Source organism: Pelodiscus sinensis, chromosome 7 (genome assembly GCF_052426305.1).
Source record: "Pelodiscus sinensis isolate ZL-2025 chromosome 7, ASM5242630v1, whole genome shotgun sequence".
NCBI classification, from domain to species: Eukaryota; Metazoa; Chordata; order Testudines; family Trionychidae; genus Pelodiscus; species Pelodiscus sinensis.
This window is the reverse complement of record NC_143058.1, coordinates 27187192-27763907: the sequence shown is the minus strand read 5'-3', so window position 1 is coordinate 27763907 and position 576716 is coordinate 27187192. Positions and strand designations below refer to the sequence as shown.

The following is a 576716-nucleotide window of genomic DNA, read 5'->3' as shown; positions in this document are numbered from 1 at the left end:
AGCTGATCGACACAGCGTGGCAGCCATTTTAATTTAAATGAAGCGGCGATTATTTAAATCGCCGCTTCATTTCCCTTTGCCAAGTAAACAAATCTACATGGCTCTGTAAACGGAGCCATGTAGTCTAGACATACCTACACACACACGCGCTCACTCTCTCTCTCTCTGCTACGATAAACCCTTCAACACATAGCTTGGATCGCCATGAGTTCAGCATAACTAGGGTGTGCTGTGTTTTCTTATAACATCATGCATTTAATGTGCCCCTCCAAAAATGGTCAAATTTATATTCCTGAGTGTTCCCCCTTCTTATGTAACCTTGGGGGGGGAAATCACAATCTTTCCCCTCCATTTCCCAATTTTAAAGTGAGGATAAAATATATTTTCTCCAATCTTTAGTCTTTTTGGATTATAAACTGTTTATTTTTACAGTACTTAGCACAATGGATTCTTGATCTCTACTGAGGCCTGTAGGCACCACTGTAATTCAAACAATCAGTATGCAATAAACAGGGAGAGGAGAAAAATATGATCATGAGGAAATTATATTTGCAGAAAATGCCATGACAATGCTCCTTATTCAAAATATTTTCGTCAATTTTGAGGGGATTTTTTTTTTAAGAAAATATATTTGTGTGTGATATCACAGGTTAATGGAAGAGCTTTCCTTTAGTTAAGGACATGCACAATTCATAATTAGAATTATAAAATTTGCAAGACATTTTCTAGAAAATTTAACTTTTAGTCTCCCCACAGCAATTGCACTGATTTAACTATGTTAACAGCCTTGTATGAACTCTCTTCAATGGTTTAAGAATGGCAGGTATTAATTTAGTTTAGTTACCACATTAGGGATGTTAGAGCTTAAACGGTTAGCCAGTTAACTAATAAGATGATGCTTATCTGTTCCTATTACTGTTTACACTTTGCGAGGGAGTGTAGGTTGGCAGCCAGCAGCCTGGGGCCAGCAGCAGCCAGGAACCTGGAACCTGTGGAGTCAGCAGCGGCCAAGAGCCTGGAGCCCATTAGGCCAGCAGCAGCCGGCAGCCAGAGCCGATGGGGCTAGCGGCAACTGAGAGCCTCTGGGGCCAGCAGCAGCCAGGAACCTGTGGCCTGCAGAGCCAACGGCAGCCGGGAACCCATGGTGTCAGCAATGGCTGAGAGCCTGGAGCTCACGGGGCCAGTAGCAGCCGGGAATGCACAGGGCCAGCAGTGGACGGGAGCCTGCAACCCGTGGGGCCGGCAGCTAGCAGAGCCAGTTTAACCATGTAACCGATGGAATTTCCATCGGTTACATGGTTAATAATTTTTAACATTTTTATATCCCTAATTTAGATACTATTTACAGTATTATCAAATACTGCTGCAAGATCAAGAAGCAAGCATAATACACGAGAATGGTTAAAACACAGTTTTTCACCCCTATCTATGTTGTCATGACTAAGCAGTTTTTAAAGGCCATCAGGCATGTGTTATTACCAGGCCTCCCTGCATGGCAGAATTTAGTACCATTGATAAGACCTTTTATGAGATGTAATTAGGCCTGCTCTGCACTAGTTGGTGGCTTAACTGTTGTGGCCTTTCTTTCCTCATTTGTCTCTTCTCTGTTTTCCATCACGTGAGTGATGGCTTAGTGTATGATAAGGTGTCCCTGTATTCTGTTTCTCACTGAGTCCTCCCAGTTTGTTGGATTAACACTTCCCTTTTTAAAAAGTGTACCATCAGTAGATCTTTGCAGCACTTCCACTGCTCTCTGTGAGCCCTTCTTCCCTGAGGGTACGTCTACACTTACCCCCCAGTTCGAACTTGGGAGGCAAATGAAGGCGACCGAAGTTGCTAATGAAGCGCGGGATTTAAATATCCGGCGCTTGATTAGCATAGTCGGATATGCTGGTCGCCATTTTGGAAATTGACTAGCCCGATTTAACTTGCTGCGTATAGACGCAGTACTCCGAGAAAAACCCCTTAACTCAAATTAACTGGTACAATGAGGAGCTGTGGTAGTCATCTGCTAAAAGGTTTTAGGGTGCTTTGCAGGTCCGCCTCTGTGTGTGCGAGAATGATGCAGTCATCTGCATACTGAAAGTCAGTGATGCCAGTTCTCATAATCTTAGATTTTGTTTGGCAATGTCAGAGACTGAATATTGTATGGATGGTTAACTCCTTAATCTCAATTCCGTCAGGAAGGAGCTCAGAGATGAGAATCAGAATCACAGCAAGGTAAATGGAGAAGAGTGCTGGAGCAATGAAACTGCAAATGATAAACGGTCCATTCTCTGAGCTGTTGCACAGAGAGTAGTCTTCAAATCATGGAATAGTCTGATGATGAAAATAAATTTCTGTGGACAGTCACCTTCTCTAGGACATGACAACTGATAGAGTTAAAGGCCTGCCTTGGTTAGATCTGTGAATGCCAGGAACAGTTCTAAGTATTGCTTTCTATGCTCTCCTGAATCTGTCATGCCACAGAGATCATGTCACTTGTGCCTCAGGATGGCCAGAAGCCATCTATGATTTGGGGGAGGGGACTTCTTCAGCAAAGAGAGAGAAGGGTTTGAGAGATCTGGGCAAGGATCTTTCATGTGACGGAGTAGAGGGCAATACCTCTGTAGCTTCTGCCCAAAGATTTGTCTCCATTCTTGAATTTTATAACAACTTTGGCATTCTTAAAGTCAAGTGGAATTTCTTTGCCGGTCCAGATTTTGTGAACAGGTTGGCAAAGTTTGTGCTGAAGCACTGCTCCACCAGCTTTAAAATCTTCATCTGGGATGTTGTTTGGGCCTGGTGTCTTGTGATTTTTTTTGTCCAGCTGATGGCCTGCTGGACTTTCTTAGAAGATGGGGGATCAGTAAGCTATTCCATTGCTGAGCATTGTGGAATAGATTCAGTAATGTATTAGGAGAGTCTGTGGACTCATGAGAGTTATCCTTCCAACATTGTTTAGTAGTTGCATTGTCCTTGAGGATAGAGCCATCCTGGGAACATTGGTGGCTTCTCATGTCATCCTGGTCTATGAACACAAAGGCCTTCTCTTGCCACCTCTTATTTTTGATGTCACATAGCCTCCTTTGGAGAAGGTGATAAGTCTCATGTTTTCATTAGTTAGGGGAATAATTTTGCCAGTTATAGAATGCAGTTATCTGTTGAATTAATGCTAGGATTTCCTCATTGTTTTTGTCAAACCAGTCTTGGTGCTGATGAGTGAAATATCCTATAGCAGTGTTTCTCAAACTGGAGTCTGCAGTGGTACTCTGGGGATCTGCTGGCCCCACTGATCAACTCCTTTCCCTTCCTCCCTCCCCTGCTCCCAGTGCTTTCTGACTGTTGGGAAATAGTTGTTCTATGTCAGTGGTTCCCAACCTGTGGTCCGCGATGGTACTGTACGGGGGTCTGCTGGCAACCAGCAAGTCTCTCAGCCCATGCTGCTCCCCAAGCCACGGCTAGCAACACAGGTTGAAGGACGCGCTGGCTGCCAGTGCAGAGCCCCTCAGCTAAGCTGAGAGGCTCCGTGCCAGCAACCAGCTGTTCCTCAGCCCGCACTGCTTCCTAAGTGGGCTGAAGGATGCAGCTCAGGAAACAGCATGGGCTGAGGAATATACAGGCTGCAGTCACAGCTATATAGTTTGGGGGTTCCATAAAATTTTAATAGATTGTAAAGGGTTCCGTTGGCTTGAAAAGGTCGGGAGCCACTGTTTATGACATTCACAAAGCATTTGGATGGAAAGAGAAGAGTGGGGAAGGGGGACAGAAAGAAGTGGGGAAGAGGAGGGATAGAGGAGAGGAAAGAGGGGAAGTGGGAGTGGGACTTTGGGGGTCTGCAAAAAAAATTAAATCAAATTGGTTGTCCTCAGGTTGCTAAAGTTCAAGAATAGTTGTCCTATAGTTTTACCGCATGCACTGTGAATGGTATTTTTAAGTTGATCTCAGTTTTCTTGAATGTCAATGATGTTATCAGACAAGTTAGAGAGTTTTTCAGATAGGTAGAAAAAAATACAAGCCTAGTGGCATTTTAAAGACTGACAAATTTATTAGGGCATAAGCTTTTGTGAAGTACAACTCACTTCTTCAGATGCTTGAAGAGAAAAGAAAAGGAAAAAGGAATGTATAGAGAGATGGGAGTTTGACATCAGTGTTAATTAAATTGTAATGGAGGTGCCTCATCTCCAACAATGGTTAGAATGTGAGAGTACCTAAAGAGAAAATTACTTACTGTAATGAGAGCCATTCCATGTCTCTATTTAAACCTCTTTTGATGGTGTCAAATTCGAATATCCATTCCAGTTCAGCAGTTTTTCATTGCAGTCTGTTTTTGAAAGGTTTTTTTGCCTGAGAAAGGCAACTTCCAACTATAGGTACATCTAGACTACATTCTTCTTTCGAAAGGAGATATACAAATTCGGCGCTAATTCCTCTTCATTAAAAAATGAGGTATACAAGGTGCTGTCTGAACTGCTTTCACTTTCAGAAAAAACACTTTCGAAAAAGCGATCGGAAGAAGATATACAAATTAGTGCCGAATTTGCATGTCTTCTTTCGAAAAAAGAACGTAGTCTAGATGTACCCTAGGTGTCCAGGGCAGTTACAGTGTTCCCCCACTGGTTTTTGTATGTCTGATTTGTGTCCATTTATTTTTGTGTGAAACAGTCTGGTTTGTCCAGTATACATGGCTGAGGGGCATTGCTGGCATTTGATGATTTATATCACATTAGTAGATGTGTTTGTGAATGAGCCTATACTAGCATAGATGATGTGATTAGGCCCTGTGATGTTGTCACCAGGATAGATCTGTGGACAAAGTTAGCAGTGTGGTTTATTACAGGGTTGGGTTCCTGGGTTAGTGTTTCTGTTGTGGGATGTGAAGTTGATGGTAAGTATTTGTCTCAGGTTGGGGGGCTGTCTGTAAGAGAGGACTGGCCTGCATCCCAAGTTCTGTGAGATCAAGGGGTCGTGATGTAAGATAGGTTGTAGATCTTTGATGATGCATAAGAGAGGTAAAACCTCTGGAGACTGTAGATAATGATTAGTGGCATTTTGTTGTTTTCTTTGTTGGTTGGTAGAATGTCTCATAGCTGATGTGGTCTTGAAGTGCAGGTTGTCCCGGGGAAAGAGGACTTCTTCAGTCCTCTCTCACTATTGCAGCAGCTAGGGGCCAGGTGCGAAGCACCTCTCCATAGCTGCTGCAGCTCCAGCAGACACAGCTTGGGGAGCAGTGCATGTCCCCTGGTTGAGGCAGGTCCTGATTCATCTGCCCCATGTGCTCCCCAGCTAAAGTGAAGAATGCAGCAAACTGTGCACTTTCCCCTCGCTTCCTGATGAAAGGGAACAACCAGAAATATTTTCATATGAATTTGGGGGAGGGGAGAAGCTTCAGCCCCCTCTAAAAAATGCCTGGGGTGGGAGGCTCAGAGTTGGTGAAGTCCTGGATGGGTTGGGAGGCAGACCTCCAGCCAGCTCCTTTCACCTTCCTGGTGGTGAGTCTCTCTCTTTCCTGTATAGTTTTCTGAGAAGCAATCCCATTCCAGGCATACCCCATTTTCCTGTCACAACCAAACCCCTTACTTCATTTAAGTTATGATAAAAGGAAGCTGTATACTGAATTTGGTGGACCTAGCTCTTACCATTTATGAGGCGTTACCCTTCCTCTTACCTTTAGTTAAAGCAAGGTAAGGATTTGGTTGTGTCAGAGAAATGGGATGTGCCTGGAATGGGATTGTTTTCCATAAAAGAGAGGACTGCTAGGAGGCATAGTTATACTGCAGAGTGAGCACAGGGGGATGGCCACACCAGTAAGAGTGGGCAGCCGGGGCTCTGCATATTGCAGACCACTAGCCACAGATAATTGGTCCCCCATACCTCAAAGCCTCAGGCAAAACCCTTCTGTCTACCCACCCTTGGCCATAGCACCGGACCTGAGGGAGTAGGAGCCTCCCAGCTTTCCACCTTGACTCCTGCACCCCCTGCCCTGAGCCCCCAAACATACCCAATCCGTTACCCTGAGTACCCTCTACACCAATCTCCTGCCCTATACACTCATTTAAATACAGCATGTATATTGTCCTTTTAATTTTCAAGAAAACCCAGTTGATATAGTTAAAGACCAGAGCAATACTGGGAACCTCTGCTAGTAGAAATAAGTGCTGGGTCATCACTATAAGATCTATAGGTGGACTTGGTTTCTTCAACCTCAACTGTAAACATTTAAATCATACGCAGATTTAAATTTAGAACCAATACCATTCAATTTGCATATAGACAGATACATCACAAGGAGAAAAAAAAACAGAAAAGAAACTAGTCTACTAGGGATGTAATAGTATAGTTGATTAACCAATAAGCAAAAGCTTATAGGTTAATACTATAGACTACACTCATTCCCCCCCCCCATCACTTGCCAGTACATTTTTTAGCAGGCTGACCAGCAGCCCAGCTTAGTCCTGGCTTGCACTGGGTCCTGGACCTGCCCCTGCTGCAGCTCTGCATTTTAAAATGTATTAGGAGCCAGGCAGGCAGGCACCCCAGCTCAGTTCTGGCTCCCGCTAGTTCCGGGAGCTCAGACCCCTCGCCCCCCGGCCGGGGCTAGCCAGGGTCTATAGAATAGTCAACTAACAGATAAGAATTCATGAGGTTATTGATTATTCGATTAACTGATATTAAACATCCCTAGTGTCTACCTTCCCCCAAGAGAGGTGCAGGATTGGAATAGCAAAATCATGGATATTAATTGTGGAAACTTGCACTGTGTGTGCATTAATTTATCATTAAAATTAGCTATCACAACATCACTTTTGTGAATAAATGAACCTTTTAAAAACAGACAAAAATAGAATGCTCAGTACAACTGCCACAACACATACTACTCGGGGTATGTCTACATTACAGTGTTATTTCGAAATATTGTGTCTAGACACAAAATGCATTTTGAAATAGCATTTTGCTATTTTGAAATAGCGCGTCCAAACTGATAGGATGCTGAATCGCATTTAAGGCCGGCCGGAACCAGTTCTGGCAGGGTGTCAGATCAGGAGTTAGCCTCAGACAGCAGCCACACAAGGTATCTGAGACCTGTGCTTAAAGGGACCCTCCCGGACAGCCAGTTCTAAGGTTTCCCTGCTTGCTTGTCTTCCTCAATGAGGGACAGCAAAGCATTTTTTTCTCTGCATGCTCTGGTTGCCCTCACTCAGGACACCACAGCACTCTGCAGCATGGAGCCGGAGCGGCCCCTGGGCACTCTGGTGCTTCTCCTGGACGTGTTGCTGCGAGCCTGGCAGCACGTTCTGCAAGCAGTAACAGTCTCCCTGGTGTGCCCCGCTGGGAGCTTGTGCCTCATTCCTCCCTCACGTCCTTCCACTTACCCCTCCTCCTGCTGTACAATAAAAGACACGGGTTCATTACAACAAAGCCCCTTTATTGAACAAAACTGGGGTGGGAGGCAATGAAACTGAGGTGAGACTGGGGAAAGAAGGTGGGAGAAGTGGAAACCTGGGAAGAGGGAGCTGGCAGGGGGAGGAGAAGCTCAGGGTTCGGGGTCTCGCCAGCCCAACTGTCTCCCAGCACCTTGAGTGTGGGGGGGCCTTGGCATTCCTGTGGGTGTGGGGAGAGTGGGGAGGATGAAGCAAGAGGGGGAGAAGGAGTGGGAGGAGAAACGGTAGCTGGGGAGGCAGCAGGAGGAGGCAGTAAGCTTTGCCCCAGGGTCGATGACCACCTGGAGGGCACGGACCATCCTGACCCCCAGGATGTGGTCCACGGCATCAAAATAGGGGCAGGGGTCTGGGTCTGCCCCTGTTTGGGAGCTGCCCCCTGTGGCCCTAGCATATGCCTGCCACAGCTCCTTTATTTTCATGCGAACTTGCTCCTGGGTTTGCATGTGGCATTTGGTGGCCAGGCTGGCAGCCATCCACTTGTAGACAGTTGCATTCTTCATTTAGTGCAGAGGTCATGGACAGTGGAGGCATCCCCCCAACCTGAATTAGGTCCCTGATCTCCACACTGGACCAGGTAGGTGCTCGCCTTTTCCGGCCCCTGGCTGGTTCCTGGGAGCTGGCAGACTGGTCCTGCGGATCAGTGGAGGGCTGGCTGGCACTGGCTGCCTGGCTCATGCTGGGGCCGCTGGGTCAGGGGCAGTGACTGCTGGCTCTGGGCTGGCAGGCTTAGAGCTGGCACAGGCACTGTGTCCAGAGTCTACCCCTTTAAGGAATCCGGGGAGACGGGGAAGGAAAGGAGTTTTCTTGATTGTGCCCAGAGTGGCCAGCAGGGCACCCTGGGAAGGGCTGGAGGTCCCCTATTTTGAAATAAGCATCTACCCAGCACTTATTTTGAAATAGCAATTTCAAAATTGGTGCTATTCCTCATGGAATTGGGTTTACCAATTTTGAAATAAGCCCTCTGCTATTTTGATTTAATTTCGAAATAGCAGCTTGGCTATGTAGACGCTGGTAAAGTTATTTCAAAATAATGACTGTTATTTCAAAATAACTTTGCTGTGTAGACATACCCGTAGACACAAAATAGGTTAATCAATTGTCGGATTCTATACATTTCAATAGGCACTGGAAGCAAGCTACCTCTATAGTTAAAATTCAGTACTTTCTATATAACTTCCTGTTTTCATAGGCACAGAACTTTTTGAAATATTTGCCTTTTCAGCTGAAATTTTCTGTTTTCAAGTGCCTTCCCAAGTTAGTTGTTTAGAAAAGTCAACTTTTTTGTGAAAAATAAACTTTATCCATTGTAAAAGACCATATTTGTGCTTTCGTAGAAGTCACAGGAAAAATGCCTAAAACACTGTTGCAAGAAGTTTTATTTCTGAGATGCAACAGAAGTATAAATTGTTTTCATTTATCTCAGGGTAACCTAACTTTGTTGATGACCATATACATAATGGCTGTGTCTAGACTGGCAAGTTTCCTACAAAAGCAGCTGCTTTTGCGGAAAAACTTGCCAGCTGTCTACACCGGCCGCTTGAATTTCTGCAAGAACACTGATGATCTCGTGTAAGAAATCAGTGCTTCTTGCGGAAATACTATGCTGCTCCCATTCAGGCTAAAGTCCTTTTGTGCAAAAGCTTTTTCTTTCAGTTTTCTATTTTAGAATTGTAAATAAAGCACTTGCTTACTATGGCAACATCTTTTGCGCAAAAGGGCCAGTGTAGACAGCTCAGATTTGTTTTGCGCAAAAAAGCACCGATCGCGAAAATGGCAGTCGGGGCTTTTTTGCGCAAAAGCGCGTCTAGATTGGCACGGACGCTTTTCCACAAAAAGTGCTTTTGCGGGAAAGAGTCCGTGCCAATCTAGACGCTCTTTTCTGCAAATCCTTTTAACGGAAAACTTTTCCGTTAAAAGCATTTGCGGAAAATCATGCCAGTCTAGACGTAGCCAATAAGTTTGCTAACTAGTTCACTGTTTGGATCTGTGCAAGTTTCTTTGTGTAGTTGATGGATTTCCACTCCAAACAGCTGAATGCAGTGCCTTGCAAGCTTTTTATTTCACTGTTGATCATCTTTATTCGAAAAATCCCCCTACATATTATACATACTCAAAAGTGGGGAGGAAAATCTTAAATCACATCTAGTTCAGGCCCTGAAGCAAGTGGAGGTCTGTTCCTCATAGTATATTCTCCAGTGCTTTGTTCCAAATTTTACATTCACAGTTGTTATTGGTGAGGTTCAAATTCTCTGATCTTAATCATGCAAAATTCCTGCAAAGTTTTCTTGAGTAGGGATTGCAGGATTAGGCCCAGAGGTTGGTATATTTCTTTCAGTTTTCTATTTTAGAATTGTAAGTAAAGCACTTGCTTACTATGGCAACAGTTACTGTAAAATTAAATGCATATTTAGGGACTTTCAATTGAAATTGTATTACCTGGTAGACTACTCCATGAAAACCATTATATTCTTGTGCATGTGCCTTACATACTTACACAAGGAGAATTATTTGCATGTGCCCATACACAGAAATATTCTCACACATATACATTAATGGCATAGGTCCTATAGAAGAATCTGCCAGGTAAATAATAGAAATTTTAAAATTCTTTACAATTGTGATTATACATTTCTTGCACTTATTGCCATAGGAACAAGATGTTTTATTTAGAAATGTGCAAAGTATTTATTACATATGCTCACATATAGTGTGTATAAATACGTACAACACACACACATACATAATGTAATGTTTCCCTTGGAACATCCATTATATGAAAACAGCCTTTCATTTTATTTATGTTACCAGTTTTACAGTGCTTATTATGATAGGAGATTCAATTTCATGTATTTATTTTTTAATTGTACTGCCATAGTGGCTGTCACTAGTCTACCTTTAATAGACCACATATTAAACATTCAATACAGCCAAAAATTAACAACCAAAACCAGAACAAAACACATAAGCACCACAGAATCAATTCACAACAAAACTATATCAAAACAGAATTCAGAGTTGATGAGTGCAAATTGATGCATGTTGAAAAACATAATCCCAACTATACATACAAAATGATGGGATCCTACATTAGCTGTTACTACTCAAAAATCTGATCTTGGTATCATGGATAGTCCTTTGAAAATATCTGCTCAATATGTAGGAGTAGTTAAAAACCCTAACTGTTAGGAACCATTAAGAAATACACAGCAAGATAGAAAGCATCATAACACCGTTATTTAAATCCATGATATGCCCGGGAGCCCAGGACAGGGGATTGACCTCTGGGAGCTCAGCGCGGTTCGGGTGGAATCCCCTCTGAGCCGGCAGTGTACACTATTGCTGCCAACAGAGCCCTGGGCTGGGACCTGGTGGAGTGGGAGGGTCAGGTCCCCCTATCGCCCCCACCTCACGGAAACCTAGCTCCCAGGTCCATCAGGAGACTTAACTGTGAGCCAGGCCTGCAAGGTCATCTGTACCCTGAGGAGGGAGCAATATTAGTGACTAAGCCACAGAGGCCGTATGTACCCTAATAGGGATGGACTAGATTTGTGATTGGGTCCGAGAGGCCATATATATCATAATAAGGGTGGACTAGGTTTGTGACTAAGCCCCAGAGGCCGTATTGGCCCTAATAGAAGGGAAAACAGCTTTGGGACTAAAGCCTGTAAAGCTAAACTAACCCTGACACTAGGGGCCACACTTGGCAAGGGACAACAAGGGGTGTTCCGGGTGCTAGGACACCCCATGACACCTGCCATACCCCGAAATTGGGATATCTGCCTTTTTGTTCTTGGCGTTGGTGTTTCTGCTAATGCTTGTACTTTGCCAACCAATGGTCATAACTTTCCCACAATGTACCCAAGATAACTTACCTCTTCCTTTCCAAAGTAGTACTTTGTGGGTTCACCTTGAGGCCTGCTTCCCATAGGGCCTGAAGGACTTCCTTGAGGTGATGTAGGTGGTCTTCCCATGTACTATTGTAGATGACAATGTTGTCTATAAAAGTAGCGGCAAACTTTTCATGTGGTTCCAACAGTTTGTTCATTAGCCTCTGGAAGGTGGCAGTTGCCCCATGCAATCCAAAGGGCATGGTGATAAACTGATAGAGACCAAAGGATATGGGGAAGGCTGTCTTCGCCCTTGAGTTAGGCACGAAGAGAATTTGCCAGTACCCTTTTGTCAAATCAATAGTGGATAAGTACTTGGCCCCTCCTAGGTTTTTCAACAGTTCTTCCACCCAGACCGTTGCATAGGCACTGAAGCGGGATACAGCATTGACTTTGAAGTTGATGCAGAACCTGATAGCCCCATCAAGTTTTGGTACTAAGACAGTAGAACTTCTCCACCCACTCCTCAATTCTTCAGTCATGCCCATCTCAACAATTGTCTTAAGCTCCTGTCAGATGGCATCCCACATCTTCCTTGGTAGGGATCGGTGCACGTCTCTCACCTTCTGTCCTGGTTCTTGGAGCAGCTGGTACAGGAACCCACAAGGGGAGAGGCAATTTTCTATTTAGTCCTAAGTGGAGCGCAGGATCAGGTCCAGGAGATAACCGTTACAGGACCGCTTGGGAATAGTGACCATAATATAATAACAATTAACATGCCTGGGGTGGGAAGAACACCTCAGCAGTCCAGCACTCTGGCATTTAATTTCAAAAGGGGGAATTACACAAAAGTGAGGAGGTTAGTTAAACAGAAATTAAAAGGCACAGTGACAAGAACCAAATCCCTGCAAGCTGCATGGAAACTTTTTAAAGACACCATAATAGAGGCCCAATTTAAATACATACCCCAAATTTAAAAACATTGCAAGAGACCTAAAAAAGAGTCACCGTGGCTTAACCATCACGTAAAAGAAGCAGCGAGGGTCAAAAATGCATCTTTTAAGAAGTGAAAGTCCAATCCTAGTGCGATAAATAGAAAGGAACATAAACACCGTCAAATCAAGTGTAAAAATATAATAAGAAAAGCAAAAAAAGATTTTGAGGAACAGCTAGCCAAAAACTCAAAAAGGAATAACAAAATGTTTTTAAGTACATTAGAAGCAGGAAGCCCGCTAAAAAACCTGTGGATCCCCTAGACTATCAAGATATAAAAGGAGCAATCAAGGACGATAAAGCCATTGCAGAGAAACTAAATGATTTCTTTGCTTAAGTCTTCACGGCTGAGGACGTTAGGGAGATTCCCAAATCTGCACCGTCCTTTGTGGGTGAAGAATCTGAGGAACTGTCCCGGATTGAAGTGTCATTAGAGGTGGTTTTGGAACAAATAGAAAAACTTAATGTCAGCAAATCTCCGGGACCAGATGACATTCATCCAAGGGTTCTAAAAGAACTCAAATGGGAAATTCCTGAACTATTATCTGTGGTTTGTACCCTATCCTTTAAATCGGTTTCCGTACCTAATGATTGGAAGGAAGCTAACATGACACCAATATTTTAAAAGGGCTCTTGAGGCGATGCTGGTAATTACAGACCAGTAAGTCTAACTTCAGTACCAAGCAAATTAGTCGAAACAATAGTAAAGAATAAAATTGTGAGGCACGTAGAAGAACATAATTTGTTGATCAAAAGTCAACATGGTTTCTGTAAAGGGAAATCATGTCTTACTAATCTATTAGAGTTCTTTGAAGGGGTTAACAAACATGCAGACAAGGGGGATCCAGTAGATATAGTATACTTAGATTTTCGGAAAGCCTTTGACAAGGTCCCTCACCAAAGGCTCTTGTGTAAATTACATTGCCATGGGATAAGAGGGAAGGTCCTTTCTTGGATTGAGAACTGGTTAAAAGACAGGAAACAAAGGGTAGGAATAAATGGTAAATTTTCAGAATGGAGAGGGGTAACTAGTGGTGTCCCCCAAGGGTCAGTCCTGGGACCAATCCCGTTCAACTTATTCATAAATGATCTGGAGAAAGGGGTAAGCAGTGAGGAGGTAAAGTTTGCGGTTGACACCAAACTGTTTAGGATAGTCAAGACAGAAGCAGACTGTGAGGGACTCCAAGAAGATCTCACCAAACTGAGTGATTGGGCAACAAAATGGCAAATGTAATGTGGATAAGTGCAAAGTAATGCACATCAGGAAAAATAACCCCAACTATACGTACAGTATGTTGGGGGCTAATTTGGCTATGACAAATCAGGAAAGAGATCTTGGAGTTATCATGGATAGTTCCCTGAAAACTTCTACACAGTGTGCAGCAGCGGTCAAAAAGGCAAATAGGATGTTAGGAATTAAGAAAGGGATAGAAAATAAGACACAGATTATCTTACTGCCCCTGTATAAAACTATGGTACGCCCACATCTTGAATACTGTGTACAGATGTGGTCTCCTCACCTCAATATATTTTGGCCTTGGAAAGGGTTCAGAAAAGGACAACTAAAATGATTAGGGGTTTTGAACGGGTCCCATATGAGGAGAGGTTAAAACAACTGGGACTTTTCAGTTTAGAGAAGAGGAGACTGAGGGGGGATATGATAGAGGTATATAAAATCATGAGTGGTGTGGAGAGGGCTGATAAAGAAAAGTTATTTATTAGTTCCCATAATAGAAGAACTAGAGGACACCAAATGAAGTTAATGGGTAGCAGGTTTAAAACTAATAAAGTTCGTCTGCACACAACGTGTAGTCAACCTGTGGAACTCCTTGCCAGAGGAGGGCTGTGAAGGCTAGGACTATAACAGAGTTTAAAGAGAAGCTAGATAATTTCATGGAGGTTAGATCCATAAAAGGCTATTAGCCAGGGGATAGAAATGGTGTCCCTGACCTCTGTTTGTCAGAGGCTGGAGATGGATGGCAGGAGACAAATCACTTGATCATTGTCTTCGGTCCACCCTCTCTGGGGTATCTGATGTTGGCCACTGTCGGCAGACAGGCTACTGGGCTAGATGGACCTTTGGTCTGACCCAGTACGGCCATTCTTATGTTCTTTCACAATGTGGTGGTCAATCAGGTTCGTCCATCCTGGGTGGGTTGATAAAACATCTTGGAAGGCCTCTAGGAGTTGTACTTGGTTCCATTGTAAGGGACTGAGACTTTCCCTCGACTCTGCCAGTTTTGAGTCTAGCGGTTCACTTGCTAAAGTGCCTAGTTCCAATTTAGGGGGTGCTAGAGCAATAAACATGGCTTCTTGAGTCTTCCAGGTCTTCAATATGTGCATACCTCCTTTTGGTACCCCGGCAGTCTAACTTCATAGTCCACTGGTCCCAAATGGCATACCACTTCAAAGGAGCCCTGCCATTTGGCTAGGAGCGTTTATTCTGTGGAGGGTAACCATAACAACACCCGGTTGCCTTTCTCAAAGCTATGGATTCTAGACACCCCAGTAATACTGTTTTTCTTGTGCTTGTTGAGCATGTATTAGGTTCTCTCATGCAAAGGTATCTAACCTCTGAAGCCACTCTTAGGGTATGTCTACACTGCCACCCTAGTTCGAACTAGGGTGGCTAATGTAGGCATTCGAACTTGCAAATGAAGCCAGGGATTTAAATATCCCGGGCTTCATTTGCATGTTTCCAGGCGGGCGCCATTTTTAAATGCCCGTAGTTCGAACTACCTGCCCGCGGCTGCACACGGAACAGACTAGGTAGTTCGAATTAAAGCTCCTAATTCGAACTACCATTATTCCTCCTGCAAGGAGGTTTAATGGTAGTTCAAATTGGGAGCTTTAATTCATACTACCTAGTCCATGCCGTGTAGACATACTCTTAGAGACGTAGCACATATTGGGTGGTGACAAGCACCCAGGTTTCCTGAGTCTCCCAGTCCTCCCTTAATAAATCAAGTATACCCTGTGCATAGGCATGCGCAGCACATTTCATTAGGGTGTGTACCCAAAGAATTTTTTTTAAATGTACTCTTTGACCCCCCATTAGCCACATCCTCTGGCCCCTATTAGCCACACCTCTGGAAGTAATACTTTCGGGGCCATATGAACACATGACCAGAAATAAAAGGTGTCATGTGACCTCCCCCTCCCCCCCCCAAGGACTTTTCCCATCATCCTCTTACCAATAGGGATTAGTTTGGCCCTCACCAAACCCCTCTCATGCAACTATCCTGCAATTGCATTAACCCAATGTGTGGGACATTAACTCTGGGGCAGAGAGGCTGGGGGAAATGTTCCCTCTAAGAGTTTCCTCCCATGAGCACAGTACATTTTGTGTTATGCACCAGTACTGAGTTTGTGGCTTGTTTGGATGTGCCACTGTGGCACCCAAGTTATTAATAAGTATCTTATAAACCTCTACCTTTCCCCTCTGCTGCCAGGTCTCCTCCCCTTGCTCCATCAGCTCCCCTGGTGCCTGCTGCCTCCCCCAACCCCTCACCCACCTCTGCTGTCCTGACTCCTGCCCTTCTCACTGCCCTCAGCCTTCCTGAGACCTGTCCTCCTCCACCAGCCCTTCTCTCCCCTCATGTGCCCACTCCTCCACTCTGATCATGTGAGCTACCCCCCCAACACCTCCCTCTACATACCTGCCCTGCCTCTCTCCTCTGGTGCTGGTCCCTCCCCTGCAGGTGTCTGCCCTTCTGCTTCACCCCCAGAATCCCCTGGCACCTGCACCTTCCCTTACCCCTGCACCCTCCTGGTGCCTCTCCCTTCCCTCACTGCCCCCTCTCCCTTTGCGCTCTTTTTCCCTGATTCCCACCCCCTCACCATCCTCTGCCCCCATTCCTCTAATGCCCTGGTGCCCTCAAACATGCCTTGCTCCATCTCCACCTTCCTCATGCCCACCCCTTCTTTCAAGCCTTCTCCCAGCACCTCCCCTTCTCCCCTCTAGCCCCCAAAACCCTTCCCCTCTCCTCTCCTAGCATCATCCTGTCCCCCCTTCTCACTGACACTTCCCCTCCTGCCCTTTTCCTCATTGTCTCCACTTGGCCCCCTGGCATTGGTCTCTCTCCTCCACCCTGTCCCTTGGTGCTTTCTCCTTTCTTCTCCTGACCTGCCTCCCTCCCCTCAGCACAAGCCCCTTCCTTTCTGACCCTTTCCCCCTATTTTTCCCTCCTCCTCCAGCAGCCACCAGCTGGTCTATAACAGAGTTCTAGGGTCGCCCTGACTATCACCCTTCTGGTGTTCCCCCTACTCTGTCTTTCTTAGGTTTCTCAGCCTCCTTTTGGGCCACAAACCCCCACCCCGCAGTCTCTGGTTCCCAAAGTTCCGGCAGTCTTCCCATCACTTGGTGCCTGCACCAGGTTTGACTCGTAGGATTGCCAGGTTTCCAGTTTTCGGGCCCTCTGTCTGGTAAAAAAAATCCAGAAAATACCCAACACATGCAATGTCTGGTATTTCCTGGTTTTCCGGCTGGGTGCCAGACTGAAGCCTGGTGCCGGCGGTGGGAGGAATGACTGGAAAGTGGGGTGCGATTGGCACTGGGAGCCTCTAGTTGAGTCTAATGTCTTGGGGAAGAGGAGAAGCACTGTTCCTGAGCATGTTGTGGAGCTGCAGCTGGTAGGGTTACCAGGTAGACCGCTCCCAAAAAAACCAGACACACTTGATCATGGACCAGTGGGAGGGACTGGACGGGGTGGGGGATGGCCAGGAGGAAGTGGGGGTGGGAAGCAGAGCTGGCGGGGAGTTAGGGGCTGCAGGGCTGGCCTGGAGGAAGGGGGCCTGGAGGAAGGAGGTACAGGAAGCAGAGCTGGGGGTGGGAGGGTCAAGGAATGCCGAGTTGGCCGAGAGGCACACCCCCTGCCTTACCGCCCGGGGTTTAAACTTACCTTGCTTGCCTGGGAGGCGGGGTGATGCTGCTGCTCCCTGCCGCCTGCTTCTGTGGGGTCCTAAGATCCTGACGTGAGTGGCAAACCCGGCACAGCGTCCGTTCCCTAGCGCACCAGGGCGGCCCTTTGAAATGTTAGGGTGTGCCTGGGCACACCCAGCACACCCTGTGCGCATGCCTATGACCCATAGAGAAGCTTGAAGGGAGAAAATCCTGTTTAGGTTTGAGGGACTTCCTTTTTGGCAAAGAGAAGGGTCGGTAGGAGTGTGTCCCCATGTTGTGGGTCGTCTTCTACAAACTTACTTAGCATTGATTTGAGGGTGCCATTAAATTGTTCCACAAGTCCGTTTGTCTAGGGGTGATATGCTGATGTTCAGAGGGTTTGAATGTGCATGAGCCGACACAACTCGGCAATCAGCTTGGAGGAGACATCGGTATCCTGATCGGTCAAGATTTCTTTGGGTATCCCCACCTTAGCAAATATCTTCACTAACTCATTTGCTATATTCATCACAGTTGCTACTTTAAGTGGCACAGCCTCTGGATAGTGGATTGAGTAATCTGCTATCATCAGAATGAAACGATCCCCCATTTTCCTCTTTTCTAATGGGCCGACAATGTCCATCTCTCAAACAGTACACATATGACCAGCAGAGGTATGAGGGGGGCCTTGGGTATGCCTTAGGCCCAACTCGTTGACATTCTGGGCACGAAGCACAGTAGTCCCGGGACTTCTTGGTGTATACCCGGCCAAAAGAACCAGCATGCCACTCACTGGAGGGTCTTTTCCCTACCTAGGGCTGTGTCCAGACTCCATGCCTCCGTCGACGGAGGCATGTAGATTAGCCAGCTCGGAAGAGGGAAATGAAGCCGCGATTAAAATAATCGCGGCTTCATTTAAATTTAAATGGCTGCCCCGATCTGCCGATCAGCTGTTTGTCGGCAGATCGGGAGAGTCTGGACGCGATGCCCCGACAAAGAAGCCTTTCTTCATCGACACAGGTAAGCCTCGTGAAACCAGGTTTACCTGTGTCGATGAAGAAAGGCTTCTTTGTCGGGGCATCGCGTCCAGACTCTCCCGATCTGCCGACAAACAGCTGATCGGCAGATCGGGGCAGCCATTTAAATTTAAATGAAGCCGCGATTATTTTAATCGCGGCTTCATTTCCCTCTTCCGATCTGGCTAATCTACATGCCTCCGTCGACGGAGGCATGGAGTCTGGACACAGCCTAGGTGTCCTGCCCAGCAGGTGGTGCAGGCCAAATGTAGGAGGTTTCAGCGTCACCTCTGGGGGACCAGTAACTGGTATATCTCCTCTCATGTCTGGGGGTCTGCTGCCATCTGATAGAGTCGGTCTTTCCGAATCTCAAAACATGGCACCGATGGGTGTGTTGCCTCCTTTGTTTCCTCTGGGTAGTGGATCTTAGCCTGCTCCGATGCACAGCTCAGAGTTTGATTTTCCCTTTGTTCTTGCAGAAAGTTTACGTGCCTCTCCAGTTCTACCTGGACATCCTTCTTTGGTGGGTTTTCACCTGAGTCTGGGTCTATCGTGGATCCTGGACCATTAGAAGGACCTTCTTGGGGGTCTGTCTCCATGGGAAGCCCCAGCATCCTCCCTCCTGGATCCCCGAGGTTGCCATTTTCTCATAGGGCAATAGTCGTACTCCCTCATGACCTCTTGAAACATGGGCCAATTTCATCCTAATACCACTGAGTATGTCAGCTAGTGGGCCACCCCTTCCAAGGGGAGCTCCTTCCAGCCCCAAATCTCAACGTTTATAAGGATGGTCAGGTAGGGATGTACATCTCCGTGGAGACATTGGAGATTGAGCATCTTCTCAGCTAGCTGGAGGTCTGGTACCAGGCCTTCCAGTATAATAGTCAGGCTGCAGTCAGAGTCCCCCAGAACAATAGCTTCCACGCCTTCCACTGCCACCAGGATCACCAATTTTCCAGATTGAGGGCCCCATGCCTGACAGCCTGCCACCCAAACCTGTCCATAGTTGCAATCCATATATGGGCAGTCCTTCCAGAAGTGTCCCCCTTGGCTGCAATCCTGACAACTGTCTTGGGGGCCTGTAGATTGGGGATCACCTTAGGCAGACTCCTGGGATGTTCTGGGTCACCGCTCTTTGGTGTTCTGTCCTGGAGATCTTGGCTTGCTGGGTATAGTATGTACGTGGGGGATCCCACCGCTTCCCTCTCCCAGGACCCTCTTGTTTCCTTGAGCTCTCTGATGCCGAGGTTGGGCTCCGGTTTCTTCTGCTGCTAGGTAATCTTCCATTAGGGTTACCGCCGCTGTCAGCATAGATGGCCAATATCGTTGCACCCATTTCTTGGCTCCTGGAGGGAGTACCTATATGAATTGCTCAGGGCTACTATCTCTGTGACTTGGGATCTGGTTAAGCCCTCTGGGTTCAGCCACTTCCAGCAGTGGTCCCGGATTCATTGTGCAACAGCCCGAGGTTATGCTCCAGTGGGGTACCCTTCTTTACACAACATCTGCCGATAAGTCTCTGGGCTGATACCCATACTGTCTAAAATAGCCACCCTTACCGATGGATACTCCAGTGCGTCTCGGGAGTCTAGATTATGATATGCAGTCTCATAGACTTTAAGGTCAGAAGGGACCATTATGATCATCTAGTCTGACTCCCTGCACAGTGCAGGCCACAGAATCTCACCCACCCCTCCCACACTAATCCTCTCACCTATGTCTCAGATATTGAAGCCTTCAAATACTTTGATGGCCCCAAGATGCAGAGAATCCTCCAGCTGTGATCTGTGCCGCATGCTACAGAGGAAGGCAAAAAACCTCCAGGGTCTCTGCCAATCTACCCTGGAGGAAAATTCCTTCCTGACCCCAAATATGGTGTTCAGCTAAACCCTGAGCATGTGGGCAAGACTCACCAGCCAGACACCCAGAAAGTTCTCTATAGTAACTCCATTGACCTATTTCCCACTGATAATGAATGGTCAATTAGTTACCAAGATCATGTTCTCAAACCATCCCCTTATCATAGAACTGGAAGAGACATCAGAAGGTCTAGGCAGGACCAATCTCATCTAAATCAACCCGGCCAGGGCTTTGTCAAGCCGGGACTTAAACACCTCTAGGGATGGAGACTCCACTACTTCCCTAGGTAACCCATTCCAGTGCTTCACCACCCTCCTAGTGAAATAGTTTTTCCTAATATCCAACCTGTACCTCTCCTACCACAACTTGAGACCTTTGCTCCTTGTTCTGCCATCTGTCACTACTGAGAACAGCCTCTCTCTATCCTCTTTGGAATCTCCCTTCAGGAAGTTGAAGGCTGCTATCATATCCCCCCTCACTCTTCGCTTCTCCAGACTAAACAGACCCAGCTCCCTCAGCCTCTCCTCATAAGTCATGTGCTCCAGCCCCCTAATCATTTTGGTTGCCCTCCGCTGGACCCTCTCCAAGTGTCCACATCCTTTTTGTAGTGGGGGGCCCAGAACTGGACACAATACTCCAGATGTGGTCTCACCAATGCCGAATAAAGGGGAATAATGACATCTCTGGATCTGCTGGCAATGCTCCTCTTAATGCAACCTAATATGCCATTAGCCTTCTTAGCTACAAGGGCACACTGTTGACTCATATCCAGCTTCTCATCCACTGTAACCCCAAGGTCCTTTTCTGCAGAACTATTACTTAGCTGGTTGGTCCCCAGCTTGTAACTATGCTTGGGATTCTTCCGTCCCAAGTGCAGAACTCTACACTTGTCCTTGTTGAACCTCATCAGATTTCTTGTGGCCCAATCCTCCAATTTGTCTAAGTCACTCTGGACCCTATCTCTGCCCTTAAGCGTATCTACCTCTCCCCCCAGCTTAGTGTCATCCGCAAACTTGCTGAGGGTGCAATCCATCCCCTCATCCAGATCATTAATAAAGATATTGAACAAAACCGGTCCTAGAACCGAACCTTGGGGCACTCCACTAGAAACCAACCGCCATCCTGACATCGAGCCATTGATCACTACCCGCTGGGCCCGGCCTTCTAGCCATCTTTCTATCCATCTTACCATCCATTTATCCAATCCACATTCCCTTAACTTGCTGGCAAGAATAGTGTGGGAGACCGTATCAAAAGCCGTGCTAAAGTCAAGGTTTATATATAACATCCACTGACTTCCCCATGTCCACCGAGCCAGTTACCTCATCATAGAAGCTAATCAGATTGGTCAGGCACGATTTTCCCTTTGTGAATCCATGCTGACTATTCCTAATCACTTTCCTCTCATCCAAGTGCCTTAAAATGGATTCCTTAAGGATCCGTTCCATGATTTTTCCAGGAACCGAGGTAAGACTGACTGGCCTATAGTTCCCTGGATCATCCTTCTTCCCTTTTTTGAAGATGGCCACTACATTTGCCTTTTTCCAATCATCCGGGATTTCTCCCGATCTCCACGACTTTTCAAAGATAATAGCCAAAGGCTCCTCAATGACATTTGCCAACTCCCTCAGTACCCTCGGGTGCACTAAGTCCGGACCCATGGATTTATGTACGTTTAGCTTTTCTAAATAGTTCCTAACCTGTTCTTTACCCACCACGGGCTGTCCATCTTCATCCCATCTTGTGTCACTTAGCGCAGAAGTCCAGGAGCCGACCTTGTCCGTGAATACAGAGGCAAAGAAAGCATTGAGTACTTCAGCTTTCCCCACATCATCTGTCACTAGGTTACCTCCTTCATCCAGTAGGGGCTGCACACCCTCTCTGATCACCTTCTTCTTGTTAACATGCCTGTAGAAACCTTTCTGGTTATCCTTCACATTCTTAGCCAGTCGCAATTCCATTTGTGCTTTCGCCTTCCTGATAACCCCCCGGCATTCTCGAGCTTTACCTTTAAACTCTTCCCTGGTCATTTGTCCAAGTTTCCACTTTTTGTAAGCTTCCTTTTTGTGCTTAAGTTCACGAAGGGTTTCCCCTGTAAGCCAATCCGGTCTCCTACCATATTTGCCTCTCTTGCTACGCGTCAGGATGGTTTCTTTCTGTGCCTTCAATAAGGCTTCTTTAAAATACTGCCAGCTGTCTTGGACTCCTTTCCCCTTCATGTTAGCATCCCATGGGATTCTGCCCATCAGATCTCTGAGGGAGTCAAAATCTGCTTTTCTGAAGTCCCAAGGTGTGTATTTTACTACTCTCTTTTCTTCCTTTGGTCAGGATCCTGAAATCTACCATCTCATGATCACTGCTTCCCAGGTTGTCACCCACCTCTACTTCCCCTATTAGTTCCTCCCTGTTTGTGAGCAGACGGTCAAGCTGCGCACGGCCCCTGGTCGGATCCTTCAGCACTTGTGTCAAGAAGTTATCCCCGACATTCTCCAAAAACTTCCTGGATTGCCTGTGTACTCGTATTGGTTTCCCAACAGATGTCAGGGTGATGTCTGCACTGGTCCTGTTAGGTAAGGAGCCAGTGAGCGTCCATAGTGACCCATTCAAAAATGCCCTGGGGTCGTCCCCTGGTCCCATCGTTGTTAGCTGATCAGGCAGTCCTAGTCCAGCATCTCCTGTCCCTGGGCCTGTGGCAACAGGGCTTGGTGGACCCATTGGCTGTAGCAGCGCAGTTACCTGTTGAAGCAGGCCTTCCTGCTGGGACTGGGGCTGGGTGGTCAGCTCATGGTGCAGCTGCTGCTGTCGCCTTCCTCTGTAGCATGGGGTACAGACCACAGCTGGAGGATTCTCTGCATCTTGGGGTCTTCGAAGTATTTGAAGGCTTCAATATCTGAGCTATAGGTGAGAGGATTATTCTAGGAGGGGTGGGTGAGATTCTGTGGCCTGCACTGTGCAGGGGGTCAGACTAGATGATCATAATGGTCCCTTCTGACCTTAAAGTCTATGGTGGGTTAGCTGCTGTATCAGCTGCGCCTGCTGCTGTTGGTGTTGGGTCACTTGCTGCTGCTGGTTTTCCACCATCCACTGTAGGAATTTCTCCATATCCATTTCTTAGCCAAACTACAGGGACAAAGGGAGGCTGCCCTGTCCCACTCTCTCTCTCTACCTGGATCTCTCAGCAGGTCCAGGATGTTTCCCACATTCTCCACTATGTGTTGCAGTGTATGCACATCCCGTTCCTGGGGTGAGGGTACCCAGGTGTGTGGGCGCCGCCTAGCCAACTACAAGGTTGTTGGCAGTCTCCTTTAGTTTGTAAACCACAACAACCTGTGATCTAGGGTAGTTTAACTTAATGGCTAAAGTCAATAATGTTAGCCCTTATCTCAGGGTAGTACAGCCTATTGGCCAGAGTCAATAGGGGCAGGGGTGGCAACCCCGGTAGGGGGACCTGAGCCCACTCCACTCCACCGGGTCCTAACTCAGGGCCCTGTGAGTGGCAGAGCATTCTGCCATTCACTCTGCAGGGACTCTGACTGAAACACTCCGAGCTCACCTGGGTGGGAGATACCACTCTGATGCCCTCCCTGGGTCACTTCCTACCAGTGCTGGTGGGGTGGTGTCCCAACTGGTCCCTGGGTGCTCTGGTTCCCTGGCAGCTGCTTCTCCCTCAGGCTCCTCTGGTGCCGGTAACTTGCAGCAGTCTCCTGGGTCTCTGGTCCCTGCTGTCTGGGTCACTGGCTGGTGCAGCTCTGGCGCTCCAGCTGGAGATCTTTCTCCTTCAGTAGCCAGCCCAGACTGAGCTGCTCTCCTGCCTCTTATGCTGCCCCAGCATTTGGAGCATGCCCAGATTGGGCAAAGAGGACTTCCTCTGCCCACAGGGTTTTAACCCCACTTGCTTCAATGCAGGGTATGCACACCCAGTCACAGTGTCCTTAAATTTCTGAGTGCCAAAAGCTGCACCTAGACAACAAGGGATGAACCACTTGATAATTGCCCTATTTTGTTCATTCCCGCTGAAGCATGTGGCATTGCTCACTGTCAGAAGGCAGGATATTGGGCTAAATGACCATTGATATGATCCAGTACAATCATTCTTAATCAACAAAACACGCAACAACAGGCCATACAAGACTTTAGAGGTTAATCAACACCTGGAAAGGCATATGGGAAGCCAGTGCAATGATCTAAAGAGGTCTGTTGACAGAATTGCTGGACCGCTGGGTAAGGTCGGAGAGAGGGTGGCTGTGGGCCTCAGGCAGAGGGCTGGGGCTGGGGACTAACCTTCTCCAGCTAGCCTTTCAACACTTCCCAGCCTGGGGCTCTGATGGTGATTTAAGGGGCCTGGGGCTCTGGCCATTACCACAGGAGTAGTGGCCACAGATGAGAGCCCTGGGTCTTTTTAAATTGTCATGCCTAGGGCAGCTGCCTCTTTTGCCTGTGCCTCCACCTTCCATGGGCAGGCCTGGATGTGAGCACTGACTTTATGTGCTCATAACATCACACCCATGTAGAAGAAGGGTTGTTGCATTCTGCACCAGCTAAAATCCCTGGGTGGTTTTCAGGGACAGCCCTGAGTTCATTACAGATCTATTATGAAAGACTTCGCTGTGTACAGAACCCTCCCCCCCCACCCAATCAGGCAAGAGGTGTGCTGATAACGTCACTCCTGGCTATTCTCCCAAAGGACTCTGGGAATAGCTTACTTATATAAATATTTATACCAGTCTTTTTATTTATGCCAGTCTTTTAAAAGACATCCTTACTAATCTCATCATCTGTATCCCACACTAATGTACATTAGAGCAGGAGAGATTTAGATGGAACAAATCCTAAAGTACATACTCATGTCTCACCCAGTCCTTATATAAATTGAGATTTACTTGAGTAAGAATGGAGTGAACAGTGAGGGCCTGAGGATTTGGTCATAGTAAGTATATGAGTAGTGATGTTTTCCTCTCAATGGGATTTATTTTTCTAATTCCTTTTTCTGAGACCATTTTTCCATATGCCTAAAAAATACCTATTTTATTTTATATGCAGATACCATATGAAAGACTGAGTTAACTTATAGAGGGCCAGGGAACTTGGAGGATGTAGTTTTAAATGCTAGGGAAAGGCATGCAGCAATGCCTAGATAAATACAGTTTGTGATGCTTATTAGATTTAACACAGAATGTCCTTGTTTTGGTGTCTAATTCTTGTTGTTATTTAAACAATATTGTATTTAAATGACCTTTTCAGAAACAGAAAAAAATAAACATTACAGAAAACTCTCCAAGCAAGCATATCATCAGGTTCTGATCCAACCTCTAAATAACACTAATACCTTCCAGCTTGTCACCTTACTACTAGATGTATAAGCAAGACATTGGTGCAAATTTTACAGGTATGTACATTGAGAATTATCTCAATGTACAATATTCCATTATAAACCAACTGTGAACATTTAGTATTCACTTATTTTACATTTTTATCTGCATGTTTGTGATATTGTAGATAGACATTGGGTTGAAATATAAAAAAAATGCATAAACACTATAAAGGAATGCATAGGACATCAGTTGAAAGAAAACTAAAAGTCCTAAAAACAAGGTATGCTGCAATTCATTCTTAGGCGTGTTTACACAATTTAATTGCATAATATTAAAATAGAGGTTAAATGAACTTTATGGATGTTAATTTAATTATGATAGGAACACAGAGAAAACATTATGAAGAAACAAAAGGCTTGTAAGAATCAGCATTAAACTTGGATGCAATAACATATTTTAACATGCTAAGCATACATTTCTGGAAAGGTGAAAAATTGTGATGATGAGGGTGTGATGATGGTTGTTTATTCAGAAAACAATCATCTCCAGATTTACTGATGCATCTGCCATATGAATATATGAATAAATGCTCCTGAATAGGGAGCATTTCTTAGGGGGGGGGAGGAATGCTATACAATTTACAGTTTTTTGATCATACATTTGAAGCTGTGCTTCACTGGAAGGTAGCAGAAGAGTAGACATAAAACAAGTGCAGTATCTTCAGCACAAGGAAAAATGCTGAGCATTCCAGAGGATAGATGAATGGAATAGGAGTCTTTTTAAAGGTTATGAAGTCCTTCTTTCTCCCTCTGTCTGAAAACTCTCATTGAAGTGAATGGAACCTCTGTCCTATGCATTTCAATGGGGGTTTTGTTAGGGGGAAAATGCTTGATCAAAGTAGCTACTAACCATGCTTAGTGTCTAATGTTCAGAGTTAAATATATCAGCTGTTCCAAACCATTTCTATTTCAGTTATGCAAAGAGTTTAGGTAATTAACTCTGCACATTTCCTTCTTTTGAAGTAAAGCCTGTTTTTTGAAAGTTAGCTAGAAACCGTCAGAAATCTACTATGGAGTAGCTCATATGCAGCTTATCATATTTAAACTAATAACAGAAAATGAGAAAGCTCTCTAGACTGAAAACTTCTAAGTTAAATGCTGAACTGAATGGCAATTGTCACAGCATAACTGTCTAAATGAATGACGTAACCAGAAATATCTAATAGCAAAATTAGAGCAGGAATGCATAGAGACATCAGTTGAAAGAAAAATAACCAAGCAATATTCAGTACTCTTACACCAAAAGATGTATTTCAATAATTACTTTGCATATTAAGAGGAGAAGTAAGCTTTCTGAGTGTTAGCCAAAATCCAAAATATTATACATATGGGTTCTCAAACCTGAAATGAAGGAGGCACAACTGTTTTCTCTCTACAAATATATATGGAGTCATCATCAAAAGGCAAACATATCTCTGCTATAATGGTACTATTTATACTGCTCTACAAATCAACGGTAATACAATTATAAGCCAGAATGAATTTGTAATACCATAAAAGTGTGTCTGCGTGGAAGAAAACTGCAACCTATTCCCTCCAATGGCATTTTTTGCATGTTATATATAAAGTAAATGGAGAATTCAGCAACATCTATGGTTAAGACTGCAAAAGCTTTTTCATTTAGAAAGAGGCATTTTCAGATGCTTATAACATTGTCAGACTTTTAGCTTGCAGGCTGAAATATATTCTTAGTAATCTGAAAATTTATTTATGTAGTGTATGCATAGTCATCTAGCCAAGCTATGGCGTCTTCAGTAGTCTGATACAGTTCTTCAAGACCACCGCTGAACCTAGTCAGCAGGCATTCATCAACAATGTGCGTCATCATCTGTGTTGTACCTCAATTGCACAATGGACTGTCACGAAGGCCCCAGCAATACTGGTTTGCTGAAAATCTGGGAGTGAGTCTATTTATCAGTAAGGTATGTGGAAAATAAGGCAAAAATATTAGATGTTTTCAAGAATTCAGCACACATGCATAATGTAGTTGAGTTGAATTGTATTGTAACATACGAAGGAGTATAGAATATGACCTGGTGATGACATATCTCAAAGCAGGCAAAGATTTAAAGGACTCCTTCTTCTTCCCATATCATATCCAATACTGAGACTATTCATAGAATATTCACTTTAAATATGATTAAAAAAATCAGGACTATACATAAAATCCCATGCTTCAGGGCATTGGCCAACCAACAGCGGTAAACACTGCAAAATTAGTTAAGTCAAGAATATCTTGGGATTGGTTATGGAGCGTAATCTTTAGATGATTGTAGTATTTGGTGATTGTGATACCTTTTGTGGTTCGAACTAGGGAGGCTAATGTAGGCATTTGAAGTTGCAAATGAAGCCCGGGATTTAAATATCCCGGGCTTTATTTGCATCTTCCTGTCCGGGCGCCAGTTAGTCCAAACTAACTGCCCGCGGATACATGTGGCAGTCAAACGTTAACTCGAACTCAGTCCTTAGTTCGAGTTAACTGTTACAAAGTGTAACAGTTAACTCGAACTAAGGACTTAGTTAGAGTTAACATTTGACTGCCACATGTAGCCGCGGGCAGTTAGTTCGGACTAAGGGGTTTAAAAATGGCGCCCAGACAGGAAGCTGCAAATAAAGTCCGGGCTATTTAAATCCCGGGCTTCATTTGCAACTTCGAATGCCTACATTAGCCTCCCTAGTTCGAACTAGGGGGCTAGTGTAGACATACCCTAAGACTTGCTAGGAGATGTCAGGAATGCATTACATGGCCCAGTCTCACAACCATGTGAGTAACTTTACAGTTTCACTGAAGTAAGGTGGATTAGTTTATGCATGTTTAAAGGATAGTCCAACACAGTACAGGTTGTACCTCCCGAAACTGGAACTCTCTGAGCTAGCAACATCTGGAGTCCATCAGGATCATGGATGTTCCTGACCACAGAGCTCAGGGACAGGGAGGTATGGCAGCACAATTGGGAGCAGAGTGAGGGGCCTGCTACTTTACTGGGAGCCCCATGGCAGGGGAGCAGGTGGCATGGCGGGGAGCTCTCACTCCAACAGCTGTGGAGCTCTGGCCCCCTGCAACAGCTAGAGAGCTCTGCTCTGGGGAGCCCTGGCAGGGCTGGTGGCGGGGAGGCTGGGGCTGAAGCCTGGTGGCAGGGGGGCCCGAATCCGAGCCCGAAAGCAGCGGGGCTGGGCAGGGGGTGGTAGGCTTGGAAGCCAATGGCAGGGGACGTCCCCTGGTGTGGCAAATCCCCTCATTCAGGGCTGATCAGACCCCAAGGGTGCCGGACCAGGTAAGTCCAACCTGTATAAAGCAGTGGCTTATTCTGTGTCGTTAAATAAGGAAAAATTGTTATACCAAGTATTATGTTTTATATCCCTAATCGCCCCTCCTGCTCAGTGGTTAAAACCCAGACTAAATTTAGTCTTTTACTTTTTTGAAAACTAATGTATGAAGCCAACCAATCCACCCACTGCCGTTGGTGTTCCGGAGTTGTGCCATCGCATTTCCTGGGCTATAGTAACTCTTTCCCCTGCCATTATGAGTTACACTGGAGTTTTTTCTACTATGAGAGATACACACGTCAGATAAGTATCACAATTTAACATGCTTACGTCCACTTTTCTTGCAGTTCAGAGGGAAGGCTAATGAACACAATCAGAGCTAGGTGGCTACCATTGCACATGGGGCATCAATTCCACTCAGAGTGACCAGGTGGAGTTACCTGGGAACTGAAGTTTTTGGAGGGAGGATGCAGAGCGCTCTTGGCTCTCTTGCGGGGTTTTGCAAAATATATTTTATTGCATGTTGTTATTAATTATATACATTCTTACAGAGAATTTTTTTTCTCATTATATACAAGTTATATGTTCTGAGGAAGGAGTCTCCAAAACTGGATGATGTCTTAAATTCTGTTCACATGTATGTAGACAGAGGTAAACACATTCCCTTTTCTATGGATCTGCATTTCTGAGTCTCCTTGATTGCATACAGTCACAACGTTCCTCAAAAGGTAAGATCTAAAGAAAATCCTACCAAAACCAGAAATGCTGATGGTCAACCAAAATCAAATTAAATTATGAGAATTATTCTGTGTTGAGGTGACTTTTGTTCTGGCTATAGAGAACTGCTAGCTACCTAATTTACAACTTAAAGGACTTAAAAATGGTATCTCACCTGAAGGACTCCAATGGATTTCAATAAGTTCTGCCCAGGATTACTTGCATGATTGATTCTTAAATAAAAAAATCATCATCTTTAAAAAAATGTATCACACATGCATAGGAGGCAGAGTGGTTGAAACTAGAGAGAGAGTAGTGGTATTGAGAAACTCTTGAGTTTTAATCCTGGCTTTCCCATACCATTGACTCAGTGAGTTGTTGAGGATATATATTAATGATTGGAAAGCACTTTGAAGATAACACCTGAAGTAAGTGTGAACTATTAGTACTGCTGAGATATAAACATAAGAAAATTCCAAGCTATGCAGCAGTCTGTGAAAAACTTTCAAAGAAATCATGAAAAATGTAGTATGGGAAAATAGTCCTACATCAGCTAAATACATAATCCTTTCAAAAACAAGTCCTTAGAGAAAAATAAGATACCTAAAACCTTAGACATTGACTATTTTTATGTCCTTTCATTTATCCCTATTTAGGTCTTTGACACCACAGAATTTTCTATGGACTCTCGGGGGCATAATTGTTTGGGTAATCCCTCTGCAATAATAAAATTGAGCATATGCATTATTTGAAAGTGGAAATGGTGAAAGCAAATCAATTCACAGAAATAATTATAGGCTTATATTCCCACTTTTGAGATTTAAGATGAAGCTGTCAGAATCAAGCTATCTGAAGTACTGCTGTTCATTCAGGCACTTGGAAAGCTCCCGGTAATTATCAGTAAATAATGTGAGGACAAGAATGAGGTGCTATGAATAATCTGTAATAAAGATCTTGAAGGAATTTGCCCACATAGTAGGTGCAATATTTCAGACTCTAAGCACTCAAAAATCATGAGTCAGGCCCCAAAAATCATGAGATTGTCTTTACAGTTAGGATTTTTTTTTTAAGTTGAATCCTTTTTATTTGTATTCTGGTTTTTGAGTCTTGAGGATACACTTACGTCACTTTCTCAAGCTTTTCTGTGCTAGAATTTTTTTTAAATGAAAGCTGAGATTCTCATTAAATAACATGTCCCCAGGAGCTGGGACTTTAAAAAAAATGTCATGAGACTCAAGATAATATCACTAGAGTTGCCAACACTATAAATGCTAGAGGGTGTTTAAAATGGTGTGTCTTTGTTATATGTTCAAAGTAGTCATCACATTCAGATCCCAGAGGGTATGTCTCTAATTAGAAATGGAATCTGTGAGAATTCTGCCACCATCTGAAAAGGTGCTGACTCCCTTCCCCAAATCTTCAGAGTTCTGATGAACTTTAAGATTAGCATGGTTGCCAGGGTGCTTTCTACAGCTGAGTTTGAAGGTATATTTGTGAAAATACAAACCAGGAGACAATCTGAAATGATATTTTGGGGGTGTTAGCATCACATGTGTTCAGGTGCAGATTGCCTTATTGTTTCACTGTAACTATTTATATAAGTTATCTAAAATCCACATGCTTACTTGAATTGTCTTGTGCCTCCTCTAGATCCTGGGTAATATCAATGGTCCAAATTTGGGGTTGTTAGAACAAGAGGTTCCCCAAATATATTCCCTTTAAAACTCATGAAACGATATCAGCCATTTATGCTTCTCCCTCTCTTTTTTGCACACAATTGGAGCTCAAACATGGCTCAAACAGGTTGATATCATCTAGGACTAATATTAACTACTATCCAGCATGCACTGCACTTTTGGGAAGACAATATTTAAAGAGAATGAGGAGTTTGGTGGCACATTAGAGATTCAGGGTATGTCTACACAGCAAAGTTATTTCAAAATAACAGCCATTATTTTGAAATAACTTTCCTAGCATCTACACAAGCCAACCGCTATTTCAAAATTATTTTGAAATAGCAAAGGGCTTATTTTGAAATTGGTAAACCTTATTCTACGAAGAATAGCGCCTATTTTGAAATAGCTATTTCGAAATAGGCACTGTGTAGACAGGGAATAGAGGCTATTTCAAAATAGGGGGCCTCCAGCCCTTCCCAGGGTGGCCACTCTGGGTACAAACAGGAAAACTCCTCTCCCTCCCCCTTCCGGAGCCCTTAAAGGGGTAGAATCTGGCCACAGTCTTTTGTGGCTAGCACCAGCCTTGCCAGCCCAGAGCCACTCTGCTGCTGCCCTGACTCAGGCCCAGTCCACCAGTCTGCCAACTCCCAGGAGACTGCCAGGGGCTGGAGAAGGCGGGTGCCTTCCTGGTCCAGAGCAGAGATCATGGACCTGATTGAGGTTTGGGGGGATGCCGCCAATGTCCATGATCTCTGCAGTAGATGGAGGAACACGGCCGTCTACAGGTGGATGGCTGTCAGTCTGGCCACCAAAGGACACATCCAAACCCAGGAGCAGGTTCGGATGAAAATCAAGGAGCTGCGGCAGGTGTATGCCAGGGCCACAGGAGACAGCTCCCAACCAGGGGCAGAGCCAGACCCCAGCCCCTATTTTGATGCCGTGGACTGCATCCTGGGGGGCAGGACGGTCCGTGCCCCCCAGGTGGTCATCGACCCTGGGGCAGAGGGCCCTGACCAGGGCACGGAGGAGTAGGAGGGCCAGGAGCCCGGATGGAGCATGCCGCGCAGCCAGGATCCCCGAGCCATCCCAGCGGACCTGTCGCTGGTGAGAGAACAACATGTGAGTGCCATCACTGTCCGCTTATGCGGGGGAGGGAGGAGAGGGAGACCAGGGACTGCGCACATGCTCCTTGCTGACCACGGATCACACAGAAATCTGTGCATATGTAAGCATGTGCCGTGCCATCCCTGGGCACGTGGGCCAGCTGGCTGCCACACAGGGGCCTTGGCCTGTTAGCCACACGTGTGTGTGTGTGTGTGTGTGTGTGTGTGTGTGTGTGTGTGTGTGTGTGTGTGTGTGTGAAGAGACATGACATGCTCCTGAACCCAGGGTGGGGGACAGCAGAACACCCTCCGTCCACAAGCCCGCTCTACACAGAGGCAGGGGACATCTCCCCCCACCCCCGCACACACATTGATGCAGCACAGGGGCATGGATGCAGTCTCGGGGCTGCTCCCACTCCCAGGGATAGCAGGACATCCTGAACATGGCCTGTGTGAGCACATCGGCTCTGATGGTGCGGAGAATTGTCGTCCTCGCTTGCAGAGGGGGCTGGGCTTCACTCACTGTGTCCCCAGGCAGAACTGACCACTTCTCTTGTTTCTCCAAAGCCGCACTAGCTGTGAGTGCAGGGCGCACCACTCCATTCAGGACACTCTCCCCTTGCCTCCCGCTTCCAGCTCCCTCCTCCCAGGTTTCCCCTCCCCTCTCTCACCCTCTCTCCTGCCTTCTTTCCCCAGTCTCACCTGAGTTTCATTCCTGGCTCATCCTGGCATTAAGTGCCTGTCGTGAAGGGTTGAGGTGTCCCGTGTAGGGCTTCATGAGCGAGGATTTTAGGGGAAATTAGATATTTCGAAATAACTCTGTAGTGTAGACATACAGATTTATTAGGTTCAGAGGGGTAGCTGAGTTAATCTGTAACAGAAAAAACTTAAAAACCAATAAATATACTAGTAGCACCTTAAAGACTATCAAAACATGTAGATGGTATCATGAGCAGCTTTCGTGGGTAAAACCCACTTCATCAGAAAACTTTATGCCCTAATTAATCTATTAGTCTCTACGGCTATGTCTGCACTACCAGATTATTTTGAAATTACTTATTTTGAAATAATAATTCCAGAAATAACTATTTCAAGCTTATTCCTCTTCACAAACAGGAGTTATTATTTCAAAATCACAAACCCATTATTTCAAAATAACAAGCTTGGTAGTGTGGATGCTCACCTTGTTATTTCAAAATAAGGGGAGTTATTTCAAAGTAACTCACCAGGGTAAACATCTCTAGGTTGCCACAGGACTCTGCGTCATTTTTGCAGATACAGACTAACTTGGCCACCCCCTGAGACTTGTCACAATATTTAAAAAGTTTTCCAGAGTAAAATTTGGAACTACAATGTGGCTTATACCAAGCTAATAAGCCAGAGAAAGTCGTTGCTCACAAATATAAGAACATTGACTCCACCTCAAGCTGGAGTGTTTCTGGACAGACAGCCTGGTGTTAGAATAGATGATACTGAAAGTAACTTGTTTTGGCCATGAACCCTGAGCATTACTTTTATACTGTGAGTTCAAGCCCTGCCCTTGACATCTTCCTGCACATGTGCACATCTTTCTGCACATCTTTCATCCTAAGGATGTTAAGAAGCAAGTAATCGACTAATAGTGTACTCGATATCATTTGTATCGAGTACACAAATTAGTTGATAAGGGGCTCTGCTACGGTTCTGCAGTTTAAATGTAGCAGGAATCCGGAACACAGGCAGCCTGGCTCCTACTACATTTAAACTACAGAGCCACAGCAGAGCCCCAGTGCAAGCCGGGACCAAGCAGTCCTGGATTGCGCTGGGTCCTGGACCACTGTGCCTCTGTCTTTTAAATGTAGTAAGAGCCACCTGGGCCTTATTACATTTAAAAGGCAGAGCTGTAGCGCAGGAGCTGGCATAAGCCAGGATTGCTCTGAAATTGCTGCAGCTCTGCCTCCCCTACTCACTCCCTCCGTGCTGGTGGGAACTGGCTTGTAAGCTGGCTCCCCACAGCACTGGCTCTGCTTCCGCCTCCCTTGCTGCCTCTGATACGGAGGCAGCAAGGCGGGGGTGGAGCAAGTAGTTGAGTAGTGACTCGAATACCTGATAAGCCTAAGCTTATTGGGTAGTCGATTACTCAGGTAGTCACTCGAGTAGTACATCCCTAATTCAACCATGAGATGAGTATCTTCTAGACAAACTTTTATCTATTAATTCTTAACTTGAGTTGATTTATAGGTAGATTCTGCTCTCACTTAACCCACTGTAAACCCAAAGTCAGTCAACTGAAATTGTTCTGTATTTACACTCGTGTAACCCGAAGCAGAAATCAATCCATGGAAGTGAATTTTTTTTTTAACATTATGGGCCCAGGTCTACAGCTGTTGCCAACACTGAGTAGTATTTATCCTGAGTAGTCCCATAGAATTCAATGAAAACTATAGAATTGGGTATTATTAAACAGATTGTTTTCAACCTCTGGCTCATGGACCTGTTAGGGTCCCCAGACTGCCTAAGATTTCCAAAGGGTCCCATCTTCATTTGAAATTTTTAGGGGTCTGCAAATCAAAAAAGCTCAAAATCCTCAGTATTAAACCATCTGGTCAAATGGTTTCAAACTATAGTCTATGGATAGCCACTGAATGAAATATTTGGAAAATCAATCATCAACTTTTGGTTTGTAGGTAGATTTTTTTGACAAGGTGTGGTCTGCAAAGTCTTTGAACTTGTCTATTCTGTTGGAGGTCAGTGCAGAGCTATTACCTGTTAGTCTCCAGACTAGTTCAGTATGGCTATGTCTACACAACAACATTATTTTGAAGTAACTAGCATTATATTGAAATAACATTGTCCGTGTCTACACAGCTGGCAGTTATTTTGACATTATGTTGAAATAACTGCCATCTGTGTAGACTAAGGATGTTAAAATGCAATTGACTAGTCGATGGAATTTCATCGACTAGTTGAGTAGTCGATAGGCACTTCCACATTCCTCCTTGGAAATGTACAAGAGACCCAGTAGGGGCTCTTGTACATTTCCAAGGAGGAATGCGGAACTCCGCGTACAGCCCATGGCCAGGTGGAAGTCCTGCTGACTCCGGGCTGCATGTGGGTGCCTGCTTTGAAATGCACAAGAGTCCCCAGCAGTGGATCTTGTGCATTTCAAAGCCATGGAGCCCGGGGTCAGCGGGGGACTCAGAGTCCCCCACTGACCCTTGGCTCCATGCTACACTGCAAGCCACTAGGAGCCCAGGGTCAATTGGGGAGTCCTCAGCTGACCCCGGGTTCCACGTGGTACTTCCCTGGAATCTGGGGTCAGCTGGGGAGCCCTGGAAATGCAGTGGGGAGCCCTTTTGAATTGCTGCAGAAGTGGCAATTTAAAGGGGCAGCTGCTACACCGCTGATCCGTGGATCAGCCTCATATATCCAAATTTCTCTCGTGGGCCATGTAAATGAGTCAGTGATGCTCCATCCCCTTGGCTGGCGAGGAGTGTGTAGGGAACAATAATTAGCTGCCCTGGGTCCCAAGTTACTGTGAGACCATACTTCCTTCTCTGCCACACCATGACAAACACACTTGGAAGGGATGATTCTACTAAATATCTCATCAGGTGAAACTTGAGGAAATATGGGTCAGGTGTTCTTGATGGCAAGCCCTGAGCTCTGGAGTTAGAATTAGTAAGAAATGCATCAGAATGTAAAGAAACCCTTTTTTTCTTATTTTAAAGCCATAATACAAATAAATTTTATGTATGCCAGAGAAAGACAACTGCAAAATCAGCCACAGCCATATAGTAAATAAGGGTATGTCTACACTACCACCCTAGTTCGAACTAGGGTGGTAATATAGGCAACCGGAGTTGCAAATGAAGCCCGGGATTTGAATTTCCCGGGCTTCATTTGCATCTCGCCGGGCACCGCCATTTTTAAATGTCCGCTAGTGCCAAACTAGGGTGGTAGTGTAGACATACCCTAAGGTATCCTTCTATAGGGACATATGTCACTACTTTTCAAAAATGATCAGTGATTTAGGGTTCGGGGGTATCGATTTTGTGATGTCCAACTTGAGACACTTTAGGGAAGCTTGATTTTCAGCAAATGAAAGCTCTGCATCATCTGCAAGTTAGGCCCATCTACTATATATTTTAGAGTGTTTGTTGGTGAGTGAGCGAGCACGTCTGTCTGTCCGTCCATTAGATGATAAGAGCTTCCAAATGGGAAGAGCTAGGACCACCAAATTTGTCATGCAGCTTCCTCTTATCATAATTTAAAGCAAGGTCAGGGTTTGGTTGTGCCAGGACAATGGGATATGCCTGGAACGGGATTATTTTTCATAATACAGAAAGAGAGGGGCTGCTAGCAGGGAAAATTATACTGTGCAATGATCAAAGTGGGGCAGTTAGGATCCAGAGATGAGGACCAGGACAGCTATAACCCTTTTGGAACAGAAAGGGCAGGGGTGGAGATAGCCAGCATCAGAGAGCTAGGCAGCACTGTGCCCACCACAGCCAGCCTATGCCAATACCTGCATCTCCTCACACACCCAGCCCGCTGCCCTGAGCCTCTCCTCACCTCCCAATCCTGACTTCTGGATCCCCTACAGCCCCAGTCCCCTGCCCTGACTCCTGCACCCCTCACCCCCACCACTAGCCTTGAAGGCCCTATGCTATCCAAAGCTGGGTAAATCTTCTAGTAACATAATGAAGTCTACCAGACTTTATCTGTTTCAATAGGTTTTCTCTGCAGTCAGAGTGTTTTCCTATTTTTTCTTTAATAAAAATGGACACAGCTGTGTCTTTAATCTATATATATATATATAATGTTAGAGTATGTCGTCTGTCTGTGTGCCTGTCCATTTGTTCAGGCATACTTCCCAAACAGGAAGAGATAGGGCCACCAAAAGCGGCATTTAGCTTCCTCATCTCCTATTTTAAAGCAAGGTCCAGGTTTGGTTGTGTCAGGAGAACTGGAAGCCCCGGGAAAAGGACTGATGTTCATAATAAAGGGAGGGGCTGCTATTCTGAGGCATACAATATGAGATCACAGATCACAGCTGGAGGATTCTCTGTATCTTGGGGTCTTTAAACTATTTGAAGGCTTCAATATCTGAGATATAGGTGAGAGGATTATTCCAGGAGTAGGTGGGTGAGATTCTGTGTCCTGCACTGTGCACAGGGTCAGACTAGATGATCATAATGGTCCCTTCTGACCTTAAAGTCTATGAGGGAAGCCAGTGGCAGCAAGCCCACAGGTGAGAGCTTTATGTAGAGTGTCCACTGGGGGCAGATGTACCAACAAGGGTGTGGCAAACAGAGCTGGCAACACCATCTTGCCTACCACCAGACCAGTAAGTAGACCCCTGCCACAAACCCTTTGCTCCCTCCCGACGCTTGGCTGAAGGTCCCCACCTTCCCAGAAAGACTGCAGATTGTGGAGGGGGGGGTGGCTGCTGCAGGCTGGGCCCTCCCTTGGCACCTTGCACTCCTCCCCACACAGGCTGCAGTGGGCACGTATAGAGTTACTTTCACTTTCGAAAGAAGATATGCAAATAGGCGGTAATTTGTATATCTTCTTCCAATCTCTTTTTCAAAAGAGCCTGTAAACCTCAGTTTTTGAGGAAGAAGGTTCTTTTGAAAAAAGGGGGTTTTCCCCCCAAAAGAACCACATCTAAACTCCTTGTTTTTTCCAAAAAAACTCTTTTGAAAAAGTAATCGGAAGAAGATATGCAAATTACCACCAAATTTGCATATCTTCTTTCAAAAGTGAAAGTAAGTCTAGACGTACCCAGGGAATCAGAAGGGGAGTGCTAGGGGCTGGGCCAGCCCTCAGAGCTTTGCACCCTCTCCTGCACAGGCTGCAGGAAATGGGGGCTTCTGGGGGACTGGCCTGGCCCTGGCCTGCCCTATCCATAAACAGTTTGCAGGCTACAGGGATCTGCTGTAGCCCTGGGGGGCAGCCCCAAGAACCTGCCCCCCCATGCAGAGGGCCTGCAAGTTGGGAGGGGCATTGGAGGCCGGGGCCAGGCCTTGGAGCTTTGTCCCCCCTGTACAGGCTGCAGGAAATGGGGGCGCTACTGGTGGCCAGGGCCAGCCTCCCACAGATTTTCCTCCTGGACAGGCTATGGGCCATGAGCCTGCCCCCTCTTCCCCCTCCGCCCCACACAGGCTGGAGGCCAGGATAGCACTAGAAGCCGGGGATAGCCCTCAGAGCCTTGCCCCCCCCCCCCAGGCTTCAGGAAACTAGGGTGCTGCTTGAGCCTAAGGGCAGCCCCAGGAACCTTGCCTTCCCCCTCCAACGGCCCGCAAGCCTGCATCTGATCCTGGAGCCTGCTCTTCCCAGACAGTCTGCAGCAGGGTCACCCTGCACACAGAATCTGAAGGGTGGGACCTCGCCCTTCCTTTCTCCCCCCGAACAGGCTACAGGAAACAGGGTGGCAGGAGCACTGGACACCAGGACTGGTCCCCGGAGCCTCCCCCTCTCCCTCCTCCTCCCCTGGACAGCTTCAGGCCATAGGGTGGGCACTAGAAACCAGGACTGTCCTGCTGAGCCTTGCCCCCCCATTCCCATTCAAGGTGTAGGAGCCGCCAACCAGGGGATTGCAGCCCCAGCCCTGCAGGAGGAGCCATGGCTGGAGAGCACTATCATGACCCCCTGGGATGAACTGCCGCCTCAGGCAGCCAGGGCAAACTTCCTCCTGGCCTCCCAGACCCCTCTCCTGGGCTCCCTGTCTAGAGTCCTGCACCTCCTACTCTCTGCCCTCACTCCTACATCCCCACCCCACACCTGAGCCCCCTATCCAACCCTCTGCTCGGAATCCACCTTCTTTCCCCACCCTATACAATCATGTAAATAAAGCACGTACCTTTTCCTTTTAATTTACAAAAACAAACCCCAATATTACTACAGTTAAAGATCAGAGCAACACCAAGTACATCTGTTAGTTGTAGTATAAGTTCAGCAAAAGGCAATCCAGCTCCTGAACTACAAACATTTCTACCTGCCCCAAACATATACATTCTATGAACATGAGATTAATCAAGATCAAATCAGTCTTTGAATTCCATGATTTTCCTTAGCTATATGGGGAAACTGCTTCTGTACATTTAACAACTCTTCTGTCACTTCTGACACTTGTGATACATAGCACTCCTGCTAAGCTTGACCTTTGAAGTCTCCTCCAATATAAATTGTGTAGCCTTAATCAGAATTTTGTTATGGCCATTATATTTTTGACAAAGGCCTTCTTCATTTCTCAGTGAGACTTTAACTTATCTTCACCTATATGTTCCATTTAACAAATTAAGAGTACAATTTTAAAGACATAAAAATAAAAGCAAGTTCTGAAATAGAAAATATTGCTAATAAAAACACCCAAGCAGGCAAGTAGTACCTACAAGGAGACTGAAATACAAAATCTCAGTTCTGGAATATAAGGCATGCTAATAGGGGGAAAAGGGATACTCTTTGTTTTGTTCTTTGAGGGATTCTAAAATCTTCAGATATTCTCTAATTCTCGTTATTTCATTCAAATACTTGGCTTTTTAGGATTGTCAGTCATGGATTGATAGGCCTTGATTTATTCAAACATGTATTCTTGCCAATCAGTGCTCAATAGCATATGCGTATCTTGTCTTGCCAACAATGTGCTCTGTTTCACTAGAAACTATTGCATTCCACTTGGCTATTACATGATCCATAACTGTATTTAGGCCTCTGATTTGTTCTCTTGTGCACACATCAATCACATCTAAGAATACTCCAAGCTGTGACTCTTCTGGGAAAACTCACATTTTGTCACAAAACGTCTTGTGCTATAAAGGCATATCTATTGCACCTGTATTCAAAAAGAACAAAAATATGACATTTCACCAAAAGCAGGACATCAGCCCTACATCCCGGTTATATGCAGACAAGAATATTTTGAAAACAATACATTCCATGTTCTATTGGAATACACTACATACCCTTTTCTCAAATAGCCATTAGGAGAACAGTTGTGATTATTTATTTTCTGTCTTCATTTTTCTCCAACAAGTACTGACAGATGACATTTGAGAAGAATTCACTCTGAGACAGAGTTTGTGTCAATATGTGGTATACAGATATATTCTCCAGAACACCACTAACAAAGTGGAGCAAGATTTAAAAATAGAATAGACAGTTATGTTATTTAAGATGTTCTTTTAGAACAGTCAGTAAGGAGAGATTCACCTGAAGAAAGCCAGATTTGGAGGGTGGAGAAAGGGAAAAAGAAGATAGACCATGGGCATGAACAGAGCTGTCTTCCAGGAGCCGAGGAGACTCTAGCTAATTAGGAAACAGCAGGCAAGTTAAGAAGGGTCACTCACGTTGTTTCAGGTGAGAATGGGTCAGGAGATCCTGAGCTCTGATCTAGAATCCTAGATTGGGGTGGGTAATAACACAGTGACAGTTCTGCCAAGGTTAGCCCCTGGTGGGCTGCTCCCATAATATTTACCTGCACAGCCTCAGGCAATCACAGCTCCTGTTGGCTGCAGTTCACTGTTGCTGGACAACAGGAGCTCCGCGAAGTGGCATGGACCGGGATACCATTTCCTACCACTCCTATTGGCCGGGAATGAAAATCTGTGGCCAGTGAGAGCCACAATTAGCAGTACCTGTGGTCGTACAGGTAAATATAGCGGTGGGGACCCACCAGGAAGGAGCTAACTCTGTTGGACTGGATTCAGTCCACAGGCAGGTATATGCCCACCCTTGCCCTACATGGAGTCATGGTCCTACAGCCAATCACTTTGTGTTTGGTTACAAGTTTAAAGGTGCAGCCACAGAGGATACTTGCACAAACTGTGGTGCTCTGGGCTGCCATCCTTTCTATCTTGCTGATTAGTTTCAGATTAAGCCAGGGAATGAAGTTACATATTTTCCATCAGAAACTTTATATGCTAACAGGCTGCAGTTTTCATGCAAACGCTGTCAGTCACAAAACTATTAACTAAAGCCAAAGTCTGATTTCCACTGGCTCTCAGGAGTTTCCATATGTGCACTTTTTCATGGAAAAAATGTCAGTCTTTCGTGTTCCTGTGGTAATGTTGGCACTGATAGACCCCTGTAGCCAGAAGTTGTTCTTGTTTTATAGCTGGACTCATAGATTTTTCCTTTAACTACCAATCCATAGAAGAAAAACTCAAATGACGACTCCTAATTCTGCATCTGATACCATATTACCTGTCTATCATTGTACTCCAGTCAGGTAGGATTAATCTTCCCAATGCTGCTTGCTTTTCATTAGCAACTATTTCACAATCCGATCTGTTCTTATTCACTATTTGCCCTTGTAGCAGTGAGTAGCAGAGGCTAGATTTTGTGCAACAAAAATCATAGTTTTTTGAAAACTGTTGTAATTTTTTTTTAAATTGTACTGCTGACCATAATTCCACCAAGTATTTCATATTGGGCAAAGATTCTTTTATACTTCCCAATCACTGGAAAATTGGCATGTTTCTCATTCTCTCCAGCTCAGAATTAGCACTGGTAATAGAGCTCTCCAAGCATATGGTTGTATTAATCAGTGTCAAAAGATCAGATGGCACCGTTTCCTAGGGCAAAATGACATGTTTTGAGAGATAATGGGCAAGTTTAACTTGCTATGCTGAAGACAACTAGGACCTTTTAGAATCTCCTCTTCATTTCTATATTCAAAATAGCAAATCTTATTTTGCAATAACCCTTGCAAATAATATAGCTCTGCAATAACCCTTGTGTCCTGAGTGAATGATCGCTGAAATGTTCTCTCTCACTGACTGTGAAACTACAAGTCTTTCTCCTTTAAATGTCAGATCATCCTTAAATGCTACTTCTTCAGGATGCACCCAGAACCCTATAATTTATGTCTGATGCAATCATTTCTGTTTTGGTCAACCACCAATGATAAATTCCACAAATGTGAAAAAAGGAAGATTTTGCTTTCCTACAACCCTTACTTCTGCCAATTTCTCATCTGACACAAGCAAAATGGGCAGGTCTAAATTTACTTGAATATTTTTCTAGTCTGTCTTTAACCCCAATATCAGATTCCCACAGACACATTATCATTCCATGTTAAACTGTGAATAAGCAGAATGGTTTAAAATTAATTGCAATTTGTTCTTTTGAAACATACAATTCCTCTGTTATGTTTGTAGAAAATCTTTTTTTCAATGCACACGTCATAATTTCCTCTATCTTCCTTTTGCAAGAGGTCACAGGTGTTCTGAAACTTTTTTCACAAATGGATTCATGTACATGATCTAACATCGCTGTATTTTTTTCTTCAAAACCTCAGCTACACCTCCCATTCCTCCTCTTTGGTTGCTAGATAGATGGGTGAAGTTTAAAAAACCAAGTAAGTAGCCATCTGCTGATTATTTTTCAGGGAAAAAAAATCTGTGAAACCCATAGTATTGTTCTAGGACTAAACGAAATACAACCCCGAAAGCCCCCAGTAAAAGGACATTTTACATCAGCAGTAATAGAGCACAGGATGTGGTGATACTAGGAACTATCACTACCAGAGAGGTGTGGTTAGCAACAGGGGAGTCAAACAGGCATTTTAGAGGATCTCCACACCCTGTTGTGGCTTGTTGCTTGTTAATTACAAAACACTCAAAAATAGCTTATAAACTAGACATAGCAAAACAGATTTCATCATATAGCAATTCAATGGCTCTGTAACATCAATTTGCACATAACTCTTACACTACATTCAACCTTCAAATATTAATTGTGAACTCTTCCCACTCATTCAATTGCTTCTAAAGCCTGTTCTTATTTGGAACCTGGAAAAGCTTTATCATCTTTGACATTTTTAGTCTCCTTTCTCTAGTGCTTGGCTTCTCATTTTCTCTGTGACCAGTGTTCTAGCTTGGACCTGGTGCTAGAGGTCACAATCCCCGCACAGCCTGCACAGTGTGGGACTTCGTGGTCAATTGATGAAATCATTGAGCAATTGAGGATCATATTTCTGCTCTGTCTTTGGTTTTGTCCAATCCCCATTACCACAAGAGCCCAAATTTGCTTTGTGTGGGGGAATGGTGTGCTTTGCACCTGATCATCTGCTCTCTTTCTCCGATGCTGTTTCAGTACATTGGGAACTTCCCAATGCCCTAATATGTTGGGTGATTTCTACCCTGACTGAACAGATACTTTGTGATCATGCTCCCAAAGAGAAGATTATGCAAAGAACTCTTCAGTATTCTATAAATTCAGCTCTGCTAGGTCAGCATGCTCACTGGCTAGGTTTACATGACAAACTAGTGCTTGTACTCCATTATAACCCCCAACATTTTTAATTCCTGACAGTGGCAGAAAAATGTGTGAAAATAAAATGTATAGATGACATATGAATGGAGAAATACAAGTTAACTTCCTCTGAAGAAACGTATTCAATTTGAAAATATATTTATTCAAATAGCTTTCTTTATACACTTTTTCTTTACAAAATCATCAGTTAAGTCAGGGTGGGCAATAATTTTTGATTGGGGGCACTCCAAGATTTTGGGAAGTGGTCGAGAGCCACGCTCTTCCATGATATTAATAGAGGAGGTGCGGGGTCTGGGATGGAGGTTGAGTGCAGAAAGGTGCTTAGGGTAAGGAAGGGAGTTTGAGTGACGGAGGCAGTTGTGACCTGAGACATTGGACTGGAGTACAGGGGGTTGGATTGTGACCTAGGGCAGGGAATGGGGGTACAGGAGGGGATGCAGGGATTTGGGTTGTCAGCTAGGGCAGGAAAGGACTGTGATGTAGGGCAGGGGATTGGGATGCCAGATCTGGGAGGGGATATGGGTACAGGAGGGGGGCAGAGGATTTGGGTATGTGGAACAGGGAGCAGGAGTTGGGGGCAGAGGGTTGGAGAAGGGAGGGACTGGGGTGCTAGAGGCAGGCACTTGCCAGGCAACTTACCAGCCTACAGCTGTCCCTGAATCAGCCTCCCTGCCTGCCCCACCCCCGCACAGGTTGCAGCCATGTGCTCTGAAGCCCCTTGTGCTTCGAAGCTACGTGTTATTGAAACAGGTAGCTCCCATTGGCCAGTTTCTGGCAAGAAACCAGCCAATAGGATTGTGCTGGGGGTGGGAGCAGCTCTTAAAGTTTCTCCCCCCCCCCCCCAGACTCACAGTTTTTAAAGAAAAAGCCCGCAGCCGTGTTTCTGAGTGGCAAGTGGGTGGGGCAAGGCAAGTGGGGAGCCTGCCTGGGGCTCCCTGCAGCATCCGCAGGCTGGATCCAGTGGCTTGGCGGGCTGGATTTGGCCCATGGACCATATTTTGCCCAGGCCTGAATTAAGTTATCATAAGTAATACAGGTGGAATCTCCCAAATCTGGGACCCTCTGGTTCAGCAACATCTATGGTTTGGCAAGGCCACGAATGTTGCTAGACCAAAGAACTCCAGGAGACAAGGGTCTGTGGAGTCCTGGCTGGGCCAGCAGTGGCTAGGCAGGGGGATGCCAATATCAGCCTGGCAAGATGGTGAATGGGAGCCTCCACCCCAGCCAGGGAACCTCTGATGTAGGTGGGGTCAGGCAGTTGGAGTGGTCCCTGCTGGCAACCCTGAGAACTCCCTGGCAGTAGTGGGACCACACAGCAGACCAGGATCCCCGACCAGGGAACCCCAGTGGCAAGGCCAGGCAGCAGCCAGTAATACTGGCCCCAGCAGGGTAATCCCTGATGGCAGTGGGGCCGGCCTGCGGCCCCAGCTAAAAAACCCCGGGAACCTCTCTTGCCGCCCGGCGGCAATGGGTTCGGTGGTGGCCAGGTAGTCCTGGCCAGGAACTCCCCAGGGGCAGCAGAGCCAGACCGCAGCCAGGGCCGGCTCTAGGTTTTTTGCCGCCTCAAGCAAAAAAAATTTTTGGCCAACCCCTCCCCCCCTTTTTTTGGCTTTTATACTTGTTTGCACTTCGTAATGTTTTTTGATTTGTTCTGTTTTGTTTTGACTGTTTGAAATTTAAAAAAAATGAAGACAGAAAATTTGTAGTTAGTGAAATAAAACAATTTCCTACTAGTGAACTCATTTAATTTTAACAAAATCACAATTCCAAACCATTTGGGTTCAACTATACACTGTAATGAAACATGTTAGTGTCTTCTGGTGCACACAGTTTCTCATAAATTAAAAGAATTTATATGAACTGAATTTTTCTGGTTTTTTATACTTGCATAGCCTTTTAATAATTCAGTAAAATCTAAATTTTTTGCAATAGTACTTTCAATTGAAATTAATGCGAGTCCTGACAAACGATTTTGAGACATGGTGGACCACAAATAATTTTTTAGTAATTTCAGTTTTGAGAAGCTCACCAGAAATCACTGACATTGGTAATATTAAAAAAAATGCGTAATGCTATAGCAGTGTTTGGAGTGAAAAACCTCATTTCTTGCTATACATTCTAATACTTTTCAGAGAAGTTTCAGGACTTATTAGCTCAGATAAAGCTATTAATTCATTATACAAATATAATTTAAATTATTTTTTTTCCGTGAAGGCAAAGGTGCTTCAAATAAACTCCCCCTCCCCTTTCACTCGCTGCTGGGTCACAACAGCCTTTTTCCTGCCCTGTCCAGCCTCTCTCTATGGACAAGCACCCCTCACTCCTGACCCACAGCCAGCCCAGCCCTGCCCCCCTCCAGCTTCCAGTGCCCCTCACTCCCTGACCCACAGCCCTACCAGTGTCCCTCACTCCCGACCCATAGCCCTGGGCATCCCTGCCTCACCCTGCCCCCACTGCCCGGGAGCCAGTTCCTGGAGGCCGACCCCTCGTGACAAATTTTCTTGGGGTCTCCCTTGAAGAGCTTGGTGGCCTGTTTGGCCTTGCGCTGGAGGTTGCTGATGAAGACAGGGAAGTAGCCAGCCTCCCAGAGGCAGCTCAGGCTGGGCCTAGGCTGGCCCTGGATCAGCAGCAGGTGCTGGCATGTCTGGGGCAGAAGCTGGGCCAGGCAGGGGGGGTTGTTCCTCAGCCCCAGGCCCAGCTGCTCCACCAGTACCTGCAGCTTCTCCAGCGCCTGAAGGGCCTTGTGCAGCACAGTCTGCGTGGCTGTGCCCAGGGCGCAGGGGCCCCAGAGGATGCCCAGCCCCCTTGCAGCCACCATGGCCCTGGCCAGAGGGGAGACTGCGCTTCCTGTACCGGGGCCATCCCCCCACAAACCCACCCCGGCCCCTCGCGGGCAGGGCTGACCCGAAGTAGGTGGTGGAGTCGGGCAGCAGCAGGAGGCAGAGGGTGGCCAGTAGGCTCGCGGTGCGCATGGTGCCAGCGCTGCACAGCGGGTAGTAGTGTCTCCCATGGCTCTTTAAAATTGGTGGGGCGGGCCAGGGCTGGGCATTGCTGGGGGCGGCTGCTTACCTATAAATGCCGCCCCTTGAAACGTGCCACCCGAAGCATGTGCTTGATTTGCTGGTTCCTAGAGCCAGCCCTGAGCACAGCAGTGGGGCAGATGGCAGCTGAGTGGTCTCAGGGCCCGGAAACCCCGAGGAACTCTCAGAGGTACCGGGGCCAGCAGTGGCTGAACGGGGCTGGCGGCAGCGGTGTGGCCTTGGCTGGAGAACCCCTGGCAGCAGCGGGTGGGGAGCCTCAGCCAGGCCAGTGTTAGTGGGGCAGTGGCAGGGAAGGGAACCCCGGTCTTGAGAGCCACAGGGAGAGGAGCCAGCAGCAGAGCAGCCAGCAGTGGAGCACTGACCCTGGTCCAGGATGGCTCAGGTCCCCAGGGTGCCAGACTAGGGAGGTGCAACCTGTATTTTGTGGAGGCACTTTCAATTGTCAGTATTGCTGAACTTGTCAAATGTTCCTGACTTGTATTTCACAAATAATTTTAACTCATTTCAGTACAGAGAACATTCCCCAGAAGCAATTGTGACAGGCATTGTTAAAAATATTTTCAGAATGGTTTCTGCATGCGGAAGAGTTGCCCGCAAACCATCATGTACAAGTCCATGCAAACCAACTGGTGATCTCGAAGCACAGACCTCCTCATTTTCGATAAAATGTATGAAATGTTTCATTTCATCTTCAAAAAGATTTGTGTCTATGTCCTCTCGGTGGAATTCACTTCATTGCTTACTGTAGTGGCTTTTAGCATCTTCATCCATACTTCTGTCAAAAAACATGCAAAATAAATCCACCGTTTTCTTTAGAGATGCACCTCTGCTCTTCAGTTGCACTATTATTGTGTCACAAATAACTTCGACAGTCTCAACAATCATCTTCTCATTCCCTTTTAAATTGATTTCATTGTCTCTAGTTTCACTGGAAAATAACTTCCTAGTTTTTTTGTGCTTCTCATCAGATATATCTGAGGAATCTGTATTTTCTGTTAATGATAGTACATAGGCATCTGGTAGCCTAGGCAGGGAAAGACACAGCCTTCCCAAACCACCAGGCATGGCTCTGCCCACACTCCACCCCCAGAACGCTTGTTGTAGGCATACAGAGAGCAAAGTGTTGCTGTCCTCGAATGCCTGCCATCTCTGTGTTCTGGGGCCAGGGAGGCTCGGGTCACATGCCCTCCTCCCCGCCTATTGTCCAGGGCCAGGGAGGCTCGAGCTGCATGCCCTCCTCCTTCCCCGGTGCTCCAGGGCTGGGGAGGCTTGAGCCGCATGCCTTCCTCCTTCCCTGGTGCCCTGGGGTCGGCATGCTTGCCCCTCCCCTCCCTGAGATGGAGAGGTGGGGCCTCAGCAAAAGGGGCGGAGCTGTAGGTAGGGGCGGGGGCCTGCCTCCTCTAGCCCTACCTTCACCAACCACCCATGTGTTAGTGCCTCTGCTTCCATGGACCTATAGTCATTTCAAACGTCTATTACAAAACTTGTAACCAAGGCTAACAATTGTACAGCATTCAGTAAATTGGTAACAACTTTTTGCAGTGATTTGCTGACAGCATTCATTCTTTGAAGTAAATGGTTCCACAAAACAGTAAAAAAACAGCAATATCACACTTTTCAAACTTTTCTGCTAAGGATTTTGCTCCATTTTTTGGACATGATTTTTCAGAATTTGATGTGTCTAAGTAAGTAGTTGTCATGTATCTTTTATGGAGGATTCATGAAGGACACGGATGAGAATCGCACAAAACAGGATGGCGTGGAAACGCTGCAATGTGCATTGGTGGTGGGACTAACCACATCGATGAAATCACAGATCTTCCAAGTATTTTCTAATAACGTTCTCTTTATAACATCATAGCTCATTTTCAAAGCTGCAACAGCATCTGCATGAGCAGACCACTTGGTGTCACAAATGTGATTGTCAAATGTTTTCCATTTGCCTGCTCCAAGAGTGATTGTAACGTACTCCACCCATGTGTGCAAACTGGAAAAAAAAGCATATGTGTTTTGAAGTCAAAAAAATGTGTAGCTCCCTCACAAGATGCAGCCACAGCATTGCAGATTACATTCAAGGAATGGCTGGAACATGGTATGAATAAGGCAGAGGGATTTGCGATGTTCAGTCTTGCCTGTAGATCTGAATATTTTCCTGCCATATTTGTGGCATTAACAAAGCTCTGCCGATAATATTTTTGACATCCAAAGCTAAATTTGCAATGATTACCAAAACTGTTGTCTCTAGACATTCAGAAGTGTGGGATTTTAGTGGGACAAAACAAAGAAATTGCTCGACAACTTCTCCATTACTGGTCACATATCTTAAAATTAATGTTAATTGGTCTACATGACTCATATTTGATGTTGAATCAATTACTATGGAATAGTACTTGGCAGCCTTTACTTCATCAGTGAATTAGTTTCTGAGTTGCCCTGTCATTATAGTAATGAATTCATTGTAGGTTTGGTGCGGTAAAGTTGGTCATGCATGAGCCACAACACTGACAATTTTTCAGATGTTCATTGAAATTTTTAACTTCACTAAGATATTCAAGGCAGGTTAAAAAAATTACCTTTTCAATTTGACACTGATGACTCGTCATGTCCTCTTAGACGTGGTCCCAAAGAAGACAGTTTCACTGTGGCAACTATACGTCTCAGCACTTTCCTCCAATATGAACATTCCTTTTCAAACTGAGCCAATAACACAGAATCAGTTCTTTCAGATAATTTACATCTTTGAACAAACTTACACATAGCATTAATATGAGCTTTGGAAGTTTCATGATTAGCAATATCTTTTGCTACATTTCTCCAATTAGGGTGTCTGTTGACAAATGTTTGTTTTCCTTTACTATGGTCAGGGAATAATTTTGAAACATCACAGTAGAGTGCTTTGGTGGTCTCTGAAAAAAATCAACCAATTTCTAATGTCTGTGGTCCCATTTTTCTTCATTCTCAATAAATGGGACTCATGAAGACCTCTAAATTGCTTTCATCCTCTAACCTCATACTTTTTTCTCAATTTTTCCATATTACCTATGTTTTTCAGTTTATTTACTAATAAACCCTTACCAATATTTTGTAGTTCCATTGGCACTGCAGTCTACTTGTTCAACTTCTGCAGTTAACGTGGTATCTCCACAACTCAGCAAGTGATCAGATAATTGAGATGTTTCCTTGCCCATACTTGTTGATGAATGTCTTCTATTCAGTACTTCAGGATTTTTAAAATAAGATGACAAACTGTTTTTTTGATTAGCTTCATCTTTTGCCTCACCTTCATTTTTGTGTGTTTTTGACTGCTAAACTCATAGTATTGCTTCTTTGCTAAAATATTACCTAGATTTTTAGGCAGATCAAAAATGACTTAAAGTGCGGGGGTGTAACTATGGGTGGGCCCTGGTCTGGTCCACCCATTCCCCAATTAGGTTTGTCCAGGCTAATTCCCCTTTCTGGCATGATGAATGCACAAGTGGGGGCCCACAAAAGCAACTCAAAACCTGATCTCTACAGGCTTTGGTACAAAAACTCCCCCTAAAATCCTAATACCTGGATTTTGGGGAATCCAGTGCCACCATCAAGTGCTTTTGAACCCACAAACAGGGGTGAACACTTGAAACCAACCCCAGGACACCCCAAGCTCTTTTCTCCAAAGAGCTTGAAAAGAAAAAAGAAAATGCAATCTGCAGTCTGTGATTGCTGGCCCCTTGTCAGAGGCATGCAGATCCCACAGACAGATTTTCCAGGACACAGAAATGAACCAATACCAGGTTAATTTAAAAAAAAGAGAACTTTTATTATCCAAAACAATACTACCATTGCAAGCATAATGACTAGATGGAAAAAGTCACCAATTAATATACTCATGGGGGACCCCCATGGGCTCAGGACTTAGATGCAAAAGAGAGGAAAAACCATTTCTAACAGCACAGACATCAGATCCAAATTCCCAAACCAGAAAACAATGTAACCTGACGAATTTATGTAGACTTTTCCCTACTTACGCACTATGAAGAGTCTTTTTCTTGGAGAGAGACATGTCTTCGGTCTCCCTCAGTATCTAAAGAGCAAACAGGCTCAGAGACAAAGGAGGGACAAGTCAAAAGTTCCTTTGTCTCAGTTTGAAATCCCTACCTGCATTTCTATTGGCTGACCGCTACCTGGCTAGGTTAACCCCTTAGGGTATGTCCACACTGCCACCCTAGTTCGAACTAGGGTGGCTAATGTAGTCATTCGAACTTGAAAATGAAGCCCGGGATTAAAATATCCCGGGCTTTATTTGCATGTTCCCGGGCACTGCCATTTTTAAATGCCCGGTAGTTCGGACTCCCTGCCCGTGGTTACACGTGGCACGGGCTAGGTAGTTCAAACTAAAGCCTCTAGTCAGGCCCCTGGGCAAGGTGTGGGGGGGGGGAGAGGAGGGAGATGGACAGGTGAGAGCCCTCAGAAAGGCAAGGCTTTGTGTGGAAAGAGCAGAGCTGGGGGCCCAGAGCAGGAGCAGGAGCAGGGCTGGAGACGAAGACTGACAGAGGAGATATGAAGATCTCGGTGACTGTGGAGGACAGCTTCAGGTGCCACAGTGGCCCTGCACTGGCTGGCCAGGAGAAGTGGGCAGAGAACCACGAGTGCTCCACCTAAAGGTGAGGAGGGGCACAGTTCCATTGGTCACCTGTGCGCCCCCCTGCTGAGCTCTCCATCCCCCAGCTGCTCTCCCCTTTGTCCATGGGCAGCAGCCACTCACCAGGTGGCAGCCAACAGCAGCACAACATTAGAGGGGCTGGAGGACTCAGCAGGAGGGGGCAGCACAGCCATGCAGCCAGTTGCCAGAAAGAAGTGGCGCTTTCCTGCTTCAAAGTGCAGCTTTTTCCTGCTGGCTGTGCAGTTTTCAGGCACTCCTGGCTGCCTTCCCCTTCCCCACCCCGCAGGCAGCCGCCACTCATCATCAGCATGAACACAGGCTGGAAGGCTTCAGAAGAGCACTGGGTAGCCACACAGCCTGCAGCCTCCCTGCTTTCTTGCCACCCACACAGCCCTCTCTGTAGGCTCGCCCCCCATCTTCCACCACAGAGCAGCTGCCCCTTCTGCAGGGGTATGTGTGTGTGGTGCTGGACTACCCGCCCTTGGGGGCCCTGTATCATGGGGGGCCCTGTATCATGGGGAGCCCTGTGCCAGGGCATGGTATGTTTGATTGTAATTCCACCTTTGATTCCTGGAAGAGCTGTGCTAATCCCCCTCCATGGAAGCAAACACAGTCACATACAAACCATTCATAGGTCTAATACAGTGATCCCCAAAGATACCAAATGGGATAGCAATATCTGTCACCAGGCTATATCCTACCAACACCTTGCAGGACTGAGGTGCTCAAGTATGTAAAGTGCACCTCAGACCACAATCATGGGCATCTTATAAACACAACAGTGTACTATATATTTGAGAAAGTTTGTCTGCCTGTCTATTCAAGAACTCGGCCTAAACAGTAAGAGCTAGGACCACCACATTTGGCATGTTGCTTCTTCTTATCATAACTTAAAGCCAGGTACGGCTTTGGTTGGGCCAGGATGATGGGATGTGCCTGGAAGGGGATTGCTTCTCATAAAACCATACAGAAAAGAGACAGAATCACCAGGCAGGTGAAAGGGGCTGGCTGGGGGTGCACTTCCACCTCTGGCTGGGACGGCCCCAGTTCCAAGCCTCTCACCCCCCAGGACTCCTTTAGGACAGGAAAGGAGATGAAACTCCCTCCCCCAATACATACAGGAACACTGCTGGCTGTTCTTTGTCAGGGAGCAAAGGGAAAGTGCACAGCTTGTTGTATTGCTTTCTCTGGCTGGGAGCCCAGGGGCAGATGAACCTGGACCTGCCCCAGCTGGGGAAAATGCATCCCTCCTGCTGCTGTGCGTGCTAGATTTGCAGGGGCCATGGACAGGCAAAAAGGAATAGTCCTCTCCGGGGCAGCCTACATATTGAGCCCCTCATCCTCAGCCCCACCCCAGAACAATGACTTAAATAAAGCATAAAAAACAGCAAATGGTCCTGTAGCACCTTAGAGACTAACCAAAAAATATAGATAGTATCATGAGCTTTTGTGGGCACAACCCACCCACTTCTTCAGATGCCAAAAATAGAACAAGGGGTTGTGCCATGAAAGCTCATGATATTTTTGGTTAGTCTGTCTAAGCAACATCTCTTTTACGATAAAGGGATGTAAATTAGACATACAGGTAGTCCCCGACTTACGCAGATCCGACTTATGTCGGATCCGCAGATACGAACGGGGCTGCCACAGAGTACACGGACTGCGGGACCTCGCGGTCCTGCCGCCCGTGTACTCTGGGGCTTTCTCTGCGTCTCCCTGGTCTGCAGACCAGGAAGACGCAGAGCAAAGCTGCGGGGGGGCTCGGGCAGCGAGGCAGCCCAGGCGCGCCTGGACTGCTCCGCTGCCGGCTTCCCCGTGGCTTTGCAAAGCCGCGCGGGGGGGCTCGGGCAGCGGGGCACCCCAGGCGCGCCTGGGCAGCTCCGCCGCCGGCTTCCCCGCGGGTTTGCAAAGCCGAGGGGGGGGGGCTCAGGCAGCGGGGCACCCCATGCGCGCCTGGGCTGCTCCGCCGCCGGCTTCCCTGCGGGTTTGCAAAGCCGAGGGGGGGGGGGGCTCAGGCAGCGGGGCACCCCAGGCGCGCCTGGGCTGCTCCGCCGCCAGCTTCCCCGAGGCTTTGCAAAGCTGCGGAGGAAGCCGGCAGCGGGACAGCCCAGATGCCCCACGGCTGTCCCGCTGCTGGCGTCCTCAGAGGCTTTGCTCCCCGTCTCCCTGGTCTGCTGGTCTCCCAGCACACTAGGCTTTTCTCTGGACGCCTGTGGCAGAGCAGCTGGGGTGCTGCCGGTTGGTCCCGCAGCGCCGCTCTGGGCGCTACTGGTCCAACCCAGCAGCACCCCAGCCGCTCTGGTCCTGATTCAGCCGCTGCTGGTCAGTTTCAGCAGCGGCTGAATCAGGACGCCTGGGGCAGAGCAGATGGGGTGCTGCTGGATTGGTCCAGAAGTGCCGAGGAGCGGCGCTACTGGAGCAACCCAGCAGCACCCCAGCTGCTCTGCCCCAGGCATCCTGATTTAGCCACTGCTGAAACTGACCAGCGCTGACTACAGGAAGCCCGAGGCAGAGTTGCTCTGCCCCGGGCTTCCTGGAATCAGCTGCTGATCAGTTTCAGCAGCAGCTGACTTGGGGACGCTTGGGGTTCTTAAGTTGATTATGTATGTAAGTCAGAACTGGCGGTCAGTTTCAGCAGCGGCTGAATCTGGACGCCAGTTCCGACTTACATACAGATTCAACTTAAGAACAAACCTACAGTCCCTATCTTGTACGTAACCCGGGGACTGCCTGTATTGAAATTGTAAATGAAGCTGGGATTTGAATTTCCCACGCTTCATTTGCATAATGGTGGCCATGGCTTTTTTTTCAAAAAGCTGCTTTTCAGAAAAAAAACCGCGGTCAATTGGGGATCTTTCGAAATGCCGCATTTCGAAAGATTCTGTAACCCTCAGAGGGGCATTTCTGTAACCCGCAGAGGGGACACCCCCATCTTTACTGTGTTTTTTTTTTCAAAAAGCAGCTTTTCGAAAAAAAGCCGTGGCCGCCATTATGCAAATGAAGCATGGGAAATTCAAATCCCGACTTCATTTACAATTTCAATATGTCTAATTTACATCCCTTTATTGAAAAAGGGATGTAGTTTAGACATACCCTAAGGTGCTACAGGACCATTAGTTGTTTTTTAAGTTACAGACTAACACAGCTGCCCCTCGGAGGGTATGTCTACACTGCAAAGTTAATTCGAACTAACAGACTTTAGTTCGAATTAACTTTGATAGGTGCCACACATGCAAACCGCTAGTTCGAACTTAATTCGAACTAGCGGAGCGCTTAATTCGAACTAGGTAAACCTCATTCTACGAGGACTAATGCCTAGCTCAAATTAACTAGTCGAATTAAGGGATGTGTAGCCACTTAATTTGAACTAGTGAGAGGCTAGCCCTCCCCATCTTTCCCTGGTGGCCACTCTGGGCACCACCAGGGAAACTCTTCTGCCCCCCTCCAGGTCCCGGAGCCCTTAAAGGGGCACGGGCTGGCTACGGTGCCCGTGCGAGATGCAAGCCTGCCAGCACCCAGCCAGCAGACCCTGCACCTGGCACGGCTCGAGCCGGCCACCTGATGCCACCCAGCCCTCCGCCTCTTCCTGGGAGCCTGCCCAGGTCCGCAAGAGGTGGGCGCCTGCCTGGTCTAGTGCAGACATCATGGACCTCATCCACGACCTCCACACTAGGCACAGGAAAGTGGCCGTCTACAGCAGGAGAGCTGCCAGCCTGGCCACCCAGGAGCAGGTGTGCATGAAAATCAAGGTGGTCCAGTGAGACCCCCGACCCTGAGCCCTGAGCTTAGAATGGCCGTACTGGGTCAGACCAAAGGTCCATCTAGCCCAGTAGCCTGTCTGCCGACAGCGGCCAACACTAGGAACCCTGGAGGGGATGGACCGAAGACAATGACCAAGCCATTTGTCTCGTGCCATCCATCTCTAGCGTTCCACAAACAGAGGCCAGGGACACCATTCCTACCCCCTGGCTAATAACACTCCATGGACCCAACCTCCATGACTTCATCTCACTTCTCTGTAAACTCTGTTCTAGTTCTAGCCTTCACAGCCTCCTGCAGCAAGGAGTTCCACAGGTTGACTATTTGCTTTGTGAAGAAGAATTTTCTGTTATTAGTCTGAAGCCTGCTACCCATTAATTTCATCTGGTGTCCTCTAGTCTTTCTATCATGGGAACTAATGAAGAACTTTTCTTTGTGCACTCTCTCCACACCACTCATGCTTTTATAGACCTCTATCATATCCCCCCTCAGTCTCCTCTTTTCTAAGCTGAAAAGTCCCAGTCTCTTTAGCCTCTCTTCATATGGGACCCGTTCCAAACCCCTGATCATTTTAGTTGCCCTCCCCTCTCCCACCTTCTTTTCCCAGTCTCCCCGAGTTTTGTTCAATAAAGAGAGTTTTTGAACACACATGTCCTTTATTTTGTACATCAGGAAGGGGGGCTAGGGAAGGGGTAAGTGGAAGGAGTTGAGGGAGGAATGGGGCACGAGCCCCCGATGGGGAGGACTGGGCTGGCTCTGCGGGCTCCTCGGGGTGGAAACTCTCCTGAAGCCCCTCGATTGACCACCCCTCCAGATGGCACCCTGCGGCAAGTGCTGTGATGTGCCGAGTGTGGGCACTCAGGGCACTCCAAGCCAGGACTGCTTTGCAAGCGGGGAACCCCTGAGAACTGTCTGTCCGGGGTGGTGGTCGGGTTCCTTTAAGCACAGCCCTCGGCTAGCCTGAGGCAGCAGCTCCACACTCTAAGTCCTAATCTGATGCCCTGCCGGCACTGCTTCCGGCCATCCTTAACCTCAATTCAGGGTTCACTCAGTGTGGACATGCTAGTTCAAATTAGCAAAACACTAATTCGAACTAGTTTTTAAGTCTAGATGCGCTAATTCGAATTAGCTTAGTTCGAATCAACTAATTAAAACTAAGTTATTTCGATTTAGTGCTGTAGTGTAGACATACCCTGAGACTTTTAAATAAAGCATGTTCATTTTCATTTCATTTCCCAACCCTCCCCCACCAAAAAATTAATTAAGAACCTGAGCAATGCTGGGTAAACCTTCTAGTAATAGAGTACACGAGTAATCAATAATATAATTATACACTTACCACCAGACCCAAATGCAGAATTTCAGCATCAAAGCACAGAGCAATATTCTTGGTCTTCTATAATGATTCCAAACAATTCTATTGTATTTCTTCTTACCATGGATGAACATTGTATGATTAAATCCAGATTGTTGTATCCAATAGCATGATGCCTCTCCCCCACCGATCATCATTTGACTTTATCCTCTTAAGAGGAAGGTATTGCTACATCTTTAAACACGGGAACAATTTCTGGGAAGTAAAGCACCTGTGTAGTTTTGTGTGCAGACAAGAGATGTTTGCCAAATGAACACGTCAGTACTGGTATGGTTCAAGAGTGAATCACACCTATAATCTCTCCCCCAGGGGTACGTCTTCCAAGTGACAAGCCTCTGCCTGCACCTTTCCCACAGTGGAACTCCATAGTACTATCCACTCCAGTTTGGATCACAAGGCTACAACATTCACTAGTCCCACTGTACTGTCATAACTGGGGTGCGTGGCAACTTCAGTGCATCTTGAGCATTCCCCATCCAGTGACGGAGTTTGGTATCTTCACCTCTCTCAGGGTGTGACCCAGCAACTGCTGCTCAGACTGGCAGCACTCTTTGCTATCTATTGCATTAACATGACAGGTTGAACTGTATTTGGCGCCTATATGAAATTTCCCTCTGGAACCTTTCACCAGCAGTTGATAAAACTAAGGGTATGTTTACACTACAAAGTTTTGTCAGAAAAACAGATGTTTTTCCAACAAAACTTCAATTACGTCCACACTGCAATCACATTCTTTCGAAAGAAAATCGAAAGAACAGAGGTTTTTTTCCGGCATTGGTAATTCTCTTTCTACAAGGAAGAAACCTTTTTCCGCAAGCGCTCTTTCAGAAAAAGGTGTGTGTGGGTGGGGTTTTCTTTTGAGTCCTCTAGGGAATAACACAGGTGCTCTGGTGGGCTCTCTGTCCATATTAATCAAAACCCTGTCTCCTGCCAGCTCTTAAAGCTGCAGGCACCCTGGACAGGCCTAGTGGCAGGAAGCCAGCCTGAGAGCAGCACCCTGATTGCATGGCTGTCCCTGCCAGAGGCCTTGCCACCCATGGTGGAGCCACAAGCCCCCCTAAGTCCTCCTGGCCCTCACAAGGAGCAGCGCCAAGGGTCCAGGACCCACCCAGGGGGACCAAGAGGTGAGCACCCTCCTGATCTGGAGCAGAGATCCTGTCCCTCCTTGAGCTGTGGGGCGAGGAGGAGACATTGCAGGATTGCCACTCCAATGCCACAATGCCGACATATATGAGTGCATGGCTGAGTCCCTGGTGGAGTGCGGACACCTACCCCGGACCTTGGAACAGGTCCAGAGTGAGTTCAAAGAGGTCCGTCAGGGATACGTCAGGGCCAGAGAGTGCAGCTCACGCTCAGGGACCGGACCCCACACCTGCCTCTAGTACCAGGAGCTGCACCAGATCCTAGGGTGGGTGGAGAAATGTCTTCCCACTCATTGTCGTGGACTCGGGCCTCGAGACCCCCGTCATCGCCCAGCCAGAGGTCACGGTGGAGGAGGAGGAGAACCAGGGCCAGCAGGAGGAAGAGCCGGACACCATTACCCTGCCTCTGGAGCTGGTGCCTGTCAACCAGGATGTCGACTGATGCCAAGGAGGGATCTTCAGGTGAGTGCTCTCAGTTTGTCATACACACAGGGCGGGGCACACAGAGAGTGGGGGGGGGGCGAGTGTCACTCAGGCTGCTTGGGCTGGACATTGTGCTGCAGTCCGTGCACATGAAACCACGTGAAGTGTTAGTGTGTGCCACACAGACTCAGCAGGCAGCCCCTGAGCATGGGTAGGATCCTACTGCCAGGCTCAGGAGAGGCCACACACATCCATCCCCGGGGAGGGGGAGGGGAAGAGCCCTCCTAGCACCTGCCACAGCTGGAAGCAGGTTAGCCACAAGGGCACAGGCATGACCTCAGACACACCGAGGAGTGCCACACACAGCACGGGGCATGCCTGAACATGCGAGGCACCAATAGCGCTGCAAGCTGCAGGTGTGTGTGTGGACCCCAGGGCGGACCAGGCTGCTCCTGGTTCCTCTGCCAACCATGGGATCCCACAGTGGCTGGACACTTCCCTTGCCTGATTGTCCGGGGGATGGAGAAGGTAGCTTGGAAGCAGGCAGCATGGTTCCCTGGGCATGTCAGGGCACACATGGCCTTGCTCCCAGGACATCCCCCTCCTTTGGCCCAAAGACTGTTGGTCACTGCTCACAGAGGAGGGCACGGCCTCAGGGAATGTGTCTGCAGGGATGTCAGACTCTCTCCCTCTTTGTGTTCTCCACAGCTGGAGTAGTCGGGAATGAGAGGCGAGCCACACCACCCAAGCCAGCCACCAAACCCCAGGGGACCCAAAAGCGCACTAGGGTCCAGGAAGACCTCATGTGCCAGCGTGTCAGTGTCCTGCATGACATGCAGCGGACCCTGACACAGGGGATCTGGGAGGACTCAGAGTGGCGGAACCATGCCAGCTCATGCAGCAGTGTGATAGCATGTGTGCTGTCATGACAGAAATGATGGGACGCCCACCTGCTGTTGCTCCTCCTGCCTAGCACCTCCCTGCTGTGCCCATTCCCCTGCCCCACAAGTGATGCCTCTGCTCCCTTCTCAAGCAATGTCCATGCCCCCTCCCCAAGTGATACCTATGCTTCCACCCCCTGCCATCCCTGACCCCAGTCCAGCCTCCCCTTGCCACCCACCCCTCTGTGCTTCTCAGACCCACCCAACCCCAAGTCCAACGAGGTCTCCAAACCCGAGGTGGCATATCCAGTCACCACCCATGCCACTCCGAGCCCCCGTACCCTCCCAGGTTATAATTCCCCCCCCTCCAGGTTATGAGTTCTCCTCTCTCTGTCCACCTTTTTTAATGAAAGATAAATACAGAGTTAGTTTTGTGGAAAACCAAACAGGTGTCTTTAATGAGAGGTCAGGGAAAGGGTGAAGGGGGGGGGTTGTGGTGGGGAAGGGATAGGGCAGCAAGCCAGAGGTCCCTGCTGGGGAGGCCCCGGGGAGAGTTACAGGGGTCCTTAAAAGAATCTCTTCCTCAGGGCCTCCCAGATGCGCACTCTTGCCTGATGGGCCTGGCGGATGGCAGTTGTCCCCGGCTGTGTGAAAACTTGCCCCTTGCAGCCAGCGTCTCTCCCCCACCCCGGGAAGAAGGCCTCCCCCTTCCTCTCCACAGTGTTGTGGAGGACACAACATGCCATGACCACCTCGGGGATGTTGTGCTCCCCCACGCTGAGGCGGGTCAGTAGGTACCTGAACTCAGGAGCGGCCCGAGGCCGGCTGCGGCAGCTGGTGCCCCAGGCGGAACGCGTGATCAGCACCCCTGCCTGCACAGCCATCAATGGCATGACGTCATCATTAGGCACTCCAGGCGCCCCATGACATCATTATTGGGTGCCCTGGGTGCCCCATTGAAGGAGGTGTCCTAGGTGACCACCAAGTCTGTCTGTGCTCACGGGCCACCCCTGCCTGAACTATGCCTTGAGGCAGCTGAAGGTGCCCTCAACCAGGATCCTGGCCTGGTTCAGGCAGGCATTAAATTGGTCCCTGCTGGGGTCCAGGTATCTGGTATATGGCTTCATGAACCATGGCATCAGGGGATAGGCTGCATCCCCCACAATGCACAATGGCACCTGCATGTCCCCAACCACAAAGTCCCAGGGGGAAGAATGTGCCCAACTTCAGCTTGCAGTAGAGGCTCAACTTGTAAAAAATCCAGGCATCGTGTGCCCTGCCTGACCACCCAACAAAAATGTCCATGAACTGTCCATGGTGGTCCACTAGGGCCTGCAACACCATGGAGAAGTAGCCCTTCCTATTAATATACTGGGCCGCTCAATGCTCAGGTGCACGGACCAGTTTGTGGGTCCCATCTATGGCTCCAACATAGTTCGGGAACCCCAGGGCAGCAAATCCAGTCACAATTGGGTCCAGGTCTTCCAGGCGGATGATCCTCCGTAGCAGGATTGAGTTGATGGCCTCACAACCTGCAGAAGGAGACAAGCAAACACACAAAACAGAGAATGAGAGAGCGAGTGCCTGAGCCCTTGGGAGGTGCCTGCCCCCCGCTCCTTCCCTCCCTTCCCCAAGTACCCCAGGAACCACCTCCCATGAGGCCACCACCCCAGCAGAAAGGCTGTGTGAGGGCAGGACAGCACAACCCCCTGGGGATGGAGCTTCCTCCCCCCCCCCCACTCCACCCCCCACAGTCCCTAGGGTACCCCTTTTCCAGGACTCTCCCCTCATGCAGGAACTGCAGCTTGAGTGCACCTTATCTCCATGAGGAGGGCCCTGACAGTGGACTTCCCCACACCAAACTGGTTGTCCACCAACCAGAAGCTGTCTGGAGTGGTGAGCTTCCAGATGGTGATTGTGTCCTGCTTCTCCAGCAGGATGGCGGGCCACAGGTGGGTGTCGCGTCTCCAGAGGGCAGGGGCAAGCCAGGCACACAGCTCCATAAAGGTGGTCTTCTGCATGCGGACATTTTGGAGCCACTATTGCTTGTCCCACTGCTTCAGGACCAGTCAGTCCCACCAGTCCGAACTAGTGTTGAGCCTCCAAAAACGCCTCTCCACTGTGGGGTGCGGTTGCCAGAGTGGAGCTCCTGCACACAAGAAGGGAGTCCCAAGAATGAGCTTGGGGTCGAGCTTGGTCAGGACCAGGAAGGCAGCTGGCACAAAGTGCTGCAGAAACTGTAGCATGGCCATATGGGCCGTCACATGGCCAGGGGCAACTCTGGCTCCATAGCACAAAGACAAAAGCTGTGGCATCCAAAAAAGCTGGGCAGCCACAGCAGGCACTGCAAGAGCTTTGTTGTCCCTCGAAGAGGTAGCAAGCACACAGCAGAAGCAGAGAAACGGCTGTCCAGGGGGGTCTCTTTAAGCGCACGTCTCTGCAAGACTCAGGCACCAGCACTCGGAAGCAACTGGTGAACTAAAGCCCTGGCTGAAGTGGTTCCGGGTGGCCTCTTATGCGAGAGAGTATCCAATCAGTCTGGATCCACTTTTGAAAAAGCAGATCGCTTTTTTGATGCACTTTTGTGTGTTGACACGCTCTTTCAGAAGAAGATTTTTTGGAAGATCTCTTCCAAAAAAAAACGTATTTCGAAGGAAGCCTGTAGTATAGACATAGCCTCAGAAACCGGTTCTTCAATAGAAACATATTGTTTGCCTAAAAATACATAGCAAGCAGAGAGAAGGGTTAAGCCAGCAGCAGTTCATCTCACTTATATGTTAAAATTTCCTTGTGAGCTTTGTTAGTTTCCACTTAGTCTAAATATGTTGGTCTGGGGGAGAAAGACTGTTCAGGGCAGTACTCTCCTAACTCTCTCTGGGTACATCTACACTTGCTCTCTAGTTTGAGCTAGGGATGCAAATGTAGCTGACCGAAATTGCTAATGAAGCGGGGTTTTAAATATGCCGTGCTTCATTAGTATAATCTCGCCCACGCGTTATTCTGCTCACCAGCTGATTTGAACCAGGAAGTGAGCTCCGGGACATGTTAGTTCAAATCAAACCCCTTGGTTCGAACTTACGTTACTCCTCAAAAACTGAAGTGTGCTCTGGAACACGTTAGTTCAAGTCAAAACCCTTGGTTCAAACTAACGTTACTCCTCAAAAAAAGGGGAGTAACGTTAGTTCGAACCATGGGGTTTGGTTTGAACTAATGCGTCCCAGAGCGTACTTTCTAGTTCGAATCAGCTGGCGAGCGGAATAATGCGCAGGCGAGATTATGCTAATGAAGCACGGGATATTTAAATCCCCGCTTCATTAGCAATTTCAGTCTGCTACATTTGCATCCCTAGCTCAAACTGGGGCGCAAGTGTAGACGTACCCTTTCTCTCTCTCTCTTTCGCTCTCTCTCATGCTCACAGTATTTGTCCCTGTGAGCAGCTGCTACCGGCTCATAACCCTTTCTTCTTTAGGCTGGGATCCTGAATGGTTTTGTGCCTCTTTGATTCTAGTCTTGGGCCTGGGAAAAATAAATTTTGTAGCTTGGTTGGAGAGGTGGACAGTTCCCCGTTAATACCTCCCCCACTGTTTTCTTAATATCCTGGTATTCTTTTGGTGGTACCTTTGTCAAATTTTCCTGTTTGATTCTACCTTATATCCTCCTCTGATTTATTTCCATGCTATCAGTAAACTGAGGTGTATAAAAATAATACAGATGATGGCATGGATTGCACCCTCATCTTGAAGACTTTAGGGTATACTAACTAAACAGATACCCAGTTCCCCCAAGATAAAACCATAATTTTATTTGGAATTTCTACTTATGCTGCTTTGTAGATGAATGGAGAAAGAGATGCCACAGCCAATTATATTTGGAGGAATCAGCGGGTGATCGTAAATGTGTGTGCAAAAATATTAAGGTATCGATAGTAGAACTTTACAAAATTGCAAGTAAAACAAAATGAGTGATTCTGACCATTTGGCAAAAATATGGGAAAATGCGAAAAGGTGCAATTATCTTTTACTCTTAAGCAGTGTTTCCCAGTTGGTGCTCCTAGGAACCCCAGGGTTCCACAAAGCGAAAGTAAGAGTTCCGTGAGAATGCGGCATTGCCCCGCCCCCTGTTAAAAGAGACAGAGTATTTTGCAGGCTTTTTTGCTCAACCAATTCTGCCGGGGCTTTTTTTTTTTCCTTTCTTGCCAAATTTACTCTGGGAACCCTAGGGGTTCCTTGAAATTATTTTAAGCTGAAAAAATAAAATCAGGAAACACTGCTCTTAAGAAATGAAATTGAGTCCCATCACCAAAGGCTTTATTGTTTCCTTTAGCTCTTCCATGGCTATCTGTTTCTGTAGAGTATGGGCTCATTTATACATGAAAACCCTGCTCTTGAGCTCTCATTGGGTGCTTCCAAAAATATAGATTTAAAAGCGCAGGCTGCAATAGTGCAATAATTATAATAAAATTATAATTTTAAATGGTCATATTCACCGCAGGACATCTTTTCTTTTCACCAAACCTAGTAACACCACAATGGGAAGGCTATGAGGCATCACTCTCTTTAAACTTAATAAGAAATAAAAAAAGGGAGAAGCCAAAAAAATCCTCATTATTTTGCTTTCCATTGATGGGGTCTGCCCCAAGAAAGTCTTGTCAGTCTGCAGTCTCGTGGTCCTTCTGGATTCCCTACTACTGTTGTATACATTAATAACAGGATCTACAACAAAGGTTTTTTTCATCTTTGACTAGTCACGGACTAGGACCCTATTGTGTGGTATACTCTACAAATACAGAACAAGAAGAAGGTCCCCATGCCAAAGAATTGGGCAAGCTAAGTATGAAAAATAAAAATGGCAAACTATTTTGGCACAAATATCAACACAATTTTTCATTATAGCCTTCTAGGACCTAGCTGTGGTTTCAGTTTTGGAAGATTTTAGGACTCACTCCAAAAGGGGGGAAAGCAGCTTTTTAAAATTCCAAATATGACAGCTGCTTAAGAGCAAAGGGTAAAGTACCACTGTGGCAAAACAAATCTTACCTGCAGAATTTCCAGACAAAGTGCTTTCCAAACTTTGCAAAGGTGGAAGCTTTTGGCCCTATTTGAATGCAACTGAATAGGTAAAAGTCTCTAGAGACGGACTCTACTGGAAATCAGTTTATCCACATAACGGGCGTAAAATGGGTAGAAACAATGCAACTTCCCACACTGCCCTTTCATTGTGTCTCACTCCTGTGCTGGAGAGAACCCCTCTATGGGGAAGAAGTTATCTCACTTTCCATTTTCATTCAGACCCTAATCAATCAAGTACTTCAGCATATGCTTAAGTTTTCTTTGTTCTGTGTTTATGTTTCATTGACTTCATAGGTTGAAGTGCTTGACTGAATAAGGATACATTTCTGAATTGAATCCTCAGACTTTTGCATCCCTGCTGAGACAGCCAGCATGAGTGCCATGGGCAGCTGATCCCCAACCAAGTGATTATTTTAATATCCTATATTGTGAAAAAACTTGTGTACACACATTACTACAGAACAGCTCTTTGTTGCAACTCCAGATTAAATGAGAAACTTTCAGTTTTAACCCATTATGCTTAATGACAGTAAAATCTTGATGTAAATTATTTTCATTCTTTGAAATCCATTAATACATATATTACAAATGGCTAGTTCAACTCTTGCTACTGGTCTGTCATGATAAGCATCTGTGTCTTCATCATAGGGCTGTAGTTATTGTTCCAGAAGAACCTAAATTATTATTATTATTTTTTTTGTAAAGGGCATTTCTTCTAGCATCTAAAGACTCGATATGAAAGGAAATCATCATCATGATAGTTGTTGGTTTTCTATGTGTGTGCATATAAGTTGATTTGTGTGTGCTCTAAGGAAAATAGACCCCGAGGGTAAAAATTTATAGCTTAATTTTCAATGGTGCAGAACACTTTCAGCTCCTCCTAACTATTGAAAGATGGGGTTACTTTGCAGTTCTAAAGATCAGGCCATTGGGATTTAACACTGAAATAAATTTTCAGATAATGCGCACTGGGTAAAATTCACTCTTCTGCACAGGGCCAGCCTAAGGCCCAAGGGCATTTAAGTCCATTAAACCCTAATGTGGGTTTACAGGCACATCACTATCTTGAGGTCTTAAGTGTTACATACACCCTTGTGCTTGTCCTTTGTACAGGGGTGAATTTCACTTAGTTTACACTGGAGATTAGATTGTGACTTAAAATAGCTTTTTTTAAAAAAAACTATTTTCATGGATCAAATATCTGGAAGCCAATGAGAAGAAAAAAATCTTTCTAGATAACTGGAAACATTAAATATATGTACACTGTTTACAGGAATTTATGAAGGTTCAATCAAAACTTCAAACAAAACAATAAATTATATACAGTTGTCGGTAAAAAGCTATAATTCCTATGGCTGATGAGTGCTAAAACCTTGTTATCTTCAATTCATTGCTGCCCACATTCATTTTATTGCAATCAGTGAGCTTTGGAACGTTTTACTATAGCAATTTCAGAGGCTTTACCAGAAATGTCTTCAATTTGCCCTTTTTTTTAAAAAAAATCAGAACTTTGAAACTTTTCGCTGCTTCTTTGGGGTTGGAAACAGGGACTAGAATGCTCATTTCTGCACAATATGAGACTTTTGGAATTTTTTGAGCTGCTTCAGCATGAAATCTCAGATAAGGCACTTTGATTCATGAGGCTCCCAAATCCCTGACTTTCCCATTAATTATTAAGAAATCCATTAAGAAAGCAACTCAAGAAAAAGCTGGCAGGCCTTTAGGGGTATGTCTAGAGTACACGCCTCTGCCGGCAGAGGCATGTAAATTAGACATACCAACATAGTCAAACGAAGCAGGAAAGTCTTTGCCGACTGATCCTGTAAGCCTTGTTTCACGAGGCATAAGGGATTGGTCGGCAAAGGCTTTCCTTGCTGACCAATCCCCATCTTGACTGCTGCATTGTGCCGACGATCAGCTGAGCCGGCACAACGCGGCGGCCATTTTTATTTTAATGAAACGGGGGATATTTAAATCCCCGCTTCATTTACTATGTCGGTATGTCTCATTTACACGCCTCTGCTGGCAGAGGCATGTAGTTTAGACATACCCTACGGCTACGTCTACACTGGCAGCTTCTTGTGCAAGAACTGTTTTGCAGAAGAGTTCTTGCGCAAAGTCTTCCACAAGAGCTCATCTACACTGGCACGTGCTTTTGCGCGAGAGATGTGCTTTTGTGCAAGAGCGTCAATGGCAGTGTGGACGCTTTCTTGCGCAAGAAAGCTCTGATGGCCATTTTAGCCATAGGGGTTTCTTGCACAAGAAATTCATGTTGCCTGTCTACACTGCCCTCTTGCACAAGAGCTCTTGTGCAAGAAGGCTTATTCCTTGTGGGGAGAGGAATAATTCTTCTGGAAGAAGCCCTGTTTTCCGACACTGTACTGTAAATTTACAGATTTGCACAAGAATGCGCGTGCAGTGTAGACACCCGGCAAGTTGTTGTGCAAGAACAGCTGTTCTTGCACAAGATGCTGCCAGTGTACACGTAGCCTAGAAGTCTACGGTCTGAGCTCTCAACAAGAATGCTTACACCTTTACATACACCCATGGCAGCTTGGAAATTGTGTTAATGTGAGTAACAAAAAGGATGGGTACACCTCCCATTCAGATTGCTTGAATGTGACCTGACAGAGAAGTTGTTTTAAAAAAGGGACTCTAACTGCAAACAGCTATGAAATGTAATTGTGTATTATAGGCTAAAAATCAGTCCCATCTTACTCAGGCACTCTTAGCCTAGAGTGGAGGCTAAGAAAGGCAGTACAGAAGACCTCTCTCCCCCTCACCCTACCAGTAACAGCCACTTAGCAACACTGGAGAATGGTGATCTAGCAGGCTATTGACTGTCAGATGGCTGGCTTGGCTAACATGCATAGCAGTATTTCCCAGCCCAAAAAGTATGGCCAGTTAGTTATGTAGATGGGTCCATGCTCACATATGTACCCAGTACACAAACAGGCCCTGGAGGTTACCTCACGTGGCTTCTTTCTGGGCTAGACACAATCATATAAACGGAAAAAGGGTCCTTCAGAGGCATTTGCTCCTCACCATCCAACCTGTTTGGACTCCTCTGAGCTCCTGCTTATGGCTACAGATACCTGCCCTCAAGTAAGAAGGATCAGACATTAACTCTCTACCAGTATCCAATTCAATACACATTTGAATATGGGCTCACCAGCACCCTATACACTGGCCTCTGGGGCAACCCAGACCAAGCAGACTCTGGAAGTTTGAGTCCTTTCCCCTTATCAAAACTTTCTGGCTACAGCTCCTTTAATTTTCAAATAATGTGGCAACATTCCTATTCAAACCATTTTAATATATGACAATGTAGTAACTAACAAGTTGCTTTGATTTGAATTTTAAAATTATCGTGTTTGTCAGGTATGTTTATTTTCTTTTTATTTAAATAAACTTGTTGTGGTTTTTTACTCCTGGTTCCATTACCCTTCAGGTACACAGATTATTTCTCTTGCTGCCTGCCTTATTGTTTTACTAGGTAGTTAAGTTAGACATATCAGACACTTATTGCTAGGATCACTGCAAATAGTTAATAGCAACATCATCTGAAAATTAATTTCTTGGCATGAAAGACTGATGTCTTTCAGGGTTAGTGCGATGCAGCTCCATTTAAGGGCTATGCTAAGGAAGTACAAGAAATCACATTAAAGATATGCAGAGATTCTTTGATGTTCAGAAAGTGCTAATTGTGCTTACTGAATCTTCATATAGCACACTCAGTATGCTCAGCATTCAGTTCCAAAGGTAAAACAGAGATGAACACTTTGGCTCAGATCCTGCAAAGATATTTAATTTTATGCACCACGAATAGACCCATTGACTCAAGTTAGTGCATGAAGTTAAGCACGTGCATGAGTCTTCACAGGAGTGGGGCCTATGAATCCAATCCAGGAAGACCTTGTATTCCTTCAACGCCCAGTGAAATAAATGAGAATAATGATTGCTCAGCTCCTCACAAGACTGTGTCCTTCAATCTGTACAAAGCCGCATATACAGACCAAAGACTCAGTCTAATGGTACTTTTTGTTTTATGGGATTTTGTGGAATAAAGCATAGGAATTCAGTTTGGCAGGATAAAATATTTCATAATGCAGACTCCATAATTTACTTAATTAAAAATGAACTCAATCAGAGAGAAATGAGCAAAGTTGCTTTATACAAATTCCTATTAAAATTTCATCCTTGAAACACACACAGGAAGGAGTGATGCATAAATACTTAGACAAATGACATAAAACAGATTAGATTCCCCCCTTATTCAGTCACTTCAGATATTTGCAGAGTATCAGACGCATCAGAACTTTTCTGTCTGGGTTCTCATTTGGATGTCCCCAGGCCTTGTCATATATTAAAACTGGCTTTGTCTGAATTTAACTATTTGGATAGCCATATTAAAACCAATAAATAATTCAGTCATCTAAATACAGTGGGCTTAATACGAAAGAAAGAAAATCAACCAAATTGGGTTGAATAGCCATTGTCATGTAAGGGCAGAATCAGTACAGATAAGAACCAAAAAAGTAATATAGTTGTAAAATGTATTAGTTTGGCTGTAAACAACACTAATTGCATTTAAATGATGTTACTGTCCTTAGCACTGTTTAACAGCTGTAATGTTAAAAGGACTAAATTTATCAGAGCCATGCTTTTTGGTAATGGAGAAGATATCTTTCTTTAGTATTAAACAAACAAACAAATAAATTCTTGCTCCTTTCCAGGCAGGAACAAAGACCATTCCAATTGGCTTTATCTCCATTTAGAGAGAATAATATGGCAGTATTACTATTGAGTTTTGTAACTAGAATCTAATAGGCATTTACATACAGACTGAGTTTTCCCAGTGCAGATGCAAGAAATTCTAATGGAATGAAATTTTCTGAAAGCTAGCCAGAGTAACATCATCACAGATGCCAAATTAAAAGACAATTAACTTATAACACATGAAAAAATATCAATTTCTTTGAAGTTATTCAATAAAATACAAGCACTTCACTTCTTGAATTGAGGAGCAGCAGCTAGTTTAAATATAATCCTCCTTTGTGGGATTTAGTATGTGGAAGGTGGAAGCCTAGCTTTAGTACTAAAATTATACATGCCATCCTTAAATAAACTGAAAGAAAAAGGAAATTTTAATAAAAAACTCTGCTGATTCGGATTGTTACTAAACCTTTCTTGGAATGGTTGCTGATCACTCTAACTACTGACAGAAAAATTCCTATCCTCTTTAATATCAAATCACCACTAAGGGAAGTTGGAGAATGCTGAGCTATCAAATTTCTGATGTAGAAAAAAAATAATACTAACTGCCACAAAAAGATCTGGGGCCAGGACTTGCTTACTGCCAAAACCTTTCAAACACCTATGCACTTGCAAGGTCACTACTGTTTCCTTTTCACTGAAATCATTATTTGCATAGACCCACGCCCTTTTGAAGATTCTTGTTCTTTGTTCCTTCTTTTTAACAGCCTGCACTGTACAAATGCCAAACCAATATTTGGTCCAAGTCTTCCCTTCCCGTCTTCTTTTCATATACTCTACCCATAAGATTATTTCTCTGAGTCAAGTGATTGTTTTCTGAGGTCTTAGATATTCACTTTCCTTATTTCCATGCCTTTATAATAGAATATATGTTTATTTAAACATATTTTGGCCAAAGGACTGGGTGCAAATGTACAAAACATTAATATCCCTATATAGTATACAAACTAGATCAATGTTTGAAACCTAAGAACCCTTCTACCTCTCCAAAGTTTGACTCGGAGTGAAATCCTAGCTACATTGATGTAGATGGCTAAACTCTCATTGACGTCAGTGGGGCTAACATTTCACCCTTCAGCTACATCTTGCCTATCCATGCAGGCCGCCCCATAAAATATTTAATATGCTGTTATTTGTTTAAAGTGAGATTTTTAACAATATACCAACTTCCTTGAAAATCAAAATATTCCATGTCAGATCTCCCACAGGGAAAAGTACAGACATGATTTTTCAAAGATTAAATCTCTAGACAAGCCTGAAACGTGAATGACAAATAGATCAATAATGCTTTTTAGCATTTGAAGTAGAACCTGAATACTAAATTCTGGACACATTTGGTAAAGTTTCTAAAGCTTACCTTGTATGAAGAATTTGTGGAAATTTAGATAACTAAATTGTTTTGTTAAAGTCCTGACCGCTAAACAATTATTTTGTAAAAGACACATGAGCAAAAGAGAACATGTCTCTTTAGCGAGATTTATTCCTGTGTTTTTGTTAGTAGATATATCTTCCTAAGATGTTGGATAATAAGAGTCTCATGACATGATGAAGATAGCCTTGAAGAGAGGAATCTTAGCTTTCATTCCAGGCATATCTAAGTCTAACATCAATACTGGACAAATTAGTTGAAACTATAGTAAAGAATAGTAAACTGCTCAAGATAGTTAAGACCAAAACAGATTATGAGGAGCTTCAAAAGGATCTCACAAAACTAGGTGATTGGGCAACAAAGTGGAAAATGAATTTTAATGTTGATAAATGCAAAGTAATGCACATCGAAAAACATAATTTCATCTATATGTGCAAAATGATGGGAACAAAATTAGCTATTACCACTCAAGAGAGAGATCTTGGAATCACTGTGGATAGTTTCCTGGAAAGATCTACTCAATGTGCAGCAGCAGTCAAAAAAAGCAAACAGAATGTTAGGAATCATTAAAAAAGGGATAGAGAATAAAACAGAGAATATTTTATTGCTTCCGTATAAATCTATGGTATGCCCACATCTTGAATACTGCATACAGATGTGGCCACCTCATCAAGGGTATGTCTACACTACAGTGCTAATTCGAACTAACTTAGTTAATTCGAATTAAGCTAATTCGAACTAGTACATCCAGACTTAAAAACTAGTTCGAATTAGTGTTTTGCTAATTCGAACTAGCATGTCCACACTGAGTGGACCCTGAACCGAGGTTAAGGATGGCCGGAAGCAGTGCCGGCAGGGCATCAGGTTAGGACTTAGAGCGTGGAGCTGCTGTCTCAGGCTAGCCAAGGGCTGTGCTTAAAGGGACCCGACCCCCACCCCGGACAGACAGTTCTCAGGGGTTCCCCGCTTGCAAAGCAGTTGGAGTGCCCTGAGTGCCCACACTCAGCACATCACAGCACTCGGCCATCAGCCCGGCTGCACTTGCCGCAGGCTGCCATCCGGAGGGGGGGGGGTCAATCAAGGGGCTTCAGGAAAGCTTCCACCCTGAGGAGCCCGCAGAGCCAGCCCAGTCCTCCCCATCGGGGGCTCGTGCCCCATTCCTCCCTCACCTCCTTCCACTTACCCCTCCCTAGTCCCCCTTCCTGATGTACAAAATAAAGGACACGTGTGTTCAAAAATAGAAACTCTCTTTATTTAACAAAACGGGGGGGGGGGAATAAAACTGTGGGGAGACGGGGGAGAGGAGGCGGGAAAGGGCAGGAGAGAGTGTGGGAGAGGGGAGGGGGAAAACTGGGAGGAGGGAGCTGGAAGGGGGAGGCAAGGGAAAGGAGGGGGAGGGGAAACTCAGGGATTGGGGTGGAGGTCTCGCCGGGCCAACTGCCTCCCAGCACGGCGAGGGAGGGGGCCTCAGCGTCCCCGAGGGGATGGGGTGGAGGGTACTGAGGTTGAGGTGGGGGGTGTGGACATTGAGGAAGATGGTGTGGGGGTTGAGGAGGAAGAGGTGGGAGGGGGGCAGGAGTGGGAGTAGGGACAGAAGTTGGGGGGGCAGCAGGCACAGGACCAGCATGGGGCACCATGCTCTGCAGCAGGACCTGCAGGTTTGAGTTCAGCTCTCGGACCTCAGCCAGCTGCTCCTGGCGGAGCTGCAGGTCTCCCGCATCCAGGCCTCCAGTGTGCGGTGCAGGGCTCGCAAGGACCCCAGGTACTGGTCCCAGTACTCCTGCTCCATGCTGGCGGTCCAGAGCAGGCCGCGGGTGCGGGAGCATGTCCCGGGCGGGGTGGTGCGCCCTGCACGAGCAGCTGGTGCAGCTGTAGAGAAAGAAGAGAAGTGGTCAGTTCTCCCTGGGGACGCAGAGGATGATGCCCAGCCCCCTCAGCCCCCCCCCCGCAACATGAGGGCAACCATGCCCTGCACTGTCAGAGCTGCTGTGCTTGTACAGAGGCCATGGTCAGGATGTCTGGCTCTCCCCGGGACTGGGAACTGCCCCAAGACCGCACCCATGTCCCTGTGCCATGTATAGTGTGGCCGGGACAGTGGGGCGGAGGAGGAGATGTCCCCTGCCTCCATGTAGAGGGGACATGTGAAGGGAAAGCATCTGCTGGGTCCCGCCCCGGGGTCAGGAGCATGTCAGGTCTCTTCACACATGCATGTGCCTATTGGGCCATGGCCCCTGGGTGTCACGCAGCTGAAGCCACCTGCCCAAGGGTGGCATGGCACGTGCTCGCATGTGCACAGGTGTCTGCGTGATCCGTGGAAGGCATGGCCCACGCGTGCAGTCTCTGGTCTCCCTCCCGCCTCCCCCCCTCCCCTCGAACTACTTAATTCGAACTACTTACCTGGTACGGTCTTCCTGGACGACCCTGCTGACTCTGGTGCTGGAACTGCTTGCGATGGCCCGTCCGGTGTGCCCGGGTCAGGGCCCTCTGGTCCCGGCTCGCTGTTGCCCGGGCTGGCACGGACCACCCCGCCCCCCAAGAGTCAGTCGAAGGTGGGGAAGTAGGAACAGGTGGCAGCCCCTGCTGCGGTGCTGCCCCTGGTGGCCCTGGCGTACGCCTGCCGCAGCTGCTTTACTTTCAGGTGCACCTGCTCCTGGGTGGCCTGTGTCCCTTTCGGGCCATGGCAGCCGCTATGCGGCCGTAGACAGCCGCGTTCCTCCTCCTAGTGCGGAGATCATGGACGTTGGGGGCCTGCCCCCAAACCTCAATGAGGTCCATGACCTCCGCACTAGTTCAGGAGGGTGCGCGCCGTCTATGGCCCCTGGATGGCCCCTGGGTGCTGGGGGACTGGGCAGGGGACAGCTCGCTGGCACTGGCTCCCTGGCTCATCCTGGGGCCACTGGTTCGGGGCACAGACTGCTGGCAGGGCTGGCTGTGTCAAGTGCCATCTGGCCACAGTCTACCCCTTTAAGGGCCCGGGGCTGGGAGAGAGGAGAGGAGTTTTCCTGGTTGTGCCCAGAGTGGCCACCAGGGGATCCTGGGAAGGGCTAGCCTCCCACTAGTTCGAATTAAGTGGCTACACAGCCCTTAATTCGAACTAGTTAATTCGAACTAGGCATTAGTCCTCGTAGAATGAGGTTTAGAATTAAGTTCGAACTAGTGGATCGCATGTGTAGCGCCTATCAAAGTTAATTCGAACTAACGGCTGATAGTTCGAATTAACTTTGCAGTGTAGACATACCCCAAGAAAGTTATCTTAGCATTGGAAAAATTTCAGAAAAGAGCAACAAAAATTATTACGGGTTTGGGATGACTGCCGTATGAACAGAGATTGGGACTTTTCATCTTAGGCTGTGTCTACATTGCAGTTTTTTTGGGATACCAGAAATATCCTGGAAAAGCTCTGCCACATCCAAGGAACACGTCTGCTTTTCCAAAAAAAATTCAGAAAAGCAGACGCATTTTTTCAGCATCCCTGTAAACCTCATTCTACAAGGAAGAAGGGATGTTCCAAAAGAGGGTTTGGCCCGTCTAGACAGGCCAAATGTCAGAAAAGCCTCTTTTGGAAGAAAAGTTGAAAAAGATAACGCTAACTGTGATTTGCAATTTGCGTATCTTTTCCCAACTTTTCTTTGTAGTATAGTCATAGCCTTAGAAAAGAGGAGACTAGGGTGGGATATGATAGAAGTCAATAAAATCATAACTGGTGTGAAGAAAGTGAAGAAAGGAAAGTTATTTTCTTGTTCCCATAACAGAAAAACTAGGGATCACCAAATGAAATTAATACATGACAGGTTTAAAACAAACGAAAGGAAATACTACTTTATACAATGCACAGTCCACCCTGTGGAACTCTATGGATGTTGTGAAGGCCAGGTCTTTGACAGGGTCCAAAAAAGACCTAGATAAATGTAATGAGGATACATCCATCAATGGCTGTTAGCTAGGATGGGTAGGAATGGTGTCCCTAGCCTCTATTTGTCAGATGCTGGGAATGGGTGACAGGGGTGGGATTGCTTGATGATTAGCTGTTTTGTTCATTCCATCTGGGGGCACCTAGCATTGGCCACTGTTGGAAGACAGGATACTGAGCTAGATGGATCTTTAGTCTGATCCAGTATGGTCATTCTTATGTTATTATGTTCATCTGTCAGGATGAGAGAGAGATAAGCAAAAGGCAGGTATTACATAATGTTTTCTAAATCTCCCAATTCATTGCTAAACTGGCTTCTACGATTAAAAAAAATGGACTTTTTCCAAATTAAATCCATTTTTATAGGTAATTGTAAATATTAATAGATTTTGAAATGTTTAGTTTCTGATAAACATGCTGGCAACTAAACTAATAAAGGAAGGTAGGTATGTCCCATTGACAGATCGTCTTGTACTGTAACCATGCATGAGATTTTTATAGAATCATCTTTTTATTATAAAATTGGAAGTCTGAGTCATTCAAATAATTAAAAAACAAAATACTGATATTTTCTATAGCTTCAAACAGTCCCTCTGCCCCCCGCCCCCCCGATCACCAGGACTTCAGCTAAGGGACTTTCAGACTTATATCAAGACCAGAAATTTGAATATTATCTAAGCATATTAACTATACAATCTCCAAGACAAGGCAAGATGGCCATTTCAAGACACAGAAGCATAATTCTTATACCTGGTGAAGTGACAAATTAATTTTTTCCTTCTGTTAATATACAGTTATCTTACATTTGAACCTGAGGAATCATTTATAATGTAATGATCTTGTGTGGCTATGTGCTTATCTTTGACTCCCTTTCCAAGTATATTTCTGCTGTGATAAACCTATGTGCTTACATTAGTGAGAGAAAAAAAAAAGACTTCCTTTTATTCCTCTTAGCCCTGCAGAAATGATGCATATACAGGAGAGTGAACTACATTCTAGTCACTGTTGGCCATCATAGACTGAATTAAAAACTTCAGAGAGGTAGCCAATGTAGTCTGTAACTGGAAACACTTAAAAAACAATCAATAGTCTAGCGGCACCTTAAAGACTAACAAAACATGTAGATGGTATCATGAGCTTTCGTGGGGACAACCCACTTCTTCAGATGAATGGAGTATTAAAAGTCCAGTTCAGAAATAAATAGGGGGTTGGGGAGAGGAAGGGAAAAAATAGTGAATTAGAGTGATCAGCTGCATCTAGACTGGCATGATTTTGCGGAAATACTTTTAACGGAAAAGTTTTTCTGTTAAAAGTATTTCCGCAAAAGCGCGTCTAGATTGGCATGGATGCGCAAAAAGTGCTGCTGTGCAAAAGCATCCGTGGCCAGTCTAGACACGATTTTGCGCAAGAAAACCCTGATCACCATTTTAGCCATTGGGGCTTTTATTGCACAAAACAGTTCTTCCCTGTCTACACTGGCCCTCTTGAGCAAGTATTCTTGCGCAAGAGGGCTTTTCCCCAAGCGGGAGCGTGAAAGTATTTGCTCAAGAAGCACAGATTTTGTACATTACAAAGTCAGTGCTCTTGCGCAAATTCAAGCGGCCACTGTAGACAGCTGGCAAGTTTTTGCGCAAAAGCAGCCACTTTTGCGCAAAAACTTGCCAGTCTAGATGCACCCTTCATGTTACAAGAAGCTGAAAGAAAAGATGCATATTGTTCTTAAGTACCCATTGTTTGTTTCGTAAAATCATGAGGATGTGGACGGTAGTGTGCTAGCCTGGTAATTTCTTTATTCATACCTTTGTGATGGCTCCCAAACTTGTAAAGGAAGTTAAGTTCCAACATTTCCCTATGTATTTGGTTTGTGGAACTGGCCTGAAACAATATGGTGACTTTGAGATCCATTAATGAGTGCCCAAGCAGGTTAAAGTGTTCTCCAATAGGTTTCTGTATGTTGCCTTTTCGGCTATCTGATTTGTGTCCATTAATTCTTTTCCATAGAGACTGTCTAGTTTGGCCAATATACATAGCAGAAAGGCATTGCTGGCATTTGATGGCATAGCTCACATTAGTAGATATGGAGTTAAATGAGCCCCTGATGTGGTTGGGTCCAGTGATGAAATTGTTAGTGTAGATGTGTGGGCAGAGTTGACACCAGGGCTGTTTGCAGGGGTGGATTCCTGGATGATTACGCTGGAGGTGTGCTGCATGGTTATTGGAAAGAATTTGTTTGAGGTTAGGGGGTTGTCTGTAGGTGAGGATTGGCCTTTTCCACAAGGCCTGTGAGAGTGAGGGGTCATTTTCCAGGGTAGGTTTAAGGGTTTAAATTGTGGGCTGGAATTCTGTTGTTTTCTTTTCTTGGCCTGGCTTGAAGTAGTTCATGTCTGGGTACCCTTCTGGCTCTGTTGATCTATTTTTTTCTATTTTCCAGGTGGATATTTCAGTTTTAAGAATGCTCTACATAGCTCCTGTAGGTGTTTGTCTCTGTCTGGGGGATTGGATCAAATCCGGTTATATCTTAGAAGTTGGCTGTATACAATAGATTAAGAAATGTGTCTTGGATGGAAGCTAGAGGCATGAAGGTAAGTGTAGCGGTTGATAGGTTTCTGGTATAAGGTGGTGGAAATGTGTCCGTCATGTAATTGTACTGTAGTGTCAAGGAAGTGGATCTCGCATGTGGACTATGTCATGCGCTGACTCCTCCCCTTTTATGGGGAATGTAGGATCGAGTCGCCCTCCGTGACAACTCAGAGGGCTCTGATCCCTAAGCTTACTCTAGACCCACCAGGTTCTGGGGAGAGGCTTGCGCATGCATTAAGGCTGTACAGCCTGCATGGTAGCCTCTTCCCCGGCAGGTCGCCCATCCTCCACCACGACTCCCTGCTGGGCTAATGTTCCTGCCTGGATCAGGTGTCCCGCTGCCCGTTGCTCACCTGAGTCCCGTGGTGCTTAGTCAGAACCATGAAATTGTTTCATTTAGCGTCTACCTCTCTGGTTTGCCGGTCTCAGTTTGTATAGGGTAGGGGAACCTGGGCCCCCCCGCACTTCCAGGTTCCAGCACCAGGACCCTAAGGTGAGGCTGAAGGGACATTACCTGAATGGTGAGCGGTTGATTAGCCACTCACCACCCCTCTCGGGTGTTAGTTGCCGTCTTCCACGATGCCCCCATCCTGGGACCACTTCCTACGAGCTTAGACGCTCCAGCATCAGCTCCTCCTTCTGTGGTTGAAAGACTGCCGTCCCGGCGCTGGCAGTGGATGTCCTCACTTGGGGGTCGGTCTCCCTCCCTCCACCGTCTGGGAGCCTAGCCATCTGCCTCTGGGCCCATCTGTCTCTGCGGGCGAGCCGCCTGCGGCGGCCCCGGAATCTCCAGCGGCTTCCTCTCTTGCCCCGGTACATCCAGCGTGTCTGGTGGCTTCCCCCTGATCAGCTGAGCCCGGGCCGCTTTTGAACGCGGTACACAGCTCAGGGTGCATGCGCAACAGTGCCGGGGGGGGGGGGCATACCAGCCGGACTCCGGGCCAGGAGCCTCTCACACTTCCGGCCCCAGGAGGAGCGACAGGCCCGTCCTGTCTCAAACTGATCCAGGCTGAGGTTTATGGTGGGGTGGAAGTTGTTGAAATCCCTGTGAAATTCTTCAAGGGTCTCTTTCCCATGCGTCTATATGATGAAGATGTCTCAGTATAGCATCAGTAGAGTAAGGGTGCTGGAGGGCAAGAGCTGAGGAAATGTTCAAGATCATCCATAAAGACGCTGGCATATCTGAACTGTGAACTCTCAAGTCACAAGTGTCCACTTACAAAAGTAGTTCCACTGATTTTAATGGACTACTTACCAATGAAAGAATGGGGTTCATAATATGGACCTAAATTACTATCAGTGACCCCTATGCAAACAAATTGAAAATTGGAGTTGCATAGGGCAAAAGTGAAAGCTTTATTTAATCTATTTTTTTTTTGTTTCTGGTATTGATACTTATGAAGGAAAGAACTCCGTACGACTCCTAGATCCTAGGTTGAGTTTGCATATATAGCAGTTTGGAAACATTCAGGCTACATCTAAACTACGATGCTCTTCCACAAGGAGTTTTTGCGCAAAAAGGCGCCGTCTCCACAGCACTTTTTTGTGCAAAAATCTCTTGCGCAAAAGGGAAAGGAAGAGAAAATGCAAATGAGAGCATGACATATGCAAATTAGCACTCAATTTGCATTTCCTCTTGTGGAAAAGGATCATAGTTTAGACGTAGCCATTGTTATTTGCAAACTGAGCAAATTGATATGGAATTCATCCACACAAACGTGGAACAATAGCATTTTGCAGTAACTTTTCAGGTTAGAACCACTTTTTAAAGACTGTCTTGAATGATTAGTATAAATTTTCTGATTAAAAAAAACCTTGCAATAGATTTTGATCTAATTTTAATTCCTGGGGCCTTATTGTATGTACCAGTTTTTTTTATCAATTGTAACTTTATCATTTTTCCAATTTAATAAAACATCATAACAGGTTTATTAGATTGTACAAACTCAAGACAGGATTACATTCTCCCTGCTTGCCTTAGGTCCTAAACTGGTAGTGGCAAGCAGCTGCTTCTTTTGCAGTTCAGGTTTTTTTTAATATTGGTCACTGAAATGAATACTCACCTTTATCAACACTGGACAAACCTGTATTCTCTGGATACAGGAAGAATATCCGTCTACACTAAATTTTGAAGAGTTTGCTTGATGAGCTAGCCACCAGACCTGGAGGTATTTAGGTTTAATAAGACAGTCTTTTCAAAATTAAGGACTTTTGAAGTTTTAAAAAATCTTATATATGCTGCACAGACTAAATTCATCTTTTTAAAAAATCTTATATATGCTGCACAGACTACATTACTTAATGTAATGTGTGATCGATTTGTAACCCCACAAAAATCTGAGGATTCTTGATACCTTGGCAATGTGTATCCACCTGATGCTTAGGCATCACGATGTTTGGTCTCTTGGAAACAGTAATATAATTATTTAAATATTTCTCCTTCTTATTTGTTATTCTGTCTCTGATTGTGACCAGTTTCTGATGCTTGAGAGGAATGTGTGAGAAATGCTTTAATGGGAAATTATTTAACAATTTGCTTATAGGATATATTTCTTCATAAATTCAAAGGCAAATAGATGGAAAAATTTTCAGTCTGACCAATTTGTTTCTCAACAGACATACTATCTAGTGTGCTAAACATCTTCAAATGTCAGAATACTTCAATAGCCATCTCAATCCATATTCCCCTGTTTAATTTTCAGTTCTTTTCCTGTGGAAATAGGTTTTTTGGTCATCAAAAAGGTGAGTAAAAGGGTAGACAAAATTAGAGAAATATAATGAATTCAGACATACAACTGTAATACAAACCCTTAGTCTATAGTCACATGTAACAAAGTGATTACAAAATAGAACATTTTAAGAGATATTTTAAAGTTTTCTTTTAATACTAGTGACTCATTTCACCTAATGAAAGGAAATCTGCCTGACTGATTCTTCCCTTAATCTGACTTTTGAAGCACTCCAATTTGCTTTCCTCCCACTAAATTCAATGGTAAAACTCCTATGGGTGTTTTTCAAAATTCCCAGTTTGAACTGTTTCAGCTGTTTTGGTTTTCCTAATTTTCCTGAAAAGTACTAGGCCTTTCCTGTGTTCCAAGCAGAACCTCTTCCACTCTCAGGCTACGGCTACACTGTAGCCTTCTTCCAGAAAAGCTTATGTAAATGAAGCGTGGCATGGAATATTGCAGCGCTTCATTTGCATATTTAATTAGCAGCCGCTTTTGCGCAAGAGGCTTTTGCTCAAAAAGGAGTTGTGTAGATGGCTCTTTTTTGTGCAAAAAAACCCCTCTTGCACAAGAGCCGTTCTTCCTGAAAAAATGCATAAGCTTTTCCAGAAGAAGGCTACAGTGTAGCCATAGCCTCAAAGTGCTGATTTTCCTGAGGGTCTCTGAAACTTATGGAAATTAGAGAAAACATTATCTTTGCCTTAGGAGAGGGGTTCTTCTGCAAATGTATGCTCTTAGACACTACTACCCTCTCTAATCCTTCATCCAACTATTGATCATTTCATTGCTCCCTAGCTTCTGAACACTATGTCTCCATGTTGAATGAGTCAGATTTCTGAGAGTTGAGAGAGTATAAAATGCTTTCACCTTCAAACTTGCAACTATCCATTACTTAAAAGAAAGAACAGGCATATCTCTTTCAAATTCATGCAATGCTCCTTGACCTTGTTACACTCAGCATACCATGTGAAAAAAATTATTTATTTCTCATGGAAGAGAATTTCAAAAGGAGATGTTTTCAATGTGATGAGTGGATCAGCATCTGAGTGTATTCATGGGATTAAACTCATTTATAAACAAAGATGAGTCATTAGCCATGACATCTGAGAAGTATGGAAAATAGAACTTTTTTTTTAATTCCAGGAGCTTTTTCTGTAACTCCTGTTTCTATTCACATAGTTCTATATATTTTCTCTCATTGTTTTGCTTAAAGGGAAGAACAAAAATAACAATACCTTGGAACATTTTTCATTTCCTTTGCCTCTGTTCTCTTTGTTACATGTATAACATGGTAGTTTGTTTGGAAGTGTGAATTTTCCTCTTGCTTGCTTCTGTTCTTCAGGACACACATTGTTGAACATTTAGAAAATCAGATGCTCCCCAAACTTCAACTATTTTTAGTTCTATTAATTCAATTCCAATATGTCTTCTCCTTTTAATATTATAAGCATCCTCCCATTTGATAAGGCTATGTACTCTCATAATGAGAAGTTGGTTTAATAAAAGATACTGTCTCGCCCACCTTGTCTCTTTAAGGCTTAAAAACATAATTTCATTCTTAGAACGCAAAGTTTGAGTGGATTATCTTTTGTACATAACACGCAGTTTTAAAAAATTAATATCTAGTTGACAGATATCTATCTTAATTAAAATCAAACACATTAAACATTTTAGGTGCATGCATTGCTATTGAAACCAAACTGAGGAAACACATCAGTTTTGATAAATGTTTTTAGAAGGTTTCCAAGGTCTAGGATGGGAAGGCAGGAGACCCACTCCCACAAATTAACTTAGGGTACATCTACACTACAGGACAAAGTCGAATTAAGATTCACGACTTCAACTACATTAATTGCGAAGCTGAAGTCAAAGTAGCTAAACTTGGCTTTTGGTGCTGTCTACACTGGAAGAAATCAAAGGAAGAATACTTGTCCTTCGACTTTCCTTACTCCTTGTGAAAGCTAAGTTACTGGCACCGACCCAGAGCACCCCTCTCAGTTCAAATTAGCTGTCTTAACTAGACCTCGCTAATTCAAACTCTGGAAGATTGATAGTGGCAGCTTCGATCTTCCGCTGTGATGTAGATGTACCCTGGACAGGCATAAGGATCTTGCGCAAAACAGGGGTTTTGCGCAAAAAAAAAGTCCACACTGCTTCTTTTTGCATAAAAACCCCTTGCACAAACAGAAACGGCAGAAAATATGCTAATGAGATCGTGACTTATACTAATGAGTCCCTCATTAGCATATTGTCTGCTAGGAGAACTGGCTGTGAAGACGTAACCTAAGTGTTTAGTGTCCTCATCTGGGAGGTGGGAACTCAAGTTCAGAACCCTGTTTTGCTTGCTGCTTCTCTGGATATCCTTAGACCCCCCCCAACTTTCCATGGGGTGTGGGTGCTGTGGGGAGGGCTCAGCTCCTACTCATGTTGACTGCATAATTCAGAGTCAAGTCAGTGGAAATCTTTTTGATGGCATCAATGATTATGTTCTCAGGCCCTCAGTAAGTCTCATTTCAGAATTTCCTCTCACTGCACACCTTATTCTCACATAGAAAACTAGGGTCCCCCTGAATGGCATGGAAGGAACCAGTGTCAACTGGGGTTACTAGAGCTTCATCCGGTGCTCATTTCTCTGTCCTCTTACAGATGTTATTTCCCACTATCTTTAGAATGGAGAAAATATTCTGCAGTTGGAACGAATGTGCACTTGGCTACAGATGTTACTCCCACATTTTCTTTTGAGCATGTAACACTAAGATGAACCCAACACATTTTTATTATCTATTCTCTCTACATCCATTACTGGACCACTTCTGTTTATTTCTCCATCCACAGGGAGACTGAATGGATATCATAGCTTTTTACTATTATTGGAAAAAAAAGACTATTCTTTATATTCTTTTCCTCACCTTTTAAATTAGTTTTGGAATTAGATATGAAACTAGTTAAGGATTTGCAAAACATTTATATTTGTAATTGAGAATAGATGCAGTGGGAAGCACATAGAGAAAACATACCTAGTAGGCAGAATGTTAAGGATGCAAGATTTTTTTAAAAAATAAGTAACTACAGTAAAACTCCACTGGTCCAGCATCTGGAAGTGCTCCGGGCAGCCAGACCATTGGAGCTGCTCTTCCCCTGGCTCCTCCGATTCAGCCGCTGACCGGGGGCAGAGCAGCTGGAGTGCTGCTGGTAGGTCCCGTAGCGCTGCCTCTCGGCGCTGTGGGACCAACCCGGCAGCTCCCCAGCTGTCCCCGATTCAGCCGCCGCTGCAACTGACCAGCAGCTGACTCCGGGAAGCCCGAGGCAGAGCTGCTCTGCCCCTGGCTTCCCGGAGTCAGCTTCTAGTCAGTTTCAGCAGCGGCTGACTTGGGAACGCCTGTGGCAGAGCAGCTGGGGTGCTGCTCTGCCCCCAGCATCTCCAAGTCAGCTGCTGCTGAAACTGACCAGCGGCTGACTCCGGGAAGCCTGGGGCAGAGCAGTTCTGCCTCGCGCTTCCCGGAGTCAGCCGCTGGTCAGTTTCAGCGGCAGCTGACTTGGGGAACACCTGGGGCAGAGCAGCTGGGGTGCTGCTGGGTTGGTCTGGTAGCGCTGCCCCTTGACGCTGTGGGACCAACCTGGCAGCACCCCAGCTGCTCTGCCCCAGGCATCCCCAAGAGCAACTGAGGTGCTGCTGGGTTGATCTTGCAGCGCCAAGGGGCGGCGCTATCGGACCAACCCGGCAGCACCCCAACTGCTCTGCCGCAGGCGTCCCGATTCAGCTGCTGCTGAAACTGACCAGCAGCGGCTGAATCAGGGATGCCTGGGGCAGAGCTGGACTATCGGAAGGGGGGTTATGAGGGGTCTGGGGTGGCATCCCCCCCACACCATCCTAGACCCCTCATAGCCCCCCTTCCGATAGTCTGGCATATCTGATAATCCGGCACCCCCTGGGTCCTAAAGGTGCTGGATTATCGGAAGTTTACTGTAGTATGAAAACAATATTGGGCAAGGAAAGAATATACTAAAAATGACAGTCAGGTGTGAGATCAATAAACAGTAAAAAATTGGGACACTGATGTGAGGGATCGAAGAAAAGAGGGACTGGCTAGCCACACCCCACTTTACCTGTAGCCAATGCCAGGCCTAGAGGAACAATAAAAGGAAGGAGCCTGGCTCAGTTAGGGGCTGACCAGCAAGGAGACAAATGTGCAATTTGCTGTCTGAAGGACAGGAACCAAAGCCTGTCCGTTTGGGCAGCCAAAGGAGGAAGTAGTCTCCAATTCCACCCTCTGGGACAAAGGGGGGAAACCTGTTAGAACCCTAAGTAGGGGGGAAAATTATGCCCCAAACTTAAGGACTATGCTAATATAATGGCTGGAGTTTCTAGGCTGGAGCACCAGCAGTGCACCCTTTTCTGCTGGCTAATTCCGGTTCCTAACCACTAGGCCACCTCACCGCCAGGGAGACCAGACCACAGGTCAAATACCTGTTGTGTTCATTCCCTCTGATGAACCTAGCAATGGCCACTGTGGGAAGACAGGATAATGGCCTAATGAAGCATTGCTGGGTTCATATCCCAGTTTTGATGGTATGAAAAATTTCACCTGAAACTGTCAGCTGTCATGTCCTGTATCCCTGGCAGATAAGCACCTAAAATGGAGTACATTGTATCAGATGCAGCAATTGCAAGGCTCAATGCTTCCATGCAAAGGGAGAGTGCTGTAGAGCCCCCTTGGCGATTTATGTAAAACATGCACATGTTGTTGTCTGTCATGATATCCTTATGTGTATCCATGATTAGTTGGAGAAAGCATGCACAGGCATTTCTGACTGCTCAATTCCAAAAGATTGATATGGAGAACCACTTCCTTGGGAGATCACTTGCCGCTTTGCAGTCATTTAAATGGGCTCCCCAGCCTATCACAGAGGCATTTGCTGTTAGAATCAGTGTTGATGGGGGTTGTTTGAATGGAATGCCTGCATGCATGCTGGCTGGTTCTTTCCACCAGTTCATGGAGTGTTAGACCCTGGAAGGCATGAATAGCAGCTATTTTAGCCTGTTCTTGTTAGGAGACTAAACAAAGCTGAGCTATATTTGAAAACACCTTATATAAAAACAAATGTGCATGCCACCATCTACTGAGAAGTTGGAGGCAATTCCTAGCCTGTGTTTGTGGGCTGGCCTGTCTCCGAGACTCATCAGGATTTTGAATCTGTGCAGCATGAGGAATGTTCTCTCTTGTACTGACTCAAGTTTGGCCACATTAAACTCCAGACATTGTACTGAGGTTATTAACAAGCTGGATCTCTAGTTGTGCAAGTATGTGCATAGCTCTCTGGGTAGCTGATGGAGCATCTTGGAAGGAATGAGCCTTTAGAAGGCAATTGTCCAGGAATGGCTAAATAATACCTACTGTTCATATGATGGAGAGGACCATGGAGAATAACCTGGGGATGGATGAGAGGTTGAATGGGAGCACTTTGTACTGATAGTGATTTTGCTCAAAGGTAAATTGGAAGAATGTCTGTGAGACAGTTAGATTAAGAGGTGGAAGTAGGCATCTTATAGATTGAGGGCCGAGAATCAATCTCCTTGTTCCAGTGATGAAATAATGGGTACTACTGTGACCATCTTCAACTTCTGTGCCTTCACATATATATTTAGTACCCTTAGATCAAATATGGGTCTCCAAAAGTGTTCCCTGTAAGATGAGTGCTTGGGCGGATGCCCAAGAGAGATTCTGGTGACTCCCAGCTGATTGGCAGAGCACCCACAGCTGACAGCATGTGTTTCTATTGGTCTCCAACTTCTCTTTCTTTTGGGGATCAGGAAATATCAGGAATAAAAAGGGTCCCAGAAAGGAATGGGGAGGGAGGGTGTGTGGAAGGAAAGGGACATGAAGTAAATAAGAGTAATCCTTCAAAATAATCTCCAAGACCCATTCTTAGATGTAGTGTTCTTCCAAACTCCTGAGGAAGGCTCAGGCAACTTCTGAAGGGATGTGAAAGGTCTATATGTTGTAGTTGCAAGGAGTGGATACCCAGGGCCTTGACCAACACATCAAAACTGGTGTTTTGAAGACAAGGGTTAAGAAGTTGAGGATCGGGTCCTTCGAATGGGAGGTTCTCAACCATCATCTGCACTTTCTTTGGCAACCCTGATAAGTATAACAGGATGCGCCTCAATATCACCACCACTCAGGCTAAATCGCCATTGCCTCCAGTGTATCCAGTGCAGTCTGTAGTACTGTTCTCACTACCAACTGGCACTGATGGATAATGGCTTAAAACAGTTCCTTTTGTGCTTCTAGCAAGCAGTCAAAAACGTTGAGTTTCGCATATTAGACAACGTTGACAATTAGAGCTTGTTAATTTGAAATCCTGCTTTTTAAAGTCACCAATGAGTATGTCTTCCTCCCAAACAGGTCAAACTTTTTCCAGTCTACACAGAGGGTGGCTTTGGTGTGATGTTAACATAATCCATGACAGAGTTAGGCTGAGGATGCATGAAAAGAAAATCTACCTCCTTATGGAGCATGTAATACTTTTTGCTTTCCCTCTTATATGCTGGAGCAATAGAGGCTGACGTTCACTAGATTATCTTGGCAAAGTCTAAAAGTGCTTTGTTGACTGGCAGGGAAATTCTCTAAGAGTAAGATGTGTAGTCTATCACATTACTTGCCTATCATGCTAATAATATGGTTATGTTGATTTAGATTAATTCATTAATATATTAATGGGTAGATTTAGTATAGAGGTAATAGTTAAGAGCTGTAATGTACAAAATCTGCTAAAGACTGTGAAAGGCCATTTACAAGATCAGCAGAAGCTAAGGTTAGGAGATTTCTATGCTTGAAACACTGATCTCACCCAGACACAGGTCATATTTAGAGCTTCCCTGGACTGAAAAGGAGAACTTATACCTGGGACCTTTCACCCACATAGGATGGTAGAGAAAATACCCTCAGACTCAGCAGATGTATTATTATATAAAAAGTCCCAAAATTACTGGTTCAGACTGAGCTGAAGTAATCAGGACACAGGACGTGATAAATGACCACAAAGGCCCATGGTAACGCATTGACGTATATGATAATAAGTTGAGAGCAATGATACATTGACCTATAGGAAAAGAACACTTCAACATTAGCAATATCCCCTATTGAATATGCATCAAACACGTCAGTGTCAGATAGTATAAAAGTGGGACCCCAGCTTAGGGGCGAGAGGGAGGAGAAGATGCAGTCCTTGGAAGGGCCAGAATGATGCCCCAGATGATGATGGGGAAGGTGAAGGTAATGAGAAAGATGATGGGCTAACACCTAAGATTGTTCTAGAAGGAATGATGTAAGTATACGGTATGGAAATATGGATGTACATTCCCTATCTTATGAAACTGGGGTGTTTGTGACAGTGCTAACTATATTAATAAACTCTATTTGTAAATATACAAGAGTTTCTATAGTGTGAGTGTTGCAACTGTGCACATCTGGGTTCCCAACCATAGAATAATTGAATACTGGGCCTGATCCTGGAACAAAGAACCTGTCAACCCTAAAGGTGTTAATTAGAAATTAAAACAATCTTAGATGAGGCAGCAGAGGTCTGTAGCATGTCCAACAATTTGAGGTGTAACCCTTTCACTTTGTGAAGGAGAATATGCAGAACCTCACCCACCCTCTTTAGTAAGACCTTGGTAAAGCTTGAAATCATCCACTAATGATGGAACATAACATAAGAACTGCCATACTTGGTCAGACCAAAGGTCCATCTAGCCTATTATCTTGTCTTCTGACAGTGGCCAATGCTAGGTTCTTCACAGGGAATGAATACAACAGAGAATCACCAAATGATCCCTCTCCTGTCACTCATTTCCAGCTTCTGACAAACAGAGTCTAGGGACATGATTCCTATCTCTGCTGGCTAACAGCTATTGATGGACCTAACCTCCATGTATTTATCGAGTTCTTTTTTGAACTCTGTTAAAGTCCTGGTCTTCACAGTTCTCTGGCAAGGAGTTCCACAGGTTGACTGAGCATGGTGTGAAGAAATACTTCTTTTTGTCTAATCAGGCGAGAAAGAGGAGTTGTTTGTCAGTGGAGTAGTTTCCATCTGTATTCTGGCCTCCTTTTCCTAGGAAGTTTCTTCTGTGGGGTTCTGGAGGCTGTAGAAGACTGTTGCAGGAATTTCTGTGGGAGATACCAGATACCTGAGAAGCGTGGGGCCTGTAGGCTGCCCACAGATCCCAGTAGCCACAGGTGACCATATTAGGAAGACTGGGGATCACAGCATCCCAGATGCAGGCTGAAGAGGTGGTGCTAAAATCTCTCAGTAGAGGTACCTGCACACCTACAATGGAGCATCCATATGGGCAAAACTAAAAGAACCTTATATTTTGACTAGCTTTCTATCACCCCTCTCAGCCTTGGTGCAGTGAGCTTCCTTTGTCATGCAGATTATAAACTGCCTCTCAGATTCCCAGGTAAATGTGAAACAGAACCTCATTGAATGATAGGTTATCATCATTATTATTTTGACAAAAGTATCTTTCCTGTCTCCCATATGTTTGTGTCCTCTCTGCTGTTGTACCACCATGTTCTGTTGCCATTTTAACTTTTGTTGACCCAACACTTTCCTCAGGAAAGGAACACTGAATTCTTATCTGTCTGCACAGCAATATGGACATTACTGGTTCTAGATGAAAGAATTCATAAATAAATACAGAATTATAATTTTAGCCCCTTAAATAATCTACATCACTAGGACTTACCTGTAGGATTTTTTCTCATCATCCAATAACCCTGTGACTAATTGACAGACCTTGACTTATACAAATGTTTGGAATGGAGACCTTTGTATTTGTTACTGTAAGTTTTATAAGTGCTATTCAAATCTGGACCCAGACTCTGAATTCAACTCCAACATCCTTTGGTTTGGGTTTTTACTTGAAGATTTTTAAAGTAACAGTTAATCCAAAATGTATGTATGTGATTTTCTTTAGCTATCGATGATCTATTCTGATGAATGAGCATGAACCCATCCTTCTCAAGTTTGTCTATACATGGAGTTATTCTGGAAGAGATATTCTAATAACTCTATGTGTGGAAAAATAATCCCTTTTCCAAAGTGGATTAAGCTAAAATGGAAAACGTCCCTCTGTCCAAAACTGCTTTAAATTCACATCCTTCCTTATCCAGAATAACTTTAGTGTGTAGACAAGCGCTGAGTTCACAGGTATTACACCTGAAAGGAGAAAGACCACTCTGGTCTGTGCACTCAAGGGAAAAAATATACGAAAAAAAGAAACATTTCCATACATTTTTGGTGTTCTCGTTGCTCAAAATGAACAAACAACATAAAATAAAGCTTGGTGAAGAAGGAGGATCAAAGAGGTTGGGCCTGACAGTGCTTGTATACTCTTTTACATCAGTGCAATATCCTACCATTCTGACTGGGGTGTGGTCTACACTACCTTGCATGCTAGTCTAAATGACTAACCAAAGTGCACGTCATTGAAAATCAGGCTCTTTGCCTTTAGATTACAAAAGCAGAACTGTTGTATTTCTAATAGGGATGTGAAGGACTAGTCGACTATCCGATAAGCAAATACCAGTCCCCCTCCTTTGCTGCTTCTATCAGAAAGAGGCAGCGGGGGGGAGGGCAAGGAGAGACTACTTCAAACCTGCAGTGCTGTGTAGAGCCTGGGGCCAGAGCCCAGCGCTGCCTCTCTGAAATGCCGTGGGGAGCCTGGCGTCAGGCTCCTCCCAGCATTTCAAAGCAGCAACATCCCAGCTGACCCTGTGCTCCATGCGGCACTGTCTCTTTGAAACACTGCAGGGAGCCCAGTGTCAGGATCCACCTGGCATTTCAAAGAGGCAGTGCTGCGTGGAGCCCAGGAACAGCTGCGGACTCCCTGGCTGACTCTGGGCTCCACGTGGCACTGCCACTTTGAAATGTCACAGGAAGTCTGACTCCGGGTTCCCACAGCGTTTCAAAGTGGCAACGCTGCACGGAGACTGGGGTCAACAGGGGAGTTCCCAGCTGATCTCAGGCTCCATGTGGACCTTCAAAGTGAAGCAACAACCTTAGGGCTGGTTCTACACTTCAGATGTTGAAACGCTCTATCGACTAGTCAAATAGTCGATGCAAAATCCCTGGATGATCAGTGGAACTCTATGATGAGATCTTGTGGAGTACTCTTCATACAAGGTCTGCTTACGTCTGTTTCTGACACATTGTGTAAATAACACCATTGAGTTGAACTGTGTTTGCACTAATTCTGACACCACGAGTCTATATATGTTTTGTATTCTACCAGTACACCAGATCAGATGCTAATGCCTATTGGTTGAAGATACTGAGGGAATTCTGAATTGTGAATTAAAGATTTCAGTTAGTACTGTTAAAAACACAGCAAAAGGAAAATAACCAAAACCTCTTTTTATACCTGCAGGTATATTTTGACTTAATATCCTGGTTTTGGGGGAGGAGGCTTGGAGATAAAAGACCCAATGGTTGACCAGGCAATCTATTTTCTGAACTTACCTTGATGATTTTACATCTGCGTGATAATAGCTGGGCACAACAGATGGAATTCAATTTTCACTCTCATTTGTGAATTCTCTTGCTTTTGTGTATTTTCCTTATCTGTAAGATTATTCTCTAATATTTAATACTACATAGCACCAGTGACCCCATACAAGATTAGGGTCTCACTGGGCTAGGAATTTTATAAACATAAAGGAAGACATGGTCCCTGCCCCGAAGAGAACATCACAGTAACTTTTTTTTGGTGATTTAATCATATCGACAACTTTATCAAAAATTACAAAACTGATATTAATTTTTTTTCTAATTCTTAGTAAGACTAGAATGGATTTTTTTTTAAATAGAAAAGCATTTTTTTGCTAGTGCTCTGCTGGAATTCTCACATTACAACCCTACATAGCAAAATACAAACTGTAATTAAGAAAGGTAGTATTTCTAAGGTAATTCAGTCCACCACGAGCCCTCTATTTCCTCTATTTCATCAAACTCTGGGACTCAGATGATAGTGCATTATTTCTAAACTTTCTGTAAAAATGATTTAGGAAATAACTTAATATTTGATGTAAAAAAAAAAAAGAACAGCCACTTTAAATCTTAGATTGAGTATAACAGATCTGGGAGATCGAAAATGTGTTTTTTTATTTGTTTGTTTGACTACGGGGAAGCTATTTTCATAGCTAATTCCAGCAATATCTTTTTTGTCGGCAGCAAGAATACAAAGGAAGTCCATTGAAATTAATGGAAATATTTTTTCTTTAATTGGTGTTCACAAAATGCACCATGATAGAAAGAGGAATAATACCCTGGACTTTTATCATATGTGAAATGACTCGACATACTACAGCCCACTTATAAATAAACCACAATAAATAAACTAACCATAAATAATGAGACTACTTAGCACTTTGCAGCCTCAAAGCATGATACTAAGTTTAAATAATTAAGCTAATTAAAAACTAATTCCTCTTGTGGGCTCACTTGCAGTCACTTAAAGTTCACAGAGTCACATGACTGTGCCAAATTAATGCCAATTAAAATATTATTCCACTTTCCACAATGGGGTATTTTGTCACAATCTAAATATAGGAGTACTCTCTTAAATTAGAAACTAGGCAAAAAGTATTTTTAATTTTTTTTTCATTTTAAGTCTTCTATTAGAAAAAATATAGATTTATTAAACAAAAAATAATAATGTAGAAAGGTCTGGGCCTCCATCAAAAAAGTATATTATGCTTTAATGCAAAGAGAAAGAAATGGCTCTATGGGCAAAATTCAAGTATGAGTGACCAGTTTTTTAATTGTAAAGTAGGTGCAACATTTTTTAAAATGTTACAACACTGCATGACCTGTAATGCTCACAATATTTACATTAACTGCTTACATGAAACCATAAAAACTCTAAAAGAGAAAAAAAAATCTGTATGGACTGAAACAAACTACGCCTAGCACCCACATCAATGCCATTATTAACCAATGAAATCAAGTGCACAAAAATACTTTACATAGTCTACTAATGTAAAGTATACATTGGTGAGAAAGTACAAACCTAATTAGTTAAACTGCCAAAAGAAGGGTTGGTCAATACAAACTCAGTGTTAAGACCGAAAAGAAAAAGGTAAAAAAACCCAAACTAAATATAAACATACACACACGCGCGCACACACACACACACACGCATGTATTTATGAATAAAAACATCTATGTAGACAAAACAGCAGAAAAGCAGGCTGATACGAAAAATGGACAACATTAACTCTTTAAACATAACAAACACATCAACTTGTAACAAAAAGTGTTAACTAAACTACACAAAAGATCACTTCACATGAGTTTGCATGTAGGACCATGGCAGGCTGTCCCGCCATTACACAAAAGACAAATGAACCTACCCAGTGGAAGGATGGGTTCCTGCCTCCAGGCCACTGTAGCTTAGTGTAGCTAATTGCATTCCATAAGGTCGGGGTGGGGGAAAAGAATAAGAGCTGTCTATGAAACATGAAAAAGCAGGTTAACCCAGTTGTAGTGCTATGTGCTGTGGAACAAGAAAACTGAGTTTGGAAATGTCCTCAGGTCTCTTTATCCTCTGGGCCAATGGATCTCAATCATGTCACACAGATAATTGAGTTTGGGTTTTGGAGAAAGTCAGTGGGGAAAGGAATAGTTATTCACTGTACAAGTGCCAAACAGGGATTATCAATAGAGTGGCAATGTTATCAGCGTCAGAAGATGCTGATTACTAACAGTCTTAACTAGAGGATGCAGATTTGCCGCTATAGAGAAAAAGGAATTTCAGGTTAAAGACGTGGTGGTTCCCAGATGAAGAAGTCCATCTTACGGACTCCATCTTGGAAAAAGGCAAGGAGAAATGAGAATTTACTTTGAGAAGAAGGGTGTACTACCACCACCATCAATGAAAAAAATGATGTTGTGCTACACTTATTAACTTTTTTTGTTACTTTTATAATGGCTGACAGCTTTAGGCTTGTATATCTGTAGTGTATTACTTCCTTTCTACATATGTTTCACATTTTCACTTAACATAAATAATTTGGTTAATAGATTTAACCTGCATATTTCAGCCACGTTAATATATATAAGAATCTGTTAATGGTATAAATAATTCTTTTTAAATAAAATAAATCTGATATGTTACATAATACTGATAAAATTACTGTTGCTAATAGTTTTGTTAGCCACCTTTAACTTTCAGTTTAGTAATACTGTATGAGGGATACTAGAATTATTGTTTAGGAATGCTGTTGAGCATGCTCTTTTATTCCACTGAAAGATCAAATTGTAATCAACATTAACACTCATATTTTTAAAATAGGGCCATTCCCCCATATATGTAAACAGTATGTTTAATCAGGTTAAAAACCCCAGGTTAACAAATACAGGGTTTGGGGGAATTCAAAGTCAATGGCGGTATAAATTGCTTAGTTTAGAAGGTGGCTATTAAACTTCAACTACAGAAATGGCTAACTAAAATATTTCATCTAAACTTTTTTTAAAATAAAATCTACAGCACTCTACTTTAAAACTTAACTAAATAAAATGCAACCAGTGGTTGCAGCTTTTGAATTCTTAATTAGACCTGTGATCCCACATCCCTTTAGGAATCTGCAAGTTTGCACTCTCCTACAGAGACCTGAATGGAGTACAGTACTTCCAGGCAAGGTTCATTCGAAACAGACAATATAAATGAACACTCAGTGGTGTGAAGTGTATGCCATAATTAAGGTATTACATAATCATGCCTTTTCTCTGCTGTTAAATACAAAAACAGCATCTTTTACATTATCATATAAAAGCATTTAGGCTGTATTTTTTATTTATCACTTTACACTGGTAGTCTCTTGTATGTGTACTCAATAGAAACCAAAGAATTTTGTACACTATTTTTTTGTACAATAAAAGATAAAGTGTGCATTAGGTACGCTTGTACATGACAATATTGTACAATATTTACATTTCAGATATCACCATGAAATTCTGTATTAGCTATATACACAATGAAAATTCATCAGAAACATTTGGACTATTTTTATAATCACAATTTTAGTATTATAGAAAAAATTCAGTAATCATCTGACATTTTTAAGTGTAATCTTTCAAGGAATCTGATTGGTTTATCCAGCATTAACTATCCCACATGATCACCAAAAATATTGTACCACTATTTTGCTTAGCACCCTTTGATGGTATCTATCTGTCCTTGATATAAATATTGATATAATATCTATATCGATACCTACATACTGATTTATGTGCATGTTCAATTTGATAAGTACTGGATCAGAAACAAAGACATTCAATGTTATCTAGAGATCTTCCTCCTCTTGGGTTTTGGAGGCTTCACCTGTCTGTCTCCCTGTGGGATTTGGTGTACCTAGAAAATAAATAAATGGAAAGTTTAGCACAGAAATTAGAGAACCTGCTAGTGATCAATAAACTATAGTATTGCTTGAAAAGTTATTATGCTCTCCAAGTGATACAGCTTGTAATTTTCAGATTAAAACCAGAATTAGAAGTAAATTCAAGAACATTAATTTCAGGAGAAAAATACTACTTCCATCACTGTACAAAGAACTGAAACACAAAACAATAACAACAGCAGAGCAAACAGAACTCTGTGGGCCCCTGGACAGTATGGGGAGGTCCCCCAGCTTCACGTTCCCAGAAGGGTTCGGGCCAAGGCCTGCCAGCCCTCAGCGCTGACTGGAGTGCAGTGCACTCCTTTCAGCCTTTAGCACTGCTTGGAGTGCACGGCCCAGCAACTTAAAGGGTCCGGGGCTCTGGCCATCACTGCATCTACATGACACCCTTACCTCAAAATAAGCTACGCAATTTGCACTATGTGAATTGTGTAGCTTATTTTGAGGTAATTTCAAAATAGCTTATTTCGAAATGTGGTGCTATCTAACAGAGTCAAATTTCAAAATAAAGCGATATTCCAAAACGTCCCTTAACCCTTGTGAAACGAGGCTTACAGGGACATTGGAATAGTGAGCCCGTTATATTTCGAAATAACAAGCATGCTCAAAAGATGTGAAAGAGCTATTTCGGGATACTTTCAGTATCCCAAAATGGCTCTGCAATGTAGACAGAGCCCCAGAGACCAGAATTTAAGGAATAAACCATTTTCAGCCAACTATTTTCATCCATTATCATAAATTTCAGGTTGATCTGTAGATTATTTATCAAGTGAAAATGTTTTTAATCATCAATTATTTTCCATTCAAAAGCTGGGAGGAAAGATCATGATCATATAAAACCATTAAAAACATTTTTAACACTGCTACAAGAGATGGAATGCAAAACAATGTACGGCTGTTTTACATGGAATACCACCACCATCTGTTGGTAGAATTGAGGCTGTGTATTTTGGAAAAAAAGCAATCAGTAGGTTACAGATAACTATTAATCAAAAATTACAAATCCTTGAATCATATGAAAAAAATGTCCTTATGTCACCATCAAATTCTTCAATTCAGCTAGAATTTCATCTTACAGATGTTATTGCTAGTATCAGTTATAGTCTATGTCAATCATATTATATATTTAAAATTTACTATAGATGAAAACCCATAATTCTCTATTAATAAAGCTAATAATCAAAAGGTTCAGTTTCATCAACAATTCAAAGCAGACAGCAAGAGATATAGACAGTATTCCAGATAGTACTAAAACCATGTCTAAGGTGCAAATCTCGCAAAGATTTCTGCATATGCTTATTTTCACACACCATAAATAGTCCCATTTAAATCTTTTTGGTTGTGTAAAGTTAAATATGTACATGAGTCTTTGCAGGGTTGAGGTTTATAATATCAGGGGAAAAATTAATTTTATTTTAATAGTTAAAACCATTAATACTTATAAAAATACTAATTAGAAGTTTTGAGTATTTTTAATGTATTGTAATGGTTTTTAATAATTTGCATGACTTCTGTGATAACAAGAGTATAACAAAATTCCAAATACATTTTAAAAGTGTATTAACATTATTAGAAATTTATTTTGTCTGTATGCCACAAAGTAAAAGTGAAAACAAAAAGTAAAACAAGCATAGTTAGGTTTTGAGTTTATTCATCTTAATTTGCTTCTTATATTTTCTATTTTGTTTTAGATGAAGATTATTCATTGTAGTGTTACAGTCATAAGATTTTTTAATGCTGTTGCAAACTTGGACAAGATGGGTCTGATTCTTGGATTCCTTACTCAGGCAAAACGCCAGGGGTAGTCGTGGGAGTACAGGGTCTGTTCAAAATATAGGTAGATCTCACACATAAAAGATAAGTATCCAATAGTTACTCTGGGTGGAGAGGAATAATGCAGAGTAATCACAATCTAACTGAAATTATACATCTTTTTCAATGTTATTATTTAAAAACTTAATAATACAAAAAGAGTTTGCTTGAAAATGCCATAAAATGGAAAAACCCATTTCATAAATGTATGAAAATAAATACTATATAACTAAAAACAAAGGAACTTACATTCCCAGACATTTTGTCCAGTTCACTCATGGCCTCGTGTATAGCAGCTTCTAAATGGTTATTTAGCTTTCCGCTTCTAGAATGAAAAAAAATTACTGTCCATGATTGTTTACAATGGAAATACCCCATTTTCAAAAACTGCTGATAATCAAAATACAGTACATACAAAAACAGATCACATTCAACTTACTTAATTCACTACACAGATCTCCCATTGGCAGCCAAGGAACCATTTGTGCAAATCACAAAAGCACACCTATTCATGTGTTCACTTTTAAAATAAGTGTTAGCACTTTGTTTTATTAATTTAATATGTAAAGATAAGACTTTTATAAATTAAACAGGAAATCTCCACAGGAGAAAACGTATTTATATACAGAATACAAAAGTACATTATATCATCACTATATCGATTTTCTGCTTCTAAATGGAAAGTGTAGCATTTTGAACTATTTGAATTAGCTACCAATTAAAATTTGTTTTTTTGTTTTAGTTTTGTTAGGAGAGCAATAGGTAGTACAGAAGATATTCTCTTTCATGAACTTGACCCTGAGCAGTTATTATGCATGCCAAAGGACTGACATTCCCTTCAGATTAAGGTTTTTCCGAGCTACTTCAAAGAGAATATCTGACTAACCCTTAATGCTGGCCTGCCTCCCACACTGCATTTACTCTAGCTGGAGGCTATTAGTACTTCATAAGAGGGCTGCTGAAAAAATAATACAGGCTTGTCATTTCCACCTGGAGAATGACACTGTTCTGCTAAGTTTCTATCTTTCTCCAAATACCTGCAGCTCAAGCCTGCAGTCTCTCTACCTTTATTTAGCAGTAGTAGAGAAGTCAATTGTCCCTCTGAATTGTGACAGTCACATACACTGCTGCCTGCACTGCGTATCTTAATTCACTTCCACAATATGCTCACTGATTCAGTTTGTGCGCATTATACTTATTAAAAGCAGTTTTCCATTTTAAACACCACAATCAGCATTCTGGGTCATATTTATGTGGCTTGGTGACTGGCACTCCTGGAAGTATCTAATTATCAAAAAGTACTTCAAAAAAGTGTAAGGAGGGTCTGAATCAATGCTTCCATTACAGCCAGCTGGAATGGGAAAGGAATTCTGGGTGTGGTATGTATGTCCACTAAATTTGCTTAGACCTACTAGGTATTCAACAGTTATGTAAATACAGTTCAGGCTGGAATGGGAAAGAAATCCTGGGTATGGTTATGTAAATTCACTTCATTCAGCTTCCTTAGGCCTGTTTGATAATCAACTATTATTTAGAAGGTGTATTGCTCATTGTAACCTACTTGGCTGTTGTGGGGTTACAAACTGTGTGAAGAGTAAATGCAGGAATTGTAAGATATGACCACCAATGCTTGCAGTTTTTGTGGGAATGCACAATGCAGAAAAGCCAGACTGTTTTAAACTCAGTTAGAAGGAGAGACCCTGTCAGCGTAAACAGATTTGGATAGACACATACTGCCTCTTTCAGAGCCCTATAGATTAAGTTGCCTGAACTGTCAGACTGGTCCAACCTGTTTTTCTCCACTGTTTCAATGACAGAGTTAAAGAAAAGTAATAGACATGTAGCCGTGTTAGTCTGGTGTAGCTGAAGCAAAATTCAGGACTATGTAGCACTTTAAAGACTAACAAGATGGTTTATTAGATGATGAGCTTTCGTGGGCCAGACCCACTTCCTCAGATCAAATAGTGGAAGAAAATAGTCACAACCATATATACCAAAGGATACAATTAAAAAAAATGAACACATATGAAAAGGACAAATCACATTTCAGAACAGAAGAGGGATACATAGTCTCCTATAGACAACCACGTAACCTCAAGATGATTCTTACCAACAACCACAGGACATACCACACTAATACCAACCCTGGTACCTTCCCTTGCAACAAACCCCGTTGCGAGCTTTGTCCACATATTCACTCTGCTGATACCATTATTGGACCTAACCAAGTGAGTTATAAGATGAAGAACACATATTCCTGCGCATCCAGAAATATAATTTATGCTATCATGTGCTGAAAGTGTTTGTCTGCTATGTATATTGGACAAGCATCTCAGACACTTCGCCAAAGGATGAATGCCCACAAAACAGATATCAAACAGGATCACAAAGAAAAAACAATTTCTTGCCATTTCAACCAGAAAGGACACTGTCTCAACGACTTAACTACCTGCATTCTGCTACAAAGACCTTTTACATCTGCACTTGAAAGGGAATCCTCTGAACTGTCATTCGTGCTAAAATTCGACACTCTCCGGGGGGATTGAACAAAGAGCCCAACTACCTTACCCATTACAAAGATAGCTTCTCCAATTATCACCTCTAATACCATTAGCTCACAGACATCTACCTTTCCCCACCTCTAATATCATTAACTCACAGACACTTACCTTCCTTCCCCCTGCCCCCTGTATCCCCCTTCTGTTCTGAAATGTGATTTGTCCTTTTCATATGTGTTCATTTTTTTTAATTGTATCCTTTGGTATATATGGTTGTGACTATTTTCTTCCACTATTTGATCTGAGGAAGTGGGTCTGGCCCACGAAAGCTCATCATCTAATAAACCATCTTGTTAGTCTTTAAAGTGCTACATAGTCCTGAATTTTGCTAGAGTTAAAGAAAGACTCCATTAGGAGTCTCTTTTGTATGTAAATGTACTCCAGTGGATGCTGGAATCTCTTGTGGTTGGACTGTGCTTTGGGCTAGGAGCTGAAATCAGAGAGCTGAAATCACTAGGTTTGGTCCAGAGCCAAATCCACTATAAGCCAGTGGCTGGTGACAGTGATTGTCTGATGGAGAAGCGTGAGGAGTAGCCAGCAGATTGGTTGCAGCAAGGGGCAATGGAGCAGTGCCCAAGAACAATGAGTAGGTGGATGGCGAGTGATCAGCAGAGTGAGTGAAATGCCTTCTACCTCCCTCCCCCCCCCAAACTCAGGAGGGGAGGTGAACTCTGCAGATGCAACTCTGAACTCTGGTCTGCCCTGACCAAGGGCAATGACTGAGTGAGGTATAGAGAAGGGTTAGGCATGTGTAGGGGACAACTACATTGCTGGACTTGAGAGCGAAAGAGGAAAAGGACATTGCCCAACCTACTTGAGTTGGGACATTTAACTGTGGTTTTTCCAAACTAATGCTACGTTACTTCCTGCCCCTTTTTCTACAAAGCTGGCTAGAAGGTCGGGCCCAGCGGGTAGTTTCCAGCTTAGTCCCCCTGACCGCAGTGGGTGTCATTTTCACTGAACCTGTTTTGACATGTCCGTAGAGATTTGTGAGGACAGGGTTTTCGGACCCGAGCCTGCGGACATGAGCCTCCAGGGAATGATCCAAAGCACATGACACGACCCGAACCGGGTTGCGGGGCGGATGTGACCCATGGGCGTGCCTTCCCACCCAGGCACACGACCGGAACCAGAGGGGTACTCCATTGTGGTAAAAGCTGTATGCCAAAGGGAGCCCACATAGCTGTGACCCTGGAAATCTTTTCCCACCTGGGGTTGAGGCAAAATCAACCCTTGCCCCCACGCAAGTAATAGCATTTGTGGGAGCAAGGCTGAATGCATGACAGGGCTGGTATCCTTGCTGAGTGCCACGTTTGTGGCTATGAGAAACATCATTCTAAAGCTCCAGGCCGCAACTTTGACCATCGCAAGAAACAGCATGAGGCTGTGGGGTCACATGGTGGCTTGCACTTATGTGATGCAACACGCCATGCTGCACCTATGCCTGCTGCAGGCCTGGCTGGCAAGGGTCTACAGGCCAGCTCATACTCACATCGACATGGTGGTGACTAGGGTTCCCTGAAAGGTTTGCGCCTGCGTGGCCATGCACCAGAAATTTGAGGTCCACTCACCTCCTCAGAAGAGCTGCACAGTGGCTAATCAGCTGTTCCGGGGTGGAGCCATGTGGCAGGCAGCTGCCCCACCCTCCTGCCACGGGCAGCAAGGCAGCCACCATGCGGCCATGGCCCTAGCTTTCGGCCTTCTCCAAAGCTGGAGCTGCAAGTTGCATGGTGGGCGGCTCCTGGTTGTTTTGGTGGCCCTGGCTGTCACAGCTGATGCCCTGTGATAGGCAGTTTACGGATGCTCTGGCAGCCCTGGTTGGGGCTGGAGCTCCATGGTGAGTGGCCCACAACTTCTCCGGCAGCCCCAGCTGGAACCCCATGTCGGGTGACCTATGGTTGCTAAGGTGGCCCTGGCTGGGGCCAGAAGTGGAGCTCTGTGGTGGGCAGCCACGACTGCTCCGGCCGGGGGCAAAGGGTGCTGGACAGGATGGCAGCACAGTGCCAGGTGCCCCGGTCCAGGTGGGGATGGGCTGAGCCCTGTTGCTACATCAGGAGTGGCCTTCTCCCCTCATGCTGGGGCCGACTTACTCCCGCCCAATGGGCTCCCCCACAGGCTGGACTGGAACAGAGCATCCCCAGGCAAGTCCTAGCTAGGCAGCAACTGCCCACTCATGGGACTGGTTCGAGGGAAGGTCCCAGGGGCAATCCCATAGGGGGCGAGCCGATTGAGGGGGCGTGGGGTGGCGAGGCAGAGGGATTTGGTCCCCTCAGGCAGGGCACTACCTGGCCAGGCTGAAGGCTCCAGACAGCCTAGACAGGGTTGCTCTGGTCTGGCTGCAGTTCTGCACTGAGCTGCAAGGGGACCAGGTCACATCCCACGGCCTGGCAGTTGGCGAGCCTCATTCTTTATAGTGTTAAAAATCCATCCTCCAGCCAGGGATAGGGCTGCCTAAAGCCACATGTGAATTGACAGACTTGGGTCTGCTGTTTTTCTTATGATGAGAAAAATTCCACTAGGGTCTCCTAATTTACTTCTTCAAAGGATGCTCTTATTAGTCTGAGCCCTTCATCGTTTATGTTTGTAAACAGAGTGCAGATGGAGAACTGAGTGTTATTTAATTTAGATTTTAATAGTGAATAATCATTGAAAATATGTTCCTAGTATAAACTCCTCCATTTTGATTGTGATTTTGTAATAACTTTTGAGTTTACATTTTTGTTTTTCTATAGCAGCAATTTATTCCTCAAGATCATTTGATTTAAAGGCTGACTAACATTCTGGACTGGTGTCAACATTTACTTCACTTTCCTTTGATATGACAATAAGGTGCCCTGTGTGAATTTATTTTGATTCTCCGGGCAGCACTTTACTGCTTTTTCACATGCCACCACTTGTGTATATTCACTAAAGGCCACGTTGAAAGCACCTAGATGCTTTTAAAAATCCCACTCGTTACCTAAATAGCTTTAAAAATCTGGCCTAAGGATAGTATGCTATCTTCTATGGAAGCCTTTGCAAAGACAAGTTTCTATTATTATTTTACTAAGCATAAATACACAGCCAAGACAGACAATCACAAGAATTAAAAGGTAACGTGTTATGCATCCTAAATTCATGAAGTTAATATGTTTTAGGTGGTTCTTGCTTTTTTTCCTGAGTCTCTAGGGTGCACTAGTTAGTAGCTACATGCATGTACTGTGTCCTTTCCCAAAGAATCCATATACAAGAATATTTCTATAGTATTAATTATCGTTTTGGACTTCTAGTAACACGCCCCCACCCACTAACTGAAAATGTGTTACTGATTCTTGCTTGTGTAAGTAATTCCTCATCCTGCAAATGTTGAAACACATACTTTATTACTTCATTTGTTGCATCCATCTTTTTTCCTTTTAATTTTATATCCCATTGTATGCTACATATTTTTATGGTTCATTTCAGTGATGATCTTTATGCCAATAAGTTTACATTTTTGTGCTGCCAAAATCAAAGACATTTTTAAAATGAATTATTCCATCACTCTTTTGCACTGTGGAGAAGGGAGCATAACAATTCCCTTACCTACTTTGCTTTTTGGTGAAAATACAGTGTCCTGTCTCCACAACGTTTTTACTATGGGATAGCAAATGCATGTTAGTTGCTCTGCAGTAAAAACACACATTTTCATAGCACTGGGGATGCACCACTGGTGGGTACCACAGTGGCACACATCAGAATAAGTACATGTGACCTCACTGTCGGTGTACAAGACAAAACTCATTCTGCTCATGGATGGAAAATCTTAGAGCGAACAGCGGTGGTGACTGCCTCATCAGAGGTCCTGTCCTCCAACACCAGATGCCAAATAAAAAGATCCCCAAGTGGATTTTTATCTATGATTTCAAGAAGCCATTCTCTTTTTGGGGAATGAGAGGCTGATTCATGAGTTTTGAATGCTTGAGTTTGGCAATACAGTACAGGCAGTCCCCGGGTTACATGGATCCGACTTACATCGGATCCCTTCTTACAAACGGGGTGAGGCAACCCCGCGCTAGCTGCTTCCCCCCAGCAGACCAGGGAGACGCGAAGCTAGCGCCCCCCCCCCCCCCAGCAGACCAGGGAGACGCGGAGCGGCTTTTCTCAGCAGACACCTCAGCTTGAGAATAAAGGACTGAGGGAAGTGAGGTGTGGGAGAATAAAACTGAGCTCTGGAGAAATGTTTGGCTAGTGTTTCCCCTACAATATGTACCAGTTCCGACTTACATACAAATTCAACTTAAGAACAAACCTACAGTCCCTATCTTATACGTAACCCGGGGACTGCCTGTACATGCAAGTTGACTGGGCTCCTGGACAAAGGGGGAGACACTGGATCCTACAAAAGACATGAAACTGAGTCCTCACCCTGACACCCCCATGTCCTTGCACTGATGGGTTTGGCTAGGGAAGCATTGACAAATCGGCCCTTTGAGGGAATGGAAGCTTATGTAAGACATTAGAAGCCATTTAGGTTTCTAATGCCTTATCATTATGCCAAATCATTGCTCACCAGGAAGGCCTTAGTGCAGGAATCCCAGTTCTTGACTCCTGGGATCCTAGGCATTCGGGCATACTCCTCACTCCTTCAAGTGGTGAGGGGAGTGCCCTCCATGCCCTGAACTTATCCCAAATTAGCTAAAACTTAAAAATGATCTAAAACTATAATGAACTAGTAAAGACAATTTACAGGTAAGATGTTGAAGACGACATGAAGGGTTCCACCTCAAATCATGAACAGTAGAAAGGAACAAGAACTGCAGTTGTTCTGCACAGCCCCTCATGCCCTAGAATAGGACATGGAGATTCAAAGGCAGCAGCAGTGGCTAGAGCCATGGGCTCTTCAAATCTCTGCCAGAGTTCCACAGCAGCACTAAGGAGTGGGGAGGGGGCATGCTGTGCTCTAGGCAGTACTGAGAGCAGCCCGTGGGCCAGTGGGGTGGGCTCTGGGCAGTGCTGAGGGCTGGCTGCCCTTGGCGCCGCCCCTGCTAGGATTGTGGAGTTCCTCCCCCTGCCCAAGGGCCCATGGAGGCTGTCGGTTCCCTGATCATATTCGTGCATGGTGTGGCATGGAAGAAAGCACTGAGGCGTTTCTATAAGAAGCTGAGGAATGAGCGGGAAAGGGTTAAAACATAGGCCAAATAGAAGGGATGAATGGTGGTGCACAATGAGGCAATTAAAATAAATAAGGAAGAACAGAGTTACACAAAAATGTGAAGGTGGTGACTGAATGACAAGTAACCCTTTATATCTCTTGAATTATTGAAGGTAGTTAATGCTTTAATCGAAGAACTACGTGTGCTAACAGATACAAGTAAACTCATGGTAGTTCAGAAAGGTGAGGCCCAATAGTAAACAATAGCTCTAGCAGTGTTAGCAGGTTAGGCCATGGGTCTGGGAACTTTAAAAAGTTATTAAGAACTTGTCAAAATGGATTCACTATAAATTTTCTATATTTAATTTATATGCTATACATGAAATAAAACAATCTAACGTTTTATTAGCCACACCAAAGTCAACCTACTTGATTAGCATGCCAATGCATTTGATAATCATAGTAAAACATTATGAAAATTTCTCTAATTATGCTATTGTGTGCTTTTTATGGCTATGGTAGCTAACACATCAGGATAATAAAGAGCAATATTACAGTAAGATTTATAACGTGTACATCTGACAATTGGGTGGGTTTTAAAACAAACCAAACCAAACCATACCGCTTACAATTTAGCCTAACCATTGAAATCACTGGTGAAACTAATGAAGTCTTTTGAAAGTTCTGCTTTTAAACTGAAGGAAATTTATCTCTCTCTTTTTTTTTTAAACATTCAGATAAAAGCACTGGGAGAACTAGAAGCAATTTTACATGAAGAGGTAGAGCAATGAATTATTGGAGGTGTAAAGAAAGATGCAGGGCCAAAAGAAAGCAAAGTATTTATATTTATAGTTCAATTTTGAAACTGAGTGTGGGTATACAAATATTAATTTAATGTGATGCAGTTTTGCCTTTGGAAATATAACTTATAACTGAGGTTTATAATGAATGTTAGTAAACCAACAAAAGACTGTAATACTATGAAGTGGTTATTCACATGAATAGTCCCTCTGATGTCAGATAAATAAGGATTTGCAGGCTCATGTGCTATTACTATTGCCTTGTTATTTATTACAGAAATATATACCATATTTCAAGTTCCTTACATCTCAATATATCATAAAATAGTTGTAGTCAACAATAAGCACATTTATGCGTTTTACTAAATTCCTTCTATTAATTCACATAATACCATTTCTTCAGGTGGCTTAGGTCAAACAGTGGACGCACAGCCAAACAAAACACTTCCTAACATTTATGATGTTTATATTTTTAAAATTCCAGAGTCAATTTTTATTTGCAGTTTATTACAAATATTACTGGACATATTTATCCTCTCTGATTTTACTGTGGTTAAACAATTTATTTATTAATTTGACCTTAACAGTAAGTTATAAGAACTTTTTTTAATATAACTCACTTTGGATTTATGCTTATATAAGAAATTAACAAAATAACTGCCTTGATAGGACTACAACTAGAGAATCATAGAATCATAGGACTGGAAGGGACCTCGAGAGGTCATCGAGTCCAGCCCCCCGCCCTCAAGGCAGGACCAAGCTCCGTCTATCTAACCCGTTCTTAAATATCTCCAGAGAGGGAGATTCCACCACCTCCCTTGGCAATTTATTCCAATTTGACCACCCTGACAGTTAGGAATTTTTTCCTAATGTCCAATCTAAACCTCCCTTGCTGCACTTTAAGCCCATTACTCCTTGTCCTGTCCTCAGAAACCAAGAGGAACAAATTTTCTCCTTCCTCCTTGTGACACCCTTTTAGATATTTGAAAACTGCTATCATGTCCCCCCTTAATCTTCTTTTTTCCAAACTAAACAAGCCCAGTTCATGAAGCCTGGCTTCATAGGTCATGTTCTCTAGACCTTTAATCATTCTTGTCGCTCTTCTCTGTACCCTTTCCAATTTCTCCACATCTTTCTTGAAATGTGGCACCCAGAACTGGACACAGTACTCCAGCTGAGGCCTAACTAGTGCAGAGTAGAGCGGCAGAATGACTTCACGAGTTTTGCTTACAACACACCTGTTGATACAAGCTAGAATCATATTTGCTTTTTTTGCAACAGCATCACACTGTTGACTCATATTCAACTTGTGGTCCACTATGACCCCTAGATCCCTTTCCGCCATGCTCCTTCCTGGACAGTCGCTTCCCATCTTGTATGTATGGAACTGATTGTTCCTTCCTAAGTGGAGCACTTTGCATTTCTCTTTATTAAACTTCATTCTGTTTACCTCTGACCATTTCTCTAACTTGCTAAGGTCATTTTGAATTATGTCCCTATCCTCCAAAGAAGTTGCAACCCCACCCAGTTTGGTATCATCTGCAAACTTAATAAGCGTACTCTCTATCCCAATATCGACATCATTGATGAAGATATTGAACAGTACGGGTTCCAAAACAGACCCTTGCGGAACTCCACTTGTTATCCCTTTCCAGCAGGATTTAGTACCGTTAACAACAACTCTCTGACTACGGTTATCCAGCCAATTATGCACCCACCTTATCGTGGCCCTATCTAAGTTATATTTGCCTAGTTTATCAATAAGAATATCATGCGAGACCGGATCAAATGCCTTAGTAAAGTCTAGGTATATGACATCCACCGCTTCTCCCTTATCCACAAGGCTCATTAGCCTATCAAAGAAAGCTATCAGATTAGTTTGGCATGACTTGTTCTTCACAAACCCATGCTGGCTATTCCCTATCACTTTATTACCTTCCAAGTGTTTGCATATGATTTCCTTAATTACCTGCTCCATTATCTTCCCTGGGACAGACGTTAAACTGACCGGTCTGTAGTTTCCTGGGTTGTTCTTATTCCCCTTTTTATAGATGGGCACAATATTTGTGCCCATCTATAAATAATCAATATTCTTAAATATCAGCTGTTCTAAAATGGAACAGCACTTTTGCAGATCTTATGAGGGCCAGGATTTTAACAGGGTTCAAAAAACAGCAAGATCAATTAATGGTAGATGGCTATGAGCCAGGATGGGGAGGAATGGTGTTCCTAGCCTCTGTTCATAAGAAGCTGGAAATAGGAGACAGGGGTAGGATTACTTGATGATTACATGTTCTGTTTATTCCCTCTGGGGAAATCTAGCATTGCAACTATTGGAAGACAGGATACTGGACTAGATGGACTTTTGGTCTGACCCAGTATGGCCGTTCTTATGTTTAGGGATACTTTATCAGATTAATAAAACTGCAATTCTTTCTTCATAAAATACATTTTTCCCTTATGAACATATAAGGAGAACTAAACTGCTAAATGGTTCTGACTTCATCTTTTTAAGAGAATAGTACTTGTTTGAAACTATTATGTAATCTATTTGTTTTGAACATTTCAAATTGTTTGTGTTGTTGTCCTTATGAAGAGGAACAATACAAGCAATGTAAAGTGTTCAAAACAAATAGATTACATAATCTCAAAAGATACCATTTTCTGTTATTTAACTACATATATTATTTATATATTTTTAAATAGATTATTTAAAACGTGAATCATAATAGACCAAAATCATTATTATAAGGCCGTCTAACCAGAAAGAGGATGAGATGAAAAATACAGTCTCAGAGGGGTAGCCATGTTAGTTTGCAACTGAAAATACAACGAATGGTCCTGCAGCCCCTTAAAGACTCAGATGAAAAAGTGAGCTGTGCCCATGAAAGCTCATGATACCATCTACAGTACATTTTTTGTTAGTTTCTAAGGAGCTGCAGGACCATTCATTGTTTTTTATGAAAAATACAATTATCTGAATTATAGTTCTAAAAGATCTGTTATCCTCAGTGTATTATAAAAATTCTGAATGCATCATTTCACTGGCATCTATATCTAAAATGTCCATCAAAGTAGTACCTGGGCATTTGGGGAACAATCTCAATCTAGAAGCCTAAAATCAGATACCTAAAAATTAAGCATCTCAAACCCCATTTTAGGCATTTTAATATTAGCTGGATCACCCAAGTCCCTATTTGAGCATCAGACTACAAATGTTACCATTATCATAATAGTTTATTTAGGGGATTCAGTCAGTGCTTAGGTGCAAAAATCTGTGATTCTGGTATATAAATGTAAATACCTAGATCTCAGAAGCTATGCAATAATAGCTTTGGTCTACCTTATCCTGACAAACAATACTAAACGGTGTCAGTGGAGGGGTGCATGGGAGCAGGATCGGAGTGTGGGGTCTTGGCTTGGGGGATATGAGAGAGGGGTGGGGTACAGGGTCTCAGCAGGGCAGTGAGTGAGGGTATGGGGTCTCGGTAGGGTGGTGTGAGCGCGGGCTGGGGCTGCGCTGGGAGCTCACGCTGGTACTTCAGCCTCGCCCTTCCCAAGCAGAGACACCACACAACCAGCCCATTCACTCACCACTCTGAGAAGCAGCAGGAAAAGCATCCCTGCACTGCTGTCACCCCTGATGGGAGGTTCCCTCGGGCTTTCTCCTCCCTGCCCTGCAGGAAGCCAGGGCTGGCACTGCAACCTTGTGCAGGGAGGGGAGAGCTGTGAGGAGAGAGCTCAGCCCAGGGAGCCCGGAGCACAGAGCTGCTGCGGTGCAGCATGACTGAGCTGTCCCCAAAGGGCCGGGGGTGCAGCGTGGTCAAGACTTGTCCAGCTCGCAGTGGGCCCTGGAAAGTAGACCTGAGCCAAGGGCCTGGCCCAGGTCACTGGCACACACCAGAGCCACTCTCTCAGGGGGAGACCCTATGGCATGGCGTTCCCTTGGCATCCCTACGGTGTTTCTAACAAGGGACATTTCTGGCCAGGTCCTGCCTCCATCTCCAGCGTAAGTGGATTTGTCGTGGGACTTGCACCTGCCAAAGTAGCCCTCTGGGACAGGGGACAGGCCGCCCAAAAGGCTGCGGCCAGAGCTGAGCAGGCATGTCCCTTGGGAGGCATAATCTGCCCAGGCCGGGCTGCCAGGTGGCTTTGCCAGTCCCCGAACACTGTCTGGGGCGTGGAGCCTGTGCAAGGACAGAGCCTGTGGACGCAGATGACATGATGACATCACACTGATTACAGAGAAATTACAACATTGATACATTCCTGGACTACTAATGAATGCCTTGGGTGTGTTTCAACCCTCTGCTTTCCACTACTAGAAGTGAACCAATATATTACTAATATATGTTACACAAATCACAACATAACTTACAGCTAATAGGGAATGTTGAAAAACAGAAAAAAATGAACAGTTTGATATATTTGTTAATGCACAATATAGAATTTTCGTTACAGATCATTCCGTTTTCATGTTGCAGTTTTAACTCATGCAATGAACAAAAAACCTGAAAATTATAGCCTTTTCTACATTTATACCCTGGCTATATTGGCTAAATTTACAGCTTATGCTATTGGCAGAGTTGTTTGTTAGCATTACCTATTAACTTGCCTGGCACTTCTCATTATACGGCCCTATTTTCAGTTGCTGATAACTTTGTTAAGATAACTGCTCAAGCTGAAATGTTCCAAGCTGTGGTGTCTATTTCAGGCAGAAATCCCACCTCCCCAGCCCCAAATTGCAGGCAAAATGCTTAAAGTATTTCCAAGAATGAGGGTAGGGAAAAACTGTTTTGCCCATGTTAAATTCTGGCTACACTTTTTTGAGGGGCAGGGGAGGGAGAGTGGTATGGAAAGAGTGAATAAGGAAAAGTTATTTACTTATTCCCACAATAAAAGAACTAGGGATCACCAAATGAAATTAATAGGCAGCAAGTTTAAAACAAACAAAAAGAAGTTTTTCTTCACTCAGCGCACAGTCAACCTGTGGAACTCCTTGCCAGTGGATGCGGTGAAGGCTATAACTTTAACAGGGTTCAAAAAAAGCTAGATAGATTCATGGAGGTTAGGTCCATCAATGGCTATTAGCCAGGGTGGGTAGGAATGGTGTCCCTAGCCTCTGTTTCTCTGGAGGTGGGTGACAGGTGAGGGATCACGTGAGGATTACCTGTTGTGATCCCTTTTTCTGGGGCATCTGGTATAGGCCACTGTTAGCAGACAGGATACTGGGATAGATGGACCTTTGGTCTGACCCAGTATGGCTGTTCTTATATTCTTATGTAAAGTCTTTAATTACAAGATGATGTCTTATTTTCTCTACAGGGCCCCCTGGCTCAGTTAGTAGACAGAATGGACCTGCTCTGGGAATGAATTGGGGGCTGTGTAGTGAAGAAGACTGTTGTGTGTAGGGGCCTCATTTGTTGTAAATGCTGGAATATAGGTACTGATTGAGATAGTGGATTACTAGAAGTTAAAGGATGATCTTGTATTTAAGATAGTTGAATGCTGCCTTGGAGAATTAGATTTATGCATGTGATGCTGGGCTAGTCACTAAAATCAAATTTGAATATTCCTTATTTTGCGGTTGTCTGACTTGAGACTATAGAGTCTGATTTGCAGAAGTGTCAAGCACTCACAGCTGCAACTGAAGGCAAAGGGACTGTGTTCTAGACTTATACAGTGCTACAGAATGCCAAGGTGAAGTGGGCTGTGCCCATGAAAGCTCATGATAACATCTACATGTTTTTTTAGTCTTTAAAGTGCTACCAGACTATTTGTTGTTTTTTAAGTTTATCCCAGAATGGGTACCCAAAATGAGAAGACAATTCCGACCTTAATCTCTCCATGCCTCAGCATTCCATTTGTAAAAGGGAGATCTCACTGGAATGTTGTGAAAATAAATTTGTGTTCATGAACCATTCAGATACTGTAGCGCTGTGCATCATAGAAAAGCCAATGAGAAATTAAAAATTCTATCTTCAGACTAGGCTTTGAATAGTGTGAAATAAATAAGACACAGGACCATTTATTAGGGTTCCCAGGTATCCGGTTTTGAACTGGACAGTCCAGTATTTGAGCTTTCTGTTTGGGAAACAAATTGAGAAAATATAAATGTCCAGTATTTTCTAAATAAGATGCAATGTAGATTGTGAGGTAATGTCAAATGTGTCCAGTATTTTTGTTGAACCCTACCATTTATTGAAGAATGAGGAGAAAACAAAACATTGAAAAAACACTTATTAAGTGTGCACTGAAAGAAACGGTCCTATGGGGAAAAAAATAAGATGTGCTCATGTAATATATCATAATGCACATGCAAAAGGGAATTGAATTAAGAATGCACAGTCAGCCTTCATTCTGACACTTTCTAACTTTTGAGTGCTTGATTTTTCAATGTTTAGTATGTTAATTTACATGATTTTTGTATGTGTTCCATATCAATAAGTATTAATGTTAACACCATATATAGTAATACTAACTGCTACATACATGAAAGGCAGTAGGCTGAGTCATGGTTGTTATGGGAACTGTAACTTTGAATTTCCTGACATTTGTATAACCACTGCATTTCATCAATGCACATTTTTGCATTTAATATTCTCAAATGTTTCCATATGTACATTGAGCCAGATTCAGCAAAATCTCTACTTTCAACTGATTTTTTTCATGAGATCTATAAAGCTATTCATTGAATCATTTTCTAAGTGCTAGAAATTTTGCTTCAGAGACAACTAATGACAAATAGCTGAAATATTGTCAAAGGCATTTTTATGTTTGCAGTATGAACTCATACGAAAACCCCACCAATATGTTTCAGGTTGATGCTGAAAGGATAGTACTGTCTCACTGGCATCAGCTTATTGCTCATGAAATAGCACATGAAGAGAGAATAGGAAAAGCTTACACCTTAGAAGACATTAAAGATAAGTACAGCAGAAACATGTTTATCCAAGCCTCCATTATCTGGCGCTCCATGCTAACCAAACAACCAGTGAATACACAAAAATATGGGAAACCTCCATGGCAACGCTACTGCGACCATCCCGTCTTTTCAGTCTTGTAAAATAACTACTATGCAAACACATATAGTACTGTCATTGGATGCTAAAACAGAGATTATAACATTGAAAAAAAGCAGAGTATCATAAACTGCTATATTTTTTCTTGCCATTATACATGAGTACTGCTGTACCTACCACCGTGGTGTACACAATATTGTATGTTAATGTAATACTTCATTTAATACTAGAGGATTTATCAAGCATTGCTCCGATCTGTAACTGAAATAATTTTTGTTTCACTGCATTTAAATAATTGCTCTGGGATTGGGCAGGCAATGAAGGGTTCAGAATGCAGAGTGCCCCGGTGAGAGAAGACAATCCCAACCCACGGTAACTGCAGCAGCTTGGGGCCAGGTGAGAAGTACCTATCCATGGCACTACAGTTGCAGTGGGCACAGCTGGCCACAGATGCATGTCCCCCAATTGGGGGACAGACAGACACACAGAAAGATGGTTACACAGACATATTCTTTTAAATATATTCATAGGCGTGCACAGCACATTTCATTATGGTGTGCACCCAGGGAATTATTTTTTTTAATTTTTTTAAAAGCGAACTTTTATTGAATACTCAATCATAAAGGACATTATATTTATTCATTAAACAAACTAAAACTTAACTAAAATTATTTTTTTAAATTAAAAACTAAACTTTACTTAAAAAATACAAGCTTAAGTATGGGACATTGTACTTCGTAGTTTGTTTTTTACATGTGCAATTCGGCACTTCTTGCATGATACAGCAACCCCTACTTTAAAACTAAAAGCACATATCATGTGATTAAATTAAAACACGAAGCCACTTTTTTTTTTTTTTTTTTGAGACAATATAGGGTTACCAGGTAGTCTTAAAAAAAATACCGGACACACTTCATGGGGGGGGTGGGGAGGGAAGGGACCGGCCGGGAGGAAAGGGGGGGCAGGGAGCTGGCGGGGGGGGGGGGGGGGGAGGCTGGCTGGCGGAGATTGGGGGCAGGGGAAGGAGCCGCCAACAGGAAGCAGAGCTGGTCGGTAGGGGGAGGAGGTTGGGCAGAGCGGGGCTGGCTGGGGGAGATCGGGGAAAGGGGGACCGCCAGTGGGAGCGGGGCTGGCCGGGGGAGCTCAGGAGGAGGAGGGGAGAACTGGCCACCGGAAGCAGCGCTGGTGCGGGTGCAGCGGGACTGGCCAGGGAAGATCGGGAGGAGGAACCGACCGGTGGGAGGTAGAGCTGGCGGTGGGGGCGAGGGTTGGGTACAGCGGGGCTGGCCAGGGGAGATCAGGAGAGGAGGGGAGAACTGGCCACCGGAAGCATGGCTGGCGGCAGGGGCAGCGGGCCTGGTCAGGGAAGGTCAGGAGGAGAAGAGGGGAAGAACCAACCAGCCGGCCAGGAGGGGAAGGGGTGGGGGAGGAGGAGCGAATCAGCCGGTGGGGAGTGGGACTGACCCGGACAGTGCAGATCCCAGGGTGCTCCTGCCCCCCTGCACGGTCCAGTCGAAGAGCGAGTAGTCCGGCTGCAGTTCCACCATGTGCTTGACCAGCGCACAGGAGCACGGACTGGGCTGCCCCTCCTCCCCACACACTACCATGGCTCCCAGCACCGATCGTGCCCCGCCTCCAAGCCACTCCCCCCGCCAGGCTTCCGGGTGCCCAGTTGGAAAACCAGAAAATACTAGACATTGCACATCTCCAGTATTTTCTGGATTTTTTTTTTACCAGACAGTGCCCCCCCAAAAAACGGACTGTCGGGTAGAAAACTGGACACCTGGCAACCCTAAGACATTAGGATGTGCCTGGGCGCACCCAGTACACCCCGTATGCACGCCAGTGAATATACTGTAGATAGCTGTCCCTTTCTCCACCCTTACCCTCTGCAGACCCAATAGGATTATAGCTTCATTTCTTGCCCCTTGCTGTGGTAATTATAAAGTAAAACTGTCCCTGCTAGCAGAACCCTCCCTTTCCCTTTTATGAAAAATAATCACATTCCAGGCACAGCCCACTGTCCTGGCACAACCAAACCCTTACCTTGCTGTAAATTATGATAAGAGAAAGCAGTATACCTTGCGTTTACGGTTTAGAAAGAGTTCTTGAGCAGATTCAAACCTTGACAGACAAACTCTCTCATATATATAGGAGATTCAATACGTTAACATGAAGGGGGAAAGGAGTCCAGGAGAGCCGGCTGTATTTCAAAGAAGTCTTATTGGGGGCAGAGGAACAAACCAGTGCAATGTCCAGAAAGAATAGCAAATATGGCAGATGACAAGTTTGGCTTGACAGAGAAATCTTTGGTGAGCTTAAACACAAAAAGTGAAAACTTGGACAGACAACTAGGGAGGACTATGAAAACGTTATTTCAACATGTGTAATCAGGAAGGCCAAAGGTCAACTGGAGTTGCAGCCAGCAAGGCATGTGAAGGATTAACAAGAAGGGTTTCTATAGGTATGTTAGCAATGAGAAGGTGTTCAGGGAAAGTGTGGGACCCTTAGGGTATGTCTACCCAGCAGCGTTATTTCGGAATAACTAAGTTATTCCGAAATAACATAGTGCATGTCTATACTACAAGCCATTATTTCAAAATAATGGAGCTGGAGGACTTCTTACTCCAAATCATTGGTAACTCTCACTGGAAAAGTGTTCTTCCTTCGACTTCCTGTTGTGTAGATGGCTCCAAAAGCCGAAATAAGTTATTTCGACTTAATCTACGCAATTGATGTAGTTGAAGTTGCATAGCTTATTCCAACTGTCCTGCTGTGTAGACGTACCCTCACTGGAGAAGTCAATCCAGTAACTGTTACTGGATTGACTTCCCCAGTGAGGGTATGTCTACACAGCAGGACAGTTGGAATAAGTTACTGAGTAACAGATGGTGTGAAAAAGGCTGAGGAACCCAATGCTTTTTCCCCTTCGTTTTCACTGACAAGGTCAGCTCCCAGACTGCTGCACTGGCCAGCACAGTATGAGGGAGAGGTGAGCAGCCCTCAGTAATGAAAGGACAGGTTAAAGAGTATTAAGAAAAGCTAGACATGCACAAATCCATGGGGCCGGATCTAATGCATCTGAGGGCGCTAAGAGAGTTGGCTGATGTGAGTGCAGAGCCACTGGCGATTATCTTTGAAAACTCATGGTGATAGGGGGAGGTACTGGATGACTGGAAAGGCAAATGGGAAGAAGAATCTGAGGAATTATAGACCAGTCAGCCTTACCTCAGTCCCTAGAAAAATCATGGAGCAGATCCTCATAGAATCCATTCTGAAATACTTGGAGAAGAGGAAAGTGATCAGGAACAGTCAACATGGATTCATCAAGGGCAAATTGGCCTTCCTGATTGCCTTCTGAGATAATATAACTGATTCTGTGGATATGGGGAAAGTGCTGAAAATGATATATCTTGACTTTAGCAAAGCTTTTGATATAGCCCTCCCACAGTATTCTTTCCAGCAAGTTAAAGAAGTATGGCTTGGATGAATGGACTATAAGGAAGCTGGCTAGATCTTCAGGCTCAATGGGTAGCGATCAATGGCTTGATGTCTTCTTGGCAACCAGTATCAGAGTGACTCCTGGGGCTACTCTTTTGAACATCTTCATTAATGATCCAGACAATGGGATGGATTGCACCCTCAGCAAGTTCATGGATGACATTAAGCTGGGGGATAAATAGATATGCTGGAGCATAGGGATAGAGTCCAGAGTGACCTAGACAAATTGGAGGATTGGGCCAAAAGAAATCTTCTGAAGCTCAACAAGCACAAGTGTGGAATCCTGATCTTAGGATGGAAGAATCCCATGCAGGCTGGCTAAGTGGCAGTTCTGCAGAAAAGGAGCTGAGGATTACAGTAGAGAGAAGCTAGATATGAGTCAACAATATGCACTTGTCACCACTAACAGATCATTAACAGCGTACTGGGTTTCATTAGCAGAAGCACTGAATGGCAGTGAGTATTCCCTTCTATTTGGAATTGATAAGGACACATCTGGAGTACTGTGTCTAGTTTTGCTTCCTCCCTGCCATTACAGAAAGCATGTGGACAAAGTGGAGAATCCAGCAAAGGAGAATGAAAATGATTAGGGGGCATGACTTATGAGGAGAGGCTGAGGGAAATGGGCTTAGTCTATGGAAGAGAAAATGAGGGGGGATTTGGTAGCACCTTCAACCACCTTAAGGGGGGTTTCAAAGGGGATGGAGAGAAGCTGTACTCAGTAGTGACGGATGGCAGAACAAGGAACAATGGTCTCAAATTGCAATAGGGGAGGTCTAGGTTGGATAGTAGGAAGAACTATTCACTAGAAGGGTGGTGAAGCAGTGGAATGGGCTGCCTAGCGAGGTGGTGGAATCTCTATTATTTGAGTTTTTTAAGGTCAGATTTAACAAGGTACTGGCTGGAATGATTTAGTTGAGGTTGTTCCTGCTTTGAGAAGGGAGTTAAGACTAGATTACGTCCTGACATTTCTTTCAACCTTAATATTCTATGATGTTATGACTTATATGTATTATACGTTTTTATCTGTTACCATGAACATTAGTATCGTTTCAACTTAAAATGACCATGTCAGAATTTTTAAAAAAGGTACTGTTTATTAATAAAGGCTTGTGCATTTTTTAAAGAAGGCTCATATAATCATATATAAAGAAGGCTCATATAAGGGCTTTTCTGGGAGGAATGAAGAGGTTACTTACCTTGTAACTGTAGTTCTTCGAGATGTGTTGCTCAGGTCCATTCTGATTAGGTGTACGCGCGTCGCGTGCATGGATTCCGGAGCTTTTTTCCCTTAGCAGTATCCATAGGGCCAGCAGGGAGCCCCCTGGAGTGGCGCCGGTATACCGGTGCATATATACCCCTGCTGGCCCTCCCACCCCTCAGTTCCTTCTTGCCGGCTCCTTCCGACACGGGGAGGTGGGTGGGATGCAGAATGGACATGAGCAACACATCTCAAAGAACTACAGTTACGAGGTAAGTAACCTCGTCTTCTTCTTCGAGTGCTTGCTCATGTCCATTCTGATTAGGTGAGTCCCTAGCCGTGTCCCCCCTCCAGAGGCGGGGTCGGAAGGTGACTAACTCTTATCTTATCATTCTGCAGAACACAGAACTGCCGTCCCGATGGCAGCATCCTCCCTGGCCAGCTGCGTGATTGCATAATGCTCTGCAAAGGTGTGCACCGATGACCAGGTTGCTGCCCTGCAGATCTCCAAGATCGGCACGCAGGCCAGGAACGCCGCTGACGTTGCCTGGGCTCTAGTGGAATGTGCTGTTATGCGCGGCGGTGGTTTACCCGCGCCCTCGTAGCACAGTCGAATACAGGAAGTAATCCACGAGGATATACGCTGCGCCGAGACTGGCTGACCACACATCATTTCCGCCACTGAAATAAACAATTGAGTTGACTTACGAAACTCTCGTGTCCTATCTATATAAAAAGCCAACGCCCTCCTAACATCCAGGCAGTGCAGAGCCTGTTCCCTGGGCGACGCGTGTGGCTTGGGATAAAACACTGGCAGGTAAGTATCTTGGGACGTGTGGAAGTGCAAGACCACCTTGGGAAGAAATCCCGGGTGTGGACACAACCTCACCTTATCTTTAAAAAACACCGTGTAAGGTGGTTCTGAGGTGAGAGCCCTAAGCTCTGACACCCGCCTGGCCGAGGTAATGGCCACGAGGAAAGCTACCTTATAGGACAGATGTATCAAAGAGCATGAAGCCAGGGGCTCGAACGGGGGCTTCATAAGGGCAGTCAGGACCAGGTTAAGGTCCCAAGCCGGTACCGGAGGTCTCTCATATGGCATCATCCTGTCGACTCCCTTTAGAAATCTTTTAACCAAGGGATTGGCAAAGATAGACCTTTGCCCCCTTCCCCCGGCGTGGAAGGCTGCTATGGCCGCCAGGTACACCCTTAGGGAGGCTGTGGCCAGGCCCTGTTTCCGCAGGTGGAGAAGGAATTCCAGGACAGTCGGAACCACCCCTTCACCTGGAGCGAGCGTCCTGCCCTCCAGCCAGGAAGTAAACCTCTTCCACTTAGCCTCGTAAAGGGCTCTAGTGGACGGCTTTCTGCTTTCTAAGAGGACCTCCTGGATTGCTCTGGAGCAGGCTCGCTCCGTCACTGAGAACCACTGAGGAGCCACGCTGCTAGGTGGAGAGATGGAAGGCTCGGGTGGAGTGCCACCCCGGCCTCGCAGCTCTGAGTGATCAGATCTGGCACTAGGGGTAGCCTGAGCGGGCCCTCCACAGCCAGATCCAGCAAGGTGGTGAACCAGTACTGTCGAGGCCATACTGGCGCTATCAGGATGATCCGAGCCCTGAACCTCTGCACTCTGAGGAGTGTGTCGTGGATCAGAGGGAACGGGGGGAAGGCATAGAGTAGGCCCCTGGGCCAGCTGACCTGCAGTGCATCTCCCTGAGAGCCCAGACCGTGCCCCATGTACGAACAGAACTCCCCGCACTTGGCGTTGCTCAGAGTTGCAAACAGGTCCAGATGGGGAAACCCCCACCTTTGGAAGACCTCGTGAAGTACATCCCACCTTAGCACCCACTCGTGCGCCTGGATCGAACGGCTGAGCCTGTGCGCTAGCCCGTTCCTGGTTCCCGGAAGGTGAGATGCCTCCAGGAAAATACCGTGGGCTATACACAGTTCCCATAGATCTAGGGCTTCCTGGCACAGGGGAGAAGAACGCGCCCCACCCTGCTTGTTGATATAGAACATGGCCTTAGTGTTGTCTGTCAGCACTGCCACCACTCTGTTCTGTAAGTGGGGAAGGAACGCCCTGCAGGCCAACCTGACCGCCCGCAGCTCCTTGATATTTATATGGAGGTGAGCCTCCTCTACTGACCACGTACCTTGCATCCTGAGGTTGCCCAGGTGAGCGCCTCATCCCACGTCCGAAGCGTCCGTGACCAGCTGCACCGACGGGGACGGCTTGGTGAATCGGATCCCCGCACACACCGTGCTCTCGTCCTTCCACCAGTCCAGCGAACAAAGAACGTCCTGAGGGATAGTCACTACCGCGTCTAGCGGCGACCTCAAGGGGTTGTGCGCTACCTTGAGCCACCCCTGCAATGGGTGCATGCGTAGCCTGGCGTGTTGGACCACGTAAGTGCCCGCCGCCATGTGGCCTAGGAGCCTCATGCAGGTCCTCGCCGTCGTAATCGGGAACTCCTGCAGCCCCACTACCAGAGAGCGGATGGTCATAAATCTGTCTCTTGGTAGGGACGCCTTGCCCAAAGGCGAGTCCAGATGGGCCCCCACAAAGTCTATGACTTGCGTGGGCTCTAACAGTGATTTGACCTGGTTTATGAGGAGGCTGAGACCCTCGAACAAAACCCTGGCCCTTGAGACATGACCCAACACTTGTTCTCGAGACTTGCCCCTTATGAGCCAGTCGTCCAGGTATGGGAACACTTGGACCCTGTGCCGCCACAGAAACGCGGCTACCACCGTCATACATTTGGTAAAAACTCTCGGGGCTGTACACAGTCCAAAAGGGAGGACCGTAAACTGGAAGTGGTCCTGTCCCACCATGAACCGAAGGAATTTACTGTGACTTGGAAAAATTGAAATGTGGAAGTACGCATCCTTTAAATCGAGAGCAGCATACCAGTCCCCCTTTCTGAGCGATGGGATGATGCAGGCTAGCATCACCATCCTGAACTTTGTCTTCCTTATAAAGGTGTTCAGGTTTCGGAGGTCTGGTATGGGACGCATGCCCCCTTTCGCCTTGGGTACTAGGAAGTAGCAGGAGTAGGAAACCCTTTCCCCTTACGTCTGGGGGCACCCTTTCTATGGCCCCTAGCATCAACAGGTTGGACACCTCCTGCCGAAGGAGTGCCTCTGAGAGGGGTCCCTGAAAAGGGAAGGGGCTGGGGGATGGGAGGCAGGGTAGGAAAGGAAAGGGATAGTATATCCCTGCTTCACCAGGTCTAGGACCCAACGGTCTGACGTGATCTTTAACCATTCCTGGTAAAAGAGGGAAAGACGGTCCCCAAAGGGCGGACAGATAGGCGCTACTGGTACTCTGCTCTCTGGCGTACCTTCAAAATGAGGGCTTAGTTTGGTGACCGGGTGACGGATCTGAGCCTCTCTCGGAGTCTGACCGAGGGCCCCTACGCCTGCCTCTGAAGAGGTCAGGGAGGCTATTGTTGCGGCCTCTCCTGCGACCCCTATCGTTGTTTTGCCCCCTTCTAGGGTAGGGTCTAGTCTGGAAAGAGCGCCTCTGAGGCGCCGGGGTATGTATCCCTAGCGACTTCAGGGTCGCCCTTGAGTCCTTCAAGCTATGCAGCTTGGAATCAGTCTGCTCTGAAAACTAGGCTGGCCCCTCAAAGGGCAGGTCCTGAATGGTGGTCTGCACCTCGGGTGGGATGCCAGACACCTGCAGCCAGGCACTACGCCTCATAACAACCCCTGTGGCCATAGTGCGGGCTGCCGAATCAGCTGCATCCAAAGCCGCCTGGAGAGAGGTACGCGCCACTGCTTGGCCCTCTTCCATCAGGCCCCGAATTCCTGGTGGGATTCGGGAGGGAGCTGGCTGGCAAATTTCTGCATAGACGCCCATGTATTAAAAGCATACAGTTGCTGGTTAGCTATACGTAGCTGGAGGCCCCCCGTGGCATAGGCCTTCCGGCCAAGTAGGTCCAATCTCCTAGGCTCCTTCGCCTTCGGAGTAGGACCTGGAGGCCCTTGGTGCTCCTTCTGCCCAGCGGCCTGAACCACTATGGAGCCCGGAGCCAGGTGGGTAAAAAGATGCTCGTGCCCCTCCTGGGGTACATAGTACCTTCTCTCGACCCCCTTCTGGGTCGGTGCAATAGAAGCCGGCGTCTGCCACAGAGTTTTAGACAGCTTGTCCACCGTTTTATTCAGTGGGAGCGCCACTCGACCAGGGCCCGCTGCCGCTATGATGTCCACCATAGGATCTATGTCCTCGTGAACCTCCTCATGCTGGACCACAAGATTGACCGCCAACCTTCGGAGCAGCTCCTGGTGCACCCTGGAGTCCATAGACGGGGGCTGGGGCGCGGGGTCGGCCAGGGCCTCGTCTGGTGAAGACGACGAGAACTCCCTTTAGGGGATTGACTCTTCCTCAGCTATCTGTGCCCCTGGTTCCCCCTGGGAAGAGATGTCCACATAGGTTGCACCCGACTGGGGCATAGCCCCCTGCCCCTGACCAACAACCGGGGGTCTCGGCATCGCCACAATAGACGAGCTGCCTCCAGGTGGGGTGGCTGTCAAGGGGGTGGCGGACGGGGTGCTACTCCTTCAGGACAACCCCGCTGCCGGCCCCGTAGGGGTAGGCCCCTGGGCCTGGTGGTATGCCCAGGGCGTCCAGAAAGCCCACTGGGGTTGCCCCTGCCACTGCTGCTGGTCCACCGGCTCCCAGTGAGATGATCTGACCGACGAGCGGGACCTATGACGGGGCCGTGACCTATATGAAGACCTGGCCGAAGCCACCGACTCGGCCTCCAACTCCGAAGAGTACTCTGACGCTGACCAGGGAGGGGCCGATGAAGCCTGCACCCTTCGCTGGGCTGCCATGGCCGATGGCTTGCCCCTGTGCACCGCACGCGGTGCCGGTGGGGGCATGAGTGGAGGCCTTTGCTGCAGCGGTACCGTGCTCAGCTGCACCTGATAGGCCGGTACATAACCCTCCGGTGCCGTCATGTGCAGCGGCGCCGCGCCCTGTTGCTGCGCTCCCAAGGTGTAAGCAGGGATCGGTGCTGGGAGAGGCATCAGCATCGGTGCCGTGCGGGGCGCCTGCTGTGGCACCGCAGGTGGCGCATAGTACGGTGTGGGGCCCTGCACTGCCCAGGGGGCCGTCTGTGGCACTGGGCCCTGCACCGGTGCTGTCGGCGCCGCAATCACACTCGCTCCTGGTGCCGCTGCCGGTACCATCGGGAAGGAGCCCGGGGTCGGTGCCGGCATTCGTCCCGGCTCCGGTGCCGGTGTTCTTCCCGGCACCGGGAAAAACTGCTGCTGGGCCGAGGTCTGCCCTTCGCCCAGAGGGTCCCACGACCCGGACGTAGCCTGCTGGGGGGCACTTAAGGCCGGTGCCGGCGCGGTCCGCTCCTGCGGCACTGGGCCCTCCCCTTCATCCACAGCCATGTGAATGAGGTCCCGGGCTGCCTCAAAGTTTCTGGGGTGGAAGGCTGACGGACCTCTCCTAGCCCCATGGGCTGCCCCGGGCTCTTGCCCCTGTCCGGGCTGCGCCTCTTTTTGGAGGACTTAGAAGATGGGTGCCCCTCCTTAGGGCGCACCGTCTGGGCACTCCTCTCTGCCGAGCGTCCCCTCGAGCTCTTGGAGGCCCTCGGCACCGGGGACTGCGATCTGTGCCTCGGTGCCGTGCTGTCCGACGGGGGTGCCGCCGACGGTGCGCTGCGGGCAGAGTGAGGCCGCTCCTCGCTCTGAGGCTGCAGTGCCGACTCCATTAGCAGGAATTTCAGCCGGGAGTCCCTCTCCTTCTTGGTCCGGGGCTTAAAGCTCTTACAGATAGAGCAGCTTTCAGCTCTATGGGCCTCACCCAGACACTTTAGGCAATCGGAGTGGGGATCTCCGCAGGGCATAGGTTTGGAGCAGGAAGCACAGGGTTTAAAGCCCTGGGGCCCTGGCATGCCCTCCCCTCACAGGAGGGTTCCACTGCTCCCCTATCTAACTAAATATTTACAACAGTTAACAACTACTTCACTAGATAAAACTTCAACTAGAACTATAATACAACAGATAAGAAATAAGCTGCTAAGAGATAGGCTATCAGCCTGAAGCATGCTCCAGCTACCATCACGGGCGGTAAGAAGGAACTGAGGGGTGGGAGGGCCAGCAGGGGTATATATGCCGGCGCCACTCCAGGGGGCTCCCTGCTGGCCCTATGGATACTGCTAAGGGAAAAAAGCTCCGGAATCCATGCACACGGCGCGCGTACACCTAATCAGAATGGACATGAGCAAGCACTCGAAGAAGAATAGTTAGTTTAAAAGCAATTCCACAAAATAAAACAACAGATTGAAAGCTTTTTGCCCATTCTCCTGATAATCCAAATTTTTGATTATCTGATCTAATTGAAACCAAGACCAGATCAGCTAAATGGGGCTCTACTGTAATTATTTGATTCCTTTCAGCCTGTATTTATTGTTTTGAAGACAAGAACTGTAAGCCTAGAGTACTTTAAATTCCTGTTCAGATACAAACTAACCCATTGTCATTGTGACAGTAAATAAACAGTAGCAAACTATACCCTGCCAACTTCTGTTATCCTTTTATAACTGTCTAGAGGTCTTCAATTTACTTCTCTTTTCTTCCATACTCTCAAAATCTCTACCCTAGTTTTGTAAAATCTTACATAAAGTCCAAAAAACCTCAGATAAAACTAACTAATTTGAATATATATATAAATTGTTATATTTCATCATAAAAGCTTTGTGCAGGGCAATCAGTCTGGTTACATTAAATGTAGTTCAGATTAAGGAATTCTAAAAAGCTTTACCAATATGCAATGGATAATTTTATGTAAAATTCAAATCTATACTTAAAAGCTCAAATGCGTGTGCTGGCATTTTCAAAGCCTGCTTCGAGTACCAGAAAATTCATTCATACAACCACTCCCAACTACAAAATTAAAATACAAAATCCGTAACTTGCATAAAATCAGGAATTCAGAAACTAGGTGCTTTATTTCTGCTGCTTTCCTACACTCCTCAGGACTGAAGCAAAGATCCTTTGTTCCTCCCAATTACTGTAAAGCAGCTCCGTCTTATGTGGACTTCTGCTGAAATCAAGCTTCAGCCCGGCAGAGATAAGGTACTCCATTGTAATAGTGTATTAGTCAGTGCAAACCAGAGAATTGGCTCATCAGATGTCCAAAAAACCCAAACCAAACTACCCAAACCACCGTATTGCAGTATATATCAATTATTTCTTGCTTCCTCTTTCCACCAGGACACACACATAGAAAGATATTCAGTAAAATGAAGAGACACATATATGATATAAACACACTAGAATAGTTGGAAACTGCCAATAAATAAAATTTTATAAAAAAAATACAATAAAATAAAAATAAAAAAAATGTATAATATGCTACCAATGTCCAGAATTCCCCTTATAATAAAGATGAACGAACATTGTCACTGGCTCTGCCACAGATTAAGGAGATTTCAGAAACTTTCTATTGTATGATCAGAAAGATCAGCATTGCATATGCTGCAGGTTATTAACTAGTAACTAAATCCTGAAATCCTGACATAGCCAAGTGTCTAGGACACTTCTGGGATTCTTTCAAGGGAAGAGGACCTCATGATTTTAATTTGTAAATGAATAAGCATCTGCTTACTTTCTGTTCCTCTTCCTGACTCGGCTGTAGGCTTCCAGACCTTCTGTTAGTGTCTTCAACTTCTCAGGCTCCACCTGAGTAAAGATATGAACACCAAACCACATTAACTAGATCTGCAATTATTAAATGTTACTTTTACTTTACTACTGGACATGTCGTTTTTTAGGCTAGCGAGCCTAATTTTCACTGCATACACAAAACATTTCAATTGCCCATCAAAAGAAGAAAAATAATATTTTTACTATTCCTCTTTATGCTCGTACCAATATCAATAAAAATGCAAAAAAGGAAAACAATGGCATACTCATTACATATTAGAATTAGGGACTAAAATTAGAATAATTCATGAAGCATAGACCCATCAATGGCTTATAGCCAGGACTGGTTGGGATGGTGTCCTCTGTTTGCCAGAAGCTAGGAATGGGCAATGGGATAGATCTCTTGATGATTACCTGTTCTATTCATTTCCTCTGGGGTGCTTTGTATTAACCACTCCTGGAAGACAGAATACTAGATGGACCTAGGTCTTATCCATTATGGCTGTTCTTACGTTCTGACTGTTGTCAAAATGTCACAGATCCTAATTCTGTTGGAACACATTTTACTCTTTTTGATGTTAGTTGTGCTCATTGCAACCTTTTATGTACTCTGTTATATCAATATATTTTAAATATATGCAATCAGCCTTTACAAAATGGTTTTATCTTCAATTTGTAACTGTTGCTCTGTGAGATGTGTTGCTCATTTCCTCCATTCGAAGTGCGTGTGTGACACCCATGTGCACAGTCATTTGGAGATTTTTGCCTCAGTAGGGTCAGCTGTGGCACCTCTTCTGTACCAGGGTCCTGTATCAGTATATTAGATGCTGCTAGCCCAATGCTCTCTTAATTCCTTCTTGCTGGTAACTCCAACAGAGGGACAGGAGGTTGGGTAATGGAACGGGCATGAGGAATGCATCTGTAGATGATCATAATGGTCCCTTCTGACCTTAAAGTCTATGAGTCTATGAGTGTAAGAACAAGTTATGAAAGGCAGTTAACTATTTTTCTTCTGAGTTCTTGCTTCGAGTGTTGATTCCCTTCTAGGTGACACACAAGCAGCAGCATCCGAAGAGGCAGATGGGCTCAGAGTTCATGGTACAGCAGTAGTGCAAGCTGCATGACCAAGTCCAGCATCATCTTGGGCCTGCTGGGTAAGTGCATACTGGGATATGAATGGACAATCAGGTGACAGCCTTGCAAATATCCTGGATTGATACTTGGGCTAGGAAAACTGTCAACAAGGCTTGTATCCCAGTTGAATGGGCTAGTACAGTCACCTGAGGAGGCACCTTGGCCTAGTCATAGCAGCAACAGATACAGGCAGTAATCCATGCTGAGATTCTCTCAGCCAACACTGGACAACTTTTTATCCTGTTGACCATCACAATGAGCAACTCTGTCGGGTCTGTGTAAAGATATGTGACCACCTCCCTCTTTGGAGGGATATAATACTACTTTTCCTCCCTTCTGGACATAGGTGGAATCGAAGATGGGGTCTGCCACAGGATTTTAGCAATCTTTCAGAAACTCAATTTTGAGGTTTAAGTTGCTGTCACTCTTTTAAGGAGAGCCTGGTGCTCCTTAAAGTCATTGGAGGGACTGCCAGTCTGCGAAGGCTTCATTTCTGCTTCATCTGGCAATGGAAGATGACATGGACTTTGCAGGCAGAGGAGGAGGGGTGCCTTTCCCTTTCTGGGGATGGTTCCTTGGCCACTAGTACCTGTTGCAATGCCCCGTGATGGACTTCACACAGTGCTCTAAACCCAGTTCCAGCAGTTTGTCAGGGAAGCAGCCAGTGAGGATTGATGGGTGTATGGAACTGGCATGATCAATACTTCCTAAAAGTTCCAGCATGGCCATTGAGCAGGCCACTGGCCCTGCTGCCACAGCGCAGTCACACTGGTCTTGTGGACTGATGTAGGGTTGGTATCCTTCCGGCGAAGGGCTGGACCCCAACTCCGATTTAGACCAATCCCCTTCTAGTGACCATGGAGACCTGTATCTGCCAACTAATCCTTATCAGATACCAATGCCTAGAGGGTGGGGATTGCCACCTGTCCTTTGAGCAGTATCAGAACTATAGATATCAATGCCATGATGGTGAGTAGTCCTACATCAGTGGGGACGGATGCCTAGGACACTGGCTAACCAATAGGGATCTTCGCCAAAGTGATCTCAGTTGGGAGGCTGGCAGGTATAGGGAATATGGGTTCTGTGCCTCTGGGAAGGAGAGTGCAGTGCCATGGACTTGTACCTTCTAACCAACAACTGAGGTTATGGGACCAGGCTGATTGGCTTTGGGGTCAGAAATAAATACCTGTGATCCGGGACCGATTGTGCTCCTCTGCATTTGGGGAGGTCCCATGGCTGGCTAGACCTTAGATTGCAGAGCCTTAGCCACATCTGGCAACTGACATGGTGTTTGCGGTGCTGTGAAGCCCACTGGGTCTTTGGCAACCTGAGTCATCTCAGATCACAAAGGTCCCTGTAGGGGCCAGGATCCCTGAGTGCTCCTGGACGTCTGAGGCAGATCCCTGGCTGGGCTAGGGGATCTGAGCATAGCAGTACTCCCTTGTGGCTCCATGCGCTTGAACTAGATCCTTTGCCCTGAACCCTCTTCCCCTTCTTGGATGGTGATGGGGTGAGCTCCTCTTCTGTTGCTGCTTCTTAGGCGCCCACAATGGGAAATGGTGCCAGGTGGATCCTAGTGCTGGTGGGGTGCTCTGCACTGATGCCAAGGTGCTGGGAGTGGAGTCTGCTCAGGAGGGCTCCAATGGGGAGCTAAGAGTGGCCCCCCTCAGGAGGGCTCTCAGGAGAATGTCCTATTCCTTCTGGTTTCTGGGATGAAAGTTATTGAAAATCCTGCACTTGTTCTTAATATGGGATTCCCCCAAGCACTCCAAACAGCTGCTGCAAAGTCACTGAAAGGCATCTGCTTGTTGCATGATGAACGTGACTTGAAGCTCCAGGATGAAGTCCTAGCTGGGATCCTTAACTACTAAACTAACAACTAACACTTACTTAAATTGGCGAACTGAGTACCTCGGAATTATACACAAAGGTAAATGGGCTATTAAGAATCATTAATGCTCTTGCGATACACGACAAGGCACTCATGGGCAGTAAGAAGGAAGTGAGAGGGCATTGGGCTGGCAGTGCCTAATGAACAAACACATGAGTGGGATACTCTTCAGGGCCATATGGATGCTGATAAGGCAAAAATCTCTGATAACTGTGAATGCAGGCAGGCACGCATCTAAAACAGAATTGACACGAGCAAGCACTTAAAGAATTTTATATTCCTTATATGCTAATTTTTTTAAACTTCAAGTCTACCCTTAGCTAACAAATCACTTAAACATTGGCTTAACTTTAAGCATGTGATTAAGTTCCTTTAAAATAAATGGAGCATATGTGTTTTGTAGAATCAGCTACTTTTTTTAAAGCCATCTATACTACTGGTTAAAGAAATACCACCATGCCTAACGCTAGCTTTTGGTAGCACACATACAACTCCATTAAAGTCAACTGAAATTATGTGTTCACAGCCCATTACTGAATTTGAGCCACTGGTACCTCTTCACAAGTACTAATAATTAATAAAATAATATTTTTCTAGAGCTGTACATTTTCAAATGATGTCACAACATTAGCAATTTTAACTTCACGTGATTTTGGTTAGCAAAATAGCCTTGCGCTCAGTTTAATTTACAAAAGCATATTTAAAATATCACTTAAAAAATTGAACATATTGTGTTAAGTTTTATATTTCTTTTTATCTGTGCCTCATTTAACAGCTTTTTGTAACGTTTGTTGCATTAGTGATAAATATAACAATTTTCTGAATGCATAAAGCATATTCAATCATTAAACAGAAATTAAGCAATGTTATGGTCTTGAATAACTTTGTTCTGTAAATTCAAAATTTCCCTCCCAAAATGACTTAACTAAATCATTAAAATAATGCGCGGTCTGGGAGGGGGTTGTGATTTGGGATAGGGTGCAGGAAGGAGTGCAGGGGTTTGGGTTGTGACCTAGGGCAGAAGGGATTTGTGAGCTGGCACAGAGAATTGGTGTACAGAAGGAGAACATAACAACGGCCATACTGGGTCAGACCAATGGTCCATCCAGCCCAGTATTCTGTCTTCTGACAATGCCAGATGCCCCAGAGGGAGTGAACAGAACAGGGAATCTTCAAACAATCCCTTTCCCATCACCCATTCCCAGCCTCTGACAGAGGCTAGGGACACCATTTCTACCCATCCTAGGCTAATAGCCATTGATGGACCTAACCTCAGTTAATTTTCTAGTTCTTTCTTGAACCCTGTTAAAGCTCTGGTCTTCACAGCCTCCTCTGTCAAGGAATTCCACAGGCTGACCACGTGCTGTGTGAAAAACAATTCCTTTTGTTTGTTTAAAACCTGCTACCTAATAATTTCATTGGTGATGCCTAGTTCTTATTTTATGGGAACAAGTAAATAACTTTTCCTTATTCACTTTTTCCACACCAGTCATGATTTTATAGACCTCTGTCATATCCCCCCTTAGTCTCCTCTTTTCTAAGCTAAGAAGTTCCAGTCTTTTTAATCTCTCTTCATCTGAGACCCGTTCCACCCCCCAAATAATTTTTGTTGCCCTTTTCTGAACCTTTTCCAATGCAGAGGGTTTGTGTTGCGGGAGGGAGGGGGTGTGCGCAGTGGTTTAGGTTGGGACCTGGCACAGGTTGGGGTGTGGGAGGAAGTGGGGTGCCAACAGAAAGGGTGACAGACTTGCTGGGACCTTGCAACGGGGTGGGGAGTGACGCCTCACTCCCAGAAGAGAGTGGGGCTGGAGACATCCAGCCCTCACCTCCGCCTGGATTGTGCCAAGCTGGTCAATCCCCACCCTCCAACCAGCCCTGAGACTTGCCTGGACCAAGCAGCACAACACTCAGGCAGTGATTTCAAGTGTCTGGGGCTCCAGCTTGTCAAGTTCTGGATCTGCTATATCCTCTGCTATATTCGCAAAATATGGCCTGCCAGGCTGCCTGCCTGCTATGCCTCTGCACACCGCTCCAAGTGGCCAGCTATGGGGACCATGCGTGTCTGTGCGTCACACACATTGTGGGGGAAGGTAGCCCTCTGCATATAGCTTGTGGTGTAACCATGGCCCAGGCAGCTCCCACTGGCCGGTTTCTGGCCAATGGGAACTGTGAGATTGTGCTAAAGGGAGAATGGGGCAGTGCATGAAGCCTCTTCCCAGGGGAGGCCAGCACGTAGAGACACACATGGCCCCCACAGCTTGTCACTTTGAGCAGTATGCAAGGATGCAGCAGGCAAGGAGCCTGCCTGAGGCTCCTGCTAGGCTGCGGGAGGGCTCATTTTACCTGCTCTTGCTTTAGTTTAGATATCTGAAAATGTAATCTGGGGATATAGCAGATCCAGAACTTGACAGAGTGAGAACCGTTATGGTGAGGTCTGCATATGGAGATCTCATTTCCATGAAGCAGACTAACTTGGTTCAATAGGTGCAACTTTGGACACTTCCAAATAAATATTTAGCCCAAAACAAAACTCCTCAAGTATTTTTTATTTTACTATAAGACTAGTTAATATTCCATCAGGAAATGGCTCAAGCAGGTCCACCGACAGGGGAGGGGGGAAGGAAGTGGGGCAAAGGGGACAGTTGTCCCATAGCCTAGTGATTCAACGGGGCCCAGGGCTCCTGGTTTCTGCTGCTGCTGTTGTAGCTGGAGCTCTGGACCCTTTAAATCACCACCCAGAGTGCTTTGCAATCTAGATACCTCTGTGGGTGGTGGTGGTGAAGGCTGTCCCAGCCCCGCCCCTTCTGGGAGCATAGAACCGCCTCCCACCCTTACCTAGGGGCCCGCAGAGGCTACCGGCACCTCTGGGCTCAAATAAATTATTTTAATAGTCTAACTTTATAATAGTAAAAACCACAAGGAGTTCTATGGCCCCTTAGAGTTTAACAGGATTTATTAGGGAATAAGCTTTCATAAGTAAAACCTACTTCATCAGATAAATTGGAGTGGAAGTTACAGAAGCAGGAGTATATAAGGGACAAGTTACTTGTGTTAATGCAGCAAATCAAGTCAGGGTGAAGTGGGTCATTCACAGCATTTGATGTGGAGATGTGAGTAACTAAAGAATTCCCTTTGTAACCAGTTGGGGTCCTTATTCAAACCTGAGTTGATAGTGCTGAATTTGCAAATGAGTTCCAGTTCAGCTGCTCTCCCTTTGTAACCAATTTTTTAAATTCTTTTGTAGAAGGATGACTACTTCCAAATCTATTACTGAATGTCCAGGGAGATTAAAGCACTTCCCTACAGGTTTATGAGTGTTACCATTCCTGATGTCTGATTTCTGTCTGGCCTGTTTCCTATAGTCGGCATAACTAATTCTGAAAAACGATCCCTCACTCAGACCTTGGGAAACAGGCCAGTCCTCACCTACAGGCATCCCTCCAACCTGAAGCAAATACTTACCAGCAGCCATACAACGCCCCACGGAAACACTTACCAAGGAACCTATTCCTGCCACAAATCCCATGTCCAACTCTGTCCACATATCTATACAAGCAATACCATCACCGGATCTAACCACAGAAGCCAACCCATCAGGAATGTGTCCACCTGCACATCTACCAATGTGATACATACCATCAAATGCCAGCAGTGCCCCTCTACCATATATTGGCCAAACTGGAAAATCTCTATGCGAAAGGATCAATGGACACAAATCAGACATCTGTCTTGATTAGCTTCATTAACACAAGCAACTTATATATACTCTTGGTTTTGTAACTTCCATTCCAATTCATTTGATGAAGTGGGTTTTACTCACAAAATCTCATGCCATAATAAATCTGTTAGTCTCTAAGATGCCACAGGACTGCTAGTTATTTTTGCACATACAGACTAACATGGCTACCCCCTTAGACTTTATAATATTATTAATTTCTATATAAACACACACAAATTACTTAATTTTAGCTTGAGACATTGAAGAACTAACTCCATGGAGCTGTGAACAAAAAGATGCGCTGCTGCAAAAGTAATAAAACACTTACTGATGAGAGAGGGAAAAAAAAAAAAAAAAGCTCCAGCAACACCAAAGAGGTTAACATGCAAGTACTATATTTATAATACTTACAAATGTTTAATAATACTAAGGGAAACAATGTTACTAAACATGAAGTTAACCTGAGATCAAATCTTAATTAATTTTACAAGATATTTGAATAATTGCTACCTAAAAAAAAATCTAGCGCTCTTCAGATTCAACAGAATTACAGGATAATACTGTATTTTGTCTAAGCCTTTAATTTCCTAAAACTTCACTAAATGACAGAGATAAAATGGATGCTGAGAGATATAGTATCTGTATTCAGAACATATGAAACAGTCAGATATATACAACTTTCTGAGAGCTGTATGCTGTATGTCTCCCAATATAAACTCACACTATTTTAATGGTAAGCTATTTTATTATTAAGCACTATTATTCAGTTTAGTATTTACCTGAACGTGCAATGAACAGTGCCAGACCTTATACTAAATAGTTAATTGAAATTGACTCTCAGTGAGAGAGTTCCTGGTAAATATTATAATGTGAAATCAATTAGCATTTACTTTTGGGAAGAACAGTTTATATCAACAAATGGTCAACTTAAAATGGTATTAAAGATAGTTATGTTTAGTGAGGAAAGAAAAGTTATTAGCGACATACACCTTTACCTTCAAACAACCATTTACAATGCATTAGACAATAATATGCACAAACTTTTCAGAAGTACAAAGAAATCACATCTATCAACTTCAGTTGGAGCTTGGAAAGCTCAACCCCTCTAGCAATCAAACATCATGCACATATCTGTAGATTAATATTTATGAAGGCACAATAGCAGGTTGAACAGTTTTGTGCAAAGTTTTTAAGATACTTAAACTGAATTTCCTAGAAAGTTCCAATAAAAAGCATTAAAAACCTCTGCTCTTTGAGACAATTAGTTATTTATTAGCCAAGAACTTGAAAGTAATCTGAAAGAGAGTAAGTTATGGGAATATGTGAGCAATAAGGCAAAACAGGATGATTGTTATCATGGTATGCTGGCACAGACTATTTATATAGTACTTTAAATAGTGAAACAATCTATTTGATTCTATTTTTTATGCCACATGATCTAGTCCACTCCAATTAACTATTTTGTGGATTACATCCTGCCTTAGTCAAATCTAGTCAGAAAAATGAACCTAAACCTAAAGACACAAGGTAGATCAGGTAATGTCTTTTATTGGACCCACTTCTGTTGGTGAGAGGAAATCTTCCAGACTTGTCAAAAGCCTAAACAGCCAACAGAGTCAACATAGTAAACCATCTTCCATCCTGTAGTCACTTCAGTATCTGAAATTCAGTTCTGGATTTCTTCACTTCAAAACCATAGGGCTAGCTATTGCTTAACTCTCCTCTCAGGTGGAAAGTGGATGATTTTCAACATTCATAGAGATTTTAGATTTGCACATACCGTTTTGCATTTACTATCCTGCTCTGAAAATCATCCTTCCTGTTTAGGTCTGGAAGGACTCACTCTGACATTCTTCATGACCCGCCTTTAACTCTTTAAAATCACATCCTCTTAACACTTGTTGTTAAGCAACTTATACCATGATCCTAGCCTTACTGAGCTTGAGAGAAAATGTTAGAACTGAGAATCTGAATCTGACTCTGCTGTGCAGGAGCGGTGCAGGAGCTGTATTGGCAATAGTTCACGGGGATGGTGCTGTAATTCTTAAAAAAAAAAAAAAAAAAAAAAAAAAAATTCAATACTTTCTGCACATTTTGCCCCCTAAGTTCTATAAGGATCCTTCCAACAGGCAAGTCATCATATGAGAGAATAATGGTGAGTTGGCCTGACCACCAGAATAGTTCTTTCCAGAACAATGGATTTCCTGTGTATAAGAATTACCTGTTCTGGCAGCTGTGTCTGTAACCCCATATTGCAGAACAGCTTCTTGCTGTCTTAGTGAGAAGATGTTACTTATCAAGCATAAAGAAAAGATTTAACTTGATAACTCAAGCTTATTTACACTGTCAGTGCAAACATGAAACAACCCTTTCCTCCTTATTCTGTTGACATATTTTGCTTTCAACTTCCTATGTTTTTTTTCTCAGATGCTAGTATCCTAATCTACATGATATTCTGTTTCCTCCATTTAGATGGTTTTGCTGCTCACACTGCACTTTTTTTCAGTTTGCTCCTTTATTTTCCAACAGAAAACCATGAGTTAACTTTCTTTCTCTCTTGATAAGAGGGAATACCATCCACAAGCTACCAGGGGCTATTTGAATAGAAACAAAAGAAAAAAAAAGCAACTTCATGTGTATCCCCTTAAAGTAGTAAAATGCTGTTGTAAAGAAAGTGAAGTCAAATAATAGAGTCATAGAATCATAGAGCTGAAAGAGACCTCAGGAGGTCATCAAGTCTAGCTCCCTGCTCAAGGCAGGACCAATCCCAACTAAATCAACCCAGCCAGGGCTTTGTCAAGCTGAGACTTGGTCATTTGCTATGTAATATACAACTCAGCCACGTAGAAAAGCTATTGCCCTAGTGTGAAAAATGTAACACATTGTAGGAACAATTCAAATGCATATAAAATAATTTAAAGTTCTTCATACAATAAATTTTCAGAAACTACTAAAAGTGAATCACATTAAGAGTTTCACCATTCCAGGATTTCTTGGTACAGATCATTCTCGGAGATCTGTTGCATAGCAAAATGAGTTGGCTTTGCTGGCTTCACACTAAACTGCCAAATATTCAAAATACATGGCCATGCACCAACTTACAGGAGTGTTTGGCCAAATGCATAAATGAATGAGAACTGAAGTTATGAACATCACAGTTTCTCTCTATTTTCAACCAGAAATGGGAATACGTATGTTATTTTTCTATTTAAGTCCTCTCTTCTGTCTTTCACATTTCTCCATTCTACAGAATTCAATCTCAATCCCTATTCTTGTCTTTTTGATTGGGGAGGCTAAATACACAACCACCTTCTGAAACCTGGAGGGCCTTCTGATCCAAAACTCCTTTAGTCGGCCACAGGGCTTGTTGATGAATATCAGGACAGACTCCCTCTTAGCAGGGATATGAGCTGCCTTGACAACAGTCTGGTACCAGCAACATTTTGAATTTAATAGAAATAGTTTAGAAGGTACCCAGCAACATATGCAACTTTAATTAATTTTGTTTGAGCTCCTGCATATATTACATTTCAAGTCCATTAATTTAATATTGTGTAATAAAGTTAAAAAAAAAAACTAAGAAAAACAAAATGGAAGTAGTAAGACCGGCATAAGAACAAATATACTTTTGGTAGATAAGAAATTAACTTTTGATGTTGTTCAGCTAATTGATGCAGTACTCCTAATGAATGTGACTGATAATGTACAGATCTTCTCTGTTTATAAAGGGCACAAAGAGCAATTTCTTAGTGTACTGAAACAATCTTATATAGAGGGACACAATTACTGTTGTGAAGATATCAAATCAATAAATATCTGAAATGAATGCATTTTGAAAAAAAATGTATTCTCTAGTACTATATAATTCATAAAGATATTGAGAGGCACCACAGCAGAACACTGATGGTGAATAACATACTCCATTCCTCCTCATTTCACACTTTTTTCTTAAAAAAAAGAAAAAATATGTGGTCAACAATATTTGAAAAATTAGGCCTTCATTATCAAAAGGGACTACAAGTTGAACCTCTCTTAAGTGGGATTTCCTGGTCCAGCAACATCCATGGTCCTGATGTTGCTGGACCAGGGAGACCCAGTGGAGAGCCAGAGGCAGGAGCCCTGGGCGAGCCGGGAACCCAGTTAGGCTGGCTGCAGGGAGGCCAACAGCTGGAAGCCCTGCTGCAGGAGTCCAGCTGAGCTGGTGGCAGAGTGGCTAGAACGCCAGCAAGCTCTGGCGAGGCAACAGTGGCAGGACTGCAGGACTGCCACAGCAGGGCTGGCCTGGGGCTATCCTGGTAGGGCTGGCAGGTCGGGAACCCCGGTGGCTGAGCAATGATCTGCCGTGTGTGTGTGTGTGTGTGTGTGTGTGGGGGGGGGGGTTGTGCGAGTCCCAGCAGCAAGACTACGGGCTGGCGCTGCCACAGAAGGGCTGGCGGGGCAGGGAGAACTGGCTGCAGGGCAGTAGTTTGCTGCAGCAAAGCTGAGAGCCCCAGCAGTGGGACTGTGGACTGCTGCAGTACAGCAGTGGGGCTGGTCACAAATTCCAGAAGCAGAGCCAGGCTGGGGGGGCCAGTGGCAGAGGGGCAGAAATGACCTCCTCTGATCCAGCAAATTCCCTCCTTTGGAACCACTCAAGTCCTGAGGGTACTGGACCAGGGAGGTCCAACCTGTAGTTATTTAGGGATCTTCTTTTGTAGCCAAATAAGTTTTATTTATCCAATTACAGTTGTTAAAACAAGTTAATTTATTCAAAGTGTGTACTCTTGTTCTAAAGGTCAGCGTGCACCTATTCAAAACCTATGTAGGGAGCATAGAACAATGAACAAACCATCTAAAGAACGGGAAGCTTAGGCTAAAACCATGCTAGCCAAACCATCACAGGTTATTTATAACAGTTTTATAACACAACTATTATAGTTTGAAGGAAAAAAAATCCACATACAGTCTGGTTAGATAAATCCTACTAGCAGTAGGATCGACTGTACTTAAATATGATACTGTTTCTATTAGGTTTCAACTGAAGTAAATTAGGTGGGGGCGTGAAAAGAGATGACGAACATAGATCAAGAGATGGGAGATCCCTTTTACTTGCATGGTTCTGATGAACAAGGGCTGAAGACAACACGGTCATAGGTATTTGAACTGCTGTATTGTGTTTACAAACGTTGGTGGAGGGCACTTGAATAAATTATACAAAATGGACACTGAGGCTACGTCTTCACTGCGAGTTCTTTCGGCAAAAAATACGCTAATGAAGGACTCATTAGCATAAGCCATAAAATCATTAGCATATTTTCTGCCATTTCTTTTTGCGCAAAAAGAAGCAGCATTGACTTTTTTTGTGTGCAAAACCCCTGTTTTGTGCAAGATCCTTATGCTTGTCCGAGGATCTTGCGCAAAATGAGGTTTTTGCGCAAAAAGAAGCAGCGTGGAATTTTTTTTGGTGCAAAACCCCTGTTTTACGCAAGATCCTTGGACAGGCATAAGAATCTTGTGCAAAACGGGGGGGTTGTGCAAAAAAAAAAAAAGTCCACACTGCTTCTCTTTTTGCGCAAAAACCCCTTGCACAAAAAGAAATGGCAGAAAATATGCTAATGATGTTGTGACTTATGGTAATGAGTCTCTCATTAGCATATTTTGTGCTGGAAGAACTCGCAGTGAAGATGTAGCCTAAAAGAAGGGAATCTGAGTCGTTCCTGCAGTGGCCCAGGATGAAGAGGGCCATACAGATTGAAATACTTCTGTGATTATGAAGACTGCAGAAAAACTAAAAGCTCTGCTAACAGTAGAAAATAAGGATTGAAATATTTCCCTTAATAAAACAAAATACCCTAATGTCATTGATAATGGCAGTTTCATTGAATTCCCTATCAACAATACAGCCCCTGTGCTAAGGGACATTAAACTCTAGCACAAAGCAAATTAAAATCACTACTACTAGGAAAAGGTCTTTCGTGTTCTGCTGTCTAGGCCTTTTTTATATTTTTTCTGCTATGTGCTAGAAGAATCAGTCAGGCAAGTCAGAGATAGGGTGAAACTGCTTTAACTTATTTCAAATTCCTTATTTTGGTTAGATCAGCTTTATTTTTTGCAATTCCTGCCATTTCTAAATACTGCAGTCATGCCTTGCACTCCAATAAACCATAAGTTACACAATAATGCATTAAGTAAAATATTTTTGTATAAGTAGTTTCACGTGAACAAATGACTCAGCATGACTTAATTCAGGCCAGAATACAACCTATTAAGTTTCCTTACGGGATTTGTGTAAGTTTCTCATGAAATAAATTTCTAGTGAAATAAATAGTTTTGAAAGCTATCCTCATGAGCCAGGGATTAAAAATACTATTAGCACTGCATTTCAAAATAAGAACAGAACCCAAAAATAAATATTAGATGAAGAGAATTCTTTGACTATATATACGTATATGTATACGTAAAATATATATGTGTGTGTATAGATACCTTCCCCTCCTCAGTGTTTTGTTGACATGAGTTATGAACGTCTTCTTCTCTTACTAATTTGCCAGGCCATGAAGTCAGTCCTTTTATTTGGCCCCAGACCAAGTCGCCAACATTGAACGTCCTCGGCCTGTAATGTATCAACTCATTTGAAGAAGGGGAATCTGGATTCCTTAGGTCATCTTCACTGCTGATGCTTTTAGCATCTGAAGGGCTAGGCACACACCCATTAATGCTTTTGGCATTAAAATCTCCATTATAATGGATATAGTCTTTAACTAGAGAACTTTCCAAACTAGTTGACGAACTTGGAGATTGCTCCTCCATGACTAGATCTTGTTTAGAAGTGTTCAGCAACTCTCCAAACCCCCTATTTTGTTGAGGCCTATTTCCATTTATGTGTGCACATGTTTCCACAGTGTTCTCCAGTCTCTCTTTAAAACTCATCATAGTTCTTTTGTAATTGTTATACCTGAAATTCTCCTCCAACATTTTATCATTTTGACAGTTTCTCTGTGGTAACAGTAACTGATGCTGCTCATTCTGTAACAATGGCAGTGTGGAAACATGATTGGGCCTTTCATGACAAGGACTGCTGTGAACATGGGTCGAATGATCTAAAAACTCCTCACACTTCCACCTGTTTATTTCACCTCCAGGGCTTTGCTCCTCTTCCCACTGTTTTCTGGATGTGTTGCAACCTGCTGATTTGTAATATTCAAATCCATCCCCTTCACTTGAATTTTTACTGTGTTCTGAATTCTTCAGTACTCGTGTCCCTCTAGTGTTTCTTATCCTACCTTCATGATCAGAGACACCAAGGTTTCTTCCATGGATTACGGCGCTGACAGCACTAGAAAGATTTAATGGGTCACCAATTGAGGCTGTGAAGGCACTCATGGCACTCAGAGCTGGAATGGGACTCATTTGTGTTGTACTGCTAACTGCAGTGGTGATTACTACTTGCATTCCTTTGCTCGCAGCATCTACAACTGCTTTGTAGATAGCATCGACTGAAGAATCACCCTGAGCAGCTACATTGAGGCTATCCTTTGCCTGTTGTCCTAGAGTTGGTTCAGTCCTTTGCTGCAAATCACAAGATGGTTCTTGAAAAGGAGGAAGGGTAGTGTTGGAACTTTCAGAAACTGATGTTATCCCCATTTGAGTGATCATTCTTTTGTTTAGAAGAGCAGCATCTTCTTGCATTCTCACCTTAAAAATAGGAAGGAGAAATTATGGAAATTTACATTTTCATTGGATGCTATATTTCAGAAGATACATTGGATGCTATATTTCAGAAGATACATTCATTTAATTCACTAACTGTAATGGTTACACATCAATGACATATTTTGTCATGGTTGTATATAAGCAGAGATCTACTTAAATTGTAGCAAAAATCACCCATTTTTATTGATTGGTCCTGGCATAAAAAGCAAATTTTGCATGTGTGTGCATTAAGGATGTTATGACGCGGGTAGCTGACTAATCATGTAGTCAACACAACTTGTATTGAATACATCGGGGTCGGCAACGTCCGGCACGCATTCCTTAAGTGGTACGCAAGATGATTTTCAGTGGCACATGGGGGTAGGGGAGTGGAGAAAGTCCAGAGCCTTGCTGTGCAAGCAGCGAAAAAGCCAGAGCCATGCATGGCTCCACACATGCGCACGCGCTCCCTTCCCGCCCCCAGCTGGAGGAACAAAGCAGTACACTGGTGCACTACCTGCAGGCTTTTCCTGGTGCTCCACTGGCCAGAATCCAGCCAGTGGAGCAGTGGGAAGCCATATCTGGGACAGAAATCCTGAGAGCAGCGCAAGGGGCAAAAGCAGACCCGTCCGCCATCTTGTCTGTAAAGGATCTGCTGCTGCCATGGCTGTGTCCCCACTGCTCTGCGCACTGCTCTGCTCTCACTTCATGCCTTCTGTGTGCTGTGTACTAGCACCCGCCAGAGAGCCCTGTGGGGCTGCTGGAGTCTGTCATCCAGGTGCCGGCAGGCTGGATCCTGCCAGCCTGCCTGGACCCGCTGGCTGGATTCCCTGCGCTCCTGTCGAGGCACGGCCTCCATTCCATACTCGGCCCACGGGTTGCTAATTTATTCCATGTGTGGAGCAGCTAACTTATTCCGTGTCTGGCTGCCACGTGGGAGTGACTGTTACAATAAATAAACCCTGTTCCAGACACTGGGAAAGAAAGTAAGTGCTGTCCACACATGTCCCCTCCTCTGTGCTGAGACCCTGCACCCACATCTTGCTCGTGCCCCCTTCCCCCTTGCCAAACACCCACCCGCACCCTGCTCCTGCCCCCTCCCCCGGTCAGACACCCTACTCTCACCCTGCTCCAAGTGCAGGGAAGTGCATGCGTGCTGCTCCTTCCCTCACCACAGGAAAAGCTGGAGCAGAGCCCAGGGCAGGATACCAAGCGGGGTGCACAGTGGAGAGAGCCCCTCCCTCCCAGGAGAGTGGGCATGGCGCAAGGCAGAAGAGTTAAATCTTGGCATGCCACTTCGGAAATGTTGCTGACCCCTAGACTACACGTCAGTAAAGGATCCCACTGCAGCTCTGCAGTTTAAATGTAGTAGGAACTGGGTCCCAGACCAATGTGCCTCTGCCTCCTCTCTCCCGCCCTGCGCTTCCCCCAGCACCAGCTCCTGCTTCCCCCATGATACCGAGGCAGCAAGGAGGGAGTGAGTAATCAAGTACTGACTTGACTAGTTGCTTACTTCCCTATTGTGCATACAGTAAATTACATGCTATCCTCCCTGAAGCTGCTGCAGGCAGCTCTCCAGCAATAGCCAGCAGCCACTACTCTCCTGTCACTCAGCTCTGAAGGCACAGAAGTAAGCATGGCATCACCATGACCCCCCCCCCTTAAAATTGTCAGATTTCAGAGTATGTGATACATTTTTCATGCCTGTGAATTTAGTAGGGCCCTATACATAAGGGCTACGTCTACACTGGCCCCTTTTCCGGAAGGGGCATGTAAATTTCAGCAGTCGTTGTAGGGAAATCCGCGGGGGATTTAAATATCCCCCGCAGCATTTAAATAGAAATGTCCACCGCTTTTTTCCGGCTTTTAAAAAAGCCGGAAAAGAGCGTCTAGACTGGCCCCGATCCTCCGGAAAAAGTGCCCTTTTCCGGAGGCTCTTATTCCTACTTTGAAGTAGGAATAAGATCCTCCGGAAAAGGGCACTTTTTCCGGAGGATCGGGGCCAGTGTAGACGCTCTTTTCCGGCTTTTTTAAAAGCCGGAAAAAAGCGGCGGACATTTTTATTTAAATGCCGCGGGGGATATTTAAATCCCCCGCGGATTTCCCTACGACGACTGCTGAAATTTACATGCCCCTTCCGGAAAAGGGGCCAGTGTAGACATAGCCAAGGGGAAAAAGATGATCACTCAAGGAACAGAATCAGAAAATAAAAAGGCAATCTAAAAATATAAAATAATATGAATATGAATACATAACACTAGCTTTCACCCTTTGCTCAAAAAGACAAAACTTTGCAATAATAGGTGGTATTTTAGATGACAAAAATGTTCAAATCTCTCTTGTTGTAACCACACCTTTCTGAGTCTCTTTCTTTTTCTGAATGAAGTCCAAGATCCTCATTCTGACATTCAAAGTCCTAAACAACATAATCAGTGCCGACATCTTTATATCCTAATTTATTTCCTCATATTCCTCCCTCAGGCTTCGTCTACACTATGGCATTTTTGCAGAAGAGGAAATGCAAAGGAAGCGCTCATTTGCAAATCTTGTGCTCTCATTTGCATATTCTCCTCTGATCCTTTTTGAGAAAGAGGTTTTTTCGAAAACCTCCCGCTATGTAGATGGGGCTATTTTCCGGGAAAAAAACAAACAAAAAAAAAAGGCCCAAACCTTTTGTGCAAGATCCCTTATTCCTCAAAAAATGAGGTTTACAGAATCTTGCGCAAAAGGGTTTGTTTTTTTCCGGAAAAATGGCCCCATCTACACAGTGGGTTTTTTTCACAAAAATCTCTTCTGCAGAAAGGACCGGAAAAGAATATGCAAATTAGAGTACGAGATTTGCAAATGAGCACTTCATTTGCATTTCCTCTTCCATAAAAATGCCATAGTGTAGACATAGCCTCAGTCTCTATTTTCCTTCATAGTTTCACTCCTAAGTGCTTTTGTTGTTTCTACCCACTCTCTGTTTTGTTTTTTTGTTTTTGTTTTTTGTTTTGATGCAACATACTGGCTTGAAATCGCCTCATGTGCAAGTGACCTACCTTTCCCTTGTTCTTATACTTTTCTTTTAGGAAGTCGCTCTCCTTTGATCCTTCATCAACCATGCCTCCAACTCTTTGCACTGTAGCTATTTCATGTATTATCTATTATAAACTAAGTTAGATTCTGAGAAACCCTGTATATTATGTTTGTTGTGTACATTGATAGTGAAGTAAAGAGAATAAGCAGTATTAATACTATAGAAAGTATGAAGAGAAAAGAATGGCTAGTGAAGCCAAAATATTTATTGGCTAGTGAAGCCAAAATATTTATAACTACTGCTTTAAATACTTACCATCATTAAACTCTTACATAATTCACGACAAAAAGAAAATACGAAGATGTAGCTAACATATTAAAAAAATGTGAAGGGGTTAATAGGCAGTTAGATGACTGTGATTTTGCAAAAAAAAGGTCTACAGGGAAATTTCTAGTTGTCTAGACTGACAAAATGATATGTTGTCTTTTTCCTTCTTAAAGGATAAAAGCTTTTCTGGCATTATCACCTGCTGCCTTCACATTTTCAGTTCTGCAGCACTATAATAATGTTAAGTACACAATGTAACTCTTTTTGTTCCTTAACTCTGTTGATACTTTCACTGTCATTCCATTACTTTAGCATTTGAATTTACATTATCAACACAGTTGTCTGTTTGGATGGTACTGTGAAAGGAAGATACCATTCTTACAAAATTTTTTATTATATGTCCACTCTAATCACTTATGGTAGTCCTTTCATTTACTTCAATGGGCACTGTTAGAAAAAGTAATTTGCTCACAATCACTTCCTCTTTCTCTTCCTCTTTCCCATTAAGGGTACATCTACACAGCAGTGTTATTTCGGAATAACTAATGTTATTCCGAAAAAATACAGTCCGCATCTATACTACAAGCAGTTATTTCAACATAATGTCAAAATACTGTCTAGCTTGAGGACTTCTTACTCCAATTCCTGTAACCTTCATTTTACGAGGAGCAATGGAAGTTAGAGGAAAAGTGCTCTTCCTCGGACTTCCTGCTGTGTAGACAGCACTAAAAGCCGAAATAAGCTATTTCGACTTAAGCTACGCAATTGATGTAGCTAAAGTTGTGTAGCTTATTTTTGGCTTTAGCTCTGCTGAGTAGACATGCCCTAACTGACAATTCTTTTAACTTTTCACCAGTCTACAATTTGTTCTCAACCAAGAGTTAATAATCCTACACAAATTAACAGCTCCTGAAAATTAATAACAGTGGTCATATATGCACATCGTAAGTAGTATCAATAATATAAAAATGACGTTCAACTTATTAGTAAAACATATAATTTTAGTAACATGTTTCTAATTTGCAAATACAAAATCCATGTTAAAAAGGATAACTAACTGGAATAAAATAGATGGTTTTAAATATTCAATGAAAAAGCAGAATATAGATATCAGTTCTACAATTAGCATTTTTAAAATTCACTCAGTATTGATTTCATTGTACTTTCTACCTGAAAATTTTGAAACAGACAAGCCATAGGGTTTGGGTTGTTAGTTGGTCCAGGAATTGTGGGCTGCCCATGAAACCCCTGAAGATTCTGGTACCCCTGGAGAAACTGGTGTTGCTGCTGATTTGAAGGAAACATCTGATTGTTGTTTAACAGTGACTGGAGATGAGTCAGTTGATGGTTATTCAAAGTAGTGTTTATCGACGACACATCACCTGCAATTTCAAACATATGAAAAAAGAAGTCAGCATAATTTTCAAGAGTTTGTGAGAGTTACCTTGAGTCATATTTTAACTGATGGTAAACAAATACCGACACTCGCTGTACAAAACTTTTCCCATGAAATCTTGTGTACAGTGATCTCAAGGAATATGCTTCCTACAGCTTATTCCTTCATTTCTTCCACATGCCTTCTTTCAGGTTAAATCTATCTATACATGGACTCTTTCTAAAGAATTCTGACATGACTGTCCTTCATTCTGGAATGGCACACAACCAGGAACAGTAGAACCAGAGCCAGCTGGTATTCATTTTCTTGGAAATCCATTCTTAGCTTCAAAAGACTGACTGCTTCATACCACACCACAGCTCTCCACCCACCAACCTTTTCGTAATTATGACATTGCTATCTGACAGAACTAAACAATGATCTAAGGCCTTTTGAACACAAAAACACACTAGATAACTCTACTAGTGCTCTTTTCTAGATACAGGAGAAAAATCTCATAGTAAGATTAAAAAAGTATAATAAAAAAATCTGCATTTTGTAACAAAATAAAAATCTCCAGTGCATATTAAAATATAAAATAAGAGTATCAGAAACAACAGAAAAACAGTTTGTGACCCCATATCCTATTAAATTACAAAATAAAAGAAACCTGAAAGTGGAGTTTACTATTTCTTATTTCTGAGTTAACACAAACGAATGTTCTTCCTAAAGTTAATGCTAGTGGAGTCAGCTGATGAAAATCAACAGACATTTTATTTTAGATAAAAAAAATTAATCCTAATTTAATAACTATCCTAACGCTAAATTAAATTACATTGGAAAAATAGGGCTGAGTTCATAGTAACAATCCTGCAGCTTGACAAAGTAACAAAGTTGCAATACTTTACAGCTCTTTGACACAATATTTTAGTCATGCCACTGTTATATTTAGTTGCTTATTGAGTCCTAACAGCACAGAATACAAAATATATCACATGTTCTGGGTAAATATATCAAAACACTAGAGATTTAAGAGAACAGTCTAGGTTTAAAAGTTCATTTATTTATGTAAGGGCTTGACAGGTGTGATACTCTCAGTTCTAAACTACAACAAAGAAATGAAAAGCAAAGAAACAGGAGAACAGAAATGTATAATCAAGGGCTAGCAAGGGCAACCTACTTCACTAAACTTGTGCAAGGCTTTACTTGGAGTGCTTTATGTACTACATAGGACATGTGCTATAGTTTTGGCATATTTTTTATTTAAATGGAAAAATGCACTTGGCCATTTTCATCTATTGCACAGCTACTCACACTAACCCTGTGATGCCACATACATTTGAAGTAAAACACTGCATCCCAAAGATGCTCATGTGCTTTCATTACATGAAAGGTAAAAGGAGTCACATTTGCTTGACTGAATTTAAATGTGTGCAGTAGGCTTGGTGGCATCAGAATGAGGAAAATTAAAAATAATATTATATTCAAAAACAGAATGAAATATTGCTGAATTTTAAAAAAATTGCTATGTAAAATTTCTGACAGTAATGGTTATTTTTCTCTAGAAGTTTTCAGTGAGCTGTGACATACAAAACTCTTTTAGGAATAGTGCAATTAAATGGAGTCTTTAATAATAGAATATAGAATCAGAAACTCTCCCCCCAACCTTCTGTTTTTTAAATCTGTGAAAAAATTTAACTTACCAAGCAGACCTGTCCCCAGTAGAGGGTTAAGTAGCTGTGGCACCACAGAGTTATTGTTGAGTTTAGCTGGACCAGATGTATTCCCAGCATTATTAGATAGGTTCAGCAATGTTTCTGCCATTGACACCACTGCTGTCCCACCAAGTGTTGAGACAGACAGTGCTGTCACTGCTGATGATGTAGTGGTTGTGGTAGTGGTTGCCTGGGAGGAGGTTGCTATGGATATCTCTGGATGATTAGCAGTGTTGCCCGATGTGGAGTTCAGGACACCTCCCAACAGCTGGGGATTCAAGGCCATAAATCCCGAGGCCCCAGTGACAGCTGGGAGGAGCAAGGGATTAGAAGTAGTATCAGTGACTGTAAAGCTTGGTATAGGGTCCCCCAGGGGGTCGGTTAAAAGGGTCTCTGCTCTGTTGCTTTCTGACTGATTGCTTAGCAAATGGTCTGGTGGGGTGGTCATCTGCGTTACTGAGGGTAAAGGGTTATTTTGCTGTTGTAAAAAATCTGAGATGGTCAAATTGAAAGATGGAAGGGGAAGCATGGCAGCTACTTGGGCTTGATTCTGAAGCAGGGCTGCTAGAAGCTGAAAATGAGCAGGCTGTAATACCTGCCCATCCATGTCACTGGAGAGAAAAGCTAGGGCAGCATTTACACTTGGGTTGAGAAAACCTAAAGGGTTGAGGATGACCTCAGACTTGCCTTCTCCTGCTGAAGGCTGCAGTATATTTAATAGATTCTGGTTTAGGAGATGTTGTTGATTCACTGGCAAAGAGATAGGTAGAGAATTGAGAAGGTTTGGATTCAAAGAATGCGGAAGATTGTTGTTTGAAGAGCAGTTCTGTGGAAAGTGAAGTGTGTGTTCATGGCCAACAAAAGGGAAATCACTCCCAATGGGCAGCTGGCTCGGAAGTGGGTTTCCAGCTGCAGTAGTGACTATGACACCATCTTGAAGAACGGATGTTGTCTTTGTAATGGCAGGTTGGCTGGTTCCAGCTATGGCTATGGAAGATGATGGTCCTGAATTCCCTGTAACACAAAACAATACATATATTAACAATGTCTTCTGAAGGACAAATACTATCATTACTGAAATGATAATTAGACTCTTCGAAATCTAGCTATATTCAGACGAAGAAAATTCAAACAGCATGATTTTACCATTTTTAAGTAAGACAATCTGCAATGAATTATTTCAGATACTGCACAGAAATGTCATCCCCACATAACAAATGGAGTCCTGCTTACATAAAAAACTTACATTTCTTTTCAAACTCCTTCATGAGACTTGTGTAAGAGGCTTATTCTAGCACTGAAAAGTACCCATGTTCTGTTTTGACACCACACCATATCTACTACTAAAATGATCAGCAACACTCTGAAGATCTAACGGTAAAGAGTATGATCCCAAGATTAGATCAGGAAGTTAGGAGCAAGGATTAATGGTTTCTATTCCCAGTTCTATCAGTATATTGCTTTTTCCATATGCATAATGATCAGAACACATCCCATCTAACAGTATGTTTTGTGAATTACTGTTGGGAAAGCATTATACAAGCTGCCATGAAAACATAAATTTGTTATGAAGGAAAAGGTAAAGTCTTTTGGGTGGCGTGGATGGCTTTTTTGCTGGGAGTGACAGAGAAATCCGAAGCTTCCCTGCAGAGTGGATTTACAATAAAGGCTGTTACTTATTCAAGACTGGTTATTCTTTTTCTGCTTCTGCATATCTATCTGCCTTGACCAATGTTGGACTTCACAAATCAATTATCTGCTTTCCTCTACCTGACGGAATTTTTGCATTTGGATTGACAGTAGTTGTATGCAAAAGCTGTGTGTCATCAGGAAGCAGGAGAAATAAAACAGAATATAACCACCTTTGAACGATATTTTTCAACCAGATATGGTGACCAAAGAGACGCCTTTGGTACTGGAAAACATAAATACTAAAATTGCAGATTAATTTGATAGCAGAAAAAACAATGTATTTTATCTTCTATTTAAAAAACTACAGCAAATTCCATTGTATAGTCTGTTGATCAGATAAAAATCAGAGAGCATCAATTATAATTTAGCAAAATTGCAGAAACAAGTGCTATTGGAAACTGGGAGTTCAACTTCCATCAGAGTATTCTTAAAGATAGAATCCAATTTTTTTTCTGGGAACCCATCTTTCAAGAATCATAAAGTATTGACAGCTCAACATTATACATAATTACGTATATTACATGAGATGTCAACTGTTGAGCTCCTTGGACCAAGGATCATGCCTTTTTTTCTGATAAGTAGTACAATGTTATGGTGCAGTAAATAGACACACAAAACAATTTACTTGCAGCTGAAGTTGACAGAAATCAACTTTGCAATCATAAGAACAGGATTTCACAGGCTCCCAGGGCTGCATGTTAGCAGACAAGTGTTAATGCTAGCAATGACAAGTAAATTTTTTCAGACAGAAGTCTAGAACCTGTGACAAAAAGGAAAAACAGAAAACAAATTGTCCTTCTCCATGTAAATGACTGCACCAGGAGAAACATGTGGACTGAAAATATCCACAGTGGTAGGTAGCTTTTCCCAAAAAAGCTAATTAAAAACTGAAAATAACACAAGTTTACAAGGAACCTTCCAAACACTGAAATGATGAGGGTGGTGAATGGCAATCAAACAACATGTAAGAGAATGAAAAGTTTACTCAATTCTGCAGACTAAAAGTCTCTGACAAATTCTCTAAAACAAAATGTCAGAAAAAGTTCCCTCTCAGTGTTTCTCTCTCTCTTTCTCACACATGACTGCATGGAACACAACCGCATTGACATAATGGAATGGTATGTTACAAGATATGAGATTTTTTGTTTTTAATGTGTGTCACACTGGCTCTAACAGACAACAACATGCATGAAATGTGTAATTCATCCCAAATTAATGAGATGGATAATTTAATTTAGAAATAATTTTTGCATGTTTTATTGATACTATTTTTCATTTCTTGCATCTATAAGCCTGTAATCCTTAGTATCATGAGTTTGACTAAACAGGAACCAGAGAACAGGGAACCAGAAATAACATATTTCAAAAGCCTCTTAAGTAACTTTTTTCAAACACAGAAACAAGTTATTTGCATTCTACTAGAAAGCAGGAAACTTTCCTTTTCTAATAGTATAAAACTCTTGGTTTTAGCTCTGATGGGTCAGGTAAATGTTGGTATCTTTTATTGGTGCAGGATCGAATGTTGAGAAATTCCATATCTAGGAAAAAAGGAAAAGGTTCTCTTTTAAAAAATGGCAGCTATTTAATGCTGCTCAGAAGGTTTAAATTTGAGGAGGCCAGGTTAAGAAATACTATGAGAAAAAGAAAACCATGTGAAAATGTTTAACAGCAGAACCTATCAACATAATTTAAGATTATAAAGTGGCCATTTTGGGTGAGACCAAAGATCCCTCTAGCCCAGTATCCTGTCCTCCAACAGTGGCTAATGCCAGATGCCCCAGAGCAAATTAACAGAACAGATAATTATCAAGTGATCTAGCTCCTGTTGCCCATTCCCAGCTTCTCACATACAGAGGCTAACGACACCAGCCCTGCCCACCCATGCCACTGATGGACCTATTCTCCATAAAGGCATCTAGTTCTTTTTTGGAACCCAAATATAGTCTTGGCCTTCAAAACATCATCTGGAAAAAGTTCCAGAGGTCAAATATGTGCTACGCTTTGTTTGTTTTAAACCTGCTTCTTATTAATTTCATTTGGTGACCCCTAGTTCTTGTATTATGAGGAGTAAACCGTCCTTTATTTACTTTTTCCACTGCAAGCATGGTTTTATAAACCTCTATCATATCTCTCCCTAGCTTTCTCTTTTCCAAGATGAAAAGTCCCAATTTTATTAATCTCTCCTCAAACAGAAGTTGTTCCATTCCCCCAATCATTTTTGTTACCCTTTTCTAAACCTTTTCCAATTCCAATACATCTTTCTTGAGACAGAGTGATATCTGCATGCAGTACTCAAGATGTGGCCATATTGTGGATTTATGCAGAGGCAATATGATATTTTCTGTCTCATTATCTTTTCTTAATGATTCCCAACATTCTGTTCACTTTTTTGACTGCTGTAGCACACTGAGTGGATGTTTTCAGAGAACTATCCATAATGATAGATCTAAAATGTCTAATTTAGACCCCATCATTTTAACCTGTTTACTTGAGATTATGTTTATCAATGTGCATTGCTTTGAATTTATCAACATTCCATTCCATCTGCCATTTTATTTCCCAGTCATCCAGTTTTGTGAGATCCCTTTGCAGCTCTTCACAATCTCCCTGAGACTTAATGATCTTAGGGAGTTTTGGATCATCTGCAAATTTGTCCACCCTTTTTCCAGATCATTTATGAGCATGCTCCATTCCAAAAACTGACCACTTATTCCTACACTTTGTTTCCTATTTTAACCAGCTATTGATCCATGAGAGAACTTTTCTTCTTATCTCAGGACAGCTTACTTTGCTTAAGAGCCTTTGGCGGGGGACTTGGTCAAAACTTTCTGAAAATCTAAGTATACTATATCCACTGGATGCCCCTTGTCAACATGCTTGTTGACCACCTCATATTTATCATACTAGAGACATATGAAACAAAAATCTGGCTGGACCCCTGTCCACTCCATATAAAAACAAAGCAACCTTCTCAAATCAGGCTTGTGGAGAAGGAATTAGCTTAGACAGGAATATAGTACAAGTATGTAAAAAATCTGGAAATATAATTAGCTCACTGAAATAAAATTCATGTTATTATGCTTGCTCTTACACTAGGATTGCCAGTTGAACAGCTGTACCTAGCCCCACATTCTTTTTATACAATTTGGTATAAGTTGGATCAATATTGATCACTGCATAGAACTATTTTTAAATCCCACTCCTGTCCTGTTTTATCCCCTCACACATTTTTTTTTGCATTTTTATCCTGTTCCCACCCACAGAAACCTTTGAACCCAGAAAATCTGCAAGAGAAATAGATTCCTCCATGTTATCGAATGCAAAAACACAACTCCACTAAAACACAATCAATATACATAAATTGAATTCTGGCACAATTTTTACCACTATAAGAATAAACCAACCCTTTTTTTCCCCTCAGTAACTTTCCCCCCGACCCTTTCCCCCCTCCCCAACTTTTTTTTGTTTTTTGCTCACAAAAAAATCCTTGGTGTTCCTCATAAAAAAAAATTGTTTGGTGTTCCTCAGCCTTAACAAGTTTAAGAAGCACTGGAGTAGATAAAAACAGCTTTCAACACCTTAGTCTGGACCTCATTAATAACCAGAGCCTCTATAAATGGATGTTTCAGATGCATCAAGCCTAAAATGAGCTTCGTGAAGCAAGGGACCACATAGAAACTGGTCTACCTTGATCATACTTACAATAAGCTGAAATAGCTGCCAAAGTAACACCGAGGGAATTTTTATTTTACTTTTTTTGTTTTGTTTTAAATCAAATTAAAAATGATGGGCGTTTAAGTAGCTGTTATATTAAAGACAGATATTGGAATCATTGTAAACAAGTTTCTGAAAACATCTGCTCCATTAAAGTGGCAGTCAAAAAAACTACCAACATTAGGAACCATTAGAAAAGGACATTAGGAATCATTAAGAAAGGGATAGCTAAAAAGACAAAATATCATGTCACCATATAATTAATGCCCACACACTTTCAATCCTGTGTGCAGTTCTATTCATCCAATTTCAGAAAAGATAGATTAGAATTGGAAAAGGTACAAAGAAGGGCAACAGAAATTATTAGGGTTATGGAACAGCTTCCATATGAGAGAGAAAAGACTGGGACTATTCAGCTTGGAAAAGAAACAATTAAGGGTGGAGAAGGGGGGAGGGGAGAAATTGAGGTGTGCAGATACTATGGATGTATGAATTTTAACTAGTTACCTGATAAGCAACACCCAGAAGCAGCCCCATGAGGCTGGAAGTCAGCAGCCTTGTGGGGGACGAAGGGCTGGAAACAGCGGGAGTGAGGGAAGATGGCTCCTAGCCCACACAGACGTGGAGATGACAGCAATGGAGGGGGCCCTAGCTGCCCTCCCGCCCCGCTTCCCCTGCTGCTGCTTCCGGCCCTGCACGAGGTTGCTGACTCATAGCCCGTGTGGGGTCGGAAGCATCTGGGCTGGAGCAACCCCTGCCTGCCCCGTTTTTATCAGTTAACTGGTTAAACTTAACGTTTAACTGGTTAACTAATCAAATGGGATTTTTCATTGCTAGGAAAGATTGTATAGGAAAGTATTATTTACCCCTTCACATAACACAAGAACCAGAGATCACCCAATAAAACTAACAGGCAGCAGGTTTAAAACAAAAAAAGGAAGTATTATTTCTTCACACAGTGTACAGTCAATCTGTGGAACTCATTGCTATAGGATGTAGTGAAGACCAAAGATATAAGCAGACTAGAAAAAAATTAGATAAATTAATGGAGGATGGGTCTCTCAGTGGCTATTTGCCAAAATGGTCAGGGAAGCAACGCTATCCTCTGGATGTCCTTAAATTCTGACTGTTAGAGGCTGGGTCTGGATAACAGGGGATGGAAATTTCCTGGTTCTGACCATTCCCTTTGTAGCATCTGGCATAGTCCACAGTCAGAAGACAGGACATTGGACTGTATGGTCCAACCCATTACAGTCATTCATGGGTTCTTATTTTCCCTAAAATTTTTTCAGCTCACTAATGAAAAGGCAGTAAAATGTTTCCATAGACTATAATAATTTTGCTCAAACACCTATTAGTGTTGTCATGAAACTATACTGACAGATGCTGTAATGTGAGTAAGCAGCGTGGGCCTTTTAAAAAAACAAAACACTTTTTCTGATACCTATTTCATTCTCCACTCAGCGTCCATATTCTCTCTCCCACAGGTATTGCCAAGCAAAACTTGTAATAGAGTAGTAGAGATCTAGAAGATTTCCCCATGCCAGTAGGCTCTTAATACATTTTAAAAACTGGTGCACAGCATGAGAGACTGGGCACAAGCTGGGAATCAGCTGATTCCCAGCTTGTGCCCTGTCCCCGCTACCCCTCTGCCTCTCCTGCCCCATGATAGAGGAAGCAAGGGGTGAGAGGAAGCGACTAGTTGACTATCCAATAAACTGCCTTATTTATCTGCATTACCGTAGCAGTGAGCATCGACCAACACTGCACTGTTTTTACAGCTCCCAGCACTGTTCTAGGAGCTGTAAAAATACAGGACAAATAGATAGTGCATGCCCCAGAGAACTTATTGTCTAAGCCTAAGAAAGCAGATGGAGAAACAGACAGATGGAAGTATAAAGCTGCAATGAGACAATATCAGTCAGCATGACAGGCAGTGGTTTCTGCACCCCAGCAATCCAATTGTCGTCAAATATTTTTTTAGGCTTCATTGCAGAGGAGAATTTTGAGGAGAGATCTGAAGGAAGGTAATGAGTCACTTTTGTTGATGCGTATAGGGAAGTTCCTTTGAAGCCTGAGGAGCAACACTGGAGAAAGCACAAAGGTGCTTGTGTGACTATTTTACAAGTGGACAGTGAAGACTGTCATGGAGTCAGAGCCGACATTTTGATATCAAATGAGGGATAACAGATAGGGTGGGGATAGGTTGTGAAGAGCCTTTAAAGTGAAGAAAAATAAGTCAATTGCGCTACAATAGCAAAAAGGGAGCCAATGGAAGGATGCAAAGAGAAGATAACATGGTCAAAGAGGTTTCTGAATATATGAGTTGTTCAAGGCTATATTTGTCAAGAGTAAGGATGCTGCAGTAATAAAGATACAATATAATGAGAGCCTGGACAAGAGTTTATATTTTGTGCATGAAGGGAGGTTTATCTTGGAGATGTTATGCGGAAAGAATCTGCAAGCTTGACATTGTCTAGAGATGAGGATTTAGAAAGAGGTCTGAGTCAATTGAGTGAAGTAACAAGGAAGATGGGGTCTGGAATTCACAAGTCACTTTACAATTTGTTCATGCTGTTAGGAACAATCAAGAACAGAAGCACCTCTACTGATATAGGGAGAAAAACCCATCTGCAAAGTTCTTCATTCTAAACTTTATGGTAACAAGTAAGTACTTCCAGCTCACCCTAGCAGGGCCTTCCTTTTTAAGGGTTTTGGCTACATCTAATGGCACAGAAGATTGATGTGGTGATTATTAGGTCAATTAATAATACCTTTCTATTCCAAGGAGCAGGATGGTCTTGAGGTTAAGGAATTAGACTGGACCTTAAGATTTCTGTGTTCAATTTCTGGCTCTGTTACAGTCTTCCACTGAGACTACATGCAAGTTAATATGGGTGAGGTAGTAACAAAAGTTGTCCAATAAAAGATTTTACCTCACCTACTTTGTCACTCACATACTCAGACACCAAACACCACTGTAGCAAGTCACTTCACCTCACTCCCAGCTGTAAAATGGGTCTGAAGATAATTTTCTTATTACTATCATTTGTCTCTTTAAACTGTGAGCTTTTTAGCACCGGGATTATCTTTAACTGTATTCAGACATTGCCCAATTCAACAGGGTCCTTTCAGAGAGGACCTTTAGGTGAGACTGTGGCACAAAGAGAAAATGAATAATGAAAAATAATATTGGTCTCATGGTTATGAATTAACTCTGGAAGAAGCAGAAAGTTTCCCCTGAATCCTTCAGCCCTCACTTGTAAAGGATATTAAACAGAAATCTGACCTGTCAACATCCTTACCAGGAATGTGTGACAAAATGTGGAAAGAGAGTTAAAAAGGTGTAACAAAACCTTTTAAAATTGGCATAAATGGTGCCTCCTGGTTAGGATCATATTATGCATATTGCTTTCTTCCATTTCTTATATAAATCTCTTGGTATAATTGACATCATTTCCACCCCCAGGATGCTAGACTTGTCCACCCTGTTATTATTTCAAACTTAAAACCATTTGAAATGTTCCATTAATTTTTATGTTTCAATTACATACAAAACTACATCATGCAGCAAAACCAACCATTTAGAAATTAGGTAATGCCCCTTTATGCATATGCACTATGATGCAGTCTTTTATTCTAGGATCACATACTATTTTTTCCATTAGACCCCTTCCTCATTCAGTGTAGAGCATGGCTAGTACTCTATGAATAAGGCAGTTATATTTTCTCAGTCGATATGTAGCCCTATCCATTATTTACTGCACACTATCCAAATTCCATACAGAATACATAATAATTTATTTCCAAGTGTCTCATAAATATTAATTAATCTTTACAACTTCCCAAGGAGATAATGAATTTATATTCACAACTCCCCTGGCAGATAAGACAAGCATTGTCATCCACAATTTACAACAAATACATGCATCACCACCAGGATTTGAATACAGAACCTTAAAGTTCTGGAGCACAGATGTCCACAACTACAGTTACTGGACAAACTATATTAGCTAGCAGCAAGAGAAAGTTGTTAGTTTGTGTGAACCAGCCACTACAGGAGGATGCACATTATCTATGTGCTGATCTACAGACAGAATAGCCAAGCACAAAGATATGTGGAGCTCAGTGACTATCATTTGGGACTGCCATACCAGAGAGCTGGGATGTATCTTCAGCTTGTGTAAACTTGCAATCGGATTGGAGGCACTGATTAATAGTGAGATATGCAATATGAAGGGTATGGAAATGTTAATGCCAGTCATCAAAAATGTGCATCTAGAATTCTCATGTCCATAGTAAATAATGATGGGTTCTTGGACCCTTGCTAGATGTAGCTCAGCTAGCACAGCTTGTTTTCCCCCTTTGACATCCCTCTCATGTTTCAGCCACAGCTGGACAGTCTCTGCTCTGAGAATTTACCCTGTAAATTACTGATGCAGTGGTGGCTGTAGTGACCTAGCCTTAGATTACACAGATTTTTTGTGCTGCAAAACTGTGTCAAGCATGACAAATCAGAGATATGAAATGACAATTTCCAATAACTTGTAACAGCCAAATTTAAACAGGATTTCATGAGATTAACAAAAAACAGCTTGACCCACCCCTCAAGTAAATTCCATGATTAATTTCAAAGGCTTTCTGGAAGCAATGGAAGAGTTAGGATCTTTTGTAATGGAAAGTGATGGATAATTTATATGTAGGAGACTTTGCCAACTCCCTCTCTACTTCAGTTGTTGTTAAACAGTGTTTGCAATCAAAATATTATAGCACTGAGACCCCCTCCCCCCAAAAAAATTTACTTAGTTGATGTTCATTGCTCAAGCTGAGAGAAATGCAAACAGGAAACAGCATGAATAGTAAATTGGATTTTTTGAATATTTATTTTACTTAGGCTATGTCTAGACTGCAAGCCTCTTTCGAAAGAGGCTTTTTCGAAAGATACTTTCGAAAAGCCTCTTTCAAAAAAGAGCGTCTAGACTGCAAGCAGTACTTTCGAAAAAGCACCCAGGCAGTCTGGATGCTCTTTCAAAAAGGCCCTGTTTGCATTCAAGAATGCCTTTTTTCAAAAGAGTGTTCTTCCTTGTGAAATGAGGTTTTCCGCCGTTGAAAGAAAAGCCGCGTTCTTTCGATTTAATTTTGAAAGAACGCGGCTGTAGTCTAGACGCAGGTGAAGTTTTTTCAAAAAAAGGCCACTTTTTTCAAAAAAAACCTTGAGTGTAGACACAGCCTTAGAGTCAAATGTTGTCCTCCTTATGCTTAAGAGTACCTTGAAATAAGAAGTGTTATTTGTGGAAAATACAAGAAAACATGAGTATGGTGGCAAAATCTGACCTTCTGCGATCTAAAGTATTATTAAAAGCATATGCAAAGAGCCAGCTATTTAGTTTTTAGTGACACTTCCAAATGTTTATCACATTAACTAGTATCTGATCAATAAACATTAGCACTACTTTTCACTCACATTGGCATATAAAACCAATTAAGGAGTAACTGTTTCACAATGATTTAGCAACTAAAATATGTAAAAAAACAAACCAAAGTGACCACAGAACTACTCTCAAATTGAGTATCCAAAACCCACACCATACTTCTTTAGCTGAATCTCTCTTGTACATTGGTATAGACTAACACTTCATAACTTTTTATACAATAGCTATTGTTGTGCTGTGACTGACAAAAAATTTTAGCGCGTGGTATGGTAATAAGTGATCACACAATAACACAAGTGCAGCTGGACTACTAACTTATGGTACTAGCTTACAAGATATAGAATATGTATAGAAAGTTTAGGTCTGTATAATTCCAAGGCTTGTCTGCTAAATAACTTAGAGGAAATGGACTTAACTCAAATCAAAAGATAATTATCATCCCATAACTGGCAAAACTATGTGCTATAGAGGATTGGATTTGGTCAATCCTTAAACAAAGGACCCAATGCCTTCAGTGACAGAATGGTTTAAAAATGCATTGCTGAAGGACTGACCAACTCTAATCATCCATAATTTAGCAGATTTTTTTGGTACAAGATAAAGTATGAGTTTAAACCAGTATAAATATACGAGTATACCTCTCATGTGGACACTATTACAGCATAAAAGGGCTCATTTTGGACATTGTAGCCCAGGGCCCAGCTCTTCTTCAGGGCCCAGGGCTCCCAGCCACTGCTGCTGCTACTGTGGCAGCAGTGATGCCCAGAGCCTTGGGGCCTTTAAATTATGGGCAGACCACTGCATGGCATGCTCTGGGCAGTGCTGAGGGCTGACTACCTCTGGCACCCTCTTCTATTTCCATTCTGGGAGTGCAGAGCCATTCCCTCCCTCACTTTGCCCAGGGGCTCAGTATGGCTATTGGCTCCCCTGCCTGCCACTATTATGCCAAGTAAAGGCACAATCACAGCATATGTGCTGGGCCATGCTGGTGGGATAGAAACAAGGAGACCCCATGTGCAAGCGTGTCTAGGATCCCATGTCTTAATCTAAGCCTGCTCTAACAGACTGCAAAACTGTTTTCCCATAGGCAATATCAGTTAATAGAGTTCCTTAATTCTTTTGGTGGAGGAAATGATTTCCCCTTCTCTGCGGATTTGAAAGCAAGGATGACAGAGATTGGAAAACACAGCTACCTCAGGAGTTCCACCTGGCATGGTTGTTTCCAGAACTTCCCACTAAGGATAAAGAAGCTAATATAGTTTATTACTATACTATTTTGTACTGCTTTTGTATTCCAAATAAGCCCTCAGTTGTAAGTAGCTACATGCAGATTCAAAGCTGTAACCTCTGGAGCTTAATGGAGAAGCCTCTACAGCTTGAGCTATAAAGCCAGTTGGCTAGCAACCTAGCCTGTATGCTCACTAATTCTTATCTCTCACTGTAAGTGGTGTAAGTGCCACCACATGGGACAGTGAACCACTAGGAGTGCGGGTTACACTCCCCCTGCCGCCGACTCCTCCTCTCCCCTCACCCCCAGTATTTGGGAAGTGGTGAGAATCCTGAACCCAGCTGGCAATAATGCCTGCACCATTGTGTCCATTCAACATTATGGATCTGGAAACCTGTGGAGTTCCTACAGAGGATCTTCTGCAAGGTTTGCGGAGGTAAAAAGAAAACCTGCTTCTTAGGCAAGACTTCCCCTTTGGCAAAAAGTACAGAGGGGGAAATGGGTTATGGAGCTTCTGTTCTTCATCACTGTGACCTATGGCTACTCTAGCTATTAGCAAAGTAGGCAACTGTCTAGGACAGCAGACTGTGCCTAAGGTGGCAGGGCCAAACTTGAGTGGCACTGCTACTCTGTGCACCAAGTCAAAACACCATTCATTCAGATTTAGCCCACACATGCCCCCCTTCAGACAGAGGGGTAGCTGGCATCTGAGCAAGTGGCATTGTAACTTGGTATTTGCACCCTTCCTCCTGGTAACCCCAGCTAGCTCAGCTGGTTAGAGTGTAATGCTAACAATATCAAGGTGGAGGGTTCAAGCCCTATGCTAGCCACCGGATACACTTAGCCAGGAAGCCTGTCTCCTTTAGGTCCATCAATGGCTGCTAGCCAGGGTGGGTAAGAATGGTGCCCCAGCTGCTGTTTGTCAGAGGCTAGAAACCAGTGACAAGGGTGGGGTCATTTAAGGGTTACTTGTTCTGTTCATTCCTTCTAGGGGCACCTAACATTGGTTGCTTTTGGAAGACAAGATATTGGACCAGATAAACCTTTGTTCTGACCCAGTATGGCTGTTCTTATGTTCACAAACCATAAGGTGGTGTGCAAGGCCCACCAGAAATTCCAACAAACCCCCATATTCCTAGGAGGTGTGTCTTGCTGGTTGAGAACCTTTGTTTTAAGGTAGTGGTTCACAACCAGAGCTACATGTATCCCTAAGACAGTAGTGGGCAACCCGAGGCCAATGGCTGAACGTAGCCCATTGGGGTTCTATGTGTAGCCCATGAGAGATTTTGTTCACCATTGTCCAAACCCAGGCTTGCCAGATTCTGCTGGGTTTTGTCCACATATTTTTGTAATACCAATAGGAATAAAACTAACACACTTAAAGCAAGGGCATGTGAAGGGCAGTGCACGCTGATTGTACACAGCATTATAAGAACGATGCACTCCCACCGCATCCAATGAAAGTGTTGTTGTGGTGCACTGCACATCCTAGGTACATAAGCGCAGTTAGCAAAACTATCCTATCCCTTGAGACAATCTTGGTTACAACAATCTTACAGCCCATTGACATGGAGGAGGGCCACTCACTAGTCTACAATGTCCCATGCTGCCCTATGGGTACACAAAGATCATTGAGGGGGTACATCAACTCCTCTAGATATGTATCTAGTTTTACAACAGGCTACATAAAAAGCACTAGAGAAGTCAATATACACTAAAATTTTATGCAATGGTTTGTTTATACTGATTTGTGTATATGAAGCACTTAAATGTAATACTATTTTAAATTCTATTATTTTATAATTGTATAGTAAAATGAGAAAGGAGGCAATTTTTCAGTAATAGTATTCTGTGACACTTCAGTATTATGTCTGATTTTTTAAGAAATAGCATAAGTGAGATGAAATTTGGGGGGTACATAAGACAAATTAGATACCTGAAGGGGCTACAGTATTATTGAAAGATTGAGAGCCACCTTTCTAAGGGACTGAAATGGGGGCAGCACAGAGAAGTTTTGCCTGGGGCAGCAAATTGTTTTGAGTGGCCTTTGACAGCATAAGGGTAAAACAAGGAAGGGGTAAGGGGCTTCTTGCCAGTCACATGACTCAAGGGATCTAAAAGGCTTTTTTGGAGGCCACGGTTGGGTACAGAGAGGCAAATGAAGAGCATCTAGAACAGGAGTCTGAACTTGTCAGAGGAATTGCATTGCTTTTGTGTTAGGAATTTGGTGTTGTAAACAATACATTGTGCCTTTTGGAAAGAGCCTGAAACTGATTTGGGAGTGGAACTGGTTCTTCGTTGGGCTGGTGAGAAAACCCATTAGGTCACAGTGATTTTGCTATATTTTTTAATGGTTTTAAAAACTCACCAGAAACTATTACAAAATATCAGACAGTTTTTCCCTTTGGTTAGTATTTTTGCATTTTCAAAAATTCATGGAGAAATCAAAATATACTCTTTCAGACAATGTTAGTAAAGAGGAATGAAATTTTCTGACATGTCTCCCTTTTGACAATAAAGACATGCAAGAAAGAGGAGAGCTGACCTTGCATACTTGGAATCTTCATAAGTGGAGACATATATTACAGATCAAAGTCCAGGATCCTGGCTATCTTTTTGCAGCTCAAATATATAATTTATTCAACAGTCTAGTTATAGACCTAATAAAATTATTAAGATGAACAGAAATAAAAAAAATTGACAAAAATAAAAGAGAAAGAAGCAGGGAGGTATTTGCTATCATCTGTACTCTTGAACATTTGTTACAATCTCCAGAAGAATACTTATCTTTCCTATATTTTATATAAATAGTAAAGAATTAACACAAAATGCGCTTGTGCTTCTTTTGCTGTGTCAGGTAGTGACTGGGGCATGGATTTGAATGAGCGGGCAGAGGTTCAAACCAAAGAAGACCGAGATGGTGTTGGTAGGTTTTGACAAACACCCACAGAATGTGAAAATGATTACGTTGGCTTCCGTTACTGAGGGTGTTAACTTGCTACTTGTCAATTAACTTGGCAATTTTGGGATCTTACTATCCATCCAGCTATTAGAGGTTCATAATCATGATGGTATTTTCTCCATCTCTGTCTGGTCAGGAGGTTACATCCTACATTCTTGGATATGGACCCTTGCTCTCTTTATCCAAGTCTTTGCAGTGGCACGGGAACACTTTTAGAAGTGAAGGTGCTGAAATCCAGCCCCCTTACTCTTGTCCATCTCCCCCTTGGTAAGGCCGGAGCAAAGCCCTGGCATGCAAGGCTAGCAGTAGAGCCCACTGGCACGGAAGGGAGAAGGAGGGGGCAGCAGCAGAGACCCTGGCATGCGGTGCTTGCAGACAGCACCCTGGGCACAATGCAGCATCCCCCCACTCTCCATTTCTGCACCTTTGAGTCTTTGTTGATTACACTACTGAAATGTGCTTCCTCTAGGCAATGGTCTAGAATTAAATGTATCTTGCCAGGACCACGAACAACGTTTCAGAGTCTGTCTTGGCTGCTTGTTACTTTCTGGGTAGAGTTTAAAGGTGTTGTTTATATTAAGAACTGACACTTGAGAACTCACTCACTCTGGTACCATACTACACAGCACCTCAACTCTGAAATTCACTCCCCCTGCTCTTAAATAGCCCAAATTGATTGCCCTTTAGGACATGCTACAAAACTGATATATTTGGATACATTTCTAGTGTCAGTTGAGGTTTTTATCAGCCTGGACAGGTATATAAGAACATAAGAATGGCCATACTGGGTCAGACCAAAGGTCCATCTAGCCCAGTATCCTGTCTTCCAAAATGGCTAATGCCAGATGCCCCAAAAGGAATGAATAGAACAGGGAATCACCAATTATCCCTCTCTTGTCATCCATTTCCAGCCTCTGATAGGCTACGAATACCATTCCTACCCATCCTTGCTAATAGCCATTGATGGACCTAACCTCCACGAATAAATGTATCTAGTTCTTTTTTGAACCTGTTAAAGTCCTGGTTTTCACAACATCCTCTAACAAGGAGTTCCACAGATTTACTGTGTGCTGTGTGAAGAAAAATGTCCTTAGCTTTGTTCTAAACCTGCTACCTATTCATTTCATTCGGTGACCCCTAATTCTTATGTTATGGGAACAAGTAAATAACTTTTCCTTATTCACTTTTTCTACACCAATCATGATTTTACAGACCTCTATCATATCTCCACATTAGTCTCCTCTTTTCTAAGATGAAAAGTCCCAGTCTCTTTAATCTCTCTTCATATGGGACCCATTCCAAACCCCTAATTCTTTTTCTTGCCCTTTTCTGAACCTTTTCCAATGCCAATATTTCTTTTTCGAGATTAGGCAACCACATCTGTACACAGTATCCAAGATGTGGGTGTACCATGGATTTATATAGAGGCAATAAGATATTTACAGTCTTATCTCTATCCCCTTTTTAATGATTCCTAACATTCTGTTTGCTTTTTTGACTGCTGCTGCACATTTTCAGAGAACTAGCCACAATGACCTCAAGATCTCTCTCGAGTTGTTATAGCTAAATTGGTCCCCATCATTTTATATGTATAGTTGGGATTATTTTTTGCAATGTGCATCACTTTACACTTATCAACATTAAATTTCATTTGCCATTTTGTTGCCCAATCACTTAGTTTTGTGAGATCTTTTTGAAGCTCTTCACAGTCTGCTTTGGTCTTAACTATCTTGAGCAGTTTAGTATAATTTGTAAATTTAATAATAAAATATAATTTTATTATTGGGAGGATTAGTGTTTTGTAGGTGTTTAGAGGGGTGGGGGCATTACACGTTGTATGAACATGAGGCTTTGCTGTGAAGAAAAACTGATTTTATTCTATTGCTGTTTTGGTCTTAGTCTGATTGTGTATTCATCTGGTGATCAGATTGAGACAGGTGCACCTATTTTCATTTAATCGTATAGGCATAAAAAGTACCTAACATATATAGTTAGAAACAAATCATAACATAGCTCAAAGTTGTCAGACATATGGGTATTCTTTTAAAAGGAAACCTACCTGCTTCAGGAATTGTTTGATTACAGCTGCTAACAATGCTGTTTGGTATCACTGGAGTGGAGGATGTGTGGATTCTTGACTGAGGTGGGTTCAGATGTAATGAATTTCCTAAAGCCATTCCTGACTGACTGAGCACCCCACAGTTCCCACTAGCCTGCATCTGATTAATTAAACCTGCAAGATGGTTGTTTGCGCCTGGGCTAGTACCATGGACAAAATTAGTGTTTGCATTCTGGCAGTGCATACCTTCCCCTCTTAAAGGTAAGCTCTGTGTCAATGAATTCTGAAGTGTGCTAGAGTTCATATTTGCATCTGTAAAATGCATCTGGTTAGCAGAACAAGGCAAAACAGTATTTGAGCTCCCACAACCAGTGGTACTATTGCTGCTCATATGAGAACTTTGACAACTCATGGACTGAAGTAACTGAGACATAGAACTGATGGGAAATGAACTTTGATTTTGCTTCCTTATCAAATCAGATCCAGGTTTAGAAACTCCAGAGCTATCCAAATGAGACTGTCTAAGCAAACTCAATACGGTGGTAGTTGGTTGTTTTCTTTTCCTCAAAGGGTCTTTTTGCTGGGACATCAGTTTATCTCGTAGTGCTGCTCGACCACTTTGCCCTTCACTTGTTGGTAGAAGCATGTTCGCAGCAGGAGGAAACATGGTATTTAAAGTGCTATGTCCTTCATTGTTGCCACCACTGGCAACAGCTCCAGAATTGCTACTGCTGCTATTGTTGTTACCAGCAAGTTTATTTTGATTTGCTAGCTGTGCTTTGGCTGCTGCTGAGAGTAAACTACTTGCTGGAAAAGAGGCAGCATTGTGCTGGTTCAAGATCTGATTTAAAGGCATTCCCAGCAAACCAGGCTGACTCTTCAGGGGACCACTTCCAGCAGATGCAGTAGGAAAAACTGCATTGCTTGGAGGATTTAATACATTACTCATTCCAGCAATTAATGGATTAGGGATGTCCTTGTACTGATGAAGTCCATCAGGCTTGGTGGAAGGGCTTGATGGCATAGATGGTCTTGGAGACCCTATTGTTGATCTTGGTGACCTGGGAGGAACTTTAATACCACTACAAGATGACTGTGGTCCTACTGGAGGCATCATGAAATTGCCATGATCTGATGATGTGGAAGATGAGCGTGATCTTTGGGGAGATGCCTCAATCCTTCCAATGCCAGATGCCATCATGTGAACTGGGGATGTCACTGGTGAAGGAGAGAGGGAGGTTGAAGCTGAATGCTGAACTCTTTGTACATGACTCCCATGGTTCATATGACCAGGTTTTACAGTTGGCAAAGGGAGATTGCTTGGCAAAGGGACAACAGCAGGAGGCATGCTTACATTCATTACAGGTACCTGAGAATGGACATTAGAATGGAAAGTAGTTGGGTTAATGATAACAGGATTCTGATTAACTGGCTTGCTGGGAATAGGGTCAAGAATGCCAAGTGGATCCTTCTCTGATGTTAATGGCTTTTTCTGAAGAGCACAAGAAGGTGGAAGAGGTGGAGGTGGACCTTGGGGTGGTTTATGGTGAAACATTGTTCGTGGTAGTTCCATATTAGCTGAAAAATTACACATGGGTTTTTTCATTACTGGGCTTTTTGTGGTCAAGGTTGGGGAAAGAGGTATATTAGTCCTTCCAGCCATTGCACAGGATGACTGAACTGGAGAACCATGTAGCATTACTGAAGGTGGAGACAAAGGAGTCCTGTTCATGTGAACGGGACTAGAGTTGGGTGCTCCATGAAAACTGGAATTGTTCCTTGTGAAAACATCAGGGCTTCCAAGTGGATCAGTCCTAGGAGAGATTGAGCCATCTCCATATATCTGTGATCCTGATGAAGCTGGACTAGGCATTCCACCATGACTGCCACGATATGGAGACTTCTGTCCATGATCATTACTGCCCAATCTCTGCCTAGGATAGACAGAATGAAGTTCTTGTTGCTGGCTTCCAGTCACTTCTTGTACATAAAGCCTACCCATGGCATTAGATGCCCCGATCATTAACTTGAATGGAGTTTTACATTCTGGCATCACAGAATTTGTAATTCCTTCATGGGATTTATTCCTCACTGATCTTGGAGTTGCTGCTCGAGAAGGAACTACTGGTGTTGCACCTGATAGTAAAGAAAAATTAATTACTATTTTGAAATCTGTTCAAAAATTAAGTTTAACACATTCATAAACATCTGTAGCTATTACATATGAAAACAAAGAAAAGTTATTTAGGTTCCAAAGCAAATATTCAAAAGTTAAGAAATCCCAGATGTATGGTTGCCTGTTCAAAAATAGTACATGAGCATGTAATTAATGACTGTGTCATAATGCATATGTAAAAAAGAAGCAAAAATGTGGTTGCATGGCTAACTGGATATGAGTCATATCCTAATTTTTAAGGGCTTGAATTTGCTATTTATATAACTTCCTTTTGGCACAGAAAAAACAAACAAACTACAGAGTTTAATATACCTGTGAGAGAGGTAAAAACAATGTTTTGTGCAACTGTACAATCTCCCCCCCAGTAATACATCATCATCAGGGTTCGAACCTCAAACTTTCAGCATCGCAGCACAGGCTGCTACCACTTCACTATCAGACTATGTTAGCTGGCAGCATTAGGTGGTTATTCCAAAGGAAAAAAATGAACATCTGGCATCATGCACTGGGTGCAGTGGGCATAAGCTGTGCCTAGCTCTGCTTTCTCTTTCACCACCAAGTCCTCAGGAGAGGAGGCGCTCCTGCTCCATGCAGGAAGAGAGGATGACTGCTGGAGTCATGTACTGGGCCTGAGAGGCTTACAGTGTGAGACCTGCATATGCCTGTCTGTCTCACTCTCTGTTCTCCTAAAAGTAAGGGTAGCACATAGCTGATGTGTGTGTGTGTGGGGGGGGGGGGGGGGGAAGGGGAGGAGGGGAAGGGAACCCCACGGTAGTCATATGCCAGGTCTGGGGCTGTAGTGGAGGTGGGGACTCCTAGTTCAGCTCTTCCACAATCGGTGCCACAGTAACTGTTCTGGCAGCTCCTGGGCATTCCCAGTGCAATGTATGGTTATGTTGCTGCTTCAGCGGCAGCTCTTGAGAACACTTGGATTCCATTATTATTTGGCCATGATGCCAGAGTTTCCCTATCAGAATGCAACAATTGAAGGGAAATGGTGATTTTTAAACAGTCAAACCTGACTGAAATGTCACGGGACAAGGCACTACTCTAGTTAAGGGGCTCTCCTGCTATGGATTTCAGAGGCCTGTTGCAAACAATTGAGATGTTTCAAGCTTCTCAAAAAAGTAAAAATAAAAATGTAAAGAAACTTATAATGAAAAGCCCTAGGAAACTAATCATAAGGGCTGCTTCCAGCTCCTCCTGAAATAAAACAAGAAACTATGAAAATAACTGTAGGAGGCAGTTGGCTAAATTCTCTCTCCAACACGCAGCTTATATAATGTGGGCCTTGTGATGAAAAGTCTCTAGGCTGGGTATGGATTCTTTCCATCCGGTTGTTCCCTGGGGCTGCAATAACCCATGGTATCACTGCATCACACTATGGAGCCCCTTTTTATACTGACTGCTCATAGGGTATGTCCACCCATGCAGCTGGAAATGTACTTTCCCCAGGTACACAGATCCATGTTCGTGCTAGTTGAGCTACTGCAATTATAAAAGCGATATAGATGTTATGGCATAAACAGCAATTTGGGCATGCTACCCTACTCCTAGGGATGTTACATATTGGTTAATTGAATAGTCAAGTAACCTCATGACATTTTATCAGCTAGTCGACTAGTCTATAGTCCCCAGGGACGGGGCCAGCAGCAGCTCAGGGTGCCAGGCTGGAGCCAGTCCACAAGCCAGTCTCCAGTTTAAAACCATCTCCCCTTGCGGACCAGCTGCCTGTCACTCTGTGCTGCTGCTTCTGAGAAAGAGGCAGCAGCACGGGGTGGCAGCAGTCCCTGTCTGGGGAGGGATCTGAGCTCCCAGACCCAGTGCGAGCCAGAACTGAGCTGGACTGCCTGCCTGCCTTGCTGGCTCTTAATACACTTGAAATGCAGAGCTGAAACGGGGATAGGTCTTGGACCCAGTGTGAACCAGGACTGAGTCAGACAGCTGACCAGCCTGTTAAAAAATGTACTGGCAGGGAGACGGGGAGAGGGAAATCCATGTAGTCTATAGCATGTAGTATATAAGCTTTTCCTTATCGGTTGATCAGTTAATCGACTATACTATTACATCCCTACTGAGTTCACGCCTTCCCAACCCAGGGAGTCGGATATCAGGTGGCTAGTCCCACCTGCATCCCATTAGCAATTGCTACACTGCTATTTTAAGTGTGCTAGCACAAGCAGTGCTAAGGGGAGTATATCTGCCCAGTCTGGGAGGCCCTTTCCCAGCTGCAGTGCAGACATGTCTGTATAATGGAACAACACAGGACTTTCCATTGCCTTTATTTGAGCCTTATGATTTGGCTCTTAAAGTACTTCTACACTGATTATTAAACAAAAAGTTAAAACATTAAGTTTAAGCGTATCATATTTTGGTATTTACATTTGAAATCACCTTTTCTGTCTCTAATTGTATTTGAGAAACCAAATGGGTTTTTAATTATTCATATTTTAATTCTAGGCAATCATGGATATCAATATTAGCTTTTAAAAGCAGTATGCTGAATGTACAAAATAGTAGAACTAAACAATACTTAAAAGTACAGAATATGACAAAACAGACACAAAAAAGCAGACCAAATTATTTAGTAGGAATGGCTATATTACTATGAGAACGTTTCAACAAAATCCCTCCTATTTAAGCGAATAGAAAATTATTTATTATGTCTTTTTAAAAAAAATGCACTTTTTTGGACTAAAAATTTTTCCGAGGTTTAAAATTTCAAACATGGTAGCTGGTTCAATGAAGAAGACTCATTTTGGTCCCAATTTGCCAATCCATTTATGAAGACGAATGCTTATGTCCTCTTGGTAAATAGGGATGTATTTAAACATGTACTTTAACGCTTTGCTGAATTGCAAATATGATGATGATGATGTTGCGGTAGTATTTATTTATTAAGTATCTATAGAGTATATGTTAGGTTTTGAGTTCTGGATAGAGGGCTGGAAGGGGACTCTTTTCAGGTGGAGGAGCCTTATGCAGAGTGTATACACATCTGTACAAATGCAAACTGTGTACTTTTGCATTACAGATTTACTGTAAGTGCATAATAAATTCAATACTTCTGAATCCAGCCTCAGTACTATTTCTCACACATAGAAAAAGATCTTTCTTTTTCTACCTGCCAATATCTGTTTTTCTAAATCCCTTATTTATTTCCTATTTTGCCTTAGGGATGACATTATAAGCAGCAGAAACAAAAACTGAAGCTTTTCTGCCAAGTTTGCTTATTTTAGGTACTTGTATCTTAGACTTCATTTATTTCCCCTTAAAGAACACCACTGCATGTTTGGCATATAGCCTCAGAACATGCAAAGTTTAATTTGGATAACAGAAACTGCACATTCCAATACACACAAAGGTTCATATAAATTCCCCCACTTACAAATCGTCCATTCTCATAATAAGGTTGACAACTTTCTAATTGCCGAAAACTGTGGTTCCCGGCAACTGGGAGCAGCACAGACAGATCTCAGAGTGGCACCTGTGGGCGGGGGCAGCACACAGAATTTTCCTGGCCACCTCTCTGCCTAGGAGCTGGAGGGACATATTAGCTGCGTCCCAGGAATTGCGGAAGCTGTGCTGACTGGAAGTACCAGAGTCCCTCTTCGACCAGGCATTTGGTCAAAACTGGATACCTGGCAACCCTACCAGCCACAAGGCAACGATCCACACATGCTGCTCTGAAATTAGGCTTTCACTATAGTTGCTAGTCTCTCCTAACTACATCACTATGACAAACTCCTTTCTACTATCCCTTAACAGATGCAGAAACTAACCTGGACTCCACTAAACATATGCACATATCAACATGCAGATGGCTCAGCCAAATGCATATAACATTTGACTTTGGAACTAAATTACAAAAACAAATCTATGTAAGAGCATACCACAGAATGTGGGATATAGGTACATAATCGCACTTCCATTCCTTTTAATATCTGAAGAGGCAATCTTCTTACTTTTGCTGGGGCATTTAGTTTTGGGAGGAGCTGTGTACTGAAGTATTGCTTCAACTAGGACACGGATAATAGTGTAAGCAAGAAGGAAATTAGGGAAAACTGGACAACTGGGATTAGTTGGATGGGGATAAGCATATAAAAAGATAAGCATATTTTCTTCTTTCCTTTTATAGAAATATGATATGATACTACACAAAGAAAGCTACAGTACATTCATACAATAATAGCTCTGAAAATAGAAATGCACGTCAGTCACAAAACTCCAAAGTAAAGGCTCTTAATAGCATTAGTTACATTGTACATAAGTATTAAGGCAGACCTTTAAAATCATAAATGGTAATCCAAAAATATTTAAGTACATATGTACAAACCACAGTTGTGTCTAAGTTAACATCTCTGTATATATCTCAAATATATACAGTTTTTTTACTTGTCTACTTTAAAATTCTCCTCTTTAAAATTTCATCAGCATAGGGAGTTGAAATTAGTTATTTACTGGTTTAGAGAATCTCAGAGTGTTAGTCTATAACTTTAAAATCAATAAGTAGTCCTGTGGCACCTTAGAGAGTAACAAAAATATATAGTATCGTGAGTTTTGGTGGGTAAAACCTACTTCATCAGATGAGCTGGAGTGGAAATAATAGAAACCAAGATATCTATATCTATATCTATATCTAATTTAAAAAACCAGCCAAAGTAGTACTAGTCAATTATAAGATCCATGTTAATGAAGTTCATTAACAGGGCTGGATGTGTCCCATTCATAGCTTTTCATGGGAAAATGCAGATGTCAAAGTTAGGGGAAATTGGCATTGTAGTGCATTAACTAGTTAATGTCTTTATTTAAGCCCAGGGTAACAATGTGAAATTTGTAGATGATTTCCAATTCTGCAGTTTCTCTGTATAACTGGGTGGTAAAATTCCTTTGCAGAAGAATGGGGCAGGTTCCCACATCTCAGATACATGCACCCAGGAACCTACTACCCCTGCAACAAACACCGTTGCCAATTCTATACAAGCCACATCATCACGGGACCCTTCTTTTGCTGTGATTCTGTTTTTTCCACTGCAGCTCATTTGAATAAGTGGTTTTACCCATGAAAGTCTATTATACTATATATGTTTGTTTGTCTCTAAGGTGCTACAAGAGTACTCATTGTTTTAGAGAAGTAGTTTCTAACTTTTTTAAAAATCATGTAGTCCAATTAATCTTTTTTTCCTTGAATAATATTACTTACTTGTTCCACCCCCAGGGCTAGTAAGAACCAGAGAAGGATGAGGAGCTTCCATGCTTTTATGAAGGGTAGCCACAGCAATAATTTTCCGTTTATGAATGCATAGCTTAGTGACATCTTCATCAGCTTTAACATCTTCAGCAGTTCTCTGTTTCACAGCAGCTCCAGGATCAAAATTAAATACCTGAAAAAAACCCTCACATTAGAAACAAAGTCAACAAACTCCAAAAATATATCTGAACTAAATTTGCTTTAATTCCTTAAATAATCCCCATCACATATCTTGCATTTCATAGTACATCAGCCTTTATAGTATGTTTTGGTGGATCTCTTGCCTCACCCGTAGACTGTCCTATAATCTTCTTTATTGGATACTGCTTGCAAGCCCACTGCTCCTGCCGCAGAGCCTGCTGAATCCAGACAGTGGTGGGTGGTATATACCTTGCTTGGTTTTCCTGCTTCCACCATGGAGGGTTGGACCTCTCTCACTTTCACTCACATCTCCTCCTTTCTCTGTCTACCCAACTAGGTGAGACAGATCGAGAAAATGAATTTCTGAAGCAGTTCTACCAGCTGGCTACCAATCAAGAGAGGGCTGGGTTACAAAGGGCATGGGCAAGAGTACCACAGTCTAAGTATGAATAAAAAGAAAGTGGACGCCTGAGGTTGCTTGGAGTAGTAATGAGGCTACATGGTAAGAGAGGATAGTGGGAAATAATCTACCACGTTTTTCTTTTAAGGTGTGAATTTGGGTGAGCGATGGTTGGGAAGGAGAAAGAATCTGTGTCCCAACCACACTACAGCATCAACTACAGTTAGTAATATCAAGTCAACTCTGTAAACCAATGAAAGTTTTAATATAGAAAGCAAATAAAGGTATACAATCTGCCCTTTATTTTATTTGAACGAACTTTAAAGAAAGCAGCATTAGTGCACTAGATAACCAGTTTTTAAAAAAAATCTATAAGTGGTTGGGATCAAGCACAACAGTTTACAACTATATACTAATGTCGTATTATGAATTTCAGAATTTTACCATGACTTGACCCAATTTCTGGATATTATTTGATAGCCACACTTAGCTTTTTGCTACTTCCATCCCAGACTTGGGCGAGTAGATTATAGCCCAGCACGGCGCCGCAGCACAATCAGCGCATGCACAGAACAGCATGCTGAACCACGCAGCTGGTAAGCAGGGCTCGCCGCAGTTTGGCGAGCTCTGCATATATACATACACATACACACACACACACACACACACACACACACACACACAGGGCTAGACAAATCACTGTTTCTACTCGTCCGTGGCGAGTAGATTTCAGCTGTTCGCCCCGTTCACCGGCACTGCACACATGTGCAGTGCTGGTCTGACGCATGCGCGGTGTGGGGCTGGCAAATAGATCTCACCACGGTTTGTTGATCCCTGTATATATATTTATATATATATGTAAAATGTATATTTTATAAGCAGAAAATATTATGAATCTGACCCCAAAAGTGTGGGGAATTCTACAGAAGGTGCTATTGTCAGCTTGCCTTGAAATTCCTATATCAGTCAAGTATCTTTTTCTGGGTCTCACGCACTATTATAATGTTGTTGCATTACTTTTCCAACACTACAAGAAAACGTTTAAACAAATGGAAACTTACAAAAAATAAAGTCATGAAAAATATTTGTGTTCATGTTAGGTTTTATAACTCCCCTTGCCATGACTCCTCCTTTCCTCCAATACACAATAACCAGCTGTACAAAAACAAAAAACAAATTCTATATTTTGGATCTAAGCTATGTAACATGTCCTCTTACAGCAGGGGTGGGCTATAATTTTTGATAGTGGGGGACACTCTAAGATTTGGTAAGTGGTCAAGGGCCACACTTTTCTATGGAGGATGTGTAGAGTCTGGGATGGAAGTTGGGTGCAGAAGGAAGCTGGGGGTACTATGGTGTAGGAGAATGTGTGGAGGTCTGAGAGGGAGTATGAGTGAAGGAGGGGCTGTGACTTGGGGCAGGGAATTGGGGTACAGGATCCAGGATGGGATATGGGTGCAAGAGAGGATACTAGCCTAGGGAAGGGACATAGGAGGGAGTGCAGAGTCTGGGAGGGAGTTGGGGTTTTGGAGGGGGTTGAGTGCCAGAGACAGGCTGTGGTCGGGAGCCAGTTACCTAAGCAGCTCCTAGCCAGCAGCCCAGAAGGACTCTCAGGCAGGCTTCCCTGCCTGTCAGTAGCCTCAGACTGCTCAAAGTGGTCGGCTGTTCCATGTGGCTCCCTGCGCTGTGGATTCCAGGTGCTGAGAGATTGTTCTGGGGGGGTCAAGGGCAGTTCATGAAGCCTCCCCACACACACAGCACAGAAACCACAGGGAGCAGCCAGCTGTTTTCAGTGTGGCATGGAGCTGCTCTGAGCTGCAGGGGTGTGCTGCGGGCCAGATTCAAAGGCTTGGTGGGCCAAATCCAACCCGCAGGCTATATTTTGCCTGCCCTCTGCCTTACACATACCATTTAAATATGAATGAAATTATGGCATAGCAGAAATAATGACATAATTTATTTGGTAGACAATGTTGCATATATGTTTATAGCTACTTTTTACCTTGGGAAGAATGAGAGGACATTCCAAGCCACATTTGCAGGTTCCATCAGTCAGCAGGTATGTCTTCACCTGCTCCAAGCAGGATAATAAAGACCCACTGGGACTGTAAAGGAATAATATAAATGAATCAATACATTTATGTAATGGTTTCCATATACAGATATGTGAAAATATGTGGTTATCTGTGGTAGACAAAATTATTTCTGAAAAAAGACACACTGATTTTAATGTAAAAACAAAGAGGTGACCAGACAGAAAAACACATAAAATAACAAAATTTATCATTTAATTAATTAATTAATTAACAATAGTATATTATTACAGTAGTACTTTAATACCTCAAGCAGTAGTACTTTAATACCTATTGTGCAAACACATTTATGTCCCAATTACAATACAAGATCCATGGGTGAACTGTAGCCACTATGACACAGACCCTCCCTATGAAATCAATAGAACTCCAAGAAGGTATTGCAGTCCACATACACAATGTAATTTGCCTTATCACTCTTAATTTAAGAAAGGATCTCACAAGAGGATACATAGGCCAGTTAAGTGTATATCTTGTTTTTGTGGAAACTAAGTTTACAAGCAGATCTTGAAATCTCTTGTGCAGGTTGAACCTCTTGTGAAATCCATCCTGTAAATAGCTTGCCTTTTCATGTAGGCGAGAAGGTCACGTAGTTTGAAGGTGTGAGAAAGTGAAACATTTTATCATAAAAGAGAATGTAATCATGCTGAAACTTTGCCCAGTAACAAGCATGCGCACAGTGATAGTTTGTTATGTAGCTCCTACTATAAGAGGAGTTGTATTCTAAGGTAGAACACACTTTGGTGGGTTCTCGCTATGCTGCAGCATTTCTAAATAAACTATTCTCTGTACCTTTTACTGAGTGTAAGGCTCGTTTTGACACTCTCTACTCCGGCACTCCCGCAGCATCCATGGTCTGGCATTATTTTAGTTACCCAGATGTCCACTTATGATGGGTGTGGCCAAACTTCCTGTGGTACCATAAAATTTGTTTACAGCCACCAGTCCTGGCTCTCAGTGTTCTGTGCTGGTATTTAACTCTAATTTACCTCTAAATGTCTTCTAAGAGCCCAGTAAGCAGTGGAAATGTGGGTAATGCTGCTAGACAACATTTACCTCCTGTGGTTTGGCAAATTCTCTGGTTTGGTACCAGTCAGGTCCCAAGGGTGCCGGACTAGAGAGATTCAACCTATAGTCATCTGGGTGAGAATGTGTAGCTGGGATGATACCAGGTAGCATCATCTGATATTAAGCCTGAAACTGCTTCTCCTCAAATAGTTCCTCAGATTCATGGGCTACAAACGGAGATACCCTAGTTTTCCTGGGAGGGTGCAAGGAAGAAGGTTGTCACCCACAGAAGTCATGCAGAAGTGAAACATCTGGAGTGGTGAAGACAGGACAGTGTTGGAACACTACAAAGAAAAGGGCCTGGGTGCCAAGACAAAGGATACTAGGTATATACCTGCATGTATTCCTCCTATGAGATCTAAACATGTGTGAAGCCTTGGATACTCCCTCTGATCCATAACGTTCAAAAAAGGGATCCCTTCCTGCTGTGATGAGAATCTCAAGGTGAAAAAGTATACTAGGTCTAAAAGGTAGAGGCCAAAGCCGGGGTGGTATATTGCATTATAGTAATTGAGCAATAACAATGCTGAGCGAGGCGCTCCATGCTGATGAAGTAGAGGGCTCTGCTATAACAGCGGCAATGCTTAGATCTGTGTAGTGTAGCGGCAATGCTTAGATCTGCAGCAGAAATCTCAACTTATCCAAAACTTGAAGATTCAGTACCTACTTCCTTGGTACTGAGAGGAGTGGTCCGGTACAACTTGAGGTGGGAGCAGACAGCTTTGGGGTTGACAGTGCTAACGTGTCTAGTTCCACACACTCAGTGCCACAGTAAGCAGTACCAAAGAGACCCATACCAATGGGATTGCTACCATAATAGCCAGTGCTGAAGTGCTCAGGCTAAGATGTTCCCTGATGCTCTGGCCTCAGCACCAGACACAGTTAACTTTCAAGCCTAAAGCAGTAAAGGAGTCCGAAATACAGAGCTTCCCACTCAGGGCAGAGAGACTCCTTTGATTGGTAATAGTGGAGTGACCTGAACTTAATTTTTACGGGATATTTCCAGGAGGTATTTGCCTCTGCTTTTCTCAGAGGACTCATGCTTCTTCCTGGGCTTTAACAGTCCTATCTATACCCAAAGCTGCTCTTTGAAGATGAAGCCTGGGAGTTTCATCCAGAACTTACAGAGGCACTTCTGAACACTCGTGGAACAGATGCCAGTCCAAAAAACAAAACAAAAAAACCCCCACGACCCCCAAAAAACTAAAGTTGAGGTGTGCCCTCTTGCCTCTTAAAGTTTTACATACTAAGCCTGTGTCAGGGACATAGGCTTCCCAAGACAAAAATGACAACTGGTGTTCCCATTGTGAAGTGGAATTATCACAGCACAAGAAAGGTACAATACTTAGAGTCGGGCAATTTAACATGGGACATCTTCTAAGCTAGGGATGTGAACAAGTAGTCAACTAGCCAATTAATCGATAAGCCTAGGCTTATTTATTGGTTAATCTAGTTGACTACCTGCATTTCCCACCTACCCCTTGCTGCCTCTGTGTTAGAGGCAGAGAGGGGTGGAGGTGAGCAGGAGCCAGTGTTGGGAGAGCCAGCTTAAAAGCTTGTTCCCCCCATGGGGGCTTCAGTGGGAGGAGGGGGGGCGCACGGGAGCCATGCGACCTCTCAGAGGGTTGGGGGGGGCCATGGGAGCCGTGAGGAAAGGGAGCTGTGAGACCCCTTCAGGGCTTGGGGGGACATGTGGGAGCCACACAGCCTTGGGGGGGCTAAGGTGGGGGGGAGTCGTGCAGTAGCTGCAGGGGTTTGGTGGGGGGAACATGGGAGAGGGGTGTATGCAGGAACTGCAGGGGCTCGGTAGGGATGCGGGGGAGCCCAGGGACTCATGTGGGGGGAAGAGGGAGTGGGAGTTGTGTGTGGGAGCTGCAGATTCTCGTGGGGGCTCGGGTGGGGTTAGGGGGCATACGACAGCTGTGAGGCCTTGCCCCGCACTAGCAGGGGGCCTGGGCTGCGTAGTCTCCCACTTCTTGGCCAAAGGGAGTGGGCCAGGTGCTGCACCCTCTTCCCTCTCCCTGCCAGAAGGATAGACTCAGCACAGCCCGGCCCCAGCCCCCCTCAACCGCCCCCCCCCCCGGCAGCTGCAGTGGAGAGAGCCAGGACAACCTTGGTCTGGCCCATCCCTCCCCTCCCCTGGTGGCCGGAAGAGGCAGAGCTGGGGCAGGCCATGGCTGGTACACCTCGACCTGATCCTCCCTAAGAGCTGGGGGAGAGCCAGTGCTGCCTACCCCCTTGGGAGAAGGGGGTTGACGAGCATAGTGAGCAGGGGGCACACTGCCCCCTAGTATTTTCTAAAGGAAAAATACATAAAGTTACTGTACATCATCTGGAGAGTCACTGCCTCAAATTAGCATGTGCTTTCTGTTATGACTTAAAACAAATATATAGAGTACACAATTTTTATAACCCTCACCTGATATAAAGCACTCCATTTTGATCCACGCGACGCTGCCAACCAACTGGAACTTGCACTGCTGGTAGTCCTCCATCTTTGTCCCCTCCATCACACTCCTTTCCGCCATTCATTTTTCTGTTTCTGCTTATGACTCTTCAAAGATATCAACAGTAAGATGATATCTTTATATTACATGTCATTATGGCCTTCAAAAAAAGGCCCTTCAGTACATCTTTTTCTAGACTGTACAAAGCACATTGGGAGGCTCTAGTTCAATTTGGAATCAAGTCCCTAAAATTTGTCATTTTTTTTTTTGCTAATGAGTCAGTTTCCCATTATAATCCACATTAAATATGCAATGTTTATTATGCATTTATAAGGATGAACTACATGGGTAAAAATGAGTGCTTCCAATTTAGGAAAATCATAATTCACCAATGCTCTATTACATGTCAGAGAGGGGAGGGGAAGAGGTGAATTTCTAGTTTGACAGCATGGCTTCAAGCTTGATGACTGTCTAAAATAACTTGTATTTTGAGAGAGCTAATCTCATTTTTACATATATGAGTCAGAGTTAATACCTCCAGGTATTACACCCTTTATATGCCACATTCTTTTTGCTTTTTCTTTATCTTCCACTCATTATCCAACGTGCTGCAGCTATCTTCCTGTGATTCTTTCATGACTTCACAACTCCAGTACAGCAACCTGAAAAAAAAATCTCTGTAAAACACATGCAGCTAAACATACCTGCAATAATATGAACTGAAAATTCAAACACCATAAACCACTTATTTACTCTCTCTCATCACCTAAGGCCTGATTTTGTAACTTTTACTCACTAATATATCTCCATCCATTTAAAGCACTACATATCAAACCTTTAACCCTTAAAGAAGTTTCCCAAGTAAACCTGAGAATAAGTGCAAACTTGCAAATATGCGTCATTTACATATGAATGGCACTGAAGTAGTCATATAGTAAATCTAAGTGCGCATCTGGCTAACTAAAATCATGTTGGACCACAGATGTTGCCGGACCAGAGAGTGCCAGATTAGAGAGGTTCAAACTGTATAATATTTTAGCTTTAATTCTACATGGGTAATCAACCTAAACAAATTATATAAAAAAGACAGTGTCACTTGATTTCTCAGTGCAGATGTGGCACACTAGTTTGCAGGTTCTGCATAATCTCATGAGAGCACCTACTGAACTGCCTGATTGACATAGGAAAAGTAATAAACTTGCCTCATGTATGAATAAGCCCTATTAAATAAGTTCATAATGATATAAGCTCCTGCTATCTACCCAAAATGAATACTTCCAAGTATTTCAAGAGAGAATTAACTCTCTAGAAAACAAGTTTTGTTAAACGGGAAGCTGAATAGGAAAGATTTAGATAAAATGCTATAAAAACAACAGTTCTAGAAATCAAGGGTAAGATAAATGACTCCCCCTATATTGAAGTAATGATGCTGTCAGAGCTTTTATTTTGATCTAGTTTAATGCTATATCTGTTCTATCTTTCTCCTTGCTATTATCTACTAATATTTGAGTTTGTGTGCTTCTTTTGGTGTGAACATCCGTCCGTCTGTTCAAGAATTTCTTACCTTAATAGTAAGAAAATTTGGTATGCAGCTTCCTCTTATTATAACTTAAAGCAAGGTCAGGGTTTGGTTGTGCCAGGACAATGGAATGTGAATGGAATGTTTCTCATCAAATGGAAAGGGAGGATGTAATAGCAGAAGAGTTATACTTACAAATGATCACAGTGAGGCAGCAAGCATGGGGGACAGTGATACCCCTAAATGATCACAGGGGGCAGCAAGCACCCCCACTGCTCCAGGCAAGCTCCACGGAGAAGCTGGCAAGTGGGCTGCACAGGACTGGCCCCGGAGAGAAACTGGCAGGTCCCCTCCCCTTCAATCCGCCCACACTTCCCAAACCTGTATCCTGATGGCTGCACCCCCGCCTCTACCCTCAGCCTCTTCTCACCCTCTATCCTGACTCTTACACTCCCCACACCCTCAGCTTCCTGCCCTGAGTCTCCCCACCCCACTGACTGCTGCACCCCATAACCCCAGCAGTGTTCCCTCTAAGCTGCAAAGTGGCACAGTCTCACAGCTGCTTAATAAGCACAACCTAGCCAGGCTCAGGACTGGCACATGGAGCTGCCTGGCTGGGGAGGGGCACTTCTCCCTCAGCAACAGCATCAGCTCCCTGCTGAGTACAGAGCATGGAGTCTCTCCCAGCTGGTAGGGAGAGAACTAATTCATTGAATTATTAATAATCCATTAATAATACTCAAATTGGAGGGAGAAGCCTACAATTTAAATGCCTGGTATCATCTGCAATGCATTCTTAGATAAATTTCTCTGCCTATGGGAGTTTCTACCTGCCACTGTCCATACAGGCCTATAAGATGGATGATTAAAATGGAAATTGATCTAGATATCACTATGAAGGTCATAAAATGGCTTCTGCTGACACAACATGCAACATTATGTCTCTTTCAGAACTGTTTGTCACTAAAAGCATATTACATGTCATGCCATGCTCTACACTCATTTGCCACCCAATACTAGACCTTTTTCAATATCCTGGTCTTCCTTTACAAGTCCCTCAATGAGAAACAACTTGGAAGCTGTATGTATAACCTACTGTCACTGCAATGATGGACAAATATACTGCAGCTAATGGAGCATAAGTTGAGCATCATAGAGTCAGAAGCAGAGCTCAGCACTATAAAATTCTTTTCCACTATAGATCAGATTTAACTCTCACCTGGTCACTTTCAGAGCTCAGTATGTTCTCTCTTCTTTTCAGAGCCTTTTCTTCCTATTTCCTCAATACAGGATGCTACCAAATAGCATGAAGAAAGTCTCTCCTCTAGACTTTCCTAATTTCAGACAACATTATATCTATCTTTTAATCTCCATATCTGGTGCTCACAAACACTACTGATAGGCACATTAGGAATACATTAGGGATATGATAGACTAGCTAGAGCTTCACAAAGTGCAGGTAGCATGACAAGACTTTTTTGTGCAGTTAAGATTTAGTGGAACATTATTTTATCTTTTCTATTTTATTTTTGTTTGTTTGATTTATTTGTCAATGCCTAAGGCCAGGTCAATTTATAGACTGAGTGAATTTTTCTCTCTCTCTATTATTACGGTATATTGTAGTTTTGTTATAGATTCTGAATGTGATTTTTTATAATAATGTAAAATATTTTTAGAAATAAGGGTTACACCCAGTCCTGGGAAACGGTTGAGTCCGTGGGCCAATTAGAAGAGGGTTACAGACAGCCAATCAGGGTCTGGCCAGGCCCTGTAAGAAGGGTTCCTGGAGAGGAGGAGAACACACTCTTGCTCCAGCTGTGAAGCAGAAAGGACCTGGATGCCTGGTGGGCTAGAGAGGGTACCTGAGACAGCAGTGCTGGGGAAGGGCAGGCAGAGAGCTGACTCAACTCCCAGGATGCAGGAACCTGAGAAGTACTAGGCAGTCAGGGTAGAAGAAGGCAGGAGGTCCACACCTCCTTGCCAACTATGAATGGCCATTTCAGACTGCAGTTTGCTTTTGAGGCAGGGTCACTGATGCAAGGTGGATATGGAAGAGGGTGTTCCCTGGGAGCACTGATGAGGGGCAGCATCAGGGGCCAGGAGACAAACAAGGCCTGACATAGCATGGAAGATGACAGGTAATTGAGGAGAAGACACTGGAGAACAGGGGGCACTCCAGAGCTGGAAGAACTAATTCTCAGATAGACCAGCAGGAGGCACTGTGCTGGTGAGTGCTTGAACACTTACAATCATCAAAATTTAAAATGTTGAAGCACATGGGATAAATAATGAAAAATGTCATCTCTTAACCTGCTAATATTACTACTTTGCATGCTCATGTTGCTATTTAATGAGACCAAATTGGCTCTATTAGTAGGAAATGATAGTCAATATATATTTGCAAACATATTTCAAGTTATTTTTAAGTAACTATTTGTATTAGTTTCAGAGGCGTAGCCAAGTTAGACTATAACTGGAAAAACTTAAACAACAAATAGTCTGGCAGCACCTTGAAGACTAACAAAACATGTAGATCGGAGTGGCCAACCCATTCTGGGGAAAGAGCCAAGATATCAGTGGATCCAGTGCGAAGAGCCAGGGCAAAGTTGTTGAGCAAAAAACAAACAAACAAAACCAAACCTCCTCTGCTCCTTTAAGAAAACATGTTTAGAGGCTTTTTGGCTACATCAGGCTCCTGCCGGCCAATGCCATCTTTAATTGTCCTTCTTTAATGGCTGCACCGGACGGCTTCCCTGCCCAGGTCAGCACAGGGAGCTGGGAGGAGGGGGCCATTTTTGGGGATGCGGGGTCAGCTTTATAAGTCATGGGGGGGGAGGAGGGGTTTGCAAGCCACACCCCGTGGGGGGGGGGGAGGGAAGAGCCGCATGTGGCTCACGAGCCGCGGGTTGGCCATGGCTGATGTAGATGGTATCATGAGCTTTCATGGACACAACTCACTTCTTCAGATGAATGGAGTTAATAAAGGTTCAGTTCTAAAATAAATATACTGTTCATGCTACATGAAGTTGATAGAGAAGATGCAAATTGTTCTTAAATACCCTTTGTTTGGTTTTTTTAAGTCATTAGGATGTGGAAGGTAGTGTGCTAGCTAGGTAATAGCTTTATTCATACCTTTGTGATGGGTCCCAAATCTGTAAATAAAGTTAAATTCGAAGGCTTCCCTGTGTATTTGGCTTATGTTGCAACAGGTCAATTCCACAAGCCAAATAAAGACATCACCTGGCTAGCACACACTAATTAACCATTTTTCCCCTTTTCCCTTTTGGACATTTAATAAGTCCATTCATCTGAAGAACTGGCTTGTGCCCACAAAAGGTGCTTCCAGAGTATTTTTATTGGTTTTACAATGTATTGTGTTAGCTAACACTGATCAATAGAATGTCATTTAAAAACTTCGTGTGGATCAAATCAGACTTTTACTATTATACGTGGTTTGAAAAATATGGTAAACTGGGAGAGTAATTTGCAATACATAACTGCCTGCATAGAAATTTTTCAAATATGTTTAGCTAGTACAGTAAGAAGGCACAAAATGCTTCTTTCAGCCAATACGTTTTTAGACCAAAACTACTTTCTGCCAAGCCTTTTGACCTTGAGAATTTTTCAAGGCTGAAGGACTGCAAACAGCAACAGCAATATTTTAGTAACAAAAATAGGTGCATAAATATAATTTAACACATAAGGCACATGGCATTAACATGGCAGTTTTTTTCAGATTTAATATTTCATATAACACAGTGCAGTGAAGACTAAACAGAAAGCACTGAACTGTGCTATTCAGCTTGGCAAACATGGGCTCCTGATCCTGCAATTTAACTGCACTCATCTGGAGCACCACTGAAGCCAGTTGCTCCACATGCAGTGAATTTCAAGAACAGGGCTGTGGTTTCATCTAAAAAAGCATATAACAATATAATTCAATCTGTGATTAGTCATATACACATATCTGTGTATGCATGTGTTGGGAAATGCTAGTGGAAAGTGAGCTTAGTGTAATATACTACAAGATAGTATCAAATGTATTTCCACTATATTATGTGCAAAAATAAATTATCAAAAATATAAATTGTGGACATTGTGCATTATCATCAATGTATAGTTAAATAAAAATAAGTAGCTGACGAACATTTTTATACAAATCTTTTGTTAGTCACATTGGAGTAGTAATTTTAAATTACTTTAATTATGTAGAACCCTATATAAGATATGCATAGTATCAGAAATTTACATTTTAAACATCTGATTTTACAAAACTTGATCACTGCCAAAGAAGCACTCAAAAGACTAACAAGATGGTTTATTAGATGATGAGCTTTCGTGGGCCAGACCCACCTTCCTCAGATCAAATAGTGGAAGAAAATAGTCACAACCATATATATACCAAAGGATACAATTAAAAAAAATGAACACATATGAAAAGGACAAATCACATTTCAGAACAGGAGGGGGATGCGGGAGGGGGGGGGGAGAGAACAACCCCCAACTTAAACCTGTCCAACACATTATCAATAAACTACAGCCTATACTGGAACAGGATACCATAACTCCAAGAGGCTCTGGGAGACAGACCCATAGTCTCCTATAGACAACCACCTAACCTCAAGATGATTCTTACCAACCACCACAGGACATACCACACTAATACCAACCCTGGTACCATCCCTTGCAACAAACCCCGTTGCCAGCTTTGTCCACATATTCATTCTGCTGATACCATTATTGGACCTAATCAAGTGAGTTATAAGATCAAGAACACATATTCCTGCGCATCCAGAAATATAATCTATGCTATCATGTGCCGAAAGTGTCCGTCTGCTATGTACATTGGACAAACATCTCAGACACTTTGTCAAAGGATTAATGCCCACAAAACAGATATCAGACAAGGTCACAAAGAAAAAACAGTTTCTTGCCATTTTAACCAGAAAGGACACTCTCTCAATGACTTAACCACCTGCATTCTGCTACAAAGACCTTTTACATCTGCACTTGAAGGGGAATCCTCTGAACTGTCATTCATGTTAAAATTCGACACTCTCCAAAAAGGAATGAACAAACACTCAAACTATCTTACCCATTACCAAGATAGCTTCCCCAATTATCACCTCTAATACCATTAACTCACAAACATCCCACTCTCCCCACCTCTAATATCATCAATTCACAGACACTTACCTTCCTTCCTCCCCCCCCCTGCATCCCCCTCCTGTTCTGAAATGTGATTTGTCCTTTTCATATGTGTTCATTTTTTAAAATTGTATCCTTTGGTATATATGGTTGTGACTATTTTCTTCCACTATTTGATCTGAGGAAGTGGGTCTGGCCCACGAAAGCTCATCATCTAATAAACCATCTTGTTAGTCTTTAAAGTGCTACATTGTCCTGCATTTTGCTTCTGCTACCCCAGACTAACATGGCTACATTTCTATCACTAAAGAAGCACTCAGAATTTCTCTAGTATCAAGCCTTCAGGCAGTCAGTAAAAAATTATAATAAAGTCACATGACAGACAAGGAAAGACCTCAACCGGTCACTTAGTCCAATCCCCTTACACTGAGGCAGGACCAACTTTATTTAGACTATCCCTGACAAGTATTTGTCTAATCTGTTTTTAAAATCCTCTAAGGACAGACACTCCACAATTTCCCTAGGTAACGTGTTCCAACACTTAATTATCCTTAAAGTTAGAAAATCCTTCCCAATATCTAACTTACATCTACCTTCCTTTCTTTATCATTAAAAATAAACAAACACTACATGCAACTTTCCTTCCTATAGAGAAGAGTGGAGAGAAATATTTCACTTGACAGATTTAGCCTATTTATTTATTTTTAATACTGGAATAATTTTAGATATCACAGCAATTAGTGTCATAAGAACTCAGTGCAAACAAACGAACTACAGGCAAACAAATAGAAAATGCCCTTATAGCTCTGTGGATGAAGGCACAACAGTAATGTTTAGCTTCCAAAAATAAAGAATTTGATGTTCAGGCTATGCAAAGCTAGATTGAGACCTCATTTGGCTATTACTTGCTAATTATTAATCTCCATTTAAGTATTTCAAATGAATTAATTAGAATTCTCAACTGTCTTCTAATTACACAACAATGCTTGTTGCTTTGTTTTTTTATTTTTAAAACTCAGCATTCTGTTGACTAATGAGATTAATATTGAACATTTTGTGAAGTGCTATTTTTACTCAAACAATTAACTTAATCACAACAAATGTGAAGATAAAGGTTTCCTCTCTTGATCTTATTTCATTGCACTGAATGCTACAACTAAAATGACCTGCACATATGATGCCATACTACATTACCTTCTATTTTGAGAGAGATGCCCTCTCCCCCTGAAAATATGCCCATAAATAGGGAAAGTGAAGACTGTGGCAATATTAAAATTGAGCTACACCAGTTCCAGATGAAGTCTGAACTACTGAAACTTACTTTGTTATGATACTGGCCTCAACTCTATCAGTGTGTGAGCTTTGCTTTGTGCTGGTGCAGTATTTCTGCATGGGGAGAGGCTTGCAATGGTGTCACTACATTGACCTAGTTGCACAGATACGCATTTCCTTAGTTCAGACTGACCTTGATTTAACCATTCTGATAAATGACATCCTTCTTCAAAAGGGTCTTAGGTTTAATTCACTCATATTTAAAAAGAATTCCAAGATCCTGAAATGTGGGATCCTGGACTTCACTGAGGTCTGGGTAGAGGAGGAAAACCTCCTGGATCTCCGCACCAGATGCAGGAATGCAGATGTCTATGCCTGGACAACTGATAGCCTGGCCACCAAGGGCCACATGAGCACCCAGGACCAAGTGTGCATGAAATTTAAAGAACTCAGGCAAGCCTATGCCAAGACCAGGGAGTGCAGCTCTGGCTCTGGGGCAGCACTGTAGGCCTGCCCATTTTATGCCCAGCTCCACCACATCCTGGGGGTGCAGGTAAGTCCCTTTCCCCAACCCTGTTATAGACTCAGGGATGGAGACGCTCACTGTCACACTCCCGGAGAGCAGAGCTGGTGCGGAGAGGGAGAAGGTGGATGAGGCCAGCATCAGCTCAATGCCTGCTAGCCAGGAGGTCATGTTCACCCTGGAGCTGGTACCTCCCTCTCAGGATGTCTCCTGGGCAAGATCCGAAGCCGGGGAAGGCCCCTCAGATGAGCGCCATTACTTTCCCTAGACGCACACAGATGGAAGCGGTGGGCAGTTAGGGTATTCTGTGCATTCCTCGCTTGGCCTTCTAGGCCTGGGGATTGCATAGCAGCCTGTGCACGTGAGTGCATGTGGAGTGCCAGTCCAGAGCGCACAGCCCCAGGAGGTAGCAACCGAGGATCCTTGTGCTCTGGCTCACAGGGTGTCTGGAGAGGCCTGCCTTACTCCCACCACCAGGGTGAGACTGGGACACCCTCCCACCACAAGCGACCACTAGAAGGAGGCTAGGGACATGGAGACACATGCACACACTTAGCAGTGCTGCGCATGGCACATGGGCATGCCCGCACTCTGCTGAACCCAGTGTGTGCGCAGCACAGTGTAAGGATGTTAAATATCGAGTAATTTACTAGTCGAGTAGTCATCCTTTGAAATGTACAAGAGCATAGAGGCTCTTGTACATTTCAAAGGAGGAATGTGGAACTCTGCTTGCACACCGGGGCCAGTGGGAAGTCCTGCTGACTCTGGGCTGCATGCCATGAGCCAGCTTTGAAATGTACAGGAGTCCCCAGCTCTGCGTGCTGCGCTGGAATCTGGGATCAGCAGGGGAGTCCCCAACTGACCCTACGCTCCACGCAAATGCTGCGGCGGCCTTTCAAAGAGGCAGCGCTGCATGGAACCCGGGGTCAGCTCCGTGCGGCACCGCTTTCAAACACTGAGGCGGCATTTCAAAGGGGCAGCACCGCACAGCTGAGCTCCATGCGGCACTGCTACTTTGACGTACCCCCCTTCCCCTCCCTTTTGCTACCTCTATCTGATAGAGGCAACAAAGTAGGGCGGGGGAAAGGGGGTAGGGAAATCGACTAGTTGACGACTATCCGATAAGCATTTGCTTATCGGATAGTCGACTAGTCCTTAATATCGTTAGCACAGGGGAAGCCCAGCTGCCTTGTGGCCCCCCACTCTTGCCTGCAGGGACCCAGTCTGGCTGGCAGCTTCCAATGCCTGCTTGTCCCTGAGACATGGGGGCAGTGAGGTTCCCCCGGAGCATCGGTGTCAGTGTAGGAAAGGGTCCGCTGTCTTAGCCCCAGATGGCTTTGTTGGAAGCACACTGCCTTCTGGTATTGGCTCAGAGATGAGGGCTAGGTTTCATGCATGGTGTCTCCCCAGATGAATGCCCTCCTCTTTGTTTTCCACAGCTGGACCAGTTGACACCTCCCATACCATCCTCCCGACCCCATGCGACCCAGCTGTGCAAGAGATGCTATGAGGACCTCGAGAAGGAGCATATCACTTGCCTTACAAGCCCTGCAGTGGTCCATGAACCGGCAGTTTGGAGACTTGATGAGGAACTGAAGCTGCGTTGGGATATCTGACAGGAGTTGTTGCAGCAGGGCTGATCCATCTGCATGGCCTTCCACATGGTACTGACTTCCTGGTGGTTGCTCCTCTGCCAGCTCCCACCCCTCGAGCTCCTCCTCCTACCCCACCTCCGTGGATGCCGAAGGCCCCACACAAGAGGCGGTGGGACTACCTGACCCAGGAACCACTCTCAGTCCCTGCCCTGAGCTTCTCCGTCCCCTGCTTTCCCCCCTTCCATCTCCCTCCTTCCATCTGCCAGGTTCTTTCCCCAGTCCCTCCCCAGTTACATTTACTTCAATAAAAAAAACCCAGAGTTTATTGTTCCAAACCAGAAATGTACTTTATTGTCTGTGCAGGGGAGAGGTGGGAGAGAGGAAGGAGGGACAGGAAGACAGGGGAAGGAAGAGGTGTGGGAGGAAAGGCACACTGAGGCAGTGCACAGGCCCCTTGTGAAAAGGCCCAGGGAAGAGTGTCACTGGGGTCCTTGTGTGAAACTCTCCCTTGGTGCCTCACAGATATGTACAGCACCTTGATGGGCTTGCCACATGGCAGCTGTGCATGGGTGCTCGGAGGTCCTGCTGATCTGGTTAGTCTCTGTCCCCCAGCTCTGGCAGGAAAATTTCTCCCTTGTTTTCATAAATATTGTGAAGGACATAACGCATTGCCACCACCTAATGGTTCTGCTTGCTGAGGTTCAGCCTGGTGAAGAGTCAATGGAACCTCTCCTTGAGATGCCCAAACGCACCCTCTACAACAATACGGGCCCTGCTGTGCCTAATGTTAAAATGTTCCTTGGTGGGGTCAAGGTGTCCTGTGTAGGGCTTCATTAGTCAGGGAAGCAGAGAATAGGCTATGTCCCCTACAATACAGATTGGCATGTCCACATCCTGGACCCTGATGGTGCAGTCAGGGAAAAAGATGCCAGTGTGCAACTTCTGGAGGAGGCTGGAGTTTCGAAAGACACGTGCATCGTGCGCCTTCCCTGACCACCCAACTGAGATGTCCGTGTACTGGCTGCGGTGGTCGATGAAGGTCTGTAGGACCATCAAAAAGACCCCTTTCTGGTTCATGTGGGTGCTGTCAATAGCCCCACTCTCCCGCAGTTGGGGAAACCCATGCCATCAAATCCAGGGATGATGGGGTCCACGTCACCCAGGTTGATGACTCTGCACAGCAGGACGTTTTTGATGGCCCTCACTACCTTTAGAAGGAGATAAAGAAAACAGAGAATTACAGAGATGGTAGGGCCCTCAGGAGGCCCCCGAGCCTATCCCCCCTCCCTTACAACAAACCAGAAACAACCCCAACTTGCCCCTTCCCATGTCAGGCAGGACTGAAAAACATCCCAGGGAAGGGACTTCCACTGCCCCCCACCACTTCCTCTTCTCTAGGGAACCCCACTCCAGAAGTTCAGTTCAGTACCCTCCTGGGACAATAGCACAAGAGTACTATACCTGCATGACCATGGCCCCGGCAGTTGATCTCCCCACGCAGAACTGGTTCCTGACAGATGGGTAGTTGTCCAGCATGGCGAGCTTCCAGATGGTAATGGAACCCGCTTCTGGAGGGAGATGGCGGGTTTCGTGTGGGTGTCCCATCTCTGGAGGGCAGGGGTGAACCACTCACACAGCTCCAAAAAGGTGTCTTTCTGCATACGGGAAATACTAGAGCCACTGGTCATCCCATCACTCCAGGATGCTCAGGTCCCACCAGTCACAGCTGGTGTCCAGTCTCCAGAAGTGGCGGTGCACGATGTACAGGGGAAGATGGGGTCAAGCTGCATAAGCAGTGCCCAGACAGAGGAGAAGAGGTGCCCCACAATGAGCTGGGGGTCCTGTTCCTGCAGGGCCAGGAAGGCAGCCCACAGAAACTGCAGCAGGAAGTGCACCAAGAGATATAAGAGCTGTTGACTGCTGGGAGGCAGGTCCAGCTGTGTGGCAGGAGTGCTGAGGTGTCTTCAAGGGCAACCACAGCAGGCAAAGAAAGGGCTCTGCTGTCCCTCAGTGAGGTGGGCAAAGAAGAAGAGCATAGGACACAGCTGTACAGGGGGACTCCAAGCTCAAACCTCAGATAGCCTCAGGCAGCAGCTCCAGGAAGAGAGTGCTGTACTGATGCCCTGCCTGAAGTGCTTCTGAGTGATCTTAAATGCGATTCAGCGTCTAATGACTGTGAGTGCTCTATTTCTAAATATCTTAGTGCTATTTTGATTGGCATTTGCTATGTAGATGTACTAATTCGAAATAACCCCTTTCGGAGTATTTCCTCCGAAATAGCTTATTCCAAAATAAGCGAGCAGTGTAGATGCACCCTAACAGACCCACAATGTCTAGACAGCAAAAGAATGGATAAAACTACATGCGAGATTGAGTTACAATTGTTGGCTGCTACCATTACTGACAAAACTTTGTTAAGAGCTTTTCATCTGTGACCAGATAATCTCAAGATGAAGATGAAGATGCAAAACCATAAACAGTTTACTTAGATATGACTAAATGCTATTCTGTGAAGTGATTCTGCGATATTCTTATAATTATGCTCTTTTGTAGGTTCCACAGAAAAATCCAAGTGGACTTAAATGTCTAGTCTTCAGAGGGTACAAGGAACTCTGAACTGGAGAGAGATTTCTTTTCTGTCCCAGCAAGAGTAAAACAGCTTTTCTTCCTTCCTTTTTTAAAAATTATTTATTATATACTTAGCAAAGTATGACTCCATATTAAGAAATAAGTACCCATTAATTAATTCTTATATATGTATTTCTAGCTATAAAACAGTTCAGTCAGTTTAGGTTTGTTTTTCATTTCAAAAATAACATTTGTATTCAGTCTAACGATTTACATGCCAAGTATGAACCTGAGGCAATTTAAAACAGTGAAGTTATTCCGTAGAATGGAATTTTAAGTCACCTTTATCAATACAATCCACTTTGTCATATTTAGGATGGATTCAAAGTATATGACCAATTACCTCTTGTTTGGGCACCATACAGATCTACCAAAGGTGACTTGTCAGGACTGCAATGGTTTGTCTCCATTTAAAAATGGTTGAAAGCCATTCCTACTATTTTCAACTTCTAGACTCTTTCCAATCCACAAACACAAAATTCTAATGAACACACTTCTTAATTAAAATGAAAACATCCTATTTTCTAACTTCAAAGAAGGAAAAAAAGTAGCATTAACCTGTCTACATAAATGATTCCAATCACCCATTTTAAAATATTCTTTGTTATGTTAGTTTAGATGTTCTGAAATACTTTAAGACATTGTAGCACAAAAAGAAAAAATATGTATAACTCTTTCAAAGGGTTCCCCAATTAATTAATTAATTGAAACTAGACTAAACACAGATATTGGCCAGGCCTACAAATGGCTTGGCCGTTTTTTCCCCCCTTTCTCTAGCTTCTGTTGAAGAGAAGTTTTCTGTCTCTTCCTGACATTTTCTCTCCTATGGGAGAATTCTCTGACCCTTACCACACTTTGACTTCTGCAGAAGCAGTTTCCTTCTAGATCTTAATTGTTTGGGGGTGAGAATGAGTGGCTCATTTTCTGGTTGCATGGCTTTTAGCTTAATTCTGTGTGGCTGATCTCTGAAATGGATTTATCAGTTCATAAAAGCTCATATCAGGTCATGGCTTCAGCAATTTTTTTCCTACAGCTCACTGACAGTCAGTTAGCTCTGAAAGGCCCCACTATTAGGAGGAGGAAGCTGAACTTCAAAAGTATTCAACATGTCACAGACTGAAATGTTTCTCTTGCTAATTTAAGTTAATAAATCTGTTCACCGCAAAATTATCTATGTACTTTTTGAATTCTGCCAGATGAAGAGAGAAAGAAATGAAAAGTTAAGAAAATCATTGAAGGTCACATTCGGATGACTTCACATTTAATTCATTTGCAAATATTTTTAAAGCGCTGGAATAATGTTGCAAATACATGAACTATAAATTCAAAAGTTGATCCAAGGACACAGACATTTATCTACCTACAAGCCAAAACCTTGGTTCCCAAAGGCCAAATCATTTGGAGGCTAAATCAATTTTCATTAGTATTTTTAGACTGTAGAATATATGGCCAAACAACTACATGAGCTCTTTCTTGCTGTACATTCTAGAGGGATTTACTAACTACATGCAGGAAATATAGACCCAATATATATAAAATTAACTATTAGTACATATTTGTTTTTATCTGACAAATTCTAAGTAAATCATTGTGCATACTATCCATTCATCTGTGATAAAATACAGAATAATAATTAAAAGATTGATTTAAAAATGAAATTGAAAGTCTCCATTAGTTTTTACTTACATGGCTTTTAAAAAAATCAGCCCCCTGGAATTATGGTCAGTAGATATGATCTGTTGCTACGACACCTCATCCCTTGCTTAAGATGACCCCAAAAGTTCATTAATTGTAAAGCGCGTGAATTAAAAAACAAAGCATTCCAGAGGTTAAAAAAAAAATCACACTTGTTCAGAAAGAATGCAGAGACTTAAACTATATAAATTACATTAAATCATCTTGCTTTGTACTAGGTACCTAGCACTCAATGCAGAGAAATATTAAGTCATTTGAGTCATTCAGACTGAGCTTCTGTGCAAGAGAATGTCAAAAATATAGTGGGATTGCAAATTAAACCTGTAAATTATGCTTTTGTGCTAAAGTGCTAAGTCATGTGACTAAGCTATTTTTAGAGACATGAAATGTTTTTTTCCCCAAGTGCTGTTCTTAAAATTGTTTACTGAAACATTCCGCAAATAATCAACAATTTCCCTAGTCATATGAAGAATACTCTTAAAATAAATTATGTTAACATAAAATTAAGTATTCAGGCATCTTAATACAAACACTGTATCATTACTTGGTCTAATAAAACAGTGTTTGGTGATCTCATGCAGGCAGTCTAAAATGTAGTATGCTACACACCTGCACAGAATGATTTATGAATGTCTCTACTGCAATAATACATCATCTTTCATTATATTGCAAAACCTGACAATTAGTTCTACTGGATTTTTCCCCCTCCTTCCCCCCCAAATTGTTCTCAAGTAAACTGAAATTGAAGACCAAACATTTTATTTTAAGAAGATTAAAACCTATTGGTAATTTTTTTAAAATTATTTTGTTTTGAATAGAATACTGAAGCAACCTAGTAATACATGTTGAAGTATAACAGCAGTATGTGTTCAAATTACCCAACCACAAAAGTGTATTCATTATTTTAAATAGGACATTAAAAACTTCCTATTGATCTATTTATACTTGTATGTAATATGGACATTTAACAAGTTTAAATAAATACTTCTTCAAAGACACACACACATTGTCAAAAACACAACTAAAATGTTACTTCCAAAAGACTATAGTTTTCCCTTCTGTGCATGTATAGCATTAATAGGACTTGTGTGTGCAGATGGAAGAAAGACTATATCCAGAATGTCTTTTCTATTTATTTGTGAAGATAAGTTATATACTAAATTAATGCTCTTTATTTTGAAAGAAAGACAAGAATAGTACCCTAATGCTTTTTTCCTCTCCAGGGAAAAGTTTCTTTGACTTATTTTTCTTTTAAGAAAAAACATCTATGTCAGATTCAATATTTCAAGCAATTTTATTTCCCTAACATGGTGAATGGGCCATTTACAGCATGTTATGAAACTAACTAACTAAATAAATAAAATACCCCCCCCCCCCCAACTAGCAACAACTTGCTCCTACCACTAAAGAAGATTTGGTGTTTTTTCTAAAATAATGTTGGTTAATATTAAATGGTGTTTTAGTGCCAACATGCAATCATCATGCAGTAAAATAAAATCTATGAAGAGAAAGACACTAAGATCAGATATTGTACTTTGAATTTGAGTGACTGAGCCTTGAAGAGATGTTTGCACTTCTTTGACGTGATCCTGCACATGGTTACTTACATAAATATCCTTACTGTTTTCTGCTGGGTTACACGTGCTATCAAATGATATGCAGTATTAGTCCCTTAAAGATAAATTAAAACCAAACAAATAACTGACTAATCTAAGTTAATGCTGAAATATTAGAGATAAGCCAAATGCCATATACCAATTTCAGCTTACTTTTGTACTGGGTAGAACAGAGCTGATACATAACATCTGTTTACTGTTACTAAGATTACATCAATAGATGAGAAGTGAATGACAAATGAAAGAAAATTGCTAAGATAACTTCACACCACCTGTGCTTAGCCACCCATATGAATGATTCCCCCAGTGTAGAAAAGTCAATGGCAAAACATTCTATTCACTTTCTCGGGACTAAAGTTTTGCTCTTTAATTGTATATGAAAATATAGATTCCAAACTGTCAATAAACAAGCACACAAAAAAGAAAAAAAAATTAACTTCTGCAAACTCTCTCTCATATGAGTATTCCCCCACGGCAGTTAATGAGTCTCCTATTAATAAACATAAGAAAAAAACCTACTTTTGTACATAAGGATTTGCAGAATTTGGCCTTACTGAACTATATATAAGTTATTCTCTATTACATTTTCCAATTTTAGCCAGTTATCTCTACACCTGACAGATGGTTTCCTGAGAAGGAACCCAGAAGCTCAAGCATTTCTATAACAGCCCATTAACAATAAGGGGTATTATTTACTAAATAAACCATCCTTGTATAAATAAACTTCTCTTATATCTTTATCTTCTCTTTCTACTAGAGCTGGTCAAAAAACACACACTCCTCCCAGAAATAAAAATTTGCATTTGGGGGGAGGGGAGAGAGGAGGCATGTGTGGAATCATTCCAAATTGGGATATAAAGCCAAAAATACAACATTATTTAGAGTAAGAGATTTCTAGAAAAAAATAGCGTTGGAAGAACCAACACAGAATTCTTCCATTTCCCATCTGGAAGACTCTTCAATTTCACTTTCCTCACAGCAAACAAAGTGAAACTGACAAGAGCCAAGATGCAGAAAGAGGGATGCTGGGCCTCCTCATCTTCTTCCAACACAAGGGCTAAGTGCCCCACTGTCTGGCTTGCTTGAAGCCAGAGTTGCAGAGGCGCGGTTGGCCAAGAGGCAGAGTTTGCTGTTGGGAAGCCATCATTTTGATTTTCCTCATGGAAAGTTGAAACTTTTCAGCAAAATTTAATTTTTTTTGTGGAAAAAATTTTGGCTAAGAAAATTTTCGATTGGAAAATTATTCAGACAGAAAATTGTCAACCAGCTCTTCCATCTACATTATCCCACTTTACGGAGTTGTTTAGGGAATACACTTCTCAATTAGAAAAGTCTTTCCCTATCCCAACATGCATTATTTTGGTTTATTATACAAGTTGTGATCAGAAGTGGTCCAACTAAAAAGTATTTATTGATTTTCAATTAAAGTAAAGTACAATATTTAATTATATCAGGAAACAAAAACTGACCTTTTTCCTTGCTAAGGTTTAGACATAAGGTGGGTGTGTTCATCCTGTTCATTCTAAGCTGAAAAACAAAGGACTCATTGATATAGAAGATACACAAATTTATATTATAATAAGTTTAACCTTTAATAATTCTCTCATGCCCTCAAATTTTATAAATTCACTTGGGTAGACAAATTTCTTCTGTGTACCCAAGTGGGCTTTTGTTTCCGGTAGAAAATGACGTTGGAGCAACTCCCTACAGTTAACACAAAGGCACATTATTTTGTTTACAATACAGTCATTCTCATTTAACACTTTAGATGTTTCAGAAAATGATCGTGTTAAGTGAAAACATGTTATACGGAGTCAATTTTCCCATTGAAAATAATGGAAAAGGTAGGGGTTGCGTTTCCAGCAGTGGTGTCTGTTGGGACCGGGACATAAGGTTGGGGGAGAAAGAGGAATGGGTTACAGCAGGGAGGGGAGGTGTTTGGCCCTGGGGAAGGGAAGGGGAGGGGGATTGGGTTGGGAGTATGCCCCTGTAACGGGTCTGCTGGGACCCACACTGCGTCCGGCGAGGGAGGGTCACTAGGGAACGGTGCGGCGAGTGGTGAACCCTCCGCCACTTTGCAGAGAGGCGGGGGAAGCCCTGCGCAGCCGACAGCGACAGGCTGGCTGGGAAAATCCAGCTGCCGGCCTGCAAGTGGGGGCGGAGGAGAGGGGGCAAGGCGTCTGGCGAGGGGGACAGCAGGGAACGGCACGGTGAGTGGTGAACCTTCCGCTACTTTGCAGGGAGGCGGGGGAAGTCCTGCACAGCCACCAGCGATGGGCTAGCTGGGGAAATTGTGTTATTCTGGGGATGGTTGTATAATTAAAAACATGTTCCCAAAAAAAAAAAAAAAAGTGCTATCGCGAAAATGTGTTAAGCAGGCACATGTTAAATGAGGAATTACTGTACATGGCAAAAGAAATCTGATGTTTAAGTCTGTTCTAATCAAGATTATGTTTTATTTCGGCAACAGTATTAATAAGGAACTTAAATTGTTGGTTGCCTTCAGTTCAGAGTAAGGAACAGTGTATTACTGGGCTCTTTGCATCACAATCTTTCTTTTGTTCCAACTAGGGGTGTGCCAGGCCTATTCCTACTCTCTGCGGCCTGGTGTACTGCCAGTGGAAGTGACAAACTCAAGGCTCCACTCAGTGACTATCATATTCTTCCCCTTTCTTGTCATTTGTAGGAGGGCAGGATGCAGCAGCTTTTTAGTCTCTGCTTACTCTCTGAGGAGGCTACCTGTGAGGGACACTCAAAGCAGCACTCTCAAGACACACTTTGCACTCCCTTAACTGGCCTGCAGCGCATGGCTCTAAATAGTAATTACTTTGGGTATTTACCCCATCAAGTTCCTAGTTGCCAAATAAAAAGTACCTGTAGAAGTCTGTGTCATGCTTATAAATACTGTATTTAATCAAATCTTTTTTTATATGAAACAAATATTTAAGCCTTATTTGGAGGGTACAAGGAGAAATTAATTGGTGCAATGTCCTTGTGCTGGATCTTTCTATAGGGATGAATTTCACCTAAAAATATTTGAATTTGAGAAATCACTGAACATTTATCATGTGATATCTACTTGTATGTATAAAATAAGGATAAAAAGTAACTTTGCAAATGTGGTAATATTTACATTTACAAAAGTAACATGAACGGATGTGTTGCTACTGCAGCAACATACACAGGGCTGGATTAAGACCTTTAGAGGCTCTAAGCACTGAAAAGATTATGGTGCCCCTCATATGTAATTCAAAATAAAAACAATACTATACCGTAAAATAAAATTTTATTTTTCGAAATGACACAAAACTTACATGTATGCTGAAATAAAAATAGCTTCTTTCTAGATTTTCTGATTGCAAAATTCTGGATAAGTTCATCGAAGCTGACTTGACGAAGCATGTCCAATTCCACACACAATAGGGAAAGTGAATCGAGTCTGTCCTGACACACTGTTGTTCTCTGAGGGTGTTTTATTCTTTTCAGTTGAGAAAAAGAACGTTCTGCAGAGTTCTGATTTTTCCCATAATGACTATTTAGACACTTCTTTTGAAATAACAAATTTTTTCAAAAAATATCTTTTTTTTTTATGCCCCTGCTTTGCTGGTGCCCTAAGCACGTGCTTAGTCAGCCTATTGGGTAATGCAGGCCTGAGCATAGAAGAGTATTCTACTAAAGAAGCTCAAGAGGAGAAGGCTGGAGTATTTTTACACCTAAAGTCTGATGCATAGTGGAAAACCACACTCTGACTGAGGTCAGAATAAAATTGGGAAGAAAAGTCAAGAAGCAGCATATTTTCTCTGTTTTTAAATAAAAAATAAATATAAGAAAACAAGGCATCCTCTCCATTTTCTTGACATAGTCCTTCTCCACGACTAGTTTCAGACTAGAATGAAAATTGTTTTATTAAAATGATATGGCAGTGGCTGACTACACAGTTTGTGTTTGAGGTTTCAGATGGCTATTTCACTAGGACTCTTAGTAAAACAGTTAATAGACTTTTGTGGTTATGTCTACACTGGACATTTGATTTGGTGCAAAAGCACTGACGTTCTACTGTCCGAAATCAGTGCTTCTTGCGCAAATGCTTTGACGTTCCCGTTCGGGCAAAATCCGTTTTCCAGAAATGTTTTTGCGCAAGAGGGCCAGTGTAGACAGCTAAAAACTGTTCTGCGCAAAAAAACCTTGATGGCGAAAATGGCGATCAGGGCTTTCTTGCGCAAAACTGCGTCTAGATTGGCATAGACGCTTTTCCGCAAAAAGTTCTTTTGCGGAAAAGCATCCGTGCCAATCTAGACGCTCTTTTCCGCAAATGCTTTTAACGGAAAAACTTTTCCATTAAAAGCATTTGCGGAAAATCATGCCAGTCTAGATGTAGCCTCTGTGAATACCCTTGTTGCCAATGAGAGGCCAAAGAGCAGTACTGTGAATTGAAAATGAGGTCTACCCACTACAAAACAGAGGAAATGTCTATGACATGGGAATATGGAAAGAAGCATTCTTTAAGTACAGGGCAGCATACCAGTCTCCAGAGGAAGTATGATGGTGGCCAGGGAGACCAGTGAAACTTGAACTTTTTCAGAGACTTGTTGAGGCGACACAGGTCTAGAATGGGTCCAAGTTCTCATTTTTACTTTTGGGATTAGAAAATAAATAGGAATAGAACCCCTTTCTTTTCATATCCTGAGGAACTTTCTCTACTGGCCCTAAATATAGATTCTTGAACTAAGAGCTGCTTGCGAGAAGGGTCCGAGAAGTGGGACAGGGAAAGAGGAATAGAAGGGTAGGGTGACCAAAAATTGCAGGGTTTAACTCTGAGATACTGTGTCCAGCACCCCGCAGTCTGAGGTGACCCATAATCAGGCTGAATGGTAAGGGATGAAAACGGTCAAGAAAACAACAAAGTTCATCTTGAAAACTGACTGGGGCATGGCTCTTCAGCGCACCTTGAAAATGAGTGCTACTGGTCCCCAGGATGGTTAGGCAGGGTGGATGGCCCAGAGGAGCAGGAGCATCAAGGGAGGCAAGGACTAATACTTGTGTCTCCTTGCAGACTCTGACGAGGTTGCCAAGGACTTGAGTGGGGTTGGCCAGACTGTTTCCATGCAGGCTGCAGCATAAGCATGTCCAGAAAGTGAAGGATAGCCCAAATGTCTTTTAACCCATACAGCCTCACATCTGTCTGCTCTGAATAAAAGAGACTGTTACCATCAAATTAGACACCTGCAGGCTAGATCAAAGTCTGCATCTCTCTGTCTGAATCCGGGAACTGTGCCTTGTAACTGCCACCAATGCAATCACACTAGCTACCAAGTCTGCTGTATTTCATGCCATTTGAAGGGAACAGCTAAGCTGTCAGTAGGGTGTCAAATTCTTAGGGCAAACCATGTAGGAGGGACTCCTTGAAATTGCAGAATCATAGAATCATAGGACTGGAAGGGACCTCAAGAGGTCATTGAGTCCAGCCCTCCGCCCTCAAGGCAGGACCAAGCTCCGTCTACACCATCCCTGACAGATGTCTATCTGACCTGTTCTTAAATATCTCCAGAGAGGGAGATTCCACCACCTCCCTTGCCAATTTATTCCATTATTTGACCACCCTGACAGTTAGGAATTTTTTCCTAATGTCCAATCTAAACCTCTCTTGCTGCACTTTAAGCCCATTACTCCTTGTCCTGTCCTCAGAAACCAAGAGGAACAAATTTTCTCCTTCCTCCTTGTGACACCCTTTCAGATATTTGAAAACCGCTATCATGTCCCCCTTTAATCTTCTTTTTTTCAAACTAAACAAGTCCAGTTCATGAAGCCTGGCTTCATAGGTCATGTTCTCTAAACCTTTAATCATTCTTGTCGCTCTTCTCTGTACCCTTTCCAATTTCTCCACATCTTTCTTAGGGGGATATATTACCCAACCACACTGACCAGGACAGTGATACTGACATAGAAATGCTGAGGGAGATTAGAGAGGCTACCAAAATAAAGAACTCTATAATAATGGGGGATTTTAATTACCCCCATACTGACCGGATACATGTCACCTCAGGAAGAGAAGCGGAGATAAAATTTCTCAATGGCTTAAATGACTGCTTCTTGGAGCAGCTAGTGCAGGAACCCACAAGGGGAGAGGCAATTCTCGATTTAGTCCTGAGTGGAGTGCAGGATCAGGTCCAGGATATAACCGTTACAGGACCGCTTGGGAATAGTGACGATAATATAATAACATTCAACATTCCTGTGGTGGGAAGAACACCTCAGCAGTCCAGCACCCTGGCATTTAATTTCAAAAAGGGGAATTACGCAAAAATGAGGAGGTTAGTTAAACAGAAATTAAAAGGCACAGTGACTAGAGCCAAATCCCTGAAAGCTGCATGGAAACTTTTTAAAGACACCATAATAGAGGCCCAACTTAAATGTATACCCTAAATTAAAAAACATAGCAAGAGACCTAAAAAAGAGTCACCGTAGCTTAACCACCATGTAAAAGAAGCAGTGAGGGACAAAAAGGTATCTTTTAAGAAGTGGAAGTCCAATCCTAGTGAGATAAATAGAAAGGAACATAAACACTGTCAAATCAAGTGTAAACATGTAATAAGAAAAGCAAAAAAAGATTTTAAATGGGAAATATCTGAGCTATTATCTATGGTTTGTAACCTATCCTTTAAATCGGCTTCCGTACCTAATGACTGGAAGGTAGCCAACATGACACCAATATTTAAAAAGGGCTCTAGAGGCGATCCTGGCAATTACAGACCGGTATGTCTAACTTTAGTACCGGGCAAATTAGTCGAAACAATAGTAAAGAATAAAATTGTGAAGCATGTAGAAGAACATAATTTGTTGGACAAAAGTCAACATGGTTTCTGTAAAGGGAAATCCTGTCTTACTAATCTGTTAGAGTTCTTTGAAGGGGTTAACAAACATGCGGACAAGAGGGATCCAGTAGATATAGTATACTTGGATTTTCAGAAAGCCTTTGACAAGGTCCCTCACCAAAGACTCTTGTGTAAATTACATGGCCATGGGATAAGAAGGAAGGTCCTTTCTTGGATTGAGAACTGGTTAAAAGACAGGAAACAAAGGGTAGGAATAAGTGGTAAATTTTCAGATTGGAGAGGGGTAACTAGTGGTGTACCCCAAGGGTCAGTCCTGGGACCAATCCTTTTCAACTTATTCATAAATGATCTGGAGAAAGGGGTAAGCAGTGAGGTAGTAAAGTTTGTAGATGATACCAAACTGTTTAGGATAGTCAAGACAGAAGCAGACTGTGAGGGACTCCAAGAAGATCTCACCAAACTGAGTGATTGGGCAACAAAATGGCAAATGAAATTTAATGTGGATAAGTGTAAAGTAATGCACATCGGGAAAAATAACCCCAACTATACGTACAGTATGATGGGGGCTAATTTGGCTACGACAAATCAGGAAAGAGATCTTGGAGTTATCGTGGATAGTTCTCTGAAAACTTCCACACAGAGTGCAGCGGCGGTCAAAAAGGCAAATAGGATGCTAGGAATTATTAGGAAAGGGATAGAAAATAAGACCCAGAATATCTTACTGCCCCTGTATAAAACTATGGTACGCCCACATCTTGAATACTGTGTACAGATGTGGTCTCCTCACCTCAAAAAATATATTTTGGCCTTGGAAAGGGTTCAGAAAAGGGCAACTAAAATGATTAGGGGTTTGGAACGGGTCCCATCTGAGGAGAGGTTAAAGCGACTGGGACTTTTCAGTTTAGAAAAGAGGAGACAGAGGGGGGATATGATAGAGGTCTATAAAATCATGAATGGTGTGGAGACGGCTGATAAAGAAAAGTTATTTATTAGTTCCCATAATAGAAGAACTAGAGGACACCAAATGAAATTAATGGGGAGCAGGTTTAAAACTAATAAAAGAAAGTTCTTCTTCACACAACGTGTAGTCAACCTGTGGAACTCCTTGCCAGAGGAGGCTGTGAAGGCTAGGACTATAATAGAGTTTAAAGAGAAGCTGGATAAATTCATGGAGGTTAAGTCCATAAAAGGCTATTAGCCAGGGGATAAAATGGCGTCCTTGGCCTCTGTTTGTCAGAGGCTGGAGAGGGATGGCAGGAGACAAATCACTTGATCATTGTCTTCGGTCCACCCTCTCTGGGGCACCTGGTGCTGGCCACTGTCGGTAGATAGGATACTGGGCTAGATGGACCTTTGGTCTGACCCAGTACGGCCGTTCTTATGTTCTTATGAGATCTTTTCTAGCCGTAGTCTGCCGGACCACGCATGCGCGAAGTACGGCTTGTGGCTTTTCGCGTCATTTGAGCGTTGATGGTCCGGCTCCCGCCAGTTCCTCCTGCCTCTTGCTCTGAAAGACACAAAGTATAGAAAACTCCGAAGAGGGGAGGAGGGCGGGTCATGGAGCACCCACGGGACACGCATCTCGAAGAACAATCGTTACTGCACAAGGTGAGTAACTTCTTTTTCTTCTTCGAGCAGTGTCCCATGGGTGCTCCACTGTAGGTGAATATACAGCAGTAGCTCGCGAATGGAGGAGGGTTCGGAGGTAGCATGCCGTAGCTGAGGATAACACCGCTGCTGCCACCGCCGAATCAGGTATTAAGAGATTAGGGATGGCATAATGTGTAGCGAAGGTTAGGTTGGAAGACCACGTAGCAGCTCTACAGATATCTATCAAGGGACCTCCCTTGAGGAATGCAGTGGACGTAGCAATCGCCCGAGTCGAATGGGCCCTCAGGGTTGAAGGCAGTGGTTTCTTTCACAGTTTATAACAAGTTCTTATGCATTGTACAATAGTGGAGGAGTTGCGTTGAGCAGACAATGAGCGACCCTTAGAACGGTCCGCCATTGATATTAGTAGCGAGTCCGCCACTCGAAAGGGTCTGGTTCTCTCAATATAGAAGGCGAGAGCTCGTCTGACGTCCAAAGTGTGCAAGCGCGCGTGTTCTGGTGAAGCGTGTGGTTTGGGATGGAATATAGGAAGAATTATAGGTTCGTTGATGTGAAAACGAGAGATCACTTTGGGACGAAAACGTGGTTGTGTTCGCAATATCACCGCTTGGGGTGTAAAGATCGTATAAGGAGGAGAGACTGATAGTGCAGCTAGCTCACTCACTCTCCTCGCGGAAGTAATAGCCAACAAGAAAATGACCTTCATGAACAGGTCATATAGATTGCATGTTGCTAGCGGTTCGAAGGGTTTGCCCGTCAGGGAATTCAGGACCATTTCGAGGTCCCAAGGATCCACCGGTTGAGTATAATGTAGATACAAGTTGGACATTCCCTTGAAGAACCTCTTCGTTGTCGGGTGGGAAAAAACGGAACATCCGTCAACAGGCTATTGCAGCGACATGGACTCTAATGGAAGCACAGGTAAGGCCCGAATTTTTGAGGTGTACGAGGTAGTCCAGGATACACTGCAGAGGTGTAGAGACTGGATTCAGATCCTTTTGGAAACACCATGATGAGAAGCGTGACCATTTTGAAAGGTAAGTAGTTCGAGTAGATAATTTTCTACTGTTTAGTAAAATGTGCTTGACAGATTGAGAGCATAATACTTCTGACTGTTGGAACCAACTAGGTACCATGCCGTGAGTGCGAGATGGTCCACCTGCGGATGGAGAAGGGAGCGGTGATTTTGCAAGAGCAGATCGTGCCGAATTGGCAGAGGACACGGAGGATGTATCGACATACGATGGAGGTATGGATACCACGTTTGCCTGGGCCAGGCGGGGGCTATTAGGATTACTGTGGCCCTTTCTCGAATAATCTTCTCCACTATCCCGGGAATCAGGGGTGTGGGTGGAAATGAGTAAAGTAGGTGACGTCCCCAGTTGTATAGGAAAGCGTCGCCTTTTGAATTTCGCCCAATTCCCGCTCTCGAGCAATACTGAGGACATTTCGCATTGTGAGAAGTGGCAAAAAGGTCTACTAGCGGAAATCCCCATTGTTGAAATATCGCCGAGAGCACTGTGGGATGTAACTCCCACTCGTGGTTGAGAGAAAAATGCCTGCTGAGGGCGTCGGCCGTTACACTGTGGTGGCCCGGGAGATATTCTGCGATTAAAAAGACGTTGTGGCGATTGCCCATGTTCCATAGACATACCGCTTCTGTGCACAAGGAGTGGGACCTGGCCCCACCCTGCTTGTTTACGTAATAAACGGTTGTCATATTGTCCGTAAGGACTCGTATGACCTGTCCCCGAATGATGGGAAGGAAGTGTTGACATGCTTTGTACACTGCCCTGAGCTCCAGGAAGTTGATGTGCATCAAAGATTCGTCTGGCGACCATAGGCCTTGTACTTGTTCGGGGCCGAGGTGTGCGCCCCATCTGATGAGTGATGCATCTGTTGTCAACTGCGCCGACGGCTGAGGGCGATGAAAGGGTACGCCCGACAATAGATTGTCTGGACTTGTCCACCAAGCCAGTGATTTATTGACCTGGGTGGGAACCGTTATTGTCCTGTGGACATCCCGTACATTGGGGGGACAGATTAGTGCCATCCAATGCTGAAGGCATCGAAAATGTAACCTTGCGTGTTTGACCACATATGTTGTGGAGGCCATGTGTCCCATAAGCTGTAGGCACCGTAGTATGGGAACCGTTGGACTGATGAGCAAGATCTGGATCAAATCCTGCATCGTCTGGAACCTTTCCATCGGTAATGATGCACGCTCGGTCATAGAGTCTAGACGAGCGCCTATGAACTGTATTGTTTGGTGCGGTTCCAATGATGACTTTGGAACACTGAGAATGAGACCCAGCTCTTGGAAGAGCGTGAGTGTTGTCTCTGTAGCACTGCGCGCTTCCTGCAACGATTGGGCTCTGATTAAGCAATCGTCGAGGTATGGAAAGATCATTATGTGTAGACGACGAAGATATGCGGTTACCACAGCCAGGGTCTTGGAGAAAACCCGTGGAGCCGATGAGAGACCAAACGGCAGGACCTTGTATTGGAAATGGTCTGTACCGATTTGGAAGCGTAGGAATCGTCTGTGCGCCGGATAAATTGCAATGTGAAAGTATGCATCCTGAAGATCGAGGGATGTGAACCAATCCCCGTTCTGAAGTGCTGGGATGATTGTAGCTAAGGTAACCAATCGAAACCGTTGTTTTCGTAAGAAACGGTTGAGGTCACGAAGATCTAGTATCGGTCTCCATCCCCCTGATCTCTTTTCCGTTACAAAGTACCGGGAATAAAACCCTCTGCCCTTGAACTCATCCGGAACAGGCTCTATTGCTCCGACAGCGAGTAGACGGTAACTTCTTGCCTGAGCAAGAGTTCGTGAGATGGGTCCCTGAAAAGGGACAGGGCAGGGGGGAACGGGGGGGGGGGGGGGAGCGACATGAATGGGATGGTGTAACCGAGGCGAATTGTCTGAAGGACCCATTTGTCGGTGGTGATGTAAGCCCATCGATGGAGGTACGGCCTCAGACAGTGGTGAAATATCGCCTTCGTAGCACTCAGAATGGTACTGATGGGAATGGTTCTCAACCCCTCGAGTGACGCGTCAAACTTGCTGTCTGGTACCCTGTTGGGAAGTTGCTTTGGGCGGCGGGCGTCTCCGCTGTTGCCGCTGTCTACCTCTTTGTTGGTCTTGAGGCCTATACTGAGGAGATTGTCGTAGGGGGAGCCTCTGCCTTTGGTAGGGGGTATACCGTTTTCTACGATATGGAGGAGTGTACATGCCCAGTGTTTTTAAAGTGGCTCTGGAGTCCTTCCCTGAGTGCAGAAGTTGGTCAGTCTTATCAGAAAAGAGATTCTGCCTGTCAAAGGGTAGGTCCTCGACCTTCGAGAAGAGGTTTTTGGGAGCAAAGGACTGTTGCAGCCAGGATGCTCTGCGCATAATGACTGATGTAGCAGTCGTGCACGCTGCAGCGTCAGCTGTATCCAGGGCAATATGTAAGGCCGTTCCAGAGGCTGCGTAGCCCTCTTGTATTACAGCCTTTAAAATGTCTCGTTTTGCCTCTGGAAGATGTTGAAGCAGTGGTACAAGCTTGGCGTAGTTGTCAAAGTTGTGATTCGCCAACAATGCGGAATAATTGGCCATTCGTAAAGTGAGTGTTGCCGAGGAGTAAAATTTACGTCCGAATAAATTGAGACGCTTACCGTCTCTGTCTGCGGCAGTAGTTTGTGTTGTGGCATCTTTGCCTTTTGCTGTACTGCATCCACAACCAAGGAGTTAGGCTGTGGATGGGTAAAGAGAAATTCCATCCCTTTAGCAGGGACGAAATACTTTTTATCCGCCTTCTTATTCGTCGGCGGGGCGGATGCTGGGAGCTGCCAAATATCGTCCGCAATTTCAAGAATGGCCGCGTCCAGTGGCAACGAAATCTTGGGCTGGTGAGTGTGTTTGATATTACGGAGGAGATGGTGTTGTTTTTGTTCCACGTCACCCAGCTGTACGCTTTGACTCTCCGTCACTCTCTTAAACAACTCCTGAAACTGGCGTAGGTCGTCAGATGGTGAGGTGTCTCCTTGAAAAACTGTATCGTTTGGTGATGATGAAGAATGATGCGTGGGTGATTGATCAGGTTCGGGATCCCGAACAGGAAGAGGTTGTCCAGTGTGAGAAGGAGACCCGGACGGAGTTGGTGGCCTTGAAGGGGCAGAGGAAGCATGGTGCTTTTGAACGAGAGAGGTTTGAGGAGACTGATGCTGATGAGAGGATGACCTATGGTGATAGTAGGGCGACGTGGAACGACGGGATCTCCTAGAATATCCCGAATGAGTTGAAAACGCGGGCGATCTTGGTGATCGTGACCTTCCTCTGTAATATGTGCTGCAACTGGGTGAACGACGATCATGGTGGTAGGAATGACCAGAATGTGGTGAGATTTGGCCAGCACGAGAGTATTCAGAGTACGCCGGAGATGGTGAACGTACTTCAGGAGAGAACTCAGGACTTGGTGATAAAGAAGATAGTCTCCTGGATGTACGGGCAGGTGGTGCCAGCAACTGTTCCGGTGGAGAGGAAGTTGGAGTGGAAAGCACAGAGTGAGGAATTATCTCCACTGGTTTGGAGGAGTCCGTGCCGAGGTGGTCCGCGTCGTCGCAGTTGATTGTCTCGGTACCAACGATTGTCTCAGTTCTGGGGATAGTCTGAAAGGAGAAGGCCGCCGCGGTGCCGGTGGACATCCTTCTGAGGAAAGTCTGTGATGTGACGATCCTTCCGGTGCCGAAGGGTGGCTCAGTGCCGGTACACTCGATGACGGGGAACGTTCAGGTGCCAATGAACGTTTAAGCTTTTGTTGCTTCATGGGCGGTGATGATCGATTTGGTGCCGACCATGTAGAAGGAGAAGGATGCTCAGGAGTTACCGAACGTTGCCTTGTCGAAGGTTTCGGCGTTTGTTTTGGTGATCGTCTAGAATGAGCCGATGCCGAAGTGCACTCCTGTACCGAGGAATGGCTCGGTTCCGCAGGCAGCTTGGGCATGCGTCTCGGTGCCGGGGAGTGGCTGCGGCTCGGTGCCGGGGAGCGTTCCGTACCGGCAGTGGTTCTCGAAGCCATGGAAGCCCCTGGAAGCGGTTTGGAGACCGAGGGAACGGCTGAAACAGTGGATCCCGATATAGAAGGGCTTGGAGCCGACTTACTCCGGCTGTCTTTAGGCGCCACCGCAATGCTTGCGGGTGGTGCCGTTGATGTCCCTGGCTTGTCACCTGCACCCGATCTTAAGGGTGGAAGGGATCGCGCTGGCGATGGTTTCCTCTTCATTTTTTTAGTTTTCTCCGTGTGTCCCTTGGATTGTTTGGCCTCGGGTTGCAGAGCTTTATCAAATAAAAGGATCTTTAGGCGCATGTCCCTGTCCCGTCTTGCTCTGGCTGTCAGCTTGGAGCAATGGGGACATTTCTGGGGTATGTGGCCTTCCCCGAGGCACCTAATGCACAGGGAATGGCCATCAGAGGCAGGCATTGCCTCACGGCATTCGCCGCACTTCTTGAACCCCGGCATTTGAGAAGAATAAACTAACTACTGAAGAAAAAAGTTTTTTTTTTGTTTAAACGACTAGAACTATTAACTACATAAGAATTATAACTAACTTTTAAACTATGTATATAAGAACTATGGGTGCTCTCTCTCTGTTTTAGTGAACAGGGTTCACGAGAGAGACGTTAATCCGTCCGCGGCCGGTCAGGAGGAACTGGCGGGAGCCAGACCATCAACGCTCAAACAGCGTGAAAAGCCACGAGCCGTACTTCGCGCATGCGTGGTCCGGCAGACTACGACTAGAAAAGATCTCCGATCTGCAGCGCCGGGACGAGCCCGACACCTACAGTGGAGCACCCACAGGACACTGCTCGAAGAAGAACCAGTCATTACTCAGAGTGCTCTCATGGGGCAGACAACTGAGATCTGTGCAATGACTGTAGGGAGAACAGAGCGCCTTCCCATAGGAGATCCAGGAACCAGCCAATTGGAGCTGCAGGGGTTGTGCTTGCGGGCGCAAGCAGTGCATGAAGAGCCATTGTCCCATCTCTCCTCAGGGATGAGCAGTGATCTACCAGCAGCTGGCTGCTTCCAGAACTGTAGTGCCATGGCAGGCAGGCAGCCTACCTGGATCCTGTTGCGCCACCAGGTAGGAGTTGCCTGTGGTAAGAGTTTTCTGCTGAGAGCCTGCACCTCATGCCCCTTTCCACATCCCTAATGCTTGTCCCACATCAGAAACCTCTCCTGCACCCAAACTAACATCCAGAGCCCCTCACTCCCACCTGTACCCCAATTCCCTGAACGAGATCAGTTCCGTCCTGCACCAAACCAATTTCAAACATAATTTAACATAAAGATAATAACCAATTCATTAAATATGAAAGGGAATGGGTCACTATGTAATGTCTTGGTGACAACAAAATGTACAGTCAAACTGAACTGTTAAAAATGCCCAAGGGGAAAAACCTAAATAGATGCACTTTATTCCATCACTATTTAATTTATTTAAGTCAGAATTTGTTTGCCATCAGTTGTATACCTGCTGTCTTTGTGTATGTGTACAAGTAGCTTTGCGTGTGATAAGGTTCAAAATATTTTGATTGAAGACAAAGACAAAAAATGACTCTTCCTATTTGGAAGGTTGGTAACCCTTTTACTAGAGTCACACCAGTCTATATTTGCACCTCCGCTCCCCTTCCTCCCGCCCCATCTTATGGATTGTTTCATTTAAACTAGCAAAGGAAGGAACTATGGGTGAGCAAGGAAAAAAAGAGGTATAGAAAACTGACCTAAAGTAAGTGTGTTTTGAAGACAATATCTCATGGTATATCGTATCTCAAGTATTACAGAGAGCTAAGGCAATAAGGACTACCAATAACCCCTACAGCAAAGATTAAGGAATATTCTAAGAAAGCTTTGGAAAAATCTTGAAGCTAGAGAATTAGCCTGTTTTTTATAGCATAATTTCCTAGTGTGTTGTTTTTTTCCAACCGTTAGCTGTCAATATTTTGATTATACAAATGTGCAAAAAGAGCTTTTTTTTTTTTTTTTTTTTTAAAGTGAAGTAGAGTTTTGGCTTCATTTCTTAGTGTAAGTCAGCTACTCTAGCATAAAAAATATAATCTAGGTCAGAGATAATGTTGAATCTTTTCTGATGTAAATAAGTAGCATTCCACTGTTGAATTATGTCAAAGTATATTATGAATCAGTGTCTATTACATTAAAACAGTCAGCTTTATATACCGTCTGAATGAAATCATATAAATCCAAGTTGAGAATGTATTTTCTCCCTCACTTAATTAGCAGTAAAAACATGTAAGGAGTGCCCTGCTAGTCTTAGACAGAGAGTATAAATTGCAAAATTGTTTGCATTTTCAATTCATCTTGGTTAAATACTAAAATTCTCTACTCTATGCTGCTCTCTTGATTAATTTTCTAATATTAACTGAAATATATTTAGCAATAAACATTCCTAACATAACGTACTAATTTACTATATATTTGAGAGAGTTGTGAGTCATCTGTTTGTTTAAGAACTCCTCCTAAACTCTAAGAGCTAGGACCACCAAATTTGGTGTACAGTTTCCTCCTATCATAACTTAAAACAAGGCCAAGGTTTGATTGTGCCAGGAAGATGGGATGTGCCTAGAATGGAATTACTTCTCATAAAACCACACAAAAGAGAGACAGAATCAATAGGGAGGTGAATGGAGATGTCTGGGGGTGCCTACCTTAGATCTGAGTCCCCCAAGCTCCAGGCACCCTTTAGGGAGGGGTGAGAGGGCTGAAGCTCCCCCACCATTTGTACAGAAACATTGCTGGCTGTTCTCCTTTGTTGGGGAGAGACGGGAAAGTGCACAGTTTGCTGCATTCCTCACAAGGGTACCATTTTGGGTGCATGGATGGAAGCAGCCTTGAGCTCTGTGGCACGGCTAGCTTTTCATCCCGTTCCCCAGATGCTAATCAAGTGATGGGAAAGTGCTTGCATTCTGCACATGCCTCTCACACCTGGCTGGTGTGCTCCCTTCAGCAGCCAGGTATGAGAGACATGCACAGAATGCAAGCACTTCCCCCTCACTCTCTTAGCATGTTGGGAACAGGATGAAAAGCTAGCTGTGTCCTGGAGTGTACAGCTGCTGCCCCCTCTATGCACCCAAAATGGCACCCTTGATTCCTCACTCTGGCTGGAAGGCCTTGCTTCTAGTTACCTTAGGGACCTTTTGGTTTCTTACATTTTTGGGTGCACATTCAACATTGTTTCAGAGATAGTCCTGTCTGTAGTTTGGCTATCGACTAAGTTAACGGGGGCTAAGTCCTTTTCTTCTTATACCCTTCATCTGTGGTACTCTTTGCACCCCAAGTTACATCTGTTAAGCCAATAGTATTGTTTACATTAAATCACATTTTTTTATTTCACTTTTTTTTGCTGCGCTCAAGATTCTCAAACTATTTTATACTATGTACATAATTTTATTCAATAAAAGAAAAAAGGAAGGAGTGGAGAAAAAAAATTATTTTTTTCTAAAGTATGGAGGCGGTTACAGTATATATCCAAGAATTAGAAACAGTGGATATGTTAAAAATGGGCAATTAAGGTAAGTGCAATTACAGTAATCGCATAAAAGGTACACATTTAAAGAAAAATTTTCTCAAACAAATTCTGTTGTATTACCCATCGCCAATATGAGTTAAACACTCTAAGTTTTTAAGTATCACTACAAATAATCCTAAGATTTTAAAGACAATTCTGTAGTTAATATCACAAAATAAAAAAATGTAAAAGATATACAACATGCAGTAGTCTCTCTCTCTCCCTCCCCCTCCCTGTCCCCCGAATGGTCTCTATTCTGCAAAGCAACATGCTAATACAGGTTGTGAGCCATTCACTGGGATTTTGTGCCAGTTAATGAATGCTGGCAAATCCCACTGTAGAAACAGTGCATGAATGGGACTCAACACTGCTATCTCTTAAAAAAAAATATGACAGCAGTGTATTGTCATTGATGGTGTGCTGCAGTCCATAAGTTTCTCTGGAGCAGACTTTTAATGTGTCAATTTCAGTTTCTCTGCCACTGAGAACAACTAGAAAAATAATCTCATGAGAAGTGCTTTGGATCAAGTCAGGGTGAAAGAAGATCGAAAGGAGAGCTAGTATAATTTCCCAGAAGGCAATAATTTGAAAGTCTGCTAATTTAACATAGATATCTTGAAGAGCTACTAGAAATAATCTACTGAAAATCAATAGATCATTCAGAATTACCATAAAATCACGAGTATAATGCGCACCAATGCATAATGCGCATCTATCTTTTAAACGTCAGAATCCCGGAATAAACTGAACTCTTATCTATAATGAGCACCCTGACTTTTTGTCTTGCCTTTTTGTCTTGCCGGGTAATCACGTGTGAGCACACGATTATATAGTGCATGACATTTCCATCTTTGGAATGCTATGAGTTGTCGGCAATCTTACACGACTGCTGAAAAACGTAAAGTTGCTAGCTATGCTGAGGCTCATGGCAACAGAGCTGCCAGCCGTGAATTTGATGACAGAGTCTAACATGCGGCTTTGGAGACGGCAGAAAGAGCGCCTGCAAGTGCTGCCTCAGATGAAGATGGCTGAGCAAGGTAAAAGCGCTGCATATCCTGAGTTGGAGGCCAAGCAAAGCGGTGGTGTTAGCATTGCGGATGTTAGAATGAAGGCTTTGACCATTGCCAAAACGTGTGCTAAGACAGCCAGGTTTAAAGCTTTGTATGGCTGGGGCGATCGGTTCATGAATCGCCATGGCCTATCAGTCCGATGCCGAACAACAATTGCACAGAAGCTACCCATGGACTCAGATACCAAGGTAGTACAGTTCCAACAGTTTATCATAAAACTACACAAGCAGCACTGCTACGACCTTTCATTAATTGGTAACACAGATCAGACACCATTAAATTTCGATAATTCCTACGACAGAACGCTTGAAGTGAAAGGTGCCAAGACCATCTCCATTGCTACCACAGGTCATGAAAAGTCTAGGTTTACCGTAATGCTTGCTTGCATGGCGGACGGAACGAAGTTGCCTCCTTATCTTTGTGTTCAAGCTCTAGACAATGCCAAAGAACGTTATATTCCCGAACACCGTTCACGTGCGTGTTCACCCTAAAGACTTGATTGACAAAGCTTTAATGCTTGATTGGCTACAGATGGTTTGGGCAAAGCGTCCGGGTGGATTTATGAGAAAGCGGTTTCTAATAGTTTTGGATGCGTTTCGGTGTCATCGTATGCCATCCGTCAAGAAAAGGCTTCAGCAGGACAAAACAGACTTGGCAATTATTCCTGGTAGAATGACCAAAATGTTGCAGCCGCTTGACGTGACAGTTAACAAGCCAATGAAAGATGGAAATTGAACACCTGGTTGTTGGAAGGTGAACATACATTTACTGCAGGTGGATATATGCGAACACTGACACTGCAAGATGTTACCCAGTGGATAGCAGATGTCTGGCTTGAACTTGATCCCGCTATGATAAGGAAGGGGTTTCTGAAATGCAGCATCTCTAATGCTATGCATGGCAGCAAAGATGATGCCCTGTGGATGGATCTGAGCAACAATGAATCGGCTGAGGGTGAATTACCGGTATGCGAAGAGGACAATGATTTGTATTTTCTGGATGAAGATGTCGAGGGCTACACCCTGGCAGATATTGTTCGTCTGTTTGAGGAAGATTCTAACAAAAGCAAATTCGAGGGCTTCGAAGATGAGTAGAAGATCAATTAACATATCTGTTTGTTTGCGCTGCAGTGTTGATTTCATTTGTTTAACTTACCTTTTTGAAACTGTATATATAGTTGCTTGTCGATGCTAATAAAAATCAACTTAACCTCTGGTGTCCAGTGATTAATTAACTGCCGCAGAACCGCCAAATGAAAACTTAAATAAAATCTCCTATGGATAATGCACACCCCGACTTTGACGCTAAAAAAACGGGAAAAAAGTGCGCATTATACACGCGATTTTACGGTATATCAGAATTGATTATAAGAGCTTTAGTAAAAGAAGTGCAACACACCTAATACTTATTTTCTAGATACTACAGAGTCCCTGTTTAATCAGTTCTAATTTACAGACTACATAATTTTGATTTTTAAAATGCTGTCCTACACCTTAATAGGGTGTTGTTTTTTGGGTTTTACAATCAGCAAACAATACTCACTCTCACACCCAATCCCACTCCCATAAAGCAAGAGAATCTACCAGGTTTACTAGACACTTCACTACAATATGAAGATTCTCACAAGGTACAATGTGATCACGAATCTCAAATTTAAACTATTATATTAAATATTACAAATGTGCTAGGGTACATCTAGACTGCAAGGTTTTTTCGAAAGAAGCTTTTTTGGAAGAGATCTTCAAAAAAAAACCTTCTTCTGAAAGAGACCGCCCACACAGCAAAAGCACATAGAAAAAGTGATTTGCTTTTTCAAAAGCAGACACTGAACAGATGTTGTCTTGCGTTTAAGCTATGATTACTATGGACGGAGTAGCCACCAGAGCACCTGTGCTTTTTTCTGGAGGCCTCTTATTCCGAAAAAACTCCCTCTTCCGCGTCCATGCATGCCTTTTTCTGAAACAGCTCTTTTGGAAAAGGCGTTCTTCCTTGTAGAATGAGGTTTACTAATGTCAGAAAAACCAGCGTGCTTTCGATTTTCTTTCGAAAGAACGCAACAGCAATGCGGATGAAAGTGAAGTTTTTTTCGGAAAAACATGTTTTTCAAAAAAAACCCTGCAGTTTAGATGCACCCTTAGTTAAGCATGTGAACAAAACCCTTCCATTCCCCTGAAGAACATGTCACCTTCAGTTTGTATTGACTTCATTAATGCTGGTATTTTATAATCATGAGATTTTTTTTAGTTGAAAATTGTAGTTCCTCAATGTAAGAGTAAAACTGAGCCAGGATATAATGTGCAAACAGGTAGCAAGGCATTACAAATAATCACATTATTTACGAGGTCAAATGAATCTCTTATACAGCTGTTACAGTCTTTCGCAGGAAGAGGATTTAAATGCAAAGTAAGTTCATCTAAACAGTGTGATTAAAATATATATATATATATATATATGTAGGATCTTAGCACTTAGGTTTTTGTAAAACACGGGACACTGCCATTCATGTGAAAATGTCCAGACCAAAATCTGCTTATACTGGATGCTTCTCTCGATGTACAAAGCAAATATGGACAAAATAATGGCCTTCCAATATGCCTGAAGCCTGACCTATGGAAAAGATTGCCCCTAAGATTAAAAACAGTTCATTCTTCACAGTCATTATGAAACCTATAGTTCATAAAAAGAGTGTCCTATCTGAACAGGTAAAGGGCATTGCTGTTGCTCAAAAGGCATCATAACTGACACTCACAAATATTTTGCTCCACCATTACCCCAGGGCCTCCCCTTTTTTGTGTCTCCTTCTCTCCAGCCTCCCTATCTTTCTTCTTCTGTCCTTCTCTAGGGTAAGGTTTTATTGCTAGCATGATCTGTGTTCTCAGGGATTGGGTTATAGACCAGCAGTTCTCTCAGAATGACATTCCCATGAAACGTGGCGCACTAAGCACCTGTCTAGCTTATGGATAACACTTTCCTGGTGATCAGGAGATGTTATTTTCCCTGGTAGCAATATAAATGAGTGTTATTTTCTACCAAAAATCTATAATTCCATTATTTTCTATTGAACAGCTATCTTAATAGATACCAGTGAAAATGAGATAGGATCAGAGGCCAAAAATTTGGAAAGAACAAGTTAAAAATTTCTTAGACAAGTTAGTTGTCGTCATGTCCCCACTGTTTGATGAAATATATCCTATAATATTCAAGGAAGTGACTCAGGAGATCTCAGTCATTAGTAATTATCTTTGAAAAGCCATCGAAGCATATAATTAAGCAATCAATTTGTAAACATCTAGATCAGGCATGTCCAAAGTCCGGCCCGCGGGCCAAATGCGGCCCGCGGTCGGATTTATTACGGCCCCCCATTTCTCCCAGCTCCCCGGTGCTTTTTTTAACTGGCGCGCTCAGCGCGCCGCTTCGGGCCACCGCTGCCGCGGTCCCAAACCCTGTCCCTGCACTCCGCTTTGGGGCTGAGAGTGCAGGGACAGCCCCCGCTTCCTCCCCCTCTCCTGGCTCCCCGGCGCTCCTCTGACTGGCGCCACTTCCGGCCGCGCCGCCGCCGTCCATGGCGGCCGCTGCGGTCCTAAAGTCCTCCATGTAGGGCACGTCCGCAGCCCCGCTCCCCCGCTTGGCTACGGGTTCGCCCTGCCCCCGGGCCGCCGTGAGGCCAGCGTGCCCTGCGCTCTCCGCCCGCCTCTGACCCTGCAAGCCCTCTACCTTGGGGCTGAGAGTGCAGGGACGGACTCCGCAGCTGCTGAGATCAGGGACTGCCTTTGAACCAGACCTAGCCTATGTACTGCAGTCCAGATCTCAGTTTCACCCTTCACATTAGTGTAGGCAAGTTTTTTTTTCAATTGAGATGAATACATTGTAAAATCTCAGTTAATGTCAGTTGGTCTAAATCAGTTATAAATATATTTGGACACAACATGTATACTTGGTGTTATGTCGTTTGCCGTTTGCAATAAACTTTGCATAAAATAGTTAATTTGCATTTAATTTTAATGGTTCAAAGAATGTCAGGCAAAATGGTCGGCCCTCACGCATGTTCACTTCATCAAATCTGGCCCTCTTTGAAAAAAGTTTGGACACCCCTGATCTAGATGATAACAAGGTGATAAGTAATAGCATGGATTTGTCAATAACAAATCCTGTAAAAGCAACCAAATAACTTTCTTTGACAGAGTTACAAAACTTTGTGGATAAGGGAAAGTGGTAGAAGTGGCAAGTTTTGATTTTAATAAGGCTTTTGATACTGTCTTGCATGACCTTGTCATAAATAAACTAGGAAAATAAAACCTATATGGAGCTCATAAGCATCCTGAGGCTTAGGCAGCAAGCCCTGACCACACTCCAGCCCCAGACCGGCTACTGTAGGCATTCTAGAGGCGGATCGTTGCTGCCCCCAGCTCCTTCCCTCCATGTGCTTTGGGCCAGGAAGGCTGGAACCAGGTGGCATCCTCCCTCCCATGGTGCTCTGGGAGCCATGCTACGCAGCTTCCTTCCCTCCCCCAGTGCTCCAGGGAGGTGGGAGAGCAGCACTGCACGCATGCACCCCCTTGTCTCTCTCCCCCTCTCTCAGAAGCAGGGGGCTAAAGATGGAGATTCCACAATCTGCCTAGGCAATTTATCCAGTATTTAACCACCCTGACAGTTGGGGAGTGTTTCCTAATGTTCAACTTAAACTTCCTTTGCTGCAGTTTAAGCCCACTGGTTCTTGTCCTATTTTAACAGGTTAAAGAGAGCTGTTTTTCTCCTTCCTCCTTGTAACAACCTTTTATCTCTTTCTAGATATAAAAAGATTTTCCTGCAGGATGACAGAGGGATATCATCACATCACTCTGCATTCCACAGCCCCTCCCTCCCTCCTTCCCTTTCTCTCCCTGTGCTCTGCAGCTGGGTGGGTGAAGGGGGACGTGGGGCCTTGTATGGAAGAGGAGGTGCAGAGCCCAGAGCAGCCAGCCGCATGGCCTTTCCCCCTCACGGGGGGGGCCAAGGACCCAGAGCCATGCGGTGATGGCTGGGGCTGCCAGCCGCATGGCCTTCTGCCCTCGTATGTGTGTGTGGTGGGGGGGGGGGGGGGAAGGCCAGGCCCCAGAGCCACATGCTCTACCCCTTCACGGGAGTGGGGCTGGCTGGCTTCAGCCCAACCCCTGATAGCCAGAGGGAGACACATGGACCAGAGGAGGAAAACCAGGGGTGGACTGGCCTTAGGAGGGCCCAGTGGCTGGGGAGAGAGAGCTGGGACAGTCAATGGCTACCACGCTCTGGCCTGGCCCTTCCTGGCTGCCTGGGGAAGAGCCGGGGCTGCCTACCCTAGAAGGGGGGCTGGCGAGCGTAGCGAGCAGGGGGCACAGCCCCCTAGTATACTTAAAATCTTTTATGTCACCTCTTAGTCTTCTGTTCTCCAGACTAAACAAATCCAATATTTTTCATCTTCCCTCATAGGACAGGTTGTCTAGACCAAGAGTTTCAAACTCCTGCCTGCAGGTCAGTCCTCACTGGAGGGATTGGGCAATCTGGCCCAGGACTCCTGGTTGGCTGGAGTGGGGGGGCCCGGCACCATTAACAGCCCCCAAACTTCCTATCATCATCCCGCTCTCTCCCCCTATTGCTCCCCATCCCCCAAGTATGTTTATTTGGTGATCACTAGGGGTGGGATGGAGTTATCCTGTAAGGCAGCAGTGGTCGCTTGGAAAGTGGAGTGCACTGGATGGGTACACTTGCTCTGCTTCCTCTGTGGCTTGTGTTGCTGTGGGGTGTGCAGAGAGCATCACTCTGTGCTAGGCCCCCTTGGTGAATCCCAAAGCCGCATACTTGGGGACCGCGATGCCATCGGGTGAGCAGGCAGGGGGTGATGGTAGGAAGGGGCTGATAATAACAACACCCCTGCCTCGTCCACTGGGAGTCGTGGGCCATAGTGCGCTGTGGTCTAGACCTTGAATCATTTTGTTGTTCTTCTCTGGACTCTCTCTAATTTGGCCACATAATTCCTGAAATGTGGCAGGCAGAACTGGACACAATACTGGAGTTGAGGCCTAACCAGTGCAGAGTAGAGTGAAAGAATGATTTTCATGTCTCTTACAACACTCCTGTTAATATATCTCAGAATGATGTTTGCTTTTTTTGCACCACAGTTACACTGTTGATTCATATTTAGTTTGTGATCTACTATGACCTTCAGATTCCTTTCTGCAATACTCCTATTTCGTATGTGTAGGAGATTCTATTTAAGTGGAGCACTTTGCATTTCTTCTTATTGAATTTTGTCCTATTTACTTCAGACCATTTATCTGGAGATTTAAACAAAACCAAACAAAACCACACAAGTAAAGCAGCCACAGAATAAGAAAGCCAGAAACAGGGCTTATTTAATCAGGAGAATGAGTTGTTGTGATAAGCTCTCTGTCATCCAGGCAGCAACTGCTTGCAATTCTGGGTCTGGTTCATTCTCCTCTAGTAAGGAAAGCTATTACTGCAATAAACTCCAAATGAATACAAGGGAATATATGGTATAGGTTGCCTAATTTTTTGTAAATATCACCACTTCAAACTGTGACTAGGAGATTCCCTCACTAATGATGCCAGGAGAAAGGTAGTTATGAAAACTCTTCCCTTCCATTAGGGTGGGAGAGTTCCATCCCCACTAGATTGTGACCATTATAAGTTACAATACCAACTAATGGTGACAAGTGTATCACACATGGAAGCATCTGAAATTACCAAAGTTTGCCCTCCATTTAGAAAATAACTGATAATTATGCCATGGTGGTTGTCAAAAAGTTTACCTATTTTAGTTTCTACTACGTTTGCACAATAGAAAACTTGAAGGAAAGTTGACTTTTATATCTACTTCTATTATTGCTCCCCATTTTTTAAAAACTGTATGTGACTAAGTAATCTTTTTTGAAAGGAATTTCTGGAAAAATAATGTTTGGCATTTCAGTAAATTTATTTTCCTATTTGCTTTGTGAATAGTGTGATTAGTTTTCTAATTTCATCTGAACAATTTAAAAAAGTATCTTATATTCCATTCTACTTAGATTCACAGTTTGAGAAATGAAAGATTCAGCAAAATTTTCAGAAAACAAATGTGAATCCAAGAAGGCCAAAAAGTAATCTACAAGTAGCATTACAGTAACCAGAGAAAAAGTACCACTCAGAAAATTATTAGGTGTAGGTTTTAAAAACTGTTTAAAATGTAACATTCAGCATGCACTGTGCTGAAATTTCTAAAAGATATGCAAGATCTTTACCACAACTGTGGGCTTGACATAGAAAACATACAGTGAAATTCAATGACCACTATTTACAAAAGTAATCTAAGTCTTGTTTTTATTTATTTTTGGAACACTTAATATGCTTATTTTATTCAATAGTTATGAAATATATATATTACATAGTAATAATATTAAAAATATCAAACTCTTACATGATACTGTGACCAAACTGGCTTTATATTATGGCTATAGGCTGGCTATAGTTTTCAGTAGTTGGAGTAGCATTAATAGAACAGTATATCCTGAAATACCATAGACAAAAAGAGCCATCCATATCAGTGCTTGGTGGATCCAAGAAAGAAAAAACATGTACTGTAATTATTAAATTAATGAGCTAAATGAATCTTTTACCCCAGTTACTTGGGGTACTCAACACATAAGTCTAATGTTGTTAGATTACTTTTACATTATCTTTAAGAGAAAAGGAAAATCAGAAGAAAACACTTAAAAATACTCAGAAAGCTGCATCATGTATCTATAGCTAGGGTCAGGGGTGGGGAAACAGGGAGAAGATAGAGGTAAAAGATAGAATTTACTTACCCAAGATTAGGAAAACTGGTGGAAAATATCCACTGATCTTGGGAAGTTCACTGACCCCTTGCAGAGAATTAGTGTTATAATGCTCTAAGAACTGTCTATAATTCCTTGTCTGATTTATTGAGATGACACTTTCTTCCTGTAAAAAAAGAAATCCAGCATATTAAAGTCATATCCAGCATATTTACAGAGAGACAAACTGCTTCAATTATATAATGTGTGTGATGTGTCTCTTAAAAACTATCCATAACATAAGGGCAAAGGCTATATATTGGCAATTTGTACAATAAGTAGTATAAAAAATGTAGGTAATGTAGGGCAAAAAGAGGGACAACTGCATTTTTTTTGTTATTTAGAGGAACTACCAGTACATCTTAAAAATGCATACAAAGTACTGTTTGTTTTGTACTCTGATTCCCATCCATCAGCTCAGCAGCATGCTACAATCCTAGATGTCAAACAAGCATGAGTCACCACCACATACCTCTTCACAAATAAGTCAGCAAAGAGGTTACAAGAAGTCACAGTTAGGGAAAGAACTCCCGTTTCTAGAATGGCAGCCCCAAATCTCACTCACTTCACAACAATGCCTTTCAGATTGACATTCAACAATATACCAATTGTCTAGTGCTGACTAATAAAGTCATATAATGTACTAGAAAAGTGTGTGCCAATTCCTTCTCTTGTGCCTGGTTCAGAAAGAGCCTAGCAATTACTCCTTTTGCTCAAGTGATAGCGGTTCGAATTGAAGATCTATGGCAGGGGTGGTGTAGCCAGACAGGAACTCCCCTTGTAACATCCATTTTTGCTTGCCTGGAGCATCCAGGGCACACAGAGCAGAAGGCCCAGGCTGTGTGACCGTGAATGGCTGTAAACAGAGATACGCCAATTGCTGACCAAGAGGCTGCCAAGGAGTGCCCTTGACTGAAACCCATATTGATACGAACACACATCCATCCGCGGGGGGAGGAATCTCTCGCCCAGTAAAAAGAGTCTAGTATTCACAATTTAGTTATCTCTCTTGCAAGTGTAAATTAACTTGAAACTTGCTTGTAAGAACTGGCGCCACAAAACGGACCAGTACAATTCGGCATCTTAGATAAGAAAGAGGATACGGGCCCCCAGGGGTATATAGATGGGTCCAGCAGCACATTTTCACTGAGTGTCAATCTACCATCTATCTGCTGGTCGGGTTAGGTGTTTAATCTCCCGAGGTTCCAGAGGGGACGCCCACCTCGTATTCGTCTTTCCTTGGAATTGAGAGACCGGCCCTGGCCTGACACGCTGGAGTCGAGAGGCACAGAAAGGGGTAAAAATTGTACCTGGATGTGGTCCTTTGTTTAAGTATATATATACACATAGTGTTAGAGCTCTTTAAAGATTAAGCTGTCACTTGGTACCATTATTTCTATTTTCTATCTTTACCTTTTTCCTGTGATCATTTTTAAGACCTATATATATATATATATATATATATATATATATATATATATATATATATATATATATATATATATATATTGCTAGCATTTAAGAAATAGAACAATAGCCATTGTAACCATATGCTTTTATAAGTCTTTTAATAAACCTGTAACTGTTTAAGCTTTAACCTGACTCCTCCAGTTGCTGTAACAGAACCAAGCACAATTTAAAAGAATTTCAGCCGGTCATAAAGGGACAGACATAGGGAGAGCTTGGGCATTTGGATCTGTGTCACTCCCAGGTGACAAGATCCGTTGGGGCACCTTTTCAGCCTTTCCTAGGCTGCCCACTGCGAAGGAACCCCTGTGTTCTAGCAGCTAAAATCTAAGGTGTAATAAGCTCTTCCTATATAACGGGGCGTCTGTTGGCCTGCTGGCCACCCTCTGCGATGGGACCCCGGTCCTAGCAGTAAAGACACGGACGTTAAACCTTTTCTCGGAAACACACACACACACACACTGCCCTGACCGTCGGCTGACAGGTGGGCAGTAATTTTTGACTGGAGGTCACGACACTTCTGTGCTTCCACACATAGACCCTGATTGGTCTGGGGGTGGGAGAGTGCACAAAGTCTTTGCCCCCCAGAGAGAACCTTCATCTGTTCTGAACAGCTGATGGTTCCACCTAGCTACCTGTGCCTCTGGCAGTGGAAGGAGACTTTGCACGCTCTCCCTTGCACTTCCTAGGTCAATCAGGGCCTTGGGAGGGGAGCATGTGAAGTCTCTCACTCCTGCCCCTACCCTGCAAGGAAGTGCTGGGCTTAGAGTCAACCACCAGCTGAGAAGCAGATGGCGGTTGACTAAGTGCTAAGCCCCTTGCAGGGCAGGAGGAGACTTCATGTGCTCTCCCCGCCCCCAAGCTCTGGGGCAGAGGGAGTGTGCGAAGTCTCCTTCTACCCTGCCCCCGTTCTGCAAGGAGCGTGGTGGCACTTCACCCCTTGCAGGGCGGGAGAAGACTTCACGCACTCCCCTGACCCTGGGCAGGGCCGGCTCTAGGTTTTTTGCCCCCCCTTTTGTTGGCTTTTACACGTTTGCACTTTGCAATTTTTTTTTTTGACTGTTTAAAATTAAAAAAAAAAAATGAAAACAGAAGATTTGTAGTTAGTGAAATAAAACAATTTCCTACTAGTGTACTCATTTAATTTTAACAAAATCACAATTACAAACAATTTGGGTTCAACTATACACTGTAATGAAAAATGTTAGTGTCTTCCACTGCGCCCAATTTCTCATAAATTAAAAGAAGTTATATGAACTGAATTTTTCTGGTTTTACTTGTGTAGCCTTTTAATAATTCAGTAAAATCTAAATTTTCTGCAATGGTACTGTCAATTGAAATTAATGGGAGTCCTGATAAATAATTTTGAGACATGGTGGACTGCAAATAATTTTTTAATAATTTCAGTTTTGAGAAACTGAGTTCATCAGAGCCACTGATACTGGTAATGTTAAAAGAATGCGTAATGCTATAGCAGCCGCCACGGCCCTGGCTGGAGGGGAGACTGCGCTTCCTGCACTGGGGCCATCCCCCGCCCCGCGAACCCACTTCGGCCCCCCGCAGGCAGGGTGACCCAAAGTAGGCGGCAGAGCTGGACAGCTGAAGGAGGCAGAGGGCAGCCAGCAGGTTCTGGGTGTGCATGGTGCCAGCGCTGCACAGCAGGTAGTGGCGTCTCCTGTGGCCCTTTAAAATAGGCGGGGCGGGGGCAGGTATTGCCAAGGGCAGCTGCTTACCTGGAAATGCTGCCCCTGGAAATGTGCCGCCCCAAGAACGTGCTTGATTTGCTGGTGTCTAGAGCCAGCCCTGCCCCCGGGCCAATCAGGGCTTGGGGGTGCAGGGAGCGTGCAAAGCCTCCTTCTACCCTGCCAGGAGCATACAGTGCTTCTAAACTCCGTGCACCGCTTGCAGGGTAGGGGCAGGGTGGGAGGAGACTTTGTGAGCTTCCTCCTGCCCCAAGGCCCTGATTGGCCTGGGGGCACAAGAAGCAGCTGGGTCTCCACAGGCCGGATTAACCTGCTTGGCAGGCAACATCTGGTCTGCAAAGGCCCTTTTTCCTACCCCTGATCTATGGGTTCAAAACCTGATGTCAATCAAGATCAAATAAATTATATCACATGAATGCATGTGATATAATTTATTTTAGTTTGAAAAACTAGCTTATTTAATTTACACACTGAGAAAATATCTTTAAAACGTGTTCTGGGGTTTTTTTAAACTTAAAAGCCATTATTATCTGTAAATTACGGCACAAATCCACAAAATATAGGTTTTTCACATTTCAGTTATTTGTCAAAGGTTTTGTTTAGAGATGTTACACACTGGAAGGGTTGCAAGTTGAGAGGTATGCTTCACAATGGTAGGCATGGGGGACCCAGAATGAGCGGTTCCACAACAGACAGACATACTGCTGGAGTGGCACCATGTACCTTGTAGCTACAGCCATAGGCACAGGAAGTAGTAGGTGCTGCAGCACTCAGGCGTTTTGGATTTCCTGGCCACATGCCCTTGCTACCCAAGTTCCTAGCTGCCAACCTTGCACCCCTGTTATCTGCAGTCCCAGCTACTGGGCCCTTGGGCTTCACTTCTGGCCCCAGGTCATGCTCAACTGCTGGCCTCATGCACAAGGGTTCAACTGCTGGCCACAATGCTTGGACGCCCGGCTCCTCCTCTTAGGTTTCACCCACCAGCTAGGCTTGGGGTCCTGGGTGCTGACCCTGCATGTGGTGATGAGGAGTGTGGACAGAGGCAAGGGGGGGGTTCAGTTTAGCACCCCCATTCCAAAAATTGTTACAACACCACTGGCTACAGCTGTTCTTTCCTGTGTCCAATTTCTAGAAGCTGAGAGGTTGTGGCATGTTTTGGAAAATGATTGATGACAAAGAATTCTTCATGAATGTTCTCTCCAGCTGACAGATTATGTCATTACTCAGTTTGTGTATGGGAGGGGGGTTGCATTTAGCATATTTACCTTGAATATCTTTTAAATATGTCAAAATGTTATAGACACAAAGATCTTTCTGAGACATACCATATATTTTTTAGGAGGAACATTGTTGACAGGAGTCGATTTAGTGTTGCAGTTTGTTCCTCTGAATCCAAGCCAAATGCATCTCCCTGATCCTGTGGAGCTATCCACTGAGGTACACCGATCCAGTATGAAAAAAAACCTAGGAAATTAATATAAACAAAAACATTTAGTGACAAGTGTATATCAGAAAACACCTCACCAACCCCAAAATGTTCATCAAGCCTACACTACCTTCATCAAGCTTGCCAAATCTTAATAGAGCCTTCATATGCTCTTGCCACAACCCACAGATTGGCAAATCTGACTGTTACACATTCCATGTGTTTAGGAAATTACTATGCCTTAACATTTCTATAGCTCCCCATAAAGAAAGCAGCAAACATTTCCCTTTTAACTCATTTCCGTGCTTTCAAGGCCTCGGGTGTATGCAATGCATTCTGTCACCAAAAGTTTGTGTGTGCGTGCGTGCATGTGTGTGTATTACAATAAAGTAACTGACATACTAGAACTCAGATGATTCATTTTAGCAAAGTTTATAGTTATTGTCAGTTGCCATATACCTGAATAAATGTTTCCTATGTTCAAACAGATAATGGTGAAAAAACATGACATGAAGAAACTATTCAGACTACTGTAGTCTAATTTATTATATGAAAGATTTCATAGCTTATTATAAAACAGATTTTTGTATTTAACATTATGCTGGAAGCATTTGTTTTTCAAGTGGTTATTATAAACTTGTACACAAATGCTTTCCAGAATATATGCACACTAACAACTGCCATTACTCAGCGGCACAGACTTTTTCATGAAGTGGATTTAACTTGTCAAACACGCAATTATTCAAGGATATGGAATGAAAAGAAAGCAATTTTTTGAGAAGTGTCTTATATAGAGTATGGAGTGATGTAATTTGACATATATTGTTTCTTTAAGGATTCTGGGAGTATTTGCAACAGGATAATAACAAAAGATAACAGAACCAAAGAGCAGAGACCAAAATAAAGTGAAGCTATTCTCCTGCCTACAAAGGAGGAGCATTAGAGATGTATAAATCTGTAAAGCAAAATATTATTCTCTTGAAAATGAATTACACTTAAAGCACACAAATATTTTGGTAAAGTAAAAAACAGAAGCAGTTCGGTTAATTTCCTTTCATGGAAAAAACACATAGTTCTATGGCTTGAGTATAGGAGTGGGAGCCAGAGCTCTTATTCCTCGCTTAGTTAATGGCTTATCATGTGGTCTCAGATAAGCAAATAAACCTCTCTGTATCCGGATTTTCCCCATGTCACAAAGATGTCATGAGGCTAATTAGTGAGGATCAGAAGTGCCCTACTCTACAAATAATCTCATTAATTTCAGTAGGATTATTTGAAAAGTAAGATACAAGTCAACAAGATACAATATATCAGAATCTGTGCCTTGGCTCCCACTCCTATACTCAAGCCATAGAACTATGTGTTTTTCTTATTTTTCTCCCAAAGTATCTTTGGGGCCATGGAGAGCAGTACATCATCCCCATTCATTCCAGTCCATGGCTTGTGCCTCCATTAAGCCCAGCCTACTCATGTTCCTGAATATTGTGTTCTGTCACCTACTCAGTGGTTAGCTAAGTACGATTGACCTTGGTTATGTCTGCACTATCTTCTTTGACATCTTATCACCAGTCATCTGTAGTGTCCCCACTATTTTGTTATCTTTTTTACTATAGCCAATCCAATAGCCTTGATTACACATTCTATTCTCTAACTTCATTTCTCTTAAAATCATTCCACTTTCCTCACATAATCTTTCAAAGAACTCCCATAGCTATTGCCTCCAGCCTTTTGATGTCTATTTTATTTAACACAGAGGCTTCCAGACAACAAAGTAATACTATTAGTACACCAGTTTGATAAATTTTCACAGTAGGACCAAACATAATGTTTTTATCAGTCCATAATTTTGTCAGTTTCTGTGCTGAACCCATGGCTAATGTACATTTCCTTTTAACATCACCCTTAATGGATCAAGTTACTTTGGTACACATAAGATTCTATTTGTTCTAAAACTTCATTGCTGCTACCTTTCGTTGCTCTATCTAGTGTGTCCCTTTTTCAAGGTACAGTAAAACTCCGATGGTCCGGCACTCCTGATGGTCCGTCACCATCAGGAACCCGGAAGTGCTCCGGGCAGCTGGACCATTGGAGATGCTCTGCCCCCAGCTTCCCTGATTCAGCCGCTGCTAAAACTGACCAGCGGCTGAATCGGGGAAGCCGGGGCAGAACAGCTGGAATGCTGCCCCTCGGGGCTGCGGGACCAACCCGGCAGCCCCCCAGCTGTCCCCATTCAGCAGCTACTGAAATTGACCAGTGGCTGACTCCATGAAGCCTGAGGCAGAGCTGCTCTGCCCCAGCTTCCTGGAATCAACCACTGGTCAGTTTCAGCAGCAGCTGACTTGGGTACACCTGGGACAGAGCAGCTGGGGTGCTGCCGGGTTGGTCCCTGCAGCGCCGAGGTTTGGTGCTACCAGAACAACCCGGCAGCGCCCCAGCTGCTCTGTCCCAGGCGTCCCGTTCAGCTGCTGTTGAAACTGACCAGCGGCTGACTCCAGGAAGTCTGGGGCAGAGCAGCTCTGTCTCCGGCTTCCTGGAGTCAGCCACTGGCCAGTTTCAGCAGCGGCTGACTTGGGGACGCCTGGGGCAGAGCAGCTGGGGTGCTGCCGGGTTGGTCCAGTAGCGCCGCTCCTCAGCGCTGTGGGACCAACCCAGCAGTCTTCCAGCTGCTCTGCCCCGGGCTTCCTTGAGTCAGCCGCTGATCAGTATCAGCAGCAGCTGAATCAGGGACTCCTGGGGCAGAGCCGGACTATCGGAAGGGGGGGGCTATGAGGGGTCTGGGGTAGCATCCCCCCACCCCAGCCCCCTCATAGCCCCCCCTTCTGATAGTCCGGCATATCTGATAATCTGGCACCCCCTGGGTCCTAAAGGTGCCGGATTATCGGAAGTTTACTGTATAACCACTTGACTTCTTGGTATTTAATGTTAGTCCAAGTCAATTACAGTAGTTTTCAAAGGTAGTAAATGTTATTACAACTAATTGAAATGTTTCTGCCAATTGCATGATGCACAAATTCAAGAGATTAACTGTACATCTTCCAATGTCACACCCTCCAATTTGTCTAATATTCTTAACCTCCATTTTAAGAACATAATGAAAAATTGGAAATTCCATGCCCCCTTGTTTTACATCAGACTTTGACTTGAATCAGTTGCTTAATTTCCTACTAATTCTTATGTCACTGCAAGAGTCTTCATACATAGCTTTTATAATGGCAATAATCTTATCTGGAACTCCATATAACTGCTACTTTCAATAAAGCTTCACTCCAAACAGAATCAGATGCCTCTGTAAAGTCAATGAAAACAACAGACATCCTTAATCCCCATTCTCTATCAACAGCTGGAACATGAATATGTGATGAATGCAACTTTGGACTGATCTAAGACTGCACTGTTCTTTTAATTTTTTTTAAAAGAAAAGTTAATATGAAGACTCCAGCATACTTTTCCATTTTCTAATAGGTTGAAACAATAATCAGCCATTTGCCTTCTGAAAACGTATTGTCCTGCTTCTAGTTTTAGCTATTATAATGTCCAAGGATACCACTGTATTTCTTAAAATCAGGTTTGAGTAACTGACTAGCATTATCATCAAACTTTAGGGAAATACACACTTCGATTGCACTGCATCTTGGCAATAAACATACATTCACAAGAATTATCCTTGAAAAGATGTCAGACAATGAGGTGCAATACCACAGGACACGAGAAAGCATAAATCAAAAACAAACCCCCATATTGGAGTGAATTTGAGGTCTTTGATAAGTTTACTACCATTGTTGTCTTGCACAACAGTTTAAGGACTGCATCTTTTATGCTAACTTTTGCAGTATGTTCTATGGATCTATGTACACCATAATGTGAAGCAATATAATAAATTAAGAATAAAAAGGAATTTAAAATAAAAATATAAACCGGAGCTTAACAGTATCTAAAGTAATACAACTGTCACACACACATTCTTATCACATTTGGCAAAAATATCATTTACACAGTTGTCAACTTCTGGACTGAAGAGAATGAATAAAGTGTCTCCTTCCATCTGCTCTCTACACAATTATTTAAAAAAAAAACAGAAAGGAAAGGATTATAGATTCATAAACAGAGAGAGTCAGAGACATGAATTTAGTCAATAAACTGAGTACTAGTAAAGTACTAATCTGGTCCTTTCATAAAGGAAATGACAAGCTCAAATAACATATTATGAATGTGAACAGACTTATTTTCTAAAAAAATCCTGATCTTAATAAGAAAGGTACATGTTACAGATCAGAAATGACATATACACATCTCTTACCCAAATGTTTCAAAACAGAATGAAAATGTGATATTGACAAATCAACTAGCTCTAAGGATGACAGAAAATCATACACATGTAAAACCTGCTTTAGTAAGAGAAAAAACCACTATAAAACGCGTTATACAGAGCACATTACGCCAGTGGTCCGGCAGCTGCACTGGCTTCCGGTATGTTTCCAGGCACAATTTAAGGTGTTGGTTATGACCTCTAAAACCCTAAATGGGTTGGGTCTGGGGTATCTGAAGGACCGTCTTCTCCCAGGGACTGTCAGCTGGGGAGGCCCTTCTCAGTGTTCCCCCACTTATGGAGATAAGATTAACATCTACACAGAACAGGACCTTCTCAGCTTTTGCTCCCAGGCTGTTGAATTCTCTTCCTAGGGATATTCGCATGGCACCAACATTAACATTGTTTGGCGTCAGTCTAAAGCCACCATTTTTACTCGTGCTTTTATTGGTGTTTGAGTCTGTATGTGTCTGTTCCTCCTCTTGAGATACGTTTAGCAGGTTTTATGTCCTTCTGGAGTCTCATATATATTTGTAAGCCGCCTTGAATATTTCAAATAAAAATATTTTAAATAGGTAAAATAAATAAATATACTGTAGTATTCACCTCTGTTAGTTGTCATATCAAGCATCTGCCTTCTTCTACTATACATTTGAGAGTGTTTCTGTGTCTGCCTGTCTATGAGTCTGTTCAAGAATTCCTCCTAAGCAGCAAGAGCTAGGACCACCAAATTTGGTGTTCTGATTCTTATCATCACATCTTACAGCAAGGTAAGGGTTTGGTTGTGCTAGGACAATGGGGTGTACCTGGAATGTGACCATGTTTCATAAAATGGAAAAGGAAGGGTCTGCTAGCAGGGAATTTTTTAAGTAAAGAATATTGGGAACAAAAGATGTATTTCTACCATCTGCTTTGCATATCTGTGATGGTACATTTCTCCATTTCCTAGGCCAAAATAAAAACAATGGAAATGAAATCTACATTTCTACTTCATTGAGCTTTAATTTAATATGGAGATAACACTAGGATTGATAAAACTCAGCATAACCAATAAAGAATCTTAGTTTCTCCTAAGAAACTGAGTTGTCTTCTTTTTAGACATTTATTTACATATGAAGTGTACCATAAATATAGTTAATAGATTTTGTGTTTAGTGGTTAAGACTGTAAGCAAATACACTGACTATCCTAATTTGTTTCCATGTTTTTCCTTTTAAAATTATTGATATTTTAAAATGGTATAATGGTTAATCATCAATATGCACAGGAATCATTCTAATGAGCACAGAATGATGTTAATCCAATGCCTGCATCATGCACTTTATAACAAAACCATGCTACAAAAATATAAGCAGCCACAAATACATTTGGCATGATAAATACCTCAAAGGGAGAACAAATAGTTCAGTCCACTTCCCAAACCAAGAGACCACATCATGCCACATAGCCCAGGTGTCAGACAGACAGACAGAACAATTCCAGATACAGCTTCAAGACATTCAAAGATATTTGTCTTACTATTTTTCTAGGCCCTGATTTTTTTTAATATCAGGGAGTAATTGCATCCTCTATCCTTTCCCATATGCAAGGTGGATAAAAATCAGATTTTTCTCATTTTTATGTAAGTTATAATAAGCTATTTTTTAAAAAACAAGTTTTAAATTAAACTGAATTTAATACAAAATATGTTAAGGCCTAAACTTATTATAATTTCTTAAAACGTTTAAAGAAAAAATATGCTGAATCCACAAGTCTCTATCAAAAACTCTGTATTGGAATTAATGGCTTCTTTTTTATATAAAGAAGAAGGGAAATAATATAACTTTTGAGGGTAAGACTTATAATGGGAAAGGGTTGCCACCTGGACAGTTTTCACCAGGATAGTTCAATTTGACAAGTCCTGATATCCAGTTTTTTTTATTAGGGAAGGAAGGAAGAGGCAGAGCTGAGTGATATAGAAAGAGAGGGTGAAGGGGGTATGGCCTCAGGTTGCCAGCCATTAGAAAATTGCTATAGCATATACGCGACTACAGTAATGGGAAAGGGTTCTTCCATTACTTTTGTAAACCCATCTCTCCAAGAAGGGGCCGGTAGGCGAACAGAAGGTGTACAACTAGTGGTGCACCACAAGGGTCATTCCTGGGACCAATCCTTTTCAACTTATTCATAAATGATCTGGAGAAAGGGGTAAGCAGTGAGGTAGTAAAGTTTGCAGATGATACAAAACTGTTTAGGATAGTCAAGACAGAAGCAGACTGTGAGGGACTCCAAGAAGATCTCACCAAACTGAGTGATTGGGCAACAAAATGGCAAATGAAATTTAATGTGGATAAGTGTAAAGTAATGCACATCGGGAAAAATAACCCCAACTATACGTACAGTATGATGGGGGCTAATTTGGCTACGACAAATCAGGAAAGAGATCTTGGAGTTATCGTGGACAGTTCTCTGAAAACTTCCACACAGTGTGCAGCAGCGGTCAAAAAGGCAAATAGGAAGCTAGGAATTATTAGGAAAGGGATAGAAAATAAGACCCAGAATATCTTACTGCCCCTGTATAAAGCTATGGTACGCCCACAGCTTGAATACTGTGTACAGATGTGGTCTCTTCACCTCAAAAAAGATATTTTGACCTTGGAAAGGGTTCAGAAAAGGGCAACTAAAATGATTAGGGGTTTGGAACGGGTCCCATCTGAGGAGAGGTTAAAGCGACTGGGACTTTTCAGTTTAGAAAAGAGGAGACAGAGGGGGGATATGATAGAGGTCTATAAAATCATGAGTGGTATGGAGAGGGCCGATAAAGAAAAGTTACTTATTAGTTCCCATAATAGAAGAACTAGAGGACACCAAATGAAATTAATGGGGAGCAGGTTTAAAACGAATACAAGAAAGTTCTTCTTCACACAGCGTGTAGTCAACCTGTGGAACTCCTTGCCAGAGGAGGCTGTGAAGGCTAGGACTATAATAGAGTTTAAAGAGAAGCTAGATAATTTCATGGAGGTTAGGTCCATAAAAGGCTATTAGGGGATAAAATGGTGTCCTTGGCCTCTGTCTGTCAGAGGCTGGAGAGGGATGGCAGGAGACAAATCGTTTGATCATTGCCTTCGGTCCACCCTCTCTGGTGTACCTGGTGCTGGCCACTGTCTGTAGACAGGATACTGGGCTAGATGGACCTTTGGTCTGACCCAGTACGGCCGTTCTTATGTTCTTATGAAGAATTCTTCCATCAGTCTAATGTTCATGTAGATACCACTATGTCTCACAGCACATGAAAATTTTCACAGCTCTGAGTGATGTAATTAAGCCAACCTATCTCTGCAGCAAGAACTGGTCCTTAGGAGACTGACTGATTTTCCAGAGACTTAGGCCATGTATTTACTTACACAAAGATCAATGCTGTGACAGTCCATCTTCTGGCTTTTGATTTAGTGGGGCTGGTAAAAACCCGCTAAATCAAATGGTAGGTGCACCCCACTGACACCAGTACTCCTCAAATTGCAAGGAGTAAGGGAAGTCAATGGAAGTGTTTGCTTCCATTGACCTCCCACTGCGGAGATGACATCAAAGTTTGAATTAAAGTACATTGACTCCTCCTATGCAATTAATGTAGCTGGAATTGCATATCTTAATTCAAACTTCCGTGTGGCCATAGGTGAGGAGGCACTTAAGCTCCAGTCACTTTCACTTAGGCACATATGAAAATTTTCCAAGGCAGATATGAAACAATCAGTTTAATTCACTAACTATAGTTATTCCCTGTTGAATAGATCTTTTAGTTGTAAATATAAAACATGTTGATAAGTTGATATATCCAAAATATTTAAAAAACTTAAAAAGCAACGAATAGTCTAGCAGTAGCTTAAAGACTAACAAAACATGTAAATGGTATCATGAACTTTTGTGGGTACAATCCACTTCTTCAGATGACATGAAAGCTCATGATACCATCTATATGATTTGTTAATCTTTACGGTGCTGCTAGACCCGTGGTCCCCAACACGGTGCCCGCGGGCGCTATGGCATTTCCGTGCGCCCGCCAGGTGCTTGGGGCTGGCCTGGCACCGGGCGCGCGGCGCTGGGCGGGGGGAGCGCCAGCCCCGGGCACGCGGCGCATGGCGGGGGGAGCGCCGGCCCCGGGCATGCAGTTATGGGGGGGGCCGCCCCCGGGGCGCAAATGTCCCCGCCCCCTGGCGCCCGGCGGGCGAACGGCCACGCCCACTGGCGCCCGACAACCTCGAAAGGTTGGGGACCACTGTGCTAGACTATTCGTTGTTTTTTAAGTTTTTCCAGTTACAGATTAACTCGGCTATCCCTCTAAAGGTTTCAAAATATTTAAGACTGTTTTGCTTTACAAAAAAAATTAATATGCTGATGTGTAAGTTTAATTAAAATTCAGTTACCATTCTAACACAACTAGGCACAAATTATGAGCAAAAAAGCTAATTACAGGCAGTCCCCGAGTTACGCGGATCCGACTTATGTCGGATCCGCAGTAACGAACGGGGATTTTTCTCGCCCCGGAGGGCTGGAGCAGCGGGATGCCTGGTCCCGCCGCCCGCCTCCTCCGGGACGAGAAAAGCTGCTCCCTGTCTCCCTGGTCTGCTGGCTCCCCCAGCAGACCAGGGAGACGCTGAGCAAAGCCGCAGAGCACCCAGCCAGACCCGCGGCGCTTCCAGCTGATCTGGAAGCGTCACGGTCTGGCCCGGGTCCTCCGCCGCTTTGCTCCGCGTCTCCCTGGTCTGCTGGGGGGGAACGCAGCTAGTGCCCTCCTCCAGCAGACCAGGGAGACGTGGAGCAATGCCCGGGGCCTGTGGTAGAGCAGGTGGGGCGCTGCCGGTTGGTCCCGCAGCGCCGCTACTTGGCGCTACTGGACCAACCCGGCAGCACCCCAGCTGCTCTGTCCCAGGAGTCCTGAGATTCAGCTGCTGATGATCAGTTTCAGCAGCGGCTGAATCAGGACGCCTGGGGCAGAGCAGCTGGGGTGCTGCTGGGTTGGTCCAGTAGCGCCGAGGAGCAGCCACGCTACTGGATCAACCCAGCAGCACCCGAGCTGCTCTGCCCCAGGCGTTCCCAAGTTAGCCGCTGCTGAAACTGACCAGCGGCTGACTACAGGAAGCCCGAGGCAGAGTTGCTTTGCCCCGGGCTTCCTGGAATCAGCTGCTGATCAGTTTCAGCAGCAGCTGACTTGGGGACGCCTGGGGTTCTTAAGTTGAGTCTGTATGTAAGTCAGAACTGATGTCCAGATTCAGCTGCTGTTGAAACTTATCAGTTTCAGCAGCGGCTGAATCTGGATGCCAGTTCCGACTTACATACAGATTCAACTGAAGAACAAACCTACAGTCCCTATCTTGTACGTAACCCGGAGACTGCCTGTACCTAGGAAATAAACAATATACCATTCACCATTTTTAACACACTAAAACATATATATTAATAAGACTCTGAAAATATTAAGCTACATAATTAGTTGAATAAACATATAGTTATAATAATGAAACCTCTTAAGTGCCCCCCCCCAAAAGTAAAGTAATGTAAAGAGTCTATTTACTTGTAAATCAACAGGTTTTAAAAGGTATATTAACAAATGAGAACATAGTTTCTTTAAAAAAAAGTGACAAAGTACAAATGTAAAAGTTGATTACTTAAATTAAAGCTTGCCACATCATGATTTAACTCACCTTGATTTAAATTAATACACCCTGTCCACAAGAGCTATTAATGGAATTCTGCAGCCTTTAAGTTGTAGCTTTCACTTCTTTCATTGCTTACCTCTCAGATGCTAATGAAATTAAAAGAGAATTTTGCGTCAGGGTCAGCAGTCCTGGATTATGGCCAGTTTTTCTCAAGGATTTGACAATTTTTTTGACCTGTCAGCTTTTCAGTCACAATATCAGTTCTATTGTAGTAACATATTTTTACTGTATACCCAATCTCTCATACACTGTTTCATCAGAACGGATTCAAAACTGGTACGTTACTCTGTTAACTAAATATCAAAGATTCACTACTTTGCAACTAACTCTTGAATGGAAGCTTAAAGTTATGTTTTCTTGTTGATTTTTTACATCTATGACTGTAACTCATTTAGTGAATAACAGATTCAAAATGAGTAGCAATTTGCTGAGTGGCAATGGACATCCATTGACCACATGTGAATAAGTCCTTTTGCTGGGTCACACCCCAACAGTGCCAAACTTTGACAAAGGTAACGTTTTCTTTCTAGCACTGACACTCCAGAATCCAACTGGGAATATTATTATCTACCTCAAGTCAATAAAATCTAGAAGTGAAACAAAATCTACCTCTCACGACATTCTTAAATGGCCTGAACTAGGATTTGGGTGACACTATTTTAGCTTCTCCACACTTAATGAGATGGAAATCATAATGGTGCTCTTTTCCTTGATTAATGACACTACAAGCGAATCCACTGTACAAAATAGCTAGTGCCAAGAGTGCTGACACAGTTTAAAAATGCTTTTTGTTTGCCATTCTGCTGTTGATGGTAGCCTATCAACAGATGCTTGTAACTGCTGCAGAATATGAACTCTAATTCCTGAGCTTGATGATGGTGAAGTCAAAGGAACATCTGCATCAAAGTCCTCAGTAACTAGTCAGTCCCAGGGTTACCGCATGAAGGCAATCCTTTGTTTTAGTGCAAAGTTTGGGTTAGCTATTTACACAAAAGGCTTTCTAATTCTTGCTCTGCTTGGACTTGTGTTCGATCAGTCAGAACAGCCTCCCTTTCCACCCCTTTTTGAAGGATTCCAGGCATTGTTTCAATTCCTGCATTCATAAGGACATAATTCACCTGCCCATGTAACATGCACTTTTTCTCCTCCATCTTCTAGGTACTCCTAATATAATACCCCTATGGGCCAGTGAAGTACTGAGGAAGTAGATACTTCAGGTCAGATGGAACAAAACCTGAATCCTAATAAAGCATTATTCAATTAAGCTTCAGTAATGGGAACAAGACTCTCCCCACTTCTAGTAATTTACCTGTTAACTAAGTTAGTTTTGTTACACTTTCAGCAATGATGCTTTAAGCTGCTGTTCTAAACAGTTAACCGTAAAATATAAAATCTGGGAATTACCTGGAGTGCTGGCTCAACCAGAGGCAGTGGGGGAAAGAAGGAGCTTGCCAGCCATGCTGCCAGTAAGCTGAATGCTTCGAACAAGGCCTGATTCTTTGCTTAGCGCCAGGAGCAGAGCGTGCACCACTGGGGGATGGATATGGAGGAGCAGTGGGGCTAGGGAGGGGTGAAGGGACAAATAAGGAAAAGGACAATGAAAGAGATGTAAAGGGTCCACGGGTGGGCAGCAGAGGCTACCACCTGGTGCTTGTCCACTCTCACCAGCCACTGCAGTCTGCAGAACATAGAGTGTGCTGGCTGAAAATGGGAAGGGGGCAGGACCCTGCTGGCAAAGACACAGTTTGCAGTGGGGGCTGTGCTGACAGACCAGCAGGGGAAGTGGGCTGATGGGTGTATGGTGTGGCTGGTGAGCAGGGATCCAGTACACAGCAGGCCCTGCCAGAACTGACAGGAGGTGGTAAAAGGAAATACCGGGGGAAAAAAAAATCAGGACACCTGCAATAAGGCATAAATATGGGACTGTTCCTTTAAAAATGGGTTGCTCTGGTCAAATAATGCTCTCTGTGAGAACTGCTTAACCAAACACAAAGATTTAGCAGTTTCACTCAAAGGAAATATGTCAATGCAGATGATACTTGGTTCTGTGATAATTAGAAATCTGGGTTCTATCCCCAGCATTGCCTGAAGTGGCCTTGTATAATCTCTCAGTTGTTCTATTTGTAAAATGGGTAGAATAATAGTTGTTTGACCTTAAAGTAGGAATACAGGGACTGGACAAGGAATTAGAGCTGTAAACTCCACAGATATATATTAATGGCAGTCGGTAAAAGACCATAAACAGGCTGCAATTTCTCTTAGGTCAAAGGATATTAAATGCAGGAAGCTCCTCCCTCCCTCTCTCTCTCTCCCTTTCTAAAATGAGTGGTTACTAGCAAGTCTGTGAGTGTCTCCGTTTCATTTCAATATTCGTGAGTTCAAACAGCTGAAGTCCCAATCCTGCAAACCCCTGGCAAATGCTTAACTTTAAGTAGGTAAACAGCCCATTTAATTCAGTTGGACTGTTAGTGATTAAAAGGATGTTAAGAAGTGGGTAATTGGCTAATCGTGTAGTCGATATGATTTGCATCAACTACTTGATTAGTCAAGAAGGGGAGGCGCTCTGTTCCGGTTCACGACAGGTCCAGGAGCTACCTCCAATATGGCTCTGTAGCTTATATGTAGTAGGAGCCAGGAATGCAGGCAGATCGGATCCAACTACATTTAAACTGTAGAGCTGCAGCGGGGGTAGCTCCCAGGGCCGATGCGACCTGGGACTGAGCAGTCCTGGCTCGCTCTGGCACCAGGTCTGCTGTGGCTCAGCATTCCCTGCTCCCTATCCCCCCGCAGACTACAGAGATGGTAAGCCAGGTACCCCCAGCACCAGGTCCTGCTTCCCCCCCTTGCTGCCTCTGATACAGAAGCATTAAGGGGGGGGGGAGCAAGTAGTCATATAGCCACTAGGGATGTAAGAAACTAGTCGACTATCCAATAAGCCAGGGGTGGGCAATAATTTTTGGCCGGGGGCCACGTCAAAAATTTTTGAAGTGCCCCAGGCTGCCTGGAAGGGGCAGGGCCTAAACCGGAAGGGGCAGAGCCAGGATGCTTCTGAGCTACCCTGCCCACAGACCATGATTGGTCTGGGGGTGGGGAAGCCCCTTTGTCCCCCACTTCCCACTAGGTACCCACACCACTTCCTTGTGCTGCACCCTGCCGCGTGCTCCTCACAGGGCAGAGGTAAGGCGGGAGGAGGCTTCAGGCACTCTATCTGCCCCAGGCCAATCAGGGCCTGGGGACAGGGAAGCACTCGAAGCCTCCTCTTGCTCTGCGAGGAGCATGTGGCACTTTGAAGTGCCGTGCGCTCCTCGCAGGGCTGGGGCAGGGGGAAGGAAGCTTCACGCAGCTCCTCCACCCCCATGTCCTGACTGGCCTGGGGGCAAGGGGAATGCCCAAAGCCTCCTCCTGCCCTTCGAGGAGCAAGGCATTTCAGAGCGCTACGTGCTCCTCGCAGGGTGGGAGGAGGCTTCGAGTGCTCCCCTGCCCCCAGGCCAATCAGGCTTGGGGGCGGGGGAGTGTGTGACGTCCCTTCCCCCCTGTGAGGAGCACGTAGCACTTTGAAGTGAAGCATGCTCCTTGCAGGACAGGAGGAGGTTTCGCCCGCTCCCCTGCCCCCAGACTGCAATTGGTCTGGGAGTGGCAAGGCCTCCGTGGGCCATATCAACCCTCTTGGCGGGCTGTATCCGGCCCACGGAGGCCCTTTTGCCCACCCCTGTGATAAGCTTATCAGATAGTCGACTGGTGATGCGAGTAGTCACTTCCCCCTCCCCCCCCCGTTGCTGCTTCTATCAGAGAGAGGCAGCAAGGGGCAGAGGGGAGAGAGGGAGCAGGAGCTGGTGATGGGGGGAGCTGGCTTAGAAGCCAGTTCCCCCCAGCACCACCTCCATGGGGGGGCAAGGAAGGTAGAGGCACAGCTGAAACAGCGTGAGCAGGAACTAAAGCAGTCTCTGCTTGTGCTGCTTCTGCTGCGATTATGCTTTTGAAATGGAAGACCCCAGGAGGGCTCTTGTACATTTCAAAAGCAGAAGCCCGGTGTTCCCTGTGGGGCCTGCTTTTGAAATGTACAAGAGACCCATTAGGTCTCTTGTACATTTCAAAGGCTCAGGTGCCTCAGAGAGCGGGGGAGGGAGAGGCAGCAGGGGATTCCCCCACTGGCCCCGCACTCACGTCTGTTTTTGAAATGTAAAAAAACCCTACTGGGCATCTTGTACATTTTAAAGACTGAGATGCTGCAGGGAGCATGGGGCCAGAGAGGTCCCCCGCTGATCCCATGCTCCTTGTGGGGTTTCTGCTTTTGAACTGTAGCAAAAGCCCAGCAGGACTCTCGCTACAGTTCAAAGGCAGAAAAGACCTTATAGACTAATCTAATAGTCGACAGAAATCCAATCGACTATTCGATTAGTTAATTAATCTAAATCTAAGATCCCTAGTAGTCACTAGACTACTCGACTAATCACTTACATCCCTACTTAAAAGTAAGCACATGTGTATTGGCCAGACTGGGGCCTAAGTTTGTTAACATTTATTAAAATATCTATTACTTTAAAATATCTTATGAGTGAAAACGATGTACATAGAAAGCATTGTTTACAAAAGTAATAAAGAATGGACCTCCTGGGTCTGCCACCCTCTGGACCTGACTGGTCCTGGATGAGGGATTTGGCTGGACCGGTGGAGGTCATATCTGGCCCCCCTGCTACCTGCTCTCCCAGCACTGGACCAGCCTCCTGGCCAGCTCTCACTGCTGCCACTAGCCCTGCTACACCCTGCTGGTTCCTCCCCCCATCCCATTCCTTCTAAGTCGGGAAGTTTAGTACCTGTGAGTCAACCCTTGTGGAGTGCACTGGGCTCCTTGTCCCATGGGCCAATCCAGCTGATGCATACCATGCTACAGCCCCACTGGGCAGCCCCACTGCCACATGCCACACTCCTGGTCTCGCTGCTCAGCTAGGTGGCACCTGACAACCCAGCTGTGGGGAGCCCAGCCGCCACCCCCATCCCTGCTAACCTCGGCAGCCCAGTCCCGCCCCTAGACTATAGTTCTTCCAGGCAGCCCAGCTGTGTCGCGTCTGGCAGCCCAGCTGCAGGGAGCCCAGCCATCCACCGGGACTCTCTGGTCCTGGAACATAAGAACCACGGACAAGCAAGTTCCAGTTTACAGAGGTTCAACCTTTATAATTATCATTCCTGTAAAATAACAGTTTCATTAGACAGCAGTGAAAGAAGGCCCAGGTACTAAACTAACCACACATCTAAAAATCTTTAATGATTCTTTTTATTTAGCATATGGCTTATGAAAGTTTCCTTATTGAAAGTCACCTAAAAACCCAACATTATAAACTTAGCTTCTAAACAATCACTGAGGTATCAAATAAAAACAAATATCGCTTTAGGACTCAGCTTTTGCCCATTCATGTGCTTTAATACCATGGGAATCCGTTACTAAATTTATACAGTTATTTGTGATGAACAATTTTATAAGTTATGTTGTGTGGCACACCTTTTTACCCAGTGATTTTGAAAAGCTCTTTAAAAACAGTTATAATGGATATCCTGATAATTGTACTAATTCATTTTCATCAGTGTTTTGAAGCTTAGAGAAATTCCACATCCCACGGGAACAAACCACAGTTATCTATCTTAAACAAAAGAGTAGTCAGCTTTTTTTTTTTTTTTTTTTTGAGGAAGCAAACCATAATTACTCACAGACTAATAACGTATAAAAACGTGAAAGAAATGCCACTGCATTAACTTTTGACAGGTCTGCATTTGGCTCATCATATCTAGAACAAAAGCTTTACAGTAAGTACATTCTTATAATCATGTTGTTGACATCATATGAAAGTTAGCACACTAAATGTTAGGTAAGGAAAAAGAAAGCATCTCAAGCTTATTTTGCTAACAAAAAAAAAAAAAAAAAATCCCTTCTTTCCAGCTTCTGACCCTGGGACTGAGCCCTCAGAAGCTCCTCAGCTTGACAAAAGACATCAGAATGAAGTATAATGTAGGAGAGACATTCAAAGCCGGAGGTACAACAACAACCCTTTGCATCACATATTCCAGGAAAAGGAGCAGCAACTGTGGAGTGGAAAGATCACAATTAGCATAAGCAAGTCTGTAAGGTCTTCCTTTTTCTCAAACACTGAACATCTTCACCCCTGCTATTAAAGCATTTGATAGAAGGGTGTTACAGAACAGAGTACCACAGGAATCCTTAAAGTGGTTTGAAAGGGAGAATTGCATTCCTCTAGGACAGGAGTTTTCAAACTCTGAGTTGTGGCTTGTAAAGAGCTGGCTGTGAGATGCTATGTTTACTCGAGCACCTGTATGCATGGACCACTCGCAGCGCCAAGTGGCCGTGGTATATCATTCCCGGTCAATGGGAAAGGCACACTGGGATGTGATGGACACACTTGGAATGCCAGTATGATATGGGCATCACACTATTACAAACACTACATAGCTTAAAACCTGGTGAGCCAGGAATCCTAACTAACTATAAGTATCTAAATAGAAAGCGAACTGCAGAAAGAAAAAAAAAAAACTGAACAGGAAGAACAATTCAGAGAACTAACAGAAGAAAATGAAAGAAGAACTAGTTATGTAACTGTAAAAACTCTAATGAAGATAGACTGCTGAGGAACACTGCAGAACTCTGTCTCTGGCCAGGAAAGGTAGTAAGAAGGAACTGAAGGGGAGAGGGAGGGACATGCGCATGTGTGGTGACAAGGCACTAAATGCACCAAACCCAAGCATCGTGTATGTGCAGCACAGGACACTGCTCTAAAAGACTCCGGTTGACAGCGCAGAGGTGCACCAACACATACTATGGAGCACCCACAGGGACATCTCTTGAAGAAAAAACTACATCGCCATCTGAAAATATTGGTAGTCCTCAGGAATCTTGTGACACAGCAATGAAAGATTCTCACCTCTGCAATCACTGATTGACCTTCCAAGAAGAGTTGGCCTACAGCCCCATGGTCGGGACATCTTGTAAAAACACCAGGCTGCCCTTTGCTTCAGCTTACTTTGCCCTTATCTATAACCCTGGTAATACCAACATACAAACTTCATAGATACAATTCATAAAAATTCCTCCGTGCTAGAGTGGTATTTGTAATAGACTTAGAATTAAGATTTGAGAATTAAGTGACTATAGTTCCTTCTTAATTTCCCAGCTGATAAGTTAGGGATACAAGTTTAGCTCCTGTAGCACTATATATTGTGTGTGTTTTGGGAGTTATAGTTGAGATTCCAGTTGTCATGATTATGAGGGTTAGCCAGCAGTCTGGGGATTAAGGGGTTAACTACACCTAGCCTGGTGGAGTGACCAGTTGGAATGTAGGTGGGACTTTCAACCTAGATAAGGCTTTGGGGTACACTTGCTGGCCCCCACTTCTGCATTTATCATGCCAGAGTGGGGAAGAAGCCATGACACCAGGCTTTGGTATAAAACTTCCCCCAAAAATCTTAAAAACCTAGATCTTGGAAATAAAACTTCCGCTGCCACCACCCAAATGTTGCTAAAGAAACCAGGGGAAAGATCATTTGTGAAATCTTACCCCTAAAATAAAAATCAGGGCACACAATTAACCACTTCCAGGTTAATAAAAAGAAAGGAAGGAACTTTTATTTTTACAACAATATTCCTGTTGCAGGCATAATGACTAGATAGGACGGTAACAAAATACACTCATGGAGAAACTCCATGGACCTAGAACTTAGTTACAAAGAAAAGCCAAAACATCTTTTAAACAGTGCCAGACATCAGATCCCTTACCCAACTCTTAAAACAATAAAGCCTAACGAAACTACCTAAACATTACCCTAATTACAGAAAATGAAGAATGGTGTCTTGGAGAGAGAGAGAGAGACATGTTTGTCCCTCTCTGTAGCTGCAGAGGACTCTCCAGAAAGACAAAAGGAGAAAGGAAAAAACCCAAATTCCTTTGTCAAAGGTTGAAAGTCCCACCTACATTCCTACTGGTCACTACACCTGGCTAGGTGTAGTTAACCCCTTTATCCCCAGGCTGCTGGCTAACCCTCATAATCATGACACCAGTTATACATAAATGAGATATGAGAACCAAGACATGAAAATTAATGAGAAGTTGTTTATAATCTTAGTGGCCAGTTCCTTCACAATTTTTTTAACCAAGTGTTTCTTTCTCATGTAGTAACTTTAGTTTTCCAACTGCATTTGGATACGAATAGATTACTTTGATGGGCCGAAAGACTAGAGGGTCTAGACTGAATTCCCTTGACTTTAAATGTGTACTATTGAGTCAGGTAACCCTGACTTTCCTTTTTGGGGTAGACCTTAAGGAATAGCGAGAGCTTCTGCCCAAGACTTGAATAATGCTACTTCTCTAGGCAGAGCTGAAAGATATATAAACACTATGTTTCGAAAGAATCATCTGCTGGTAACAGAGGAGTGAACTTGATAATTTTTTGCATAAGACAGGTCCATATCTTCTCCTTGGGCCATACCCTCATTCCAAGCCACAGCAGGAGTCCAGATGTGCTTCTCTTCCATAGGGCTTGGCTTCTGTACTGATGACCAGCTTCTTTGGATCTGACCTCAGGTAGCCATTAAATAACATTAAGAATGAGTTAATTCAGAGATGCTAGTTCTGGATCTGAACCAAGATCTTTATATACCATTTCCTGCAACTGTTGGCTAGAATCAAAGCAAAAATTATTCTGGGTTTTCACAGGAGATCCAGTAGCCTTAGAAATATGTCAGATTTTCATCTTATGAGAAGTGTGGTCACATTTTGAAAATCGGACACCATCTCATTCATATTTCTCTTCTGAAGTAAAAAATTGTTGTGGGTGTGTTTTGTTAGGGCTATAACTGGTCCTTCCATTTGCTTGCTCAAAGCTTTCTTTTCTGCAGGCATATAAATGTCCAAATCCTAAAGGGGAATATATCATAATGAAAATAGTTTATGTAGCAGTAACTAAAGTAACAGAGTGATTTTTCCTTATCATATTTTCATTTGCTCTCGATTAGGTTTATTTTCACATTCTGAAGTTTTGGGAAGACAACACTAGAACAATGAATTTCACTATTTCTACATGGAATATTGATCCATATATGGAATTGCTGAGAGACCTGAGATTTAAAATGGGCTGGATGCCATTATTCTTCCTGGTGCCCTTTCCAAAATCTCCCCCTCCAGAGATGGTTCTGTAATTCCCATGGACAGATTGCCCATCCACCATTCATCTTCTGATGCTAAGAGACTAGCTGATAGTACGTGTATTTTAATTTACTTTTGGGAAAAGAAACTTGTTCTTGGAACAAAGTGACTTCTGTCCTTATCTGCTCATCTCAAACACACATTTTCTGCAGTGGTTCAGTTCCAAATGATGGTCCAGACTTAAGTGCCCCTGACAGACAGTGAGAATGAGAGTGTGAGTGTGAAAGAGAAAATTATACCCAGACTTTGAAATCAAAAAATCAAGACAAGCATTAGGAGTTGGATGGTCTTCCAGACAATCCTACCCTGAGTCTTTCAAAAGTTAAGACAAGAATGGCCAATTAAGGTGTAATCTCTGCATAGGAATCTGAGATGCATCAGGGAACATCTGCTGGGAGAAGATAGTTTGAAGATTTGCTCCCTGAAAGGAGACAAGATTCATTTCCTTGTTTAAAAAGCCTCATGGACAGCTTTGTGTGGATGCTCCCCAAAAGCATAAGAGTAAATTTCTGGAATATCATCAGATGCTAGACTACAATGCCAATTTCTTCAAGCCTTAGTTATCCCTGGAATATTTCTCTGGAAATTCTGAAAGAGTAGATCACAATCCTGTCATGTGTCAGTTACGAAAACTGTTAGGAAAATCTAGTTTAAAGTAGATTTTTGGGAAGGAGAGGTAGTATAAGTTGCATGCTCATAAAGAACTTCCTGTTGAGAATAGTCTTCCACAATTAAAGACTACAACTAGTATGTTCAGAATTGAAGCTACTGAATCTACATTTAGTCTAAAAGATTATCTTATTTTCCAGTGTCTGTGTTTGGCACGAATATTCCACCATTTGATAGGACTATACTCCTGATTAAGGGGACTGCAACTGGTAAGATTAGGGAGAGTAATGAACACTATATAGTCCTCAAGGACAACTAGTTTTTTAAAAGGAAATGCCACTCCCACTCAATCACACCCTCAAAGAAAGTGCAGAAGTGTTATATAGATTTTCTTTAATATTGCAAGTGGGTTTTTTGCATTTTATTTTCTGAAAAACATAAGAACCTAGTAAGTGAAATCCCCTACTTGTGCTAATTTTCAGAAGTTTAGCTGAAAATCTGGGGCCATTTGCTCAAAGTCCAAGTTTTATGGATTTCTCCTGCTCTTTAGAAGGTTCAGACAATATTTAGCAATGACTCTAAGATCGCTCTCTGAAGCAATAATAGCTAATTTAGTCACCTTTATTTTGTAAACGTAATTGGGATTATGTTTTTCAATATACATTACTTTGCATATATCAACATTAAAATGTATCTGCCATTTTGTTGTACAATCACCTAGTTATGGAAAGAAAAAAAGGCATCTTTAAATAGAAAGATGATTACACTACAAAAAGCCATTTGGGGAACTGATTTTTACACTCCTACCATGAAGTTGCCTAACACGGCTCAGAAGAATTTAATTTTTCTTGATTCTTTCAACTACTGAACAGAATAAGAAAAAATTTAAAAAAACCAACCTGTTTTGCCAGTATAGCTGGCACTACAGATATTGCATCTAAAATAATCCTACTTTAGTAAAATTGTGCGACATACTGAATTTCACACCGAACAATAGTAATATGGTATTTAAAAAATAACACATTACTAAAATATCTATAACTGGTGATTTGCTGTCAGACTTACTACACAGCAAGATGTACAGTTTCAGGTTTTCCAATTTGAATGATGTGAATGTATTAATATACAAACTTGTAGGAACATCATATTTTACTTTCGTCATCAATCACAGTCAGTTTTTAATTGATATTAAACCTGATAATCTCACATGTATCTACATCAATTGAGGCAACAACTAAAGCCACAGCAGTCACATCATGTACTAATATCATTAGAGTCAAAGAGACTTGCTACTGATAAAGAGTAGTAAGATTTGAGCAAAATGACATATTGATCAGTCTTCCACATAACTGAAATGGTTCACCTATATTACGCGAGTTAGTATCAAATATACCATATCTTTCACTCAGTGACAAACATGGAGTGAAATCCTAGTGCTATTAAAGTTAATGATTTTTTTTCAAGAGGGCCAGGATTTCATTCCTGTTCTTCACCTGTATCGTTTGACATATACAGAAAATTCAGAAACCGTAGCCAAAACTCTTGATCATGAGTTATATGTCTTTAAATCAATGGTTAGAATTTAAGATCACAAGATCAACTACAACAAAAATAAATGCATTTTGAATGTTCTTTACTTATCCTATATCTATGTAGTAAAAATGTCTTTTATTGTAGAGAACATCACTTTTCTTCATAGCTGTGGAAGCCAAAATCCAGAACTGTGACTTTTGCAGCTTGATCTTAGTATCTGTTGGGTATTCTTTCTGCATACACTATTTCTTATCTTAGGGATACAGTGGCATAAAGTACAACGAAGATCAAGCTCACAAGATCTGGAGATTGAAAAGCATTCAATACCAATTTTTCTGGCCACAAGCTTTGATGCAGTTCATTTAACACAGCAAATGTCTTTCAGTCACCATGTCTAAATATGTATCAAGTTAGCAACTTTTCCATTATTGAGTTGTTAGTTGACTATTAATTCTGTGCTCTACAAATGCCTATTTATTTTACTCAAATCCTTAAAGTCTGTTTGGTTTAGGTACATGGAATAATATCTCTGCTTTTCTAGGAAGTATGTATGAAAAAAGTAAAACTTATCAAACTTGATATCTAAAAAAAATCATATTTTTTCAACAGGAATTAATAAAAAGGTTAAGTGAATGCAACGGCAGTGGACATAGTAGGGAGACAAGGCAGACATGTGCTATCCTTTCACTGGAGTGTCACAATCATAACCGAACCCTGCTTTGTTTTTTATTTCCAGTTGGTATTTGTGAGAATAATCAATTAATCTGTTATACTATACCTGCCTTGCTCTTGTGTGTTTCTCTTTCCAGACGTCACTTACAAATCACGATAACAAAACTCACAGCCTGTTTCATGTTGAAATACATATCTGAAATGTATTCTCAGTTACTTTTATTATTTCACACTAGGCTGTGTCCTAAATAGTAGTTGTTTTTCAGGCAGACTTCAGGAATTCTTATATGAATTAATAACACATATCTGAATACTGAACAAAACTGGATAAAAACAATTTTTGTTATTGTTGTTTTTATGATAAACTCTAAATGGAAAGTTTACTACCTCTAATTTTTATGAGGTAAAAATTAGCTTTAATGCTGTATCTTTTCTTCTCATGCGTGTAAAGCTATATGTCCAAACTCTGACCTGAGACCATGATTCTCAGTTCAAGGACAAATACTAGCACTAGCACTCAATGAGCTAACATGCTAAAAATAAAATACATCTGAGCAGTGTATCAGAATGGTCTAGCTCCCTGAGTACTACCTAGTTTCTTGAACAGGGATGGCTAGCCCAGGTGAGAGCTTTTTAATCTACTTTGATTTTACCAACTGCACTTACCTCTATTTATAAAATCATCTCTATATTTCCATGAATGTGACAGTACATTATACAGCAACGAAAGCAGAATGCTGCACCTTTTGAAGAACCATATTGACGCAGGATAATTAAGGAATATCTTGCCAATTCTCAAGTGTGAATGGTCATTTTTAGAAATATTTACATGGAATTGAATTAAAAAGCATCATCTACATGAATTTCAAAAATTTTCATTCTACGAAACATAACATTTTAATAAGAACTATTGGGCCAGATCATCTAGTGTAAATAGGTATAGTTCTACTTTAGTCAGTGGAACCATCCCAATTTACACGAGATGATTATCTGTTTATTTTTTAGGCTACGTCTAGACTACAAGCCTCTTTCGAAAGAGACCTGATGAACAGTGAAAGTGTTGAAATGAAAGTATGATATTTTTCTTATGATTTTTCAAAAAAACCCTGTAGTCTATACACACCCTTATTATAAGAAAACTATCATACTTCCATTTCAACACTTTCACTGTTCATCACAGGGAAGAGACGTTGCAGTTATATTGAGTTTGCCATGGGATAAAAACAAGAGGTAGCCAGGTAGCTAGCAGAAGTTCCTAAAAGCATAAACCTGAACAGCCACATTTTACTGTATCTCTGCTGCTGCATCTCTTTCCTTCCTTTTCTAGAATAGCTCTTTAAATAAGTATAATTGTTGCGGAAATTTATAATAAAGACAGACAGACCTTGGATACAGGCATTAACTATTCTAAATGCCTGTAGTTTTGTTAATATGCCCTGTGTTAAAAGTGTGTGTTCAAGTTGACATGAGAATCAGTCCAGCAGGTCTAAAGTCCAAGCAGGATTAAATACCTGACAAAAGACTGTTCAAGCCCTTCCTTCAAGGCAGTTGATTTTCCAACCAAAAACATACAAAGTAAAAGAAAAATAGAGCTATGTCCTTGATCAAAACAGAATGAAGTGGTAAAGAGATCCTTCCTCTTGCATATCAAAAGGCCATGCCAAGGAGCAACCTTCCTTCTTGCAGCTCTCTTCAATGGACCTCTTTCAGCTCTTTCTAGAACTCATCTGAACTCCTTGCCAGTCAGTCTGATTAGTCCCCCTCCCAGACCCAAACACCTGTACATAAAATGTCTGTCTCCAAACAGTGTATGATGGCTCTAGGCCCTTAGATGGATGGAAGGGCTTGTAAGGGACCAGGGAAAGATTCTTAAAATACTGAGCTTTGGCCCTTTTTAGGGGGCCTTCCCTCTAGGATCCCTGGGGGCATGTCTACACTGCAGCCAGAAGCGTGCCCCTGCACCCAGATAGACAGATACAAGCCCTGCTCAAGTAGCATGCTAAAAATAGCAATATGGATGCTACAGCATCGGCTACCTGACCAAGTACAAGTCTGCTCAGCCCTCTGCTTCTGTTACTCGGAAGCTAGTCTGTGCCACACTAGTCCATACTACTATTTTTAGCGTGTCAGCTTGAACCACTATCCTGGAAGCTCTCAAGAATATCTGCTGTGAGCTATAAACACCCTAATTGAAGGGGAGAAAGTGTTGCATTTTTAACAAAAGTTTCCTTTATTCTAAGTTTTAATCAGTCATTGAAATTACAGGTGATTTTCAGAACACCAATGTAGTCTGTTTTGATTATGATTGAGGGTACGTCTAGACTACAGGCTTTTGTCAACAGAAGTTTTGTCGACAGAATCTGTTGACAAAACTTCTGTCGACAAAGAGCATCTAAACTACATCAAGCAGATAGACAAAGCTATTCGCTTTGTCGACAGAGAGCGTCCAGACTGCTGGACACTCTGTCGACAGAAGGCGGCACCCAGAACTGCTTCTGCCAGGTCACAGGAGTAGCATGTACTTCCTGGTGCTGCTGCCTGCCCTTTGCAGAGACGTGTGCTAAAAGGGATCCCCCTGACTAGCCGTTGGTCTGCTGCTGCAGCTGCCTTGCTTATCCCCTAGAGCAGTGTTTCCCAATTGGTGCTCTGCGGAACCCTGGGGTTCCGTAGAGCAAAATGAGGGGTTCCGCGAGGAGCCGGCGCTCCCCCACTCCCTCTGAAAGAAACAGAGAGAGAGAGAGCCGGCTAGCCAGCAGAGGCATGGGCGGCGAGTTGTGTGGGCTTGTGGTGCCCATGCTCCCGCAATAGCTGGAACTGGAGCTGGACCCGGACCCGACCGCGCGTCCTCCCAGGCCGGCCCCAGAGCGTCTCTCCCCCGTCCCCGTCCTCGCCGTGCGCGACCTTCCCTGAGCTCCCCCTGGCTGGCTGCTGCTGCCCTGCGCAGCGCGCTCAAACAAGCAGGTGAAGAGACGCCCGGACATGACTTAACATCACAGCCCGGGATTTTAAACTTGCTGGGCGCTGTGATCTACCGCATGGCTGAGTTGCGGCTTTGGAGTCCGGGGACAGAGCACAGACTTCCACAAAGTGGAAGGCAGAAGGTACGGAAGAGGGAGAGGGAAAGGGAGGGGGAGGGGAGAGAAAGGGGAAGGGCTAGGAGAGGAAGGTGCTTGTGCGGAGGGGAAGGGGAAGGGGAAGGCACCCAGTGGTCCCCAACACAGTGCCCGCGGGCGGCATTTGTGTGCGCCCGCCAAGTGCTTGGGGTTGACCTGGCCCTGGGCATGCATGATGCCGGAGCCGGCCCCGGGCGCATGGTGCACGGTGAGCGCCGGCCCCAGGAGCGCCGCAGAGTGGCCGCCTGCACTCTGGGCGTGCGGCGCTTGGGGGGAGCACTGGCCCCAGGCACGCGGCGCTTGGGGGGGGTCAGCCCCGGGCTCATGGCGCTTGGGGGGGAGCTCCGGCCCCAGGCACGTGGCACTTGAGGGGGAGGGGGGCGCTGGCCCTGGGCACACGGCACTTGGGGGAGAGGGGGGCGCCGGCCCCGGGCACACGGCACTTGGGGGAGGGGCAAATGGCCACACCCCCTGGCGCCCGGCAACCTCCAGTGGTTGGGGACCACTGGGGGGACAGGGGTGGAGGAGAGACAAATGGCAGGGGGCCAAGTGCAGACAATGAGGAAAAGGGCAGGAGGAGAGGTGTTAGTGGGAGGGGGACAGGGTGATGCTGGGAAGGGAGAGGGTAAGGGCACTGGGGGCTAGAAGGGTGAGGGGAGGTGCTGGGAGAAGGCTTGAAAGAAGGGGTGGGCATGAGGAAGGCTGGGATGGAGCAAGTCATGTGAGAGGGCACAGGGGCATGAGAGGAACGGGATCAAAGGGGTGGGCATCAGGGAAAAATGGAGCAAAGGGGGCAGGGGAAGTGAGGGAAGCGGGAGGCACCAAGAGGGTGCAGGGGTAAGAGAAGGTGCAGGTGCTAGGGAATTCTGGGCAGACACCTGCCCAGTGGAGGGACCACCATCAGAGGAGAGAGGCAGGCAGGTTTGTAGAGGGAGGTGTTAGAAGAGGGGATGAGGAGGGGTAGCTCACATGATCAGAGTGGGGCTACTGGAGAAGTGGGCACAGGGAGGAGAGAAGGGCTGGTGAAGGGGGGGCAGGTTGCTGGAGGGCTGAGGGCAGTGAGAAGAGCAGGAGTCAGGACAGCAGAGGAGGGTGAGGAGTCGGGGGGCAGCAGGCACCAGGGGAGCTGACATGGCAGCAGAGGGAAAAGACAGAGGTTTAAAAATATTTATTAATAACTTGGGTGACACATCCAAACAATCCACATGAACTCAATACTGGTGCACAACACAAAATTCATTTTGCTCATGTGAGGAAATTCTTAGGCTATGTCTACACTGGTTGTTTCTTGTGCAAGAACACATCCACTCTTCCATGTGTGAGCTGTGCTTTTGCACAAGAGCATCTATGGCAGTGTGGACACTCTCTTGTCCAAGAAAGTGCCGATGGCCATTTTAGCCATAGGGCTTTCTTGCTCAAGAAATTCATGTTGCCTATCTACACTGGCCTCTTGCGCAAAAACAGTTGCTCAAAAGGGCTTATTCCTGAGTGGGAGCATCGTAGTTCTTGTGGAAGAAGCCCTGATTTCATACATGAGAACGTTAGTGTACTTGCGCAAGAACACACGGCCAGTGTAGACAGGCAGCAAATTTTTGTGCAATAGCGGCCGCTTTGGCGCAAGATCGTGCCAGTGTAGACACAGCCAAGGGGAGGGAGGAAGGCAAGGGCAGGGAATCAGCACTGGCTCAGCATGTCTACATGGTTTGGGGGAAGGTGCAGGGAAATTGAGCTCAGCTGGGTTGCAGAGTGGGGAGGTCTGGGGACTGCACTGGATACTGCACCCAAGAGATCCTACACTGACATGCCACCTCCTAGGCTGCTGACACTGCCCCCATTCTCGGCACCAACAACTACAGCACAGCTAGACACCATCATGGCCGGTTTTGCAGGGCTGGGATTTCCAAACTCCAGAGGAGCGCTCGATAGAATTCACATTCCCATCCGTGCACAACCCCATCGAGCTGCCCGGTATATCAACAGAAAAGGGTACTTCTCCATTATGCTGCAGGCCCTGGTTGACCACCGTGGACTATTTACGGACCTTTGTGTGGGGTGGTCAGGCCAGGCACATGATGCTCGGATCTTCCGCAATTTGCACCTGTACGAAAGGCTGCAGACAGGAACCTTCTTCCCGCAGCGAACCTTTGCTATTGCAGAGACGCCGGTCTGCATTATGAAGCCATACGCTGGGCATCTGACCCCGAGCAGGGAAGTGTTTAACGCGCACCTGACACGTGCATGTTTATAGGTCAAATTCGCATTTGGCCAGCTGAAGGGAAGGTTTAGGTGCCTGCTAATTCACCTTGATATGGGGGAACACAATATCCCAGAGGTGGTGGCAACATGTTGCATCCTCCACAACCTGGTGGAGAGCGAAGGGGAGGCCTTCCTCCCAGGTTGGGGGCTAATGGCTGAAGTGGAGAGGAGGTGGTTTGCGCAGTCTCGGACAGCTGCCGTTCGCCAAGCCCCTCAGGTGGGATTTCGCATCTGGGAGGCTCTGTGTGAGAGCTTTTCACCTGGAACCCAATAGTGCCTGTGGGCCTGGGCTCTCCCGTCCCAAAACCTTCCCTCCCACAATCCATCCCTGCATCAGCCTGCAAACATTTAAGACACACACACCAGGTTAAAGATGAAAAATATAATGTTTATTAAGTAGTAAGAATAGAATGTTGAAGTGTTATGAAAATAGAATTGTTAAACAACTGTTACAAAATAAACTTTGTGTTGAACTTTTACCCTGAGTTTTAACTGGGGTGGGAGGGGGGATGTCAACCTGGAGGGGTGGAGGAGGAAGGGCAGACAGCTTAAGGGTCCTGGCGATATCGCCTGGGCCGAAAGACTTTGCCACCTCCTCGTGTCCGTGCACCCTGACGTCCTCGGGCTTGAATTGGGGCTCCAGAGGCTGAGGGAGGGAAAGGGGGGGTAGGGGCTGGATGGACAGGAGGAGTCCCCAGTGGGAGAGGACATGGCACTCCACTGGAGGAGATACTCAGTGAGCAGGTGATCATGCCAGCATGCTCTCTCTGCCATGGTCTCTTGGATTTTTGCCATGGTCCCCTCCATCTTCTCCATGGCATCGACATGCCGCCGCAGGAGGTCACTGTAGGCCCTCCAATGCCTGCGGGTGCTATGGGACTGGGTGGGTGGTGGCACCGGTGTTGCCCGGCGGTCAGCTGCAGCAGGTCTGGCTGTGGAAGAGAAAAGGGAGAACCAATCACTGTTAGGAATTCACACACAAGTCCTTAAAACAAGGAATGGGAATGTTATTATTGTAAGGCCACGTCTTGCTGCACAGGGGCCCTGTTGTGGCTAGGGCAATGTCCACCTTCACCCCTTGCATCCTCTCCCTCTCCACCATGGCCGTCCAGGCCAGGTAAGTGTGCAGCCACGGTGGGACAGGGGCCTGCAGCACCGTGGGTCTTCCATGGCCTCCACCCACATACATACCACCTGCCCGTCCGCTTACACATGCACAGAGAGATGCAAGCTGTCCAGGAGGACCAAGACGTGCATATTGCTCTGCATCCTCTCTGCTCCCACCTCTCCCGTTCTGTGTCTGTGACCCTGACTGCACTCACCTGATGTTCCTTCACCTGGGTCGGAGGATGGCTGCAAGGCTTCCTCTGTGTCCAGGACAGGCTGCAGGATCAGGGTCACAGTCTCCTGTGTCTGCTCCTCCTCCTCCTCCTCCTCCTCCTCCTCCACATCTTCCTGGGGGACCTCCTGCCATCTCTGCTGCACCGGTGTGGGCAACCCAGTCTGGACGAGCACCGGTGCAGACATCGGTTCCCGGCCTCCGAGGATGCGGTCAAGTTTACTGTAGTAGGCACAGTGCACTGGGGCTGCACCTGATGAGGACCATTGCTCTAGGGCTTTCATGTACCGCTGGCGCAGTTCTTTGGCCCGTACCTGTTGCAGGGTCCTGGGGTGATGCCCTTTATCAGCCAGCCCCTGGGCCACCTGGCCGTAGACGTTCCTGGCATTCCTGCGCAGGGTGTGCAGGGCATTGACTGCTTCCTCCTCCCACACATTTCTAACGATGTCAGGACCTCTGGCCCTGACCAGGCTGGGACTCTTTTTTTCCCCTGCTGCAGGCACTTGGGCTGGCTCCCTGGAATGTCCCTGGAGGCCTCGTGGCTCTGCAGCTCCAGACATGGCACTGTGACAGTGAAGCAGGGAGAGCAGTGTGGTCATAGGCATGTTCTGTGGCCAGCTTCCTGTCTGAATGCCTAGCAGAGGTGTCTGTGCCTTTAAAACATGGCTACAGACAGCAACAAGAGGTTTTCCCTAAAGAAAGACTGTCCAGAAGGGGGCTTCCCCTGGAGGTCTTTCTCTGACAACAAAAGAAACCCCAGTGTCCAGACTACGCTTTTTGTCGACAGAACTCTGACAACAGAAACGTTATGCCTCGTAAAATGAGGTTTACCGGCGTTGACAAAACTGACGCGTTCTGTCTACTTACTGTCGACAGAACGCGTCAGTAGTGTGGACGCAGGTTTTGTTTCATTGACAAAAGCCCAGTTTTGTCAACAAAACTATGTAGTCTAGACACACCCATAAACACATTAGAACAGGGGTGGGCAAATACAGGTCCATAGGCCAGATTCAGTCTGTCAAGGTTAGCCTCTGATGGGCTCCCACATCGCCATATTTACCTGAGCCTCTGCAGGTACACAAGATTACAGCTCCCATTGGCTGCAGATCACAGTTTCCAGCAAATAGGAGCTGAGATTCCCCATGCCAGCAGAAGCGCAGATAGATATAATGGCAGTGGCCCACGAGGGGCTAACTCTGGTGAACCACTGCCATTTTATTGCCCACCACTGTGTTAGAAGGTGTTTGCTAATATGTGCAAACTAGCATGTTATAAAATACTACCATACAAAAAGCAGCATGGCCATACTATGCTGCATGAGCTCAAGTCTACAATGCCTTTTTTATACTAGTGTCTTGAATGTATTTGTTCATTGTTTTAAAAAAACACAATTAATTTCTAGTCAAAACAAACCCACTAACGACTGCAAAGTGCAACAAGTTGGCAAATGCCAAGTGATTTTGACTATTCCAACCAAAGACTTTTAAACACTGACTAAAAGTCCCTTTTCTTTTATTTAACTTTCATTCATCTCTTGTGATGTCACAATTTCTCTTGTTCTGCATTATGATGAGGAGTCTTCAAGCCAAAACAAGTGCTAAGTTTCTAATGAGGAAACCAACAAGGAAAATTTAAAACAACAACAAAAAAAATCCAAAACAAAACCAAAACAAATCAACAAACATTTCTCCTCTACCTTTGAGGGTCACTTTTAAAAATTTTAGAAGACCATCTGCTAGGTTTAATATAGTAGCCACCTTTGAATTTCTTATTATTAATTGTTCCATATAGTTAAGTTAGAGAAAAACTAAAAGATTTTAATTTGGCTTGTTCACATGGCAGAGATTAATAGTTTTCTTTTACATTCAACACTATTTCCAGTGTTTCTCTAAATATATTTTTCCCTTTAAAAAGCTTCTGCAATTAAGCTACATTATAAAGGTAGATCCTGCTCCAACGTGTTAGCCAAAGTACTCTTCTAGGAAGAACGAGAGCTGATACGCAATCAACTGAAAGATTATTGAAATTTTCTGATGTACTATAACCAAAATACAGGAAAATAAGAGGCGGTTTCACAAACAGAATTAGAAAAACAGTACTTGTCTGAGAGTTATCCAAATTGCTGAGGTTGTGAGAATTGAAACATTTGGATGACATGCAAATAAAGCTAAAGCTTTGCACAAGAAAGCCTCCACTGCTTATCCTATAGGTCTTTAGGAAATAGCTGATACTAAAAGAACAGATGGATTTTAACAGAAATGTCAATTTTACAGATAGAAAACCAATTTGCTTTAGCATCAGAGCATTTTGCAATATTTTGATAGTTAGCATTAAAAATAACCGACAAATTTTCAACACAATTTGATCAACTTAGTAACAGAAAAAGCTGTATGGGAGTTTTTATTTCCCTTCGAAAAAATATGCTATCTTGGCATGAACTTCTCTAAATAAGTCTTAGAAGCCACTTCAATTTGCAATTTTATTTATAACAACTGCTTCAAGATATAGTTAAAATGTTTACTACATTCTTGCCAAAGATCTTCCTTAGCATGATGCAACTGTAGAATAACTGGGGATCCTTGTGCTAGCAACTAAGTCAGAGGATCAAATTGCTATCTTGCAAATGTCCTCTGGAGAGACTTTGTTAAGGAAGGGTGTGGTGAAAACCACCGCTATGGTGGAATGCGCAGTTATGATACTTGACGGTTGCTTGTTATTCTTATCAAATGGAAGGTCTTCAACTTTCTACTGCAGTTCCCTTGGGATTCCTGATGCTTGGGGCCAGGAGGTTCTAAACATGACAATGGCCGTTGCAGTAGTATAGGCCACCAAGTCTGCTACATCCACTGCTGACTGCAGAGTGGTATGGGCAACGGTACGGTCCTTGTGAAACATACTAGGGAGCTGGGGCCATTTTTGCTCAAGCAAGTACTCAGAGCACTGCTGAAGTTTGGAGTAGGTGCTATAGTTGTAGTTGGCAAGCATTGCTGAGTAGTTAGCAACCCTCACTTGTAAAGTTGCTGATGAACAGACTTTTCTACCCAGGATGTCTAATCTCTTATGATCTTTATCCTGGGAAGGAGACCTCATATTAAGGTGCTTTGCTTTATGCTGGACTGAGTCCGCAACTAGAAAACTGGGTGGTGGATAGAAGAATAAAAAGTCTATCCCCTTGACAGGGACAAAGTATTTTCCATCAGCCCTTTTATTAGTGGGTGTGACAGATGCCAGTGTCTGTCATATTATTGGCAGGGTCCAGGATGGCCTCATCCATAAGAAGAGCAATCCTGATCAAGGTGGCAGGCTGAAGAGTGTGTATAAGCCTGTATTGTTTTTCTTGGAGCTTTTGCAGACGCCGTTCCTGTGCTGAAGTCACCCTCTTGAACAGGTTTTAGAAGTGTTTGATGTCATCTGTCAGAGGTGGTGGTGGGAATTATAGCTTCATCCGGGAATGAAGAAGAGTTGTGGAGATCCACCCTCACCCTTGGAGAGGGAGTCCTCTTCTTCTGACTGCAAATGCTCAGGGGAATTCAGTGCTGTGTCCCAAGGTGTAGGTTATAGGTAATGTGATCGTCTTTTGGCTGGTGTGGAAGGAGCAGTGTGATGGCTTCTATGAGAGGACAGGTGTCCCAGGGATGCTATTGGCCCAGGTAAGAAGGCACCAGCTATGGCTAATGATGACAATACCAGTGAGGTGGTGGTGGACCAGGTAGTGGTCTTGTTGAATGGGACTCCCATGGAGGATGCCTCGCGCAGGACTGAAATGGTATGGGGAGAAACAGCTATGCTGTCTTGTGTTAGCCTTGCTAGCTAAGAGACAGCAATGGAGCTGGTGAACAGGCTAAATGTATTGAGTGCACCAAGGATGCTGGTGAACGCAGTGCCAAAGAACTGTGGGTTTTTGGTGCTGTAGAGAAGGGCTACTCAACTTTGGAAGCCTCGGGAGCCACAATGATACTCATAGCACATGCCGAGGGCCACAACTTAAGTGTGGTTGCATATATTTGCACATATATGCAAATAGCTTCTTTCACACAGATGGGCATGAATACACAGATTAAGGCAAGACTACATAATATGCAGGCTCCATTTAAGTCAGTTCTGCTGATATTAATAAAATGCAATATTTATCCAATTTCCACCTATATGACAGCACTTGTAATGAGCAATGACAGTCCAGGAATTTAAACTAAAATGCATATCAACAGAACACCATTATATTGACTCACTGTTGTGGAGCATGTTCCCAGTGGAGGTCATGTTCAAAGGATCCCACCCATGAGCTGTGTGTTGAGCACCTGCGTAAACCCAAACAGCTCCGTGAGCTGCAAGCAGATTGGCTGCAGGCCGCATGTGGCCTGCAGGCCACATGTTGAATAACCCTGCCATAGAATGTCTGGGACGGTTTTTCAGCTGTGCTGTAGTTTTGGTGCCGAGAATGGGGGCAGTGTCGGCAGCCTAGGAGGTGGCATGTCAGTGTAGGATCTCTTGGGTGCCATATCCAGTGCAGTCTTCTGTGTGGATCTATGATGTTTGGTCGGCTCAGTGGTTGGTGGTGCTGATGATACCGATGACTTATATCTGGGTTCAGAGTGGGCCCTCTTATGTGGCTCCAATTGTTTAGGTGGTGCCGTGCCTGAAGTGCCAGGCTTGTCTCCTACACTCACCCTGGATGAGCTTGGTGCCAGAGGCAGCGATTTATCAGAGAAACCTGGACTTTCGCTTTTGCTTTGTCAGAAGTAGAGGGACAACTTTTGTCCATGCCTCTGGTCTTGTCCATGTCCTCGGTTCTGGAAGGAGTGTTGTCGCATGGTGGTTGTAATGATTCCTCATACAAGAATGTTTTGAGCCTGTTAGCACAGTCCCGTCTGGCTCTGGCCATGAGGTTCAAGCAGTGTGAACACACTTCTGTACCATATATACCTCTCCTAGGCATCTGATACAAGAAGAGGGGCCACTTGACCCTGGCATCACTTCTCGACAGGAGTCTCAGAATTTAAAGCCTAGAGAGCCAGGCATTTTGATGAAGAACTGGTTTTTTTTTGGGGGGGGGGGGGGGGAGTTGAGGAAAAAAGGTTGTGTATGTGTGTGTTTTTTTTTTAACTAACAGGGAGCGGAGGAATTAAAAACTTGGACATGAGAGAAAATTGAGGGAATTTAGTATTTTTTTGTGTCTCAAGTAGAAAAAAGGAGACTGAATGGGAGCTCCATCTGTTGCCAAGAATGGTAGAGAAGGAACTGTGGTGCCACATCGGTGCCTAACGGACACCAGCAGCAGGGGGAGACACTACTGCACATGTCTCTAGCCGGGAACTGCTAGAAAAATCTTTGGTCGCCAGCCTAAGGCTACACCAGCATCTAGACTGAAGCACCCTTAGGGATATCATTTGAAGAAAAAGTGTTGGTACACTATCATACATTTAATTGTCATCTGGAACAACTTTACAACAGACTCGTCAGTTACAATACTTTTATTCCACCACAAAGAGTGTGTCCAAAACAGTTATTTTTTAGGATTTTAGTATTGTAGCACAAGTTATGCATCCTAACAATCTGCACCAGGGATATGAATGAGTAGTCAACTAGTTGATTAGTTGACTAAGGATGTGAATGAGTAGTCCATTAGTTTCCCCTCTTCAGAGGCAGCAGCACAGGGAGAGGGGCAGGAGAGACTGTCACAAAGCCGCTTCCGGCAGCAACCTCTGTCCATGACATGGGCCCATCGTGGATAGAGACTGATTCATGATAGCAGCCTCTGTCCACGGCACGTCTGGGCCAGCTGCAGGTAGAAGCTGCTTTGTGTCAGCGGCCCCTATCTGTGGGGTGTCCAAGCCCCCTGTGGACAGGGGCTGCTGCCAAAGCAGCCTCTGTACGTAATCAGCACCGGCAATGCTGTGGACAGAGGCTACTTCACAGCAGCTTCCCTAACCCCCTCCCTCAGCAGCCTCTGTCTGTGGGGAACTCAGATGCCCGCAGACAGAGGATTCTGCCATCCCACGCTGCTGCCTCTGTATCAATGGCAGCAGCGTGGGGATGCAGGTGGCTGGACCATGAGGAAAGTTGGTTTGTAAGCTGGTGGCCATAGAGGGCTCTGCTGCATCTGCCTCCCCAACTCTGATGTATGACAGCTCCAAGCAGAATGGTGATGGGATGGAGAGATGAGCTGTTGTGGAAAGGGCGGAAGGTTATGTACGACTGCAGGTTTACCCTGAGATCTGGGCACTATTGGGTAAGCCTGGACAACACTGCAAGTGTCAAAATCTCCTGAGCAGCTTGGAGTGCTTCAGGCATTGACAGTACCAGAGGCAGGAGGCCCATCTCAGTTTCAGGGCTTCCTGGCATGGAACAGGATGGGCTGCATTGCTTGACATAAGCCAAGGCCAAACTTTCCAAAGGCGGAGATGAGCTGCCTGACATGGGTCTTAACTCACCCTCAACCCTGCCCTTCCTCTTGTGGGGAGTAGAAGACTGTCCTCTACTGGCCACGTTCGCCTTCTTGGCCAGGGCCACGGAGGGACATTAATGACAGCTTGTCAACAGTGTTGGCAGGACACTATGCCCTGAAGCCACAATGCTGGGTGCCAAGTTGGATCTCTGCTCCAGGGCTGGAACGAGTGCCAACTCCATCAGAAGCACTTTAAGACTGATTTCACACTTCTTATTCGTCCTAGCCTTAAAGGACTTGAAGATATGACACATGTTGCTTAGATGTCCTTTGCCGAGGCATCCGAGACTACTACTGTGTGTGTTTACAGCAATCACAGGGCCTGGGGACTGGGGCATGCCCCATTCCTCGCTTTGTCCCAGAGGGGACTAACAAAACTAACTACTGCTAAGGGCTAACTAACTCAATTACTAACTAAATACACTAACTTTGCAGAATACTAGTTGGTACAAATGAAACTTAAGCAATGCTAGTAAGAGAAGCAAAGGTTCAATGCACTATCACTGGCAGCAAAAAAGAACTGAGGGTGGGGTGGGAGTGGGTAGCGCCCATTATACTGTGCCATGTGGGAGCCACTCCAGCTGTCACCAAAGCCACTCACAGTCAGTGCTGAGGAAGAAGAATTTGACACCAATGCATGTGGCAAGCACACACCCCAAATGTGGAATGGATGTGAGCAACACCCAAAGAAGAAACATTTTATTCTTTAATATGAAGAAGTGTTGTATGGTGAGCAATTAAGAAAATTAGGTAATTACTTCAAGAACTGTAATAAGGATTTAGAAGCATAACTTTACATGTCTATTTTTGAAAAAACTGATTCTAAGTGTATCAATGAAGTAAGATGGAAACCAAGCTGCATGTCAATTTTAGAACCCTCTAACACATCAAAAACTATACAGTTGCAAATGAATTAAACTGGCCTGCCAGGTGTTCTCTATATTACAAAATTATTTCTTGATTGCTCTGCTTATTGGTCAGCTGTACTCTTAAATCAAACGTTTATAATACAGCCATCAATAAATTCTGCATATTGTCTCAGATTAAATTTAACAAAAAAGGGAAGAGTCAGGGGTAAGGTAATAAAATACCATATATCCATTTATTAAGTTAACTAAAAATAGATACTGTTGTATCTTGAAAAATTTGAGTTTTCATTAGTTATTTAATTTACCAATTAGTAGACTGGAGAGAAAAATAGGAAGTCTCTTGAATGTCTGACTGTGGCCACCAAAACAAATGCAGAGTCTATGCACTTCAGAATAAAGATAACACGAAAATCAGAGCACATGCTGGGTTTTAGAAGCACAAAAAATTAAAATAATTGAGTCCCACTGCTAAAATCCTATACAAAAACATATATGTTATTTACTGTTTCTTTTCCTTATAAATTCTAATCTTTCAAATAGGTTTTCCACCTGCTCTTTATACTCCAAAACATGACATATTCTAGGTATAACAGTGCAATTATGAAGACTATAAAAAGCTAAACAGAAAGAAGACTAGTTGAATAAAGTTTCCTTCTTTTATAAGTAAAGTTAAAAGAAAGCTGTTCTTTCTTATTAATACCATGATGATTAGTCTTATAATGGACATTTACATTTCTGAAGAGTTGAGCTTTTTAATTTTTTATGTTTTTTTTTTTTTTTTTTTTTTTAAGGAAACACAGATTTGAAATACAATCTTAATGTATTAGTTTGTCTATATTTAAATGTGTATACAAACTTATACCTACCTTTGATGTCTAAAAAACCAGATTTTAAAGATTTTGTCTAAACACTGTATTCTTCAAACACTTATATATCCAAAAACCAATATTTTCCAGGCACGATCTAAAAACACAAACAGACAAGTGAGATTGGTTTTAGCATAATTTTGTTCTTTAAAACAAACAACCAAACAAACCAAACAAACAAAAACACACACCACACAAAAAACAACCTCCCACAAGTACAAAATGAATAATGCTGTTAACTTACAATATATTCTTTTACTTTAATTCTTTAACTATTATAAATAAAATATTATGGTTTAATTTTTAAATGCATGAAATTCAAGAAATCTACAGTTATGACTCACAAAGCAATAACACCACTAGATTACAAAAAACAATACTGAATATACAGACCAGAAGATAAATACCGAAAGAAAATTAAACTATATCCAGTACAACTCTGGAGAATTAACATTTGTTAGAGTCAACCTTGAGAAGAGAAATCCTGAAATTACAAGTTGTAATTTTAATGGACAACTTTGTTAAAGAGCAAATGTAATCATAAAATGCTACTTGTTAGTATTTGCTCTTTCAAAAATAAATAAGGAGTCATTTAATACAATGGGTAGAATTCTCTGTATCTTCATTAGGAATGTTAAATATTGGTTAATTGAATAGTAGAGTAACTGCATGAATTCTTAGCAGATAGTGGACTATTCTATAGTCCCCAGGGGTGTGGCCAGCAGCCAGTGTGCTCCAGCCTCACTCCTGAGGAGTCCCCTGCCACTCTGTGCTGCTGCCTTTCTATCAGAGGCAGCAGCATGGGTGCCAGCTGGGAGATGGTCCGCGAGGGGAGCCAGTTTAAAAAACAGCTCCCCTTGCAAACTGGCTGCCTGTTGTCCTGTGCTGCTGCCTCTGATAAAGGTAACCATATTTTATAAATAGCAGTTGTTTTTGTAGGATTGGAGCCTATTATTGCCAAGTGTAGCTTGCAGGTGGACAACCGAACCTGTGGAAGTCCCCATTAATCACGTAAATAGAGCTCTGCATGAATCCAGTATCCTACCCACAAGATACTTAAGGCAGCATCACAGCCACCATGATTAAGTATATTTAACAGCAACTATAACAAACATTCTACATCTTTGTAGTATTCCTGCTGTATCAGTGAAGATATATATGTCAGCTTTATATATATTGCCATTTCCTTTGTCCAATCAGCTTTCTTTTTAATCTTTAATTAAGCCAGTAAATGAGGGTTTTATGCTGTACCCAGTAAAGCCGATGATAAAGATGCCAGTAATTTCATTGAGACTAGATGTTAAAGAGATCCTGCTGAAGAGATTCTGAAGTGATTACATTAGTCTCTGAAGTTGAACTTTTCTAATAGACTGATCTCTACCAACAAAGTATCAAAGGAGAATTATTTTAGGTTATTCACACACACATATATGCATGCTTAAAAACCACTTTTTCAGTTACTCTAGGTCCATATTTCTACTATTTGTAGACAAGGAAGCTCCGAGTTTAGCTATGTTTTTAAAATGTGAAAAGTGAATTGTTTCTAGATGAAAAAAATACAAATCTAAATCCTAAAATTTAAACTTAAAAACAAAACAAAACATTGTTTCACTTACAGCTAAGTGCATTCATTATATCTGCAACTTCTGAAACACTGCAGTGATCACTATCCTAGAAAATTATTATAATTCCATAAAAGTTAAGATCCTCACATTTTAAAATGTATTTTATTTTCAATAGTTTATACCAGACGCCCACTTCCCTAGGCCTAATGTAAATTAAAATCCAAGTATAAAATTATTAAATGTCATAACAGTGTCTTCAAAACAAAGACTCAATATATTAAAGATCCGTGTACTACTGTGAGTATGGTAACCCATTTTTTTCCCAATCAAAATGTAAACAAATTGACTTTTCATTGTGCATCAAGGCTTAAACTCATATGTGGATAGGCTGTCAATGGGTACAAATTCCAGATGGTAGAATGACCTTATACCACTACTAAAAAGTTCCAGTCCAGGAACTGAAAGAGACATTGTCCCAGCAGACAGCAACTGCCACGATGGAATATGGTGGAAGAAAGTACTTGGGGGAGATTTTTGGGATGCAGGAGTGAGGCATGCTAACTCTTGGAGTTTGCTCCATGCTGGAGCCCCCTTCTGCACCCAAACTCACTTCCAGAGCTCACATCCCTCTCCCCCTCCTTTACCCCAATGCTCTGGGAGGACATCTGGGTGCTAGGGTTGCCAGGTGTCCAGTTTTGAACCAGACCAGTTCAGTATTTGAGATTTCTGTTTGGGAAACAAATTAAGAAAATATAAATGTCCAGAATTTTCTAAATAAGATGCAATGTAGATTGTGATGTAATGTCAAGTGTGTTCGGTATTTGTGTTGAAACCACCTGGCAACCCAACTGGGTGTAAGAGGGGGTTCCAGCCTGGATCAGATTGTTGGAGTTCAAACATGAAGAGTGCAACTCTGAGAAGGAGTTTGTCTGGAGCCCCTTCCTGCACCCAAACTCACTCAGAGCCCACAAGTCTCAGCTTCTCCTGCACCCCAACACTCTGGATGCAGGAAGGGGCTTCAGTCTGTGGCAGTGTTGGTTGCTGAAGGGGGTGAAGTAAGTGTGTGTGTGTGTGTATATATATATATATACACACACACACACACCCCCACCACACACACACACCTGTTGATCCTAATAAACTTTTACTATCTTTTACTTCTGTTAGTAGGCAAAAGTAATAAATCTATGCATTTTATTCCAGTGCAGGTACCATTAAGAGACTTGTAAACCAAGTTCTGATATTCCCCCCCCCCCCCCCCCCATCAGAGTAACTGGTTGTATGACAGCCAGAAATAATACTTCTTTTTATTTATAACCAAGAAGGATGAATTTGCAGTGGAGAGAATTGGGAAAAAATATTTTAAAAAATACCAAACAAATTTCATATGCATAACTAAAAGACAAAAAATAATAGATATTCTGTCCTTCCATGTTTTATGGTCACTTTTCAGATATTGAGTGCACTTTAAAAGGATTTCAGTTTTGTTTTTACTTCTTCCTGATAGCTATTTTGCAAACAATCAACTATCTAGGGCTTCCTTGTCAGAGCTCTTTACACTGAAACTCAGTCTTCCTCTTTTCAGGAAGCTGAGTCTTATAAACCATCATCCCACTTTACTTTAATTGTCATGGAGAAAAATGTTACATATTTCTGCCTTAGCTCATAAAAAAACCCTATCTCATATTATTTATTGTGATTATTATTATTATTATTGCTTTCAGTTGAAGGGCTAAAATGAAGACAAGTAAAAAAATCTGGCCCCCTATTTTAGATGTGATTTCTGACTACAGGTTGAACCTTTCTAGTCCGGCACACTCTGATCTGGCAAACATCCATATTCTGACATGATTTTACTTAGCCAAATGTCCACTTATCATTGGCGCAGCTAAGATTCCTATGGTCCCATAAAGTTTGTTTAGAGCCACCAGTCCTGGCTCTCAGTGTTTTATGTTGTTATTTAGCTCTAATTTACCCCTAAATGTCCAGTAAGCAATGGAAGTTTTGGTAATGCTGCTAGACAATATTCCATGGTTCAGTAAATTCTCTGGTTTGACTCTGGTCAGGTCCAGAAAGTACTGGACTAGACAGGTTCAACTGTAGCAACTTTAACAGTCTAACTTTCCCCCACATTTGGCCACAATAGAGAAGTGCCTTCCATTTTGTTCCCACCAAGTGATAGTTTAAGGAGAATTCTAAAGCCCCCAGAACTCTGCATAACATTGCTCTTCTGTGCGAACATCCCAAAGTTTAGGGAGTAACTTACATACAAAACCTTTTGGACCTGTGCCAGAATACCCAGTATGCTTGTTTTTAAACAGATTCTAGCCTTTTGTATTTTCCTGATCATTTTTAAGCAGTAGTTTTAGTCTCAACAATATTCATCATTCGACTTCATTTCCACAACTATCCAACCCTTCACTTCTATTAGACTGAATTGCAACACTTTAGAGAGAACAACATTTCATGCGTTTCATCTACTTTATTGTTTAAAGCTAGGATTGGACGTGTTCTGATATATAGCTAGGTAAAAGAGGAGGGGGAAAATATAAAACTTACTCCTATTTAGATAGATGTAGATGGAAGTCTAAAAGCTTGAACTAAGTAAAATCTTTTGTTAGTCAACCTATTTCCTTGTTTTGCATATACTTTTACTTGCTACAGAAATACTTCTATAAGAATAGCACTTTGGGGCAAAAATCAAATATGTAAAATTGTTAGAGGTAACCATTGTTTCTAGAGATCTATGAACATCAGATAAATGCTCTGTGAAGCATTGCTGATGAACATGAAAGTACACTTTATGTTCTGGAAGTCTTCATCAAGATTTTTTTTAAACAAGCTTTTATTTTTATGGCAAATTGTTCACAACCTAGACCCGATGAAGAGAAATATGAGCATGTTCACCTATAAATTTCAGTGCAATAAAAATGAATGTTAAGGTGTCCATTTCATATTACAGAAAATGACAGAATCCAACTGAAGATTGAAAAACACTTCAAATGGGAAAAAGTCCTAGTTTTCAAAACATTAAACGAAGGTTGAACACAAATTTTTCTGCTTACACAAAGAGCAGTTTCTACCATGGTGAATCTTGCCAGAGGAAAAAAAATGAACAGCAAAATATGAGATGTGTAGTAATTTTATTTTCCAGACATATGATCCAAAAAACCTTTGGAATCTAAACTGACCAGAAATCAAGAAATCATTCTTAAAACTTTTCTCAACTACCAATAGGAGTACAATTCTTTCTTTGATTCACTGAGTTTGACAACAACACGGAAAATGAGCATCCTATCTTCAGTTATGACATCTGTTTTAACAACACATGTCCTTCTGTTTACAAGTATTGATTATCTACTTCAGATGTAGTTATAAGACGCAGGCTATAGAAGGGCAGCAGACCAGAGAATCTAATATAACAAATTACTCTCACTTCTAACAAGAGCCCGATTTTGACATCTTTACTCTTGCTGATTAGCACCATATGTTCTGTGAGTAGTCCCCCTGGTATCAATGGGATTATGGACTTTATCCTGCAGGTTGCTGAGTGCCTCACTCCAATCCTGAAAAGCACCTAAGTATTTACAGGATTATGCCTGTGCTCAAAATTAAGTATCCCCTAAAAGTGTATCTTTAAGAGAACGGGGCACAGAATGCTCTCAGCATCTTGAAGGATTCAACAGAAGTAAGGAAAGCAGAAGCCAGTCCAAAATTACACTGCATGAGGCTTTCATCACTGGAAAATTAGATATATACAAAAGCTGTGGAAATAACTTGTTTTCAAAATACAATTTAAAACTTCTGGAGAATATAATCGCTAACAGTGAAAATTATGAGGATAAACATTTACTAATTTTTCCTTCTTTGTAATATTAAATGGTATTTTATCGTTTTCTTGTAAAATAAGTATTTTTTTTTTAAATATAATAGTAGTTATAGTACCAGTTGAAATTGCCTAATTTCTGCTAGTTTCCTGACAGGTACAAATAACTCAAATTTGTATCAAGTCAGCCAATTGCTTTATGATTCGTCATTGTAAAGGACTCATATTTACTTCACATAATGACATAGCATTCCCACTTCCACTACACTTAAAGGGCAGGTCAAATCAAGATATGCAACTCCAGCTATGTTAATTACTCCAGCTGGAATCAACATGCCTTGTTTAGAATTTCCCCACTGTCCCCACAGCAGGAGGCTGATGGGAGAAAACGCTCACATCACCTTCTCTTATTCCTCATGGAAGCACAAGTACCGGTCGCTGAGTTCAACTGAGCGAATCTCAACTAGAATCACTAAATCAAACTTTGGAAGGTAAATCATGGCAATGTCAATCTTCTGTTTAGTGAAGACATGGCCTTGCAAGTAAATAGCCTAGGACATAAATTTCAGCTGAAGATTTTGGCTGCTGAAGCTGTGCTGATAACCACAAAGAGCAATTATATGAATCTGAAAAATCTGAACTATGTTTCTGGACATATTTGGATAAAAATGTTGTGGTAACTCCAAGAATGGCCCATCTAACCCTTTCTCTTAACTCCTTCCCCTGACAACACCTTCCTTCCCTCTTCTCCCTCCCTATTCATGTATTTTGCTATTTTATTATTATTACTCCCACACTAATGTGTAATGTCTACATAGCATTGTCTGGTATTGTTTTGTCTGGTCTTGAAGCTTTCACGTGCTGTAAAACTGTACAAATGGTAATTCTACTAGAGATCCCCTGAAGCTTATACTATTTGGAAACATATCATTTGCTCTTTTGTACTTTTCATTGCCTATGAAAATCAATAAAAATTAATCATAGACATTCAGGGCTACTGTTATTCTTCAAATTCGCTTTACAGTATACAACTCCATTATAAGTCCTTACAAAATCATAAAAATGTACAATGCCACAAAAAGTATTCACTCCTACTATAAAAAAACCCCAATCATAATATTTTACTATTTTACTACTAATATCTTAAAAAAAGGAAGATACAATCTGCTGGACTCATCTTGTTCAAACACCATAATTTGGCTCTTCGCTACAGTTCCACTTTCTGCCCCACAAGAGCCAGAAAGACAGATTGTATGGAAGTATATGTGAACCTTCTACCATTTTAAAAATATTGATTTTACTTATTCATTCTGCCTTCATTTTTAAAAATCTGGAAGATACCCCCTTTTATTTTCTTTATTTTGAGGGTGTGAAAGGGATAACGTGACTATGTGCATACAAGTACCCCATACCTAGAGAACTACAAGAAGATGCCAGAAAGAAAAGTTCTCAAGGTTTAAGCAACCCTAAATACTGTTTCAAACACTCATGAAAGCATTTAAAAGTCTTGAGACTTGAGATTGTCATGTTAACCTGAGGTAAGGAAGAGCTGTTAACCCAGAGTGTTGTGTTAAAATTTGTATTATAATAACCACTTGCGTATGAGGAAAATGTTAGTTACCACATAAGAGCTAGTCTAAGAGTCTAAGAAGGAATGTTTATAAGTGACTCTGAGGTTGTAGTTTAGACATTAGATAATAATTTGTTTTTATTATTAGGTATTATTTAGCCAGATTCAGATTACAGAACTGATTGCTTTGGCAAAATTCTTTAGTTGGGATTATAACAAGAAGACTGAAAGCCACCCTTAAAATTCAATTGAGAATTTTTGGAGCCAAAAATAAGGATTTAACTTCAATCAAATACTGACATGGACTTGCTTGATTTGACCCTGTTTGATAGTGTTTTATTTTTAGTTAGATAACATTATTAATAAGCAGTTTAATTCTGGTGATACATTTGCTTGATTTTGTTTTGGTTTGCCTAAGTTTCAATAAAAATGTAAACCAGAAGTTAATTCTGAGATATACATCTTTTAATAACCAAAAAATAACAAATAGTATGGTAGCACTTTAAAGACTAACAAAACATGTAGATGGTATCATTGTTGCATAAATTGCAAGATTCGTCCCCTGGAGGCTAGTCTAATTTGCCCACAGAAGAGAGTCACACTTTCAGGCTGGGTCCAACTCAATTTTATTGCTTGCAAGCAAGGTTCGGCTAAGGAGCTCAATGCTCAAAGCAAAGCTGACCCCCAGCATCGGGTAAGCCAGGCGTCTTATAGGGTTAACATCCTTCCTGGTTTATGTGCCTTAACATGATTGGTTACCTTATTTTGCTTCTAATATCCTTGGAAGTCAGGTTTATCTCCAAATAAGGTTAGCTGCACTATGCAACCCTGCTGACTCTGCGGTTACAGTTGTTTGTTACATTTATTCGCTCGCTTAACAATAGGCAGGTTACACTTCCTACTTGCCTGCTTGAACCTGTCACAAGTGAAATATATATCTACATTCTTACTCAAGCAGGAAACTGGTTTCATTTCCTGCTACATCATGAGCTTTCGTGGGCACAGCCCACTTCTTCAGATGACCAGTGAAGTGGTCCTTGTAGGTGGTTTGTTGAATTGTAGTAAAGTCTGGAAAAGATGAAGTGTACATGGATGCTTAGTTTTTTACAATAGTTTCTAATGTTCAGAGCTCCTACTTGTTTTTTTCCTCTTTGTTGTATAAAATGCTGATAAGACAATTCCTGAGTTTTTTTGTGAAAATGTGGCATAATCTCTGGCTGTAGTCCGTGGGATATGTAGATTGTAGTGGGTTTTTCACCCTTAGACCCTTAGGTATGATGTTCATCTGTTTGCACTTGGAAAAGATGATGATGTCTGTTTGGATCTGTGCGAGTTTCTTTTGTGCAGTTGATGGAGTCCCACTCCATACAGCTGAATGGAGTGCCTTTCATGTTCAAAAGCTTCAGGGGGTAGCCGAGTTAGTCTGTATAGGATAAACTAAAAAACAATAAATAGTATGGTAGAACTTTAAAGACCTACAAAACATGTAGATGGTATCATGAGCTTTCGTGGACACAGCCCACTTCTGCAGATGACCAGGCTATGCTCACGAAAGCTCATGATACCATCTAAATGTTTTTAGTCTTTATAGTGTTACCAGACTATTTGTTGTTTTTTCGTTTATCCTGTACAGACTTACTCGGCTACCCCCTGAAGCTTTTAATAAGGAACCTAAGTCCAGAAGGGGTTGTTACTAGCCAGTCAACCTAAAAGCTTAAACATCTCACCCTTATAAAAGTCCATAGTTTTCACAAGACAGATTGTTAAACTGTATCAAACTGTATTACATTTAAGGAGCCAGAAGAAAATAGCGCAGATTAGCTTTGAAGGGCAGAGTGAGTGCAGAAAACTGCAACATTACCAGAGTATCGAGATATCATCAACTCCGCCCCCATTTTAACATTTTCTAAGGGAAAAAAGGTTACAAAATGTAGAAAGGTTAATGTGATTTGAACAGAGTTTAAAGTTTCAAAGGTGTAATTTTAACAAAGCTAAACAATTAATTTTAGAGATTACACTTTTAAATATTCAAAAACAGTATTCAGACTTTAAAATAAACATCTCAATAATGAATATGAACACAATGTAGAACCCTCTATAATTTATCCTAAAGTTAAATATGAGGGCAGCTCCTAAATTGAGAATGGAATTCTTAAGTCTTCTCTTATTTAAAAAACACCACCACCACCAAATATGCAGTATGCTTTCCATTTGCTAAAATATGCTGCATAGTAATATTTTTATGCATAAACATGATCTACTTAATCTATAGATTTGCCATAAGAATATATCCACAATATACACATTATAAACAATCTTAATTGTCAGAAGATAATATTAAAAGTTGAATTTAAATTCATGAATCAGCTGAATAGTTCAAAATTACTTTAAAGAAAGAATAATCTTTCGAGTAGACCTAATCCTTCAGTAATTTTTTTGGTAGAGACATCCAACATAATTCTCCATAAGGATTGATCGTGACAATCTCCAAATTCCTATGGAATGCAGGCTGCACCTCTTTGAACCAGGACACTCTGGTCTGGCAATATGGTCCTGTCGGACCATGGATGCTCCAGGATCAGAGCATCATGGCACACTGCGGGTGGGACGGGATGACAGGAACACAGAATGCTGTGGGAGAAGAGGGGAACTAGGCGCAATGCAGGTGGCTGTGAGCCTCATGCATGGCCCAGCTGGACTGCAGATGGAGGAGGGGAGGCCGGGCTCCTGACCCGCCCCTCCCCCCTCCATCGTGCCAAGCTGCTGGGGGATGGAGGAGGAGAAACTGGAAACCAGGAAGCCAGAAGTCTGTGGGGTGACAGGTCGGGAGTGGGACCATCACCCGGGAGGCCAGAAATGACCTCCCTTGGTCTGGCACAATCCCTCATCTGGGACCACTCAAGTTCTGAGGATGCTGGACCAGGGAGGTCCAACCTATAACTAATGGAAGTAAAGGAGTTTGTGCAAGGCTCTCAACTAGTCAATCTTGGTTGTAAGGATTCAGTAGAGGCTTCACAGGGATAAATATGGCATTCCTATTCCAACAACATTCTGACAAATCCAATTAGACCAAATTTTCCATTACTGCAGGAATCAGAGAAAGTTGGGAAGGTCTATTACAGAAGCGTCCTACCATGCTAACTTTAAGGAAATGACCACAGTATAAAACAATGAACCTTCTTCATAATTTGTAGGTATTACTCAATGTTGGATGCTGTTTAAGATCTAAAAAACAAAATCTATGGTACAGTACTGACATCATTTCCTGAAGAGGGCACACCAAAACTCTAAACTACCACCCATACAATCTTCATCTGTAACATAAAAACCTGAGCATTCTATCACACCTTTTTTTCTAAGGTTTTTTGAGTAATCTGACATACATTATATATTTAATTTTCACAATAACCATGTGAGACTGGTACCATACATATTTTAGGGAGGGAAAATGGAGGAAGAGCTGTTAAATGACAAACTTACACAGGGAGCAATTAGCAGTCATGTGGAAAAAACCTAGAACTTTCATCTCCCAACTTTACGATTCAAACGCTAACATTAGTCCACAATAGGGATGTGAAAGTATAACAATGTACATGGTTAACTGATGACTCTGGGCTCATCAGTTAACATGCACGGTAACACACAGTAAACCCGCTCCACCCACTGCCTCTATATCAGAGGCAGCAGTGTGGGGGCACAGGCAGGAGCCAGTACACGTGGAGAGTCAGCTTTTAAGCTGGTTCCCTGTGCGTACTAGCTCCTGTGGAGCTGCCTGTCCCCTTTTGCTGCAGGGTAGCAGGCGGGAGCCACTTACGCCATGAGTTTAACCATGTACCACTGAAATTTTCAGCCAGTACACAATTACTTTATTACATTCATTTTAACATCCCTAGCCCATACCTTCCAATCATTTGGGAAAGTGCTCTGAAATCAACACATGGATAAATAACAAAATTTTACTTTTAGGAACTAGCGAGATACAGGAAATTACTTTCAAAACTATAAAAGTGTCACGTGCTCTACAATATTATGTGTCCCTCTCTCTAGATACATATTATGCTCTTCTTCATTGTTTATAAGGTCTCAAGAACATTCACTTCTAATTTGTGTTAGCTGATATCATCCTCACAGCATTTTAGAGCTCCACGGTAGCCTCTGTCCATAACAATTACAACAGTTTTTTTCATAATAATCCTTCTCCGCCCCAGTAAATGTAAACTTAAAGACTTTTTGAAAAATCTTTAATAGAGTTGCGGTAATTAATACTTTGGCTGCAGAGTGGCTTTTTTCAACTTAATCCTCTACTTTTAGGCATTTAAACTTTTTAAAAAGTCACTGTGTGGGCATGAGTTTTAATTTTTGTGGATACATACAATGTTTGAAAGTGCACCAATACAGTAATTACTTTCAAACATAAAATGTCAGCATTGAAGTGATAGAGATGCAGCCGTGTTAGTCTTTAAAGTGCTGCATAGTCCTGTCTTTTGTTTCAGCATTGAACTGGTAACCACTGTATCAGAGAATGAATTTACCTAAATATAAAACCATGACTACTTTTCAAAAACTATTTTCTTTGAAATCCATAGTGCTGGATGAGAATGATTAGTGTTTGAAAAAAAAATCTAAATTTTGAAATCAAGCCATAAACATTTTCATGAAACTAACTAGCATACTGACCAAATTCAGAGAATTTGATAAAGATAAACAAATAGTATAAAAAATAAATTCCACTTAAGTTATGAAAACTAAAAATATTAAATGTTATTTACAATAGATGATAGGAAATACATTATAGTATATATATTAAATATAGTATATGCTACAATTAAGTAGGATATCTAACTTTCATTTCTATCCAAATGTAAGGTTTTATTGGGAGGGAATGGGAAAGTGATTGGTTTAAATCAGTGGTGCTCAACCTTTTTTCATTCACAACCCCAGGAGCCAGGATAATTTTTGTTGGGGGAAAAAAAGCGCCAGGAACATTTTGTTGCGGCCCCTTTAATTTAAAGCGCCAGTCCGCTCTCCTGCCACTTCCCCTACCCCCACCACCTGTACACAGAGCCGGGAAAAGATGCCAGCTGGCTGCTGTGACCCCTCCAGGAAGACAGGTTGCCCACCACTGGTTTAAATGATGTGATCATTAAAAATATATTCTGAACCAGTGGGCTGAGGTAAGTATTAAAAACGAGTAGTCCTGTAGCACCTTAGAAACTAACAAATTATATATATTCATGAGCTTTTAAAAAAACTACTTGTTTTTAAAGTTAGAGACTAACACGGCTACCCCTCTGAAACTATTACACAGCATTGATATCCATCCACTACTTAATATACTGCTCTTTGAAATTGTAATTCATGAAATTACAATTATAGCATGTCATACCTACTATCATCACTCTCTTTTTTGCTAGCTGCCACTTTTGATCACTAGCTCCTACTCCAAGCTATCACATGCCAAGAGGGAAGATGGACAAGGGCACTCAATGGACATGAATTCTGTTTTGTTATTTAAAGCTTGTCAAGAAGGAATTTTGTTTTCAACAAGATCTGCCAGTTCAGGAAGCTACCTATTTATATTTACAGTGACTCAAAGGATCCAAATTATTCTAGCTTTGATGTGTTTTTCATAGTTCTCCATTCTGTGATCTGCAACTAAACATTGCTTTTCTATTTTTAATTAACAAACATTTAACAACATCTTGTCTGAAACGAGAACCTTCTTTACTTGGGCCAGTCCAAGCAATCAGTGACTTGCATCTAAATTTAGAATTGTAGTTGATGAATGTAAGTGTAAGTGTATCTTTATCAAGTAGTATTTGCTCATCAACAGTAGAAAGAAAAGAGATGCATGGCGCAAAAATAAATAAATAAATATCCTATCACGATGGCCAATAGATCAAGATTGAGTTCTAACAGAGCTTTTAAAAGGGGACAATATCTTTGCAAATATTTGTAACTAGCTCACAATTTGAATTTAAACACTATAAGATAACATACAATTAGAATAAAGCTTGAGGCCTATGAAATTTGGCATAGAGAAATGGCTAACTGTTACCCCTAATTTTGTGGAACTGAAGGAAAAAGTTTGTCCAGAACACACTAGCCAATCATAGAACGTGAGTTAACACCAGCTTTTTGCTATTTTAGAATAACATCTGCAGTTGTTTGACCATAAGAATGCCATGGCAACAAACTGAGTTCATTAATTTATTAACCTATAGGAGAAAAGAGCATCTTTGTGGCAAGAAAATACCAATAAGGAAGAGAGGAAAAGCCCCTGCTGAATATGCATTAGGCATACTGGAGTCAGCATAATACAGTGAAACCTTTGTTATCCAGCACTCTGTTAACCAGAAATCTTTGTTAACTAGCATTGCCCCCAGCCACAATACTGTCATATCTTCAGGCACACAAGCCTGGCTTGGTTTACCATGATTGGCTTAACAATTTTTTATTTAAGAAGTTCAAATTGTTAAAGATATTGTTGGTAAAATGGTAAATTCAAAATGGAGTCAGAGAATTCAAAATGGAACCTGTCATGAGTGTCAAAACACCTTTGTACACAGCACTGTGGCTGTGCACATGGCACCAATTATGTGCACTCAGCACAGAACTATGCACAAGGCACACAGACTGTGCACACGTCACCATGTTTCTGCACACAGGACTCTAACTGTTTTCCTGCCTTTGAATCCTTAAATACACCTGTTCCTGAGAGGATCGGGTCGGCCGTTTTGTCATCACCGTGGAGGAGAGTCACTTGTTATACTTTGAAACTGTGGCGAAGGCCGGGTTTACCTCAAATACGAACAGATCTCATCCGACTGCAACCATCAGGGTGCAGTTGTTGTTGCAACTGCCCAGCGTAGTGAGTCCACAGCAACCTGAGTCTCATACCATAGGACAACATTGACTACATAAGGCAAAGCCTGCATTCTGTGGTGAAGGCCCTCTGCAGTGCTTCGTAAGTTACTCAACACCTACATGCCTAAGGACTCCTCAGAGTTCCTATCCTACGGCTATCTGCAGCCACAGGGTAGAAGGTCCTGAGCACCTGTAAACCTCTGACAGAGTACAGTATTCTACCGTTAGTTTATGATCCTATCTGTACTGTCTCCTATTATATCAGTGGGAGAGGGGTTGGATTTATGCAGTGTTGCTTCATTGTTATTGTGTTTTACCTGTTGTGTTTACAATATGCTTGGTTAAATTTTGAAATCGAGTCTGTGTTTATTTACATCCAAAATCCTCCAGTGATTAGATATGGCGGGTTCCAGGGCGAATCCTCTTCTGGGACAAAGGCAAGATTTCAGATCAGGCCCTCTAAATTCTAGTTTTGTTAGTGTGCCTTTGCTAACAATCATCTTTAACTAAAAATAGAAATGTGAGACCAACTGCCTCACACTACAAAATTGCCAATATTAAACACTTGAGTTTTACTATTATTGTCCATTGGTTTTTCCAAGGTTGATGGGACCCTCAGATAACTGGAATTTTTAGATAACCAGAACGCCGTAATCCCTGAGCGTGCTGGATAACACAGATTTTACTGTATATTATAAAAGTACCATCCCAACTTGTGGATAGAAGGAGAGATATAACCCATATGAGATGGCAGGATGATCGCAGCTTGTGATGATGAGGAAGATAATGGCTACCATTTCAGGTTGTTTTGCAAGGGATGGTGCGAATACATGTTCTTTCAGATGTACAGGCTATCTCTATTTACCTTACTAGGTTAGAGAGTTAGTGCCTTTGCTCAATGTATTGGAATAAAAAGAGATCTGCAAATCTGCAGATACCTGTTTTATGTTCACAGGTATCTGCATACGTGGATGTCTATGCGGATATCCACAGTCCATGTTCCCTCTAATTTTTCCCCATTAATGGGTGTAATACATCATGTTATGTGTACTCCAGGGTGTGTGGATATACACCACCAGTAGAAACACATGCTGCCAACTGTGGGCACTGTGCTAATCAGCTGGGAGGCAACTGAACCTCTCCTGGGTGGCCACCCAAGCACTCAACTTACAGGGAAAGGTTTCCACAGCTCACTTTTATGGATGCAGATACAAATTTTGTAATGTAGTAATATAGTAATCTACTAATCTAGTAACAAACTATTACCAATACAGAAGGGCTCCTAAAGTATGAGTGCTGCAACTGTGCACACTCAGGTTCCCAACTAGATAGTAATTTTAACAATATTGGGCCTGATCTTGGGACAAAAACTGGTCAAACCTCAGACTGATAACTGGAAATTCTTAAGTAACCAATAAAATTAATATACACTTCATAGATCAGGCTAGAGTAAAAAATGTTTTTTAGAACTCAAGAGGTAATTTTTTTTAACAAAACATTACCCTTAATTGAGAGTGTTAACAGTTCTGCTTAGGGATGTAAGCGACTAGTCAACAACCAGATAAGCCTAGGCTTATCCTGAAGTTGAGTCACTACTTGACTAGTCGCTCCCCCAGCCTCTCTTGCTGCCTCTGTATCAGAAGCAGAAATGGGGCGGGAGGGAGGGGAAGGGAGAAAGCAGAAGCCAGTGCTAGGGGAAGCCAGCTTGAAAGCTGGTTCCCCCAGCACCAGCACCGTAGGAGGCAGGGGAGGCAGAGGAACAGCGGGGGGGAAATGCAGCAAGCTGGGACTGAGCAGTCCTGGCTTGCACCGAGTCCCAGACGATGACGCTCTGCTTTTTAAATGTAGTAAGAGCCACCAATTAGTAAGACAAATTTATTAGCTTCCTAACCGCTATTTAACAGCCCTACTTCTGCTAGTGTATTATGTCATTGCCCATTATCTGTGGACAAGCATTTATTTCTTCAACAGGCCACAGGCACATCCTCAGCCACCAGTCATTACTAAATCTTTTCTTTCTAAAATTGCTTTAACCTTAACAGGATCATAAAAGTTACAAATAAGAAAGACCAGACTATTTTCCTGTTGGTGAAGGTTTGTTCCCTAAAATAAATTAAACATTAGCATGGTCAAGACATGTATATAAGAAAACAAAGAAAGCCACAAGATCTTTTTATCACTTTCATCTTTGTTGTCTCTTTCTTCCCCTCATTACCGATCTAACTATTCCATTGCTCTTAGTCCATCATGGCTAAAACTGAGCTGATCTGGACAGGTAGATCCTCTTGTCCACATAGTGTCACTGAAATCAATGGGATTCAACATCTGCACAGTTGTCTACCAATACAGATTAGACTGCAGGACTAGAAGTATATATTTTGTAAACTCTTCAAGGAGAGGATTGTGAGTTCAGTTTGCTCTGTAAAGCTTAGCAGAATTTAAGCAGTATGGGCAAAATTTACCTACTTAGGTGCATAAAATTAGCACTGGAATCCATATCTAGGCACCTAAAATATTAGGTTACTTATCCATATACCTAAATATGAATTTATTTTTTATTAATTGCAGGCACCAAAATTGGAAAATATAACCCTATATAACGGATATACATTTTCTACTACTGCATGTTATGTAGTTATACAAGGATCAAGATGGAGCTCCAACTGCTTCCTGTGAAATATTTTTTCATGCTTAAACCTATCACCTTGAATAATGTTTTTCCTGAATTTCAGCCTTAATCTTCTATTACATAATTTAGTTTCTTTATTTCTATCTAAAACCTCCTATAGCCACCCTAAATATTTCATTTTTACTGTCAATATTTACACTTTTTTATATGTATAGTGTGTTGTGTCCTCCACCTGCAATATCTTAGCCAATCTAGTTCTCTACAGTTAGCTCTTGACATTTTCCTTGATAAATACAAAAGAGTATGCAGGTATCCATATAATGCTGCATAATACTAATTCAGTCCCCGTGTTAAAATATTAAAAACCCATGACTCCTAATCCTTAGACTCAAGACCACTCAACAGGTGGCATGTTTGCAAAGACGTCTTTAAGTCCCAATCATGGCCTTTCCAGTGGTTAAGATGACCAATCAAAGAAACAGTGGTTATACGAGTGAAACATTTGTTACTAGCTCTAGATTTGAGATCTCAAGCTTTAAATTTAAAATTGTATTATTTAGAGAAAAACTATTTTAAATTAATTTTAGAAGTTTCTAGGAGTCCTGAGAGCCTTGTACAGCTGACACTATGTGAACATGGCTTTCAAAGTTGAAAAATAAGATAAACAGCACACTACAAATCTTTTCTCTAATATTGGTAAAATAATTTTTCTGTGAAATACATAGCAGAGAGGAAATTTATTTTAAATGGTTTGGTTAAAAAAATGTCAACAAATTTGGGTAAAATTCATGTTACTTTGCCATTTAGGAGTAATGTTAGCATGCCAATTAAAACAAGATTAACTGACCAGATACTTCATTAACATAAAACTTGAGTTGGTCGGTGGTACTTTGTGCCCTTCTGGGCAATCTGAATTCTGTATTAATAAACTTTTAGACGTGTCACTTTCCTAGTTAAAAAATAAAATTATCAGCATCCCCATTTACCCCAATCTCAGTTCTTCCCCTCCACTGGCTCTGGCTCATTGACAATATTTATGTCTGGCCGTAGAATGAGAGTCCCTTCATGCTACCTTGGCATCACTTCTTACTCTGCCTGCCCAGAACAACCTGGTTCTCTCACAGCAAGTATACTCTCCATAGAAAGGTAAACATCAAAATGGGACCTGTTGGCTCAAGAGCTCGGAACAAGGCACAGAATAGCCTGGAATCACCAGGACATTTTTTGAATGGGAACAGATAATGGAGTGTGAGGCATGACAGGAAGGACGGCCCATTTGTTAGGGCTAAGGAAACCTGGGTTCGTGTTCCTGCTCTGGAACAGATTTCCTGCTTGACAATGCGCAAGTCACTAGGATACATCCACACACCATCTTTGAAGTGTAATGTCCAGTTTGAAGAACTACATTCAGGCTCATCAACCTGGGTAGTGAAGGAAAAGGCGGCAGTTGCCCCTTCATCTGGTGATACAGAAGTGCTCAGAACAGTAATGGCAATAGCTGGAACCCCAGGCCCTATGAACTGCTTCCAGAGCGTCATGTGGCATGCTCTAGGCAGCACTGAGGATTGCCTCGGGGAGGCAAGACGCTCTCCAGGCAGCGCTAAGGCTGCCTACCCTCAGCTCATTCCTTCCGTCAGAGGCCCTACCCCTCCACAGGCATGGAGCAGGCTCTCTCCTTGCCCAGAGGCCTGAAGAAGTTTTCAGCACCACTGCCTGTATGTGCTAGCTTTTATTGACAGCATGTTAGTAACAGTGGTGTAGCATGAGCTGCAGCCCAGTTATCCATTTATGTATCTAGTATTTCAGACACGACAGTACTCAGGAGGCTAGCCTAAGGCACTGCCCATCTTGCCACACTTACACTATTTTAGCATACTAGCTTGATCAAAGCTAACACAAGTGCTTGTACTGAAGATGGAAATTATACTTGCAGCTGCAGTGTAAACATATCCTTAATCTCGGAGTCTAAGTTCCCCAGCTAAAAAATGGGGACAATAGTGCTTTCCTACTACACAGGGGTACTGTGAAGATGTACACTTTAAGGACTGTGTGGCACTCAGATACTACAATGACAGGGGCTATGCAAGTATCCATTACTGATTGACTGATGTGGGCTTTTTGAGGTGAAACAGTTGAAGTGTCCCCAAAATTGCCCACTGCACAGCTCAGAGTCCATTCAGTTTTACCCCACTTTTCCAACATTTACCTTCAATGCTCAGATCTCCGTTTCCTTCCCATCAGCATCAGAAAGGGGCAGGAGAGTAGAGATAAAGATCTTATTCCAAACCTATGGGAAAGGGGTTCTACTCCCATGCACCCCCCTCAGTACCCCTTCTGTCCAATTCTCTTTAGGATGAGCTACATACGGATCCTTCAAATGCAACTATTGAAACTGCAATCACAAAGTGCCATTATAAATATGAGAAAGCTAATTAAAACATAAATAATCAACCAAGTTATCAAGTTTATAGGAAATATTAGGTGGAAGTGATAACTGATATATTGTTAACCAATCTAAAGTGAACATCATCAAGCTAAACTTCTCTAAATTGTTTTCTAAGAAAGTGAATGATCACATGGGTGGGTTAAATACTTGATCGTTAATAGCACAAAAAGATTCCAGCATATAATCAAATAAGAATAAATGAAAAATGAAGAAACAGGCGCAGAAAATGGACTTATTAAATACATTTATAAAATTTCAAAGAATGTGGAAATGCTTTACATAAACACTAGAAACTTTCATAATGGACTTGGGGGAGGGGGGGAAATCACATTATGAGAAGGAAACCAGAAGTTTTGCAAAGGCTATAGAACTTGATTATGGCAGGACAGAAGACACCAGGAAATCACAGAAAGCAATTGATTATCATCTACTTAAAAAGTTGCTGTAATTCCAGAAGTAGAGCGGAGATGTTCTAAAGAGGTTTGGATTAAGAAGATTTCAGACCCTGAATTCTGCAAATGAATCCCACATATTGACATACATTTACAAATATAAAATTACAAGAAGGGTATCTGCTTTTTAACTGGAAGAAAGCCATAACATGAATGGCAATTTTTATTGTGATTGGACCATCATTGTTTTCAAACACACTATCAATCAATGAACTGCCCATCAAAACTAAATCAAAAGAAACTGGAAGACAGCAGTAAATCACTTCACACAAACTATTATGTTTTCAGAACAAGAAATCAATAACTAGATCTTTTGGCTAGACACAAGCACTCCTCCTACTGGTAACTAAGACTTATCACATATAAGCTCCTTACTAACTGTCTCTGAGAGCCCCAAAGGGAAGACCATGGTGATATCAGAAAAAATGACTACTATAATACCACCCTGAATGAAGTTAGTGCATATTTAGAAAGGCCAACCTTTCTAAACTGTTAATATGAATTAACAATTTCTATGAGCAATGGCAAAGTAAACTAAACTGGATTGAAAGTGGACAGAAAGTGATCCTAAACATCACAGTAGTTCAGGATAGTATTACTTTAACAGTAAAACAAAAGAGTCAGATTAGTGATATTCATGTGTGTACATGCTGGAAAAGAAAATAAATGGCTATGTATTACTGTCTGAGAAATAGGGATGAAAAAAATCCTGCTTAATCAGTTTAATCGGTTAACTACTTAAATGGCCCTCTGCCCACAGCCATCCATACGCGTATCTAGTATCCCAGATACTGCCAGTTAACCACATCTCTACGAAAAGGAAATTGAATTTTAAATTGATAATGCAGTAGTTCAACCCCAGTTTACATTTCTAAAATTTTTAACTTTGTAAACATAGTTCTACCAACATTCACTGATAGTCTCATAACTAGGGTGACCATATTTTGCCATGTTGAATAAGAGACAGCTGATAAAATTACTCTGATTGCCATTGAACTTGCTTGAATAAATCAGAACTATGCAGTACAAATGGTCAAATTAACATCAAGTTAACTGAGCCCCTATTAAAACCCTGTCTGATAAAATCCACTCATCATGGCCTAGCTGGACCCACAAGATGGACTCACCTCTCCTGGTACCTGGCACTACATCTTCCTGGCTTCATGTAAGGGTCACATGCCACCACCTCTTATATTTAGGCCGGGGTTCACACCTCAGTGTGGTACTGCGTGGGAAGGATGGAATGGGATGTGAGCTATTTCCAGCTACAGGAGAGAAGGGAGAGGGGAAGTGATTACTTGGTCCCTTGTCTTTGAGGCACTCATCTGTTCTCTACCTCCTCCCCCTCACTCCAATGTCTAGAAGCAGCAATGTCCTTCTTTCCTGCACAGGTCCAAAGGCAGCTAACACGTGCAGGCTGCAGTTGACCACTGACATAATCCAGCCCCTACTATCCTTCCAGCTACAGTGCAGGCAGGAAGAGATTAAGACCCAAGGATGCTCTGTGCACCAGAGCCCAGAGAACCTGAGTGCAGGGGCTTCAGTGAATTGGATCAGAGAGGTGGCTCATCAGGTAAGGGTACATAGGGCACAGAGCAGCCCATGCTCCCTGGTGGCAGGACCAGGGTGGGTGTAAACAAAGTGATAAATCCCTGTCCAGGAGTCTGCTGTAGAGCCTGCAGGATCAGGACAGGAACAGACTGGAAATCACTTTCCCATCCACTTAGCTTAGCTGAGGGTTGGAGAGGATTCCCCATGCCAGCATTGCACAGGGCTTGGCTCTTACTGGCCAGTGCTCCAGGCCAGAGATTCTGGAGCTTTTCCAGGGTGCAGTCCCAGCCAGAGACAGTGTGTAAGTAACGAGCCTGTTGACCAGATTGTTGATGAGCCAAGTAGCCTGACTAAGGGCTGGTTCACTGCATAGCGCTATGAGTAAGATGTGGCTCGCTGGGGGGATATGAAGGAGCCGTGGGGCTGGGGGTGGCGCAGGGGGAGAGCAGGGTGAGGACAGTAAGAAAGGGGGCATGTAAAGGACTGATGGCTGGACAGCAGAGGCAGACTGGCCACTGTCTGGTACCTGCCTGTGCTCACCAGCCACCATAATTCACAACTAATGCCAGCTGGAAATGGGACAGGGGCAAAGCTGTGCTAGCTGAGAGTTGTTATGCAGCAGGTGCTGTGCTGATAGACCAGCAGGGGTAGCAGCCAGACCTGCGCACTGCAGCATTGCCCCACGAGCAGCCTTGCAGGCCCACCCTCATCATCGGCCACTGGACTCTTGCACTCACTGCTGGTGAGCAGGCCACTGGCAAGAAGGGATCTAGCCAAAAGTAGAACCTGCCAGTTCTAATGGGAGGGAGGAATGACAGGCAATATGGAATAGTTTGCCTGTTTTTAAGAAAAAATTAAGTATTTTTCATATACGTACCATGGTTAAGATGACTGATTTATTGTGATTTAATTGAGAGTGATTCCTTTTAAGTGAACATAACTGTGTTAAATTTATTTTAACTTTACAAATATCATAAAACCATCTATTACCATAAACTTTGTAAATATCATATAAATCAATATAGTTTACTTAGTACAGTTTCCTATTTAAACTCTATTTTGATTCATGAAATATATCAATATATATAAGGAGTATTCAGTCTGCAATTTAAGCATCAAGAGTCTCACCGAGAATTGGTTATTTAAAATTAGCTAATCAAAGTATGTTTTGTACAAGACCTTGCCTTCAAAAATTATTTAGAAAGTGTATAAATTCCAAAGTAACAACTACCAAAGTCCCCTTATTACCCTGGTGTCAGGATGCTCATATTACTGAGTAGACCAATAATTATGCCTCCGCTCCCCAATCCTGTCATAAAACGTTCTCCCTTACTCTCAGAGATATTATGGAGCACACAGCAGACTGCCACAACAAAGGGAATATTGGTTTTGCCTAAGCTTATTGGTCAATCCTGTCAACTACATACATCCCCTCCCCCTTGCTTCTTCTGTATGGGTATGTCTACACTATCCCGCTAGTTCGAACTAGCGGGGTAATGTAGGCATACCGCACTTGCAAATGAAGCCCGGGATTTGAATTTCCCGGGCTTCATTTGCATAAACTGGGCGCCGCCATTTTTAAATCCCTGCTCGTTCGAACCCCGTGCCGCGCGGCTACACGCGGCACGAACTAGGTAGTTCGGACTAGGCTTCCTAGTCCGAACTACTGTTACTCCTCATTCCACGAGGAGTAACGGTAGTTCGGACTAGGAAGCCTAGTCCGAACTACCTAGTTCGTGCCGCGTGTAGCCGCGCGGCACGGGGTTCGAACAAGCAGGGATTTAAAAATGGCGGCGCCCTGTTTATGCAAATGAAGCCCGGGAAATTCAAATCCCAGGCTTCATTTGCAAGTGCGGTATGCCTACATTACCCTCCTAGTTCAAACTAGGAGGGTAGTGTAGACATACCCTCTCAGAGGCAGAAATGGGGGGAAGGTGGGAATTGGTGTCCATGGAGAGCCGATTTAAGCTAGTTCCCCATGAGCACCAGATCTGTCTGCCACGCCTGGCCCCGTGCTGCTGCTGCTGATAAAGAGGCAGCAGTGTGGAGAGTGAGGGGGGGCAGGCAGGAGCCTGGTTTGCATGCGGAGCTGACTTTTAAATCACCGCTTCTTGCGGAGAAGCTCCCACTTGCCACCCCATTCTGCTAAAATTTTATGCACTTACACAACTATTCAATTACATGCTATCTAACATCCCTACTGCATATGGCTTCATGAGCCATGGGAGTAAGAGGTGGCTATCTCCTAGGATCACTACTGGCATTTCAATACCTCCGATGGTAATTTCTCCATCTGGTAAGCAAGTCCCAAACTTGCAGCTTTATAAAGAGACAGAAGTTCCTAAAGTTATGCATGTTGCGTCATGCACCTTTTCCGAAAATCCTATATTGATGTAGATGAAATGGACCTTGTGATCTACCAGCACCCACGGCACCATTGAGAAGTATCCTTTAAGATTTGTGTATGCTTTGGCAAGGTGGTCAGGTGCCAAGATAGGGATGTGCATTCTGTCTGCCGCCCCACCACAGTTAGGGAATCTAATCACAACAAAGCCCTCCACTATGTTCTGCATGTTTCCTGGAGTCACAACCCTCTGTAGCAGAAGGGTATTGATTGACTTGGCTACTTGGATCACAACAGCCCCCACTGTAGATTTCACCACTTCAAATTGATTCCCAAATGTCCAGTAGCTGTCTAACATTGCAGATTTCCATAGGGTAATTGCCACTTGCTTCTCTAATATCAGAGTGGGTCTAATTCTGATATTTCTGTGCTTCAGGGTATGGAAAAACAATTTGCAAACTTCCATGAAAGTGGTTTTATGCATGTGACAGTTTTGCAGCCACTGCTGATTGACCCATTGCTGCATCACTATGGGTTTGTGCTTCTTTTATGGGACCGGAACCAGCATTCCACTGTGTCCAGAGGATCAAACACTGGCAGCATTTGCCGGTTGCTCAAATGCTTCACAAAAGAGCATGCTCATGATCTCCTGAGATACTTCCTCATTCCAGCAGACCCTGGAAATGCTCTGGATATACTCCATAATAAGGTGCACCATGGTTAATATGATTGCCATAATACTTTGCTGTTAAACAGGTTCCAGGAAGGGTTGGTTCCATGCTTATCCTGCTATGGCATCTGCACAGATAACCAAGAGAAAAAAAGGGTGTTTGCTTTGCTTTCAAATGGGAGAAGGGTAGAGGGGAAGGAGGATATGAGTGTATTATGGGATGCTGATGGTATGTACCCAGAACCAACTGCTACACAATTTTGGTCCCAGCGTGCACTGGAACATAACTCAGAATGGTAAGGGGCAGCATGAACTGTGAGATAGCTACCTACAGTGTATCACTCTCAAAGTTGCTAGTAGCCAACCTACTAGGGACATACTACTTCAAACTATACTGAATTCTTGCACATAGTAGGGATATGTACCTTCAACTTTACAAAACTTAAAAACTTATCTCGAAGAAAAGACAAAGTAGTGGAGGGGAAGAACTGTCAATCATCTTGAAGACTAGAAAAAACAGATGAAAGAAGCCATTGTTTGCCTACCTATATGTTATACTGCTACCACAACTGGCTGCTATCCATGCAATGCTAGCATGCCTTTCTCCACACACCCCTGCACCTAGGTTCCCTGTAACCTGCACTGCAGCATAGCTGTTCAATGATCCCTGACCAGAGGCTCAGAGCTGCCCCGCTGGCAGGAAGCTTAGCTGATCAGTTGGGGGAGGGGCCATCTGGCTCTGGGCACCTTCAAACTGAACTGCCTGCTTGAAACAGAGGAACTTAGAGATCAGCCAGGGAGGGGAGATAAGAAGCAGGGAAGAAGGGAAGAATTGGAGGGAGGAGGGAAGAGTTTTAGGGTAGGGGGAATTTGGGGAGATAAGGAGGAAGGAAATAATTGGCTGGAGGGAGTGAAAGGAGAAGGGAATTTGGGGTGTCCTGAGAAAGAGGCAGAAACCCAGCATTCTCTTCTTCCTCAAGCCTCCTAGGCTGGGAAGAGGAGTGTGGGGGGGGGGGGAGGGAGAAGGGGAGAGATGACTGCATGGGATATGTGAGTGAAGCAGGAGGTGGGTGGTGGCACTGAGGTGAGGTGGGGGCAAAGAACTTGTTTGTGCTGGGTGTCCTGTCCTAACTCCCAGCTAGAATGTTAGTGCTTTCAAGTCTAAGCAGCAGGATTTTATCCCAGCCTGCAACTGTGCTGGGTGCCAGGGACCAGATTGTACAGTGGTAGGTGGGGGGAATAAGGAATGGGTAGGTGCTGGCGTACGTGCAGTAAGGTGGAGGCAGGGAGGAGTTCGTTTGGGGTGGCCTGATTTACTTGCTGCAGTCCAGATAGCAGTCCTCTCCGGCTGGGTGGAGAGAAGAAGAGGAATCCAGGCTGCATGGGAGGTAGGAGGGGGGTGTGCGCCAGGACATTTGCATGATTACATTTCAAACAAATTTAACATAGGTGTTAATGGCTTAAGGTAAGAAAGAAAAAGATTCTTATAACAGAATTGTTTGGAGTGTTGCAGACATGTAAAACTCTGATCTTAATGATTTTTTTAAAATCCTGTGTTATTAATTAATACATAGAACATTGTATTGTATTAAGGGCAGATCTTTGGTATGTGGTAGAGTTCTGGCTCTTTTGGGTCAGGAGTAGCAAGTACTAGGCATGATGCTAGTTGTTTTGTAGGACAAAACCTTATTTGAAAGCTCTTTGAAACATGGATCGGTCTACAAACCCTGAAGCCATCTGTTAGTTTGCTCTGAGGCTTCTATTCTTTCAGCTCGTGACACACACAAGGTTAAAGTTTCAAACCAGAAGAACTTTTACCTGTTTTTACAGGTCTCTGTTTCACTTGTTCTTGTATAGCATGAATCCTAAACATTGTCCAGAAAATCTGTATAAGCCTGAATGAATGCCTTTTAGTCTCCTTTCCAGTGTAAATAGTGTATTAGTATTTGTAAGGAGAGCATGACTATTTCTAGTTCACTCATGATTTGTATAGCATCTTAAAGCTGAGATATGTGTGGATAGCCATTTTGGTGTGTTTACTAGCCTGAGTTAGAAAGAATGATAATACATATACTCCACGAGTAATGTGAATGTTCTTTTTATTTGATTTCACTAGGGTGGCTGCTCCCCAGCTTGCCAGCCTCCCTCTAGTAGCCATGCCAGACTGGGCCCCTTCTCTCTCCCCTCCCCGCTCCGCCCCAGACTGGGGCCCTTCTCATCCCCCTCACCTACACCAGCACATACCCCGTCTCCTTCCCTTCTGTGCCAGTCTGCACCTCTTTTCATTCTCCCCTGCCTGTGCTATCCCGTGCTCTCTCTCCTTCCTCACCTACATGCTGTGTGCCAACCTGGGCCTTTTCCACACCAAATCCAGGTCCCTTCTCCTCCCCCACAACTCCTGACCATGACCTAACCCTCACCGCCCCCGGAAAGCTGTGCCAGTCCCAGCCCTGCACCCAGTGGCCAGGAAAAGCCAGGCAAGGCCAGGCCCAGCTCTGACCCCAGCACAACCCAGAAATGCTGTGGAAGGCTGGGCTATGGCATGCCAAGCCAAGCCTGGCTGTGTCCCTGGCAGCTGGGGATGGTCAAGACAAGGTGCACCAAGCCAGGCTGGGCTCTTCCCTGGCTGCTAGGCACAGACAAGGCTGCGCCAGCCCCGGTTCTCCCCCCCAGCCATCTCCCCGTGGTTGCCAGGGAAGGGAGCGGCTGAGGCCAGGCCAGCCCCAGCCCTTCCTCTAGTCTTACCAGGCCCAGCTCTCTTCCCTAGGCTGCCAGGAAGCTAGCCTGGGCTGAAGCCTCACCATGGCCAGGCCTGGCTCTCCCCTGCTAGCTGCCGGGGGTTTGGGCCAGGCCTAGACATTGCACAGCCAAGCCATGCCAGGCTCCCCGCCCCCCGGTTTGCTGCATGGCTCATGGCTCCCATGGCTCCCCCCAAGAATGTGGGAAAGGGGGCTGCATGGCTGGCAGCTCCATGGGACAGGGGAAAGGCTACGCAGCTGAGGGCAGAGGGAGGGGCTGCGGGACACAGAGTGATGCATGATGCCCCTGTGTCGTCTCACAGGAAAAGATTTTTTGATATAGATACATATTAAATCAACATTGTAAGCATTGCTCCTTATTAACTATGTTATAATATTTTCTTCCACACCTATGGACTCTATGTATGTGTGTGTTTGTACTGGTGGTCCATATCCACACACTACCTCTTGGACCTAAGAAATTCCAGCCTGCCCAAGAGAAAATTCAACCTGCCCAAGGATAGAAAATGTTAGAGGGAACACTGACTGGGAACCTAGTACATGTAAATCTAACATTTGATATCTACAAGCAAGTAACCTGTAGCCAGCCAGCAAATCTGTTTAAACATCTGAGCTGATAAAATTCTCTAATCTTCCTGAACCTCAATAAAACAAAAAACATAAGTCGTACCAATCACACTAAGAATCTACCTTTTTGGCTTTGTGTTCTTTTCCAGTTTGTTTTGGTAGAAGGATGCCCTATCATTTGTGAACTTTTTAAGCTTTGCCAAATAGGTATTAGTGAGCATGCTGGCACACATTGTGTCCAGAACTGCTCATGGACAGAATCCAGAGAATATGGGAAAGATTCTTATAGAATTGTTCCTAAACAACCTTAGGTTAAACAAGTTCACTGCCTAAAAGATAACATAAGCATGTATGATGATCCAGGAGTTATGTTTATTTCTCAGAAACCATGTTATTTTCACCTTTATTTATCATTTGAATTTTAAGGGCAGTAAGCTCTGTCATCTTGTACTGGAATAGTATATTACCTTATGTTGAGGAAAGGAGATGGCTATTTCTTAACAACCAATAATCTTGGTTTGCTGTCTTAATTGGCATCAGAGCTTTCAACCTGAAAATGATCTGACCAACCCTTTAATACCTATCTGACTGAAACATAAATATAAGCAGTGGGCATTCAGACTGATAGTAGACTTATTACTTTTGGTGATAACAGTTAAGAGACACTGATGCTTTCCCAAGTTACAGAGAGCTAATAAGGTATTATAGATTTATTTAATGTGGTTTAAGCAAACTGATAAAAGTTAATTTGTGGGTTTTATATTAATCCATTTTCTCTTAATTTGATTTTTTTCAATCTGATTTGTACTTATTTTATGCTTTTGCTTAATTTAGTTCATAAAATATGTGAAACTGCGATGTGCATGTTTAGCTGTTCTGTCCTCAGATGTCATGGTTCTGGACCTGAGGAGTCCCAAGATAAGTAAGAGGTAATTTCATGATCATCTAATGGTAGTTCCAAGTCCTTCCATAACTGGTGCCGAAACAGGCATACTGTTAGCTTTTAAAAAGAATGTTAACCTCTGAGGACTTGGATAAATGTAGGGTGACTTCCTGTCCTTAACTGAATGATACGGTCCCTAAACATAAATTTCAAGTCCAGGGTCTGGGCTAAATGACTCAGATAGCATTAGTCCCACATTTCCTTTGGTGCCACTTTGATCCTGACCAATGCTCAGTGCTAAGCCAGTATCTGCCCAGTTTTGGATGGGGAAGGAGACACTGAAGTGGACCTTAGCATCCCTTGCAATGAGGCTCCAGACCCAGCTCTTCCTCTTTCTTTTGCTGCCCTGCCCCCAAGGCCCTGACCTTGGCTAAGACAGAAACCAGACTGGGCAGAAACTGCAGCCTGGGTTGCTATGGGGAGCCCCAGAATCCAGACCCTCCACCTGCCCTGGACAGAATTTCCTATCTGACAAATAAGGTAATGTTTGCTTGCCTACTTCACACAAGCTCGCAAGGATTAATTAGTATTTGTGAAGGGCTCTGACAACATGAAGTGCTAAATGTTATTTTAAGTATATTCTTTAACAAAAATGTGTCTAGTCAATCTACTTTTATAAGACCTGACCAACTCTTATTGAAGCCTATGGGATTTTTTCCAAAGATTTTAATGGCAGCTGCATTCTGTCTATAGATCTTACCGTCCAATCGTATGCAAGAACAATAGTATGTATCATTTCTACATGAGGCTGCAAGCTGCTATTGTGATTTTATGGAGCTTAATGAAATATCAAAATGTAGGTTCTTGCCTATGCAGAATGCAAGAGTTTATGTACCCTCTGGCAGAATGGCACTAAAAAGAGCTCCCAACATAAGCCATACAAAAGGAAATACTTTGCACATGATACACCAGACTGCAATCAATGGATTCAGAGGCCACCTTATCTGTCCTAGGACTAGATTGCAGAATAAATGGAGTTTTCAATAAGCGTAAGGTGAATCAACCTCCTTTGATGTCAGCAGTAAAATATCTCTTTCCTTGACTCCAGTTCCTCCCCGCACGTTCTACTACACTGGTTTCTGATGGTAATTACTGGTCCTCTTAGCATACATAATGGGAGACTAGTTCAGAATCATGTTGTATTCTATGGTTTAGTCAATTTAATCGTTGCTCAGCTGCACATGAATGCCACATTTGAGAATGAGAAGGAGTCTTTTCCTCAAGGAAAATTACTCAAAAATCTTTCCCCCATTTTCAACCATTCATTTTCCTCTGTCCACTTGTACAGGTATCATTTACTTTGGATAAACTAGTTAAATGACTGGCAGACTTCTAATAATGAGTGTTTTATCTGTAATTTTGTTTGAGACTACACAAAAAACTAGCAGGATCCCTTGTCTTACTTAAGATGAAAATGTTAACTAAGCATCCTAAAATCTGACTTTGAATTAATCAGAAGTGATTAGAGGAAGTCAAATGTTGGTGCAATTACTGATGGAGTTGGGGGCCTTGTTATTGGACACTACTATAAAGTAACTCCACTGAAGTGTCTAATTCTCCCTCAAAGGAGAAAAATTGGGTTCGAGACTTACTTTTGAAGAACCAAACCACATCTGTGGCTCATTGGGGCCCACTGAAATGTATTAGTTCTATACTGGATAAAAGTTGAGATTCCCAATACTGATTTTGCTGTGATAGAGTCCCGCAAATCCACAGATATCCACAGTTCATTTTTGCAACTAAAAATACAAATCTAGAACCCTGAAAATTTGCAGATATATTCCCAGATATCTGCATCAGCAGATATGGATATGGGTATCTGCAGCTCATTTTTCTAGATACGGATGTGAAAAATGTTTGTATCTGCACACGGTTCTAGGTATACACAAAGTTTATTAGTTTTAATCTCTGCTTCTGTTAAAATACTCATTTAAAAAAATTAAGAACAAAAATTAAGCAATAATTAACATTAAAACTGAAATATCAAGCACTCAAAATTTAGGCATCAATATGGAGGGTATTATAAAAAATATTCCTTCTAAATGGTGAGTATGTGCATGTACACTCTCTCTCACACACCATTTCTCCTACATTAACTCTACTACATTACATGGACACAATATCTTCATTCTCTCTTGATTTAAAATAAGTTCACTTCCACTATGAAAGAATAGCAAAAAAATGGAGGACATGAAACATAACTGAATTAATACTGCAGAAGTAACTGGAACTTCCTCACTTTCAAGTGCCTGATAGTTCTATCGTAATGTCACATTTTAGCAATAGTTTTTTTGTTTGCAAAATTAAAAACAAGAGACGTGAAAAGGAAGAAAAGAAATCTAGATGCATTCCAGTAAAAAGTTTTTTTTTGCAGGATTCATTTTTTTTTTTTTTTTTTTTTTGCAGATATAGGTAGTTTCAGTCTCTGGGAAACAGTCCATGCAGCTGAGCATGTAGAACAAAACAGAATCTTGCAAATCCATGGATATCTACTTTATATGCCTGGGTAACCACATCTGCAGATGTGGATGTGGATAGCTGTGACTCATTTTTGTGTATATGGATGCAGATACAACATTTTGTATCTATACAAGACTCTAGACGAAAAGTCTGGCCTCCCAACCACTGAGACACCCTTAATATTGACCCGGAGTTGTAAACATGTTCAAGACCTACTTGAAGGAATCTGTGAATCTTCTTGCACAAACAGGGCTGCAATCTTTTTAGAAGGTCTGCATGAAAGGTGGTTAGCAATCTAAGATTGGTACATCTCATTCAAAGTCAAACCAAATTGAGAATTTTTTCTTTCAGATATTTCTGAGTCATTAATAGCTTAAAATCACAGGTTTTCACTCAAAATTTTCAAAAAAATTGTAATTTCCTATTTCATATTTGTTTGAGCTTGTTCAGAATGGAACAGCACATTTACGTATGGACTTGAAGTACTATGAACACTGTTGCATAAAAAGCCTCTGCCTGAGCTTACTTGATTTATATACATGGATTTTCTAAAGCTACACCAAAAACTGTAAGGTCTAAGGTTTTAAACTGCAACTCATTGTGATCTTTGTCAAACTTTGTAATCTGTGTAACTCTCAGCCACCTTGCTTGTAACTTTCCCTAAACTGCATTCTCCCCTGAATGAATGGAGAGAGAGTGTGAGAGTGTGTTTGAAGAAGACTGGGAACAATGGACCATATGTCAATGAGTCATCACAGTCTGGGCATGCTTCCAGCTGGATAAAGGGAAGTCTGGGCATGCTCCCTGATGACGAGGTGAATGAGTCACAAGAGCCATTCAGACACTATATAAAGAGAAGGAGCACATGTGAGACTCTTTTTCCTTCCCCTGCTCCTGAGACGCTTCTCTCCAGTCTCTCCCCTCCTGACCAGCTTTCCCAGCCATGATGAGCAGACAGACCCTCCAGGATCCACATGCCTTGGCTCCTTCTGCAACCCATATGTCTGTGTAAGTGTGTGAGTGTCTGAGGGAAGGAATGAATGGGTGTGAATGAGTGAATGAATGGAGGGGTTCTTGGGGATGCCTGGGACCAGAATCAGCAACTGGTCAGTTTCAGCAGTGGCTGAATCGGGACGCCTGGGGCAGAGCAGCTGGGGTGTTGCCGGGTTGGTCCCGTAGTGCCACCCCTCAGCGCTGCAGGACCAACCTGGCAGCACCCCGATTCAGCTGCTGGTCAGTTTCAGCAGAGGCTGAATTGGGGAAGCCGGGGGCAGAGCAGCTCCAATTGTCCAGCTGCCTGGAGCACTTCCGTGTTCCCAATAGTGCTGCACCATCAGGAGTGTCGGAGCATTGGACCAACGGAGTTTTACTGTACTTAGATAACAGGATAACCAATTAAATGAGGACAGGTTGGTGCACCCCTGTCTCTGGTGCACCAGGCCAGGTCTGTTGCAGACCTGGGCTGCAGCGTCTCTGGTGTAGACTGCCAGAACAGGCCTGCTGTAGGTGAGGGCTCTTCTGGCCGAGCTGACACAGCCCCTGCAGCTGGTGGGCTCCATGGTGCTATGGAAGGACCCCGCTTGCAGTGGTCCAGGGAATGCTCCAGTCTCCACCAGTTAACTCTAACTGGTTAACCATTTACAACTCTAGTCCTTATGAATTACATAGATATCTTGCCAAAACTAATGTGAAGTGGGGAGAAAACTCCAACCACAACTATCAGCCTTTGTTACTAGTTAAACCAACATTGAATTTTGAGCCAATCTTATCAGACATTAACATTTCAGTCTTTAAACAATATTAACTTCAACTTGCTATCGGACACAACTGCAAATATGCTGACTGTAGCATAAAATCAGATTTGGTGGGCTTTTGATTTAATTTTCTACTTGAATTGTTCAGTGATAGCTGTGATATTTACTTCTAAACCACTGGACTCTATATGAATACATTTCAATGATCAAATAGAATGACAGCCTCAGGTCACCTCTAATTTTGACCTCAGCTCCTCTTGCTCAGAAAATAGATGGAAATTATCAAGCTTGAGCATTACATCTCAGATCTAAGGAAATATGTTCTAGCAAATCATGAATGACTTGTGTGATCGGGGTAGGAGGAAAAAAAAGCTAATATTATGTTCAACCAGGAAGTGATAATCGTCATTGTAGGGAATCACTATAACATACTGATGGCAATCCAAAATAACTCTTCAATTTTGCACCTGTCTCTCACAGGCAGTTGCCTCATCACATGAATAAACTGGCTTTTATAAGTAGTACGTATGTTCCTCAAAATGCTTTCTTCAGTCTTATCCATATCAAATTAAAGCTACTTGTTACTCACCCAAAACTAAATGTCTTAAAAATAAAAACAATTAGACAACAGTCTACCCTGGACCAATCAAAAATAAAAGATAGATCCTAACAGCAAGAAACTGATGACCTCAGATTGTAAAAAGCAAAAACAAGCATTCTTCTGGTTTACTAGTTACTTTGATGCTTGTTATGCATATACTGTGACTAAAAGGAATGTCTAATTAAATAATTTAACCAAGTCAAGCAAATGTGTGTCCGATCTCTATGCCTATTCCAGAAATTAACCCAAGAAGTATTCATGAAGACCATAGACTATTATATCAAGGTATACTTGTACTGCAATACAAAAATGACAGAGTCCAGAACTGGGTCAGATAAAGGGGTTGGCCTGTGGGACTAAAGTATGAATTGGAGTCATTTAGGCTTGGGCCTGAGATCTTCTGTCTGAGATTTCAGAGGAATAAATTCCTCACAAACATTTATATTGCAATTTGTAGCCTCACAGCCAACGCACCATGAGCCTGAGTTAACTGACTTGGGCCAGTCACAGGTGTGCTACGGATCTTTTATTGTAGTATAAGCCAAATCTTATGTATTTGAAGTATTCAGTGACTAACATCATAGGTGATTAAATTCATATTAAGAAGCCTGTGTACCAACAAATCTTAAAATAAAAATTCCTCTTGGAAGGGTGGCCCATGTTCAATAGATAACTGCTCTTGCGTGGGACAAACTGTATTCTTTAGATCTTTCCATGCATTATGAGAAAAAGTCAGCTGCCAGCATGGCACATTCACTGTCTTAGCTGCCTTTAATCGGCTGGCATGAACAGGTGGTGTTGTAGATGCCCCCAAAATTGAGTAAAAAGTATGTCCATTCTCACCCAGATAAAACAAACCCACACAATACCAATTCTTCATCTACCATCTCTCTTACACTTGTCGAAAGAAGAAAGGCAAACAAACATATGGTAGCCAACCAAGATTTCTCTCACTCATACTAATGGTACTTATGTGATCTCTTTTACCATTCTATCTGCATATCTCACTGGCTTTAATGTATTTATTCCTTACAATACAGAGATGGTGTGAGAACTGCTATTATGCCTTGTTTACATATGAGGAACTGAGCCACAGAGAGACTAAGCGACTTGCCCAACATCACAAAGGACATCTCTGGAAGATCAGGGAACTACACCCGATAATTCCCAAGTCCCCTTCTGGCCAACGGGCCATCATTCCTCTTCTCTTCCTCTTACAAGAGACTCCTCATGAGGGATGAATGAAAAAGGACAGTAATACTACTGCATGGGCAGGAAGCTGAGAAGAAACAACAGACACGTACAAATCTTGTTGTAATGTCCAAAATAAAAATCAGCTAACCAATGGGATGTTCATAATTTTAAGTACCAATAAATCTACTTGTGCCACCAACTGCTAACTCTTCTCTTATTACTAGACTCTTCCCTCAGACAAGCTCCACAGCACATATGACTTAAGACACCCTCATGTGCAGATATAAACCAGCACGGTGCTCCCAGTACCCTCTACCATACTCTTGCCGCTCAGAAGCCTTAATTTGGCCCCCTGGCTACTAAGGTCCTTAAATAAACTTGGGATTTTGTGTTTCTCAGTACTAAATGTCAGCGCTATGATTGTATAAATTTCCTGTGAAACAGGGGGAGTGCTGACCAGCACCTGCTGACTAAGGGGTTAACTCAGGTACCTAGCAAAGGTGCCAGACATGGGGCTGGGAGAGCCAACTGAGATAGAGGCTTGGAATTTGAATTGGATATAAATTCTCTGCCTGCTTTCTTTGTGTGGGAGAAGTACACGAGGGATAGAGAGAGACATAGAATCATTTAACCCAGGAAAGACTACCATGTCCCACCATGGAATTCAGGGTATGGGAGCAGACTGAACCAAGAGAAAATTAAAAATGATTACCAGGGAAATATGAGTCCAGTCGCGTTCAGGGTAGTTTTTCTCTATTTTGTGGTTTGGTTTGAACTGCTGTGTGATTCTATGCCTTCCGTCCCCACTTACCATCTAAACATTGTGCTGAGACTTTGCTATCTGGTTTTTAATTTGTTTTCCTTAGTTGTTCTGTACATCTAGCAACCAAGTATGCTTTATCATACTTTTGTAATAAAAGTTTTGTAATAAAAATCACTTCTTTCAAGGCGGTGATTTGATTCTTGTGTCCTGGAAGGTGTGTCTGTGTGGATCTGCATGCCTCTGACAGTGGGATCAGCAATCAGAGACTGAGCTTATTTTTGTCTTTTCTTTTTTCAAGCTCCTTTGAGGCAAAAGAGCTTGAGATACCCCTGAGGGGTGATTTCAAGTGTTCATTCCTGGTTTTTTAGGGGTCAAAAGCACTTGATGGTGGCAGCAAATTCCGCAAAATCTGGGTATTAGGATTTTGGGGGGAAGTTTCGTAACCAGTGCCTGTAGAGACAAGGTTTTGAACCTCTCTTGTGTGCTCCCACCTTCTGCATTCATAGTGCCAGAGCGGGGAACAGCCTTGACACCACCTAAAACAGTTAACCAGTTAAATAATTTGCGGGTGGGGAGCTTCTCCCACCCCTCGGGTCCTGTGGGTAATCAGTAACCCAGTAAGCATTCCAGTAAGGCAAATGCCTACCAAATAACTATTTATTCTTTTTCATCTCTAATCATCACTAACTTATAAATTACAGTGTCAGACTCCTATCCCATTTATGCAGCCACATGATAAATTTATTATTTGTATTATTAAGAAAAGGAAAATAGATTTATGAATTTAGAGTATTCATTGTGAAATGATGTAATGCGCTCTTAGCCCATAATAACAGTTCTAAGGGAGGTATGCATTGTTCTCACTGCTCTTAATTTAAGTTCTAAAGCCTAATGGTAATACTTCAAGGTCCAGCTTTTCATATGACTTGTGTGTGCAGCTTGTACACAATCACTGTGTGTGCATGCATGTGCATAAGGCAGGTAAGTGATTCAACAAAAGACCATAATTACAGTGGCCCTAAACATTTATTGGCATATTTCCCTAAAATAAATGCAAGAGTAAATTAAGGACCATATTCTAACTTCAATCTGTGAAGATCTCGGACAGTCGTGGGTGATACACTGTGGTTGGGGAATATATTACATAGTTTAGAGGGTCTGTCTATATCTTCAAGAACTCCTCCTAAACAGTAAGAGCTAGGATCACCATATTTGGTATGTAGCTTTGTGTTGTCGTAACAAAACAGGGTAAGGGTTTGGCTGTGCCAGGATAATGGGATGTGCCTAGAATGGGACTCCTTCTCATAAAACAGACAGGAAAGGCTGTGGTATAATAACGAACACATGGGGACAGCAGGGAACATGGGATGGAAAGCAGGGACATTTAAACCACAGGGGGGTGGCACAAGGCCAGAGATGGGGACCAGAACAGCTATACCCCATTGTGGCAGAAGGGGGCAGAGGTAGAAAAAGGGACAGCTATCTACGATATACTTCAGAGAGTTTGTCCATTTGTGTGTCTTTCTGTCCCCCAGCCAGGGAACATGCAGCTCTCCCCCACCTCGCCAGGTGCAGCTGCAGTGCATATGGAAAGTCACTTCTCACTTGGCCCCCAACCTGCTGTAGTGAAAGAGGGCTGGGGTAGTCCTCTCTCCCTGGAGCAGCCTGCATAAGGAATCCCTCATCCCTACCTCTACCCCAGAGTAATGATTTAAATGAAGGAAAACAAAAAATAATTAAGAAGCCAAGCAATGCCAGGTAAATCTTCCAGTAATATATATTTTTCAAATTATGAAGCAGAAGCAATAAATGCATAAGAGATGCATATACAGTAAGTTTGATTCAACCAGCCTAACATTTACAAGAGATTTGCTTCTTGACACACAGTTGTAGCTGTTTTTCATGCTATCATTTCACAGAGATGACACTAAGCTCATTGGGGGTGGGCAATAGAAATGTGAACTCACATTTGAAACATATGTAAAGGAAAAACTCATTTCAAGTATCCTTTTTTTAAAAAAAAGCTGGATTCCAGTGTTGCTTCCTGAGGATTTTCCATGTGCACAAGTTAACTGTGTCTGGTGCAACTTCTCTGGATGCCAGACAGAGCCCTCCATGGGGAAACAGCCAGTACATTATAATATTCACCTCTACCACAGAGAATTCACAGAAACTTTATTGAAGTTTCAAGCTACATTTAGTTTTGCAGAGCCCTCCTTTAATGAACGAGTGGGGCTATTTTGTTCAATGGACTCAAGGGGTTTAACTGCACCCCCTATCTTTGCCTGCCCACGGACCTGAATTTAGGGCCCAGGGATGGGCCCTTCTGGCTATGTGGTGGGCAGGAAGCCCCGTAACTAGTAAGAAGCAAAGGACCTTTTTGCATCACTGATTTTAATCACACGTTGTGACAACCCTTCCTTCCTAACTGAAGAGGACTTGGGGCTCATCTAAACTATGCTAGAGTGTCAAAAGAGGATATGCAAATTCCACAGGAATTTGCATATCTTCCGATCTGACTTTCGAAAGCAGAGCTTTCGAAAGTGAAAGTAGTTTAGACGTGGCTTTTTTCAGCGAACACCTCCCCTTTGTCAAAAAGCTGCTTTTCCTCAAAAAATGAGGTTTACGTGGCTTTTCGAGAAAGGGGGGGATTGCCAAAAAAGCCGCGTCTAACCTACTTTCACTTTCGAAAGCTCTGCTTTCGAAAGGAAGATTGGAAGAAGACATGCAAATTCCTGCTGACATTGCACAGTCAATCTGTGGAACTTCTTGCCAGAGGATGTTGGTAAGAGCAGGGTTCAAAAAAGAACTAGATAAATTCATGGAGGTTACGTCTATCAATGACTATTAGCCAGGATAAACAGGAATGGTGTCCCTAGCCTATGTTTGTCAGATGCTGGGAATAGGGGACAGGGAGGGATCGTTTGGAGATTACCTGTTCTGTTTATTCTCCCTGGGCACCTGGCATTGGTGACTGTCGAAGATAGGATACTGGGTAGATGAATCTTTGGTTTGACCCAGTATGGCCGTTCTTATATAAATAATTTCTAAAATGTGTAACCTATAATACACAAAAGTTCTACACTGAAAAGTCAGTAACTCAAGGAAGTACTCACCCCTGAAAACACTTAGCACCATAGTAGTATGCATCACCATAGTTTCATTGTTTTCACTTGGGATTACTCTTGATAGCAACCATTACAATTAGCTGATCTTATTTACAGGATCAACACCAAAAATAGTTGTCATGATAAAAATAAATCTAAGCTTTGAGTGGTGTGGGGTTTGGAGAGCATCCACTAATTCTAGAAGGGTGACAGGTTCAAGATTTAATAATTTAAACTATTATGTTTCAAAATACCTTGAGAAAGTTTGCCTTTATCGCCTCTCCACACTTCTCCATAATCAGTGTTTAAATCACACTTATACATTAAAAAAAAAAAAGAAAAGGGTCTGGTAGCACTTTATAGACTAACAAAACAGGTAGATGGTATCATGAGCTTTCGTGGGCACAGCCCACTTCTTCAGATGACTGCATGAGTAGGGGATATGAAAACTGGAAATAAATAGGAGAGGTTGCCTATGATAGGCTCAGATTACTTTGTTCATTGTTACTCAGAGTACTCCTCTATCTCACATCATTACTCTGGCTGCCATGCTGATCTATTTTCTTGTGAATAGCGTACACTGAAATGAATAACATTCTTTGTGTTTCAAAGTTACAGGGAATAACCGTTTTGTTAACATGAGTCTTCTGAACAGATAGAAAATTAACTGTTACTTTTAAAGAGTCTGTATTTTAGAACTTGTCAACCTTTATTATGTTCCTTTAAGTGTCTGACAGATTTAGTATTTCAATATCTTTTTTCAGTTAAGGAATTTATTTTAATTAAATAATCAAATAATATATTTTACCCTGAATTTTTATATATTCATTTATGATAATACACTACAGCTGAACCATAATTACTATGCATACACTGATACAGCAAATATTCATGAAAATTCATAAAAATAGTTTCTACTCATATATGGAATATTATTTCTTGTAACTAAATGTCAATTTCACCAATTTTTCTTTTTCTAAATGGCAAAAATAATGAGACCATAAGAGAGCCAATTTAAAATAAACAATCCTTCCCCCCACACATACAAATGTATCTGAGTCATACAGGCTCAAAAGAATTTTCTGAAACCACTAATCTTCTACTTATCACTTGGGTGCATACAGCTTCATTGATCAGATGCTTTCATTTTATTTTATTTTAAAACTGACCTTGAATGCCACAGGCCTGATTCTGACCTCATTTACACAGGTGTCAATTAAAAGGTACTGAAATTCTTAGAGATAAACTAGTGAGAATTTTTATTTTATTTTCAGTTTTGCCCTTTTTCTTGTTAAAAGTAATCTTGTGTCCTACTTATATCCTCACACCACCACAGTGAAGAAGGGAAGTATCACCGTCAGTTTTGTAGAGAGAACACAGCTCATGGAGTGTGTAGATTAGTGGTTCCCAACTCTTTACTCCTGTCTAGCCAGGACGCTTCTATTACCTTGTCCCACCTGGATCTTCCTCCTTATACGTAAACTAGAAAAGGTAAAGTGGTCATGACCGCTGATGTTTGCTTATGAACTCAGAGACCAAACCAGGGACTAAAGCACCTTCTTCTTTTGAGCTCAGACAAAGCCTTTCTTCCCTCTTAATACGTCCAGTCAGGTCTGTACTTCATGCTGGAGCAAGTATTCAGAAAAGGAGTCAAGCCTACCACAATTATAGCTACTAGAGGCCCTCACATATGCAAACCCATAACACTATACTCTTCCTGCTCAGATCTCATGGCACATCATTAAGAAAGGTCTTCAAAATCTCTAGGGCATTCTTAGCATCGTAGTTCTTGCAGCAAGATGGCTCACAGAGAAGAAGTTTTACCTTCCTCCAACACAATGGCAAAAGGATCTACTACCCCTAGAAATCTCACCCCCTATTAAGGTACTATGTACATATAGATGAGGATTGTATCATCATTAGTTATTCTTATACCATCTTAAGTATGCATAGCAGTTACCTATGAAAAAGGCAAAATCTGAATCACAAAAGGAACTCTATGAAGAATGGTTCTTTTCATAATTAAGGCTATGATATAATCATAGAGGTTCTGCAAGTCATGGAATATGTGACTTCCAGCAACCTCTGAGACTTCAGCCTGTGGCACTTGATAGCTGCAAGGTCTCCTACTGCCCGTGGGGGCTGAGAGTTCCGGGGTACCCCTGCCACTTTTTGGACATCTCCTGGAGCTCCAAACCAATACAGGTGGCAGAGAAATCCAGAAGGAGCAGGAGAACTCCAGAGCTTATGGGGTGGTGAGGCCCCCTGGAGTTGCTGACTGTAGTGGAAACCCATAATTCCGAACCTTTGCAGGCAGTGGAGGGATCACGACACTGCATGTAACAGTGTCGCAGCTCCCAGCTATGGACCATGGGTAAACCTGGAGCTCCAAAACCCAACACCTCAGTAAGGGCCCCTGGAACTCCTAGTTTTTGTACAGCTGCCCCACTGCAGGTGGGGTGGGACCCACAGATCCTTGTTTTGTCACAGATATTTTTAGTAAGAGTCATAAACAGAACATGGATTTTGTAATTTTTTCCCTTTATTTCCAGGGTTTCAAAGAGACAGAGCTGCATGGAGCCAGAGATCAGCTATGTGGCGCTGCCCCTTTATTTCAAAGCGGCAGTAACGCATGGAACTCGGTCTGGGCTTCGTGCGGCACTGCCACAGTACCCCTTTCCCCCTCCTTTGCTGCTTCTGATAGGCATTTGCTTAACTCAACTATCTGATAAGCGTTGGCTTATTGGATAGTCGACTAGTCCTTAACGTCCTTACTTTCAATTGCATCAAAGGACTAGGTCGAAATGTGCTGTTGGCCCATTTAAAAAAATCCACTCTCCCAACTGCTATCACAAAGACTTCAAAGAGAAAGCACATATGATATGTAGATTGCCTGCCTAACAGGAGCTGTGTAACCTGCAGGCCACAGCAAGGATCTTTTTAGCAACTAGAAGGTGACAGAGATAGTGACATCATCACTTGTCCTCTCTCCTCTCCATCTCAAAATCTAGAAGTTCATCTGCAAGTCAAAAACTTGGAACTAGAGGGATTGGTTCCAGGCTTGCCACTGTGTTCCTAGTGCAGGGCATAACAAAGAACAGTCCAATGATTAGCTCTCTGTTGTTCCCTAAGCAGTATAGCACGCTCGTGAGTTACTTCCCAGAACTTTTAAAGGGAGGGTGTGTGTGGCTGCTGGCAGCTGAGATCAAAACACTGAGCAGAGCTACCAGGGCAGGCATTGTAGGATACTGGAGAAAAGCAGTTCTGCCAACAAAACAAACAGCAGTGTCTACACTGCATTCGGTCAATAAAAATAAGGAGGAGGGGGCGGGGGAGAGCCTCTCCTAAGGGTGGAAATTTTTTGTCACCAAAACTGGACATTTTCCCCAATAAAAGCAGGGATATTAGATAGCGTGTAATCAAAAAGTTATGTAACTGCCTGAAATCTTAGTGGTTACACGATTATTCGATAGTTGCTGGCAGCAGGGCTGGCAGCCAGTGTGCTTCTAGTTCCACTCCTGAGGAGCCCCTTGCCACCGCACGCTGCAACTTATGTACCAGCTCCCCACGCAGACCACTTCTGACCTGCTGCATCAGAGGCAGCAGCGCAGGGTGGCAGCATCCCATTTGTGGAGTGTCCAAGCTCCCCCTGGACAGAGGCTGTTCCCGCACAGGCTTGCTGCGGACAAAGGCTGCTCCATCGGATGCCAGAGCAGCCTTTGTGGGGAGCCCAGGGCCATTGCAGACAGAAGCTGCTTCACGGCAGCCTCCCCACCCCCACCGCATGCTGCTGCTTCTGAAAGAGCAAGGGGGACAGGTGGGTCCGCTGAGCTGGCATGCACTGAGAGCCATCTTAAAAGCTGTCTCCCCACATGTATCAGCTCCCGCTTGCCCCCCTCACCCTCTGTGCTGCTGCCTCTCTATCAGAGGCAGCGCGTGGGGGGGCGCGGCGTAGTGTAGTTGACAAGATTAATCGATAAGCCCAGGTTTATCAGTTAATCGTGTAGTTCTCTACATGCTGACATCCCTAAAAGTCACATTTCAGTGCATGTGCTCTCAACTGTTTTGTCACCAAAAGGCAATTTTTAGTGACAAAACTTGGAGGTGTAGACTTGCCCTGAGAGGATGGTGAACTAATGAACTTGCACTGTCCAGGGAACCTTGAGAACACAGTCCTGGGATACAGGGCTGGAGCTTTTCTATCAATGAGTGACTGGGGAATAACATAACTCAGGTGGAAGCGTCCCTGTCTGTAAATGTTTGTGTGAGTGGCAGTCAAAAAAGCAAACAGAAAATTAGGAATAATTTTAAAAAGGGATAGAGAAAAAGACAGAGAATATCTTATTGCCTCCATATAAATCTATGGTATGCTCATATCTTGAATACTGCATACAGATGTGGTCGCTTCATCTAAAAAAAAAAAAAAAAAAAAAAAGCTCTACTGGCAACGGAAAAGGTTCAGAGAAGCAAAAACAAAAATGATTAGGGGTTTGGAACAGGTGCCATTTGAAGACAGATTAAAAAGACTGGAATTTTTCATTTTAGGAAAGAGGAGACTATGGGGGTACATTATAGAGGTCTATAAAATCATGACAGTTATGGAGAAAGTGAATAAGAGCAAGTTATTCACCTTGTGCGGTAATAATGGTTCTTTGACATGTGTGTCCTTTGAATGTGACACTCAGGTGTTGGTGCATCCTCATGCCAGCTATCAGAAATTTTTAGCCTAACAGTGCCTTCCTGCATCACGCATACACATTTGCTGCCTCATGCTGTTTTCGTCCGTTAGTAGCGCATAAGAAGCGGGTCCCCTTCATTCCTTTTCTACCAGAAATTCTTTAACGGACTGAAAAGTAGAAGGGAAGAAGGGAGGGTAGTGGAGCACCCACAAGGGGACACATCTCCAAAAACCATTGTTATTGAACAAGGTGAGTAAGTTCCTCTTTTTCTTTGAGTGTTGTTCCTGTGAGTGTTCCACTCAGGTGACTAAAGAGTAGGACCCACCATCTCCGGAGGTGGGTCTTTGGAGTTATTAAACAGAAGAGGCAAGGATAACGTCACCCACGTAGGCAGTGGTCCTTGTTTCAGTGCATAATGTTGTGCAAAGTTATGGCACGAAGACCATGTGGCCACCCTGCAAATATCAACAAGGGACATAGTACACAGAAAGACAGTCAATTGCTCATGTGGAATGTGCTGTGATTGCCTGAGGTGGAGTTTTGTTTTCAAGTCTGTAACAGGTATTTAGACAGTTTGTTATCCACTTGGAAACGCATTGCGCAGAGACTGCTGATCCCTTGTGGAGACCGGAGTTAGAGATAAAAAGTCTATTAGACAGGATCAAACAATTCAGAACATCTATGTAAAACGCCACTACACGTCTTGTGTCCAAGGTATGTAAAATACCATCCCTAAGGGAGTTGTGTGGTTTAGGGTAATAGGTAGGTAAATAAATAGGTTCATTAATGTGAAAATAAGAGATAGGTAAAAATTTGGGATGCGGTCTGAATATAATCTTGATCTTGGTAAAAAGAATACATGGCAGATCCACCATGAGGACTGCAATTTCTCCTATGCCTCTTGCTGATGGGATCACAATGAGAAAGGACACTTTCATGGCCAGGTGTTATAATGAGGTCATCACTAGCAGTACAAAGGGAGGTCTCGTTAGTGTGCCCAGTACAAGATTCAGATCTTATGGTGGTTCAAGTGGGAATACGCACAGACATGTGTTGGATAAACCCTCTAAGAATCACTTGGTGTCCAGGTGAGCAAACATTGAGATGTTCTTTACTGGTTCATGGAAAACAGGGAAGGCTGAGAAATGGAGCTGATGGAGAGCCCTCTATCACTGAGGTCCATTAAGTACTCTAGCACAGTAGGTATTGGGGCAGTGTCTGCTTGTAAGTGGCGCTGACTGCACCATTCCTCAAACTGCCTCCATTTGTTTTAGTAGGTGTACCTTATGGAAGGATGACAGCTACTGACGAGAACCTATTTTACTCTCTGCGAGCAGGTGAATTCCTCATTCTGGAACCATGCAGAAGCCAAGTAGTGAGTTTGAGGGCTCAAGCATTCAGGTGACAAGTTAATCTGTGATGTTGAGTTTAGAGCTGGGGGTGATAGGAAGAGGAATGGAATTAACAATTGAGAGGTGATGGAGATATGGAAACCACGGCCGTTTGGCCAATATAGAGCTATCAGTTTGACCCTTGCTCAGTTTGCTCAGATCTTGTGTATTACTCTGGAAACCAGGGGAACTGGAGAAAATGTGTATAGGAGTGGGGCTATAGGATGGTGAAGGCATCTCCTGCTGAGTGCTTGCCCTGCCCTGCTCTGGAACACATGTGGTGGCATCTGCGATTGGTTGCTGTCGCAAAAAGGTACATGACCAGGAATCCCCACTGTCGAAATATAGGGAGGATTATTTTGAGGCTGATCTCCCATTCGCATTGTTCAGAAAACTGTCTGCTCTGTTTGTCTTCCATGGTGTTCTGTCGGCCTGGTATATACATTGCCGTTGGTGTGATGTCATTCTTCATGCACCAATTCCAAAACTTGATTGCCTTGGCACATAGTGAGCATGACTGGGCACCCCTGTTGACTGATGTAAAACATACATGGAGTGTTGTCCGTGAGGACATATATGGTATGACCACAGATGAGCAGTAGGAAATGGAGGTAGGTGTTGCGGACTGCCCTGAGTTCCAATATGTTGATGTGCAATCTCGTTTCTGGGTGCAACCATCTGCCCTGAACTGTCTGATATCTGCAGTGGGCACACCATCCTATGTGGGATGAATCTGTAGTTATTACATGCGAGAGGTCTGGTTGGTGAACGGATATTCCACTTCATGCATGAGACGTACCCGCCTGAAGCAGGCACTGAGTCTCTGCAGGAGTCACATTTTTTGAAGCCACAGAAACCTGACATAATTAAAAAACCGGGGTAAGAAGAACCTGGAAACAATTTTTTTTTTTTTTTAAAGAAAATGAAGTAGGGCTAATCAACTACTAACAAAACTACTAACAACTAATTTTTTAATCTTTTTCCAGTCAGGAGAGCACTGCTTCGAAACTCCATCTTCTGCCGAGCATAGTAGAAAATGAACTGAGGGGACCCACGTTGCACATACAGCTAACAGACGAAAACAGTGCAAGTTGGCAACTGTGCATGCACAACGCGGGAAGGCACTGCTAGGCTAAAAATCTCCTATTGCTGGCACAAGGGCACACCAGGTTCCTGGATGACGATTCAACAGTCCAATGGTCCAAGTTGCACCCCAGAGATTCGGTCAAGGGATTGTGATGAAAGGAGGACGATTAGGCTGACAGGAGGCTACTGTGGTGGTCTTAAATTATCAGTCTTGGAACGAACCTTATTTAAGATTTTCATTAATGATCTTGACGAGGGATATAAGAGGTTAACCATTTAAATTGTTAACCAAAAAGCAGCTTATTGGTTTCTGTTTCAGTTAAACTCATCCCTCCCAGCATGCGCCAGCTCCCAGGGAAGTATAAGCTCCCAGAGGCTTATACTGCAGAGCCTGTAGCACAAGGCAGCAGCTGACTCCCCAGGAGCAGGGCTGACAGCCAGTGCGCATAATCCAGCTCCCAGCATCCACCAGCTCCGGCTGCCAGCCCCGCTCCTGGGAAACCAACTACAGGCAGTCCCCGACTTACGCGGATCCAACTTATGTCGGATCCGCACTTACGAACGGGGCTTTCTCGCCCCGGAGGTCGGGGCGAGAAAGCCCCGTTCGTAAGCTGCTCCGGTGCCCCTGGTCTGCTGGAGACCGACTCCAGCAGACCAGGGGCACCGGGCGGGTTCCCGCGCTTCTGAGGCTTTGCCAGAGCAAAGCCTCAGGAGGCGGGGGAACCGCCGCTGCTGCCGCTTCAGTCTGGGTGCCTGTGGTCTGCTGGGGACCGTCCCCAGCAGACCACAGGCACCCAGACTGAAGCCGCAGCCGCGGCGGGGTCCCTCGCCTCTGAGGCTTTGCCAGAGCAAAGCCTCAGAGGCGCGGCACCCCGCTGCCGCTGCGGCTCTGCTCCCCGTGTCCCTGGTCTGCTGGGGGGAGGGGCGCAGCTAGTGTGCTCCGCCCCCCCCCCCAGCAGACCAGGCTTTTGTTTTGGACTCTGGGGCAGAGCAGCTGGGGCGCTGCCGATTGGTCCTGCAGCGCCCGCTCTGGGCACTACTGGACCAACCCGGCAGCACCCCAGCTGCTCTGCCCCAGGCGTCCCCAAGTGAGCTTCTGCTGAAACTGACCAGCGCTGACTACAGGAAGCCCCAGGCAGAGTTGCTCTGCCCCGGGCTTCCTGGAATCAGCTGCTGATCAGTTTCAGCAGCAGCTGACTTGGGGACGCCTGGGGTTCTTAAGTTGATTCTGTATGTAAGTCAGAACTGGCGGTCAGTTTCAGCAGTGTCTGAATCTGGACACCAGTTCCGACTTACATACAGATTCAACTTAAGAACAAACCTACAGTCCCTATCTTGTACGTAACCCGGGGACTGCCTGTACTGCCTTGCAATGTGGGCTCTGCTGAGGCTTAAACTGCAGAGCCCGCAGCCCAGCCAGTTCCCTGGGAGTGGGGCTGGCAGCTGGAGCTGGTGTGAACTTATGACAGCCCAGCACCATGCTGGTCCCAACTGTTTTGGGCTAGCATGTGTAGGCCCTGACCCAGGATGGTACAAATTGGCCCAAACAGGCTGGCAGGACCCCTCCCCCAGCTGTGACTAAGCAGCCCAGGATGGGCAGTTAGCCCGTTAAACATTACAATTTTAGTTGTTTAATGGTTAACTAATTAAATAATTACTTAATCCCTAATACTGGCACAAAAGGCAGAAGAGTGCTAATTAAATTTGCTAAATTTTACAACATTAGGAGGCACTGTCAGTACAGAGGACTGGAATATTATTCAGGGGAAATCTGAATGGCCTATAGGATTGGAGGAATCAAATGTAATACAATTTAATAGTACAAATCACAAGGTTTGTCTTTTGAGACTAATAACAAGAATTTCTCCTATAGACTGGAGGCTTATCAGTTGAAAACAGAGGAGAAGAAACCTCTGGTTATTAGCTTCAGGGACTAGTTGAGTTAGTCTATCAAGTGCTACCAGATCATTTTTTGTGTTTTAAGTTAATCCTGTAGACACTAACAAAACATAGAGATGGTATCATGAGCTTTTGTGGGCACAGCATTTGAAGAAGTGGGCTGTGCCCACAAAAGCTCATGATACCATCTATATGCTTTTTAAGTCTATAAAGTTCTACCAGACCATTTGTTGTTTTTTAAGTTCATCTCTGGTTATTAGTTCATCATAGAATGATATTGAGCCACCAGTGTGATGTGCCTGTGAAAAACAGATTTAAAATCCTATGATGCATCAGACAAGATATTTCCAGCACAAGCAGGGAAGCATTAATGCCATTGTTTAAGTCCGTGGTCCCCAACACGGTGCCCGCGGGGGGGGCCCTGGCCCCGGGCGCGTGGCTATGGGGGGGCCGCCCCCGGGCATGCGGCTATGGGGGGGGGCGCTGCCGGGCGCACAAGTGTCCCCGCCCCTGGCGCCCGGCGGGCGAACGGCCACGCCCCCTGGCACCCAACAACCTCAAAAGGTTGGGGACCACTGGTTTAAGTCAATGAGAAGATTTCATTTGGAATATTGGGTACATTTCTGATCTCCCATGTTCAAGAATTACACATTCAAATTGGAACAGGTGCACATGGGTTACTAGGCTAATCAGAGAAATGAAGAGTATACTGTCATGCTGACTGGAGCAGTTCATGACCATGAATGCCAACCTTAGGGCACACTATAAAAAAAACAGGACAGACTCCAAAGTGGCTTGTAGTCTATAATTAATTTTCTCCAACCAAGTAACAAGTGTGAACTCCTAAAGCACTACAGCAATCTTGCTGTGATGTCACAGACTGGAATGCCCAAGAGGATTGTCTATCTTGCCACCTAAGCATGCTGGATTTTGTGATAGTTGGTTAAGGGATATCAAAGAGACTCAGCCTGCTTCCAAGTGACCACCCACTCACCCTATGTTAATGTGCACCTTAGATCTCTCACCAAAAACAATGCATGTAGCCAGACCTATAGCAAACTAATGATTAACTAATAAAAGAAACGCGAGCGTTATTATAAGGGTAAAGCAGGTAAACATATAAATATAAATAAGTTGCAGTCTATGATTTCCAAAAGAAACCATAGGGGTAACCCAGGTTGACACTAAAGTTTTCTTGTCAGATATTTTTATTTTCTTCTTCCAGAATTCAAGGTCATGGGATGAGCCCTTTTGCACATAGCCTCTTTGAGGGCATAAAGGGGCAATTTACAAAGTCAACGTATTGTGATGGCTCATTTAATAGCCATAGCCTTATTGATAAGAAGTGATCCCTCCTGACAAGCTCATGGTTTCAGAGCCAAATTTTCAGTTATAAAGCAAAAATTACCTTAAATATTATCTTATAGTATGTGATGAAGATATTAAAAATGAGATGAATGCATGAAGTATTACAAGAATGTTATAAAGTCTAAACACTAAGCTCATTGTTATAAGTTCAATATCTATCTTAAAAATACTAACATTTAGATTAAAAAGACTTTTTTCCTCAGCTGAATTTGTCAGTGCTCAGCTGAGGCTTAGCCATAGCAAGAGCTGGCACCAGGTTTGCAGTGTTACTCCTACCTTATAAGAAAAAAAATTAAAGAATTTGGCTTATTTAGCTTAACAAAAAGACAACTGGGGAGGGTAAAAAGAGTAGAACTTCTCTATCAGGGCACTAAACATTAGTGAAGGAGAAGAGCTATTTAAGTTAAAAGAAAGAATAAAAGGATAAAAACTAACTATGAACTAATTTCAAGCCTAAAATTTAAAGAATTTTTACCATCAAAGATGTAAGATTCTGGAACAGCCACCCAAAAAAGTAACGCTTGAGATTGGGTTCCCCAGGGCAGGGGTTCTCAAACTTTTTAATAGCCCGACCCCCTAAAATGCTCATTGAATTTGTGTGACTGCCCCCCCCAAAAGTTGTTAAGCAAAAAGAAAAAAAAAAGTGGAAGAGCCAAAGAAAGTTAAGCAAAAAAACAACAAACAAAAACAACACAATCACTAGCGCTTGACTCACCCCTCCTGCAGTCACTGTGCTGCAGGGAAGCTGCCGGCACCGCGCTCCTCCTCCAGGGTTGACACCCTCTCCCGCAGCGGGCCCGGGACGCTACAGAGCTATGGGAGGGAAGCTCACTTCCAGAATCCCCGGAAGTGGTGTGAAGGACACTAGGGAAACCAGCAGCTGCAACCCCCCTAGAAGTTGGTCGCGACCGCCCACCCACACTTTGAGAAACGCTGCCCCAGGGGATAGAGTGTCATGTGATGGGAAGAGGGAGAGGTTGAGGACATGCCTCCCCCTGGCTGCTGGGTCTCTATCAGAAAGAGGCAGCAAGGGGGGGGGGGAGAAGAAAAGGGGGTACTTCAAAGCAGCAGCACTGCTTGGAGCTTGGGGCCAGACCCAGGGCTCCACGTGGCACTGCCTCTTTGAAACACAGTGTGAGGCCAGCTGAGGAGTCCAGCAGCACCATGTGAAGCCCGGTGTCTGCTGCTTTGATACGGCGTGTGCAGCCCAGAGTCTACTGGGGACTCTCCTGCTGACCCTGGGCTCCATGCGACTCTGCTGCTTTGAAATGCCATGGGAAACACGGGGCGGGGGGGGGACTGCTTGAGTCCCCTGCTGGCCCTATGCTCCCCACAGTGCTTTTGCCTTCAAAGGTGGAGACGCCTTTATCAACTAATTGAATGATTGATGAAAATTACACTGACTATTCGATTAGCCAATTAATGTAAATTTAACATCCCCATTCAAAATAACGCTTTATTGCAAAATTAACTCAAAATAAGCTACGCAATTTGCGTAGCTCAAATTGCATAGCTTATTTTGAGCTATAGGTGCAGTGTAGATGCACCCAAAAGGAACAGACTCTCTCCCCTTCAACACAATAGGGACCATTCCTAGTACATCTGCTTATTCATTAGTTGCTGTTAGCCCAGAGTCATTTTCCTAGTCCAAAGTTTATGTTTTTTTCTACAAATTGACTCATTCTGCCAACTCCACAATGCTGATTTAACTCCACTCTCATTAAAGTCCATGGCAAAACTCCCATTGAATTCAGTAGGAGCAAGAGGATTCCATGTCTCTTTCTTCTATTAAATATTCTGGCCCTATTGGTCTAGGGTGGAACTATGTTGGTTTTGGTAGTCTAGCAGCATGTATATGTGCTCAAGTTTAATACATGAAAACCTTTTCTACAATACAAACTTTCTTTAAAGTCTCTGAATACACAGATGCACCAGTGCTAAGTATGGGGGGAATGCTAACGTAGACCACTTTCTCCTCTTTTTGCCACTGTGCTTTCTAGATCTGCTTTAAGGGCAGGTTGACACAAACACTGCAGTGGTGCAGTTGCTTCAATGAAGACAGTACTATGCCAATGGAAGAACGTTTGTAGGTACAGTTAATCCACCTCCATGAGAGGCAGTAGCTGTATTAACAGGAGAAGTTCTCCAGTTAACATAGTGCTGTCTACATTATGAGTTAGTTTAGTATAACTTTGTTGCTCCGGCAGAACAATACAGTCATTCTGATGTAAGACTGTAGTGTTTACTTGTGTTAGTAGACACAGTGGTAAAAAGAATGACAGCCAATCTGCACTACTGCTCTTACCATTGCCAACACTGATTTGTGCTCTAGCAGGGGCAAGGTATTTTAAGCAAAAACTCATTTCAGAAACAGCCACATTCTCTAATGAACATTTCTTTCTTTTATATACACACACAAACATTCTATCACTCAGTCAAATAATTTATTCATGTCAATGTGCAAATGTTTATCAATTATTTAAGTAAATTTTGATACCTGTGGCTTTAAAATATTTAAGTAGGTGCATATTTATACCTAAAACAGTTTAATATCTGAAAAATGAAGGGCAGTTGTATAGTTGCAAGATAGAAATGGTGATCTGTGCTCTTTAAAGAGTAAACAGATGTTGATAAAGCCATATCTACATTAGCACTTTTGCTGGTAAATCTGATGTCACTTGGGCTACAACTAGACTGCAAGCCTCTTTCGAAAAAAAGCGTCTAGACTGCAAGCAGTACTTTCGAAAAAGCAAGCCGCTTTTTCGAAAGAAAGCACCCAGGCAGTCTGGATGCTCTCTTTCGAAAAATCCCTGTTTGCATTCAAGAACGCCTTTTTTCGAAAGAGCACTTTTGAAAAAAGGCGTTCTTCCTCGTGGAATTAGGTTTACCGCCGTCGAAAGAAAAGCCGCGTTTTTTCAATTTAATTTCGAAAGAACGCGGCTGTAGTCTAGACGCAAGTGAAGTTTTTTCGAAAAAAGGCTACTTTTTTCGAAAAAACCCTTGAGTCTGGACACAGCCTTGGGGTGTGGGAAAAAAATCCACACCTAACTAACATAAATTACACTGACAGAAGCACTGGAGCGGTGAGTGCTATATAGACAAGAGTGAGTCTCCTGCTGAAACATCTACTGCTGTTCATGGAGAGGTAGGAGAGACGACTAAGTATGCTGGCAGGAGAGCTTTCCCAAACACATGTAAGTTGTTAACGTCTTTAATTCAGTTACCTATATGTCAATTTTTATTTACTTCACAGGGTGTTGCAAAAATATATTAATGTATGCAGCTTTGAAATCAAAAGCAAATAGCAATGAAAACCTATGTCATTTCAACTGTGGTTAAAATGGAAATGAGGAGACCTTCGAGGGGCAATGTGAATACCCACTAACTATAGTTAAAAAAAAATTAAGAATATAAAAAATAGAGAACTTTCAACAAAATGAGTGGAAAAGCTAAATTCTGTTAGCAAGCAAGCAAAGAATGTTGGGAAATCACATAGTTTCAAAAATTATTCTTTTTGGATAACAAAGATGAGACATCAGGATGCTGGTATGAAAAGAGACAGTGAATCGAATTTAAATTGCTACCAAATATGCATCCAAGAGCTCGAAAACTTAACTGAGCATTTCAGCTGCTAACAAAAAAGATGTTAAAATCTATTAAGATCAGCCACTGTGCTAACAGCCAATATTGTATCTTTTTTAAAAAGACACTAGTATTACTCATGGGAATCATGAAACAAAATACTTTAGTATCATGTGAGTTATTTGGGGGAGGAAGAGAAGTCTCTACTATTACTCATAATTTTTCAAACAGCATGAAATTGACACAATTCTCTCTCTAACAAATTCTGTACTGCGTACAGAGCTCTGAAGATCAGTCTTGTTCATTTTATTTTGCTGCTGCTTTATTGCTTAACAAAGCCAGGAAAAGGGGAGAGACGCTACAACTGTCTTTCTGGAGTCTCAGGAAGACTGTATTGCATTGGTTTATATTTGAAAGGTTATCTTTGTAAGCATTAGGGCCAGAAACTGACCTTTTAAAGTTAATAGCTGCATTCTACTAGATAGCATACACTTTTATACTCACCAGAGATATTTTTCTAGTCACCAATAGGAAGTAGGCAAGACAATTTTTCAATTCCTGTTTGTAAAGTATCTATTTTGTGGCTCTAAAGCATCAATTCCACCTTTGTCTTTATAAATAAAGCACAAAACCTCCCAACGGAGTGAAGCTATTGTTTTACACCAACTTGTTTCCCAAACTTATTTGTTCATGTTTCTGAAGCACAAGTATATTGCAAAAATTATATATAAAACAGAAATTTTTGATAACCTCTTAGAACTTTGCAGAAACATTGTTTCTCCAAAAGCACATATTTATAATTTAGGGAAACTTTCAGTCAATTTCTTCCATGCAGTACTTGTAAACAAATAACTAGGAACCCTTTGGCTTTTTAAGTTGAGCTTTTTTTTGTAATATTTGTATCAATTTATGATCTAAGAATAAAATAATGTGGTGACAATGTTTCTGTGCTTACAATTTATCACAGTTATGATTTGACCCGTCAAAACTATTAATCTAAATTTTATCCTGTGCATAAAAACTAAGACTTATCTAGTAATTCTGCAAGAAAGATGAAAGGCATTTTAATAGTACATTTCTCACATTTGCTCCAGTACTATACTTGCATATATTTTCTTAGACACAATATCTTGGAAGTTTACTGCTTTGATAATTTAGGTTCCAATTATACAACAGTTTTTGGGTTAGGTGACACTACATTGAAGACATGTAAAACTCAAAATCTGATTTTGAAGAGGGACATGTATGGGTGTACATGTGCACACACACGCACACGCAAAGTATGGAACCTGGGTGACACTTTAGGATACCTTATATGGCCAGCTTCCATTCATTATATCTGTGGAAATGTTATAATTTACCAAATATTATGACCTTGTTTATATGTCTGTATCATCTTTGTATTATGAATTATACAAACTTCAAATTTGCGCTATGCTTCTGGGTGATACTACAGAGAATTTTGCATCAGTACTGCCCAGTTTGCTTGATGACCCATTGAGGAACATCAACTGTACAACTAACCCACTGACAGGGTCAAGGGCTACACCTTATGACTTGGCAAATCACGCAGGGGCATGCATATGGGCTTGGAATCCTTAGAGTATTATGATGTTCTTGGCAGCTTGTGTTCGGAACAAAGGAAATACAAGCTGTATCCCTTCTCCATTTTGCCTTATGTCTTGCTTCTTCTCTTCAATCCTGTTTCTTTCCTCTGGAGTAATCTTTCTACAAACAAATCTGTGAATAAAGAATTGAATAATCCATCCAAGCTTTGGATATGTGCCAGAAGGACTTTCTAGCCATCAAACTTACCAATATTTTATAATATATATACACAACCTTTAGTTTTAGATGCTGGCAGCATGGTATTTTGGTAAGATCCAAACCTATACTGTCCTGGTAAAGTGGACCCTTTGAAGTCAGAAGAGCATTTTGTTAATGTGAGCAGAGTTTTTTAAATAACTTCTCCCTGTACTTTACTTATGTGCTGACTGGGAGCCTGAGAACTGGAATGCAGTAAAAAGGGCTCTGTGATTTCTTTTTTGATTCTTGGTAACCAGTCTGAGGGATCAGAAACACAATTTACCCACCAGTCTTGGGAGTATCTGTTCTCCCTTTTGCAGCCTTCTCTGACCTTGGCATTCCACTGAGAGCTGCCCAGGTCACTACACACATGCACTTTAAGAAATAAATGTGATATTTATTCAGCAAATGTTCTAAATGGAAAGGAGTAGAAAGTACGACAGGCTTTATTTTTACTGGTAAGTTCCTTACTTTTTAATGGTATTCCTTGAAAATGTCAAGTGAAAGGAATGGGTTTCAGTCAGGAAATAAAAGGATGATTTATTAAAATTAAAATATGAAGAACCACTCCAATTTTCAATGTACTTAGACAAAGCAACAAATTCTTCCGCAACCACAAATTTTTTTGGTGGTTTCAGACATTTCAGAGGTGAAAAAGAAGTGCAAAAGCATCAGCCAATAACATTTAATTTGTTTTATAATCACCTGGTTGCTGATGCTAGAAAAAGCTAAGATCCTTGAAAAGATTGGGAAAACTTGTAGCAGTAATGGAAGAGTGAGGAAAGCTCTAAGAACTCAAGCTACTGCTAGTCTGCCACAAAAGTCACTCTACTGCTGGACTGAAAGTAGCAGCTGTCTCCCTAAAAGTCCCTGACATAACTTTTTCTCTCCTATCTGCTCTTTAGTAACGACCTTGCCCCAGGTGCACTGGCAGGAGCAATGAGTAGGCAGCCAACCAGGAAGTAACTTGGGCAGCTTTCATCCCGTTCTTTTTCTCTGTTCCTGAATTCATGAGAACTATGAGGAGAACACACAGTGGCAACCTCTTACTAAAGTATGTCAGATTTATGAAGCAACAAGAAGCTAGAGTTTTCTTGGATATATATGCTAGAACAAGGGTTGGCAACCTTTTAAAACCAGAGTGCCAAACTACATTAAAATCCAGAACTAGTGGTCAACAAAGAGAAGTATAAGAATGCCCATTTGCATGACTGAAAATATACAACTTAATATTATTGAAAATGGACATCGGGTATGTCTACACTACACAGCTATTTCAGGATATGTCCAACACAAAAGGTTTCAAAATTCTGTTTATTTATGGGAGGGGAAGGGAAAGGGGGAGGAGACCTTTTTTGGCTTGGGGGCTACTGACCCAGAGAAAAATCAGTCGGGGACCACACAAGAAGCAAAAAAATCCCAAAACCCTCCAAAACCTCCAACCTTCACTGATGTGGCCCCCAACTGAAACACCTCACTCCCCTGGTGCTCCAGCCCCATGGTGGGAGGGGAAGGGGCAGGGAGGACTGAGGTTCAAGGTCTCTGGCCGGAGTTACTCTTCTGGGGTTCCAGGGTTAGTGGATTTTGTGGGCTTTCTTAGGCTCTGGGGTGGGGCCAAAAATGAGGGGTTAAATGTGCAGGAGAGGGCTACCAGTGAGTGGGATAGGGATGGAGGTGCAGGATCTGGGCAGGAGATGAGGTACAGGAATAGGGTGAGGGCAGGGTGTCTGGTGGCCAGAGGGCAGGAACAAGTTGGATGCGAAGGGTCCGGTAACCAGGGGAGAAGGGCAGGAGCAGAGGAGGGTTCAGGAGCAGGCTGGGGGCATGGTGTCTGTCCAGGGGGCACAGTGCAGAAGCAGGATGCGGGTGCAGGGTCTGGGCATGAGTGGTTGGGAGGAATTTACTTGTTTTCACTCCACGTGCCACTCCCTGGCACTGGAGGCTTTCCCCACTGCTCCCATGGTACTCCAATCTTGTGGAGGGCCAAGAGGCTGGAGTGCCAGCATGGACTCTCTGCTGCCGGGGTAGCAAGGTGGGGGAGGAGGGTCTGAGCTTGAGCTACAAACGAGCCATATCTGGCTCCCTAGTGAGCCATATTTGGCTTGTGAACCATAGGTTTCCAACCCCTGTGCTAAAACATAGACAAGCTATGAGGATTTTGGGAACTTGGGGATTCAATCAATCAATGGAGAGAAGTAGGTTGAGGAAGAAAAAAAATTGATCACTTGCCCTGGGGAAGCTGACATGATCTATTTAAAAGAGCTTACAACTAAAGCGTTGATTTACTTCAGATCTCTCTTGTAATACACTCTTCTTAAAAACCAAGACCAAAAATTTTGTCATTGACAAAACTTTTGCCTCATTGCTCTTGGAGAAATTTCGCGATGTTTGGAACAAAGCCCATTTGGTTTATTTCCTTTGCTTTGTCTATACTATGACTGAAGAAAAGGATGTTTCTTGCACTATAGTAAGTTCTCTCTCTATTTCTACATTCTCACAAGCAGAGAAGGGAGTTAATTCTGTCATATCTTTCTTTTATTTATGACTCCTTGCTCACAGCATACAGTGATAGTCAAAGAAGACTGTATCAAATACTTCATTATATTTCAATAAGTCTGGGATCAGGGAAGAGTTTTTATCTAGGTCAACAGCAAATCACTTGGTTTAAAATACATAACCTGCCTAAATACACTCCTCTCTTTAAAAAATCCACTTTCTTCTTCCGCCCATACTTTCTAACATTCCACTAGAGACTGTTCTCAAACTTTACTCCATTGGACTACCAGCATTTCATGGAGACAAGAATCATGGAATTCTATGATTCTGAGAATCAAGATCTGGGTCTTTAAAACAATAAATATCCATCAGAGAATCATACCTAAGCTGTTGCCCTACAGAATGATCAGGATAGAAAGAAATTCAACATAATTAGAGAGCTGGGGGAAGGAGGAATTTCTGTCAGAGCTGGATCTCACGGGTTTTCATCTATAGAAAATAAAAACAACACTCCCCAAATGTGTAGTTCTCGCTAGAAAAGAGAAGTCCAGTTTGGGTATACTCTACCTCACAGATGCATTTACAAAAAGTCTGTCTTTACAGATTCTCTCAACGAAATCTGTTTTCACCTTAGATCAGGGGTGGCCAACCTAAACCTGAGAAGGAGCCACAATTTACCAATGCGCATTGCCAAAGAGCTGCAGTTCTATGTCACCAGCCCTGATCATCTCCCCACCACCACTCTCAGCATATCCTGCCCACTGGCAGCCCCACTGCTCAGTGCCTCCTCCTCCTTTTCCTTCTGCCCACTGTGATCAGCTCTCTCTCAGTGGGAGACACTAGAGAGGGGCAAGGTGTGACAGGCTCAGTGGAGAGGGGAGGAAGTGGCAGGATCCTAGGAGGAAAAGGGTGGAGGGGGACAGAACTGGGGGTTAAACAGTGAGCACCCTCTGGCCTAGCGGAAAGTTGGCACCTGTAGCTCCAGCCCTGGATTTGGTACCTATGCAAGGAGCTGCATATTAACTTCTGAAGAGCTACATGTGGCTCTGGAGCAACAGGTTGGCCACCCCTGCCTTAGATAATCTGTGCTCAGTGACGGGACCCCAGCAGGTCGAAGAGTGATATTAAAAATATATATATTTTTTTCTAATTAAATCAATGTGCTTAAGACTAAATATAGACATTTCAGCTAACCAAATCATTCTCAACATCCTCATAGTAAGGTGAGATACCAGTAAGAAAATCCCTTCAAAACGCTCTTCTGGTTTGCCCTATATCCTTTGCTCTGACTTTCTATCTTAGACCTGTATGTCCTTGCTTACAGGGAAAAGTGGTATCAATGCTGTAAGATAGATTCATAAGTGTAGTTGTCAATGATTCTTAGTCTGAGTAGATGCATTTAGTGGGTTCTGACAGGATCAGCAATGGGTCAGGTACAATTCAATGTTTTCATTAATAATTTGGAAAACAGAATGGAGAGAATGCTTATAAAATTTATTGATACAAACTGGGAAGTGTTGCAAACACTTTGGAAGACAAAATTAGGATTCAAAACGATCTTGACATACTGCAATGTTGGTCTGATAGTCAAGTTGAAAGTCAATAAAGATAAATGCAAAGTACTTCAGAAAAAATTAAATGCACAGCAACAAAATGGAGGAATAACTGTTTAGTATTGCTTGAAAAGCATCTGGGGGTTGTAATAGATAAGACTGAATGATAGTCAACCATGTGATACAGTTTAAAAAGAGGCTAATATTCTGGGGAGTAGTAATAGAAATAGGTGTGTTATAGGAATTATTGCTTTTTGCTTAAAAGCCTCACAGGGAATAGCCATGTTAGTTTGCAACTAAAAAAAATTGAAAAACAATTAATGGTCTTTTAGCACCTTAGAGAATAACCAAAAAATGTAGATAGTATCATGAGCTTTTGTGATCACAACCCACTGGTCCTCCTGCTACATTTATCTGAAGAAATAAGTTGTGCCCATGAAAACTCATACTATCATCTATATTTTTTAGTTAGTCTCTAAGGCAGTGATTCCCAACCCTTTTCCCCATGGAGAACCACTAAAATAATTTTTCATATCCCAAGGAACCCGTCATGATTATGAGGGTTAGCCAACAGCCTGGGGATTAAGGGGTTAACTACACCTAGCCAGGTGGAGTGGCCAATAGGAATGTAGGTAGGACTTTCAAACTGGGACAAAGGAATTTGGGTTTTTCCCCTCCTTTGTCTGCCTGTCTGTCTGTCTCACAATTCTTCACTTTCTGCAAGTAGGGTAAAGTTTAGATAAATCCATCAGGTTTTCTTGTTTTATGATTTGGGTATGGGTTCTGAGATCTGTACATGTTTTAAAATATGTTTTGGCTTTTCTTTGTAACTAAGTTCTAGGTCCATGGAGTTTCTCCATGAGTATATTTTGTTACCTTCCCATCTAGTCATGATGCTTGCAACAGGAATACTGTTGTAATAATAAAAGCTATTTCTTTTCTTTTTATTAACCTGGCATTGGTTAATTGTGTGCCCTGATTTTTATTTTAGGGGTGAGATTTCTCAAATGATCTTTCCCCTGGTTTTCTTTATTAACATTTGGGTGGTGGCAGTGGAAGTTTTATTCCCAAAATCTAGGGTTTTAAGATTTTGGGGGAAGTTTTATACCAAATCCTGGTAGATAATGCTTTGGGGTACACCTGCTGACCCCCACTTCTGCATTTATCGTGCCAGAGTGGGGAAGGAGCCATGACAACTCCTACCTATGAAAATGTTTGGTTGGCCAGAAAAAGTCGACAGCGGGGAGCGCAATTCAATTACAGCTAAATTTTTTAAAGAAAATTTATTTGTAAAGAGCTGTTTTATGTGTCAGCTTAGATTGTAAGAAAAAAATTGGAGCGTTTTTCCTGTCTTTTTTTGCATTATCTAATTTTTTTTTCAAATATCAAATATCCTCCCCCTCCTGCCTCACTCTCTCTTTCTCTTCTCCCCCCCTCCTGCCTCTCTCTCTCTCTCTCTCTTCTCCTCCTCCTCCTGCCTCATACTCACGGAGCCCAAATGGCCACTTGCTCCCATGCGGCAGCCCAGCTGAGCATTGCAGAAGTCAGCTGAGCGCCAGAGCGGGAGGCGAAGGGCATGACAGACTCTCCAGGCCCTCCCCAGCGTTATTTATTCCATGATTTCTCACGGAAATCCTGATGATGGTCCGCGGAACCCCAGGGTTCCGCAGAACCCCGGTTGGGAAACACTGCTCTAAGGTGCTACAGGACCATTCGTTGTTTTTCCACATGTTCTGCTTTACACTGGTGAAGCCTCCATTGGAGTACCATCCCCCATTCTGGGCACCACACTAAAAAGCGTGTGTGTAAATCAGAGAGTGTCCAGAGGAAAGCACAACCTTTCCCCCCCAAAGAAAAACTCAATAACCCACAAAGTTTTATAAGCCTGGCTTGAGGATAGGTTCCAAAATGGGTATGTTTAGTCTTGAGAAGTCTGAGCAGAGAATATAACAACAGTCTTCAGATATATTAAGGGGTGTTATAGAGAGGACAGAAATTAATTGTTCTTTATGTGAAGTGAAAGTACAACTAAATATAATGGGTTTAATAGAATCATAGAATAATAGGACTGGAAGGGACCTCGAGAGGTCATCGAGTCCAGCCCCCCGCCCTCAAGGCAGGACCAAACTCCGTCTACACCATCCCTGACAGATGTCTATCTAACCTGTTCTTAAATATCTCCAGAGAGGGAGATTCCACCACCTCCCTTGGCAATTTATTCCAATATTTGACCACCCTGACAGTTAGGAATTTTTTCCTAATGTCTAATTTGCTTACAACACACCTGTTGATACAACCTAGAATCATATTTGCTTTTTTTGCAACAGCATCACACTGTTGACTCATATTCAACTTGTGGTCCACTATGACCCCTAGATCCCTTTCCGCCATGCTCCTTCCTAGACAGTCGCTTCCCATCTTGTATGTATGGAACTGATTATTCCTTCCTAAGTGGAGCACTTTGCATTTCTCTTTATTAAACCTAATCCTGTTTACCTCTGACCATTTCTCTAACTTGCTAAGGTCATTTTGAATTATGTCCCTATCCTCCAAAGAAGTTGCAACCCCACCCAGTTTGGTATCATCTGCAAACTTAATAAGCGTACTCTCTATCCCAATATCTACATCATTGATGAAGATATTGAACAGTACCGGTCCCAAAACAGACCCTTGCGGAACTCCACTTGTTATCCCTTTCCAGCAGGATTTAGCACCGTTAACAACAACTCTCTGACTACGGAGATAGAAATGTAGCCGTGTTAGTCTGGGGTAGCTGAAGCAAAATGCAGGACAATGTAGCACTTTAAAGACTAACAAGATGGTTTATTAGATGATGAGCTTTCGTGATCTGAGGAAGTGGGTCTGGCCCACAAAAGCTCATAATCTAATAAACCATCTTGTTAGTCTTTAAAGTGCTACATTGTACTTCTCTGACTACGGTTATCCAGCCAATTATGCACCCACCTTATCGTGGCCCTATCTAAGTTATATTTGCCTAGTTTATCAATAAGAATATCATGCGAGACCGGATCAAATGCCTTACTAAAGTCTAGGTATATGACATCCACCGCTTCTCCCTTAGCCATAAGGTTCGTTATCCTATCAAAGAAAGCTATCAGATTAGTTTGGCATGACTTGTTCTTCACAAACCCATGCTGGCTATTCCCTATCACTTTACTACCTTCCAAGTGTTTGCATATGATTTCCTTAATTACCTGCTCCATTATCTTCCCTGGGACAGACGTTAAACTGACCGGTCTGTAGTTTCCTGGGTTGTTCTTATTCCCCTTGCTCTCTAGATGGGCACAATATTTGCCCTTTTCCAGTCTTCTGGAATCTCCCCTGTCTGCCATGATTTTTCAAAGATCATAGCTAAAGGCTCAGATACCTCCTCTATCAGCTCCTTGAGTATCCTGGGATGCATTTCATCAGGACCTGGTGACTTGCTGACATCTAACTTTCCTAAGTGATTTTTAACTTGTTCTTTGTGTATCCTATCTTCTAAACTTACCCTCTCTCTGCTTGTATTCACTACGTTAGGCACACCTCCAGACTTCTCGGTGAAGACCGAAACAAAGAAGTCATTGAGCATCTCCGCCATTTCCAAGTTTCCTGTTACTGCTTCTCGCTCCTCACTAAGCAGTGGGCCTACCCTGTCCTTGGTCTTCCTCTTGCTTTTAATATATTTATAAAAGATCTTCTTGTTTCCCTTTATGCCTGTAGCTAGTTTGAGCTCATTTTGTGCCTTTGCCTTTCTAATCTTGCCCCTGCATTCCCGTGTTGCTTGCCTATATTCATCCTTTGTTATTTGTCCTAGTTTCCATTTTTTATATGACTCCTTTTTTATTTTGAGATCATGCAAGATCTCCTTGTTAAGCCAAGCTGGTCTTTTGCCATATTTTGTATCTTTCCTACACAGCGGAATTGTTTGCTTTTGGGCCCTTAACAACGTCCCTTTGAAATACTTCCAACTCTCCTCAGTTGTTTTTTCCCTTCAGTCTTGCTTCCCATGGGACCTTACCTACAAGTTCTCTGAGCTTATCAAAATCTGCCTTCCTGAAATCCATTACCTCAATTGTGCTGGTCTCCCTTCTACCTTTCCTTAAGATCATGAACTCTATTATTTCATGATCACTGTCCCCTATACTGTCTTCCACTTTCAAGTTCTCAACTAGTTCCTCCCTATTTGTTAAAACCAAATCCAGAACAGCTTCTCCTCTGGTAGCTTTTTCAACCTTCTGAAATCACATGAAAAAGGAGATTTTAGTTAGATATTAAGAAAAAACTTTAAACTACGAAAATAGCTAATCTCTGTAATAAGTTGCGATACCCTCCATGCTTTATAAACATTGGATTGTGAATATGAATATGCATAGCTCAAAGAAGCTTTAAACAAAATATTTCATGTGACCTATCAATTTTCATGTTGCAATCTGCTAGATCTATATATGCTATTTTAGTGCATGTATCATTCTAGTATGTGAAGTTAGAAATATCAAGTATGAATTTGTTTATAGTTTTATATGTGCTAATGAGGGCCATTACTGGTGCTCCAGAAGGTTAATGGCTTGGTGATCAACTCAACAATTTGTGAACAGCCTTGTTGTCCTGTAAATCCAAAGGTGGTTGGCCTAGAAAGACATGTGACCATGCCAGCTGGTACCAGAATCCATTTTGAACATGATGCTTTCCATGGGAAACGGAATGCCAAACAAAATATTTCCACACTGAGGGAGAGTCTATTTAAGCAATGGAAAGCTATCAGCTCATAGTCTTCCTCTGGAACTTCCTTTTGGAACTGCCTGACACACCCTAAGATGTTATTTGAAGAACTCCAAAAGGCTGAAGATCCATGTCAGAATAAAAAAACCCATCTCTGACTTGAAGCTTATGCCTGAAAAAAGAACAGCTGTTTACCGTAAGAATTTGCCTGTAATAGGTTTCTTAGTGAATTAGAACTATGAGTTTTCTATTCATTGTAATTGAGTAACTTACTGTGATGTGTCAGTTTTCACTTGCTACTACTTAAATCCTACTGTTTGTACTTAAAAATATTTTTGTTTATTTGGCAGGCCCAGTGTAAATAACTGTTACTGGGGTGGGAGGGAAGAAGGAAGCAACCACTGTACATCTCTCTCTTTCATTGATAAAGGGAGCGACCATCCTCATGAGCTTTCCTTGTGTAAAACTTTTACACAGAGAACAACTGATTGATTGGAGGTTTGATACCTTTTGGGGATTGGTTTCCTGGGTGCTGAGACTTAGAATTGTATCCTCCCAGAGCTGAAACGGTTCAATGCCAGGTTATTCTGCAGGGGGAAAGTAATCCCAACTCTGTGCCTTGCTTGAGGGAGACCAGAGGATCTGGCCCAGCAGGACAGGATGGTGGGGAGCTCTAGAGAGCAAGAAGCAGGCATCAGTGACATGATCAGCACATTGGGAACAATGACAAGGGGACTTCTGTGACTGTGCCCCATCACACAGGAATTCCACAGCCTCCCGTGGAAGCCTATCATTGGAGGTATTTAAGAACAGCTTAGAGAAACACCTGTCGGGGATGGTAGAGATTTACTTGGTCCAGTCTCCGCTCAAGGGACTGGACTTGATGAATTCTCAGGATCCCAAAATGCCCCAGATGAGACTTAAGCAGATAACTTTGTAGGTACATCTGTGGGAATAATGAACTTCCTCCAGATTGCACACACCATTCAAGCTTCCAAAAAAGAGCCTCGTGTGATGCACAGACTGTATCAGGTTGCCTTACTCCGGGTCTCTCCCTGACCTAGCAACCCTGGGCTCCGGGCTCTGCTCTGCAGGCCCAAAGGCCAAATCACTGTCCCGCAGGCCCAGAGGCCAAATCACTATTGCTCCGCTCTGAGTCCGGGAGCTACGCAGCGAGGGATTGGGTAGGAGGGCCCGGGCCCTCCCTCTCCTCTGGGCCCCAGCCCAGGGCCCTCCCTCTCCTCTGGGCCCCAGCCCAGGGCCCTATCAGTGGTGGGCAGTTCCCACCACTGGCTCAGCAGGGACCTCTCCCCAAAATGCGCCAAGCCCACCAGATCACTTCCCGTGCCCCGCCCCCCTAGCTACCGCAGACCCTACCATCATGTCCAGGTCCCGCGTCGGTGGCTGGGTTGGTTGGTCCTACAGCAATTGTGCATGCGGTGACGGCAGCAAGATTAGTTGTAAGTCGTGGCCAGTGAGGCGGTAGATATCATCTCAAGGGCAGTGTTGGCAGCATCAGTGGCAGTAGCTGCAGCTCTGGTGCTCTGACAGGAGCTCCTTCCCCTCCCAAGGTCAGCCCCAAATGAGCTGTGTTGCAGGCTTTTATACCTGGGCTTCACTGGGAGCATGCCCAGTAGGGTCGCAGGAGAGGGGCATATTCCACCCATAGGTGTGCTCTACTTTCCTTTGTTCAGTGCGGGACTGGCATGCCCCATCACAGACATAACACTAAAGACTAGTCAAGAACAGAACTTTGCACAGCATGCAATATCTCCTAACAAGAGAATTCAAACATGCGGTCCTTCAGCTCAAAATAGGCTTGCAGAAATGTGAAGTGACTTTAAGAAAAGGTGCTGAAGCTTTCATAGTACAATATAATTTATGAACATTTCTAAACTTGACCTTGAATAGATGATTCTGGGGCTAGTCACATAATATAAACTTTGAGAATAAAAACATTAGTTTTCCCCTTGAGATTGTAAGAATCTAAACCAGGGCTCGCCAAACTGCGGCGAGCCCCGCTCGCCAGCCGCACTGTCCAGCGATCTGAACACGCGCAGATCGTTCTGCGCATCCGCAGATCGCCCGAACCCGGCTCTGATCTAAACATTCTACAAGCAGCTTATGTTTGGCAGATGTAGGCAAAGGTATTGCTCCTCGGGAACCCCCTGATCAAATGACCCCAAATCTGCAAAGAACACCCCAATTCCTGCTGCAATACACTGATATTCAAGACAATCTTCAAATTCATGTGGAATTTTAAAATTTTAAGCAGAAAGCTCTGATCATCCTTAACTATGGAATTTACTACTGCTTCTCTAGAATATGTGATCGTGGAGCAAAATTTTTGAAGAAGCCAATTTGAAGCCACCACAGAAAGCAAGCCAAAGTGGAAAATCTGCACAACAAACATTGCTAGAAATTCGCTGAATGTACGATTTGAACTTGGTGGTGGTGACCTAGTTGTAGTGAAGACAAATCTTTGGAATCATAGTACCCTGTTACGTCAAGTTACTTACACTCTCAGGTACATCTGGGCTGCGTCTAGACTGGCATGATTTTGCGCAAATACTTTTAACAGAGAAGCTTTTCTGTTAAAAGTACTTGCGCAAGAGAGAGTTTATACTGGCATGTGCCTTTGCGCAAAAGATTTGCTTTTGCGCAAAAGCATCAGTGCCAGTGTAGACACTCTTGCGCAAGAAAGCTCCGATGGCCATTTTAGCCATCGGGCTTTCTTGCACAAGAAATTAACTTGCCTGTCAACGCTGGCCCTCTTGCGCAAAAATACTTGAGCAAGAGGGCTTATCCCTGAGCGGGAGCGTCAGAGTATTTGCACAAAAAACATTAATTTTGTACAGTACAAAGTCAGTGTTCTTGCGCAAATACTTGCGGCCAGTGTAGACAGGCAGCAAGATTTTGTGCAAAAGCAGCCACTTTTGCACAAAATCTTGCCAGTCTAGACACACTCGTGTAGTTTGAGCTCCAGGTCAAGGAGACGTATCTGCATTATCTCTGACTGAGCTAGTGTACAAAAAAAGAGCAGCATAACCATCATAGCATGGGAAGGGGAGGAGGGAGGAGGAGTGAGCGTGTGTGTGAGAGCTGCCCAAATATGCACCAGAATCTCTGATGGAATAGAGATTGGCTTGTGGCCCACCATGGAGATGATGTGCAACACATCACTTAGATATTGGCACACATAACAAAATTCATTCTGCACATGAGTGGTCTTTGATGGGTTGGAGCTGATGGGTTAAGAGTGTGGGAGGAGGCTCCAGGTTGCTGGAGATAATGGTTCTGGCGGGGGGAGCAGGCTGTGCGGTGGGGCTGGGGATGAGGTGTTTGGGATGCAAGGGGATCCAGGTTGGTGTTAAGGGGTTTGAAGTACAGGAGTGGGCTCATGGTAGGAGGCTGTGGTGGTGATGCAGGTCTGGGTGGAAGTTATGATGCAGGAGGGGGCTCAGTGTTGGGGTGTGGGATCTAGGAGGGAGCTAGCATGGTGGAGCAAGGTCAGGGCTGGCACACAGGGTACGGGAGGGAGTTAGGATGTAGGAGGGGGTTAAGTGGGATCCCACGGTCTGGGAACCAGGCTGGACCAGCCTCCCCACTCACAGCACAGTGGGACCAGCTCAGACTCAGCAGGTCCCAGCCCGCAGCCCCACAGGACTGCTGGCCTGCAATACGGTCAGTCTTACCCGACTGTTATTAGGCACCGGTTAACCGACTTCCTGTTCACATCCCTAAAGTGTAGCTGTACCTCTAAGTTAATACACTCATCCTAGCTTAGTTCAAGTCAGAACAGTCACTGCAAACAACACAAGCTACTTTAGTGACTGAATTAGCAGAGTGATTAGATTAACAGATGATAAATTGAACTAATTTAAGATACAGCTTGTAGTTGCATCCCCACACATTATTAGATAGAGCAGGGGTTCTCAAACTTCACTGCACTATGACCCTCTTCTGACAACAAAAAATTATTACATGACCCCAAGAAGTGAAACTGAAGCCTAAACTCAGCTACTCTGGGTGGCAGGGTCAAAGCCCAGGTCCCACTTTCCTGTGAGGGAGGAGGGAGTGGGGAAAGCCATATGTAAGTGGTTCAGCACCAGGAAGGGGTTCCACATTCTGAACCCCACCACTGAGGGCTAAAGCCCTTGGACTTCGACTTCAATATCAGGCGGTGGGGCTCAGGCTCTGGCTTTGCTCCAGCCCCAGGTCCGAACAAGTCTTAGTCAGGCATTGTGACCCCATTAAAATAGGCGTTTGGGAACAGCTTGAGAATCACTGAGACAGACCATCAGTAACACTCATTTTTCAACCCCTAGCCCTTGACAAGCCAGCTAGTGTCACTTAATTCAAGCTGGAGACATTTGTGCGTGGACAGTAGCCAGGTTAGGGGCAATACTTGAGTCAAGTCTGCTCCAAGTCATTGTGACATGAGCTGAGTTCACATATTTCATAGCCACATAACACCCTATCAGGCTCAAGGTGCCCCAGTATCAGAGCATGCACAAATCACTTTCTCTAGTGCGCATTACAAATGTATGTCAATTTACAGAGCTAGACAAACCATATAATAACTCAGTGGTTCTCAACCTTTTTGGCTCGTGGCCCACCCTGCTCAATGCAAACCTTTCTGCAAACCACCAGCAGGCTACCTAAGGTGACAAAATGCTTTCACTTATCTCAATACTTTATATACCAAATTATTCTTATAAGGCCACTGGAGCATAAAAACATAAATATGGAGCTATAATATAAGGGAGCATATATAACCGGTAAGAAAGGAAATAAAAATCATTAAACAGATTAAGTGTTTTAACTTTATCATGTTAGTTTACTAAAATAAATATTAATTTATGTCCAAAACAAAAAAGTTTCAACATTGCCTTTATTTATGGTAGAGGTAAGGAACCCTCACAAATATGGCCCCCAACTGAGACATCTCACTCCCCTCATGCTCTAGCCCCATGGGGGGCACAGGGGAGGGAGGACAGAAGTTCAGAGCTTCTCACAGGCCAGATTAACTCTGCTGGGGTCCCAAGACTAGTGGAATTTGTGGGGCCTTCTAAGCTCTGGGGTGGGACCAAAAATGAGGAGCTCAGTGTGTGGGAGAGGGCTGCCAGGCAGTGGGATAGAAATGGTGGTGCAGGGTTTGGGTGGGAGATGGGATTTAACAGGAGTCAGGGTGTGAGGTCTGGATGGGAGGTAGAGTGAAGGTGTGGGTTGAAGGTGGGGGGGTTTGGAGAAGAGGTGGGGTGTAAGGTCTGGGCAGGAGGAAGGGTTCAGGAGCAGGTTGCAGGGTGTCTCAGTAGGAGAGGGTGTGTGTGAAGGTGATGGGGATATGGGGTCTCCGGACTCCACACATCCTGCTTCTCCTAGGCACCATACCCCAGTATCAGGAGTATCAGGGAAAGTCTTCAGGTGAGCAGTTTCCTGCAATGCCATTCCCACAGCCCTGGTGAAAGGGGAGCAGTAGCGCACAGAGTTGCTTCCTCCCCCAATGAGCCAAATCCAGCCCATGAGGCTTGAGGATCCCATCCCCCACCAGTAGGAAGCTGGTGCTGGCCCTCAAACCACGCGGGGTGGGGGAAGCCGCAGTGCTATAGCGCCAGAAGGATCTCCCCACTGTACAGGTGGGGCCGAGTCCCACACCTGTGACCCACCTGCAAGATGGGCATGGATCACTAGTGGTCTGCGGACCACACATTGACAACCACAGTAATATCTTATTAAATATCTCTTCCCTGAGAAGGGTGCTGGACACTAAACAAGATCATATCCAGTTGGGTAATCTCAGTTTGGAACAGATCAGTCCAAAAGACGGAGCCATAGGCATGAACAAAAACAAACAAAAAATGTGCTTACTGGAGCTTTGTTCCCTGCCACTTTATATTAATAATCCCTTGATCAAAAGAACCTAAATAAGTATCATTAGCCCTGTGTTGGGTTCTGATGACACAAAGCAATTTTCAGGACAACCTAAGTATGCACAAGATTTTTAGAGTACTTTGCAAAAATGTGTGTTAAAAGTCATGCAGGGCTTTCTGTTTAACTATGAAGTTGCTATCACTCCACCAATAATTCATGTCTAACAACAAAAATAAGTGTATTTTAAGCAAATATCTATGTCAAGGCATTAATAGGACTCCCTTAAACTTCTTTTATACTACAGCACTGAAGAGCCAAGAAGATATCTTAAGCAAATGCAGTTTCATAATGGTCTAATATCTTAATATCTATTCGTTTACCAACAGGACAAACAGTGTTCCATTCATGTCTTTTCCAGAGTTAACTAATGTTGGCTCAAGATAATCTGTTGCAGGACTCTCAGATGCTGACATTAGGAACTTCAGTAAACACACTGTATGACTTCCCTTTCTCCTTGAAAATATTTAATAACCCTGGGAGTTTCTTGTTTGCCCTACTCATATTCAATGGTTTTCTTCCTTCTCCTTGTATCAAAATCTGCTGAAGTAAAATTAAATATAGTATCAGTTCAGCAAAGGAGAACTATAAAGCTACTTCTGACAGCTACTTTTCTCAAAAATTTAATCTAAAGGATAAAAAAAACCACCTTGACCTTGAAAGGATGGATTGAATAGCCTTAGGAATTGTATGGCTCTGTTCATAAAATGTTCTTTGGACCCTCTGTTCACAAATCTTATACAGAAGTGTGGAGCTGTTTTGCCCAAGGCCTGGTGTACAAGTAGGAAATCAGGTCGGTGTAACTCTACCATTCAGGAGTGTGAAAATATATACACCTAAGCAATGCAGTTAAACCGATTTAAGCCCTGATGTATAGCATCAGGTTAATGGGAGAATTTTCTGGTTGACCTAGCTACCACTTCTCAGAGAGATGAGTTTTCTATACTGATGGGAGAACCCCTGGTATTGGCATAGATACATATCTTCACTGAAGCATTATAGCAGCACTGCTGCAGTGGTGCTGCTATAGCGGTTTATGTGGTGACAAGCCTCTTTTTCACAAATCCTTTTTTGCTCTGCATAAAGGAAGATACAGTGCACTTCAGCACTCATCTAAGGAAGATGTAATGCCAAAATGATTAAGAAATGCTAATAATGAATGCACATTTGTAAACGGCAAAAACCTTTTGCGCAAAAGGGATCCGAAGAGGAAATGCAAATGAGAGCGCCACATGTGCAAACGAGCGCTCCATTTGCATTTCCTCTTACAGAAGAGGCTTATAGTATAAACGCAGCCTAAGGCTTGGTCTACACATCAGGATTTTTACACAAGAAGCTTTTTGCAGAAGAGATCTTCCGCAAAAACTTCTTGCGCAAAAGTGAATCCACACCTTAAAAGCACATTGCAAAAGCAATGTGCTTTTGTGCAAGAGAGCATCCACACTGCATGGACACTCTTGTGCAAGAAAGTGTGAAGGGCCATCAGAGCACCTGTGCTTTTTGTGACAGGCTCTTATTGCGCAAGAAACCCCTGTTGAGTGTCCACACACACCTTTCTGTGCCAGATCTCTTGTGCAAAAAGGAGTTATGCCGTGTAGGAGGTATACCTACACCACAAAAAGCCCTCTATTCTGTCGATTTTCTTGTGCAAAAACACACTTGAGGTGTGGACACTCTGCAGGTTTTTGTGCAAAAACAATTTTTTGCACGTTAATCTGTTTTTGCAAAAACAATGGGGAGTGCTGTGGAACCTTAAAGACTAACATGTTTATTTGGGCATAAGCTTTTGTGGGCTTGAAGCTACTTTGTTTTATTAATAAAACTTATTTTATGTTAAGGTAATGTCAAGAGTCTTGTCAATAATGAAACTCCATTAAGCTGTGCATTGTACAAATCCCCAGGATAACAGTTCCCACAGGTGTTTATAAATTAGTTAGCTATCAATTTCAAGGCATTCAGGGAACAGTTACCATTCAAATTGTTTGTCCATTACTCAAATTACACATATTAGATCCGTTAGTTCCCCCCATGGCAGTACATCCAAGCTTTATATTTTTATTTAATTTCCTCTAGATTTTTTGTTATTTTTTTAAATATTTCAAATATGAGCAAAACTATGTTATTCCAATGGAACTTATGTCACCACTAAGGTATTTTGCCTCAGAACATAGGCCATGCATTTGACCACCATGTTCAAGTGAACAATTATTAGATTAAAAAATAGAGAGTTATAAGACCCCTTTACATTACCACATCACAATTAGCTTCTGCCCATTATAACTATGATTGCAATTATTTTATCCAGATATTTATTCAGCTTCTCTCCATCCCATCAAGAGGAGTGTGTGTATGCATCAGAGGTCAAACACCTTTGATCCATAAGGGTAAGTCACGGGTGCCCAGAGACATTTTGTTTACGTTGACCATCTGCAGGCACAACCACCACAGCTCCCAGGGTGTGTCTAGACTACAGGTTTTTAAAAAAGTAGCCTTTTCTCGAAAAAACTTCACCTGCGTCTAGACTGCTGCCATGTTCTTTCGAAAGTAAATTGAAAAAAAGCAGCAGTTTTTTCAATCGTGGAATAACGCCTTTTTTCAAAAGTACTCTTTCAAAAAAAGGTACTACTGAATGCAAACTGTGCTTTTTCAAAAGATAGCATCTAAACCCTTTCGAAAAAGCGGCTCACTTTTTTCGAAAAATCTGCTTGTAGTCTAGATGCTCTATTTCAAAAGAGGCTTGTAGTCTAGACTTTGCCCCAGGATGGTTCGCTGACAGCTGCAGTGGGGCAATGCTTGTGAATGGTCAACATGAACAAAATGTCTCGAGGCCCACCAACAGAATACCCTGATGGGCTATGTGCCAAAGGTGCATAATAGTGAATTGTTAGAAAGTCAGTGTATCAGTGGTATATTAAATCAGTGGTACTCTTTCAACTGGAAAATTGTACTCACTTCTCATCTTGTGTTCTCACAAAGGATTTAGCAGAAATGGAATGGATTCAGAGACAAGCAACCAGGAAGTTCAAACGCATGGAATAGCTTCCACATGAATAGAGACTGGGCCTATTTACTTTAGGGAACAGAAATAAGCAATATGGGAAAGTATACAAAATGATCAAGAGTAAAGAGGAGGTACACTCGCTATAGAAGAACCTCAAGAGTTATGAAAACCAGAGTTACAACTGACCAGTCAACCACACAACCCCTTTTAGAATCAAAAGTACACAATCAGGCAGCATGAAAGGGAGAGAAAGCGCCAATGCAATAGAGTATTGCATAAAACGTAAAGTTCTTGGGGAAAAAAAAAAGTGAAAGCAACGTTTTTCTTCCACATTTCCGAGTGTTTGTAACTCTGAGTTTCTCCTGTATGTCTATTCACCCCTTCTTAGAATGCAAAAATAATTCAAGGAAAAGGGGGACATTTAATAAAACCAAAAGGCAACAAATATAGATTTTTTTAAACACAATTAGCATTTGGAGTTCATTGCCATAAGACAGCACTGAGGCCAAGGTGAGGCCGTAAGTGGCCCAGTAATAACACTAGTCTGGAACCTTAGAAATCCATGTCTAATTCACCTCCTAGCTCAGTCTACACCAGCGTATTCCAAACGTGGGTTGTAGGGCCTCAGGGTAAGTTGCTGGTGGACCTGCGCCGCTTTGTTTACTTAATGGGTCTGTAACCACGGGGCCTCACAACTCCCATTGGCTACAGTTCACCAATTCCTCCCCTTGGCTGGAAATGGCAAACCGAAGCCAATGGGCACTGTGAGGCTCCGTGGTTACTGACATGTTAAGTAAACAAAGTGGCACAGGCCCACCAGCGGCTTACCATGGTGGCCCTGAAACCCAAGTTTGAAAAACACTGATCAAGAATATAGAAATAAATAGCACTTCTCTACCTCACAAGGGAGTTATGAGGATAAATGTTAGAGGGGGGACAACATTTGTGGGCTAAACACATTGCACCTAGTAGGGGCTCCCTTGCATTCCTTATTTCCCACCCTCAGAAACTACTCTTTACCCATCCTTTCCATCATGCCATGGAATCCGTGCCCCCCCATGTCCCTCTCCACATATTATTTTTGTGCATTCTCCAACCCCATGACAGAGGCACTATGTGATTCCTTTCCATCTCTATTCCTTCTCCTCTAAATCTTTCTCTGTCCCCATCTCCACTCCAGGTATCTTCTGTCATGCTTACTCAGTCACTCAATTGCCTGCTATATATGTCCCTGCTTTCTCATCCTCACCACCTGCAATCCTTTATTCCCTTAAGATCCTTGCTTTGCTTTCCCCCACCGTACACAAACCTCCTACTCACCCCCACCTCCAAGTTCTTGCTTTCCTCACCAAGTGCTTTCTTCCCTTATACTCCATTCCAAGTCTACTGTTGCCACTTCTCACAATTGTTGCTGCTTCCACCTACCCACTACTGACTACTCTGCTTCCTGTTCGTCCCAACCCAAATAAACCCTCTCTGTAAAATGTGTTTATTTCTAGGCTATGGACAATGCACCCATGCATCAAGTTAAGCTCTTTCCTCTGATATGCTTAGGTAGCTACAAGGGCTGAAGTGGTTCTGTGAATCAGGCTTTTCAAGTCTGCCAATTGCATCAAGTCGGTTGGATTGTGCCCACTGATGTCTAGCAGATTCCTTGAAATTTTGAAATGTATGGAGGCATAGCTCAAAAGTTATATGAAGATATACAAATGTCATCAAGTTTAGTATAAGACTTCGTTTCACTTGAGCAGTTAAAGTAATTTGCTCAGATATCACAATAACGGGGAACATACATATACTTAAGTTAAAGATCTTAGCAGGGAAAAAAGAGGACTGGGTACGAATAAATACAAACATTCAACAGGATCAGAAGTCAAAAGGTAGGAAAAAAAAAGAAAGGAAGCCTCTCAAATGGCTTGGAAGTGATATAAACATCAATGCTACAGGGCATAGGCCAACCTTTAATCAACAGAGATTAGGTAAAAACTACAGTCAAACTGATCAACAACCAACTATTGTTAGAATTTGTGTACATCTGATTCTCCCCATTGCCAGAGACAGCACACTGGACTAGACAGACCAGTGGGTTTGTCATAGCATGGCAAATGCTTGTAGAAAACTTGCCTGATGATACATTATGATATACTGGTGAAGACTCCTAGTCTGGATGGAGTCTCATTTCAGTCTCAGGACTGAAAACAAACATAATTCTCTCTCAAGTAAGAGAAATTTCTTCCAAATTAATGACAAGTAGAAGTGATCCTTCTTAACTCTTTTGCTGTTCAAGGTATAGACTCATCAAAAGGATTCATATCTTAAATGATTGTCACTGATACAAACTCATTAATATCTCATCAGTGTATTTATAACCTTTACATCTAAACTTTGATGATTTCAACCAAAATAAATATTCAAGAAGTTTGAGAAATATTTTTCTATTTCCATTTTTCTAATAGTGAACAAAAAAATCATTCATGAAATATACATAATATAAATAAGAAAGTCCACTATTTATAAATAGTGCACTGGTTTCCTATAAATGACAAAATCTGTAAATTTCCACTTAAATCCTTAATCATACACACACACTTTTTGCCATGCTGAGCTAGTAGAAAGTAACTTTGCATAGAATATTAGACCTGGAAAGGACTTCATGAGGTCATTAAGAACAGTCCCCTACCCTCACAGTAGGACCAAGCACAATAGCTCATCCCTGATGGATTATCTAACATTCTCTTAAATATCTCTAATAATGGAGGTTCTTCAACCTCCCTAAGCAATTTATTCCAGTGTTTAACTACAGTAGACTTCCGATAATCCGGCCCCAAAGGTGCTGAATTATCGGATATGCTGGAGTATCAGGAGGTACTGCACACTCCCAACCCAATCTCCCTCTTCCCCCCAACCTTATGTTCAGGTGCTGGAGCCACCGGTACAGCCACGTGTCTCCCTCCAGGCACTGGGGCACGTGCGCTGACTGGCCGGCTTTTCAACAAACTGGCTAGGATGCCGTGCGTAGCCCAATCCCCTTCCCCTACCTTTCCCTTCCTCAGAGCCAAACACATACCCTCCCTGCTGTAACCCACATGAGAGCGGTTGACCAGAGCGGTTCCGGGTTCTGTCCTGGTTCTATCAGGGGCGCTTACCATTTTGATGCCGGACTATTGGGAAAGTCAAACAATTGAGTGTCAAACTACTCGAGTTTTACTGTACTATGACAGTTAGGAAGTTTTCCCTAATATCCAAACTAAACCTCCCTTACTGCAATTTAAACCCATTGCTTCTTGTCCTATCATGAGAGATCAAGGGGAACAATTTTCTTTCCCTCCTCCTTGTAACATCCTTTGAGATATCTGAAAACTGCTATCATGTTCCCTCTCAGTCTTCTCTTTTCTAAACTAAACAAACCCAATTCTTTTAGTCCTCCCTCGCAGTTCATGTCTTCTAGACCTTTAATCATTTTTTAATCTGGAACCTCTCCAATTTCTCCACATCTTTCTTGAAATGTAGTACCCAGAACCGGACACAATATTCCAATGTAGTACCCAGAACCGGACACAATACTCCAATTGAGCGCACAGTCAAGCGGAAGAATTACTTCTCGTGTCTCGTTCACAACACACCTGTTAATGCATCCCAGAATCATGTTTGGGTGTTGGTTTTATTTTTTTAGGCAACAGTGTCACACTGCTGACTCATATTCAGATTGTGATCCACTATGATCCCTAGATCTCTATCTGCAGTATTCCTTCCTAGACAGTCACTTCCCATTTTGCATGTGTGAAACGGATTGTTCCTTCCCAAGTGGAGTACTTTGCATTTGTCCTTACTAAACTTTATCCTATTTACCTTAGATCATTTCTCCAGTTTGTCCAGAATCATTGTGAATTTTGACCCTACCCTCAAAGTAGTTGCAAACCCTCCCAACTTAGTATTATCTGCAAACTTAATAAGCGTACTCTCTATGCCAATATCTAAATCGTTGATGGAGAAACTCAACAAAATTGGTCCAAAAACTGACCCCTGTGGAACTCCACTTGTTATGCCCTTACAGCATGACTGTGAACCATTAATAACTACTCTCTGAGAATGGTTAACTAGACAGTTATGCAACCACTTTATAGTAGCTCTGTCTAGGTTTTAGCTCCCTCAATTATTGATAAGATTGTCATGCAACTCTGTATCAAATGCTGAAGTCTAGCTATACCATGTCCACTGCTTCCCCCCATCCACAAGACTTGTTATTCTATCAAAGCATGTAAATAATCTTGTTATTCAATCAAAGGACATATCAATAATAATAATTTACAAATATAAGTGAAACACAAGTGTAAACTATAAACTATCAGTTGTTTACAGATTTATTTTCTTGATGTAGAACATTTATTATATTTTTCATCCTGAGAAATTACTTTTAATTATGAACAACAGGTAGCTCATATGCACTATAATCACTTTATTGGGATAAAATGTTTACAAATTACTTTTTAAATAACGGATTTAGAATTATTTTTTATTTTAATTTCCTTTATATTCATTGCTGCTTATAGTATGTTGACTGAATTAAATATATTAAGAAACTGTAAACACAAGTTAATATAATTAAATACATATCTGTAATCACAACAAATGGTAAAGACTGATCAATAACTTTACAGTCTTAGCTAAAAAAGAGTGCAGTGTCAAAAAAGCATAACAAAAGAGATATTACATACAGTAGCGAAGCTAAATATTCAAAATTGTGACTATTTTCTTAAATAGTTGATTAAGTAGTTGCTGTTTAATATGAAGTGGCTCTTTGGATCTTTCCATAGTTAGAATTGTTTATTTAACAATATCTTCTCAAAGTCAAAAGTTATGCAAAATTCAGATTTAGGACCTGATCCATCTCCCATTGAAGTTAGTAAATATATTACCACCAGCTTCAATGAGAGCAGATCAGGCCTTTTATGTTTCTCCTTTTTATAAATATTTTACATACATATACTTTAGTACAAAATATCAAGTACAATGTACAAATGACCCTACACATGACTGTACTATATAGTGGTAACAGTATAAAAGTACATTCTATAGAATATGTATCCAAGGTATTATGAATTCTGAAATATAATGAATAATATTTTCTCTCCGATGAAAACACAATTAACAGTGCATCTACAGACCAGTCAGTACATCCTGCACAGTTTAAGGGGGGAGAAGGGAAATTCAGTAAAATCACTTGCAAAGTGGTTCCAAAAAAACCCATTCCAACAATTTAACATTTAAAAACAACATAGCCCACTACCAGCACTATCAGGTTGGAATACAATATATTCAATTAAAACAAATTTACATTGGTAGCTCACAAACTTAAAAATGTTTGTAACAAATTAATTGCAAATTGCTAAATCCTCCCCTATGAAAAACAGAATTACATATAGCTTATGCTGAATTGAGAAGGCGGGACTTCATAGTTCTGAATGTCTATATCATCTTATCAGAGAACAGTCAAAGCCAGTTTATATTTGGACCACAGCCTATGTGCTGACTAAGTTAAAAGTATTTTGACATCTGCTTAAAACAAATACTCTGCAATCCAAACGTATGCCAAATTTTTACTGATCTCAGTAGCAATTTGTCTCCAGAAAGGACTTGACCCATAACAATACTTATTCTTTTTTAAATAGCACCAAATATAAGAACCATAAAGTGTATAATAAAATGTTTCAATCTCAATAAATGTATATAAGCCTTGCATGTATGAAAAACTAATAAAAATATATAATTTAGGAGTACCGTATTTGGGGGAGAAAAGGAATCATAGGCTATCATACTACTTCCATAATTTCTAATAATTATTTGAAGCTGACATGAGCATACTTCATGAACTGAACACTGCAGCTTTAATTGAAGTTTGAGTGTTATAAACAGTTAGACGTCTGGCTCTGGCCTGCATTCTAATACCATCAGCAGAACAGAGATGGGATGTATAAACAAACCTTTTAACTAGATTACAGCTTCTAAAATGGCCAAAAAAACCCCCATCAACAGTAAGTTCTATGTGACAAAATGTTAAAAGAAGGAAAATATTTTGAAATAGTGTGTTTTAAAAAAAAATTCTAAACTTTACTAAAATGGTTCTAAAGTGGAGTTCAAAGTTTCTTCATTTTCTGAGGAAAACTATCCTTAAGTTTTCAAAGAAGGGCTATCCTGGAGAAACCTGATCTAATTCTTTAAAATGTAAATAAAACTTTTTAGAAGGATGTTTCAAAACATCATTTTTCAAATGCTTTGTTCTGTACTTCAAAAACGTTTTATTAAACTTAGAATTATTAATACTGCCTTGTTTTGAAATAATTCCTTAGTTTAAACAGGATTAAGCCAAGTATAGCTTAATTAAATCTTATGTTCATTACTGATTCAAATCAAAATTTCTGTATTTTAAAATTTTCGCTGTCAAATGAAACTTAAGTTTTATGCCATGAAAAAACCTTCCCATCCCCTAATGAAACTCAGAAACCCCCAAAAAGCAAAGTCTATACTAAAAAAATCCAGAACTTGTCACAAACATTTGAAAACCAAGGGTCTGTACTGGCACCAATCCTATTCAACTGATTTATAAATGATCTGGAGAAAGGGGTAAACGGTGAAGTGGCAAAATTTGCAGATGATACAAAACTGCTCAAGATAGTTAAGACCAAAGCAGATTGTGAAGAGCTTCAAAAAGATCTCACAAAACTATGTGATTGGGCAACAAAATGGAAATGAAATTTAATGTTGATAAATGTAAAGTAATGCACATTGGAAAAAATAATCCCAACTATACATTCAAAATGATGGGGACTAATTTAGCTATAACTACTCAAGAGAGAGATGTTGGAGTCATTGTTGATAGTTCTCTGAAAACATCCATTCAATGTGCAGCATCAGTCAAAAAAGCAAATAAAATGTTAGGAATAATTTATAAAAGGATAGAGAATAAGACAGAGACTATCTTATTGCCTCTGTATAAATCCATGGTACGCCCACATCTTGAATACTATGTACAGATGTGATCACCTCATCTCAAAAAAGACATACTGGAATTGGAAAATGTTCTGAAAAGAGCAACAAAAATGATAAGGGGTTTGGAACAGGTCCCATATGAAGAGATATTAAAAAGACTTGGACTTTTCAGCTTAGAAAAGAGAAGACTGAAAGGGGATATGATAGAGGCCTATACATTCATGACTGGTGTGGAAAAAGTGAATAAGGAAAAGCTATTTACTTGTCGCCACAACATAAGAACTAGGGGTCACCAAATGAAATTAATAGGTAGCAGGTTTAAAAGAAACCAAAGGAAATTATTCTTCATGCAGCATACAGTCAGCCTGTGGAATTCCTTGACAGAGGATGCTGTGAAGACCAGGACTTTAACAAGGTCCAAAGAATAACTGGATAAATTCATGGACGTTAGGTCCATCAACGCCTATTAGCCAAGATGGGTAGGAATAGTGTCCCTTGCCTGTGCTAGTCAGAGGCTGGAAATAGGTGACAGGAGAGGGATCACTTGATGATTCTCTCTTCTGTTCACTCCCTCTAGGGCATCTGGCATTGGCCACTGTTGGAAGACAGGATACTGGGCTAAATGGACCTTCGATCTGACTCAGTATGGCCATTCTTATGTTGAACTAACCTTCACCATGGATGTCATTGCTCATTTACTTTTTGTAACATATTATCCTCATAAAAGCACTATATATTTTTTCTTTCTAAGAAGACAAGCAGCTAGAAATTTTAGGCCCCAATCCTGCAAAGATTTATTTCCAGGCTTAACTTCACACAGATAAGAAATCTCAGTCAAGTCACTAAAATTGCACGCATCAATAATGCTCCGCAGGATGAGAAACATAGAACATCATTTTTATACTGTTAAACGTATATTAGCCTCAATCACATTCTTGGTAGTGTATATCAAAATATATAAGAAAGGGCTAAAACACATCAGTTGTTTGATGTAGCTGATGCCTAGTATGGCCCCCATCCAACAAAAACATGAACATGTGCCATTCAGTGAAACTACTCTCTTTGTAAAATTAGGTATATGTCTAAGTTCTTGAAAGATCAAGAACTGTACACATATATACAAAATAAATGTTATTAATACTCAACAGTAACCTAAATAACTTTAAATAATAAAAGCACAGGAAAATTAAAATTTCATGGAAACCTATGAAAAATAGAAATATTACAAATGACAATAGTAAAACTAATCAAATTTATGATACAGATTCATGCTTAAATTCTATTATACTGATCAGTTCTATTTTTCTCCTAGCTATTCTTACATTTATTTCCTGTGGCAATAACATGTGTGGCAACATTATTGCAAGCTTTTCTTTATCTAAATGTTAAGAATATCACCATTTGATCCAGAAGGATTTGTTATGCAAACAGTTGACAACTGTTCTGGTTCCCACTTGGGAATTTCTCTTCACTCTTGGAGCAGCCAGGTTAGTGATATAAGAACTGAATGACCCTCAAACTGAAGCTACACAATTTTCATTCAAAATAACTGTAAAACTCTTTGATAAGTCATCAAAGCAACTTCTGATTTAAATGCTTAGATTGATGGAAATTTACATTGGTCTCAAAACATGAGAATTTTAAACTTGGCAAATAATGAACCCAACTCTCCTCCCACTTTGAAATAAGGCAAATAAAATTAATAAATCAGTTCTGCTCGATTTAGTTACCAGCAATTTTGTTAACTAATAATAGTTTTTAAAATTAATATAATGTTACATTTAAACTATTTCTGTATAAGCAAATTAATTAAGATATAGTAAAATGATCACAGTACATTCCACATCGCAATCCCAGAGAAATGATGAAATCCTTTATTTTCTGTTCTAATGAAAACTAATATAAACTTCTAAAAATTTTCAACAATTTCATCTAATCGGTTTTTAAAGACATTAATACTCATGAAAAAAGTGCCAGTTTGACAGGACTGAATCCTCTGTCTCAAACTGAAGTAGTGCTCGTAATTCAAGAGTTTCTCCCAATTGCAGTGACAATGTGCCTCAATCCTATTTCAGATGAACCACCTCTAGCGATGAGAGAGGTATTCTTGCCGTCTCCCAACATTTATTCCTTAATCACCCAGATGATAAAGACAAGAAGTAATGGAGATTTTTGTAATGTGGACACCTGTGGTCGAGGAGCTGAAATGAGATGGTCAACACATTTCAGAAAAGGTCAATGACTAGCCATCATATGTAAGAGATTTTGGATCCTGTTTCTGGATTCAAGTCAGAAATCTAGAGATGAAAGACTCTATGTTCCATTACCAAATCCTTGAACCATACAGTTCCCCTATTTTTTTAAACTTTAGCCAGCATAATCGGATAATAACAGATTAAGAATAATTTAAGAAGTGCTTATATACACACACAAGTACACGCACGCACACACTTCTATTATTTACCTTATGCTTCACTCTCTTTAGGCAGTCTTAGCAAAGCCGCCAATGAATTTATGAATTTAAGGCCTGAAACTCCCTCTGGTTTTTAGGTGGTTAATCTAAAGATATTATAAACATGTAATTAACAATCTATCATTTTGGGTCAAAATTGCTAAAATTAGTTAAAATATTAACAAAATTTATTTCCATTAACTTTACTTAAACACTAACATCTCTTATGTATTACAGGAAAGTAGATCTGAGTCACTTTTTTCTAAAATTTCATTCCATGTTCCTTTTAATACCTAATGTGTATTTTGGTTCTTATATGGCAGTGGTCTCCAACCTTTTAAAGTATGAGATCACTTTTTGAATTTAAGTGCAATCCAGGATCTACCTCAAACCCAAATACCTTTGCCCCACTTCCTTCGTGCCACTTCTCAAAGGCCCCGTCCCTGCTCACTCCATCCTTCCTCCCTGTCATCAGAAGGGAGAGAGGGTTTGGGGCACAGTCTTTGGTTTTGGGCTATGGGATTTGGAGTGTGAGAAGGGCTCTGAGCTGAGCCTGGGGCACTGGTTGGTGTGCCATAGGTGGTTCAGGGTAAGGCTCTGTAAGGGAGTCTGGGTCTTGGGGGGGCTCAGGGTTAAGGCAGGGGCTTGGGGTGCAGGAGAGGGTTCATGACTGGGACAGGGATTCAGGGTGCAGAATCCAGCTGGACACTGCTTACCGCAGGTGGCTCCTGTGAGGTGGTACAGTGGGGCTAAGGCAGGCTCACCCCTACCCTGGCCTTGTACGACTCCTAAAAGCAGCCAGTAATTCCCTGCATCCCAAACTCTGTTGTGCCCTCCTCCCCTGTTCTGTGGCGATAGAATATGGAGCGGGAGAGGGGAACAGCTCCAAGGCAAAGGGCAGGACTTTCACAGCAGTGGGGGAGGGGTAGTGGACGTGCTAGCCCTTGACAGCTTCTTGGCCTAACCAGTCAGAGGCTCCAAGATCTACCAGTAGATCCCCATCCACTGATTGGTGATCGCTGTTATACAGATTAAATGAACCTTACTGGAAACTGTATGAGTAAAATTATAGTTTAAAAATATTTACAGGCACTAACAATTGAAAAGTAAAGATGGCTCTCTACTCTGCACCATGTTTTACTCCCATTGAAAGGAGTGCCAAAACTGATTTCAATGGAACCCAAACCATGGAATACATTTTCAAAAGCACCTCAATGATTGTGGGCCCAAGTCTCAATTTTCAAGCGACCAAAGTTCTTATCTCCTAAGTCTCATTGAAAAATCAATGAGATTGTTGACTTAAGTGTTTAAGTCACTTTGGAAATGATATATGCATTTTTGAAATTAAAGCCCTTACTCTGAGAACTGCTCTGCACATGTGGGCTTTTACACTGCAAGAAGCCCTACTGTCAAGAATGGAACTCCTTGTGGTCAAAAGGTTCTACCACCAAAGAGTAGTCTGAAGGAGTGAGGTGTGTCTCAAGAATTCATTGCTGATCCACAAGCTAACATTGTCATCACTGGCTGTGTTCAATCAACTAGTTCCTGAATGCTGATCTCCCTTAAATAAAATCACTGTGAAGAAAATTGTGAAAAAGTCTTACTGACAGAATAGTAACTACAAGCCTCAGTGAAAAACAAGACAGTTTTTTGTTAGTAAAGTTGTTAATGATACCACAAAGGTTCAATTTTCCTAGATAGATCAATTTTCAATTTTCTGATAGATCAGAATACTAGCTTCCCAATAAAAAGACAAGGGTCAGGACCATAGAAAGGAACACGTTTTGGTTAAAGGTGAACAATACTCCTTTACAAAAATATTTAAATCTAACTAAAATAAAGATCACATGCTTATGTAAAATAACTAGCAAATAAACAAACTAATCACCAAGTTAACACCAGAAGAAACTGATAATTTTGAATTTAAAAATACCAACATATAGATCTGACCTGAACAAGATCTTTAAATGTTTTTGGTTTGTAAATCTAGTGTAGCCTACATAGTTATTGTAGCTTCCTGATCATTCAAATCTAACTCTACAAACACACATTTTTGGTAAAAAAAAAAAAAATGAACAAGAGACATAAATAAATGTTGCGTATACAAATGATCTAGTTTTCAACAGGGAAAAATACAGAAATGTTCCTAAATGCCTAAAAAGAAACCAAAAATCTTTAATACTTGCTTATGATACTAGAATAATTACTTAAACACAGAACAAAAAAATGCTACTTAGTAATAATTGTTGATTACTAACAGTTTCCCATAATTCCAGTTGATGCAGTTTTTAGCAAATTATTTAATATTGTATATTATGGCAGCATCCTAAGGACCTCTATTACAATTAAGGCCTCTTTGCAGTATAGTGCACTATACATCACAGAAATAGACTGTCCCTGCTCTGACTGGATTATCATCTAAGGCTTGGACCTATATTCCCCAAGATAAGCCTCAGTGAAGTCAGTGATGGTCTGCTAGCACAGACCTGACTGTAGAATCAGGGCCTAAGAAATCTATGATCTCAAACGCAGTTCCTCCCTATAGAGAAAAATTTGTAAAGATACTGGGTTAACAAACCAAAACCTTCCAAAAACTATGATGTTAGAAATTTGGCTCAATTTTTTACTGAGCAACCAGTTTAAAAATGTAGTTTACAGATTTTAACATTAAACCAGTAAATTGAGCATTTGCCCTATGTAATAAATAACAAATTTCTCTCTTTGTATTCTGGATTTGCAGGATAAATTGCAGATGGAGTTGAAATAGGACTGACATTGAGGGCCTAAACTTGAACATAGCATAGGTTTGTATGTGCAGATTAAACATATCAATGGTACCTCAGAGTAAGAAAAGAATTAATCACATTATAAAAGGTTGGTATGAAACAGGAAAAAAAGATTATTCCTGGATAAGCTTTTAGCTATGTGTCTCTAGTGTTGCTTGTAGTAAAATAAAAAGACAACTGCAGTTTTCAAGAATGGGTTCCTATACATATTTGCTGATCTCTAAAAGAAATTTTACTTTACAAATTGGATTTTTTAAATAATTCTGAATACAGCAAGTTGTTTTGCCTTCACAAGCTAAACAGAAAACTAACAGGAAGACAATTCTACAGAACTATACTAAGATTTGCTACTCCAACCTCTTTTCACAATATTTTTCAAGTATTCTTCTACATTTGTTTTTCTCCAATCCTTTCCAACCTTATCAAATTGCTGTTTTCATATTGCCAGCTTGATCATGAAATTGATGCTTTGCATAAAATATTTTCTGCTGATGCAAATTATGGGATCAGAAATACTGAAGCATTTACAAGTGAAGGGATTTGTGCATTCCTCTTCAAGTACTGGATAAAGATGTACATGTAGCAAGCTGAATCCCATTTTGCTGAGATGCCCCATTGAAAAGCACAATCTCTGGCCTACCTCACAGTTTAGAAATAGCTTGCATTATTTACTAAATTAATAGCACACAGCTTTCTTTTTAAAAAGAGAATTACATGACCAAACAAATACAACACAGAAATCATTCACAGGCAACATTATTTTTTAAAACAAATGCCCTTGTAAAAGAGATGACATTGAAATATAAAACCAATTTATCATTAACTCAAACTTTCTTCTGGATTCCTATGACTCTAAAAGACTTTTCGGATGCTTTCCTGAAAATATAAGTTTAATTATCAAATTAAGTAGATATTTTTGGCATGTGAATTTTACAATAATGAAGAAACTAGTTAGTTAAAACTGAAAGTGGTACCTAACCCAGACAACTATTTAGTGCAGTACATATTCTGCTAAAGAGATTTGGCCTTCCTATCAGCAAATCATGACAAAAAATTAATGTAAAATATTTAAGAAGAACTAATTCCTTATTCTAAGTATATAGATGACATTGCATATGCCCTGATCCTGCTAATATTTACATATTAGAGTAGACCTATATTAAGATTACTTAGATGCTTAAAGTTAAGCAGGTGCATAGAGCTTTACAGGATCAGGGCCTTAATGATTATATAACTAAGTTTAGTTATTTATATTATTAACAGCAGCAACATGCATCTATACAAAACAAAGACAGATAAAAAATTCCAAAGAATTTTCACCACCATATTAATATTTTTGTCTTTTGAATTTCCTATTTTGACACAGGAAATACAAGCACTTTAGAAAGAAGTCACATATAAAAACAAATCTTGACCCAACCCCCTTTTAATACTTCACCTATCTCTTTACACAGAAAACTATTTGTTCAAAAGACAAATACCAAAGAAAACCAAGAGACAAATACTGCTCCCAGAAACAGCAAATCCCCAAATCTAAAGCAGCTCTAAAAAGAGGGAGATGTTGGAACACACTTGAGAGTACCATTAGCAATGCTGGATCATCATCTACCATGACATTTCCTCATACACTGAAAAATAAATACAACTGAGGTAGGACATGGAGAAAGGTTTCCACTTCCTCAAACAGTGAGTAAAAAGTGACAGATATGAGCACTGTAATATCTTCTTCCCAAACAGGAGTAGGAGGATTAGAGTAATACACAAAACTGAAGTCTATCATTTGGAACATGAAAAATAAGCCACTTTGCCAAACCAGTAAACAATCAAACTATCTATCATCAAAACTAAAAGATGGAAAACAAACACTTTCCCCAACCCCAGCCCCCAAACCTGCCTGCCCTAGAGAAGCAGAGGTGGGAGGAGGTATTGCTTGCCCACACACAAACACACTTACCTTGGCTGCACCCCACTTTTATTCCCTTCCCTGGAGCAGTGGAGAAAGAGACACACACAAAGGGTAATAAAGGGGGAGGAGGGGAGAGCAGGGGGTGGGGGAGCTGGTGAACTGGCTGCTGCTCCTCTGTGTGTGTGGTGAGGTGTCTCCAGCCAGGGCCAAGCAGCAGCAGCAGAGAGAGAAGGGACCGTGTTGCTAAGAGGCTTTTGGTCTCTTTCTCTCTCCTCTGACGGGCGGGGGGGGGGGGGGGAAGAAACTCTCCTTCTCTCCCTGTGTCTCCCTGGGATCTTCTAGCTGGGCTGGGTTGGGGAGAAACTCAGGCGCCTCACACCAACCCTTCCCCTTCCCCACACACCAATTCAAGATGGAATTAGTGCTCTGTCCCTTTAACAATATAAATAAAAGGTCCCCCAGTCTCCCCCTCTCTCTTCATCATCAGCTGCTGCTACTGCTGCTGCTGCTGAGGCTCTAGCTCTGGCTGGGAGAAAGATGGGAGGCTGCTACTGCGCGTGCGCCCCAAGGGGGCTCGGTGGGTTGAAGGGGGGGTGGAAAGAGGTTGCTCTCCACAATGCACCGCGCGGCTGGAGAACCCGGAAGGAGATGCCGTTGAAGGAAAGGAAGTTGCGGAGTGGGTGTGGGAGGGGGAGGGAGAAGTGGAGCGGAAGTGAGTGAGTGGGCGTGAAGGGGGCAGAGTTGAGGCGAGTCAAGAGTGGCGGGGGGAGAAGGGGCGGTGCTATAGTCGCCACGTGACAGCGAGCGATGTGCGCGGGGGGTGCCGGGAATGTTTCTGGGGCACTAGCGGGCGAGGAGGGAGGTTGCGCTACTAGAGATCGAAGCGCTCGCGCAGGCGGGCGATAGCGAGTGAGCGGAGCCGGCCTAGGTAGGGCATCCGAGGGCCAGGCGCGCGAACCGGCAAGGAGATGGCGGGCAGTGACAGGACGTGGCGGAGGAGGGCGGGCGAGCGAGCGAGAACCCTGACCCGGTGCGGACGAAGGGCGGCGGGGTCCCGGGGGTGTTCCCCTCCTGCCGCCTTGTGTTCCCGGGCCCCGTGGGGGGCTCTGTCCCGGTCTCAGGTCCTTGGGCCTGGCTGTTGTGCGGCGGAAGGGCTGCGTCCCGGTGCTCTGCCCCGAGGGGACTTGGGGGGGGGGGCCTTCGGCAGCGCGAGGCGGGGGATGATGCTCATGGCGACGCGGCGGTGAGGGCTAGGGAGCATCGCGCGCCAGCGAGGCCTCGTGAGACTCCTGCCTCAGGAATCGCTTCCTGCCCAGTGAGCCCGGCACTGATCCGGGTGGCCGTGCTGGCCTTGGGTCACTTGCTGTGATCCTGAAAAATTGAGTCGCCCGACTTCGTCCCCAGTGACCTCCCAGCAGAGCCGAACTGGTGTCTGGTGCGTCCGCTTCTGACCCGTGCTGACCGATGCTGACGCCTTGTGTGTTGCAGAGGGGAATTCTCTGGAAGAAAGAGCAGACGGTGATACCGACTATTCGTAGCTTAAACCCGGCTTCTGGGCATTCCTTTGTGCCAGTCAAAGGCACTTATTATTTTTGTCAGATTTCTTAGGCACTGAAGGTGAAACTTCTTGTAATTTTAAAGTTAAAGTGGTTGAAGCGCCTCCAGTTGAATGGATGGAAAACTGAAGGAGTTAATTTTATTTACAAAGGTGTTTATAGCCACCTTATCTGGAACATTGTTAACTCTACTTAACATTGACTATGCTCTGTAGGGGCAGATTTTGGGTGTAAAAGAAAAAACTTTACACAGTGATTAACCAGAATAAAGGTAGATGCTGCACTATAGATCAATCCTGCATCCTATGATTGCTCCTTTGGACTTTTTGAATTAGGCTCCTTTCTGGTGGAGCTTTGACTTTGGTTATATCTACTCTACAACTAAGCAAACCTAACTTAGGATGTTCAGAGGTGTGAAAAACACACGCACTGAGCAATGTAAGTTACACCAAGAGAAATACTGGAGTGTTCAGCACTGTTGGCAGGGGAGCTTCTCCCACTGACCTAGCTACTGCCATTTGTGAAAGTGGTTTTATCATGTTGGAAAGTTTTTCTGCTAGCATAGAGCAGCTGCACAAGTCTTGAAGCATCACTGTTGCTTATGTAGACATTACAGCTAAGACCATGGGCTCACCTAAACTTTGTTTTTTATTAGATTTGGTTCTGTGGAACAAAACAAAGTAATCATTGGTGCTCTCTCATACCAAGCACTGAAGGTATCAAAATGAGCGATTACAGATCTGTGAAAGCATTCTCCTTTCTTACTTTAAATAAAATGGTTAACAAATTACTACAGTTGTCAATAATACATTAACACTTCAGTTAAATAAAGGGGCTAGCGCACAGAGGTAGGTGATGTATTTTGGTGTTATTGTTGAGTAACAGAGTGGGTCTTCATTGCACTGTTAACCTGAGTGATTGGCATGTGGGATGGTCTAGTGAGTCAATTTGTGATCATCCCCATAACAAATCACTACTTACATTCTCATTGCATCTGCACTTTTCAGTGTATATCTGGGATCATATCTCTCATGTGTCTTTGTGCTGAGATGCTCTAGGATTCTTTGCCTGTCAATTGTACAATGTGCAGGATATATATGAGACTTCAGTGACTTCCGTTTTTTTTAATCTTCTTCCTATTGCAAAGCGAGTGTGTTTCAATCAAGCCATGTAAGCTAGTCCAGGCTTAGCACATCCAATCCTATACCATGTGTCTTTTTCCAGATATATGGTAAGCATTCTGGAGCTAAAAAGTTAACTCTCCTTTGAGACATACCCACAGACATTTGTGGTTTCTCTGTTCAAATTTTGAGGCTTTTATGCAACCATAGCAATTGAAGACTTTTTTTTTAAGCAAAAGCTGAAATCCTGTTGAACATGATAGTATCTTCAAAAGAGTACTGATAAGGTTTATAAGCACGTCAGCTGCTTCTGAGCCCTGGAGATAAACTTAATTTATAGTGTTTTGTTTGTAGGTACCATTATGGTAAGTTACGCCTTATTTACACCACTCTGCCATCACAACTATGTCAGAGATCTGAAAGGTATGATCTCTACAGATTCTTATGGCATAGCTATGTTGTAGGGAAGATGAAGCAGCACTGGCATAACTGCTTTTACTGGAATGGAGGTTTTGCCTTTTTTGCTCTATCCACATTAGCAACACTTTTATGGTATAGTATTCCATTGGTTCTATGCTGATAAAGCTTTCCTATTGTGGATATAGCCTTGGCTACAGCAGAGGTCATTTGAAACTTTTTGAATAGTAGCTTTTATGTAATCTTAACAAAGGCCAGAAAGGAACTTTTGATCACCTTCAGTGACTTGTGTAATACAGGACATTCAATTTCACCCAATAATATCTGTAGTATAAATGAAATATTAACCTCACTGAGAACATACATACATGTACACAAGGAGTGTGATTCTGCTACTCTTCTTCTCATTGATCCAGTGAGTTCAATAGAACTACCAAGTGTAAGAAAGGGCTCCAAAGTTTGGCCCTTAATTTTTAAAATCCGAGCATACATCAGTCGCGCAGAAGGTTGCATTATTTTCTTTATAAAAAGTAGTAGTATTCACTGTCTTAGCTTTTCTGAGTATCTGCAATGGTTGGTTTGTTGTTTTTAATTGAGGATGTGGACATGGTGGTAGATTTAAAAAAAAAATGAAATTCTTAACAACAAACTGGTGAACAAGTGAGGGGAATAGTGTTAATTTTTGTTCTGAAACTGTATATTGTTAAACTACCCAGTAACAGTAACAGGAAACTCCTTTCTCCATATAATGAGTTTAATTGACTGTACTTAAAAATAGTTCCCATGTATACTGGAAATAGTCTCTCCATTAAAACAGGTATGTCTAGAAGTACACCTATGTTGATTGTTGTCCACAGAGATGTTCTGTATTTCTAAAAGGTAACTAGAAAACGAGAATCTTCTTGAAAGGTAAAGTGTAATTGATAATCGGATGTAACTGATTTATAATATGAGAACACTCCTGGGACTGCTCCAATCCTCCTGGGGCAGCCCCTGCCTTAGACACATGCACACTGTCTGCACTGGGCCCTGTCCTGTTTCAGCCTCCACCCATTAACCAGAACTGGTAAGTATCACATGTTAAGGGTGCTGTTCAGGGCTCAACAAACAATGTAATCTACTCGCCTGTGGTGAGTAGATTACACCTCGGAAGAGCCAGCGCAGAGCAAGAGCCGGCGCAGAGCAATCTGCACATGAGCAGAATGATCTGCGCAGAGCGCAGAACCACACGGCTGCTTGGCGAGCCCTGGTGATGTTTACCAGTTAACCTTTCCTATATCAGTGCTGAATGAGAGAAATAGTTGAGTGTTGTCAGCTGTGGCCTGGTCTACACAAGGGATGTTAAAATATGTTTATTTAAAAGCTGGCTCCCACCTGCCTCCTTCCCCATGCAGAGGCAGTAGTGCAGGAGGCTCTGTGGGAGCTTGTACATGTCGGGAGCCGGCTTGAAAGTCAGCTGCCCATGCACAATGGTTTCCACCCTCCCCAGGCCTGCCCTGCTGCTCAGGCTCATCAGTTAATGGTGTACACAGGTACGTGTTCACATATCTAGTCTATGCTAGGAATTCAAGTGGGTATAGCTATGTCTCCTCCATTGACTTAGATGCAGTAGCTCAGGGAAGTGGATTACCTTTGGTTAAGTAGTGTCTACATTGAAGTGTACTACTGCAGTATCTTAACTATGAGTCTCAAACTCACAGCCTGTGGGCTGTCTATGGGCTGGAGAATATAGCTATCCAGCCCAGGAGGGTGTATCTGAACCTGTCCCCCAAGCTCCGCTCCTTCACTGTTCCCCTTTTTTTTTTTTCCAGCAGTGTGACATTGATTCAAATTTTTTTCTGTTACATTATGAGCTTCAAATCCTTTTTTGCACTACCCCTTTTTAAGCAGTTATTTCCCATTTTATGTGTGTGCAACTAATAGCTGTTTCATATGTGAAGCACATTATATTTGTCCTTACTGATTTTCATCCTGTTCACGTCAGACTATTTATCCAGTTTGTCTAGATTTTCAGTTTTAATTCTATGCTCCAAAACACTTTCAATCCCTACCAGTTTCATATCATCCACAAACTTTTTATAAGTGTACTCTTGATGTCATTATGTATCAGGGGTTCCCAAATTTTTTGACAGGGGGACCAGTAAATCCATTCACAAGCTTTTGGAGGACTGGTAACATTAATTTGCATATTTGCATATTCATTAAGCAAATGATGAATATTCAAATACGGTGTTTCTGGTCTTCCCAAAGCCCCCAGTGCCAGCTTTAGCAAAGCTTTTGATATCGTCACCCACAGTGTTCTTGCCAGCAAGTTAAGGGAATATGGATTGGATAAGTGGGCTGTAGGATTAATAGAAAGCTGGTTAGACCAGGGTTTCCCAAACTTTTTACTTTAGGTGGGACCCATTTTTTTTCAGTACTGTTTTTTGCAGCCCAAAAAAATAAACGCATATTAAAAAAAAATGAAAAATGAATAAATTTTCAGTGTTTCACCCGGCTGCATCCTCTGCCCAGCCTGGGCCAGGGCTTGGGAGACCTGGCGCCGCATGGGCATTCCAGGAGGCGGGAGAAGGAGCAGATTGGGATTAGGGTATCTGGCTAAGAGGGAGGGTGCAAGGAGGGGTAGGGTTGCCAGGTGTCCAGTTTTGTACCGGACAGCCCAGTATTTGAGGGTTCTGTCTGGGAAACAAATAGAGAAAATACTGGGCATATAAAATGTCCGGTATTTTCTAATTAGGTAAATTTTATTATTGTTAGGTGTATCAGTCCGTAGCTGCGACCTGCCTGGCTGGTAGATGTGCTCATGCTGCGTGAGTGTAACTACTGAAGGGAGGGTACGGGGGGGGGGGGGTGCAAAATGGAATCCCCGGGGCCGGACTTGCTTATGTGCCAGGGTCTGCATGTGCCCAGGTCAGTCCTGCTTCCCGCTGGCCAATTCACTCTCTTCCCCACCTCCCCTCCTCCCGATCTCCCCCGTCCAGCCTTGCTGCTCCCATCCAGCCCTGCTTCTGGTGGCTGGTTCTCCCGTCCTCCTCCTCACGATCTTCCCTGGCCAGCCCCACCCACCCCCTGTCTCCGTCCCCTGGCCAGCCCTCTGCCCCCATCCAGCCTTGCTTCTGGAGGCTGGTTCTCCAATTCTCCTTGTCCCGATCTCCTCCTGCCAGCCCCTCCACTCTCCCGGCCAGCCCTGCTTCCACTGCCTGCTGGCCCCGATTTCCGCTGGACAGTCCCGCTGCCCCCAACCCTGCTTCCCAGCAGCCAGTCATCCCCTCCCCGCCACACACCTTCTCCCAGCCCGCCCCGTCCCACCCTGATCCCCTCCCGGCAGCCATGCTGAGGCCCGGTATTTTTTTTCCCACGGTCTAGTACTGGGCCGTGGCCCATAGTTTGGGAAACGCTGATGTAGATGACTGAACAGAACCAGACCCAGAATTGATCCATGTGGGACCCTACTTGATATGCAGTTCCAGCTTCAGAGAACCGCTCATTACTACACTCTTGAAATGATTTTTCAGTTAGTTGTGCACTCACCTTGTAGGAGCTCCATCTAGGTAGTATTTCCCTTAGTGGGTTTATGAGAGAGTCATGTGAAACCATATCAAAAGTCTTACTAAAGTCAAGATATAGCACACTTACCACTATCCATTTCCTCCATACACAAGGCTTGTTGTTCTATCTAAGACTCTATCCATTTCTGTGCGCCCGCTGAGTGATCGGGGCCAGCTCCGCCCCCGGGCACGCGGCACAGGGTCGGTGCCAGCCCCAGGTGTGCAGTACTTGGGTGGCCCTGCCCCCAGGCTCGCGGTGCATGGGCTGTGCTGGCCCTGGGCACGAGGTGCATGGGTGCTGCCAGCTCCTGGGCGTGTGGGTGGCCCCGCCCCTGGGCGCGCAGCACAGGAGCGGTGCCGGCCCCAGGAGTGCTGAGCATGGGCGGTGCCGGCACCGGGTATGTGACATATTGGTGGGCCTGCCCCCGGGCGCATGTGCAGCCATGGCCCCAGGTGCCCGGTGCATGAGAGGCCCCGCCCCCGGGCGCTCAGCAGCCCTAAAAGGTTGGGGACCACTGATCTAAGAAAACTACTGCTTGTTATCAGGGCTGTTCACCACACTGGCACTTTGAGTGTAGAAGGTGGGGGCCCACAAGAGACTTGAAAAATATCTTGCATCTAAAATGCTTCTGCTTTAAAACTCCCAAAGGTCACTGATTCCCTGATCTTGGGTGTTATGCTGCCACCACCCAAGTGCAAAACCCCTTTACTGAACTAGGGATGTGAGCGACTTAGTCCCTTGACTAGTTATTTCCCCCGCCCTTGCTGCCTGTAACAGAGGCAGCAAGGAAGGGGGTGCAGGAGTTTGTGCTGGGAGAGTTGGCTTAAAAGAGTCTGCTGTTGGCTCTTAATACATTTAAAAGGCTAAAGTGTGGCAGGAGGGACCTGGTACAAGCCGGTCCCCTACACTCATTGCTGCTCTAGGGAGTGTAGGGCACCCAGACACTGCTGCCGTACTAGGTCCCTAATAATCCCTGAGGCCGCACCACTCAAGCGACAGAGTGCCTTGGGGAAGAAGCTGGGCTTTTGGGATTAGAATGGATGTATAATCTAAATGTTGACATAATACTTGTCCTTAGAGCTCAGCCTTTCTGTGGTGAGGGCAGTCCCATGTCTCAGTAATCCTTTAGATCATGCTAACATTGAGCATTGCAGCTACTTGCTTTTTCTTCATTAGTGTTCCAGTGATCAGGAAATGGGATAGCAATATCTGGTTTGACTATTCTACTGTAATGTTGATTACGAGGCCAGGGGTGTATATTAGGAAATTAGGTTGTATAACTGTAGTGTTCCATGGCGTGAATAATCCACATCCTTGAATGACTCAAGTAAACCTATTGAACCAGGGATGTACACCGTGATAAGTCGAGTAGCAAATCTTACCTGTCCCTGGAACCAGTTAAGGAATAAGCCTAGACAGAGAGTGAACTGGAGCAGCACTGAGGCTTGTTTATTGGTACGGATTCTTAATGGTGGGGGAATACTCACACACATTGCTTTCATGTTGGTAGTTTGGAGGCAGGCTCCAGGCATGATGTAGATTACTTTTGATTTCTCAGGTGGCTGATGCTGGCCAATCTGCAATTAGCTGGAGACTGGCCATGAGGAGTTGAGAGTCCCCTGAGTCCCTTCCAATCCATGGGAGGGCTCTACTGCTTTTGATCTGGTCCCAAGTTTGGCATGCTGTTACATCTTTTCTGAGGAGAGCCGCAGCTGGCTGCCTGTCAGACCAATTATACACTTTGCAGGATTCTTCCCTATAGCCATAAAAGATCATAAATGCTGTACTGCCTTATTATTGGCAGTTGCTCACTCACACTTCCTCATGCACATGATACAGTGACAGATTACATATTCATAAGCATGAATACAATTGATTCTATAAAGCAATTTGGCTTTAAGAAAGCATCTAACACAGAGTTACTTAAACTGTTCCGCAGCACACCGGTGTGCCATGACACAGGCCGAGGTGTGCCATGGAGATATGGTGACCTTACGTCCCTTTTTTCCAGGACAGTCCTGGATTTAAAGACACCCAGCACTAGCGAAGCACAGCAGCAACTCCCCACCTCCACCCAGCACGTATGCGGCTCCCTTGGTGTTTTGCACGGGCAGCCAGGGGCCCTGCCGGTGGCATGCAGTGTCCAGAGCTCCGAGCTCCCATGCAGCACATGCCGCTGTCCAGCAAGCCCTTCCCCTCACTATGTGGCCCTTCCCTCCCACTGTGGGTCTGCCTCTACTGTGTGCTGCCAGCCCGGCCTCCTCCATCCACAGGTGGCTGCAACTGCTGCCCGAGGGGGAGGGGCGCTGGTTGGAGCCAGTGAGCTGCTCCTGGGAGCTGCCACCAGAATCCCAGCAGAGACTGGCTCCCCACAAGCACTGACTCCCTCCTTTCCCCCACGTGTAAACATGTAACTGCTGAGAAATTCAGCAGTTACACATTTACACAAATAAATGCATTTGAATTTCCCTGGCTAAAACAATTAACTGTTTAAATGCTATTGGTTAATTAGTTAACCATTTACAAGGGCATTTTCACAACATGTATCAGGATTAACAGCCTATGAAGTAGTTATGTTAAAATGGTTAACTGTTTAAACGGTAGTGATGAACTGGTTAACCATTTTAATCTAAGTTGTGACACCCACGCCTTCTATTTTTGTGAGATACCACTACTGTCCCTGCTGCGGCTGTTCTTGCCCAGTGAGGCTGGCTGCCACTGAAGTTAACTGACAAGAGCCAGTTAACCGATAAGGATACCAGTAAGCCTCATGCTTACCTGGTAACCAGTTAACATGCTTCCTGTGAAGCTAGAAACTGACCTTATTCTCTAAAAGGTCAAAATTTTCTTTGGCTTAAAAATTGGTCACTCAGACATAACTGTTAGCTTTTATAGGTTATGGGGGTTTTTCCCCAATATTTCTTGTCCCTGTCCAACTACTGCTGAAGCCTGTCTCGCTGGGAGTCATTACTTAGGACTAGGGATGTGAAAGGCTAACCTTAACAAGTGATGCTTACTGCTTCTGATTAACGAGTTCAGGCTGGAGCAGCTCCCCACCTTCCATGGACAAGGGACTGCTCCAGCACTGCAGAGCCTAATGTGGACAGGTGTGCTCCAGGCCAGCCAAAGCAGCTTCTGTGTGTGGTGGGCACACTGCAAGCAGGGGCAGCTCTGACCAGGCTGGTGTGGCTCTCTGCCCACTCTCTCCCCTTTAACCTGTTAACTGGTTAAAAAATTAAACAAGATTTTACATCCTTACTCTCAACTGTAGTTTTTTACTTTGCCTTGGGTTGAACTCAGTCTTTCATTGTAACTACGTACCTTCTGTTTCTTTACTGTGGAACTGCTTGCTGGAATCCTGGGAGGAAGCTGGTTTGCACATCAATTTTGTATCAGTGTAATGGTCAATGGTATAACTTATTTTTAAGCACATGTAGTCATGCTTGTACAGTGCCCAACATGAACAATTTATATCGGTAGAGAGGTGCTTTATGGTGGTATTGAGATATATATAAAAATATGTGAATAAGCTATAGTAATATAAATTATAGGTATGGTGATAAAACCATGTTAATACAGATACAGCAGTACATCTCGTGTGTGTAGACCAATGGTCTCCAACCTTTTTAAACACAAGATCACTTTTTCAATTTAAGTGCAATATAAGATCTACCTCAAACCACATACCCTTGCCCCATTTCCTTCCTGCCACTTCTTTGAGGTCCTGCCCCTGCTCCACCCCTTCTTAGGCCTCACCCTGCTTACTCTATCCCCCTTGCTTCCCCATCCTCACTCATTTTCACCAAGCTGGGGTAGAGGGCTAGGGTTCGGGCTCTGGTTTTGGGTCAAGGAGTCTGGAGTGTGGGAGAGGCTCTGGGTTTAGCCCAGGGTGGGGGATTGGGGTCTAGAAGGGGTTTCAGGGTTCAAGCTTCAGGAAGGAGTTTAGGTGCAGGGGGACTCACATCGGGGGCAGGAGGTTGAATGGTGGAGGAGGTTTAGGGCGGGGACAGTCAAAAACCAAAAGTAATATACTTTGCAAGCAGTAAAGATGTAACACCGACCTCGCATGTAAGTGTTGGGTCAGGAGATGAGAGTGAAGGACAGTGTGTGTTTGTGAGAACGACAGAGTGTGAGAGTGACAGAGATTTGCATTGACAAGCTCCCTCCATCCCCTGCTCTCTGTGAGGAGATAGGGTACAGAAGAGGGGGGAAGAGGGACACCCTGACAGCATCCCTCCTTTGTCCCTCCCACATCCTGCATAGTAAGCAGGAGGTTCTCAAGTGGCAGCTACAAGGCAGAGGGCAGGAGCAGCATGACAGTAGGTAGAGGGGCAACTGAAGTGCCAGCACTTGATAGCTTGCTGGCCAAATCAGTCAGGAACACCTGTCAGAGGCTCCAAGATCTACCGGTAGATCCCCATCTACTGGTTGGTGACAACTTGTGTAGACAAAGCCTTCATCTAAGATGCATGGTGCAAGATTTTCTTCCAATATTATTTTTTGTTTGTACCAGTAGTATGATGTACCTAAAACATTGCTTTATTGTCTGTGGAAAAACTTGAATACTCAAAAAATTCAATTGTTTATCAACATGTAGATGTTGCCCTTAATATTAAGTGTGCAGTATTAATATTGCAAATTGCTGGGTTTTGCCAAAGCTACAGTTGAACTAAAAGCAAATCTTTTTTTTTTTAAGATGTGAATTACTGCAATGAGTAAACGTAAGTCAAAAGAGACTAGCTCTGCAAATGAAGAATGCATCTCGCAGGTGAGTAACATTTTTATGTCATCTTTGTGAATCTAATTTATTGGCCTTGGGTAGCTGACATGGACCTATTCAAGTGTCTGACTGCAGTGACTTTCTACTCTTCTGATATAGAACAACTCAGGGAATCCTCTTACCAAGATCTGTTTCTCAAGGCCCTAGGTTAGATCCCTTTTGATGATTGATGCCTTTGTACATGCTTATGCATCATCAGCTGTGTGCATGCACAAGATTGCCTCTTGATTCACTTTTTCTTAGAGTTAGGTTCCCTGCAGGATGCCATCTGAAACTAGGGTACCACTGAGCTCTGTGACTTACCAGCCTGGGCTCCCTTTCATACTGTATGGTTGTGACAAACTGTCTTTCAGCTTGTATTTTCACCATCACCTGATCTGCCTCTCCCTCAATGCATACTTGGTCTGCCTCTCCCTCAGTGCATACTTCTGGTAACCAAATGGGATGTTTAATGTTGATTAATCAGCTAATTTAGTATTGATTAGTCAATAAGGGGGCAGGGGTCGCATGCCATCTCTGCTGAGCTTCTGCCTTTGAAATGTAGTAAGAGCCGCCTGTGGTTCTTGCTACATTTCAAATGCAGAAGTGCAGCAGTTGGGACCAGGCACGGGTAGGGACTGCTTCAGTCCCCACTGCAATTCTGCCTCCCCTGTTTGCCCTCTTCTTGCCTCCACTCCCCCCCCATGTTCTGCGAAGACATTGCTGGGGGAAGTGGCTTTTAAGTTCGCTCCTTCCAGCATTGGCTCCTGCTCTCTCCCCCCACCACACCCCTTCCCGGTTGCCTCTGATATAGAGGCATTAAAGGTGGGGGAAAATGTGAGTAGTCGATTCAACTACCTGATAAGCTTAGGCTTATCAGGTAGTCAACTATTTGACTACCCTTTTACATCCCTAGTAACCAAGCAGAGATTCTCCCCCCTCCACCCGCCCCATTCCCCAAAGCAGTCCTGTCAAATCTCACTGGTTTAGATTGAAAGAAAAACAAGTTAATTAACTACAAAAGAGAGATTTTTTTTTAAAGTGATTATAAGAGATAATAAACTGGTCAAAGCAGATTGCCTATCATGTTAATTCTGTTTATTTGCTTAGACTGGATATGAACTAGCAGATTATCACCCTAATTGATGGTACAGGCAAATTGATGCATTCTTAAGGCACAAGCTACATTAATTATCTTTACAACATGAATTGCTCAGGTCTTCATACACAGGCTAGAAATCCCTATAGCCTGGGTCCAGCATTTCTTCTCAGTTCAGTTTTCATTGCTCAGGTGTTTCAGAAATCGTCTTGTCTGGGTAGTGAAGAACACTAAATAACGTCATTCCCAGCCTTCTGTAGCTTTAGCATGTGGCAGGAACCTTTTGTTTCAAAGTTTGGTTCCTAGACAGTTTGTGGGAAAATGCAGACATCCCAAGATGAAATCCAGAGACATGTGATCTGGCCCATGACCTTGTAGAATTATAGCAGCCACTACTAACAATAAGCTAGCAAATATGCCTATAGGGACATTAAGCTTTCCAAAGTCCTTTGTCATTGTTGAGGAGCCAGAAACACTCTCTGACTTCTTCATTTTTGTACCTGGAAGGCTAGTTGCGAGTGTTACCCAGAATAGTACATTTGAATATGGATATACAATCAATATTTATAAGTTGAGATACAAAAATTATACACACATACTAGGGATGTCAACATGCAGTCAGCTACACAATTAACTGATGAGCCTGAGCTGTTTGGTTAATCCAGCAGACTATATTCATTCCCCCTGCTGCTTGCTGCCTCTGATACAGAGGCAGCAGCATAGGCGGGAGGGCAGGCAGGAGCCAATACCTCGGGGAGCTGGCTCTGTGAATTTGTGTGTCCGCACTTGCTGCATTCCAAAAAGGAGCCAGTGCTTGGTCAGAGCCAGCTTAAAAAGTGGCTCCTCACGAGCACCGTTTTCACAGAGCTGCCTTCCCCCTCCTCCTTTCCTGTGTTGCTGCCTCTCTATCAGAAGCAGCAGCATGTGTGTGGGATAGACAGGATGCCTGTACACCCTTTGTCCTCAGGAAGCTGGCTTTGGGTCCTGCCCCGAGGACCATCAAATAATCGTGTAACAGATATGATTTGGTGCGGTTGCACGATTAAGTTAAATGACATCTTGCATCCCTAATGCATACAAATAAGATAATCCTCTTCAGCCAATTGTAACTTTTCTAATGACCCCCCTCATATGACCTGTCCGGTGCTAAATGCATCATAACTATGCCATAATCATATCCTCATATTATGGGGTGCAGTGTCATATTAGTTATTTAAATCATCGATCGTTTTTTATCCCTTATAATAAAAATGCTTAGGGATGATCCTGTTCTTGGTCAGTCACATATTAAAGATAGATTATAATTAGCTCACTGGCAAGTCTGTCACACTGCATAAAGTAAGCACTCAGAATAAGTAAATAGCAAATCTTGGCCTGTTTTCAGGTTCACATGTTTGGGGGTTATTGACTGATCCTATCCTCTTCCTATGTGCAGTGTGAATGACAACTGGGACGGATTCTTCTTTCAGGGGCCAGGTGGTATAGGATAGCAGCACTCTGAAGAGGCTTCAGCTGCCTTGTATTAACTATTTGGTGATAGGAATAGGTTTCTTACATTTCTGGTATTGCTGCTTCATTTTCCCTTCAACTAAAGCTGCACTTTATTCCATGATTTAAATAAAAAAAAAAGTCACCTACTATGAATGTGTTGCCAGAACTTAATTGAAACTACAGTTAAAACTGTGTTTCACCATTGATTGTACTTACAAACCTGCTGTTGACCTACTTTTATTTTAAAATAGATGAATCAGGAATACATCTATATTCCAGCTTTCATACTTCATTATCAGAAGGACCATTATATTTAAAATGCTTATGCTGTTACACTAGCTTTGCTGACACACACAGATTTTGGCTTAAAGCACTGTCTCACAACTCTTGACTTGTAAACAGCTACATTAATTCAAAGCTGGAAAATAATCCATTTGTTTAAGAAAAAAGTCTGTTGAGATAATTCAAAGCTTTTCTGAGGAACTTGTAAACAAATGATGTTCAAACTATTTTGAGGTTTAGGTTCATGTTGGAGGACATAAAAAGTGCAGTTGGGTAAGTATAGAATCTTTCTAATTTTGTATAAAGGACAGGGGAAAACAATTACTGAATAGGGCATTTACAAGTAAGCAAGCAAAACCAGGATAATGCATTACCATATGCTGTGTTCATCTATTTGCCATAGTTACACTATTCGAAAATCTTTAGCATATTATGTAAGTTATAATGAGGTCTTGCTACTGAACTTGTCAGGGATTTACCTCCTGTATTTTGTGTGGTGTTACAGAATGTGAAAACCTGAAAGTGCAACTAACCCAGGCTCCAAGCAGTTCTGCTCTATTCCTGTCAAAAAGGGAGCTGCCAGAGCAGTTCTAGTGTCAGAGTAAATGGGAAAGAACAACTGGATGGATATTCCCCTGACCACCTCCATATACCAGCTTCCTGTCTCTCTTGTGGGATAATACCCTTCTAGTAGTAGCTAATGTTCTGTAATTCAAGTAATAGAGGGCTCAGCTGTAGTGCTGAAGACTAAGGCTTCAAAACCTATCAATGATAAAAGGTGTGTAAGGCTGTTTCTCCACCAAAATATAGAACATTATCCAAAATAAAGCTTTTAATATAGTTAGGTTGCAAAATCAAGCAGTCAAAAGTTAGGAAATATTAGATTTGAGGTTGTCTGCAATTTTAATTCTGTTCCTCTGTGGGAATGCATTATGATATAGTTTTAATGACATCGTCCCGTGCTATTTTTTCCATAGCACCTCTGTACAAAATGGGTGAACGAGGAGGTAGAATTAAGTTTCATGGGCAACTACAGGCAGTCCCCAGGTTACATCAATCCGACTTACGTTGGATCCCTAGTTACAAACGGGGGGGGGGGGCGCAGCTAGTGTGGGGTGCCTCCCCCACTGTCGCCGCCTCTGGCAGTGCAGGGGGCGCTTCCCCCCAGCAGACCATGGAGACGCGGGTCTGCTGGGAGGAACAAGACACCAGCCAAAAGGGGGCACCCCAGAGCGGAAAAATTAATTTCCTAGGGAACAGCAGGAGCAGCAGGCAGTGAGACCCATTGTGTTACAGTCCCCACCTTGGGAGCAACAGCTCTTTCCCTCTTCAGCACTAGAGCTGCAAGTATCTTGTTAGCATCACATGAAATTAACAAGTCCCTTCCAGCTTGGCAGAGGTGAAGCTGAAAAATTACCCAGTGGTGTGGGTGGGCAAGAATGAGGAGGAGCAGGACAGAAGGGAAGAGGGGATAAGCCCGAACCCCACACCCTGGCTGGAGCGGAGCAGGGTAAGCCCCGAGGGGATGGGTCTGGTTGCAAAGTGGGTGAGTGGACAATGAGGACCCACCTGTGACTAAACTCCTGTTCCCAACACAGAATTTTTCTTTAAAATTAATCCTGTGGATAAATTCACAAACACACTTCACAGGAAGGGATTTCCATTTTCTGCTCAGCAGAATACAACAACACCTTTGATTGTATCAATATTTCACTGTGCTCTCCAATGACTATTGATTACACTTAATACCCATTTTTACTGAACCATCTGTAGCAAATTCTATTTGGAACAGTAATATGCATTGAATAAACTTTTTTTAGTTATAAAAAACAAAGATTCTGACTTAAATGAATAACTGGGATCTTTCAGGTACCCCAAAAGGAAGATTTGGATATAGCATGAAACACTGAAACTTATGATCAATTTTTAATTAAAATATCAACCAAAAAAACCTTCATATCAAAACAGCATGTGTTTTTCTTAGACTAAGGAAGTTGTATGAGAATCAGGGTCTTTTCCACCTAACTCCAGCTCCTCGTCCCCCCCCAAAATATGTACCAGTTCCGACTTACATACAAATTCAACTTACGAACAAACCTACAGTCCCTATCTTGTACGTAACCCGGGGACTGCCTGTATACATTTGTCACTTCCTAACCCTGAGTGCTTCTGCTTTCATCCTGAATGACATTCTTTTAACATAAATTAAATACCAAACAGTGTATGTGCTACATTATATAATGTAGAATAAACCCTTACTCCTTAGGTCTTTGAAGAAACTTCAGCCTTAAGAATATTATTCTGTAACTGTGTAGAATAGGCTTTCCTGAATGTTCCTGTAGGACACAACACTGTCTGAGACAGGATACAGGATTAGAGGATGACCACTGGTCTGAAGGTCTAATCCAGTGTGTCAGTGAGTGCTGCATTATGTACTTCTGAGGCGAGGTGAGGAGAAAAGCAACAACAGAATATCAGGGCACCAGAGACATTTGTTTCCTCTGCTCTGACTGTGTCACTAAAGACTGTCTACCATGATTGGTTTCCCATTCTGTATCCTTAGTGACCGCTAAAGTGTACATTTGCAGTTGGTTCTGTTGCATGACATCACATGTTACTGTCACACAGAAACTAATGAATCGTCCACTAAGCCAATGAAGTTGATGAAGAATGCTAGTATATATCTATCTATTACAGGCATATTACACATTCTGTGTTAACCTTACTTTCTCAATAGGTACAAAGAATTTTTCGTGAAAGATTTTGTCACCAGTGTCCTAGTGGAAAACTATTTGGGCTTGAACTTCAGTACAAGTGAGTAATCAGCTTCATAATTTTGTAGGGGGCTCTTTACCAGTTGGACCTCAATTTAACAAACACAGAAAATTTTGATTGTGTTCAGGCTTGTTATGCCTTTGGACATTTTTCTATTTAGTGGTTTTAAAATGCTTCTTGAAGCATTCTTAACTCTTTTAGTAGATCTTAAAATTAGTTTAAACTTTGTTTTAAAAATTACAGATAGACTTGTATCCTTGTTTTTCATGTGTATAAACTTCTAAAGAAAATCACCTTCTGGACTGAATTTTTTTCATGTATTTTCTAAGCCTAAATATTTTTGGAGTTGAAAGTTTGATAACATTTCATTGTAGCGGGAAAGTTGTTTTTTTTTTTTTTTTTTTTTTTTTTTTTTTAAGTTCATGTTTATATATACACTTATTTTTCTTAATCCCCTCCAAATTGGGTTCACGGTTGACTTTTGCGATCATAAATACTCTTGAGACCTCAAAGCAACTCTAGGATCTTGGATGCCAGACTCTTAAGTCCCATGAGGTAGTCTGTCTTACGCACTCATCTTTGGGAAGCCTAATTAATGCTATCGTGTCTAAAAAACACTAAGACACTCTTGTCTGAAAATCCAGGGAGAGAAGTTAAATAGTGAGGTAACAAGAGGAAGTTTGTTCTGAAATGTAATTGGATCCCTTAGCTATTAATTTCCATATCATACAATATAATATGGTATCCCTATCTGCACTTCAAAAATAGCACTGCAATCAGGCTGGCTGCCACCTGTGCATCTCCTTGTGATCTAGAGTCCTTCTATAGGCAGCCTGTCTCATTTACCATATTGTGGTGTAGAAAAAACTCTTACATAACAAATTCTCAAAATAAACTTTCAAGTCCATCCAAAAGTTGAGAGAACTTGGTTTGTACCTTCTTCTGCCAGCTGTTCCTGCCTGGATCCTTTCCTGCTTTGCTCGGACACTCCAAGGAGTTTGTGGCAGAATCAGCAAACTCCTAGCAATCTAGTTCCTGAGTATTCTCCAATTTATTGAGGTCTCCTGCTGCTCTTTATAGGGCAGTCATCTCTCCTAGGTGTGCTTTAATTTGTAATCGGGTAGCTAGCTCCAGCCTTGAGGAGTGAGTTACCCTGTTACCAGAGCTAATAATAAAACATTTCCTAGTATAAGGTAGGACTTTTAACTCCCTTTCTTTTCTCTCTTCTTCCCTATTGCCAGTTTAAGAAAATTGGTGTTCTTACTATAATGCACATTGTCAGGGCTCGACAGTCTATTGAATCTACTCGCCTGTGGTGAGTAGATTTCAGTCCGGTGCCCCGTTTACCGGCAGTGCGCTCATGCGCAGTGCGGGGCTGGTGGGCGGCTTTCGCCGCGGATCGTCAAGCCCTGCATATTGTAGTAATAGACTTTTAAAAAATGAATAAAACAAATGTTAATTTCATGGAAATTAAATTTTTGGGGGGGAAATAAATGAGAGGGAATCTGATTTGTTACAAAAAAAAATCTCGTGGACCCCTACCATATGCTTTTTGGGCCTTGGAAAAATTTTCCTATTGCAAGTGATGACTTCCCATAGCAACGAAGGTGGCATTGACACTGTGAAGAGGCAACATGATGACCAACAGGAAATCAGCAGGACAGTTTTCATTCCTCTGTAATGGCATAGAACTTCAAAAACCCTTGTAGCTACTAGAATCACTCTAGTCATTTCAGTGTTTTACAGTAACAGTGCATTGAGTCTTTTACATTATCTTAACACAGTGTTTCCCAAATGGCGCTCTGCGGAACCCTGGGGTTCCGCGAAGTGAAAGTAAGGGTTCTGCAAGAACCAGATCGCTCCCTAACCCTTAAAGAGACAGAGAGGAGCCTGGCGTGCAAAGACGCTGGCTCCTTCTATGGTTCCCCACCGGACTTTCAGACACCTCCCCTCCCCTGTTGCTGCTCTGCCTTTATAAAGGGATCTAGTAGCAGCAACAGCTGCTGGTCCCACTTCTATTGATCAGCACAAGATTCCTCTCCCCCGTCCCCCGCTGCCGCTCTGCATTTACAAAGGGATCTAGTAGCAGCTGTAAAAGTTGGAAAAAACATGTTGATGTGTGCGGTGATGGCGCCAAAGCAATGGTAGGAACAGTGACTGGCGCTGTAATATGAATAAAGAATGTAGCACCAAACTGCACCAGCAGTTACTGCATTCTCCACAGACACGCTTTAGTAGTTAAGAATATTTCTCCCTCTCTTAAAAATGTGTTGGACGAAGCAGTACAGATTATTAATTATATAAAAACTCGACCATTACAATCAAGACTGTTCAAAATTATGTGTGAAGATATGGATAGTCAGCACACAGCCCTGCTTCTACCTACAGAAGTCAGGTGGCTATCGCAAGGCAAAATGCTGGTTAGATTATTTGAGTTGCATCATGAGCTCTCTGCATATTTGATGGATCACAGATTCCAACTGTCTGATCTTTTAATAAACTTTTTGTGGTTATCGAGAGTTGCGTATCTTGCAGACATCTTTACAAAACTAAATGAAGTAAATCTGTCGCTACAAGGAAAGAAAGTAAATATTTTTAATGCGAAAGATAAAATTTTGTCACTTGTCATGGAAGCTGCAGTTTTGGATCTTGTCTGTAGGACAAAAATAATTTGGATTGTTTACCAACTCTGAATGATTTTCTTGAAGAAAATGAATGCAAACTTGATGAAGATAATTGCAGTGACATTAGAGATCATCTCCGCGATTTATACACAGACATCATTAAGTATTTTCCAACCATAAATGACAACAATAACTGGATTCGAAATCCATTAGTTTAACAGAAAAGCCACTCAGTTTTTCCACACAAGACTATGAAAACCTAATCAAAATCGCTTCAGATGGCCAATTAATACAAAATTTAAAGAAGTTTCTCTGATTGCATTTTGGGGCAACTTATGTCAAAATCAAGAATATTCATCTTTGTCAAGACATGCAATTTGTCAGTTGTTGCCCTTCGCCAGCACAAACTTGTATGAAACTGGGTTCTCGAACTATGCAGCAACAAAAATGAAATACAGAAATCACCTGAATGCTGTGCCAGATATGCAAATCCAACTTTCTAGTATTAAATCAAATATAAAAAAAATTTGCCAAGAAAAGAAGAAAATCCACTCTTCTCATTGAAAACTGCCAATATAATTCATATTATTTTTTAGCTTTATTTTTGTACACATTTAATGAGAGTTTTGTTTTACAATATGTTGAATTAAAATGAATGATGATATCATGACCGTATTTAGCATCGTATTACTACTAATTGTGGTGTACTTGTATTTGTTCCGTGGCCAAATACAATGGGAAACACTGTCTTAACATGCAGTAAAGATATCCTAAAAGAGAAGTAGCTTTGCCTTAGCAAAGGACTTGTAGAACTGACGCCTTAGCAGTTCAGTAATTGTTTAAATTTCTACTTTGAGGAGTATTTTTGGCTGCACTTTAAGTAACATTCCATAGCTTTAAATTGGTATTAAATTTGAGTGACAAATAAATAAATAACCCCTGTGAAGACTCCATTGTCCCATATTTGTTCCAGAATAATGTGAACTAATTTTACTTTGTGTTCAGTGACTTGTTTCTACTTAAATTATAACATTCTATTCTAAATTGATTCACTTAAACTTTGAGCACTATTGTAGCCATTTTTAATTTTTATAATTACATTGTTGTAAACTTAAGTTCTGTCAAAGTTTTCCTGTGCTTTAGCTTAGACAACCTGAAATTCTGTGAATGCATCAGAAGCTTAGTATGGATAATCAAATGGGTAGAGCCACCTGTTCTAATGGTCTCTTAGTTGGCACATTTGAAGCATTTTTTCTTCTCCTTTCTCTTTGTAACGCTATTTGTTTCAGTCAACCTTTCAGTTGCTGTTTAAAGTCTTGCTACTAAATGAGACTAGTGCTTTTCCTATTTGAAGGAACGCGTTAAGAACTCAGTGTTCTCTGCTTATGGCATACTGCTTATATGTCATGTTTAGAAGACTGGTGAAAACTAGTGATACTTTTATAACATATATATTTTTTAAATGTTTATGAAATCTGAATCTAGCCATCCTTCTTACTTGAATTGCACTAAATTTTGCAGCAAATGGTTGTTACTGTGATTGGAATTAACTATCCATCCTGTGGTTAGGCTTCTTCTTGTGTTCTTTCCTGGATTATCTTCTACAGCTATAGCAAATACTCCTCTTGTTGAAGTTTTAACCTGTTGTCATTTTTGTTACTATTATAGACACCTGCTGGAGCTGCTGAAACGAACTACTATCCATGGAGAAAGTAATTCTGCACTCATTATTGGACCTCGGGGATCAGGAAAGACTATGGTAAAAGCTCCTAATCCTAGTTGGTGTCGGGTTGAATTGGACCCTGGTGTAAATGGGTGCAACTCCATTACTGTCCCTGGAGTTGCACCAACAGAATTTGACTGTTGGTCACTTCCTGTCTTTGTGGGGTTTTATTTTTTAAAATATCTTGTTTTATCTGTCACATCATTGGGTTTTAGTGTGAGCTGGCAGGCGACTGTTGCACACACTGTTATGTGTTTGCCACAAATTCTGTGTGAAGTGGGACTTGTGAGGTGTCAAATGAAAGTTTATGCTATGCTGATTCTATGTATACTACTCGGTATGATTTTTATATATAAAATTATGAATATGGGCTGTGTACTTGTATTTAAGTGTTCTCTGTCTGAGAGACAGCAATAGGCGTCATTCACATATTGTAAGGAATGGTTATTCAATGAATGCTAATTAGTGATGCTGCATGGACAAAGGCCCTCAAGATGTCCAATAAACACTTGAGGAATGCATCTGGGAACCTGCAGACCAGCAAGTACCTCATAGCTACTTACATGAAGTACTTGGGCACGTCATTTGATCGTGTGATCAGCTCCAATTTGGGAGTTACCAGAAGATGAATAGATTTTTTTCCCTCTGGATGGGCAAGGTTATAAAAGTATCATGAGGGTGCCTCCATCTTGCCTTCACTCTCGCCATCTCCTCCAGAAGCACCACTGGTTAGTACAGAGGGCCCAGAAGGATTTGTTGACTCATCCTACCTTAGGATGTACACCAGAGACTTTTAAGCTAGCAGTTTATTACATCTCTGCTAAAAGCCTACATGAAGAACTTGGTGATTGATGTATGTAATGTATTCTCTTTAACATCTTCCTCTCAACCCTTTTCTTTCTTTTATTAATAAAACCTTTAGATTTTAGAGTCTAAAGGATCAGCGCAACGTGCTCTTTTGGGTAAGATTCGAGGTATAAGTTGTCCTGGGTCTGGGACTATAGCTGGTCCTTTGGGACTGGGAGAACCTGTTTGGAGTTGGTAAGATTGGTTTTATAACCTCTCACGTGTATTTGGTGTGTGCTGGATGTGGCACAAAGAATGCTTGTGAGACTTCTTGCTAGGATGGCAGCTGAAATGCTCTGTGTGGCTGGTTTGGTGTCTTTTATAGAGGGGAATCCCAATCTTGGTCTGTAAGTAGTTATGGTTCTGAGCAGTTCACCCTGATTTGACTCTCGGAGTGGTGCCCAGGCCCACCTGATACATTACTAGGGTTGCCAGGTGTCTGATATTGACCCGGACAGTCTGGTATTTTCGCCTCCTGTCTGGTAAAAGAAATTCAGAAAATACTGGACGCCTAAAATATTCAGTGTTTTCTGGGTTTTTTTCCCTGCCAGGAGGCAAAAGTATTGAACACCTGGCACACTCGCCAACTGAGTCTAGCCTCTAACACCTCCCGCCCCCCAACCTGCTGTTTACCTGGTTCTGTAGAGAAGCTGCGTTCTGGCTTGATTAAGAACACAAAATGGTTGCCGGCAAAAAGCCTAAAGACCAAGGGGAAGCAATCCCTGGGTCTTAGTGCTCAACTGCTCCCCTGTTCCTATCCCTATTCTGACTCCGTATGCACTGAAAGGGCCATGCTGTTTTATTAAGGTTTTATATTTTATTTATTTTTTTGCTCAACAACTTTGGTCTCCTCCTTCTCCCCCCAACAGAATTTTTTCTCCAGTGTGTTGTTTGGGGGGGGGGGGGGTTGGTATTTTTGGTTAAACCATCTGGCAACCCTATATATTACAGCCTATTTTTACGATCATTTCAGGAAGATGAATTCAGGTGGCTGTTCTAAAGAAAAACAATCTCTGTCTGTCTTTTGGAAATGATAATATTCAGACGGCTGCAGTTCAAATACAAGAATTTCATACTTCAGTGAATACTTTGTGTGCAGGTTACAATAAAGCCTGTAATAGGGTGCTGTCTCCAGCCTGTCCTTTGGTGTGCACTGGCTCTGCAAGCATCCCACCTCAGTTTCCCTCAGATATTGGGGGGGAAAAAAATCCACAAAGGCTTTCTTGTGGCAAATGATACTCTTGGTTGGGGCTGATTTAATAACAGAGTACAGAAACTCAGTGCTCCCAAAGTAAAGTCATCACGGTCACAAAAAAAATCTCTGGATTCTTCATTCCAGAGTGCCCTTTATCCTGCAGCCATTGCCGGCCCTTCCTAGGAATCTTTTCCTGTTCTTCAAGCACCCATGTCCACTTCCCTGCCCAGGACAGATCCAAAACTTTCTCTGATTCAGAGATGTCATCAAACAAATCCTCTTTGCTGTTCTCCCTTGGTATTTTGGTCACACACAGCAACTTCGATATTTGTCACCTTTTCCATGCTGATGTGTCTCTCCCTCTGTCTACCTGGACCTCTTTCTTATCCCAGAAGCCGAATTAAATCCTATAACCCCTCTTCATTATCCACATGTGGGAGGGAGGGAGGAGAGCTTGTGTCACAGCTGGGGCTGAGACCCATTTTCCTTTAAAGGTGCATCCATCCTGTGACAAAGTAGAACAATTCCAAACATGACTGAAAACTCTGAATTTTACACTGCCCTACCCATAGAATGTACCAGCCCTTAGCATTATAGGTTTCTTTCATCTTGAACTCTAGGCTCTTATTTCATCATAGAGAAGAGCAAAGGTGAATTGTGTTGCTGCTTAAGTGGTGTTTCTCTGATCTGGCTTTGAGTGGCTACATTGATGTTGACCTGCTACTCAACTGACTTTTCACTTTACAGATTGGGATTTTCTTTCCTATCAAAAAAGGTGAATTTTTGTAATTGAATGCACGTTGTGCTTTGTGAAGATTGTTTGCTTTAACTGTTTTTCACACTTGTGTGATCTTCATAGAAATGTCGGTGAAGCTCCCTGATGTCCATTTAAAATCTGTAATTCAGACTTGTTTCCATTGAAGTCATTGCAGCTCTACTTTGAGGTGTCATTTTGGATCCCACTTTAGGCACATGTGCAACATGTATGAACAGGGCTCGCCGAACCGCAGCGAACCCCACTCGCCAGCTGTGCTGTCCGGCGATCTGCTCATGCGCAGATCGCCTGAACCCGGCTCTTCCGGGTTGCAATCTACTCACCATAGGTGAGTAGATTGCATTATTTGTCTATCCCTGTGTATGAGGCTGGACATCTGTGCTTATCCATGTTCATGGGGACTGCATATACATCTTGCACTCCAATACAGTGACATAAAGGGGAAATTGGCTCTAGCTCTCCCTCTATTACCTCTTACTACCTGTGATAGCCATACAGAACCTGAATTATGTCTGGCCCACTTGGATTTAAGTCTTCAGTATTTAAATCTTGCCTTGTATGGTACTCTTTAATACCCTGATGAACATAATCTGTTTCTCTTCCACTTTGGGTATTCTCTTAACCCTAGTGATTTAATTTCGAAAGAACGCAATTGCAGTGTGGACACAGGTGAAGTTTTCTCGAAAAAAGAGCAGTTTTTTTCGAAAAAACGATGTAGTTTAGACATACCCTAAGACAGGTAGATCCCTTTTTGCACTACTCCTTCATAGATAGTCATTTCCCATTGTGTATGTTTGCAACTGATTGTTCCTCTTTCAATGGAGTACTTTGTGTTTGTCCTTGTTGAACTTGTCATCCTATTTACTTAAGACCACTTCTCCAGTTTATCAAGATAATTTTGAATTATAAGCCTATCCTCCCTCTAATGTACTTGTCCACCCCTTTCAGTTTGGTATCATCTGTAAACTTTATAAGAGTGTTCATTATGCCATTATCTGAATCATTGATGAAGATATTGAATGGAACAGGATCCAGAACTGATCCCTGTGAAACCCCACTCATTATGCACTTCCATCATGACTATAGTAGAATTCTGCTTCTAATTTTTTATGTGCATGAGCTGAATGACTTTTGCTATGTGCACTACTATGGAGGTGATGTACCACATAAGTCATGCCGTACACAATGTGTGGCTGGTGGTGGGGCCAAGGATTTGGGTTGTGGGAGAGGGTGTCAGGGCTGGGGCAGAAGATTGCAGTGTGGGGTGATAGCTTTGGCTGGGGTTGTGGGCCCTATGGTGGGGTTGGGCATGAGGTGTTTGGGGTGCTGGCTGTCTTGGGGAGAGAAGACTACTCCCAGCCCCCTCTCACCTCAGGAGTGCTTGGAACCAGGGGAAAGACACACCTGGCTGGGAGACAGAGAACGGGTGCCTCTCCCCCAACCATGGTAGCTCTGGGTCAGGGCCAAGGAAGGGGCACCTGTCCTATGGCAACAGCTCTCCCAGCAAGGAGCTGCTGCAGGTAGAAGGGGAAGGGCCCCTTACTGCTGGTCTTGACATGAACATGTGGTAGCAGTTCCGCCACGGCAGTTGCATGCTTGGGCTGGCAGGCAGATATGGCATTGTCTGCTGGGGCTGAGGTTGCCCTCTGTGCAGCAGCTATGAGCTCCTGCAGGGGGCTTGTTAAGCAGTTGTGCATCCACTTGGCTGTGCAGCTGAGAGGGATCTTAACTGAATCATTGATAACTGCTTATCCAACCAGTTGCACACCAACTTTATAATAGCTCCGTCTACATAGAATTCCCCTAGTTGATTAAGTAGGTGGTCATGTGAGACTGTATCTAAAGTCTAGATCAAGGTGGACAGTAAACCAGATGTGGTTCACTGAGGTTAGTCACTGCAAGCTACCAGTGCCTTATTTTCCTGCTCGTCCGCAGATATAGCCCTTTGTAGCTCCTGTTGGCCGTGGATTGCTGTTCCCAGCCAATGGGAACAGTGGGAAGCAGTGTGGACTGGGACACCACTTCCAGCAGTTCACATTGCTAAGGACTGGTGATCCACAGCCAACAGGAGATGCAAATGGTCATATCTGTGCACATGCAGGTAAATAAAGCACTAGAAACCCACCAGGGACTAACCCTGGCAAACCACATCTTGCTTGCAGGCCACCTATTGCCCATCCTTGGTCTAGATAAACCACTACATCTCCTCCCTCCTCCCCCCACACACTTTTTTTACAAGGCGTATTGTTCTGTCAAAAAAGCTATTGGGTTGGTTTGATGTGATTTGTTCTTGACAAATTGATGCTATTATCACCTATCTTCTAGATGTTTACAAATGCATTCCTTAATTTGCTCCATTATCTTTCTGCATACAGAAGTTAAGCTGATGGAGCTATAATTCACTGGGTTGTCTTTATTTCCTTTTATGTACATGGGCACTGTATTTGCCCTTATCCAGTCTTCTTGAATTTCTCCTGTCTTCCATGATTTTTCAAAAATAATCACTAATGGCTCAGATATCTCCAGTCAGCTCCTGGAGTATTATAGGATGCATTTCATTAGGCCCTGATGACTTAAGACTTGTTTAAATTATTTTTTAACTTGTTCTTTCCCTATTTCGGCTTCTGATTTTACCCCATTTTCACTGGCATTATGTGTTAAGGTCAGTTCTTGCAAGTGTGTGTGTGTGATGTCTTAAGATCCCTACTTTGAAGAGTGGAAATGTTAACTACTTACATGTCTTGTACAACATCTACCAAAATGGGGCCCAATCTTTATCAGCCTTTGGATGCTACTTTAGTCCACTAAATGAGAATGCTGGCGCTACCATTTTAGATATTTTTAAAAGCTTTTTTTTCCATTATTGATTTTGATATGCAACTACCAAATAGCTTGTATGTTGTACCATGAAAAATGATTGTCAATATTTCTATATTATGTTCTCCCACAAAGAACTGGTACTATAGTAAACTTCCGATAATCCGGCACCTTTAGGACCCAGGGGGTGCTGGATTATCAGATATGCCGGACTATCAGAAGGGGGGGCTACAAGGGGTCTGGGATGGGGGGATGGATGCCACCCCAGATCCCTCCTATCTCCCCCTTCCGATAGTCTGGCTCTGCCTCAGGCATCCCCGATTCAGCCGCTGCTGGTCAATTTTAGCAGTGGCTGAATCCGGACACCTGGGACAGAGCAGCTGGGGTACTGCTGGGTTGGTCCTGTAGCACCGCCCCTCGGCACTAAGGGACCAACCCGGCAGCACCCCAGCTGCTCTGCTGCAGGCATCCCTGAGTCAGCCGCTGCTGAAACTTATCAGCAGCTGACTCCGGGAAGCCCGGGGCACAGCTGCTCTGCCCCGGGCTTCCCGGAATCAGCCGCTGGTCAGTTTCAGCAGCAGCTGAATCAGGGCGCCTGGGGCAGAGCAGCTGGGGTGCTGCCGGGTTGGTCCCGTAGCGCCACCCCTCGGCGCTGTGGGACCAACGCGGCAGCACTCCAGCTGCTCTGCCCCGGGCGTCCCCAAGAGCAGCTGGGGTGCTGCTGGGTTTTGTCCCGCAGCCCCGAGGGGCAGCACCATGGGACCAACCCGGCAGAACCCCAGCTACTCTGCCCCCGGCTTACCCGATTTGGCTGCTGGTCAGTTTCAGCAGCGGCTGAATTGGGGAAGCTGGGCACAGAGCAGCTCCAATTGTCCGGCTGCCCTGAGCACTTCCGGGTTCCCGATGGTGTTGGACCATTAGGAGTGCCGGAGCATTGGATGCCGGACCAATGGAATTTTACTGTACAATAATCCCCTTAACTCATGAAACATGGAAATAACAAAAGTTCTTCTTCGAGTGCTTGCTCATGTCCATTCTGATTAGGTGTACACGCACCGCGTGCACGGATTCCGGAGCTTTTTTCCCTTAGCAGTACCCATAGGGCCAGCAGGGAGCCCCCTGGAGTGGCGCCGGTATACCGGTGCATATATACCCCTACTGGTCCTCCCACCCCTCAGTTCCTTCTTACCGCCCGTGATGGTAGCTGGAGCATGCTTCAGGCTATTGCCTATCTCTTAGCAGCTTATCTCTTATCCGTTGTATTATAATTTGCAGTTGAAGTTTCTTTTCTAGTTAAGTAGCTGTTAAGTACTGTAAATAGTTATTTAGATAAGGGAGCAGTGGAACCCTCCCGCGAGGGGAGGGCATGCCAGGGCCCCAGGGCTTCAAACCCTGTGCCTCCTGCTCCAAGCCTATGCCCTGCGGAGACCCTCATTCTAACTGCCTTAAGTGTCTGGGTGAGGCTCATCGAGCTGAAAGCTGCTCTATCTGCAAGAGCTTTAAACCCAGGACTAAGAAGGAGAGGGACTTCCGACTGAAACTCCTGCTAATGGAGTCGGCACTGCAGCCTCAGGGCGAGGAGCAGCCTCACTCCGCCCGCAGCGCACTGACGGCGGCACCGTCGGACAGCAGGCCACCGAGACGCAGATCGCCGTCACCGGTGCCGAGGGCCTCCAAGAGCTCGAGGGGTCGCTCGGCAGAGAGGAGTGCCCAGAAGGTGCGCCCTACGGAGGGGCACCTTTCTTCTAAGTCCTCTAGGAAGAGGCACAGCCCGGACAAGGGCAAGAGCCCTGGGCAGACAGTGGGGTTAGGAGAGGTCCGTCAGCCTTCCACCCCAGAGACCTTTGAGGCACCCCGGGACCTCATCCACATGGCAGTGGATGAAGGGGAGGGCCCGGTACCGCAGGAGTGGACCACGCCGGCACAGGCCTCTAGTGCCCCCCACCAGGATAGGTCTGGGCCGTGGGACCCTCTGGGCGACGTGCAGGCCTCAGCCCAGCAGCAGCAGTTTCCCCCGGTGCCGGGGAGAACACCGGCACCGGAGCCGGGACGAACACCGGCACCGACCCCGGGCCCGCTCCCCATGGCACCGGCAGCGACTCCGGGAGCGTGTGGGCTCGCTACGCCGACGGCACCGGTGCAGGCACCGGTGCCGCAGATGGCTCCCTAGGCGGTACAGGGCCCCGCACCGTATTACGCACCGCCTGCAGTGCCGCAACAGGTGCCCCGCACGGCACCGATGCTGTTGCCGCTCCCGGCACCAATCCCTGCTTACTCCTTGGGGGCACAGCAGCAGAGCGCGGCACCGGTGCACGTGACGGCACCAGAGGGGTACGCACCGGTCTATCAGATGCACCCAGGCACGGTACCGCCGCAGCAAAGGCCTCCACTCATGCCACCACCGGCACCGCGGGTGGTGCACAGGGGCAAGCCATCGGCCGTGGCAGACCAACGTAGGGTGCAGTCTTCATCAGTGCCTCCATGGTTGGCATCAGAGTACTCTTCGGAGTTGGAGGCTGAGTCAGTGGTTTCGACTGGGCCCTCATATAGGTCGCGGCCTCGCCATAGGTCCCGCTCGTCGGTCAGATCATCTCACCGGGATCCGATGGTCCAGCAGCAGTCGCAGGGGCAACCCCAGTGGGCTTTCTGGACGCCCTGGGCATACCATCAGGCCCAGGGGCCTCCCCCTTCGGGGCCGGCAGTGGGGTCATCCCGAAGAAGTAGCACCCCATCTGCCACCCCCTTGACAGCCCCCCCGCCTGGAAGTGGCTCGCCCATGGCTTCGGGGCCGAGACCCGCAGTGATTGGTGAGGGGGAACCGGGGGCACAGTTGACCGAGGAGGCAATCCCCTCAAGGGACTTCTCGTCGTCCTCACCAGACGAGGCCCTGGCCGACCCCGCACCTCAGCCCCCGTCCGTGGACTCCAGGGCGCACCAGGAGCTGCTCCGGAGGCTGGCGGTCAACCTTGCGGTCCAGCACGAGGAGGTTCACGAGGACTTAGATCCAATGGTGGACATTGTAGCGGCAGCGGGCCCTGGTCGGGTGGCGCTCCCACTGAATAAAACAGTGGACAAGCTGTCTAAAACCCTGTGGCAGACGCCGGCCTCTATTGCACCGACCCAGAAGGGGGTCGAGAGACGATACTATGTACCCCAGGAGGGGCATGAGTACCTGTTTACCCACCCGGCTCCGGGATCCATAGTGGTTCAGGCCGCTGGGCAGAAGGAGCGCCAAGGGCCTCCAGGCCCCACTCCGAAGGCAAAGGAGCCTAGGAGATTGGACCTGCTTGGCCGGAAGGCCTATGCCACAAGGGGCCTCCAACTACGTATAGCTAACCAGCAACTGATGCTGGGGCGTTATGCTTTTAATATGTGGGCATCCACGCAAAAATTTGCCAGCCAGCTTCCTCCCGAATCCCGCCAGGAGTTCGGGGCCTTGACGGAAGAGGGACAAGCAGTGGCACGTACCTCTCTCCAGGCGGCCTTGGACGCAGCCGATTCAGCAGTCCGCACCATGGCCACAGGGGTGGTGATGAGGCGTAGTGCCTGGCTGCAGGTGTCTGGCATCCCACCCGAGGTGCAGACTACTATCCAGGACCTGCCCTTTGAGGGCCCGGCCTTATTTTCAGAGCAGACTGATTCCAAGCTGCATAGCCTGAAAGACTCAAGGACAACCCTGAAGTCGCTAGGGATACATACCCCGGCGCCTCAGAGGCGCTCTTTCCAGGCCAGGCCCTACCCTAGAAGGGGGCAGACCAACTAAAGGGGTCGCAGGAGAGGCCGCAACAATGGCCGCCCTGACCTTTTCAGGGGCAGGCGTAGGGGCCCTCGGTCAGTCTCCGAGAGAAGCTCAGGGCCGTCCCCCGGTCCCCAAGCTAAGCCCTCATTTTGAAGGTACGCCAGAGAGCAGAGTACCAGTAGCGCCTATCTGTCCGCCCTTTGGGGACCGTCTTTCCCTATTTTTCCAGGGATGGTTAAAGATCACGTCGGACCGTTGGGTCCTAGACCTGGTGAAGCAGGGATATACTATCCCCTTCCTTTCCTACCCTGCCTCCCATCCCCCAGCCTCGTCCCTTTTCAGGGACCCCTCTCACGAGGCACTCCTTCGGCAGGAGGTGTCCAACCTGTTGATGCTAGGGGCCATAGAAAGGGTACCTCCAAATGTAAGGGGAAAGGGTTTCTACTCCCGCTACTTCCTGGTACCCAAGACGAAAGGGGGCATGCGTCCCATACTAGATCTCCGAAACCTGAACACCTTTATAAGGAAGACGAAGTTCAGGATGGTGATGCTAGCCCGCATCATCCCATCGCTCAGAAAGGGGGACTGGTATGCTGCTCTCGATTTAAAAGATGCGTACTTCCACATTTCAATTTTTCCAAGTCACAGAAAATTCCTCCGGTTCACGGTGGGGCAGGATCACTTTCAGTTTACGGTCCTCCCCTTTGGACTGTGTACGGCCCCGAGGGTCTTTACCAAATGTATGACCGTGGTAGCCGCGTTCCTGAGGCGGCACAAGGTCCAGGTGTTCCCATATCTGGACGACTGGCTCATAAAGGGCAAGTCTCGAGAACAGGTACTGGACCATGTCTCGAGGGCCAGAGCTCTGTTCGAGGGCCTCGGCCTCCTCATAAACAAGGCCAAATCACTGCTGGAGCCCACGCAGGTCATAGACTTTGTGGGGGCCCATCTGGACTCGCCTATGGGCAAGGCGCCCCTGCCGAGAGACAGATTTTCGATCATTCAATCGCTGGTAGTGGGGCTACAGGAGTTCCCGACTACGACGGCGAGGACCTGCATGAGGCTGCTAGGCCACATGGCGGCGGGCACTTACGTGGTCCAACATGCCAGGTTACGCATGCGCCCATTGCAGGGGTGGCTCAAGGTAGCGCACAACCCCTTGAGGTCGCCGCTGGATGCGGTGGTAACTATCCCCCAGGACGTCCTGCGCTCACTGGACTGGTGGAAGGACGAGAGCCCGGTGTGTGCAGGGGTCCAATTCACCAAGCTGTCCCCGTCGGTGCAGGTGGTCACGGACGCCTCGGACGTGGGATGGGGCGCTCACCTGGGCAACCTCAGGACACAAGGTATGTGGTCGGCAGAGGAGGCTCGCCTCCATATAAATATCAAGGAGCTGCGGGCAGTCAGGTTGGCCTGCAGGGTGTTCCTTTCCCACTTACAGAACAGAGTGGTGGCGGTGCTGACACACAACACTACGGCCATGTTCTATATCAACAAACAGGGTGGGGCACGTTCCTCTCCCCTGTGCCGGGAAGCCCTAGAGCTATGGGAACTGTGTATAGCCCACAGCATTTCTCTGGAGGCGTCTCACCTCCCAGGAACCAGGAACGGGCTGGCAGACAGGCTCAGCCGTTCAATCCAGGCGCACGAGTGGGTGCTAAGGGGGGATGTACTTCACGAGGTCTTCCAGAGGTGGGGGTTTCCCCGACTGGACCTGTTCGCGACTCCGAGCAACGCCAAGTGCGGGGAGTTCTGTTCGTACATGGGGCACGGGCAGGGCTCTCGGGGAGATGCGCTGCAGGTCAGCTGGCCCAGGGGCCTACTCTATGCCTTCTCCCCGTTCCCTCTGATCCACGACACACTCCTCAGAGTGCAGAGGTTCAGGGCTCGGGCCATCCTGATAGCGCCAGTATGGCCTCGACAGTACTGGTTCACCACCTTGCTGGATCTGACTGTGGAGGGCCCGCTCAGGCTACCCCTAGTGCCAGATCTGATCACTCAGAGCTGCGAGGCCCGGGTGGCACTCCACCCGAGCCTTCCATCTCTCCACCTAGCAGCGTGGCTCCTCAGTGGTTCTCAGTGACGGAGCGAGCCTGCTCTAGAGATGTCCAGGAGGTCCTCTTGGAAAGTAGGAAGCCGTCCACTAGAGCTCTCTACGAGGCTAAGTGGAGGAGGTTTACTTCCTGGCTGGGGGGCAGGATGCTCGCTCCAGGTGAAGGGGTGGTTCCGACTGTCCTGGAATTCCTTCTCCACCTGCGGAAACAGGGCCTGGCCACAGCCTCCCTAAGGGTGTACCTGGCGGCCATTGCAGCCTTCCACACCGGGGGGGGGGGGGGGGCCAAAGGTCTATCTTTGCCAACCCCTTGGTTAAAAGGTTTCTAAAGGGAGTCGACAGGTTGATGCCATATGAGAGGCCTCCGGTACCGGCATGGGACCTTAACCTGGTCCTGACTGCCCTTATGAAGCCCCCGTTCGAGCCCCTAGCTTCATGCTCCCTGACACATCTATCTTACAAGGTAGCTTTCCTTGTGGCCATCACCTCTGCCAGGCGGGTGTCTGAGCTTAAGGCTCTCACCTCAGAACCACCTTACACGGTGTTTTTTAAAGACAAAGTGAGGTTACGTCTACACCCGGGATTTCTTCCCAAGGTGGTCTCACACTTCCACATGTCCCAGGATATTTACCTGCCAGTGTTTTACCCTAAGCCACACGCGTCGCCCAGGGAACAGGCTCTGCACTGCCTGGACGTTTGGAGGGCGTTGGCTTTTTATATAGATAGGACATGAGAGTTTCGTAAGTCAAATCAACTGTTTATTTCAGTGGCAGAAAGGATGTATGGTCAGCCAGTCTCAACGCAGCGTATATCCTCGTGGATTACTTCCTGTATTCGACTGTGCTACGAGGGCGCGGGTAAACCACCGCCGCGCATAACAGCACATTCCACTAGAGCCCAGGCGACGTCAGCGGCGTTCCTGGCCTGCGTGCCGATCTTGGAGATCTGCAGAGCAGCAACCTGGTCATCGGTGCACACCTTCGCAGAGCATTATGCAATCACGCAGCTGGCCGGGGAGGATGCTGCCGTCGGGACGGCAGTTCTGTGTTCTGCAGAATGATAAGATAAGAGTTAGTCACCTTCCGACCCCGCCTCTGGAGGGGGGACACGGCTAGGGACTCACCTAATCAGAATGGACATGAGCAAGCACTCGAAGAAGAAGAAGAAGAGGTTACTTACCTCGTAACTGTAGTTCTTCGAGATGTGTTGCTCATGTCCATTCTGCATCCCACCCACCTCCCCATGTCGGAAGGAGCCGGCAAGAAGGAACTGAGGGGTGGGAGGGCCAGCAGGGGTATATATGCACCGGTATACAGGCGCCACTCCAGGGGGCTCCCTGCTGGCCCTATGGGTACTGCTAAGGGAAAAAAGCTCCGGAATCCGTGCACGCGGCGCACGTACACCTAATCAGAATGGACATGAGCAACACATCTCGAAGAACTACAGTTACGAGGTAAGTAACCTCTTCTTTTATAATATTGAGTTTAGCCGAATATCAAAGTATGTGTTATCTTTCCTGCCAGCATTATGGTCCTCCAAGAAGGTTTGTTTCATGTTACAAAGTTCTGGATCTTTACAGTTTTGGTTTTTTAAAGATAAAAGGAGTGATGCGATCCACGTAAAGGGTTCATTGATCTGATTTGAAAGACAGATTTTTTTTTTTTTTTTAATGTTTAACAAAAATTTTATTGAAAATTTTTTTCCCTCTAATGGTGCAAATGTTAGAAGTCAAGAATGTAACCAGTACAGGAAGTACTACATGTTTTTTTTAAGAATCCTCAGCCCTAACAATAAAGTTTCATTTGATTAGTTACAAAGCAGTATCTTCAATTTTATTAAATGTTAGATCCTCTTGTTTTATTTGACGTTTCTTCTCTTTCCGGTTTTTAAGGTGAATTATGCTTTTTTTTTTATAGTTATTAAATCATGTCTTGAAAGAGCTCATGGAAATAAAGCAAGTAAGAGAGAACCTCTTGCAAGTTCATCTAAATGGCAAGTAATATTTCATTCTTTTACATTAAAAATATTTGCTTGTTGTAATGGTTTTTCACTTACTGCAAATCTCAACCAATAGTGCTTTTAAAGATGTTTCAAAGTATGAACTCATAAAAATATTTGCTTGCTATTCATTGTTCAGTTATGAAAGATAGATTGTCTGAAGCAACACTTCTCAAGAAGTATAGGTAGCCTTACTGGAAAAATAATAGAAGGCCCCACTTGAGAAAAATATTGTTGGAATAAGTCTCTTCGCGGGCTCAGCATAATGGTGGGCCACTTGGGTGTAAATAGAGCAAAGGAGATGATGTTTGATGTATACTCACCACTTTCTTTTAGGGCTCCTACAAACAAATGATAAAATAGCTCTCAAGGAGATCACGAGACAGCTACAAATGGAAAATGTGGTAGGCGACAAAGTTTTTGTGAGTATGAACTTCTTTTCACTGTTCTTTTAGACCGTGCAAAACATTTTAGCATAAGACAAACAAAAGATCTCCCCTCAAAAAAAGCAGCCACACCCAAATAAGTAACTTCCAGTAATTGACCAGACTAAAATGAAAGGATTCGAGCCTTACTGCAAAACTCTGATGGACTGATTGATTGATTCTTCTCATAATTCTTTTCTAAATTTATAAATTACTTCAGATACTACTAATATGAAACTTATGGAATTAGGACAGTTATTGACCTTTTAAGGCTTTTGTAAAGTATTTCCTAAGTCCTTGTCTGTCTTGTCAGAAAATACCAGACAGCCGCTATGAACATACTGTGTGTCACCATGCCTGTTCTCGATCACAGCTGAGAGCACCAATTTCCATCCCTGTGCTGCTTGCATACTCCATCCCCTGTCAGACTCATCGAGAATTCCAGCCCATGGGATCAGTTGGGAGTACTGCCTGCCTACACGTGACAGCACAGAGGCACATGTGACCCCCTTCACAGCTGTGCCATGTAGATGCCCCCATCCCCTGTCTCCTCTGACAGGACACTGCTCCTGCACCATGCAGTCCCTCCCCAACTCTGCTTCTGCATTCTAGCTCCTGCCTGAATCCCGTAATCCCACCCTCAACCTGCTTCTCCTGCCCAGACCCTGCACCCCCACTCCAACCTCTTTTTTTTTTTCCTGATTAGTTGGGGGCCACATTCATGGGGGAAGGGTTGTTTTTGCTTCTCAATTGCATGTGGCCCCTGTCTGATTTTTTTTCTCTAAGTCATTGACCCTCCATCTAAAAAAGGTTCCCTGTCCCCACTATAGCCAACTCTTCATAAACTAACTGAAGACTTACTAAGAAAAGAAATGAAATGAAATGAAAACTGCTAAAAGGGTAAAGCAGGTGAAGCACATTAATTGGATTAAAGTATATAGTCCAGAAGGTTTGCAGGGATGTTACCTTTGCTAGTTTTCTACAAGGCTCTCTGAGTTGCCCAAATAACTTTCCTGGTCATAATTCACAGCTCAGAGATGGGGTAGGAAAGAGGTATCCCAGGGGTTTTGACACCCCTTTTTATACCTTGACCTGTTTCACTGGAAAACTCCTAGTTCTGTTACAGGTAAGAGAGTTCCCTACGGTATGTGCCATCATTCCTTCATCTGAATTGCAGTTTCTAGTTTACACCTTTTGCCTGCCTGCTATTTGAGGTGTTTTCAGGGATTGGTGCAGATGCCCTTGTTTATAGCTCCTTTCTTATGTCTAAAGAACTAACCTGGGGGTGATTCTCAGACAAGTTTGCGTTGGATACAGCAAACCACAATTATATCAAGTTCTGCAATTCCAGCTACCAGGAAGCAGGAGGCAAAAAGGCCCCAATCATTAGCCAAACATAAGGATTTATTTAACCCTCCTTTCTGTTAATGATGTGGACCATTAATACACTAGCCCCAGGCTAAGAAGTCATCCACTCTATCCCTACATATACCAATTTACTGCTTTTACAGGATTACCAATTTACAGGATTGCTCCTACCTTCCTTCTACATACACTCCTCTTGACTAGCATTAACTTAAAAACTGGCAATTTAACTTGTAACTAAATGGAAGAAAGCTTTTTTGTTTGTTTATCATCTTGCCCTTGTGCCAAGTAAGTTTTCAGACTTCACCCATATTCTTTTCACTGGGGGAGTTCTGAATCAAAACAACTAAATTCTCACTATATATTTTTAAATTCTGTAAATTCCTTCATATTTTGTGTCTAAATAACATTATATAAATCCTGTCAGTTTGTTATATTGATAATTCAAAATACCTATCAGCAACAATGTCTAACAATATAGACCAAAAAAATTGCCCCAGGGATAAGGAGTTAAAAAAATCCTAGTTACAACACAGCTCTACCTCTACTCCCACAGAACCCAGATACACCCCAGCCCAGACACCTGCACTGCTTACCCTCTCCCAGAGCCCAGCTGTTGGGGGAGGGCCCAGTCCAGACACTTGGATACATGTTCTACCCTCCCAAAATCCAGGGATTGAGAGTGGGAAACATCTTGATGCTGGGTCTGGATTCATGTGCCTCCTTCCTTCAGGTGTGTTGGGAACTCTCCAGCTCTTCCCTTTCCCCACTTACCTCCAGTCTCCTAGCAGTGTCTGTCTTTGTCAGGTGGGCTCTGCCAGGTCCATCAGCCCCTAATGGTGTCCAGCAGCTCTGCATCCCATTTCAGGGTGAGGATGGGTAGGAGAAATTCTGCACAAAACATAAAATTCTGCATTGTGCTGTGTTGCACAATTCTCCCAGAATGGTGCTGCCATGAACTCGATTTCCTACCCCTTCTCAATAAAGAAGGGTGCTGAGGGGACAGAGTACTTCTTCCAGTAATTCATCTCTTTAACTCTTTTGAAAAGTACTGTCTTCCTGTGACTCTTATGGTACTGCTGATTTGAAAACTGCTTGCCAAAGGTACATGTATTGCTAAATAAGTAAAATCTACTAGGGTCAAAGAACTTAGTTTTAATATTTTATATATGTAGTATGAGGAAGAAGATAGAGGAAAACTATTCAGTACAGTAGACTCTCAGAGGGTATGTCTATACAGCAGAGTTATTTCGAAATAACAGCCCTTATTTTGAAATAACTTTCCTAGCGTCTACACAGCCAAACTTAAATTAATTCGAAATAGTGGAGCGCTTATTTTGAATTTGGTAAATCTCATTCTACGAGGAATAACACCAAATTTGAAATAAGCGCTGTGCAGACGCTTATTTCAAAATAGGGGGCCCCCAGCCCTTCCCAGGGTGCCCTGGTCACCACTCTAAGCACAACCAGGAAAACTTCCTCTCCTCTCCTGCAGCCCTTAAAGGGGTAGACTGGCCATAGCTCCAGGCTTGCCAGCACAGAGCCAGCAGTCACTGCCCATGACCCAGTGGCCCCACCATGAGCCAGGCAGCCAGTGCCAGCCAGCCCTCCACTGCTCCCCGGGCCCAGCCCCGAGCTCCCAGTAGCCTGCCGAGGCCGGAGAAGATGGGCGCCTTCCTGGTCTAGTGCAGAGATTGTGGACCTCATTGAGGTTTGGGGGGAGGCTTTCAATGTCCACGATCTCTGCGCTAGATGCAGGAATGCGGCTGTCTACAGATGGATGGCTGCCAGCCTGGCCACCAAAGGCCACATGCGCACCCAGGAACAGGTGCACATGAAAATAAAGGAGCTGCGGCAAGCCTATGCCAGGGCCACAGGGGGTAGCTCCCAAAGAGGGGCAGACACCTGCCCCTATTTTGATGCCCTGGACCACATCCTGGGGGGTGGGACAGTGCACACCACCCCGGGGGTCATCGGTCCTGGAACGGAGGGCCCTGACCAGGGCATGGAGCAGGAGCTGCAGGAGCCCAGAGGGAGCGTGCCATGCAGCCAGGGCCCCCGAGCCATTCCAGCAGACCCGTCACCAGCGTCATCCGGGGAGGCAACAACATGTGAGTACCATCATTGTCCCCGTATCAGGGGGTGGGGAGGGAGACCAGGGACCGCGCGCATGGCCTTGCTTACCATGGATCACGCAGCAACCTGTGCACGTGCGAGCATGTGCCATGCCACCCCTGGGCACGTGGCCCCAGCTGGCTGCCACACCAGGGCCTTGGCCTGTTAGCCACATGTGTGTGTGAAGAGAGATGACATCCTCCTGACCCTGGGGTGGGACACAGCAGGACGCCCTCCCTCCACAAGGCCATTCTACACAGAGGCAGGGGACATCTCCTCCCCACCCCACCTCACCCACACTATACACAGCACAGGGGCATGGGTGAGGTGTTGGGGCAGCTCCCACTCCCGGGGATAGCAGGACATTCCGAACATGGCCTGTGTGCAAGCACGTTGCCTCTGATGGTGCAGGGAATGGTCATCCCCACCTTGCACAGGGGGGCTGGGCTTCACCCACTGTGTCCCCAGGTATAACTGACCACTTCTCTTGTTTCTCCACAGCCGCACCATCTGCGGTGCAGGGTGCACCACCCCCCGCCTGGGACGTTCCTGCACCTGAGGGCTCTGCAGGACCACCCGTGCAGTGCACCTGGGGGCACTGCGAGCTCTGCATCACACCCTCCTGAACTGGGTGTGAGAAGACCTGGAGCTCCAGTGGGAGCAGCTTGCCCAGGGCCGTGGCATCTGCCAGCACCTTCAGACCCTGGTGCAGAATGTGCTGCCTCCTGCCCCTCCAGTGCCTGCTGCCTCCCCAGCTACCGCTCCTCCTCCCACTCCTTCTCCCCCTCCCACTTCTTCCTCCTCACCCTCCATCCCCTTCTCATCCCCCCAGGGATGCTGAAGCTCCCACACCTGTGGTGCTAGGAGACAGTTGGCCTGGCAAGACCCCCATCCCTGAGCTTCCCTTCCCCCTTCTTTCCCTTGCTTCCCCCTTCCAGCTCCCTCCTTCCAAGTTTCCCCCTCCCCTCTCCCACCCTCTCTCCTCTCTTCCCCAGTCTCACCAGAGTTTGATTCCCCCTCCCCCGTTTTGTTAAATAAAGACAGTTCGTGTTTATGAAAAAATGTGAATTTTATTTGATATCATTGAAGTAGACAAGCAAACAGCGAAACCTGAGAACCGGCTGTTTGGGGCGGGAGCAGGCCTTTAAGCACAGACCTCAGTTACCTTGTGTGGCTGCTGCCTGAGGCTAAGTCCTAACCTGGTGCCCTGCCAGAACTGGTTCCGGCTGGCCTTAAATGTGATTCACAGTCCACTCAGTGTGGATGCACTATTTCAAAATAGCAAAACGCTATTTCGAAATGCATTTTGTGTATAGGCATGTTATTTCAAAATAACTCATTTCAAATTAACTATTTCGAAATAATATATTTCAAAATAACGCTGTAGTGTAGACACACCCATAGTTACCAATACCAGAGTTAAGAACAGACCAGTCAAACTAGAGCTTAAACAAAAGGAGGTAGCTTTATTTCAAAAAGGTTTTTAAAAGATTTTCTTGTGTGACTGAACTTTCTGTTTTGAACGATAAGCTTGGAAATCTATCATGTACTTTGAAAGACAGGATTAGAATTCAGATTTTTCCTAGGGAAGGAAAAATCAAATGAACATATATAAAATGGAGAATAATTGACTAGGCATTTTCACTGCAAAAAAACATGGGGGAGAGTAGTGGATCATGCATTTGAAAGTGAGTCAGTGTGATCATATTTTAAATAGCTAATGTTCTGGGGATGTATTTACAAGTGTCACATAAGCTACAAGACGTAGTTGTTCTACTTGGCACTGGTGAGTCCTCAGCTGTAGTATTGTTTTGAATGCCAGACTTAAAGGTGTAGATAAATTGGAGAGCAACAAAAATGACAAAAGGTTTAGAAAGCATAACCGATGAAGAAAGAGTTAAAAAACCCTACCAAAACACTGTATATTAGTTTTGAGGGATGGAGTGGTAGGCCTTTATTACAGCTTTCAACTGTGGAAAATCTTGTATGAAAGATCCCGATTGATGGTTTTCCATGCCCGCTGAAGATAAACCAAGATATAGTGGGCTTAATCTGTAATAAAGCAGAATTAGATGTTAGAAAGAACTTTCGAATGATAAGGAAACTTATATTCTAGAATAGCTAACCAAGAGAAATTGTGGAATCTCCTTTTGTTGGAGGTTTTTAAGAGCAGATTGGACAAACAGCTGTCAAGGAAGGTCTAGTTGTACTTAGTTTCTCAGCACAGGGGGATGGACTATAGATGACATTTTTAAGTCCCTTTCTGCCTTGCACTGATAACATTTTATAATATTTTTCTTTCTTTTAGGGCAGCTTTGCCGAAAACCTTTCATTTCTTCTTGAAGCTTTAAAGAAAGGTAAATATTTTGGACTCAGTGAGTTTTAACAAACTTTCACCCAAATGCTGTAGAGAATTCAAAGATTACCTCATGCTCTATATAGCGGTACTTCAGGCCCAGGCACCAGATGTGGCCCTCAGTTTGCCTTGATCCAGCCCCCAAGGCTCAGGGTCCCCCCTCCTCCCACCCAGCACTGGCACTTCATGTTGGCACTTCAACCCCTTCTCCCCCTCCCCCCACTGTTCAACCATGGGGCTGGAGCACACAAAATCTACTAGGATGTGCCATCCTAGGCTCTGCTGTGAGAGGGGAATGTGTCTTTTTCCTTCGCTGTTGGGGGCCATGTTAGTGAGAGCGATTTTTCTTCACTTGTGTGTGGCCCCCAACTAATTTTATTGTGGGTCATTGGCCTCTGACCCAAAAAAGGTTCCCCACCTCATACAAGGCATTTCTGCATGAGAATGAACCATGGTTGCAAAATCAATATTGAGAACAGTACTGTGGCCATATCAAAACTAGTGACATTTTAATCAAATACTTAAGCTTAATTGACAGGATCAGCACTAAAGACTACTTCTTACTGTTTATTGAATGGCTAATGATGGCAGCTTTTAAAAAATACCAGGACAGTGTATTGACATTTTTTTTTCTGTTGATTTTTATCACTTGCTGTTTGTTTGAGGTTTTTTTTCCCTCATCGCACCCTCAGAAAATGCAGTCAGATTTTGCATATTTTTATTGTTGATCATACCAAAAGCAGATACTTGCTATACATTCAGGCCTGGAATGCAGTGGTGGATGTTAAGGATGTAATAGTATAGTTGAATAACCGATTGACTGATAAGCAAAAGCTGGCCTGCTCATGCTGGGCCTTGGAGCTCAGACACCCCACCCCCCACCCCCACTCTCCCGACAGCGGCTGCTGCCACCCTATGCTGCTGCCTCTTTATCAGAGGGAGCAGCACATGGCAACAGGCAGCTAGTCTGCGAGGGGAGCTGTTTTTTAAATTGGCTCCCTTCATGGACCAGTTCCCGCCTGGCACCCCATACTGCTGCCAGTGATACAGAGGCAGGGGGCTCCTCAGAAGTGAGGCTGGAGCACACTGTCTGCTGGCCATGTCCTTGGGGACTATAGAGTAGTGGACTAACCAATAAGAATTCATGAAGTTACTCGCCTGTTCAGTTAACCGATATTTAACGTCCCTAGTGGATGTGCATCTAGATTTTTGCAATGCTTTTATCAGTCTGTTGGTGCCCATGAGGAGAACTGATATGGCCTTTTAAAATATTAAAATGATAAATGGATATCTTAATTGTCTTTTTACTTTATTTTTATTTGGAACTAAACAGTACTTTACCCTCAGCAGTACTTTAAGCTAAATAATTATAATTTACCCTAGCATTTAACAAATACATGTGAGATGAGTGCCTTATGAATAAGTAAGTATTCAATAAACAGGCTAAAATTTGAGGTCACATTAGAATAAAAGTGTGGCAAAGGTAAGAAATCGATTATGTACTTACCAGTTCAGTAATATGATGTTTTTAATTCCTGTCTTAGGTGACCGAGAGAACAGTTGTCCAGTGCTGTTTATACTGGATGAATTTGACCTCTTTGTTCATCATAAAAACCAGACATTACTGTATAACCTCTTTGATATATCCCAATCAGCACAGACTCCAGTAACTATTATTGGACTTACATGTAGACAAGTAAGATGCTTTGCTTTTTATTGTTTTATAGAGTTTATATTCCTGACATCTGTAATGTTTCATATGCTTGTCATATTTTTATTCTCAAGACTCATGACTTATAGAGAGAGCTTTGGAAATTTTTACCTCTTACATAGTGTTTTAATATTTTATTACTTTGTATCTGTACTGAAAGTGACATAAAATGCTAAATATTCAGAGCAAATGGGAACAGAAGTAGGAAAACAGGAATATGCTCCAGTAATCTTTTTAACTAAGAAAATGAAGGAAGTTCTTTCAGATTTAATAGTAAGCACATTTTTTCTTAGAACTACACCATGGAATATTTGTCTTAAAGATTAATCATCTCACCAAAACATGTACTAAAAGTTATAAAAAATAAATGACAGTGGTCAAGGCTATTAAAGCTAATTCCATAGAAACAATGGCAGTACTATATCAATTTCTCCTATGTCTTAACCAGACTCTTACTTGAGGAATAAAAGCAGCGGTCATCTCACTTAATGGACTTGTTTGTGGACAGGCTTATCTTCAGGTTATATTAGCAAACTGTCCCCCACAAATTTTTTTTTTAAAATAAGCAGTAGAAATGACCTCAAACCATTTTGACACCATCTAAGAAGAATGCCCTGGCATTTCAGATGATTGGGGGAAAAACACAAACCCAAAACTGTGTATCCACTTCTATGTTCTTGAGACCTAGGGGACATAAAACAACTGAGTAGTGCTTATTGTTGGTCTCTGATTAATATAAAGAACTACTAAAATAAGTAAAACTAAATGTTTCAGGAATTACATAAATAATAGGCTCATACTCAATAGTAGTTCTGCTGCCACTCTTTTGGCTTGCCTTATTATGTTAATTTGTTTTTTGGAACTCTGCTTTTTTGTTCTATGTAGCTTCAGTTTTATTGCTTAAAAAATCTTATTCCTGAGAAGAGAGCAAAAATATGGGAGTTCTTTTACTGCTTTACCCTGCAGGGGCTATGTTAATCCATCTCTAATTTTTTTCCCACCTACAATACTATCAATTAGATATCTTTTGTGGTGCTGAAGATGATGGACTGAGTCTTCAGTTATTCGGATCAGGTCTTCTGTGATGCCCTGGTAAACAACTAAGCCAGTCCTTGGTCAACAAATCTGATAACAGATGTGTCTCAAAAATCCACCATTTGTGGGTGCTATGCACTCTTTTTGAGTCTTATGCTTTTCTTGTAATGTCTAGATACATTGACTCTTGAAATGTTGGAGAATCTGTGCAATCATTTGCTGCCAGAGCAGTCTGTCTTGAGCTATCGTTTTCAGATCATTGAGAGATAAGCTGCATGGTTTCACATTGGCCTTTAAAATATCTTTATAACACTTATACTGATTGCCAGTAGAACATTTTCTACAAACAAGGTGGCCATAGAAGACCATCTTCAGTATCCATGTGTCATCCATTCTCATAACATTGTCCAATCCAATGAAACTGTTCATAAGCAATGCTTATGAATAGATTTAAGTGAGACTGAATTGTGAGATCCAACCCCACTCGCTTGTTTCATACTGGCCATTACACATCTTTCATTATCAAGGCTGCTGGTTTCTTCCTTCCCTCATGCCCTGTTGAGCAGGAGAAGAAACTTGGATCATGCTGCTGTTATCTTTTGTAGTACAGTACGAAGACAAATGCTTTTTAAAAAGCAAACCTTTTTCACCAATAATTGCTACTATAACGCTGCCATAATTATAAAAGAGAAGGCTTCTGATCTAGATTAATTTTAGAAGGTAAAGTATTTCAGGCTTTTTTTACATTGACTTTGTAAAATATAAGGGTTTATCATTAAAAACTAAATCTATGCATAACTACGGTATGTCTTTGTGGAATGCAAATTACAAGTTTTTAAAAGCTGGTTAAACAAACATTACTTTAAACCAGGGCTACTCAACTTTGGAAGCCCCAGGGGTCACAATGATACTCACAGCACATGCTAAGGGCCGCAACTTAAGCGTGGTTGCAAATATATATACGCAAATATATACAATTAGCTTCTTTTACACTAATGGGCATGAATACAAAGATTAATGCAAGACTACACAATGTGCAGACCCCTTTTAAGTCAGTTATGCTGATATTAATAAAATGCAATATTTACCCGATTTCCACCCATATGCCAGCACTTTTAATGAGCAATGACAGTCCAGGAATGTAACTACTAAAATGCATATTAACAGAAAACCACTCGCTTTCGTGGCCACATGTTGAGTGCCGTGTAATCCGAAACCACACTGCAGGCTGCAAACAAATGGGCTGTGGCCACTGGTTCTAGAAGCTTTTCACTCAGAAGGGGAGTGGCTGTGGCACCCTCTGGAGTGGTGCCTGCATAGCATAGTATAAAGGGCACCACCAGCTCCCCCCACCCTCAGTTTTTTCTTACTGCCAGTGATAGTTCACGATACATTCACAGTTCTTACTAGTATTGATTAGGCTTCACTTGTATGAAGCAGAGTCCTTATTAATTCAGTGTGAACAGTAATTGAGTAATTTCTGCTAAGGGCTAAGAGTTTTGTTAGTCCCCTCTGGAACTTAGTTGGGGAGCGGGACATGCCTTGATCCCCAGGTTTCAAGCCCTGCCATCACTACAAACAATCTAAGCCCATGAATGATCTGCATAGCAGTTGTCTCGGGTGCCTTGGTGATGTGCACATAAGCCACAAGTGTTGCATGTGTAAGTTCTTTAAGCCTACGATTAAGAGAGAGTGTCAGATCTCACACTCCAGCCCTGGAGCAGAAGTCCTTCTTGGCATCCAGCACCATGGTGTCTATATGTAGTTCCCCGCTGGTACAGTCAAGGAGCTGGCACTAATCCCCATCTTTAGACCCTGACCAAGAAGCTGAAAAAGGTCACTAGAGGACAATCTCCTACTTCCCACAAGGGTAAGGACAGGGCTGAGGGCAAGCTAAGATCCACATTTAGGCAGCTTATCTCCTCATTTGGGCCTCAGCTCATGTTGAGCAATGTAGCCCACCCGGTTCCTTGCCTGGATACAGAGGTGAACATTTGCCAGCTTCAGGTGCCATTGAAACCTTTCCAGGCTGCACAAAAGATCCTGACACTCACGTTCTGCTCACGTTGGCCCCAGCAATGTTCAGATCTTGGGGAAAGGTCTCCAGGCAGGCTTTACCATCTGCCCTCTCTCCAGTGGCACTGCTCTGCATTGCACGGGATGTCCTGCCACCATTCACCTGCTTGAAGCCATCATGCCTTGGAGTTAGTGAGGCATTTAGAACAGAGGTCTCTTACGTCACTAAACCCTCGGCACTGGCAGTGGGATTTGAGGTGGACTTACCCGTTACTTGGGGCAGACCCACAGAGGCACACACGTCCCAACAGGAACATTGGGACTGACCCTTGCATCACTGGAACATTTACAGATTCTGCAAGCATTTGGAAGATGGGGCCCTCTTCAGTCACGGGACCTTTGGCACTGGCAGCAGGATTCAAGGCAGCTCGCCAGTTACATCACAAAGGATTTCAAATTGTATAATCTCTTGCATAAAGACCTGTTACGAGCAGGCAAAGTTCTCACTGTCCTCAATCATCAAAGGCCAATTGATTATAGCACAGAGCCATCTTTGGTGGTCTTGCTGGCACAAGTCTAAATCCAGGACATCTGTAGAGCTGCAAGATGGTCCTCTGTTCACACGTTTGTCTCATATCATCGCTCATCAGGTCAGAGGTGATGCTGGGTTTGGCAGAGCTGTGTTACAATCCATGCGTCAGTGAATTACATGCCTTCGTGGGTATTGCTCGGGATCACCTAATGTGGAATGGACATGAGCAAGCAAAAACGAAAGAACAGTTGTTAGCTTATCCCTTCACTATCCTTCTTCCCTTCTCACATGAACAGAGAACAAACATACCCAAAGTTCAGAGATGCAAACACTTCAGTGGTTACTGGAGTTAGCTACCACCAAGCATGAATTCAGTTTCCTTTACCATTCCTGTTCTCCTCCCCTCCCCCCCCACTCCCATTTTCTTCCTAAAATATATAGTAATATATTCAGGTATACCTTAACCGATCATTCTACTGAAATTCATCTAACCAATCATAACATATTGTGATGCGATTATCTAACTAATTATATCCCATCACCTTAATTGGTTTACACCCAGCAATAATTAATTATACAGGAGACAAACAATCAAAGAACCAGACTGAGCCATACATATAAACAATAGAGAAAATGGGAGCATAATGACAAAGCAATAAAGAAATGCGGCTTTCACAACCCCAGATAGAGATGCTTTTGCTTTTGGGTAGTTTCTAATGGACAAATTACATGAGGTTAATATTGGACCTGTTTTAACTAAGTAGTTAATGCCAACATTTCTTCTAATATAAAGATTCCTGTTACCTTAGTCCACTACAGTCTCTGGCAATAACTTATCTTAATTGGATTTATGAGCAAAATTATTTTTTAACAATCGTCCAAGTTCTTCAGAGAATCTCAGTAGATTTCATGGGAATAGGTTGATAGACAGTGGGTCATCAGATTGTGTATACAAGATTCAGTGTTTTGTCCTACTACTGCACTTACTTTTAATTTGTCTTTATTTCATTTTTTTTCTGGAAATGCTTTCATTCATTTTTAACAAAGCCTAAATCTTCCTGATTTCAGGGCAAGTAAAAAGGTTGGAAGTCAAGTAAACCTTCTTGGATGCAAATGGGAGTGTAGTTAGGGAAGCAGTACTTAATTTTGCTCTTAATAGACAAATGCCAATTGCCTTTTATTTCTTTTTGATGACCAGCTTTGTTACCTCTCTAGAGAAAATCTGATTATTCCTGCCGATCAAAAGCAGTCTATTTTGTGGTACACTAGAATTATTCTCCTAAAAAAGAAATGTTGACTTTTGAAATCTTTGACAAAATTAGGTTCAGCCTTCCAAAAGATGTGACACATGACAGCCATCAACTTACACGTGTATAGCCCTGGTTCAGTGGCTTAACTGTCTTGAATACAACCCAAAGGAAAAATGTGTATCCCAGCAGCTAATTACTGTGTATGATGTACTGTAGTGCATGATTTAAGTAAATGATGTGTAGTTGGGCATTTAAAAAAAAAGTTATCCATTATATTGTAAAGCATTAAGTTTGTTACTAATCAAACTTTAAATTATGAAACACAATTTATAAGCCAATTTTTTTTATTTGTTCTGTACTTTCAGTATAGAAGACTGTTCCACTGACTATCTCCATTTTTATTTTTACAAGGATATTTTGGAACTCTTGGAAAAGAGAGTAAAGTCAAGGTTCTCCCACCGACAGATATATTTGATGAATTCGTTTGATTTTAAACAATATCTAAAAATATTTAAAGAGCAGCTATATCTACCTGCAGAGTTTTCAGACAAGACTTTCACACAGAAATGGAATAAGAATGTTCAGGTAACTTGAAACGAAGGTGATAGTAATGAAATAATTAACTTTTTTCTCATTGCAGTATTTTAAAAAAAGTTAAAAATTCATGAATTTGCTAAACTGCTGTACCTTAAAATAGTGTGTTTGCAATCCTTTTAGTATCAAAATTACACAGAGGGTTGTAATAACAATGTGAAATAACATATGTTTGTTCTTTTTGCTTCAAAGTTGAAACATTTAGTTTTTAGAAAAAGTGAGATGAAGCCTACGTCTGCACTGCAGGCTTTTGGCACAAGACACCTTTTGCCCATGAGTTTCTGCGCAAAAACTTCTTGCGCAAGAGCACGTCCGCACCTCATGGATACTCTTGCGCAAGAAAGCTTTGATGGCCATTCACAGAATGGTCATCAGAGCACCTGTGCTTTTTCAGATAGGCTCTTTTTGCGCAAGAAACCCGTGGAGCATCCACCCTTGCCTTTTTGCGCAATAGCTGTAGTGCAAAAAGGAGTAATGCCTCGTAAAAGGAGGTTTACCTACACTGGCAAAAGCCCTCTGTTCTGCCATTTCACTGCCGATTTACTTGCGCAAAAGTGCATTTGACGTGTGCAGTGTAGATGTAGCCTAACTGGTCAATTAGATCAGCTTATGTCATAATGTAGACAAGACCTAAGTCCGCACTCAGGAGTGGGAATTGGCATATAAATAGTCTCAATAGCATGCAGTTACAGTGGAGTATTTCTTATTTAAAGAGACTATATAAACTTGTCTGCGGACAGGCTGACTTACAAATAACTGTTGTATTGGCCAAAGTAGGTAAATTAATCAGAACTTTGTTTCAAGCTAGTTAAATTATTAAGAATCATTTATGGGTTTAAAACAATTAAAATATGGATACAAATGAGAAAACACAGGAATTTCTTTCAATAACCTTTTTTCAATAGGTGTATATATAGCTATCTAGAAGTTCAATAGTGGATCATATAATTAGACAAAACATTGAATGTACTATACTATATCAGAGCTGGAAGGGGACTCATCTCATGGTGGTATGTTCAGTATTTTACTACCTAGTCCAATAAAAACAAGGTGTAATTTCACTTTTTCTCTAGGGGCCTGCCTTTCCCCCTTAAGAAGAAATTTCAGTGATATTTTTTTTCAGAATTGTGTTCTGATTCCACAAATATTAATATTAGATAATAAAAATAGATCTGATTAGCAGACAGATTTTTCCAATTGGGTAAGAACTAGTGCAGTAATTCTACCAGTGTATCTTAATTCCATTTTTAGTCTCTTTCAGAAGATAAAACTGTGCAAGATGTGCTACGAAATCATTTCCACTGCAGCAAGGACCTGCGATCACTTCACATGCTTTTGGTATGTATTGATATTTGTTTCTAAAACATTGTGAAATCTCATGAAATTGTTCATGCCTATAAGCTGCAGTATTTTCTATACAAGTTAATTAAGCTTTACTTGAGACATCTTATTTTATTCAAATTCGATTATTTATTAAATATGAATAATTGTGCTCGTTTATGACAAAAGGCTTTCATTTAAGGATACACTTACAGATCATGAGTTTTCATTGTTTGAGTTTATAGTCAGCTGCTTCTTTCATACTTAATAGGCTAATTTATTGATGGTCAAGATAAAGCTTATTCAGTGATAGTAGCATTTACGCCAATTATTTATTCAAATTTGTGTTTCAGCCATTCAGCATTCATTGCATCCATTTGTTGAACCATTGCTGTCTTATTGTCATATTTCATTTAGAGTCTAAATGTGGACAGGCTGTACTGTTACTCAGTTCTAAGGTTTTTCTTTCTCCCGTATTGTCTTCAAAACACATAACTCAAGCTGAGTCTGAGAGCTGTAATAATGAACTATCCTAGCATTAGCTACTAGATTATTAGCCACTTTGTGTTGTAACTTCCAATGTAAAGTAATGCACATGCCAACTTTATTTATACACATTTCCAATTGATTACTTTAGGAAGCATATCAAATGTCACAAGTATGGAATGTATTTGATAATCAGTATTTCAGTAGAAGAAAAATTTCTCACTTTATTTTCAGATGCTTGCTTTAAGTAGCATAACAGTATCTCATCCATTTATGACTGGAGCAGATCTTCTTGAAGCAAGCAAGTTGTGCAGAATGGACTCAAAAGCGAACATCGTACATGGTAAATTCCAGTATTTTAAATTTGAATAATTTTAGTGAATTTAGATCTGCGAAGGTTCTAATGTCATGGCCCTTAAGTTCTTCTCTCTCACCACACACAGTTCATAAAGCAGTGTCGTCTTCCTCACAAGTCCTTACCAGGGAGTTAAACTAGAGGGAATCTTTCTGCTTCTGGGTAGGCTCCATCCACTATTTTTCCATTACATCCTGTTCCTTACTTCTGAACAAATGAAGTGTCTCTGGTCCTCTAGTTTAGGTGTTTGGTTGATACAAGTACTCCCTGTTTTTATATCAGATATTTTGACTCTTGGTCTCTGACTCTGGGAGAGGCCAGACAGCACATACAAGCCTGCCCCAAGCTCCTGTATTAAGAACTTAAGAACGGCCATACTGAGTCAGACGAAAGGTCTATCTAGCCCAGTATCCTGTCTGCCGACAGTGGCCAATGCCAGTTGCCCCATAGGGAGTGAACCGAACAGGTAATGATCAAGACATCTCTCTCTTGCCATCCATCTCCACCCTCTGACAAACAGAGGCTAGGGACACCATTCCTTACCCATACTGGCTAATAGCCATTAATGGACTTAATCTCCATGAATGTATCTAGTTCTATTTTAAACCCTGTTATGGTCCTCGCCTTCACAACCTCCTCCGGCAAGGAGTTCCACAGGTCGACTGTGCACTGTGTGGTGAACTTCCTTTTATTTTCGTTTTAAACCTGCTGCCCATTAATTTCATTTGGTGGCCTGTAGTTCTTATATTATGGGAACAAGTAAATAACTTTTCCTTATTCACTTTCTCCACACCACTCATGATTTTATAGACCTCTATCAATCCCCCCTTAGTCTCCTCTTTTCCAAGCTGAAAAGTCCTAGTCTCTTTAATCTCTCCTCGGATGGGACCCGTTCCAAATCCCTAATCATTTTAGTTCCCCTTCTCTGAACTAAGAAGGCAGGATAAGAGACAGCCTGAAATTGGGAGGTGGCATGGGTTCCAGAGTGGCTTAGAGGATAGGGCATTTGCCTGGGCAGCACAGGGTGGTGGCTTCATGTCCTCCCCGCCTATGCAGGCAGCAGCCAGGCAGGCAGTACCAGTTGCCCCAGGAATGTTTCTGGCTCCTGTATTAGGAAGGCAAGATAAGGGATACCTTAAAGGTAAGGAGGTGGGCTCTGGAGTGGCTTAGGGGATACTGCAAACTTTAAATTAGAATTTAAGTCTTGTCAAAGGTGTTGTAATTAGTGTATGGGGAAAAGAAGTTCCTTAAGTACAGAAAAAGAATAGCATAGAAATGGAAGTATGAGGCTCCTTGCTCTTGATCATCTGTCTTTCCTCATCGTGGGATGAGGAAATAATTTTCTCTGTAAAAAGAGCCACAAGTTACTGTTAGATAGTACCCTTTGAAGCAGAGAAGCAGTTTCCTAAGTTACATCACTATTCTGTTTTATCACTTGTATTGTCTAAGACCAGCAGGGAAGAGTGAGATGGGCTTGGAATGTGGTGCTATTAGTATACTGCTCACATGAAGTTCTCTCTCTGCCTTTCATCAGTCTAGAAGATACTTTTTCCAATGGCTAAACAGGACGGGTTTAAATGAATGAGCTGATTGAATAGAACCAATAAAACATCTGATAGTGCTGCAGGAGGGAGCCAACTTGAACTGAGAAATTATTCCTGCCTCTTCCTTAGTCTGGGGGTGATAAGACAACAACCAAGCACATGCTTCTGGTTTGCTACCAGAGTTGGTTATTTACTGTATAAACTCCATCATAAGCCTGTTCATACATAAACTGACTTCCTTCCAAATTAAAAACAAAAGTTAAATGCAGTGACCTTGTTCATAAGCCAACTGTGTATCTGCTGTTTGCAAACTTCTGGTCCCAGCTCTTCAACATAAGCTGCTGGTGCATCGGGACATTTTGTTTACCTGGAGTAGATGCAGATCCCCCTGTCTGTGATTTGCTGTTTCTGGCCAACAGGAGCAGTGGGAAGTAGCCAGCGCCTAACCACAAACAGCAGCCAATGAGAGCTAAGGGGCTCCATGCCTGCAGACACTCCAGGCACATAAAACATCCCAGCCTGTCAGAAGTTTGCGCTGCTGGGCTGGGAACTGAAGTTTGCCAACACTGCTCCCTGCAGCCCCAGTTTAAAAAAAAAAAAAAGTGGATGGAATGACCCATTTATAAACCAACCCCCATTCTTTACCACATCATTTTTTACCAAAACAAAATCTGCTTATCATCAAGTACATATGGTAAGTCTTTTTGGATCCTCAGCTGTTTCTGTATGTTCAGATGATGTCTCAAAATGCTTCTCTTTTGTGGGCATTGTAACAATCTGTATTTTGGACACATCCATTGGCTTATTGCAGGTGAGCTCTCCTGGAAGACCAATCTGAGGACTGCTCTAACTTCAGCTGCAATAGAATTCAGCCACCCCCTATATTGCCCCAAGTTTCATAACTGTGCCTATTGTTATTGATTATCGGTCTAAACCGAACAATAAACTTCTGGTCTTAGGTATCCAAAAGACAGGCTGTTCTTTAGTTAATGCTTGCATTATTTGTTTCAAAATACTTTGGCCACAGCTCTAGAATTCATTTGCCCTGTTGGCCTAACAACGTAGGTTTGTGTGTTTGCATTTTAAGTTTCAGGGATCACACTATAAGACTCAAATTTCAGTTTGGTTTTATAGTGAGAGAAGTTTGTTCTTTTTTAGTCAGTTTACTAGTAATATGGCAAGGAAAGATGCATGTTCATATAAACCGAAAATTAATTGCTGGCTTTGGCCTCTGCCTCCCCCCTGAGATTTTCATGATGGATACTATTAGTTGTGACAGTGCTTGGTAAAGATAACTGTTTATAAGAAGGTTAACTGAGAATATTGAATAGCAATGAGAAATTTACTTGTTTCTAAAGTTATGGGCTGAACTGAAGTAGCTCAGAAAATATACAAATGGCAAGATGAGTAATGGAATGTCCAAATGGTAGAACTGTTAGCAAGATAAACTTAGACAGACACACATGGCAGGTGAGCTGTTCTGTCTTGCTGGAACAGCATCTTTTGTTTCAAAAAGATAAGTGTTTGAGCTACACAGTGCTGCTGTTCAGTTCTGTCTTGTTCATTTAAAAACACTCCAATAAACTTGGGTGAGGCATGTTTTTTTTATTGGACTATATGGTGTCTCTAATATGCTGGGACAGATGTGGCTACAACTACAATGCATACACCAAGATCAATGTCACATGCTATAACTTAATTGTTTGAGCTCAGGTGTTCATGTAATTGGAGGATGGTGATACACTTATTGAAAGGAAGATTAACTTGACGGTTAGATACAATTTAACTTAAAATTGATATTGAGCTTCTCTAAGGCTTTAAGATGGAAGGCTTTAGGTATCTTAAAGCGTTTCCCAAATGCCCGGCGCTTATAACACAGTGCACCAATTTATCAGGCTTTTGGAAGGAATGGAATTTAATTCTTATAGCTTTACTCCTATAATATTTGATAACACGTCATCTTAGTTCACTTCCATCTTCCTCCAAAATTGTATAAAGCTGACTATATCAAGTAATCAGATTGAAAACAAAATTAAAGCAGCCCAGTCTCTTACAAGACTTGAAATAATAGCAAATATTTTATTTCAAATACCTATTGTATTCACATTTAACAAAATAGCAGGAAGTTTAATCTAGTCTGTTTATGGAGCTGTTGTTCAGCCCTTAAGTGTAAGTGTGTGTGTGTGTGTGTGTGTGTATATATATATATATATATATATATTAGACGCACATCAACAAGTAAAGATACTATCAAAGTAATGCTATACTGTAAATATGCCTGTATTTTTCATGTGCCCAGAAACATGTATGTTTGTGAATATTTAAAACTTTCTTTTTCTCTATATAGGTTTATCTGTGCTGGAAATCTGCTTAATCATAGCTATGAAACACTTAAATGATGTTTATGAAGGAGAACCATTTAATTTTCAAATGGTCTATAATGGTGAGATGAAAGCCATTATCACCTTTAAAATATATAAATATCACTTTACTGTTACTTAAGTAATATCACTTTCCTTGGTACAGAATTTCAGAAGTTCATACAACGGAAAGCACATTCCATGTACAACTTTGAGAAACCTGTTGTTATGAAGGTAAACCCCCTTAGTTTGGAACTTGTTTCTTTGCGTACCTAAATACTGATTTGTATTGGGGTTATAGTTTTATAGAAAGTACTTTTAAAAATATTTCTGTTCCATAGTTGAAGATCTAAGGGATTTTGCTATTTTGAGTGAAGTGATTGGACACGTGGTACTTGTACTGCCATCCACTATCTGGGTTGTGTAGCTCTTTATACCTGGTTAAATAAAGGCAACTTTGGGGGGAAGGGAAGGGTATTACTTCTGATTTACTGAACCAGAAACATTACATACCTTATGAAAATGGACTTTATTTTTAAGGCATTGAGTAGCTGAACACAAGCACCTGTTGCTATTTATCAACGAATAAGTTGGTATGATCTGAATTTAGACCGTAAGTCCTTCTAGTGAGTGGCAGTGTTTCAGTTGATATAGAACCTTTTATTCAGAGACAATATTCAGATACTTGGCAGATGTTGAAGAGTTGCTTTTTGTGGCATGTATGTTTTTTTGCTGCCCTCATCTTACTCTGATAGAAGATGTAGGACAGGTAGTATTAGTCTTGATTCAGAATTAAGTTTAAAGGCCAATGCCTCTCAACCCAACAGGTCTCAAAGTAGCTTAATTAAGCTTTTTAGATATAATGTTTGTATTGTGAACTAAGGTACCAGTCTCTTGGTGACCTTTTATCCTACCTGCATCTTTTGGGCATAAAACTAGGGATGATAGGCTACGTCTATACTACAAGCCTCTTTCAAAAGTGGCTTTTTTGAAATAATCTTTTGAAAAAGCTTCTTTTGAAAGATCGTCTAGTCAGCCACCAGTATTTTCAAAAGAGAGCCGGGCAGTCTGGATGCTCTTAAAAAAAAAAAAAAAGAAGGAAAAAAGAAAAGCACTGTTTGCGTTCAATAATGCCTCTTTTCGAAAGAGCACTTTCGAAAAAAGACATTATTCCTCATAAAATGAGGTTTTCTGCAGTCAAAACTTCTACATTCTTTGTATTTAATTTTGAGAGAACACAGCAGCAGTTTAGATGCAGGTAAAGCTTCTTCGATAAAAGGCCACTTTTTTCGAAAACCCTGTAGTCTGCACACCCTAAGTGACTACTTGACTAGTCTACTACCCACTAAGCGTAAGTTTATTGGGAAATTCCATCGACTATTCAATTAGCTAATTAATCACTACTTAACATCCCTAAATAAAATTAGACCTATTTGTCACTCACAGAGAAAGGTGTGGTCCACTCCTTGAACATAGTTCAGTTTGTCTGTGCTGGCAGATACAAGGTTCCTTGCTGTTAAAGCAAAACTGAAACAAAACAAAGCTGCTGCTCACTTTTGAATGAGTTGTGCTGCCATCATTTTCTCCCTGGCCTTTATTTAGATTTGGATGAGACTCCAGTGCTTTCAGCCTTTCAACCTCAATTTCTAGTTTCACAAAATGCAGCATAGTGGAGAAGTTGTGCTGATTTGTTTTGACTCCCAGCTTTTTCAAACTGACTGGGCCTTTAAGTGTGGTCACAGCCTTTTGTGCCAGGAAACAGACAGGTATGGCTGTGCTTGGAAAAGTGTAAGTAGCCTGAAGACTTGGCATAATAGATCTGTGGACTACATTCCTCAGGGAAAGGAGGTTTTCATATAAGAATAGACACTTTCTTCTTCCATAAGGGTACAGCACATACCTGAGCTAATGGGAAAAACCTTAACTTGACTTGCTAGATATTACAAAAAAAGCCTTTTTCTGTGGGGAGTGAATAAATAGGATTTTAAAAGTTAATGTGCTCCAAGGCTGTACTGCAAGTCTCACTTTGCTAAGGGTTAAAATGACTACTCTGATTTCTGAAAATTCTTCTACGTAGTGGTAAATAAGCAACTCTTGTAGGATAACCTTCACAACTCATTCATCCATTTGCTTTTCTTCTTGGGGAAATAATTGCCTCAAACTGAAAAGCATCTCTACCACCCAGGTAGTCACTCTCATATGATGGAGTAAACTAGCTGTTGCTATTCAAGTTTGAGAAATCAAATCAGGAAATGCAGAGTTGAGTTTGTAAGCTTAGAATCTCCTTCCTTAAAATGAGTTAAGCAATAGACACAAGAAATTAAAGACTAATTTGTATTGTATTAAATTTAATGCCTTTAAAATCTTTGTATCTAGTTTATTAATCTTTAATATTGTAAATTACATAAGTCTAGCTTGGGTTCATTCAAATCTCAATGAGATTTTAGTGGAAAAGTTCCAACTCACTTTTTATAAATTTAAATACTACTAATGGCTGAGATACAGCACTCTTTTCAGTTCTCCCTTTCTAGATGAGCCCTAGCAACTGGATCTTACTATCCAGTTTTTATACAGGCTGTCTTGATTAAATTGAGCAATCAACTAAGTTTCATAACTCAGTGAATTAATTGATTCTTCAAACTTTTAACTAAGTTGTCTCTTCTGTACTTACTGTGGCTGAAGAGGTACAAAAACACCATGCTTGAAACTAGCAAACCACTTTTTTCAAATTTGCATTGATCCCCTCAAGCTCTAGCACAGGGGTCGGCAAACAATGGCTTTCAAGTAAGATATGGCTCTTTTGAAGCTCGAGCCCAGTCCCCCTCTTACTCTCCCCAGCAGTAGGGAGCCTGTGCTGGCATTACACAGCAGGTCTGGGCAAAACAGTCCAGCCGTGGACACAGCAGGGAGCCCCCTAGACAGATGCTCCTGCTCAGAAAAGCAGCTGTGGGGCCATTTGTGTTCCACAACTAAGGTGTGAGCCAGAAGGGGAGGTGGAAGTGGTGCCTCTTGGCTGCTTCTGCCCCCGTATAATTCCATTGGCTGTTTCTGGCCAATGGAAGCTACCTGTTTCAAGAACAGGCAGTAAGAAAAGCACCACTCCCCCTTCCCTTCAGGCTCTTAGTCACTGAGCACATGGCCATACAGCCAGTGGTTGGAGATGAAGCTCCTGCCAGAGAACTGAGCTGGGCTGCAAGTCTCACTGGTGAGTGTCCCGGATAGCGCCTGCCTGTGGTACCCCAGTCCCTCCTCTCCTACTCAAAACCCCTTACACCGTCAAACCAAACCCTCTGCCCCCCTCGAGCCTAATCCATCCCCTGCACCAGATCACAATTCCTTCCGGACTTACGTTACAACTCCCTCCTTCACCCAAAATCAATGGCCCCAGACCCAAAAAAGATTTCCCACGCCTAGCATAAATACAGATGCTGAAATCTTTTGTTGGCCAGGCTTCGTTTTTAAATCAAGTAAAATATTATGCCCAACAAGCCTCCATCTGGCCAGCATCACAAGACTCCTGCATCCCTCCCTCCCCACACCTGCCCTGAGTCCCCTTCATTCCAACATCCCCTGCCATAAGATTGACAGAAGACAGCCTAAATGCATGCATGAAGTTAGATTCACCAGTTATTTCTTTGAAGTTTACATCATATGAAAAGATGCAAGTCCCATTAAAGTTTGAGTATGTTTCATTTATTCTGTTATTGTCAGTTATCAATATTAAGTTGCATATTTTCAGTCATGCAAATGGGCATTTTTATACCACTTGCTCTGAAATTTGATGTAGTTTGTTTCTTTAATTAGAAAAGGTTGCCAACCCCTGCTCTTGCAGGAAAATCAAGATTGAACAAAGCCTTTTAAAAATGAGTTGTGTGCACAAAATGGAGTGGAACATATTGAACTGTTAGTATACCCTGCATGTATTCTGCTCAGACATTCTGAAAAATTCCAGTTACTATATCAAGCCTGAGAAACTTAAATGTCCTGTTCTTGCAAAAACTGAGCAACCAAAATGAGTATAAGTAGCTATATTTCAGTCATAGTAGTTGCTACTACTTCTGGGTGTCATAATGAGCTATTCAGAATGGTAGTTGTAGCCTAGAAAATGTGTACTCATACCGTGGACTGGCTTGGTTTTTCCTCCCTGTAGGCGTTTGAACATTTACTACAACTAGAGTTAATAAAACCAGTAGATGGACCATCTGTGCGTGCCCAGAGAGAATATCAACTAATGAAGCTGCTTTTGGACAATAGTCAAATCATGGACGCTTTGCAGGTGTATCCAAACTGCCCAACAGATGTGAAACAGTGGGCAACATCCTCACTGAGTTGGTTGTGAACTTTCTGAAGCTTATTAAAGCACATCAGGGTGAAATACAGTAAGTTGATTGTATTGAGTATCATGCACTGAAATTATTCTCTGAAAGTTATACAGAATTTTTTTAAATATAGCATCCGTGTCAAATATTTCATTGTACTGAAAATAAACTTGAATGAGATGTTTACAATGTGTGGGAAGTCTAAACGAGGGCTGTTAAATATTGGTTAATTGAATAGTCTATTAACCTCATGAAGTCGTATTGGTTACTCGACTGTTCTATAGTCCTCAGCCGTGAGGCCAGGAGCGAGTGTGCTCTGGCTCCACCCTTGAGGAACCCCCTGCCACTCCCATGCTGCTGTCTGATACAAGAGCGGATGTCAAGCAGCAGTGTGGATGCCAGCTCCCCTCGCAGACTAGCTGCCTGTCACTCCATGCTGTTGCCTCCGATAGAGGCAGTAGCCCCTGTTAGGGTGGAGGGAGAGGTTTGCAGGTCTGAGCTGCGGGACCTGGCACGAGCCAGAACTGAACTGGGCTGGCTGTCTGCTTGGCTGCTAATACACTTTAATTGCAGAACCATAGCAGGGGTAGGACCCAGACCCAGTGCAAGTCAGGACTGAGCTGGGCTGCTGGCCAGCCTGCTAAAAAAAACTTAGTGGCAAGAGTGGAGTGGAAGGGGAGAAAGTATGTAGTCTATACCATTAACTGTTAAGCTTTTGCTTATCAGTTAATGGACTATACTATTTCATCCCTAGTCTATAAACACCAGTAGCAGATTAGATTCTTTTCCTAGCCTTCAGTTAAAAATACTTTCTGGTTAATTGCCGTAGTTCAGTTGGGTTTAGGTTTTCTTCAGGTAGGTCAAGGATCTACAGCCACCTTCAGCCAGATCCCCACCTGACTCAGAACCCCCTTCTGAACCTGCTAGGCCAAATTGCCTGTCCACACCTTGGGTGCCTGGCCTGGAGATGTAGGGCCTCAGGCTGTTGAGTCAAGCCCAACCCTAGCCCTCAGTGTCAGGGTGAAGTGCAGACTAACCACCAAATTCGTGGGGGAAGAGGGCAGCAGGTTGATCTAACATTTGTGCAGTCAGTGGCTTATACTCCCCACTCTGATGCTTGAGCCTTTATTTGGCAAAATTTGCAGAATCTTAAGTGTGCAAAACTTTTTTTGGCACAGAATTCCCTCAGGAGCTGTGTTCCCTATAGTTGTGCCCCTGGTGGAGAGATTGTCATGCTTCCCAGTTTCATACCAGAACATGCACAACCAAAAGCATGTGTTCACGTGTTCTTTCCTCCTCTTCTTCCCCTTCCCGTCTCCTCCGAGGAATCCACCCAGGGGAAGATCAGCTGTTGACAGCCAGTCAGGTACTGCATCTCCCAAACCAGCTCTGCAGTTTATATACTTTTATCTCCACAGTCATGGTGAATTATAGATTAACTGTTTAGAAACAACCTGTGAGCAAAGCAAGGAACACACATGTTCCTTTTCAGTGCCTCAAATACCCCAGCAGTCTCTCACTGCCTCCCAACTCAGACTTGTATTAGTAACACTTTCATACTTTCTGCAATGCACAAAGTGTGATGTTTTAGTGTTCTGACTGATCTAGGTATACTATTTTTATTTCTTTTACTTGTCCTGGCTGCACGTGTCATTTTCAGATAAAAACTGACCTTAAACATGCTTGGATCTAACAAGAAGCATACAACCCATGCACATTTTTGTATGTCTAATCGACTTAAGACCACAGTGACACATCCCAGCTTAAGTTATTAAACAGTCATACCCTTTAACCCTATTAGGAGGCATGAGGCTTGAAGATGGTTTGTGGTTCATAGGTACAAAGGCTCCAGTCCAGTAACCACCAGAATGATCATTTAACCTCAGTAAGAACATTTTCAATTTGAACAATAGTAATTTATCTATTCTAAGACAGACTTAGTTATTCCCTTACAAAGAACTTCAATTTCTGTTATTAAACTCCTGCCAAAACTATGGAATCTACTCTATCAGTGACTATAGTGCACCAGTTCTTAATTATCAGCTCTGTAATTTTCTGAAAAGCAGGGATGGGCATAATCTAACAAAACCAGAAAAGCTGGTACAACTGGCTTCCATATAAAGTTGCCAGAAAAGGGAAATAGTGATAAATAGTCCAAGTAGCACATAAGACATTTACCTTTTCTGGCTGTTTTTCCATGGTTGAGGTTGATGGAGTGGGATACCAAAAGTTGCCTCCAAACAAATCCACAGTAGGGAGTAATAAAACCCAAATTTGTGGACAGAAGCGTTATTTCAAAGGATACTGAAAGTGACTAGTAAAATGCTTTCACTATTTCGGCTGACCTACAGTTCTTGGGTTCAGTTCTGAATCTCCACTCTTCTTATTTATAGGGAGAGGGAAGGGAGTGTCTCCCAGTCTTTTGCAGCTGTTTGGTTAACAAATACCCTGCTGAAAACTGAACTGAATTCTGCCTCCTAGTAAGTAATGCAGGGAAACATTTACCTTCTATGTCAAATGCAAGAAATATAAATTAGCCTCTACTCTGCTTCTCAATTGTAATGCTATAAATATGGCCGGGGGGAGGAAGAGGGAGAAGGGGTCCTCTCTAAGCTTTTCCTGTGCAAGGTCTCTGAAGATCAAGTGTCACAGCACAAAATGCACCTAGATTCCAAGCCCCAAGAGAAGGTATGAAAAGTTGAAAAAAGGCATATGCAAGTAATACAGTAGTCACTTAATTTTTATTTAACTTTTGGGGGTAGGAGCAGAAAGAGCATACATTTTTATTTATACAATATTTAACAATCACTTTTATCCTGGGCTGGGGTTTTGTTTTTGATACTTGCAGAAAAATAGCAAGTATAATTTGACAGTAGTACAACAACCTGTGCCCAAAACAGATAAATACAGAGTAAAGCTAAAATAATTGCTTACCAATATCTTGAGAGGTAACGAATAATATTTATGGACTGAGACTGCATTAAAAAAAAAGTACTGCTGGTTGAATATCTGAGGTAAATGATGTTCCATCAAGGATGCTACTTGTATCATTTTGCCCATAAACCTGCATATAGCTTTCTGTACTTTGTACCAAATGTTCCTAATAAAAATAAATGCATTGAAAAGGTTGAGAAGAGAAATCAAGAAATATTCACTTCTGTTTGTTTACATTTTAGCTGGCACTCCAAAACTCTTAAAGCTACTCTACATGAATTTTGCTATTTCAAATAGAAGGTACAAAGTGGTCAATTTCCATCCTGATTTATAGTTTCAAAACACCACCATGAATGACAACGCTAGTTCAGGAACTTCAAGAATTGAGACACAAGTCTCATCTGAAATGCTAAGGTACATGTAGTAGTAGGTGTACAAAGAGGAGTCATGCATCATGGTATATAAAAATTTCCTAGTATCTAACATGAACTAAAAAAAGGCAGGGCTTGGACTTCAAGGAAAGCCAAAAGCTGGCCAATCCATCAGTCCTGTGGCAGTTATACAGCGTTCATTTAAATAGACAGGCAAAGCCAACAAGTTGGAAGTGAGAGCCAAGGGACTGACTTTTCTTCACAAGCCAAAATACAGTGAACCACCGGAATAGACCATATATGTACATACACACACCACCACACATGCTGTAAGTACGAAGAGGGACAATGGTCACTACTTCTGCTAGTAAGTAATGCCAGAATATTTTCACTAGCTTAGTTCTTATTTTTTCTTATCCTCATTCATGAATCTGGCTCAAACATTTTAACTTGCACATCAGCAATATTTACTGTACTATAAAAGGAACACAGATGGGTTAAAATGCCCTGCAAAACAGAAATCTTATGTATAAGAACAGCTCACCAAAGTTTCGTTATTTCACCAATTATTAAAAAAAACACTTTTACCATGAACATCCTTTTCAGTGAGATACTGTACTATGCTGTCAAAAATGAGAAAATAGTTAGTACAATATTCACACACTGTGGGAATTTCTATGAAAATAAATATCCCATTAAATTCAGGCTTTGTGATTTCCCTACATCACTTGCAAACACAAAGTGCACTAGCAACATCAAAAGAGCCCCCAAAGAGCATGGCCACCAGGGCCCATACCAGCAGAAGTTAAAGGATTATGCATGGGGGATGCAAAGCTCATACAGACATGTGCTTAGCTAGGTATAACTTCAGCATTGAATCTTGATAACTGATCCTTATATCATCCATGCTGTTCCTTCTACCTTTGCCAGTGTTGGGTTTAAACATCAAAGAGCAATGCAATTTTTCAGTAAAATATGATTTTTTTGTTCATCTCGCTTTAGCCATGATCACTTGATATATGTTTAAGGTATTGTATCCCTGCAACGAAGGTGGAAGCAAAATGAAAATCAGATCAATAAAATGGGTGCACAAGTAGTTTGTTTTATAAACAAAATGAGCAAGTTGCACCTATACCAATAAAGCAGGATTCTTATGGCTACCACGAAACCCTAGGAGTAAGTGACATACAGCGAACAGAACTGTATTGAATGTTATGCATGAATAACATTGCTATTACTCTTCTTCCACCCTCCCCCTGCTTAGAATATGGTCACCTAGATCTTGTTTATAAATAATGTTATTGTTCCCAGAGATTAAGTGCATATTATATGTAAAATTGAGTGTATTCTGTGGTTTTTACAAATAACTGTTTAAAGATAACATTCACAGTGAGCTCCTGATTGTGACATTAAAAACTTCCTTAAAAATCTAATGCATGATTTAAAAATATGACCTGACAAAATACATAGTATAATACTGGCTATTGTTGGTTCATTACTTGAGTATTTTAGAAATTTTTTTTTTAAACTTTGACCTGTATAAATGTAAAGGATCAAATAACTAGTTAATATTAATTTTGAAAAGCACTTTGGCACCTATGGTCAATTCAGGTTTTTTAAGTTACAGAGTATATAAGGCATGATCTCCTAAACCCTAAAACTAATGTTGGAGTCAGCTGTGAAAGCAATTTTATTATTATTTTTTGCTAGACTGTGCTACCTATGTTGGTGTTCGTTACCTCTAAATAGTCATTGCATATTTGAAATTATAGCATAATAACTAAAGTTATCCCTGATTATTTTAAGCAGTTACATCGGAAGTCTGTGGCTATCATTTTTAACGTAACTGATGAACCCATGTATCACAGACATCAATTATCACTCAAACACGATGGCACCAAACTTAAGTGAAGAGAAGTTGCAAATCTCAAAGCAGAGAGAGTGAGGAGTTGAGGGTAATTAAGCTTCCTGAGGTGATCCTGAAACAGTGATACAGAACACTGCATACAGTTTAGTGAAACAAAATACACTATACAGAACTTTTTACATACATAAATAGGGGGGAAAAAGCCTTTTTTAGAAAGAATAAGAATTAAGAGCTTTCCAGTGTCATAGCTCACATAAAATTAAAAGTCATGCTTAAAATTTTCAAATATTCCTCAGACACAGCAAACCTAAATAATATTCAGTAAAAATGTATGCAATATTTTGGGAACGGGAGGTGAGATAAAAAAACTTTAAGCTAAAATAGGAAGAAAGTTTTGTTTCAAACCCAGCACTTTTTATACACAAGCTAGCACAAAAAAGGGATAAAAACACTGCTTTAGGAATGGCCATTTACTCTTGGCATGAAGCTTAGCTTACCCTTTTAAAAATAACAATGAATTTGTAATACAGCACTTAAAAAACATGGATCAATTTATTAATCAGACTGTTAGTGTTGTCAATCTCATAATTTAGCAGATGTGGAACTGAGGTATACCTTGTTGAGGGAGGTTTAAGTAATGCTTGGAAGCCTCTTTGCTATATCCCACTTGATTACTTTTGTTTATGTACATATAACAGCAGCACACTAAACATTCACAAGCTGTGTCATATTGGCATTACAATAGTCATTTATATAAACACAACAGCAAATGCAATAAAAACAAGTTACCCTTTTTAAATCTGAAATGAAATGTTTTGATTTAAAAAAAATAGCAGTAGTTCATTTAAGGAATTAGTCTCTTCTGACAGACATTAAGAAATCTGATGTCAGTTTTTAAAACACTTGATTAGCCCAGATAGGTCCATATTCTTCATTTATTTAAGTTCCTTAATATTTTGCCACTTCTCAGTCAGACGGGAATGCAGTAAAGTCTCATGTATTCATGTTTGGAAAAATGTCTCATCAACATTCCCAAAAGACTTACCATTCCTCATTTCATGTAGTAAGTAACAACAGTAAGCAATCTCATTAGCTTTAGCAGCTCCAGTTCAGAGTCCTGTTGGTCAGAATGCATAACCAGTATAACTATCATAGACTGGATTCTTTGGGAGGAAAGTCAACATTTGTCACCATTGTGACCACTGTCACAATGTCCTCTGTTGTTATAATATTAGTCAGTCTTTGCATCTGAATAATCCGTTCTTCTACACAACCAGCTGATAATCTGGCTTCTGCATCATGATCCCAGCATTCTTCTATTGTTTCACAGAGCATTGCCATTCCCTAAAAGAAAAATTAACATATAAAAGGAGCTGATAATAGAATAGTTTACGTTGCCTTATGCTTTCCATTCTAGGATCCTGTTTTCAAATGGTAATTTTACCAAACTTAAACCACTCACACTGAAATTTTCTATGCCACTTATCTGCCTCAGATTTTTTTCCCCCTGCAGAATGCTTCAGCTAAATCAGTTCAACTGATTCAGAATGAAATTGGGCAAAATATGGTGATTTGCCCATGCTCAAGTGTCCCACACGACATTGTTTACCTTTGCCCATGTGCATGGCTGCCAGATTCCACTGATTTCCACCTGCATAGATTTTTTTTCCTACTGGTATTACTAAAGTGATATGCATGTAAAGGAAGAGCACATGAAGTGAGGTGTGTGGTGATCGCACACAACATTGACTAAAAGTCATGCATTCTCTCTGAATCCAATCAAAGCACTGCTTCAGTTCAGTCAGCTCACCCCACAAATTCTAGCAATACAAGCACAGTTAGCAGGAAATCATCTTGGTTACAACAATCTTGTGGCCCACTGAGATGGAGGGCCACCCATGCAATTCATTCATTAGTCTAGGTGCTGTTCTAGCATCTCCAGGCAGGTACTTCAATTTGGTGGGGGGAGGGGATCACATATGTTCACTAGAAGTTTGGAAAATTTAACTGTAATCCTCTTAAGATTCTGTCTCTGCTGAGCATAATTCATCCCCTCATAGCTCCTACCTATCAAATGGACTGTACATGGACTATCTTCAAAAGGAGACTAAGCTGGATTTTTCCTCTCATTCCTACAACCTGGGAGCTGCTGTGACACCAATTCAGTGCAAAGAGACAGTTTTTCTCCTATGCTCTCAATGCTCCTGCTGGCCCACAGGCAACACTGAGAAGTAATCAACCTGAATAGAATACAGAGGGGTGAGAAGGGCAGGACACAGACCAGCAGGAGGGCACGAGTGGAGAAAGATGATTGGGTGCATAAGTCTAATAATTACTTCAGGAAATTCTCTAGAATCTGAAAGACACCACGATATCTGAGTCTCAACATTTTCAAACTGTCTAGCAGTGAAGTCCAATGACAAAAGCATTTGTGTCATCCTCCTGTAATAGCTGAAACACTGAGGATAACAACTTCGTGTAGCTAACGGCTATTCTCAGCTAAGATGCTAGAAGATCTATGCCTATATATCTTAAGGGTCCCAACCCTGATGATGAACCATGTGGAGGTCAATATGGTTGACATGATCACATTTTTTCAGGAAGTTATATGAAAAAAAAAAAAAGCTATCTTAAAAGGATATGGGTGGCAAAGTGAAGAACTCTGAAGTTAGAAAATGCCAGAACTGAGGTTTATCCCTACCTTATTCACATCAAACTGTTTAAACCCTTCCTAAGTACAGAATTCTATTCTCCATATAAATACACACACACACACACACACACACACACACACACACACGGCTCACCGAACCGCGGTGAGCCCTGCTCGCCAGCCGCGCTGTCCAGTGATCTGCGCAGATCGCAGAAACCCAGCTCTTCCGGGTTACTTATATTATTTGTATTATTGTACAAATAATAACCTGGCTCTTCCAGGTTACTTGTATTATTTGTTGAGCCCTGTATATATGTGTGTTATATAGCACCTTTCTTATCTTAAAATAGGAGATCTCAAACTATTGGTCCTGTTGAAAATGTGAATGAAATAACTCCAAAGAAAATAAGAATAGAAGCCAGGGTATTAGTAGTCAGGTAATGGATGCGTGCTTACTTTGCAATTTATTGTGAAATTAAATACCCTAGCCTGTTATTAGGGAGCAGTATGCTATCAGAGGTGCTGATTTTAGAGACCAAACAAAAATTCTGACTATTGTGACTGAAAAGAACATACCAGTTTTTCCAAATGTAGGCAATTAATTCTGCCTAAATTATCCTTGAAGTTTCAGGCACTTTTTACATTTCTGAGAGTGTTACTGTGGAGTTAAAGGCAGCTTACCAAAGAGATGGCATCATTTCAGTAATTAGTCTTCATATTATATTTTTAATAACTGCTTAAGATTAAAATTGAAGAGTCATTACACTCAACAAGGAAGTTTAAAATTTTTAAGAAGTAAGGAATCTTTACTGTGAGCCCTGCATTTAAAAACTAAGTAGTAAAAAAGCACATTCGTATACAGTTTTACATTTTCAATAGAACTAATTGTTATATAAAATATTGTATCCAAAGGAAAAAAGTGTCCACGGATAAGAGTTAAAGGCAATATTTCATTCAATTTTACAATTAAAGCACAATGATAGTTTCAGACCATGGTTATTTTACTACTTACTTCAGGGATGGGGAACCTACAGATGTGTTCTGCGAGCTCTGCCTAGCAGGGGGAAGAAAGCAACACTGTGGACTTCAATTCCCCCTCCATCTCTGGCTGGGGAAGGACAGCAAAGGGAAGCTCTGTCCCTTCAGTCACTTAAAGGCTCCAACCGTCGCTCCCAGTGGCCAGGAATCATGGCCAATGGAAGCAGCAGGGGGCGGTACCCGAAAGGGCAGCATAGAACTAACTACCTGTGCCCGCCCAGGAGCTGCACTAGGTAGGCTCCCTAGTCCCTAGCCTGCTACTGTGCCCTATCTCCCACCCAGACCCCACAGCCCTATCCCGTTCCTGCATCCTACCTCCTGCCCAGACCTTGCACCCCCAGACTCCTCTCACCTTCTCCCACCAGACTCCTATCCCAAATCTGTTGCCTGGCAGCTCTCTCCCACACACTGAAACTCTCATTTTGTCCCCATCTCAGACCCCCGGGGGGCAGGAGAGGAAACTCCACAAAATCCATGAGCTCTAGGCCCCCAAAAGAGCTTAAATGACTCTGTGGAGAAGCTCTGAGCCTCAGCTGGAGCTTGAGGGTAATGAGATGAGTGTTTGTTTCTGCTTCTCAGATGCACCACATCTGAGAGGGGTTTTTCCCTTCTCACTTGACAGCGAGGTCAATGCTGTTTTTGTTTGTTTGCTTCTTGTTCCCCCCGACTCTGTGGGTGAGTGGCCCCCAACCCAAAAGAGGTTCCCCATGCCAGACTTACAGCATGTTTCTGCCAGCATTCTCTTAAAACAGGCCTCTTCTTTTTGTGCACTACAACTTCCTGCATGTCTTCAAGAGATGGATGCTGACCAATTTCCTCTTCAAATGGCAACATGTATTCATCCACTGGCCCTATATTGTAATAATAAAATAAGTTGTGTTTCAGACAACTGGCATACCACAAATTTAATAAGTATGTCAAAACACTGTACAGTCATTAACTCATATAATGCCAAAGTGCCAATATTGTGTATCAGAGTAATTGTGTTCTTTAAAAAAAATCTCTACCATTCCACTCATGAAATTATATTAACAGTAATCAAGCTGAAGGCAAGGGAAACTAGATTGTAAAAAAATAACCAGGAAAAAAGAACAGCAACAACTAAGACTTAGAATAAAGCAAGGTCCAAAAACAGGCTGCAATGTCATCTCTAAGTCCACCATCAAAATTCAGATCCCACACTATGAGCAAAGCGCTTCTAGTGTGAATGCAGCTTCAAGAATCTATTTTAGTCTATACTCTCCCCTCTCAGAACAAAAGAAGAGCATTCTTACCAGTGTAACTACATTGACCCTACAGGGTTTTTGCAGCACAACTATATTGGTCAGAATCATGTTTTCATATACCTAACTTAGGTATATCACAAACTTTAAAAAAAAAAAAAATAGTATGGCAGCACTTGAAAGACCAACAAAACATGTAGATGGTATCATGAGCTTTTGTGGGCACAGCCCACTTCTTCAGACAAGTTTACAATTGGTAGCCTCCTATAGTTAGGGTTGACCATTTTAAGATATGGTTGCCAGATGGCTTCAACAAAAATACCAGACACACTTGACATTACATTACAATCTACATCACCTCTTATTTAGGAAATACTGGGCATTTATATTTTCTCAATTTGTTTCCCGAACAGAAAGCTCAAAACTGGACACCTGGCAAACTTATTTTAAGACCATGTTTTCCGTTTATTAAAAAAATGCTAGGAAATAAATTTAGATTCAATTCTGAAATGAAGTTATACTATACTATTGAAACTTACTTTTCAAAAATTTCAAAATTCATCTTCCTCTGAAAAGTCTGGGTTTGCAAATATCTGCTTTGAAATAAACTTGCTGGGTACTTTTCCAGAAAATAAAGAAGTGCCTCTACCTCAAAGCTTTTACAACATATATGGATACACAAATTATTAGAGATAAGGAGGAATTAAAACTTAAATAATTGGTGCTTCCTTAATTACTCCTTAATCAAAAGCTGAAAAAAATTGCATGCAAGTCCAGGAATTCTCTCTGTTACACATGAAAATTACACTATACCTTTACCAAAGTTTACATGCAAGAAACTTGACTTCACTCCTATTGTGAACAAAACAGAAGCAGTGGCAATTCTGAGGGCAATTCTTTTTAAGTTTCTCTGAAGAAAATTGTATACACCAGCGTTCATTGAGAAACAAGCTTTCAATTATGGAAAAACAACAGAAGATTACATTTAATCCTGGATATTTTTCTTTTCAGAAGCTACTTGTTGCACCATATCTACTCAGAAGAAAAAACAGTGAAGGGGCAAGAGCCAGCACGCAAATGTGTGCAGAGGAACAGAAGGGTTTAGGAGAGAAAAATAATTTAGAATTTGTACACAATGGACTGTGGAAGACAAGAGGTAGTGGGGGAATGTGTAAGCACCGGGAAACAGGAAGCAAGAGTGAGGGGGAAAATGGGGTGTTAAACAGCTTTGCAGCTGTACACCCCAGATTAACTGTCCAGCATGATCTGGCTGCTTTATACTGCTGCAAAGGGCCATTAAGCAGCCAAAGAGTAAAGCAATTTAAGATGGATACTATCAATATTATTAGAAATATCACATGACAGATTATCTTTGAATTTCTTGTTTCGTGTAAGCTTGAAAAAAAGAAACAAGGAAATTCAGACCAAAAGATGTGTTAAATGGATTTATTAAGATTGAAATACATATGAGGTTACAATTAGGTTAATACATATTACAGGAACGTTACAAAGAACAACAGTTTAAGCATGGTAAATTCAGATCTTAAATGGAAATGCACACACACAGCAGAGAAAGAGACAACTTGCTTCTTCATCCCCTTCCCCCTCCCTTTCCACTCCCCACTGATTCAAGGCTTTAAGTACTAAAGTATCAACTATGTATTTTTATAAAAGTAAACATTTTGCTTACCATCTGATGCAGTACATCGGGATGCCAGTTCCCACAGGACTAATCCCATAGCATACATATCTATCCTCAGAAATGCATCCCTTTGGAAGTTTATCGCACCTTCTAATACCTCTGGAGCCATGTACCTTCGCGTACCAACCTTTTAAAGATATTCAAGCATAAAGTGTTACTGCACTAATTTCTTTCAAGACGACAAAAAAGACTGACTTTACTTTACAGTTTTTCTCCAAAATGTAAAAACAATTATAGTCACCATCTTTCTTTCTGATTAAATCCGGGAAGGTGCGGCATCCCCTCAACTCCCTTAGATTTGACAGGTGGAAGATGTTCAATACCTTGATAGTTTGACCTACTAAAATGATTTCCAGAATTCATGGAAGTCTGCATGTATGTTTAAAAATAACTACTTTTTTTCTTCATCAAGCCTGGCCTTTCCCTATCCTCCCCTAAATCTTATTTTCTTCCTGGTTGATGGAAGATGATAATTCCCTCTGCTATTAATCTCAAAAGTGTCACTCAGATTCCTTTAAGTCAGTCGAAGGCAACTGACACTGAAGAAAGGAAGATCTTCAGATAGGATTCTATTTGTTGGCCATTTTCAATTATGAGATTGAAATATATCAATCTGATTTACTCAATTAGACCTAAAATTTAAAAAAACGCATTTCTTCTATTTAAAATTCATTGTAGTACAGAGGGTCAAGACAACGTAAGCCCTTTCCACAATCTTTTGTTGTAAGTTTTAATTGGCTGACCTTGTGAGAGCCTTACGTACTAGGGATGTAAAATCCCATTTAATTAACCAGCACTGTTTAACTGATTAAACAGGGACAAGCAGGAGTGGCAGTGGCAGTCAGCAGGCTCACGCTGGGCAGAAGTGTCAGCAGGAGAGAGATGCAAGCTCCCAGCCTGCCTGGGCTGGGAGCCAGCAGCCCTTCCTCCCCTCCCCCTGCATGCTGTCACTTCTGCCACACGCAAGCCTGCTGACTCCCAGCCCATAAACCCTCACAGGTTGGGACCAGCAGCCCTGCAGTGCTGGAGAGGCCACTCCACTCATGGCGGGCTGCAGGCTGCTCCTTGGTAACCAGCTAACCACTTACCCCATCACATCCCCATTACCTATAAAACAGGACATTTCTGTTACTGTATCATACATTTTGAACACCCTTATCTAATTAAATTTCAAAATTTTCAGTTAACATTTGATGCATCAATGGCCAGAACCCTACCAGTTTTAGGTGAAACTAGAAAAACAAAAAGCAGGCACATACATGAAGCTTCTGCCATCTGTTTAGCAAAGACAAAGCATCTAGTACTTCTACCTATCAATGGTTCATGGCATCCATTAATGCCTTCCACTCTCCTTGATGCAGGAGGGAAAATGAGGGATCTTCACATAGGGTTCAAGTAAAAAGGGGCATATAAAGCCTCTGGCATGGCAAGGGAATGCAGGACCTTGGAACAGAGAACACATACTCTGGTGGGAGGAGACAGGAAGAATGGGCAGGGGTCACTGAATTGAGGAGGATGGGTAAGTAGCACACAGAAGTAAAAAAGTGGGGTGCTGGAAGATTGCAAAGAGTACCTCATCTGTGCAATAAGCTCTGCGTACAGATGTAACCAAGTGAGAGAGAGGGAGAGTTCTCTCTCTCTCTCTCTCTCTCTTATATATCTAACAGCCATTTGTTCAAGAACTTCTCCTGAATGGTAATAGCTAGATCACCAAAGTTGGTATGCAGCTTTCCCTTCTCCTAACTTAAAGCAAGGTTAGGTTTGGGTTGCGCCAGGACAACTAGGAGTGCCAGGAAAGGGACTGTTTTCCATAACATGAAACAGGAGGCTCTAGGCTGTTTGGAGGGACGTGATACTCACAGTGGCCAGTGAGCTCGCAGGGTAAAACTATCCTGCAGAGTGTCCATTGAGGGCAGCTATACCACCAGGGGCATGGCCAGCAGGGCTGGGGTTCCATCTTGCCTGCCAGCAAACTAGGGAAGTAGTCCCTCTGCCTCAAACCCTTTCCCAACTCTCCTGGACCTTGGCCACAATGCCAGAGGGGCACTTTGCTATGGAAGAAAAGAGCCCTTGGTGGCCAGGGAAAGAGGGAAACTGGGAAGGAGAAAAAAAGGGCCCCTGGCAGCCGGGGGGAGAGAACAAGTCCCTGGTGGCTCAGGGAAGCATGGGAGAGAGAAAAGGCTCATGCTGGATGGGACTCTCCTGCCCCTCCTCACCCCCCTCAACACAATATTCTCCCACACAAATCTCCACCCCCTGCCTCCTGCACTGTCCTCTCTCCCCCCGCCCCAGCCCCCCAATCCCGAAGGCCCTATCCTGACTCCTACATTCACTACACCACCAGTTCTCTGCCCTGAAGGACCTGGGCAATGTCAGGTAAGTCTTGTAGTTTAAATGTATGCATTGTTTGTAATTATTTTACATAAATCAATTTACCTGTCCATGTGTGTCACCTGCAGACTTTCCAGCCTCAAACTTTAAAGCTAGACCAAAATCAGCAATACAAGCTGTAAGGTTGTTTTTCAACAGTACATTCTTGCTTTTGATGTCCCTTCAAGTTAAGCAGAAAGAGAAAAAATTACCGAAAGATAACATAAAAAATGTGTAAGAATAAAAGTATTAATGGCACAAAAAGCACTTTGCAAATGCATCGTAATTTGAAAACATAATGTTTAAGTTTCTGAGTATGTTTAAATAACATTAAAGGGATGACAACAAAAGTTAAGAGACAGAATGTTAAATGTAACTGTCCATCCTTAAAATGATCCTGTGTAAATATTTTTAAAATGGTGCTAAATTAAAGAAGTCACTACAGTAGAGCATATCCTTTAACTATGAATTTTTTGTCTTCGTAGTTTAAGAAAATCTTATTTGTAAAATAAATAAATCTGATGTGAAAGTATCAGCATACACAGAATAAAAATGGCTAGAACCCTACTAATTTCAGAGGAAACTACAAAACCAAAAAGGAACACACACATGAAGCTGCTACCATCTGTTTAGCAAAGCCACAGCTTCTAGCACCTCTGTCTATGGTTTCTTTCACTTTGAAGCACAGCGACATTTTAAAAACCCAGTCTTCCAGCCACATGAACCAATAAAAAGGAGAACCTCTTGAGCAGAAATAAGGGCATCCCAATAAGCAAAAGCAAATACTTGTTCTACAAAATGGCCTTCTATCTTCCACTCAGATTGCAGAAGGTTCTTCCCAGAAATCATGACCTTCTCATTTTATTGAGAAGCAGGCCTTGAGAATTACAAAAAGAAGAAAAATGAGATAATTGGCACAGGTCTCAGAGGTTTTTTTAGAAGGCCACCATGTAACAGGCAACTAATGCCAAGATAAATCTACCTGCAACGTGTGGTAGAGAGAAAAGCTTTTCTTTTAAATTACAACCGCCACATCATCAATACTTACATTTTAAGGATGTTAAGGACTAGTCGACTATCTGATAATCAAATGCTTATCGGAGAGTCGAGTCAACTAGTTGATCCCATCCTATCCCCCTCCCCCCCTCACCTGTATCAGATAGAATCAGCGAAGGGGGAGAGAGATGTGGTACTTGAAAGCAGCAGCGCCACACAGAGCGCATACTGAGCTTCATGTGGTGCTGCCACTTTGAAATGCTGAGGCAGTGTTTCAAAGGGGGCAGTGCCACACAGCTGATCCACAGCAGTGCCGCATGGAGCCTGGGATCAGCTGGGTTCCCAAGTTCCAGCACGGTATTTCAAATCATGCAGAGCTGACCCCAGGTTCTGGAGAAATGCCGCACAGAGCCCGGGTTCAGCTAGGGACTCCCCAGCTGACCCCGGGCTCCGCGGGACATTTCAAAGCAGCAGCACAGCATGGAACCTGGGGTCAGTGGGGTCCTCCGCTGACCCAAGGCTCCAAGCTGGCATTTCTGCTTTGAAATGCACAAGAGCCCCCATTGGGGACTCTTGTACATTTCAAAGCTGACACACCCACTTGCAGCCCAGGGTCAGCCCATTGGCCCCAAGCTGCACACTGAGTTCTGCATTCTTCCTTTGAAATGTACAAGAGGACTCTTGTTGGGGCTCTTGTACTTTCAAAGGAGGAATGCAGAAGTGCCTACTGACTAGTTTGATGGAATTTCCATCAACTACTTGACTAGTAAATTACTCGATATTTAACATCCTTATTACATTTCAAAGAAAAGGAACTAGAAGGCATCCCTGATGTGCTCCAATATGAATAGGAAAAATGTTTTACTACATTCTTTCTTTAGTTCCTCCCCCAGTCATATTGCTCTGGTGTAGAACCTCCTAAATACACAACAGTCTTATATTGGTATCTGCTCCTCTTCATTTAACCCTAAGTTTGTCTCAATTAGTAGACTCAAATACTACTATTAGACAATGGACAAAAGTCAGATATCAAAAATATTAATACACAAAAACCAGTAGGAGAACATTTTAACTTACCTGGGCACTCAATGGATTTAAAAAGTAGCTATTCTTCTACAAAGAAAGTACAAAATCCAACTAGAAAGACACTGAGGAATTGGCCTTCATATGCAAATCTTATACTATCTCTAGTGGCTTGAAAAAAGGCATGAACTGGATGGGGCATTATAAAACCTGCTTTCCTTACAATCAACACCCAACTGATACCGAAAGGTAAGTTTGGAACACTTTCAGCTCAGTCAATTAGCCTCATTAGCACTGGCACTAAAATTGGCAGGTAATTGCCCCCCCCCCCCCCTTATTTTTCTGTTATAAATTGAAAGGGTCCTTCCTTTCCTCTCCACTTTGCTCATCTGAGGAAGTAGGTTTTGCCCATGAAAGCTCATGATTATTTTTATATATAAAGTCTCTAATGCGCTAAAGGACTACTTGTTACAGACTAACATGGCTACCCCTCTGGGACTTCTGATCTTAATGATTTTTAAGAATTCTGTGTTACTAGTTAATACATGGTAAATTGTTAAAACTGGAAGAACTATGGATCTTGTTTAATTTGTTTGGCCTTTCAATTGGAGTTGGATTCTGGACAATGCTCTGAGGCTTCTTTTCTTTCTGTTAGTGACACACACAAGGTGAAAGTTTCAAACCAGAACTTTTATCTGTTTTTACAGATCTGTTTCACTTGCCTAGCATGGATCCTAAAGATTCCCCAGAGAAAGTGTATAAGCCCGCGTGAATGCCTTCTACTCTCCTTTCCAGTGTCAGTAAATACTGTATTAATATTTTCAAAGAGAGCATGACTATTCCTAGTTGACTCAGATTTGTTTAGAATCTTAAAGCTGTGCATATTTTTTATGCTTTTACTTAATGGCCATGTCTTTGATTTATTTATATAGCTATTTGCAGTAGGTCCCATTTTAGTGTGTTCACTAGCTTGAGTTGTTAGAAAGATGATAATGCATGTACGCTAAGGGTCGTGTTTATTTAATATGAAAATCAAATAAAATTAACACCTTAAGCAGTGCTCCTTATTAATTACCCCTTGGTTTAATGTATTGTCATCCATACCCATGGACTGCTTAAACTACATAAATTTAGGTTTTTGTTTGTACTGGGACACACTGCATATCCACATACAACCTCAATACTGGTGATTCACATAAAAAATGTCAACCAGCCCAAAAAAAAATTCAACTCCCCCCCCCCAAAAAAAAGGTTCCCCACCACAAGACATTACTTATTTAAGTATGTCCAGAACAAGTGTACTGGGAGCATAACATCATACAAAAGGTGCATGAAACCACTTTCACTTCATATATAAATTTGTCTTCACCTCCCATCTCATACCAGTCACATGTTCATACTATGTGTTGAAATTTCTAGACCAATCTCCCTTCTCTGCATGCTACTCACACAAAGGTCATGTCTACGCTAATCAGAATATCACCACTGCTGCAATTAATCTTCTGGAGTTCAATTTAGTGAGTCTAGTTAAGAACCACTAAACTGAACTCAGCGGGTGGCCCCACCAGCGGTCAGCATTCCCATTTGCATGAAGAGTAAGAGGAAATCCAGAGCTAGGATACAGTAACTGCAAACATTAGCTCCAGTGACTGCAAACATTAGAAAAAAAATTAAATTCACAGGTTAATCATTTCACAAATATTGGGCCCTAATCCTGCAAAGCCATACACACATGCTTAGCTTTATGCACTTTGAGTAGTCCCATTGAGATGTAAGTAAAACTAAGTAGTTGTATAAACTTTGGCCCTTTTATCATTTCTGTTACTATAGTGCCTACGAGGCCTAGTCATGGGACAAAATACCAACTGGTATTGTCACGTTTCACAAAAAGCCCCATTTCCAAATTCTTGATTAAATAAATAGGATAGTATGGGCAGTCATTCCAATTGCTAAATAGGCACTTGATCTTTATGAGAGCTCACTATTTTCTATAACAATTTTTTTTTTTTGCGAACCAAAGTTCTGTAAATCAATCAATCTACAGGTCAGACTTGGAGCTAACACGTACACAATGGAGATTTTAAACAATTGGTGATGAATATTTTCAGCAGTCCACCTGCAAACTGTACAAGGATAATGGCTGTTCAAAATTTAAGTCATGAACTCAAGTTAGGGAAAAAAAAGCTTCTGATCTCAAAATACATCTCAAAGCAGACAAAGAAATAAAGAAAAATGCAAAGGTAGTTAATATAACTAAAGGAGGAATATTAAGGTTTTAAAATTCTGCACTAATTCTGTTCTATTCTAACCTCAAGCACAGGGATCTGAGTTACTTCTATGTACGCTTAACTTCACTTTAACTAAAGTTTTTATTTGGGTATAATTATAAAAATTGAACCTACAGACAATACTAACACTTATATTTGCTTCTAGAATTGCTGGAAGGTGGATTAATTAGGAATGGAAAGCAGAGTCAGCATGCCTCTGACAGTTACATGGAATTTCCTAACTGTTTTTCAACGTAACTAAGAACTTAAGTATGTACCTAACGTTTGTTCGGGTGAACAGACCCAGTGAAATTTGACTTCAAACAAGTTCAGGGCTACTCCCATAAAGAACTCAGATGGTGGTTTTAGGCTTTGATCCTCACATAAGTCCATGACAAAACTCACATCAGACTTCAGTGTTATTAGAAAAAGGCTTAAATGCTTTTTGAATTCCACATATATGCATAACCTCAAATATAGGGATGTGAGAAGGCACTATAGATGTGAACAGGTAACTGGTTAGCCAGCAGCCTCCCATTCTCCCAGAGGGCTGGCAGCCGCTCTTCTGGCCAAGCCCCCCACCCATGGGATTCTGCTTAATCGGCTAACTGGTTAAATGTTACATTTCTTGATTGAACATGATTTTACATCGCTAATAGACACTATAATAAAACAAAGTAGTACTGAAATATTTGCATTCTGTATCCTCAGCCTGTATATACAGTGTAGTCATCTGGACATGACTATATGAAATATCTGGAGATCTGCTTTATATGCAGTTTACTGGGTCTCACATTCAGAGTAGTTGTAGTAGTAGTTCACTTTACATTTTATAACCATCATTTTATAATCAGACACATTCATCTATAGTTTAAACAACTGCATTTCAAAATAGTAAAAATAAAGTTATCTAGAACAGATTTTTCTTGAAAGTACAAAGTTGCAATGCTATTTCACTTATTTATCTGATTTTAAATGTTTTAGAGATTATAAAATATTCACAGCTATATTGTCATTATATCTTTACACAAAGATTAAACTATAGTTTAATACAGGAGATAATACACAATATCTGAAATATAGTATACCTATGGGATATAGCAGGTTTATGTCCATCTTTCAGACCTGGTATATCCTCATGAAGGTAAGCCAAACCTCTAGCCATAGTTTCAGCAATATGACACAGCTCATTCCATGAAACCACATTTGCCTTGAGAAAGTCAGTTAATGAACCCTATACAGCAGAGGGAAAAAAATTAAGTATTATTTTCCCTTAACAGATATTTTAAATGGTCAAGTGTAAAAAAATGTATCACATACACAATTACATATACAATAGAACTTCCAAGTTCCAAACTGGCCAGTCAACCACATGCTTCACTTGGAACGAGTAGTACGTAATCAGGCAGCAGCAGAGACAAAAAAATAGGTACAGTACCGTGTTAAACAGAAACTACTAAAAATAAAAGGAAACTGTTTTTATGCTTATTTCATTTAAATTAAGATAGAAAAATGCTGCATTTAACCTTTTCACTGTAAATTTTCAAAGTTGTATTAAATCAACGTTCAGTTGTAAACTTTTGAAATAACCGTGGTGTTTTGTTCAGTTACAAACAACCTCATTCCCTGTGGCTACGTCTACACTGGCCCCTTTTCCGAAAGGGGCATGCTAATTTTAAACTTCGTAATAGGGAAAGCCGCGGGGGATTTAAATATCCCCCGCGGGATTTAAATAAAGATGTCCGCCGCTTTTTTCCGGCTTGTAGAAAAGCCGAAAAAGAGTGTCTAAACTGGCCCAATCCTCCGGAATAAAGCCCTATGCAAAGCCTCGGGGAAAGCCGGCGGCGGGACAGCCCAGGCGCGCCTGGGCTGCCCGAGCCCCTCCGCGGCTTTGCTCCGCGGCTTCCTGGTCTGCAGACCAGGGAGACGCAGAGCAGCTTTTCTCGCCCCGGAGTACACGGGCGGCGGGACCACAAGGTCCCGCAGTCCGTGTCCTCCGGGGCGAGAAAAGCCACGTTCGTAACTGCGGATCTGACATAAGTCGGATCCACGTAAGTCGGGGACTGCCTGTACACATTTAGAAAAATGTTATCACTTCCAATTCAACTGGTCATCTCTCAACACAGAATGTATCTATACTTACATGATATATCTATAGTTCACACAATAACTAAACAATTTAATAAAATTAAAGAGACGTCTGATTTGCCACCAACCCTCATTTATTTCAGGATTAAATAAATGGGGAGTCAAATGTGAATATTTTAAACAAAAAAGACTAGACACAAAGGAAGACAGTTTATGGTAGATATTAAGAAACCATTCCGCAAAAGAACAAAGAGAAAATTAGATATCTAGTCAAACACACTGTTGGAGATAAATGCTGCGATTTCTTTTCTTTCAAAACAGGATTGATCAGTTTTTCTGGGCTAAAAGTCAAGAGTTTTGTGGCTCCACCTCAGCCATGTTTAACTATGTATGTACTTTTATGTAGACATTGCTCTGGTATTCAGAGCCTTTATTTTGGAGTTAAGGGAAGTATGAGAGAAATTATTTCTTTATCTTTTCTTGTATTACGGACTACCACTCTAGTCAACTATAAACAATTAAAATATTTCCAGATACTACTCTTACTGCTGAATCCCCTATGACAACTTCTTGGGGTTTAAATATCATTTTTTTAAATTCAGGTAAGAGTCAGTCTCTCTCACTTATTGCTGTGGGTAAAAACTCACACAAAAAAAGGGAAATGCATCAGTATATTAGGTGCTGTCAGCCTTTCAGCCTTACATCTTCTCAGTTTTTTTCTTGCAAGCAACTCCAACATAGAGGCAGGAGGACAGGTAATTGAATGGATATGAGCAATACATCTCAAAGAGCAACAGTTATGAAAGGTAGGTAACCATTTTTTCTTCAAGTGCTTGTTCATGTTGATTCCATTCTAAGTGACTCACAAGCAGTACCCATGAAGATGGGCATGGATTTCATAGTCGTTTGGCTTGCAGCACTGCTCTGACAGTCAGTCAATTCGCAGTGGCGATGCCTCAGTGAGAGGCTAAATTCCCTCTCTGTGCAGGAGGTATCTACTTCTGGTGACAACAGCTGCCAAACACACATGTTGAGAACACTACTAACACCTGCCTCTGGATATCGGCAATTTGAATAGGGGGTCCAGCGCTGGGGGCCCTTACCATAACAGAGAATGTATAGGGATAGAGGGTGAATGGAGCTGGTGGTTCAGTAACTAGCACCTCAACCTAAGTGAAGGGTGGGCCTGCAGGTCAGATCCGGCCTGCCACAATCCAGCTGGAACCTCGGGCATTCTCCCTGTCTGAGCAGTGTGGGGAGCTGAGGTAAAGCGCTTGGCTGCTGGGGCCAAGATGTGTGTCTTTAACACAGCATCCCCCTTGGATGGGGGCAATGGAAAACAGGCCAATGGGAACTGCAAGGGCAATGTCTGCTGACACATGTAGCACAGGGAGACCTGCTGCTTCCCTCCCTCCAATGCACTGCACAGACACACACTCTCGCCCCAGCAGCCAGCCACTTTGAGTGGCATGCAGGGCTGCAGGAGCCAGGGAGTCTGCTTGAGGGTCCCAACAGATTGCCAGGCAGGGGGCCACCTACAGAAAGTGCCTCCTGGCAGAGTCTGCAACTGGTCTCCCATCCCATCCCCAGGTCAAAACCTCCTCCTGCACCCAAACCATCTGCACCTCCTCCTGCACTCCTCTCCCAGGTGGGAATTCCCTCCTGCATCCAATCTCTCTGCCAGACCCCACATCCCCCCCTGCACCACAAACTCTTACCCCAAGCTCCCTTCTGCACCCCACCTCTGTCCCAGACTATGGATGCTAAATTTAGATTAATCGAATAGTCAATGGAAATCCCATCGACTATTGGATTAATTAGTCGATAAGGCACCTCTGTCTTTGAACTGCAGGTCTCTTGCTACAATTCAAAATCTGAAGACCCGCTGGGACTCTTGTACATAAAAAAAAAAAAGCAGATTCGCAGCAGAACCAGTGTGAGCAGAGACTGCTTCATTCCCTGCTTGAGCCTTTTCCCGCTCTGCCTTTACCTCCCCTGCCCCCCGCAGAGACAGTGCTGGGGGTAACCGACTTTTAAGCCAGCTCCCCACAGCACCGGCTCCTGCTTCCCTGATAGAAGCAGCAAGGGGGAGGGGAAGCAACAAGTCGCATCACTAATCAACTAGTCACTTCCATCCCTATCACAGACCCCGCACCATTTCTGTTCAGATGACAGAAGAGTGCAGCCCATGACCACTCTCCAAATTCTTCAAGTGGGCCCTACATCAAAAATTATTGCCCACACCTGTCCTACGTGATCCACTTTGAGTTCCACATAATATGCATAAATAAATTTAATAGGTAGGTATCAAAAATGTGAGGTAGCTGCCTTGTTTTAAACTCTGCAGTAACCAAAGCAAAATCTAGTATCAAAAGCTACATTTAAACTAATGGTTGTCTGCTCTAGGACTGAAGTGTGCTATCTGTCAATCTATAAATACTGACTATGACACAAGATAAACCAATTTTCACATTTACATTATGTAGAATCTTTATACAGTGAGTAATTATTTTTACAAAACTGATACCAGGAAATAACCTTCCTAACGTCACATAGGTCAAAGCAAAACACTTTCTTTTCCTTTGGCTCAGGGGCTGGGCAAAATATGGCTGGCGGGCTGGATAAGGATCGTGACCCAGTGGGGAGTCTCAGGCAGGGAGCCTGCCTGCCTTCACCCCTGTACACGTCTCAGAAAAGCATCTGTGCAGTCATTTGTTTGAATGGCTGCAAGCCTGAGAGGTGGTAGGAGAGGCTTCACGTGCTGCCTCTACCTCCAGCACAACCCCAACTGGTTGGCAATCGTAGAATATAACACTGATAAAACTATATTTGTGTGTTGTTTGGGGAAAAACAAACAAAAACAAACAAACAGTATCTTCCTCTGGCAAGGATCAATAATAATGTCCTTTTCCAGGTCCTCTACTAGGACAAAAACTGTTTTGTTTTTGTTTGTTTTGGATGGTAGAGGGGAGGAAGGTGGCAAGAGGAGAACAACAATCTCTGAAGCTACAAAAACAGAGGAAACTTTGGTGGGTACATGAAATTACTTTCCATTTTTTAAAAAAAATTAGATGGAATTCCAAATGACAGCCTCTCTTTCTTTAAGCTTGTCAATAGACTATAGGATTTTAATAAAATTATAATGCAACTAAATAGATAAAAATAACAAATGTTATTCACTGTCAAATCTGACCATACCTTTTCATGAAATGCTGTAATTAACCATAAATCTACATCAATGCTGGTGCCTCGTTTCTCTGCACCAATGAACTGTAAGATATTTTCATGCTTCATTCCAGGCAAGCTGTAAATTTCATACTCATTTTGCCATGACTGTTTGTCCTTAAACACAGACAAATGTTAAGTTAGTACACTTACTATTTCTGATAAAAATTCTCATCTATTGGTCACAAGTTTGCTGCTGTAATTCATTGTGCATAGTTAACTGACCTTCTAAAATAAGAAGAGATTAAAATCTGTTTTGACCTGTTACAGATTTGAGTCAAATGGAAAGGCAGACACACTCCAAAACATTGATATTGACAGATTGGATTACATGTTATAATCGTTTGCTTACCTGAATTTTAGATAATTTAAAGCTTGCACTATACAATTCCAGCAAAACAAGAAAATGTGTATAAAATTACAGGAAAAATCTCTATGTACCTATTTAAAGTTCCAAGGAAACTATGTATCTGGTAGTCTCCGATGGAAATCTGTCTATTGCAACAATATTGTACAGTGTGGCGCCAACCTAAATCTCCATAGATACCTAGCACTGGAATAGCAGAGAAAGTAGAGGTCAGGTCTGAGGCACTGTCAGCTTAGTGAAGTGTTTGCATATTGCCCACAAAATACAACACTTGGTTCTTGTCAATGCTAACAATATTAACCACACAAACATTGAAAAACATCTAAAAAATTATGTTCAAAAGAATAGGAACAAGTTTTTGGTTCATTTTTTTTTCATTGAGTTAAAGCTCCAGGTGTACAAAATTTTATTTTCAAGTGAGAAATTGCTACTAGAGAAAGATGATCCCTATAAGTGTGTTTTTATCAGCAATTAAATATGGATCTTCCCATTATAAAATAGAAGTACAGCTCACCCCTTATTAACCAGGGAACTGGTTTTATGTACTGTAACACTCAGATTAATGTAATTAAATGTGCTTTTAGATCCTTACAGTGAATCTGTATTTAACTGGACTCCAAAGCTGCAAGGCTAAATACAGCTGATGGTTAAACATTTCCTGTACAGGTTGAACCTTTCTAGTCCAGCACTCTCTAGTCTGGCAACAACTGTGGACCAGCAAGATTTTAGTTAGTAAAAGGTCCACTGATCATGGACATGGCCAAGTTTCCCACAGTCCCATGAAGTTTGTTTACAGCCACCAATCCTGACTCTCATTGTTCTGAGCTGTTATTTAGCTAATTCACCCCAAAATGTCTTCTACTAGCCCAGTAAGCAGTGGAAGTGTTGGTAATTCTGCTAGACAATATGACCTCCCAGGATTTGGCAAATTCTCTGGTTCAATACCAGGCAGGCTGCAAGGGTGCTGGAGTAGAGAGGTTCAACCTGTACTGCAGTATACTTCACTTAATGGAGACATACCTACCTCAAACAGCCACTTTACTGGGATCTCTTTCTGGATGTATTTTAACAATTGCCATTCATTGTGACTGCCACTTAATTCAGACAAGATTAGCAAAAATTATTCGTAAGAGACAAACATTTTTTCCGTACCCAACAGTATTACTAAAACCAGTGGGAGAATGAACAGCAAGTATAATGGGACTAGTAGAGTGCTTAAAATTATTCATGCTGAAGAGTTTGCAGGAATGGAATATCTGTCTTTTGAGTTAAAAATTAAGAAACTCAAATTTCCTCAATGTTGATTTAGAGCAGAGCTACTCAACACGTGGCCCACGCTCTGTTTGTTTGCGGCCCACGGTGTAGCTTGGGTTTACACAGGGCTCAGCACGCGCCCTGCGGGTGAGAGCCAAAACAAAAAACTAATCAATATAATGATCTTCTGTTGATATGCATTTTAGTAGTTAAATTCCTGGACCGTCATTGCTCATTAAAAGTGCTGTCATGTGTGGGGAAATCGGGTAAATATTGCATTTTATTAATATCAGCAGAACTGGCTTAAATGGGGCATGCACGTTGTGTAATCTTTCCTTAATCTTTGTTTTCATGCCCATCAGTGAAAAAGAAGCTATTTGCATCTATTTGAATATATATGCAACCACACTTAAGTTATGGCTCTCAGCATGTGCTGGTGAGTATCATTGTGACCCCCGGGGCTTCCAAAGTTGAGAAGTCCTGATTTAGAGCATGTATTTTGCATTTAACAACTTATTTTTACTTCAACTAAAAGATATGTGGTCATCTGGCCCTGTTATTTTATATTACCATAGGACGATAAGAACTTTTACATACCTGGATTGGGAATATTTTGACAGCAACATACTCATTTAGTAACTGTGCTTTCCATACACAACCAAATCTTCCTCTAGCTTTGATCTCTAACAACTGCAGAGGCTTCAGACCCATCAAGGGTGAAGGTGGTGGCAGGCTAGGGTCCTGAAAACAGATAAAAGTATCACTGAATTTTAGCTATTCTTTGTGAGATGAAGGACTACAAAATTAGGAATATAAAGAATTATACTGAAAACCATGTGTTTTTTGGAAGGATTTGAGAACAATCTTTGACGCTTCTTTACAGGAAGGGAACTGAAGTCTGTCAGATATACTGAGAATTAATACACAAATAAAAACCTAACAATTTCTAATATTTATTCTTCTGAGATATCAAGGCAGAGCAAAAACAGAAGAGAATGAAAAATCAAGTTTTAATTCTGATAGACTGTCAAGCAGGGATGTAAAATTTTTAAAAATCACTAATGGCGTAATCAACTGAAATTCAATTGGTTACACAGTTTAATGCTTTGCAAGCCGCTGGCCCAGCAGGCTCCCAGACCCATGGGCTCTCCATGGTGGCTAGGAATTTAACTGAAAGTTATCCAGTAAGTCAATGCTTATTGGTTAATTGGTTAAACTGTTATGTCCCCAATGTCAATTATTTTTACAATAGCAGTGAACAAGTTCAGCAGAGAACATGTGTGTTTATGTAAACATGCTAGGGATGTCAGAGGCAGCAGCACGGGGGGAGGAGAGGTGGTTCTGTGGGACATGGTGCACATGGGGAGCAGGCTTCAAAGCTGACTCCTCATGCATGCCAGCTCCCATATGCCTCCCCATGCTGCTGCTTCTCAGAGGTAGCAGCATGGGTAGGAGGACCTGCATGTAACCATGCATGTTAACTCATTGGTTAACTACAAAAACAGTTATACTTTCACATCCTTAGTGTGCGTGTACAATGCAAAATGACAAAACGTATTTATATCACCAATTATAGGATGACTGAAGAATACTGACTGAATATTTTTCTTGCCTGCTTACCCTATATAGTCTACATACCCATAAAGCAGACCAAGGTTTGATAACCATACCATTTCTCTCTCTCTCTCTCAAAGGTAGCAAAAAGTTGCAGAAAGTTTTATGTTTAGAAAAGAGGCAATGTCTCACGTCACACACAAGTTTATTTTTTTCCCAAATGAACAAACAGTACTAGTGAGCTCCAAAGGGACTCCAAACCAGTCCTTTCAAAATACAACTGAAGCGGAGAGGCAGAACTCTAAGAAGAGAATGAGACAGTGTCTATGGAATCAGCAAATTACTCTGAACAACTGCAATTTCTGGGAAACGTTATTACAGTTACTGTAAATTGTTCAAGTCCTTACATATTTTATTATATATGTATTCAATTTACATGTACCTTCTTCAACTGAAATACAGGTTGAACCTCTCTGGTCCAGGACACATTGATCCTATAACACCTAACTGGCTATTGTCTGGGAGCCCAGCAAGTGGCAGCTATCCACTGGGGCCAGGAGTGTAGCTCAGCCAGCCTTGCAGCCCTGGGACGGGAGCACAGACATAGGTGGCCACGAGCAGGGCATTAGCTAGAAGGAGAGCCAGCATTCCTAGGAGAGCCCTGACCTCTCATGGTCCAGCAAAGTCCTTTGTCCGGGACCCATCAGATCCCAAGGGTGCTGGACCAGGGATACAGCCCCCGAGGCTCACGGCCCTCCTTGCTGTTTCAGTGAGCATTTGGAGGTTTGGGGTTTGTTTTGTTTTGGGGTTTTTTGGGCTTCTCACTTGTGTATAGCCCCCAACTGATTTTTCTGTGGGTCAGTGGTAATGGCAAGCGCTTTGGGATATTTGTTTTTATTTTTCTTCCCAATATACTGTGTTTATGTAAATCATAATCCTTTTCTGAAAATAATCTAATTCTTCAGGCCAAGGACAGTTTTCTGTAGTCAAATTTGGGGGCTATTCTTAACTGTACACATATACCATTCACTGTAAAGTTTCATAGAATACTAGGACTGGAAGGGACCTCGAGAGGTCATAGAGTCCAGTCCCCTGCCAGGACCAAATACTGTCTAGACCATCCCTGACAGACATTTATTTAACCTACTCTTAAATATCTCCACAGATGGTGAATCCACAACCTCCCTGGGCAATTTATTCCAGTGTTTAACTACCCTGACAGTTAGGAACTTTTTCCTAATGTCCAACCTAAACCTCCCTTGCTGCAGTTTAAGCCCATTGCTTCTTGTTCTATCCTCAGAGGCCAATATGAACAAGTTTTCTCCTCCTCCTCATGACACCCTTTTAGATACCTGAAAACGGCTATCATGTCCCCCCTCAGTCTTCTCTTTTCTAAACTAAACAAACCCAATTCTTTCAGCCTTCCTTCATAGATCATGTTCTCTAGACCTTGAATCATTCTTGCTGCTCTTCTCTGGACCCTCTCCAATTTCTCCACATCTTTCTTGAAATGCGGTGCCCAGAACTGGACACAATACTCCAACTGAGGCCTAACCAGAGCAGAGTAGAGAGGAAGAATGACTTCTCATGTCTTGCTCACAACACACCTGTTAATGCATCCCAGAATCATGTTTGCTTTTTTTGCAACAGCATCACACTGCTGAGTATAACCCCTAGATTCCTTTCTGCCGTACTTCTTCCTAGACAGTCGCTTCTCATTCTGTATGTGTGAAACTGGAACTGATTGTTCCTTCCTAAGTGGAGCACTTTACATTTGTCTTTATTAAACTTCATCCTGTTTACCTCAGACCATTTCTCCAATTTGTCCAAATCATTTTGAATTATGACCCTATCCTCCAGAGCAGTCACAACCCGTCCCAGCTTGGTATCATCTGCAAACTTAATAAGCATACTTTCTTTGCCAATATCTAAATCGTTGATGAAGATATTGAACAGAGCCAGTCCCAAAACAGACCCCTGCAGAACCGCACTAGTTATACCTTTCCAGCAGGATTGTGAACCATTAATAACTACTCTCTGAGTACGGCTATCCAGCCAGTTATGCACCTGTGTCTGACAGTATTGATTATTAATTTTAGTTTCCCCCTCCCCCTGCCCAACTGATCATATAGATAAGTTTCAATACTCTAAATACTGATGGAGAGAAGGAGTTTGTATCTGTTTTTAAGGAACACATTTGATTCCTAATGCATATTACTGCACTCCTGGGTAAGAAATATGTTCATTTACATGTTTGGACATTACAATGAAGGATGATTAAAAAATACCCTTAGATAGATGTTACAACTACAACTGTAGTTTCAGATTCGGAAAATATGGATCTTTAAATCTGATCACTCTGAGAATAAATACAAATGTTTTTGCCTCCATTTTAAATACTTTTGAGCAGAATTTAAAAATAATCAAATCTACTCTTCACAGAAGAAAACTACATAAGAACAGAGTTCAGTTAGCCACTTTAATACATCACTAGGTCCTAGTTTAAACAAAACGTATTTTTCAATTCATTTCATACAAGTATTGTACAATATATTTATTGTGAAAGTATGACTTACCAACTTGAGCATTTTTTTTTTACATGACTGCGCTAAAAAAACAAAACTATGTAAAAGTCTACAAGTCTACTCAGTCCTAATTCTTGTTCGGCCAATCACTAAGACAAACAAATTTGTTTACATTTAAAGGAGATAATACTGCTTTACACTTGTTTAAATGAAACAATACTATTTCTTTTATCTATCTTGCACAGTACAGATACTAGTAATGAAAGTAATAGAAAATGAGCACTGTACACTTTGCTCTGTGTCTGGGGTGAGCAAAATATGGCCCACCAAGTCACCAGATCCAGCCCATGGGAGCCTCTCCCAGGCTCTCTCACTGCCCTGCCTTGCACTGCTCAGAGCAGCAATCCGAACTCTGCAAGCCAAGTAGGATGGGGAGGAGAGACTTTGCATGCTGACACCACCCTCAGCAAAACTTGTAGCTCCTATTGGCCAGTTTCCAGCCAATGGGAGCCGCCTGTTTGAAGGACAGGTAATGTGCAAAACACCCCTTCCCCTTCTGGGCTCACAGTGTTCAGAGCCACATATGGGCCCTACAGCTGGTGCAGGGTCCATATAAGGCAGAGACCCTGACTGAGGAATCAGCTGGGAGATGCCCAGATAAGTGCCTCCCAGCTAGAGCCTGCCTCTAGCACCCCAGCCCCTCCTTCACCTCTACCCTATGTAAACCAGACCTTCTGCACACCTGCTCCTACACCTATACCCCCTCCCAGATTCTGCACCCTCACCTTCACTGCTCTTCCAGGTCACAACCCCCTCCCAGACTCTGCAACTCCTCCCCCCCGCATCCCAATTCCCTACCCCAAGCTTCTTTCTGCACCCAATCTCTATTCCAGATCTCACATTAGTATCATGGAAGAGTGCAGTCCTTGATCACTTTCCAAACTCTTGGAATGGCCCTTCATCAAAAACTATTGACTGCCTCATTCTGTGTTATTGGAATCAGTACATTTTAAAATACTGAAAAATCCACAAATATTAATAATAAATTTACATTTGTATTATTGTTTAACAGTGCAATTAAAACTGCAATTAATTGTGAGTATTTTATTAATCTCATGGTCAATCATGATCTTTTTTTTAAATCATCTGACAGCCCAAACAAACCTAAATCCCTTTTTCAAAAGCACTTAAAGCATGTAAATATTACTCATGTAAGAATCTGAACCTTTAAACAAACATGGGAATGAGAGATGCTTAAAACAAAAGTAACTTAAAAACATTTTCTAGGTAACATACACAATGAAACAACGTTCCATTGATACATATGCTGACACAAATTAATGTGATTTCACTCCTATAATGGCTTCCATACAACTTCAAAACACTTTTTACAAAAATTCTTTAAAGAAATCATCTCAGTTTTGCTGTTGTAAAAATTAGGGATGTAAATGATTACCAGGTTAACCAGGACTAACGGGGCCAGTGGCAGGAATCTGGACAGGTCAGTGAGCGGGGCCGCAGCGGAACCAGGCAGCAGCCTTGGCAGCTCCAGCTTTGTGCCCTGAGCAGGGGAGACCCAGGGGAGACCCCTGCCTGGCCATGCAGCAGCTGCAGTCCCAACCCCACTGCACCCTGGGTGGGGGCAGGCAGGATCCTTGCTCAGCCTCATGGAACAGCAACTCCAGCCCTAGCCACCCCAGGCCTGTGCCTGGGCAGGGACAGGCATGACCCAAGCTGGGCAGCCCGCTCTACGGGATCACAGTTAATCAGTTAAACATTTTGTTTAACCAGTTAACTCTTTAACCGCTATTATATCCCCAACAGAAGTTAAGGCAGAGGGGGTTAAGGCCATTTTGTTCCAAAATGGGGGCCTAAAATTACTATAAATCCAAATCTTCTTATCAATATAACAGGCTTACCTTAAGTGTTCTGAGCAACCATCTCCCAAATCTTACAGGTATTTAAGACTCTCTGAATTTGCTCAGTACCACCACTGTAGGCGAGGGATGTTCAAAACTTTACATTTACTGAGAGTGATTAAAAACAATTCAAGTGTAATACCTGACTTCCTAACAGACAAAACAATTACATTCTACAAACTTCATGTTTTCATCAAGTACACAGACAGTTGAATGTATTCTCATCACTGTTGGTGAGACACATGAGCCTCTTTAATCCAGAAGTATCAGGAAACAGGCTATCCCAGATTATGTAATTTTCTGGACAATGGGTGTTTGTCATAATGCAGTGTAAACAGTCAATTACTAAATTTTAGTATGTACAAGCCACGTATTGTACATGTACAAATTGTCATAAGATAAATCCTTAATGCAGTGTATTGAAACTATTACTGGGAGTGGGAGTGCAGAATTAATGAGGAAGGGAGGATGCAGGAGGGCACTGGGAACGCAGGGTCTTGGAGGGAGAAAGGATGCATGAGTGAAATAGGGTTGCAGGATCCGGGCACGAGGAGGATGGGGTGGGGCACTTACCTGACATCCTGCTAGGGATGTAAGCGAATAGTTAAGTGGCCAACTACTCGCATTTCTCCCCCTCTTGCTGTCTCTGATACAGAGGCAGCAAGAGGAATGGGAGAGCAAGAGCCTGCGCTAGCAGGAGCTGACTTAAAAGCCAGTTACCCAGAACTGTCTCCGTGATGCTGCCTACTCCTACCCCTGCACTGCTGCCTCTCTCAGAGGCAACAGCACGGGGAAGGGAGGCAGGGGGAGACTGCCACAAAGGCTGGTCACAGGCAGAGGCTGCTCCACATTCCATAGCAGCAGCCGCCCCTGTCCACAGGATGCAGAGCAGCCTCTTTCTGTGTCGAGACTGGGCCTGCCGTGGGCAGAGGCTGCTTCACAGCAGCAACCTCCCCTGGTCTCCATCCCCGTGCTGTTGCCATGAATTCAAGGGGCGGGGGGGGAGAGGCAACATCACAGAGACGGTGATGGGGCAAACTGACTTTAACGCTAGCTCCCCCCAATATCAGCTCCTGCTAAGGTTGCCAGGTGTCTCGTTTTGAACTGGACAGTCCAGTATTTGAGCTCTCTGTTTGGGAAACAAATTGAAAAAAATATAAATGTCCGGTATTTTCTAAATAAGATGTAAAGTAGGTTGTGATGTAATGTCAAGTGTGTCCGGTATTTCTGTTGAAACCATCTAGCAACCCTAGCTCCTGCTGCCCCCCCTTGCTGCCTCGAACATAGTCTTCTCCAGCAGCAGCCCCTGTCTGCAGGGGGTCCCAGCAAGGAGCTGCTAGACCCTGCACGAGTTGGGACTGAGCAAACCTGGCTCAGTCTTGGCTTGCACTGAGTCCGGGACCTACCCCCACTGCAGCTTTGCAGTTTAAACATAGGAAGACCCAGGCTGCCTCCCCACCCAGCTCTTAGTGCATTTAAACTGCAGCACCGCTGTGGGGAGGAGCAGGGGGGCCTGAAACTGGTCTGAGCCAGGACTGAGGCTTCCTCCCTTATTGACTAATCATGTGGTGGACAGAAATTCTATTGATTACACAATTAGTTAATTATTTGCTTCCTAACATCCTTACACCCTGGTCCTAGGAACATACACATCTCTGTGCCTCCTGCCACTCCCAGGCATGACCTTCCACTGCTTCAACTGGCCACACCAGCACTTTACTAGGCTTCCATTCCCCCACCCAGAAAGGAGGAGGAGGAGCAGCAGCTCACAGAGCCACTTCCTCCTCCCTCTGCCAGGCAGACCCTACAGGCCAAATCTGGCCTGCAGCTTCCCTGGGCTTCCTCCCCCACCCCCACCCCACACACACAGCAGTAGGCTGCTGGTGATCCAGACATAAAACGGTACAAAACACAGGTTTTCCTGGATCACAGACACGCGGATTAAGGAAGTTCAAGTATATTTACATTATCAAAGTATATAGAGCATAGTTCTTGCACAACCAACTAATTAATTTTCTAATGAAGTGTTTTCTTGTTTTCACAGTGGAACAACATGCATTTCTTCTATAGGGCAGAAACTGAATTTTCTGTGCCAACTATTTCTGTAATTTTAAAAAACTGTTTCATATTGAAACAAAAAAAACTAAGTTTCCTATACAACGAAATTCTGATGTGTTTCATTTTGGGAAAAACTGAGAATTTTTATTGCAATTTAGAATTTTATTTGGGTGTATAAAAAAGAACACACAAAAGAAAAGTAATTTTGAGTAAAAAAAAAAAAATCCACAACATTCCTTCCTGAAAAGTTCAAAATGTCTTACTGAAACACTCAGTTTCATTTTCCCAGAAGCAAAATTTTATCAAGATCCACATTTCCACAAAGTGTTTCACTTTTTGAAAAGTCAACTTTTTCCAAATAGACAACTAGTCCATTGGAAGAGCCCCAATTAATTCTACTTTATGCAAACCATTTGGGTACTACAGGTATAATTCTAAATACAGGCAACCCCTGCATATAAGACCGAATTGGTTCTTGAAGAAGCATGGTAAGTCAAGCTGTCAAGTCAAACCCTTATTTCCCATAAGCGCAATGTTATAAATGGGAGTTTCATTCCTGGCTCGCTTTGCCTCCTGGGAGTTGTAGTCCCCACTGCACCAGGCTTGAGAGGGCATGCTGGGCTGGAGCACAGCAGTCACTAGGGACAGGCTGTGCAAATGTCCCAGGTTCACAGGACCCGGGTCAAGGCCCCAGCCTGGCAGGACGCCAGTTCAAACGCTGCCCACTTTGCCTCTTGAGAGTTATAGTCCCCAGCGCGCCAGGCTTGAAAGGCCATGCTAGGCTGAAGCAGGGACGTCGTAAATATGAGGGAGGTCATAAATTGGGCGGCTATAAGTCATGGATCACCTGTAATCTTTGCAAAAGATCTTTGTAACCTTAAGGGTTCGAAATTTTCTGAAAAGCCTAACTGTCTAACCTAGTCACTGGAAGAAAAAAAAAAAAAAGTAGATTGTCTGACTAGGAAACAGAAAGCTTATACATTTAAAGCTTCCCCCTCTTCTAATCATAATTTGCTTTAAATACTGTGACTAGATCATGGTTGCGAACTTAGGGAGCAAAGAGGAGTTTATCTAGGGAGAGCATCAACAGGGATTTTTACTTTTAGGCTTCTGGGAATAGTAAATAAATCTGAAGAGGCTCTTGATACAAGGCACATGGACAATGAAGAATAGTCTGTTGCGACCTGCACACAATGTGCCATGTTTGTCTTTTTCCCAAAAAACAGAAGTGACTTCATCTGTATCAAATGCAAGCTTGTCTCCATACTAGAAGAAAAGGTTGAAGAATTAGAGGCCCAAGAATTACACCTGTGGGATACCAGAGAAAATTAAGATTTCCTAAATAGACATCAGGATTTTGGTACCACGGACACAGCATGTGGAAGAAATCAGAGATGGCAATGTGGTAAGACTGAAAAACAGAAGAAAACTGACATCATGTGACTATCACAAGAAGTATATCCCAAATACAGACAGATACGCAATTGTTTTCAGGCTCTCCGCACAGGTACTTCTGCTGAGAGAACCTCTGAATAGCCACCTGATGCAAAAGGTCAGAAGGAGATACTGTCAACTGTAAAGTAAAAGATGCACTACCCTATGGATCACCACTCCCAAGAGAAGTGTGGTGGTCAGGGACTCCCTGCTAAGGAGGACAGCCACCTATCTGCAGGCCAAATTGGAACTGCTTGTCTGGAGCTAGAATTCAGGATATGACAAATCATCTACCAAGACTTTGGACCGCTACGTACTTATTCATGTGTGCAACATTGATTCCACTAAGAATGACCATGGATCACGGCAGATTACATGGCTCCAAGAAAAAGTCTGTGGCTCAAGTGACATTTTCGCCCATACTTTCTGCTGAAGGAAATGGCATGGGCAGGTGCCATCAAATTACAGCAGTAACCATGAGACTATGCAAGTAGCATTGGCAAAAAGGCTTTGGCTTCTTTGACAAACTGTTGTTCCAAAGAAAGAAGATTACTGGGATGGGATGGGTTCCATCTAACAAATACAGGCAAAAGCATCTTTGAACATCATCTGGCTAACTTGATAAGAGCTTTAATCTAGATTTTATGGAGGATGTGACCAGATAACTAATGAAGTTACTGTAATGTAGACTAAGCCTGAAGCTCTGCCTTTCAATAAAGGGTGAAGGATGCAAATCAAGGTAAGTAAAGAAGGGATCCGATTTTCTTACTAATCTGAATGAATTCAAGACAGAAGAGAATGTGATCTTCCCTAAGATGCTGAAGCAACATGGATGACAGAAGAGGACTGGAGAATGTCTAATGTAGTTCCTATCTTTAAGGAGGAAGGAAAGGAGAAGAAGCTATTTCTTGTAGATCACAACCACAACAAGAGTCAGCAACATCATGTTGTTGTTAAAAAAAATGTAAATGCAGTGTTAGGTCCTATTAACAGAGTAACATAGCATACAAATTATGGGAAATTATAGTATCGCTCTACTCTAGGTCTAATTTTAGTCATCAATTCAAAGAAAGGATGTAGACAAACTGGAAAGGATCTAGAGAAATGACAAATATTAAAGGCATGGAATGCAAGCCATAGTGAGCAAAGGCTGAAGGAATTAGGTGTGTTTAGTTTGGAAGAGATTAGATTAATTGGGGAGGGGAGAGAATAGGATAGCAATTTTAAAATACCTGAAGATTGACGTTAAAAAAAAAAATAGAGAAAGTTACTCATCCCATGCCGTAACGAGTTTTTTTGAGATGTGTGCCGCATGGGTGCTCCACTCTTGGTGCTGGTGCATCCACACACCAGAAACTGGAGATTCCTTCTAGCAATGCCCTGCTGCGCCACACGTGTGCACTGGCATCTCCTCACGCATGCGGCATGGCACCTCCATTCCTTCTCTACTTTGGTTGTGGCCCTGAAGAGGTTCTAAAGTAGGGGAGATGGGAGAGTAACTGTCCATTCACAGGGACACATCTCGAAGATCTCCCCTTACTGCACAAGGTGAGTAACTCTTTTCTTCAAGTCATGTCCCCAGGGTGCTCCATTCATGGTGGCTACAAAGCAGTGTCTGTCCCATGGAGGAGGGTTTGGAGCCCTGCCCCTGAGACTGTGGACAGTACCACTTGTCCCACTGCTGCTGTTGGAATTAGGCTGGAGGCCAGTGCATAATTTTTTAAAAATGTATGCTTGGAAGACCAGGTTGCCGCTCTGCAGATGTCTTCTAGTGGGACATTGCTCAGAAACACTGTGGAGGAAGCCACCACTCTGGTGGAATGCGTGGTTATTACCGGTGGAGGATTTTTGGTGTGGATGGCATAACAAACATGCATATACAAGGAGATCCATTTGGATATTCTCTGGAGGAGACAGCCTGTCCTTTTGAACGTTCTGAAAATGAGACGAAGAGTCTCGTTGACTTTCTCCAGGGTTTAGTTCTATTAAAATAAAAGGCAACTGCTCGCCGGTCATCGGGAATGTGTAATGCTTCCTACGTCACATCATTGTGGAGTTTAGGACAAATGCAAGTAAGTCTATGGGTTCATTGATATGGAAGTGTGTGGGATCTTTAGGGAGAAATTTAGGGTGGTGTCTGAGCACTACTCAGTCCTTAGCTAAAACTGTGTACGACGGGTCAGCCATCAATGCTGCTATCTCCTCCACTTTCCTGCTAGAGGCCATGGCCATGAGACAGGCCACTTTCATGGAGAGGTATAGCCAGGAGTAGGTAACTAGTAGTTCCAAGGATGACCTTGTGAAGTTCTTCAGGACATGATTAAGATCCCACATCAGCGTAGGTGGTCTTCCTGTGGGAAAAGTGTTCTAAAGTCCTGTGAGAAAATGCTTAATCATGCGATGTGCGAAAAGTGAGCTGTAGTCGATAGGCTTGTGGAATGTGGCGATCACAGCTGCATGGACTTTTATTTAACTGAAGGAGAGGCCTGCCTACTGTAGCTCAAGGAGGTAATGTAGCACAATTGGTAGAAGGGTGGTATGGGGTGGGATATTGTGCTTCTCTCGTACCCATTCCATTTGTACGTGTATATCCTTGTAGTGGGTTTCCTTCTATTGTTGATCAGTATTTGCTTTACCCTGTCAGAGCAGGTTATTTCAGCATTCTGGAGTCATGCAGGAGCCAAGCCTCATTTTTTCCAGGAGTACGGGTTCTCTCAAAAAAAGAGGTTTTGGTTTTTTCAGGGGAAAAAAACCGCATCTAGACTGCAGTTTCACTTTCAAAAAACCCTTTTTCGAAACAGCGACTGGACGCAAATATGCCTTGCTGTTGCAGGGAGGTTTGAGCAGTTATGACATTTCTGCACGAGGTGTCCTTTTCTTAGGCACTTGATGCAGGAGGAATGTCTGTCTGAAGTGGGTGTGGCCTCCCGACATGAGTCACCTCTCAAACCCTGGAGAGCCAGGTATGTTGAGATTGGGGGTGGGGGAGAAACAAGGGACAACAAGAAGAAGTTACTCACCCTGTGTAGTAACGATGGTTCTTCGAGATGTGTCCCCGTGGTCAGAAATTTCCATAGCCGTAGCCAGGCCGGACCGCGCATTGCGAGCACAGCGCGCGGCATTCGCGCCTTTGCAATGGTCCGGCCCCCCCCTCATCAGTTCCTCTCACCGCTCGGTCCCTGGAAGACAAAGCAGAGAGACCCGGAGCGGGGAGGAGGGTGGGGCGTGGAGCACCCACGGGGACACATCTCGAAGAACCATCGTTACTACACAGGGTGAGTAACTTCTTCTTCGAGTGGTCCCCGTGGGTGCTCCACTCAAGGTGAGTACAAAGCAGTAACCCAGAATGCGCTCCGGGTCAGTTATCTTCTACCGTGGATAGAACTGCAGAGGCTACCACAGCATCTGAAGCCCACCTCCTAGTTATGGCATAATGACGCTCAAAAGTTACGCTAAAGGCCCAGGTGGCCGCGCGGCAGATATCCGCAAGGGGAACTCCCCTTGCAAAGGCAGTGGAAGTCGCTACTGCTCGCGTAGAGTGAGCCCGAGGTAAAGAAGGAAGAGGTTTGTTCCTAATCTTCATAATACAAAGAGTAATTAGTTTTGCAATGCTCTGAGTGGAAAGTGCTTTGCCCTTTGATCTCGGTGCCAAAGATACCAACAGCCTGTCCGTGCGCCGCCATTGGCGTGTTCTGTCTATGTAGAAAGAAAGCGCACATCGGACACCGAGGGTGTGGAACAGAGCATCCTTACTTGAGGAATGAGGCTTAGGGTAAAAAGCTGAGAGGACAATAGGCTCGTTAATGTGAAAAGAAGAACAGACTTTGGGAATAAAATCTGGGTGTAACCGTAGCGTTACAGTGTCTTTGGAAAAAACCGTAAAAGGAGGGCTTGCCATCAACGCCCCCAGTTCACCCACCCTTCTTGCTGATGTAATTGCAACGAGGAAGACTGTACATAATGGTATCCAACACTAAATCGAGATTCCAAGAAGGGGAAGGCGCCCTTCGTGGTGGATATAAATTCAGGAACCCTTTTAATAACCTCTTTGTAATTACATGAGAGAAGAGCGAGGAACCTTCTACTGGTTGGTGGAAGGCACTGATAGCTGCCAAGTGCACTTTTAAGGATGATAGTGCAAGTCCTGAATTCCGTAGATGGAGGATGTAGTCCAAAAGGTGCTGTAGAGGAGATGAGAGAGGGTGTATGTCGTTCTGGAGGCACCAGTTAGAAAATCTCTGCCACTTTGCGAGATAAGTGTTCCGCGTAGACTCCTTCCTACTGTGTAGAAGTATTGTCTTGACCTGTTCAGAACACAGGTTTTCATCCCCTTTTAACCACTGAGGAGCCATGCCGTCAAATGCAATGCCTGAAGTCTGAGGTGCAACAGCGTGCCTTGTTCCTGAGTAAGGAGATCCTGATGGAGAGGAAGAGGGTAAGGTGGTTGAATTGACATCCTGTGTAAAAATGGATACCAGGCTTGCCTGGCCCATGCTGGTGCTAGCAAAATGACAGTCGCCGCTTCTGTTCTGATTTTTTCCAGTGTCCTGAAGATGAGAGCCGTGGGAGGAAACGCATACAGAAGTGCTTTCTTCCATCTGATCAGAAGCGCATTGCCAAGGGAGCCCTTGCCGAGCCCTGCTCTGGAGCAATATAGGCGACACTTCCTGTTGTTGGACGTTGCGAATAGGTCTACCAGGGGAATACCCCATCTTTGAAATATCGCACAAAGTACATATGCCCTTATTTCCCACTCGTGGTCCGTGGGAAATTGTCTGCTGAGGGAATCCGCAATTTCATTGGCGGTGCCAGGTAAGTATGATGCTGTTATGGTTACGCTGTTCTGTATGCACCAGTTCCAACACCGCACCGCTTCGGCGCATAGGGAGCGTGATCGTGCTCCTCCCTGTCTGTTCACGTAATACATCGCTACTACATTGTCCGTCAGTATCCTTACTGTAAGACCTTTGATATGCGGGAGAAAATGTTTGCATGCGTAGAAGATTGCCCGGAGTTCCAACCGATTGATGTGCAGACGCCTCTCGCTGAGAGACCATTTGCCCTGGATTCGTTCGTTGTCCATGTGGGCCCCCCAGCCGATGAGTGAGACATCTGATGTTATCTGTACCGATGGTTGTGGTCGGTGGAATGGAACTCCCGGCAGAAGGTTTTGCGCCTTCGTCCACCACCGCAGAGATCTCTGAACATGTGAAGGTAGCCATACTACCTTGTGAATGTCGTGCCTCACAGGAACATAAACCGTGGACAGCCAATGTTGGAGGCTCCTCAGGTGGAGCCGCGCATGAGGAACTACTACGGTGGCCGCCGCCATATGACACAGGAGACGAAGGCAATTGTGTACCGATACAGTCATATTGCCGGTGAGTATGGTGACGAGATCTTTGATCGCTTGAAATCTTTCCTGAGGTAAGTAAGCTCTCGCCGTGCGCGAATCAAGGTTTATCCCTATAAACTTTATGAATTGCGTCGGAATAAGTGTTGATTTCTGCTTGTTCAGGAGGAGACCGAGTGATTCGAATGTTTGTTCGACCGTCGCCGCCATCTGCGACGCCTCTCGCTCCGTGGAACCTTTTATTAAGCAGTCGTCCAGATATGGATATATTATCACCTGTAACCGACGCAGATGAGCTGCTACGACAGCCAGGGTTTTCGAAAACGCTCTGGGAGCTGAAGCAAGACCGAACGGTAGAACCAGATACTGAAAATGATCATGGCCTATCACAAATCGCAGAAAACGTCTGTGAGCGGGATGAATTGTGATGTGAAAATACACATCTTGTAAATCGAGGGCAGCGAACCAATCGTTGTGATCGAGGGATAGGATTATGGAATTCAGGGTCACCATTTTGAAGCGCTGCCTGCGGAGATAACGATTCAGACATCGTAGATCGAGAATGGGTCTCCAGCCCCCCGTTTTCTTTTCCGTTAGGAAGCATCTGGAATAGAACCCTCTTCCCTTGAACTGATCCGGGACCCTCTCTATTGCTCCGATAGCAAGGAGATGATGAACTTCCTGTCGCAAGAGATTTTCGTGAGATGGGTCCCTGAAAAGGGACGGGGAAGGTGGGGTGGTGGGAGGGATGGAAACGAAAGGAATGGTGAAGCCGATATTTATGACTTCCAGTACCCATTTGTCCGATGTTATTTTGACCCATTGGTGATAGTAAGGTCGTAAGCGGTGGTGGAAAATGGGTTTTGCGTTTACAGCAACGATTGGTAGCATCCGCTTGCCCCCGACAAGGGAGTCAAACTTGCTGTTTTGAGGCGGGCGTGCCCGCTACTCTAGGTGGTGGTGGACGCCTTCGTTGAGGGTGCTGTCTAGGTCGGGACTGGTCGAACGGGCGATTTTGCTGTCTCTGAGGCTGATAATCATACCGTCTTTGGTACGGAAAATAACGACGGCGGCGGAATGGTGGTACATACATCCCCAGCGTGCGAAGTGTTGTTCTTGAATCTTTGCCGGTATGAAGCACCTCATCTGTCTTTTCCGCAAATAATTTTACCTTGTCAAACGGAAGGTCTTCTACCTTGGAGTGTAGCTCCTTGGGCACTGCCGCTGTGGCAAGCCAGGATAAGCGTCTCATGGACACTGCTGTTGCCACTCCCCGAGCCGCTGTGTCCGCTATATCCATAGCTATCTGAAGATTAGCCTTTGAACACGCATAGCCTTCCTTGAGGATCGATCGTAACAGCTCTTTATCGGCGTCCGATGATCTTTGGGACAGCGCTGTAAGCTTTGCGATACTATCGAAACTATGATTCGCCAATAGGGCTGTATAATTCGCTATGCGAAGGAGCAATGTGGCCGATGTATAAACTTTCCGGCCAAATATATCCAATTTCTTTGCCTCTATCAGCCCCCGCATTTTTCAGCTGTGGGTTCTTAGCCCTTTGGAGAGCTGCGTCAACGACCAAGGAGTTTGGCTGCGGGTGAGTAAAAAGGAATTCTGAGTCTTTAGATGCCACAAAGTAACGCTTTTTCGCCGGTTTTGAAGTTGTAGGAGTCGAAGCCGGTGTATGCCAAATTTCTGCTGCTGATTGGAGGATTGCCTCATCCATAGGGAGAGCAACCTTAGATTGTTGCTTAGGATGTAAATTTTTCCAGAGCTTAAATTGTTTCGTTGGAGTATCTGATAGCTGAACGTCCTGAGACTGGGCTACCCTCCTAAAAAGTTCTTGAAATTCTTTTGTGTCGTCCGGAGGAGAGGAATCCCCTTCAAACACTGCATCATCTGGGGAGGATGACGAAATATCTTTTGGAGATACAGTCCGTAGTTGATCGTCCGTATCCGATATCTGTCCCCCCTCAGGCTCAGATAGGTGAGCTGAAGGCAAGTGGTTCTGCTGACGAGGCGACGCCCTCTGCCAGTCTTGAATTGGAGGTGACTGTCGTGCTTCATGAGGAGTGTGGCAGCAGCACTGATGAGAACGAGAGTGGGGTCTCCCGTATTCAGAGGATGATCGGTGACTCCTATAATCAAAGTGCTCAGGGGACGATCGCCGCGAGGAATATCTGCTAACATACCCCCTATGATAAGATCTAGGCGGGGAGTAGCTTGGTGAGCGAGATCTGTATGATGATCCCCGATGGTAACAGTGATACCGTTCGCGATGAGCAGAATGACGAGACCTTGATCTCCATCGCGGGGAAGGCATTGTTTGGCTATGAGACGCCGAGAAATGTCTGACCCTCGCTGAATGAGAGGGAGAAATTGAAGGTTCAGGTGATGGTGAAATTGAGTGTCTCGGTATTGACTTCCTAGCAGCCTTTGTCGGGACTGTAGAGGCAGGAGGAGCCTCCCTCCCTTCTACCGATAAGGAACAAATGGCGGGGGGAGGAAAATGAGCCTCCGTCATATTCACAGCGTTATCATGCTGCTGTGCTGTAATCCTGCACGGCACCGCAGCCAGCTCCTTGCCCACTGCAGCTGCGAGAGTAGCGTGATCCGCCGGTGCAGACTCAGCACGGTGGGGGGCGCTCTGTCGTCGGGCCCGTTCATGTTGCTCCCCGGTGCCGTCTGCCAATGCCGAGTCCGGTGCCGACTGCGGCGCCCGTTTGTCCTGGCTTATGGGAGCTGCTTGCGGTGCCGCTAGAGTTTGCAGCTGGGCAGACGGTAGCGACTCCAGCACCTGTGGCGGTGCCAATCACTCTGCGTGAGTCGGGCTCTCAGCGGGGCGCCAAGCTGGTGCCGATAACGAGCGGCTTGAAGGTGCCGGCATTACCGATTGCGCCTGGTGTGACCTTCCTGGTTGTCTCGCCGGGCCGGACGTACCAGGCTTATGTCCCTGACCGACTCGGGACAGTGAAGGAGGCGGAAGAGAGCACGTAGGAGAGGCTCTCTTCTTCGACACCATTACCGCTGGCGATTTTGATCTCTTTCTCTGCCCTGCGGGAGGCTCTGAGACCTGATCCTCAGAAGGCTGTAAAGCCTTATCACACAAGAGCAGTTTTAAGTGCATATCTCTTGCTCTGCGTGCCCTCGGTGTCAATTTCGCGCAATGGGCGCATTTTTGTGGCACATGCGATTCCCCTAAGCACCTCACACAGGCTTCGTGCCCGTCAGATGCAGGCATGGCTTCTTTACAGTGAGCACACCGTTTAAACCCCGGTGACCCAGGCATAATGTTCTCGGCGTCACTATACACAAGTAATTCCTTAAACTAAACTTAGTAACTATCGAAAAAAAATATTTTTTTAACCTTAAGTAGCACGTAACTAACTATATTAACCAAAGTTGACTATCTATAATCTTTCTTCTTCTCTTCTCTTTTTTTTTTTTTTTTTTAAGAAACAGCTTCTGTTTGAGGAGACAAACGGCGTTCCGCCAGCAACCACGGGCGGTTGAGAGGAACTGACGAGGGGGGGGGGGGCAGACCGTTGCAAAGGCGCGAACGCCGCGCGCATGCGCGGTCCGGCCCGGCTACGGCTATGGAAATTTCCGACCAGCGGCACCGGGACGGGACTCGACACCTTGAGTGGAGCACCCACGGGGACCACTCGAAGAAGAAAGGGTTGTTTTTTTGGTAGGGCTATGAAAAAAAATGAGGGGAAAGTTGAAGAACTTGGATAATGAGAAAAACTGAGGAACTCTGAACTTTTTTCCTAATTTAGGTGAAGAAAGGGTGACTGAAGGGGATCTCTGTCTGCTAGCAAGGGCAGTAGAGCAGGAACGGAGGCATTGTGCATTCGCCTAACAGATGCCAACGGTCTGAGGAAATGCCAGTGCACATACACCACATGGCAAGGCACTGCCAAAAGAAATCTCTGGTCAGCGACATGAGGATGCACCAGCACCCACAGTGCAGCAGCCACATCACTCGAAGAAGAACAGTTGTTCTCTCTTGCCACAGAGGACAAGAAGCAATGGGTTCAAACAACAACTTAACAGGTTTTAAGTCTCAGGAAAAACTTCATAATTGTAAGAAGAATAGGACAAGAGGGAGATTGTGGATGCTCCTTCACTGTAAGTTTTCAAAAGGAGGCTGAACAGCCATCTGTCTTAGATGGTTTAGACTAGGTATATTAAAATTAATATAATTAAGTAACTATATAACCACTGAACTTTTCAGCAGTTACATGGAAGGCAGCAGTCAGCTCCCTGGGAGCTGGCTTTTAAGTTGCTCCCCGCCTGTACTGGCTCCGCCTCCCCCTCCCTACTCACATGCTGCTGCCTCTGATAGAGGCTCACTGGGTATACACAGTTACACTTTCAGTTTAGATGCAACAAATACTACATCTTGCCTAAGGCACACTAAAGATTACTAAATATCTGTAAATGCCAAAAAACAAAAAGCAATGTACCATTTTCTCTGAACCATATTTCCAATGGGCTTGCACTGTGAATTAACAAGACCACCTATAAGAGAGTGAAGTTCATTATTTACAACAATTTAGAGCTTGGCTCTTTGAAGACTACCAACAAGGAGTTGCAAACTGTCAATGAAGTTTTAAGTACAGACATTTTAAAGTGATTTTTCTCTTTCATATAAGCCTCTGAAGTCTCAAATGCCAAATACAAACCCATGTCCCAAAAATGAAAGGTGGTATATAACCGTTTAAAATTCCATAGACATGGAGTGGGCAAAATACAGCCCCACGGGCCGGATCTGGCCTGCCCAACTTTTGTATCCAGCCTGCTCAGCTGATCAACAGAGTATGCCAGCAGCATGTGTTCAGCAGGCCCCCTCCCACCGTGGTCCTTTCAGCAGCAGTGCTGATCCCAGGACCTTCCTACTAGCTGTACAGGGGGGAGCAGAGAGAGGGAAGAGGGGAATGTTGAAGTCAGGATGTACCTGGTCCTTTGTACCCTATCTCTGCAGAGCAGGGGTCGGGATGAGGCACACACACATGCAGCTACTCCAATTGGAAGTGACTGAGATGGGTGGCTGTTGTTTTTAAGATTGCTCCACCAGTCCGCTGTCTGTCTGTCTCTCTCACACACACACACACACACACACACACACACACACACACACACACACACACACACACACACACACACACACACACACACACACACCCCCCTCCCCCCATTTATCCCAGTCAGAGCAGGGCAGTTTTTCCTGTCTTAAAGAGAGAACATATAGCATCGCTCAGCTTACCCAGCAGCAGCCAGCACACATACTCTGTGTCTCGGTCTGTACCACACACACTCTTTCAGTCTCTGTGCCGCATACACACACAAATTCATATTTTTTTCATCTCTCTCTCTCTCTCTCCTCTTCCCTCTCTGCCCCCTCCCCCAAGGCCCGTCCCTTCTAGGAGCCCAGAGCTGGCCCCCCAATGACTTACCAAAATTCATGGAGTAGCCCCCCTGCGAAAATTATTTCCCACCCCTGCCACAGTCATTCAACTCTATTACATAGGAAATTCTAATAATTTTTGGAAGAGTAAGTTTACATTTTGATCCAGCATGCTTACTTAGCAATGCTACAAAATATTGCAAAGAATTTAATTTATATTAAAGCAACAAGAAAGAGAAACAATCTTTCATGACCACAAAGTTCCACAAACACAAAAAAACATCAATGCAGCTTACCTCAATCATTATATGAAAGGCGTGCTTGTAAAAAACATAGGCAAAGGAAGTTACTAATGATATCAAAGAATAAGGTGAAAAGCAACTTGTAAGAAAAGTGACAGAAGATAAACTGCTTTATACAAACTAGTTAAAAATAATATCTAAGGCAATATTAGTTCTTGCTTGGATAAATAACTGATTTAGAATAATAAATCTGTCACTGATGTCATGTTATTAAACAGGTAAAAGAATAATTGTAATACAAGATGTTAGCAGAAATTACTTCATGTTTCAACACAGAATTGTTCTGTATCTAAGGAATAAGTTTCACAAAAAATGATATTTCTATAAACACTTTATAAACAGTAATAAAATAGAAAATCTACTGAATATATAGGGGACCTTTCACTTTTTTTATATGCTACTATGATTTCACAAATGTTAGTCATCTGTTCAACCATTCCACATATTTACACAGTATTACAAGTTGGTGTATTTGCCACTTCCAATTCAAAAGATTTATGCTACTAAAGAAAAAGTTCACATTCCTGCTAAAACGTATTTTCTAGTACGGTCACAAGAGTACACCAGATGGCAGTGTTAGCTTAATTTCAGAAAATGCATCTTGTAACTAAAAAAAAACATGTGTATGAACTCTAAAAACCTTTATTTAATAGCACATCATCTGGTAGAACTGTACTACTAGTAGATTTGGACATTTACTTCTAAGGACAAGTTAAATAACCAATCCTAAAAATGTAGTATTTGCCAGATACTTTATGGTTCTTTCAATAATTCAATCAACTTATGTGTAGATTTTTCACTGAAAGCTTTTTTTTTTTTTTTTAATATAAACAAACACACGCCACACACACTCAATTTCTGGAATTTAGAAAGTTATTCAAATTAATGTTGATTATTTGGCCAGGTTAACTTCCCACCACGTTCTTGATCCAAATGGCATATCATTTACAGTTAACCACTAACTCGTTAAGCATTAATTATGAAAACTTTGGTAGCTTACATGATGGGTTTTCTTTAAATTACCCTGAACTACTTGGTCCTTAGTTAGTCCTTTTATCTGAAAATTAGCAACATCAATTACACATCATCAGAAAAGTGGGAGCTAATGCACAAAATTCAAACACTTACAATAGATTCTTAATGGCAAATATCCCTACCCACCTCCTTTATCTGTCTTTATCAACTTAGAATACATACACTGCTGAACCAAGGACCATGTCTTCTACTGTTCTTGGAAACTGCCTAGCACAAATTGAGTAGTATCTCTATAACAACCACCTAGATTAAGTGTTTCTTGAAGGCTCAATTAGCAAGAATCAAAAATATGAATCCTGAGATAGGGCTTATTGCAGAAGAGGGTAATAAGCATCCAAACACGGCTCACCAGAGTTAGCCCCTGACAGGCTACCAGACACTTCTCACCTACCTTCATACCCACAGATATGGCCACTTGCAGCTCCAACTGGCCATGGTTCACTATTTCCAGCCAACGGGAGCTGTGGGAAGTGGTGGCCCAGCCTGCAGGGCTTCTCACAGCTCCTACTGATTAGATGTCAGTTTAAAAATTGTTCATATAAAATGCTGTGGCCTCTTCATTTTTCATGTATTAATGCTGGTGAAAATTGCCACAGAACAAAGTGTAGAAAAAGTGACAGTTGTCCAAATTTCCTTCCACTACCACACTAATGCCTCTGATCTGGGAATATACACTTCTATGGATAACAAAACAGTTCAAACCTCCATACTCATTCAGTTTGAAACTACTGTCAAAGATACCAAATAATACAATTGTGGCACAACTAATGTCTGATCTAATAGATCTGAATGTTTTACAACTATATAAAATTTCAAAAATTAACCTCTCTGTAGTAATGTACAATAAGATTCTTCATTCATTTATTAATCCAGACATTATACTATGATAATTTCATACATTTACAGTAGTTCCAGAAAGTAAACATTGGATTTTTTGGAAGTTGTGACCAGAATAAAAACTTCCTGTCTTCAAACATATGATTTTAACTTCATCCGAAAACAAAATCTTAGAATCTAGTCCATTTAAGAGATAAACAAACAATCACAATCTATGGGTAACTGCACCCATATGCACTAGTGACAAGTCAGAGCAGTAGGGATAGATGTAAGCAGTAAGCAATTAAGAGGTGAATTCCCCTTTAAGCTTAAAACAGGTTTTTTTTTCCCTAAATTAGGGACTCTTACTGAACAAAGTGTGTATTTGTAACTATTCTTTATATTTTTGCTAACGGACTTAGTCTAAATTATTAGGTAAGATCCTAGGGCTCATCTATGTGCTCATTTAGTTCATGGCAACCTGGGGTATAAGGTTACTCTGATGCCCATTAACTGAAGTACTCAATGTTGGTTTGTTTTTTACTTCTGTCTTCACAGATAAGGTCAATGCCCAGATTCTGGGGCTGGGCAGCACAGTATGGGGAGGAAGTGAACAGCTCTCAGTGAAGAAAACTGATTAACAACTATTTAGAAAAGTTGGACATACACAAATCCATGGGGCCAGATTTAAAGATTCCAAGAGTGCTGGGACTGATCCTACTTTAGGCAGGCGCTGGACTGAATGACCTCCTGAGGTCTCTTCCAACTCTATTGTTTTAGTTGGCTGATATAATTGCAGAGCCATTGGCCATTATCTCTGAAAACTCATGGCAATCGGAGGAGATCTGGGATGATTGGAAAAAGCAAATGTAGAGCCCATCTTTAAAAAACAAGTGGAGAACTACAGACCAGTCAGCCTCACCTCAGTCTCTGGAAAAATCATGGAGGGAATCCTCAAGGAATCCATTCTGAAGCACTTGGAAGAGAGGAAAGTGATCAGGAACAGCCAACATGGATTCACCAAGGGCAAGCCATGCCTGATCAACCTGATTGCCTTCTATGAGGAGATAACTGGCTCTCGGGATATGGGGAAGGCAGTGGCTGTGATATACCTGGACTTTAGCAAAGCTTTTGGTACACTCTCTCACAGTATTCTTGCCAGCAAGTTAAAGAAGTATGGATTGGATAAATGGACTGCAAGGTGGATAGAAAGCTGGCTACCAATGGGTAGTGATCAATAGCATGGTGTCTGGTTGATCGTTGGTATCAAGCAGAGTGCCCCAAGGGTCAGTCCAGGGGCTGGTTTTATTCAACATCTTTATTAACGACCTGGATGAGGGGATATGTTGCACCCTCAGCAAGTTTGCAGATGACACTAAGATAATGGGAAAAGGTAGATAACACTGGAGGGAAGGGATAGGATTCAGAGTGACTTACACAAATTGGAGAATTGGGCCAAAAGAAATCTGATGAGGTTCAAGGACAAGTGAAGAGTCAAATTTGGGATGGAAGAATCCTAAGCACTGCTACAGGCAGGGGACCGACTGACTAAGCAGCAGTACTGCAGAAAAGGACCTGGGGATGACAGTGGATGAGAAGCTGGATATGAGTCAACAGTGTGCTCTTGTAGTCAAGAAGGCTAGCGGCATATAGGGGTGCAGTAGCAGGCACACTGCCAGCAGATGTAGGAAAGTGATTATTCCCCTTTATTCAGCACTGGTGAGGCCATATACGGAATATAGTGTCCAATTCTGGGCCCACTATTACAGAAATAATGTGTGGATGCATTAGAGAAAGTCCAGCAGAGGGCAACAAAAAGCGATTAGGGAGCTGAAGCACATGGCTTATGAGGAGAGGCTTAGGGAACTGGGCTTATTTAGTCTACAGAAGAAAAGAGTGAAGGGGAATTTGATAGCAGCCTTCAACTATCTGAAGGGGGGTTCTGAAGAGGATGGAGAGAGGCTATTCTGTCATCTGTCACCACTGAGAACAAAGAGCAATAATTTCAAGTTGCAATGGGGGAGGGTCTAAGTTGGATATTAGGAAAAACAATTTCACTAGAATGTTGGCAAAGCACTGGAATGGGTTACTCAGGGAGGTGATGGAATCACCCTAGAGGTTTTTAAATCCCAGCTTGACAAAGACATAGCTGGGATAATTTAGTTGGGACTGGTCCTGCTCTTGGCAGGGGTTGGACTCAGTGGCCTCCTAGGGTCTCTTCCAACCCTGCAATTCTATGATTCTATTTGTTAATGCTCTTTGATTTATTCCTCTATGAAACAGGATTAAAATCAAAATGCTGTAGTAGATTTAATGGACGTGAGCAGCATTCACATACACAGTTGGTATGCAACAGTCTAGCAAGGGACAGATTAATAAACTTGTTTGCCACAAACTAATTGTTCATGTAGAGAAGTTCTTAGTAGGATATTTGTAGTTAAATATAAGCTCATTAGAGATGGTCTAATATTTTACAAATTTCTGTACAACATCACATTAGAAGGGTCTGCATAATTCCTGACATGTTTTATAAAAATTCTCCAAATATAAAATGGGGAGTAACTGGCTAGGTACAGTTCTGCAAAAGAGGTTATAATGATCACAAATTGAATATGAAGCAAGAGTATGATCCAGTAGTGAAAAAGACTAAGATAATTCTGGAGAGTATTAACTGGACTCTTCTTGTATGCAACACATACCTCCTAGTTGACACTTGCAAGGCCTCAGCTAGACTACTGTGTCCAGTTCTGAGCACCACACTTCAAGAAATATGTGGACAAACTGGAGAAAGCCTAAAAGAAGGCACCAAGAGTAACAAACATTGTCTAAATCTGAGCTCCAAGGTAAGTTTTTATAAAAACTGGCATATTAGTCTAAACCTGAGTGGAAGGGCCCTGATATTTTTACACAGCTGAAAATTATTAGCTATCAATTGTTTTCCATGTCCACTGAAACTAGAACAAGTAGCAATGGGCTTGTTCTCCAGTGTGGGAGATTTAGGTCAGGATATTTAGAAAAAATGAAACTATAATGATAAAGTTCTGAAACAGCCATCTAAAAGGGGTTATGGTATCTCTGGTTTTGGAGGGTTTTGAGAAGCTATAAACAAACACCTGTCACAGATGGTACTGCGTTGGTAAAGGGGGTGATGACATTTCAAAGTCCTTTCCATCTATATGTCTAAGATTCTGTGTCAGGTGCTGCTAGGTTTTGCTTCAGGACTCTGGGTGCAAGAAAGGAGACCACCCCATTATTCCGGTTCTTCTTTTCCTCAGCAAAAGGATAGTGGGGAAATAAATTGGACCCTAGTCATCCTTTCAAAAGCAGTAAACCATGGGTGGGTAGTAAGTGGCCCAAATTATCAATGAAATGCCTGTTTAATTTGATCAAACATTTGTATAAATATACATTTACAGAATGACAACTATCAAAACGTGAAAAGAAAATACACCAGCCCTTTCTAGGTTTTGTTTTCACAAAAATTCAGCAAGAAATAAATTCATGTAGTACTTAAATAATTTAAAAGGCACTGCAGTTACGAAATTGGACAGTTAAAAACCAAACAATCTTTAACTTGGTCACAATACAGACACACATGTTAACAGCATAAACAAAAACACCCAAATGATAAATATTAAATAGTTTTTACATAGGCAACTCTCACAGAATAATTTACATTTTAGCCCATTTAAAATTATAAGAAACGTAAAGAGTAAGTGGCTCAAATATGGGCAATAAAGTGTTATATTAGGTATGTCACCTTTCATTCCCTTCCCTCCCCACACACATACATGACTTTAAATTGTAAAGGATAAATACAAAAAGAGTAAAAACACAAAAGCAAAAGGTAAAAAGCTTTAACCAATTTCCAAAATTAACCACCTGAATCAAAAGTAGAACAGAATTTCTAATTTTAACTGAAGTGAGATCTGTCTGGCACTGTTATAGTGCCAATCAAATTATAAATACTTAAATGACTACAACTGAATATGCAGTATATTTATTTAAATAGGTAAGAACATGCCTGCTTTGTCAACTGAATGAGAAAAGGAACAGATTTAGAATTTCCCAGTTTACCTCATCTATGCACAGCAATAGGAGACAAGACAGAATAACTTTGTTAAACCTGCGTTAAAGTTCAGAATGTAGGTATTGCTACCACTGAGTAAAACCTTAATCTTTAGTTTTCTTCTCACAATTCTGTTGGTTACATTTCCCTTATATTTCCTTTTTCTATACATATAAACCTTTTGGAAACAAAGTTAAAGTAATCAACACAACCTTAATTCTAACCACATCCACACCACCCCCATACCTGATATGACCATGTCCATGATTTAAAACGTATGTCTACCAACCACAGTGATAAAAATACATAGGCTTCAAAAACATGTAAATTAAAAAAAAAAGTCAGGTATTGTTTATTGTGAAACAAAGTTTTACTACCTTTTTAAATGTGGTTTGTTGTCTTTCTGTTTTGCTCTGGTCCTTTTCTTTCCTATAATCGATTATGTCTTTCTAAATTTTCTGTGTTTGTTTCTTTTTCCACTTTCCAATCCTTATTGTTACTTCTCTTTTCACCCATTGTGTGTTTCCTACCTCTTCCTATAGTCTCACCCTCCTTTCCCCCCTCCACTCCCCACTTCTTTACTCTGAATCCTCAATTTTGTGTGTCTTCATTCTTCCAGGTTCCAGCCAGATTAGAAGTGATAAGAAATACTGCTTTGCTCAACAGCTCTACAACAGTCTGCTAAAAGCTATCTTCATGAGATTTTCATACACATTTTGCAGACACAGGCACTTTTAATAAGTAACCAGTTAGTTATTGAAATCATACGCCAGTCTTAAATGTCACTATTGAGCACTGACAGGTCATTTAACCAATATCTATTTAAAACATTTAAGTTCTGCATGCAAATAGTCACTGTAATTTCTGTAATGCCTGTGTAAATTCATGAGGTCTTACTTATTAACAGAGACTCACTTCTATTGGGCATTGTTGAACAGTATGTCCTCAGGAAGCATGCAACTTAAAAGGCATTGGCTTGGTAGACTGGAGCAAGTGTTTAAGTATTAAGGTGTGTATTTTTTTGCCTTGAATTTTTAAATTAAAAAATTACCAACGGGTACTCTATTTCCAAAGTTAACATAGAATCATAGGACTGCAAGGGACCTTGAGAGGTCATCGAGTCCAGCCCCCCCCCGCCCTCAAGGCAGGACCAAGCTCCGTATACACCATCCCTGACAGATGTCTATCTAACCTGTTCTTAAATATCTCCAGAGAGGGAGATTCCACCACCTCCCTTGGCAATTTATTCCAATATTTGACCACCCTGACAGTTAGGAATTTTTTCCTAATGTCCAATCTAAACCTCCCTTACTGCACTTTAAGCCCATTACTCCTTGTCCTGTCCTCAGAAACCAAGAGGAACAAATTTTCTCCTTCCTCCTTGTGACACCCTTTTAGATATTTGAAAACCCCTATCATGTCCCCCCTTAATCTTCTTTTTTCCAAACTAAACAAGCCCAGTTCATGAAGCCTGGCTTCATAGGTCATGTTCTCTAGACCTTTAATCATTCTTGTCGCTCTTCTCTGTACCCTTTCCAATTTCTCCACATCTTTCTTGAAATGTGGCGCCCAGAACTGGACACAGTACTCCAGCTGAGGCCTAACTAGTGCAGAGTAGAGCGGCAGAATGACTTCACGAGTTTTGCTTACAACACACCTGTTGGTACAATCTAGAATCATATTTGCTTTTTTTGCAACAGCATCACACTATTGACTCATTCAACTTGTGGTCCACTATGACCCCTAGATCCCTTTCCGCCATGCTCCTTCCTAGACAGTCGCTTCCCATCTTGTATGCATGGAACTGATTGTTCCTTCCTAAGTGGAGCACTTTTTGTTCCTTCCTAAGTGGAACATACATTTAAGAGGCAAATTAAGATGATATGTTCTAGTTTTGTTGACTAGTTAAGTCTAGCTTTTGAATTGTTTCACTGAGGATTCTGTCAAATTTTCCAGACATCATGATTGAACGAGAACATGATATTGCATACCAGCATCTATTATAACGAATATGTTTTCTTGCAATAATTGAGAGAATGATCATTAAGCACATGAGCTTCATCTTGATCTTACGTTGAGATCTGCTAAAAATGCTCCTTTCAATGTGTGTGGGGAGTCCTTTGAGGACAGTGAGACTCTGTATGGGTGAAGAGCTACATGCTAGCAGATTCCAATGCAGGAACTTGCCAAGTAGCAATACATGTTCTTTTAATGTGTCTGCAATACTGTTTTCAAGTATGAAAATTATTTTAGAACTATTAATTGGACCCTCCTAATTACTCATTTCGCAAATACTGATCTTCTCCCTCATCTATTACTAATAAAACGAAACAATACCTTCCAGTTTGTGTCTAAACCACTGACATCTGTAGGAATATGCAGAAGTCTAGGAGTAGCAATTCTAAAGCTTTGATTAGCTCCAACCAAACAGTAGCAGGTTCTACAATTTGATTAAGTGAAGGTTACTCGCCTCAACAGTAACTGACATTCTTCGAGATGAGTGTCCCCTTGGGTGTCCCACAGTAGGTCAGTGTGCCACCGCCAAGACTTAGATCAGAGATTTCAGAGCAGTGTCCCTGGGGCCACGCGCTCCTCAGTTCTTTCTCTACCCTGGAATAACGCTTATGAGAAGGCCAGGATACCAAAGTAGAAGGGAGAAAGGGAAGGTTGTGGAGCACCCCCGGGAACACTCATCTGAAAGAACATAAGTTACTATCGAGGTGAGTAACCTCCTCTTCAAGAGAGGGAGATGTCACCAGGGGTGCTCCACATTAGATGACTACAATGCAATTTCTGGTTAGGGAGGTAGGGATTTCGGACCTGGCAGAAAAGCAGAGGAAATGACTTCCTTAGTGAGTTTCAGGTTGGAGAGAGATCCCTGCATAAGTGCATGGTGCTTTGCAAAAGTGTGGTCGGAAGACCATGTAGCAGCTATGCAAATGTCTCTTATGGGTACTTTGTAGGGGAATGATATTGAGGTAGCCATGGCTCTAGGTTGAGTGTGCTATTATGCTCTCTGGAGAGAGCACCTCTGACTGGGAGTAATAGAACTGGATACAATCCAAAATCCAGTGGGAAAGCCTCTGTGATGAGACAGCCTGACCCTTATTGTGGTTTGCTATCAACACGAATAATCTCAGAGATACTCGAAAAGGTTTCGTTCATTGCAGGTAAAAAGAGAGCACTCTGCACAGGTCAAGAGTGTGTATTTTCACCTTGAAGGAATTGATGTGTGGTTTGGGGGGAAAAAAAAGGTGGGAAGGTGTATTGTCTGATTAAGGTGGAAGGAGGAGTGTCCCTTGGGAAGGGTACATAAAGTGACTTTTTCTTTAAAAATGGTGGTGTATGGGGGAACAGCCATTACAGCTGCAATCTCTGCCACCCGTCTCGTCAAGGTAATGGTTACGGGGAAAAGAGGTTTCAAGGATAATTGTAGTAGTGAGGTTGTGGCCATTGGTTTGAAACGTGGCCAAGTTAAAGTGTTTGATACTAAATGTGAGTCCATGGTTGTGTTGGAATGATGTCCGGATAAAGTGCCTGAAGATCCTTTAGAAACCTCTTAGTGAGTGGATAGGCAAATACAGATGAGTCATCTTAGGGTCTGTCTAGACTACACGGTTTTGTCGACAAAAGTGGACTTTACCTGCATCTACTATACCTGCGTCTACACTATCTCCACGTTCTGTCAACAGTAAGTCGACAGAACACAGAAGTTTTGTAGACGGTGGTAAACCTCATTCTATGAGGAATAACGCCTTTTTTGACAGTACTCTGTTGAAAAAGGCACTACTGCATGCAAACTGTGCTTTTTTGAAAGAGAGCATCTAGACTCTTTTGAAAAAGCAGCTTGCTTTGTCGACAGTACTGGTTGTAGTCTAGACGCTCTTTTTCCACAGAGGCTTTGTCGACAGTATCTGTCGACAAAGCCGCTGTCGAAGAAAGCATGCAGTCTAGACGTACCCTGAGAGTGCAAGGTAAGAATAGCAGCAAGATGAACTTTAATAGAATGTACTGCAAGGCCCATTTATTTAAGGTACAGCTGGTAGTGGAGGATTGTAGGTAAGGAGGACATTGAAGGAGCTACCTGGTGGCGTACACACCACATCAAGAATCTTTTCCATTTCCAACAGTAAGTCTTACAGGTGCTCTGCAAAAAGGACCATTTGTTCTTGTTGTGAGCAAGTCAGTTCTAGCTCAGAGAACCATCCAGGAGTCACGCCTTCAGGTGTAGTGAGTGGAGGTTCAGATGGGTGGCATGAGGGCCCAGAAGATGATGATCCTGGCTGTAAGGTAAGTGGATTGGTGGCATGAGGGACATCACCATTAGAAAGGGGAACCATGGTTGGCGTAGCCATGCTGGGGATGTAAGTATTAGGTAGGCTTTGTCTCTTCTTGTCTTGTGGTCTACCCTGTTCAACAGAGGTATGGGAGGAAATGCGTACATTAGGTGGGACGAGCAGCTGATGAGAAAGGCATCTCCACTGATCCCTTGCCGATGCCCACCCTGGAACAGAATAGGTGACATTTCTTGTTGAATTGTGTGACTAAGATCTATGGTGGAGTGACCCAACTGCTGGAAGATGTGTGCCAATATGTGTGGATTCATCTGCCACTCGTGTTTGGTCAGGAGGGCTCTGCTGAGTACATCTGCCGTTGTGTTCAGGATGCCAGAGAGGTACACCACAGTAATGTTTATGTTGTATTTCAGGCACCAGATCCAAAGTGCAATGGCCTCTGTACAAAGTGCTTGAGATGAGGCTCCTCCCTGATGATTTGTGTAAAACACTGCTGCAACATTGTCTATGTACAGTTTGACATTACTGTTGGCGATGAACGGGAGGAATGGGGCGCATGCATTCCTGACTGCACAGAGTTCCAGGACATTTATATGTAGGTTCTTGTTGCTGCTGTCCCACAGTCTTTGGGAGGTCTGATGTTGTAGGTGGGCACCCCATCCTGTACGAGACACATGTATCATCATGGAAACAGATGGTTCTGGTGGGTGGAAGGGGACTCGGGAACAAAGGTTCTGTGGACTCAACCACCACAGAGATTTCTTTACTACCATTGGGAGGACTAGGGATTTGGATAATGGGTCTGTAAACCTGTCCCAGCCAGCCCTGTAAGCATCTCATGTGAAGACGAGTGTTGCTAACAATGAAATTGCACTCTGCCATGTGTCCCAACAGCTGAAGGCATTTGAGTGCCGTCGTGCAGGGGCTGGATCGTAAGGTGTTCACAGAGGCCACAATTTTTTGAAAACAGTCCGTAGGGAAGGATGTGAGGGCCCTTGTTGAGTCGAGGCATGCTCCTATAAGTTGTATCTTTTGTGTAGAAGTGTCTTGCTTTGGCTTTGATCACTTGGAAGCCAAGGTGTTGGAATAGATGTCTTGTGACAAAGTAAATGGCAGGAATCGTTGTGTGAGTGAGCTCTGAGGAAGCAATCGTCCAGGTAAGGAAAAATTATGATGCTTTGCTTTTTCATATATGCTGTAACCACCACCAGAATCTTTGAGAAGACCCTCAGAGCTGTAGAGAGTCTGAATGGAAGCACCTTGTACTGGCAGAGTTGGGAATCTACAATGAAATGAAGAAAACGTCTGTGAGCAGGGTGGATGGAAATGTGAAAGTATGCATCTTGAAAGTTGAAGGACTAGAATCAATTGTCCTGTTCCAATGCCAGTTAAATAGCAGCAAGTGTTACCATCTTGAATATTTGTTTTTGAACAACTTTATTGAGTGCTCGGAGGTCTAAGATAGGTCTCCACCCTCCCGATCTTTCTTCCATCAGGAAGTAATGGGAGTAAAACCTTTGCCCCTAAATTGTGTGGAGGCCGGTTTAATTGCACCTACATACAAGAGGTGTTCTACCTCTCGTTGAAGTAGAACCTTGAGAGAGTGGTCCTTGAAGTGGGAGTGGGAAGGGGGATAGAGACAATAAGGGAATAACTGAGTCCTCCAGATAATCTAAAGGCTGTCAGAGGTAATATTGCCAGTTGATAAAGAAGGGTAGCAGTAGGTGATGGAACATGTTCACTTGTGACTATGGTGTTGGAATAGATGACAGGTTCTCATGACCTTCGACCTGATGTTCAAATTTGCTTATTGGACTGTTGCGAGTTGGTAAAGGAAGGGCATCATCGTTGAACTCTGCCGCTATTCTGTTGGTGCTGGTCTTGTCTGCAGTAATGCTGAGCATATGGAGGGTATCGAGGTCTCAGATAGGGTTGATACCTACACTGTCTTCTTCTAGGGGCCTGTTTATGCATTCCTAAGGAACAAAGTGTTACTCTGGAATCCTTCATGGAATGGAGAATTTTGTTGGTATTAGCTGCAAACATCTTCTACTTTAGCTTGTATCTCTCTGGGGAACAGAGTGGAGTTAAATCATGAAACCCTTCTCATGACTACTACTGTTGCTGTGGTTCGTGCAGCAGTGTCTAACACAGCTTGCAATGCTGTTCTGGCAATCGTGTGACCCTTGATACCAATGCTTTGAACTGTTGTCTTTTAGCCTCGGGAATATCAGCAACAAAGTTGTTAAGATTGGTGTAATTCCTGTAGTCATATTTGCCTAATAAATCTGCAGAGTTAGGAATGTGAAATTATAAACTGTAAGATGTGTACATTTTGCGTCCAAATGAGTCAAGTCTTTCGCCATTACGGTCTGAGGAGGTGGACCGAAATTGTTGCTGACTGGTTTTCTCTTATGCAGCCACCACCACGAGGGAGTTAGGTACTGGGCAAGTAAAGAAAAATTCAGATCCTTCGGATGGAAGGTAAGCAGATGAGACTGATGCCAGAGTTTGTCACACCATTTTATCCGGTTCCATTATTGCTGGATTAATCAGCAATGTTATTTTAGATGATGCTACCAAGTGCAATGTGTCAGTTAGTTCATGCTGATTCTCGACAACCTCTAGGAGAGGAATGTTTAGTTCAGCAACTACGCATTCAAAAAGGTCTTGGAAAGGAGGTAGCTGGAGCTAGAAGCACCCTCCACTGGGGTGGATTTGTTTGAGTCCAGGAATGCACTCTCCTATTGTATGATGAATTCCCTTCATGTATTTGTTTAGAAGGGGAATATTGCACTCTGTGTCATTTCCAGCCATGTTGCTGTTTTTGATAAGATGACCATTTGTATTACCAACAGGGGTATTACATGGGTGGAGGTACCCAGGGACTGCCATAATATGGAGGAACATTCCAAAATTTATGGTAAGATCTGGAAGAGTAAACAGTCTGATCTGTGTAAAGAGAATTTTCTGGAGGAAAACCCCCTAGAAAGCGCATCTTCAGATTCAGATGAAAATCTTTCCTGAGAAAATTCTCTCTGTGATGTTAACGTAGCAAGAGAGCAATCTGTGTCTAAAAATGGTGAGTTAAAGGTAGATAAGACTAATAAGTCTGTGTTAACTGTAGTGCTCAGCTGGTGTTGACAGCGCCACAGTGGAACGCAAGGACAATATCTGAGGTGTTGATTCATGCCTCAGTGCTGAGCTGACTGATACCATGTTAGGCATCTCTGTAGTGGAGGAGGAGGCGCCTGATAACATGGAAGGTTCTGTGCTCTTATGCTGTGCCAGCAAAGTTGTACCAGTACCAGGTGCTGCGGCAGGCAACTTGAAGCCTGATGCCTCAGAGGGTGGTTTAGCACGTCTCTGTTAGCTGCGCTGTCAGCTCCTCAGATGCCCAGAGTGTCATAAGTGCCAAGGCGCGGTACCACTGCTGTTCTCAGCACTGTCCATGAGGGGGAGGCCTTTTCAGTGCTGGTGCCCCCGTGGTAAAGGAGGCGGCTCTCTTTTTGGTACACTTTTGGTTCCACGCGGTTTACTGCAGGAAGGGGTTAACTGGGAGGAAAAAATGATCTCAATCTTTAAAAAAAAAAGATTAGGATATTTAACACCACTAATTAACTGGGGAGAGAACAACTTGGTTTTGAAAGGGGATAAGTATCTAGACATGAAGAGGCTTGGGAGCACTGCTGAGGTCCGTCTGTAGCTGGAGGTGGTAGAGAAGGAACTGAGAAACAGAGGGTGGAGGGAGGAGGTGGGGGCTCGTGCATGCACAATGCCTGGTACCTAACAGCATGTGGCTGCAGACAAGTGCATGTGTGGCCCCAAGGACACTGCTCTGAAATCTCCAATCTAAGGCTAAGCGGCAATATACTAACCTAATGTGGAGCACTCATGGGGTCATCTCTCAAAGAATAATTACTACTAAGGAGGCATTATATACTAGTGGATAGGGTACTGAACTGGGAATCAGGGGACATGGGTTTTATTCCCAGCTCTACAAAGTGACTCCATGTTTAAATTTCAGCAAGTCATTTCACCTCTGTTTTCTCTGCCACTCTTTGGGTATGTCTACACTACCCCGCTAGTTCGAACTAGCGGGGTAATGTAGGCATACCGCACTTGCAAATGAAGCCCGGGATTTGAATTTCCCGGGCTTCATTTGCATAAGCGGGGCGCCGCCATTTTTAAAACCCCGCTCGTTCGAACCCCGTGCAGCGCGGCTACACGGGGCACGAACTAGGTAATTCGAACTAGGCTTCCTAGTTCGAACTACCGTTACTCCTCATTCCACGAGGAGTAACGGTAGTTCGAACTAGGAAGCCTAGTTCGAACTACCTAGTTCGTGCCCCGTGTAGCCGCGCTGCACGGGGTTCGAACGAGCGGGGTTTTAAAAATGGCGGCGCCCCGCTTATGCAAATGAAGCCCGGGAAATTCAAATCCCGGGCTTCATTTGCAAGTGCGGTATGCCTACATTACCCTCCTAGTTCGAACTACCCTCCTAGTTCATTACCCTCCTAGTTCATCTTGTCTTTTGAGATGTGAGCTCTCAGGGCAGACATGTTCTTACTACTTTTATAATACAATACCCAATGAGGTGCTGATCTCATGTGACACTTTTGTCACTAGAACACAGATGAAATATAGATCTTTCCTCTCCCCCCCCCCCAACAAGTTAATATTACAGTAGCACCTAGAGAACCAGATATTCCCCCCCCCCCAAAATCATGCTAGGACTATACAAAGTTTCTTTTTTTTAAGCTTCCCTGAATAACTTACAGTCCAAGATGTAACTCCAGAGGCTTAATATTATGGGAAAGGAAAAAGAGAAATATGGACATTTTTATTTAATTATTTTAAAGCATGCACTGATTTTTTTAAGTGTTAAAAGGTAAACTGAATTTGATTGGGTTTTGGTAATTTTAGAGCCTTAACTTCTTGTACTTGACTTGATGAGTTTCCTTATGTAAGGAAAGCCAAGCACCTTTTGAAATCTGACTTCATTTGCATACTGCAGTCACATCACTTAAAAACATCTTCCCTTTCTCTCTCACCATATTTTTAAAACAGCAATTCTAAAACATTAGAATTACAACATAGCAACTTACTTGTGTTGGTACAAGTACTGGAGGATATGCTAGTTTATGATGTCTGTACATCCAAAATGAAAACAACACGATCACCGCAATTCCCATTATAGGCACCAACGAGTAAAGCAGGGTATTGAACAAGAGTGGTTTAGTTGTAACAGGATTGGAAGTGGCTGAAGAACAAAAGTTACAATTAATCTTTAAAAAACTTATCCAATGCCTAAAATTATTATTAAGTTCTAAATGAAAAACACATTCAGAACACACACATTAAACAAACAATAGTGGCAGAATCTGTTAAACATAATAAGGTTTAATAGCCAGATACCTATTTTAGGGTATGTCTACACTACCCTCTAGTTCGAACTAGGGGGGGTAATGTAGTCATACGGAGTTGCAAATGAAGCCCGAGATTTGAATTTCCCGGGCTTCATTTGCATAAAGCCGGCCGGCGCCATGTTTAAATGCCGGCTAGTTCGGACCCCGTGCCGTGCGGCTACACGCGGCACGGACTAGCTAGTTCGGATTAGGCTTCCTATCCGAACTAGCTGTACGCCTCGTGGAATGAGGTGTACAGCTAGTTCGGATTAGGAAGCCTAATCCGAACTAGCTAGTCCGTGCCGCGTGTAGCCGCGCGGCACGGGGTCCGAACTAGCCGGCATTTAAACATGGCGCCGGCCGGCTTTATGCAAATGAAGCCCGGGAAATTCAAATCCCGGGCTTCATTTGCAACTCCGTATGACTACATTACCCCCCCCCCCCCCCCAGTTCGAACTAGGGGGTAGTGTAGACATACCCTTAAAGATTTATGAAAGATTTTCAAAAGCATGTACATTTAATTTCAACTGAAAGGACTTATGCTCCTAAATTCCTAAGTTGTTTTTGAAAAAAGTCTTCCTCTTAATCATCATAAACTATTTATTATTCGTGCAATTACTAAAGAAAATCCTCAAAACTGCCATTTCAAGAACAATAAATTCACACGGGATGCTCAAACTTCGGGAACTATATCACAAGGCACCATTATACAGTGTTGATTTAAATCGCTAATTTTTAAATCATGTTATAAATCAACAAACAGGAAATCTTAATTTAAAATACAATTTCATCTTCTTTTGCATTTGTACTCTTCAGTTATTTTCGTAAGAGAAAAATGAATTCTCATTGGTTAGTAGCCATTAAAACACATTCAACTGAAACAAAAAATATTTTACACTGTGATGGTTCTCTTTGCTAGAAGGATAAATAAATACATATTGATATAATGTAAGCAATTGTATTGCTTAAAATACATATTAAGATTCAGCTTTTCCTTTTTTAATATTAGAAAAAAAAAGTCTCATTTATTTACCAAATGATTAATTTACTTGTGATTCCAAGCTCCATCTGTGTGGAAACTGGAAAGCAATTAAAATACACAAAACAGCATTTTTAAACTTAAATATCTAGCACATTTCAGGCAGTTTATTTAAGAAAAAGATGCAACACATATTGCATTTAAAAACCAACTACTTTATTGTAAAAAGGAACTATTTTTGGTAAATTAATTCAACTGATTGTTTCTGAAAGCTTGTGCACACTAGCACCTGCTTTGGTGTAACTTACTTGCTATTCTACTCCCCTTGAGCAATTTGACTTCCACATGTTCAATGGTTTGACTTTAAAACTCTCTCAGCAAAACAGGTACTAGTTAATATTTATTATTTAATTTGTATTATCTTTTTACAAAAATAGCTATTGATACAATTTTCCAATAAAAACATCTCAATATAGAAATAGAAAGTGAAAATTATACATGTATAATTACCTTCTGTAGCAGGCACATAGTGTTAACATAATTTTGCAAAAACCCACTGAATCAACCTTAAACTATACTAGGGGTCTGCGCCCCCTGCTCGCTGTGCTTGCCATCCCCCCCTCTCTCTGGGGGTTGGTGTCTGGCCAGGAGAGAGGGTGCAGGAGCAGGGTGTCTGGCCAGGTGGGGAGGGGGGAGGAGAAGGCTGGGGGTAGGTGTCTGGTCGAGGGGGAGGCTGCACGAGTGAGCTGGAGGAGTGCGGGGTCTCAGTGGAGAGGATGTTTGAGGGTGCAGAGTCTCGGTGGAGGGCGTGAGAGCACAGGTTAGGGGAGTGGGATCTTGGTTGAGGGGGATTGTGAGGAGGATGGGGGTGCAGGGAGGGGGGCCATGTGGCACCTGCCCCCCGCGAAGGGAGAAGCTGCGTGGCTCCTGACCCCCCCCCCCATTCCTCAACTCCCCAGAGCATCGGGAATGAGGGAGGCCACACACGGAGCACCAGAGATTGGGGAGGCCATGCAGTTCCTGCTCCGCCAGAGCACCAGGATGGGGGAGAGAGAGGCCAGAGGCTGAGAGTGGAAGGGCAGCAGGATTCAGTGTGACATTACGACATCACTCTGTCATCCCACAGGAAAATTCACACACACACACACACACACACACACACACCAAATACATCAATATTGTCACACTAATGCAGAAGAACAATGCAGACTACACATGGTCAGGCAGCATGGAAGTATCAGCAAAAAGTCTAGGGAAAAGAGGCTTGGACTGGCTGTTGGGTCTTTAAGTGTTATCTAATTAAGATGTTTCCAGAAATAAAGCAATGATTTTCCCAAATTCATGTCACTGACTCATGTAGCAGAAAGGGACGCTTTCTTTGGCTGTTAGGTCTGAATACCATTATCCTACTGAACACAGTAAGTTATTTTCCCACCTCTATAAAACTTATTTGCTTTGTAATCATGACTTCTCTCAGAAACCATAAGTGATGTGTCCATGAGAGCAAAATTTGCAGCAAAAACATTCTAATATGCTGTTCTCAAGTTATATATGATTGCTAAATCGGAAAATTTTATTCTACCTAATCAATCTATTTCTATAGAATTGGGTCATTCCCAGGGACTGTGCAGAAGTGTGACCCTATCTTTACCATATTACCAGCATGTACCCAAAGAGAAAACTAATCTCAAGTAATACCTGCAATAGCCAATTCATTCTAAATATTTTTTTTCCTTAATTAAACGTGAGTGTAAATCTGCAGGAGCACATTTTGCATTGCATAATTAATTTGATCATTGTAAACCCTTTAAAGGATGCTCTAGCTCTTTTTCCTGGATTTACTAGTAAATTCAAAAAAGTCTTCGGTCTTCAAAAAGGCACAAATGGATAACATGGGTCTGAGTTTGTGTAATGCCTCTATTATATTTCGTTCTGGAAGGGCAGGAAAGAGAGCAGAACGTCCGTAGTGTCAGTACAAACATAAAAGATAATTAATTTTTTGGCTGTATATCCTACTATACTGCTGTGTTCAAGAGGTCATATTGTTTTAGGACTTGGCATGGAACTGAAAGAAACCACCTATCCTAATCACCGACTGAGACAGGAATAATTTAAATTAATAAATATTGAGTTTAGTCTTTAGCACCACTATCCAATGTAATTCAAAATGTTTAAAATAATAAACAAACAAATTGTTTAAAATAACTGACCACTCAGCCATTCTATAAATAACCCATGAAGCAGAACTGATATTCACATAGATGAAAGCAGATCATCTCACCCTTATAATGATTGCTTTTTCAGGGTGTTTGTGTGGGGAATGGGGAGCAAAGTTGTATACAAGTTACAAAACACACACACACACACACACACACACACACACACACACACACACACCCCACCCGAACTTTTCAAATTGATATTCATTGTTAGGGAGACTTTGCAATGTTTAACAGGTTAGGTGCCTTAACTAGAAAACATGGCAAAGAAGCCTGGCAAATTTTTAAAATTATTGCTTTAAAACATCATGCTTTATCATCTACTTTTCTTAGTAGCCTTGTGAGAGATTGTGTGTTCTTTTCATAAGATTTTCAATTTAAAAAACAATTACAGATGTACGAGGCAATGCAACCAATTCTGAACCACTATAGTCAGGACCAAAATTTCAGGTGCACTACACCAGGGGTGGGCAGTAATTTTTGACAGGGGGAGCCACTCTAAGATTTTAGAAAGTGGTCAAGGGCTGCACTCTTCCATCTTAAATGGAGGTTGGGTACAGAAGGGATCTTGGGGTAAGGGACTGGGATGCAGGAGGGAGACTGGAGTCCGGAAGGGAGTTAGGATGAAGTAGGCGGTTGTGATCTAGGGCAAGAGGACTGAAGTGCAGGGATTTGGGATGTGACTTAGGGTAGGAGGGGATTGTGATCTGGGGCAGGAGATTGAGGTGCCAGATCTGAGAGGGGTATGCATGGAAGAGAGGAACAGAGGGTTTGGATATGTTGAGTGGGGGGCGGGGCAGAGGAGGAGAGAGTTGGGGCAGGAAAGGGCTGGGGCACCAGAAGCAGGCTGTGGCCAAGAGACTTGTCAGCTGCCAAACTAGCCTGCCTGCCTGCCTGCCGAGCTTAAAATGTTTCCCTGCCTGCTTGTCTGGCCATGTGCTTCATGAATATCTGAGTGGAGAAGAGGGAGCATGGTTCTTCATGGCTGCCTGTTACTCCAACAAGCAGCTCACATTGGCTGGTTTCTGCCAGAAACAGGCCAATGGCAATGTTCTGGGGGCGGGGCGGCTCCTAAAACTTCCCCACTCCCCTCCAGTTTTAAAACAGAAATGGAGCCCTGCAGCTGCGTTTCTACACGGCATGCAGGGCTACAGGGCAAGCCTGCCTGGGGCTCCCTGCTGCCTCTGCAGGCCGGATCTGGTGGCTTGGTGGGCCGCATCTGGCCCGTGGGCCATATTTCGCCCAGGACTGCCCTACACAGTCATGTGTACTTCTATGCTTAGATTATAGCCCTGTTACCGCCACTGTCTGATTCCTCTCTAGGCCCTTTCCCCCTCCCCTGACTACTCTTTCTGGCTAGTGGCACCAGGGTTTCTCCCTGCACCTCCTCCCCTCCGGGCCAGAAGCGAGACAGAGGATGGAGAGGAATCAGTCTCTGTCTCTGCAGCGCCACTTTGGCCCCAGGAAAGCCCCCGAAACTCTGAAAGAGGCTACAAGGGGGGGGAGAAGCTCTGAGGTGGTTTGAGGAAGGAAGCCCCAAACCTCAGGCAGAAGCCATGTAGAGGAAGGGAAGCTGCAAGCCCCAGAAAAGGCCAAACAAGAAGGAGGGAAGCCCCAAGACCCAATAGAAGCCACCGGAGGGGGGGGGGGGGGGGCGGAAGGGGAAGAGCAGTCTTTGCCTCAGTTGTATAAAGCATAAGGGCAGCCCCGATTATATTTACCCCCCGCCCCCCAAAAAAAAAACCAACACACAAGCCAAAAAAACCCCACCTCTTTCACATGTATGTCTGTAAATGAACAGAAGCTATCTAGAATATTTTGGAAAAGTATATTCTCAAACATACAGAAACTGCATACTGACCCACAATGAAGAACCATTTCTTTAGAATACTAAACAACTTACGCTGTGTTACTTCCATCTCTGGAATATAGAAAAAACGTTCATTACACATATTGCCTTCACAGCAACAGAAGAACACGTCAGGGCTGTCTTTCTTTTCTATACAATCAGTCCTGAAAGAGAATCAGAAAAATCATTTTTGTTCATTTTAAACCGACTTCCTTTGTACAAGAGCAAATAATTGTATATATTAAATACAAATTTAACCTTGGAAATGAACTTTTGAAAATTGTGATCCATCAGATCACATTAAGATGGCATTATCAGAATATCATGCCAAATTAAGGAGAAAATGTATTTCATTATAGATCTACTTCCATTTGCAGAAATATAGCAATTATGAACCTTGATGACAGAAACAGTCTTCATAACCGTGAAAGTTGTAAACATTAGTATCCCAAGCAAGCCTGCGTCTTTCAAAAATTCCTCTTGGCAAGGGGCAGAATGGGGGAGGAGGAGTTTTAATAATTCATGAACCCAATTTAAATGAGGCATAACAAATAAAATGAGTATTTTGAATGCCTTCAGTTTATCCCTTAAACCTGTGGTGTGAGGCTGATAAAAGAAACACACTTTAAAAGGAATACAAGGAATTTCTATGCAACTAAATATTAACTTTGCCCAGATCCAGAGCTTATTGCACTAAATCTAAAACTTGTAGCCTGTCGCTTTGACACCTTAATATGTATGTTTACTTATAAATACGTATTAGCTGTATTCACATTTAGTTAGAAGTTTCTAGGAATGTTGCACACGGCACGCAAGTAGCTGCACATGTCACGCTGTGCTGCTGCACACAGGACACTGATCCAGGCTGTTACAACTTGTTTATCAAAGCACCCAATCAGACCCTTGTTTTCCTGTACATGGTCCAATGATTTTAAAGATAAAGATCATGAATATTCATGAGGAGGGTGCATATAAGGCCTGGTTGACAGTTATTCAGTGTTCGCACCACTTCCACCCTGCTTGCGTTCATGTCACCCCGTTAGTCTATGTTAGTTAGTTAGGGTAGCTAGATTTCGTCATCGAGTGTGTCCATTAGGATTAGTGCGTCGGGTTACCGCTCAAGCGGCCGGGTACTTTGTCCATGACGGGAGCGTCGAGTTTAGCTAGTCAGGTTTTGTTTCCAGGTACTAGGGATAGGTAGCTTGTCTATCGTCAGTTCCTGTTGAAGAACAGAAGCCACCTGAAGACCAGCGCCAGGCAAGTCTCCACCAGTGATTCCTGCATCTAGGAGCGGAAGTCCCCAGACAAGGATCATCACTACCTGCCTGCACTACACCCATCCCCAGGGTCATCGAGGGATCGCCTCTCTGTTCCTCGCTGAGGGCTCGGAAGGAGCCTAAGGCTTGAGGTCGAGAGCATCGCAGAGGGTCACCGCTGCGAGGGATCTCCTCCTTGTCTCTCACCGGAGGCTTTCAAATAGCCAAAGGTTCGAGAGATAGGAGCTTCTCGTCCATTGTCGACACCTGGAATTGTGTAACTATTGTTCCTGTATACCTTGTGTTTGTGGGGAACTTTTCTATCATCTTTTTCTTCTAGGGTTGGGAATTTAAGAGCTTACCTGCTTTTTCTTGTTGTGTCTTTGAACCTTTTACAATATATGGTTTGGCCCCTTTTAAAGTGAGTAACGTTTTTATTTCCTGCGGCATTTTATTTTTGGGTCAGCAAACACCTATGATAGATGAGGTTTGGTGTCAACTGCAACTTCCACTGAGGCCTTAAATTGATTTAATCAGATGCAAATTTAGGTACAAGCTTCCCTCAGTGTAACAAACTATGAGACATCAGATGAAGTGCCATAAACTGGTGAGGAAAAAAAATGCTAGAAAAACCCTTAAGAACTCAGGAGAGGGAAGGTAGGACAAGATGTTTCTGAAACCAGGCTGTGTCTAGACAGCAAGGTTTTTTAAAAAAAAATAGCATTTTTTCAAAAAAACGTCACCTGCGTCTAGACTATAGCCATGTTCTTTCAAAATTAAATCGAAAGAAAGTGGCTTTCCTTTCGACGGCGGTACTCCTCATCTCACGAGGAAGAACGCCTTTTTTCGAAAGTGCTCTTTCGAAAAAAGGCGTTCTTGAATGCAGACAGAGCTTTTTTGAAAGAGCATCCAGACTGCCTGGGTGCTCTTTCGAAAAAGCGGCTTGCTTTTTCGAAAGTACTGCTTGCAGTCTAGACGCTCTTTTTCGGAACAGGCTTTTTTGAAAGTATCTTTCGAAAAAGTCTCTTTCGAAAGAGGCTTGCAGTCTAGACGTAGCCCCAGAGAACAAAAAACAGTAAAGAACTCTATAAAGAGTTTGAAATTATTACAGAAATGATTGAAGATTGCTGTTTTATATACAAATTGAAGACTTCCTTATTATAGCTGCAATTTACTGTTTCTGTCATAATGTATTCATTCCTTGATATTATTTGTATGACACTATTTGGCTATATTTTCTTCACAAATATTTGATTAAACTTGGACAAACAAAAATTGCCCACGATTTATCCATGACACATAGCATATACCCCTAACTAAATCTTGGGAGCTCCGGGTGTAAAAGGGTGGACCAAAGGGTGATCTGGGGAGGGATGGCCAGGAAAGTGCTGTGGTGATAGAGCTGGCAGGCTCCCTACTTGGCTCCTCACAGCTCCCCGGAATTGGAGAAATCTTTGGGCTCCTACATGGAGACACAACCAGGGGGCAGTGTGTGCTGCTTCTGCCGTAAGCACTCGCTCCACAGCTCCAACAGGCCAGGAACCATGGCCAATGACAGCTGCAGAGGGCAGCACCCATGGGCAGAGGAAATGCGCAGAGCTGCCTAGCCACACCTTCACCTAGGAGCTAATAGGGCAACATGTTGCCTCTTCCAGGGAGGCCTCCCCAATCCAAGCCCCTTCTGTGCTCTGAACCCCCTCCCATGCCCAACTCCTGCTGCTGACCCCTGCAGAAGTCACAGAGGTCCTGGAAAGTCAAAGAATTCATTACTTCCATGACCTCCATGACAAACTGTAGCCTTGACCATACACTTAAAGTTTAGTGAAGGCTTGTTGCAGTTCACCAAGTAACTTTAAGCTATATATACCAGATATTGTAATGTTTTCGAATACCGTGTTCTAATTGAAAAGTCTTATATTCCATTAGTAAGTACAACAGTGATGCACTAAATAATGTGGATGTATTACCAACAGTAATAGTATTTAACCACCACAGTAAAATGATTTAAAAATCAGTTCCCCACACAGACCAGTTCCCACCTGCTGCCTTTGACACAAAGGCAGCAGTGTAGGGCAGCCCCTGTCCGCAGGGGTCCAAGCTCCCTGCGGACAGAGGCTGCTCCAGCATCCAATGGAAAAGCCTCTGTCTAGGGGGAGCACTGGCCAACTGTGGGCAGAGACTATTCCACAGCAGCAGCCCCTGTCCTCGGGGGGACCAAGAGCCCCACAGACAGCCCTCCGCCATCTGAGGAAGCAGCACGGGGAGGAGACATGTGGCTCCGCAGGAGCCGGTGCTCAGAGAGCCGGCTTCCCATATGTACTGGCTCCTGCATGATCCCCACTCCGCTCTGCTAGCTCTCAGAGGCAACAGTGCAAGGGGAGCGGGGCAGAGAGCTCTGCAGAGCTGGTGCTCATGGGGAGCTGGCTGTTAAGTCGGCTCCCCCCAGCACCAGCTTTCCCCTTCCCCTCCACACTGCTGCCTCAGAGAAGCAGCAGGCGGGTGGGGGCTCTGTAGAAATCAGCATGTGTGGGGAGATGGCTCAAAAGCTGGCTCCCCACAGGCACCAGCTCCTGCTTCCCCGACTTGCTACCTCTGATACATAGGCAGCAAGCGGGGTGGTGGTGCATGTAGTAGGTTTGATTAACTGATAAGCCTACGCTTATTGGTTAATTGTTTAAACAATATGTGCTCACATTCCAAGTACAAAAACCATGAGCATTCACATAGGGTAATTTAAACCTATATTAAAAGAAAAAAGCCACTCTAACACTGAAGCAATATTATCCACCTGGGGTTATACCAGTTTGACTAGCTAGTGCAATTTTGTCTACTCAGAATCTTTCACAACCTCCTCTTCTTCAACTTTTCACTGCTTCTATGTGTTTTGAGTTTTTCCATTTTTTTCAATCTTTCATAGGAAGCTCCAAGCAAGGCAGTTCCAAGCAGTCTTGAAACTGCTAGATCTGCTCTAATTTGTAATGTATGAAAATTCTCATGGATTTCTGTGAAAATTAGCCCAATGCCAAGCACTGCAGAAAATCCCTCTTTAAAATTCGAAAGTTAATCTGAAGATGGAAATGTACATGTCCTCCAATGCCTTTTTTCTTCTTCCTGAAAGAACAGTCTACCTCCCTCCCCACAAGATAGAATTACAGTTCTACAAAACTGTGCATAGCAGTTGTCAAGATTTCATTCAAACTGCCTTTTTCTCTTCAGCACATCAATACTTCAGTCAAATGAGGAAACCACCCTTAGATGCTTTTCTATTTCTGAGGAACTGGCAAATAAGAATTACAACTTTTCCTTAAACTGCAGTTTATTGACAAATTCTAAGCTATAAAACCTCTTTACGAGATGAAGAGAACAATAATTAATATCATTTTCTTCCATTGACACAAGGAAAGCTTAACTTTTTTCTTAAAGATATGAAGATTAATAAGTTTAAGTTTTAAAGATTTGTACAAGTTTTTTGGGAACATTTTAGTAACGAGAAGACATTATTATAAAATTAATGCTTTCGTTTTCTTTCTTCCCTTCCAACTCCCATCATTGGCATAGAGACAATTTTATAGTTTCGAAATAATTCTTCAAAGTAGCATATGGTGATCAGTTAGATGGTTGTAATCTTTGGCATTTGGCCTAGACTCAACCAACGCCAAGTGATATCAATACAACACTGCTTACACACATCTGCGTTACTGCTTACACACATCTGTGACTGGCCGTCAGTTATGCAAAAAAGGCCAGGATTTTCAGAAATTATGAGCCCCATCAAGCTGCCAGTGGGAGCTTCTAGGAGCTCAGAAAATTTGACAAATCAAGCTGTACATTTATAAGTCTGGACCCTAACCCATTATTCAATGGGAGCTAGACTTTGAACTGAATACTTTTAAAATTCTACCCCTAGAAATATAACTTTTCGCATTAATTGGAATACTTTACTGAAGTCATTCAGTAATAAGCCATACTTTTAAAACTAATTTTACAGAACTAGAAGGAAAAAATGTTAAAATATAAATGCTTCTCGTTTGTCACTATTGCTATGACTCAATGAAAGACTAAAGTGCTCAACCTCTCAAAAATATGTCCAACTACTTAAATTTGTTAAAAGTAAGTCCGAACTGTAGGCACCCAAATTCAAAAAGTCAGGCTTCTAATATAACAAACAGCATATTGTTTCGTCTCCTACCTAGCCACTTTTTTTTGTAAACTTGATTTAAAGCATTATTATACATAAGATGGTTAAAATTCTCACCTATCATAACAGTTGATATCATCCAGCCAACAACCTTGTTTCACAATATCAATTGATCCAGAAATATTCTTCCATGTAGCAAAGCAGTGTCGTCTTTTATCTTTCTCACCATAACACGGTTCAATGCCACTGCGGTTTGTTTTATCTTTTTCCCAATTAGCATTATAGTAGATGCATTCCTGTGTTTCCGATCTGCCTAGTATGGCACCTATTTGGAATTAGAAATAATTTCACATTAAACCACTTGATTCTGAAGGCTGAAACACATCTGAATACTAAAAATCAAGCTGCATGTAAGTTGTTTATATTGACACCATTATTAATTAAGTTCTCTTCTCTTTCTTATATTTCAAGTTTGCATGCATTCTGAACCAGAGCTGAAACATAAAACAAAGGTGCACTGTTACATTTAATTATATATCCTGAACACCACATAGCTTGCAGAAAGGCTGGAAAATATTTCTTATTAAATAAGGGCCAAGTTTTGACAAAGCTGTTCATTACATTGCTGTAACCCAAGATTTTATTGTCTGAAGGACAGAGCTTAATACTAGTCAAAATAGTGGTGGTGGTCTTAAATTCCCAAGCAGCATTAGTCAACAAAATTTACCCAGTTTTCAAAGGCTGCCTCACTTAACTGTCTTAAATTTTTTGCATGTGATGCAACAGAGCATAAAGCAATTAATTTAATCTTAAAATTATTCAAATCAAGCTATTCAGTTTCACATACACCCTTTCTCTGAGAGTCAACTTGAACAATGACCACTAAATGCAGATAGACACTTCACAATGAGCACCCTTCACATAATTCTGTCAAGTGATAGATCAATGTCAGGTACAGTAGGCCTTTGCCTAGGACACCCCTCTCCATCTCCGAGGGTCACGTGATTATTTCATTAACCTCAGCTCTCAAAAGTTTCTTGTCCTTACAATAGTGAAATACAGCTGAAAATATAATCCAGTTAACAGCAGTGTTCACCTACATTTGAGCTAAGAGGTATGCTTCTCAGCTTATATAGATGTATCAATGCTAGTTCTGCTCAAGCAAGCCGACTAAAAATAGAAGTATAGTCACGGTAGCACAGGCAGCAGCTCAGTCTAACTGTCCAAGTATATACCCAAGGGACCCAGAACGATATTAAATTTTCAGTATACTTTTAAAATTTTAGCAAGGAGCCTCACATTATTTGAATGTGGATAAGATTCCCATCTCTTTGCCCATCTATAGCGAATTAAATGGAAGTCAAGAAAGGGGGGACTGTAAAGGCAAAATGAAATAAACATTTAGAAAATAATTTATAATATGACAGACAGAACTAAACAGTTTCCAGAGACAAACTTGAGATACCTCAAAAAAATCCCAACCGAATCCCAACCAACAGTTTTCATCTTCAATGTGAAACTCTGCATGTCCCTTAAAAATCATAATACAGATGGTTAATCTGTCTTTTTTTTAAAAAAGCTTACAATAAAACAAGACAGTATTTTGAAGAAAAAAGGTGAAATGCTTATAGAGATTAGAAAATAAGGAGGAGTGCTAAGTTTATAGCAATTAGAAAGTGTTTACAGTAAAACTCCAATAGTCAGCATCCAATAGTCTGGCACTGCTGATAGTCCGGCATCAAAATGGCAAGAGCCTAGTGACTGAGCTTCGGCAAAAAAATGAGTCACAAGGTAACAGCAGCAGCAGTTGAACTGAGCAAAAAGGGTAAAAAAGGGTTAAAAGAACTAAAACATTACAGTATACTGTATACAGTATGTACAATAAAAAGGGTTAAGAACACTTTATATACAGTACAGGCAGTCCCCGGGTTACGTACAAGATAGGGACTGTAGGTTTGTACTTAAGTTGAATTTGTACTTAAGTCGGAACTGGCGTCCAGATTCAGCCGCTGCTGAAACTGACCAGCGGCTGACTACAGGAAGCCCGAGGGAGAGTTTCTCTGCCCCGGGCTTCCTGGAATCAGCCGCTGATCAGTTTCAACAGCAGCTGAATCTGGACACCTGGGACAGAGCAGCTGGGGTGCTGCCAGGTAGGTCCCCGCAGCACTGCACCTCGGCGCTGCAGGGACCAACCCGGCAGCACCCCAGCTGCTCTACCCCAGGTGTCCCCAAGTCAGCCGTTGCTGAAACTGACCAGCAGCGGCTGAATCTGGATGCCTGGGGCAGAGCAGCTGGGGTTCTGCCGGGTTGGTCCAGTAGCGCCGAGGAGCGGCGCTGCAGGACCAACCGGCAGAGCCCCAGCTGCTCTACCACAGGCGTCGGCAAGAAAAGCCTGGTCTGCTGGGGGGGGGGGGGGGGCGCACTAGCTGCGCCTGCCCCCCCCCAGCAGACAATGGAGATGCGGGCGGCGGGACCCAGACGTGCCGCGGTGCCGCCGCCCGGGTCCTCCGCGGCTTTGCTCCGTGTCTCCCTGGTCTGCTGGGCCTCTTCATCCGCAACAGACCAGGGAGACGCGGAGCAGCTTTTCTCGCCCCGGAGGATGCGGGCGGCAGGACCGCGGCGCGTCTGGGCGGTCCCGCCGCCCGTGTCCTCCGGGGCGAGAAAAGCCCCGTTCCTAAGTCCGGATCCGACATACGTCGGATCCGCGTAACTCGGGGACTGCCTGTATATACAGTATATACATAACCAGCTTATAGTACCTCCTGATACTCCGGCATATCTGATAATCCGGCACCACCTGGGTCCCATAGGTTCCGGATTATCGGAAGTCTACTGTATTTGGTTTCCTTTCCAAATGATTCTCTCACTCTACATGTGTAAACTACATAAGACAAAGAGGAAAAACTGTTTCAAGATACAAGCATCTAACTAGCGGTCTAATTAAGTAGTATTTAAAGAAATTGTTCAGAACAGGGAGAAGTGCAATTAATATATCTGGGCAATGCAGAAAAATACAATCCTTAAGACAAGAATCCTCCAACAAAGTACAAAAAAAAATGTTATACACAGATGCCATCTATTGGTTATCAAAAGCAGCAACAGAGAAATTGAGCTGAAAGTTAAGAACCTTAGCAAGGACTCACTAGACATGAGAGCTGTGGACTCAAGTTACTAAACCCATTAAAACTGCAAAAAAAAGAGAAGTGTGATATTTGGCTCAGCTGTGCAGACAGATTCGCCACACTGCTATAATCATCAGGTTTGAGAAATGACAAGATTTCATTTCAGAAATTGTATGCTTTAATGTGAATAAATGAATCACAATTTTTAGGAAGACCTCAAGTAACCATATTCTGGATTTTAACTAGGCAAGCTACGTGTCATTTTTATTCAAGTATGTTAACCTAAAGGATATTAAGAGTACCATAAGCAATTATTTTTTGATTTTTTTAAATTAGTCCATCAGTCCAAGCAAGAAATAGCAGGCACAACTCCTCATGATAGTGTCTTAAGACATAAACATCTTTAGTACCTTTAGACCATGTCTACACTGCAGATAAAATCGAAGTAGCCACAGTCAATCTTCCGGGATTCGAATTAGCAGATCAAATGAAGACACGCTAATTCAAACTGAGAAGGCGCTCCTATTGATGCCGGTAGTCATGCAACTCTAAGGAGCGAGTCAACTGTGCTTCCTTCAACTTCCTGCAGTGTGGGCAGCGCCAAAATTTGAGTTAACATACTTCGACTCAAGCTATGCAATTAACATTGCTGAAATTGTGTATCTTAATTTGAACTTATCCCCTACTGTAGGCTGGGGTTAGAGAATTATCTGCAGGGTGATCAATGCACTGGAGATGAAAAATTGGTAACTGATGATAAACGATTACATTTAAAAAAAATCCTTTTTGTTCCTCCATACAGATGCTTGCCACAACACTGGTCTATGCTATGCGTGCAATCTCGTAAATGCTTGTTTTGCTTTATACATGCCTGCAACATCTGAGGTAGCTACACTTATGTATATAAATCAACAATTCATAGATGATGTGGTCCTGGGTAAATTAATTCAAATATTGATTGACTGACTAGAGCAGGGGTGTCCAAACTTTTTTCAAAGAGGGCCAGATTTGATGAAGTGAACATGCGTGAGGGCCGACCATTTTGCCTGACATTCTTTGAACCATTAAAATTAAATGCAAATTAACTATTTTATGCAAAGTTTATTGCAAACGGCAAACGACATAACACCAACTATACATGTTGTGTCCAAATATATTTATAACTGATTTAGACCAACTGACATTAACTGAGATTTTACAATGTATTCATCTCAATTGAAAAAAAAACTTGCCTACACTAATGTGAAGGGTGAAACTGAGATCTGGACTGCAGTACATAGGCTAGGTCTGGTTCAAAGGCAGTGGTTTTGATGCGCAAAATGTCACGCAGGTGAGAGTCACTTAGTCTTGTCCTCACGCGGTTCTTGTTAAAGTTCATAGCAGAGAATGTCTTCTCACACATATATGTTGAGCCAAACAAGCTCAGCATTTTCTTAGCCAATGTTCAAATCTCTTGAAACCGGCTCTTATCCAGTTGGCGGTAAAAGTTCACAAGAGAGAGCTGTTGGTGACGACTGCGTAACTCGCTGTTACAATGCAGCTCAATGAGCTCGAGCTGCAGCTGATCTGGAGCATCCTCGGGGTCAACAGAGAATGGAGAGGAGAAAAGGCTGATCTCCTTTTCAATAGTTGCAAAGTCCTGAAAGCGCCGTTTAAACTCCCCAGCCAGAGATGCAATGTCTGCTGCATACCTGCTCGTTTGCGCACTGATATTGTCCTGTGGAAAACTGTTCATTATTTCCTGCAACGCTGAAAAATGTATGGTATTGGGCTGTGTTTGTGACAACTGCCTTATGAAAAGTTGCAGCTTTGTCCCAAAGGCTTTGAGGTGTGAATAAAGCTGGTTCACCGCTGCATCTTTCCCCTGAAGACTCGTGTTCAGTACATTCAGATGCTTTGTTATGTCAACTAGAAACCCCAAATCAGCCAGCCAAATAGGATCAGATAGTTCTCGCATTGGTTGTCCCTTTGTTTCCAAGAATTCTCCGATTTCCTTTCTGAGAGAGTAGAAACGCTGCAGTGCAGACCCCCGACTGAGCCATCTTACATCATTGTGATATAAAACATCTTCGTATTCAGCCTGGATGTCCAGTAGAAACTGTTTAAACTGGCGGTGGCACAGGGCTTTAGAGCGAATAAAATTAATAGTCTTTAGCACCGGTTTCATAACATGATCATATTTGAGATGTTTAGCACAGAGAACTTGTTGATGAATGATACAATGGAGTTTAATAGCTTTGCCTCCTTCTTCGATCACCTTGTTACAGATTAGGGTTGATAATCCACTTCGTTCACCAACCATGGCAGGTGCCCCATCAGTAATAATCCCAGTAACTTTGTTCCAAGGCAGTTTCATGTCATCTATGGTGGAACTAACAGAAACAAATAAATCTTTTCCTCTTGTTTGGTCCGTAAGGCTCTGGAGGTCAAGTAGCTCTTCAGTCACATTCATTTCATCGTCCACCCCTCTCATAAAAATCAGCAACTGAGCTGTGTCAGATAGGTCCGTGCTTTCATCACAGGCTATTGAAAAGAAGTCAAAATCCACTCCTTTGGATGTCAACTGTCTCTTAATATCTGATGAAATCTCTTCAATTCTCCGTGCTACAGTGTTACGAGCCGGCAAATGTTGGCAAACTCTTGCTTCTTCTCGGGACAGATATTCTCAACCATTTTCATAACGCATTCTTTGATAAAGTCACCCTCAGCAAAAGATTTGCAATTTTTAGCAATTAACGTTGCCACCTCATAGCTCGCCCTTGCGGCATTTTCATTTGACTCACGGGCTCTTATGAAAAATTTCTGTTGTGACATTAAAACAGCTTCAAGTTGCTTCAACTTTTCACTGCGGTCGTGCCCTGTAAGCTTGTCGTATGTGCTATGTCTCGACTGGTAGTGTCTCTTGACATTACATTCCTTATAAACAGCCACAGTCTCTTGGCATATCAGACAAACACAGTGATTCTCTATTTCAGTGAAGAAATATTCCACTTTCCACCTGTCCTGGAAGCGGCGGCCCTCACTGTCAACTTTCCTTCTCTTATTTACAGTCGCCATTTTTTTAAATTGACCAGAAGGGGAAGGGATCATGTGAGCGCAGTGCCAGAGGTTTAATACACTGCCCAAGTAATACACTGCACTAATACACTGCCCAACAAGAATTCTCTTGCCTTTGTGGCTGTTTGTGGCGAAGTCTCTAATGATGAGCTCCACGTGCCTGAGCCCGTTTGTGGCGAAGTCTCTAATGTTCGCAGCTCCACGTGCCTGAGCCCGCCAGGAAGCTGACAGTGCGCAGGGCCAATCACAGATACTGAGCTTGAGCAGCTGCGGAGTCCGTCCCTGATCTCAGCAGCTGCGGAGTCCGTCCCTGCACTCTCAGCCCCAAGGTAGAGGGCTTGCAGGGTCAGAGGCAGGCGGAGAGCGCAGGGCACGCTGGCCTCACGGCGGCCCGGGAGCAGGGCGAACCCGTAGCCAAGCGGGGGAGCGGGGCTGCGGACGTGCCCTACATGGAGGACTTTAGGACCGCAGCGGCCGCCATGGACGGCGGCGGCACGGCCGGAAGCGGCGCCAGTCAGAGGAGCGCCGGGGAGCCAGGAGAGGGGGAGGAAGCGGGGGCTGTCCCTGCACTCTCAGCCCCAAAGCGGAGTGCAGGGGCAGGGTTTGGGACCGCGGCGGCCCGAAGCGGCGCGCTGAGCGCGCCAGTTAAAAAAAGCACCGGGGAGCCGGGAGAAGTGGGGGGACTGTATTAAATCCGACCGCGGGCCGCATTTGGCCCACAGGCCGGACTTTGGACATGCCTGGACTAGAGAGTTAGAGAGCGTAACCTGTCATAAGTACATAAGATCCCTACTGGGGTCCAGCTAGCCGATATTCAGTCTTCTGACAGTGGCCAATGCCTGGTGTCACAGAGGGAATGAACAGAACAGTTAAGGATTCTGGCGGGAGTAATTAATAATACATATATCATATCTAGTTTGGGATGGTTTGGGGTTTTTTTTTTACTACTACTACTGGTGGTGCACATTCACACATACCTCAGCACACAACAAAATTTATTCCACACATCAATGCAAGAAGAGAATGTGCAAGAGAGCTGATTCCACAGTAAGGATATGTCTACACAGAAGGGCAAAAGTCAAAAGCTACATCAATTGTAAAGCTCAAGTCGAAATATCTTAAGGTATGTCTACACTACCCTCCTAGTTCGAACTAGCGGGGTAATGTAGGCATACCGCACTTGCAAATGAAGCCCGGGATTTGAATTTCCCGGGCTTCATTTGCCTAAGCGGGGAGCCGCCATTTTTAAAACCCCGCTGATTCGAACCCCGTGCAGCGCGGGGCACAAACTAGGTAGTTCGAACTAGCCTTCCTAGTTCGAACTACCATTACTCCTCATTTCACGAGGAGTAACGGTAGTTCGAACTAGGAAGCCTAGTTCGAACTACCTAGTTCGTGCCCTGTGTAGCAGCGCTGCACGGGGTTCGAACCAGCGGGGTTTTAAAAATGGCGACGCCCAGCTTATGCAAATGAAGCCCGGGAAATTCAAATCCCGGGCTTCATTTGCAAGTGCGGTATGCCTACATTACCCTCTTAGTTCGAACTAGGAGGGTCGTGTAGACATACCCTTAGTTACATTTTTGGCACTGTCTACACAGCAGGAAGTTGAAGGAAGAACACTTTTCCTTTGACTTCCCTTACTCCTCATGAAATGAGGGTTACAGGAACTGGAGTAAGAAATCCTCCATCTCGACGTTATTTCAAAATAATGGCTTGCTGTGTAGATGCCCATTTTGTTATTTCAAAATAATGTCTGTTATTCCAAAACAACGCTGCTGTGTAGACAGCATACGCTAAGGCTGTGTCTAGACAACATCCCTTTTTCAAGAAAAAGGTGTAAATTAAACACTTCGAAACTGCAGGATTTAAGTTTCCTGTACTTCATTTGCATAATGGCAGCCGCGGTTTTTTTCGACACGGGGCTTTTCAATAGAAAAATGGCAGTTTAGACAGGGATCTTTTGAAAATAAAACCCTTTTTCGAAAGATCCTGTAAACCTCATTTTATCGAAAAGCACCATATCGAAAAAACCGCAGCCACCATTTTGCAAATGAAGCATGGGAAATTAAATCCCGGCTTCATTTGCCATTTTGAAGTGTCTAATTTACATCCCTTTTTCAAGAAAGGCTGTGTCTAGACTACATCCCTAAGTGACCAACAAGCACTATCCCCTCAACAGCATACATTGAATACTAGTATATTTCTCCATTAGTTCCTAATCAGCTTTCAATGCACTTTAAGGGCCTTAAATCCTAATTTTTAAGCAATTAATGTATCAATCCTCATTCTATATCAAAAGACAGAAATTTTGATCTACCGAATACTATTACAAATGCACTCAGGGACAATGTACATCCCAAAAAACAAAAGCTGGGAACGAAGAATTTTCTATCCCAGAGCTAAATCCTCTCACCAATCTTTCAGAAGAAATCAAACAAATCTAGAGTCTGTCCATTTTTAGGAAATGCTGTAGTGCCTGTCCACTCTAAGTAACAATTTAAACTCCCTTTCCTTTCATGCACTGTGTAAAACAGGAATTAGAATCTTTTACAATCCCTTGAAATAGAGTCAACTGAGCTTCCTTCATAAACTAAATATTCTCAAATAATTGACTATATAAGACAAACAAGTATAAAGAGAGCAAAAACTCCACAGATATTAAAAAGCTCTCTGGATTAGGGATGTTAAAGACTCTCAACTAGTCAATAAGCATTTGCTTATCGGATAATGTGTCGACTAGTCAATCCCCTCCCCCCCACCCACCCACCCACACTCCCACCACCAGCCCTTGCTGCCTCTGTGAGCAGCCGCTGCACAGCTGAGGAGCAGGTAAGCTGTGTGGCGGCTGCCCCTTTAAAACACTGTCTCTGCGTGTTTCAAAGGGGCAGCCGTGGAGCCCGCGGTCAGCCCCGGGTTCAGCTGCCACAGCTGACCCCAGGCTCCACGGCACTGCCCCTTTGAAATGCCAGAGGAGGCATTTTGAAGAAGCAGCCGCCCCACAGCTGATCCATGGTTCAGCTGTGCAGCGGCTGCCACTTTGAAACACCACCTCTGGCATTTCAAAGGGCCAGCTGCTGTGGAACCTGTGGTCAGCTGGGGACTGCCCAACTGATCCTGGGCTCCCTGTGGCATTTCCCTAGAGTCCGGAATCAGATGGGGAGTCCCCAGCTGACCGTGGGTTTCAGGGAAGTGCCATGTGGAACCCAGGGTCAGCTGGGGACTCCCTGGACTCCATGGATTTTAAATGCACAAGAGTCTCCACTGGGACTTCCTGCTGGCCCCAGGCTGTACCTGGAGTTTTGAATTCCTCCTTTGAAATGCACAAGAGCCCCAGCGGCATTTGTACATTTCAAAGGAGGAATACAGAAGTGCCCATGCACTAGTGGAGTAGTCAATTAACTGCATTTTAACATCCCTACTCTGGATATAGCTTTCCTGAAGCAGATTTTTAAAAAAAGCCATCTAAAAGACCAGAAAGGAACGGACTGATTAGAATTTCTGCATCCGTCAATGTTTTAGAGAATTATAGTTTAAAAGACTGCAGGATGAAGGGGGCAGCTGGGGGTAGCTCTATTTGGGGGGCTCTGAGGGGCTTCCCAGCCTTCAGGGACTGTCCCCAGCCTTCAGGGACTCCCCGCGGCTTGCAAGCAGTCTAGGGGGGGGCATGGGGAGCTAGGCTCTAGGGGCTGCTCCACAAGTTGTTCCTCCAGTAGGCCCGCTGCAGCCTGACTGCTGTTTTGGGGGGTGGGGGAGAGAGGCTGCCCCCTTCTCCAGCTGGTTTTCCCCTCCCTATGGCCTGCAGGCTGTCTGGGGAGGGGACAAGCTCTGGAGTAGGGATGTTAAAATGAGGTTAATTCACTAAGAGTAGTTGACAGAATTTTTATCCAACTAGTCGATTAATTGATAGGGGAAGGCAGCCTAGCTCAATCTCAGCTTACACTTACCAAACCCCACTGCAGCTCTGCAATTTAAAAGGCAGTAGAAGACAGACAGCCTGCCCCGAGGCTCTTACTATGTTTTAAATTGCCGAGCCACAGCAGGGCTTGTTCCCCATTTAGTGGGGGTCAAGACAAAGCCAGGCTGCCTGCCCAGCTGGCAGCAGCTTCTGCCCACGACAGAGGCAGCACCATGGGGGAGCAGTGGAGGCTGTCACAAAGATTCCTTGGATTCTATCACAGGCAGCAGGGCAGGGCAGCAGGTGAGGACCAGTCACCAGTCAGGCAGGGCAGCAGATGAGGAAGCTGGTTTTTAAACTGGATCCCCTCACAGACCGGCTCCCACCTGCCACCCTGTGCTGCTGCCTTTGATAGAGAGGCAGTAGCGTGAGGTAGCAGGGGGCTCCCTGGGAGTGAGTTCAGGAGCACACTGGCTGCCAGCCCCACCTCTGGGAGATACCGAATAGTTGTGTAACTGCATAAAAATATTAGCAGTTACACAACTATTCAATTACATATTGTCTAACATCCCTAACAGTTACTGGTCAATTGGGAATCAATTCGGAGTAGGGAAATATACAGTGGGGGCTGTTGTGAGTGAAGTAGCTAAGGCAATCAATATCCTTCTACAATGGAGGGTTGTGACTCTGGGAAAGGAGCAGAACAGAGTAGAAGGCTGTGTCACAGCAGGGTAAAAATATTTTAAATAAATAAAACTAAATCCAAACTAAGTGATTTAAATAAAACCCTCTGAAGAATTTAATTATCTGTAGGAGAAAATGCAGGCAGAATGGGGGTTATCCAGTTTATTGTACCCAACATAGCATGTATGATTATCTTTCCTATTGACAGGTGAGATGTGTGTGTCTTCAGCATGAGGAGCTCCTGGCCCTCAGAGACCAGGTACGGACTTTGGAGGCCAGGATGACTAAACTGGAGGACCTAAGGAAGACAGAGGGACACAGATGAGACTTTCTGGGACACCATAAAACTGTTCCAACTCTAGTCAGAAAGTCTCTGTGATGTTGAGGAAGGTGAAAGGCTCAGGGAAAGACAACGTTCAGCTGGAGCAAAGGGAAATGATCCCGTAGTTGAGACTTCCAAATGATGTGGTATCATCAGTGCGAAAGGATACGTCTGCAGGGTAGGGAACTCCAGTCATTAGGAAAAGACAGATATTAATAATGGGGGATTCGATCATTAGAAACATAGAAAGCTGGGTTTGAGATTACTGGGAGACCTGCCTGGTGCAAAAGGTTGTGGATCTCTCGAGACATCTAGATAGACTTATATGTAGTCCTGGGGAGGAGCTGGTGGTCATGGTCAGTGTTCCCTCTAAGCTGCATGGCAGCACAGTTTCACAGGTGATTAATCAGCCTCTCCCAGTCAGTCAGCTCTGTATAAGGAGCTCTGAGCCTCTGACTGGGCAGGGCTGATTAATCACCTGTGAAGCTGTGCTGCCCCACTGCTTAGAGGGAACACTGGTCGTGGTAAATGTAGGTACCAATGGCATAGGGAAGGCTAGAAGACAGATCCTGGAGGCCAAATCTAGGCTGCTAGGAAAGAGAATGAAATCCAGGACCTTAATGGTAACATTCTCTGAAATGCTTCCAGTTCCACGCACAGGGCCAGATAGGCAGCCAGAACTGCAGGGTCTCAATGAACAGATGAGATGATAGTTTAAGGATGACAGGTTTAGAGGCAATAAGATATTCTATATCTTCTTTAAAAAGGGATAGAGAATAAGACAAAGAATATCTTATTTCCTCTATAAAAAACCATGGTATGCCCACATCTTGCATACTGAACAGTTCAGAGAAGGGCAACAAAAATAATTAGGGGTTTGCAGCAGGTGCCATATGAAGAAAGAGTAAAAAGACTGGGACTTTTCACCTTAGAAAAGAGGAAACTAAGGGAATACAGATCTATAAAATCATGACTGGTGTGGAACAAGTGAATAAGGAAGAGTTATTTACTAGTTTCCGTAACATAATAACCAGGGGTCACCAAATTAAGTTAATAGGTAGCAGGTTTAAAAACAAACAAAAGGAAATTTTTCTTCTTGCAGCATAGTGTCAACCTATGGAACTCCTGGTCAGAAGATGTTGTGAAGACCAGGACCTTATCAGGGTTCAAGAAGGAACTAGATAAATTCATGGAGATTAGGTCCATCAATACTTATTATCAGGGCTCGCCAAACTGCAGCAAGCCCTGCTCGCCAGCTGCGCTATCCAGTGATCTGCGCATGCGCAGATTGCCTGAACCCAGCTCTTATGGGTTATAATCTACTCGCCACGGGCAGGTAGATTGTATTATTTGTTGAGCCCTGCTTATTATCCAGAATGGGTAGAAATGGTGTCCCTAGACTCTGTCAGAGGCTGGATATGGATGAGAGGAAAGGGATGATTACCTTTTCTGTCCACTCGCTCTGGGGCATCTGGTATTGGCCACTGTTGGAAGACCGGATATTGGGCTAGATGAACATTTGGTCTGACCCAGTAAGGCCGTTCATGCTCTTATGCAAGGGATACTTCTTCATGGTACTTGCTGGTGGATGGTAAGGGCCATTTCAACTACCTCAACAGTGGGATAGTCAGGAAAGGTGCAGAATGCAGGTGCAGGAAAGGTGCATCTTTAGGAACTCCTGCCTCTTCAGAAAGCTGCAAGCTGGAATTTTTTTCCTGTACCAGAAAATTGCAATTGGAGACACTGAAATGCCAATAGTGGCCCTTAAAAACTCAAGCTATCACTTGCTCCCGTGGCTCATGAAGCCCTACATGAGCAGCCTGCACCGCAGTCAAGAGCAGTCCAACTACAGGCTGAGCGAGTGCAGAATGGTGGTAGAAGAAGAGGTTACTCACCTCGTGTAGTAACCATAGTTCTTCGAGATGTGTCCCCATGGGTGCTCCACTCAAGGTGTCGGGTCCCGACCCAGCGCCACTAGTCAGAGATTTCCAGAGCCGTAGCTGGGCCGGACCGCAGATGCTCGAGAGCAGCGCGCGATGTTCGCGCCTTTGCAACGTCTCTCGGTCCGGCCCCCCCCTCGCCAGTTCCTCTCACCACTCGGTCTATGAAAGAGAAAACCAGAAAAGACCCAGAGCGGGGAGGAAGGCAGGGTGTGGAGCACCCACGGGGGACACATCTCGAAGAACCATCGTTACTACACAAGATGAGTAACCTCTTCTTCTTCTTCGAGTGGTCCCCGTGGGTGCTCCGCTCGAGGTAACTACAAAGCAGTAACCCAGAATGCGCTCCGGGTCAGTTATTTTCAACTGTGGATAAAACCGCAGAGGCCACCGCGGCATCCAAAGCCCATCTCCTACTTATGGCATAATGATGCGCGAAAGTTACACTAGAGACCCAGGTAGCCGCGCGACAGATGTCAGCAAGGGGGACTCCCCTCACAAAAGCTGTGGAAGTTGCAACTGCTCGCGTAGAGTGAGCCCGAAGTAAAGAAGGAAGAGGCTTGTTCCGGATCGAATGACGGTTTGTAATACAAAGCGTAATTAATTTGGCAATGCGTTGAGTGGAAAGTGCCTTGCCCTTGGATCTCTGTGCCGTTGATACGAACAGCCTGTCCTTGCGCTGCCATTGGCGGGTTCTGTCTATACAGAAAGATAGTGCACGTCGGACATTAAGCGTGTGGAAAACAGCGTCCTTACTTGAAGAGTGATGCTTGGGGTAAAAAGCTATGAGGACAATAGGCTCGTTAATGTGAAAAGGAGAGCAGACCTTGGGGATAAAGGCCAGATGTAATCGTAATGTTACCGCGTCTTTAGAAAAAACAGTGAAAGGAGGGCTTGCCATCAATGCCCCCAGCTCACTCACCCTTCTCGCTGATGTAACTGCAAGTAGAAAGACCGTTTTCATGGTTAGCATATGTAAGGAAACCGACGCTAGAGGCTCAAAGGGAGGGTACATAATGGTATCCAACACTAGGTCGAGATTTCAAGAAGGGGGAGGCACCCTTCGTGGTGGGTATAAATTCATGAGCCCCTTTAAAAACCTCTTTGTAATTTGATGAGAGAAGAGCGAGGAACCCTCTACTGGATGGTGAAAGGCACTAATAGCTGCTAAGTGCACCTTTAAAGATGACAATGCAAGTCCCAAATTTCGTAGATGAAGGATGTAGTCAAAAACATGATGCAGAGGAGATGGAAGCGGTTGTATGTTATTCTGAAGGCACCACTTAGAAAAATCTCTGCCATTTCGCACGGTAAGTATTCCGTGTAGATTCTTTCCTGCTATGTAGAAGTATCGCTTTGACCTGTTCAGAACACAGGTTTTCATGTCCTTTTAACCACTTAGGAGCCACGCCGTCAGATGTAACGACTCGAGTCTGGGATGTAACAGCGAGCCTTGTTCCTGAGACAGAAGAGCTTGGTGGAGAGGAAGGGGGTCTGGTGGCTGTATCGACATTTTGTCGAAAAATGGATACCAGGCTTGCCTGGGCCTGGCTGGTGCTAGCAAAATGACAGTCGCCGCCTCTGCTCTGATTTTTTTCCAGTGTCCTGGAGACAAGGGCCGTGGGGGGAAAAAAGCATACAGGAGTGCCTTCTTCCATCCGACCAGAAGCACATCGCCGAGGGAGCCCTTCTAGTTGTTGGTCGTTGTGAAAAGGTCTACTAGGGGCACACCCCATTTGCAAAATATCGCACAAAGTACATCTGCCCTTATTTCCCACTCGTGGTCGGTGGGAAAACGCCTCCTGAGGGAATCCGCAAGTACATTGGCGATGCCAGGTAAGTACGATGCTATTATGGTTACGTTGTTCTGTATCCACCAATTCCAGCACCACACCGCCTCAGCGCATAGGGAGCGTGATCGTTCTCCTCCCTGCCTGTTCACATAATACATCGCTGCTACATTGTCCATCAGTATCCTTACTGTAAGACCTCTGCTATGTGGGAGAAAATGTTTGCAAGCATAGAAAATTGCCCAGAGCTCTAATTGATTCATGTGAAGACGCCTCTCGCTGAGAGACCATTTGCTTGGGTTCGTTCGTTGCCCATGTGGGCACCCCAGCCGATGAGCAAGGCATCCGACATTATCTGTACCGATGGTTGGTGGTGGTGGAATGGAACTCCGAACAAAAGATTTCGTGCTCTTGTCCACCAACGCAGAGATCTTTGAACGTGTGAAGGTAGCCATAACGTCTTGTGAATGTCGTGCCTCACGGGAACATAAACCGTCGACAACCAGTGTTGGAGGTTCCTCAGATGAAGTTGCGCATGAGGAACTACAATGGTGGCAGCAGCCATGTGTCCCAGGAGACTGAGGCAATTGTGAACAGAGACACTCACATTCCCATTGAGTATGGTGATGAGATCTTTGATCGCCTGAAACCACTCCTGCGGTAGAGTATGCCCTCGCCATGTGAGAATCCAGGTTCGCCCCTATGAACTTTATAGTTTGCGTCAGAATAAGTGTTGATTTTTGTTTGTTCAGGAGAAGACCGAGTGATTCGAATGTTCGTTCGACCGTCACCACCATCTGTGACGCTTCTTGCTCCGTGGAACCTTTTATTAAGCAATCGTCCAGGTATGGGAATATTACCACCTGTAGCCGACGCAGGTGAGCTGCTACGACAGCCAGGGTCTTCCAAGAAAGCTCTGGGCACTGAAGTGAGACCGAACGGCAGAACCCGATACTGAAAATGATCGTCACTTATTACAAATCGGAGAAAACGTCTGTGAGCGGGATGTATTGCGATGTGAAAGTACGCGTCTTGTAAGTCGAGAGCAGCGAACCAATCGTAATCAAGAGACGGGATTATGGAATTCAAGGTCACCATTTTGAAGCGCTGCCTGCGGAGATAACGATTTACCGTCTCTGATACGGAAAACAACGACGACGACGGAATGATGGGACTTACATTCCCAGCATACGGAGTGTCGTTCTTGAATCTTTGCCAGTATGAAAGTATCTCATCCGTCTTTTCCACGAATAATTTTACCGTCAAACGGGAGGTCTTCGACCTTGGGTACCGCCGCTGTGGTGAGTCAGGACGAGCGTCTCAGACACTGCTGCTGCTACTCCTCGAGCCGCTGTGTCTGCCACATCCGTAGCTACCTGGAGATTCGCTTTCGAACACGCATAGCCTTCCTTGAGGATTGTCCGTAAGAGCTCTTTATCCGCCTCTGATGTTCTTTGAGCCAGCTCTGTAAGCTTCACGATATTATTGAAACTATGGTTTGCCAATAGAGGTGCATAATTTGCGATGCGAAGAAGTAACATGGCCAATGAGTATACTTTGCGGCCAAATATGTCCAACTTCTTGGCCTCCTTATCTGCCCCTACATTTTTCAGCTGTGGGTTCTTAGCCCTTTGGAGAGCTGCATCGACAACCAAGGAGTTTAGCTGAGGGTGGGTAAAGAGAAATTCTGAATCTTTAGATGAGACAAAGTAACGTTTTTCCGCCAGTGTCGAAGTTGGAGCAGTCGAAGCCGGGGTATGCCAGATTTCTGCTGCTGACTGGAGGATTGCCTTATCAATAGGGAGAGCGACCTTAGATTGTTGCTTGGGATGTAAGTTTCTCCAGAGTTTGAATTGTTTCAATCGGGATATCTGATAGCTGGACATCCTGAGACTGAGCCACCCTCCTAAAAAGATCCTGAAATTCTTTTGTGTCATCAGGAGGAGAGGAATCCCCCGCAAACACAGCATCGTCTGGGGAGGATGACGAAATATCTTCTGGAGATACAGTATGTGGGTGATCGTCCATATCCGAAATTTGTCCTTCCTCAGACTCCGACAGGTGAGCTGGGGCCGAGGGGGGTCTCCGGACGAGGTCTCGCCCTTTGACAATCTTGGATTGGAGGTGATTGTCGTGATCCATAAGGGGCTTGGCAGCAGCACAGATGAGAACAGGACTGAGATCTACCATGTCCATAGGATGAGCAGTGACTCCTGTGATCAATGTGCTCAGGGGACGATCGCCGTGAGGAATATCTGCTAGCATACCTCCTGTGATAAGATCTCGGAGGGGAGTAGCTAGGCGAGCGAGATCTATGAGATGATCCCCGATGATAATAGGAATACCGGTCACAATGACCAGAGTGACGAGACCTCGATCTCCATCACGGAGAGGACATTGCCTGACAGACGCTGAGTAATCTCCGACCTCTGCTGAATGACACGATGAAAGCGAAGGTTCAGGGGAAAAATTTGGTGATGGTGAAATCGAGTGCCTTGGCATGGACTTCCTAGCAGCCTTTGTAGGGACCTTAGATGTAGGAGCAGCCTCCCTTCCTTCTAATGGTAAAGAACGGGGGGAGAGGGGAAGGGATTGACCCTCCGTCATGTGCACTGTGCTGGGATCCTATACGGCACTGTGGGCAGCTCCCTCTCTGCTGAGATGGTTGAGCGAGAGCGATTTCCTGGTGCCAACTCAGCGCGCTGCGAGAAGCTCTGCTGTCGGGCCCGTTCATGCTCCTCCCCGGGCCCGTTTCTCATTGCCGACTCCGGCGCCGGCTTGTCGTGGTTTATCGGCGCCGCTTGCGGTGCCACTAGAGTCTGCGGCTGCGCAGACGTTCCCGGTTCAAGCACCTCTGGCGGTGCCGATCGCTCCCAGTAAGCCGGACGCTTACCGGGGTGCAGAGCCGGTGCCAATGATGACCGGCTCGGAGGTGCGGGCATAACTGATAGCGCCCGGTGTGGTCTTTCTGGCTGTCCCACCATTCCGGACGTACCCAGCTTGTGTCCCTGACTGATCCGGGACAATGAAGTGGCTGGAAGAAAGCGCATAGGAGAAGCTCTCTTCCTTTTTGACACCATCACCGCGGGCGATTGCGATCTCCTTTTCTGTCCTGTGGGAGGTTCTGAGACCTGGTCATCAGAAGGCTGTAAAGCCTTATCGCACAGCAGGAGTTTAATCCATGTCTCTCTCCCTGCGTGCTCTCAGTGTCAATTTTGCACAATGGGCGCATTTCTGTGGCACGTGTGATTCTCCTAGGCATCTGATACAAGTCGCATGCCTGTCAGACGCAGGCATCGCGTCCTTACATTGAGCACACCGTTTAAACCCGGGTGACCCGGGCATGATGTTCAATCAGCATAACTATATACAGGTAATCTAATAAACTATAAAAAAAAATTTTTGAAGAAAAACTAACAATTAAACTGTTAGTTTAACTGTAGTACCTATAGTTAGTTATCTGTGATTTTTTTTTCAGAACGGCTTCTTTTTCTGAGGAGATAAACGGCGCTCCACCAGCAACCACAGGCGGTTGAGAGGAACTGGTGGGGGGGGGGGCGGACCGCAAGACATTGCAAAGGCGCGAACATCGCGCACTGCTCTCGAGCATGCACGGTCCGGCACGGCTACGGCTCTGGAAATCTCCGACTAGCGGCGCCGGGTCGGGACCCAACAAGTTGAGCGGAGCACCCATGGGGACCACCTTGAATGGAGCACCCACGGGGACCACTCGAAGAAGAATGTGCATTTAGGCATTTAAAGTGAAAGTTTTGCCCGCTACTGACTAACTTAGACCTCAATGAATGCAACATTCCCATTCTGGTGGAAGCCTACTGTGCGATCCACAATATTTGAGAGTGTAAGGGGGAAGTTATATAGCAAGATGGGAGACCAAGTCACAGTGCCTACCCAATGATTATGAGCTGCCAGACATCAGGGCAACAAGGAGAGTACAGTAAGGGACACTGCAGATCAGTTTTATGAATGGCCAGATTTGAGAATCATGCATGTTGCTCTCAACGAGGTGCCCCTGTTGTTTGTTTGCTTGTAACCCTCCCCTTACCTCCCACTTACTTCAACAGAAGCAATGAAGAGACTGTTGTTCAGAAATCAAGCATTTTTATTTAGGGAAGCTTCAGGGACAGAAAAGGTGTTTATGGTAAGAGCTTAAGACTGTATGATCACAATTGTGAGAAGGGCAGCCTTTTATTTCAAGGTGGTTGAGTATGAGTCCACCCTTGATTCTCCCTCCTCCCCTGTGATCTAGGAACCCTGGGAGAGGAAGTGATGGAACTCAGTGGAGAAGGAAATGCAGTTCTGCAAAGCCTGTGCATGAGGCTGTCCTGGAACGCTGCCATGAGGTTTATCACAGCCACCGTAGTCTTCAAGATGCGCCCCTGGTTCCTCACTTCCAGCTCCCTGCACACTCTCCTGTCCTCATACTCTGCTCTCATCTCCAGCAACAGTGTATTCTTCCATTTGCTTAAGCTCTCCCTGTCCATGTGGGCGGATTGCATTTGCTCCCTGAACAGGTCATTTCTACTCCATTTTTGCCTGAAGATTTGTGCCAGCCAGACAGTTGGCAGAGATGGGGGAAATGTGCAGCATTTTCACTGCTGTTCCCACTGTACCGAAAAGTGAAGGGCAGTGTAGTGAGAGGGAAGCCCTCTTTGAGCTCAGATAGACAGTACCTGGTCCTGCCCTTTAACTTCCTTGGAGCCAAGGGGCAGGATGAGTAGTATAAAACAGTGTTTCCTCAACCAGTGGTACAAGTAGCTGTAAGGGTACTCGAGAGAAGTCTTGGGGGGGGAGGGACGCGTCAACAACTGAAATTTGGAGAAAACTAAATTTTTGTTTTAAGTTTACAGTGCTTTATTACTTTTTGTACTTTTTACACCCAAAAATTTCAATGGCCACTCGGCTACAATTAAGTTGTTTAAACTAATGTGTTGCAATGGCAAGAAAAAATTGTGTCCGAAAACTGTAGATAATGGGGGATACTTGTAATTTTTTTAAAAGGGGTACTTTATAAAAAAAAAGGTTGAGAAACACTGGTATAAACGTGCAGCCCAGGAGCTCAATACAGCCACAGCCGCTGGAGGGAGCAGAGGCCTGCCCTAAGCTCCCAAGCTGGGAGGTTGCCACAGACCTTACTGAGGCTGAGGACTGGCTCAGACTGCCAGGTCCCCGCACCAAAGAGGAGACCCCTGCCTGAGGGCTCATACCCCAACAACCAGTAACAACAGAGGAACCAGATATACTCCATGGGGAAGTTTGAAAGTGGCCCAGGGAAAGCCAACTACGGTCAGGATGACCTCATAATATTTGAGTCTGTGTTGCAGACCAGATCCCCACTGACCCCACGCCTGCCACTGCTAGGGCCCTGGGCTAGGATGCGGTGGAGTAGGAAGGGCCCACGTCCCCTCTGCCATCCCACACGCTGTGTGGCAGTCTCCCCGCATCCCACCGGTGATCTAGTGTTTGTTTGCCTGCCCTACCGTGCACTAGGGCCTGGGCTTTCCTAAAGACTAGCACTGTTTAGAAGAGAGGAGACTGAGGGGAGATATGATAGAGGTCTATAAAATCATGAGTGGTGTGGAGAGGGCCGATAAAGAAAAGTTATTTATTAGTTCCCTAAATAGAAGAAATAGAGGACACCAAATGAAATTAATGGGTAGCAGGTTTAATAAAAGGAAGTTCTTCTTCACACAGCGTGTAGTCAACCTGTGGAACTCCTTGCCAGAGGAGGCGGTGAAGGCTAGCACTATAATAGAGTTTAAAGAGAAGCTAGATAATTTCATGGAGGTTAGGTCCATAAAAGGCTATTAGCCAGGGGATAAAATGGTGTCCTTGGCCTCTGTCAGAGGCTGGAGAGAGATGGCAGGAGACAAATCGCTTGATCATTGTCTTCGGTCCACCATCTCTGGGGCACCTGGTGCTGGCCACTGTCGGCAGACAGGATACTGGGCTAGAAGGACCTTTGGTCTGACCCAGTACAGCCGTTCTTATGACCTGTCCCACCTTGTAGTTGGAGCCTGGGCTTAAAGAGGACCACTGGGCATGGATTTACAGCCTGAGCACAGGACTAGGGCCCAGGACTGAGCCAACAGGCACACTTTATAAGAAATACATTGTAGAGCGTCAAACCTACTCTGTATGTTATGTAAAAGCCACAGTTCTGCTTTTAAGAGGCTACTATTTAATGGGTACCCCACAGAGTTGTTAGGGGAGCAGCTAGACTCAAGTTTTGTGGCAGGTAGGGTACGACACAGGCCTGGGGCTTGAGCATGCGGAGAGTGGAGAGTCCTGGTGACCTCAGGACAGGTAAGGAGGGGTTCAAGCCATGCTTCCTCAGGGATGAGCAGAAGGGATTTTATTGCAAAGGCATCAGCTAATAGATGACAATCTGGATGAAGCAGGGGAAGGTGATATCAGTGTTCGCTGAACCACCCTGAGTGACAGGGAACAGATGCTGTCTGACTGTAGCCAGAAACTTGGACCTTATGCTGCAATGATTTCTGTGGCAATGATGCCAGATCATTTGTGTGTCCTGGTATGGAGGACAGAATAAGGCAGGCCTCCCCAGAAACAGTCTGAGAAGGATTAAAAAGATTTCCTCTTGAGAGCTTTATGAAGATGTGCAGGAACGATTCTCATTTCATCTTCAGATACGTTAACAAGTTGTTGCAGGCACCGCCTGCTGTGCAGGCATAGTAGCTGTCACACATTACACCCGACTCTCTTAACCCACTTGTAGCATGATGAAAAATGTGAACTCCCCAGAAATGCCCTTCCTAAAATAAGTGCCCAGCCGCAAGACATGCTGGGAGGAGAGGGAGTGTCTCCAAAATTATGAAAAGGTCCTGGCTTTAAGACACAGTAGTTACACTACTCACCTGCTTAGCTTTCCTCCTCCTCCTCCTGCTGTCCTGCATGCTGCTCCCCTAGGCTACCTGAGGAGTGTCTTGGGAGGAATCCATAAACTGGGTAGGAAGCTGGTTGGGTCCCCACCTAGGATTGCATGCAACTGTTCATAGAACTGGTTTGGTTGCACCCATGATCCAGACTGTCCAGATGCCTCTTTTGTCTTCTTGTAGGACTGCCTCAGCTCCTTTGTTTTCACATGGTACTACTGGGAGTCCCTGGCATATCCTTTTCTCCTCTATGCCCTTAATCTTGGCTTAGATCTCTGCATTCCTTTTGATGGTCCATAGCTGAGAGAGAGAACAGGTTGCTTTCCTCATGTAGTAGTGAGGTCCAGAATCTCCTGCTCCATGCTGCTGTTCGTTTATGACCCTGAGAACTCATGGTCAGGTGTGTTTCCTGCTCTGAGGTCTGCTAACCGTGCTGGCCACACAGGAAATGAAATTCAAAATTTTCCCAAGGCTTTTCCTGTTCACCTGGAGAGCTGTAGTGTTCAAAGTCCCGGCCATAGCGGGTCACCTCCTGGAGGCTAAGAACTTTGATTTTCACATAACTTCATCTGCACTACCATAAAGTTGACCATACAACGTTGAATTTTCCTTGTGGGAAAACAGGAGTACAAAATTAACTTTAACTGCCCTTAAAGTCAATGGAACAGGCTTGGTGACATGATTTCATTGTTTAGAAAAATTGACCCAATGTGGCTCACTGTGACCTCAACTCCCAGCAAAGACCAGGCCTTGGAATGCAGTTAGACAAATTCAGTATTTGCATATCAAAGGATTTATTACTAGAATTTTTCTGATAATTACTAAGCTGGGTGTGTGCAGGCATTGGTTCAATAACATTGGAAGCAAAGATCTCCCTCATCATGCTGTGCTTCCCTGCTTTTCTGGTCCCTAAGTTCAGTGAGGTTCTTGCCTTGGAATCTCCGTTCTTCAAACTGTATGCTACTGGAGGTACCTCCTTGTTTCAGACATCCAACCAGATAAGTTTCTCTCCCATTTCAGCCCAAGAGCCTTGAAGAAAGTGCTATATTACTTTTGAGCTAGTTTTGGGTGGAGAAGTCAAGTCAGCATATCATGTTTTGACACATCTCTGGTGACTCTAGACTTTCCAGAGAGATTGGAAGCAAGTTTAAATTTAAGCTCTTACATTATTCCATGTAAAACAGATATAGTGCTCCCTTCCTAAATCTGAAGTCAGTGTCAGCCATAATGCCTTCAATGAAGTTAACAGAAAACTTAATGCTGACATTTCACTACAATTATTTTCTTGCTTGATTACTGAAGTAAAAATAGCAAGTTACGTTTTTCTAGCACAGTTAGATATCTAAGTTAGAATGCAAGTTTATACTCCACCCACTCGGTATGGTTCTCCAAATATTTGGCCTCTTTTTTTGGAATGCCAAAATAGTAGTAGTTATATAATTCAACATTAAGTCCTATGGCACCTTAAAAGCTAACATTTATTTGGGCATAAACTTTCATGAGCAATGTGCTTGTATGAATGCATCTGACATATGAAGTACAAGCAGTCCCCGGGTTACATGGATCCGACTTACATCGGATCCCTACTTACAAACGGGGTGAGGCAACCCCGCACTAGCTGCTTCCCCCCAGCCGACCAAGGAGACGAAGCTAGCGCCTCCCCCCCCCAGCAGACGAGGGAGACGCGGAGCGGCTTCTCAGCAGATACCTCAGCTTAAGAATAAAGGACTGAGGGAAGTGAGGTGTGGGAGAATAAAACTGAGCTCTGGAGAAATGTTTGGCTAGAGTTTCCCCTACAATATGTACCAGTTCCGACTTACATACAGATTAAACTTAAGAACAAACCTACAGTCCCTATCTTGTACGTAACCCGGGGACTGCCTGTAGATACAAACTAACACAGCTTCCCTCCCCTCAAGATACTTTGCATTTATTACATATAACATTGAATTATGACAATTAATAACTTAATTCAGCATTAAAGTTTCATGATTCAACATAAAAGGCAATACCAAAGCTCAGCATGCATACGCAACCTCAACTCTCCTCCCTTGTTTGAATACATTTACAATAACTTTATCTAAATTACGTAGAGATGTTAGATACCGTGTCATTAAATAATCATGTAACTGCATCAAATTTTAGCCATCACACAGCTATTTAATAGTCCCCAAGGGCAGGGCCAGCACCCAGCATGCTCTCAGCCCCATTCCCAGGGAGCCCCCTGCTATCCCGCACTGCTGCGCCTCAAACACCCCTGTGGACAGAGGCTGTGCTGGCATTCCATGAAGTAGTTAGTCCACAGCTAACCCAGGCCCCTCACAGACATAGGCTGCCCTGGAATCCCACATAGCCTCCCCTGCCCTTCTACTGCCTCGTGCTGCTGCCACTGCCTCACGCTTTTAAGCTGCTCCCTCAGAGCACGGGCTCCTGCCCTGACCCGGCTGCCTCTGTGGGAGGCACTGGGGGACAGGTGGCTCTGTTAGTAGCTAATGCAGATAGGGATGTGGCTCGAAAGCCGGCTTTCCAAACCTACTGTCTCCCACCTGCTCTCTCTCACCCTCCACATTCCTGTTTCTCTATTAGAGGCACCAGGGAGTAGGAGGGGGCGGGGAGGTAGGCAGCTCCGCAGGATACAGTGCTCAGGGGCACCTGCTCTTTCCTCTCCCCCTGCCCTGGATACAGAGACAGCAAGGGTGGAGGGAGTGCATATAGTTGACAAGATTAACCAATAAATCCAGGCTTACTAATTAATTGTATAGTTGACTACACATTGATATCCCCAAAATTAAGTAGTAGTTTGTCAGCCAACTGTTGCGTCTTGCGATACCATATAGATCGTAAGCACTATGGAACAAGGATGGTCTTTTTCAATGTGTTTGTATAGCATCTATCATGAGGCCATGATCACTAGTGAAGCTATAAATATTGGCCTATAACAATGAATTATAATCTTTATAAAAAAGTGATACAAATATATCAAGATGCAACATGTATATTTACACTATTTTCCACTGTAATAATGGTCTTGTATTAACAACATTTGACAGTTATAAACATCAAGGGTTCCCCCCCCCCCCCACATGCTTACCCATGTTTTAATGAAGTTCCTGTATGTTCCTTCTTAAAATTGAGAATTTACATGCTACTAACTTGAAATGTTTATGAATTTCTAAATAAGCAGCCAACCCCCCCACCCTGCAAAAAAATCAATTTTTCATCGAAGAGGACAAACTACATAACCAAGAATGACAGTTATGTAGAGGCTAGAATCAAGTTGTTTTATTTGCTAATTGAGGAGACAAAGACTCACTTCTCAGCCCAGATTTTTTGCTCCCCTAAACGGAGATGGAATATGAACTCCACAGAAGTAGACACAAAGCCACAATTCAAAAAGATAGTCCAAGTTAACAATTATATTTGATTAGGTTCTTACACCATGCGCATTGCTGCAGTGTAAACCCATTACGCAGTTAACATTAAAGCTTGAAGGCAGTCCTGTTCAGCCATCATCAACTACAAGAATAGGGGATAGAAAATATAGTTTTGGTAGTGCTGGAAGAAGTGACAGTTAAGGCAGGTGAGTGGTATTGGATCCGGACCAAAACCACAAGTCTAGATGACCAAAATGAGGGTGTGAAATCAAAGCATCAGAGACTGAAGAAGTAGTCAAATATCTTTAGGCATACAGTATTACCAGGACAGAAGGAACAACAACAACAAAATTTAGAAATTATATAATGGCCTCTTTTAGAACTTTTTTGTGAATTTAAGTGATCATTTATTACTTTAAGAGTAACTTCACTGTATCTGAATAGAGCTGAAAGGAATGCAGAAGACTATTTTTTGAAACATGCTTAACATGAAGCATAAAAGCTGCTCTAAAATGGCAGTTTTTACTAGGGCACTTACCCTCATATATAAATATAATAAAATATATATAAAATCAGAGTTAAGAATTTTCTGAGGTTAAAAATGGAGCATGATAAATGTAGTACAACAGTTTTAATTAAGGATCAAAGCCGTAGCAGAAAGCAGACAGACAGTCTAGACGGTCTACTTCAGAAAGCCTCTGAAGCATATAAAACAACATCTGCAAAGAACATTAATCATTTAGTCCACAATCTTATCACCTTCTAAACCAAGAGAAACAACTTTTACTTAAAACATCATATGTACGTACAGCCAATTTTTAAAATGAAAAGATATGCTTAAGCATGAATACAGCTCCTGATTCCAGGCAATGTCTTTCTTAAAGAGACTTCGCAATCCAGACACCTTACTATTAGACAAGATGGATTTATTTAAATTAGATTTTAAATTATGATCTAAAAAATCAGAGAATCTTAATTGAAATAAATGACCTTAATCTTGTTTTCCATTGTACTTTTTAGTTATTTTCCTTTAAAAAAAATTCATCTCATTAGTTGGTAACCATTAAACATAAAATTTGCAATTAAATATAGCCTTCATATTAAATACAATGCTTCTTTTTGCAAGCCACAAGGACTACATTTATTTAGCAATTATACAGTATTAAAGAACTCAAAGAAGAGAACTTGAATAAAGGCATTATGTTAGGAAATGGTGAGTGATGTATTTTTTATTTACTAGATTAACTTTTCATCTCATGATTTGTGTCAACCTCTATTTGTATGGAAATTGAAAATCCATTTGAAATGCACAAAACCAGAATTTTTAAAATTAAATAAAACCTCTTTAAGCATGCAGATACACAAGATATCAAAATATTTTGAATTTTAAATTCAGTTAATTTATTAAACAAAGGAAGCATAATCTGTAACTAGTAAATTGTAATGATGGTGACAAAACAGAATGTCCTTCAAGATTCAAGAATTAGCTTTAAGTATGCTACACAAGTTCTGAACCGGTAACAAGTGCAAGTGACAATATTGAAGCCACTAGGGCTAAAAACAGTACAGCTTTTCACTGCTTGCTTGAAGATATCCTTTTATTCATTAGGAAGACCCACAAATTAAATATGTAAATTAAACCTGTTTGCAGCACAGAGGGACAGAATCAACTCTCTCCTAGTAGCCAGAAAGCACACCCTCCCTCAAATGCAGAGGACTCACAGCAACTGGTGGCCAGAGCCAGAACCATGCCCCGCATGCCAGAAGCCGAAGATGCAACAGAAAGGCTATGTCTAGACTGCAAGCCTCTTTCGAAAGATACTTTTGAAAGAGCGCGTCTAGACTACAATACGCGGATCGGAAAATTGATCCGCTTTTTCGAAAAAGAGCGTCCTGACTGCTGGACGCTCTTTCGAAATTCAAAGCCACCCGGAACTGCTTCTGCAAGGGCATGGGGGAAGCATTTCCTTCCGGGTGCTGCTGCCTGCCCTTTGCAGAGACGCGTGGTTAAAGGGACACTCCTGAACACCCGTTGCTCTGCTTCTGCAGCTGCCTTTGCTGTCCCTCTAGGAGGTAAGCAAGGCATTGCAGTGCTGGTTTGGAGTGCTCAGCTTCCTGGGACACCCCAGCAGCTTTTTTCTGTGGAGGTTTTTCTGTTTTAGACCCGTTTTTTTGGCATGGAGCCAGAGCTGCCCCTGGGCAGGCGATGGCCCCACACCATCATATTGCAATTGTTGCTGCATCTGCATGACACAGTCATGAGGCTACTTCCCCATCTGGACCCAGACCAGAGGTATGAACGGATCGTCCGTCAAGCAGCCGCACTGCCCTTGCCTCCAAACTTCTTTGTGGACAGGCGTGTTTGGAGGCTTGAAACCAGCTCTGACTGGTGGGACCGGCTCGTGATGGAGCTCTGGGATGACCAAGAGTGGCTACGCAACTTCAGGATGCGAAAGACCACTTTCCAGGAGCTGCATACCTGGCTCGCCCCTGCTCTGCAACGGCAAGACACCCACCTGCGGCCCGCCATCCCCCTGGAAAAGAGGGTCGCCATTGCCCTCTGGAAGCTGGCAACCCCCAACAGCTACTGCTCCGTGGGACACCAATTTGGAGTGGGCAGGTCTACTGTTGGATCCATCCTGATGGAGGTAAGTCATTGTCTGGGGACAGTCACAGTTTGGGGTGGGGGGAAGGGAGACTGTCAGGAAGGGCAAAGTGGAGTGGGAGTCGGAGGGAGCTCCTCCACTCATCCTGAATAGTTGGGGGGGGGGGGGTTCTGAGGAGGGGATTCCCGGGTGTTTGAGAGGGAAGGTGGGTGGTGGGTTCTCCTCCTAAGAGATAAGGCACCCCTTCTAACATTTTGTTGTCTGTCTCGTTCTGCAGGTGGTGAGGGCCATCAATTCGGAGCTGCTCAACAGGCTCGTCTGTCTACCAGATCTGGACAGCGTCATGGCCGGCTTTGCTGCCCTTGGCTTCCCGAATTGTGGAGGAGCGCTCGATGGGACACACATTCCAATCCGTGCACCGCCCCATCGAGCAGCCCAATTCATAAACAGAAAGGGCTACTTTTCTATGGTCCTCCAGGCCCTGGTCGACCATCGTGGCCAGTTTTCTGACATTTTTGTTGGGTGGTCAGGGCGGGCACATGATGCCTGCATCTTCAGGAACTCGTACCTGTACCGGAGGCTTCAGGCAGGAACATTTTTCCCGCATCACAATTTTGCGATTGGGGATGTGCACATGCCGGTGTGCATAGTGGCTGATGCCGCCAACCCCCTGATGCCGTGGCTGATGAAGCCCTACACTGGCCACCTGGATGCGAGCAAGGAGCAGTTTAATGCTCACCTTAACCGGGCTCGCAACCAGGTGGAATGTGCATTCGGATGTTTAAAAGGCAGATTCCGGTGCTTGCTCACACGCCTAGACATGGGGGAGAGCAACATCCCTGAGGTGGTGGCTGCGTGTTGCGTTCTCCATAACCTGGTGGAGAGGAAAGGGGAGGCCTTCCTACCAGGGTGGGGTACAGGTGCTGATGGCCAGGAGAGGCACTTTGCCCAGCCCCGGACAGCTGCCATCCGCCAGGCTCACCGGTCTGCTGTTGGCATATGGGAGGCCCTACGGGAGCAATTCTCAAGTGGAGGCCACTGACTCTACTGAGGGGCTTCTGCCTGGGGACTGGGCCCTGGCCCAATAGAAGCTTCCCTCCACAACCCATCTCCTGACCCTGTTTGGACAAATCATTAACACCAGGGTTTGTCTCAAAATAATATGTTCTGTTTAATTTTTTTAAATCTCTCTCAAAAAATAGTATAACTGTTGCAAACATAAAAAAACTTTTGCTCATTTTTGATGTTGACAAAACTATGTACAATAAACATCTTGTTGAACCCGTTCTTTGTGATTTAACTGGGGTGATGGGGGTGCTTGAAACCTGGAGGGGGGGGAAGGGGACTTGAAACCTGGAGGGGGGGAGGGGACTTGAAACCTGGAGGGGGGAAGGCGATCAGGTTGCACGGTGCTTGCCTGATTTCCCTCTCCTGCCTGGGCCTCATGTTCGGGGTCCACCATGGCCACGGGATCGGGTGGTGCACCTGTCGGTTGGCTGGCTGGGGTGCTCTTGGGACGTGGAGGCCTGGGGGAGAGAGGGGCTGGGGAACTGGAGGGGCTGGGGGAGAGGGAGGTCTAAGGGGGGAAAGGGATGCTGTTGTGGAAGGGGGGTTTGGTGGGGCGGGGTCATGGGGTGCTGGAGGAGCAGGACCAGACACAGGAGCAGGCAAGCCGCAGACCTCCCTCAGAGTGGCAGTCAGGAACGTGCGCTGCTGGACCAGCTCCTCCATCAGCCGGTCATGCCACCGATCCTCTGCCTCCGCCCTCTCTCTCAGTATGGAGTTGAGGTCCTGCACGGCCTCCACGTGCTGCCTCAGGATGTCCGCATAGACACACCTGTGTCTGCGGCTCCCATGTCCCCGAGATGGAGATGGAGGTGGGGCTGGGGTGCTGCGGCCCTCTTGCACGGCTGGTCCGGCTGTGGAGGAAAAGAAGAAGACACAATCAGTCCTAAAAAACTGAACTCTGTAGCACTTAAAATACTAACAGGATGGTTTATTAGGGGATGAGCTTTCGTGGGCCAGACCCACTTCCTCAGATCAGAGTAACACAGCTACATTTCTATCACAATCAGTCATGTGTGCAACAGCTGTCCAAAAGGGCATGCCCTCTCCTGGAGACAGGGGAATCAGACATTGTGAAGGTTACACTGTGTGTGACTTGGGCAGCCTGAGCATGACAGGTTTCCCTTGTGCATCACCCACTGTGCACCCACCTACCTCCCTCCCCCCCCCCCGGTGTTACACAACCTCACTGCACTCACCTGCTGCTTCCTCTCCTGCGCCAGATGACACCTGGGAGGCCTCTGGGGTCTGGGTGACTGGCTCCAGGCTGAGGGTCGCCATCTCCGCACTGTCCTCCTCCTCTGGCACCATGTCCCCGTCTCCAGACTGCTCTGGGTCCTCCTCTGGAGCGTCCACCACAGGGTCTGCCAATCCTCACTGGACAAACCGCCGTGGTGTGCGTGCTTCACCACTGCCACCCAGGATCTGGTCCAGCTCGCTGTAGTAAGGGCAGTAGTAAGGGGCTGCCCCAGAACGGGAGCTCTCCTCCCTGGCCTTGACGTACCCTTGCCGCAGCTCTTTTACTTTGGAGCGCACCTGGTCCTGGGTGCGGGGGTAGTGGCCCTTCTGGGCCAGGGCCTCTGCCATGCAGCCATAAAGGTCGGCATTTCGCCGCCGGCTTTTGAGGGCTTGTAAGGCCTCCTCCTCTCCCCAGAGCTCCAGAAGGGTCTTGAGCTCTGGCCCAGACCAGGATGGTGCCCGGCGTTTGGAGCCCCTGGCTGGGTCCCCAGAAGGCTCTGTGGAAGGGTCAAGAGGGTCTTGAGCCTGGGACATGCTGCAACAAAGTAGCCGTGTGCTCTGGCTCCTTTGCTGCAACAAGTGGCTGTGAGGGTGCCTGTCCCTTTAAGAAATGGCTGCAGACAGGAACCAGAGACATGCAACCCATGCCCCAGATTGTCCACCAGGGCTTCTTCCTGGAGGCCAATATTTTCGAAAGAATGGCCTCCCCACGTCCACACTCACTTATTTTCGACGGATCTCCGTCGAAAAAGGCGTTCTTCCTCGTGGAATGAGGAGTACCGCCGTCGAAAGAAAAGCCGCGTTCTTTCGATTTAATTTCGAAAGAACGCGGCTGTAGTCTAGACGCAGGGGAAGTTTTTTCGAAAAAAGGCTACTTTTTTCGAAAAAACCCCTGAGTCTGGACACAGCCAAAAAGAGATGATAAAAGGAAGGACCAGCAGACCAGTTGGGACAGAGCTACTGAGGGAGAGAGACATGACTTCCCTGCTGCTGGAGCCAGATGCCAAGAACTGTGGCTGGCCTGAGGCTGCATGAGCCTCGAGTCTAGAAAGCTCTTGAGCAACTGAGGAGCTGCTATCACCACCGTTAGCCTTATTCCCAGAGAGACATCAAGCCTACAACTTTTGTTAATACTACAGCCTTAACACTGCAGATAATGGAGAACCACCACAAACCTAATTAAGTTGTTCCAATGCTTAATTACCCTCACTATTTAAGGATGTCACCGAATAGTCAACTAAACAATTAAGTGATAAGCCTAGCCTTAACAGTTAATCTTGTCAACTACTTGCATTCCACCCCCCCCCCCCCCCCCCCCCCCCCCCCCGCTTTTGCTGCCACTCTATCAGAGGCAGGAAGGGGAGAAGCAGGAGCCGGCGCTCCAGGGAGCTGGCTTAAAAGCCAGTTCGCAATGCCGCCTTCCTCCACCTCCAGTGCTGCTGCCTGGGCCCACTGTGGACAGAGACTGATCCAGGGGAGGTAGAGCAGCTTCTGTCCATGGGGAACTTATACCCCCCATGGACAGCGGCTGCTGCTTCTGTATCAGAGGCAGCAGCACAGGGCAGCAGGTCTGTGCAGGGAGCTGGTTTTCAAACTGGCTCCCCTCAGGGACCAGCTCCCACCAGTCATCCTGCACTGCTGCCTCTGATAGAGGCAGCAGCGATGGTTGGCAGGGGGCTTCCTGGGAGTGAGGCCAGAGCACACTAGCTGCTGGCCTGCCCCCAGGGACTATAGAATAGTCAGGTAACTGATAAGAATTCATGCTGTTACTCAACTATTCTATTACCCAATAGCTAATATCCCTATCACCAGGGCTTGACAATCTATGTAATCGCGCCCATGGCGAGTAGATTACATCCTGGAACAGGCAGGTTCAGGTGATCTGCGCATGCGCAGGACGCCGGACAGTGCAGCTGGTGAGCAGGACTCGCCGTGACTCAGCAAGCCCTGCCTATCACTATTACAAAGGTACATATTATTTCTAGTCTAAGTTTGTCTAGCTTCGGCTTCCAATTACTGGATCTCATTATGCCTTTTTTTTTTTTCTTTTAAGATTAAGCAAGCCATATACTATCATACAGGTATTTGGAGAGTCCATTTAAAAACTGCTACAACTTCTCTTAGCTAAAGTAAACACACACAGGAGCTCAGAAGTGTTTTCCAGACCACAAATAGTTCCTATAACTTATTTCAACCCTTTTCAATTTGTTAGCATAATTTTTGAAGTGTGGACAGTGAAACTTGACACCCTGTTTTAGTAATGATCACACTAATGCCATATTCTATCAACTCCCTTCTTCTAGCTGATATTCCCATTTATATAGCCAAAGTCTGCGTTCACCTTCTGAGCTACAATATCAGTGTGACATCATGTTCAACGTATTTACTGTGATCAAGTCTTTCAAGATGCAACCCCTGCCTCCCCCCACCCTCATTTTACTAGTCTATCCTATATTGTTGGTGTAATATAAACAAATACCGTTGCATTTTTCAGTATTAAAATTCATGTTTAAATGAGCTAAAGTACAAAATGACCCATGTTCGTTTGTGTAGTTAGCCCCTCTGTATTACTTACTACTCCACCAATTTCTCTCTTTTATACTGTCTTCACTATCACTTATAGATATGTCAAAAAGCACTGAGCCAAGAACAGATTACTATGGGACCTCATTGCAAATGTCCCCTTCAGATGACAACTCCCTATTTCACAATTACTTGTTTTCATCTTTGAGGGAAAAAAATTACCTTTTAAAGCCTATGTACATGTATATTGCTTAGAATATATTCTGATTGCACATAAGTGAAAATAGATTATTATTATTTGCAATGAGGCAGCCATTAAATTGTCTTTATCCATAAGACAGCTAAACACAAACAACAACATCTATATCAGGGCTACTCAACTTTGGAAGCCCCAGAGACCACAACGATACTCTCAGCACATGCCAAGGGCCTCAACTTCAATGTGGTTGCATATACATGCAAACAGAAGCTATTTACATCATCTATATCTATATCTATATCTATGTAAATAGCTTCTTTCACACTAACGGGCACAAATACAAAGATTAAGACAAGACTCCCCAACATACAAGCCCCATTTAAGCCAGTTATGCTGATATTAATAAAATGCAATATTGACCTGATTTCCACCCATATGACAGCACTTTTAATGAGCAATGATAGTCCAGCATATGAAACTTAAAAGAAGGGGCCATACCACAGACAAAGCAGGAATAGCAGCAAGCTTCTGGAAAACAAAGTACTTGTAGCAACAGGAGTGGGAGACAGGAGAAGGACAGACTCCACTCCCAGCTTAGCCTTGACCTATGGCCCCATTACCTTAATTTAAGTACTAAAAAGCATTTCAACAGAAGGCCATTATATTGACTACTTTTTTGCTTTGGCTTCATAACAGTCCAGGAATTTGACTACTAAAATACATAACCCAAACCGCACCGTAAACCCAAACCACACCATGGGCCATATGTGGGCCAAGAGACTCATGAATTTTATATTAAAATTTGAGAGAACATCTAACTTTTATATAGAGTTTTCAAGACTAAATTTCAGAAAACTTTACAAAAAGACTATTCATAACAATCTCCATTTTACAGATGTGGAAGAGGGAAGGATAGTGTGGTTAAGTGACTTGCCCAACATCGCCCACAAGGTCAATCCTAAACCCAGGAATAGAAATCCAGGTCTGTCTAGTCCTATTCTAGTGCTCTATTCACAAGTCTACACTACATTTCAAATATGACAGCCTGAGCACTTGTGCCGTTTTCGTGTCCTATGAAATTCCATTCAGGAATGGAGAACTGTTAAAGTCACCATTTTCCTTCTCACTTCACTGCCTTGTAATTTTGGCACTATGCTTAGGACAACTGCATATGAAACTTAAAGTAAGGACCACACCACAGCCAAAGCAGGAGTAGCAGCAGGGGTGGGAGACGGGAGAAGGACAGACTCCACTCCCACCTAAGTCTTGACCTATGGCCCCCTTATCTTATTCCTACTTCAGGAGACACCCTATGTTTCAGGAGTTAACCCAAGAAGCAAGGGCACTAGGCAGCAGTTACAAGACATAGTTGACAAACCACACAAAAAAGAGCTGCCAGCTATCAGAATGAATATGTACAAGAAACAAACAGATAATCATAAAAGAGCATTTGACAAACTTTTTGCTGATATAAACTTATTTTAATAAATTTATTTTTCCCAGGACACCCAACCCGGGGGAGGGGTGTAGAAGGAGGGAGAGCAGGGTCTAGATAGAAGTTGTGACCTGGGGCAGAAGTGCAGGAGGAGGTGCAGGGATCTGGGTTGCGACCTGGGATAGCAGATTGGTGTAGACGATCTGGGAGGGGGTTGGGACCTGAGGAGGGATGTAGGAGGAGGTGTAGAGTCTGGGAAGATATATGGGGGCTGGAGCAGGGGTGCAGAACGTTTCGCTCTAGCATTGCATTCTGGCAAGGCTATTTGCCAGGAAAAGGCTGGAAGCATCTCTGTTGACCTCCCCTCATCCAGCTCCTGTAAGCAGACAAGCCACATAGTTTTCATCTACTGGTGGCTGCAGCCTGTTTTTTACTGATCACTAGAGACCCTGATGTGGCTCCTGGAAAGTGCTGTCAGCATTGAAAGTGCTCTAAGTCAATAAACTGTCTCCTAATTAGCGAGAAGTAATGAGATCCTACCTTTTTATTAGTTGAATAGTAGCTATTTTCAGAGACTAGCTCACAGAATCACTGCAACTCAATTTATATTAAAATAGTTGTTTTGGGCAACCTTCTAGGCTAAGCTCTGAAGCATCTTATATAAAGCTCAAGATAGAGTTGAGAAAATGAATATCTTTTAATTTTCTAGTCTCTCACTATTTTTATTATTTTAATCATGTTTTATATTTAATAAATATATAAACCTGAGAGAAGGTTCTTAAAAGTTTTGTACTCTGGAAGCTACTGCCAGCCGGCCAATGTCAATGATAATTAAAACACAATTCAGAGTTTGTATTTTAAATAGCTTCCTATTTTCAGTATCAGTCCTGCAAACATTTATGTCAGTACCTGAAAAAGCCCCATTTAAGAACTCACTTGTTTAAAGCAAAAACAAGTATGTAAAAGTTTACAGGATCAGGGCCTTAGTTGATGCTTTATGCTGTTCTTCATGTAGGTTAAAGTTTTTGATCACATGCAAGATATTTCCATTTACACTGAAGAGAAACTGATCCCTCCTGTAGATATTATAAGTTCAATATTGGTCTGTTTAGATGGTAACCTGTAGTTAAGATTTTGGAATAACCGAAACAAAAATGACAAATTTAAGCCTTAATACAACTTCATGGGGAAATGAGCTAATAGATTTTATTACTGTTCAGTTAGGGAGTAACAATTTTTCCACTCAGGACTGATATTCAGAAATGTTATTCATATGCACAGGATGATGCAATCTAAAAAGTTATCTAAAGCATGTACAAGAAACTGGAAAAAATGTAAACATTTATATTCCATGTAATTTAGAAAAATATCTACCCAGAAATACAATTCAACACTAAAGCTCTCAGCAACTGTTGGATCTACAATCGATATTAACCATCAGTGTGTACAGTTAGTCATGCTAAAGTCTTTTTATACACACACACACACACACAAAGGAATACGGATTGGTGACAAAATGAACCCTCCCCCCGCTACCTTATTTCCTCTCCCTCTGCACATCCTAAACTCAAATCTCCGGTCATCAGAAGAAGTGGGCTGTGCCCACGAAAGCTCATGATACAATCTACATGTTTGGTTAGTCTATAAAGAGCTACCAGACCATTTGTTGTTTAAGTTTTTCAACTGATTTTAGTGTATTAGCTCAAAGTATATAAGCTCAGGCTGTGCAATATGGACTGAATTCTTACATGACTTTCTCTAGTACATATATGTACACGTGCATCTATAAAAAACCCACCAAGATAACATCTTACTGCACATACTTCACCTCCTGACAGGATGAGAGAACAACCACGTGACAGGCCAGTCACATTATTTAATACAATGTCGGAAAGCCTTCAAATGCTAGTGATAAATGTGGTATACACTTATAGGAGTACTGAGTTCTCCATGGATCCCTGGAGGTCTTATAGGTTGGCTGTGATAAACACCTTTCCAAACAGTTAATAAAAGCAGCGGTCTTATGAATCCTAAATTAGACATGTTAAACATCTTGCCTGTTTAGCTACCCTGCAATAGGAACTGTTTCAACGAAGATGGTTCTGACAGTAAATCTTTGCATACTTAACTTCCATATTATCAGATTTTCAAGTTATATTGTCAATCTGAACAGAACACATTTACCCTAAGCTTCACACAGAAAATATGATTATAGGTCAACTTCCCAGATTCCTAGCCACTTCAGAGGCTCCTTTCATCAAAGCAAATAAAAAAATTACGAATGAAGTTCACATGCACTCACAACCCAACAGATAGGCTTTCAGAGTAACCATCATCATCAACCTAAGAAGGTCTAGCGATTATGTCAGGTGAACATTCAACAAAAGCCCATTTACAGAGTTAGCTCACATAATTCTACAACTACAAACTCAAAGGAACAACAAGTAGTCCTGTGGCACCTTAAGATGTGTCTACACAGCACCCTTGAAATAAGCTATGCAATTTGTGCTACACATCGCGTAGCTTATTTTGAAACCGCTTATTTTATAATTTGGCGCTGTCTACACCGTGCCAAATTTCAAAATAATTTGCTACTCCAAAATGACCCTTAATGCTCATGGAACAAGGGTTACTAGGATATTGGAATAAGTCTCCTGTTATTTCGAAATCTATTTAGAAAGAACAGGCTGCTTCAATAGACGTGGAATAGCTATTTCAAGATACTTCCAGTACCCAAAATAGCTCTGCAGTGTAGATGTACACTTTGAGACTAAATATATATATATATATATATATATATTATTTTTACACACACACACACACACACACACACACACACACACACACACACACACACAGTATTGAGAGTTTGTGGGCAAAACCCACTCTGTTTTTAAAGTTACAAACACAGCTACTACTCCTCTGAAACTCAAAGAATTTTTTTTGCTAATCAACACTGTAATCTGGGATTCAGAAAATGAAGTGTAAATCAGCTTTTCCTTATATGCAAAGTGTAGGCATGAAACAATGAGAAATTTCTCATTTTTGGCACCTTCAGTTAGCTTAAGCGTCACCTCTCATGTTGCCCCCCCCCTCACACACACTTCCTCCACTCCTGTCCAATTACTTTCAGTGGTGGGGAGAGGGAAGAGAGGACAAAAACACCAAAAACCCTGATCTTTGACTAGTAGCCAATATAGAAGCCACTCCATATTTCCACAGAGCCTTTTCAGTAGCCAATAGAGTATAATCTACACCTATGGAATGTGAAAGTTAAATAAACAAATTCTAAAAAAAACAACCCTCTTTTCTGACTCCAAATTCCAGATGACAGATGGGATCTATACACCATTACCTATTCATTCTTGCTAAGGGGAAAGGAGATGGTAGAGCTTCACAGACAACATAAACGTTTCCCCAAGCCCATTATTAATCTGTAATAGCAAGATTAAAAGAAACCATTGGGGTCTCAAACCAATTCAACTACGGAGAAATTACCAGATTCAAAACAGTAGAATGTACTATTGTACAGATGGTCTACTACAAATACAGAATTCAGAGTCTGAGAGTCTTCAAAAGATATGCAAGGAACACTAAGTAACAGCTGTACAAAGTTTCCCTGTTGTAACCACACCTTTTAGTCCAAGAAGGCTGTAGTAACTTGAAAAACAATGGCAACTGGATGGTGCAGATCGTCATCGAGTTTTCCATGTATGACAGGCAAGCAACATGGATGTCTATCACAAATATAGAAGCCTAAAAAAGGTCCACCCCCAAAAAACAAAACAAAACAAAAAAACACTTTTAAGAGAGAGGGGGAGGGTGGGGGGGAAAGACCACCACATCTAGAATAGCTTTTTTTCTAAATATAACCTGAAAGCCTTGTACATATTTACTAAAACTAATTTATTTGCTTTAGGATTAGGACAGAAGCCAAGCTCTATTAGGGGACAACAGAAAACTCTCTTCATGAGCAGTCTGAGTGACTTCTTCAGGGATTCCTGCATCTTCTCCAAAGCATCTGCTGCAGTCAAAAGTTAATAAGATGATGAATAGCTGGATCACTGGTCTGATTCCAAATGATCATACCTATATTCTTTGTTAAATCAATCCTCCGTTTTGCTTCTGACATATGTAGAGCCTAGATCAATTTTACCTCCCACTGAACTTGAGAGTTTTACTAGCATTAATAAGAGAAACATCTCTAAAAAGGTTTTGGATAGACAGTGCTCATAAAAGTGCAAAATATTTTATTGTATACAACTGCTAATTATTATGGATATCCAATAATTGCAGCATCTAGGATTCTCAATAGTAAGAGACAGCAGCCCAAACCTTAATATCTGCCATAAAAAGTAGTGAAACAAAGTAAGGTAATCTTTTAATGAAGCAACTTCTGCTGGCAAAATAGATAAGCTTTCGATCTTGTGCAACAAAATTAAGTCACCCTAACTTACGTAAGCATACAGATGCTACAGTAATTATGTCACTTATGCATATCTACACTTCAGTCCTTGCATGGTCAGTGAGCATCCTCACCAGGTGTGCTTGTATCCATTGTACTGGCAGTGTTGAATGGCTCCTGAAAGCCAGAAACAGTGACATCCAATGCACTCCAATACATCAACCTAACCACACTGATCAAACATCACCCCACAAGCAACGCAGAGTCAAGGTAAGCAGTTAGGTCAGAAGGATCCAAATTTAAGTGCAGACACTTCCATTGTTAGACTGGCATAATCTGCCTGGCATCAACTTAACTCTGTAGAATAGACCAGACCTTACAGTTTGGGAAAAGCCACCGCTAAGTAGTACTGGGTGGAAAAGATGACTTAGAACAAGGAGTTATGTTGTAAGAGACAATTTAAGGTCAAGTGGGCACCTCACTCTGCAGAACAAAGGCAGGTTAGTGAGTTAGAGAGTGTAGAGACAAATCCAGTGCCTTTATTAAAACCATTATTTTAGTATATAAAAAATAATAAAAATTGAAGTTCCCAAGCTTAAATTAGTATCACGACTGACACCAAATAAGTTTAGATGAACAATTCAGGAATAGGGTCCCAAGATGACAGGACTGGTGTACATGAATAAAAACTGTCCCTAACTCAAGTAAAGGGCTAGATTCTGCAAGAAGCTTCTCAATAGCTCCGAAGTTACAATCTAAATTGGGGAAGGTCCACACAGTGGGGCTTTAAGATACTTCTATGCCTCTAACAGAGCCAATTTCTTGAGCCCAGGGGGAAAAAAAAAAAGTTAAGGCAGTTCCAGCCTCCTCACTACTTCAGATTAATCCACACCCAAGAACTTGGGACTATAGCCTAGACCTCAGCGTATCTCTGTTGCAAGTAAAAGAGGGCTACGATATGAAATGTTTGAGGGCCCTGTAATATGGTTCATAGAAAAGGACTATGTCTTAAAAAGCATAGTTCTATAATGAATGTACTTAGTGCAGAAATTAGAGAGGCCATTACTGAGATACAAAATTAATCTGTGGAAATACTGCTTTCTACAGATAATATTGTCAGAGTAGCCACAGAACCAGAGAATCGCTGTATTAGAAACTAGGAATGTTAGAAGCCAATTAATTGAATAGTCATGTAACCACACAAAATATTCATCTGTTACACGACTGTCTGATAGTCCCTGGTAGTGGGGCCAGCAACCTGCATACTCCTGGGAAACCCTCTGCCAGCCAATGTGGCTGCCTCTATATTAGAGGCAGCAGCAAGTGAGGAGGGAAAGGCAGGAATGGAGGGGCAACCTGTGTAGTCAATAAGATGAATTGATAAGCCTAGGCTTATTGGTTAATCATGTACTCGACTGCATGTTGGCATCCCTATTAGAAACCTTGTATTAGAAGTACAGCTAGAATACAGTGATACTAGAGAGACACAAGAACTTTGGACTCCATTTCCAAGATACATTTTTCTAGGGAAAGGTGGTCATGCTGCTGTCCTCCATTATTCGCCATTCTTCCAAAAACGTCCATGTTAGATACTTAGCAGAGAGCAGGATCGGTAAATATACGTCAATTCAGACAAGAATTCCCTTTCATCAAAGTCACTGCTTGGACACGGGCAGGATAGTCATCCCACATTATCAGACACCCAGGATCATGTTTCCTGGACAAGTCAAAAAGCAAATCCTATTGCTGAATAGGGATGTTAACTAGTGATTAATTTACTAGTTGAGTAGTCAATGGAATTTCCATCAACTACTGAATAGGCACTTCCTCATTGCGCCTTTGAAATGTACAAGAGCCCCAAGGCAGCTTCTGCTCATTTCAAAGCGGAAGCACTTGTGTGAAGCCTGGGGTCAGCAGGTGACTCAGAGTGCTGCGCTAGTCCCACGCTCTATGCTACACTTCCTCTTTGAAATACACAAGAGCCCACATGGGGGCAAAGCTGGCACACATGGAGCCCAAGGTCAGCTAAGAAGTCCCCAGCTGACCCAGGGCTCAGTGCAGCGCTGCTGCTTTCAAATGCTGGGGGGAGCCTGGGATCAGATGGGAACTCGCCAGCTGACCCCAGGCACTGCACAGCATTTCAAAGCAGGCTGGAGCCCAGGATCAGCTGGAGACTCCCCAGCTGACCCAGGGCTCCACTTAGCACTGCCACTTTGAAATGCCACATGGACCCTATTCTTTGGATATCCAAAGTCTTAAGCCAAACATAAAAGCAAGTATTGAGTAGGTCTAACTGCTGCAGATCAGACAGCAATCAGCAATAACTTTTATAAAGGCAATACAGTCAAGGGCTTTAATTATTCCTGTCTTCATCTGTAAGGGGGGAAAAAAAAAGAGGGGGAAAAAATACCGTTTTGCTGAAACAAAATCAGAATACAAAAATTCTCCCAATGAATTTAGCAAAGCTTTACTTGCAGTGCAAAGATTCTCACTGTGGTCGCTTCATTAGTAGTAGGATGAAATCCAAAGTACTTAAAATGTAAATGTAGCTAATCTTCAATTAACTTAAGGTGGGGAAGACAGGGGAAAAGGAAAAAAAACCTCTCATCAAATCACTGTGTCCCACCTTCCCACTCCCTAATGGCAACACCCCAGAAGTGCTGACCAAGTGACCACTCCATGAAATGGAGGAGGCCACAGCTCCATCTCCACATGCCCCGTGGAGCAGTATCCACCTGCCCATGTGCCTGTCGTTCAACTTTGCTCTGTGTGGCCCAGGCCTGGCCACAGCAGTTGGGGGCTGCACTGCAGGTCTCCTCCCAAGCAAGCAGCTCTGGCATGTGCCAGTGACCCAAGGCCAGACCCCTGGCTAAGGCACGCTCTCCGAGGCTCACCAAGAACTAGGCAGGTCTTGGCTACACCACTGACCAGGCTCTTTGGGGACAGCACAGTTATGCTGCACCCCAGCTGCTTCCCTGACTCACCTGGGTTCACCACAGAGCAAACCTGCCCCAACAGGCCAGTTTGGAAAGCCTGGGCTCGGTGTGAGGTGTAGCTCCTGCTGTGCTGAGAGGAGGAACAGAGGGGCACACAGTGCAATGAATTCTTGGGAAGAGGCAGGGTGTGTGTAAGGGGGGGTATGGTGGGAGGGGGAATATAGTAATGAGGGTAGGGGGATGGGCAGTGTGGGAGTGCAGAAGGGGAAGGGCTAGGGAAGGATGGGGGTCTAAGAATGGAGATGGGGTAGGGGCAGGAGCAATGAAAGGTCCAAGAGAGCATGCAGCTGGGCTCACTACAAGGTTAACAGGCTCTCTGGCTGTGCAAGTGGCCAGCAAGAGGTGGGGGCTGGCAAGCGTAGTGAGCAGGGGGCACAGCCCCATAGTGTTTCCTTGAAGCAAAGTGTGCAGATGGAATACCACAAAGCTTTCATTTTTGATCTGTAAAGGAGTGATAATAAGAGACATTGAATAAACACCTTATGTTTTGTTTTAAAAGAATATTCAACATTATAATATAAAAAAATTGTTTCAGTACTAGGGATATAAAATCCTGTTTAATAAATTAACTGGTTAAATAGCAGTAGGCATGGTGGGCTGCTCCAGCTCAACTGGGCCACCAGTTAAGCAAAACCAGTAAGTATCACACCAGTTAACCATTCACATCCCTAGTCAGTACTAACTAAAAACTGAACATTTAAGCATGGCAAGTCCAACATTAGCCTGTAAAACTCTTACGTTAGCTTGGAAAGGCCTTTCTGAATAATGCATATTTGGCCCTGCTACAATTACCAAAAGAAGTTGTGGACACAGAGCAGGATAACAGTAGCTAGGGTTTGGAAACCTAAGAAATAGCCAACGTGTGTGTGTGTATATATATATATATATATAGTCTGCATAGATACTCTGCACACGTGTATAACACGCACCCGTGTAAACCCACATTTTTTCTTTTTTGTGTAAAAACCCTTAGATTACCCACGGACGTGTACAGCCCGCGGGTCCTGCATTCATCCACTCACCGCATTCACCTCACTCACGCCCAGGCCCTGCGCAGCCACAGCAAGGCACAACCCACCCTCCTCCTGGCAAGGGAATGGAGAGACCCGTGAGTAAAAATAAACGTGTATGCTCCGCGGACACGTATACCCCACGGGGGAGAGGGTTGTAAAAACGTGTATAACCCGCAGGTTATCTACACTAATTTACAGTACATTTTAAAACAAAGTAGTTTAAACAAACAATCAGCTTTCCTTCACTAAGATGCTTGCTAGGATTAGAATTCAGCACACTTTTTTTCCCTTTCATAGCTGATGACACTTCACACAAACGTTTCTATGCATTGGTTTAATTGTCTGCAAAGTCATCCAACACTACAAGAGAAACATAACCCTCTATTCAAGCATAGGCACACCAATTTTTTCTACTGCACTCAAACTGTACACACAAGTCTGAACATTTGCAGAGCTAAAATCCAGTGTACTATAAACCATTTCATACAGTTTCTCAAATACAAAATTGGTTATGTTCAGCACAGTTATGTTACCAATCAGATCTGAGACAACTTTAAGTCCTTGTCCTAAAACATTTTTGTGTGTTCTATTCCTGTATTTACTTTCTTTAGGATTCTGTTTTTCTACGTATTTAGTTGGTGTTAAACTGCACATTCATTAGAGATACAGACTGGAAAGTTTTACATATTTACTAAGATGTTCATGATGCGTGAAGGCAACCAAAATTAAATAGAAAAAAAAATAGTATGCATACTTCTTTATTTAAATTTGCTCCACTTGCCTGTGATAATCAAGGAGTAGTGGTCAATTTTTCAGAGCACCAGGAGCAGTTTCTTAAAAGCACATGAAAGTGCACTGTTTATTTTTCTATTGTGGCAGGGTCAGTCCCACTCCTGGGCCTCTGACCCCTGTTCAGCCCACTGTCTCACAGTCTAGGTATATGGCTCACTTGCCTTGGTTTGAGATTTGTTGTCTCCCTGTAGTCTTTAACCAGGTTGCCTTCTCTTGGCTCCTCCCATGTCTTTCTCTCTACAAACTCCTCCTCCACTGTCCACACTCTTTCATAGCTCTCCAAACTCCTTCTCAGCTCTTTTTTTTCCACTCACTCACAGGGAGAGTTCTTAAATAGGCCTCCAGGCAGCCCCAATTAGTTTCACCTGGGCCTTAATTGATTTTGCAGACACCCTGTCTCAGCTGCCCCTAATTAGCCAGGATTGCTGACTCTCTCTGCCTCTTTCTCCAGTTGTATCACCCCTGCTCTGTCACACTATGTATTTAAAAAGAAGATATATTTGCATGATAGAATGTCGTGAGCATACATTACAAACACTTGTAAAACTAACCAGTGACATTAAATGTCTCAATACAAGATAAGAAGTCACCCTAAATTCAGGCCTAATGTATTGTCAATTAATAAACTAAAGGTTTTTTGCTTGCTATTGTAATTTTTTTTTAAAGGGATAATTAAGAAGTAGATGGAGTCTATTTTCATCAGTGTCTGCTTTCCCCCAAATCTACAACTTTACAGAAAGTTACATTTCATAAAAATTAAAGAGACTGATGAGGATTTGGCTCCTTTCCTGCTACTAGGTTATGTTTTTTGGAACTTAGTCTACATTCCTGTAATCATGAATAGTTCAAAGACTGTTTTCTGATGTGAAGGTATTTGGCTGTATTATGCCACCTAAGACTAATATACAACCATGTAATTTCTGTAACAAGACTGCTAAAAATAATAAAAAAAAATAGAAAACCAAGTATCCTTAAATGACACATCAATGTAACAGTATTTAATTAAAATCTAAAAAGTCACTGTCTAATATAATGCATCTTTTCAGTCACAAGATAAGCAAATCAAGGGAAAAACACTAGGATTACGACAGCCATATATCATACTTTAAAGTAGGCAACGAATTAAAATAATTTTAGATTGTGATGTCACATGAAACTTTGGTTTATCATTCCGGTGTTACCCAACATCAGACAGAGACATTTTTAGGTCAAATCAAGTACATCTTAACATCGTTAGATTGTTTCAATAAGATGTAAGTAATATTGTTACTACCTGTGAATACGGCCCTCCCAAATTCAAGGTCCATTTTGATCAATTTTATTGACATAGGGTTTAAAAAAAAAATCATCATTTCATTATTTCAACTATTTAAATCTGAATTTCATAGAGTTATAATTGCCAGGGTCCTAACCCAAAAATGAGTTGGGAGAAGACGGTGGAACTTCTACTCCCTTAATTCTGTGCTGTTGCTGGGTGGTGGTATTGCCTTTAGAGCTGGGCAGATGGACAGCAGCAGCTGCTGACAGGGAGCCCAGCTCTGAAGTCAGAACCACCACCAGCAGTAGTGCAAAAGGACAGGTGGCAATATTATACTATCCTTATTTCTGCACTGCTGTCTGCAGAACTGAGCCCTTAGTCAGCTACTTCCACTCTCTGGCTTCCCAGCTTTCAAGGCAATCAATGCAGAAGTAATGGTGGCTAACACCCCCTCCCCCCGCAACTTCCTTTCAGGTCAGGACTTCTAGTTTGAGAAATGTTGGTCTCCCCTTTGAAAGCTGTGTAGTATAGGGCTGTGGTGTGGAACATGCTACCCACATGTGACTATTTGGCCAGTTGAGCTTGGCTAGTTTGCTATAGCAGTAGCCACTACACAGGCTACTGCTTCAGAACTGGTTGGACACCATGGCTACGTCTACACTGGCCCCTTTTCCGGAAGGGGCATGTAAATTTCACTAGTCGTCGTAGGGAAATCCGCGGGGGATTTAAATATCCCCCGCGGCATTTAAATAAAAATGTCCGCCGCTTTTTTCCGGCTTTTAAAAAAGCCGGAAAAGAGCGTCTAGACTGGCCCCGATCCTCCGGAAAAAGCGCCCTTTTCCGGAGGCTCTTATTCCTACTTCAAAGTAGGAATAAGACCCTCCGGAAAAGGGCGCTTTTTCCGGAGGATCGGGGCCAGTCTAGACGCTCTTTTCCGGCTTTTTTAAAAGCCGGAAAAAAGCGGCGGACATTTTTATTTAAATGCCGCGGGGGATATTTAAATCCCCCGCGGATTTCCCTACGACGACTAGTGAAATTTACATGCCCCTTCCGGAAAAGGGGCCAGTGTAGACGTAGCCCATGGGTATAGGGTAAAAGCATAGAAAGAGACTAGATTTTACAAGGCAAGACAGGATTTTATGGTGCGAGATACATTTTTCATTATCATGAATTTGCCAATACTCTGCTTATAAAGCTGCTCTGTAACCACAATTAAACAATACTCCTCTAAGATAGAGTAACTTCAACAATGATGCTAATGGATAAAAATATACATGTTTCAGCAATCAAGTCAGAAAAAAAGTACTTCATAGAAAGGAAAAAAGATTGAGGAGGGAAGGAAGTAGTAGTATTTTCAACCCTCTAGAATGGTATTACAAAACAATGCCACATTAAAGCTATTTTAATATATTAATGCAATGCTGTTCATTTTCAATTGAAAGAGTTTAATGTTTCATTTGGTAAATGTATCGATAAATATTTCAGTACTCTAATTCAGAATTGATAGTCCTGGATTTGTAATTCAGCTTATCAGGAACCAGCAAGCAACTAATTCGAAGTCCTCTGGTCATCCCACAAGCCAGTAGTCTCAAGAACTGTAGTCTCTAATATCCACTTAACATTTGATATTTAAGCTGCCAACAGACATGTTAACTACAGAACAAAAAGAACTGCACAAGATAGTTAAGCTGCATGAAAACTTTTCAAAGACACCATAATAAAAGCCAAACTTAAATGTATACCCCAAATTAAAAAAAACCACAGTGAGAACCAAAAGAAGTGCCACTGTAGCTTAACAACCAGGTAAAAGAAGCAGTGTCAGATAAAAAGATATCTTTTAAAAAGTGGAAGTCAAATCCTAGTGAGGAAAATAGAAAGGTTCATAAATTTAGTCAAATTAAGTGTAAAAATATAATAAGAAAAGCCAAAAAGAAGTTTGAAGAACAAATAGTAAAATGTTTAAGTACATCAGAAGCAGGAAGCCGGCTAAACAAGCAGTGGGGCCCTTGGACAATCGAGATGCTAAAGGAGCACTCAAAGGCTACGTCTAAACTGCAAGCCTCTTGCGGAAGAGCAAATGCAAACGGAGCGCTCATTTGCTTATGTCATGCTCTCATTTGCATTTTCTCTTCCTCTCCCTTTTGCGCAAGAGGCTTTTGTGGGGGGGGGGGGGGGAGAAAAGCACTGTGTAGATGGCACCTTTTTGCACAAAAAAACCTTCTGTGCAAGAGCCGTTCTTCCTAACCCCCTCACCACCCTGAGTAAGAAAGAGACCAGTCCACCCGGTAAAAAAAAAATTCAGAAAACACCCTGTGAAATGTCCAGTATTTTCTATTTTTCCTGGCTCGGGCATCAGTCAGAACACATGCAGCTCAGGCTGGCTAGGGTGGAGGGAGGATGGAGCATCCCAGGCAGACTTCAAAATGGCCACCTTAAAGGGGCAACCTTTTTTGGAGGGGCGGGGGTCAACTTTTCCCCTGGAGTACCAGCACTTTTTTTTTTTTTTTTAAACACACTGGCCCTGGGAATTAAAGGGGCCATGACTGTTTTTCGTTCCCAATCTGTTCTTCCCTCCCCCCTCCCAAACAAGTTTTGTTGCTATTTTGGGGGGGGGGGGGGGGAGGAGCATGATGCCAAAAAATTTGGGAACCACTGATCTAGAGAAAAGGGTAAACAGGAAGGTGGCAAAGTGTGCAGATGATACCGAACTGCTCAAGATAGTTAAGGCAAAAGCCAACTGAAGGGCTTCAAAAAGATCTCGCCAAACTAAGTGACTGGGCAACAAAATGGGAAATGAAATTTAAAGTTGATAAATTGAAAGTAATGCATATTAGAAAAAATAATCCCAACTATATACATACATACATACATACACACACACACTATGATGGGGACTAATTTGGCTACAACTACTCAAGAGAAAGATCTTGGAGTCATTGAAGACAGTTCTCTGGAAACATCTACTCAGCGTGCAGCAGCAATCAAAAAAGCAAATATAATGTTAGGCGTCATTAAAGGGATAGAGAATAAGACAGAAAATATCTTATTGCCTCTATATAAAACCATGGCACACCCACATCTTGAGTACTGTGTGTAGATGTGATCACCTTATCGCAAAAAAGACATTGGCATTTGAAAAGGTTCAGAAAAGGGTAACAAAAATCATTAGGAGGTTGGAACAGGTCTCTTATTTTCCTCTTTTCTAAGCTGAAGAGGACAAGTCTTTTTAACCTCTCTTCATATAAGGGGGATATGATAGAGGTCTATAAAATTATGACATTTATGGAAAAAGTGAATAAGGAAAAGTTATTATTTACTTATTCCCACAATATAAGAACTAGGGATCACCAAATGAAATTAATAGGCAGCAGGTTTAAAACGAACAAAAGGAAGTTTTTCTTTACTCAGTGCACAGTCAACCTGTGGAACTCTTTGCCAGAGGATGTGGTGAAGCCTTGAACTTTAACAGGATTCAAAAAAGAACTAGATAGATTCATGGAGGTTAGGTCCACCAATGGCGATTAGCCAGGCTGGGCAGGAATGGTATAGCTAGCCTCTGTTTCTCTCAAGGTGGGTGATGAGAGGGACCACCGGAGGCTTGCCTGTTGTGGTCCCTCACTCTGGGGCATCTGGTATTGGCCGCTGTCAGCAGACAGGATGCTGGGCTAGACGGACCTTTTGTCTGACCCAGTATGGCCATTCTTATGTTCTTATAAGCTTCACATTAACAAAAACATGAATAATTCTTTCCATAATGCCCAAAACCTCTTTCGGAATCTTTTGTTGTGAGTCTTAAATAGTTACCAGCTGGTTACTCTCTATTCTGCAGTTTCACTTATGGGATCCAAATATCTAGCTCTATGTAAACAACTAAAAAGTGCACTGGGTACTAAGAGCCCTACGCCTTAGAAAAACACTACTGCTCCCATATTTTGTAGTGTAAATGTTTATTCCACAATTTGCACTGTAGTGCATTGGCTAAGCAAGGATACATCAGCAGAGGGCAGTGTGATTACTGTAACAGTAAAACTTCTGCTTTTCTATGGCAGCTGGCAGGATAGCTGAAGACAAATGCTCTTGGGTGGCTGCTTGATGTGACAGAGTTGCTTTCCTTGAATTGCCTGCATGTATTTAAAAATGTATTCTCGTTTTAAAATATATTTACATATATAATATAGGGATGTCAACTAGGGATGTAAGCAAGCAGTTGAGCTTAGGCTTATCGGAAGCAGAAGGGGGGGGGGGGGGAAGGCCAGGGGAGGCGGGGCAAGAGCAAGAGCCAGTGCAGCATAGAGCTAGCTTAAAAGCCAGTTCTCCCCAGCACCATCTCGGGGGGGAGGGAAGGAGCAGGCGAGGCAAGGAACCCAGTGCAAGCCAGGAGTCAGCAGATTCCCAGCTCACAACCAGTCCCCTGCTGTACCTCTGCCTTTTAAATGTATTACATTTAAACTGCAGATCTCAGCAGGGGTAGCAAGTGCCCCCTCCATTGACTACTCAATTGGCTGATTATCCTCATTTTAACAACCTTAATGTCAACGTGTAGACAAATACATGATTGACTGATAAGCCTGGGCTTATCAGTTAATTCTGTTGGCTACACACATAGTCCCCTCCTTTGATCCCTCTGTATCAGAGGCAGCAAGGTGGGGAGGGAGGCAGAATCTAGTGCCCGTGGGAGCCAGCTTAAAGTTGGCTCCCCACAAGCACCAGATCCACATACCTCCCCCCCCCCCCCCCCCATCTCTGCGCTGCTGCCTGATAGATGCAGCAACAGAGAGGGTAAGGGGCGCATACAGGAGCTAATACTCATGGGGAGCTGGCTTTTAAGCAGTTCTCTGTGCATGCCAGCTCCACGGACCCGCCTGCTTATGAGCTTCACACAGACAGAAGCTGCTCTGGCATCCCATGGAGCAGCCTCTGTCCCCAGAAAGCTTGGGCCCACTGCAGACAGAGGCTGCTCCACAGCAGCAGCCTTTGTCTGTGGGAAGCTTGGACTCCCCATGGACAGGGACTGCTGCCACTTCACGCTGTTGCCTCTCCGTCAGAGTCTGCATGGGAAGCTGGGTTTTAAATTGGCTCTCCTCGTGGACCAGCGTTTCTGAATGAGGCATCACTTGTTTTAGCTACAGGATAGCGAACTCTAAAATTTCTCAGGTTTTTTGTTTTTTGTGTAAACTACCAGATCATCAGCATTTCCTTGGACTGTTCTCTCTACAAAGTGTTTTTGAAGCTGTGTCAACAATTAAAAATATTGTCAATATAGATACGTATTGGCAGCCCTCCAGCTTATTTTAGTAGCAAAGAAACTCCTGCAATTATAGCTTAAATTGGGGAAAGAGTTATACTGATTTAAAAAAAGACTTTTTGCTGGTTCAGCTGCATTGACACACTATGGCTTTTGACATAATTATGTTGGCACAAAGTCCTAACAGACATAAAACTGCCTATTATAGGCCAGGTCTAAGATACCTATTCTATAGTATTTTGGGATAAACTGACTATTAGTATGGAAGAATTCTTACCGATATGCTAGAACTTCAGTCTTGAGGTAGGCTTTACATGCCAGCTGGAGAACGAAATTTTGTATGTGAAAAAAGCCTATGTAACTGTTAAGAACTAAGGTCAGATCTACATTATAAATTACATTGCTGTAATTATGTCACTCAGGGATGTGAAAAATCCACACCAGAGTGATGTAGTTATACTGACATAAGTCTAGAATAACAATGCTTTGCTGATGGGAGGGCTGTCCTGTACATAGTTACCACCTCTTGCAGAGGTAGACCAACCATGCTAACGGGAGATGCTCTCCTGTTGGTATTGTACGCACTAGGGCAGCATTTTATGTGCAGATCTGTCCTAACTCTTCTTTCTTTATACATTTGCCTTTTAAAGTTTGTAACCCAGGTGGGAAGATGAACATTGGAACCGGAAGATTTTTGAAAGCTGTGCCCTTGCATTAGGAGAAACATGAGACATCTGGCATATATTAAGACTCACAATACTACTCTAAGTGCTTGCTTATTCAAGGCCTTAAATAAGCTTCTTCAGAAGAACTCAGTCTTTCCTTTAATGGATAAGAAGTGCTGTTCATTTACTGTGACACTGCATCCCCATTTTGTTTTTATTCTAATTAGAACATGAAGTGATAAGAAAACTAGAGAGACAGTAACATTGTTACAGAAAACTCAACAAACTGCAGTAGTTTCAACACTGAAGAATGGACCTAGAAACAATATAGCAATACGTAGAATACAATGAACTAGAAAATAGGAAAAATGAGGATGAGTTGGACCGACATAGTAAAGTATGACAAAATAAACATCTGAAGATGAATGAAGCCATGAAACCAGTACAACACAATGGAGAGATTTCATTTGACCTCACTGCTGCTGAGCTAATCAACAGGTTTCAAAGAAAGCTTCTCTTGTTGTTCCATTGCCTAGGTCAGCATGTGTAGACTCACCTCAATTCCCAGGTTTCAAAAACCAGTTAGCACACCATTTCAAGAGGCTCATGATTGCAGATGTAGCTGCCAGTTGATTGAGGAGTGATGAGCAACTCGCTGAGGGCTTGTCTATATGGGTATGTCTACACTTGCAGCCTAATTCGAACTAGGGCTGCAAATGTAGGCATTCGGAATTGCAAAATCAAGCCCGGGATTTAAATATCCCACACTTGATTTGCATGTTCCCAGCCGGGAGCCATTTTTTGAAATTTACAAGCCCAGACTAATCTCATTGCAAGAGGATTAACAGGTAGTTCGAAATAGGGCTTTATTTCGAACACCCGTTTCCCTGCCGCGTGTAGACGCGGGCAGTTAGTCCGGGCTTGTAGACATATCCTATGGGACACTTACTATAACTATAACGGTATAAAATACCACTCTGCATAAGCACTCTTCTCATTTCATCTTTATTTTTTTCCTGGTTCAGTTTGTCATATTCAAAGGTCTGGAAACACATCTCATGGTGGCTGTAAGGACACTTACCCATTCACTTAAAACAAAACAAAAGGTCTTATCCTTACGGTTGAAAGTAACTTTGATTTATGATGGACTCATGTTTTCAATGACCCAACTAAGTTGTCAGACTACTTAAAACAGCACTAAAACATGCTAACTGTCCTGTTCATGTCAAATAAATGCCTCGTGGTTTCTGCCATTCTGCTGCTTTTTCTGTAATACCATGGAAATTTTATTTAGCCAAAAGTTCAACCTTCTCTTATCTTCCTTCCTTGCTACTGAAAGTTTTCTGCAACTCTCTTGTGTCTTTGCTAATTCAATTGCAGTGCATGTCCTTGTACCAAAGCACCTTTTTCTCTCTTCAGAGGAGCTGCTGGTTGCTGCCTGACTCTCCTTTCTGGTGGAATCAGGACCAGAATTGCCTATCAGCACACCACTTCAAAGAAATTTTCATAGTAACAGTGAAAGGATTCTGAGACATGCATATACCCATTAAGAGAGGCAACTGGAAACAAGCATTGATCGCCACAAAAACCTACTGAATTCAAGAAAAGCTTATATATTGCAACTTCAGAAGATTGGAGTCATGTCAATGCTATAAACACAAAAGCCTTCTGAGCATCATACTTGGTTTCACAGTAAACAGACTGCCAATCCCCTCTCAATTGTGTCAACGCTGATTGTGTCATGTAATTCAGACGCTATTTAAATATTCTATTAGGACCTACAGTTGCCAGTCAAGCCAAGATAGTTATTATTTCCACTGATGCAATCAGTTGATAAATTCATGATATAACTGCAGAAGTCTCAGAACAGCTGTTCTGTAGCTTGTCCAGTTATACTGACCCTTTTGATGTTCCCTTAAGATTCAACCTCATTTATCATCCCTCAAGCAGCAATCCTGCTATGCTCTCTGCTGATAGGTGTGCTAAAAAAGAAAATAAATATTTGACATTTGCCAATAATCAGTTCTCGCGGCAAGTTAAAATGGCATTACTCTTGGTATCTTCACAAATAATGCCCAAGTTGCAACTGGAAAAACAGCAATCTTGTGATTAGGGATGTAAAATATGTTTAAGTAGTTGACCACTTAAACCTAGTGTCTAAAAATGGAAATTGTCAACATCAGAATAAAGAATTTAGCACTATTCTTGTAATGCACAACTCAGATTTCTGCCCTCATTTTTAAGTTTGATTACGTTGTGTATTTGAAGACACTGACTTTAGTCCGCCAAACCATTTCCCTGTTTGTGTGCATCTTTCCCACAGAAACACAGGTAGGAGATTTTTTTTTAAATATAGCAAAGTGATTGTGAAACTGCAATATGTGACAAGGGAACATATACAGTATCTAAAATTCTCACTTAAAAAGTTGACTCGATTTCAAGTTTTCAGGGATGCTTTATGTTAAAGCCCTTATCTGCAATGTTTTAAAATAAAGACAGACCATTACGACAGTTTGAGCAGCTTTTAAGATTCCACATTAGAGATAACCAAGTGAAACAAATGACACAAATGTATGTTTTTAAGATTCTGGTGCTTCCATTGGGAGAGACGTCTTCTCATTTTAATCTCTCAATCATAAGATAGATCCTATGGAATGGGATGGGTCAAACCAGTGTATAGTTTAATTAAAAATGTACAAAAGAAAATTTGAGTAGAAAATAAACAACTCCTAGCTTGGTTTCACGTTGAGTGATCACTAGATTAGAACATAACTAAGTGTAGCTCCAAGTTCAGAAGCATGAATAGAGTTATCACAAAAGCTAGGATGTGAACTTTGTCCAATGTGTTGATTTCAGAAAGGAAGTTACCCTTCCAATTCCAAGTGGTTATTCAAAGTGTCAGACTTAAAGAAAACAGTTATCGGAGATAAAAATCCTATACTCTTCTGTTGTTTGTTATATAATCTTCAGTTGCAGAATTTTGTTTACTTCTACCTCAATGCTGCAGATTTTTTAATCCAAGAAAAGAGGAAGCCATGGCTAATGGCAACGAGCACAAGTTTTCCCTAAACATGGTACAGAGTACTGAACTATGCATTTATTTAGCAATTACGAGTGACAGCTTTTCCTTTCATTTTTTTAAACAGGAAACATTTATCTTAGCTTCTGATAGTCCATATTTTAGCTTCTCCTGCACAAAAGACAGCAAGTGTCTTTTTTTTGGGGGGGGGGGGGGGGAATAAAAGCTACAAAATCCAGTCTTCTAGTTATCTGGGGGATGGGAAGTCACCTATATCTAAAAAGTACAGACTAACTCAAATAACCCTCAATAACTCATAACTAATCACTTTGGGGGGCAGGAGGAAGACAGACAGAAATTGAAGAAGGAAAAGTGTGGGAAGCATAGTACAGTCAATTTAATGAGGTTCAAAAAGGGAATCTCTTAAGAAAAAACCAGTAATCCACTTGAAAAAAAGTGACAAGCAGGAAATGAGAGAGTCCTTAGCCGCAAGTTTCAACAGATCATCTTTGAATTTAAAGAGCATTAGCTTTTAGGAATGCTGAAGTAATCTTACAAACCCATACAGCAACGTTTCCCAAACTATGGCCCGTGGCCTGCTACCAGGCCGCAGGAAAAAAGTACCAGGCCTCTGCATGGTTGCCGGGGTGTTCTGGGCTCCTGGAGTGCCTGTGTGGCGCCAGGTCCCCCAAGCCCTTGGCCGGCCTGGGTGGAGTATGCAGCTGGATCTTCCAGCTCCCAGCAGATGCGTAGCTAGAGGAGGGTTGGGGGGGTGGGGGAGGAGTTGGGGAGGGGTAGAAGAGAGCCAGCCATCAGAAGCAGCACTGGTCGGGGGAATCAGGGCGGGCCAGGGGGATTGGGGCTGGGGTAGCTGGCGGAAGCAGTGCTGGGCAGGCAGCTGGCCGGGAGATCGGGAGGAGCAGTAGGGGAGAAGGAGCTGCTAGAAGCAGGGCTTGCCTGGGGCATTGGGACTGTCCGTGAAAGATTGGGGGGCTGGCGGAAGCAGGGCTGCCAGGGGGCATGAGATCGGGGGTAGGGAGCTGGCCAGGGAAGATGAGGGGCAGGGAAAAGCAGCTGCTGGAAGCAAGGCTGGACGCAGGCAGCGGGACTGGCCAAGGGAAATTGGGAGGAGAAGCGGGGGAAGAACTGGTTGTCCAGGAGAGGATATGGGGAATTGGGTCTGGCCAGAGGCGCAGCAGGGGGAGCGAATTGGCCAGCAGGGAGCAGAACTGACCTGGCCATATACGGATCTCGGGGCGCTGCCCCTCTTCCCCCTCCCCCTCGCCACAAAGCACAAGTGAGTCCGGCCTGGGGATTCTATTGTGCCCCCAACCCCCCCCCACACACCTCAAGTAGTTGCGAACTGTCTGGCTGGTAGAAACACTCATGGGCTACGTCTACACTGGCCCCTTTTCCGGAAGGGGCATGTTAATTTCAGCTATCGTAGTAGGGAAATCCGCGGGGGATTTAAATATCCCCCGCGGCATTTAAATAAAAATGTCCGCCGCTTTTTTCCGGCTTTTAGAAAAGCCGGAAAAGAGCGTCTACACTGGCCCCGATCCTCCGGAAAAAGCGCCCTTTTCCGGAGGCTCTTATTCCTACTTCAAAGTAGCGGCGGACATTTTTATTTAAATGCCGCGGGGGATATTTAAATCCCCCGCGGATTTCCCTACTACGATAGCTGAAATTAACATGCCCCTTCCGGAAAAGGTGCCAGTGTAGACGAGCCCCTGCAGTCTGAGCACATTTACCAGCCAGGCAGTTCAAAACTACAAACTGATACATCTAGTAATAATAAAACTTACCTAATGAGAAAATACCAGACATGTTATATGTTTATGTGTTTATATTTTTGGGCTACAAAAAACAGTACAGGAAAAAAAAGGGTTCCAACTAAAGTAAAAAGTTTGGGAAACCCTGGTCTAACCAGCTTTGTCTGTCTTACACTCCATTTATCCAATCCATATTCCTTAACTTGCTGGCAAGAATATTGTGGGTGACCATATCAAAAGCTTTGCTAAAGCTGGCACTGGGAGCTTTGGGAGAACCAGAAACAACTTATTTGAATATTCATCATTTGATTAATGAATATGCAAATGAATGTTACCAGTCCTCCAAAAGTTCGTGGATGGATTTACTGGTCCCCGTGTCAAAAAGTTTGGGAACCCCTACCATACAGCATTCACTTCCTGAGCTGCATAAAGTTTCAATGTATCTGCTGCTGTTCATAATTCCACTTTCATGATGTGTATACGATGAACAGGACTCCAAGTTACACTGCTGCTATTCAGAACAATAAAACTGTAAATATACCATATCCATGCTGCTGCATGGACAAAATGTAAAAGTAGTGATGTCAATGATAGAAAGGACTAGCTTGGAAATAAAAGTTATGCAGAAAGCTAAGACTAAAGGAGAACCAACCTGTCCCACCTTTCCAGAGTCCCTTATCTGTCAAGTGAAATAGAGCTTCTAGAAGACTGGGATAGGGAGGCAGACGATTGAACTTAAAGAAAAAAAATAGCAAGTTCCTTCCCTTTATCTACTAGAAAAGGATACTAGCACAAGGGTGGGCAATTAGATGGCAGCGGTTCGACAGGGTTAGCCACTCTTGAGCCTCTGCTATTATATTTATCTGTGCCTCCACAGACATGGGCAGACTGCAGTGCCCGTTGGCTGCAGATTGCCTTTCCTGACCAATTGGAGCTACAATAAGTGGAACAGTTCAGGATATCACTTCCCACAGCTCCACTAGCCAGAAACAGCAATCTATGCCAATGTGAGCTGCAAATTGCCTGTACCTGCAGAGGCATGAGTTACTAGAGAAGCAGCAAACCACCAGGGGCTAACCCTGGCAAATCAGATCCGGCCTGGAGAGCAGTATTTTCTCACCACTGCACTGGTATCATCTCAACAGCTGAGGGAGGGCAGAAGGGGCAAATGTGCTCTCTAGGATGTTGTCTTCTCCAATTGTTTTATATTGGACTCAAGATTTAGAATTGCAATATTAAACAGTCCATTTTTTCTAGCCACACTTAAGAATGTGTTTCTAGCTACTCCACTAAATAAGTATCCCATCCTGGCCTGGGAATCCTTGCTGGGCCAGGCAACAAATAAGAAGGCCCTGCCCTAGCTGGGGAACTCCCTATAGCAGCAGTGCCAGGTGGCAGTCAGGCAGTCCCAGGCCAGGAAACCTCCAGTTGGAGCAAGACTGACTCCGGCAGTGGGGCCGGACAGCTGCTGCTGAGGAACCCCAGAAACTCCCAGCAACAGCTGGCATAGCAGCCCTAGCTGGTGAACTCCTTGATGTTATCTTGGCGAAATGGGGCCAAGGAACCCCAGCTGGAAAACCTGGGAAATCCCTGATGGTGGTAGGGCAGGTGTGGCCAAGCCAGACAACCTCCAGCGGCAGTGGGGCCAAACAGTAGCAAGGGAGCCTTGGCCAGGGATCCCTGGGAAAGCCATAGTGGCAGCAGGGCCAATGGCTTCTGAGCATGGAACAGAACCCCAGGAACAGCTGGGCTGGCAGCAGACAGGTGGTCCTGTCTAGAATCTGGGGAACTCTGGCAGCAGCAAGCAGCCCCAGAGTAGGAGCCCCAGCCCTGGTCCAGCAAAACTCCCTGGTTTGGGACCGCTCAAGTCCCAAGGGTGCCAGACCAGAGAAGTCTACCCTGTATCACAAAGTCAACACAAATGATGCACTTGAAAATCTGTACTGATCTCATGCAACAGGCCTCCATCTTAAGGAACATATACTTTGGGGGGGGGGGGGGGGGAGAAATGCCCGGGAGCATCACGCACAGTTTAACAACTGACTAATTCAAGCAGATTTAAGGGGTGGAGAAATGTGCCCCCTCCAATTTTCTCCAGAATCCTCATTCTATGATCCTAGTTTATTACTACCTTTTTGCACCCTATATTAATTTATCCTTTTTTCAATTCTGGACATTGCTACATCGAAAGACATAAAACTTTAGTCCCACATCAGAAAGCTCTTCAAATGGCTAGACTTGTCTATTTCTCCCCATTTAACCCGTATCCCATGTCTTCCATGTGAAAACAAACATACTGATGTTACGGTGTGTCTTTGAATCCATAAAACTAAGTAATAATGGTACTTGTGATGGGGCATCTGTCCCACACTGGCTGTTAAGGGGTTAAAACCCAGCCCTGTGAGAAGGCTGGAATGCTAGAGCTGTGGAGCCAACAGCTGTATCTGGTAGGAGCTAATTAGGGCCCAGCTGAGGGCAGTATAAATGCTGGCTCCTGGAGGGCAGGATTCAGAGACTCACTCTGGCTGGGGAACAAGAGGGACCTAGCTGCTAGGGAAGCTAGAGGCTTCGTAATTCAAAGCAGGACTGGGGAATGTCAGGTAGAGCTGGGAAAGCTCTGGCTAGGCAAGTGCCCAGGCTGCAGAGCCTGATGCAAGGACTCGGGATACTAGCGCTGCGGGGAGGCAGCCAGGATAGGTAAAAGCAGCAGGTCCACAACCCCTGGCCAATGGTGAGTGGCCATTTCAGACTGCAATTTGCACCTATGGCAGGGGCTAGTAAAGACTGGCAGTGGGTCACTGAGGCAAAGTGAGTACAGGGGCTTTGGGGGTTCCCAGAGGGGGAGGACTCTAGAGCAGTGGTCCCCAACCTTTAGAGCCTCCCAGGGGCCATGTGTCAGGAAAAAACCCTTGTGTGCAAGATTCTATAAACCTCATTTTTTGAGGAATAAGGGATCTTGCGCAAAAGGGTTTTTTTTCCTCACACATGGCCCCGTCTACACCGGGCTTTTTAATCACAAAAACAGGATCGGAAGAGAATATGCAAGTGAGAGCAAAAGATTTGCGTTTCCTCTTCTGAAAAACTGCCACAGTGTAGACGTAGCCTCAGTGAATTAGGAGGTGCCGTTGGTGGTGAAGCCTACCTGGTTACATACTTCAGAAAATGTCTAGTTCAGACGAAATAAAATAAGTTCCAAAGAATGAGATCCAGGTCATGCTGTTTATATGACAAGGTTAAAATGAAAGTGAGGGCCTTTTCAAATGAGATGTAGGAAAAGTAATCATTTCAAAAAACTCTATTAACCTCAAAAGTTAGAAACGAGTACTAGAGTCAGATATGCTAAGAAAGGTTAAACAAGCTGTTTTTCAGTTATTTATGTAAGATGCTAAGGAGTCCCAAAGAATGTTTATAACCCCCCCCCCCCCCCCCAAAGAGCAGGAATGCCACTTAGATGTTGAAGCAAGCTATTAAGGAGCGTTTAAAGCTATTAAGGCCTATATACCAGGATCATGATAGTTATCCTTTTGCATACATAGTATGGCAATGCCGTAGCCTCCAACAGAGAAGCTTCCACAGTACTGAGCTTATGTAATAGGGATGTTAAGGACTAGTCAACTATCCAGAAAGCAAATGCATCAGGACCGAGTCCGCCGCTGACCCCAGGTTCCACACGGGAGCTTCCACTTTGAAATGCACAAGAGTTTCCATCGGGACTCATGTCCATTTCAAATGCAGAACACTGAAGTGCCTATCAACTAGTAAAGTAGTTGATGGAAATTCCATTTTCTACTCGACTAGTAAATTAAATCGCTAGTTAATATCCCTAATATGTAACAGGGATTCTCCAGGAGTTCTTACTGAAATGTGTCTATAGCACTTATAGATCAGTAGAACGGTGTTAGCTAAAATCACGTTCATTAAACTGTTGCCAAACAGTTCACCCACAACACACTGAAGTTTTCAAACACAGCTCTTAGCACAATTGTAAATATTGCTTCCAGGTTTCAAACTGACAGTATTTTATATTATTAGCAAAAATATTAGGCCAGACCTCCATGAGGAATTCTATTATATTATAGTTAAGCTCAGAAATATAAAACCATAATAGAGTTGTAACCTAATTTAGAGTCACACCTGTCTGACTCTAGTCATGTTTGAAAACTATCATAGGAGGTTCAACAGGGCTGCCAACAGTGCTGCCACTAATGGTGAACTGAAGAGCCAAAATTGTACTGTTACTGTTCTTTTATGTATAAATAGGAGCTTGAAACTAAATCTGTACATCACATCTTTAAATAGTTTAATCATTTTACTTTACAGTGAATGTGATCACAAGATTCAACCACTAAACACAAACTGATTACTGAGACTATACTCTTAGGCTACGTCTACACTGGCATGATTTTCCGGAAATGCTTTTAACGGAAAAGTTTTCCGTTAAAAGCATTTTCGGAAAAGCGCGTCTAGATTGGCAGGACGCTTTTCCGCAAAAGCACTTTTTGCGGAAAAAGCGTCCATGGCCAATCTAGACGCGCTTTTCCGCAAAAAAGCCCCGATCGCCATTTTCGCAATCGGGGCTTTTTTGCAGAAAACAAATCTCTGCTGTCTACATTGGCCCTTTTGCGCAAAAGTTTTTCAGAAAAAGACTTTTGCCTGAACGGGAGCAGCATAGTATTTCCGCAAAAGCACTGACAATCTTACATGAGATAGTCAGTGCTTTTGCGGAAATTCAAGCGGCCAATGTAGACAGCTGGCAAGTTTTTCCGCAAAATCATCTGCTTTTGCGGAAAAACTTGCCAGTCTAGACACGGCCTTAGAGTCAAGTTCAGAAATGATGCTCCTGAACTGTTGGCAGGGTTCTTAAGAACTACCATGATTACTGGGGGAGGAAAAGAGCCTGAAAAATTCTACTCACTAGTGAAACAAGGAACTCGTCACATTTTCTTTTACTCTTTGAGAATAGCTAACACTGTGCCCCGAAACCTTTTTTAAGAGTATTAGGCTCTTAGTAATTATTTTTCTGATATCTGAAAAATTTGTTTTGACTTTTACTAAAGGGAGGAAGAAAGAGTAAGTAGTCTCTGGGAGCACAGAAGAGTTTTTTTTATTAGAGAATAATTTTCAACCTATCATTTTCTTTGAAACACAAGAACCTCTCAAAAAAATGAACAAACTGAAGGTGACCTGCAAGTGAAAAACTGGGCTAGTGTTTGCTTGTTCTTCTCGCTTGCTTAAGGCAGCCTTCTTTTTAAAAAAATAGCAACTGAAGTCTTAAAAAAATAGCAACTTGTTTCATAAAAACAAGACTCAAAGCTGAAGAATTATTGAAATGACATCATCTCAAGCACGCAAAACAGTACAAGCTAAACTACATGTGCAAGTGTTGAAAGTGTCTAAAAATTGTTATAAGTATTGAAAAGCAAATCACCTTTTATTAACAGATGACTGCATATTGTCAAGGAAACCTGCAGAAAAGTTTTAACCACTCCTCTTCAGTTAAGATGAGGGAGAAGGTACCACACAATATACATGCTTCAAGACATATCAGAAAACCAAAGAACAGTCTTGGCATTCTTGATGTTAAAGTAAACTCTAGCAAAGGAATAGGAGGGAGAAATTGTAACTCACCTTTCTATTAAGCAAAGAGAAGTTTGTTTTTAAGAGACAGCTTTTTATTTCCTGTACCATTAACACTGAGATGCATAGCAAGTGTAGGGCAGTAAGGCCCTGTTTAATTTGTGTTTTCCTTTTGTTTTTAAATGCTTGGTGAATCGAAGTATACATGTCAGTGGTCCTTTAAAAGGCTACAACTGTGACTGAGGTGTTCCAGTTTTTCCTGTTTAGCTTCCATCTTACTCTCTGTGGTTTGTACTGATGAGGAAAAGATGTTAGTCTTTTTCCATACTCATGTAAAGTGAAAGATATTTCTGTTCCTTCTGTTAAAAGGACTGATTTAGAAGAGGTAAGGAAACTCAAATAAATCTGAAGTCAGCATTTAATAAAGGCAAAAATGCCCCCCAAAATGCAGACCCAACCCCATCTCTTGCGAGAAAAAGAGAGATCTTTTCATCTGAATATCAGACAGATGATTATGATGGACTGATGTGTGTGTATAACTTTAGCAAATGCTTATCGACTAAGAAGTTATGTGCACACACACATTAAAAAGGAGCTGTATACTTGCAACCACAAGGAAGAAATATCAAATAGCAACCTTGGAATTAAGTTGTAAAAGTCTCTTCACACTGGCCAACAGTTTTAAAAGGCTCAAGCAAAAATATTCTTCAATCCAGAGTAGTGAGAAAAATAATTTTAAATGTCAGAGTTAAAAAAATATTTTGCCATGGAAGATTTCATGCAACATAAAATTGACATGATCAGTACAAACACTATATCTGACTCTGTGCTCATGTTCGTGTTATTTCATATTAAGAAGCCTAAGTAGTCTTAAACTCTGAATTGTGAAAGTCACATTTCTAACTAGATGTATTTTTATCCATTTATACAATTAGTTCAGGAATACGTGCTAAGGCAATAATATTTACATATGCTATGAAACATATTCCATAATATTTTAACCAGTTTCCTGCTGGTCTAGTACAAGTTATTTCCATTGTCATGGACAAAATTAACATTCCATGTCACGTGTACTGCTGCCAAGAATAATAAAATCTAGAAAAACTCAGATGTTTTTACATAGTGTCTCAAGAATGCTTTTGACTGATTAGTAAGTAGGACAGGTAGGTTCCTAGGAAAGGACTCCACTGTTCTATCCTATCCCTTAATCTGGCAAAGTAGTAAAGTGGGAATGGAAAGGGGAAAGAGAAAAACAAACTAGAAAACTCCAAAAAGATAGCCTTATTTAAATTAAAAGCGAATACTTTCATAATCAGTGTTTCAGGAAGGGCTTTACTTAAACATAAACCATCATGATTGTTAAAAACTGGTATTTTTTCTGATATTAAAAAGAATCAAGCTGTCTTTAACATGTTCCATTTCAACAGATTAATTCTTTTGGTTAATCTGTGGCAGTGATCGCCATTTCACAGCACATTCAGCCCACACAGAACTGATCAATAACACTACAGACACAAGACTAGACTGCATCCATTTAATAACCACAAGGAAATGGATCATTCAGCAAAATTCTATATCACCATTTTCTATTTATTTATTTATTTTTTAATAAAAGAAGCTTTTACAGAAAACTAGCCAGGCAGTTAGAACAAGATAGAAATAGGGTCAGATAAAACCAGCTATCAACTCACAATTATAAGAACGCTAAATACTTTTATTTTTGCACACAACAGTGCATAAGCAGTCAAAAAGGAATGTGTTTAAAAAAAAAAAAGCCACACAACCACACAGTATACAAGTTGTAAAGCTTAAGGAAAAAAAAAAAAGTTAAAATCAGTTACAATACCCAGGATCAGTAGCTCTCCGAAGGATCGTTCCAAATAAATGCAAGTCTATTAATTTTTTCGAACACTAGTTGCTATCATGAAAAATGCTTACACTGAACAATTTTTGGACCACACTGTTTCATAGGACTAAAGATAGCCATTTAAACATGTACTTTTGTAAAATCAAAAAGTGATAAACAGTGTATTAGGTAGCTAAAAGATGTTAGGTTTTGCAAAGTATCCAGATAAGGATTTTAAATTTACCTTATTCTCTTGATTCTGTGCATACACACAACTCCCCCTCCATACAGTGCTTTCAGAATTATTTTTAAACATGCTAAAGCTCAATAATGAGTATCTCAAAATAACATCTAAATGAAGTTAGAGGAGTTGGTCATGCTGCACTTTCCTGAGCATTTTAAACATAAGGAAACTTCAATTATAATATTAATAAATAGTATAAGTAATTAGCTTTAAAGGTACTCCATTAATCAATTCTGCAGTGGACTAATTTTACGTTTACAGAACGCATACAATAGAAGTGCTGAACGGATACCACCCCAGCTGTCATCTACAACAACCTTATCACTTCAAACTATTAGTCACTATCAACCAGAAACTATATATTCCAAGTCAAATATACAGTACTCAAAAAAGACGTTTGCAAATCGTACTAATTCCACAAGCTTTGGTATCACAATGATACCTTTAAACTGACCAAATTAAGTTTACTTACCTGAAGAACAAGAGATCAAAAAGACAGCGAACGCCAACTTGGTAGCAGCTCCCATTTTCGAAATACAGTTAGAACATACAGGTAGTGTTCCTACTCTCGTGTTTCCTGGTTTTTCCAAACAGAAAAAATCAACCTTCAAATTTAACCGTTATAAAGCAAACTAGAACATTTCTGGAGTCTAGAGTGTTCACAAAACAATAAAATCAGCTTTATTTAGATACTGACAACCGCTCCAGCTCTTTCTAGCGAGATCCCGGATACAAGGGTGTATATTTGGAGAAGCATTTCAAAACACATGTGTCATTTGGCTTCTGTACAAGTGGTGGAAAAATGTAATTCAGGGGGAAAAAAGTTAAGAATCCATAAAAAGTCAACAGCATAAATCGCTGTTTAGAAGGAGAACCAAGTCTCAGAGGAAGTTCAGCTTTTTTCTACTTTAAGCTCTGTAAAGTATCCCTCGTCGCGCTGGAACCAAGCAAGTTTTACTGAAATGAGTAAAGAGTATATTTTCAGTCTCACTCCTATTATACAACATGTAGTGTTTGAGTAAAAAGTACCATCTCAGCTTCAAACGTCAAAAAGCAGTAAGCCACTGATAAAGAAGGGAATAGTATACTTGTCAGTTTCTTTATAAAAACTGTCTAAAAAGTTACCAGCCACATGTGGGCAACATTGACGTTTACTTCAATCATGCTGCGAGCTGTATTGTGACCACAGGGAAAAGGATGGGAGGAGAAACAACAACCTCAAACAAAAAAGCCTTTACACTTCCACAAAAATAAATCTCTGGGCTTCCCCTTTCAAGTTAATGAAAGCCGAACGTTTTCTCTTCTCTCCTACCACTTCCCTCCTACTTCTGCGATCCTCTCCTTGTCCGTTCAACAAAGGCTGTGCATTTCAGACATTCTTGCCTCAACAGTGAATTTCAAACTCCTTTAAGAATCCCCTCTAAGAAACTATATTTGGTGTTCAAACAGTGAAGTCACAGGAAAAATGTAGTCTCCAGCCGCTGGGGAGGAAGGTGATCTATGAGCGCGTGGCAAATCTCTTCTTCCTTGATTGCTGTGCTTCTAGGAGAACGCTGCTTCTGTGGCGGTGGAAAGGATATCAATATTATAGACACATGACTGGATGTGCCCTGGATCTTCGTGTTTGCTGGGATGGTGACAGCTTTCTTCCTCCTGCGTGCTGGGCTGGTGGCTCTTCTGTTCGATTCATACCCCTCTCCCAACTCCTCACGGATACATTTTTCCTCTCTGCCTCCTACGTGGTTAGAAGGGAGAAACCTGGACAATTTTTCACTCAGTCCAACTTTTGCTTTCTTAGGAAGAAAAACTCCTCAATGGCTTGGGTGGCGGGGTGGGGGTTGAAAGCCTGGTGAACTCTTGCTGCCTTCTCCTTGTGCCTCCCACACCACGTACCAGGCAAGCCCTGGGCAAGGTGCTGGAAAGGGGGAGGGGAAACCCTCTTTTCCCCCTCCCCTAGCTCTGTCCCCAGTTAACTCCTGGCTCTGAGGAACCTGCTGCTGGCTCCAACCCTCTCGTCTCCCAGCCGGCGCGACGGACACCAACTTTGCCCTCCCAGGAGCTGAGTTTAGGGGTCGGCGATAAGGAAAGGCCAAGCCCGGGGCTTTTCTCTAGGCGGCGGATGAAGGAGCCGGTTTTATAGTCCCCGGCGCCTGGCTGGCAGCTCCGAACGGCCCTCCGAACCGTGCTGCTGCTGTTGCGGCTCGCCTGTGGTAATTTCATATCTACCCATTCACCGTGTGGCGTGCAGAACGAACCCAAGATGGCGGTGCCCGGGCGATTGTTTTTGTTTCCTCTCCTCGCTCCCCTCCCCCTCTTCCCCCAATCACGGCTGCTTGTCGCGCGACTGGACGCGTGAGCGAGTCGTTCCCAATTGACAGTCCTCGGAACCACTCAGGGCTGAGCATAAGGCGTCACCTTCCCGACTGGGGCGGGGCGCTTGTGCGCGAGGAGCTCTCCCGCGCCTCCTACTTGCGCGCGCGCTCTTGATTGCTGGCTGAGTCTGCGCCTGTTCTTCACCGCGTCCCCTCACGACTCCCTTCTTCGTGCCCCTTCACTGCACGGGGAGGCCTGGTGGGTGCCGCACCCGCCTGCTCCCCTGCCGTGCCCCACCTTCATTTGCGCCTCATCCCTTCTTAGTTCTTATCTCCACTTTGCTCCTCGCTTGCTATTTCAAGCGCAGCCAGAGGAGATGCACCCTCCATATCACGGTTCTCTGTGGGACCAGGTCTCTGCCCAGACTCTAGCCTTCGTGCTCTGTCCCGGGGATCTTAGGGCTCCCCCACCCTTGCATTTTTATTCTTATAGTTTTGGCAGACAATACGAATGCCTATTTTTAAGCTTTTTACATCTATCTAAATGTTTACAGTTGCTAATTATGGGGTGTGCCAGGCAATCGGTTTTTAATGACAGTAAATGTTCAGATACAAAAAGTTAACATTCGTAGCTGTTAAAATACAAGTTTGTTCATGTCGCCTAAAAATATCCAAAGTAAATAGCCTTGAAATCAAACTCTCATAAATTTTCAATCAGCACTCTGATTTGTTTGAAATTATTATCCATGGATATATCTTGAGGAGGGGGTAAGTTGCATATGTATGGTGAAATTGATGTTTATTGATCTTTCTATATTAAAAAAAAAATTCTGTAGGACGGTAGCGTCATCACCTCACTCTGAGACGCTCTGCCTCTCCCCCAGCCTTGGCAGAATGAGAAGGGGAAGCGGTGGCCATGGCTCAGGGTTCACCCCCATCCCTCTTCAGAGGGAGCCCTGGGCTCCCTGCTGACCCCCAGCTCACCTGCAGGAGAGCAAGGGAGCAGCAGCTGACCCTCGCAGCCCTCCGGGGACCCAGCAGGAAGTGGCTCCAGCTCCCCGCTCTGCCTTCTGCCCCGGCTCTCACCGACGACCAGTGGTAGGGCACTCAGCGAGCTCTGTTGTCCCCCTATTAAGGATGTTAAAATGCAATTAATTGACTAGTCCATAGGCACTTCCACATTTGTCCTCTGAAATGTCCGGGCTGCATGCGGTGTGCCTCCTTTGAAATGCATGGAGCCCAGGGTAAGTCCTCTGCTGACCCCGGGCTCCATGCTACACTGCATGCTAGAGGAGCCCTGGGGTCAGCAGGGGAGTCCCTAGTTGATCCCAGATTCCGCATGGCACTTCCCCAGAACTCGGGACCCCAGGCTCCATGCTACACTTATCAGATAGTCAACTAGTCTTTAACATCCCTATCCCCCATCCCCTCTACTTCTCATCCAACCGCCTATGGCCCTGCTGCTGCTCCTGCATCTGGGGCCGTAACACTCTGCGACCCAGCAAGGAACTGCCTCGCCTGCCTCATGCTCCAGCTTCATGGCCCCTTCGCCCCCACAAAATTAGAGTGACAGCACTGGCTTCCTGTGGGACAGGGGGAGGAGAAAGCCCTGAGGCTGTGCGCTGGATCTGGCTTGCGGGGAAGTGCACGCACTGCTCAAGCTGGATTGAGCATGGAGCCTCAGGGCTTCTCCTCCTCTGCAGAAAGCCAGCACTGGTACTCTAATCTTGTGGGGAGTGTCATGAGGCTGGAGTTCCAAGCAGGTGGCAGTGGTTCCCAACTGGGTCGCAGAGCATCAGGACCCCGGGCCTGGAAGTTGAAGTTGAAGTGAAGACATAGGTGGCTTCACAACTGGAGCAATAGAGAAGGCCTCCAGTGCATGGAATGAAAAGGAGTAAGTGCCCTGCCACAGCGCCTCATGCCCAGACTCTGCACCCCAGCACCTCACACACCCCATCCCTGCTGCCCCCCCATCCCACTCCTGCCCCCTTGTTCCTTGCCCAGACACACTGCCCCCAGCCTGCTCTTTCACCCTCCGCTGCTCCTGTCTCTTCCCTGCTGACCAGACACCTGCCCTCAGCCCAGTTCTACCTCTGGCCAGACACCCTGCCCCCTGGCCGGAAACCCTGCCCCCAGCCTGCTCCTGACCCCTCTTCCTGTCCAGACACCCTGCCTAATCGGGGCCCAGCCCCCCTCTAGTTAAAGTATCCTGTTCCTGCCCCCATTCCTGAGGCAAGCCCTGCAGTCCAGCCCCCATCTGGCCACCGGAAGGCTGGTGGCACAGTGGACAGATTAAGGATGTTAAATATTGACTAATTGAGTGATCGAATAGTTGATGCATATTCATTTAGTTGACAGGGCACCTCCACCTTTGAAGTGTATCAGCAGCCTTCGGGAGCTACATGGATCCCGGGGTCAGGCAGGGAAGTCTTTTTGATAGAGGCAGCAAGTGGAGGGAAGTGGGGGGTGGAAGCGACTAGTTGACTAGCCAGTTGACTATCCAATAAGTATTTGCTTATTGGATAGTTGACTAGTCCTTCACATCGCTAGGACAGATGGGGGGATTGGGGAGTATAGCAAGCAGGAGACACAGTTACTTAGTTTACCAGTACAAATCTAATCCTAACCCTGGCCTTCGGGATTTTGTCATACCACTTGTAGTTTGGGAGTGGGGAAGGAAGGAGCAGCAGAAAGGGGAGGAGGGCAGTCCCCCCCTTAGTTGTTTTGTTTTATTTTTAATTTATTTTAGTTTCACCTCTCATCAAAGAAAACCATAGCAGTTCCCAGCCCTTTTCCTTAGATGCCTTACAACCTGGACAGTTGTAAGGAACAATAATCTGTCTCCAGTCACCTAACTACTGTCCCCACCATGCCTCACTTTACCAAGAACCCTAGAAATCTGGTATAGCCCCAGAATCAAATCCTGATATTGAATGAAAAGTAATGGATTTCTTCTTGAGCCTTTTAGGCATTCATGTTTTCAAGCTTTTTTCTGCAACCTCAGAGTTAGAAACTATATCTTTTTAAAATAAATTCTCACATTCCAATAATCACATGAGACCAAGAACTGAGGCTTCAAGGAAAAGATATCATGTATCCACTTTATCAAGATTTTGGAGTAAAATTGTGAGAGTTTGTCACTTTAAATTATCCACAGTGGTTGCCACCAAATCCTTCATCAGCATGAATAGCCCTGCTTCTTAGAGTAGGGAATAGACCAAATGTTTGTAGAATCTTCAGCAATCATTGTCTTCCATTCCACTAGCAGGGTCCCTTGCCCCAGCTTTACTAGGGGTATGTCTTAACTGAAAAAAAGAAATTAGTGTATTCTTAACTTGGGGTAGTTAATTTTGTTTAAATACCAGTCAAGCCATGGCAACTTGGCTTTTAATTAGGGATGTGAAGATTAACCAGTGGGACTGGAGCAGTTCCCTGCCTACCAAAGGCAGAGGGCTGTTTCAGTCTGCAGGGAACCGGATGTGGACAAGGACTAAAGGCATGGACTGTTCAGGCCAGGCTGGAGCAGCCACTCCTGCCAGCAGCAGGGGACAAAGGGTGGTAATCCAGCCTAACAGTGGGAGGAGCCTCCCCATTCATCCCACCCCTTTAATCAGTTTAATATGTTTAACCAGTTAGCCAATTAAACTGGATTTTACACTCCTACTTTTAATCTAGGTTAGCAGCATCAGTTAAATTCTACAGAGAGACTTGCACCAAACTCAAGCTACTAACCCAAGTTAAAAATTAAGTTGTCTTCACTGCTGTTTTAACCCAATATAGCTAATATGCAGTATCTAATCTGAGTTAAAAACACACCTTTTCTGCAATTAAAATATACCCAACGAAAGCTGGCATATGCTGCTTTTTGGTGGTTGCTTTGCCCCATGTGGAGGTGTACACATCAGCCCATAGCATGTTTGGCAAGTCTTTGTAAATCTTACTATCAAGTGATGCAACTCAAGAGGTGGCAGAAATGTGGGATCCTAGCAGAAAGTGTCTGTGTCTTCACTAAGCCCCTGGAAGTTCTAGATGCCAGGGTCATCCTTACAATCGTTCTATGCTGCTTCTCCAATTCAGCCTTCCTGTTCCTCTTCTGTACCCCAAAACTCATCCTCCTTTTGGCTTGAAGGACCCAGGACTGGACCAGTTGTTGTTATTAGTATGTGTATTGTGATGGGGCCTAGATACTCCAGTCATGAATCAGGACTCCATAGTGCTGGGTACTAACACAGAACAAAAAAGATAGCTCTTGCCTCTAAGGCTATGTATAGACTACGTTCTATTTTCGAAAGAGAATATGCAAATGCCGTGGGAATTTGCATATCTTTCTTCTGATCTCACTTTTGAAAGCAGATCTTTCAAAAGTGAAAGTAATCTGGACGTGGTTTTTTTTCAGGAAAAAAAAAACACCTTTTTCCAAAAAAACTCTCTTCCTTTAAAAATGAGGTTTACACAGTTTTTCCGAAAAAGGGTTTTTCCCAAAAAAACACATCCAGACTACTTTCGCTTTCAAAAGCTCCATTTTTGGAAGTGAAATCAGAAAAAGATATGCAAATTATCACAGGAATTTGCATATCCTCTTTCGAAAATAGTACATAGTTTGGACATACCCTAACAGCTTGCACTATATGTAAACAATAAGAGACAACAAATGGATATAGGCAACCAGAGATGAGTAAAGAGACAAAGAGACTATCATCAGTACTCTCCTCCTTACAGGGGTGGGGAACCTCAGGCCCGAGGACCGGCCCCCGAGGCTCAGACCCCTCCACCCCAGCATTGGGGAACCCATGCTATGCAGCTCCGACCCAAAAATGGTTCCCCATACTGGCCTAATGCTAAATATCCATCTGACTAACGACAACCGTGCAATGGTTCTTTGAGGTGCCATTGCAGATGACCTTGTACAGAGTAAACTACTCCTTACATAGGTAAGGAGGATGCTTACATAGGTAACAAAGGAACAGCTTTTCACTTTGGCAAAACTCTAAGAAAACACCTGTCTGATGCCCTGTAATGAATCCCTAGATATCCACAGGCTGATTGTGGAATTCTGCTATGTGTTTGGGGGTATCTTCATTTCAGCTGTCCTGATAGCTTGAGCCAAGACTCTGGGTCTGAAAGGTTAAAAGGACATATTCATGAAGGGCTACTCCTTCACTTACATAAGAACATAAGAATGGCCATACTGGGTCAGACCAAAGGTACATCTAGCCCAGTATCCTGTCTTCCGCGCTTATTGTTAGCAATCCTTAAAGGAGGCTGTATTTCCATATAATTCAAGGTAAATAATTTATACATGTTAGTAAAAACCCCTGCATTCCAAAAAATGTACTGTAATTTTCCTCTAAATGAACAGATTTTTTTAAAATAAGCTGTTATTGATAGCTCTGTGGTATAATTTTCAGCTTATGTGGCAATGTGATTAACATTTTGAAGAAAGAACTTAAAAAACAACAAATATACTAGTAGCAACTTAAAAACTAACAAGACATGTAGATGGTATCATGAGCTTTCATGGGCACAACCTACTTCTTCAGATGACTGGAGTATTAAAAGTCCTGTACTCCAGTCATCTGAAGAAGTGGGTTGAGCCCAGGAAAGCTCATGATACCATCTACATGTTTTGTTTTCTAAGTTTTTCGTGTTACAGATTAACTCAGTTCCCCCTCTGAAGATTTTGAAGAAGCTGAGCCAGGTGGAAATCCAGCTTGCAGAACAAGTTGAATTTGAATGTTGTGTTATAGGAGACTCTAAAAACTACAAATAAAGGTGTTGCAAGACTAAATTAATTAATGTTTGCAAATCATTCTGCAGTTCTTGAATAAAAAGCAACATGCAAGTTGTTGCCACATGTCCTGATATTTTCAGAATTGCACAATCTAGTTTTACTTTTGAGGGCTTTCAAACAAAATGTCATCATGTGAGCTCTTTGGGGCAGAGAATGTCTCTATTTGAAGTTTATACAGTGTTGAACACAATATTATGCCATTTTTTACTGGAGTAACTGGAAGATACTACAGTACAAATAAATAATGATTTTTTAAAAATGTGTGTGCTTGTGTCCTTGTTAATTTAAGTGATGGTGATGATTTGCTAGCTCTGTTAATTTAAATCCTGTTTATCCAAGAAGTGATACAACTCAGGCAGTTTTAATTTACTTTTCCTCCAGCTTGAAGGTCAATGTTATTCAACTCTGACCTGGAGGTACCACTTCTGTAAACAATCCTGCAGAGGGTTCACTGGGGACAGCTGAATCACTAAGGCTGTGTCCAGACTCAGGGGTTTTTTCGGGAAAAGTAGCCTTTTTCCGAAAAAACTTCCCCTGCGTCCAGACTCAAGCCGCGTTCTTTCGAAATTAAATCGAAAGAACGCGGCTTTTCTTTCAATGGCGGTAAACCTCATTTCACGAGGAAGAACGCCTTCTTTCGAAAGTTCCTCTTTCGAAAGAAGGCGTTCTTCAATGTAAATAGGGCTTCTTCGAAAGAGAGCATCCAGACTCACTGGATGCTTTCTTTCGAAAAAGCAAGCCGCTTTTTCGAAAGTTCAACGTGCAGTCTAGACGCTCTCTTTCGAAAGAGGCTCTTTCGAAAGAGGCTTGCAGTCTAGACATAGCCTAAGGGAGTAGCCAGCAGGGCTGGAGCTCTGCCATATTGCCTTCCAGCACACCATTACCTAGCCCTCAGCCCCAAACCATTTCCCCCCTTCCTGACCCTTGACTGCAACACCGGGGGGTGGAGGAACGTGTGTGCCAGATATGACCCCTTGCCCTGAGCCCCTCCTCACCTCTCAACCCTCACTCTCACACCACCCCCAACCTCCTATACTCTTCTACACACACCCCAAAGGCCCTGCACTTACTCCAGCACCCCCACACTGCCAGCTTCCCTGCTCTGAAAGACCCAGGAAGCACCAGGTAAGTCTGCTAGTATAAATTGCACCTGCTCTAAAATATTGCACTGACTAAACAAAGCTGGTTTTTTTCTACTTAATATGTTAAATCAGTGCAAATTAAGTTGGTTTTTCTACCAAATAAGTTGCGAAAACTGAATGTGGAGCATCTGAACTGGTGGTTTTTGAAAAGTGTTTTCAAAATGCTTCAGGGGTTGAGTGCTGTATCTACAGGTCAGTAGCCTTTATGATGTGGTTGTAAAGTGCTGAATTCTGTCCCAAAAAGATGTAAAGAACATCTGTGTGATGTCAGGCCTAGTCTACACTAGGAGTTTAGGTTAAATTTAGTCACATTAGGTCAGTTTTCTAAACAATGAGTCCTCACCACCAAGCCTGTTCCACCAAGGGCTGTTAAAGTCAATTTTTATATTGCCGCTTTTCACAAGGAATAACACTAAATTCAATCTTGCGCTGTTGACTTTAAGGTAGTACAGATGTAGTGCTGTGAAAGTTGACGTTCTTGGCCTCTAGGAGGTGTCCCACAATGCCCCAATGTAACCGCTCTGGCCAGCACTTTCAACTGTACTGAATGGGGAAAAGTGCACAGGAAAAAGGCCCGGGAAAATCTGAATTTAATTTCCTGTTGGCCAGCGTGGTGAACAGACTTCAGAGCAGACAGCATGCTTCAGCAGTACACCAGACCAGGAATGTCCAGGGTCTCAAACGAGCTCCAGCATGGAGTATACAGGAGATCCAGCACCTCACTGCTGTGTGGAGAGAGGAATCTGAACAGGCAGAACTGCAAAGCAGCAATAGAAATGCCGATATCTATGCCAAGATTGCACAGGGCATAGAGGAAAAAGGATACACTAGAGATACCCAGCCGTGCTGTGTGAAAATAAAGGAGCTCAGGCAAGCATGCCAGAAGACAAAAGAGGCAAATCAATGGTCTGGGTCTGCTCTGCAAATATGCTACTTCTGTGAGAAACTGCATGGGATTCTGGAGGGGACCCAACCCATGTCCCAATCCAATCTGTGGATTCCTCTCAAGAGACTTCTCAGGCAGCCTCGGGCAACAATGGGGAGAACAGAGTGGATCAAGAGGAGGAGGAGGAAAATGGTCAGCTGTTGAGTGGAACATCCGATTTCACCCACAGAATCTTTTTATAACTTTTCAGACAATCTCCTCCTCCTAAGTAGGGATGTGAGGAGCTAGTTTCAAAGCGACAGCACTGCACAGAGCCCGGGATCAGCAGGGAAGTACCCAGCTGATCCCAGGCTTTGTCGCTTTCAGCCCTAGGGCTGTTGCTACACTTCAAAGGCAGAAGCACCCTATCGACTAATCGAATAGTCTATGCAAAAATACATTGACTATTCAATTAGTTAATTACCTGTACTTAACATCCTTATTCCTAGGATATAGCACTGCTGGACCAGGATGACTTTTGGTGAGTTCTCATTTTTATCATGCTACAAGTGAATTAAGGCAATTGGGTATGATCTGTGGCATCCAGTCTGCCTACACAGCGAGGGCTCCCCAGAACAGTTAATGTGTCTGGAGATGGAGCAGGAATCCTCCCTGTACATCTCCACAAAGCTCTCACAAAGGTACTCTTTCATCCTTCTCAGTTTTCTGAGGAGGCTTCCCTTATTCTGTCCTCCAAGATAGGTCACCTTCCCATGTCAAGCCAGCGGTAAGTTGTCTGGCACCATTGTAGCACGATACACTGCAACTTAAAGTCCAAGTTTCTAGCCACATTCAGTCAGCATTCACTCCCTATTATTCTGTGTGATTCAGAGAAGACTGATATTGCACATGGCAACCTGGATGAAGCAGGGAAAGCTATTAGCAGCACAGCTTCATGGGTGATTAATCAGCCCAGCCCAGTCAATCAGCAGGGAGCTCTTAGCCACAAACTGGGCGGGGTTGATTAATCACCTGTGAAGCTGTGCGGCCACACAGTTTAGAGGGAACAATGCAGTAAACCTCCAGTTGCTCATCCCCAACAACCCATGGTTTATGCTTCTGCACTGCTACCCCCTTTGGCCCACAGGCTCCTGTGGGAAATGAAAATTGCACTCTCCCAACAAATCGGGGGTGCTGAACACACCATCACTGTGTGAGCCACGGCCCTACATGCCCGGACCCACTCCCGCCTGCGGACTCCTTGCTACGCACGTGAGCCCCTGTCCTTCCACCACACCACCGTGGCCCGCTTTTGTAAATACAGATGCTTTCTTAGCAGCAGAAGCTGTTGTTTGCAGGCACTGTGTTGCACATGCTTTCAATGCAGAAGCAAAAGAGCAAGCCCCAATCTGTCCCTTACCATGCCTGCCACCGAATCGAATCCAGATGCTCCCTTAAGATCTCTGTGGTGTATCTGCTGCATAGTGGGCACTTAATAGCATAACTTTGGCCTTGTACAGAACACATATCTATTGTCTTGGACAGATGTTCTTTTATGCTAAGAGGTTGTGTTCTGTATTCTACAACGTGTCTCTTGTAAAGTCTGCCCTTGATTTTTTTCGTTATAGTAGGTGCAATAGTGAGCCTGTTGCCCACTTCCCCAGTTCCTCCAGCTGTTCAGCTGGGACATATCCAAAGGTGAAAATGTAATTGGGATGACATGTTCAGTGAACAAATGCAATCTGCCTGCACAGACGGTGCAATTAAATGCAAAAAGGAGAACAATATTGCAGGAGATGGGAACAGAACGTAAGGAGAGGAGACTTTGCATGGAATGTGAACTGAAGACACAGGAGAACATCTTGAGGATCCTGTGGGAGCTGATGATGCACTTGATAGACTCACAGGAGAGTCAGATGCACAGAGAGCCATGCTAAACCACATTTCCTCCTCACCACATTCCATAGCTTCCTCTCCCAGAATGCGGGAGGGGAGGGATGGAATCAAGAGCATCCTTATACTTAACCCCCACGGATGTGTCCCAGAACAAAAGGCTGTCATTCTCATGCCTGTGTGATTGTTGAACAGGGGGACTGTAATAATATGCTGCTTACCCTTGTCCATCTCCCCTTTCCTCCGTCTTCCACCTTGAATTCCTTTTCTGTCTCTGCTTCCTTGTGTTCCCTATAAAAACGCTTGATTTCTCAACAACAGTACCTTTATTGCTTGTATTGCAATGTGTGTGCGTGAGCAAGCACACTTAATGCAGGCGCACCATTAAGAGCAACATACACAACTGTTTTATTACTTGAAAATAAACAAATGGTCTGTACCCACAAAAGCTCATGATACCATCTACGTGTTTTGTTAGTCTATAAAGTGCTACCAGACCATTTGTTGTTTTTCAAGTAATAAAACAGTTGTGTATGTTCTTGTATTGCACTATAAAGTGCTACCAGACCATTTGTTGTTTTTTAAGTTTATCCTATACAGACTAACTCGGCTATCCCCCCTGAAGCTTGTTTTATTATTGTCTGGGCATTCAATTTTAAAAATCTGTTTTTCAAAGTCCCTCTGATTTGCAGTACCCTTCAATGTGTTCTTTTTATTGCTCTGTTGTCTGGTTACTCATAATTAGTGGGTAGGTGCTCTGTCTTAACCCCTCCATTCTGGTATAAAATCCCCCCACACCCTTATTTTCATAGATATTATGGAGCACACAGCAAGCTGCCACAACCATGGGAATGTTGCTTTCTCTGAGGTCTAACCTAGTTTATAAATTATAAAACCTTCCCTTTAAATACATTCTACCACCTTTGTGGTCCCACCAGTGTATACTTGTGTCACAGCACCAGAACCAGCATTCTACCGTATTAAGAGAATCGATTGTCACCAGCATCTGCCAATTGCTCCCATTCATGCGTTTCATACATGTGTCTGTTCATGTGCTCCTCAGATTCTTCCTCATTTTAGCTGGCCCTGATTATGATTTGGACATACTGCAGCAGATGGCGCAAGATGTTTGTTATGAGTGCTTTAGCACTTTGCTGCTGAATTGGATCCATGCTTGCCCTGCCATGGTGTCTACATAAATAACCAGGAAGGAAACAAAAACAACGAGTAGTCCTGTGACACCTTAGAAACGAACACATTTATTAGGTCATGAGCTTTCATGGGTAAAACCAACTTCATCAGATGAGTTGGAGTGGAAATTACAGAATCCGGGGTGTACATACAGCAAATAAAGAAGTTACCTGTCCATTACAGAATGAGTGTTAATTCAGCTAATTAAGGCAGGCTGGATGTGTCTAATTCACAATATTTGATGTGAAGATGCAAATATCAAAAGCGGGGAAATTGCTTTTGTAGTGCTTTAACCAGTTAAGATTTTTTTTCAAGTCTAAATTAATAATACTGAACTTGTAAATGAACTCCAGTTCAGCGATTTCCCTCTGAAATCATGTGATAAAATTCTTTTGTAGAAGGATGGCTACTTTTAAATCCATTATTGACTGTCCAAGGACATTAAAATGATCCCATGCAGGTTTATGTGTCTTACCATTCCTGATGTCTGATTTGTGTCTATTTATCCTTTGGCGCAGAGATTGTCCAGGCCATGTCTAGACTACAATGTTTTAACGGAAAAAAGGTACACAAATTGCGATAGTTTTGTCAGAAGAGGCTTTTCTGAAATTTGGCCTGTCTACACTCGGTCAGATTTCAGAAAAGCCTCTTCTTTCAGAAGAGCCCTTCTTCCTCATGAAATGGGGAAGACAGGACTTCCGAGATCGCATCTGCTCTTCTGCAGACAAAAGCGGAAAAGCAGACGCGTTCCCTGGATGCAGCAGAGTTTTTCCGGGATACCGGTATCCTGATACCAGAGGGGCTTGAGGGGAAAAAAGGGTGCAAAAAAGATTGCTGCTGTTTTCAAGCATGGGGGGGAGAGGGATGAGTGCATTATGGGATGTTGATTATATGTACCCTGAACCACCTGCTGCACAGTTTTGGTCCCAGTGTGCACTGAGAGCCTAACACAGAATGCAGGAATTATGAGATAGTTACCCACAGTGCACCACTGTCAAAGTCAGCAGTAGTCACCCTACTGAAGACACACTACATTGAACTATTGTGTACAGGGTGGCTTGCACCTTATACTTTACAAAATCGGGTTCTAAAAAATCGACCTTAATACATTCAACATTATGTTGTAGTGCAGACAAGGCCTCCCTTTGTTTATTTGTATCTCTTTCCCTTAGTCTTTTATGTTGGTTTTCCCAGCCCCTTCTCTTATTTTTTCTTTCTTTCCTGGCTCCTCCGTTCCATTTGTCTCTGCTATAGGTTCTTTTCCCTCTTCCAAGGTCACAATAAAGTATCAGAGACTTGTACTTCTACACAGACAGTTTATCCTATTATGCAGAAACAGCAGCAGCTGCATGAATTGTATGTGATCCAAATTAGTTTCATTCTTCTGTTCCTACTGGAGAGAAATTTCCTGGGGGTATCTTTCATATAACTTTTCTGTCCTTCTGGGTAAATAAGGGGAACAATGAAAAACAAACAGTGTCTCCTTTGTCCTCAATAGAGCACTCATAACAGAAGAAGAGGATTTCATCTCTCTTCTGCTGCTTCTTCACTTATCACTGAACAAGCTCTTATGTACAGTAATTTCTTATTTAACACGTGCCTGCTTAACACGTTTTTGTGATAGCATGATTTTTTTATTTTAGGGAATGTTTTTTGAATTACACGACTGTCCCTGGAATAACATGATTTCCCCAGCTGGCCTGTAGCCAGTGGCTGCGCGGGGCTTCCCCCGCCTCCTGCAAAGCTGCACCGTTCCCCGGCGACCCCCGCTTGCTGGACGCACTGCGGGTCCTGGCAGACCTGTCACAGGGGCATACTCCCAACCCAATTCCCCTCCCCTCTCCTTCCCTTCCCCAGAGCCAAACACCTCCCCTCCCTGCCCAGTCTTCTTTCTCCCCCAACCTTATGTCCCAGTCCCAACAGACACCACCGCTTGAAATGCAACCCCCACCTTTTCCATTATTTTCAATGGGAAAATTGACCCCGCATAACACGTTTTCACTTACACGATCATTTTCTGGAACATATCTATAGTGTTAAATGAGGAATTACTGTACTCCAGAGCAGCAGCATAGGCAGATTCCTGTACATCAAGATTCAGCTACTGTCTCCACAGAAGTAAAATGCAGGACAATGTAGCACTTTAAAGACTAACAAGATGGTTTATTAGATGATGAGCTTTCGTGGGCCAGACCCACTTCCTCAGATCAAATAGTGGAAGAAAGTAGTCACAACCATATATACCAAAGGATACAATTTAAAAAATGAACAAATATGAAAAGGACAAATCACATTGCAGAACAGAAGGGGGATGCGGGGGGGGGGGGGAGGGGGAGGAAGGAAGGTAAGTGGCAATTCACAGACACTTACCTTCCTTCCTCCCCCTCCCCCCCCCCCGCATCCCCCTTCTGTTCTGCAATGTGATTTGTCCTTTTCATATTTGTTCATTTTTTAAATTGTATCCTTTGGTATATATGGTTGTGACTACTTTCTTCCACTATTTGATCTGAGGAAGTGGGTCTGGCCCACGAAAGCTCATCATCTAATAAACCATCTTGTTAGTCTTTAAAGTGCTACATTGTCCTGCATTTTGCTTCAAATACCCCAGACTAACACGGCTATATTTCTATCACTGTCTCCACAGAGGTATTTCTAACAAGTGGTGTGTGAAACATAGGGTTGCTGTGGTTTTGTATTGAATTTCAATCCATGATTTAGTATCATCTGATATAATCCTCTGAATTACTGGATTAATTTTACCTCACTATGTGAAATTCTGACTGTTAGATGCTGAAGGGAATGAGAACCAAATTTTAGTCACTTGGTGAAAGAAAAAAAATGGTTCAAACATCAGGAATTAATCCCACTTCCAAATCATTCCTGTGATGGGGCGCAGCAACCCTGCACTTTAAATTCCCCGGCACCGGCTATGTACGGGACCTGGCAGGGCACTGAAAGAGCATGCGCGGCATGTCCGCAGGCTGCCTCTGATGGGGCGCAGCAGCCCCGCACTTTAAACCCCCCGGCGCCAGCCAGGCAGGGGGCGCAGCGGAGTGCGGAGGGAGCATGCGCGGTGTGTTCACGGGCCACAAAACAGCTGGGAGGAGAGGCACCCGGGCATGATGGGACACCAGGGCACCAGGGTTTAAAAGGCGCTGGAGCCCGCTTTGGAGCGGGGGGAGGAATGGCGGGGGAGAGTAGGCGTAACTGGGTCGCACTCCCAGGGGATCCCTGAGTCACAGTGGACAAGGTCCTGAAGGGGCACAGGAGTGAGGAAGAGGATCAAGGAGGGTGGGCAAACGGCCAAACACCGAAGAGTCTGGGGACTAGGTAAGGGGAGAGGAAGCAGCCCAGGGCAGGGCATTCATGGAGGCCCGCGGGCTGGCGTGTTATGGTGGGAAGCCCCTCCAGCCGGACCGGACCAAAGCAGGTCTGCATCCTTAGGGCCCTGGGCTGGGTTCCGTGAGTGAGAGTGGGCCCGGACCTCCCTCTCTCCATTGTTAGAGGCAGCGTGAGTAGTCCTGGGCACCGGCCCATGGAGCAGAATTCGACAAAAAGACTTAGCGCGGAAAGACGTGGCATGGGTCGGACTCTTGTATCCGCCAGGGGAGTGCGTGGTGGGACATAAATAAAGGCACAGGTTGACTAGCCTTGGCTTGCCCTGGTACAATTCCCATCACACCAGACAAGCACCAAACTATTTACTCTCCAGTGATGCTGAAATATAAATACAAGAGGTCTGGTTGACCTGGTTTATATTTTTCTGTTTTGTTTTTTTAAAGTAATATAAAATGTTCCTCATATCACCTAGGATTCATGAAGTATAAATGATTTGTGTGACAAATTGTATTCTTTGTAAAAAAAAGAATCTCTTAAAAATGTTTGAATACAGATTTTCATTATAGATCATCACAGCTGTACACTATTTGGTAAGTAAAATTATGATGCTTGCCAAATATGTAATTATATTACATTCTGTAAAAGATCACAATAGTTTTAGAACTATTATATAAATTACACAGCTTTAGAAAAAGATAAACTGTCTTTGTTTATTTGCTCATGACAGTTTTTTCTCCTGTTATTTCTAAAATCAGTCTTAAACGTCATGTGCCACTATCAGGCCCAATAATATAGTCTCCTGCTGAAATTCTCAAAGAGAAAATAAAAATAAAAATAGGTTGAAATGCTAGCCCCAGTTTGTGCTCCAATGTTTTGGAGAAATCCATCTTGTTTTACTCATGTGAGTATCCCCATTAATTTCAAATGACCAGGATTTGTTTTTTATTATATTGTATTAAACTATCTCTAGAGAACCATGCAATCCTTGGAAATGATTGGCTAAACTAAGGGTAGAGTTTTAATTTTAAAGCTAAATTTCCATGTATTAAATCCATCTATAGTGTGATTTCACTGAGTTTACTGGATTTACACTTACATTAATTTGGTTTTTCTCCTCATTCTTAAGAACAAACATGTAACATGGCATTGTATCAAAATTGTGGCTGAAAATTTAAACTGTAGCAAATAATTTTAATCAAAATGTGAAACACATTCAAATCCCAAAATTATCTCTCAGTTAAGATAGAGTACTAGTTAATGTATGCTATAGTCTACCAAATCACCTGAGGTAACAGATTGACCAGCTTTCAAATAATCAATAATGTTCAAGAAAAAAAGTTGCAAGATTATGAGGGACTTTAGTCTGCTTGATATATGCCAGAAGTCTCAGCTAGCCAGTGGGAAAGATGCTTGGAATTTCTAAATATTACAGGTGACAAATTCCTAATTCAAGAAGTGTTGCATCTAGCACAGAGGGATTCTATGTTAGACCTTGTCTTGATGGATACAGAAGAATTAATCATAGAACTAAAAATTAATGGTAATTTAGCTACAAGTGTAATTTATACAGAAAAATTTAATAATAATTGGGGATTGTTTAAGAGTACTTTATTAGAAGCCTCAAAAGCCAGAGTCAAGAAAGAAGAACGCACAGGTTAAAAAATTTGCTCAGAGGGAAAGTGAACTACTATAAAAATAAAAATATCTAACAAATAGAAAAAAGGCGATGTTTTTAGAAATGAATATAAATTAGAAGCTAATGATTATAGAAAATTCACAAGGGAATAAAAAGGACAGAAGGAGAAATCTATGCCAAGCAGAGCTAAGGACAATAATTAAGATTTTTTAAAGTATATTAGGAACAAAAAGATTATTAGCAATGGTGTAGGTCCTTTAGTAGAGAGCAATGGTATATTGTATATGGTATATAACATTATGGTATATATATATATGTGGAATAATGCATAAAAGGTAGAAGTGTCCAAAAAATATTTTCATTCTATATTTGAGGAAAATATCCAGATGAGGTAGAAATATTGTGTAATAGTTAAACACTCTCCATTCCAGTAATAACATACTAAGATGTTAAACAGCAGCTATTAAAGTTAGACATTTTCAAATTATCAGGTCTGAATTATTTGCATCCAAGAGTTTTAAAGAGCTCTTTGAGAAGGTTGTTAGACTATTAATGTTGATTTTCACTAACTCTTGGAAAACTTGGAAGTTCCAGATGACTGGAAGAAAGCTACAGTGCCAATATTTAAAAAGAATAAGTGACCTTTCCAGTCTAGCACCCAAAGGTACAACAACATCCAGGGGCTGAAAGATGAAGCCAGGCAAATTTATATTGAAAATAAGATGCATTTTTTTTAACAATGAAGGTAATTAAAGTAACCATTGTAAAAACTTACCACGGGGTTTAATGGATTATCCATTACTGATCATTTTTAAATAATTAATGTTTTATACAGTATGTCAGACTAGGTAATCGCATTGAACCTCTCTGGCTTTGTAATTTATGAACTGTTGATCTGATACATAGGCATTATTGAGGTGTTTTTTGTTTGGGGTTTTTTTGGGGGGGAGCAGTTGTTTGTTTGTTTTTTGGTGCTTCAGTGATATCCAACATAGTTTGTTAAAGAACAAAGCAGTGTTTCTTTCTAGGATTTATGTTGTCTTATCAGAAAAGATCATGCTGTTAGAGGATTTCTTTGCTTTCAGACATTATATTGTCTGCTGTAGTTAAAGTTCATTTTGGATAATAGGCATGTTTTGAAACAAAAATTTTAATAGTGTGACATTTACTATACTATAGCAAAATTAATTTTTTAAAAATATTGTACTGTATTTTGGCATTTATATCGCACAATCCTTTTTAAAAGGTCTCTGGTATGTCCATGATGCATTCTTTTAATGCTTAATCCTTATGATAGATAAATGGAAATAAATATGGTTATGGATTTGTTCTTCACAAAACTATACATCATGTAGTTTATTTATATTACTTTATAAATAAAAATATATTATTCATTTGAAATAGAAAATTAAAATCACTCGTGATAAGAAATAATATATTTCCATTTTGCTTTTTCCTTTTTCATCTCTGTTAACCTGGTTAAATTGGGAGCAATTGTTTAGGAATAGTCTGTTAATAGTATAGGTAAGCCTTAGAATGCATAGATCTAGACTTAAAATGATAAGTGTGTGCAAGCTTATTATTTATTCTGCAGTTAAATATATAATAAGGAAGTAAAAAAATTAATAGAAAAGTGTAATAATCATATTAATGTATAGTTTGAAATGTAAATAGATCTACATTTTAGATTGCTAGTTTGGGCTGATAATTAAAGATCAGAAATATGAGGAGAGGAATTTGTATTTGAGTGGGGAGGGATTGCCAAAGAGGTGCTATGTTAAGTAATGGATCCTTTAAGAATAATAAATGAAAGCTACTATTCTGCCTTTGGTTCTGGTAACATGGAGAAAATACTTCCATTTTATTCTAGTATATATATTTATGATGTCATGTGAAATGAAATTACCTTTTTTAGGCACTTTTGGGAGCAGGTCAGCATATATTAGGGCTACAGGTTCAGGGCTCTTTGGGCTTCATAAGTTCCAGCATGTTGCCCACTAGCCTGCTTACAGTTGTCAGAAGAGAAGCCGAACACTGATAAAGAACCTTAGTCCTGAGGGCTGATTGGCAAAACACTGAGTATATGATTGGTTCACAATTCCTATTGAAACCGAGCTGAAGACGAAGCAATTGTCTTTGTAACTGGGTTCACCCTGCTTTGGACTGTTTCCTCTGTAATACCCGATCCTACTGCCTGTTGTTGTTTTGCTAACCATACCCAGGGGCCTGACTCCTGGTTTGCCCTCTGACCTATCTTATGTTCTAGTTTTTTGATATTTTCACTCTCTCTGTCTCTGGACACGTGTGACGTAGTGGGGGTGTTGTTACATTCACTCTTTGCTGTATTGTACTATGTGTGTGTGTGTGTGTGTGTGTGTGTGTGTGTGTGTATGTGTACCTCAGTCCGCCTCGGCCCCCCTCCAGCACTCTCTGCATGAGAGGGAAGAGGCTGAGCATGACTCACTCCAGATGTGTATTAGCCCAGACATAGGAGATAACAACTCCTGGCCTGGAAGGGAGACAAAGGATAGGTGGGGCTGACCCCAGGCTGGGGGGGGGGAAGAGCCTGTGAGAAGAGTCAATCTCCTCTGAGCTAGGAGAGAAACGGCTTAGAGCAGGAAAAGAGGGGAGAAGGATCTGGGACCACTTCTCTCCAAGATGAATAATGCTATCTGCTCTTGGTACCTGTGCTAACATTGATCCAATGCTATGCTGTGTCCCTGTGAACCAATACAACTTCTGTTCTACCTGCTGGCTGAGAGTCACATCTGGCTGCAAATGAGGGTGAAGAGTCGGGGATTTCCCCGACACACCGTGACAACCTGACTCTTGGTTTTGCCCTCTGGACTGCCTTGGACTCTGACATTTTTGTAGCTGACCCAGCCTTACTCCTGACTCATGTTCCAACCACTAGGTTAGTCTGCCCATATCACAGTAGTGACAGTGTACTAACCTCAAAAGCTTTGGCATGTATTTCAGGGTTTGAGGTTTAGCCACAGAATGTGATATTTACATTGCAATGCCAGCCTAACACAAACTGTACTTCAGGTTCGAGGGCTTTTCCACACAGCCCTGTAGTTCAGACTACAGAGGTGTGAATAGCAATGAAGACCAAAGCGCTTTGCTGTAATTCTCCTGTGTGGATATTGTGGGCAAGACCTAAAAGGTTCCTAGTTCACATTAATACTTTAAACAGGATGACATTAATACAAATTAAGCACCTTTATATTCTTAATTCCTCTCTGTGAATGCTGTGGGCATTTTACACATTAGTGTAGACACCTGCAGCTGGCCCATGTTGCCTGATCTTAGATTACTAATGAATTTCCAGTTACCACCATTAGAGTTGACAGAGCCTTTGTCCCAGGATCAGGCCCAATATTTAATTATTCTATGATTGGGAACCCTGATGTGCACAGCTACAATACTCACACTGTAGGAACTCTTATATATTTATAAATATAGTTTATTAACACATTTAGCACAATCATAAACCCCCTGACTTCATAAGATAGATAGGGAATGTACATCTATATTTCCATGTAGTCACACCATCCTTTCTAGAATAATGTGAAGTGCTAACCATCATTTTCCTCATCACCTTCTCATTCCCCATCATCACCAGTGGCCACCATCTGTCACTTTCTGATGACTACATCTTCATCTCCTACTGCCCCTGCGCTGGGATACAGTTTTATAATATGTTATGCTGACCTTGTTATGTTTGATATATATGCAGTAGGGGATGTTTCCTTTTCTCCTTATTTGTATTTCCTCACCTTTCTAATGGTGAAGTGTCTTTTTCCTGTTAGAGATGTAAAATCCCATTTAATTGGTTAGCCAGTTAAACGTAATAGTTAACCAATTAAAGGGAGTCAGTTAGGGAGGAGGCAGTGCTTCAGCCCCACCATGGCTGAGCTGGAGCAGTCCCACCCCTCACCATGGAAAGGGGCTGCTCCAGCCGGGCTGGAGTGCCCCTGCCTACAGCATGCGCTAGCTGGGCTCGCTGTAGATAGGAGCTGCTCTGGTCAGGCTGAGTGCCCCTTGCCAGTGGCAGGCCCCATGGGGTTTGAGTTAAGCATGCTGCTTACCAGTTAACTGGTTAACCATTCACATCCCTGTTTCCTAAAGGTGAGTATATCACTGAGCTAAACTTATTATCATATATGTCAGTTCGTTATCATGGGCCTTTTGTGGTTGTCTATCACATTTGTTATTTCTGTTCTACTCGGTTATTTAGTCTGGTCTTAATTGGTTATTTCCATTTTTTTCTAAATAATGATGTACCTGCTAAGTTTGAGGGCATTCTTGAAAGCCCCTGTGCCATTGAAAGTTGCTTTATCTAGGTGAAAGTACCCAGGCAGGTGCATGTTAGCTTTGCCTTAGCTCAACATATAGGATGTGGCCAGTAAGTCCCTTGTGTTACAGCCAAACTGCCAATATTAACCTACTCTTACTTATCATAATAAACATGTAATCAAACCATAAGGAAATAATAAATCCATATATCTATAGGCAAGTAAGCAGATTAGTTCTATAGGCCCCTATAGGCCAGCTGTCATGGGTTTGGGCTCATGGGTCTGTTTAATTGTGGTGTAGACACTATAATTAAACAGCCCATTAACCTAAGCCCTGCGAGACAATGTCAGCTGGCACAGGTCAGTCAAGGGCTTTTAATTGCAGTTCAGTACTTCTGTGCATGCTGCACATCCCCAAAATTAGATCTGCAAGGCAGTGTAGACATAATACTAGTTTCTACGTGGGACCTATGACTGAATAACTCAGTATGCATAGATCCTTGTTGAGGTTCTCTGAAGCAGAAAGTCTATGTAGGTATAATGAATTGGTTTAAGCTTCATTGGAGCTAATGGCTATACCAGCTGCCTTTCATTCAGTATAACTGTAAAAAGCAGTTGACCTCCTTTCAGTAACTGGACAGCTGATACAATAGGAGAATTATCCAAAACACAGGTATATGGCAAGGCTTGAGCAGAATCTGAACCATGTGATTCAAAGGTTTCCCTGAAAAATAATATAGCAAACTCAGGAGCTAGGACATTGATTGGTAGAGCTCTCTGTGAGAGACAGAGAAATAGTGAGAAACATCAGAAAAGATGGGAAAGAAGCAGATGAAAGCCAACTGCACAGCCAGTAATGCAAGATTAATGTGATGAGGAAATGGGACTTTGAGTACACTCTATGTAAATAGGATTGTATCAAAGAAATAGTTGACTTAATCGTCAATTTTTCCTCTTAATGGAAACAACTTGCAAGACTCCTTAACTTGACTAACTGCTCAAGAAGGAAATTGTGCATTGGCTTTCAGAGTGAACAGTAACAAGTAATGGAGATGCTTCCTGAAATAAAAACATCTCCAAAAGGAACAGAAAGATGACTAAAGGAATTAAAACAAGAGTTAAAATATGAGCCAGACACTATTAAAATGCTATCTGGAGGTTTTCCAGAAGAGGTAGCAAGTTGAGTTGTGGAGAGATAAAGTGTGATGAAGTGGATCATGCTCTGAGGCCCTCTACTGGAGGCCTTGTGGCCCTGCCACAACTTGTCCCAAAAGGCAATAGAGAAGTCCTCCAAGCGAGCTAGAGTGGCAGCAAAAGTAGAAGCCAATCAGGGACCAGGAAGGCACTATTAAAGGAGCTGTAGGACCAGACAGCAATCAGTGCTTCTGGAGACCTCAAGCTGTGAAGATCAGGTGACTGGTTGGCTGAGGGAGCAGCAGTAGTGCAGACAGCTCTATGTGGTGACCTTAGTTAGACTGATGGACTGTGATGGGACTTAGAGATAAAACCCTGAAGCAGGAGGACGGAAGCTGTCTCCAGGAGGGAAAGCCCTGGAGGCATCACTCTCTACGGGTATGTCTACACTACCCCGCTAGTTCGAACTAGCGGGGTAATGTAGGCATACCGCACTTGCAAATGAAGCCTGGGATTTGAATTTCCCGGGCTTCATTTGCATAAACTGGGCGCCGCCATTTTTAAATCCCTGCTCGTTCGAACCCCGTGCCGCGCGGCTACACGCGGCACAAACTAGGTAGTTCGGACTAGGCTTCCTAGTCCAAACTACCGTTACTCCTCATTCCACCTAGTCCGAACTACCTAGTTCGTGCTGCGTGTAGCCGCGCGGCACGGGGTTCGAACGAGCAGGGATTTAAAAATGGCGGCGCCCAGTTTATGCAAATGAAGCCCGGGAAATTCAAATCCCGGGCTTCATTTGCAAGTGCGGTATGCCTACATTACCCTCCTAGTTCGAACTAGGAGGGTAGTGTAGACATACCGTATCAGAGTGGGGGAACAGATTGAGGGAACGGACTATACAGGAGGCCAAGATGAGCCCCTGTTAGAAGTATACTCCAGAAGGGGCTTGTGTGATTCGGACATGACAGGTGAGTTCCACCCCATTATATGGAGATAAAATCTTTGTTGGAGTAATAAACTACAAAGGATTTGGGCACACTGGGAAGCACACCTGAAATGGCAAGATGAACCAGTGAAGTGGCAACCGGAGTGCCCATAGACCAGAAAGCTTTTGATGGAATAAGGTAAAGCTTTAGCTACCTCGAAACTTGTCAACAGAGATGAATTACAACAAGGATTTCAGGAACTGATAAATCACTTTGAGAAGGAAATCAGAGGGTCACAAACCATAGTGAAAATCAGCTGCCTGGAACTGGAGCAGACAAAAGACCTGGGAAAGACTGGACATTTGAAAAAGTTTTCTACTCCATTTGTAACTCACAGAGGGGAAAGGCTCATATGGCTCATTCCAGCTTCATTGCTCACGTAAATGCTCAGCAGATCAGCAGAAAAGCTCTAATGCTGCTACAGCATTTAAACCCAGAAAAGAGATTTGCTATACAGGTCTGATACACAGTCTTAATATGTAATGTGGAGTTAGCCATCAATCTGAGCTGCCAAGGCACAGCTAAGAACTAGAAGAAGAGAGAAGAATCTCCAACTGAACTGGCATATCTAAATACCAACTAGGACTTCCAGAATAAATTGACAACAAACAGACCAGTTTATAGATGCTTAGTTGGACTCTGACTGGCAGATCAGTTTCAGCAAAAGGAGATCCAAGATATTCCAGGAGGTTATGAAAATTGCCATGGAACTTGAATCTTTCCTTGCAATACTGTTCCAAAAGAGGAAGTAGCTGATAGTAAGAAAGACAAAAGATGATCATCATAAGCACTTGCAAGTAATACTGTATTTAATATTTAAGATAGGGAAAGGGAATTTTTGAATAATTTGAAAAAGTGATAAATAAAATTTTTAAAACAAGAGAAATTGGTTATAATGCAAAATTAAGAAAAGCAGTTGAATTAAATACAGATGTTTGGAAAAAATTGCCACAAAAAAAAGGCCATTTTTAAATACATTGCTCTGGACAGCTTTGTATCACAACTTTCTAGTGAAAACCCACTCTCCCAGTTCAGGAAACAATGGGATACCAACCTGAAGGGACAAAGTTTGACAGTACAAAGTGTTTATTTAAATCTGGATAGTTAAATAGCAATGGGTGTTTGTATACTGAGCTTGTAATAGGATCAGTGAACTTAGTAGGAATAGTGGACACTGGGTCAAATGTAACAGTTTTTAGACCAGATATGTCTAAAATATGTCTAAAAGCCTAATGAATAGGGGACCAAAACAGAACCATCCAATTGGTCTTAATTAAGGACAGTAACCTGAATGTGTACCATCCAAGAACCTGGGACAAGGGGTTTGAAAATTTGCTAGAATTTGAGCAGGAAAACTAGATAGCCAAGGTAATGAATGAGCTCGTTGTTAATTTGTTAATTATAAGACAAGAGAACTGAAAATCAGGTATTTTTCAGCCTTCTCAGCACCCACATTTAATTTCCATATTAGAGATCTGCAACTCTATGGCAAGCTTGATGTCACCATGTTCCCGGAGAGGCCACTGAAGGGCCCAGAACATGGCTGCAGTTGCAGTTATAGGAGCTTCACATCTTTTTCTCCTTCTCCAACACTATCTATATTGCTGCCCAAATATTTTGAGAACTGCCACATCATTGACGTCTTATCCAGATAGTTTAATACTGAGCTAGTTGTAATATGGAACTGGAGGCTGTTTGATGGTAATGGCCAGGGACTTAGTTTTATCTGGATTAATAATGAGATTAATGCACATGTGTCTGAATTACTGGTAAGGCGTAAGACACATATGTGATTTCCAAGTTGATAGTGTCCCCTTTAAACTTGATTCCCTTCCCCTCCCCCCGATGAGTCTGTCCTGGGTTTTGGTATTTGAAGTTAAATTCTTGTCTCAGCTGTTGGAAAAATTAAGACCTCAGTTTGTGAACTATTTGAAACAAACCATCATGCCTCATTTTGAAACCACCAGTTAGGAAAATCTTCAGTACTAGAAGGAAAAAGATGTTCTCTGGAATATCTGTCACCCTGTGGGAAGGATCTGTCAATGACGAATATCATTTTTTCAGAGAAATTACCAAATCCTTCTACTTCACAACATTGTTGGTGTTACAGTGATTCCTAGAGGCCTTAATGAGATCAGAGCCCTTTTGCACAGAAAGACAATACCTGATTTAGCCAGAAAAACAATCATCCTCTCTTTTTCATGGTTGCTCAGTGAACTAATGGAAGAGCTAACACAATAAATTGGGAGTCCTAAAACCCTTAGATTACAGTGCCCCTTTTTTTCTGGATACAAGAGCTCTGACTGTTTCACTGTGAACAAGTATTTCTTGTGTCTCAACCTTCTTTCCCTCTGCCCCTCAAAAGATGGGTTTTTATTTTCATTAGGATGTTTATTGAACTCCCCAATACAAATGTAAAAAACTTTCACTCAATTATGTCCTACAGCCTGTAACAATTTACCTTGAGAAAACACTGAGACTGAAACATTTGAAACAGCTATTTGTCTTACTTGGAAGTCAGAATCTGGGTGCCAGAGTGTCTAGCATTTCAATATCAAGGTAGATTAAAGAGTATTATGGAAGCTTAAGTACCTCTCAGGCAAGAGATTCTCATGGTTTTAAGGGCTCAATACTCCAGTTGTTCAACTGCAATTTGGGTTGAAAGATCAGGATTTCTCTTCTGGACACTTTTATAGTGACCCCCTGGGTTGTGCTTCAGCCATTTGATAAACTCTTTTGGCTAGACATGCAAGCCTTGCTGAATGCTTCATTTGCCAGAAATATCAGATGACGATACTCACCCAATTTCATGGGTACTGCTTAAAAAGTTCCCAGACATCTGATGTAGACCAGTGAAAGAAGAGACATTGTGATGAAGTGGAAAGTTTTGTAATATTTTTATGAAGCCTTTGTGTGTGTCAGTTTTCCACATACATTGCATTGTTACCCATTGTGCAAAAAAGGAATTACATTTGCTCCCTGGGCAGATTAAAATACATGTGGTGGATGTCACCTCTCAGTCTGGGTGGAATGAAGAGTTGTTGAAGAACTGGTAGAAGCCAACCCAGACTGACATGGGGGTCAGAGACATAATACAAGTTCCAACAACTCATGCAGTTTCCCTACATCTCAGCAGGAAGGCTGAGCGAAGACTCCAACTCAAGAACAAAAGACAAAGGCTATGTCTAGACTGCAAGCCTCTTTCGAAAGAGGCTCTTTCGAAAGCATCTTTCGAAAGAGCCTCTTTTGAAAGAGAGCGTCTAGACTGCACGGAGAAATTTCGAAAAAGCGGCTTGCTTTTTCGAAAGAAAGCATCCAGTGAGTCTGGATGCTCTCTTTCGAAGAAGCCCTATTTACATTGAAGAACGCCTTCTTTCGAAAGAGGAACTTTCGAAAGAAGGCGTTCTTCCTCGTAAATTGAGGTTTACCGCCATCGAAAGAAAAGCCGCGTTCTTTCGAATTAATTTCGAAAGAACGCGGCTTGAGTCTGGACGCAGGGGAAGTTTTTTCGAAAAAAGGCTACTTTTTTCGAAAAAACCCCTGAGTCTGGACACAGCCTGAGAGTTGTAAGGTGGGAGATTAAATATTGGCTGCTGGAGAAAGCTTGGAGATTTTCCCATAAGAACATAAGAATGGCCATACTGGGTCAGATCAAAGGTCCAACTAGCCCAGTATCCTGTCTTCCAACAGTGGCCAATGCCAGGTGACCCAGAGGGAGCGAGCAGAACAGGTAATCATCAAGTGATGCCCCTTCTGTCATCCATTTCCAGCCTGTGACAAACAGAGACTAGGGACACCATTCCTACCATCCTGGCTAATAGCCATTGATGAACCTAACCTCCATTAACTTATCCAGTTCTTTTTTGAACCCTGTTACAGTCCTGGTCTTCACAACATCGTCTGGCAAGGAGTTCCACAGGTTGACTATGTGCTACATATAGAAAAATCTTCCTTTTGTTTGTTTTAAACCTACTACCTATTAATTTCATTTGGTGACCCCTAATTCTTATGAACAAGTAAATAACTTTCCCTTATTCACTTTTTTCATGCCGGTCATGATTTTATAGACCTTTATCATATCCCCCCTTAGTCTTCTTTTCCTCTAAGCCAAAAGGTCCAAACCCCCTAATAATTTTTATTTCCCTTTTCTGAACCTTTACCAATGCCAATATATATATATTTTTTAGATGAGGCGACCATATTTGTATGCCTATTCAAGATATTAGTGTACCATGGTTTTATAGAGAGGCAATAAGATATTCTTTCTTATTCTCTATTCCTTTTTTAAATATTCTGAACATTTTGTTAGCTTTTTTGACTGCTGCTGCACATTGAGTGGATATTTTCAGAGAATTATCCACAATGACTCCAAGATCTCTCTCTTGAATAGTTATAGCTAAATTAGTCCCCATCATTTTGTATGTAGAGTTGGGATTAATTTTTCCAATGTGCATTACTTTACATTTATCAACATTAAAATTCATCTGCCATTTTGTTTCCCAATCACTTAGTTTGGCGAGATCTTTTTGAAGCTCTTTGCAGTCTGCTTTAGTCTTAACTACCTTGAGCAGTTTACTATCATCTGCAAATTTTGCCATCTCACTGTTTACTTCTTTCTCCAGATCATTTATAAATAGGTTGAATAAGATCAGTCCCAGTATGGACCCTTGGGGGACACAAGTAGTTACCTCTCTCCATTCTGAAAACTTACTATTTATTCCTACCCTTTGTTTCTTGTCTTTTAACCAGTTACCAATCCACAAAAGGACCTTCCCTCTTATTCCATGACAACTTACTTACTTAAGAGCATTTGGTGAGGGACCTTGTCAAAGGCTTTTTGGAAATCGACGTATACTTTATCCATTGGATCTTCCTTGTCCACATATTTGTTAACCCCCTCAAAGAACTAGGGGTATGTCTACACTACCACCCTAGCTCGAACTAGGGTGGTTAATGTAGGCAACCGAAGTTGCAAATGAAGCCCGGGATTTAAATATCCCGAGCTTCATTTGCATCTTACCGGGCGCCGCCATTTTTAAAGCCCCAGTAGTTTGGACTCCGTGCCCGCGGCTACACGCAGCATGGAGTAGGTAGTTCGGATTAGGCTCTCTAATCTGAACTACCAGTACACCTTGTGCCCGGTAAGATGCAAATGAAGCCCGGGATATTTAAATCCCGGGCTTCATTTGCAACTTTGGTTGCCTACATTAACCACCCTAGTTCGAACTAGGGTGGTAGTGTAGACATACCCTAGTAGATTAGTAAGGTATGATTTCCCTTTACAGAAACCATGTTGACTTTTTCCCAACAAATTATGTTCATCTATGTGTCTGACAATTTTTTACTATAATTTTCAACTAATTTGCCAGGTACTGACATTAGACTTACTAGTCCGTAATTGCCAGGATCACCTCTAGAGCCCTTTTTAAATATTGGTGTCACATTAGCTATCTTCCAGTCATTAGGTACAGAAGCTAATTTAAAGGATAGGTTACAAACCAGAGTTAATAGTTCTGCAAGTACACATTTGAGTTCTTTTAGAATGTTTGGGTGAATGCTATCTGGTCCTGGTGACTTGTTACTGTTAAATTTATCAATTAATTCCAAAACCTCCTCTAATGACACCTCAGTCTAGGATAATTTCCTCAGATTTGTCACCTATAAAGAATGACTGAGATAAGAGAATATCCCTAACATCCTCAGTCCTAAAGACCAAAGCAAACTATTCATTTAATGACCTTATCATCTTTGAGTGCTCCTTTCGCATCTCGATTGTCCAGTGCTCCACTGGTTGTTTAGCTGGCTTCCTGATTTTGATATACTTAAAATTTTTTTTTGCTCTTTTTGAGTTTTTAGCTAGCTGTTCTTCAAAGTCCTTTTTGGCTTTTTTATAGTATATTTTATAGTATATTAAGTATATTTTTACACTTAATTTGACAGATTTTAATGTTCCTTTCCATTTCCATCAGTAGGATTTAACTTCCACTTTTTAAAAAATGCCTTTTTATCTCTCACTGCTTCTTTTACTTGTTTGTTAAGCAAGGGTGGCACTTCTTTGGTTCTCTTACTGTGTTTTTTAAATTTGGGATATACATTTAAGTTGGGCCTCTACTATGGTGTCTTTTAAAAGTTTCCATGCAGCTTGCAGGAGTTTTACTTTTGTCACTGTACCTTTTAGTTCCTGTTTAACTAATCTCCTCATTTTTGTGTAGTTCCCTTTTCTGATATTAAATGCCATAGTGTTGGGCGGCTGAGGTGTTTTTCTCACCACTGGGATGTTAAATGTTATGACATTATGGTTACTATTTCCAAGTAGTCCAAGTGATCCACTGTTTCCAAATGGACCTTTTGGACCAGATTCTTTGCTCCACTTAGGACTGCCTCTTTCCTTGTGGGTTCCAGAACCAGCTGCTCCAAGAAGCAGTCATTTAAGGAATCAAGAAGTTTTATCTCTGCATCCCATCCTGATGTGACTTGTACCCAGTCAATATGGGGATAGTTGAAATCCCCCACTATTATTGAGATTTTTATTTTTATAACCTCTCTAATCTTCCTTAGCATTTCATAGTCACTATCACAATCCTGGTCAGGTGGCCAATAATATATCCCTACTGCTATATTCTTATTATTAGAGCATAGAATTATATTCAGAGATTCGATGGAACATTTTGGTTCATTTAAGATTTTTACTTAATTTGACTCTACATTTTCTTTCATGTATAGTACCACTTCTCCACCAGCATGACCTGTTCTGTCCTTCTGATATATTTTGTACCTTGGTATGGCTGTGTCCCATTGATTGTCCTCATTCCACCAAGTGTCTGTGATGCCTATTATATCAATATCCTACACTCTAATTCACCCATCTTATTATTTAGATTTCTAGGCTATGTCTATGCTGTAGGCTTTTTGTGCAAGAACGGATGTTCTTGCGGAAAAAACTTGTGGATCGTCTACACTGCACACACGTTCTTGAGCAAGTAAATTTACAGTAAAGCATCAGAAGAGATGGCTTCTTGCGCAAGAGTTATTCCTCTCCCCATAAGGAATAAGAGCTCTTGCGCAAGAAGACAGTGTGGATGGGCAACAGAGTTTCTTGCGCAAGAAATCCCTATGGCTAAAATGGTGATCAGAGCTTTCTTGCACAAGAGAGCATCCACACTGCCATGGACGCTCTTGCACAAAAGCACATCTCTTGAGCAAAAGCACATGGCAGCGCAAAACAGTTCTTGCACAAGAAGCCTCCAGTGTAGACGTAGCCCTAGTGTTTGTGTATAAGCACTTTAAAAATGTATCACTGTTTATCTGTCTGCCATTTCCTGATATGCTAGACTCTTTTTCATTTGAATGTTTCTCATCTGATCTTACCCATATTTTACCAATCCTGGGCACCACATTTGGAGAAACTGAAGAAAGTGCAGAAAAGAGCAACAAAAATGATTAAACGACTAGAAAACATGACCCTATTAAAAAAGACTGAAAGAATTGCGCTTGTTTAGTTTAGAAAAGATAAGACTAAGAGGGGACATATAATAGTTTTCAAGTATCTAAAAGGACGTTACAAGGAGGAGGGAGACAAATTGTTCTCCTTGGCCTCTGATGATAGGACAAGAAGCAGTGGGTTTAAATTGTAACAAGGGAGGTTTAGTTTAGACATTAGGAAAAACTTCCCAACTGTCAGGGTGGTTAAACACTGGAACAAATTGCCTATGGAGGCAGTGGAATCTCCATCAGTGGTGATATTTAAGAGCAGGTTGGATAGCTATCTATCAGGGATGATCCTTGCAGTGTTTGGTCCTGCCGTGAGGGTAGGGTCTGGACTCGATGACCTCTCAAGTTCCCTTCCAAATCTATGATTCTATGATCATCTTTCATCCTTCCTCCTTATTAGAACATACAGAATCTATTAATAGTCCCTCCCCTAAGAAATATCTCCATCTGATCCATGTACTCCTCTGCACCCATTGGCTTTCCCCTAGCCCTTAGTTGAAAATCTGTTCTCACATGGTAACCAACTAAGGAGATCAGACCAGGGGCTTGTGTTCATGTACAATGCTACAGCAGCACAGCTGCACCAGTCCAGCTGCAGTGCTGCACTTCCTTAATGAAGATTCTGCTTTGCGAACAGGAGAAATTCTCCCCTCAGCATAGTTAATACACCTTCATGAGAGGTGGGAGCTATATGGGTGGGAGACTGTCTTCCATCAGCTTACTGCTATCTGTATAGGGTTTAGGTTGGTATTATTACCTCACTCAAGGGTCTGGATTTTTCTAATTTATTGAGCTTAAAAGCAAAAAGGAAGCTTATAGGAAGTGGAAACTTGGACAGATGACTACAGAGGAGTATACAAATATTGCTTGAGCATGGAGGGATGTAAGTAGGGGTTGAAACATGAAGGATAACAAGAATGGTTTCTATAGATATGTTAGCAATAAAAAGGTCAGGGAATGTGTGGGACTCACCGAATGGGGAAGGCAACCTAGTAACAGATGGTGTAGAAAAAGCTGAAGTACTTAATGCTCTTTTTTGCTTCAGTCTTCACAGACAATGTCAGCTCCTAGACTGCTGCACTGGGAAGCACGGTATGAGGAAGGCGTAAGTAGCCCTCAGTGGTGAAAGAACAGGTTAAGGACACGTTAAGAAAAGTTGGACATGCACAAGTCCATGAGGCTGGATCTAATGTATCCAACCGTGCCAAGAGAATTGGCTAATGTGGCTGCAAAGCTATTGGCCATTACCTTTGAAAATTCATGGCGACTGGGGAGAGGTCCCCAAATGTTTGGAAAAAGGCAAATTTCATGCCCCTCTTTTAAAAAGAGAAGAAAGAGAATCCGGGGACCTTACAGATCAGTGAGCCTCACCTCAGTCCCTGGAAAAATCATGGATTTTTGAAAAAAAAAATCAATGAATCTATTTTGAAACAGTTGCAGATGAGGAGTGTGATCAGGAACAGTCAATATGGGTTCATCAAGGGCAAGTCATTCTTGATCAACTTAATTGCCTTCTATGATGAGATAACTGTTTCCATGGATATGGAGAAGGTGGTGGATGTGATATACCTTGAGTTTAGCAAAGATTTTGAAATGGTCTCCAACTGTATTCTTGCCAGCAAGTTAAAGAAGTTTGGCTTGGATCAATGGACTATAAGGAGGATAGAAAGTCGGCTAGATCTTAGGCTCAATAAATAGTAATCAACATCTTGATGTATAGTCCGCAGCCGGTACCAAGTGAAGTGCAACAGGGGTCAGTCCTGAGGCTGGTTTTGTTCAACAGCTTCATTAATACTCTTGATAATAGAATGGATTGCACCTGCAGCAAGTTTGTATATGACACTAAGTTGAGGGGAATGGTAGATATACTGGAGGGTAGGGATATGATTGGGCCAAAAGAAATCTGATGAGGTTCGACAAGGACAAGTGCAGAGTCCTGTACTTTGGAAGGAAGAATCCCATTTACTTCTACAGACTGACTGGCTAAGTGCCCCTTCTGCAGAAAAGAACCTGGGGATTACAGTAGTAGATGAGAATCTAGATATGAGTCAACAGTATGCCCTTGTTTCCAAAAAGGTTAATGGCATATTGGGCTGCATTAGTAAAAGAATTGCCAGCAGATCAATGGAAGTGATTATTCCCTTCTCTTTGGAATTCGTGAGGCCAGATCTAGAGTATTGTGTCCAATTTTCGACCACCATTACAGAAAGGATATGAACAAATTGGAGAGAGTCTAGCAGAGGGCAATGAAAATTATTAGTGGTTTAGGGCTCATGACTTATAAGGAGAGAATGTGGGAACTGGGCTTATTTAGTCTGCAGAAGAGAAGAATGAGATGGGATTTGAGAGCAGCTTTCAACTAATTGCAGTGGGGGTTCAAAGAGGATGGAGTCAGGTTATTCTTATTGCTGGCAGATGACAGAACTTCTTTAGCTAGCTGGCAAGGTGCTCACCAAGTGCACTTCACTTCCACATGGCTCTTGCTGCCACGGAAGGTGCAGGGGTGTGCGGGTAGGGGCTGACGCTACCACCACCATGTACCAGGCCCCGGCAGTAATCCCTGAGGCTGCATCCCTCAGAGGATGGGGTGCCATGGGGGAAGAGAGGCGGAATAATAGTGGGAAGAGCTTGGGGAACAGCAATGGACAGGCCTTCCTCAGCCTGCCAGGACTCCTGGGCTACATTGCACAATGTGTCTGGCCAGGAATGGCTTGTGGGAAGGGAATTTGAGACCTTTTCTGTAGTGCCTTTTACTTTGGATAGGAAATCATCCAGTGTTGGCAGGATATATTCTTCTGCCACAACTATTTTCTTTAGACTTTTAAGAGTCATGCAAACTGCATTTTTGCATTTCTCTTTATAACTAGTACCATTAGAGCACAGTATGCTTTTGGCTCAGAGATTTTCTTGTTTATGTCAATCTGTCCCATTCTTTTAAAGTCAGTTTCCGCTTCATAAAATAATTGTATACAAATCCTGCAGGATGTATGTACACCATATGGTTCAGCATTGCCTCATACGTTTTTTTCCATTAGATCTCCTTTCAGAAGTCCAACATCAGCGTATATTTGATCAAGTTTTTCCAGATTTGTCACTAGTTACGTCTTGGCTGCCACACTGCAGTGAAAAGGTTGTTTGTGATCCTTTGATCGCATGCACTTTGAATGCTAAACTATTGTCTTTATAAGTTGTTTCTGTGATGAACTTTCCTATACAGTTCAGAGAACCCTGAGGACTAGTCAGAGGTGATTTCAACTCTGAGGAGATGGAGCTTAATGTAAACCCCTTCTGAGTTTACTGTGTTACATCACCTCTGGAATCTGTTTTAAACACTTGTCCTGAATATTCAGTTTCACTCTTCAGATATGTTCTGATCTTAGAAACACAAGCTCTTGCTTATCTGTAATATTAGTCAACTATCTGACTGAACTGGTATGGCAAACAGCTGTGAAATGTCCATGTTTTCTGCATTTATTACACCTTATGACTTTATCAATACATGCAACTTTTGGGTTATGACTTTTTCCATATTTTGTACATATAGGCTGAAAGGGCTTTGGTTTTGCCTGGGATTTGTTCCTCTTAGCTTCAGCAGGCTTATGATTACTTTTAGCATACATGCTGTTTTGCAAATTCCAAGCTAGTTTCAGATTTTTCAAGTTGCTCCTGCCTTTGGTTCTGTTGTTTGTTTATTTCACACAGCTTTGAAATCCATATTGCTGTGTGGTGGTTAAAAATCTGTTTTTTATTACTGCTGCCATAAGAGATATTTCATCTGTTAACCAAATAACAAAATTGACTGTGGTATGTTCATGTTTTGCCATTTCAAAACCACAGTATTCGGCCTATGTATGCAGAGCTGTTATAAAACATTCAACCTTTCCCCTTGTTCTTGAATTCTGAAGTGAAAACATGCTTTTCATGAAACACATTTATCTGGGGTATAAAGTATGCATCAAAGTAGTCAAGCCTTTTCACAGTCATTTCTATGACTATTTTCAGTAAATTCAAAGAATTTAAAGATATGCTCAGCTTGCTTTCCCACAGCATAAATTAAAGAAGATACCTGAATATCTCCAATTTGTTCATGGAGCTTTGTAGCAATTCAATATCATGCAAAAATATTGCTTCCAGTCAGTCCTTTGGTAACATTTATCAAGGCTGAAGTTCTCTAGTGCAGTGTTTCTCAACCTTTTCTTGCTCATGGCCCTCTTCTGAGCCTCGTTTACCTTTGTGCCCCTCCTCATAGCCATTGTTAGTTGGAAAAAAAGGTACATAATTTACCTAATGTTCCGTTTTTTCCACGTGTCCCCTAGAGGTAGGGCGTGGCCCCTGGGGAGCCATATGGCCCACCGTTGAGAACCACTGCTCTAGAGCACTGAAGAGTGGCATGCTGATGAGATCTTGAAATGTTTGCTGCTAACTTCTGTTTGCAACATTTCTAGTGGTTCATTTTGATTCTGTTTTCTACTGACACTAATTTACTTCTGACTCTATATCAGGTTCCTGTACTAGTTATGAACTGGCTATGGAGCTTTCTTCTGAGCAAGATATATACATGGTGTGTTTAGTTTAAGATTCATTAATGCTAGGTGTTATGGTAGAGGGTATTACATATAGCAGCAGCGAGTGAGTGGTTGAACAGTGTTACACAATTTAACGTTTTATTAAGCAGAAAAGACAGCTTGGCAATCTTTTGTGAGGGAACAGATTAATGTTTTCACTTTTTTTCTCCTCATCCCCTTTCTCTGTAATTTCTATGCTTGTTCCCAATGTAAAACCCTTTCACTTTTCTTAAACTTAAATATATTAAGAGTAGGTCCCCAGTTTACAATAGAAAGATTGGAAAAAGCTATGTGTGTGTGTGTGTGTGTGTGTGTGTGTGCGCGTGCGGGCGGGGGAGGAATAAGTGAGTGATGAGGGACAGTGTAGATTATGTTTAAGTGAATGAGTATAACCGCACAGAAGGGCCTTTGACTTAATTTACTCACTGAAGGGTCAGAAGCATGTGTAGAAAGGCTATATCTTCCTGTTAGTCGCTTCTCATGCTATATCCTTCTATGCTGGGCCTTGACATGTAATTTAATTTCGAAATAGGAGGATAATGTAGGCATACCGCAATTGCAAATGAAGCCCGGGATTTGAATTTCCCGGGCTTCATTTGCATAAGCCGGGCGCCGCCATTTTTAAATCCCAGCTGGTTCGAACCCCGTGCTGTGCGGCTACACGCGGCATGGGGTTCGAACCAGCCGGGATTTAAAAATGGCGGCGCCCGGCTTATGCAAATGAAGCCCGGGAAATTCAAATCCCGGGCTTCATTTGCAATTGCGGTATGCCTACATTACCCTGCTAGTTCGAACTAGCGGGGTAGTGTAGACATACCCTACCCTTCCTTAGAATTGTGAACTCTATGATTTCATGATCACTTTCACCCAAGCTGCCTTCCACTTTCAAATTCTCAGTCAGTTCCTCCCTATTTGTTAGGATCAAATCTGGAGCTGCTTCCCCACGGTAGCTTTTTCAACCTTCTGAAATTAAAAGTTGTCTCCAATGCAGTCCAAGAACTTATTGGACAGTCTGTGCCCTGCTGTGTTATTTTCCCAACATATATCTGTATAGTTGAAGTCCCCCATCACCACCAAATCTTGGGCTTTGGATGATTTTGTTAGTTGTTTAAAAAAAGCCTCGTCCACTTCTTCCACGTGGGTAGGTGGCCTGTAGTAGACTCCTAGCATGACATCACCAAGTGTTTACAGATGACTGGGGCAGGGGTTCAGAGATGACTCCAGCTGAACACTGCTTACCTCAGGTGGCTCCTGGGTGGTGGTGCAATGGGACTAAGGCAGGTTCACCCCTGCTCTGTCCCTGCACCACTCTCAAAAGTAGCCAGCAAACTCCCTCCATCCCAAGCCATGTTGTGCTCTCCCCTGCCCCCGTTCTGTGAAGATAGACTACAGGGCAGAAGAGGGGGCACCAGCACGAGGCTCTTGGCTGGGGGCAAGGGGGTGAGGAGCTCCAAGGCAAAGGGCAGGAGGTGCACAGCAGTGGGGAGAGGGGCAGTTGAAGTGGTAGCACTTGATAGCCTTTTGGCCAAACCGGTCAGGATCACCTGTCAGAGGCTCCAAGATCTACCAATAGATACCGATCTACTGCTTGGTGACCACTGCTTTACTTTAATCCAAATAGTATCATGTTGAATTATTTTTAAATATTTGGGGTAGACTTTTAAATTAAAAATACTCAAATGTAATTGATGATAAGTTCATATTATCACAAAAGATTCATATAAATGCCCAGCAAACTGTGTCATAGATGTTTCCAGAATGCAGTGAGCAAAGATTTTCTCAATATATGCAGCACCACACTCTCTATGGTGGGTTAGTTTCTAATTAGTATTCAGGTAGTGCTGAGAAGAAATACATGAAAATAAATGCTAATGCCCTGTCATTAATATTTTATGAATATTTTTGTGATATAACATGTCATCTATCACAAAAATGACTGTCCTTATATAATACTAGAAGATTTACCCAGCATTGCTTGAATCTATCAGGACAGGGGGGGTATGTATGTGTGTGCATGAGTCAGGACAGGGACTAGGGGGTGTGAGTAGCTCTGGGCAGGGGTCTAGTAGTGTGGGGCAGGCAGGAGTTAGGGCTGGAGTTTGGGGGTGACAAGGTGCTCAGAGCAGGAGGAGTTTAGAAGTCAGAGCAGGAGATAGGGGCTCAGGACGGGGTGTGTGTGCAGGAGTTGGCAGGGGAGATGGTGGTGGGGGTAGATCAGGGAGGGGTGGGAGGTTCAGGGCATGGAGTGAGGGCAGGTCACTGGTTTGTCCTCAGTGCAGGCCCAGGGTGGTGGGAGATGTGCAACTCAGCCTCTGCTCCCTGGGGCAGTGGGAGCCACGCTGCCTGGTCAGAACTGCTCCCTGGGGCTGGGGCACTTGTTGTCTCTCCGTGGTCATTTGGGAGTATAACTGTGCCTGCTATCACAACCCTCCTTTTCCATTTGATGAGAAACAATCACATTCCATGCACATCTCCGTGTCCTGGCAGAATCAAACACATACTTCGCTTTAAGTTAGGATAAGAGGAAACTGCATACCAAATTTGGTGATCTTAGCTCTTACTGTTCAAGAGGAGTTCTTGAAGATACGGACTCACTGGTGGTCAGACATGCACAAACTC

The 576716-nt window shown here is 43.2% G+C and overlaps 5 protein-coding genes, 1 long non-coding RNA gene and 1 pseudogene across 22 annotated transcripts; 4 read left to right on the top strand and 3 right to left on the bottom strand.

Moving 5' to 3' along the window:
- Window positions 1–91346: 91346 nt before the first annotated feature.
- On the bottom strand, window positions 91347–344463 carry MBD5 (methyl-CpG binding domain protein 5). Of its 8 annotated transcripts, none has more exons than XM_075933345.2 (17): window positions 343906–344463; window positions 258145–258241; window positions 231222–231322; window positions 221138–221276; window positions 216634–216769; window positions 192201–192258; window positions 175271–175397; window positions 174708–174842; window positions 171130–171232; window positions 168539–168719; window positions 161160–163295; window positions 144061–145086; window positions 142153–142364; window positions 136431–137639; window positions 123185–123258; window positions 95612–95687; window positions 91347–93504 (listed from the first exon to the last, which is right to left on the bottom strand). In XM_075933345.2, exons 8-17 carry the CDS (start codon window positions 174818–174820, stop codon window positions 93433–93435), a joined length of 5202 nt encoding a protein of 1733 aa, XP_075789460.2. In that variant the 5' UTR covers window positions 174821–174842; window positions 175271–175397; window positions 192201–192258; window positions 216634–216769; window positions 221138–221276; window positions 231222–231322; window positions 258145–258241; window positions 343906–344463; the 3' UTR covers window positions 91347–93432. The 8 variants fall into 8 exon arrangements, with proteins under 8 accessions (XP_075789460.2, XP_075789455.2, XP_075789461.2 ...); XM_075933340.2 differs by lacking the exon at window positions 231222–231322 and adding an exon at window positions 190723–190759; XM_075933346.2 differs by lacking the exon at window positions 231222–231322 and having other exon boundaries at window positions 144061–144381; window positions 144760–145086; window positions 343906–344461.
- Window positions 115871–121661, bottom strand: LOC149524045 (uncharacterized). Its single transcript, XM_089779718.1, has one exon. The coding sequence runs from the start codon at window positions 117506–117508 to the stop codon at window positions 115946–115948; it is 1563 nt and encodes a 520-aa protein (XP_089635844.1). The 5' UTR covers window positions 117509–121661; the 3' UTR covers window positions 115871–115945.
- On the top strand, window positions 283272–293221 carry LOC112547839 (uncharacterized). Its single transcript, XR_003091644.3, has 3 exons — window positions 283272–283529; window positions 286225–286319; window positions 292189–293221. It is a non-coding gene; the product is annotated as an uncharacterized LOC112547839 (long non-coding RNA).
- Window positions 344464–344634: 171 nt separating the features above from the next.
- On the top strand, window positions 344635–421997 carry ORC4 (origin recognition complex subunit 4). Of its 8 annotated transcripts, none has more exons than XR_012905160.2 (17): window positions 344636–344785; window positions 355197–355268; window positions 360869–360945; window positions 365199–365289; window positions 378595–378670; window positions 379013–379098; window positions 381023–381199; window positions 384890–384938; window positions 386482–386633; window positions 391893–392066; window positions 393327–393413; window positions 394116–394224; window positions 398128–398223; window positions 398307–398374; window positions 402291–402519; window positions 404853–404939; window positions 419344–421997. XR_012905160.2 is itself a non-coding variant. In XM_025191041.3 (16 exons), exons 2-15 carry the CDS (start codon window positions 355212–355214, stop codon window positions 402477–402479), a joined length of 1488 nt encoding a protein of 495 aa, XP_025046826.3. In that variant the 5' UTR covers window positions 344636–344785; window positions 355197–355211; the 3' UTR covers window positions 402480–402519; window positions 404853–405356. The 8 variants fall into 8 exon arrangements, 6 of the variants coding, with proteins under 6 accessions (XP_025046828.3, XP_025046826.3, XP_025046825.3 ...); XR_003091649.3 differs by lacking the exon at window positions 419344–421997 and adding an exon at window positions 403785–403825 and having other exon boundaries at window positions 404853–405356; XM_025191041.3 differs by lacking the exon at window positions 419344–421997 and having other exon boundaries at window positions 404853–405356.
- LOC149524044 (uncharacterized) lies at window positions 373057–374649 on the top strand. Its single transcript, XM_089779716.1, has one exon. It carries the CDS (start codon window positions 373126–373128, stop codon window positions 374647–374649), a length of 1524 nt encoding a protein of 507 aa, XP_089635842.1. The 5' UTR covers window positions 373057–373125.
- LOC149524043 (uncharacterized) lies at window positions 376825–377933 on the top strand (annotated as a pseudogene).
- Window positions 405182–539765, bottom strand: ACVR2A (activin A receptor type 2A). Of its 3 annotated transcripts, none has more exons than XM_006135677.5 (11): window positions 537927–539765; window positions 474575–474782; window positions 469118–469227; window positions 463717–463871; window positions 428435–428578; window positions 426190–426333; window positions 421992–422137; window positions 416684–416798; window positions 414236–414374; window positions 412043–412173; window positions 405182–408975 (listed from the first exon to the last, which is right to left on the bottom strand). In XM_006135677.5, exons 1-11 carry the CDS (start codon window positions 537979–537981, stop codon window positions 408781–408783), a joined length of 1542 nt encoding a protein of 513 aa, XP_006135739.1. In that variant the 5' UTR covers window positions 537982–539765; the 3' UTR covers window positions 405182–408780. The 3 variants fall into 3 exon arrangements, with proteins under 3 accessions (XP_006135739.1, XP_075789446.1, XP_075789447.1); XM_075933331.2 differs by lacking the exon at window positions 537927–539765 and adding an exon at window positions 477217–477309; XM_075933332.2 differs by lacking the exon at window positions 537927–539765 and adding an exon at window positions 475757–475832.
- Between the last annotated feature and the right edge of the window lie 36951 nt (window positions 539766–576716).

Coding starts and splice junctions, on each gene's coding strand:
- ORC4 (XM_025191041.3), top strand. CDS start 355,212: ATGAGTAAACGTAAGTCAAAAGAGACTAGCTCTGCAAATGAAGAATGC. Junction 386,634..391,892: donor TTGGACTTACATGTAGACAA/GTAAGATGCTTT, acceptor TATTTTTACAAG/GATATTTTGGAACTCTTGGA. Junction 393,414..394,115: donor GATCACTTCACATGCTTTTG/GTATGTATTGAT, acceptor CTTTATTTTCAG/ATGCTTGCTTTAAGTAGCAT.
- LOC149524045 (XM_089779718.1), bottom strand. CDS start 117,508: ATGGGAACTGTGTATAGCCCACGGTATTTTCCTGGAGGCATCTCACCT.
- ACVR2A (XM_006135677.5), bottom strand. CDS start 537,981: ATGGGAGCTGCTACCAAGTTGGCGTTCGCTGTCTTTTTGATCTCTTGT. Junction 463,872..469,117: donor AGAGATGGAAGTAACACAGC/GTAAGTTGTTTA, acceptor TTTGTTCTTCAG/CCACTTCCAATCCTGTTACA. Junction 414,375..416,683: donor CAGGTGACACACATGGACAG/GTAAATTGATTT, acceptor TATCTTTAAAAG/GTTGGTACGCGAAGGTACAT.
- MBD5 (XM_075933345.2), bottom strand. CDS start 174,820: ATGAATGGCGGAAAGGAGTGTGATGGAGGGGACAAAGATGGAGGACTA. Junction 145,087..161,159: donor TCAAACAATTCCTGAAGCAG/GTAGGTTTCCTT, acceptor TTTGTGTTACAG/GGAATTCAGGACCATCATCT. Junction 93,505..95,611: donor TGGACAAAATGTCTGGGAAT/GTAAGTTCCTTT, acceptor TTTATTTTCTAG/GTACACCAAATCCCACAGGG.
- LOC149524044 (XM_089779716.1), top strand. CDS start 373,126: ATGCTGTTGCCGCTCCCGGCACCAATCCCTGCTTACTCCTTGGGGGCA.